This window comes from Eubalaena glacialis, chromosome 14 (genome assembly GCF_028564815.1).
Source record: "Eubalaena glacialis isolate mEubGla1 chromosome 14, mEubGla1.1.hap2.+ XY, whole genome shotgun sequence".
Taxonomy (NCBI): domain Eukaryota; kingdom Metazoa; phylum Chordata; class Mammalia; order Artiodactyla; family Balaenidae; genus Eubalaena; species Eubalaena glacialis.
This window is the reverse complement of record NC_083729.1, coordinates 10,387,121-10,963,836: the sequence shown is the minus strand read 5'-3', so window position 1 is coordinate 10,963,836 and position 576,716 is coordinate 10,387,121. Positions and strand designations below refer to the sequence as shown.

Genomic DNA, 576,716 nt, shown 5'->3' with positions numbered 1-576,716 from the left:
AATTAGCCTGCACTTACAAGAATGTCTTAGGTATAATGTTGCTGTTTCCTCCAGTAGAACAAATGCCAAAAAAATGGACACAGAGATGAAATATATTCATTTTTGCATGTGGCAAGAGAAAGCCTCAATCTTTGCCATTTGTTCTTCCCCTTTAGAAATTGCATCCCTATTATTCCCGGTTGATTGTTCTCGTTTACCATTTACCAAGTTCTGCCAGTGCATTAGTGTGTATAGATGCTGGGCCTGTGCGAACCCCAAACCCAAAGAAAAGCAGAATATTTCAGACGAATCTCAGTCTGGTCTGCTTGATATTCAGTATCTGCACGTATGAGAGCTTGAAACCTGTTAACTCCAAGTGTATATTTTGATTTCTTTTTAATACTTCTTTTTGAATTTGTGTTTTAATATACATTTTAAAATGTCTTTTACTCTATTTAGCTGGGTCTGCTCATTTGAGTTTTCAAGGAGCTGCTCCCACCTTGGCGGGACAAAAAGCTTTGAATGCAGGGACCACCCCTCCCCCCATTGCTTTCTCAACATCTCCCAACTTAGATTCTGAATCTTCAGATTTGACTCGTTTAAGATTTTCATCCTGTCTGCCTTCCATCATGTCCCTTGACCACTGACCTTCTAGTTCATCTATTTCTATCTTCCTTTCCCTCTTCCGGAGGAGTCTTTATCTGCCTTTATCTGCATCTTTCCTCTTGTAATTTCGTCTCCTTTTGGTTCTTGCTGTGTCTTAACAGCCCCCTGAGAAATGTACCTGTGTGCCCCCAGCAGCCAGCCAAGTAAGCAATTGGCAGCATGGAATAGAGTTATAGAGCAGAAGACAGAGGAAGTGACGGAGGTCTCATGGGGGCTTGGGACCAACCTAAGACCCAGGTATCTGAAAAATGGTTTCTGGCATTCAGAGTCAAAGGTTCTGGCTCAGCGCCTCCCCTGAGGGCCCAGGTCTGTCAGTCGAGGGGAGCAACCAGAGCTGTTGTGTTGCCAGGATTCCTGCAGCCAGAGTAGAGAACTGGGGGGAACCAGCATCAAGGAAATTAAGAGGTTCTCCTTCTGCCATTGCTGCCTGGGCTAATGCCTTGGGTCTTAGATCATCACACTGTACAGCTGATGTATGAACTTCCATGTGTATGTGGAGCGTGTATCCTTCTTTATATCCAATGTGTATATATGTGTACATTAGGTGACTATGGTACACGTGTGTATGCATGAGTATGTACACACATACTGCTACATGGGTGGGTATGGGAATATGTTTGCCTGGGTGTGCAGATGTGAGGACATGTGTACATGTTTGGGGGAAAGTATTGTGTGTGCTGAGAGGCAGCACTCAGTAAATATTTGGAGAGTGAATAAATTATCCCATTTGTTCAATTCCGTAAATATTTATGGGATAGTTTGATGGTAATTAGAATCATAACAAGTGGTAATAATGTAAGCAAGAGAAAACTTCCACTAGGATATTTGTGAAAAGAGGGGTTTGCCCCAATATCTGCTCAGGAATGATCCAAGAGGCAGCTGCTTCGTTGTAGAACTATAAATCCATCCTTGCCCCTGTCACTTTGGACTCACTTTCTACGGCTCACTGCCTGGAACTCTGGGCCATTGTTTATTTTCCATTAGACGTTGATACCACCACACAGGTCTTATTTATTTGTGTAAAAGACTACATTTCCCTTACTGCTTGGGCCTTTGATTTTATACAACTCTACCAAAAAATTCTGTTTTGTTATCTAAGACCTTTAAACTATGGTTTGGAGATAACTAAGAGGAATTACAACATTGGGAGTAATACTTTTAATATTAGATGCTAAATAGATTATTTTCAGCAACCAATGGACTAAGCTATATCACTCACCAGGAGTCCTACCATGGGTAGAGATCTCAGAATGAGATCCATTCCCTTAATCCTTTAAAGTGTGGGTTTTGGGCTCACCCTAGGAAAACTCCACATCCATCTCTAGGGACGGATCTTGCTCTAGATCCATCCTCATCCTCCCACCTTAGCACATAGCATCTACAGTCATGCGTAAGACTGTACATTTCCCAAGGCCTGAGTTGCTGGCTGTCTCAAGAACAGCTGCATGTGGGACGTAAGTAGAACAGTTCAAGGTAGGTGACTGCATCCCAGGGCTGGTCGCTTTTCACATCTCCCCACCGGCACGCAATAAATATACGCACCCTCACTCCTCTTGGGGTCTTCTGTCCTAGGTGGGTAAATCTTGGGCTGATCACCCACACCCAACCCCACCCATGCACGTGAACACATTGCTCCCGGGACAGATAATAATTCTCAGAGGCAATACAACCCACATATATATCAGAGAAACATTCTCCTAAAGTATATGCATACAGTCTACAAGGATCTTTCCTAGTCCCAAGGGGGATGGCGTTTTACATTCCAGAGCAGTTTTCCTTTCCTTTCTCGCCTCCTCCTGTTCCCTGTCATGCAATAGTCTGTGGCAAGGGACCCCCTGACACATATGAAATGGGGCTCATAGCGGTGTCATTCCAAAGTGATCTCCTTGATCTCTAATCACTCCCCACTGGCCATGCAAAGATCAGGAGCGTGCTTTCAATTTATAGTTTTATCTTGTTCTTGGGCCAGACCAAATTCTCAGCATGGGCTTCCCCCCTTCCCCGGCCTAGTCCCTGTGAGGGGCAGGGAGAGGTATCACGATGTATTTGCCCATCTGTAGCAACCCCTCAGGGAGCAGTGGGGAGCAAAAACACGCTTCCCACTCGAATAATAGTTTCACCTAAATTCATAGAATAGTCTATAATTTACAAAGAACATGGATGACCCTTTGCACCCGAGGTTAAAATTTAAAAAATAAAAACTATTAAAATAACAAAGTGGTTTTACATATATTGCCTCATTTAATGAATTATCTGGGACCCATATAGCACTAGCAACTCTGCCTCCAAAAGAGCTTAAGAAGCTTCATCTAAGGCTGTTGGAGTGTGTCTTGGTGTAGAGATTTGGAGGGGTCACCTCCTTCCCCCTCCACTTCTGAGGACAGCCACATAATTTCTCATCAAGTTTTCTGTCCCCTCATTGGCAGTTTTGACTTCACCTCACCTTGGTGCCTCTCAATGATCTCTAAGCCATAGGCTGTTAAGACGCTAATGGAGGGGAAAAAAAAAGTCATTACCTGAAGAAAGCTGACTCCTGAATTCCCCCCTTTTCATTCTGTGCAGTGGTCTTTCTTGCTCTCCTTCCAAGCCAGAGGGCAAAGTGAAGGGAGCTGGCTGCCCTTATTTTACTTTCTAGGTCACCGGTTAGATACATAAAAGGATGCATTTCTCCCTTTTTTTTTTTTTTTTTTTTTTAAACATCTTTATTGAAGTATAATTGCTTTACAATGGTGTGCTAGCTTCTGCTTTACAACAAAGTGAATCAGTTACACATATACATATGTTGCCATATCTCTTCCCTCTTGCATCTCCCTCCCTCCCACCCTCCCTATCCCACCCCTCTAGGTGGTCACAAAGCACCGAGCTGATCTCCCTGTGCTATGCGGCTGCTTCCCACTAGTTATCTATTTTACATTTGGTAGTGTATATATGTCCATGACACTCTCTCACCCTGTCACATCTCACCCCTCCCCCTCCCCATATCCTCAAGTCCATTCTCTAGTAGGTCTGTGTCTTTATTCCCATCTTGCCACTAGGTTCTTCATGACCTCTTTTTTTTTTTTTTTTTTCCCTTAGATTCCATATATATGTGTTAGCATACTGTATTTGTTTTTCTCTTTCTGACTTACTTCACTCTGTATGACAGACTCTAACTCCATCCACCTCATTACAAACACCTCCATTTCATTTCTTTTTATGGCTGAGTAATATTCCATTGTATATATGTGCCACATCTTCTTTATCCATTCATCCGATGATGGACACCTAGGTTGCTTCCATGTCCTGGCTATTGTAAACAGAGCTGCAATGAATATTTTGGTACATGACTCTTTCTGAATTATGGTTTTCTCAGGGTATATGCCCAGTAGTGGGATTGCTGGGTCATATGGTAGTTCTATTTTTAGTTTTTTAAGGAACCTCCATACTATTCTCCATAGTGGCTGTATCAATTTACATTCCCACCAACAGTGCAAGAGTGTTCCCTTTTCTCCACACCCTCTCCAGCATTTATTGTTTCTAGATTTTTTGATGATGGCCATTCTGACCGGTGTGAGATGATACCTCATTGTAGTTTTGATTTGCATTTCTCTAATGATTAATGATGTTGAGCATTCTTTCATGTGTCTGTTGGCAATCTGTATCTCTTCTTTGGAGAAATGTCTATTTAGGTCTTCTGCCCATTTTTGGATTGGGTTGTTTGTTTTTTTGTTATTGAGCTGCATGAGCTGCTTGTAAATCTTGGAGATTAATCCTTTGTCCGTTGCTTCATTTGCAAATATTTTCTCCCATTCTGAGGGTTGTCTTTTGGTCTTGTTTATGGTTTCCTTTGCTGTGCAAAAGCTTTTAAGTTTCATTAGGTCCCATTTGTTTATTTGTGTTTTTATTTCCATTTCTCTAGGACCTGGGACAAAAAGGATCTTGCTGTGACTTATGTCATACAGTGTTCTGCCTATGTTTTCCTCTAAGAGTTTGATAGTGTCTGGCCTTACACTTAGGTCTTTAATCCATTTTGAGTTTTTTTTTGTGTATGGTGTTAGGGAGTGTTCTAATTTCATACTTTTACATGTACCTGTCCAATTTTCCCAGCACCACTTATTGAAGAGGCTGTCTTTTCTCCACTGTATATGCTTGCCTCCTTTATCAAAGATAAGGTGACCATATGTGCGTGGGCTTATCTCTGGGCTTTCTATCCTGTTCCATTGATCTATATTTCTGTTTTTGTGCCAGTACCAAACTGTCTTGATTACTGTAGCTTTGTAATATAGTCTGAAGTCAGGGAGCCTGATTCCTCCAGCTCCATTTTTCGTTCTCAAGATTGCTTTGGCTATTCGGGGTCTTTTGTGTTTCCATACAAATTGTGAAATTTTTTGTTCTAGTTCTGTGAAAAATGCCAGTGGTAGTTTGATAGGGATTGCATTGAATCTGTAGATTGCTTTGGGTAGCAGAGTCATTTTCACAATGTTTATTCTTCCAATCCAAGAACATGGTATATCTCTCCATCTATTTGTATCATCTTTAATTTCTTTCATCAGTGTCCTATAATTTTCCGCATACAGGTCTTTTGTCTCCTTAGGTAGGTTTATTCCTAGGTATTTTATTCTTTTTGTTGCAATGGTAAACGGGAGTGTTTTCTTAATTTCACTTTCAGATTTTTCATCATTAGTATACAGGAATGCAAGAGATTTCTGTGCATTAATTTTGTATCCTGCTACTTTACCAAATTCATTGATTAGCTCTAGTAGTTTTCTGGTAGCATCTTTTGGATTCTCTATGTATAGTATCATGTCATCTGCAAACAGTGACAGCTTTACTTCTTCTTTTCCGATTTGGATTCCTTTTATTTCTTTTTCGTCTCTGATTGCTGTGGCTAACACTTCCAAAACTATGTTGAATAATAGTGGTGAGAGTGGGCAACCTTGTCTTGTTCCTGATCTTAGTGGAAATGGTTTCAGTTTTTCACCATTGAGGACAATGTTGGCTGTGGGTTTGTCATATATGGCCTTTATTATGTTGAGGAAAGTTCCCTCTATGCCTACTTTCTGCAGGACTTTTATCATAAATGGGTGTTGAATTTTGTCGAAAGCTTTCTCTGCATCTATTGAGATGATCATATGGTTTTTCTCCTTCAATTTGTTAATATGATGTATCACGTTGATTGATTTGCGTATATTGAAGAATCCTTGCATTCCTGGAATAAACCCCACTTGATCATGGTGTATGATCCTTTTAATGTGCTGTTGGATTCTGTTTGCTAGTATTTTGTTGAGGATTTTTGCATCTATGTTCATCAGTGATATTGGCCTGTAGTTTTCTTTCTTTGTGACATCTTTGCCTGGTTTTGGTATCAGGGTGATGGTGGCCTCGTAGAATGAGTTGGGGAGTGTTCCTCCCTCTGCAATATTTTGGAAGAGTTTGAGAAGGATAGGTGTTAGCTCTTCTCTAAATGTTTGATAGAATTCGCCTGTGAAGCCATCTGGTCCTGGGCTTTTGTGTGTTGGAAGATTTTTAATCACAGTTTCAATTTCAGTGCTTGTGATTGGTCTGTTCATATTGTCTATTTCTTCCTGGTTCAGTCTCGGCAGGTTGTGCATTTCTAAGAATCTGTCCATTTCTTCCAGGTTGTCCATTTTATTAGCATAGAGTTGCTTGTAGTAATCTCTTATGATCGTTTGTATTTCTGCAGTGTCAGTGGTTACTTCTCCATTTTCATTTCTAATTCTATTAATTTGAGTCTTCTCCTTTTTTCTCTTGATGAGTCTGGCTAATGGTTTATCAATTTTGTTTATCTTCTCAAAGAACCAGCTTTTAGTTTCATTGATTTTTGCTATTGTTTCCTTCATTTCTTTTTCATTTATTTCTGATCTGATCTTTATGATTTCTTTCCTTCTGCTAGCTTTGGGGTTTTTTTGTTCTTCTTTCTCTAATTGCTTTAGGTGCAAGGTTAGGTTGTTTATTCGAGATGTTTCCTGTTTCTTGATGTAGACTTGTATTGCTATAAACTTCCCTCTTAGAACTGCTTTTGCTGCATCCCATAGGTTTTGGATCGTCGTGTCTCCATTGTCATTTGTTTCTAGGTATTTTTTGATTTCCCCTTTGATTTCTTCAGTGATCACTTCGTTATTAAGTAGTGTATTGTGTAGCCTCCATGTGTTTGTATTTTTTACAGATCTTTTCCTGTAATTGATATCTAGTCTCATAGCGTTGTGGTCGGAAAAGATACTTGATACGATTTCAATTTTTTTAAATTTACCAAGGCTTGATTTGTGACCCAAGATATGATCTATCCTGGAGAATGTTCCATGAGCACTTGAGAAAAATGTGTATTCTGTTGTTTTTGGGTGGAATGTCCTATAAATATCAATTAAGTCCATCTTGTTTAATGTATCATTTAAAGCTTGTGTTTCCTTATTTATTTTCATTTTGGATGATCTGTCCATTGGTGAAAGTGGGGTGTTAAAGTCCCCTACTATGATTGTGTTACTGTCGATTTCCCCTTTTATGGCTGTTAGTATTTGCCTTATGTATTGAGGTGCTCCTATGTTGGGTGCATAAATATTTACAATTGTTATACCTTCCTCTTGGATCAATCCCTTGATCATTATATAGTGTCCGTCTTTGTCTCTTGTAATTGTCTTTATTTTAAAGTCTATTTTGTCTGATATGAGAATTGCTACTCCAGCTTTCTTTTGATTTCCATTTGCATGGAATATCTTTTTCCATCCTCTCACTTTCAGTCTGTATGTGTCTCTAGGTCTGAAGTGGGTCTCTTGTAGACAGCATATATATGGGTCTTGTTTTTGTATCCATTCAGCCAGTCTGTGTCTTTTGGTGGGAGCATTTAATCCATTTACATTTAAGGTAATTATCGATATGTATGTTCCTATTCCCATTTTCTTAAATGTTTTGGGTTTGTTATTGTAGGTGTTTTCCTTCTCTTGTGTTTCTTGCCTAGAGAAGTTCCTTTAGCATTTGTTGTAAAGCTGGTTTGGTGGTGCTGAACTCTCTCAGCTTTTGCTTGTCTGTAAAGGTTTTAATTTCTCCATCAAATCTGAATGAGATCCTTGCTGGGTAGAGTAATCTTGGTTGTAGGTTTTTCTCCTTCATCACTTTAAGTATATCCTGCCACTCCCTTCTGGCTTGCAGCGTTTCTGCTGAAAGATCAGCTGTTAACCTTATGGGGATGCCCTTGTGTGTTATCTGTTGTTTTTCCCTTGCTGCTTTTAATATGTTTTCTTTATATTTAATTTTTGATAGTTTGATTAATATGTGTCTTGGTGTGTTTCTCCTTGGATTTATCCTGTATGGGACTCTCTGTGCTTCCAGGACTTGATTAACTATTTCCTTTCCCATATTAGGGAAGTTTTCAACTATAATCTCTTCAAATATTTTCTCAGTCCCTTTCTTTTTCTCTTCTTCTTCTGGGACCCCTATAATTCGAATGTTGGTGCGTTTAATGTTGTCCCAGAGGTCTCTGAGACTGTCCTCAGTTCTTTTCATTCTTTTTTCTTTATTCTGGTCTGCAGTAGTTATTTCCACCATTTTATCTTCCAGGTCACTTATCCGTTCTTCTGCCTCAGTTATTCTGCTATTGATCCCATCTAGAGTATTTTTAATTTCATTTATTGTGCTTGTCATCGTTTCTTGGTTCCTCTTTAGTTCTTCTACGTCCTTGTTAAATGTTTCTTGCATTTTGTCTATTCTATTTCCAAGACTTTGGATCATCCTTACTATCATTATTCTGAATTCTTTTTCAGGTAGACTACCTATTTCCTCTTCATTTGTTAGGTCTGGTGTGTTTTGACCCTGCTCCTTCATCTGCTGTGTGTTTTTCTGTCTTCTCATTTTGCTTATCTTACTGTGTTTGGGGTCTCCTTTTCACAGGCTGCAGGTTCGTAGTTCCCGTTGTTTTTGGTGTCTGTCCCCAGTGGCTAAGGTTGGTTCAGTGGGTTGTGTAGGTTTCCTGGTGGAGGGAACTAGTGCCTGTGTTCTGGTGGATGAGGCTGGATGTTGTCTTTCTGGTGGGTTCGTCCACGTCTGGTGGTGTGTTTTGGGGTGTCTGTGGCCTTATTATGATTTTAGGCAGCCTCTCTGTTAATGGATGGGGCTGTGTTCCTCTCTTGCTAGTTGTTTGGCATAGGGTGTCCAGCACTGTAGCTTGCTGGTCGTTGAGTGAAGCTGGGTCTTGATGTTGAGATGGAGATCTGTGAGAGATTTTCGCCGTTTGGTATTACGTGGAGCTGGGAGGTCTCTTGTGGACCAGTGTCCTGAAGTTGGCTCTCCCACCTCAGAGGCACAGCCCTGATGCCTGGCTGGAGCACCAAGAGCCTTTCATCCACACGGCTCAGAATAAAAGGGAGAAAAAATGGAAAGAAAGAAAAAAAGAGGATAAAATAAAGTAAAATAAAGCAATTATAATAAAAAATAAGAAAAAAAATTATTAAGAGTAAATTTATTAAGAAAAAAAAATTTTTTTTAATTTTTAAAAATAGATTTATTAATTTTTTATACTAAAAATAAGAAAAAATTATTTAGAAAAAATTTATTAAGAAAAAAAATTTTTTAATTTTTTAAAATAAAAAATATGAAAAAACTTATTAAAAATTTTTTTTAAAAATAGAAAATAAGGAAAAAATTATTAAGAAAACATTTATTAGGGAAAAAAAAAAATTTTAAGCCAAAAAAAAAAAAAAAAAAAACGGACGGACCTAACCCTAGGACTAACAGTGAGAGCAAAGCTATACAGACAAAATCTCACCCAGAAGCATACACATCTACACTCACAAAAAAAAGGAAAAGGGGAAAAGTTAATATATCCTGCTCCCAAAGTCCATCTCCTGAATTTGGGATGATTCGTTGTCTATTCAGGTATTCAACAGATGCAGGCACATCAAGTTGTTTGTGGAGCTTTAATCCGCTGCTTCTGAGGCTGCTGGGAGAGATTTCCCTTTCTCTTCTTTGTTCGTACAGCTCCCGGGGTTCAGCTTTGGATTTGGACCCGCCTCTGCATGTAGGTCCCCTGAGGGCGTCTGTTCCCCGCCCAGACAGAACGGGGTTAAAGGAGCAGCTGCTTCGGGGGCTCTGGCTCAGTCAGGCCGGGGGGAGGGAGCGGTACGGAGGAGGCGGGGCGAGCCTGCGGCGGCAGAGGCCGGCGTGACGTTGCAGCAGCCTGAGGCGCGCCGTGCGTTCTCCCGGGGAAGTTGTCCCCGGATTACGGGAGCCTGGACGTGGCGGGCTGCACAGGCTCCCGGGAGGGGCGGTGTGGAGAATGACCTGTGCTCGCCCACAGGCTGTTTGGTGGCGGCAGCAGCAGCCTTAGCGTCTCATGCCCGTCTCTGGGGTCCGCGCTGATAGCCGCGGCTCGCGCCTGTCTCTGGAGTTCGTTTAAGTGTCGCTCTGAATCCCCTCTCCTTGCACGCCGCGAAACAAAGAGGCAAGAAAAAGTCTCCCGCCTCTTCGGCAGCTGCAGACTTTTTCTCGTGCACCCTCCCGGCTAGCTGTGGTGCGCTAGCCCCTTCAGGCTGTGTTCACGCAGCCAACCCCAGTCCTCTCCCCGGGATCCGACCGAAGCCCGCGCCTCAGCTCCCAGCCCCCGCCCGCCCCGGCGGGTGAGCAGACAAGCCTCTCGGGCTGGTGAGTGCTGCTCGGCGCCGAGCCTCTGTGCGGGAATCTCTCCGTTTTTCCCTCTGCGTCCCTGTTGCTGTGGGATCCGCGCTGATAGCCGCGGCTCGCGCCCGTCTCTGGAGCTCGTTTAGGCGGCGCTCTGAATCCCCTCTCCTTGCGCGCCACGAAACAAAGAGGCAAGAAAAATTCTCTTGCCTCTTTGGCAGCCGCAGTCTTTTTCCCGGACTCCCTCCCGGCCAGCACCGAAGCCCGAGCCCCAGCTCCCAGGCCCCGCCCGCCCCGGCGGCTGAGCAGACAAGCCTCTCGGGCTGGTGAGTGCTGGTCGGCACCGCTCCTCTGTGCGGGAATCTCCGCTTTGCCCTCCGCACCAATGTGGCTGCGCTCTCCTCCGTGGCTCCGAAGCTTCCCCCCTCTGCTACCCGCAGTCTCTGCCCACGAAGGGGCTTCCTAGTGTGTGGAAACCTTTCCTCCTTCACAGCTCCCTCCCACTGGTGCAGGTCCCGTCCCTATTCTTTTGTCTCTGTTATTTCTTTTTTCTTTTGCCCTACCCAAGTACGTGGGGATTTTCTTGCCTTTTGGGAGGTCTGACGTCTTCTGCCAGCGTTCAGTGGGTGTTCTGTAGGAGCAGTTCCACGTGTAGATGTATTTCTCATGTATCTGTGGGGAGGAAGGTGATCTCCGCGTCTTACTCTTCCGCCATCTTGCCCCTCCCTCTCCATTTCTCCCTTTAAAAAGAGGCTTTAAAGATATTTAAATCACCCAGGTTGCCTTCCACATGGCTCCATGAAGTAAAACAGCATTAATGATTGTGTAGGATGAAGAGGACTGTAGCAAGTCAGACACAAGGGGAGCAGAAATGGGAAGGTTTTTTATGAGGTTTATAAATTTTGCACCTTTATATACTTAATAAAAAGCTTGTGTCTAAATTATGAGAATGTTCTTGAGAATGAGGCATGGGTTATTTGGAACCTTTAGTATCTGAGGATATTTTAACTGCAAAATAATAACTTGACTGGAACTCCTTTGACTGGGTAGGTAGTAAAAATGACAAGGGGCATTCAGAGATGTTTTCATTGGATCTATTCATCATTGGAAACTTTAATACAGTCGGGATTTACTGAAAGAATAACATACTCCTATATGTTAAATGCTGGGGGTGTTAAAACTTTGAATGTTCTTGGAAACTATCTACTCAATTACATATGTTCCTCCAGAAATTCTGCTGAGATTACCGGCATTGCACTTGATAGAAATGATTTCAGACTATTCCTTTTTGCAGATAATGACTTCTGTGTTTCCTTTCACTTTCTTTCTAGCACAGCTTACAGATTAGTTATAACCCTGAATCATGGTTATGTGGGATTTTCCAAGGTTGATGGAAACTCCAATTTTGTTGCCCGTGAGGGAAAAAAAAAAATCAGAAGCTTTTCTTGGGGCGGCACATACATCTGAATAACATTGCCAGGTCAAAATTAGTTAATTAATTAAATAAATCATTGTCTAGTGAAAAGACTCTCAAGTTTAAATTCAAAGTGACGGCAGCAAAGAAAAAGCAAAGCAAACATTTTGAGGATAATTAAGGGAGTGAATATGCAAGTCCTCTATGTATTATAAATCACTATGCCATTGCTAATTATAATTGAAATTTATTAATTCAAGCAGTATTAATTGAGATCTTTCTGGGTATTATGTTAAATGCTGTATCAGAATAAAAAGATATAAAGAAGACATGGTTTCTGCTTTCAAGGAGCTTGCAGTTTATAATAATATTAACGGTTAGCATTTACAGGGCACTGTATGCTCAACACTGGGCAAATAATAATTTAAAAAATAAACAGGAATAAAAACATACCATATACAACAGAGCCATTGAAGAGGCTAATTGTAAGAGCTGAGTTTGCCTCTGGACCTATCAGGGTCCTGGCTAAGTTTGGAGGAAGCTTCAGGAAGCCCTGAAGACATAGCACATCTAAGGATCGTACTTCTCCTCTCACTAAGGAAGAGACCCTAACAAGGATCTAAGGACTGCACCGCTTAAAAACTATACTGCTGGGGCTTCCCTGGTGGCGCAGTGGTTGAGAATCTGCCTGCCAATGCAGGGGACACGGGTTCGAGCCCTGGTCTGGGGATATCCTATATGCCGCGGAGCGACTAGGCCCGTGAGCCACAACTACTGAGCCTGCGCGTCTGGAGCCTGTGCTCCGCAACAAGAGAGGCCGCGATAATGAAAAGCCCACGCACCGCGATGAAGAGTGGCCCCCACTTGCCGCAACTAGAGAAAGCCCTCGCACAGAAACGAAGACCCAACACAGCCATAAATAAATAAATAAATGAAAATTTAAAAAAAAAAAAAAAAAGCTGGGTTAGCTCTCTAAAAAAAAAAAAACAAACTATACTGCTGGCTGTCCGTGTACGTTTCAGAGCCCTGCGGTGGTGCACCTAGGTCTGCCTGGACATAGGCAAACCTGATCACAGAAGAAGCTTCCTAAACTCCAAGGCAGCGTCTGTATGGTCTGCTGAGTGTTAAGCAGCCTGTAATACCCAGGGGCAAAGATGGTCATGATGGGGACTGGTAAGTCTTGTGCCTATCAAGAGAGAGATTATACTGGCTTCTTAAAAATAATTTCTCATCTAAGAGTCTTTAGAAACTAGATATCTTAAATCTAGAAACCACAATATGTTAAGATCTGGGTTAAATGCTGTTGAGTTGGTGACTGATTCAGCCCGGTATCCCGGGAAAAACGTGTTCAGGGATGGGTATAATCATTCAATTTCTACAACAAACTGTGTTGGGTACTATTATTAGTCTCATTTTAAAGACCACAACCTAGAGGCTTACAGAGGTTGAGTAAGGTGCATAAGGTTGTACAGTTTGTGCAACTTGGGTTCCAGTAACAGACACTGCTCTTGACCATAAGGTAAGCACTTAAATTGGAAGAGGAAGTCAAGAGTTCCAAACTCTGCTTTGGGAAGTTCCACTGGGGAGGTGACTTGCTTAAACAAAAACTCTGAAGAACGATGAGGCATCTTGCAGGAATGGGAATGGCCATACTAGGGATAGGGACCCCCTAGGACAAAGGCACAGAAGGGGCAGGGAGCAAGTGGGGGAACACAAACACGTTCACATGATGCCCAGAGGGGAGGCTTCCCAGGGTATCAAGGACAGCCTAGGCAGGCCTTGGTTTACCATCATAAGGAGTCTGCCCTCTCTCCTGTAGGAGATGGGGATTCACCAGAGGTTTTTATGTAGGCTGGTAATGAATTTGGGTTTTAAATTTAGAAAGGTGAACCCTAAGAACTATAAAGGAGTAAAGCTTAGAGTCCCATGGAGGCGTTGAAGCACTGGAGGATAAATAGATGACTGATGACTCGGAATCTCCTCCTTCCTCACATTTACGTTAGGAGGTAGCCAGAAGGAAGTGGGTATAAAATGTTTAAACAGAAGCCTCTGAGCTGCTCCAGCAGGGAGGGGGCTAACAGGGTGATGTGAGACGTGAGACGGACTTAGTTTTTGATCACTGAGAGGTTCGTTTTCAGTTTGGAAGCAACTATGATATCACTTTTCCTATCAGAAATCATGTGATTTACATTGTATTCTCCCATGCACACACAGGGGTGTGCACAGACACGCACACCCACACACCCCCCGAGGCAGAACACAATGTCAGCTTACTCAGAAAGAGACAGAAGCCTCTCTAATGTCTGTCTGAAATCAGTAAACATGCCTAGCATTTCAAAGGTCATATTTAAATAAATGTACTTGATGATGACTCTACATTAAAGTGAGAACTCAAGCTAATTACAGATAGAAACAAAATTCCTTCTACTGATATACAGAGAAATCACAATTCCAGAGCAGTTTATGTGAGACAAGAATGGTGTGTAACACAGAGATCACCTTCAGGACCTGAACCATGAAAAGGGAGAATTTTTTTTCCTAGTTTAGGGTTTTCAACATAACTTAGGAGAATTGTCAAGCTAACATTAAGATAGCACTATAATATTGGAAGCCCAAACACCAGATGTATCAAACAATGGAATTGTATTTATTAATGAACAATCATTTAAAAAATAATGCCATTGTTATAAACAAAAATGTCTATAATGCTTTAAAATAGCCTGTTAATAATGGTAGATGCAAGGGATGGGAAGCCCTACGTGAATTCACTGACAATCAACCACAGGCCACTTTACTGAATAGTTTACTAGTTTACCTTGGAATGACCAACTGGCCCAACTCCAATTCTACAGAATTTAATAGCAAATGACCAGTAGAGTAATTTGCTAAAGGACTCTTTTATCTAATACTTAATTAACCAAAAAAAGTAACAGCTTTTTTATTAACCACTTAGAAAGTGTATAGCAATTATTTGTGTTTTAACGAGCCTGGCCTAATGTTCTGTGCATTACAGTTTGTGAATTTTGAATTTCACTGTAATGTATAGCATGGGTGTCAAGGATTTCAGTGAGTGTACAGACTCTCGCTCCAAGACCATGTTAAATCTAGTCTTCTAACTTCCCTACTTCCCTCAGTCCACTGATTTACTTTCTTGAGTAGGAGAAAAATGAGGGACTTGTACAGAGAATTTTGTGGATTTTGTGCTTGGGGAGGATTTTGCACCAACATTTTTACACGCTTACTCTGTTAGGCATGCATCACTCAGATACATATATGCCCATGCAGGCACAAAGACTCTTCTCTAGTCTTGGATAGTCTTTGCAAATCATTAACTACGCAGAGTAAAACAACACTGTTTCTCATCTCCAATGATGCCCACTTATCAAGATAGGATACTAAAAAGTTGTGTCTCCATCACTGTCTCTAGGGGTTCTGTATAATTTCTGTATCATTAAACAATAAAGAGTAATTGAGTTCCCTTCCCCTGATGTAAATTTTCAGACGGAATCTATATATTTTACAATACAGGTAAAAATAAACATGTAGTTCTCATTTCAGATACCTAGTCTTTTCTGAAATGCTTAATGCTTTATAGGCAAGTGTATGGGCTAGTCCTTACACAGTCTACGGTGTCATAATATGTATTTGTCAGTCTGACTAAGCAAGTCAGGTCTGTGGGTGTGGGCGAGAGCGTGGATATTTGTGTAAGATGTATGCATGTGTATTGATTTGGTGGATGAGTGATATATACAGATAAATGAATGAAATGTTCCCAATCTTGGTGTACAGTTCAAGTGGTACCACCCCTTTTCTCTCAGTTATGAAAGCAAGTCAGTAAATCAACTAAATAGAAAAGGGAGTAACCTGGATTGAAAAGACACTGAGTGAAAGAAACCTATCCTATCATTTATAAATATAAAATATTTAACATTTGTGACCTGCCTGACAGGTGAAATTCAAAATATGAACAATTACAAACCAAGAGTATACTGAATATTAACCATCCTCAAAGGAACCAGAACTGCTAGGAATTTTATAATTGGTTAATAGAAAACTCCCCCCGCCCCCCCCCCCCCCGCTTTTTTTTAGTGAATCAATAAGTCAACAAACTGGTCAATTGGCGAATCACTGAGCTAGTGATCCTTGGTGAATCGGTTGGCTTGGAGATTTTGAGGAATGATGACTATAGCAAAGCCACAGTGGTCTTCGAGTAATGATTGAGTTGTATGTTTACTAGTGCTTATATAAATTGGAAGTAACTACTTGAAAGCATTTGTAGATACCATGGATTGTAAAGTAAAAAATACGCCTCATTCAGGAAGAAGAAGTAAGAAACAAAGAGGAGAAAGAGATAGCATCTAAAGAAGGAAAGCATAACTTTCCCAGAAATCTGCAGCCTGCTTTTGCTTACGTCTCATTGGCCAGAATTGTGTCCCATGGTCGATCTTAGCTGCAAGAGAGTCTGGGAAATGTACTTTTTATCTTGGTTCATTCCATCCTCAAACATAACTGGATTTCTGATCAGAAGGAAGAGCGCTTCGATATTGGGAAAAACAACTAGCAGTGTCGATCTGCCAGAATTGAAGTTTCTCTTTCTCATTGTCTTTTCTTCTCACTTTTTAAGTCATTACTATGCTGGCTGTTTTCTTTTTTAAAGTTGTTGTCCCCTTGTCTCCCCATTGAATTATATTTTATTTAGAATTGTAGCAGTTCTAAGGGCTAGAGATCATCGAATTCCACCCCCTTTATTTCACTGATGAGAAAACTGAGGCTCAAAACTGCAGTTACCTGCCCAAGGGCACACAGTGAAGTAGAAACCACAAGTAGAGCCTCAGTCCAGCGCTCATCCCCCAGGGCCATGCTGCCTTTGGGTAATGAGGAAAAAAAGTCAAATAGACAAATTTCACTTTTATTTTTCCTAAGTGAAAACTCCAGTTACCAACTTCTTTACATTTTAAATTATTTGCACTTGTGGAATTCAATTTCTAGGCAGCCAAGCATAATTGTAACACATTGCCAGTTTTTCTTATTAAGTTTCCTACATACTTTGTTATAGGATCATGCAGCTGCCAAAATGGGATGGGGGGTTCATAGGGGTTTTTCTTCACTCGTTAATCAAAAAATTAAAGACCAATATATGAAATAACCTCACAGAACGCTACCCAAAACTGTTGCTAGAAAAATACCCCAAAGAATATTTGCAGCTTCCTGCCATTTTCTGAACAACTTTCAGAGATTGCTACACAAAAGGCTATGTGATAGACTGGGAAGGCTCGGTGTGAGGAACACGGGACCTGGTCCTCTTTCAGTCTCTTCTATGAAATGAATGATCTTGTGCAGGTCACTTTCTTGTTCTGACTGTCTTCTGCAGTGAGGAGAGGTTGCTCTGGAAGTAGGATCTCAGCTCTAGTTGCACACTGGAATGAATCACTGAAGGGCATTTAAAATTGTCAGTGTTGATATTCCCCCAACTATTTGATTGTATTGGTTTCCAGGGTAGGACATAGGTACCAGCATTTTCTGTAAAGCTCCCTAGGCAATGCTAATATGTAGCCAGAGTTGAAATCCACTGGGCTATAATGAGCACTGATCTTGCTACTCAAAATGTGACCCACTGACCAGCAGTATCATATAACCTGGGATATGGTGAGAAATGCAGAATTCAGGGTCCCACTCCAAACCTGCTGAATCAGAATCTGCAAGGACCTCAGGTGATACAATCTACTGTCAAGTTTGAGAAGCACTGCTGAGATTCCTCTCAGTGCTCTCATTTCATGTTTCTATAATATGGGGTTTCTTTCTTGCTCAAAAACCTTCAATTGCTCCCCATGCAATCTCAATTCTGCAAACTGGTGTTTAAGGCTCATCATTATCTAACCCAGCCTTCTCTCCAACCATTCCTCCCATTATGTGTTCTGATCTTTAGAGACCTCTGTTCTTTCCTTATTCCCCAAGCAGCCCTTGTTTTTTTCTGCCTGGTTGGCATGGCTCCCCAGTCTTTCCCTAGCCAACTGTGGCTTGCCTTGGCCCACCATGCATCGCTAGCACTTACCCTTTCTGCTCTGATTTGCAAGTTGCCTGAGGTACCTTGAATTGTTACCATTGGATTTTGTTTTCTTACCTCCCTATTTAGACTGTAAGGTCCTTTAAGACAAGGACTATTTCTTAGCCATCCTTGAATCCCAAGTGCACACTCAAAAAAATATGGTGGACATCTGGTAAGTGTTTCTATCAAGGCTTGCTGGAATGAGAACACCAGTGACTTGGGAGTCAAGGGAGGTGGATTTTGTAACCCCCAATGATGTGACCTTCTCTGGGTCTCAGTTTTCTTAGTTTTCTTGTATATAAAGGCCTTCAGTTACCTTCCAGTTCTGGTGTTCTAAGTCTAGGTTTTTGTTGGGACCCAGTTTTATCCAATCATGGTCCCTGAAGATTGAACCCTCAGTTCTCTTATATTTTACCAGCGGCGGTTTGCACATGTAAAGAGTTTTTAATTTATACAATCCTTCATGTGAGATTTAAATATACTATCTTATCCTGTCCTTGAAAATAAGTGCTGCCCCATAGGTCTGAAAGTGAAAGAAACCAGGGTGATTTCAGTAAGAATCAGGCAGCTGAATGAGTGAGAAACCAGATAAATGTGGTTTGGTCTTTCCATTATCTTGTTTGGTTTTCAAGGGAATTGTGATCTTTTGTCTCTCAAGGATTTGGTTTGGGATCAGTTGGAAATGTGTGGTTTTGCCCTGCAGATGTTTTTGCTCTGAGTTACACAGCTATCTGGTCAATCACAATAAGCACCCTTCACAGCCATTTGCAACTTACACCCTACATTCTCATTCAGTCCTGCAACAACCCTGTGATGGAGATACACAGGGGCCAGGATTGCCCCCCTTTTGGAGCTGATGAAGCAGGCTCAGAGAGGTGAAGCGATTTGCCAGTTATTTTCTGTGTTTTTCAAAGGTCTGGTTTCTGTTTCCTCTGTCCCAGAAGCCCCCTGCCCCGGGGGGCTTATCAGCCCTGTGGAATCGTTGGCCCCAACTCGGATGGAATTTCTAGGGCTCAGCCTCAGGATCCTGTCAACTTGATAATCCCCTTGGGGAAATTCTTCAGCATATCCAAGTATGAGAACCACCTTGCAAGTAAATGTTCTCTATCCCTATAGAGAACTTATCTACATCTCGGGATGGCTGCATTGACTCCCTTCCCCAGGCAAAAGCTTGGAAACTGGGTGTGTTTATCACAGTCAACTGAGCAGCTTTTAAGAAAGGTCACCTCAGTAAGCACCATACTAGGCCAAGTGACACAAATTCTGCATGGAGTGGCCTGGGAACCTTACTTTTAAATAGTTGTAGAGATGACCTTGATACTCAGCAAAGCTTGGGAGCTGTTGTCCTATGGCTAAGTTGAAACCAGACTGGGATATTTTTAAAAGGCTGCAGTCAACAGAGAGAATAATTTGTAACTGGATACTCTGATGCATTTAAAATGGGGTCTCCTATAGGGCTATCTGCCTACCCTCTTCTTTATCTCCTCCAGAAAGACCTCTTTCCCCTACTCAATAGAGGTCCCTTGAAACGCTCCTAAATTCCTTGAAGACTTTGTAGGAGAGAGTAAGGCTGAGGGAGAGTTTTCCAGATTCTGGCTTTCCGTCTGAGGCCATCACTTGTCATGCTTCCCCATTAGGGGACACTAGGCTACACGCAGGCTAGGGCCTCAGCCAGTAGCTTCTGGACTTGAACCTACTGGTGTCCACTAAGAACAGCATTTCCTCTACTACACGGAGTCAGATAAAAATAGAAAAAACGAGCCCTCATGTTTTATAGCACTTTTCCATTCACAAAGCACATCCACATCTTTTTATCTCATTCATCCTCCCTCATAGCAAACCTGTGAGCTAGATGTCATTACCCACATGTTACGGATGGTGAGGCTGAAGCTGAGAGATAAAGCGCCCTGCTCAGTCGGGGCTGATGAATCACAGAGCTGAGCAGACCACCTGGGGGTTCTGATTCCAGGTCCACCGCTCTTTCCACTGTGCACATCACACCCCACCTTCTCACATCAGCCTTGATGGAGCGGGTGTTTTATTCTCATCATCAGATGGCAGAGCTGAAGTTAGAAGTGATAAGCCCCAAGTCACACAGCTCCTAAGTGTGAAGACCGGGATTCAAACCCAGTTCTCTCAAGCCAACTGCTCTTCTTGTTCATGGCTCTGCCATTTTCCTGGAAGGCACAAATCCTCAGTTGTGTTTATTACACATTGTTGACATTTGCCCCTACTAAGAGATCATCATACTTCAATGGACCCGTACACACATACTTGGATATACACAAAACCAAAACAAAAGATGTTTTTAACTAATATTCTACTGCCATACACTCTACTTTCCATTTTATTCTACAATGCTGGTTCTGCTAAGTGAAGTATGTCAGACAAAGACAAATATCATGTGGTATCACTTATATGTGGAATCTAAAATATGATACAATTGAACTTATTTACAAAACAGAAACAGACTCACAGACTTAGAAAACAAATTTATGGTTACCAAAGGGGAAAGGTGGGGGGAGAGATAAATTAGAAATTTGGGATTAACATATACACACTACTATATATAAAATAGATAATCAACAAGGACCTACTGTGTAGCACAGGGAACTCTACTCAGTATTCTGTAATAACCTATATGGGAAAAGAATCTGAAAAAGGATGGATATATGTGTACGTATAACTGAACCACTTTGCTGTACACCTGAAACTAACACAACATTGTAAATCAACGATACCCCAATATAAAATAAAAATTAGATAAAAAAAAATTTCTCCAAAGAAGATATACAGATTGCCAACAAACACATGAAAGGATGCTCAACATCACTAATCATTAGAGAAATGCAAATCAAAACTACAGTGAGGTATCACCTCACACTGGTCAGAATGGCCATCATCAAAAAATCTACAAACAATAAATGCTGGAGAGGGTGTGGAGAAAAGGGAACCCTCTTGCACTGTTGGTGGGAATGTAAATTGATACAGCCCCTATGGAGAACAGTATGGAGGTTCCTTAAAAAACTAAAAATAGAACTACCATACGACCCAGCAATCCCACTACTGGGCATATACCCTGAGAAAACCATAATTCAAAAAGAGTCATGTACCGCATTGTTCATTGCAGCTGTATTTACAATAGCCAGGACATGGAAGCAACCTAAGTGTCCATCGACAGATGAATGGATAAAGAAGATGTGGCACATATATACAAATGGAATATTACTCAGCCATAAAAAGAAATGATATTGAGTTATTTGTAGTGAGGTGCATGGAACTAGAGACTGTCGTACAGAGTGAAGTAAGTCAGAAAGAGAAAAACAAATGCCGCATGCTACCACATATATATGGAATCTAAAAAAAATGTTTCTGATGAACCTAGGGGCAGGACAGGAATAAAGACGCAGACGTAGAGAATGGACTTGAGGACAAGGGGAGTGGGAAGGGTAAGCTGGGATGAAGTGAGAGAGTAGCATTGACATATATACACTACCAAGTGTAAAATAGATAGCTAGTGGGAAGCAGCCGCATAGCACAGGGAGATCAGCTTGGTGCTGTGTGACCACCTAGAGGAGTGGGGTAAGGAGGGTGGAAGGGAGGCTTAAGAGGGAGGGGATCTGGGGATATTTGTATATGTATAACTGATTCACTTTGTGATACAGCAGAAACTAACACAACATTATAAAGCAACTATACTCCAATGAAGATGTTAAAAAAATAAAATAAAATGCTGGCCCTGACCCATTAAATTTGTTTCCTAACCCACTGAAGGGCCATGACCTGGAGTTCGAAAAGCACTCTTCAGAGTGTTCAAACGTTGCTTGGGGTATTTATTTACACTTTTTCTACTAGATCAAAACCACAAGTGGAGAAATTGGAACAAATTCCTTGCTGGTTAGCCTTGGCCCCGATCAGCTTGGGCCCCTCTGCCCAGTTCCTTCCTGGTTTCCCTGGCCACTTGGGTGGGCCTCCAGCTCCTGGCCGTCTCCCAGGCTGCAGAGAGGGGGTTCTCGAGGCTGGAGGAAAGTGCCAGCCCCACACGGGCTCCTGAATAATGAGCATATCCTTCACAGCTTACCCTTTCCTGACGCCTGTGAACAGTAATAAAAATGTGAGCAAACAGGGAGAGTTTAGTGTGTTTATTGCTGCTATTGAGAAAATAATGTGATAATAAACAGGGCCGGTAATGGAAATTGCTTCTAAGAATAAAATTATGTTTTATGAGTTACATGCAGCCATCAGAAGGTGTTTTCGCTCTCCAAGTGGGAGCTGCCTGGCTGGCTGGCGCTGTTCCACCAGGCCCCCCTCCCTCCCCGGAGCCCTACTTCTCGCTCCACTTGCCAACTTGAACTTCTAGCCTTATTGACTTCTTGGCATTGCTGAGCTTTGGAAACGGGGCAGCTTGGGTGACATTGCATTTTAATTAGTGCATTTAATCCCTGGCCTATGTGCTGATGCCTGTTACTTTTCTTCACCGAGACTCATTAGGCCTGGATAAGAAGACTCTTCTTTAGTGTATGATGTAGGAATTAACCCTGGGCACAGTTTCAATGGTCTATGTGGAAGAGGATCGCCTTTTCTATCAGCTAATCGCCCATCCTGTCATTAGCATGGGCATCAGAGTAAAATGAAAGCTTGAGAGCTTTGCTTCTGTACTAATTAGAAAGAAAATGACAGAAGAATGTCAGGCTTGAAGACCTGAGTTGGCTTTGATGACACCCAGACTTTGGCAGGCTACCGACAAAATGCCCTGTCAACCTTTTCATTCTGACTTTGTCCATAATTCTGCCTTACACCCAGTCTTTTCACCATGCTTGCTTATATCCCTCTTTCTGTTGGGAATCTTTCAAGTGCCAGCTTTCACCTGTCCAAGTCTTACTCATCCCCCAGTGTCTCTCCTGACTGTGATAGCCTACGAGAAGTCATGCCAAACCCCTTGAGCTCTTCCTTCCCTATGTGATCCCCATATACTGTTAGGGATCTTGTCCTGGGCTCCTGAGTGTTAAGCTAATTGCATCTCATCCCTCATTAGATCATAAGCTTGTGGATTCAGATTGTGGTTGCTATTCGTCTCTGATCTGGCCCAGGGTTCATCAAAAGCCATCTGGGTGCATGATGTAGCAGTCGGTCCAAATGAAGAGGGATTGACCCTCGGATCTCCATCACACGTGATGGGGTTGGGCTAGGGTGAGGCAGGAGAGGCCCCTGGCACACAGAATGTAAAGAGACACTTTCAGGACCCCAAGAGGGAGTCTCTCTTGAAAGTGTTTGCCCTACGTACCTCTCATGCCTTACCCCAGTCCTGGCATTGGTGGGTGGACTGGGAAAAGAATGGAGGTCTCTCTTGAAGAGACATTTGCTGGATTCCTTTCCTGAGGACAATTTAGTCTTCTCTGATCAGGATTTTTAGAATCAGTAGAAGAGAGGCTCCTCGGCTCTGCCATGGTCCTCTTAAGGACGCTAATTCTGTGGTTTTCCTCCTCACCCAATCCAATAGGGCTCCAAGCCTCTATTGCTGTACCTGTGGTTTCATGGGCATGTCCCCAGGCTTACTCATCCTTGGTGCCCCTGTCTGGCCCTTCATCCGTCCCTCACGTGGGATACTGCAGAGACTCCTTGAGATTCCCTGCCTTTAGAGTCCCCCCACCCTTGGCCCAGTCCCCGTTCCATGTCACAGTGGGTCAAAAAGCTGCTCTGGGTCCCTTCTTCCCAGCCATCCTCGTTCTCCTCTTCTCACGCCACGGCAGGTGGAGACCGAGTCCCCAGAGACTGCAAAAGATGAGATGGGTGGGACATTCATGGGTTTTACAAAGATTTCCTACTTAAGCTGTGATGGCAAACCAAAGTGTTTAACTAGAATTATAAATTAGATTCTTTAAAGAGTAGAATGCTTACACCATGATAACAGGTTAGGATATTTGATGGGGTTCTGTCTTTAGGGTAAGTGTGAATCCATTCATTCATTCGTTTATTCATTCAGCAGCGCAAGAGTCTGGTCTAGATGCATCAGGAAGTAAGGCCGACCTGGGGGTGTCTTCACGCTCCTTGCCTTCTACAGAGAAGAGGCAGCGTGAACCAGGACGCAGTCTTTGAACAAGATCATGTTAAGTGGCATAAGTAAGAGGAAGAAAACAAGCCGGATAGGATTGGGAAGGGCTGAGGATGGGGCTACGGCAACGGGGAGCCCTTCAGAGGCAGTGGCATCCATGCTGAGACCTGAGGATTGGACGAGCTGCCAAGGGCATTGCCAGGCCAGAGCCAGAGCGGCGGCTGGAGGCTGGGACTATCTTCGTGGGTCTGAGGAGCGGGAGGGTGTCATGCAGCTGGAGGAGAGTGAATGAGGGCAAGAGTGGCACCAGAGGGACTTGGTGAAGTACATGGAGGTCATGTTCAGCAAGGGCTTTGGACTTTATTCCTGCTGGAATTGGAAACACTTAATGCGTGTTGACCAGGAGACTGACATGATTTGATTTACGTTTTCAGTGATCCCTCTGGCTTATGTGCAGGCTGGATTGCTAAGGGCCCAGAATTCTGCACAACAACCCACCCCAGTAACCACACTTTTAGATAAAACACAAAGGTCTGTAACGTACAGAACGCACAGAAGACTCTTTAATTTGTAGATAGCCTTTGTGTGTTTCTTCCTGGCTAGAAACTTATCTTTAAGAAAAACAAACAAAACCCCAAGCCTTGCTTTTTGTTTGGAGTAAATGTTTACAGTACTCGTAATAATAGTTGTAAGGTTTTCTTCCCTTTTCCTCCTTCTTTGTTATCAAATCCATGACACCCTCATGCTGTTCTACATGTGCACAATATATGCTTGATCTTTGCCTGTGTCCTTTTCCAAGAAAACTGAATATAAGTGAGCGGTTGAAGGAGCAGATGCCATTTCTTTGAATTCGTCCCAGAGAGGAACATGTTATTTACCCACGTCCAATTTTACTTGGTGTTTGGAGTAGCGAACATCTTTAGGGACAAGACCAAACTTTCACAGTCCTTGAACATCATCTCATATATGACACTTTTTTGGTAAAAGCAATCTCTGGCCCTTACTGTAGTCACCAGGGTCGGGGTGGGGGGTGTAGCGAAGGTGGCCCCTGTGCACAGTTGAGTATATTCCTTCTGTGTAATAATGACCTTCTGTAGACACACCCCGCCACTCTCTAAATCTTTTTTCTCCTTTAGTCTGATAAAGTGGCTTTAGGGAAGCAAAGATGAGGTATTTAGAAAGTAAGAGGGAAAAAGAGATGTGTGTGTGTGTGTGTGTGTGTGTGTTTTATTTTTTCCTGTGAAGGGTATAGGTTTTTCACAGGGTGATGCCTCTACTGTGAGTTAGTGGTTCTCAAACGAGGCTGACAAGCTCACTTGGGCAATCAGCTGAAAAGGACAGTCCCAGCCTGCTATGGGTTGAATTGTGTCCCCACCCCGCAAATTCCTGTGTTGAAATCATTATCCCTAGGACTTCAGACGTGACCTTATTTGGAAATAGGGTTGTGGCAGATGTAATTTGTTAAACAAGAATGAGGTCATATGGGATAAGGTGGGCCTCTAATCTAATATGACCGGTGTCCTTATAAAAAGGGGAAATTTGGACACAGAGGCACACACATGCAGGGAGAACACCACTTGAATGCAGGGATTGGGGTGATGCAGCAGAAGTCTAGGAACTCCAAAGATTGCCAGCAAACTACCAGAAGCTAGAAAGGAGGCCCCAGAAGGAACCAACCTGGCTGACACCTTGGCCTCAGACTTGCAGCCTCCAGAACTATGAGACAATGAATCTGTGTATTTTCAGCCCCCGGTTTGTGATCCTTTGTTACAGCATCCCTAGGAAACAAATACACTGCCTGGTCTAGCTTCTACTGAACATGCTTTCTGGGGGAAAGCCCAGGGGTCTGAACGTTTCAAAAGCCCCTCCCTGGCTTCTGAGGACAGGCTGGGGCTGGGACACACAGTTCTGTCTCCCTGCCCGTCCCGTCCCTCGGTGGCCACAGATACGACTCTCGCATTTGGTCCCCTGCTGCTCTCGTTGACTTGCTTGGTGGTTTTTAGGGCTCTAGTGGGTTGTTTGGACACGTTGCAACCATGAAAGAATTAGTCAAGATGGGACTGTTCACTTATTAAAACAGACAGTTGTTGACGTTCCTCTGCTTAAAAAAAAAATTTGCTGGTGTACCATCCTAGTACCTAACGTCACGTACAGAAAAGCCAAACTTCCAAACGCATTCTCTGCACCTCGCCTGGCACTGACTACACGGTAAAGCAAACGTTGTTAAAGATGACAGTCTTTCTAATTTCAAAGAATTCAAGTAACATCATTTGAAAACTCTGGTTGCTGGGCTGTTAGCTAAATAGAAAGAGACTGTTCTTCATTCTAAAGTGTCTGTGGGACTCAGACAGACAACAGGGAGAAACTTCTTCCCAGACAAGCCCAGTTAGCAGTGTACAGATAGAGACCAAAGACAGGAGGACACTTTTAATTTTATTTCTGGCCAATCTGACCTCCAAGACCAGCTTCCCTGTCCTACAGCCCCGGCTTCACTGTAGTGATCAAGCAGAGGTGTTTTTTATGACAAGTCTGTGTCTCAGGAACCTGTAGCATCCTTCAACTCACCCTTTGGGCTGGAATTTATCAAGGTTGTTCTGAGCCCACAGGTGATTTTTTTTCTCCTGAAACTTTGGTAAATTTCTGCTCAGCCATTTTTCTACTGCTGAAGCATGAAGCATCGTTATCAAGCTCTAAAAATTGTTTAGATGCTTTCCACCCACCTCCAGCCAAATAACAGGAGCTCTTTTCCTTTTTTTTTAAAGTAAAAATTTTCCATGGCCTCTTTTGAGAGCAGGAACTGGTTCTTTGTCACAGTATGAAATTTTCTCCTTAGCCCGAAAGGGTACAGAAGAAGGAGCGTGGGTTCCAGGAAAAAGACAGACTCGAGTCTGAATCACACTTTTCCAATCACTATTTGATGATCTCGGGCAAGATATTTAATCTTGTTCCCAACCTTGTTTTCCTCACCTATAAAATGGGACAATGACACCTTTCAAGTTTATGGTGAGGACTGGCGCTGATTTATGTATAACAGCTGGGGATATGGTAGTGGAGTTCTCAAACCTGGATTCCCATGGGAACTTTTAAAATGAAATCGCCCCTACCTGGGACAAAGTGAATTTGATTCTCATGGTAAGAGTACATATCTGAATAATTTTTAAATTCTCCAGGAGATTCAGAAGCCCAGTGAGGGTTAAGAACCAGTGGGCCTAACAAAGATGAACTTCAGAAGTGTAATGCTAAGTGAAAGAAGCTGACACAAGAGAGCACAAATGGTATGATTCTGTTTATATGATGTTCTAGAAATGGCAGAACTGTAGAGATAAAAATAAGGTTAGTGACAGGGCCAGGGAGCTTGGGGAAGGGGATTACTGCAGAAGGGCAGAGAGGAACATTTTTGGGTGAAAATGTTTGATATATTAATTTGTTAATACTCATTCACCTGTATGCTTCAAAAAGTAAATTCTATTGTCTGTAAATTATACCTCAATTCAAAAAAAACTGGTAGCATAGGTCCTCAATCACCATTATTTTGATGATGATGATGCAGTAGCAGGAAGAAAGCAGCAGGAGTTCAAAACAATTTCCAAAGGTTATATTTTTTGATGAGGACCAGCTTGAAACTCCTGAAGCATTACAAGATAGATAGCCATAAATCCATAATTTGAAATGTGCACATTAACATGAATGCATTTGACATGCTTTTAGTTCCAGATGTTCAGGTAAGCATGCCAAATGGGGTTTGATGACTCTTTCATTACTAATGAAGAATAAATAACAGATGACTGGAAAGAATGTCAGTGTGGGGATGAACATTGGAAGCATTTTGAAACCGAGTTATTCAAACTCCCTGAGGCTTTCAAGAAAACAATCAAGAGAAGCAGAGGCTCTTGGGAAATTCTTCCGGAGTCCCTTTTCTGCGGGGGCTGGAAGAATGGTCCTTCCTTTCACTCAGGTTTGCAGAAGAAGATATGTCTTGAGAACATGATATGTCTGAAGAGGAACAATGTAGGAAGTAGATAGCAGCCAAGACCTGTGGTGGAGGTTTCAGTCTGAGCTGGGTCAGGGCTCTCACTCAAGTGTGAGAACACGGGCATCCTGTCCTGTTCTGCTGGTAATCAGAACTAGGGCTCACATCTTGGCCTGGTTCTTTGGAATTGTGTTTCCCCAGCTCAGAACAGGTCAAAATGTTCCTCCCGTCTTTTTCCAGTTGTGTAACCTTTGACAAGTGATCTAAACTTTCAGAGTGTTAGCTTCCACACCTAAAAAAGTGGGTGATGCTGCCTAGTTTGCTGGATTTGTCAGACAAAGTAGAGATAATGTACATGAAGTGCCATGCCCACTGCCTGGCAAAACATCCTATATTTAATAAGTCAAACCATGGTGGGCATTGTTCTCTTAGGTTTATCTGTTTTAACTCATTTACTTGTTTACCACAGCTCTATATGAGGTGTATATAATTGTTGTCGCATTGTATGAATGAGGAAACTGGGCACAAAGAGGTTGGTAATTTGGCCGAGGACAGATGGACACGTACTGACTCTGCATCCTTTGCTCTCAGCCACTTGGCTCTACCATCCTTGATGTGTGCAGTAGGCTTGTGTTAAACCATGGGACTCTGCGGAAAGTTCAGCGTCTTTCATGGATCCTTGGGTAGGATTGATTCACCACAAATTTCTAGATACTCTGCTGATCTGTGTGTGCATGTGCACACTACATGGTCAGGGAAGGTTGCTCAAATGCAAGGCAGTGAGTTTTGCAGTAAAGCCTGGAGTCCTTGGGTAGAATTCCTGTCTGCCCTTTCCGAGGTGTGACACTTGGCAGGTCACTTGATCTCTTTGGGGGCCTTTATTTCATTTCTACAAAATAGGAATGTTTATGTCTATCTTACCAAAGGGTTGGGAGGGTTAAATAAAATGATGGATGAACATGTACCTGGAAGATTGTCCGAATGTATAGGATCTTGGTAAATATATCTGTTTTTAAGATTAAAGAATGAAGGTATTTTTGAGAGAAGCTTGCAGCCTAACAAGGCTCATGGAGCTTGTATTTCTGGCTTACTCTTTCACTTTCCACTTTATTGATGGTGGTTCCCAGGCAGAGCCCTGGTGTCCGTCCTGCCTTCTGTTTTTCTGAGTAAGGAAGGAGCATAGCACTCACTCCTAAGGGCAGAAGCTTGGGTTTGCATACAGAGTGAACTGATTTTTGGTGACCAAGGCCTGAGTCCACTGTTTTGTGTCCGGGGTGGTGACTGGACTGGGGGACATTCCGGGGGGGAGGAGGCTTGATCCCTGTTCTCGAGGAACTTGTCAACCAGCTTGGGTGGCAAAGCTACCACTGCATTTTAGGATGGTTACGGGGGCCTGTAGTTGTTTATCTTTGTATCTCTAGCACCTGGTCAAGTGCCCAACACACACGAACGGTTTCATGAATGTTGAGCCATGAAGGTCTGGTTACCGCCAGAGAGAGCTAGCAAGTGCTCAAAAGTGCTGCCACCTACAGGTGGGCAGGACAACTATGCATTTCTGGGCTTGGGGACTTCGCTTTATGGAACTCAATCAAGCCGCTTCTCTCCCTGCTGGAGGCTCTGCGATGTTGCTTGCTGCTCTGGGGATTGTTGGCAATTTTCTCTAATTGATGCTTTATTAGTAATCAGGAGAGAGTTTCCTTTCCATTGCTGGAAGAGTAGCTGTCAGTGAACAGAGACATACCACCCAGGCTGGTGGTGTCTGATTTCTTAGCCCGCAAGGCTGTGGTGTCTGGGAAAGGCCAGTGGGCAGAGAACTGACCTGTACTGAAAACCTGTGTCTGTTATTACTTAGCTTTGTGACCTTAGGCATGCCACCCTTTGCTAAGCTTCAAATGTCTTACCTCATCTGGTACTGTAACCAGCTAGTACATGCTGGGTGCCTACTGAGTTCCAGGTCTCATCACACAGGGAATAAAATTTTCCACTTAGGACAGCTCCCGGGATCAGCTGAGGAAACAACTATGGGTACCGGGAAGAGGCCTGGGCTGTCCTCTGGCTTCACCGTGTCTTTCTGTCACCTTCTCTTTCTCCAGGCCTCTGTTTCCTCCTTTGTAAACTGGTCATGATGGTCCCTGCTTAGTGCTTAGGGTTGCAAAGTCAGAAAAACTGAAACAGTGCTTCTGAAAGGCCTTGGGTTTTAAGTTGTGATGTAGGAAGACATTAGTGTCCTGAAAAAGTGGTCCTCATGCCTCAAAATTTCCCCTTCCCTTAAGCCCTTCATATTCTGAAATCTCCCTCCTAGAAGACCTCAGCTTCTCTCCAGGGAGAAATCAGCCTTCGAATGCCTGCCTTGCTGCCCACCCCCGGAGGTAAGGTAGGATCCTGGAGGAGGCGAGTCTTGACCTGGGACTCAAGGCAGCTGGTGTGACCTGGAGCAGGGGAGGGATGCTCTTTCCCACACCCTCGATTTGAAAATTCTTTGGAAAGCCATTTGCCTGTAACCTAGTGATATTGCTGTCTCTTTGGATTAGGATTTGAACTCCCAGAGGGTCCGAGTGGATGTCTCATCCATCCCTGTCTCCTCAGCCTGAGCCTGGTTCCCTGCACAGAGTAGTGGCTTTATGAAAATGCACTGAATTAAGTGGGATTGAATCACTAAACCACAAAGACACCTGCTGGACTGAACATTAACACAAGCCCTAGCAAGCCTGGGTAGAGATCATTCGTGAAAGCTGGTGTGTCAGAGGTGGGGACGGAGGCAGGCTTATTCTCCCTGACAAACAGAGACTGTTTTCCTATACCCTTGGGGTTTAATCTTTTCTTTTGAATCTTGAAAGCCCATGGCGTTGAGTGCCAAAGCCCATTACAGAGCAGTTGTCCTTGGAGCTCAAGTCCCCTTACAGTTCTTTTCGTGGGAGGCTCATATGACGGGCTCTGACATGACTTCATGAATCATAGACACTGCAGCCTCTTAGAAATGCTTTTCACCTGCCCAGCTCTGCCAAGAAATAGAGCTTTATTTCCCTGCTGGCCTCTGAATGCCCTCATCATCAAGGAAGGAGTTTTCTCCCAAGCCTTTCCTTTGCCTCCACCTTAAAGGAACATGTAATCCAATACTGAAAACGCCCTAGACATGAGGGTGCCCTAGACATGAGGTAGAAACACTGCAGGGGCTGATCTAATTGAAGGAGGGCAAGAATGTGATTCTAAGAATCACAGATCCAAGGAGGGTGAGGTCAGGGGGCACCTGGGGAGAGGAGGCCTGAGGAGGTGAAAGGCGTGCTCTCAGGAGCAGGTCTTCCACCGGGTGTGTGTGCGACGTGACCACCGCAGTCTCGGAATCGCGGGATTATAGAGAGTTCAGGGGCCTTGCTTCCCGCCCACCCCCACTGCCCACCTTTATCATCCCCCATCAGCCCCTGCTGCAGTGTTTCTAAGCACATGGAGGTCCCGGAACGTGGGTGCCTTGGGCCCCACATCCCTTCTGCCTGCTGCTCCCTGTTTAGAGCACCCTGGCTCGTTGTCCTTTGCCCGGATGTCCTATGCCCAATAATTCTAATAATTATTTAGAACAGACACCAATTTGACTGAACATTTTCCGGGATGTTCTATATACTTCTACCAGAAGAGCCTCCCTCTATCAGAACACGCTGAACTTAACTAACTAGTTATTTGTGTTCAACTGTGAGTCCTGAGTTGGCCTTAAGTTGGGAAATGGCATGGCCAAGACCAATGTTCAGAAAGGTCACTATGCTGGTTTCTGTGGGAAGTGTGGCTGCCTGAGTGGAGAGCCTGGGCCGGGAGGGAAGATGGGGAACTAAGGGAGTGGTCCAGGGGGAGAGGATGAAGGTTTGCAGTGAGGATGTAAGAGGAAGACCGGTGTTGGTTCAAAGATGGTGCGGGATGAAGGACGTACCCAAGGCACCGCTGACACGAGGGATGGCCTGAGGCTTGCCAGAAGCCCATAATGAGTAGAATGGAACGGAACAGGGGACCTTCAGGGGTTTCCTACTCTCAGATAGTCTGTCTGCAAAAGTTCTCAATAAACAGGGCAAAAACACTTGATCTGAATTTTGCTGAAGAGTTTCTTGAACCAGGTGTAAAATGCCAGTATGGTGGGTGCCTGATCTCTCTGAGGGTAGCATGTCCGCTTCCCCAGACAAATTTCTATCCCCCAGGAACAGGCAGGCACGCTTAGCACATTTTATCCAGGAGCCTTTGCTCCCATGCTTCCCACAGCATCCAGGGATCCACAATCAAGTTCCTGCCTAATTTTAAATACACAGCCCAAATGCCCCCTTTTCATGAAAGTCAGACGTGCTCTCTCTCCCTCTTTGGTATTCTCAAAGCTAATTTTAAGGCTAGTATCACATTTATTCATGTGTTTGAGTTGAATAGGCATATAGTTTATCTATTCCTTGCTCCTTGATAGTCACATTCTTTTAAATTGAAGTATAGTTGATTTACAATTTTGTGTTAAGTTTCTGATGTACAGCAAAGTGATTCAGTTATACATACATACGTATGTTATATATATTCTTTTCCATTATGGTTTATTACAAGATGCTGAATATAGGTCCCTGTGCTCTACAGTAGGACCTGGTTGTTTATCCTTTCTCTATATAATAGTTTGTATCTGCTAATCCCAAACTCCCAGATCAACCGTCCCCTTCCCACCTCCCCGGCCCTGTTCCCTTTGGCAACCACAAGTCTGCTCTCTATGTCTGTGAGTCTGCTTCTATTTTGTGGATGAGTTCATTTGTGTCGTATTTTAGATCCCACATATAAGTGGATAATCATTTTTGTGCCCCACTCTCTATAGACCCAGTCTAACAGCACACCTGTACGTAGCAGATGCTGAGAATTGTTCTTGAAATGAACAAGGTACCTAGCCTAACTGGGTGCCCAAGACCACGGTCACCCTTCTTCAATAAAACAATCAGGGAGGATCATGCTTTTGACCCCTTTTTGCTAAGAAGAGCTCAGGGGTTTGGGGAGTGCGACATATAAACCCAGACAGAGTCGGGGACACGAGAACAAACATCACAAGTTAAAGTGCGTACGTGTGGGTGTGTGAAGGAGACAGGGGATTGACACAGGAACACACAATAGATGCGCGGCGCTGAGCGCAAAATAAGCACCCGAATACTCATACAGCTGCCTTCTTCCTCTCCCTTCTGGGTGGAATCTTTCAGGACTGCAAATACCAAATGCCCTGAAGATGCCTCCACTGCAAGAGCTGATACAGGAGAGATAACAGACAATAAACCCCGGCAGGGGCAGCAGACATGCCACTTGGCAGAATTTCTCTTCGGCTCCAAAACTGGCCTTGTGTCTGACCCTAAGACTCCTGACTCCCTCTGATGGCCTTCAGTGACCTGTTGTTTGAGAACCATTGTCCATTCTTGGTGCCAACAGCAAGGCCCGACCCACCCCGCATTCTGGCTCTGCCAATCCTATTTGCTTTTCATCTCCGTCCCCTCCAAATGGTTATTCCCTTAGGAGAATCATCTTGGAAGAACTACCTAACTTCACTTGGCTTTAGTTTTTTCAAAAGCCCTTCCTGTTCTGATATCTGGGGCTACAATATCATTGCCATCCCTTGAAGGCTTTTCCACACACAGAGCTCCTTCTAAGAGCAGAGCAAATGATGGTACTTTGGACAATGGCCCGAGGCCCACGTCATCCTCTGGGAGGCCTCTTTGCTTCCTGCTGTAGAGTTCCTTCCGATCTCCCAGCCCATGGGTAAGGCTGGACTGTGTGCCTGGAAGCTTTCCCTCTACCTTATTGTTTACAAATCCTTTTCAGGAACTCCCACAGTCCTGGCTTCAGTCATCCGTAATCAGAACATGCTGGGCTTCCCTGGTGGTGCAGTGGTTAAGAATCCGCCTGCCAGTGCAGGGGACACGGGTTCGAGCCCTGGTCCGGGAAGATCCCACATGCCGCGGAGCAACTAAGCCCGTGCGCCACAACTACTGAACCTGTGCTCTAGATCCCTCGAGCCACAACTACTGAGCCCGCGAGCCACAACTACTGAAGCCCGCGTGCCTAGAGCCCGTGCTCTGCAACAAGAGAAGCCACCGCAATGAGAAGCCCGCACACCGCAACGAAGAGTAGCCCCCACTAGCCGCAACTAGAGAAAACCTGCGCACAGCAACGAAAACCCAATGCAGCCAAATATAAATAAATAAATTTATAAAAAAAAAAAAAAAAAAGAACATGTTGCTTTCCAAGAAGGAGTCTTTCCTTTAACCTTTACATGAAAAGAAGTCAGTGGATGTGGGGCAATTCTGAGACTGTCCCCTTGCCCTATGAAAAATAGTGTGTGGCACAGATGAAAAATGACCTCTCCAACTGAGCCCACGTGGGAAATATTTGTTTCTCTCATCAGAGGCCAATCTACCAGCAGACAAATATAATGGCTTACAAATAATTCAGTTATGCTTCTCATCTGCCCATTAATATTGCTTGGAACAAATATCCTGATATTATTGAGAAGAGGAGAGTGCAATGGAAGGGAATACTCTGAAGGGAAATTGAGCATCCCAAGGTCCTCTGGCCATGGGATGGAGCCTGGATCCTGTGGAGACTTTGCATCCAGAAAAGTGACAGGTGCTTCTCACTCATGTCAAGGTCAGAGCCACAGTGAATGTTCCTGTTCCTGTGTTGTGGTCATGTCATCAACCAGTGATCAACTGACATCTACTCTGCACTCTTCCCTTTGTAGGGCAGCCATGAAATTTCAAGCGTTGCCTCCATCCTCAGCTCCAGAAATGGGCTCTGATTTGCCTAATGAATCAGAGAAATCTTATTGTGGGTGTGGGCTTCCCAGGCCTAAATCAATCAACACACAGCTGTCTTCTGGCGACGGGGATTGGTTTTGTCACGGCCTCGTGGTCCATTTCAGGTCAACGAGATGTGAGGGGAAATGTGCTGGATAATTTGGGGTGTAACTTCCCACTCTCTCCGATCCCTTGAAAAAGACCACAGCCATTTTGCCTCTGTGAGCCTGAAAATGAACTCAAGCCATAGAGGAGAACACAGCTGCGTGACTAGGAGAGAAACAGCCCGAGGCACTGGTTTCAGGCAACCAGGTTTGCTCTACCTCTGGGCTTCCGATTATGTGAACCAAATCATTTATTCACAATTTATTGGTTTCTCTATGATTTGAAACATAAAACAAACGAACTGATGGAGGGAGGGTTTTATAGACTCAGTGGGAGAGTGGGTAAAGTCAACAGTGGGGCTGCCTGAGGACTTGGGAAAAGGCAAGGAGGAGTAACAGGAAGAGTGTGCTTTGGGAAATTGACAATTGCTCTAGTCTTTTCAGGAGGGATGTACACTGGACCTTGAGCTCCTTGAGGACTCCATGTTGTCAGCATCTATCCCTAGTGCCTAGCACAGTGCCTGAGTGTACTCTGCGGATAAATCAATCAATGAGTGAATAAATCAGTGAATGAATGGATCTTTTGTTGCTCCAGGCCATGCAGATTGGTAGGTACAGGAAGGGTTAGAAAAGGTGTCAGTGAGAGGCATTGGAGCAATCATTTGCCAAGTTCAAGACAGAAGTGGCCAGCGTGAGATGACTCAGGTCCTCTCTGGTGACGGAATGAGCTGGACAGACTCTGAAGAAAGTGGGACACCATGACACCTGCGGTTAGAAGAGCAGCCTTGGAATTAATATTTGGAGAGGGGTACCTGTTAATCAAATTCATTTGAGAAGTGCTCCGTTAAGAAACTTGCAGGCTTGACAGGATTACAGATCTGCCTGGAAAATGTTTTCCTGGAAGTGGTGGGACGGCTCAAGCCCTGTGGAGAGTGACAGTACCATAAAATTACTCAGAAGCTGGTTCCAGGGGCTTGGGCCCAAAGACTCTCAGAGTAATTATAGTATCAACTGCATTATCAGTGCCAGCCAGGCCTCCTGAGAAGCTGAAAATCAATCTCTATCACTTTCCTTTTATTTCTTCACCAGCTGCAAGATAGAAATCAACTGGGGATAGCCTGGAATTTAACATGTGCTTATCTCTTTCGTGGGCATCACTGAAATCAGAGAGTTCAATTAAGTCATCCAGTTGCCAATATAGAATTCCCCAATTCCTGGAGAGAGGATTTGAGACCCTCCCCTTCCCTTCCACAACGCCTGGCGTTTCACTGCATTAATCACCCATTTTCTCTCCTGTTTCTGAGCCTCGTGCTCTGCTTTACTTACAGCATAGACTCACACCCACATCTCTGTCTTAGCAAACACACTTCTGCTTCAACCACATTTCCCTCTAGTTGGTGCCTCCTTTACATCTCTACCAAAGTCCATGGAGATAATCTGGACCAAGGCTCCAGGTTTACGATCTCTGGTTCTGCACCTTCACTCTGATGCTGTCTGCACTTAACTTCTGTCCCGTCTCCTCTCCAAAACATCTCTCAGCCATGACCTCCTGGTTGCCAGATACATTGGGCATTAAAATGCTGACGACACTTAGATAACCATGCAATGATCATCAAACTCGGACCCTTTGCAGGACCACTTTCAGAGCAAATGGGGGAGAGTGTTGGGACCACACACATCATATGACTCTCCCGGAAGAATAAGGATGAGGGGTGCTCTAACAATGAAACAGTTTTACCAATATTTGTTCACTTACAGACAATGGACATGTGTGGCCTGGAGAGGCAAACCAACTTGCTTAAGGTCGTACAGCATATTAGGACTTGAAACCAGGCCTCTTGACTCTAAACATTCATTGAGGATTCACTGTATACCAGGCACTGTTCTAAATATTTTACAACCGTAACTCTCATGAAAACTCTATAAATTAGATACTATTACTCTTGTTCTCATTTTACAAATAATGAAGGTGAGGTACGGAGTGTCCCCAAGGCCACAGAGCTAGAAATGGCAGAGGTTAGATGGGACCCTAGAACCCAGTGCTTAACTCCTATGCCATGCTACCTTTCCATTGTCTTGTCTTACTGTTTATGCCAGACTTTTCCAGCCAGGCTTTGTGACATGCTCCATGGTTAGAAGTGGTCCTAGATAATCTCCTTGGCTCCAGGAAGAGCTGGGGGTGGGGGTGGGGGCTTGGGGCAGCCATGGCTTCTAGACTGGTCCCCGATTGCTGGGAGCTGCCTTGACTCTTTACTCCAGTGGGTCACACAAAGGTAGTTTTTCATGTTCCACGTGACATGCAATAATTTAATAAGTATTGTTCATGGAATGCAATATTAACCTAAGCACTCTGCAAGTATTTGTTGATTTATTCAGACAGCGTGTTAACATGGTGTTGTGTATGAATCTCAAAAATCTTATAATAGCTGCTATAAAGTTTGCAAATGTACTGGGATGGGGTAGGGGTTGGGATAAGGGGAAAGAAGAGGTTCTGAAAGAGTATTCATTACACAGGAATCAGTGCTCATTTTCTATGTAAATAAATACCTTCTCCTGAATTTCCCATAGGGCTAACCCTACTCTTGGGGGAAAGGAGGGGAGATGAACTGGGAGATTGGGATTGACATATATACACCAATATGTATAAAATAGATAACTAATAAGAACCTGCTGTATTAAATAAATAAATAAATAAATAAATAAATAAAAGACTGACCCTACTCTTACTTAATATTGTAAAATGTTCTCTTGAAATCAGTCACAATTAATTATACAGAATTCCCATATAAAATGAGATCGCTTCTGAAACAGAATTACTGCATACAAAAAAAGGTCAGATCATGTAGTTATTTTATAGTCTCATGTTAGCTGTTTGCCCCCCAAGACAGAGATTTTAATGATTAAGGGTATTACTAAAAGCATAAATTGTTGCTAATTAATATAATACATAATCCCCTTAATTCCCCCACATTCTATGCTACTATTATAATAAAAAATACCACTTAATAGTACTTAAGCCTTTAACAATACTGACAACACTACATTTGCATGGAATCTGTAAAATATTCTCCTATCTAATATCTGAAATGAGGGTTTGGCATTAATAAGTATATCCTCAAATGTCCCTTGGAATCTTCAGTAATATGAACCTCTCTATGAGCCTTTCCACGAGATGGCACTCCCCAGATACAGAGTTCAAACTCATCCCCAGGGACGTTTCCACTGCTCACACCCCCAGAATTGTTTTGCCATCTACTGTGAGGGAATCACTCAGGCCAATTCGAGCAGCCTCCAGAGGAGGGCTCCTGGGGAGTCGTCAGGGAGAAAAGGGCTCCAGAGAGTCAGGGACAGAGGAACAAAGCCAAGTGCTTCTGTCCCTCAAGGGTTCACCCCATCAAGAGCTTTGCTTCTCTTAGAAGGTCTGCTGTTACATTGTGTAAGAGGATAATTCTCTGATGAGCTATTCTTGGGTTTGTGGAGGGAGTACAGCCATGGGGTGGGTGTTGGTTGGGATATAGTTCAGTCTGATTATTGGTGGGTGTATCCATTTCTTATGGCTAAACAAAGTGCCACAAATGTAGTGGCTTAAAGTAACACAAAATTACCATCTTTTAGTTCTGGAAACCAGAAGTCCAAAATGCGTCTCACTGGGTTCAAATCAAGGTGTCAGTAGGTCTGAGTTCCTTTATAGAGATTATAGGGGATGAGCCATTCCTTATCTTTTCCAGCTTTTAGAAGCTGTCCACATTCCTTGGCTCATGGCCCCTTGCTCTTCAAAGCCAGCAATTTGATGATCAAGTCTTTCTCACACTGTATCACTCTGATATTGACGTTTATGCCTCTCTCTCCCATATTTAAGGACCCTTGTGATTACCTTGAGCCCACCTGGATAATCCAGGATACTCTCCATATTTTGAGATCAGATGATTATCAACCTTAATTCCATCTGCTACCTTAATTTGCCTTTACCACATAGTATAATATATTCACAAGTCCCTGGAATGAGGACATGGATATTGGCGTGGCCGTTATTCTGCCGACCACAGTGGATGATGGGTCTGGCAGCTGCAGCTTGACTTTTCGACCATATAGACCTGATACCATTCAGTCTTTCGCTTGGGACAACTGGCATGGTTGGAAGAGCCATTGGCTGGCTTGTTGATCGTCCACTGATGTTCTTGATATGTCCAGAGAATTCAAGAGAAAACTTTAATACTGAGTCCAGTTTGAACCTCTACCTCTTCTGCTAGCCGTGTCTCCCTGGTGTCTTGGGGTAACTTAGAGATGAGTACTATTACTACCACCACTAATAATACATTTTTTCCTTCTTCCTATCTCCTTTTTCTATTAGCACCTAACTTTTATCAAATGAATACTATGTACCAGGAACCCTCCTAACTTCTTTAACAGAATTATCTAATTCTCATAGCAATCCTATGAGCTGGGTATTATTTCCCCATTTTATATATGAGGAAACTGAGGCAACAATGCATGTGCCAAGCCCAGGATTGATATTATCATTTAGGTCCACACCTCCATCCAAAGAAACTCAGGATTAGGGAAAACTAACACATGAGCTTAAAAGGAAGGAACACAACCTAACTAACACGATTCCACTCACGCTTCCCAAAGTTCTGCTAAAGGTGTAACTTGCAGTATCCATGGGGCTTTCCAGCTCTATAGCATGTATTCAATGTACATCCTCAGCCAGTCAAGAAGGTCTGATCTGGGGTACCTATGTCTCTCCTAAATGGGACTTTGCTTTTCATAAGTATATAAAAGAAAGAATCCCAAATATTCAGTTGGATGGTAATATAATTCTCAGTAAGTCTCTAAGATCTACCTGGAATAAACTGTTGCAGGTGATGTAGACAAATATAGGCAAACTATCCCACAAAATCATTTGAAGGGACCTCCCTGAATTGAGCTGATTCAGAGTTTAGACCGAATATTCATGCAAGGCCACCTGCCAAAATTTATTTTCTGTAATAGCGATATTATAGGTGCCCTGGACTCCTAACTCTAATGCATTTGGCTGAGAGTTATATAAATTTAGGCTTCTAAATTTATATCAAACAGACAGTCCAGGTGGTAATGAAATGCTTTGGGTAAGTATAAGTTTATTTGCAAAAGGAAAATGACAAAGAATTGCCAAGGTTTGGAGGGATAATAACATACTTTATATTCAGCTAGTAACAGTCCTCCCGGAAGCTCCAATTTCTTAGACAAACGTTACAGAGACACAGATCTTCCTGATGCCCTTGAAAGGTAAGTGGTAGGTAAAGCTGTTTTGGTTCCTTCCTGGTGAAGTGAATCATGGGGAGGCTGCCCGGTCCAGGGCAAACTGAGAAGGGGGCAGGACTCAGAACAGCGTAGGTCTCCCAACCTCAGAGCACCGGCACCTCATGCATTTGGTGAGATTATACCATTACTACTATTAACAGTATTAATATTTACCAGATCGTGCAGGTCTCCAAACAGTCATGGGCTTGGAAAAAATAAATCCTGTTGAACCCAGATACTTCTAGTTTTTCTACTTCTGAGTCTCTCTGGTTATATTTAGAGGGCTCTTAGGGACTGCTAGGGCTGCTGTAACAAAGTACCACAAACTCGATGCCTTAACACAACTGAAATGTATCTTCTCACAGTTTGGGAGTCTAGAATCTGAAATTAAAGTGTCTGTGCAGCCATTCTGACTCTAAAGGTTCTAGGGGAGGATACTTCTTTGCCTCTTTCCAACTTCTGGCGGTTGTGAGCAATCCTTGGCATTCCTTGACTTGTAGATGCATCACTTCAATCTCTGCCTCTGTCTTCACATGGCACACTCGCTGTGTTTCTCTGTGTCCACATTTCTCTCTTCTAATAAGGACACTGCTCTTTGCATTAGAGTCCACCTGATTCCAGCATAACCTCATCTTGACTTGATTACATCATTACATCAAAGACCACAGTTCTAAATCAGGTCACCTTCATGGGTACTGGGGGTTGGGACTTCAACATGTCTTTTAAGGGGATACAATTTCTCCCTTCAGTGACTATCTGATCTACCGAGACTCAATCACTGCAAACTTCTCTATGTGACAGTTTGAGAGAGACACTGATTGTAATGAATGTGATAATCTTGATTTCTTTTGCTCAGTAACCCACGTTAACACTCAGAGCCAGGTCAGGCCTTGGAGGATATCAGCTTTGGAGCAAGACTCCAATATCCATGGCAACATCTTCCTTCCCCTGGTGATGCATTCAGGGGCAATTTCATGCCTAGACAAAGGAGAAGGTTTTAAAAAATGATGCTGGAAGAGTTAAAAGACTGAAAAGGAGGAAAAGAGAAAGAAGTCACTGCCCAAGAGCAGGCCCAGTTCTTGTAGGACAGATTCCCACCCCAGCTCTCTGTGTTGAATTGCTATGAACCAACTTCCATCACCAGCCTGGCTGAGGAAGTGAGCAATATTTGAGTTGGGCATCTATCATCCCCTCCCCTTCAGTATCAACAAACCAATCCTATATCAAGTCAGATCACCAAAAGCTACAAGCCTCATTCCCATTACTCTCACACCTATAAACATATCTCCAGAGAAGGGCTATTTAAGAGGATGTCCTTTTCTTTTATTGAGGGACTATATAAGAAATGACTGGCTAAAGCATAATTCTATATCTTCTATAAAAATGCTCTTGAAGAGAGCATCCCTTCCATAGTTCCATGTGCCTTTTCAAGGCTTTCTGTAACAACTGCCTCTTAAAAGTTGCTGCTAGAAAAAGGTTTGTCTTTCCTGTCACCCTGTTTTTCTCGTTAGCAGGGAATGAGAGCACTAACAATTTGGAGGTTTTATGGTTGTGTGATTTTTGCTTTTGTTGTCAGAAACCCACAAGGGTCTGAGTCTCTGCTTTCTACCAGATGTTACGCTAGTTACTTTTGTATCGCCACTCACTTGTCAGAATAAAAGCATCATCTTATAAGAGGGCTGGGTGGAAGCAGGCCTCTGCTATTGTCCCTTCTCTGCCCAGGGGACCAGAACTTGACTCTAACAGCCAAGTAGGGACCCCCAAGTCCAGATACCTCAATAGAATGATACCCAGAGTGGCTCTTTTGTATTCTGAATGTGACGTAGACTTGGTTGAAAGTGGGCAAACCCACACTGCGGAATGAGAAATATGTGCTGTTTTGGCACGTATATAATTACATGAATCATAAAGTATTTTTTAAAAAAGGTATAAATGATATATGAACAGGCCAGAAGGATTTTGGCTAGATGCCCTTGTGACAACCAATTTGCCAAGTGACCAGTCTTTTGCTATTTCTCCTCATCTGTAAGGATTCCATGCAGCCCAGCAGTGTCCTACAATTTAATGCTTCCAATTGCTCTCAGAGGCAACACTGTCTCCACAAAAGCTGGGGTGTCTACATTTCAAGACAGCCACTTTTGATTATATACTTTGTGTAGGGGGTCCCACAGAGGGTTGCGCAAAGGCTGCCGAAAGACAGCCCAGTGCCTGAGGCAGGACATAAATCTGGCATCTACACTCATCTTCCCCCTTATAAATCATAGAGGAAGCTTGTGTGTGTGTGTTTGTGTGTGTGTGTGTACATGTGCACAGTCAGGTGCCATTCTATTCCCCGTGAGGAAGCATCTCCAGAATTTGCTGTATACAAATTCATTACCCCCACCTCTGCTCACACATTCTGTAGTATGTAAACCAGATTTTAACTCTGTCTGGAAAATGAATGAATATGTACCAGGCCCTCTGGGTTTGAAAGCATGCATTATGAAAAGAGGGCCTTGGAAATTATCAATGAAAAGCTTGAAGAAGGAATCCTGAAGGAAAGAAAAACATCAAAGGTCTGTAGAGGGGCTTCCCTGGGGGCGCAGTGGTTGAGAGTGCCTGCCGGTGCGGGAGACACGGGTTCGAGCCCTGGTCTGGGAGGATCCCACATGCCGCGGAGCGACTAGGCCCGTGAGCCACAATTGCTGAGCCTGCGCGTCTGGAGCCTGTGCTCCCAACAAGAGAGGCCGCGATGGTGAGAGGCCCGCGCACCGCGATGAAGAGCGGCCCCCGCTCACCGCAACTAGAGAAAGCCCTCGCACAGAAACGAAGACCCAACACAGCCAAAAATAAATAAATAAACAAAGGTCTGTAGAATTGAGTCAGTGAAGATGAAATAGAGCCTATTCATTCATTCATGCATTCATTCATTCACTCAACCATAATTCTGTTGAGCATGTGCTAGGCGCCAAGCTCCATGTTCACCATTAGCGTAAAATGCTGAACGTAAGTAGACATTCAGTGGGGGTAACAGAACTTAATTTAAAAACTATGATTAATTAATCACACAAATATAAAACTGCAACTGTGACTAGTGCTGTCAAGAAGAAAATGATGCTAATAGGAGCCGCTAAGCGGAGAAGTGACCTACAAAGTGAGTTAAAGGCTGGTGGGAAAGCAGCTCACTCACAAGAGAGTATAGCCTTTAAGAGTGAGCCAGTCCATAAGCAGATGGACTGTGTTATAGTCTCAAAGAATGCCAGTGATGGAAGCGACCTGGTACCTGCCCTTCGTTTTACAGATGGGAAGGCTGAGGCCACAAAGGCCACCAACATAGAAAGTGTCACCCAATGCTTCTTATCTCCCTTCCTGATGTTTTTTTCCTCCACTGTTGCTACCCCCTAAATCTTCCAACAAGTAGGTACACGTGTGTGTATACGTGTACACATATGTGTTACGTATTTAGGTAAATGAACATACAACTTATTTGATTGTTTATTATTACCTTTGTTTACATCCCCTGTGCACCTCGAGGACAGAGATTTTTGTTTTTATCATGTGTTGCCTGTGACCCGCTTGGCTGTAGGGATGTTTGGCACATATGCAACTTTGTATGAAAGCACTGAACCCAGCTTGCAGTAGGTGTTTAATAACTGTCACCAAAGTGGTCACAGCTTTGCTGAGATCTTAAGAGCATGCCTGTGTTCTCTTCTTGGTTACCTGGTTATCCCAGTGCAGCGAGGGTTGAGACTTACCATGCTGAGTACCTGAGCAAAGCTGCTCCCTTCACCTTTTGGTTTGAAAACCAGTTTAACCAGTTGTGTTTTCAGTCTGGGAAAGAGGTGTCTCACCATCGTTGAGTCAGTAAATAGGAAACACAGCATCTGCGTGCAGAGTCCTTACACAAAGAAGCTTGGGGGAAACAGAGCGGTCAGAACGCAGAGCCGGTTCCCCAGTCAGGCCTGGTTCTAGGTATGGAGATGGGGGCTGGATGTAGCTGGGGGTTCAGGATAATCAGGCAGTACTGGGCTTACATTTAGACATGTATTTGGCTGCAAGGTACAAAAACAAAACCCTACAGTGGCATAAAAGATTCTCAGATGGCGTGAGGTCTAGGCTTGGGACACTGCCCAGTGATGTCCTCAAAGATGCAGGCTCCTTCCGTCTTTCTTCTCTGCCACCCTGATAATGTTGGCTTTTCTCCTCAACCTGCCACATCCTGGTTATGAACTGCCCACTGCCCCTCATGGCTCATGTCCATATTCCCAGCAGAAAGAAGAGAGAAGGGCAAATGAGTGAAAGGGCCAACTCAGACAAATCTGTCCCCCTGAGAAGGAAAGCAAAGCCTTTCCAGAAGGTCTACCCAGTAAACCTGTGGATACAGCTCACTGACCAGAATTTGTCACATGGCCACCCCCAAAGCCATCAGTAACCGAGGGCAATGACAAACCCATCAGTGGTGTAACTAATCATGATTGATGACTCATGATGGAGTAGGTCCACCCTCCTGGAGGTCATTAGGTCTCCTCAGGTATCTGAACAAATCATGACTCAGAAAGAAAAGGCCACAGGGAATGGACTTTGTGCAGACGCTGACAGGGTCAGCCGCAGTGCTCCAGGACCATCCCCCCCAGAGCCCTGTTTGTTCCAGTATCTGCCCCTCACCTGGGTCCTTGCAAACTCTGGGGAGCCTTTGGACAAACCTCTATTGCTTGTTGCACAGAGAGCACCCAACTGGGATCCCAGTTTGGATTTTCTCATCCTTCCGCATAACCTCTCCTGATATTGGCTCAGACATCTGTTAGGGGTTCTCATTCTGAGTGTCTGCATTGGACCTGATGCCATCTATTGTCAAAGTCAAGTTCCAATTTACAGCAATAACTCCACAGGGACAACCTGGGGCTATGGAGCGCCCATTCGACTGGGGTAGAAAGCAAACAAAGAAACCCGAATAAGACTTCTGCATTGACCCCTCGCTAGCTTTGTGATGTTGTACAACCAATATTCTCTCTGATCCTCAGTTTCTTCTCATCAAACGGGGACACTGTGAAGGACCAGATCGGGTAACGAGTTTGGATGTGCTTTGCCAAGTGAAAACGCTGTCATACAGTTGAGATGATATTTTACCTAAGCAAAGACTTCTTTCTATTTTCGTCCTGCATTTCTGTTTTGAAAGTGGGGTGTTGTGGTGAGAAGGAGACTTGCAATTACAGCTTGAAGCGTGTGGGAACAGAATGAAGGGATGAAGCAGAAAGACTACTGGATTCGAAGTTAAGAAACCAGGGTTCAAGGCCTGCCTCTTGCTGACAGTGTGACCCTGAATGTCTTCCATGTCCTCTCTGGGTCTGTTTCCTCCTCTGCAGTGTACCTGCATCACGGATTTATGGTGATGAGTAAGGAAAGGTAACCAAACGAAGGCACTCACATGGGGCCTAGCACACAGTAGGTGCCCACTAAACATTTGTGAAGCTGCTGCTTGTTGATAGATACAGTGAGCCAGTGCATGGTTGGCGATGGCTGAAGAAGTTGGGTAAAATCATGCAGGATCAGTGCAGGAGAGCTCAGGAAAGACCATCTCACAGAGACCAGTCTTAGGCAGTGGGAGTAGAGGCTGCTTTGAAAGCCCACTCAGAAGTCTGTCCTGCCAGGGCTGTCTGTCCTGTGCATCCTGGTTGGGTTCTTTTAGTTCCCCAGCATTCTGTGTGGTTTGCTAAGGCTTCTCTCTCTCTGCCCAACTCAAGGTAACTCAACAAGCATCAATAGTCTCTTTTTTCTGTCTAGTGAATATGAAGTAAATATGAGAACAATAATATTAGATCCCTGCCTTAAAAGGATTGCCATCTAGAGGGACGGGGAAAAAGTAATTGGTGAGGCTCCATCCTCTGCCCTAAAAAGGAGAGCACTTCTTCACTGCTGTAGTCGCTGTTTCTCTAATAGTGCTTGGGACAGAGTATTCACTTGATAAATATTTGCTGAACAAGTCATTATAGGTTTGAATTAGGTAGTCACTTTAGCAGTCTCCAGATTTTCTCTTCCCGCATTGGGAGTGAACAAAAGGATGTTTTTCATTGGCAGTGGGGACCAGGCTTATTCAAGCATTAGATTATTGACATTTTAGACCTGAGCTAAATAACAATAATTATTTTAGAAGATCTGCTATTTTCCAGGTACTGGCTATATGCTTTACAAATATTACCTCTTCCTCACCTCACATAACCTAAGAGGTAGGCTATGACTCTCCTCCTTTCACAGGTGATGAAACTGAGGCAGTTAAAGTTCAAAGGCATTCATATCCCAAATCCTATTCTCCCCAATGTTGTAATCTACTTAGTTTGGGGCAGTGGTGGTCTCGCTCAGATGTTCGGGTAGAATTGTGTCCCTACAGGAACTTCAGCCTGCATTTCTTCCATTGGAATGAGCATATGAGTGCAATTCTTTCAGTACCTCCTCAGTTCAATTAAACCAACCCAGTCTGCCTGATCCCCCACTTTTTGAAAAGCTTATGGGTGGTACAGTGTACAAGATTATCACAACAGCCACAAACCCACAACATTTAGAGAGTTAGAAAAAAACACAACCCCCTCAGCTCTTATAGAAGCAATCTCAAGCAAGATTATGTTTCCAAAATGAAATAAACAATAAAAACCAGACGTACACAGCTTTTGCCAGTCAAAGACCAGAACAAAGATTTAGCAGTATCTAGAGGAAGAAATTATTATTAAACAACACAACAAAACAGCGGCATGTTTCAATGAACTTGCCGGATGCCATCCTAGCTGTGCCAAGAGTCCAGAAATCAGCTTACATGTAGGGTAAATGCAAGAGGAAGAAGTGTTTCATCAGGGTTTGAGGAGTAAAATATTTGGAGCAAAACCTACGTGTTATAGACAGCCCGCTCTTTCAGAGAGTAACGTGGGGAATGGAGACATTCCTAACTTCCGGAAAAAATGTGGACATTTCCTTTGGTGGCAGCCCTCCCCCATCATCAGGACTTAAATACTTACGTAAGGTCCTCTTGTACACACCCACCCCCCCTTAAGGTTCATCCAACACCTTTAAATGTCTAAATGCCTAAATCCCCACTTTCTCTTTGAGTCCTGGGCTCCTCTGTCCCCAGTTCTGAACTGATGTGGGTTTGGCTGGGGACGAGGCACTGCCCTATTTTGAGCAGACATGCACGGGGGAAGGGCCAGGTTCTACATCACCCCTCCTCCCCATCCTCCATGTTTTGCCCTTCTCTCTGTATTGCCCCAATCCACCTGCAACCCTGTGCCATAGTGGCTACTGCTGCTGCTATTTTCCTCTCTAAAAGACTTCAGCTTCCTCTGGTAGGTTCTGCCCGGTCCTCACATTTGTCTCAGCAAAAATTATATATATATATATATATATATATATATATATATATATATATATATATATATATATATATATATATAATTTTTAAAGTATACCTAGTTTTTCTAACCCATTCAAACAGTATGCATATATATCCTGGAGATGTTCTTTAGAGGCAGGTATAGTGAGTTCAATCCTACCTAAGAGGAGGGGAGGGGAAGGGGCTAAATCTTGTTATCGGGAAATATACCTAATGATGCTTGACATTTTCTACGCTGATCTTTCCCATCTTCTTGGCTCAGATTTGTTCCATTGTTTCTACATCTACTTGACATAGCTCTCCTAGTATTAAAGGGTGGGTTTCCCAATTGTCCTTATTATGAACCTCCTTTTACAGCTCTCAGAGGCATCTCTTGACAGTACACTGGATGTGGGCTCCCTCTGCAGTGGAGTCGCTCCAGTGTGCTCCTCGTGTTCTTGTCTCCTATTAGGGGGAGAGTATCCCTCTGTCTACCTGTTCCATGAGGGAATGTTGACTCCCAGAGGCATTGTTAGAATAGCACTTACAGCCCCTTTTGTCATCCCCCTATACCTTGGCAAAGGGGGGAGAGTGATTCAGTTCATGGGTGGAATATTGGCAGTCTGACATCTTTGGTCCGTCTTTCTCATTTAAGCAAGTTTAAGGTGATAAATAACACTGCTCTCAATATCCAGGCCTCGTTCTTCCTTGAGGCGCTGCCCTAATTGCAATGAATGTTAGTTTTTCCTCTGTTCTTCCATGTAACAAGCCTTTCAAGGGGGAGATTCTGTCCCTGCAAAGGACAGGAGGGAGGAAGGGGCAGAAGGAAGGATGTCTGGATAGATCTCACTGTTCTGCCTTTGCCTGGGCAGATAAGTTCAACTACTTAGAGGTGGCGAGGTGTTGTATGGGGATACATGGGATATAGCAAAACCTACGTGTGGCCAAGATTAAAACTATGTTCTCCAGCCCAGAGCCTCTAGCAATAACTCTAATATATACATACATTTAATCCTGAACTGATACATGTTTCAGTTGGAGCTCAGAAGAAGAGAGAGGTGTGATTTATTTACCCCTTCAACTCCAAACAGCATTTCCTCTGCTGGGATCTCCCTGGATCTGAGTCTTCTATGCTGATAGAATAATGGTTGAAAGGCCCCTTTCCTATCTTAAAAGAAGTGCTGTCCAGACATATCTCTTCTTCCTTTTCACGTTTGTTCAGCCAGGCTTTGAAGCTTACAACCTTTCTCCTAAGGAAATCCCTGTCTTCCTCCAGCTCAGTCAAGATGTCATTCTTCATTTTTCCTGTACTCTCCCATAGCAGTTCTTCTGAAGGAAAGATCTAAAACCTTTTTTTTTTTTTCCCTTTATGAGCCAATACCATTCTTCCTTGAGTCCTTGATTAAATCTGACTTCTAGAGACTGAACATTCCAAATATTTACTTCCACTGAGTTTTTCTGTATCTTAGAAAACCCAGTGAGGGGTTTTATTCTCTTAAATGTTAAAGTTCCCTGTAATATTTAGAATGCTCTTGGGTGAAAGCACTGCAAAATCCAACTTCATTTGGATTAAATAACTTCATTGCTTCGCATATCTGGAAGTCCAGAGGAAATATACGCTTCAGAATGAATATAACCAGGGGTTCCGGCTCTATTCTGCCTCTCTTGGTACCGCCCTTCACTTTGGGTTGGTTTCCTTCTCAGCCTGCTTTCAGCAGTTTGGCCCTCATGTACAACAATGTCTAGAAAATGAATGGATCGTCACTTCTGGATATATCACTTGAGCTAGTCCTTGAGTCAAGTCCGCTGACAGATGTGCCCCGAGTCTCCCGGGGATGGTCTGCAGAAGCATCCCTGCTGTGTTCTCTCACTGGAGGCGAGCCTGAGGCAAAAGGAGAATCAGTGATATGCACTGCTTTTGACTTTATTTAAGATTTTGATATTTTTGTCCATCGTGGATTTTTGCGTTCATTTTTATTTAAAAATATTGCAGCAAATATTATTTATATTTATTACTGGGTTGTGTGGTGCCTCTTAAATTTTGTACCTGAAGCAAGTGCCTCATTTGCCTCACGCTGGTGCAGGCCCTGATTGCTGCAGCTCAGCAGAGCTGATGTGGCCTCAGTGCAACACTGATGGATTTCTAGGTGCAGTGGCTGAAACCCTGGAGCAGGAGGCCTGCAAGATGCATTGTCGTAGTGATCATGTCCTCCTTGGTAGGAAGAGATGACAGAACTGGAGAAAACACCCACTTGGGGGGATATTGTTGGCAATAACCAGCACATCTGAAAGATACAGGAAGTGTTGGTGGTATTTCATTTTGGATGAGCTGAGGCAGAAATGCACGAAGAGCCAGAGAAGAGGCTGGCAGGAGGTGCCTTGAGACATCTTTGAAAGGACCCCAAAGAAGAAAAAAGGAATGAGATGCATATCGCATTTAAATAGATTTAACTTTGAGGTTTTTAGGGAGTGTCCTATCATTAAAACAAGGTGCCTAAGTAAATAGAACCCATAGTTGAGGGTTGATCCCTCTTTGCAGGAAATTATATTTGGTGGGGAGTAGACCAGTGGCCCTTCTCCATAGGCAATAGATGACCCTGAAGATGATTTTTCTACTCTGAAACTCTAAAACTGACCTTATAGTTCTAAGTCAAGGTTGGATTAATAAGTGTTTTGAGAGTACAGCAAATTTGACGTGTGTGGGATTCCAGATAAGAAAGCCATGACTTCTCCCTCGGAACAAGGGAAGGACAGACACTACACTTCCTTCAGGAAACGTGATTCACCTCCTTCAGCTCCGTAAGTGTAGGGATTGTTTCTTGCTTCTGATTAATATCTAGTTACCAGCGTCCAGAACAACAGAGAGTGGCACACATTAGACAATCGATAAACATTTGCTGAATGAACATATGATTGAATGAACATTTGAAATGCCTTTAAAATAGGTGAGGCAGAGGCAGCATTATGAGTGAAGGCACTGGAAGTACAAGAACATATACCCATATGGGAAATAGTGGATAGGATAGTGCAGGCCAGAAGGAAAGGGAAGAGAAGGGAAGGCTGGGCCAGATGGCAAAGGGCCTAGGATGCCCAGGTTGGGGAGTCCTGCAGAGAATGGTAAGGAGCTTGGCTGATTGGTGCAAGATCCATTGTCAGTGGTAGCAGCCCGTTGTTGATGCCCTACCTTGTCACGTGCTGCTCACTTGGGATCTGGTGTGACTTTAGTGAAGTCAAGTCAACCCTTCCCAGGTCTACAGAAGGAGATGCACACCTGCTGCCATGCGCCTTCCCTTTGATGCTTGATCTTAGCTCCTTATGCACCCTGGAGTGCTCAGCCTGTATACGCGTCTCTATTGATGGAGCAATTGGCTGGATTCGAGTGTTCGGATTAGAAGTATACAGTGGAACTTGACCCAGGAGCAGATGCCATGTTTCTGGGTGATCATCTGTGTTTCTGAGTGATCTGTTCAGAGTTGAACTTGTATTGGGAGGTGTCTCTACCCCTCAAGAGAAGGAAGAAAAGACTCAAACATTTCTAAAAATGTTCCCTCATTTTTTGAATTTGGAAATATAAAAACAAAGCAATTATTTTCATTCTGTTTGAGAAACTAATATTGAAAGGAGGCCCAAAGCAAATAAGCCTCTTTGATCCGTGTTGTGTGAGGATCGTTAGGTTTTCCCTTCACACTCATGGCGGAAGCTGCAGGTACCAAAGTCCCTGACGTTTCTTCTCATCTCAGCTCCTGACTCTCGTTTAACCCGCAGTTCAGACACTTCTCACCAGCCTCATCTCTCTGCTCCCCATAAGGCTGATACCTAACAATGTCCAGTTGGCAGTCGTTGTGGATGGTGTGCTTGGCCCTTTTATTTGGCTTCTCCATGGAGCACTTTTCAAATCACTCCCTTGGCTTTGTACACCAGTCTGTGGACACCCAATGGGCGACCTCCCATGTTCTTAGACATCTGGGACATGACGAGCTAGTTTGGTCCTCAGGGTCCCTAGACTTTTCTCACCTGGGAGGAAAACTTAAAAAAATAAAATGGTCACAAATCTGAATTTCAAGATTAATAAATCAATTAATAAATTAATTAACTTTTGTGCATGATACCAAAGTGCATCAGGTGGCATAAACAACGTTCCTGACAATCCCATTGGCTCTTAGAGCAGTTGTTTAACTCCTCTGAATCTAGGTAAGGTGATCCATGGCTCCTGTATGTCAGACAACCGGCAACAGGGCATATACTGATTCTAATTCTTCCAGTGGCCATCAAGTATAGGTGTTATTGCCTCCAGCTTATGAATGTGAAAACCAAGGTTCAGGGAAGACTTGCAACTTGCCTCAGGTCATTCAGCTGGTGAAGAGTGGTTCTAGAATTCTAATCCAAGTGTGTTTGACTTCTGTGTCTGGCTCTTTGCTATCCTCTAGATTTCTTCCAGCTGATTGACAATGAGGGGGTAATTTCTAGGAATATCATTGCTATGTGTCAGTTTAGGTACAGCCATCTTTTGATCTGATTACTCACTAGACATTGGAGCAGTGACCATCCCTGCCAGAGGAGCTCCCCCAAATAGTGTTGGAAACCATTCCACTAGGGCAGAGTAGTATTTGCTTCAACTTTATTGATGAGACCCTTCAATCAAGTTTTATAATTAATTCTAATTAGCACTCCTGTGGCTGCTTATTCTTCTGTTTGTTCTTTTTTAAATCTGCAGCTGAATTGGTATCTGAAAAGATTCAAAGCCTTCCTTAATAACTTTGAAAGGATCAAAGAAATTTCCAATTTGATCGCTGCTATTAAAACCCCACTAAAAAGGCAAAGCGGGAAACTATCCCTGGAGATCACGTGGAAAAATGTTTGTGTAATATAAACTGAGTCTATATGGTTTCTTGTGGCAAGGGATGATACATTCACCATGAATTAAAACTTTTTGACTCTAGAGTCTTTCAGAATGGACTTTATTTTTCCGTTTAAGAAGGTCACTTTTAGGATCATTCCAGGTACAGGAAATGATGTTTTTCCTTGGCCTTCATGTAACCAGTGGGTAGTGTCACTTATACAAGCTGATCACTGTGTAACATCTTGTGCTATTAAAAACTGTATGCTCTTAAATATTTATAATGAGAAAAGTAATATTCAGCATCTTACATGTATGTCTCTATATGCATCTTCTAAATCAATTACATCACGTATTACACCCCTGCCACTGAAATTTACCTTCCCATTTCAGTTTTTACATTTGTGGCCAAGGAATGATGGGTCCGCAAAGAGTATTGTGACCCAGATTCAGTTTCCATATGTTCACTGCTTCCCGGGGTTTTCATATCCATTCACTTGCTGACGATTCACATGGGTATTCATATTCATATAAAATTAAAAGTCTCATTATTGCGATTTCAAGAATATATGAAAAGAAAGAGCACCTGACCGGACTTTGGATGACCTGAGTTCTAGTCCTGGCTTTGCTGCTGACTTGCTGGGGGCCTTGGGTAAGTCTCTTCTAGCTTCATTTTTGTCATCTGTGAAGTGAGGACTTGGGAATAGACAGCATATTTCCTGCAGAGCACAGGGAGGCTCAGGTCACACACCTGACAGGCTGGAGGAAAGACAGCTGCAGCAACTCGACACAGTTTGGCCAATGAGATGTGCTGAACAAACCATAGGCAAATGTAATTTTCCTATTTGGGGTGAGGATGGTGGTTAGATTGTGCCTTGTGGCTAGGACTTACTCAGAGGAAAATGGATCATCCCACTGTCAGTCATCCTGGAGCAAGAAATGCTGTGGTTCTTAGTAGTAGGGAGGGGAAGATTTTCTTATTAGTGTAGATTGAATGTCTACGTCCTCCAAAATTCATATGTTGAAATCCTAGTGCCCCGTGTGATGACAGTAGGAGGTGGGACTTTGGCAAGTGATTAGGTCGTAGGGGTGGAGCCCTCATGAATGGGATTAGTACCCTTATAAAAGGGCCCACAGAAGGCTCCCTCCCCTCTTCCACCATGTACGTACACAGTGAGAAGACGGCTGTCTATGAAACAAAAGTAGGTCCTCATCAGATACCAAATCGGTCCATGCATTGATCTTGGATTTTGTAGCCTTCAGAACTGTGAGAAATAAATGTCTGTTGTTTATAAGCCACCAGTCTATGGTGTTCTGTTACAGCAGCTCAAACAGGCTAAGACATTTATCTATGTGAGCTCTAAACTCACAGATGTGGAGATGCCTAGAAAGAGTCTTGGATAAAGGTAGAGTTGACAAGAAGTGGGGCAGGAATTGGGTGGGGTTTCTGAGGTTGGGTTTGTGTCAATGGGTTTTGGTTACAATTTCTAGAAAGTACAAATTATCCTCTCTGTTCACGTAGATCCTGTGGTCTTCAATATGTTTTCTTGACATAACTTGGGTCTGAGTTCTACTGTGGGAAATTAAGGAGATCAGTGTCCCTCCCTATGATACAAGCTGGGGTGTCAGGGAGGCCGAAGCTGCTAGGACAGAAGTCAGCGGCTGCAGAGGAAGCAGCATGGAGACTAGTCCAGGAGGCTGGGCAGAAGGACTGGAGGAACTTTCTTCAGGGCCCATGAGCCGCAATCCTCTGGGAAGCTCTGAGACCTAACAGGTGTGACAGCAGATGTGTGTCTGGGGAGGCTAGAGAGGTAAGATCATCTTACACACCATGCTGAAGATCTTAGCTTCCATCTAGGAAATGGGTGGTGGCCAGAGTCTTTTGAGCCAGGTGGCAATATGTCCTATTTATATATTATAAAGGAAACTGTGGAGGCAGTGTGGAGAGGTACTGGGGAAGAGAGATGGAAAGTGGTACAGTGTCACCCTTTGCATCCTATGCCAGGCTTCATAAATGCCAGGAACTCAATGTGGGGCTTCAGATGTCTGGAGTAATTGGTCTGGTGATCTCAAGCTCTCATTTTGGACACCAGGTTATCTAAAGCCCCTACTCCCTCTAAACTCCTCAGCAGAGCAGAGAACAGTTAGCTCATGACTCTAGGTTTGCATTTTACATATTGGTAACCATCACTATTTGAAGCCTTCTAAAAGAAAGAGAGTGAAAATACAATCTGTGTGTGTGTGTGTATACGCACACACGCATAGGTGCACATTGTCTGCCCATGTGTGTGCGCCCCCAAATCTGTGTGTGCTGATTGGATTTTACAGCCTGAAACCACAAATGCAGGATGAAGAAAGTGCCAGCCCAGGAGTCAGAATACCTGTGCTTTTATTCTTGCCCTGTGCCAATTAGCCATTTCACTCTGGGTAGATCACAGCTTACCTAGGACTCTCCTTCCTTCTCTGTCAAGTGGAAGTAGGGAGTGAACTAAACTTCTAAGAACCTTATCAGATATAACGTTTTTATTTTATAAATAATTCCTTCCATCAGATCTTAGAGCTGGCACACAGTTTACAGATATTGTGAATTGTTTAAATTCCGTGACATGCTATATATTTTATGTAAGAAAAAAATAAATAACAGAAAAAGAGAGAAGACTATATTGGATTTGACCTTGGCAGTTTCATTTTTAAAAATGTTTTCAAAATGTCATGAACAAGCAAAAAATAATCTAAGCAAACAGCTTAGGTAAAAGGTAAAAGGTAGACCTTTTACCATGGAAACCATGAGACAATACATATTGTGCTGTGGAAATGAGTGGAACTGACGGTATGAACATGTAACACACTGTGGGAAAATTTCTGCCTCACAGAAGACTTGGAAAAAATAAGGTCTTTTAGTATCGGCACATCCATAAGGAATGAAGGTCTGAATTCAGAAATATGATATTACATTCATTTATATTAAAATAAAACAAAGTTTGATAAATGCTAGAGCAAAATTTTTCAACAGCAGCACTATTGAAATTTTGGACCAGATCGTTCTTCATTGTGGAGGCTGCCCTGTGCTTTGTAGCATGTTTAGCGATGTCCCTGTTGGCCACAAGCTCAATGCCTGTGGCATCGCTTCCCCTCATCCCCAAATTGTAGAAATTAAAAATATCTCTAAACATTATTGAATATTCCCTGGAGAACAAAGCTACTCCCACTTGAGAATCACTGTCCTAGAGTCAAGATTTTTGAAGAGTAAGTAAGCAGAGGATTTAGAGCCAGGCAGACCTGGGTTTGATTCTTAGTTCTGCTGTTTACTAGCTGTTTAACCTCAGAAGAGCCACCTGTCCTTTGGAAGCTTTGGTTTTTTTCATCCGCACAATGGAGATAATATTGACAATCTCCCAGTGTAGCGTAAGGATCAAATTAGATAGGATAAAAAATTTAAAGGGTCTGGAATATAGGTGCCCAGTGTGGGAAAGCCATGCTAGTGATGAATAGGAAAAATGAGAATGCAGGACCTACTCTAGGTTAGGAAAAGGCACAAATCACAAGTAGTTGTTTGCATTTATATATGGATGCAGGAACCAACATCGCAACCCCAAAATGATCACTGCACCTTTAATCACAGTAAAGAAAGCAGAGGTGATATTTACTGTGTACCCACTAGGCATCCAACACTATGCCAACCCCTTTATATTCGTCACCTCCTTTGGTCTGTCAATGCCTATTTGTGGTATTCATTTATGAGACCAGTTTTCAGATGAGATAATTGAGGTTCAGGGAGGTAAAGTATCCCATCCAGAGTCTAATGTCAGATTTGTTCAGTTTCAGAGCCCGTGATTTCACTTTCCCAAAAGATGAGATTGGAGGCCAGGGATACCATCATTGAAATCATTATGTTTGAATAAGAGGAGCATTAACATGATTTTGAAAGGGGATGACTTTGCCAGCGACATATCTTGCTTGAACATAAATCGTTATAGCTAAATGAGTTTGTTTCAAGACACTGAGTTACGGGGACCATGACAAGTGTTGAGAGAGGTATGAGACTCAGTGTTCAGAATACAGAGCCTGTTTTCCAGCATGGACTCACTGCACAAGAAAAGCTAATCCCATACAGTTAATTTATTCTAATGTACAATTAAAAATCCAGCTAACTAGATTCTCCTTTGTCAGCTTTCTTCTGCAAAAGCTGTGCCTAAGAGAAATCTTTCTTCCGGTCCTTCCTGGCCCCAATCTTTCACGCCGGTAGAGGAGAGAACCCTGATTCATGGGTCAGAGAATTGGGTTGTATTGCTTTTGAAATATTGGTGCATGGTAGGAATGGTTTCCAATTACAGCGGACTGAGTGCACAATCCCAGCACTGTTCTATTTAAATAACTGCTGAATCGCCAGAGCTGCTTTCCTGTTTCTAGCTCCCTGAACGAGTAAATAATGGAAAGAGACAAAAAAAAATCAGCATTTATAATAAATAACCATACAACCTGGTGTTAGAGCCTCATTTCTTGATCATATTTCCGCCACCACCCCAGCCACTGTTTTCCTAATAGAACTCTGAAATAAAAGCTGCCTTTGTATATAAAACTTAGAATCAAAACTTTTGTTTGTGCATTTAGATGCTTCCAGCAGCATGTTGCAGTGAGAGATAATACCAACTTTGGAGTTGGACAGACTTAGTGTCCAATCCCAGCTGTTAACAGGCAGCATTGTCAATGGAAGTATTTCCTACTTTTTGGAGTTTGAATTGCATGGGATTTGAAGTCAGACCAACCTGGTCAGGGAACTGACTATCTGTGAGCATCTGTAAAATGGGTAGGTCATCATACGACTTGCAGGATAAGAATCAGGATAAAGTATATGAAATTGCTAGCATAGTTCCTACTATATAGCAGTCATTTAATAAAGGGACAACTATTGTTTCATAGTTATCATCAATTTCCTTATTAGACATAAACAGATTATCTTTCAATTTATGTTATAAAATGTACAGAGCTGGTAAAATGCAAGTTATACTGACGGCAGATATACAGATGCGCTTCAAAAGCAGGAGAATTCTATGCGGACCAGAGGTTGGCATTCTTTTAGGAATGACACGTGGAGTTTGTGAGCTGTATTATGACACGTGGGTGACAGGGCTTGTTGGTACCCATCATCCAACACTTAATTACTTGGGGGAGAGATAGGAGGTAGGAGGGCTGCGTGGGGGGTTGATGGGCATGGGAGCACAGGCTTGCTGCCCGCGTGCCCCAGAGTCACCGAGATAACGGGGATGCTTTTTTGTTTTTGGAGTATAGCTGATTAACAATGTTGTGATAGTTTCAGGTGCACAACAAAGTGACTCGGTCATAAATATACATGTCTCCATTCTCCCCAAGACTCCTCTCCCATCCAGGCTGCCACGTAACATGAGCAGAGTTCCCTGTGCTATACAGTAGGTCCTTACTGGATATCCATTTTAAATATAGCAGTGTGTATATGTCAATCCCAAACTCCCTAACTAAGGTAAATGCGCCTTTTCGTTCTTTTGGGCTGCACTGCGCGGCACGTGGGATCTTAGTTCCCTGACCAGGGATTGAACCCATGCCCCCTACGTTGAGAGTGCGGAGTCTTAACCACTGGACAGCCAGGGAAGTCCCATAAGGGGGATGCTTTTTGATGACACCTCCTCTGACTGACAGGCCCAGGGAGGCTGAGGCAGGTGTGATGAGCAGGCAGAAGGATTTAACAAAAGGGTCGCAGAAATCTACTAGTAACCTGATTTAAAGGATTTGGTCCAGGCCAGATGTTTGAATCCCTGCTTCATCTAGCCAGCAAGACATCTCCCAGCCTCTGCCTGGACACCTCAGCGGTGGTGAGGTCACTGCTTCCGCAAGTGATCAGTTGTAAACATCAGAGAAGAAGAGATTTCTTCTCTAGATGGAGCCTGGCCACGTCTGCCTGCTGTGCATTCTTAGGTTCTTGTTCTGACCTCTGGGGTCACCCAAAGTCAGTCCATTTTCCCCTTCATGTGAGGCCTTCTAGATCTCGATGGCACCTGTCATTTCCCCTGCATCTCACTCAGAATCCACAGTTGTCTGACGGCTTGTCAAGGCTGTGCTGGAAGTGAAACATACTTGGAATTACAGTGAAGGGGTGGAGAAGCTGTAACATTGGGTGGAACTGGATCTGGCTTAGAAACTGGTGATCTCTGTACTTCCCATATGCACCTGAGCACACAGAGGTATGTCCTTGTTGGCAGAAAGAGCCTGGGAGGTGGACCTGCATGACCTTGCTCCTGTCACTTGAGCTGTCCATGCGTCACTTCCTATGAAACAGGGGTAGTCATATTTCCTAAATTTGCAAAGCTCAAATGAAAAAATATGTGTGAAAATACTGTGTACATTGCCAACCATCTGACACATGATAGTATATACCTAATGACAACGGCTGAAAACATTTCATGGTTATCTCCTTTTTTTTTAATTAGTCCCAGAGAAATTTCCCAGAAGTGTTGCTAACCCAAAGAGTCTCCTCAAATTTTTGCTTTTGCTCTGATATGTTTGTAAAAGGTGTCATGCTGGGTACTCGACCCCGCACACAGACCGCAGATAGATGGCCTTGTCACTGCCCAGGCCAAATGTGGCGTGAAATCATTCAAGCTGGAATTTAGGTCAATCTCCTCCCTTAATGATGAAAAATCCCCACAGATTTGCCATTGGCAACACAAAGAGGGTATGTTTTCTTCCTGTCACTGGCATGGGCTCATTTTGCTAAATAGTGTTGCTAATTCATCTGTGACAGCTTTGATGTTGACCTGGAAATTGGCTACAGCCCAGCACCAGGCTGTTATCACTTGGTCACCAAGAACTCCTTGACTATGGAGGATAGAATGTTCTGCACAGTCTCATGCTCACACCCAGGTCTTATGCTGGGGGCCGGGGAACAGGGAGCAAAGTCCAGGAGTTCCCAGGTCAATGAGAGATGCAGACACAGACACGATCACAGTAACCACGAAAGTGCTAGAAGAGAGCTTACACATGATCCGGGAAAGGAGTGACACCTCCCACCCCCAGCCAGGGCAGAGGTTTCTCCTCTCCCCCGGACCCCACCTCGATGATTTATGTATGCCTCTGTTTCCTGTCACGGCATTTACCCTGTGGCATCTCTGAGTTGATCACATATTCCCATCGCACAGTGCACCCTCAAAAGCCAGGTCTTCTGATTGGTGTTCTGTTAACAAGCATGGTTTCTGACATAGCAGTCGATAACTGTGCAGTGAAGGACAATTGAGATTGAAGAAATAGTTCTTGAAGAAACTTCTGGAAGCTATATCTTAAAGACATAGAATTTCTATGAGCTCAAAATGATAGTGATGACATTCCAGGTGTGAGCACTTTGAGTAAAGGCTGGGAGGTGGGAGAGCCTGACTCCTTGGGAAAGGCCTGGCTCAGGGGCTGGGATCGGGGCTCACTATTGTTTGTACTGATAGAACGCCTGTCCTGGGACATTGGGCGTCATTCAGAACTCATCGATCAACCTGAAACTCTTGGAACACGTGTGTTGTATGATGCCCTTATGAAGATGAATTCCCTGAGACTCGAAGTAAAGAAATTGCTAAAGTTCACAAAGCAAAGTGGCTAAACTGGGATTTGGGGTCCCCTGGCTCTGAAGGCCATTGCATCACATCACTGACAATAAGGCATCTGAGCTGTATTTATTGAGGTTCACTGTCAACCTGAACTTCATACACTTCTCAACCTGCCTCCCTTAAACATACACATGCCCCACCCTGGACTCTATTCTGAGGGAGTCTTTCTCTGGAAGCTGTTCTCCTCCTCAGTCTCATCTTTATACAACATATTCTAATTGGAGATTGACTCAACAGAGAACATTGGAAACCATTGACTTACGCTCTTTGTTTACACCTAGGGAAATGAGGCCCCGCGTGGGTAGTGCCTGGCTGAGTGCCCCTGAAAGCAAGAAGGGTGAGGGTGAGTGAATCCAAGTTTCCTAATTTGTTTTATTCCAATTACCTCTGCATACAAAGGATTCTGGAGAATGTGTGGTTCCTCTTCAAAGCTGCTACCAAAGAGAGTTTAACAGATGGCAGGTATTTTTAATTGTAGAAATTAAGGACACTCTCCCTAGATGGGGAACCTCATTTTGGAAAAGTGAGTTCTATGTTGACAAAATAACTGACTCCACTCATCTGTTACTACAGTTATTTACAAAGCACCCATGCCTGGTTTCCCCTAGATTCTGTCCTTCAGAGGCATGCAGGTATCAGATCAATCCTGTTCCAATAGGTCCCAGGCCACACATGCAGAGTAAACAACCAAATGAATGAATAATTTTTGAATACCTCTCTCTGCAGGGGCATAAGATCCAGGGCCGTGGAGGCTGTATAATTCATCCAGGACCTCCTCTGGCCTCCAGGGCCACGCTGCCTGCTCTGAGCATCTACTGTGGGCCTGATACTGCAAAGGGCATTCTCATATTTGTTATCTAATTTAACTAGCTGAGCGACCCTTGGAGATAGAGATTAGTTCCCCTATTTGCAGATGAGTGCCATGGCATTAAAGGTAACTAAGAGATGCGCATCTCTTAGTGAAAAATCAAGCATCTGGTGCCTTTTAGCAGTTTGAAACAGGTGAACAGAAGGTAAAAAGCATTAAGATGGAACAGAGAGTGTAAGAAAGAGTCGGCAGGGGGTTAATTCAACTTCAGTTGGAAATAGGACATCAGGCCACTTCTTAATGCCGCTGCTTCCTTTGGAATCACTGAGACTGTTGTTTCTGTTACCCTGTAATTGCTGATAAAGTTCAAGAGAGAGGTGGTGGTCTGTGTGGTAGGGGGACACAGGGAAGAGGAGGATGGTGGGGCCGGTCGGGTGCATCACCCCAATGGATTTGACATCTGGCTCTGAGGCCCAGAACCTGGACTTTCTTGGTACAACCACGGACAGCTGACACTGTGGCCAAACCCTCGCTGATGTCCTGAAAGAGTAGCATACAAACAGATGCCAATTTAACCCGATAATCAGAGATGTCCTTTTTCAAGTAAGAAGATGGCTGTGTCCTTCATCCGGGGCACCGCTTCACCTAATATCAAGGTAATCTGGGAATTTGTAATTGGCAACAAGAGTGCTTGATGAGCTTGGAATTAAAGCAAAAGAAGGTGATCTATATAATCTAGGGCTTGGAAAGCTCTGGCTCGCAGGCTAAATCTGACCCGCTGTCTGTTTTTGTCAATAAAGTTTTATTGAACGCAGCCATGCCCGCTTATTTACAGGCGGCCCTGGCTGTTTTCATGTTAGAGCATCAGAGTTGAGTAGTTGCAAGAGAGACCACGTGGCCTGCAAAGCCTACGATATTTACTATCTTGCCCTTTACAGGTAAAGTTTGTCAACCCCTGATCTAGTCCACAGGAGACTTCATGCACCTTATTTCTTGTTTCCGTGTCCTGTAATTCTATTTCTCCAGATCTCCCAAATCTCTCTTCTTCTCATTCACACAGCTTTACTTAAGAATCTTGGAGAGCTGCAAATGACTATCTCCAAATCAAAGAAACTTGGGCAAAAAAGGAGGGCTTGATTGGCTCATATAGCACATTCAAGGCTGAGTTGGCTTTATAAACATCTAAAATTAGAGACTCTTAAACCACAAACTATTTTTTTATTCTCTGAACCTCTGTTTTTGTTTGTTTTGTTTTCTGTGTCACTTTTATTCTCGCCTGCTATAGAGAGGCTACTTCTCATTGGGAGGAGTGACCGTTGGCTGCTTTGGGTCTTCTTTTTTTAATTAATTTTTTTATCGGCATATAGTTGATTTACAATGTTGTGTTACTTTCTGCTGTACAGCAAAGTGAGTCAGTTATACATGTACATATATCCATCCACTCTTTTTTAGATTCTCTTCCCACATAGGTCATTACAGAGTAGTGAACTCTTCTCTACAGAGAGTTCCCTGTGCTATACAGTAGGTTCTTATTAGTTATCTATTTTATATATAGTAATGTGTATATGTCAATCCCAATTGCTTTGGGTCTTGATATGTGAAAGAGTTTCCTCCCCCAGCCCAAGGTTGAAAAGTCTTAGCAAAGCCTTCTGATTGGTCCAGCTTTGGTCATGCACCCATTCCTGGGACCAATCACTGTGGCCAATGGTGGAAGTTAGTGAGGAACCATCCTGGGTCCAGTTCGGCTCCTGTGGACGTGGTCTGATAGCAGAAGAAGGAACACAGCAGATCCAGGGCCTGTGGACTGAGCAGCTTCATCACACCGAGGATGACTCACAACCGATCTCCTCCAGCCCAGCCTTCTTCCTTCAAGCACTTGGCACATCTCTTCAGACCAACTGCAAATAGTCTCATCTCACCCAGTCTGAGGCCTCCTGGGTACTGCAGCTGGAGGATTGCTAAATGCAATCTGATCACGTCCCTAAACGTAAGCTTAGCACGCTGAGATCATTTCCATCCCCATCCCCTTCCACCATGGTCTAGTGACCAGTAGGAAAACCTCATGACCAGCTCTTGCTTACCAACTTCAATCCTTCTCTTATCACTTCCTCACACACAGCCTTCACTCCAGACATGTAGATCAGGTCCATATGTAGTTCCTTACACATGTCTGTGAATCACATGCTGCTCTCTGTGCCCAGAATATTCTGCCATCCTTATTCATCTAGTGAACTTCTGACTCCGAGCTCCCTCCTTAAATCCTTGGATGCCCCAATGGGATGGATGCTCCTCTTCAGGCCTCCCACAGCCCTCTGTGCTTCCTGCTGTCACGGACTTGCCACACTGAACCAGAGTTGCCTGTTTGTTGTTGTCTTCATTTACTGAGAGCTCCAGGAAAGCAGGCCCATGCCGCGTGTACCTGTGTGCTCACACATGGCACCAGGACCGCTGCAGTTATTTGCTGGATGAAGCACTTCTGCTCCCCAAACTTCCCCAAGGAGATGTCCTCTAGTGACCAACACCCCCATACACACCAGTTTTCTTTTCTCAATTCTTCTTTCTGTGCTCACCATTTATTTAAAACGGCATATTCTTTCTTTCTCTCAAACCTCATTGAATAAGTTCTGGTCAATTAGCAGCTACGCTGGACCTGGTCTTTTCTGTATTTCCTGGTTCTTGGAGCCAAACGTACCTTGTCTTCATTCCCAAGTACCATCTAGATTCCCAGCTTGACTGGGAAAATAAACTATTATGGTTTTGTTTGATAAAAGAGATCCCAATAGTTTGATACACACACACAGAAGTAGGTGTATATCCATGTAATTATATAATGTGTGTACACACATTATGTAATATACAGATATCACTAATCCTCAGAAATTCCTCAGATCCAGATTGGATATTTCCAGGTGATTCTTTGGAGCCGATTACAAAGCCTAACAGAATTAGAGCCTGGGGACCCCCATTAAAGAGCTGTACATTCTACTTATTTAAACTTTATACGTTTCAAAATTTGAAGAGAATAAGATATGGAATCACAAGTCCAGGATTTGAGTCTTGGCTCTCCCCTTTCCGAGTAATTACAGAGAAATGTTACTTAATTGCCAAGAGTCTTTATTTCTGCATTTATATAATAGTTACCTCTCACAGGTTAGTGACCAAATTTAAAAGAGAACATAGAGGGATGTGATTTATAAACTGTGAAATGCTGTAAAAATATCAGTTATTACAAATGTAGAAATCTAAGAATTCAAACATGGACCATTTAACGTGGTCTCTACGGGAAATATCCCCGGCACAATCTGACATTTCCCCCAACAAAGTATGGTGTGGAGCGTCACAGGTAACTTAATTACCTGGTGGATGACAGCTTTAGCAGTGCTTCACAACTGCCGTCTGAGGATTCTGGCAGGTTTCAGACCGAAACCAGACAGGAGCTAACAGATGTGTCTGCCTCTTCCGGGGTCCCATTACTGGAGACGTGCAGCTGCCACTCTGCCTTTATCTCGGGTAGTTTGGCCTTGAAATGTGACTGTGCTTTTGTGAAACTCCCCCAGTGGAAGCTTTATTATCTTTATTTTTCCTAAGGATGTCCATTTTCCTAGACAACACCATGCTGATCTGCGAGAACAAAGATTCTCTGTGGAGGATTATAGATGCTCTGTGAACAAGAGGGGTAGAGATGTGTTTCTTTTTGTTAATATAAATTTATTTATTTATTTATTTATTTATGTCTGCTTTGGGTCTTCGTTGCTGCATGCAGGCTTTCTCTAGTTGCGGCGAGCGGGGGCTACTCTTCGTTGCGGTGTGCGGGCTTCTCATTGCGGTGGCTTCTGTTGTTGTGGAGCAAAGGCTCTAGGTGCGCGGGCTTCAGTAGTTGCGTCACGCAGGCTCAGTAGTTGTGGCACACGGGCTCTACAGCGCAGGCTCAGGAGTTGTGGCGCACAGGCTTAGTTGCTCCAAGGCATGTGGGATCTTCCCGGCCCAGGGTCCTGGCAGGCGGATTCTCAACCACTGTGCCACCAGGGAAGTCCCGAGATGTGGGTTTCTAAGGACTGTGCACATCCCAGATGGAGCCACCCGACAGGTCCTAACAATGAAGGCAGCTGTTGACAATGAAAAGGTCGTGCGACTAGTCATACTGTCTTGGCAGCGATGCTGGGATATTTGTGGAACAGCTCAGAAGACTTCCTTTCCCCCAGTTTGGAAGAAAACCAACTTAAGCACGGTTTGGAAGGAGATAACAGGAAGGAGGTGGTGAGTAAGGAGGTCAGAATTTACCAGATGTCTCTGGGTCTCAACATTTGCTCGTTTGCCTTGATCATATCAGTATTTATAAATAACTTGTGTTTTTACTTGAGCTTTAGATAGCTCTTAAAAATCTAGTACACACAGGGTGATACTGGGAGCTAACGATGTGCAAGGTGTTCTGGGAAATGTGTGTACTCTGCCCCCTGCAAATGAGAGTTTTTTCAAGTGACTGTTATTTCCCATTCTGAGCTCCAACAAGCACTAGGCAGTAGACCCAACACGCACGTATGGTCTGTGCCCCGTCAATATTAAAAATGCATTAGTCAGCCTAAGTTTTTATTTTGTATTTTCTAAGACTTGTCAATCACCAATGATTAGATTCTATTTGTAGAGAAAGAACAGCTTTAAAATGACAAAACCGGAACATTTCTTCAGATCCTGGGAAGGGCTGGCACTTTTTAAAAAAACCAATGACAGCAACATTTCAAGTGAGTTGTCTTGGATGTCTGTCAGATTTGGAGATGCACTGCTCTCTCTGAGTTTGTGCATCCCAGATGGAGTGGTTTCTGTAGGAAAAACAGTCATGGTTATATTCAGGAGAGCTTACTTGGCAAGAAAATTATGATTGAACTGATGCTATTGTGACATACTGTAGGAGTTTATAATTGCAATTTGTTATGAAACAGTTGACTGAATCCCAAGGATGGGTATTTTAATGCTCTGTGGAGAAAATGGAAAGAAAGGCATTGGCAAGGAAGGATGGGGAGCTCTTAGGAGTCCTGGCTCTTGGTATTTACCTTGGTGAAACCACAGAAGTCCCAGGTCTGCCCCTCAGTCTCATGGGTCTGGTAACTCAACCTTACCAATGTCCCAGAGTTGACCATATTTGGGGAGTCTAGTTTATACTGAGTAAACGCAGGTATAGAAAGTGGGAACAGTGTTGTTTACTTACCAGGAGAAATAGAACTGTCAGACAGGCCAGTCCTTCTTTTTTACTTAATCAGTACATGCCCTATAGGCAAACTCCACAGGAAGGCCAGAGTCCCAGCAAGCCTGGCATCAGGGAAAGGCAGATAGTTTCATTAATAGTGTGTAGCCTCATGCATCCACCTTTACCATGCATAATGCTCATTGTCGGGATAACGGAATCATCCTTCAAGTGTCCAACAGGCCACCTTTGGCCCTAGGGGACTGTGGACGGCCACTCCAGTGTCCCCCTCAGCGGCTCTTCCTTCCCTGGCCTTCTAGTGTTGACATTCTTCCCAATACAATCCCTGCATCTTTCTTTCATTGTGATAACACTTCCAGTTACATTAATATTGGGACCGGGCCAATCATTTGGCGTCTCTTCAGAGTGATATTCCTCAGATATTTGCTCAGCACTTCTTTAGAGGAGAAGTTGAGCTCTGTATAGGGAAGGGGCTGCGAGGCCTCCGTGGTTCCAGGCACCTCCTCTCTGGCCCAGCCTTGCCTTTCCCTCCCAGCCAACAGTGCTCAGTAGAAAACTGGATCTACTTCCCCGAGGTGGCAGCTTAAAGGTCATCTATCAATATTATTAATTGTGTCTGGCTTAACATAATAGTCCCTCTAACCACGTACTCCTCCATGAAAGAGATTCTCCTAGATTAATTTCAGTTTCTTTTAATACATGCATAGACACACACTTTTTTTTTTTTAATTTACTTTATTTATTTTTGGCCGTGTCGGGTCTTCGTTGCTGCGCGCAGGCTTTCTCTAGTTGCGGCGAGCGGGGGCTACTCTTTGTTGCAGTGCGCAGGCTTCTCATTGCGGTGGCTTCTCTTGTTGCAAAGCACGGGCTCTAGGCGCACAGGCGTCAGTAGTTGTGGCACATGCGCTCAGTAGTTGTGGCTCGCGGGCTCTAGAGCGCAGGCTCAGTAGTTGTGGCGCACGGGCTTAGTTGCTCCGCGGCATGTGGGATCTTCCCGGACCAGGGCTCGAACCCGTGTCCCCTGCGCTGGCAGACGGATTCTTAACCACTGCGCCACCAGGGAAGCCCCGACACGCATTTTTTAATCTAAGGATATTTCAGAACATTTTTGAATCAATGCTATAGGCAGCTACCTGCTGACTCGCTCCTGACTCCAACTAAATTCAGAGATAATTCTTTGCCTAGCCTGGGAACCCTTTGCTCTATTTATGATTTAAAGTAAATAGACTTTGCATATCTCTAAAGCCTGGGGATTTATTTTACTTTTATTTAAAAAAATCATTCCATCACTCGTTTATCCATCCATGCAGCAAATGTTAGCTGATCACCTTCTAGGATGTGCCCAGCATGAGTTAAATATATAAAGAAGGATAACACACAGTCAGTTCCCCAAGAGCCATGTCTGTGGAGGGAGACAGGTGGGTAGACAGATCGTTGTGACTCAGTGTGGCGAGAGCAGCAGCGGAGAAATGCCGGGAAACTTGGGAAAACAGAGAAAGGCAACTCACCTGTGAGCCACAGGTGGGCTGGGCTTGGAGAAGCTTCCCAGGAGGGGCTGCTTGAGAAGTAGCCAGCCTCAGATGCTGGGGGGAAGGCATCTTAGAGTAGAAACCTGATCTTACCCATTATGAGCTGAATCCATAGTTTAATTCCAAAGGCAGCATGAGCTCTCTTTTTCCAGTTTTCACCCTGGGGTTTATCCCACTCTTGCCTAAGCACTTCCTACGCTAGAAGTGAGAACCACACTGGGTGGCAGAATTCCTGGATCTAATAATAACCACTAGTAGATGTCCAGTACTTTATTGTTTATTAAGCAAATCTATGTTCATTATCTCATTTGATTTTCCAAGTAAGCCTTACAGCAGTGATTCTTCGCTGCAGTGATTTTACTCACAGGTCACATTTGGCATCATCCAGAGACATTTTGGATTGTCCTTCGGGGTGCTGGGAGGTTATTACTGGCTTCTATTTGGTAGAGAGATGCTGCTAAACATCCTACACTATACAAGTTATCCCTACAACAAACATTTATCTGACTCAAAACGAGGTTGAGAAACCTTGCCTTGAGATTATCTCCATATTTGAAAAGAGAAACTGAGTTCCGAGGTCTAACTCTATCTAAATTAGCTGTGTGATCTTTGGCAAACCATTTACTCATGAGCTCTAATTCTCCTACTCATAAAATGAATATCTATTTTTAGATTGAATGATCTATAAAGTCTTTTCCAAATCTGAGGTCTGTGAGTCCATGGATTCAAGTGTAGATTTCAACCGGCAAATAAGCAAACAGAATTTTCCTGCTGCAGAAGTTACTATTGTAATATGCTGATGCTCAATGCAGTGTTTTATTTGAACAATAAATAAAGGGTGCCTTAAATGTATGTGGCTAGGGTGACTTTCCAGACGGCACCGCTCTCTGCCTCCTGCTTCCCCCCCCCGCCCCTCCCCTCCCCCTCCCCACCAGTAGCAGAAGCTGTGTGTTCAAGGTACCCTTAGGACCATCTAGAAATTTAACCAGAAGGACAGAATAACCCATGGGATGACAATGTGGTTTCCAGAACTTGTTGAGATGGTTAAAGATTACCTGTGTCCTTCAGCTCCCCCCTGACCTCTTTCCACACAGATTTTCCAAACTCTCCATCACCTGACCACCCGCATATCCCACTCTCAGAGACAAGTGACTATGCCATGGTGTTTTGGGAAAGGGGTGTGGAGAGTAGCCTCTTTGAAGGGTAAGTCAGTTGCTAAAATACAGTGAAAATAAGAACCTCAGCTCATTGAATTCTTATTGGGTACTTTCTATATAACAACCCTGAAAGATGAGTAGTATTCTTTCTACTTTACGGATAAAGAAACAGAGGCTTGGAGAAATTAAATAACTTGCTTTGATTTTTGTTTGTTTGTTTGTTTGGTTTTGGAAGGGAATAATGAAAACTTGACCCATGATGTGAGTGTTAAATTGGAAACTGTTAAATTTATGGTCCAGATGAGATGGAGGGGAGGGTGTTTGTTGAGTAATCTTTACAAGACATTTGATCCATATGTGTAACAGGACTGATGACAGAAAAGTACGGTCTTTATAAGCCTAAATTTTCACACTTACAAAATTGAGGTAATGATTCTTGCCTTAGAGGTTGAATGTTATATGTTAAATGCAAATTATGGAGCCTAGAATATAGTAGGTGCTCAACAAATAATGATAGCTATCATTACTGCTATCTGTTCATTGGTGCAGATGTGATCTCTAATACCTTCAAAGCTGGGAAGAGGCAGATAAATTGGAAGAATGTTGAATTATGATACATGAGGTTGCTCAGCATCAGCAATTTTTATATATGGGGATTAATTCCACTGAATCCCCCAGCAGGTCTTCTCAGTTCTGCAAATTCATAGGGGTTGGTCCATGAAATTTATGTGGCAAATTCTTATTCAATTGAATTCAGAAATCGAGTCATTTTTTGACCACATTATCTGCCAATTTATTTAACTCCCTTTGTTCCTATTCTAAGTTCATTCTTGAAGGAAATGTTTCATATTCAGATTTGATAAAAATAAATCTAGTTCTTTCTCTGCATTAGGTACTCAGCTAGGCACTGTCATTCATTATTTGGGTTCCCGTGGAGATACTTCCCAGAGGGACTACAAAATTGAGGGCTCTTGTTGATCCTCAACAATTTAATACCCCCTGTGAGAAAGAATCTGACATCAGCCTCTCTCTTCTGTTGCTGCCACAGGAAAAGCAAGAGCCGGTGGAGAGGGAAGGTCTAAGGATGGAAATATTCCCCAGTCTGCCAAAAAGCATTGCCCTCGGTCAACACATAGAGTTAAAGAAAGTTATAACCACTGCCATGAGTGCTTTCCAGTTACAAAGGCAAGGCCTTGCTTTTTACTAGCTAAGAGATGCTTAATGAATCAAAGTGGATAGAATTACTTTGCACATCTGTACATATATTCAGGTGTTTTCAGTTTTCTCAAGAGAAGCTACACAGGATGGAATCATGCTCTCATCCCTAAATCCATGTTCACCCAGAACCTCAGAATGTGATCTTATTTGGAAATAAAGTCTTTGAAGGTGTAATTTAAGTTAAGATGAGGTCATATTGGAGTAGGATGGACCACAAATCCAATATGACTTGTGCCTTTATAAGATAAAGGGAAGACACAGCAACATAAGGGAGATCCTTACATGAGGGCAGAGGCAGAGATTGGAGAGATGCATCTACAAGCCAAGGAATGCCTAGGATTGCTGGAAACCACCAGAAGTTAGGGGAAAGCCATGGTAGAGATCCTTCTTCAGAGTACTCACAAGACACCAACCCTGCCAACACCTTGTTTTCATACTTCTAGCCTCCAGAACTGTGAAATGATAAATTTCTGTTGATCCGGCCAACCAATTTGTGATACTTTGTTACAGCAGCCCTGGGAAACTCATACAGAAGTCTTGTTTATAAAACTTCAGTCAAGAACCTTATTGAGGTGCTTTGGAACCAGAAATAGTTGAACTTTGATGGACCCAATGAGCAATCAAAATTCACCATCATCATCTTCTAATAGGTACCATTTTTCTTTAACCTGCCAGGATACCTGCCATACAAAACAATTTCACAGAAACCTTTGAATAGAGATTGTTTCATGGATGGAAATTGCCAGTTACTAGAAAGTTATCACAACGTGCTTCCCAGCTTAAAATCCTCCTTGGGTCTTCATTTAACTGTTGTTTTGTTCTTCAATTGACCTTTGTTCTAAATTGAACTTGAGCAAAAATAATGGGATTTGATATGACAATAAGATACTGGTTCAGTTTTCTGTTACCAAGAGAATTCAATTCATAGTGTGAAGAGTGCCACTGGGTCTTGCTGAATGTGTCCCAAATTATGACTAATGTGTTAAAAGAGAGAAGGTGTTTTAAAGGAGGTGCTTACAGTTTAAATCCTATCCAGCCCCAAAACAACCAAGAAAACTGCAAGACAAGCCAGTTCTTATCAGAACCACCATCCTAGTACTGGACTTCAAATCTTTGTTCCTTTTGACTCTATAGGAGACACAAAAGAAAACTAAGTCATTTAAAACTCAATACTGAGGACAAGTAGAACATATATGCAACTTTAGAGTTCTTGAAGGGGTAGTCTGTTAGGAAATTGGCATCTGGGAAGAATGTGGCACAGTTTGGGGACTGGTATTTGGAAAAAGGGTGAAAAGTCCAGGGGTTGGGTCATTCAAACCCATGGCATTGTCTTTAGACTTTTCTGTGTAGTCAGGTAGACCCTGAGCAGAAATAAGGAATACAGGGAAAGATGAGGAGGTGAGTGCTGGGTTCTTGAAATCACTCTGGTTTCTATCTGAGGAGAGATATGGAACAAAGGTGCGAAGGCTCGGGCCTCTAAACATCCCCACTTTTTTCTCATAGTATAGCTGAACTTGATAGGTTTGCCTCCCACTGTTTCATCTCCTGGGATTGTAAATACATGGTGAGCACCTGTAAAGCATCTTCATACTCATTTTTTCATTTGACCCCCCTCCACACTCATACATACACACAGAAAACTGTGGGTAAGTATGTATACCATTGTTTTACCTGAGACTCGGAGAAATTAATTTCCCTTAATCACACAGCTAGTAAATAAATGATTTGATATTCAACTATTAATCTGATTCCCAATCCTAGTTTTTCCAAGTGTACTCTGTCGTCTTGAAAAATCCCTGGAAAGCTACTTCTTTTGACTGCTCTGAAAGGCTGATCAATACAAATCTAATCTCTGGGCTAGTCATGAATACTAATATAGCACTAGCAAATAACCTAGGGTGGAATCATGATTTTACTAAAATCTATCAAATTTATATCTTTTCTGTTTTGAATGTCAACTGACACACACTTTAATTCCCAAGGAAGTCTCCCTCTTCCTCCAAACAGGCACATTTCTTTAAAAAGATCTTTTAGGGAATACAGAATAATTTCTACTGACTATTTCACTGAAGGTGATCACATGGGAACAAGGGATACAACTGTATTACTCTAAATTACCTTGGAGCTAGAGATGGCACATTTCTCCATGTAATTGAACATGGGATGAAAGCAATGGTGTCACGGTCTTAAAATGTCAAACCAACTTCCAATTGTTGGAACTTGTACTGTTGAACTTCTCTGTAGTAATTTAATTAGTTTAAATAAAACATCATTAATTCAAGCCTTTGGAGGATGAATCCTGGCTCACCACTTTGAGTTGATCAAGTGCTTCATTAACATGAGGTTAACTTCATTAGCAACTAGTGAAGATACTCCAAATAAATGAGATCATGATATTAACCAAAAATAATGCTACTGTGTACCAGGCACACCATATGCATTATTGCCTTTCATTCTCATAAAACGTTATGAAATGAGGTTGGCTCTACTCACATTTCTTTTTAATCAGAGATACTTTAGATAAGAAATGGCAGGGTTAGGAAAATTTAGAAATGTGCACAAGAGCCCACAGCTAGTTCCAGAATTCAAACTCTCATTTATCTGACTCAAAGTGCATGCTCTTAACCCAGATATAAGTCCAAATACAGGTTTGCCCTGCTCTCTAAAAGTAGAACATTCCTAAAACCTTTCGTAAGCCAAAATGATATAAAGTGAAGAAGCAATTACCTTAGGACACATCTTGCTAAGGAATGCACAAAATAAATCCAGATAAAGATGCTCACAAACACAGTTCAAAGCCATGGCGGCTTGATGCTGAGATGCCACGTGTAGTTCCTGGGGAAGGAGCTTGGCGATGTCCGTCTCCCTGCTTGGACACACTCTGCCTCTACAACTACTTGCTGCAAAAACCAACACTGAATGCTGTTTTTGCTTTTCTCCTTTTGTAAAAGTGAAAATCCTCTTCTGATTTCTTTTGGTTAGCGAAACAGGTACTAATGTAGGTCTTTTGTGAGAACAAAGTGCCATAAAGTGAACTTTCAAAAAGCGGTGGATACCTGAGGACTCTTGATATTTTGCTTCCTCCTAAGTGGCTGAAGTGGTAGATTGGGGAGGCATGTGGAATGTTAGAGACCATGTTACTCACTGCTCCGCCATCATCCAAAAAATATTTATTGAGTAATTATTAAATGCCAAGCACTATGCTGTTCGCTGGCGATACAGAAGTGACTATGACAGATATGATCTCTTATCTCTAGAAGAAAGACACATCCTAAAAGTTATCACACTAAAAATGAACTGAGTGGTGGTAAGTAGTCTAAAGTAAAGAACCAAAGGCTGGAATTTAGAATAGGATCAGGAAAGATGGGGCGTTATCCCTGAGAGGTGACACTTTTGCTGAAGGATGAGAGAAGCTGGTTGTGTGAAGAGTTGAGGTGGGACATTGTCTTCAAGGCAGAAAGAACAGCATGTGCAAAGGTCCGGGGCCAAAAAGAGTTGGGCATATTCCAGGGACAAAAGAGAGGCTAGTGTGACCAGAGCAGAGTAAGGGTGGGAGAGAGGCTTGCCATGGGATTGAGAAACAAGCAGAGCCCGGTTCATAGGGACATTGTTCTTTCATAAATGAGTCATTTGAGGGTTAATCTTCATTGAGTCTTTCCTCTGAAGCAGGGGTTAGCACTCTTTTTTTTTGGGAAAAGGCTAGATAGAAAAGGGTTATGGGTTTATGGGCCTGATACAGTCTCTGTCATACATTTTCTTTTTTCCTTTCCCTTCTTTTGGTTAAAACCATTCTTGGCTACCAGGCCATTCAAAAACAGGCCAAGAGCTAGATTTGGCTCACAGACCATAGTTTTCTAACCCCTACTCTAGAGAATGGATCACATTTTCCTGTTTCTTTGTTTGTCAAGTATTTTGGATTGTATCCAAATCATTGTGACTTTTATGTTGTGAAACCCTAGATTCTATTATAGTCTTCTGAAGAACGTTACACCAAACTTCTGGTCTCCAGAAATGTGAGAAAATAAATTTTTGTTGCTTAAGCATTTAAGCACCTCAGTCAATGTGTTATGGCAGCCATAGCAAACTAGCACAAGGCGTGGAGAGAAGGGTTCTACTATTTTTTTCAATCTGGAAAACTGAGTATGATATTATATACATATATATATATATATATACATTTTTTTTTTGAGAGAGAGTAGGTAGCTGGGAGGGAAAAGACAACGAGTTTTAAGGGCATTAATATTTATTAATTGGTCTCTTCGTTGATTATACATGGAGATTGACTCAGTCTAGGAACTCAACTGAGGCCAATTCTAAAGTTGCTGGCAATATGTAATTTAATGTGTGACACGGCATCTTGCGGGTGACCCGGCCTGATCTGTGCTCCTACTTCATTTTGATCAGGATGGGAAGGAAATTTCACTACTGTAATGTCAGCTCAAGGTTGAAATATGACTGGGCCCTTCTCCCCCTCCAGTGTTTTAATAAAGGTACTAGGGCTGATCAGATGGGAAGCATGCTTAGCAGACCTGCGGCTGCTTTTAACTTACAGAAGTAATTGAGATTTATGAACTCCTTATTAGCTCCTTAAAACAAAATGAGGAACTTGAAATTCCTATCTGTCAAGATTAAGGAGGGAAGAATTTATTTTTCCCTCCTTAATCTTCCCTCTTAAAATCTTACTTTAATGAAAATGATCCCTTTTCACCTTTCCCCTTTTCTATCATTTGGGACCAATATCTGCATGAAGAGTTAAAGACGGGTTAGGAGTAGAAAAATGGAAAGCCTGAATCTTTATTTTCAATTGTGCAAATATGTTGAGCATTTAGTATGTGCCAGAAATCCTGCCAGGCTCTAAGGATACAAAGATGACAAAAACAAGGTGCCTGATCTCAGTTCAAAGCAAAGTTCTGACTTCAGTTCATTATGTTTTGCACCTACTATGTGTCCAGAAATTTAGATCATTTTCTCAGCCTTCAAAATTATTCTTCGAGGTAATTTTCAAGAAAGATAAAAATTGCCCAAGGTCAAACAGTGGTGAATGTGATTTGATCCCAGTTCTGATTCCAGATTTCTAGAAGACTGGACTGTTCTTTGGTTCAGGCATCACAGATGGCTTCCACGAACCTTTGAACTCTGGTGTCAAGTCAAACCAAGCAGAGCTGGCTGGCTACCGAGAGGCCAGCAGTGTTGGAGTTTTGGAAGTTCACCTGGGGAATATGGTGCCTGGTCAGATCTGCAGAGGGCTGTGGTGTGTGTGTGTGTGCATGTATGTGTAGGAGATTTTTCTCCAGTCCTGTCCTGCAGTGGATTTTGGTCTTGTCTGTGCAATTTTTCCCTGGAATCTATTTTGTGAAATATAATTGAAATCGAAACGCCAGTGATTTTTAATCATACTCCCAATTTATATCTCATGTAACCATATGCCAGTGTTCTCAGAGTGTTACAGGGATATGAATTATGCTGAAATTGGATTAGGCAAATACACATTTTCCTTAAAAAATAGATACCCAGAGCAGTAATTTAATTCCACCAACTGTAAAGATTCTCTCAGAAACACCCTGTGTATTTTATCAGCAGCTCACTGTGAATTTTCTTCTGGACTACTTTCTCTGCTTTTTCATTTTCTTCCAGAATCCACTGTATTTAACAAACATTAGCAACTGTAGGAAGTCAATTTATGTCAAAACCATCCCTAAATATAAGGAAATCAGGTTTTCAGAGGAAACTATCAAGACCCTTCTTCCATTCTCTGATTTTGGGGAAGCAAAATAAAATGCAATTAAGTCCCATTTCCCTTGGAGTAGATTCTTAAGCTATATCACAACTTGAGTATTTAAACAGTTATTAGACCAGAGCTTCAGATCCTAATAGGCTGTGAGACAGGCATAATCTTATTGTTCTATAACAGCATTATCGTGTGCTGAGGACACTAATGTGAGCAAACACTACTGAAAGGGTGAGCTTATTCCAGGGTATTGTCACTCTTTACATTCTGTTGGAATAATTTCTTGCTACTAACAAAGGCAGAAGTTTAAATATTACGATTATGATAACACGAATTCCAAGTGTGGGTTTTTTCCCTACACCACCAAGCAGTTAGCTTAATTCTGACACTATCTCCCTGGAGACAGCTTCAGCTCTTACAGGTTAAGGGTTCAGTCTCACAAGACTGCCTCCCCAGTCCCCTGCCCCTTAAGGCGCCAATAACAAAGGGACTGGCTATAAATCAGAGGTTCCCAGACCCCCTCTTCAGGTTTGATTACTTTACTCAAGCAGTTCCCTACACCCAGAGAAACATTTTGCGTACTAGACTACTTGTTTATTTTAAAGGATATAACTCAGGAACAGACAGATGGAAGAGATGCATAAAGCAAGGTATGTGGGAAGGGGTGGGGAGTCTCCACCAACCCAGAAGCTCGCAGAACCCCATCCTTTTTGGGTTTTTATGGAGGCTTCATTACATAGGCATGTTGATTAAATCATTGGCCACTGGTGATTGAACTCAGCTTCCTCCCTGGAGGTCAGGGGTGGGACTGAAAGTTCCAACCCTCCAATCACATGCTTGGTTCCCCTGGCAACCAGCCATCCTTAGGTGTAGTCCAGAAATCATCTCATTAACATAAACTCAGGTGTGGTTAAAAGGGATTTGTTATGAATATCAAGACACCTTTATCCCCCTTATCACTTAGGAAATTTCTAGAGTTTTAGGAGCTCTGTGCCAGAAACAGGGACAAAGACCAAATACACATTTCTTGTTATAAATCACAATATCACAAACATATAACAGGAAAAGAAATAATATTGGCGCATAGAGTCTTCTGCAAACAATTCACCGGGTATCTTCCCTATTGCTTCAGCAGTGACGCTGTGGTGGGCGTGGTTACAGTTGTGGCTTCTGGAACCAGATGGCCTGAGTTCGTATCCCTGCCCTACTCCTTCCCAGCTGTGTGACCTTGGCCTAGCTACTTTTTTTTTTTTAACATCTTTATTGGAGTATAATTGCTTTACAATGGTGTGTTAGTTTCTGCTTTATAACAAAGTGAATCAGCTATACGTATACGTATATCCCCATATCTCATCCCTCTTCCATCTCCCTCCCACCCTCTCTATCCCACCCCTCTAGGTGGTCACAAAGCACTGAGTTGATCTCCCTGTGCCATGCGGCTGCTTCCCACTAGCTATCTATTTTACATGTGGTAGTGTATATATGTCAATGCTGCTCTCTCACTTCGTCCCAGCTTACCCTTCCCCCTCCCCGTGTCCTCAAGTCCATTCTCTATGTCTGCATTTTTATTCCTGTCCTGCCCCTAGGTTCTTGGCCTAGCTACTTAACTTCTCTGTGTCTCAGACTTCTCAACAGTTTGCTGTGAGGATTAAATGAACTAACATATGTGAAGTACTTCGAATAATGCCTTGTACATAATACTATTGAACAAATGTTTTCTATTGTCATTGTAGCTCTGTTTAATTGGCTAAGTGTAATTGGTTGTCACAGGCAAAATAATGGTTCCTGGAAGCTGTGACTATTACCTCACCTAGCCAAAGGGACTTTTCAGATGGGATTAAGTTCAGGATTCTGAGATGGGGAGATTATTCAGGATAATCTAGGTGGGCCCATTATAATCACAATAATATGGGAAGAGAGGGAGTCAGGAGGGTCAGTTACAGAAGGAAATGTGAGGAAGGAAGCAGACGTCAGAGTGCTATGATTGCTGACTTTGAAGGTGGAAGGGAGTGTGAGTCAAGGAAAGCAGGCAGCCTCTAGAAGCTGGAAAAAGTAAGGAAACTGCTTCTCTAGAACTTCTGGAAGGAATGCAGCCCTGCCAACACCTTGATTTAGTGAGACTTCTGGCCTCTGGAACTGTAATATGATGAATAATCAAGATGTGTTGTTTAAGCCACTCACTTAGTGCTAACTTGTTACAGCAGCTATAGGAAACTAATACACTAGGCTATTCACAAATGTCCAATGGTTCCCTGTTGCTTCTAACATGAAACACAGGCTGTATAGCTGAAAGTTCAAGTTTCCTCACACTATGACTTCTAGGCCACGTTTTTTACTGTTCTGTAGCAAAATGGATTCTTTTTCTAACTTGTCTCCTGTCCTACAGTCTCAGTCACCACATATGCATTTTGGTTTTGCCTGGAAAGTTCTTTTTCTCCTCTCCCTACCAAAAAATTATTTTCCATTCTTCAGAGCCAAGATCACTGCTTCCAGAGCCTTTCTAATCCTAGTTGGCCCTTCATCCCAGCTCACAGATATGCACTCAAGGGCCTAGCAATGTGTGGGTCAAGCTGACTGGTAGATAATATTCAAATAGCCAAAGCATGAGTGGGTTCAACATCAAACCTCTGTGATCGCCAGCTGGTGCAGATGCATGGGAGCACCTTGCTGACCTCAGGCCTCTGGGATATTCTCAGAGTCTAGGAGTTGAGCTTGAGACTTTGAGCACTTGGCTTCGGAGGCCTGAGGCTTGGGCAGTAGCTCTGCATCCCGGTCCCCATGAGGATGGCCAGGCTGTTTCTGGATTCCAGCATCAGAGCCCCAAGCTGGTGGCCGGAGCCCTGCTTGCCTGCTGAGGGACCCCCTACCACCTCCTTCTCCCCCTCCCACAATCCTCTCCACTTACAAAGTTCCAAGTTTTCATTTCACTTTCAAGATCAGATGTATTCACCGAAATATGGCACCTCACCAGGATCTAAGCCCTGCCTCCTTCCCAGGGCTTTTCCCACCTGTCCTCCCTCCCACCCCACCCCCATGCACTAGGATCCCTTGTGAATGCTCATCTCCCGTAAAAGAAACAAAACCATTATGATGTAATTTTAACATGAAAATCACTTCTTTAAATTGAGAGGTTGAGATATGGAAGTGATCACATTAAAAACATAAAGAATCTTGACTGATTCATTATAAAATCAGAGGCTTTTTTTGGTAAAGAATAAAAGAGGGTCAGGCTGGGACTGAGAACCTAGTGACCTAGGGATCAGAAACAAGATGTGATATCAGTTTTAATGGGAATGGGTGCTCCAGAATCATCAGTTCAGCTCAGGGGGTGAATGTAAAGAAAACTGAAGAGAGAGGAAAGAATTTACTCAAGGTCACCCAACAGTTAATGTCTAGACCTCTGACTTGGTCCTTAGTTCTCATCTACTTTCCTATCTACTTACAAAATGACTAATTCGTATTTTCTTTACTTCTATCTGATTCTATCAACTCTCTTCTAGGTGCAGCCAGCAAATGTCTAACAATATTAGAACTCTAGTTTCAGGTACTGACCTTGGAAGAGATAAAGAAATTCCACATTATGAACAGAATAAGATTTCTGTTCAAAATTATAAGCTATGTTAATTTTTTAAAAAGAGACCTTCATGAAGTATATAGAAAATTCTTTCAAATTACTATCATAAATATAATTATCAAATGTGTATTGTTCTTGTTAAGGAGGTGGTGGTAGAAAGTGATGTGGACTATCTCTAAACATACTCAAAGTAGATGTACAAAAGAAAAAACAACAAAGTAGAGGTACAAACACACACACACACATTCTGACCAGTAGAGAGAGCAAGAATGCTATTACCTCTACAGAAGTGAACTCTATATTCATGTGGCCTAAGGCAGGGGAATACTCTTTGAGAGAAAAATTACCTGTAGCAACACTCCCCAGAGAGATGGCTTACCTTAGGCTGTTGAGACTCAAGAATCAATGAAGAACTGCAATGGATATGGTTCTCCAAATCTTGACCCTCTTTGTCAATGTCCTCCCTCTCTTTCTGGAAGTCCAAATTGATTGCATAAAGAGAAATTAATTTTTCAGATTATAAATTCTTTGTCTTCACAAATATGGGTGAAAAGCTGAATACAGTGGGAGGTTACCCATCTGTGCCACAGTGGATGTTTTTTAGTAAGATATCCGCAGAAAAATGGTTAAATTTATGCTAATAAGAAAAATAATAAGCTCAGACTCCCTCCTTTCTCAGTGATTTACATTTATGGAAGTTTAACAACCAAACAGATATCTACTCATAAATTATTCCACTGTAGATCCAGTGGAAGTCATCATAAGAGTAAAGAGAGATGGCATAGGAAAGTCAACTCAGCAAATATTTACTGAACATCTATGAGGAGCTGGGGACTGCTGTCAGTTTTGAAGAGACAGAGATGAATAAAATAGAGCGTCTGTTCTCAAGGAGTTCACTGTGTGAGACTGGAGCAGCAGGTTTTTAGTAAATGTTTATGGAATGAATGAAGGAGATTTCATTGAGGAGCGAGACAGGCACACAATTATGATGCTGTGTGAGGAGACCACTGACCGAGTGCACATAGAGTACAAATATACCACCAAGGAGTGATGGAGTTGAGGGAGGATGTGGAGACGGACAACAGGGAAGACTTCCTGGGAAGCTACTCTGGAGTTACATTGTCAACGATGAAATCAGGTCTCCAATGCAGAAAAGGTGAGGTGGAATCAAGAAAATCTTGCCCTTCAGCATCCTTGTCTTCACTAAACACTACCTCTGCTGCTTAGAAGACGATACCTGCTGACAATCATTGAGGACCTGCCCTGTCCCCCCATCCATGCTTCTAAAGTGAATACAGCACCCTTTGCCTTTGGCCACATGAAGAAGAAACTCGTGTATGCTTCATCGAAGGAATTGCAAGGCCCCATATCTCGTAAACTGTCAATTCCTTGAAAAGTTCCATGTGTTCTTTTACCAGTGAATTTATTTGTATGCTCTATTTCCTCCCTGAAGTGTATTGAAGGATATTTTTTTCCTTATTTCTAGAAGTTTCCAGTCATCACCAGAAGAAACTTATCAGAGATATTTAAACATATGCATCATCACTTGCCAAGAACCTCTAGTCTCTCATTAAACTGGTAGTAAACAGACGGGCAAAGCGATAACATAAGAGTAATAATTATCTTTATTACTTTAGTCAAATTAAGTTGTTTTCTACAAAGAAATAAATTTTCTTAGCAAAAATTTTAGGGGGAATTTTTCAAATTAAAAACAAATTCAGAACTAAGCCAGTTTTATTTCCTTTGATAAAGTTTTAGCCATGGTGGTTGAGGTTGTGGTGTCTGGATATTATTAATGGAGAATCTGAAATCTTAATATAAATCCCTAGGAATCCAGAAGGTTGTCAGCAGACTGGGTCAACCTCAAAGAAAGACGTCTTCTGGCAGTCTCTTTCCTGACAGTGGAGTCTTCTTAAGGATGTGTCCTCAAGTTGGCTAGTGTTTACCGTACTTCCCTGGTGGCGCAGTGGTTAAGAATCTGCCTGCCAATGCAGGGAACACGGGTTCGATCCCTGGTCTGGGAAGATCCCACATGCCGCGGAGCAATTAAGCCCGTGCGCCACAACTACTGAGCCTGCGCTCTAGAGCCAGCGAGCCACAGCTACTGAGCCCACGTGCCACAACTACTGAAGCCCGCGCGCCTGGAGCCCATGCTCCACAACAAGAGAAGCCACCGCAATGAGAAGCCCGCGTGCAGCAATGAAGAATAGCCCCCACTCACCACAACTAGAGAAAGCCTGCGCGCAGCAATGAAGACCCAATGCAGCCCCCCCCCCCAAAAAAAGCTGCCTAGTGTTTACCAAACTTGTCTCTTTTTCTTAATATTTAACTTTCCTTCCTAGAAGTAAAAGCTGATAGGAAAGCTTGTTCTTTGTGTTTTTCTCTTGGGTACGTAATTTTATTCTTGCCTCTTTGGAGTCTTGATACCTCAACCCTTATGTCTGTCTTTTTACACATCAGTTCAGGATATGAGATCCGAACAACCTAGGCATGTATTATCCCTATATTCATAATAAGATAGAACTGCTACATGACAAAGTTCATTCCATTATTTCAGTTTCTGTTCTATGACTGAAGTATTGTTGGGTGATTTTCCACATCTTAATTTCATAAAAATATTGTTCAGTTATTAAGTAATTTAAGTTGACTAAGGGAGAAACTTTCTATCTTTTAAACTTATTTTTCTTTACTTCTATTCAATTCCACCTACTTTTTTCTAAGTGTAGCCAGGATATGTCCAGTAACATGAGACCTCAAATTCCAGATCCTGATTCTGAAATCTCAATTTCCAAATCTCATATAGAATTTAGTTTAAAAATTTCTGTATTTATCTTGTTAAAGGAAAACTGGGTGAAACAATTTTTTAAATTTGATTATTCAGTATTTCCTTTTTTATATTATATATTGCTGTGAGACGCCTAGGTATTTTGGGCAAAATCAAGGTACTTAAGGCAGCTTGTGATAGAGTGTTCTTATTGTGACTGAGATTCAAAAGCTTAACAAAAATTAACAGCTTAGGGAAGTGACTCATCCTCCTGGGTGAATAGAAGTGAAGTTTTTTTTCTAAATGTAAATGTTTTTCTTTTTTTTAAAATGAGGCATATTTTTAAATCTTATGCTGCACAAGCTGAAAGCTCTGGAACTCTACTTCCGTTTTTGTCATGTAAATTCTGTGAATGGGCTTAAAGGTCCTGATTCTGTAGGTAGCACCAGCAGGTGCACTTGCAGTCACATCAAAATCCCTGAGGAAATTGTTTTTTGGCAAAGAAAGGGATGGGGAGAGGAGGGCTGGGGTGAGAAGAGATGGGTGATGGGTAGGAAGGGATATTGAAAGATCTGATTTGACAGGAGCTCTGAAGTGCTCCAACAGTGGGAACAGTTTGTGTGCCTCAGGTTTTGGAATTTTAATTGAAATTTGTTCTTTTTTTCTCAGATACCTTTAATTTGATGTTTGTGTTTTCTAAATATTTTGTTGCATTCCAAAGTCCCTGTTCTTCCACAAAGTGGTCATCAACCCTCCTCCCCTCAATTCTTTCTCCAGTAAGAAAGAACCTGTGACTTCCTCAAGTAGTTCATTCTATTCTTGATCTACTCCTTAGAATGTTCTTCCTTTTATCAAGTCAAAACGTACATTCCTTCAATTCTACCAGAGGTCCTTTTTCTACATGTTGTATTCCTACGAGACAAAAGATTCCTCTTCTTCCTCTTCCCTATGACAACTCTTCACATATTTGATGACAGAATTAATAGCCAACCTTAGGTCTTGTTTTAAGTTTCCTGAATTTGTCCAGTCCTCATTTTACTTAGTTTTCAACTTTTCTCACTAACCTCACTACTGTAGCACAGGAAAGATTTGCAAACACAGGATATGAGTTTGACTAGCTGGTGGGAGGTCAGCCCCAGGGTTGATAGGTTCCATGCAAGAAAAAGGTTGGTAGAGGTCTTGTGACTTAAGATAAGCAAAAATGTTTCAAGGTTCCCTGCTAAGAAATCTAATAAGAATTGTGTGTTGGCACAGCTGTAATCTATAAACTCATATTTCTGGGGGATGAAGACAAAATTCTGACAATAGCCATGTTAAAGGTGAAGCACAGAATAAACAGCAATGTATTTCTAAGCATTCTTACAGATATACAGTACACATTCAATGGCAGGCCTGCCAGTTGGTCCATAAAAGACTAAAAAAGACATTGTTTGAAGGCAAAGGAAAGGAAGCATTTTATGTTCAAGAAAGATAAGTTTTAAAACTAAGACGCATGATACAGCGTTCAGATTCCGGCTCTACTCCTTAGTAGCTCTGTAAAATAGAGCGAGTTGTTTGAGCTTTCAGATCCTCACTGTTGCATCAGGAATAATAGAGCAAAAGTGGGGATAACACTACCACTTCCTAAGGAGGTATTTATATAGTCTACATTAAACAATGAATGTTCATTACTGTATGGTTACTGATATTTGGAGGGAGAGGTATAGAGATGGTTACATTCCCTTCCTCCTTTCCTCAGTTTAAAGCATTACCCTTTCCAAAGCGCTACTCCACTTATTCCTTCATTTGATCTATACCTAATTCCTAAGAGATGGGTGGGGCAAGAATTATTATTCACATTTTCTTATGGTGAATCTGAGACACAGAGCAGTGTGTGTGTTCTGATTGTAAAGCAAGTATATAGTAAAAGCAAATTTAACTCCAGATTTATTAGGTAAATAAATGTAATTTTTCCATACTTCTGACTTCAGAGCTTTTATAAGAGATTAAAATTAAAATTTCCCTAGAGACAACGAGATAAAATAATATCCAGAAGGCCAAAGCCAAGTCATCATCTGCAGAGTTTATAAAAGAAACGGTTGAGAACTGGTTCTTGGGCTCCTGGCTTCATCAGTTACATGCAGCTACATGAGATGACATTTGAAAAGAAGTTAGAATGGCTCCCACTCCTGCCCATGAGGGAGTAAAGCCTGGGAATTGCTCTCCCACTGCAGACAACTAGGAACTGGTCAAAATATATGAAACAGTTGCTTTAAGACATTGGGCAACAGGCCGTGCAAGACTATGTGATCTCTGAGAGAAGGGAAGCAAGTCGAGTGGGCCACATGATCACCCCGATTTTCTACGGAGGCAGTTTCCAGATCCCAGCCTCGGGAAGAGAAGCCTAAACAGGGTCCCGAATTTCCCTGAACTGGGAAGACAGAGACGGAAGAGCTCTGCAGAGGCATCCCCTGAGATCTCTGAGTATTGATGTACCCATTCATGGTGTAAAACACCGTGAGACTGAGCATGCCCAGAGCTCACAAAGGGCTGGGAATAATTTGCATTCCCACCAGCTTATGGGAAGAGACCTCATAAAACAGAGAAGTGGGTAAAGTCCTCAGAAAGACATAGCCTTAGTACTTAGTACAGCCTTAGTTACTTAGTTTTAGACTAGAAAGTGCTCTAGACACACCCTAACAAACTTACAAACAAGTCTTGAAAAGATCAGTCTTATCCTAATTCATGTAACTGATGCAAAATCCAGCACTCAACAAGCTAAAATTCACAATGTCCAACAGACAGTCATGAATTACTTGGCATGTCCCAAATCAGACAAGAGGGGATTTACAGTAATGAAAGAATGAAGATATATTTTCTTGAGAAAGAGAAGTTGCTGTGCTGTGTCTCTACCCTCTCCATACCCAGGGGGAAGGGAAAGGAAGAAATCTCCTTCACAACCAGCCCTGTGTGTGTATGTGTGTGTGTATAGCGGTGTGGAGGTGCAACCAATGGACCACTTGGAGAGTTTTAAAGAATTCCCTGCTGTTGAGAAAGCTCAAGTGGCTTTGGGCAGTAGGATAATGAAGGCTGTCTTGTACTCCGGAGGGTCAGAGCGATCGATGTGTGCAGGTTACCTGTGAATCAGATATGGTGACATGAGAGAGAAGGCCAGTGTGTGTCCTCTTGGTTCCTGTCCAATAAACCAACCCAGAGGAGCAGAGTGTTTCCAGCAAGAGGTAAATGCCAGAATCCGGGGAGCTAAAAATGCACTTGCTCTGTCCAGGTCAAACAATGATTTGGGCAGAGTTCTCTACCATGGGATTACCCATTATAAAGGAAGAGTGATCTTGACTATCAGCCAGACCAGAAGGGAGGAAATCATCTGTCAAGTAAACTTTTCCTATCACCTGTTTCTTCTCTCTCTACCAGCTTTCACCCAGGCAAGTTGGAGAGTGTAGTTAGCTAGTAGGGAACAAGATGAATGGAAAAAGAGCTGACCCCATCACACTTCCTTCCTTAAAGGGAGACAACCATAGGTCTTAGCCAGGGGGAGGAGGAAGGAAAATCCAACCTTTGCTTAATATCTTGAACTGGATGCATTCTAATTTCTGCATGAAGCTGGGTTTGTGATTTAAAGTGAGAGAATCTGTCACCTATGAGTAAGCCAGAAAAGGCATGGAATCTGCTCAGTTTCCTTCTAGTAATCAGAGAAAGATGAATGCTGTTAAATACTTTTTAAAGGCGAAGTGGGAGACAAGCAAAATAAACACTGAACTCTTCAGTCAATCAACCAGTTACATTTTCTAAAACAAAATAGAGTCATGCCCATCAGTGCTTATTGAGGCTTGTTTGGATACAGCTACTTATGAATCTGTCTGTTTCAAATGAATACTCAATCTTGCTGATTCTAACACTTACTATGTGCATTCTGCATCTGATAATAAGTAAGATTTTGTGATAAGAAATGGTTCTCTTCTCAAGGATGGCACAGTTTTGTAAACAAACATACTGAATATATGTGCTATATGCAACAATAAAATCTTACCTAGAGAAACTGATTTTCTTTTTATTGTCCCACTAAATTATATGCTTCATTAAGATAAATAATCAAAAACTGCCTTGGTATAGGGGTAAGAAAAACTTGTGATTTTTATTTGTTTTTAAGAAGCCTAATAAAAACCATCTCCCTTGCTGGTAAGGAGAGCTAGTTTGGGGGGAAAAAAAAAGATTTCTTAATAAGTCCAGGGTCCAATGAGAGAGAAGAAGCTATTCCATCCCGTTCTCCCTCTAGGCTGAGTAAATCCTAGAGTTCTTGGGCAGTTTATGGGTAGGGACAGGGTAAGGAGAGTAGGTGAGGCTGTGAAAACCTCACGTGGAGGACAATGGACTTCTCTGGAGGAAGAGACTTGGGTGGCTCATGGGAAAAATACTAGAGATGTGATTATAATTTGCACACTTCTCTGGGAGAGCAAGGTTGTGTCTGTTATATATAGAACTGCAGAGAAAGAAATGACTAGCATTGCCCATAGGTTGGGGGGGTGGGGAGCTTCCAAAGAACTGATCAAAATAAGCAGCAGCCTGTACACCCTTTGAAGGCAAAGTCTGGCCTTATAGAGCTGGGAGAGGTAGCCAGTGGCCAGGACATGAAGGTAAGGACTTTGAATTTTATACTGGGTGTGATGAGAAAACTTGGAGGGTTCTGAGCAGAAAAGAAATCCAATCGGATTTGTGATTTAAAAAGAGCATAAAATAACATGACTGCTAGGTTGATAATAGAGTGTTGGGGGCAAGGCTGTGAAAGGGAGACCAGTTAAGAGTCTATTGCAGGATTCCAGGTAGAAGATGGTAGTTCCCTGAACTAGGAGTATAGTTATATAGAGTTTTATAGACGAGTGAGAAGTAGTAGAATTGGGATGTATTTTAAAGGTAGCTCCTCTGGGATTTGTTGATGAATTAGATGTGGAGAGTGAGAGCAAAAGAATAAAGATTCAGGCTGAGCAGTAGGTGAATGGGAATATTGTTTACCTTAACTGGGAAATATTAGGGGAGGAGCAGGTTTGGAGGGTACGTCGAATGATTCTATTTTGCTCAACAGAATGGTTTTAGGATTACAGTTAGATAAGCAGATGGAGACAGTAGTTTGATATGGGAGTCTGGAGTTCAGAAGAGAAATCTGATTGCAGATATAAAATTGGGAGTTGCCAGCATATGGGAAAATAGCATTTAAAGCTATGATTCTGGATGAGGTCCGCAAAGGAACGTGGATAGGTTGAAAATAGAAGAGCAAGAGAAATAAACCCTAACACTTCAACATTTAGAGAGCAGGATGATAAGAAAGATTCAGCAGCAAGTGGGACAACTAGGTAGAAATAGACGAGAAAAGAATTTGTCCTGAAAGTCAATGAAGACATATCTTGAAAACCTAATATGTCAAATGTGGTTAAGAATCGACCATTGAGTTTAGCAGTAGGGAAATAATGGCAATGGCTGTCTCAGTGGAGTGATGGGTATGGAAATCTGATAGGAATTGTTTCAAGGGAAAATGGAGGAAAAAAGCTGAGGATAGTCAGAATAGACAACTACTGCAAAGGGGAGGAGAAAAATCAGGAAGTAGATGGAATCAGAGATTTTATTTTTATGATAGGAGATCTTATAGGATGCTTGTATGTAGATGAAGGTAAACTAACCAAGACAGAAAAATACGATGACGTAAAAGAGAAACATGAGAACTGCGGAAGTAATATCCTTGAGTTGATGAAAAGGAATATGATCAAGTCCCTAAGAGAAGGCAGGGGAATGGACAGCATGTCCACTGTCACAGGAATGAAGGGAGGGTGTATGGCCATAGACTGGGCTGCAATTTCAGTGCTATGCACTGTTGTGATGGTTCAGGTTGTTTAAAGCTGCCGTCTATCCAGATGGATCAACACTCTTGCTGTACCAGTTGTTAAAATTCTGTGAAATCATCATTAGGTGCAGGTAGTGGGTAGGTTTGTAGATTTGTGGTGGAGAACAGAGACGCTTCTTGTGGTGGTTCTAGTTGGTTAATGAAATAAGATGTAAATGCCAGCAGCTGAGAGAAAGAAAGGAATTGAGTTTTGAGATTTGAAGGAGGATAAGGTAGGAAACAGTGACCTTGGAGAATGAGAGAGCCAGTGAAATGTATTTGCGTTTGGGGCAGCATTTAAGACCTACTTGAAGTTTGTGATCATGAGTTTAAATTGAGATTCAGCAGCATGAATGTGGGGTTTTTGTCGCCAATCCAGTTTTGTTTAGCTGTTTGAATGAGAGTATAAAGTAGACTGAGAGTTGGGTTTAACCAGTGTTGTCATGTTGTCAAGTCTAGAGAGAGGTCTAAGAGGGTTGAGAGCTGATGCGAGAGAACTATATAATGATGGATCAGCGATTAAAGCCAGAAGTGAGGGGACATAAGGAAGTGGGTTATAGAAAGATAGTGAAAAGGTGATAAGGTCAATTGCTTTGAGATTTTGCTGGCCTCAGGGAGGTTTTGGAGTCAGGCTACTGAAGGAGGTATTGTGTGTGGCGGTGGGGAAACATGTAGACAGAGATTGGGAGACTTAAAATAGAAATTTTGGAAGAAGTATGTTATCAACAATGACAAAATCTAAGGGTGTAACAATGGGAGTGAGTGATAAATGAAGTAGAAACAGAGTTTTGGAGGTAAGAAATGGAGACCAGTGTGTTGGTTTGATCATCTGCCCATATTTTGAAATCACCGTGAGTGAAGATAGGAATAGAAGTGGAGAGGTAGAATGACCTAGAGGTCTTCAATGGATAAAAGGGAGTGAGGTAGAGGTCAAGGGTGAGCTCTCAAGGAAGTACAGTAGGTGAAATCATTTGCCTCAAAATACCTGAGGGTTTTTAGGCGAGATGAAAGAACCAAATCAGGAAATGTTAATGGGGAACCTGGGGAACACTTAATCCTAGCTCCAAATCCTGTAATAAGTAGCGCGTAGGAGAAAAGGTACCAGCAGCTAGTTAGGACCACAAATATAATTCCTCGCCCCAGTGTCCAGTGAACTGCAGAGAATGAGCAAGCAAATTGGCATCGCACTAACCTGGATTCAACTTCCACCTCTTCCAGTTGCCAGCCTTGGACAAGTTATTTAGTAATCTCTCTGAGTATCGGTTCTGTCACCTCCAAAATGGATGGACATCATATGAGAAAGAGCACGGGAAGCTGCTCTCCAAACTGTGAAGCTCCCTACCCCCTGTCCCACCTGCCTGTCAAACACTCTTTCTCCCAGTCACCAGTCAGGCCCCTCTCACCTATTGATACACAACATATTCGTGCATTTGATCATTTGTTCAAAACAATTTACTGGGCCGACTTTATGCTGGGCCTTGCAGGATGAAGAAAGTCCAAGATTTCAAGCCCTCCCAGGTGTGGACACTGTCTTTGATGATTATAACCCCTGATATGTGCATATGCTCTAAAAACATTTCCACATCAATCAGTACATTATAGTTTTGAAAAGAGTTCAGAGAGTCTGACTGGTCCAAGCCAACACGTAATGAGTCTGGGATCGAGTCACAGGGTCCTGACTCCCTAGCCACTGCCCTTTCTACCACATCATTTTCCTTGTGCATCTGATTATCTGGCTATTTGTGTGTGTTTTACAAAAATAGACTTTGCCTTATGCATCCGCCTTCTCCCTATGCTTCTATATGGAGAAAATCAATCAGTCCAAAAGACAAGTTCAGCCTAAGTCCATCAAGAAGAAAAAAAAATGCTCAGTCAGATGGATTTGGTGAGATAATGTGTGAAAAAGCTTTGGGAGTTGATAAGTGTTTTTTATAAAAATGTAAAAGTAAAGATGTAAGGTGGAGTTTTTTTTATAGACAGGATGATATAGTAGAGGTTAGAAAAACCAGAACCACCAACCTGGGTCACTTGTAGCCAGTCTTTCTCTGGATATCCTTTCTTGGTTTAGGTTTCCTCATCCATAAAATGGAATCTATGATACATTCTCTCTAGGATTGTTGTGTGGCTCAAATGAGATAATAGTAACGAATATGCTTTTAAAATTGAAAAATGATTGATCAAAATGGACCTTAATATTTCTGGATTTGGAAGAAGTGGCCCCCAGACTGTCACACCCAGGAGTGTTGTGATTCAAGTGATGAGAAAGTTGTGGAGGAGCTTTCACAGCAGGTGGCACCTCTGGGACCACAGCAGATATGCTGTGTTGGTGGTATCCAGAGAAGAATCATGCCTCCTGGAAACTGCTGGTTAGTGGCGAGAGATGCAGGTGGACAGGGGCAGGTTGTATCTGCAGGGAGCCTAAGGACAGCTTCTGGAATGGCCCTTGAAGAGTGGCACTGTGCCCCAGGCTCTCTCTCCTTTCCTCTCTTCTCAGTAAGTCCATTCACACAAAGAGCTAAATAACTCACAGAGATTCAAGTCTGGCTTTTGTCCAGAGAGCCTCTGCACTTTGACATGGGATAGAGCATTGATTTAAATCATTGCATCTCTAAAGGTGGACTTTAATTCAGAAGGGATTAAAGGTGGCGAAGGCATTTTGAAGAGGGCTTGGAGGGAGAGAAGAGGCTCCTGGCAGCCTTAAAACCATATTGCTGATCCAATCTTTGCATTAATCCTGTCCCTATCATCGAGCACGGGACTGGGTACACAGGAGGTTCTCAGTCAATGCTGTGGATTGAGCCAAAGAAAAAATAAAATGTTTGCGGGGTCATCGGAAAGCAACTTGATAGAATTCAAGACGTGATTCAACTTGCAGATCCACAGAATCGGTCACTCTTACATTTTGTGTCCTGTGTCCCATTACGAAGGGGTCTTATTTCCTTTTGTAAATAACTTAAATATCTTCAATTCACTTTTAGCGTATATTTCACCTTTGAAAGTCCTTTGCATTTATTGTGGGGTTTTTTGTTTGTTTGTTTTTGTTTTTTGGCTCCCTTTATGACTAAGCATAGACCACCCAGGATGCTCCTGGAGGGCAATTTCTGTTTTTGCTGCATTTCCTCATTTGGAGGATAAATTTAACTTTCCCTTTCCAATAATGTGCTGTACACAGTTGAACTTGGCATTTTTGCTGAAAACTGTGAGTCATTTTTCATAAACAGGGATTGTCGAAAGTGCCTGATTTCACATTATAACAACAAATACAGAAAAAGCCACAAACTGCATGAACTAAAAATTTTCAGATGTTCTACAAAGAGAAGAGGTGGGGAATCACAGTCTCTGGAGAAGTCTCTTGATTGTTCAGGTCTTGGTTGTTTCATATTTAAAATTTGGAGGATAATAGGAGTATAAAAGGTATACCACCAATCTCATAAAAACCATGTCATGGTTATTGGGCAATATTATTTGCAGATGTTGCATTATTCTTCTCCTGTTTCTGAAGTTTTATATGTATAATAGGCTATTAGTAAGTCTATTTTATTTTATAGGTTATTTACATTACTGTACTTCAAAAATAAATCATTTTTTTTAGAAAAGAAAATGTTATATATTCAGTGTTAAAATTGGTATGTTTTAAAGTATCAGTAGAATAATATCGAATAGTGCATAAAATTTAATGAAGCAACCGACCAGACCCAGTTCAGACTGTGCTGGGTGATTGTGTATCTACTGGGAATGTATTATTTTGGGATGGGGGAGATTTTGTTTAGGAGCTTTCCATCTCTAGAATGCATCAAAGTGAACATTGTAAGACAATTTTGTAGAACAAATGGAAACAATTATGTACTATGTGAACTATAAACTCATAGAGTGTCACATCTGTGAAAAAGTAGATAACCTAGGGAATGTGCTTCGCCAACTGAATATAATTTTACATAGTCAGAGCTCAGAGGAGAATTCAAGTGATCAAATTCAACTGATTCTGTGGAGGTTTCATACCAAAGGATGAGAATGCTGTGACCAGTTTTGGTAATAGTAGGAAACTAGTATGGTATTTTAAAAACAACAAGAGGTAGAGGTTGAGGTAGATTTACCTGTTGAAAGTAACTCATTATTAAATAACAATTATATTATTACAGCAGAATTATATGGCAGAAACCATGAGTTGCTTATCCAATATCTATTGCCCCTTCTTTCTTCCCATTGGAACCCTCATTTTACACAGAGCAGCAATGTATTCAACTAAAGGTCTCCCATCTGAGTCAAACCGCTTTAAAGGCTTTTCCAAAAGTTCCACCCTTCTATTGCCTCACATATGTGCCTTTACATGCCACTTGCATATAGATATATTTCTCTAGCTACAAAGAAAGCCAGGAAATGGTCTTTTGAGCTCAAATATTATGAACTAGAAGAGGACATAGACGTCATATACCCTAATGTTTCATTTTAGAAGTTGAGAAATCGAGACCCAGAAGAAAGGACTTCATTTCCTGGCTTTCTTTGTATCTAGAGAAAGGTGATGTTATATGCCTGGTGATACTGGAGTGGCCCTTTTGGCCCTACCCTCTTTTCATTCTTCCTGCATGAAATCCAGATGTGGTAGCTGGAGCTTCAGCACTACTTTCTTACCATGGGAAATTCTTGAGGATGGAAAGCCATGTGCTGAAGATGGCAGCCTAGAAAGATTCAGAGTCTCTGAGAATGGCAGACAGCCTTGAATTGCCTGCCTCTCGACTTATTTTAGAGATTTCCATCTTGTTTAATCAATGTTTCATAAGATTTTCTTGTTAAATGCAGCTGAACCAATCTGAACTGATACATAGCTGTGAATAAAAAAACTAGAAGAAATATAAATTTATACCAAAGGAAAAAAAAAAAGATATGTAGGAGATCTCAGAAGAATCCTCTTCTCCAGTTCTTAGAGGGAAAAGAAAAATGAAAAAGGTTTATTCTTTCTGAGTGAGACCAGAGGAACTCTCCATGGTTCTGCCTAGGGAATTTGGGATGGTGGGAACCTCAAATTGTGTTTATTTGGCATTTACTGTTTTCAGTGTGTACTTTTTCTTTGGAAACTTCTTGGAGAGGAAAGGTGGTAAAAGGCAGAATAAGAGAGTTTATGTTCTCACCTAACAACATCTTGATAACATATTTTTAATGATAGCTACATTGTTGGTACCTATTTGGTAGTAATTCATATACAATGGCCTTGCAAAGTGAGGGCTGCGATCTATAATCTTCATTTCAAAAATGCTAAGAATCCCAGACATTTTAAGTACATTACTCCTGGTCATAATGGTAATAAGTAACAGGTCTAGAATTTAAACCCAGGTATGACTCTGAAATCTGAGAACTACTTATTACAGTACATCATTGAAAAATAAACCAACCTGCAATTTATTGCATAACTACTATAGGTCCAGTACTGTATCAGGCACTTTACAATGATTTTTTTTTCAATCTTTAGAATAATGTTGTACATAATAAAACTGAAGCCCACAGAGATTTAGTAGTATTATCAAAGCCACATGGTCATTATATAGAAGAGGTGGGATTCAAACCCAGCTCTTGCTAGCTCCAAAATATATACTATTTCCACTGCAAAATAAGGGTCTTCTCACAGGAATCTAGGCAGTGCACAGCTTGAGCTTTAGGGACTGGGGTCTTGGAATTGAGGTCAACTTCCAGATGTGGCATAGCATTTGGGTCAGATATGGAGAACATACCCACTGGCACAGAGGCCAGTGTGCAGAGCTGGAGCTGTCTGCATCATGTCTGTTTGGTAAAATTGTGCCATTGAAGAGGGTGAGTTATTTCAGTTATGGGAGAAGAGGGGAGGGGCTTGGCTTCTCTGTTTGTGACCAATGTTTCAAGGACACTGTATCGAGGTGGAAATTCTAGAAAAGAGAGACCCTGAGGCCCAGAGCAAGGCTGCACTCCTCTGCTCTCAGCAAGCTGCTTTTAGACAAAAGACCTTCTTTGAGTCACTCTCCCATTCTGTGGTGCATTTTGCAGGCTTTTCAAGCAGTTCAAGCTAAATTTGAAAGCCTGCTCGAATAATATGAATGAATAGACACTTAATGACAGATAAAAATCTACATTATACTGCAGATTAGGAATATTATACTCCCAGAATGGGAGTTAGGAAACCTTCTTCTCCCCATTTACCCTCAGCTTCTGCATGACCTTGGACAACTCACTTTTCTCTGGATCTCAGTTTCTCTGTTTGTAAAATAAGCCATTATTAGGTAGTGGGACTGACTTCTCTCAGTTTTCTCAGGACTGATCCAGTTTTAAAACTGAAAGTCCTACTTCCTGGAAACCATCCCCCCCAGTCTTGGGCAAATCAGAATGGTCAGTCTCCCCAACATTAGAATACGTGACGTCAGTGTCCCCTTCCCATCCCAATCTCTGACTCCAAGTCTTTCCCTCTGTAGTCTTGGGTTCCCATCTGTAAAATTCTTGATTTGGTTTCACTGAGGGGACTAAGGCGTGGAGTCACTAACCATCCTGGTTTCCAGTCTTAAGTCCCATGTCCTGGGAAATCCCTTGGTCCCAGGCAAACTGGGACAGCTGGTCACCCTGCGGACAAGGCCCCTTCCTGCCCCGACCTCCTAGACCTCTCTGCTGCAGGCACAGCCACATGCACTACAGTGGGCTGGGCCTGACCTAACCAGCCTGATTAACCCCAGGTTCTCAAAACACTGTGAACAGGAAGGGCCGAACTGGCAGTGTTTACAGGCTCCTGGTAAGATTGTCAAAGATTTCTCTTCCCAGGAAAATCTATACAAAACTATTTAATAAAACCACAATTAAATCAATGCCCTGATTTCACACATGTGTTTGCACAGGAAGTTAGATCATGTGGTTTTCTAATGAGAGGCTTTAATCAAGCTCAAAAGAAAGAGCTGGTGCTGGACTCTGGTGTGAATCAAATTATTTCTGGAGATAATCCTATGGTTCTCAACCAAACGGCAGATAGTATGAAGGAGGAAGGAGACTCAACCTAGCACTTCCAAGATAGAGGTCAATATAGGCAAGCTGGCTTGGTTAGTCTTAGGATTCCTTGGGGGTGCAGTAGAAATAGCCTAGGATTTGGGGCAGAAAACTTGGGATCACATGCTGGCCCCACCAATTACTTGCCCTGGATGCTTCAGTTGCTGTGTTTGGGCCTCAGTTCAAGGAACGTCAGTACCTATCTGTCTAAAGCAATGAGAGTGCAGTGGTGGCTTGTATTATTGTTCAAAATATTCCCTGCCGCTCCCTGGGGTGCCTCTCCCTAAGGGGACACTCCTTGTATGGGGATTATCCTTCCCACCCATTGACATCAGGCTTAGCTGTGTGATATCAAAGGGGATGTGAGCAGACGCTTTGGGAAGTAGCTTGTGCTTTGCCATCATCTTTTTCCTCTCTGCAGCAAGACCAGTGTATTAGTTTGCTAGGCTGCATTAACAAAGTACAACGAACTGTGTGGTTTAAACAATAGGAATGTCTTTGTCTTGCAGCCTGGAGGCCGGAAGTCTGAGATCAAGGTGTCAGCATGGTTTCTTTGTAGGTTTGTGAGAATCTGTTCCATGCCTCTCCCCTGGCTTTTGGTAGCTTGCTGGCAATCTTCGGCATTCCTTGGCTTGCAGATGTATCACCTTGATCGCTACTTTTATGTTCACATGGTGTTATCCCTGTGTGAGGCTCTGTCTCTGTGTCCAAATTTCCCCCTTTTATAAGGACACCAGTCATATTGGATTAGGGCCCATTCTAGTGGCCTCATCTTAACTTGATCAATTTCAAAGATTCTGCTTCCAAATAAGGTCACATTAATAGGTACTGATGGTTTAGGACTTCAGTATCTTTTGGGAGACACAATTCATGACAAACAGCAATGGCACAGATAGGGCTACTCTGTGAGCCTGAATCCTGGAGAGGAAATATTGTGGAGCAGAGTGACAGCCAACCCAGGCTGGACATGTATATGAGCAAGAAATAAATGTTTGTCGTTACAAGCCTCTTTGATTTCAGCATTTTTATTGCTGCAGCGAAACAAAACCAGCTCCATGGCATTGTTGTGAAAATGAAATTAGATAAGGTCCATGAAAGAGCTTTGAAATTTGCATATCCCTATATGGAGGTGAGGAGTAGGGCTGATGATTATTTTTCCAGTTCCCAGCCCACATCATAATGGAATTTCATCTTGTGATATTGAGATCCCCAGTATTCAACTGGAAAGGCATTAAATTCTGAGTCAGAAGGTCGTTCTGACCTTGGCTCTGGCGTTGCTTGACATTGGGCTGGCCCTTCTTGAGACTGAGGTTTAGTGTCCCCATCCATAAAATGAGGGATTTGTATTGTAGTTTTCATGACTTCAAGGGCCCCTTCCAACTCTGATATCCTGTGCTTCGCTCACATCCGTCGCAATTTGTTGGATGGGCTAGATCGGTCTGGTTTGGCCCAGAATCATTTAGCTGCCAAATGTGTGGCTTTTGGAGGCACGTTGTTTTTTTTTTTTTTTTTGAAGGGCAGGTGGGTCTGAATAGCTAATGGATTTAATCAAAGAGGCAGTAAATACTGCCTCATGAAGATACGACTGTGTCCAAGAAGAAGAACTATTTCAGAAATCTCCACTCCAGGAAACGAATGGAATTGTCTGCCTGAGTCGGAAGGAGCTACAGAATGCCTGCCCCAGTGATTGGGGTTTCTTTGAGGAACAACAGGCTCTGGGAGAAGTGGCCAAGTGTGGTCTGCCTCAGAGAAAACGAGCAGCCTTAGACTGCTCAGCCCACGGGGCAGAAATTCCAGCTCTGATTCTCACAACCTTTATGACCTTGGGCAACTCAGCTTCTGGGAGCAACAGTTCGCTCAACTGAAAAATGGGACTAAAAACAGATGCTCACAAGGATCACAGGAATTGAGGTCAAGTACATGGAATGGTTTTGGAAATTTGACAGGTTTTGCAAATGCTCTTTTTGAAGGAGTGCATGGTAAAATGAAGAGTGAACTTTGGAGTACGCTGTGGGTTTTAATCCTAGCTCTCCCAGTTACCCTGGGCAAATCACCTGACCCATCAGACCTCAGGTTTCCTCATCTATAAAATAGAGATAATTATTCCTACCCCATCAGGCTGTTGGGAGGATTAAAAGAGATTTTGTAAATCTCCTAGCAGAGCACTCTATGTATATCAAATGATTGTCATTTTTATATTTTATTGACTTTCGATAGACTTGAAAGTAATATCAAATGTTAAAATTAGTAAATTTTGGACATCTCCCAGTCCATCGTTTTGCAGATGAGATAACTTGGATACAAAGGGAAACTGAACGTCTTTCTCAAGGTCACACAACTAGTAAGTTATACAAGTGGTACTAGAGCCCACACTTCCTAACACCTTTTTTGGTGCTCTTTCTACTTCACTACACTTCCAGTGAATATATTTCATTCCAAACATGTGGCGTCAAAGGAGTCTATCACATATAAAACCCAAACTCAGAACCCCTAGGCCCTATCTCCTCATACTCTTTCACCATGTCACTCCAGTGTAGGTGAATTGAAAGGAATTGGCCAAGATGAGTAAGTTAGAACTTCCCAGGAGGTTGTGCTGATTGGTTCTCGTTTTAATCTTGATGAATAATGTGTACTTGTCATAGAATAAATATTTCACAATTTGCTTATTTTCTTTCATGTTCGGATATTACCTTTGGGCTGTTGAAACATTGTTAAGATACTTGGTAGCAGGAAGGGATAGGTTAGGGCCAGGGTGAGGGAGGACATTACACCCTGCTGAGGGAATTCTTGTGCGGAGGCTTCACAAATTATTTTATGTTCTCCTTTCCCATCACCACGGGTTCCCCAGTTCAACTCACCACATCCTGAAAGTCTCTCATGAAATCTTATGCCCTTTTCCAGGACACTCGGAAATTGCTAAGGTAGGCACTGATTCGAGTGGTGATGAGGGGGCAGATAATTAGGAAATAATGCTCACTTGCTCTTTTTCTCGCCTGTGGCACCCTGCTGGCTCATGATAAACGATCCCCCACTTTTGGAAGCCTTGAGGAGAAAATGCCTATGATTTTCTCCACTTTAGTCTCTCCTCCCCAGAGGAGAAGAGATCTACATGATTGATACCATCTAGGAGTAGGTCCTGAAGATACACAGCCCCCCTCTGATCTCTCCTGATTGCAGGACATGTGTGTCTGCAACTCCTCTTCCACGTGATGATAAGTCACCAGGGCAGGCTCTGCCCCTGGCGTGGGAAGCCCTAGATCCTCCTGGAACTGTGATCGAGCAAGTAAATTCCACTGCAACTGTAAGGTTAGGGGAGGAGTTGGCAGAGAGAACAGAATAGAAAGCACATTTTGGCCTCCAGTCCCAACCAACTCCAACTTCGCTGGTCCAATTTCACCTGCAAACAAGCTGACGTTTTGATCCTGACTCCTATATATGTTTTTCAGTAGGTTCTGAAGCCCTTTCAGTTTTTCATTTATTTGGCTAATAAATATTTGTTCACAGGGATGGAGAGAAAATTGAGACCTGGTCCCTGCCCTCAAGAAAGCCATGGTCTTGATTATGTACACAGAGAATTAGGATATAGGGTGGTGGTCCTAGGATTTGTACAGGATGCTATAGGAGCATAGTAAATTGGGTATCTGGAGTGATTTAAAAAGCTGGAGAAGGCTTCCAGTAGGAAGCCATGTGACCTGAGTACTGAAGATAAAGGAGGCATTAATTAAAGGAAAACATGCGGATTGAATGGGAAGAAGATATTCTAGGACATAGTAGCCTGCTTGAAAGTGTCATGCGAGAGCACTGTGCACTTGGGGTATTGTGAGTAGTTCAGGATTGCTAGGACTTAGAGCACAAGCATAGATTATCCTCACTGGGTTCAAAATTCAGTTTAAGTGCTTGTTATTTATACAAAGAGTGATGGCTTATTCTCTCCTCCTCCCAGGATCCTCTCTGCAAGCTTCCCCTTTGCTTTATCTCATTATGATTAAGTCGATCATTTTACATGGTGTCTATCTGTATGCTGTACATGTCACTGGAGTCTGTTTTTTGTTTTGAGCCTCACATCTTTCTGCTGTAGACAGAATTACTGAGTTCTTCACCCCTTCCTGTATAATTTGGCCATTCCCCCAACAAAAGACAGCGTATTTCCCCCAGCTAAAGCTCAGGCACGCACTTTGCTTTCCCCAACGGCCTTTTAGTAGACAGGATAGAAGCCGGGACTTGCAATATGCTTGTGCAGAGGGCCTTGCCCTCTTGCCTCTCCATCATCGCCTTAAGATTCTTCTCCCCACTTCCCACCAGGCAGCTACATCGCTTCAGCCTGCATCCAAGAATGAGACAGTTGGAGCAGATCTGAAGATCTGTACCAACTAGACCCAAAACTTAAAGCCCAGCTGCCTGGGCAAGTCTAGCCAAGGTCAGCCCCACCTGACCTGAGGATGAGAAGCAAACCCAGCTGGGATCAGCAGGGCCACTCACCTATGACTATGAGAGAAAAATAAGCTGGTTGTATGCCTCCAAGATCTGGGGATTGTTTCTTATACAGAAATGGCTGAAATGTCCTCCATATTTCTTTGGCCTATGTTTGCCTAAGGAATTGCTTTGCAAACTTTCAAATGCTCTACACCTAGCTGACCAGGCATTCCATCAATCCATCCTTTTCTAGCTATGCTCTTCTCAGTGAATCATTCTATACAACCACAAAGCTCATTCTCCAAAGAAACCCTGGTCTAGAGACAGAGGGAGAACAGACACATCAATGAAGCTCCCCCTCTAGCTGAGGAGATAGGAAATAACAGTGGATACAGAGAAATGTCCAGGAGTGCTGTGAAAAGTAAAATGTGGAATGGCTGTGGCTAGACTGTCCATGGGATGCATAAGTCAACCAACCCCGGGTGGATCTGGGGTGGGGAATGGGCCCTAGACTCTTTCAAAAGAATGATTACAAAAGCTTGAGGCCAATCTCATCCTCTTGTGCTGTTTCTGTTATCCTTCTGACCTTAAGCACAGGATTTTCCAACTCTGCCCTTAACGTGTCACTTGTTTTCTGATGCTTAATACTTTATCTGTCAAATGATACAAATCCTTACATATCACAATGGTTTTGAAATGGTTACGTGAAATAATAGATACACATATACTCTGGAAAACCCCAGAAAAGTATACCATTGTAAGAAGTGATCATTGTTCTTCTTAAAAGTATTAAAAAGCACTTGGAAAAAATATATAGAATTTTTACAAAGTTAGAATATTATTATTTTGTTATAATTTACCAAATTCAGTTTTAGATAATAACTTTCCAGATTTGCACAGTACTGAACTGGTAACATGACATGGTTTGCATCCGTTGTTCAAATTGATCTAATTGACACCTCTGAGAAGTCCTCATGACCCGGACAGAATGGCAACAGCAAACCTCTCCTACTAACTCCCTTAAGGATGGGGAGGGTCCTCTCAGGAAAAGGGGTAAGACATGGAAACTCAGTCCTCTGCCATTCTCCGTATTGAGCAGAAACCTGGGCGTTGGTTCTCAATGCCTGGGGAGGCCTCTCACACACAGAGGCTAGCAAAGATCATCACTGTGCCAGCCACCCCGAATAGAAGTCCAGATGCTTCTGCCCACTGCTTCCTGGTGCCAGAGTCTTCAAGGAAAACACAACACAGTCAAGCACTGGATGGACCAATCTTTACTCACACAGAGAAGAGACAGAGCAAGATCAGCTTCAGTACTGGATGTCGGGCCTCCATGGCCAGCGGGTCCCTCCAGGCAGCCAACACAGGGAGATTGGCTTGAATGCACGCTTCTTGTGCCACAGTAGAAGAACTTGCCCCACCCCTGGAGTACGAGCTACCGAAAGCTAAGGGCATGGTGAGAACCACTGAGGCACACTCTTTTGTTTTTAAATTGAAGTATAGTTGATATATAATATTATAGAGATTATAGGTATACAATAAAGGGATTCATAATTTTTAAAGGTTATACTTCATTTATAGTCATTATAAAATATTGGCTATGTTCTCCATGTTATACAATATATCCTCGTGGCTCATTTTATACCTGATAGCTTCTATCTCTTAATCCGCTACCCCTATATTGCCCATCCCCCCACGACTCTCCCCACTGGTAACCACTAGTTTGTTCTCTATATCTGTGAGTCTGCTTCTTTTTTGTTATAGTCATTAGTCTGTTGTATTTTTTAGATTCTACATATAGGTGGTATCATAGGCACACTGCTAAGTAGAACAAAGGAACACTCATTGAGCCTGCGACAGGGAAAGATATTCCCACGCAAGGTGATCAGTGTGACACAGACTGTGTGGGCTCTTTATCTTGTGGTAGGTAAGGAAGTTTTCCAACCCAAGGTCCATTCTGTGTCTAAGTGAGGGTCAAAAGGCTATGCATATGAAACGGACTTTCCCAACACTCGGATGCCACAAACTTCACCACCCAGCTCCAGTCTACCTCAGCACGTGGGGCTTACCGGGCTTACCGAGTGGATGTGAGGGATGGAAGAGGATACGATTATAGGATGGGCAAGTCAGTCTTAGATGGAGCCTTTGTCTCCCTTCCAGAGTTTGCAGAACAAATATGCTTGCTAATGGTCTGTGTCTTAAATTTTTTTTCCCTCAAGATGTTAAAGGTCCGACCTCAAGGTTTAGGGGTGATAACAGTAATGGCAATTAGTGTACTTTAGCAAGTCATAACTAAATTGTTCTTAAACTTCGCCAAGAAGAAACTGTGCAGGTTATTATCTGTTATTCCAATAGTATATGCAGCACTAGGGGTTAATAATAGTTGAGAAGTACAACAATAAGAAAAGCAACGAAATATTAATAGAAAACTATTTAAAAGCACTATCTAAATAATTCCTGTTTAAAGGGGAATAAATACTATATTATGCTTTTTAGAAACTTCATAAAATAAAGAAAACACATAAGAAAAGGTAAAGAATGGGACCAAAGCTGTACACATCGTGAAATGAATAATATTGACAATTTCATTATTTAAAAGATCCAAATGAATTGAGTTAATTAAGCATGAAATTTAGGGAATTTTAGTAAGTGCAAGAACAACAACGATATTAAAGGAACCACAGGGGGAAATGGTGACATAATCAGGAGGTAATGAATTTATAAAAAGGAGGGTAGAATTGATAAATTCAAAATATGATTTAAAAAATTTTTAGACTAAATAAATCATGGAAAGTTCTATGCTAAAATGTTTGATTATCTCAAAAAAACCCCTAATTTTCTGTGAAAACATATATGACTTAAAATGATTCAAGAAGAATGAAAAACCTGAATAAACTGTGGAATTGAAAAAAATTAGTAGAAAAATTATGCCTCTTACATGATCCCAGGCTTGGACAGTTTTACATATCTTATATTTTCATGTAATACTTTCTATGCTGTTGAAACTGTTCCAAAGCAGAGAAAAGCCGGAAATATTCACAAATTTATTTCACCAAAACCTGACATTGTTAACACAGAAAAGGGAACCAGGATCTCACCTGCAATTTTGAAAATAGACGGGGGAAAAAAAGCCTTTATAAAATGCCAAGAAATTGAAATCTAGAATGGTATTTAAAGATTAGTATACCATGACTGCATTGGTTTTATTCTTGGAACAAAACACTGTTATAAAATTAGTTGTATTATTTTAATACATCTTGTTGATATATTAGAGAAGGAACATTTTTAATCAACTGAAAAAAGTGCTGAGAAGTCATTTAATGAAATTCATCACCCACCCATTTCAGATTAATGAGAAAAGGAAAACAACACACAATGATGTGTAGTGAACTGGGAATATAAAGACACTTCCTAAACATTATAAAGAATATCTAAAATCAAGAACTAACTGAATACTAATGTTGAATCATTACAAACATTCCCATTAAAATTAGGAGCAAGTCAAGATTTTTTACAAAGCTCATTATCACACCCTTTCAAGAAACTTTAGACAATTCAGTAATACATGCAATAGATATAAAATTTCAGTGATTAGAAAGGAGAAGTAAAATGATCAGTGGTAGAAAATGGTATGATTGCTCATGCAGTAAACCAAAGGTCATTAATTATCTAGGATATCCAAGAGAACCAGCAACCTGTCCAAATGATTATTTTTTTAATTCGAAGTGGTTCTAATCTGGAATAATGAGTAAATAGCAAAGGAAATTTTGAGGTTGAGGGAAATCTTGAATGTTTTTCCTACCAGATGTTAAAAAATATTTTAAAATGATAACGATTAAAACAGCATGCTGCTATTGACTCATTCAAACAGATGCCACACACGAACTGGCTAATTGGAGAAGAGTTTAAAAAAGGGACTACTGACAAACATGTGAGCAGATTTTAGAGAAACTGAAAAGGGCATATGCCATATCCAGGCCAGCAACATTCGAGAGCCCTTAGGCTTGAGTGGAGGGGAGAGTAGTTACAAAACCAATGAGAGCAGCACAGTGGGAAATGCACACTGACAAGGGCAAGTCCTTCAGCAGAGCGGGAGGCCAACCCAAGGCCACGTGACCAGGAAGAAGCCAAGGCAACAAATACTCCAACCTCAACCCTCCTTCCTCTGTCTCCTGTGATATCTCCCAACTGGAAGCCAGGGTGTAAAGGAGCCGTTTTTTGTTTTGTTTTCCTGTTAATCTTTCTTTTTTTTTTTTTTTTTGAAAATATTCAGGTACAGTTGTCAGGGTTCTTTTCTTTTCTTTTTTTTTTTTTAATTAAACTTTAAAAAATTTTTTTGAATAGTTGTAGATTCATATGCACTTGTACTAAATTTGACAGAGAGATTCTGTGTACTCTTTTGTTTCCTCAGTGGTAACATCTTGAAAAATTATAACAAAACATCATAACAAGGAAATTGACATGGATACAATTCGCCAATAGTATTTAGATGTCCCCAGTTTTACTTGTACTTATTTATGTATATGTTATTTACTTCTATTTGATTTTATCATGTATAGGCTCATGAATCTACCACCAAAGTCAAGATGCAAAACACGAGGATCCCCTGTGTTGCCTGAACATAATCACAACCCCTTTTCTCCTGCCCCTTGATTCCTAGACCATGATAACCACTAATGTTCTCTCCATTTTTTTATGTCATGTCAAATGTTATATAAATGAAGCCTGTTGATGCAGTCCATAGAGGTCAACAGATAGGGGATGGTCAGATTGGGACAGACTGCATAGATCCAGAAATCCAGAGAGTACATCTTGAATGGCAACTGAAAATATCATGCTAAATGCCAAAATTGACAAAGGATGAAAATAGATAGTCCAAAAGTAAACTCTAAAATATTTATTCATTCAACAAATATTCATTGAGTGCTTACTCAACACACCAAGGCACTAGCATAAGTCAATAAGAAAAGCAAGATTATTCAATAAATGGCACTAAGAGTTGAGTAGCCTTTGGAAAAATTAGACCAGTTTCTGTGCAGAACTATGCAAATGGGCTCATTCAGCACCCACTCCCCACTCTTTCTAGCTTGACTTCTTGTACCATAGAGGCTGGGAAGCCTAAAATCACGGGCTATATAATATAGTAATCGATTTGCTCCTAATGTTAACAGGAATGCTCCTAAGAGCACAGATTCTGGAGCCAGACAGTCTGGGTACAAATCCAACTCTGCCATCCATTAGCTGTTTGGTATGGAGCAATTACTTTCTGTGCCTCAGTTTTCTCATATGGAAAATGGGGACACAATAGGATCTTGTAAAAAATAGTTAATATCTGTAAAAGCACTGAGAACAATGTCCGGCACTCAATAAGCATTGCATAGCATTAGCTATTATCGTTCTACTTCTCAGACTCCCGTGCAGCTAGCCTTCAGCATTTGACAAAAGTTCTATCTAGGAGCTATAATTATGTATCACTGGGAAGGCAGAAGTGGGCACCATGAAGGGGCCACAGTGCCCAGGAAGCTTGTTCTTGTGGCAGAGACACTTGATTACTCTGGGGTGGTGGTTGTGGACTGCTCTCCAGTCCCCAGCATCCAGCAGTAATGGATTCCCCTAGAATGCTCCCATGATGTGATTGGGAGGTTTTGTTTGTTTGGTTTTTTTTGTCTGTCTGTGTTTCTGTCAACTGTTTGGCAACCAGCCCTCCTGGTAATTCAGTAAATTACCTTAAACTCCTTAGTAAATCCCTCTCTACTTAAAGCAGCTAAACTAGCTCTATGTCTGACCAGTTCAGATCATCGCCTTATGTCAAAATAAAACCCAGATAATTAAGACTTTGATTGTGAAAAGTAAAGCCATTTAAGAAACAATCAGAAAATAAATGTCAGCTCTTCAGTGACCTCAGCTTGAAAAAAAGAAAAACTGTAAATATAGAAACACTGGAAGAAAATCTTAAGAGATTTGACCACATAGTTTATATGTTAAAGATCATAACTAAAATTAAAATACATGTAGAAGATCAAGAAGATTTCAAGAAATTTGACAATGGTCATACTCTTAACATATTAAAGTTTATATAAATTATTATAAAAATATTAAAGCAGCAATAAAAATAAATCTAAAAAACAGCATCAGATAATTTGTATAAAAATAAATGCAATATATAAAAACATGTATTTACTGGTAACTTGAAAATGCAAATTAGAGCAAGGAACCATTTTTCTTCTTTGACAAATTGGCAAAGAAGCCAAAAAATAAATAAATAAAGGATTTATCCTTTTCCTGGCAAGGAGGTAGGAGGAAGTACTCTCATTCTCTGTTACTGGGAATATAAATTGGTAAAATCGTTTTGGAAGACAACTTGGTAATATTTACCAAGGCTTTATGCAATCTACTCCTGGCTTTAAAAGCAGGTCACTCAACCATGCTTCAGGCTGTGGCTGGTACATAGAAAACAGCTTGAAAATAAAATGTTTCAGGCAACTGCCTACGTCAACTCCTGGAGTATTCTGAGTGTGGCCTGCTGCAACTCTCCATGGCCACTGAATCCCAGTTCCAAATACCAACTTTGGATTCAAAAGCTTTTGGACCCTCAGTTATACCACACTTTTCAATCTTCTATGGTTTTCAGATTCAACTTGACATCTCACCAGTCCTAAGCCCTCAGTGCTCTAGTTCCCCAGCATCTCCTTCAGTGTAGGAATGAGGTCCCCTCCAATTTTTCCAACCTCATCTCAACTGGCTGGCCATCCAGCTGGCTGACTTCCTCTCCTTCCCTCTTCATCCTCCTTCTCCTGTTAGGCATGGGATATTTGAACAGCCTGCACTCTAGATCCCAAGTTGATTAATTTTTTCCGAAAGCTAAAGTTAACACTATATACCTTCCAGAATAAGCATAATTGAAAAGGCTTCTTACATGCTAAATGGTGTTTTTTCTTCATTTTGATACTATCGTATATGATTGAGTCACTTATGTGCTGTCTCTTCTTGACCACTTTCAAACATGTAGTGTCTTTTACTGTGTTTTCTGCAGCATCTCTCTAAGCTTTTGAGGTGATTACCATTCCTCTCAAATACTTTTGGATCCCTCGTGCTCTGGGGAAGTAAAATTCCTCCCTTCTCATTTATGAATCAATGGATTTTATGAGTTCTTGCTTTAGCAATTTATTTTTTAAAATTTAATTTAATTTATTTTTTTATACAGCAGGTTCTTATCTATTTTATACATATTAGTGTATATATGTCAATCCCAATCTCCCAATTTATCCCACCACCACCACCACCACCCTACCCCCTGCTTTCTCCCCTTGGTGTCCATATGTTTGCTCTCTACATCAGTGTCTCTATTTCTGCTTTGCAAACCAGTTCATCAGTACCATTTTTCTAGGTTCCACATATATGCATTAATATATGATATTTGTTTTTCTCTTTCTGACTTACCTCTCTCTGTATGACAGTCTCTAGGTCCATCCACGTCTCTACAAATGATCCAATTTCGTTCCTTTTTATGGCTGAGTAATATTCCATTGTATATATGTACCACATCTTCTTTATCTATTCGTCTGTCAATGGGCATTTAGGTTGCTTCCATGACCTGGCTATTGTCAACAGTGCTGCGATGAACATTGGGGTGCATGTGTCTTTTGGGATTATGGTTTTCTCTGGGTATATGCCCAGTAGTGGGATTGCTGGATCTTATGGTAATTCTACTTTTAGTTTTTTAAGGAACCTCCATGCTGTTCTCCACAGTGGCTGTATCAATTTACATTCCCACCAACAGTGCAAGAGGGTTCCCTTTTCTCCACACCCTCTCCAGCATTTGTTGTTTGTAGATTTTCTGATGATGCCCATTCTAACTGGTGTGAGGTGATACCTCATTTTAGTTTTGATTTGCATTTCCCTAATAATTAGTGATGTTGAGCAGCTTTTCATGTGCTTCTTGGCCATCTGTATGTCTTCTTTGGAGAAATGTCTGTTTAGGTCTTCTGCCCATTTTTGTATTGGGTTGTTTGTTTTTTTAATATTGAGCTGCATGAGCTGTTTATATATTTTGGAGATTAACCCTTTGTCCGTTGATTCGTTTGCAAATATTTTCTCCCATTCTGAGGGTTGTCTTTTCGTCTTGTTTGTAGTTTCCTTTGCTGTGCAAAAGCTTTGAAGTTTCATTAGGTCCCATTTGTTTATTTTTATTTCCCTTACTCTAGGAGGTGGATCAAAAAAGATCTTGTTGTGATTTATGTCAAAGAGTGTTCTTCCTATGTTTTCCTCTAAGAGTTTTATAGTGTCTGGCCTTATATTTAGGTCTTTAATCCATTTTGAGTTCATTTTTGTGTATGGTGTTAGGGAGTGTTCTAATTGCATTCTTTTACATATAGCTGTCCGGTTTTCCCAGCACCACTTATTGAAGAGGCTGTCTTTTCTCCATTTTATATCCCTGCCTCCTTTGTCATAGATTAGTTGACCATAGGTGTGTGGGTTTATCTCTGGGCTTTCTATCCTGTTCCATTGATCTATATTTCTGTTTTTGTGTCAGTACCATATTGTCTTGATTACTGTACCTTTGTAGTATAGTCTGAAGTCAGGGAGTCTGATTCCTCCAGCTCCATTTTTTTTCCCCCTCAAGATTGCTTTGGCTATTTGGGGTCTTTTGTGTCTCCATACAAATTTTAGGATTTTTTTGTTCTAATTCTGTAAACAATGCCATGGGCAATTTGACAAGGATTGCCCTGAATCTGTAGATTGCTTTGGGTAGTATAGTCATTTTCACAATATTGATTCTTCCAATCCAAGAACATTGTATATCTCTCCATCTGTTTTGTGTCATCTTCGATTTCTTTCATCAGAGTCCTATAGTTTTCTGAGTACAGGTATTTTACCTCCTTAGATAGGTTTATTCTTAGGTATTTTATTCTTTTTGTTGCAATGGTGAATGGGATTGTTTCCTTAATTTCTCTTTCTCATCTTTCATTGTTAGTGTATAGGAATGTAAGAGATTTCTGCGCATTAATTTTGTATCCTGCTACTTTACCAAATTCATTGATTAGCTCTAGTAGTTTTCTGGTGGCATCTTTAGGATTATCTATGTATAGTATCATGTCATCTGAAAACAGTGACAGTTTTACTTCTTCTTTTCTAATTTCTATTCCTTTTATTTATTTATTTTCTTCTCTGATTGCCATGGTTAGGACTTCCAAAACTATGTTGAATAACAGTGGTGAGAGTGGACATCCTTGTCTTGTTCCTGATCTTAGAGGAAATGCTTTCAGTTTTTCACCATTGAGAATGATGTTTACTATGGGTTTCTCATATATGGCCTTTATTATGTTGAGGTAGGTTCCCTCTATGCCCACTTTCTGGAGAGTTTTTATCATAAATGGTGTTGAATTTTGTCAAAAGCTTTTTCTGCTTCTATTGAGATGATCGTATGGTTTTTATTCTTCAATTTTTTAGTATGGTGTATCACATTGATTGATTTTCATATATTGAAGAATCCTTGCATCCCTGGGATAAATCCCAGTTGATCATGATGTATGATCCTTTTAATGTGTTATTGGATTCTGTTTGCTAGTATTTCATTGAGGATTTTTGCCTCTATATTCATCAGTGGTATTGGTCTGTAATTTTCTTTTTTTGTAGTATCTTTGTCTGGTTTTGGTATCAGGGTGATCGTGGCCTTGTAGAATGAGTTTGGGAGTGTTCCTTCCTCTGCAGTTTTTTGGAAGAGTTTGAGAAGGATGGGTATTAGGTTCTTCCCTTTCATCATTTTAAATATATCGTGCCACTCCCTTCTGGCTTGTAGAGTTTCTGTTGAGAAATCAGTTGTTAACCTTATGGGAGTTTCTTTGTATGTTATTTGTCGTTTTTCCCTTGTTGCTTTTAATAATTTTTCTTTGTCTTTAATTTTTGTCAATTTGATTACTATGTGTCTTGACATGTTTCTCCTTGGGTTTGTCCTGCCTGGGACTCTCTGCACTTCCTGGACTTGTGTGGCTATTTCCTTTCCCATGTTAGGGAATTTTTCCACTATAATCTCTTCAAATATTTTCTCGGGTCCTTTCTCTCTCTTTTCTCCTTCTGGGACCCCTATAATGTGAATGTTGGTGCATTTAAAGTTGTCCCAGAGGTCTCTTAGGCTGTCCTCGTTTCTTTTCATTCTTTTTTCTTTATTCTCTTCCATGGCAGTGATTTCCACCATTCTGTCTTCCAGGTCATTTATCCGTTCTTCTGCCTCAGTTATTCTGCTATTGATTCCTTCTAGTGTATTTTTCATGTCAGTTATTGTATTGTTCACTTCTGTTTGTTTGGTCTTTAATTCTTCTAGTCTTTAAACATTTCTTGCATCTTCTCGATCTTTGCCTCCATTCTTCTCCAAGGTCCTGGATCATCTTTGCTATCATTATTCTGAATTCTTTTTCTGGAAGGTTGCCTAACTCCACTTCATTTAGTTGTTTTTCTGGGTTTTATCTTGTTCCTTCATCTGGTACATAGTCCTCTGCCTTTTCATTTTGTCTATCTTTCTGTGAATGTGTTTTTTGTTCCACAGGCTGCAGAATTGTAGTTCTTCTTGCTTCTGCTGTTCGCCCTCTCGCTTTAGCAATTTAGAAACTTCCTATCTTCCTTTCCTCCAAATTTTGAGCAAAATATGAATTGTCTTTAAATGGAGAAAAAAGTGGTAAAGGCACTTTTTATATTTATCCTTTATTCCTCACTGTAGCTGCACTTAATACAGGTCATTTTGTAATGGTTAATTCTCTGTAGAAATCAAAATGAATTTTGAAGAGCTAGTGAATGGGTTAGATTAAATGGCAAGTATAGCCAGTCTGACAGGTATCTCTACTTTCTCACTTCAGCAGCTTTAATAGCCTTTTTGAAGTATTCTGTTGACTGTCCTGTGAGGGAGAGGTAGCTGTGGGATATTTATCTGAAGATTGCCCAGTTTAGAAGTTAAAATAGGAGAATAATCCCTTAGAGGTGACTTACCTCACTTTCTTAAATGCTAAAAACAAACAAAACAAAACCAAAACCAGAAAACATCTCTCTGGTCAAAATCAGCTTCCTCTTACTTTAGTAAAGTTTTCATATATATCAAATATCACAGTAGCTAGCCCATATTTGTGTTTATCTAAATTTTTACTGAGTAAACTTAAATAGACCCTATTAATCAAGAAACAAGAAAATGAAATGATAAAAATAATTTACAGCCAGCCAGACTGTGCAGAGGCAAGGTTCATTATTGCTAGAGGCATATTTGTTCAGTCAACAGAAAGTTGCCAAATATCTTCTAAGTGTCAGTCACAACATGTTGGCGGGGGAGGGGAGAGGTGAAACTTAAATGCAGGAAGTGTTACAGTTGAAATGGGCATAGAGTGTTATCAGAGTGGAGGAAGGTGGTGACCAGTACTCCGGAGAATTCTGCAGAGTTTTACAGATGACATTTGATGTAGAGCAGGAGGAGTGCAACCAGAGAGTACAGAAAGTTTACTGAAGAGAACGGGAATGCTGGAGAGTGGAAATGGCAGAAGCCATGGCAGAAAGGCAAGGGAGAATGACTTCTTGGGGCAATTGGTAGTAATGAGTACAGCCTCTTGAAGGATTTCTGAGCAAAATAGATCAACATCCAAAATGTGTCCAAACCCTTCTATCCTTTAGCATCCTTCCTAGATGACTATATATAATGTAAAAGAATAATAATAATAATTTAAAAACCAAGATGTGCAAAGCAATTAATAGCAAGTATTTAGAATAATAAAATGTGAGAAACAATCTCCACGTCCAGCTATTCAGAACACTTTATATTAAAATAAATATTATAAAATAAAGAGTTTACAGTTTCATTAGAGTTAGGAAAGATTGCCCCACATGAGTAAATAATGGTGTGACTATTGTGGGTATAGTTGTACAAAACCTAAAAGCAGAAGGATTAAAAGTAGGAAAGAATCATAAATGTTGCCAAGATAGGGAGTCAAAGTAAGTTCTTTTGTTTTCATTTCTAAAGTTTTAGGATGGTTTAATAGTCAATTTTTTTTTTTAAACATCTTTATTGGCGTATAATTGCTTTACAATGGTGTGTTAGTTTCTGCTTTATAACAAAGTGAATCAGTTATACATATACATATGTCCCCATATCTCCTCCCTCTTGCGTCTCCCTCCCACCCTCCCTATCCCACCCCTCTAGGTGGTCACAAACCACTGTGCTGATCTCCCTGTGCTAAGCGGCTGCTTCCCACTAGCTAGCTATTTTACATTTGGTAGTGTGTATATGTCCATGCTACTCGCTAATAGTCAATTTTTAAAACAGTTGTTACAGTCCACAAAAGAAGAAACTTCAGTCTAGTGAATTCTAAACTGCTGGACTTGGACTTGTACCTTGAGTCTAAATTTCCCATTTAGGGTAGCAGTCAACTATTAGTCAACTATAAACATTGTTTCCAAGTGCACATGACACATTCACCAAGATATACTCTATTGGTCATAACTTAAGTCTCAGTACATTTCAAAGGATTGAAATCATACAGAAGATATTCTCTTTTCAAACTGGAATTAAACTAGAAATCAGAAACAGTAAGCTCTCTCAAGAATATTTGCAAACCAAGGAACATACTTCTAAATAACTCTTGGGTCAAAGAAAAAGAATAATAAACCCACTAAACACAAATTATTAGGAGTGAAGGGGGCACATCACTACAGAGTCTACAGATATTCAAAGACAATGAGTATACATATAAAAACTTTATGCCAATGAAGTTAACAAATTACTGAAATGGACATATTCCTTGAAAATCTTCATAGGTAATTGTAATGCACAGCCAAGTTGATAATCGCTGGTCAAAAGGATGCCACATATTCTTGTGACTGGTATCAGGCCATTTGTGCAGTACATCCCACCATACCTCCAATCTGCTCCCATCTCTTTCTGACTTTAAATCTTTAAGGGATCTAGTTTGCCCACAGGATAATTTCCTGTCTTCTTAATTTGAAGATTAAAAAAATCAAAAAACCCCACACACTTCATGACCTGTTTCTTACTTACTTATCCAGCTTCTTTTCTTTTCATTCTCTCCTGTATCTTATGTTCCAGCTATAAAACATACTAAGAATTAATTACCACATTTAATTGATTCTAAAGTATACATTTTTCACTTTTCCATATCTCTGATATTGGGATGCATTTTGTGATCAGTGGAATCATACAACTAATTTGCACATTGTTTTTGTCTTAGTGGTACCTATAATAATAATGAAACATGCTTAGATGTTATGCTTTTTTTCATGTGTATTTGATTAAACACATAGAACTCTATCTGTCTTGTTTCTTTTTCCTTATTTTATGCAACTGAGCTGAACTCTCAGCAGTTATCACAAATGTCATCTCCTATTTCAAATTTTCCTTAACAAAAAACTGCTATTTATTGAGTGTCTATTATGTGCTAGGCTCCATGCCGCATACTTTGCTTACGGCATCTCTTTTATGTTTTATGGTCACTTGATGAGCAGGAGGCATTATCCAAGGTTCACAGAGGTTAACTAAGTTTCACAAGGGTCACACAGCTCACTAAAAAACATGGCACAATTGGAACTGAACACAAGTCTGTTTGCTCCTAAAGCCTTTGCCCTTCCTATGACACCACAATGCCTTTCCTAACAAGGCCCCGTTATTTTTCAAATTAGCCATACTTTTCTCAGAGTTCTTACAGTATCTATTTCACTGTATTGTAATGATTTTTCCTATCTTTCTCATTTATGAGGGAATAAAAATACTTTATTACTACATCCTTAAGACTTAGTCGAATGCCTGATATACAGCAACACCAAAGAGTAAATATTTTAACAAATGAATGAATGAGGTATCTTGACTGTGAGATTTTCCTGGTTCTTATGCTTCTTCCAACCACACACACTAGAGATAGCATCAGTGACACTGGAAAATTAAACAATTTAAAAATAGGATTATAAGCTAGAATTTAGAAGCCTAGACTCTTAAAAGGCAGTGGTAACAAATGGCTCTCACCCCCATACTTACTCTTATCTATTGCTTGTTTATCAGAGTACTGGGCTCAGAAGGATTCTGAGGCTGTATTAGCTCAGTGAGAAGTACAGGGGTTGATATCTGCATTGTCTGTCTTTTCTGGACAGGGGAGGAGAGAGTGGCAGTGTTCCTATGATGTGTTCACCATCAGCACTTGAGTCAATCTAGTTCTCTCCATCCTCGGGGCCTTTACAATTGCTGTTCTCTCTACTTGGAAAGGTCTTCCTCTAGATATGACTCTCGGTCACTCCCTTATGTTCTTGAAAATTCTGGTTACATATCCATTCGTCAGAGAGGCAGACCCCACCATTCATTCAAAATAGCACATTTCCCACCCCATCACTCACTATACCTTTTTAGTACTCTATTATTATTTCTTGCACTTATGGGAATTTTGCATTATATGTGTTTTTTTATCCACTTATTGTTTGTCTCCCCCATGTGAGCTCTATGTGGGCAGAGACTTTGTTCTGCTCACCCAGGCACCCCAAGAGTACCCAGCACATGGTCCATGTTGAGTCAATAACAAAGTCATCTGTGTGTTAATCTTTCTGTCCTTTTCTCTTATAACCATAACAACAGACAATCAGTATGAGAAAATACACCTACTGTCCTTAAAGAATTTCTTATGTTTAAGGTAGATCAATTTGTAAATTGCATCGCCTTGGTGTCTGATATATTCTGGATCTCTGACCCTTTACAATTCTCTTATTCTTCTCTAACTCTTATACCTCTTACCCACCTTTCTCTTTACTGTTCTTTACCATTAGAGACTTTCTGTTTCTCCAACAAGAGAGAATTTCAAGACTTGTTAACTATCCAGTCCAAAGAACAGCCCTCTTTATTTCCTTAATGGATGATTTTAATGATTTCAGATGATTAACCCCTGCATTTTAAATCATTTTCTTTCCCAAGTATTTCCTATGGAAACAGTCCACCAACCAGCCCAGATCATGGTAAATTGGGCTGATTGTCCAGCATCTCAAGGTCAGCGTGGGTAGCAACTCAGATGTTGAAATTTTTTTTCTTTCAATGTTGGGCCTCCTGCAAAATGCAGATCCAAGTTCAGAAGAGAAGAAAAGCAGTCCTGTCTTGAATGTTAACATCAAATTAAAAAACCTTAGGAAAGAGCATAGTAGAGTTGCCCCATTCAACCTCTATATTACAGACACTCTCCAACCATGGTGCAAGGTTCCAATAACACATTTAAGAAGTACATTAGTTAGAATATAGTTTCTGTATCTTGTGACAAAAGTCCAAAGTGACAATGCTTTACACAAGAAAGGAGTTATTTTGCTTTTTTCTAGAGGTCTAAGCTTCTATGGCAACTGTGTGTCATGAATCTCTCAGGACCCCAGGCTCCCTTTCTCAACATTCTCTAATATTCCCAGGGATTTGTCTCTGTTGACAAGGCCACATTGCTCACTACTTCATCTACATCCCAGCCAGCAGGAAAGGGAAAATAGAGGTGGAAGGACACACCGGTCCCTTTAAGAGCCCGGGCATGACGTTGAACATGTCATTTCTACTCTCCTCTCATTTGTCAGAACTTGGTCACATGAACACACCTAGGTGCAGGGAAGGCTTTGACACATCGTGTTTATTCTTGGAAGCCTTGTAGACCGCTAAATATGAGAGTTGCTTCTGCTATAGAAAGAGAGAAGGGTTATGGGCATACAACTACCAGATTTTGTCACAGGAAGAGAGGGTGGATTTTTTCTAGAGTCAAGAACCATCTGTGGAATACTTGAAATTCTTCTCATTGATCTCACTTGTGGTTCAATGTGTGTGATGGAGCAGTGGTTTCTAAGACAACTAGCTGGTCATTTAGATGGAATCGCTAGAAACTGTTCCTCAATTTTGTAGGCTTGGAAATATATGGGCATAGATTTATGCAAAACAGACTCTCAAAAGTTTAATATAGGGCTTCCCTGGTGGCGCAGTGGTTGAGAATCTGCCTGCTAATGCAGGGGACACGGGTTCGAGCCCTGGTCTGGGAGGATCCCACATGCCGCGGAGCAACTGGGCCCGTGAGCCACAACTACTGAGCCTGCGCGTCTGGAGCTTGTGCTCCTCAACAAGAGAGGCCGCGATAGTGAGAGGCCCGCGCACCGCGATGAAGAGTGGCCCCGCTTGCCGCAACTGGAGAAAGCCCTTGCACAGAAACGAAGACCCAACACAGCCATAAATAAATAATAAATAAATAAACAAAAAAACCCCAAAACAAACAAACAAAAAACTTAAAAAACAACAACAAACCACAGACCTTACACACACACAAAAAAAAGTTTAATATATAAACCAGATAAAGAATGTGATTTAGAATGAGAAACATATATAACTATTAATTCACATAGGTAGTTTGTGTCAGGATCGTATGGGAAACTACTAGGAAAACCAAAGGATAACTGGGAAGTTTTGCTGGTTGAATATAAAGAACAAGAAAAGGAACCAGCTCTTCCTAACATTCAATAACAGTTCATCAAAAAGAAGAAATTTAAGTGACTTCCTGGAAGCTCTTATAATAAATACATCATCTTAGAGCTAGGAGGGTATTTAAAGATTGTTTAATTTAGTCTCCAATTTTTAGAGACTAAAAACAGAAGTTCAAAGTGGGGAAATGACTTGCAGCAAAATAAATCTCATAGTTCATTAGAGGCAGAACCAAGGCAAAAACAAATCAAACCAAAATAAAACATATCTCCTTATTTCCAGTACAAGCAAGGATTTTTTCCAGTTTAATTTACACTGGATGTCATTCATTGTTTCATTTATTTAGTCATTCATTCTGCAAGTTTAAACATTAAAAAACAACAGAACTTACTTACTTAAATAGAGAAAAACACAACCCCATAGTTACCACCCAGATTAAGAAATAGAATGTCATCAGCACCTCAGAGGTCCTCCTCATGCCGCTGCCATTCTACTCCCACACAAAGGTAACCACTATCCTTATATGTAACACTATAGATTAGTTTTGTCTGTTTTTTAACTTCTTCTTTAGGTCAACATTAAGTTAGTGAGATTTATTCATATTATTGCATGTAAGCATAATTCATTGATTTTTATTGCTGTAGAATAGGCCACTATTTGGACACAGCACACATTATTAATGCACTCTACTGCTGATAGAGGTTTGAGTTTTTCCCAGCTCTTTGCTGTTACTAATAATACTACTATTAATATTCTTGCACACCTCTTTTGTTACACCTATGTATGCATTTCTAGGGCCTTATACTTGTGTGGGATTGCTGGGTCATACTGTATGAATGTTTCTAAATGTAGTAGAAATGGAAATTGTCCAAAGGGCTGGTATCATTGTAAATGCCCATCAGTAGTGTTGATGACATTTGTTGATAGGGTTCCAGGAGTTTTACATCCCCACCAGCCCTTGGTATTGTCAATTATTTTCATTTCAGCTTGTGGTTTGTGTATAGTGAAAGTAGAAATAATAAGAACTTCCTTAACTCAGTAAAGAGTTTCTACTAAAAACCTACATCAAACACTATATTTAATGTTGGAATTTTAGAAGCTCTTGTTTTAATATCAGGAATGATGTGAATGTTCTTGTTAACATTGTTGGTATTTAATCTTATGCTGGGTGTTCTATTCAGTGCAGTAAAACAAATGCAATGAAATAAAAGAAATAAACAAGAGTATTGAGGAAACTTCTGAAAAGGAAGTAATGAGAGAGGATCAGTCCTACTGCCTATTAAAATCACAATACACAGCTATAATAATTTATATAGCATAGACCTGAAGCATTAAAAGACAGAGTGACCAATGGAAAATAATACAAAAATCAAGAAATAGACCCACATATATATGCAAAAAATGTAGCCTATGATATAGAGGGCATTTCACATCAGTAGGGAAAGATGGCTGGGTTTATTCAATGCATAGCCATTATGATAATAAACTTGGATTCATACTTCATACTTTACACCAGAATAAACTGTGAATAAATAAAATATTTAAATCTAAAAAAATGAAAATATAAACCTACTGAAAGAAAACACAAGAGAATTTCTTGAAAAGAAGGACCTTTCTAAGCAAGTTACAAAATACAAGATTGATACCTTCTATTCCACAATAGTATGGCAAACTCATCACAGTGCAAATAAAAATATATACAACTCATTCATAGACAAAGGTGTAATTAGTCCTTTGTTCATAGGCAAAGGATTGATTTTCCTAAGATGTAAAGAGCTCCTATAAATTTCTAGGGGAAAAAATAGACAATCTTATTTTTAAAAAAGTTATTATAGTTGACAAAGTTTAGAAGTAAAAAGAAAGATTTAATATTGTTGGATATAAGATTGATACATAAAATTAATAGCATTTATCAAAATAGAATTTATCACCAATTTTATTTTATCGTATTTAAAATTTTTATTGGAGTATAGTTGATTTACAATGTTGTTGTGTTAGTTTCTGCTGTACAGCAAAGTGAATCAGTTATACATACACCCACTCTTTTTTAGATTCTTTTCGCATATAGATCATTACAGAGTATTGAGAAGAGTTCCCTGTGCTATACAGTAGGTCCCTATTAGTTATCTATTTTATATGTAATAGTGTGTATGTGTCAATCCCAATCTCCCAGTTTATCCCTCCCCCACAGCCCTGCTTTCCCCCCGGTAACCATAAGTTTGTTTTCTACATCTGTGTCACCAATTTTAAATAGGTACATTCACATTAAATATAGCAAACTAAAAGATCTATGACGCAAACTAGCAAAGAAAACCACAAGATTTTCAGAGACAAAAATCTAAAATTCTATTAAAAATGTAAATATATCATTAATATTTATAATATATAAATCATTGAGAAAAAACTAGGATCCTATTAGACAAATGGACAAAGATATAAATAGGCAAATCAGACTAGAGAAACACAAATAACTGACAAGCATATGAAGAGATTCTCAAACTCACTGATGTTTAGGGAAATGCAAATGAAACCTTGAGCTATCACTTTGCCACTGTGAGAGTGGGATAATTAGAAAGTTGGATAATGCCAAGTGTTGGTGGAAACTGTGGATACAGGAACTTGCGTGCTCTGCTGTGCAGGGTACGGATTGGAGCAATCACTCTGGCAAACAATCAGGTAGTACTTAGTCCAATTTGGTTTATGTCTGCCCTGGGACCCAGCATTCTCTCTCCAGGTATACATCTTACACAGATCCATGGAGGGCATGAACAAGGAAGTTTCTCCCAGGCACTGTTGTTGTAATAACAGAAGTAGAGGCAAGCTAGGGGAGTCCACTGGTTAGAGAATAGAGCAGTATTGCAGGATGAATGCACAGGACAGAATATCAGGCAGCGCTCAGAAGTCATGGGCTAGATCTAGACAGAACAACATGGATAGATCTTAAAAACAGTGTTGGATGAAAAAAGTTAGTAATAATATGAGGCCCATAGCACAATATGATTTGTGTGTGTTTAACATATGTGCACACAAAATAAAAATGCATGCTTACATGACCCCATGCAAGTGAAGGAATATATATATCAAGCATATTAGACTGCTCTCCTATGGTAAGCAGAGAGGTAAAGGGAAATGATTACTGGAAATAAAAGGAAATCAATCAGTCAATCAATAAAGTTTTCACAGATCAATGATGATGATGTGCCATGAGCATAGACGTATGATAAACCCACCCTCCACACACACCCTCCACACACACCCTCCACACACACCCTCCACACCCTCCTTGTGTGTGTGTGTGTGTGTGTATCCTGAAAACTTTCATATCCATTTACCCAGTAGCTCCACATCCAGAAATATCTTTTAAGGAAAGAACTCAAAATATAGGAAAAAAAAAGTCTACTCAAAGATATTGCAGCATGGTTTTCAATACTAAACAGTATAAACAATGCAAAACTTAACGATAAAGATAATGATTAAATAAACTATGACACATCCACTTAATATAATAATTTGCAACCATTAAACTGATGTTTACGTGGAGTTTGTGTTGATACTGGTGATGCTTATAGCGTATTAACAAGTAAAATATATAATATACAAATTTATTTCTATGAATACAGCTAAAATGGAGATGTTATTTAATAGCATCTAAATATTATTAGAGGCGAATACATACAGGTGGATAGTGATTTTATATGGGTGGTAGGACTATGGACAATGTTTTTCTTTCTTCCTGCATTTTTCAAATATAATTTAATGAATAATTATTACCTTCAAAAATGTAAGACAAATTATACCAAGAAAAGCAAGCACTGCTCCCAGTTTAAATGCAAATTTCCTGAGAAATATGACCAATTATGAGCTGTCAGTACTTTTCCTGAGCACAAGGAGACAGAACAAATCATGAGCCCCCAGGGCTAGGGGGAAGCCAGTGGATGCTGGTTTCTTTAAAGTGAATAGCAGAGGGTAAAACTGGATGCTTTGACGAAGCCACTGAGATAGAAAAGAAATGGAACACTATAGTGAAAACTAGAAAAACACTACTGTAGATGGCAGAGAACTGGTTTACAACTCTTAAACTCACACTGAGGATATTCAAAGGGAGAGGATTTTTTAGGGGCTGCACCAGCAAGTCATAAGTCGTTCCTCCCCACCCTGCCCCTCAAAAAGAAGTAGGATGGAGTAATTCTGCCTGACCTCAAGGGTAAAGAAGTTAACTGCAAGCATGGTGCCCATTAGCAGCAGGGAACACAGATAAGAGTGAACTGGTTTTCTATAAAGGATGGGAAACCAATTCCTGGAAAGTTCTCTGACCACAGAAACACACCCACATGTGGTCCTTATAGGGTTCCATGCAGCTTAGACATAATCATTGAATAAAAAATTGGGTGGAGGTATTTGTCCTTCCTTTAATAGAATAGTTACTATTTCCATTTAAAAAACACCCCCATTCATCTTCCTCAGAGTACTTCTGTTTGGATGAATTTCAGTAGCCCTCTGATTTTTATCAAAAAGGTTTTGAACATCTACTACATACTTGAAATTATGCTAAGGGGGATTAAAAAAAAGTAAGACAAGATCCATTCTCTCCAAAGATTTACTATCTAAGTGGAAACAAGGCAAACCTATTCAGGAGTTAGAAAACCTGTAATCTCAGTGGTTAAAAAAAAAAAAATTCACTTAATATCTTAACTGAGATTCACCTGATTCAACTGATTGCTTTTTATATGCAAAACACTGTGGGTGGACAATTTTACACCCATTTTAAAATTTAACTTCATCCTAACCCTGTGAGTTAGAGCTCATGATGTCCTTTTCAAAGGCGAAGGAACAGGAGCCCAGGGCAGTGATTTGTCCAAGACCACACAGCCAGAAAGCAAGGAGTCAGATTTATAGCAATGCGGTTTTCAAAATCTAGTGTTCTTTCCATTACGCCATCATTCTGCTAGATGGTTTACTTACTGAATTGTATCTATTCTGGTCTCTTTTGATCTCTAGTGAGTTCATGGTTCATGAGGAATAACTAATCCCATTCAGAAATGGAAATGCCATGGGTTGAATCATAAGGTATTCTTTCATGAGACTGGCCATATGGATAACCATCGATTCACCGCAGTGTCTCATGGTAGCGCTCTCCTAGCTAAGTTAAACAGGCCTCTTTACATGTATAAATATGTCCTTCAGCCAGATCTCTGCAGGGCATGACTCATGCTTTACCCTGCTGCTAGGGCCGGCCAGCCACTAAACAGCATTAATTTGCATAAGTATTACAGGCTATTGCCAGAAAGATTTCATTACAATCATGCAAACATTTTTTTAAATCCAGAATTTTAAACTTAGAAGGAATTAGAAACATGGCATGTATTGATTTGTTAGTGGTGGTATTCTACCTATTTTTGAGAGATATTTCCCCCAAACGTTATAAGCAGCATCATATTTATTGAACAGTCCTCTGAGGACTGCCTTGGACCCTGGTGATAGATACAGACTCCCTGAATATCATCCAGTGGGTGCGTCTCTTTTTCTGAAGTTCAGGATGAAAAACAAAAGAATCACAATATTGAAGCTTGATTCCATTTTGGCTTTTAGACATGCATTTGAGACTCCATTCCAGGAGACAGAATATCAAGTCTAGGTGATTAGTGTACGTGTTATACGGCTGGTCCAGGGTTTGAATGGGTTTGTATTTTTGAATGCCCTAATACGTACTTCTCTTAGATACGTTACTTTGAAAAATGAAGAGTTCATCTTTTAAAAATTTTTTTATTGAAGTATAGTTGATTTACAATGTTGTGTTAGTTTCTGGTGTACAGCAAAATGATTCAGTTATATACATAGATGTATTTTTTCATATTCTTTTCCATTATGGTTTATTACAAGATACTGAATATAGTTCTCTGTGCTACACAGTAGGACTTTGTTATCTAAGAGTTCATCTTTGTTCATCAACTGCCACCAGAGGTTTAGTCTAAATACTCCCACATGTTAGCTGGAAATATTAAGTGTGTTTTCCCTATGAGAACATAGAGGAAGGAGACATTTGATTATTCCAGGAAAATCTTGTGAGATACAAAACTGTAGTGGCTTTGGATCAGAACACCTAAATTAAAGCACTGGTTCAACCAAATACAAGATGTGTAACATTGAGTTGGGTGTTTGCTCCCACCAAGCCTCAGCGCCCCCATTTGTACACAGGGGATGGTAAAACCTGACTGACACAGGTTGGCTGTCAGGATGACAATGGACTATGTAATCTACACTTCTCTGAGCAAACATCAATAGTTACTCTTCTGATGATGTCAACTTATTTGCCGCCTTAGATTCGTTATTATAGGCAAATCGAGTATTTAGGACCCTATTGTAGGTAAAGAAAGAGTTTGCAAAAGAAACAAAATCACCCTGGTGTTAAAAGGTTGGAGACTTAAGATATTATGTTAGTATTTGTTACTTAAAATTACTCTGATGGATGGATTCTTGCTCTAAGTAGCCCATATTAAATTCTAAATGTAGTCCTATTGGAAGAATAGAACTACAACATCAGCAATACTCCTTGAGGGGTCTTGTCAATTTGACAGATTTGACAGGCAGACAAATTTAATTTATTAAAATATTCTGTATGGCATTTTTAAAAGACAAGAGGTTTTTATACTGTAAATGGACTGTTTTCACAGCCTTATTAAAATAAATGCATAAAGTCAGCTGTTTTTCTTTGGAATTCATTAGCACGAGATTCGACACTTAAAGAATTGCAATCCAGTCACTCGTACTTGTATACTTGGACATTTTGGCTATTTCTCAATCTTTGTTTATAATCTAGGATGTCTCCCTTTAAAGCAAATGGGAATTGCGCATAAGAAGGAACATTTTGCCTGTATTATATGTTCAATTTCATGGAGATATTTACTGAAATTATTAGAAGCATTTAGAAAGCGGATGCTTTTCACCAAAGGCCGTTGGAAACACCTGAGTAAATTTAGGGTTTCTTTAGACAAGAGGCTTAGCTTTGTTTTTCTTCAAAGAAATTCTATTATTTGTATTGAAGGAATATTGTCAAAGTTAATAGATTTCCTGTTTTTTTTCCAAAGGTCATTTTAAAATTAAACACAATATGTTATAAATTGAAATATTTATACAGATGGTGAGCCAGCATCATTTCTTAGAGTTGTCAATTTCCTCTTAGCAATAGTTTCATCTCAACTATTAATTCTATCTTGGCAAAATGGCCTTAATCTTGACACATTTTTGCACACTGCATCTGACCAGTGTCCTCGTGGCTTCTGACATTTTGGCTGTTTTTTCTCTATAGCCCACCTTGTCGCTCAGGACTGACCAGTGGTCCTGTCCTCCTGGCTGTAGCCTTGGCCTTTCTCCTTGAGTGAGAGCTCCGTCTCTCAGGTGGCCTAAGATCATCACTGCTTTGGGCCCAGCCTCACTCCAAGAAGCCCCTCATTTGCACAGCTTCTCATTAGAGAATTTGTCCTAACCCTGTGAACTAAATTTTAGGCAACCAGTGCATCAATCAATCAAAGATCTTGCCTACAGAGATGCGCTGGGAGGTGAATTAATTGGTAAACTAAATGCTAATAACCTGTCAGTCTCAGTAGTTCCACAGCAAAAGGGCATTGCTTCAGTATATTTAAATCTCACTTCTATAGAATTTGTAGGACCAAACACTCTAAAAATAGCATTTTACATAAAAATGACAAAAGACAGTCTATTACATTTACATAACATGAAAAACTGGTCTATTTTCTCAACTATTAATAAAGACTAAACAAAATTGTGTAATTATCTTAAAAACATCATTCAGATCTTCTATTCCAGTCAATGACTTTCATTTCCTGAAGTTGATATCTACTTCCAAATGCTTCTTCCTTTGACCTTCTATGGTATTTTTTAAAAAATGATATCTTTGCAATGACCTATATTCCAGGTTGTAGTGGATTATGGCTAATAGTGTGCCTGTCTCCTTTACCAGATTGAGTTCTTGAAGTCTAGACTGTGCTTTGTATCCACATGGCCTAAAACAAGGCTTGCCTTTAATAGGGACCCAACAAATGTTTAGGGAGTTGATCTCCCATTAGAACATTAATTTAAAAATAGCACTTACTGTTCTTGTAGAAGAATAGTTGCTTTTGAATTAAGTGAACTGAATTCGATTAAGTCAGCATTGGTTGAGCATCTAATATGACCAAGATATTAGCTACTAAGGAACCAAAGATCAAAATGCCAAGATCCCTGCCTCAAGATAAAAAACTATTTCAGAAGGTAATCTGGTTCCCATTAACTTAAATTGTATTTGACATAGGTTAGGGGCTGAAAATCAGAATATGAAATGGGTGGAATGAATGTTAAATGATGGGTAAAGAGCCACAGGAGCTCAGTGAGAAAGGATTAATTTGGCCCGCTGTTGTCAAAGTAGTGGGTGTTTCAGGAGAAGGAGAGTCTTCCTAGAACAGCTGATATATGAACTGGGTGCTAAAGCATGAGGAGGATTTTGATATAAGGTCAAGGAGGGGAGAAGGATGGTCCACACAAATGAAACAGCATGAACAAAGGCATGCAATGACATGGCTTTTGGAGAGAGCTAAGTGGTTTAGCACAGATAGTGAGAATGTATGGTGAGGGGTCAGGGGATGAAGCTTCAGAGGCTGGGGTGTAGGTGGCAGAATGGAGGAGAGCTCAAAGGATGCCATGAAGTCTGGATTTTATCTGGTAAGCTATGGAAAGTCCTTAAAGTCTTTAAGGATATAACACAGGCAGAACATATCTGGGCTGTCAAGCACTTATTTTGTTGGTCTGTAGAGGATGGAGTAACTGCCTCTGCTCCCATTGCCTTGTGTAGACCCTGTCTCATAAAATTATATACAAATAAAACAGATGCACACGAGGGGCACTGATTTTTTAAATCAGAATGGTGAGGCTGCATAATGAAAAATCTCGTCCACTCTCTCCTCTGGAAATTGCTCTCTGGGCAAAAGCAATGTTTTATCATAACCCATATTTACCTGGATTTCTAATCCCAAATTAGTAATCTTTCATTCTCAAGATGTGCTCCATTCTTAAGTTTTAACACGTCTTTTCTCAACAGGATATTATGGTTTAAAATCTCAAATTAAAATGCTTTTCTGAAGTACAGATAACCATAACCATCACCAAAACCATATTAAACTATATTAAATGTCCGGAGGTGCTAAAGAGGATAATAATTCCCTGGAAAAGCACAGGATGCTCTTCCTAAGAGTTCCAGGGAAAATATAATATATAAAACCATATATATTTTATAAGACATTAATTGAGTTACATTTTTAGTGCTAAGTTGCATCTCATATCATTTCAAATTATTCTAGCTGTTCAACCAGCCTAGAGAGGTCCAAACATCACCTATCAGCCTAGAGGTCCAAACATCACCTATCAAAGGGGGCTGGTTTTCCTCTGCTCCCTCTGCTGGAATATTAGGCAAGGGGATCCTCTTCTTCCTTCCACACGTGCTATAGGAGCATTTGCTTAGTCTAAGATTGGGAGAGATTTTACTTCCCAAAAGGGAACAGGACTGAGGTTTTCAGTAGACATTTTCTGTACTGACTTAACATGGCTTTCAAGGACCCATTTACTGAAGTGGCCCATATGGGAAATGCCTTGTCTCATCTTCACGTCTTACAAGTCACTCCTCCGCTGCCTTCTAAATCTGCAACTCTCAAAGCTGTCTCACCTAGGCAGAAATTAAATTACCAAGAGGAAAAAAGTCTGTATTTCCATCGTAATGAAACTCATGAAGTTCATTCATTAAGAAATGCTTGTACAGGTATAACCATGGCAGAGAAAACTTTTCAACTACATAAGGCTAATCTTCCATCATTTGTAGGGTAATATAATGCAATGTAGACTCCTCAGAATTCCAGCTAATTTTCTAAACAGAAACGAATTTTCTACTGCATGGTCCTCAGGGCGAAGTACGTATAAGTTAATAGGTCTTTATAGCCCATTCAGAGTAAGCTGGTGGGCCGATGCTCACATACTTATGGAGCAGCCAACTCTTCTCCCTTCCCTACTTCTTCCATGCATCCAACAGACTCTAACTGAACGCCTAACACGAGAGCTAGACTTTGCAGCTGCAAGAATAAGTAAGACCCAGGGCCTTTTCTAACAGAGCTCAGTGTAGGGAGAGACCGGTGTAAACAATATTTACAGTCGAGGCAAGTCTGGGGGAGCTGTAAGCAAATTCAGTGGGAACACACAGAAGGAAATTACTAAAACCATGCTAGGGGTAGTTTAGAGATAGGCCAGGAAGGGTGCGTGAATAAGGGTTTTCCATTCAGGAATCAAGAATGGCCATTAGGTAAAGGGGAACAATGTAGAAAGTCATGAAAGAATGAATGAACACTCCATGTTCTGTAAAACCCTGCGAGTCGAGAGAAATGCAGCTGGTTGTACATAGGGGTCAGACCATGGAGCACCCTGACTGCTGCCCCCTAGGACCTTGGCCTTTATCTTGTGAGCAATGGGCCTGTACTGAGAAAGAGCACTGTGGCTGCAGGTGTTTGGATAGAGAAGCCAGGGGGAGAGAGACAGGTGAGGAAGGTATGAAATAGCCAGGTGTGAGGTGAGGACCCAGACTGGGATAAGTAGCAGGTGGGATTACAAACAGTGGCGTAGAGTATTTTTGGTTGTACCTGGAAAAGTATTCATCATACCCCCAAGATAAAGGGTGGCATGTACTATAAATATAATCAAAAGGGTATAAGAATAGAGACACAGGAAACACTCCCTCATCCCCACCTACACATACACACAGCCAACTCTCTCAATGACTAGGGAGCCTGTGAACTCTTCTTCTGAGGCTTTTCTTGGACTATATGCTCGTTCCTGGACCTGAATCTGGCTTTGGCCATAAAGACACGTGAGCAATCTGATAAGACTTCCATGATGTGGGTAGGAGATGTGTCCTTTGTTTGTCAGCTCTAAAAATGCAGAGGCCTCTGTCTTCTTAGAGATGGTGAGGTCTTCCCTGAGTAGGGTTGCCAGATAATATATTGGACAGGAAGTTTTATTTGAATTTCAGATAAACACATCATTTTTAGTATAAGCAAGTCCCAAATAGTACATGGAACATACTTATACTAAAATGATTATTCCCTTTTTATCTGAAATCAAAAGTAATCGAGTGGCCTGTATTTTTATTTGCAAAATGGGGCAGCCCTATCCTTGACCTTAGTTAGCCTCTCTCTGGCTCAGACCCTGGGCAAACACTTCTGCTGAGAAGCACTAAAGTGTGTGCTGTTAGAAGTTGGGAGATGCTTTACAAAATCGCTGCCAGACCTGCTCATTCCCCAGGAGAATCTGATACCTGAAAACAATGGGCTTGGCACTGAGCAAAGAGCTGGCGTCTTGTGGGACTGCTGGAGGGAAAAGTGATTGAATTTTAGAATAACTTCTTTGTTAAAGCAAATATCAGTATATTTCTAATAAAGAAGCCCTCAAGTTTACCACTGTGGCCTGAGTAGAACATTAATGTCTATTTCACAGATTGATGGCAAGAATTTCCTTAGGAAGCATAAGAGCAGTAAAATCTTATATGATCTTTCCTATTTTTTGGAACACTGAATGTATTATAGCTCAAATTAACTTCTGAAGCATTTATTTTATGCTTAAAATTTAAGTCATTGGCTCTATCCACACCTACTATTTTACAAGCCTCTCCCCTTTGAACCAAATTAAGCTCAGAACTCATGTTCACATTAAAAAAAAAAAATTGGATTATAAAAGCCAATGGGCATAGCAATTATTTGGAAATGTTAATATATGAGTAATGTTTATTTAGAAAAACACCCATGACCAAACTCCATCAAATCTAATTTTCCCAGAGAGTTAAGGTAACAATCTAGTAGGGTTCCCCCTGCACATCTAAAGAAGATTTTTAGCAAGAGCTTAAAAAATAAGCTTCCTTCTGAAGGAATAATCTTGTGATTTCATGCGAGAAAAATCTCTCCTTGAGGTAAATGAGAGATGAAGTTGTGGAAGTTTTTGTCAGAATTATTATTTCGCTTTCCCCTTTCCAAGCAAATGATAAGAGAACATTTTCTCTTTGGATTTTTGATAGTCATTTTTTTATTTTTGTTTTTGTTTTCCCTAGAAGCAAAGAGAACATGCAGAATACCCTTTAACTGAAATCAGCCTTAAGCTTCATAAATTATATTTCTGTGAGCCTTCCGAGGTGGGAAACCCCTCCAATTTCTGTGAAAGAAATTTAAGTTTCCCTTACAGACAAGCCAGGTGGTGGGATTTCTGGTTTTCCAAGTGATCAAGTGTCACTGAGAACCATGTGAAGTAGAGAAATGCCACAGTCTTATATTTATTGAGCACCTACTATGTGCCGAACCCACAGTATGGGGAACTGTTCATCTGGGTGCTGCCCATGAATGCAATAATCACAAAACTCACCTCCAGTAAGGGCAGAGACTATTTTTCCTTTTCCCTAACGTATTCAAATGCTTAAATCTCTTATATTGCAAGTTCAAATGAGGTAAACATACAACCTATGAGTTATGAAATCAGAGATTTTATAAATTATGAAATGGTTGGAAAATAAGATCTTAGCTTTTCTGTCTTCAGTTCGAATGGAGAACAGGTATCCCCTGTTGAAAAGCTTATTAGCTTATTTTATCATCTCATAACCTCTCCACTTCATTTTGTGTCTTCTTTCGCAATTACTTTCTCATCTTTACAGCTTTCCTTTGAATCTTTTGTCGATTTTAGAGAAACAAGGAACATAGTCTTCTAAAAGTGAGACTAAAACTAACTGCAACTCCCACATTTTCTTCTTTTTGTTTATGCTTCGTTTTAGGCAGAGCTGCCTTGCTGTCCCAGTTACTTATTAGCTATTTTGCACTCTAGAATGTTTCCTCCTGTTTTTGTAAATCTCAAGTCACTCTCCATTTTATTTTTAAATAGTTTGCATGTATGTGTGTATATATATCTATATCTCTGAATGAAATCACAATTATTAGCTATAGGTAGAAATGTATTTATATATATGCGTACACATGCACATTTGCATATATGACATGTATAAATTATTATATGTATGTGTATACATATATATACATGTATAGGGATTATAAATATGTGTCATATAAACAAACACACACACACACACACACACACATATATATATTCTGCTAATAGCTAGTAATTGTCAGCAAAAATATCGAGTTGGATCTCAGACAACCATTTTCTAAACACAGTTCTTAATGTTTCCAGAAATCTGGAAGCCTGTGTTTTTCACCTGCAGACCCTTTATGCATATGGCAAATCATCTCTGAAAGGCCCACCTAACTAGGTTCTCTTCATTTGTCTAAAAAAGAGAAAGCAGAATGATTTAAAAATAGACATGTAGATAAAAGTAAATCAGGTAGCTCTGTTATGTTTGTACAGTTAGTATTAATTTCACTGAAATTTGACCCTGCTCCATTTATTAGATGCCAAAGACACTGTATTCTTAGGGGTGTTGAAAGCACACACACAACATAATCAATAAGGTAATGTTTGAAGACTGTTAGGATAAATGGATTACTCAGGTATTTCTTTGGTAAACACCAATAGCATGCTTTTCTGGAAAAAAAATATTATTCAAACAAAAGTGTTCACCACAGAAACATGACACAAAGAGGAAGATAAACAACAAAATTCTGAAAGTCTAGTAAAATCAGGTAACATCATTGAACTTACAGCTGCTTCTGTGTTTGATGTTCTAATCTGGCACAAGTGTTTTATAACTTTCAGTGACTTGATGGTACTGCTTCATTTAATAAAATACAGTCATGACAGGCATTTAAATTTTTAAATACTGAGGAACTTTATATCTATTTGGCTCATTAATAGACTTCTAATTTTTTAAAAAAAGAAATGCAATACATGTAACTTCTACAGAATTTTTTTTTTATATACAGAGATATACTTTGAGAATAACAGTGTTTCAGGACTGGTTTTGTTTAAAGTAAGCCTAGCCTCCCTTCTCCCCATTCCACCTCCTTTTTTTTTCTTAATTACCAAGTGTGTAGCAAAGCACTCCTTGAAGTAAAAATATTCATCTTTTTTTTAGTTTGCTTTTCAGAATCACCTTCTGAAAGTGAGAAAGAATGGGGGTCTATGGATAGTTTTCTTCTACACCACATCACTGACGGGACCGACCACCAGCTAGGCCACACTCAACATCATGAAAGTTACTATGAAGCTCTGTTCTCTTGAGGATAACGAAAACCCAGACTAAATCCCTGACTTCTATTAAAACATCAGGAGGCTTTTGGCTTAGTTTCTATAACTCTGATAACATCCAGAGATATTATATCTACTCATAATAAAAATCAAGTCTACTGGTACCATCTTCCAAGAGATCTTCCACCTTCTTGGTGTCATTCCCATTGAGAATGCCCTAAAAATAGACATGTTTTCCAGCATAAAACTATTAGACAATATCTTGATAATAGCCTCTTCATGCTGCACTACAATTAGAATTATTCTGCCACTGGTTATTATTAACATTGACCAACAGATAACAAATATTTCAGGAGTAATAGAAGGAATATACAGACCTTTCAAGTTCCCTTTGTAACTAGTGTTTTTTTATTGTGAATTTGTAGAAGTATCATCATCAACCCAATCCTTAATAGACCAATATAGTCATGAGTGCTACTTTGGCTGCCAAACTCTTATTTTTATTGCTCATCTAGTCTCAGCAAGTATCAAGCTAAGCCTCTGTTATAGTGACCCTCTTAGTAAGAGCAAAATCAGATTATGTGCCATCAGAGGAAATAAATCTCAGTATTAGGTGTGAGAGACCATTCATTTCTTTTGCTAAAGTCCCTCCCTCTGAGTGACAGGTGGAAGACAAAACGTCAAGAAGGAGTCCTGTTTGAACAAATGCTTAGGATGGTATTTAATACAGCAGAGAGCCAAGATACAGTAGGAGGACACAGTAAAGAATGTGGGCTGTGTAGATACAATAAAGAACTTCGGTTTAGGATCCGACATCTGTTATTTGAAAGGGGAATAAGTTAGGGAAATAAATGATTTCCAGTTCTCCATACATGCAAATGTTAAGTTTGTTATTACAAAAGTTTTGCTGTTGTATGTGCTGAAAGAAAAGCATAGATAGGCATTTAAACATTTTTTTAAAAATAAATCACTCAGTAGGCTTAAGAAAAATACTCTAGTTCATAGTTCATTGAGCTGACCTTTTGAGTCAAGATCAGGGAATGAATCCAGGCTGAAAACCAAAAAACAAAACAGAGATGAATCATTTTACCATGAAAACAAACAAAAGAAAGGCATTTCCAGTCGCAGCTAACCTCGACTAGTTTTTATTGCATTATTTTTGAAATGCCAAGAAACTGGCTTTGGCCATGATATTTGCTGTCCAACTAAATCACAACTGTCAGTAGGCGACTGCTTGCAACAATTAGCTAAACACCGTTATTTGACAAATTCCCCTGGAAGGGACGGAATGTAGATGCTGGAGGTGTGTCTGACACACACTGAATCAAGTAACAGTTAATCAGGCTGGGGCTGCAGCACAGGAGAGAAGTTGGTAAGTCCTTACCCAAGGAAGGGGTTTCAAACAGCCTTAATTTTTTGAAAACCATACGATCGTCCTGATCCTAGAAGTTCTTTCCGGTTTTCAGGAATGAATTGTGGGACTGGCTAAACAGAAGGGGGAAAAAGCCACCAATTCTACACTCGTTTTTTAAGAAGATTAGGGGGAGAGAAAGAAAAATAGAAATGCAAATGTGGAATGGTAGTGGTATACAACATCGAGAAATTAACATCATAGAACCTGCTAGCAATTTCCACCGAAGCAGCAAACCCCTTAACTGACGGAAATTCAGCAGGATATACACATGGATTAACAACTCCACCATTATAGGGCTGCCGTTAAAGCCAAAAAATTAACTACAATATTCAAAAACAGAATTCTCATAAGGTTTGAGAAAAATAGAGTGAAAAGGCAATGTTAGCTAAGCTCTTAGCTAAATCCACTCTTAATGGCCCCCAGTATTTAAACTATCATGGATTAAAGCCATGAAAATAAAAATTTCAATTTGAAATTTTATTAGCATGTTGCTAAAATGGTCAATAAAAAAACATCAACACGATAGGCTTTGTTGACATATTTGGACAACTGCTCTCTCGATTTTAAGACTTTATTTCCACTTCCCCACCTTCTGAGATTTCTGTGTTAGGAAAAGCCAAACTAAATACACTGGCTATGGTGCTGTAATAATGCTGGTTTCTGGAATGTTGCCATGTCTTTCCCCTCCGTCTCCTCCAACCCCTTTAAAACTGTGGTTATTTTTGAAACGCAGCCCAAGGAGGGAGCCATCTAGGGTTGAGAACAAGCGCCCTTTTCACAGATTCAAGTTCGCGGACACCCGGTGAACCTTCTCCTGGCCAGGGGGGCGGGGCCGGCTCTCCTCACCAAATTCGCTGCGCCATTATCCTCCCGGGACCGGGAAGGCATCCCTTCTGCCAGCAAGGGAGACTCACAGGCAAATGCCGGTGGGGAGTGGCGTTCGCTTCCCTCGGTGGAAAGAACGGGAAGCAAACATTGTCTAGCTTAGCCCGGAGCCTGGGATACAATGTCAGGAGACCAGGGACTGGAGAGCTGAAAAAGTCCCGGGCAGCCTCGGGATAACCCGGAGTGCCGAAGTGCTTGCTCCCTAGTGGAATTATTCACAAGTGCATGAGGGACAGGCTCGATTTCTTGGAAATCCTGCAGTCTGGGGACCCATCCATACTGGAGCTGAACCGTGCCCTGAAAGGATCAATTCTCACCTCCCACCGGTCTGTGTGTGCACGTTTGGGGCGGTGATGGTCCCTTTCTAGTAGGTCGGGTGTTAGTCACTAGACCAGTGACTCTTGGGGGAGGCCTTGTCCCTGCTCCCCTCGGCCCGTTCTCCTCTCCCCACTTACAACTCAAGGGGCAAGCGCACGCTGGGTCTCCCAACACCATCATCACCACTGGGGGTCTCAGCCGGGCGAGCGCGGCCCCTTCAGTCCCGGGGCCAGTTACTGGGACTACCTGCCACTTGCCAGAAAGATGCGAGGCTGCAGCCCGGGCTCTGGCCGCTGCCGGCGGCCACTCAAGGGGGTCGAGGGGTGCTGAATCGCCGGCCTGGAAGCCCGCGTGCGGGGGAGGGAGCGGGGCGCGGGGAGACTGGAGGGGCGGGCGGCTCCCCCCAGGCTACTCCTTGGCGTCCACAAGGTCGGCGAGCTCCTGGAGCACACGCAGGCGGCCGCTGGCGTCGATGCGGCGCTTCTCGCGGATGAGGTCTTCCAGGCTGTGAAACCTGGCCGTGTGCACCTTGTTCTCACCCAGGTGCACCTTGAGATAGTACTGCTGCTGCGGGGTCTGCGTGCCGGCCGGCACCTCCCCTCCCGCCTTGAACTCCCGCTTGCCGAAGCGGCACCAAGCGGCGAAGCTCTCCGAGTTCGTCCAGCAGATCTCCTCGCTCTTGAGGCCCAGGTGGCCGCAGGCGTTCTGCACCACCAGCTCGGCCACCAGCGGGCGGTAGCGGTACCAGCTATTCACCACCCGGCCCACGTTGGCCGCGCCCGCCTCGTACAGGCTGTCCTGGCGGATCTCGCCTTGGTGCAGGTGGATGATCTGCCCGCCGCCCACGTAGACGGCCCAGTGCGGGGCGGGCGCGGGCGGCTCTGGCGCGGGCTGCAGGCACAGCAGCTCCAGCAGGTCGCCGGGCTCGCAGAGCGCGGGCAGCGCCGTGACCGCGTAGACGCTCAGGTCGGCGCCCTGAGGGCCGCCGCTCATTTTGGAAAAGATGCATTCCTGGCCCCGAAAGGCGGAGAACTGAGTTTCGTTGAGGGCCAGCTGGTGCAGCAGGTGGTGGCGGCGGCGACGGCTGGGGCTCTCCGGGCGGGGGGCGCAGCCCGGGGAGGCCTTCACGCCAAACTTGTCGGGCTGGCCTCGTTCGTCCAGGTCCTCCTCCTCATCCGAGAAGAAGTAGGCGACCCCGACCCGCAGCTCGTCCTTCTCGATCCCCGACGGGTCCCCGGTGGGCAACTCGCTGTAGCTGAGGTGGGTGATGCGGTCCAGTTGGTTGCCCATCAATGACGCGGCGAGGCGAGGGCCAGAAGCGGGGATCTGTGGAAGCACAGAGGAGACGCAGAGACACGATCAGAGTCGCGCTTCCCCTCCCCAGGACGAGCAGTGCCCCTGGGACCTGGCCGCCCGCGCGCCTGTACTGGAGTCAACCGCCCCGGCCGAGTCCACCTTGCCTCCCCGGGGCCAGGACCGGCACGGGAGCCAGCAGTCCGGCGGGCGAGAGCGGACGCCACCACGCAGCCTCGGACCTTGTACGGGAACCCGGTCCAACTCCCACAAGAGAACAGGCAGGAGCGCGGGAGGGCGTGCGGGGTCCCAGTGGGAAGGACAGCGCGGGTTGTGGCAGCGTGGGAGTCGGGACACCCAGGAAAGGACGGAGGGGTGGGTTGGAAGAAGGAAGGAGCGCCTCAGGCCCCAGAGCTTGGAGCAAGCTGCGCTCACGTTTTCAGCCGCCACCCTCTCCAGCCCACCTCTCAGTTTTACCCTAGGTCCGTGCTCCTCCCCGACAGCGCCTCGCACAATGACCATCGGACACGTTCACGGGCACCCACTTGACCCCAGCACAATTTTGCACACTTGGAGTCCAGACACCGACAGGCTGGTACACCGGTGTGCTAATGTCACATGCAATGACAAACCTTCGCGACGACACACTCAGACCCCCACCTTCGTACACGATTCCAACCCCACGCTGGCACGCTCGCCAGTGCACGTACACCCACGCACCCGGGCACACTTGCCCACACAGGCAGGTGCACTCTGCCCCTTAGTTCTCCTGCCTTCTCCCCAGCAGAGCCAATCTGGCTGCGCCAGGGCGAGGCTGCTCTGTCTAAAATAACCTAACAAAGAGGCAAGGGAAGGATGGGGGAAGCCAGTGCGGTGTGTGTGTGCCGGTGTGGGTGCGGGTTGTGTGGCGAGGCCCACTTTCAGCCAGAAGTCCCCTCTCCCTCCTACCCGGCACAGGGTCCAAACAATCGGACGAAGAAAACACGTTTCCAAGGCAAAGAAAGCTGCCTCTCCGTACCCGTGATTTCCCTGCTCCCGAAACCCCAAACTCCTTTAAAGTCTCCAGGTCCCCATGGGTGCTGCGGAGGTGGTGGTGACGAGCGTGTCCTGGGCGGCGCGTGGGGCTGCGGCTCGGCTCTGCCCCGCGCGGATCCGTGCGGTGCGGTCCCCGCCGCGATGCCCGTGCGCCTGCCGGTCCGCGTTGGCAGGGGGGCCTGCTCCACCTGGGCAGTCCCGACTCCGCTCTGGTTTCCTACAGCCCAGCCGAAGACTCTAAGTAGCCAAAGCAGCTGGCTCCAGGGCCCGCCCCCGGACGCGCTCATTGGTTGGCGCGGATGCCCAGGGCTCGTCAATCTCCGCCGGAGGGGGAGGGGAGCAGGGGCGGGTCTCCAGCGCGCGCTCCGCCCCGCCCCGCCCCGCCCCCGCGCACCGGAGCGCGCGCCGCCCCCGGGAGCTAGGTGTGAGCGCCGGCCGGGAGCGCGCGAGGGGCGGGGCGCTTCCGTACGGCGGCTCGGCCCGCTTCCATCCAGCAGCTTCGCCTACCGATCGTGACTGGGCGCGCCGTCCGCCCGCGTTCTCTGTTCTGGGCGAACAGACTCCAGCGACGAAGCTGAGTCTGAGGGCGGAGAAGAATCCCCAGTGCACCCCGAGCCTTTTGCGCGGCCCGGGGCGGGGAACGACGTTGTCAGAGGCGGGCACCCGGGGCCCTGCTGAGGACCCCTGAGCCTGGGTTCCTAAGGGCCCCTGGGCTGGTCCTCGGCGCACAGACTTTTTCCTGCCGGGCACCGATGCCTTTGAAATTGTGCCTGCGGTGTTCGGTTCATCTCCTTTGACCTGTGTGAAGCTGCTGACCCAGCACTGGCGCCTGGTTTAAAAGGAGCGCGGTGTCAAACGCGAATGAAAAGTCGGAGCCTTGACCAACCCCCTCCCTGACTGGGCCAGAGTTTGGCCTCCAATGGTCTGTCTGTGAAGGGGGCGCATCACGAATGTCGACAGTGGGACATAATCTTGTTTTCCAACCCCCAGAACTGCCATTGCTAAGGGATTTTTGTTTGGTTTCGTGGGAGAAGGGTGTCCAGCAGTAATTAATGATTGCATTCCTGGATGGAAAGTTAATGAATGTCCTCTGGATATGGGATGCTGAAAGATGACTTTCACACATGTGAAATTTTAGATCAACAGTTTAAGAAGCTTATAACGTTAAGTCCTGAAGAGTTCTTAGACATCTAGTTCTACTTTCAAGGCTGGGCTCCAGCAGCTTCTCGGTGGAGCCTACTCTCTGTACCCAGGGAAAACTGGGTGCTTCCTCTTTGTGCCCCCTTGGCAGCTGGTACAAACTCTTAGTGCTTTCATCCCATTTTATTACACATCTCTGTTGACTTTCTTCCTCTTTACAAAGTGAATGCCTTGAGGATTGACTTGTGTTCTACATAATTTTGTATTCTGGACCTTTTTAACAGTACTGGTATAGAATGGGTTCCATCAGCAGTAACGAAAATGAAAACAGTCGACAAGTATTGACCACTTACAAGTTGCTAGGCACTACGTTTTGATGTTTAAGTAAATGACTTAATCTCCCTGCCTCTGTAGGGGATTCACTAACATCCCCATTGCAACAAATGAGAAACTGAGGCCCAAATACCAGCGCCAGCAATCTATCCAGGGTCTATGGGATTTCAGGACCAGTCTTTAACCTGGCTCTACGGTTGGTTGAATGAATAAAATCGTGTTGCATAAGGTAAGAAAACGTGTTCCAGGGAAGTTAGCTGATCGGCCCCAGGTTACATGAGGACTGATACATATTATAAAAAAAATTTTTGATAGATGATGCTGCTTAAATATTTTCAAATTGCAGAGTCTCCAGTTCATGTTTGCTTTCTGAAGGCCTCTGTATACCCCACAGCCTCCAAATACAGTGATTTATCAAATTAGATGGTTAATAAGTATTGATGGAAAAAGTGGCTTTAAAATGACTATCTGTATATATTTGATGTGCATAAATCTTTTAAAAAATTTTGCCATTGCCCATGTGCAAGTTATGAGAATACCAGTTGCCATCCTTGGAACTGACCACAGCTTGTGATGACCTTTTTTATACTTGCTATAAATAATAAACAACTCATTTTGGCCCTGAAGTCCAGAGAATCGAACAAGTGGCTTCAGATATCAGAAGTGAGTTAATGGCCTGGTTATAAGCTGGACTTCAGGGATCTCTGCGAGGAGTATCTGAAGAGTTCGTTACTGGTGTCTGAGAGGAACTCAGTGAAAGTAGCTCAGGGCTTGACACTGAATAATTTTTTTATCCTCTGTCCGTCCCAAGATCAAATCCTGTGCACAAACATTTACAACATATTTGCATGGGATGCTGTGTTCTGTTCTACCTGTCCTATTCCGCCCTGCTCCAGACTACAGAGTAAGCAGGCTGCTCTTCTTTGCTTAACTTCCCTTCATTCAAAAGGATAATTAACATAAAATGTTGTCAGGGCTTTGAGATACCGTGCCAAAAGTTTGAAATATCAATATGCAATATTTTGAATCTCCTTTCCATCCCCTCCCCCTGCCAGGATAAAAGGCTTACTGCTTTAGTAATCACCAGGGAAAATAAATGCCCTGAGAATCCCCTCCCCCCCCACCGCCCCATGGTCCCCTTGAAACAGAAGGCAGAGAACACATTAAGTCTCTAAGGCATGGGGAAGAAAGAACTAAAAGTAAACTAAGGAAAATGCATCTACTCTTTTTGGCCTTTTGGCAATTAGAAGGATAACAAAGTAAGAAATAGACCAATCAGATATCTGTATTAGAAAACCCAATTTTTATTTTCATTACAAAATATTGTTTGCTAATCATTTTGTCTATTATTTCTTACCCCATCCTGCCTTCTTTCACACTGAGGAAATACAGTGTCACCAGAGGGAGAATACAGTCATCAAAAGAGCAGACTCAAGAAGCCAACTATTGTAGTTTGAATTCTACTTCAGTATTTTGGCTCTGGATAACTTTGAGTAATTTACTTAACTTTTCCAGGAGTCAGTTTCTTCATATGTAGGTTGTGGGTAAATAGTATCTATCTCATTGCGTTGTTGTGAGTTCATGCAGGCAAGTATGCTTGGCACATAGTAAGCTTTCAATCAATGCTACGTATTATTATTGTTGTTGTTGTTGTTGGAAGAGGGGAGAGGGGAGAGGGTCCCATGTCCTACTTGTTAAGATGACTGTCCAGTTCTGTCTCTCCTTTGCCCCAGGCAAAAGTTAACCCTAGATGAAGTGTCCAAGGCTGTCCCTGGCCAGGGTGTGGCACTGCTTCTGTCTTAAGGTGATGATTGCTCTGTCTATGCTGAGACTAATTTAGAGTCTGCAACTCTGTATAGATTTCTGTGTGTGAGCCCTGGGGCTGATTACGTCCTGTAGCCCATAGTATTTTGAATTGTTTTTAAGTGAATACTTCATGGTTTGAGGAATATGTATGGACAATGGTAAACAGAGGAGTGATAAGGAGTCAATTATACGTGTGTTACCTTTTCTTTTGGTGCCATCTGGTGTATCATCCTCCTTATTTTCCTCTTGGTTCCTTCTTTAGCACTGTATGAAATACTTTCTCCCAGATTTTACTGACCGGGTCCTTGGCTCAAACTGTCATCCTTTAAAATTGGCCCTCTAGGTAGGGGTTCAGAAGGAGTGCTTATTCTCTCCATCTGCTTTATATCATTGCTTGCTAAAAATGTTTTTTCTGCTTTTAATTGTATGCCCATGTTTGTTTGCTTCTTTCTTTCACACCTCAAAAACCTACAGAAATTTCTGGAAGAAAATTTTCCTTTAGTGAGCAGGGAAGCTTATGTGACTCAGAAGATTGTAACCTCTCACGAGATAAAAATGTCTGCTCCTCTTTGCATGTGTAAACTTAAGAGAGTTGTCATTTGTTATTGTGATTACAACAAAATTAGAGATAGGGGTAAATAATCACATTCCCTCGAAGTTACATATTTTGTTGTCTGTATTCCCTCTAGGCTGTAAGATGAATGAGGTCAGGAATCACATCTATTTTGCTCATTTTATCTTTGTACTACAAGAACAATGACTGGCATGTGGTATGCACTCAATACATATTTGTTAAATCCGTACAGAACAAATGAATGAATGAATCTAGATTACTTTCAGTTATAATGTCTTTATGATTTTCTATTTTGTTGTTTTATTGTATGAACCTACAGCTCTTTAGTGCAACAATTTTAAGCAAAATATATTTCAAACATACACAAGTATTGTTCAATACAGCTGCTTATTTTATTGTATGCCCTATTTTAGCATTTAACCTTTTGGGAACTGTCCCTTTCCCTGTCCTTGACTGCCGTAGGCAGTCAGCATACTCATCCTGATATCTTCACCAACCTGAGTACTCTGACACCTGGTACATGTTCTAAATTAGATGATGTACAAGAAGGTTTGCTCTTTGATATACAGCATTGGGTTTCCAAATTCTCCTCTGGCATCATCCGGGACCCTGATACAAATATAGATTCCCAGGCTCTGTCCCAGATGTAGTGAAATAATCTCAGGATGGGCTCTAGGGATCTGTGTTTTAAACAGTCTCGCCAAGCATTCTAGATGCAGCAGAGTAATTACTGGTCAAGCTCTACTGAAATGTAAGAAATTATTCTTATTCTCTTGGGACAGCCCTTGAAGATAGGCGCTTAATAAATACTTGGAATTAGGAACTCTAGACATTCTGTGGTCCATCTCTAACAGAAGCAAGCCTCCTTTTAGACTGTTCATACTAAGCTGGTAAATGTATATGTTTTCATTGAAAGGTGTGTGAAGTCAAGTGGTTTTTTAAAAAGTTATATTGTAGTCGTGGGGCAGAGCTGAGGATTTTTCTCCCTTTTCTGTTGTTTGAACTCCTGTACTCCAGTTCGCTGTGCTGATAGGCTGTGGTTAGAGCAGATAGGTGAGTGAACAAGGAAACTCTCTGCTCCCAGGTTTTACATTCCTTGTTTGGCTGCTGATTGATTGATTGATGAAAATCCTGGGTTTGCTTTTCGTATTGCTTCTGAATTCCCCTCCTATTACTGTTCCTTTTCTGGCCCCATTCCTCTCAAAGACCAGTTCATCCCACTGGACTCTGAATGTCATCCCCTCATACCTCACTCTTTCAATCACCTCTTCTCTTCACCATCATTTATGATCTTACTTATTCTACTAGCTCCTTCCCAGTTGCATGTAAACACGTTTAAGTCTCTCCCACCTTAAAAACATCCCCTGACTATACATCTCCCTTGAGATACACTCTTATCTTGAAAGAATTGTCAATACACCTTTACCCCACCCCACCACAGGCTGTGTTCTGCACCCATGATTCCACTGAACAGCTCTTGCCAGGGAGACCAGTGATCCATTGGTATTGAACCTGATGGAAACTTTTGGGTTCTTACCTTACTTGGCTTCCCAGAAGCGGGTGTTGCAGCTGACAACTTCCTCCTTATTGACATAAGTTCTTCTTTCACTTTCCACTGTACATGGTCTCCTGATTTCCCTTCGCTTCTCTGGCTGTTCCTCCTACGATGTTTTGTGGGCTCATTTCCTTCAACGTGTCCTTTCAATATTGATTTTCTTCAGAATTCTCTTCCCAGCTTCTCTTCCCAATGCGTGCTCATCCTGTGATCTTGTCTGCTGCTTTGACTTTCGTCTCTTACCATGTCCTGACTCCCTAATGGAAATCTCCAGGCTCCGTCTCTCTCCTAAACACCGGACCCAAATATCCAACAGCCTAGAAGACTTGACCCTGTGGCTGTCCCACAGACACCAAAAGGGCAGGATATCCCAAGCTGAGCACAGCTTTTATCTGGAAACATGTGCTTCCCCTTGTGTCTTTCCTTTTGGGGACAGGCACCATTGCCCTCCTAGTTTTTCGAGCCAGTGCCTGGGCATCATCTATCACTTTCCCTCATCCTCAGGTCACAAAGGACCATGCCACCTCCTGCTGTTTCTCCCCAGTGAGTATCTCTCATCTTTCCTCTTTAGTTCATTTCTGCTGCGCCCCCTTAGTTCCAGTCACCAGGAACTCCCATCTAACTCACTGCCACAGCCTATGAGTTGTTTCTTCTGACCCCAGGATTGCTCCACTGTCATCTCCCACACTGTAACAAGAATGATCTCCCCTTTTTTAAATTTTCATTTTATTTTGGAGTGTAGTTGATTAACAATTGTTGTGTTAGTTTCAGATGTTCAGCAAAGTGATTCAGGGATACATGTATTATACATGTATCTATTCTTTTTCAAATTCTTTTCCCATTTAGGTTATTACAGAATACTGAGCACAGTTCCCTGTTACAGTAAGTCAGAGTGATTTCTAAAATGCACATTTGGTGGGTGCCTCCCTTGCCTGACTCTCCCTCCACTCCTCAGTAACTCTACATCGATGTTAGGAAAACATCCCGAGTCATACGGCGGCTTCAAGATCTACCCTTGCTTGCTGCTCCGCCTCGTCTTTTGCTACTCGCCCTCTTGCATCTTGCTTCAGCTTTCCTAATTCAGCTTGTTCGTTTTTACCTTGTCCCCTGCTTCATTGCTCTTTGTGTTACTGCTTCGGGTCCCTCTGCTAAGATTCTTTCCTCCAATCTCCCCCTGGCAAGAAGGTTTTTTAGGTTTCACTTCCTCCTTGGTGGCCCTCTCTGACTTACCACATCTGCCTTAGATTTTGTTCATGGTGCACTCTGGTCTTTCCCGATTATACTGACGCTGCCTAGTTATTTATCTATGTCTATGAGCTCTTTAAAAGGAGGAACTGTATCTGTATGCTTCCACCAGTATCCCCATCACCGAGTTCTTTCCATGCTGCAAGGTGGAAGTTCAATGCACAGGTGTTGAATAGAATTGAATGGATGGTGATAGCTCTTGGGAATCAGAGGAATTCTCTCTCTCTCTCTCTCTCTCTCTCTCTCTTTCTCCCTTTCTTTCCTCTACCCATTCCTTTCCCTTCCATTTAAATTCCCCTACAACCTATACCAAGAGCAGGGCATCTCTGGTAAACTTGTAATAAATACATTGCTAATTGTTAGAGACACTTTAGAATTTAGTAAAAGGGGAAAAGTACTTATTTTAGAACAGTCAAGAGTGAAGTAGCCACTTAGATTTACATTTCACTTGTTGTTTAGGGCTTTTCCTTCTGGCGTCATGGTGCATTGTTTTAACTGCCGATGCTGATTCATTTTGTTTTCCTTGCCCAGTAATTATATTGATTGTAATGAGATATTTATTTATTTTCCAGTTGTCAAAAGTTTGGAGCTGACTGCAGACATAGCACATAGTTCATAAAGTATGGTTTCTATTTAAAAACATATACTTAACATACCACTGCTATTAACACGTACTCAGCCTATTTCTAAACTACCAAGGGCAGGGAGCTTCAAGTGTGCGTGGTCTCCTGCTCCCATTCCATTATCCCTCTTGCTTGAATGTTGCCCTAATTGCTCTCTGTGTCTTTGCCTTTGATCCTAATATCTGAGCTTGTCCTCTTATCGTAGGGCAGGTTTTATGGATCGGTTCTCTTTTAGAGTGGCTAGATTCAGATGCTGGCTCCATTATTATTAGCTGTATGGCCTTGGGTGAGATGCTGAATTCCTATGTGCCTCAATTTATCATCTTTAAAATGTGAATAATAATAATAATAATCGTATTTTTCCTTTAAGGGGTTTTGGTGAGTATTAACTGAGATAATACATTAAAAGCACCTAGCCCAGAATTCTGTCTGGCCCTGAAAAAGGTCTTAATAACTACTAGGTGTGATTAAAGAATTCTGCCCTACTGGGTTCATAGCATTTTCCTTCTCCATATTCCTCCTTTATAATATTCTGTATTATTCTATTATGATTATTATTATACTGGAGCTCATATTGTTACACCTGAATATTAGACCCAGAAAATACCTTAGATACTGTCCATAATGTTAACTTCACGTTTGATTGAAAAAGCATGTATTGAGCATGTACTCTCAACCAGGCATAGGGCTTGGGCCTGAGGATTCAAAGGTGAAAAGGACACATTCCCGGTTCTCAGTGGAGCTCTTGTATGTGGAGAGTTGGCCAGATATAATCCAATGCAAACGAATGGAAGCAATAAAATGTTTTAAAAGCATGTAAACGCACGGAGGAGGGAATTATTAACTAAGGGAGGGATCGGGAGGAGGTTGTCTTACAGAAAGGCTTTGCAGAATGAATGTGATTTTTTTCCAAGCAGGAAAGAGTGGAGGCCTTTCTGTGAAAAGGAGCAGCATATGTAAATGCTCAAGAGTCATGAAAAATGTGATATTTCCAGAAAGCCTCGAAATGGTTTGGTATTGGTAAAATGTGAAGTAGATGTGGCCAGGTCAGGAAGGGTCCCTTATGTTTTACCATTTTAGAAATGGTTTTTCGGAAGGTCATTCCGGCCCATAGTGTCAGATTTATACTGAAGGAGAAAGAAGCCAGAGGTGGGGAGGAGATGGATGGAGGTGTGGCGAGAGAGAGCTCGGGCTTCTAGAACAACTACCATAGGCTGGCTTCGACAACAGACATGTGTATCTCATGGTTCTGGAGGCTGAAAGTCCAAGATCAGGGATGCTCAGCAAGGTCAGGTACTGGTGAGAATCTCTTCCTGGCTTGCAGACATCTGTCTTCTTGCTGCGTGGTCACATGTTGGGGAGAGAGAGAGTGAAAAAGAGTGAGAGAGGAAGAAAGAGCTTTCCTATCTCTTCTTCTTAAGGGCACTAATGCTACCATGAAAGCTTCACCACCCCAAGGCTCCATCTCCAAATGCCATCACATTGGGGATTAGGGTTTCCACATATGAATTTTGGGGTGGCACAAACATTCAGTCCATGGCACCAGGTAAGCAATCCTGAGGGCCTGGAATAAGGCAGAGTTAGTGGGGACATAGAGGAATGTGTGGCTTTGAGCTATCCATAGGAAGTAGACTCAATGGGGATTAGTGACCAGTGGGATAATTGGGATAATGGCATGAGTTGTATGACTTCAACTTTCTGGATTGGACATCTGGGTTGTACCTGGGGTTACCTGGGCAGTCTGGCTTCACAGACCACAATGCTGCTCAATGAAAAAATATTTCTACTCCTTTTCCTATAGCTCCTAACTCTCCAAAATATGATCCTCCCCCAGCTGCTTCCAAATACCTGTCTTCCATTATTCACTCACAGTTGTTCAGCAGGGCTTGTTTTCTTACTGTTCTCTAAGCACACACCACTCCTTCCTGCCTTTGGAGCTTTGATTGCAGTGTTCCTTCCAGTGGGCATCTGCTCTGTATTCCCCTCTTAATCCATCCTTAAAGGTGACTCTAATCGTACCTCTCTGGGAGAACTTTCCCCAGCTGCTCAGAAGGACGCTGCTGTCTGTTCCATCTGCTTTTCCCATACATTTCATTGGTTTTCTGTGGCAAATACAATGCTGTGTTCTCATTGCCGTCTCTCTTCCAGGATATGCAGGGACATTCTCTATCTCCAGCTTCCTTGTACTTAGAATTCCACCCCATGTGCCCAAGTCCTCACTGATGGGAATGTGAGCAGATGTGCTGTGTCCCATGTAGCCCAAGGCAGCTAAGAGTGCCTCTCCGGGTTTTGACTCTTCTGTCCGAGCGTTTTGAATGAGGAACTCTAAAGTGGTGACGTGAAAATGGAAGCAACCAGGGATGAGAGCTGCATAGGAGAGAGGATTGACTTTAAGTTACATTTTATATAGGTGACCAAAAACAACACAAAAGCTTTCTTGTGCTAAACTACGGAGATCTGGGGATTAATTTTGTTAGTGCAGCAGATCATGGTCTATCCTGACTAACATGACCACTAATGTCTGGTGTCCTCTTGTGGTGTAGGAACAAAATCAGGGATCCCTTTTAAATCTCATGCTGTGCTTTTCTTGTTTTTTTGGGTAAGTTATCTTTTGAATGGAATTGAACATTTGATGACAATGAAGAAAGACTTTCTCAGATTAGAGATAAGGTGATAACCAAGTGTTTACACTTCTGTTTGCCCTACACTTATTTTTTTTTTAAACGCTTACTTCCTTGCAATTAATGCCTTATCTTATGTAGCTGAATCTGTTTCCTTAGGTCAGCAAATGAACAGTGTTAATTAGTTAGAATGTTCCACTGAATTATCCTTTGCATTTATGAAGAGAGACTGAAGGGATGAAACTTATGTGCTTCTGACTATTAAAGTCCTTTGGTAGATGTAAGCATGCACTTGTATTATTATTATTATTTTTTTTTTTTGAGGGACACAGGAATGCTGACCTTGGCCAAAGTGTTGTTAAGTGTTGCTATGCTACTGATGAGATTGGGCCCCACTTTTCCCACTTGTGTATAACACAATCTTTTATTGCATTTTCCCTTAATATCTCTATTTTGGTGAAATGCCACCAATTTGAAATGTGTATATGTTGCCTCCTGCCCTTGAGGACCTTCATCCAAATGAGATGTTTTAACTAAAATGAGACACTAACAATCTCCTCCAGCCCTGCTATTTATTTTGTCATCAAAACCCCGTGTCTCCATGAGACTGATTTTTCAAGTTTATTATCTTAAAAGTGATTTTAGAAATATTACAAATAATAACACATGACTGAAAAGCAAAGGAGAGATTCCATCTGGATGACAGTAGCTATTTATAAAATCCTCAAGTTGTCTTCTCCCAGGTTGAAATACTAGTGGAATTTCTCAAGTAATTCTCAGGAGTGGTTTCAATAGAAAATTTGAAACCATAGCACTTTCTGTTTTGTTTATGTTTTCTTGTTGTTAAATACAAGTTGCATGTTCAAACTGAATTCCCTCTTCTGATTATGGAAAGCGTATGCTTATAATATAGGCTTTGAAATATTCTTTTTTTTTTTTTTTTCCTGCTGAAGTTTCTTTCTGGAATGCAGGGAGAATCACTAGCAAGAAGAGTTAGTTTTCCTTTCTTTTGTCAACTCCGTTGTACTAATAAGAGGGACCTGAATCTGGAGTGGGAATCAGGAGATTTGAGTCCTTTCTTAGCCATGAAATCTGTGGGTGGCTTTGAATTAGCACGTGTTATGGTACTTGTTTATCATGTGAATTAGATGGGATCTAACTCCATTATAAGGGTCAACCAGGAGTACACATGAAAATCAATCAGAGAACATCTGTAAAACCCACATTCCTGGGCTCCATTCCAGACCTGCTGAATTGGAATGTGTAGGATGGGGGTGGGTGGTGAGATATTAGGTAGCTTTTCAGGAAACCAGGCTGGAATGGACCCATAAACTGGCATCCTTTGGATGCAGGCATTAGGTAGAGGTTTGGTGATGAATGGGAGAGGGAGGGGTCTGGAGCCAGAATTCAGAGACTCTGTGGGGACTTAGACGTAGCCCTGAGTGGCTGAATGGCTGCAGACATGGACACCACAGGGCATGGAAGGGCTGGTGCTAAAGCTAAGCCGTACTTCCTTTACCATCTTGACCAGGATCTGTACGTGTTTGTTTGTCATGCAGTGTGCATGTATGTGTCTGTTTGTAGTGGTGATGATTGTTTTTAAAATACAGTGTTTGGGGCCTCTTGGCAGTTTCCTAGCTGCTCTATGGGTGGGGTAAAACTTCTGCCCTGACTTCGCTCAGTTATGTGACCTGGCTTAAATGGATCACTAACAGAAGAATTATAAGGGCATGGTGAGAGTAGAACCAGGCTGTGAAAATTGTCAAACCTGCCCTTTGTCAGGTAGTCAACTCCATTCAATCCAATTTAAATCAATAATTATCTCTAAGTGCCATCCTATGTAATGGCTCTTAAGGTATAGGTGTGGTTGGAAGGAAAAGGAGGGAGGGAAAAATGAATAAGCACAGTTAATGTCTTTCTGGACTGGTAAGTGAGCAAAGCTAGATTTACAAACAACTGTAAGATAATGAGGAGTGAAAGGCCCAGAGGAAGTATGGACTGAACAATGGGATTCAGAGAAGGAGCCGTTAATTGTGGCTGGTCACGCAGGGGAGGCTTCCAGAAAGGAAACTGTCTGCTAGACCAGAATTCTCTTGTGCTGATTTTGGAAGGGTCACGGAATAAGATTCTACTTACAGTTATTATGGTCTCTTTTATTTTGTTTTGCTCCAAAGCAATGGAAGATCCTTCCTCCTAATGGACTAATCTGAGAATGAGACATCGCTTTCTTACCCTCCCTGAAATGCTTGTATGCACTCTTTTAGAATCATTCTGTCTTGTTTGTGGTTGTGTCATTTTGTCTTGTTGAAGGCAGTGCGAGGGTCTGCTTCTTCTTCTGTGCCCTTCCTCTCCTCATTGAGCTGGGCACACAGTAAGTGCCAAGTTAATGCTAGTTGAATAAACAAAAGCATGATTAATGTAGATCAATGGAGTGATGATTAATTGATGAGGACATTGATAACTAGAATGCATTTTATTTGGAAGAGATAAGGGTACGTTAATCACGTATCTCCAGCATCACTCTGGGCTAGATCCTGGACGGTAGTGGCTCCCCTTTCCAGTCAGAAGAACTGAGGCACAGAGAGGTACAGTGGTTTGCTTAGATTGCATAGAATGCAATGCAACTCCAGTAATCAATACTGATAATTAGCCTCTTTCACTTGCATGTCAGTTTATTGTTCACAACAGTATGAGGTGGGAGGCACAGGGATTATTTGAAATTTATAGGGGAGGACCTCAAGCTCAGAGAAGGGAGGTGTCAGGCAGAAGGTTACGGAAGGAGTTGGTGGCTCAGGGAGATAATGCTACAATGAACGAGACACATTCATAAGTACTGATAGGTCCTGACAAAATGCTCTGGATGAATGGCTTAGAAATACATAAGGACAGGGGTGATCCTCCAAAGGAAGACGGGATTTGGATGGATTGGTGGGTGGAAGGAACATGGAACTGGAGCTCAGGAGATTTGGGTGTTTGTCCTGGCTCTTCCAGGAGCCAGGTCTTGGTCTGTTTCTTTACCCACAAAATGAGAGAAATGGGTCAGGTGATTTGTAAAGTTACTTGTAGCTCAAACATGCTGACTCAAATATATAGAGATACCATATTGGAAAATAAGGACAGGATAAATTATTTTAGAACAACAGCGTATCTTACTGATTTTGGTGATTCTAAAAATTCTTTATAGGTAGCATTATGTTTAAATCAAATTATCTGTCTGAGATCCTATGACGTTGGGGCATATAAAGATGATTGAGAGATGCTTGAGACATAGGGTTAATAAAAATAATACTGTTTGTAATATTTTTCAATGTCACATGACCATGGCATGAAGGATGAAGCACGGTCTCTATCTCCCAGGCTCTCTTCTTCTCTCCTGTCACCAAGTGTGGTGATGGAATAGGAGTTGGTCACCTTGGCTCCACTAGTTTTATGATCTTGGATAAATGCTCAGTTTCTTTCTTTAAAATAGGAATAGTATGACCAACTTTGCCCCTTCCCAGCTTTGCCCCTTCCCTTCCCATGTGATTCTTATGAGGATCACATGGGATAACTTGTGTGAGAGCATTTTATAAACTGTAGAGTGCAATCCACAGATTCTTATTACTGACTACACATGTTCATGGTCTCCTGTCATTCATGTGGGTGTGGGGACAGGGACCAACTACCCTTGACTAGATCACTCGACTCTAGCTTCAACGCTGGGCTTAGGGAAAACAGTGAAACTATTTCTGTTAGTTTTATCTAAATCCCGGAGTTTGCTGGCTTGCTTCCCAGAACCTCATCAAAATGGAGTATGAACCCACCCAGTTGGCCAGCCCGGAATGGAAAGTAAATACCATTGCACCTCACCTCTGCTGGGAGCTTAGCACAATTAATGGAGTGTTACTTACCCGCCCTTATTACCAGCCCCTGTTCCTTATCACTGTGTGCGACCTTGAACAGGTCACTTCCTCTCTGGGCCTGAGTTCCTTGCTCTTTCAAATTTTAAGGCGTTATACAGGATGATTTCTGGGTTCTTTCCAACCTCTTAATTCAGCAAGGTTTTTAAATGAAGGGTTTATTTACGTATAAGACAGAGCCAGGGACCCTCCAGTGTAACTGTGCTTGGAGCTAGTACTTCACTCTGCTACCAGGGGAGGGGGCAGGGGGTGGCCTGGTGCTGACTTTTTCCTGTTCCCTACCACCACCCGCACCCCCAGCCCCGCCCAGCTGAGACAAATGGGCTTGATTGGAGCACAGACCTGTTGTCAGATGTAATCATGAGTCCCGCTGTGCTCTCAGAGAGGTGACATCAGCTCCAAAGTCTTGAACATGAGCTCTTTAGCAGCTGTGAATCAGAGAGCTCTGGGCAAAAATTAGAGTTAAGTCCAAGACTGCTGTAGCACTAGAAGGGCACTCACTAAAGCTCCGGGACCCACTGCCTGCCCCTGGAAGGCAGCTCTGCCTTTAACCTGTGTGGGCAGGGCCATGGCACTGAACTCTGTACTCCAATGTCCCCTCCCTAGGAGGGATGGTCATTGAACACCTACCAGTTGGGGAACTTTGATAATCAGGTAAGATAATGCATGAGCCTAGGAGGTAAAACCGAAAGAAAAGCAAGACCATTATTATCCTAATGAGAGCACAGTGGTTTCTACTGGGTTGGAGGGAGGGAAGGCCACACTCCCCTCTGGTTCTGGTTTGATAATGTTCTTTTGATTTTAGTTTGGATGGCATTTATGTGGCAGATCACGTCCTGATTATTCATTAAACATGTGCTGTTTTATGTATCTTTCTGTGTCCATGTTTATGCACAGTTTTCAAGTGTGAAAATATCAGATAGTGCATGCAAAGCACATAAAGCACCTGGCAAAATGTAAGCATTTAGTAGATGTTTTTACTGGCACTGTTGTCCCCAGCTGACTGTAACAAGCCATAAATGAAACACTCCTCATTTCACAATCAGGCCTCATGGGCTGAAGGAGTTCAAGGTGAAGAAATGGCTTCATATGCAGCTTTGTGATCAGACGTTGAGTTCCAACTCTATCTCTGATCCTTACCTCAGTATGGAAAATTTGTTTCTATCTGAGCCTCGTTCATATTCTCCCTCTCTCTCTCACAGACGTTATTAAGGTCTTTGCTGTATGGCCAACACCACTGGGTATAAATCCAAAGATGAAATGACAAGGGATTTAGCCCTTTTGAGGGATTAGATGTCTGCCATGGGTAACAGACATGTAAACAGATCAGTACCTTAATGTATTTCTCATCTGTAGGCCTGAAAATGTATTTTGTAGGCATGTAGCACATCCTTGGAAATGATAGTTATCGTTTTAAAAAAGTACAGTCAGTGGATTCAAGTTAGCAAGTCTGTGGGGCTGTGGGTTTGTAAACCGGCTTCTGAAGGACAGGTGTGATGGTAATTGACAAAGCAGAGTGGCGAGGACGTTTCAAATCCAGTTTTTGCATTTCAAGCAGAGGGATTTTACCCTCCCCTGGACATGTAAAGGGAAGGGCCAGTGGCATAGACTGAGCTGCCAGGGCAATATTACCACAGGTGAGAGAAGGTGTGCTTACCTGCCCATGTATGCTGTGTCTCCTTTAAAACATGTTTGAACATTGTCACTTTATAGAGAACCTCCTGGGATTTCAGAATAAACCGACTCCTTGTTTTTATAATCAAAAAAATAAAAGGATTTCGGCCTCCCCAAATCATTGAAATTTGTATCAGTACTTAGTTGTGGATTTCCATCTTTTATGAGGTAGCAGTTTTTTTTAAAATTTATTTATTTTATTTATTTATTTTTGGCTGCATTGGGTCTTCATTGCTGCGCGCGGGCTTTTCTCTAGTTGCGGCTACTCTTCGTTGCGGTGCGTGGGCTTCTCATCGCGGTGGCTTCTCTTGTTGCGGAGCACGGGCTCTAGGCGCGCGGGCTTCAGTAGTTGTGGTGCGCGGGCTTCAGTAGTTGTGGCTCGCGGGCTCTAGAGCGCAGGCTCAGTAGTTGTGGCGCAGGGGCTTAGTTGCGCCCTGGCATGTGGGATCTTCCCAGACCAGGGCTCGAACCCATGTCCCCTGCATTGGCAGGCTGATTCTTAACCACTGCACCACCAGGAAAGCCCCAGCACTTTGTTTTAACATAATTTCTTCCTTAAATGTGTTATTTAATTGTCTATGTACATTGTTAATTCTTTCTACGTCAGCATTTCACCCTTTCATCTTCCCAGTAAAGAGCAAAACTACCTTTAAAGCACAATGATACTGTAGGGGATGATTTCCTTAAAATTAATATGTAAGTCAATTCACTAAATGAATCATGGGACTCATTTTAAAAACTTTGGTGTATATGCTAATCCCTTGTTCCAGAAAATTCAGCTAATGTGTCTGGATGGACAGCCAGCCGCCTTTTCACCAGGAGCTCAGTGGAGTACCAGCTTTGGTGGTAGGGCATCCTTATCTAGGGCAGACAAGGTGGTTTTCCTAGCCCTTTGCAAAATGCAAAATACACAAATGCTTGTCTTCTAGATATTCCCACACTCCTTTTGTATCTGGATACTGCTTCCGGGCTCCCTCCCTACCACTCTCCACGTCCTTACTGCCTTCCTGCTGGACCTGTTGGCCAGATCCCATCCCTCCAATTGCTGAACCCATCTTCCAGTTTTCTCTAGGAGGACCCCTGCTCCTTCCCAACTTCTCTTCCTAAATTCCTTCCTCAATCATCTCTTTTGTCCACTTGGCCATGCCACACACTCCATGAATGCTCTGGAAGATCAAAAGGCTACTGTGACAGTCTCAACCCTCAGGGAGTCAATAGACCCGTGGAGGGAAAACTTTGAGAATCTGCTGAAAAGTACAGACACCTTTTTAGGAAAAATTACACGTACATCACTTTAGAAAGTCCTTGTAACCTCTGAATTACAGCACCCAGAAGCCTTGTGAGAACTGACGTAATAGAAAGATGTGTGTGGTAGAATTGAAGCACTTCCCAGCTAAATTCCTATTCATTCAGGGTTTGGTCTCTGAGTTATATGACAGAAGAAAACATAGTAGATTGTGATAAGTATAAAACAAGGTAGAATTAAAACAAATGAGATAAGGCGTATCACTACATGACCCTATCAGAGTAAGGTATTATTACCTTTAACCAATAAGTAGTTGATGTAAAGACTGGTGGACTTACTCTTCTTTGATGGACATTAATAGTATCACCATTACCTGCTTCTCCTTCCCTTCCAAACACATAACGACTGTAGGCCTTAGTCTCCTTGCACTTGGCTGCGACAGTGTGATTAGTCTTGGAAGTGACATTTGTCACCCCAGGCTGAGACCGTGACAAGCCTACTTGCAGTTCTCTGGCCCGCAGTTCTCTTTCCCTGTCAAGCAGGAGGCTTCCTGTTGAGACAATGCGGTGACACAATTGAAGCAGGCTGCAGTGCTGAGCAAATGCAAGGATGCCACTCAGACCTAACCCAAAATGGGCATGAATGAGATAGCAACCTTTATGCGATTTTTGGAGTTGTTTGTTCCTGCAGTGTAACCTGGTTTAGCTCAGCTAATGCATCTGCCAAGCGGCCCGGTACAGAAGACGCGTGCTGCTTTCCATGGGTCTCTGATTTGCCGAAGCGATGCTTCTGAGCAGCTTCTTCTTTCTTGTGTGTGCTTCCTGTTGTCCTGCTCTATCTAGCGCAGAATACAAATGTCAGACACATCCATGCGTCAAAATAAAAATAGCCCCGTTTTGACTTCTCTAGTCTGAAATGTTAGTGACTCCCATTTTGAAGGAATAATTGGTTCCAAGGTGCCTTGCAGCCATTCTTAGAAATGTGTGTTCTGGTTGGTTCTTTCCCCAGGAAATTGCCCGAATGGCTTGAGGGAAAGAAGAGAGTCAACACTGACCACTAATGTGATTAATTAAAGGACTTAGTATAAATGACCAATGGTATTTACAGGTACCTTAGAGGGATTAACGCTGGTTAAACGGGTAGAGGAAGCAGATAAATGAATGATTCAGCGGCTGGGTGGTAGGGGTTGGAGCATTTTTCAGTGGAGCCATTAATAAGCACCTCTACCTCCACATTACATGTGAGGGATCTCACTTTAATCCTTTAAATGCTTTCACTCTCTGTAATCAGGTAATTCGTTTAGGGAACAATATAACAAATACACAAGGAGAAAGAAAACGAACAAATGCATATGAATAAGTAAGAGCCTTTTATTTTATAACAAAGCAGTACTTTCTGGTTCTTTTCTTGGTGAGGTGTAGCAGTCTTCCCAGGAGTCTCACTGCTTTTCCACGAAGATGGGGTCCAGTTTTGTGCCCCTAAACAAAACACGGCAGGTCGTCCAGACCTGGGAACCTCATGGAAGTCCATTAAGTGCCTTTCAGCTCATTTCTAAGCAGGCTGTTAGAGGAGAGCTACAGCCTGGGCCCTGGACGGCTGTCTGCGAGGTGGACACAGGATCTTAAAAGGGCCTTGGCTAACTCTCCTTGATAAAAGAATGCCTTGGTATACTTTGTGTAGCACTCTGATTTGGATGCCTGCCCCTTCTCTCTTTTTCCTCCCTTCAGTTACTGGCTTCTTTATTCCTTTCTCTTTCTGTGACCTTGTCTTGCCTTCACAGCAGGGCTAGCTGCTATGGGATATTTAAGACCTTGCCTTTGAGAAGTTTACAATTTACTTGGAGTTTGAGGAATAAGACAGAGACTTATGAGAAACGAACTAATTATGAGACATTATGAGCTTTGTACCAAATCAGTGAGGCATGCAGTGAGGTCTACACAGGCCTTCAGAGCGCCGGCTCCAGACCCATCTTTTCTCCTTTCTGCTTCTTCTAACCCTCTTGCAGCACCCACCTTGATTTTCTTCTCCAGATCCATGGCCTGTGTCTGCCACAGTGCAGCTTTGATCTTTGGTGATAATCAGGCCACAGATCATTTTTAAAATATATCATTTTGCCTATGTGTAAGTCACATAAGGACAGCAGTTATTAACCTGGAAAGATAATTTTCAAAAAAGGTTCAAAAAGTGTGATGAAGAAATGGCTGATTATTATTTATTTCTTGAGTTGCAAGTGATGGGACATCTTCTTTGGGAGAATGAACAGAAAGGCTAAGAGAACCCACAAAACAGAGAGATTAGACGGGTTGGAAAAGCAAAGGCCGTGGTGAGAGGTTTTTGGCTTACCCCTAAAGGAGGCTATGTCCTTAGACAGAGATTAGTTTCAGTTTTTAGGTTTTCAAGTCTCTTATTTTGTTACTTCTCCCCCAAGCAACTATGAAAAGCTCTGCTGGTTTCTTTCTTTCTTCCTTTCTTTCTTTTCTTCCTTTCTCTTTCTCTTTCTTTCTTTCTCTCTCTTTCTTTCTTTTTTTTTTTTTTTTACAGGGAAGCAAATTATAGTAGTTAACATTTATTAGTGCTTAACATGCTAGACTTTCTTTCTTTCTTTGTTTCTCTCTCTCTTATTTTTTTCACAGGGAAGTGAATTATAGTAGTTAACATTTATTAGTGCTTAACATGTGCTAGACTTTCTTTCTTTTTTTCCTTCTTTCTTTCTTTCTTTCCCTCTCTCTCTCTTTCTTTCTTTCTTTCTCTCTCTCTCTCTTTTTTTTTACAGGGAAGCAAATTAGAGTAATTAACATTTATTAGTGCCTAATGTGCTAGACTTCCTTTCTTTGTTTCTCTCTCTCTCTCTTTCTTTCTTTTTTTTCTACAGGGAAGTGAATTATAGTAGTTAACATTTATTAGTGCTTAACATGTGCTAGACTTTCTTTCCTTTCCTTTCTTTCTTTCTTTCTTTCTCCTTTCTTCTTTCTTTCTTTCTTTCTTTTTCTCTCTCTTTCTTTCTCTCTCTCTCTCTTTCTTTTTTTTACAGGGAAGCAAATTATAGTAGTTAACATTTATTAGTGCTTAACATGCTAGACTTTCTTTGTTTCTCTCTTTCTCTCTTTCTTTCTTTTTTTTTTTTACAGGGAAGTGAATTATAGTAGTTAACATTTATTAGTGCTTAACATGTGCTAGACTTTCTTTCTTTCTTTCCTTCTTTCTTTCCTTCTTTCTTTCTTTCTTTCTTTTTTCCTTTCTTTCTTTCTCTCTCTCTCTTCTTCCCTTCTTCCCTCTCTCCCTCCCCCCGCTTCCCTCCTTCATTTCTCTCTTTCAAACACTTAACATGAGATTTACCCTTGTAACAAAATTTTTAGTGCACAACACAGTGTTGTTAACTACAGGCATGATGGTACAGAGTAGATCCCTAGAACATGTCTATGGATGGAAGAATGGATAAAGAAAAATGTGGTATACAGCATAATGTTATTTAGCCTTAAAAAAAAAGAAGGAAATCCTGCCATTTGCAATAACATGGATGGAACTGGAGGACATCATGCTGAATGAAATAAGCCAGACACAGAAGGACAAATCTGCTTGAATCAACTTATATGACAAATCTGAAATAGTCAAACTCACAGAAGCAGAGTAGAATAGTGGTTACCAGGTGCTGGGGAGGGGGAAACGGGGAGCTGTTGTTCAGGGGGTATAAAGGTTCAGCTCTCTTGGTTTCTTCGTATCCCAGCAGCAGCCCCTTGACAGGGGCCAGGGACCAAGCCTGGATTCTCAGCCTCTGGTTCTTCCCAGATAGGCCAGTGCCCCCTGGAAAAGTGACCAGTCACCTCCTCAAGAGCTTTCAACTCTCATTCATGTTTCTCATGGCTCTCTCCCCAGTGAGGTGTGTTTTCTTCCTGGGAGCTTGTGGAAAATCCCAGTCTGCTCTTCAGAAGGTTTGATTTAACCCTTTAGTCTCCCGCCCCATGTACCTGTGGAATTTAGTACATCTTGTAATGGTGAAAACACACTCTTTGAGGCCATGCCATGCCCAATTTTGTCATTGCAGGTTTTTGCACTGACATCAGCTCCGCTGGTTTCCGTCTCACAGTAGAGGCCCTCTGCCTGCCCCCAGCCCAGGTTCTCAGCTTTCAACCTTCACCCATGATCAGTAGACACCTCTCAAAAAGGCAGGAAGTCCCCAGCGCTCCTCTGCAAGGGGCTTCCTCCTCCAGAGTTTTACAGTCTTAATCTTATTCCTCATGGCTTCTCTGATTCTTTGAAATACCTGTTTGTTTGTTTCCATTTATCTTGCTTTTCTGATTGTTTTGGGTGGAATAATTGTGGTGTCTTGAAGATTTCTCTTTTTCTCAGAAGCAAAAGTCCTTCAAATTTGCTGGAGGTAGAGTTCTAACATTTTTGCCTCAAAACATTACTAGGCTGTGTTGGGCAGAACCAACCAACAAACCAACCAACCAACAGATAAATAACTTTGGGTGGAGGTGTCAAGATTTCACAACCAGTTACTATGTAGCTAACTGGGTATTTCTAAATCAACAATTGACACATAACTTTTTTTTTTATATATAGCATTGAACAACTTCTTGGACCCAGTGGCAGAGCTGTTATTAATCTCTACATTAGAAAGGGATTTAAATTTCTTCCCTGCTCCATTTTTTTAAGAAAAAAAGACTGGACACCAAATACCACCTGTTTCACCAGTAGTTTTAAAACTTACAAAAGAAATAAAAGGGGGAAAAAGTGAAGCTACTAAATACTTTTTGGAGGAAAGCAATCTTTCTTATTTCTCTGATTTCTGTAAGACCCATTGCTTAACTGCAACACTGCTCAACTTTGCTCTAGATGGCTAGCATCATTTTGTGAGGAAGGAAAATTCTACTGTCCCAGTCTGGGTCTCAGTGTGCCTGTCCCCAAAATGAAGGGGTTGGATTACGTGGTAGCGAAAGTGTTTTTTCTTTGACTTTCTTTATGGGATGAGATTTCTTTTTGAGATTCACACTATTTTTCCTTAATAAATTAATTTGCACAACCACGCTTACTTTTAAAAATTCCGTATCAGTGAGTGTAATGCTTCTTTCCAGCCCCAGGTTTATCCATTATCTAGAACTTCTCTAACTTAGTAAAACTATAGTAGTACATTCCTAGTACAGAAAATCTTCATTATTATCTTTTATTCTGCTCTGCATGGCAGGATTCCCTTCAGAAACTTTCTGGGGCTATTCTAACAAGGACTCAAAACTGAACAAAGCTTCATTCATCTGAAGCTAAGCCAAAGTTGACTTAGACTTCAAGTTTAAGTTGATGCAGTGATTAACTGGTTAGATGAAACAAACATTGAATAATACATATTTTAATGCTTAAAGACTGCAATTCATTTTAAACATCATGTTGTGCTTTATCTTTTTCTGGAAATTTTTAAGTGGCTTTTGAACATCAGAAATAAAATTTTCACCTCCATCATTTGTGATCAACAGACCCACAGATGTTCATCTGTCAAAGAGATTGTTGGGCGTTTCTTTTCAATGGTTGGGATGCAGTGCAGGCGGTCTAGATAATCAATACAGCTACTCCATGATGCGTTATAATCCTGTGCTGCCCTGCTCAGGAAGCCCAAGACAATATTCAATGATTTAACTTAGGAGGCTTGGATTCTAGCCAAGCTATACCATCAGCCAACTCAAAGACTGTCCAGAATCACATGTCTCCTCTGGGCTTGACTTAATCTGATCTGTAAAAACGTGATGGGATTTGGGGTAGGATGTTGTAGTCTCACTGGTTCTCAAGAGGAAACAGAGAGGGGATAATTTGACTTTCCTAGGAGTTCTGGGAGTCATGGAAGGCAGTTGGAAAGCCTGAGATGACATATGTTAAACTTTCCACATAGAGAAGAACTGTTTCAACCCAAATGCTCCTGAGTCCTTTCCCTTGGGAGAAACACCAGCAAATGGGTGCTCATGTTGTTTTTCTGGCATTAGTATTCTTTTATTTTTGGCTGGGCAAAGACATTTACAACACTTTATTTCTAGCACCCCAAGTGCTAGAAATCCTATAAATTGGTAGGAAAAGACAGTCCAATAGAAATGTGGATAAAAGAACATAAATAGACATTTCACAGAATGATAATTTTAGATAGCTAGTAGACATCTGAAAATTGGTTGAAAAAATGCAAATGAAAGCAAGAATGAAATACTATTTTTTTTTAACCCATGAGATTGAAAATTAAAATGTGTCATGCATCCCTACATTGCTGGTGAGTGAATTGCTGGAAGTTGGTGTGGGAAATGGCATTAGTATTCTTAAGAAGACTCCTATGGGGGCTTATTCTGTCTTTCCCTAGCAAGTTCACATGAATTCCCCTATTCCCATACTAGAGACACCTTTCTAGAACTCACATCAAGAATGCCCATCTATAAATTTCCCAGCTTTCCTTCTTCAGACTTCTCTGAAATTATGTCAGGATTGCAAAGGTTTTTTTCTCTAATCATGTGGTTATCAAGCATGTAAACTTGCTTCACTCTCTGGTCATTTTCATTTTCAGAGTCTGATGAACTGACTCTGGGTTCCTTTTTCTTCCTCCCAGAAGAAAGGGTCATGGGAAGCATTTTCCTTCTGAATTGGAGTGCTCCTCTCCAAGCTAAAATGCCTTTATTTTCACAGTCCTTTTCAGTGATTCTTTGTTCCGTGAAGCCTCCTCTTGACAGTCTGCCCAAGGGGCTTAGGATGAGGTTTGAGGAGAGTAGATGGGAGATTGAAGGACTGGGGTCCAAGTTATTGAGCCAGGCCTTCTTGCTCAGCTTCCTCCTCCTTAACCCCTCATCCTTCCACGAAGGTTGACATGCCCTTCTCAGTAACTTCCAACCAGTGTTTACCAGTTTGAGGAAGTCAGGCACAAACCAAGGGAAATAAAACTTGCTGAATCTATCAATATCCACCCTTGACAACATCATGAGAGAAGTTTTGCTGCTTCTGTTGAGTCCCCTCCCCGTCCCCCTTCAGTCCCCGTCCCCTTCCCCCTCCCCCTCGTGGCTTCTCCCCTTCCCATTCCCCTTCAGCACACCCAGTGTTTCCTCTGTGATTCTTCAAGCTCAGAGTCTCCTCTGGAACATTGTCTTGCTGGTCCTTTCAGTCAGTGTTTATGCCTCACATCTTCCCAGGCTCTATTCTCTATCAAATGTTCCATCTTAAAAGTTCAGGGCTGAGGACATGGAAGCAACCTAGGTGTCCATCATCGGATGAATGGATAAAGAAGATGTGGCACATATATACAATGGAATATTACTCAGCCATAAAAAGAAATGAAATGGAGGTATTTGTAATGAGGTGGATGGAGTTAGAGTCTGTCATACAGAGTGAAGTAAGTCAGAAAGAGAAAAAGAAATACAGTATGCTAACACATATATATAGAATCTAAGGAAAAAAAAATAAAAAAAAGGTCATGAAGAACCTAGTGGCAAGACGGGAATAAAGACACAGACCTACTAGAGAATGGACTTGAGGATATGGGGAGGGGGAGGGGTGAGATGTGACAGGGTGAGAGAGTGTCATGGACATATATACACTACCAAATGTAAAATAGATAGCTAGTGGGAAGCAGCCGCATAGCACAGGGAGATCAGCTCAGTGCTTTGTGACCACCTAGAGGGGTGGGATAGGGAGGGTGGGAGGGAGGGAGATGCAAGAGGGAAGAGATATGGGAACATATGTATATGTATAACTGATTCACTTTGTTATAAAGCAGAAACTAACACACCATTGTAAAGCAATTATACTCCAATAAAGATGTTTAAAAAAAAAAAAAAAAGTTCAGGGCTGGAAGGTAACTCTGAAGTGATCTGAAACCATGACCTCATTTGACAGATCAGATCAAGGCTGTCCATATAAATATAAAGTGAGTCACAATGGTAATTTTAAATTTTCTAATAGCCACATTTAAAAAAATACAGTAAAAAGAAATAAGTGAAATTAATTATATATTTTAATCAACCCAATACTTCGGGAATAGTATCATTTCAATGTGAATTCAATATAAAATGTATTGAGATATTCATATTCTTTTTCTCATTTTAAGTATCTGAAATTGAGTATGTATTTTACATTTACAGCATACTTCAGTGAGTGCTAGCTGCATTTCTGGGGCAGAGTTGCCAACTGTGGCTAGTGGCCACTGCTGGGATGGCATAGGATTATAGCAACAAAGTTTAGGGGGAGCAAATGACTTGCTTAAGGACATAAACTAGTTGACAACAGAGCCAGTCTCTTGATCTCTGCTCTGATGCTTTTCTTGAAACAATGTCTAATTATGACAGTGATGATCCTTAGGATGTGCCTTGAAGTGGAAAATGGATTATATGAATCTAGAATAATTTAGTGGTGAAAATCTGTAGTGGTTTTAGTGTAAGGCTAAAAAGAAGGTTATACCTTCTAGTAGCTTCTGTTTTATGACATTATTGTTATAAGAGGAAGATTGTGACCAGAAAATTTTATTTCCAGTGATATTGATGGACAAAAGAAGTTAATTTGAATTGCAATGTGAATATCTGTCTTCTTTCAGATCTATTTTGTTAGTCTATTATCTATGTCAATGTCTAAGTACTAGGAAATTACTGCTTATTTCCATGAAAATCTATCAAAATGTACATTTTAACAGTGGCTTGTATGTGGGGGGAGATCATTGTAGCTTCTCCATCTATGCTTAATGACCAAACCTCAGGGCTTGGCTCTGGCTTTGCTTTTTTTTTTTTCTTTTTGCTGTGCCATGTGACATGTGGGATCTTAGTTCCCTGACTAGGGATCAAACCCATGCCCCCTGCACTGGGAGTGCGGAGTCTTAACCACTGGACCACCAGGGAAGTCCTGGGCTCTGGCTTTAAAACTACCGTGATTTTAAGCCTGTTTCAGGACTACCTGTGCATGTGGGACTCCATAGAGAAAGCCTTGGGGGTCTAAAAGTTCCACACCTAATTCTGAAGTATGAAATTTGATTCAGGCCAAAATAAACATTCCCAAAATCTAAATTGCATTATATTCAAAGTGATTAGGAATCACAGTGAACTAATGTCTCTGGTACTTGGCTTGACATCCTCACTGTTAATCACCATATGCTCTTGAGGATATCACTTTCTTTAGTATCGGTGCCCTTTATAAATGGCAAGGAACAGTATCTACCCTACTTACTATGTAGGACTTCATTTTCTAAGGTGTGTTTTAGACCCAGGGGCTGCACTATCAAAAAGGAATTCGATGGTCAACTGAACTAGAGAAATTCTGAATACTCTTAGAGATTCAAAATGTGTAACAGTATTTTAAAGACCTGGGTAGTCTTGCAGACAAACAATATTTTAATTTAACTTAACATTTCCTAAATTTTTTTTTTTAATAAATTTATTTATTTATTTATTTGTTTATTTTTGGCTGCATTGGGTCTTCGTTGCTGCGCGCGGGCTTTCTCTAGTTGTGGAGAGTGGGGGCTACTCTTTGTTGCGGTGCGCGGGCTTCTCATTGCAGAGGCTTCTCTTGTTGCAGAGCACAGGCTCTAGGCGCATGGGCTTCAGTAGTTGTGGCACGCAGGCTCAGTAGCTGTGGCTCTCGGGCTCTAGAACGCAAGCTCAGTAGTTGTGGCGCACGTGCTTAGTTGCTCCGCGGCATGTGGGATCTTCCCGGACCAGGGCTTGAACCCGTGTCCCCTGCATTGGCAGGCGGATTCTCAACCACTGCGTCACCGGGGAAGCCCCCTAAATGTTTTTAAGCCACAGGAATTATTTGATCTTTTTTCTCACCCACCACCTAGTCCATGGAACATGCTTAGAGAAATGTTGTCATGGAGAATTTTAAAGGCAAAGTGGACAAAGAGATATGAAAGATATTTAGATGTCTAATAATCATTTCTCAAGCATAAGTTGTTAAAACACACTTTTAAGAGTGTCTTGCTGTCCCAATATGTACCTACAGATTCCTCAACACTGCACTTTCTCCTGGAAACACACAAAGTTTAATATTACTACCCTATTTGCTCACCTTCTCTTGACATCAATTAAACAACAAATGTAATACGGTAAGAAAATTTTGGCCACACAAAAAGCCAGATTTCAAGATTCTAAAACCATCACATTCTTGAGTATTTCACCCCATACTCCCCTCTTTCTCTCCCTCCTCTCCTGCATCTTCCACTTTCTCCATCTTCTCTTCCTCCCCCCACTTCCCTTTTCCCTTTTTCTTCACTCTCTCTGATGACCCAACGTAGCCTTTTGGTCTAGATCAACTAAGTTTTATGAGCCCTTAGTTATTGAGAAGAGTGCTGTGCTAATTCTGGGATCAAAAAGAGATATGACCTAGACATTGCTCTCAAAACTCTTACTTTCTGGTAAAGAAGATGTACATGTAAAACATGACTCTAGCTGAGTGTGACCCATGTAATAATGGGATTCTCTCTAAGGCACAGGAAGTAGCCTTGACATTGGAGGGGCTCACCTTGCTGGGAAAGTTGGAAAGGACCTTGTTCATTGAATGCTTCACAAAGCGGGGGATGTCTGAGCAAGTGTGTCAGCAGTTCCTAGGCAGTCAAGGATAGGAAGGTGGATCCAGTAGAGAGGGCAGAGTGTGGGAAGCCACTGAGGCATGAATGAACAAGGTGTACGCTGGACATGCAAACCATCCAAGTAATTCATGGAAATATGGAGAGAGGCAAGCTAAGGTTACATCATGAGGGGCCTTGTATCCCTACTGCCCTTTGGTGAGTGGCCTTCTAACATTTTTAAGCCTTGAAACTCCTTGACATTTTATCTGGAAGCCCAGAATTTGCTTGGCAGTTGGTCTAGCGGAAACAAGGCAAGGGAGCTTGTACAGGGTACCATTTCAAAGCCACTGCAATGAAACATGGTCATATTTGTGTTTTCTAGCAGAAACTTAATAAGTTTTTGTTAGAGAATGAAAGTTTTCCCAAACCAGGGAAAAGGAAAGGGGCAAAGGAAAGCATTCACTTTCTCGGATGCTATTTTAGATGAAAGGCCAGGATCCATCTTTCTGTTCAGTCACACACGGAAGCAGCTTTCAAGAAAAAGAAGTGCTGATGTACATTAGCTCACTCTGCTATTAACTGTGCTGGAACATATTTTAAAAACAGTTTAGAACTAAAATCATATGCATTGATGTCTTCTATTCCTTTGAGGACTTTTAGTGGCAGACAAATCTGAACTGCGTTTATTCATGTGGGAGCAGAATTATCTTTGATTACCAAGTGCTTTTTGCTTCCGTGAAAGCTATAATAAACCACTGCTGGGTCCACTGGGGTAGGTGTGGGCTTGTGAAATCAAAGATGGGGAGGGTTTGGGTGAAAGGAAATTTCTTACGACTATTATAAAAATTGGTTTGAACTTGAAAGCGTTAGAGAGAGAAAGCTCTGGGTTACTTTTATTGACATCCCTGGGTTGGCATCCCTCAGGAGACAGTGCCATACTTAGGTGGGTGTCTTCCATCAACCTCCACCTGATGTGAAGGGTTGTTACATCTTTAGCTCCGCTCACGGCAATGCCAGAGACAAACACAGAAGAATATTCTGACCTGGCTTTGTCAGTTTTTAAATCCATATCTTGGCTCTTTTCTTTTATATAAACAGAAATGCAAAACTGAAGCCTTGGTATGTTTTGCCTGTTTCATTTTTAAATTCCTTTTCATTTTTTACAGAGTAATTCATCTTCACTATGGGTTAGTTTAAAAAACATATATACAAAAAGAAGAAATTAAAATCTACTGGTAATAACAACTCTAGAAATAACTACTATCAACATTTTCGAGTACATCTTTATATCTTTCTAGATTTTTTTCCTTACATATTCACATTACAGTGTTCCTTTGAGAAATGAGATCATGTTGCACAAATTGTTTTGTTACCCACTTTCCTCATTTTAAATACATCAGAAGCAAAAATAATTTTAAAGTCAATATAGTTCGTTCTACGACATCGCTTTTATGTGGATGCGTGCTATTTGTTTATAAAGGTAGACCCCAATTTATTTAAACAAACTCTTATTTTTAGACATTTGGCTTCCAGGCTTGCCCTATTATAACAGTGCTAGGAAACATCCTACTAGCTAAATTTTGCCTTCATTTATCCTTGTCTCCTTAGAATAATCTACTCAAGTGGAATTTCTGGTTCAAAGGCTCTGTATACTGTCAACGCTGTTGGCATGCTTTATAAAACTGTCCTCAGGAATGAAGGTTATTCTTGTTTATATTCCAAATGTGAATGTATGAGGGCACTTATTTCCAATCAACATTACCAGTTCTAGTAAATATTGTTTTGGTCAGTTTAATATCATTTTAAATTCCTGGGTCTCCCTACTTCCTCCACCTGTTGGGTCTAATAGAACATGCACTCCAAAGGATGGGGTGAGGAGTCAAAGAGAGAAATGAGGCAAAGAAGGGCTGTGTAGGAGGGGCTCAGCGATGTGTTCACAGTTGATTTAAGTTCAGTTTGAAGACTCACCTCATAGAAATAGTTTATTGATGGGCTTAACGTTTGACCTGTAGAAGCTGCAGGATGAGGGGGAGCTTACTTACAACCAAGGTGAGTCTCTGCATCCCGAGGGAGGTCCTTTATCAGGTAGAGAGAAACAGATGCCTCCAGAACTCTGAAAGTCAGGTGGAAGCAGTGCAAGTCAGAGGGGCTTGAGAAGTGGTGCAGGGAATCCAAAAGGGTGGACAATTTAAAAGTAAACCTAATCATTGGCCAAAGCTTGGAAATACAAAAAAGACAAAAACGATCCCCTCTTGGGCTTTTTTCACTGAACTACACTTTGGCATAGTGCCATTGCCCTGTATGGAGCCCTGCTTATTTTTTTCTGGATTGAAAAGCAATAGGGCGTGATGGTGAACCATGTTGGGCATGGAGAGTCCGAATTCTGGCCCTGCCATGTGCCAGCTCATTGAGTTTGAGTTATTCTCTAAACTGTTTCCAGGTCTATGAGGAATGATGATTATACGATGTACGGCTGTGTGAGGATTAGATGAGATAGTTTGCAGGAGTCAGCACAGAGCCTGGAATTAGTAACCCTCCCTCCACTGTAGCTGTTAGGCTTACTTTGGCACTGTGTCTTCAACTCACACAGAGGCTGCTTGGATTCCCTGAAAGTGACTCGCTGGGTCACAGAGGGCGACAAACTTTGCCCCACTATTTACCACCTTCCACAGTGTCCCGATGAGCAGAGAACATGGGAGAACTTTCTTTCTTGTTTTCTTAAATGGAATCATTTTGCTTTATTTTCCTGTGAATGCTTCATTTTGTCCTCAAAATGAAGTAGAGGCCACATCATCTACCGTGCCTCCCTCTCTGTGCTGGTGGCTAGAAAGCTTAGGGGTGAATGTGTGGTCGATCTCTGTCTGCTGTGTAGGGCTTCACAGAATTCATTCCACATACCAGCCACCCTGCTGGCTATAGCTTATCTTTCTTATATTTATTCCTCATCTGCTTACATTTTCTCAAATTTAATTTTATCTTGTGTGTATGCTGTAAACAACTTTAAATTGCTTTCAGAACAAGGCAGGGTAGAACGAAAGAAATAAAAGTAAAAGAGAAAATAAAGCTCATCACTGGTATACCCACTCTGAGGTAAATCCTATTTATATATTGTAACTTTCTTCCTTTCCCCTTCCTTCTCATTGTCTCTACGTCCATCTATCCATCTAGCTTACCTGCAGGCAGGCAGTATGTGATTTTCACACAGCCTTAGTCCATAAACAGTTTCTTTCATCATAAAAAGTTCATTGTAAAATGACTTTTAATGGCCATCTAGACCTCTATCATATAGATAAGACACAGTTTATTAATTATTCTTCTGTCATTAAAATTTAGGTTTTCTTCCCTTTGCTGCATAACATTTATCTTTATAACCGTGATCACCATCATTCCTTATACATTTTTGCATAACCCTTTACTTTTGTTTGTTATAAGACTTTCATATACATTACTGGCGATCATCTTCTTCCTATTCAAAGAAATGAAATTGCTCCTATTCAAAGAAGTGAAATTAAAGCATATAATCATCTGTGCCTATCCAGCAGAGTTAGGAGCCAGGAGAGTGGTATTCCCTGCATCAGCAAGGAAGCAAGTCTATAAAACATGGAATGAAAATATCTTCTCCCTTTGGCACGGCAGAGAGCTTCTCCAGGGAAGTTGTTGAGGAATACAGATTAGGTTTAGGGATGAATCCTTGCTACATGGTGCTTCCCCTTCCTCAAACTTCCAGAGGCCATCTCTGACAATTTCATCTAGGACGGGGGAGAGAAGCCTCGCTGGGCATGGCTTCTGGTGGGCCTGGAGCTCAGAGACTTCATCAGACCTTCTTCAAAGACCTGATCCCTCCTTACCTGGTTTTCAGCCAAAGCTAGAATCTGACATCCCCAGTTATTTCTAGGGTTTTGAGCTGGATATTTTCCCCATTCAGTTGGGCAAAGCCTGAAGGGCATTTTTAAACAGAGGATCTTTGAGTTTTCAGCTTTTATCTTTCATTAAAGATTAGGAGCAACATTTTAGATTCCTCTGCCTCAGAGGTCCCTGCCTGTAGCTTCCATGCCTTGTGACCTGCCTCCGTGATTATGGGAGAATGTTCCATCTGCAGCTACTGACCATAGTTGTCCCTCAGTGTCTGTGGGAGATTGGTTTCAGGAACCCCCGAGGATCCCAAAATCTGTGGATGCTCAAGTCCCTTATATAAAATGGTGTAACACAGTATCTGTGGGTACAGAGGACCAACTGTATTTTGTTTCCCACCTGCTGCTGAAGTCAGACTCAGGTCTCCTTCAGAAACTACCATGTTGTCTGCACAGATCCTTCTCGTGGTGATGAGATCTGTGTTGGCAAACACAGCCCTTGCTTGTGCTGTTTTCCAAGAAGCAGGTCTGGGTGGACCCCAGACTGGTGTGCTTATCAGCGGTGCCACCTTGAACACCAGTTATGACCTCAGTTTTTGTGCCTGTGATAAGCAAAATACTCCTTCCTCGCGGTGTTGTGGTGAAGACTGAGATATATGTGGCTGAAGGAGACATTGTTTGTGAACATGCCTATCGCTTGACCAATGCCTCTTTTACCATAATTATTCGATTTTGATTCAAGTGTTTGACCTGGGCACACCTGGGAGGAGTCTCCAGGAGAGCAAATAATTACCAAACACTTGTTCTGTGGCTGTGACCAGCCCCAGGGCCTTCTCAACAAGCTGACAAGGTAGATACTATCATCATCCCCGTGTCCATCGAGAAGTTACGAGACTCATCCAGGTTTAGAGCTAGAAAGAAACAAAGCCGCGGTTGGAACTTAGGCAGTCTGGTTGTAGAACCTGTTCTCTTGTCTACCCAACTGTACTGCCCAAAACCCAACAAATGGTTAAGAACATGTTTCTCTTTAAAGATGCACTGAAGCCCTGAGTGCAGTTGGCGTGGGTACCCCTGGCCTGGTATCGCAACCCACTGCCAGCCCGTATCTCCCCCCTCCCTCCCTCCTGGCCACGGTCCCATCCTGGATGGCATTCCTGTGCCACCAGCTCCATTTACTCCTGACACAGTGTAAACGGGGACCCATGAACACGTGGTACCACCAAGGTGTTTATTTCTCAGTAGAGCCTGGCCCCGGGACACCCAAGGGAACCAACCCCTCATGTTCCAAAGAAGGGGGGCCGTGACCCAGAACATGGGCTATGTAAACTGGATCTTGTTCCATGCAGGAAAATCCTGTGTGGATCCTTCCAGAAGGGACTGTCAAACTTTTATTTTTTAAATCTTCAATCATGCCATATTGTAATGGGTACACAGTGCTTTTACTTGGCATCAATTATGAGTCGGTTTTGAAACAATTCAGCATTAAACCAGCGGGGATGATTACTGATCTCTTCCTCCCTTTGGGGCAACTCTACCAACAGGGGACAGGTTCCATTCTATTCCAGTTTGTGTTGCTGTATATGCCCATCCGGCAACACAGAAAGTGGCTCCATTAGCTAATACAGCGTTACCATATTTGTCATGGAAATCAGGTGCCTGCTTCCGGTGGCTCTGCCTTGCCATTGTTTGCTGAATGCTTTGAACTCAGAGGCAACTTAGTGCATTTTTGGCCAGGGGAAACATCATGGAGCTGAAGACAGAACTGCAGCAACTGCAGCTGCTAGTTTTTTGCACCTTCACATCAAGTACCCTTGCAAAGAGTTCTGAAAACGAGACTGTCAGACTTTTTGCTAAACTTCCAATTGTGGCATTTAGAGGCTAACTTTTATCCCACAAAACTCTTGAACTTACATAGCAGTGTTTAGTTCACAAAGCATCTTCCCCACTTCTCCCTGTGGGGTCACCATAGAAAGTTCATGAGGGAGGCCAGCAGATTTTTCCCTCTGTCCCTGGCTCTCTCTTCCCCGCTCTTTGCTTTATTGAGTTCCTACGCTGGGCTAAGTTTTGAGAATTAAAAAACAAAAGACAAATCTTTCCCACTTTCCTGTTGAGTTCTCACAGGTTGTAAGTAGAGCTGTGCTTTAGAACTTGAGTCTCCCAGTGGCCAAGCCAGGACACACTCTCCACTCAAGATGCCTTTCCAAACGGTCACCAAACTCTGCTTTCAGCATTGAGTCCTGAGCTCGTAGGAGCCTCTTATCGGGATGATGGGTTCTAGGTCTGACCTTCTGTGTCCCTAGGGAATGGCTCAGAGCAAATTAACTTGCATCTAATCAAAATTTTCTGAGGTCATAGTTAAGACTGACAGTCGCTCGTGGTGCCAAAGTCACTTTTTTTTTTTAACTTTTTATTTTATATTGGAGTATAGTTGATTAACAATGTTGTGTTAGTTTCAGGTGTACAGCAAAGTCACTTCTTGCAGAAACAGGAATGGCTAAAGTCAAGACTGGTGTGTCCTTCTGGTGCCTTTAAAAGAGGACAAATCTCCTATAAACATAATTAATCCATTCATCCTTTAATTAATTTGCTCGTTCTGAAACAGGGATGCCCCCAATGTGGTAATGGAGTGTGCTTGCTGTGACCATTCTGTCTCTAGAATACAAATGCTCACTCTCTCCCCTGGCCCCATCACACCAGCCATCAATAATGAGTAAAAGCTCTGACAAGTATTCAGCCCTCCCCTATAGAATCTTCCTCCTCCCTGTACTGGGTTTTGCAGCCAAGGGTGGAAGGAGAGGGCAGTTCATTTCCGGTTGGCAAAAGAGGCACCGGTGGCTGAGAAGGAGTTGACCTTGGTGAGTTGCATCCATGTACAGTAACTGGTCCAAGTACCCCTCCCACAGTGGCTGCAGACCCAGGACATTGTCATCAATGTCATCACTGTCATCAATGATGCCTCTGCATCATTTTCTGCTGCAGTGAGTCTTCAGTTTAGGGCTGCCCACTCCCCGCTGTTGTGCTTAGGGGAGAGGGCATTTGATTGAAAGAGCACTCAGCAAAGATTTGGGCTGAGGCAGGCCAGTGGTGATGCTGCCACTTATTGGCATGGGACGTCAGGAATGCTGGCTCGCAAGGAGGCGGGCAGCGAGCAGCGAGCAGGTCTCTCCAGCAGAAGCCTTGAGCTATCAGGAGGAGAGGCTCCGAAGGCTGACCCAGGTCAGAGACTGGGTCCACTGCTAGCGCTTCTATGCTGGTCTCTCAGGTCAGAATACGGACAGTTTTAGCTCGACCAGTTAACTGTGAGTCTTCAAGCATTGCTACCTCCTCAAATGTCGGAGCTAAGACATGTTCAAGCATTCGTTACTTTAGGAACCCAGATCCACCCCTTCCTTTCCCTTACTGGGGATGAGCTTTTCTCTTTAAAACTTTAAAACACAAAGGGTCGCATCAGATCTTCTTGCTCGAGAGGATGATCCTACTGATTACCCTTCTGAGCAGGCCACCCCAGGGGTTCCACAGTGATTCTCATTCCTGCCAATATTGTGACATGATTTGTCACATTCTCTTGAAAAAGAAGAAAAAGAAACACTATTCCCATAGATAATCTGCCACTGTCCATCTATTCATTCATTCATGTGGCAAACCCCAAGGGCCAGGAGCTTGTCAAAAAACCATGGATATTTCAGACCTGGGCCCAGTGATGAACTTGATCTTTTTCACATTTCTCACATTCCCCAGGATCTACCTGGCTTCTGGCACCTGGACTTTGTTTCCTTTTATTGGCTGGAGTGCACTCCTCACAGTCGGTGGCTGAAGTGAGTTTCTTCAGCTTGATGCTGGGCACCCTTAGGACACAGCTTGTACTTGACTTCTTGGCCCTTTGCCTTCCTGGTTCCTCTGGGCAGCTCCTCTGCATCCCCGGACCCTTGAACTTCACTCTGGGGCTAGCCAGCCCTCCCTCAGCCTCCCGGAAGCGGCACTGCTTATTGTGCCTTGTGTGAGAAACTGTTCAGAGCCTGATAAACCCTGGGCAACACATTTTCTGACTTAGTTTATTTCTAAAGTGTGTCTTTTGAAGTCATCTTTTCATGAGGGATGGGGCTAGGGTTTAGCTTACCTTGTTGGTAGATTATGAAAGATAAATGGCACTTGAGTCCATTTGAAAAATGAGGACTCTCCCTTCTTTCTTTTCATCCCTACCCCCAGCACTGCCCAATGTCCAAAATGCCCTTGATCCCAGATGGCTCAATGAACCATGAACAATAAAATGTAAAGAATTTCTCTTAACAAAAATGAATCCTTGCAATGACTAATTTGAAAGAGCACTAATTTACCATGAGGGCTTCTTCTTTGAGACCTGTCTTTGTCACCAGCTAGCTAGGAGACCTGCACAGTCATTAACCTCTGGGACCCTCTTGTCTGCCCTTCATAAACAGAGGACACAGCATGAGTATTCTAAAGGGATGTGCATCATTAAGGATCAAACACGAACGGATAACCAGACCTTCGATTATGTACAATTTCGTTTTTACTATATGGATAAACCTTGATATTTAGAGAGTAACAGAATTATGTTGCTCTCTGTATAGCCATTTGAAGTTAATCAGGCAGTGAATCTTAATTACCTACATTAGTTTACCCTGGTAAAGTAAAATGAAGCCATTTCCACACATTGTCTTTCAATCTGCCATTAACAGCAGAGAGAGTCAAATATTCATACACTTGGTCAGCGACCACTGACTCCAGGGTGCTTTAATTCATGGCTGTATTTTCATCTCAGGCTAACAGAGTTTCCAGTTCAGGATAAGCCTCAACATTCTCTCTTGAAATAGGATTGAGAGAAGCATAAGGACTCAGTAGCACGGACGACCCCACTCCGGCACAACATGTGAAATGGCAGCTCTTAAAAACCTTTCCTCAGGCTATGAAACAGCTCTGAGTCCATCACATTCCTCTTCCTCAACTCTTAGAATCTTGCATGTGCAAATATCTCAGCCTGAAATGACTGCCAGAGTAGGGAAATATCTGGGAGTAAGGTCATCCTTATTAGAATAGGATGCTTTACACTATCTGGATTTGGATGGAGAATTTCATATACCCCTTCTCCACTACATAGAGCCAAAGAATTTTAGGGACCACCTAATTCATCCCCTCATCAGGTCCATTTTGCTGATAGGAAAACTGAGTCTCGGTGGGGTCAAATGTTTTGTCCACAGTCCTGCAGCAGCTAGTAGCAGATCTAAAACTAGAACCCAGGCTTCTGACTCCTAGTCCATTACTAAAAAGTGTGTGCTTGGTTTGATGAAGGAATTTAAAATGCTGGGAGTGGAAGGGAAAGAATTTCAAAAGATTAACCAAAGAAAAGAAAGATTTTCCCAAATGGTCTCTAAGACCTTTGATGCAGGCAAAGCCTTGGAAATGGATCTTGGTTAATATTCCTTGTGCAGCTGTGCAGACTTACACTTCTCTTTGTACCTGGGAACATGGTGCATTATTCATGCAAACAGAATCTATTTGTTCTGAGACTTTGCAGAGAAGGAAAACATAAGTTAATGACAAAATTAAGAGAAGAAATGATCACGGCTGCACTTTGGCAGAGCAACCCTGAACAGCCACCTAAAGTTAGATGTGGAAGCCCTCCTTGGAAAAGGAGCCCAGGTGAAGACCTTAATGAGAGCAGTTCTGTTGATGCGTCTAGAATCCTAGGTGCAGTGCTGTGCTGCCTCTGGTGTCCCTGCCTTTCAAGTTTGAAGGCATTTAAGTACTAGACACCTCAGTGGAAATGATGTGAATTCTTTTTGTCCTTATTGTGTGTTTTAAATGTGTGAAATAAGTAAATGTTTTCATGCTGTAAGGTGTTAGGATGGTTCAATGAGGTAGGTTAGAGGGCTTTATGAAATGGAAATATCTGAATGTGGAAAGGATGACTGTTAACCACTCAGTAATTAATAGGCACTTGCTTAAAGTCTAGGCACTTGCCAGGGATCACAGTTTATTAAATATGTGCAACAGAATTTCTCAACAGGTGATTTCACGTGGACTCAGCTGACTCATCTGAAGCCCTTGACAAGTGTATACATATAGGCCCCCTTCCAGGCGTGACATAGCCAATTCTCTGGGGATGCATTTGAACCTTTGCATTGCTAACTTGCTCCCTGGGGGCTTCTGATACAGGAGACTACCCTGGAGGGTGGAAACTCTTCTGCTTTTTTATGCAAAGTTGCTTACTTCGTAAGCATAAGCATTTAAGCATCTATGTTTGATGCATAGAACTGAACATGAGCTTAAATTAGGTCGAAAGATGGTTTGAGGCAAGTTGTGACTGGCTTTGTTTTCCATGCTAGATAACTGAGGCTTTACTCAGTAGGAATAGTTAGCTAAGCACTATCTTTGAGCAAGGTAGAATACTAAACTTGATTTCTAGAAAAATAAACCTGATAGACAGCAATGAGAAGACCAGTTTCAGTAATCCAGAATTGGTTCTTAGTGACTATTTCTCATCTTTTTATTTTACTGAAAAATCATCTGATAGGAAAGAAATGTCTGAATTCCTCTCCACACCCCCTATAGGTTTGTCCTTCTCTCTCCACAAAGAGAAAGTCTTGGAGTGGGCTTTTTTCTTTCTCTGCATGTTTGCCCCTTTCCACGTGTGGAGAAGTAGCTCTTCTGATTAGTGTAATTATGCCCTTGTTTAGTCCAGTGGTCCTATATCACCTGGAGGGCGTGTGAAACCGAAGACTGCTAAGCCCCACCCACTGCATTTCTGATTCGTTGGGTCTGGGCCCAATAAGCTTGCGCTTCCGACAAGTTCCCAGGTGACGCCAATGCTACTCCACCGGGCCCCAGGCTTGGAGAACCACTGCTTTAGGCCAATATTCTCTTTCCCTGGAAGCCTCAGCAAACAGTAAGTAAGGTTTGTGTTTTTTTTTATCCCCTTTGAGTTTTAAGTAAAATAACCTCATGCAACAGGAGAGGAGAGGGTCAGTGATGGAGGATGCCGCCCCTTTGTTCTGTGGCGGGGACGTGGGCTCCACTTAGGGCTGGAGGGCTCTGTGGGCTGTGGCGTTAGAGGCTCAGCTCCGAGGCCAGATCCTGGGCTTGGAAACACGGGTCCCTCAAGCTTTGGCCTGTGCTTGAGGGAGGGGGAGCGCTGCATCCCTAAGCGTTCTGCTCTTTGCTCCTGAGGCCCAAGAAGAGATGCACTGGGAGGCCCAGGCTGTCTGGGGAAAGGCTGGCTCTTCCAGGGCTTGGGGTGGGACAAGGGGAGGGGGGCTCAGACCGTTCTGTTGGCCCCAACCATGGCCCCTGAGCTCTGCTTTCAACTGCTGTGCCAGTGTCTTCCAGGTGGCAGACTCCAGTGGGTGCTCCACTGTTTTCTTTTTCAGTGAATTAAACTCATCTGTGCTGGTCCTAATCCCATTTTGGGACTGGGCCCCTGCTCCAGCTTTTCAGTCTAAAACCCTTTGTGTACATCAGCGTGGCCTGTCAGTGGGTCCAGCTGCTTTACTTAGGTACGGATAGACCAGGATGCTGTGTTGGGGCCCAGGCCCAAGTAGCAATCTCCAGTCTGTTTGCCATTTGATACTTCTATTCACCAGATTTCAGACAGGAAGACAGCAAGAGGAGCAAGTAGTAGGATTTGAGCATCAAACATTTCCTCATACTCTGTGCCGTTTAGAGAGAAAGCAACTTTCTGGAGAATCTGAGTCCTTGCTCATGGGAGGCTGATATGCCAAGTGTTGGCCTAGAAAGTTGCAGCAGGATGTGTACATCATTGCAGTGACAGGCTGACATTATATTACTGGGACTTTAAACTACCAAAAGCAACCAAATTGTACATCCAGAACATTCATGCGTGATGTTTTGACCTTTAGATTGTTAATACTAGGGCTTTGACAGAAAGTACTAGAGCAGCTTTCCCAAATTCTGTTTTGGTTTTGTTTTTGTTTTGAATTTCATCCAGAAAAAGAGGGAGCTGTGGACACTTGGATTCATTCAGCTTCCAGAGACTGTGGAGTCCTATCCACAGGGCCTCAAGCTGGTTCTAGATTATTTCCTCCATAAGCCCTGAACATGGGTTTCAGAGACCCATACTGAGATCAATGGCAGGGAAATGTTGTATTTTTCAATCTTCCTTTTCAATAAAAAGGAAGATTTCCTCCTTTTTCGGCAACATGTCATCTTGGTGGATTGAGACAGAAAGCCTATTAAATGGAAAAAGCGTGAAAACATCCTATGTCTGAAACAGACTGTTTTCAGGCATGGAGTTTGGTCAGTTATGTTGGAGCAGAATTAGTTTTTTAAAAAGCATGTTTTTATTGTCAAGTCAGAGAAGAGCAGTAGAAAAGTGAAAGAAAAACTGAAAGAGGATGTGCCCATTGAAACGGACCAAGTGAGGAATTTTCTTAACCAAAAGGCTGAGAACTCAACATCTGAGAGAACACGGATATGAATGGGAGAAGGAGGTGTGCCATATTTAATTGCTTTGAAAGGGAGAACTAAAAACGAAGGGGATGATTTAGTGGTTACTAAATAGGAGACTGGATTTCTCCCCCAAATTTAGCCACATTAAACAGTACATTCTTAGAGTGAGCCAGGATGTTCCCCACAGAAAGACTGTCTGTGGCGTTACTGGGAGACCTCCTCTTAGCAGGCAGGGGTGAGGGGGTTAGGGAGGGGTGGCCGGTGAATCATAAGAGCAAATGGGAACCACCCCAAGGCCTGGGACAGATGCATGAAGAGGTTACATGAGATTTGTGCAGGTTATTAAGGGAATATCAGCATAATGTATTTACTGAGTTTTTAAAATAACACAGCTGCTCATGAGAACAGCTATTTACTACTATGAGGGGAACACAACTAGGACATTTACGGAGTAGAGAGATTCAGGACAGATAACATCCTAAATTTCAGATGTAAAGGTCAACATGATTGAAATTAGATCCCCTGGGTGGTGGGTTGCATTTATTTTTGGCCGACCTGGAACCGAGTGAATTTTTATCTCTCAGGCTGGGGACAAAACGAAAGAGAATCTGAAGGTGTGTGTGCTTAGCCCAAGAGCAAAGTGAAAGGAAGGAAAGCACGGTGATCCCGCGCACAGGGTTAGCCCCACATATGATTGAGAAGAAAGAGAAGCAACTTAGAAAGTAGGTTAAAAAGTTTTAAACTTCACTTGGCCTGCTGAGAAGGAGGGGGAGGAAAAACAGAGGAACTGGAGTACTCAGAGACTTACCCCTCTGTGATAGAACAATGAGGAAAGAAAGAAACTTCACTGCTGGGAAAATAGAACAGGTTAGTCAAGGCTTGGAAAATTCAAAAGTTGAGAGATGGGAAGATTTGCCGGGGAGGCTCATGGTCTAGGGTCTTCTTACTGGCCCCCAGAGGCACACATGCTTTTGGAAGTTCATGAATTTGCTGAAGGTAGTTTTAAACTGAGACGCATGTAGAAAACTGGAGGACTACCCTCAAGAGAGAAGCTTCCTAAGCCTGTGTAAATCAAGCGCAAGAGGTAGAAGCAATAGCCACTCATACACAGCAATAAAATACACAGCAATAAAATATGCCTGGGCATCTTGCTGTGGGTGGATAACATCACGGGGAAAGCAAGGCAGTGAGGTTGGTTCAGTGAGCTCCCCGTTATAAACATTGTAAATGTGAGGAAACCTCCTAAGAGCCAATGCCGCTAGTGTACAGAGACTGTACACTGAACGCTGTAGTTCAGTGTTGAGTTCTGGAACCTACAGTTAAGAACAGAAATGGCATTTCAGAGGGCCAGATCCTAAGAGGGAGCATCTGTGTGTAACTTTAAATCCTAGGAGACGCTGTGTGATAGATGGATTTCCCCACACCCCCTACTCCCAATAAATCAGAAGGTCACAATTAGCCTCTCAATAGAAGATCTCTTCATCCTGATTTTAGATTGAGACCCATGGGAGAAAGAGACCTGCATCCCAGCAGAACTGAAGCCCCAAATATTTCCCCCCTTTTCTCAGCCAGCACTAGGTCTCTGTTACATTCATAGGTGGAGACAAAACTGTGAGCCTGGGTTCTTCTCTAAATTGTGTACTAGGATCTGGAAACACAGTACTTTGTGTGGGAGCTGCTCTGGAACCTGGGTGAGGGTTAGTTGTGCTATCTAAATTCTGTTGGCACGAATTTGGTGCTGTGATATTCTTATGTGTCCTAACTGACTCTGGAAACATGACAGTCATGAGAAGCTTGGAGCTGCACTAATTCAGTTGTGGAGGTGCTAAAAGCAGCACCCATTCGAGCAGGTGGCGGCCTGGGATGCAACTTCTGCCAAAGAACCCAAACTCCCTCCAGGTGAGTTACATCTGGCTGAGGGAGAAAAGGATAAGGAAGTAGGATTCTAGATTCTAGTTTATCATAAGAAGTGACACAAATGTATTATCTTATGGTTCTGAAAATTCAAAATAAACATTAGCTAAATAAATTAACTTCACTGGGCTAAAACGAAGGTCTTGGCAGGCCTGTGTGGCCCACTTGAGGTTCTAGAAGAGTTTGTTCCCTTGACTTTTGCTGCTTCAGGAGGCTGCCCGCATTCCTAGGCTCAAGGCCCCGTTCCTCCATCTTCAAAGCCAGGAACGTTAGGCAGAGTCCTTCTCCTGCTGCCTTCTCTCTGGGTCTGACCTCTTCTGCCTTTCTCTCCCCCATTTATGGTCCCTTATGATTACATTGGATCCACTCAGATTATCCGGGGACTATCTCCCTGTGTTAAAGCTAATTAGCAACCTTACTTCTATCTGCTACCTTTGCCACATATGGTAACATATGCACAGGTCCAGGGATTAGGACGTGGACATCTTACTGGAGTTGGGGGCGGGGGGTGTTAGTCTACCTAACGGGGAGCAAGGAGCTTTGGGTTTAGTTCTCTAAACTGTAATTTATGAGGCAGAGCTGATTTTTATTTTATTTCCTCTCTCGGAATTTAATAATGGGGGAAATCCACATTCAAATTTGAGGCATTTTTATGTTATTCGTTGTTTATCCTGTTATGCAATATTTGGATGATATACTGTGGAATGAGAAATAGGTGAAGAAGTGATGGCCTAGATGCTGCATGCCTGTGATGCTAATTTAACTAATGTCCTATCCTGACTCTTCTTGAGGGCCTCTAGGGACAAGAGCTGCACTGCCCAAGTCATAAGAGGGACCGCTGTAGTTCTGGGCTCACCGGCAGAAGCCTCAATGCGCTAATGATCTAACACAACCCTCCTGGCTGCCAGAGTCTTGGCCTTTGGACCCAATGGGTTAAGAGAGAACAAAAGTTAGGGGCGGGGGGGGGGGAGGAACAGTCAACCTTTTCTTCCAATGTCAGGAGAGACTCTGCTCTCTTCCCCATGAGTGGGGATATTGCAGTGAGCAATTTCAGATTTTCTCTCTAGCAGTTTTCTTGGGTTTCTACGAAATTGGTTACTGGGAGTCATGCTTCTCTCTCTCTTTGCTCACCTTGTGGATCCATAATTCCTTTCTGCTTCCTGTCTTGGTGTAATAAGACTATATCCACCCTCTGTCCCAGTGCAGCTTCTTAGCATGTGACCGAATGGGAAAATCTGATAATGGCTGCCTGCAGGTCCTGTTAGCATGAAGGGGGAGGGGGCAAGGGAGTCCCATGTGTCCTCAGACCCAAGTAGTAGTCTCCAAACCAACTCTGTTCAGATATCCTACACTGGTGGTTCTTACACAATTTCTAAGACTAATAAAGCTGTTACACTGATCCCCACCGTCAGGTCTTTGAAATTACATTCAAAGGTTAAACCCAGTGGGATGGTAAGGGAGTCCTCAAACCTCCAAACCTACAGCACATCTAGGTGGGAAATAGAGATCCTTGAAAGCAGAAGCAAAAAGATGTTAAAACACTGTTCCCTTTCTACCAAAGCAGTGACCTAAATTAATAGCCACAGCTTTGTAAACACATATGCATTTTGATGGAGTCTTAACCCACAGGGCTGTGATCTTCATCATTATCGTCTTCATTAGAAGCAGATGGTAGCACAGTGTTGCCTACACACATTTAGGTAATGTTGAAACAATTCCCGGAAAAACGGCCAGGAAGCCTAATCAATTCTTTAAGGAGCTACAGTGGGAGCTGGAGTCTAGGAATACGGTCTAGGAATACGAAGCTGTATTGAAACTAAAACAAAAAGAGAAAAAAAAAAAACCCTAAAAGATACTAAAATCTCATCAATTTCATTGGGATAGTTTTGTTTTATATAAATTTATTTATTTTTGGCTGCGATGGGTCTTTGTTGCTGCGTGAGGGCTTTCTCTAGTTGCGGCGAGCGGGGGCTACTCTTCGTTGCGGTGCGCGGGCTTCTCACTGTGGTGGCTTCTCTTGTTGCGGAGCACGGGCTTTAGGCACGTGGGCTCAGTAGTTGTAGCTCATGGGCTCTAGCGCACAGGCTCAGTAGTTGTGGTGCACAGGCTTAGTTGCTCCGGGGCATGTGGGATCTTCCCGGACCAGGGCTTGAACCCGTGTCCCCTGTGCTGGCAGGCGGATTCTTAAGCACTGCGCCACCAGGGAAGCCCCACTGGGATAAATTTTTGAACTATAACATTTTTATTTGCTTTTTTTTCCTATTACAAAAATGTTTTGTTTCTTATAGATTTGGAAAACATAGAAAAGCAAACACACACACACAAATGTATCCCATTTCTACCCAGGAAAAATTGCTATTTAGGATTGTGGTGAGTGTGCTTTTATTATATATGGTCCATTCCTTCCACTCAGGGCATGTCCTTGAACTTCTGTGTAGACATTCTGGGCCTCTCGGAATAACTCCCAGGACTTTCCTGCTTTGGTGTCTTTCCCTGATACATGCTCCCCCCACCAGCCAAGAATTTGTGTTCTGCTTCTCCTGTGAAAAAGCAAATCTCAGTATTCTGGAATATTTGTTACACTTTGGTTGCATCCTGGGCCCCGGAACCTTGAAGGGAGGAGCCCTTCTGTGCTCTGCAAGCAGATATTGAGGAGGGGGAGGCTCAGATCTGTTGGTGGGCTGAGTATTTATGTTACTTTCTGAATGCAGCATATTTTTCAACTAGTTTTTCCTCTGATAACACAAGACATTTTGAACTTTCTATATATCATTTATTTTTGTTTCTAGAGACAAAAAGATTAATAGAAATAGCCTATCCTTATACCCCCTTTTCTAGACAGAGCTCAGAATCAGAATAAACTGACCTTCTCTCCCCATCATCATTTTTCTCCTTCACTATATATTAGAAAATGAACAGAAAGATTTTTTTTTTACATATTATTTTTGGGCCCAAACACAAAAAAATTAGCTGCTACAACTCAATTTTAAAATGATATTCCTAAGAAAGTATTCTAAAATGAAATACGTTTTTAAAACTTTTTGTCATCTAATAGCCAGTTTTGTTTTTTTCCAGTTTTTTACTTCTTTAGTAGTTGCTCAATCTCTTCCTTTTAAAAATTCTTTACAATAAGCTGCAGCTATTCCTGGGAGAAAGTAGTATTTTCCTGGACAAATAAAAATACTGTATTTTTATCTAGTGATTATTTTCAAGGGCTTTTATTTGATCTCTTCAGGAGCCTTGTGGTGTAGACGAATCAGGGTGTTTTTCTATTGCATAAGGAGGAAACCAATTCACAGAATGTTTCATTACTTTATTTCCCTTTCTTATGGAATATCTCTGACTTTTTACAACACGCATAAGCCCTTGACTTACACCAACGGATGGTTATTGCAGTGACCTCAAGGCCACACAGCTAGTGAATGGCAGGCCTGAGACAAGGGCCAAGCATCCCATATCCAGGTCCATTGCTCTTGGCACTGACATCACTTTCCATCCAACAGAACTAAAGTTGTTTCTGTTTAGTGAGTTAAGAAACATAAGAGACCCTTGACTGGAGAGCTTTTGCTGTACAGAAAGTTCTCTCTCATGTTTGAAAAGCTTTATGCTGCAGTGTTGGTGCTTCACAACCTTGACCAAACCGGTCCATTCCTCAGCAGAGAGCATGCTGGGAGGACAGAGGAGAAAAACAGACACCATGATGTCTTGCCCGTTCTGGAGGGTCCTCTGGAATGTAATTTCCTGGAGCTTGTTGTTAATTAATCCAACAGATATTTATTAAGCACTTGCTCTGTGTCAGAGACTGTCCTAGTTCAGGAGATAAAGCAGTGAATAAAAGAGCCCTTCCTCCTGGCACACACATTTTTACAATTGTCTTAGGATTTTATGTTTGTTAATATTGCTGTTAAAGCCTGCCTTTAGCACCCCTTATCTGAATGCGGTCACTGTGATTGATTATTTTCACGGCAGAACAGTCCTTCCTATTTACTGGATGCTTACCATATGCCAGACACCAAGCTAAGCAAGTCACGCATTACCTCCTGTAATCCTTGTAACCTCTCGTCTCAGGCTGGCATTGTAATTTTCACTCTATGTAATTAATACACAGTAGATCCAGGATTTTAACACAGGTCTGTCTGACTCCTATACCTTCACCGTGATCCACACTGGCTTCTCTTAAGAATTGTTTTCTTAGATTGCAGGTCCAAGCTACTAGTTCACAGTGAAAATTGAAATTGCTTTTGTTTTATTATCAGATAAATTCAAAATAAATTAGCTTTCAAATCAGATGGAAAGATATATTTGCCCTTTAAGTCCTGTTGGGAGGTGGTAAATGACAAGTGTAAACTTCAGGGCAGACGGTGTTGTGTGTTTCATCACTTTTCTGACTTATCATGTATGTCTCTGCTACTGTTGAAAATGATACAAGACAACCATTATTCGCAATTGTCTTCAGTTCTTTGTGGTCAATCATGAATACACAGTAGACCATATTGCATAAGTTAAAATTATTGCCTATAGATTTTAATTATTTTTGACTTTATCTTTGTTGAAAAATGCGCATTGTAACTTAAGGAAGCTTATATTCAAAACGTTAATTTACATACATTGTGGCAAGTGAATTACTAGAGGCTGGCATATCTGTGTATGAGATTTTGCAGCTTTTCCCCAATCCAGGTCTTTGATCATCTGTATAACCCCTGACTCACATTTTTCTTATAACTTTGAAATATTTGCCTGTTTTAATATCTCTGTTATTATTAACTGGGTCCAGTCATCATGATTCTGACCATGAATTCAGCATAGCTGTTGGTTTTAGGGTTAGAGGCGGTTCAGATGGCCACAGATGTGTAATGCAGTGGGAGAAATTAATAAAGAGTATCAGGTGATATTACTAGATGCTATTTACTGTGAGATCATCATATGGCAGGTGCTCCTGTATACTAGCTTGAATACGTTATCTCACTTAATCTTTACGGCAGCCCAATCTAAGACGTAATTGATGTTGAGAGAGGTTAAAAAACTTGCACCTGGTTGTACTGCTTGTAGGTTTCCAGTCAAGATTGGTCATTTTAACTCTTCTCCACTGTGTGACCGTGTTGTGAGGATTCAGAGGTGGGAGAGATTGAGGCAGACTGGAGTGATGAACAGGAAGGCTTCAGGGAGGCAATTCCTCTACATTTAAATAAATAAAACTTGCTACTAACATTTCAATCCCACTTGCATCACTTGAGCATTTCAGGTATAACTGGACAGTTATGACCGGCTACTTTCTTAATTATATTGCGATTAGCTATACCATATAAGCATTACAAATGAGAATTAGTTATCTAATCAGACGGTTGTCATGGCTGCACTTCCCTTTACATCGTGTGTCTTATCACCATTTAAATTTGTGCACATTTTATTCTGGTTGTCTTCATTTTTTCCTGTCACAGTTACAGAATGCTGAGGTTTGATTTCAACGTTGTCTTTGCCTTCTTGTATTTTGTCTCAGATTCTAAGATTGCACCAAAAAGAAATTGTATAAGATTTCATGATATTCTTAATCAGGAAAAAAAACAACAACAAAGACCGTGACAAAATGTACAGGTATTTAGAAAAAGTCTTTAGGTACCCTGGCCTTTATCATGACAAGTTTTATTATTAAGTCAATTAGAAACAGTGATCTCTTTGGCCTTACAATGTACCCATCCTATGCCCAGAGCCATGGGCATTTTTACTCCCCTGTTACATGAATCAGAAAAATGCTCCCTCTCTAGATTGGTACGTTGCTCGACAAGGGGAAGGTGCCTTGCTGAGGAGAGGCAGGCATCCCTTCCTCCGGTGGATGCAGCCCTAGCCAGCACACAAGCTTGGCAGGGGAGAAGAAGGGTGGACAGCAGCCCCTACTTGCCAATAGACCGGGGAACTGGGAAACACAGGAATGGCACAATCACACACGGTCATGAATGCTTGTGCCTGTCACTCTAGAGGGAATAACAGGAAGAGTGCTGAATATTTTGCATTCAGTTCTCATAGTACTGCAATCACCTGTTAGGTACGTAATGAGGAAACTGACTCAGGCAAGGAAAGAGCATGCAGCTATCAAGTGTGAGGGCCAGGATTCAGACCGAGGTCTGATTAATTCTAAAATCTGGCTCATTCTCGCTGATCAACCAACAGTTTATCTCTGCTCTGCAAAAATTTTCAAACGTGTTGGGTGGCACAATCAACATTCACGGAAAAAAGCAGCAAACCAAATCCTCTGTTTCTTGTGTACTTCAAACGCATCCCCATCTCTTTGCCTTTGTTCAATCTCTTCCTTCTATGGGGAGTTCCCATTTCTTCTTATTTGCATGCGTTCAAATCCTACCTATTCTAGATGGTGATCTGATGCTACTCTCTCCATAAAGCTTCTCTTGATTCACTTTGATAGGGAAATAATCTCCCTCCTACAAATCACCAAAGCATATTCTACCACTCTTACGGATCTGATCTTGCTTGAGCTTGCATTATGGCTATATGTGTCTATGCCATTCTCCCCTCCCCATAATTGCTATAAACTTTTGAATGTTGGTATCTATATATAATTTTTCTTTTTGTCACCACTGCCTGGCACAGTGTAGGAGCTCAAGTTTGCTGACTCAGTGAATAAATGATTAAATGAATGAGTTAACCAACACTAATCAAAGTTTCTTTTCAATAAAATGGTACTCAAACAACCCATACCACTAGAAATAATGATAAAACTTGGATAAGACACTTAAAAAATCTTTAAATGTCTTGAAATCTTTAAAGAGCTGACATTGCAGATGTTATGGGTTTAGTTATACCCCCTCCCCAAATTCATATGTTGAAGTCCTAACACCCAAACCTCAGACTGTGGCTTTATTTGGAAATAGGATCACTGCAGATGTAATTCATTGTTAGGAGGTTAGAGAGAAACAATGCATGACCTACAGAGGAATAATTTAAACAACAGTGGTTTCCTCATCTGAAACCATGGAAACCAGAAAGAAGCAGCACAAAATATTTCAAAGGCTGAAAGAAAAGAACTATCAACTCTGGATTTTGTAGGTGGCAAAAATATCCTTTAGGAATGAAGGGAAAAAAATATGATGAAGATGGGCTTCCCTGGTGGCGCAGTGGTTGAGCGTCAGCTTGCCAATGCAGGGGACGCGGGTTCGAGCCCTGCTCTGGGAAGATCCCACATGCCGCGGAGCAAGTAGGTCCATGAGCCACAACTACTGAGCTCTGCGCATCTGGAGCCTGTGCTCTGCAACAACAGAGGCCGCGATAGAAAGAGGCCCGCGCGCCGCGATGAAGAGTGGCCCCCGCTTGCCGCAACTAGAGAAAGCCCTTGCACAGAAACAAAGACCCAACACAGCTAAAAATAAATAATAATAAAATAATAAAAATAAAGGAATTCCTTTAAAAAAAAAAGATCTTTAAAAAAATATATATGATGAAGGAAAACTAAGAGAATTTGTTGCTAGCAGAACACCCCTCAAAGCATGGCTAAAAGAACTTTTTTAAACAGAAAAGGAATAATAAAAGAAGAAGGCTGGCTTAGAGAGAAGAAAGGAAGAACAATGAAGCATGTAAAACTAGAGATGAATATAGTAGGCTTCCTTTTGAGAATGAATTTTTAAAAATTATGTTTGGTTGAAGCAAAAATTATAATATTATCTGATGTGGTGCTCAATGTATACAAAGGAAACGATGAACTCATATATTAAAAGTGAACTGAGTAAAGGGACCTGGATTGAACCTGTATTGAAGATTTCTACATTTTACTTGACTTGGTAAAATGTCAATATCGGAGACTCTATGTTATGAGTGTATATTGCAATACATAGAGTAACCCCTAAAATACTATTTAAGGTGATACATTGAAAAACTTGATAGATAAATCTAGATGAAATTTTAAAAACATTTAAATAACCCATAAGAAGGCAAGCAAAGGGGGACAGAAGAATGAAAACCAGAACAACCAAACAGAAAACAAATAATAAGGGCAGGCTTATGCTCCCAACATATCAGTAATTAATTTAAATATGAGTGGTCTAAATACACCAATTAAAAGATTGGTAGAGGGGTGAAAGACAGGACACAGCTATATGCCTCTGCAAGAAACTCACTAAAACAAAACAAGATAGGTGAGTCAAAAGTAAAATGATGGGGAAAGATTCATCATGAAGCATTATTAAAACCATATACAGCATACCTTCTATATAGCACACAGGTCAGGAAGGTTCTTGAATGTCTTCTCCGTCAAGCCAAATGTCTTGATGGAGTCACTCAACTCACTTGCTCACCCATGCCTGCATTGCGACCTCAGGCTAGAAGAAATTATTCTTGCTGAAGTCATCAGTCATCTTTCTAGCGTAAAATTGACATGCGTATTTCTGGCACCTTTTATTATTCGATCACCTAGTAGCATTTGGCAGAGAAGACCACTCACTGCTTTTGAAACTCTTAGTTCCCTTGTCCTGAATTGATACTCTTATTTCCTTCTTTCCTTTGACCCCCTTCTCAGTATTTTTTTTTTTTTTTTTTAATTCTGAAGTTACATCTTCTGGACCTTTTCCCTTCATATTCTACATACTCTTAGGAGTAATCTCATAAATATCTTTGGCTTATTTTTGGTTTTAGTTTAGGTTTTGTGTGTGTGTGGCTTCTATCTGGTGATACTCTCAGATCTTTATTTTCAATACCATCCTATCTTCTGAGCTCCTGATTTATATATCCAACCAGACACTTGTTAGATGTCTTACTGATGTCTAATAGGCATCATAACCCAACATGTCTAAAGTGTAATTTTCTTAGTAACTTTCAAACCTGCTCTGTCTCCAGTTTCCTGTTTCAGTGAATGGCACCAATATCCACTCAGCTGCTCTAAATTTAGTTCTGGGTGTCATTCTTTTTTTTTTTATTGAAGTATAGTTGATTTACAATGTTGTGTTAATTTCTGCTGTACAGCAAAGTGATTCAGTTATACATATATATATTCTTTTTCATATTCTTTTCCATTATGGTTTATCACAGGATACTGAATATAGTTCCCTGTGCTCTACAGTAGGACCCCATTGTTTATCCATCCTATAGATAGAAGTTTGCATCTGCTAATCCCACACTCCAAATCCACCCCTCCCCCACCACCCCCTTGGCAACCACAAGTCCATTCTCTATGTCTGTGAGTCTGTTTCTGTTTCATAGATTCATTTGTGTCATGTTTTAGATTCCACACATAAGTGATATCATATGATATTTGTCTTTCTCTCTCTGATTTACTTCATTTAGTATGATAATCTCTGGGTCCATCCCTATTGCTGCAAATGGCATTATTTCATTTTATTTTTTATGGCTGAGTAGTATTCCATTGCATATATGTACCACATCTTCTTTATCCATTCATCTGTCGATGGACATTTAGGTTGTTTCCATGGTTATTTCTTGGCTATTGTGAATAGTGTTGCTATGAACATGGGGGTACATGTATCTTTTTGAATTGTAGTTTTGTCTGGATATATGCCCAGGAGTGGGATTGCTGGATCATATGGCAACTCTATTTTTAGTTTTTTGAGGAACCTCCATACTGTTTTCCATAGTGGCTATACCAACTTACATTCCTACCCACAATGTAGGAGGGTTCCCTTTTCTCCACACTGGGTGTCATTCTTGATTCTTCAATGGATGCAGACTCATAAGGTCGTATTTCTCTGTTATCTGTCCACTTTTTAACATCTCTACAGTGATCACCCCTCACCCCCAGATTTTGCTGCTGCCATCTTTTATTTGGATTACTGCCCCTAATTTTTCTGCTCCTACCCATTCTCTGCAACGCTTCCTACCTGACTGTTTTTCCTGTAATTCACTCAGAATGGTCACGTTTCTCACATACTAGCGCTCTCTTACTGGCTTCACAATTTCCATTAGGATTTAGTCGAAACTCTTTAATATGGGAAACATGAGTGCCTGCCATGTGGGGGCCCAAGGCACCTAACATTCTGGAATCATGCTGGCAATTTACCATTTAAAGAATGTGGCTTAAACCCCCATTCCGCAGAAAACCCATCTTCCTCCTTATACCTCTGAGAGTTCTAAAGAGGTTTAGAGTGTTTCTGGTCATCTGGTTCCCTTTCTCCATTGAATTCCTGGTTGATTTCTTTCTTGCATCATATGCCAAACACTTCCTATGTACTGGGCTTCGTGTTGGAGGGCCTGCTCCTGGTTTTTTAAATTCTTCCAAAGTATCTTTAATGCAAGGCTATAACTGACTTTACTGAGGTTGGGGTCATGACACTGAGGGCTTACAGCATGGTACTTGGAATAAGTTGAAACTGCACATTAGTTGTCACTGTCAAAAAAATCATTTGGTCTCAGTCCCCATTTTTCTACCTCTTTCCCTGCTAGAACCCTCCCCTCACCTCTCACTCTCTTATGCTGTGCTTTGATTGCCCTCCTCCACCACTCCCGCCCCTGGGCTGGATGTGGCATCTCTGATAGAGGTACTTCAGCTCTCTCTGCCCATCCTCCCTTCCCACATCAGGCCACAACCCCTGTTCCTCGTCTTTCTTAAGCAATAGACACATCACGATGTTTTCCTAAACAAAAAATCAGTTGCTCCAGAGGCAAATTGCTTTATTCCCCTAGAATAAAGAACAGCTGTAGTGGATACCTTGTTTACTAAATAGCAGTCTTGATCCCTGCTACATGGGATACACGCAGCTCTTTGCTACGTGGCCCTGACCTTGCTCTTATTCTCTACTTCGGGCATTCCTAGTGGCGTTTAGCATTTGTACTTCCTGATCCCCTCTGCCTTTGCGTATTTTCTTCTCTTCTTCTTGGAACTCCTTACCGCCAGTCTTTTGCCTAGTTAAGACTCTCAAAAGTGTAATTTTAGGTTAATTCCTCCAACCAGGCTTCCCTGATGCTCTGGATTAGGTTGGATGCTCCCGACTCATGCCTTCAAAGGGCACGATATTTCCCTTCCCGTGGAAAGTATCCTACTTCATTGTAATGATCTGCCGGCTCTCTGAGGTCAGGGACTGTTTCATCTTCACCACTGTAAACTTTGTGTGAGGTACAGTCCCTGGTACATTATAAAAATCAAAAAACATCTGCCACAGAAATGAAAAATGAGTTTATGACTCTCTTCAGGGATGCTCAGAGGAAGCTTCACCGTATTTCTCTACCAGTTTTAAAGTAGGGATTGCCAGATGGCTTCTTACCCAGCTCTGCTGTACTAATATTGTGTGATGTGAGGTGGTTTTCTTCAAAAGTAAAACAAAAAACACTCTGATTTCTTACAGTTTCCAAGAAAAATGAAAACAGTTTCAGTCTTTCCTATTAGATTCCATAATTTTTCTAGGATATCTTCCTTTAAAGCAGGTATTCAGATTACTAGAATCATAATTTGGGGAATCCACATAGCATGAATTTTCTATCACATTTGCCTACAGTGGGGTTCATTTATATCCTATTTTACTTTGCCTCATTTGAGCTAATTGTTCTGGAAATATTCTACATTCTTCTACAAACTTAGATTTTCAGGGCATTACCATCTTATAACAAAGTTATTTTGACACACTTAAGGATAAAAGAACCTCAACCTCATTTTTTCCCTTCCCAAAACCTTTGATAATTTTAAATTATTTAGTTAATATTTATTAAATATTATAATATCATAGCACCATGCAATCTTTTTAACTAGTGATTTCAGAATTACCTATGATTTTTAAGCCATTTTTACAAAATGGAGATAATTTAAACTCTTTAGAACACAAAAGTATTTTAGATAATTATCTCAAGTGACCCTCAAGGCCACCTCAAGCAACAGGGAGAATGCAGTCCTTTTATCCCCATTTTACAGGGGACAACATGAAAGTATGGAACTTTAATACAAGGAAAACGTTTGTAATTTTCTTTGTTTGACTTTAGTATAAATACATGGAATTTCATAGTTTGATATGTATTTCCACACAAATATCACATTAAAAATAAAAACTAAAATAAGTAAACTCAAAAGATATTATAGTTGTGTTAAACACATTTTAAAAAGAGAAATAAAACTTTGGGGAAGAGTACTTGGCAGTACAAATGTACTGAAGACTTTTAGGTTCCTTTGCCATGGATTTAATCATTTGACTAAGGTGGTAAAAATATGAACTGACCTTCACATTTAAAGCTGATGTTATTAACCTTCTGTAAACAGAACATTCAGTTAAGAAATGACATTTTTTAAAAACTCTACAATAAAAAAAACTATGGGTTTGCAGCATCTCACATATGAAATTCCATTGAATTTTAGAGCAAAAAGGGATCTTTCCGATCTGCTAGTATTATGAAATTTCAAAGAATTACAGTAGTCAGATGGTGTTTGGAGATATTCCAGCCTAGGTGTTCCCAAGTACAATTTCATGTTTTGGTTCTGACACATGAGGAAATTTTCATTAATTCTCAACACATGAAAAAAAATTCCTAGTTTTTAAAATAAATCCTATTAAAATTTTTTTTTCTACTATTTTGATTGTTCCATGCTTTTAGAATTGAAAAGATACTTTCTTGTCCTTATTTGGGGCCATAAATATTGGCAATCCTATGTTGGCTTCTCCTCCCCCTTTTTCTTGGGGGGGTGTGTGTGGAATTTTGTTAGTCTGGGATATCAAGCAATTCGACACTAAAGGATATTAGCCACTGCTGGTGCCTCCTGAAGTATAGACGGGTAAGCTGCAGCCAGAGGTCTTAGATGATTTGTTCTAGGTCATGGTTTAGACTGGGGTCCCCTGATTCCCAGGCCAGGTCTCTTTCCACTCCCTGTATTGCCTCAGGAAGCATGGATATATATACAATGGAATATTACTCAGCCATAAAAAAGAATGAAATAATGCCATTTGCAGCAACATGGATGGACCTAGAGATTATCATACTAAGTGAAGTAAGTCAGAAAGAGAAAGACAAATATCATAATGATAGCACTTATATGTGGAATCTAAGAAAGATACAAATGAACTTATTTACAAAACAGAAACAGACTCACAGGCCTAGAAAACAAAGTTATGGTTACCAAAGGGGAAAGGTGCGGTGGGGAGGGAAGGATAAATTAGGAGATTGGGATTAACACATACACACTACTATATATAAAATAGATAATCAACAAGGACCTACTGTATAGCTCAGGGAACTCTACTCAATATTCTGTAAGAACCTATATGGGAAAAGAATCTGGAACAGAATAGATATATGTATATGTATAACTAAATCACTTTGCTGTATACCTGAAACTAACAGAAAATTTTAAATCAATATAAAATAAAAATTAAAAAAAAAAGAAAAAGCATGGGATAGCTGCTTTCCCTCTTCTGTGCCAGATTCAACAGTGGGAAGCTGAATCACCCATTAAAATTCTACTCAATAATTCATAAGGCATTAAAAATTAAAAAGTCTATCTCTTGTCAAATACCTTTCCTTTATTAATTATCCGATCACAACAGACTCAGTTTCTAATAACCCTTGTTACATATATTTCTAGCTTATTGTAAGGTCCATCTGGGTACTATAGTGTATATGAAGGAAAGTTTATTTAAAAATTATTAGAGCATTTAAAATGAAGGTAAATAAAACCAGCTCGTTCTCAGCAGAATTGAGGGAAATTCATGAGGGGGCAAAATTACTTTCAATAGTAATTTTAAGTAGATTCACTCTCCAGCGTTGAGCCAATGGAAGATAGCATCTTAAATACAAATTTCATTCTCTGATGGCAGAAAAACTTAAACAGCTGGAGTCCAGGGAGGAAAATAGCCTTGAGGAGGGTGAAATTCCAAAACACACTGTAAAAACAAGCACCTGATATTTTTATTTATGTAATTTATCTTGAAAGGGAGGCAAGTAAATATTTAAAAAACAAAGTCAATAATTTTCTTTTTATTTGTTTAGAGAAATGTAAAGGTCAGTCGCTGAACTCCTGAGATGATGTGCTCCCAGGAGGCAGGACCACTGCAGTGATTTTTTTTTTTTTTTTTTTTTAGCCTTTTAATGTCTGCCCGTTTGCAAAGAGCATGCACATTTACATAATATAAAGCAATGTGTTATCAATACAGTAAAATGCAGGCTATAGCAGCTGGAGCTGGCAAAATTAACTGGACCTAAGGGGGAATTAACTCTTTTAGCCTACACTAAATGTTCCCAGGATCTCTAGAAAGTAGAGATTTTGGAGGTTGATGACAGGAACAGATGTTTCCTGTGATGCCTGCCATTTCTGCATATGTTACATATAAGGTGAAAAAAATTGAACAGCAAGAAATTAGAAATAATCCCTATGTTTCTATGATGCACTAATATTTTACAAAACATGTTCAGTCAGAATCTCAAACCATCCCTGTGATAGAGTGCAGGTAATACAGGTGGGAGAACTGAGGTTCAGAAACATCCGGGAACTTTCTCGAGTGGAATGGAAACTAGCGTCACATAACTCCAGATTCAGCCTTCCTGCCACACTCCACTCCGTATCAAACAGATTTGTTCTCTTTAAACTTATTATTCAATGTCTTAGGAAATGCTTGCATTTCAAGGTTTGAGCTACAAGCATATTCACTTTACCTGGAAGATGGCTATTGCTTCCTCCCAAATCCTGTCATGATCAGGTACTCAGAGTCTTGGGGTGGGGACCTTGCAGATGAGGGTATGAAGTTAAGTGTTTGCCCGAGCTGCAGATGCAACCCCATGATTTGGCAATCATGTCTCTAGCGGAGTCTCTCCGCGGACTTCTTGCCAACACAGCCTGTTCCTTCTCAAATCTTCTTACTTTTACAACAGGGATAGTCATAAAATCCTTGTCTAACTCTGAGGGCTGACAAGTCACATGATGTAGAGAGATAAGTAAGTGTATAGAAAGGTTCAAAGAACTAAACTAATACAAAGCAGTGTTAGGATCCCTGGTCTGGTCTTTATGATTGGTCAAGTGGACTCGCTCAAGCTGTGGACGGCTCTATGTCAGCCATGCTGGGGTTGCTCTGGCGTTGATGCTCTGCCCTTCCTCTTCCCTCTTCACTTCTCTAGCAACGTTGGGAAATTTCTTGAGTTCCATTTTCCAGTGAGGTTTCCTGTTGATTTTGGTATCTGTAAACTTCTGGGGAGATCTCTTTTAGCTTAACGACGTTGTGACCTTAGAAGCTGACTTGAGTTTGCATTTCATTCATATTTTAAAACGTAATTGAAGTTCATCATTTTTCCCCCAAACTCTTTTAAGACTTCTGCCCTCTTGTTCTGCCTTGCGATTATCCTGGGTTCCAGAGCGAATCATGACATGAGTAAGGATTTTGAGAGAGACAAAGAGTTCAACTACAGATTCTTGATTTAAGATATATTCAGTTAAAAATGCTTTGATTTCAGAGAGTTCATCTGAATGTTATCAGAGTGGAGGAGAAGGAGTATGAGACATGGAATGTGGAACTTGAAGTTCCCATCCTGATTTCACCGCTAAGTTGCTTTTTAACCCTGGGCAAGTCACTTCTCTGTGGGCCCGATGGATTAGATGGGGTTGAGGATAAGCCCGGGCTGCAGCCATCTAGAGCTTTACATTATCCTGAAGTCTTTGGTAACAGAAGTGCTTCACTGGCAATTCTTGACAGGTGTCTGTTGCTTCCATGTCTATGGGAAACAGGCTATAAACGTATATATACAAACAAGATGTTCTCCCTTGTTTTTGGAAAAGACTATGAATCAGGTTGTTGAAGTATTTTGACAAGTCTCAGGTAAAGGTGCCTAATCCTGGCAGTTTGGAAAGGCTCATCAGCTATGTTCTCATTTATTTCAGGCTGTTGGCTGGTTATGGTGTGGCAGGCATCTTAGTTGTACATTAGTGAGGAGTTAATTACATTAACTCCTTTTATAGCAGCTAGTGATTATTAGCTTTCAAAGAAAAAGCTATTTAAGTAGTTCCCACAGCTTTTCAGATGAAAAAGAATACACTGTAAGAGACCTTTAGAGCAGAGCCCTCAATGTCCCCAAATGTCTCCATCATTTGAACTTTAGGACCAGAATGTATCTTTTTGAGCAGGTCACTCATACAACTTAGACCTCTTCTAAGAGGGGGTTAAAAACATGTCAGAAAAAAAACAAAAACAAAAACAAAACATGTCAGGACGTGGGAGTGGACACCTGGGCATTTGGAGTCAGGCTTCCTTGTCTTATTAGCTCTTTGATTTTGGACAAGTTCTGTGTTTGAGTTCAGAGTTGTCACCGGTTGTTGTGAAACTTAAATGAGATGAAAGATATGAAAGTGCTTGGAAACCACAAACACATGTGTAAGTATTCACCGCAGCTTGTCCTGATCACGTACAATCATCTCTCATTAGCCCCAGAGCAAAGACAATTTCCAAATCACCCCAAGAGAGAACTGTCTTAGAGGTAATCCTGTGATAGATGTAAGGTGTGTGAGGTGGGGTTAGGGTTTACACATTGAAATGACAGAGGAAGTTTCCAAAAAGAAATGACTCATGCTGACTCCAGGGGAGGCCTGGAGGAAATAAGGCCTCTTTTCTGGCACAGTTTAGGGGCAGGCAGGCCTAGATTCCCTCCTCCGCTGGGATTCTAGGTGAAGGATCCTTACCCCAAGGTGCTTTAGAAACCTTCCTTCCATTTTCCTATATTTCCCACCTCCTTGTTGGAGGACAGAATTCTTGTCATGTCCACAGCCCAGTGTACAGAGGATCTGGCGATGGGCTGGTAGCACAGTTCCAGGCTGGACAACTAAACTCTCCCTTATACTCTGGGTCCACTTCAGTAGCTTCAAGTCATCCTTACCTATCCCTAGGCAAAGGCAAAAGATCATTTCTCCTCCAAAGAGCAGACATCTTGAAACCAGACTATTTAAGGAACCATGAGTTGTCATCTACTATGAGGATGGCAAGGAACCAGCCTGGGTGCCATTGTTATGCCTTTGACACAGTCTGCTGGCCCCTCTTTCAGTCCTCTTCTCCCTGCATTCTAGTTCCTGCCATCTATAGGGACCGGTGGCATCCTCATTGATGTTTTCATTTATTTCTTCTCTTTGCTCTTCTTCCGTTTTTTGTTTCTTCATAATAGTAATGATTATTAGTATAGCAATTTCTTACTATGATGAGTAAGACCAGGGTCCTGTGTGAAAGGAATTCAGGGATCAATGCCAGTACAGAGAAGCAACACCACACATGCTGTGGCGGAAGTCAGAAGGGGAGGCTTCCAAAGTCATCCTGGGCAATCAAGGTAGGAAAGTCCTTAGTGCAGGGAAGCCATGGTGGAAGTTGGCCAGGCAGAGTGGCAAAGAGTATGGGGAATGTGTTGGGAAGGAGCTCCTGGCAGAGAAAGAGCATATGCAAGAGCCTGAGATGTAGTGGTAAATGTGGGTGATTTGTCTTTATTTCACCACTTCACCTCTGCAGATTCTGTGGCTTTATTGGGGATAGAAGCAGATTAGGGCTGAAGCTGGAGACTGAGGATAGCCAGGTTGTTCTGAAAGGATGAGGAAGCAGAAACAAGTGCCTGAAAAAAGATTGTCCTTGAGACATCGAATGTCTCATTATCCTGATCTCCAAGACTGTTGCTCTCACCAGCTCGGCCCGTGCCACCATGACTGAATCCTGAGTGACAGATGAAAGAAAGACCTGGGATGCAAACCACATACCAATGTAGCCAAAGAGCCCTCACAGGATTTCCTCTAAGATCCTGAATATAGAGAAATGACACCATTTCCTGGCTTAATGTTGCAGTTTTGGATACCTTCCTAGTGACCTACTCCATTTGGAATGATTGACTTAACTATGTGGGAATTGCCTTTGGTGGTGATGGGGGTTGTTTTAGGGAGACCTTGGAAGGCTTTGTACTTCCTGTCCCCCAATTTTCCCACTCAGGCATACAAAGCCCTACCTTTCAAATGGTGAGATGAAATTCAGGAAACCAAGCTCCAGCAAGAGTTGATTCAGTGACTGCTACTGTGTTCTGTGCTCTGTGTGTCAAGGTCCTTGCCCTCTGCAACTGGCCATCCGGGCTCTCTGGAGCCTCGTAAAATGAGAATATGAAACTTCATGATCACTAAGGAGCTTCTGAGATTTCACATTCTGTTTAAATTTGAGGTATAACTGATATAGTTCATCTTCCCAGGGCCACTTTTGATAGAGAGTGGGGTGGGAGTATGCATCTCAAGGGGGCCAGGAGGGATGTACCCAGTGGGTGAGAATAGAGGTAAATGGGAGAACTACCATGAATGGCTGGCTGTGCTAGGACAGACCCCTTCTTTTTGGATGCTCAGGGCTGAGCTCCACCCACCTAAGAAGTCCAGTGTCAGGTGCAGATGCTGTGACATTGTTAAACTCCCCTGTGTGCCTACATCCTTTGGAGACCACCGTTTCCCTGCCTGGCTGTGCTTCCAGAATTCATCTTTGCAACGGGTTCATCTCCCAGTGTGTGTCCTACCCACGTGGGCAGATTCTGTGCCAAGCTTTGGCTTTCTCACTTTCCCTCTCTGACAGTCCACCATCTTGGTCCTGCTGGGACTGGGTCAACATGCCGTCTGCCCAGGACTCCAGGTTGGGAAAGAGAGGAGGCATAGTTTGAATGGAAACCTCCTCATTTACATGTGGCAGAAGCAGTATCGTGGTGGAAGCAATGTGTAGTTTTTGTTTTGTTTTTTTTTAAAATAAATTTATTTATTTATTTATTTATTTTTGGCTGTGTTGGGTCTTTGTTTCTGTGCGAGGGCTTTCTCTACTTGTGGCAAGAGGGGACCACTCTTCATCGCGGTGTGCAGGCCTCTCACTGTTGCGGCCTCTCTTGTTGCGGAGCACAAGCTCCAGACGCGCAGGCTCAGTAATTGTGGCTCCCGGGCTTAGTTGCTCCGCGGCATGTGGGATCTTCCCAGACCAGGGCTCAAACCCATGTCCCCTGCATTGGCAAGCAGATTCTCAACCACTGTGCCACCAGGGAAGCCCCTACACATGGGAAGCCCCTGCAATGTGTAGTTTTATTGTCTACAAATAGCCAATTTAAACCTCGATATGAGGTCATGTAAAGGGAAGATGAACTCAGTAAAAATCATAACCTTGAAACGTACTGGGAATAGATAATTTTAGGAACAGTCACCCTCTGGATTAATGATGAAATTATTATTAGTGTGTCACCAATGAAATTACCTTTTAACACTTTGATGCTATTCCCCCTTCTTAAAATAGAGAATCAAATCCAAAAAGAATATTTATTCCAGGAAGACCTCCTGCTTTCAGAGAACAGTCTTGCCTCTGGTTATACTTCTCAGGTGAATACCATCCCCGCTCAGGCTTTCGTTGACATGCTTGTGTATACATTATGCAGGAGCAATTTGGGTTGTAAAACCAGTTTGCAAATAAATTTAAGAGATCTGTTTAACGAGAAGGCAAAATAGTGGTCAAAGGGTTCAGCTGATTAGAAGGGGAGTCGAAAACATTAGAAATAGGAAAAGAGAGAAATGAAGGGGAAGTTGATGGTGTATGTGTTAATGATCAAACCCAAAACCGCAGCACTGAGGCCTCAGGAAGACAGACTTGGTCCCTCTCAGTGATGTGAGGAGCTTGGGGACTAAGGAGGGCCGATGGCACATGTGTTGTCCTTTTCTGCTTACAAAGTTCCTTCACTTACGTTACCTCCTTTGATCTTCTCAGCAATCTGCAAAGAAAGCAGACCCATTTCACAGATGAGATGGACAAGAGAAGTGACTTGCCCAAGGAAATACAGCTTGTTTTTAACACAATCATGATAGTTCTGCCAGCGAGCTACAGCGAATCCTCTACACTTTTCATCGAGTCCACCTTCCCCACAAGTGAAGCCATTGTTCTATTATAACATAACTGGAGAAGTATCTCACACACCTTTGGGTAGCCTGTAGTGGTCCCCATTCCTCATACCAAACTTCCTCAGCAAACTCTCTTCAGAAATTATATTTGATTTCTTACGCTTTCTTTTTTGTTTGTTTTATTTTGTTTTTAGTTTTTTAAATCTTTTTTCAATTTAATTTAATTTTTATTTTATATTGGAGTATAGTTGATTTACAATGTTGTGTTAGTTTCAGGTATACAGCAAAGTGATTCAGTTATACATATACGTATATCCATTCTTTTTCAGATTCTTTTCCCATATAGGCTATTAGAGAATGTTTAGTAGAGTTCTCTGTGCTATACAGTAGGTCCTTGTTGATGATCTGTTTTATATACAGTAGTGTGTGGATGTTAATCCCAAAATCCTATGCTTCCTTTGAAAAGCCAAATAGTATTCAAAAGATTAATTTCTGAAAGGAAAGGAAAGAAGGTGGGATGGTGGAGAGATAAATGGAAGCTGCGATGGGCAAAGATTCCCCAGAATATCCTTTAGCACCAAATACAGAGTTGCACCCAAATATCTCAGCTTGGCACCAGAGGCCCTTCACTTTTCCATCTTTATAATGCCAACTTCAGATATGGCCTAATCAAGGTCCACACCATCACTGGCTGCTTCCCAAACATACCCTGCACTGTCTTATCACTTCTCAATAGGAATCTCTCACTCCCAACAAGAATCAACTTCTCTGTGTCCTTTTCTCTCCCCTTCCTCTTCTTCCTTCTTTATTTTGGAACTTTATCCTATACTAATTGTAAGAACAGCTAGCATTAAGTACATGTGTGTTAGTTTTCTATTGCTGCTATATTTCCATAAAGCTAATGGCTTAAAGTGATGCAAATTTATTATCTAACAGTGCTGTGGGTCAGAAGTCTGAAGTGGATCTCACTAGACTAAAATCGAGGTTTGAAAAGGGCTGTGCTCCTTCTGGAGGCTTTAGGGGAGAATCTGTTTCCTTGCCTCTTCCAGCTTTTAGAGGCCACGAGTCTTCCATGACTCATGGTCTTCTTCCTCCATGTTCAAAACTGGCAATGTCCGGCCAAGTTCTTCTCATGCTGCCATGTCTCTGTGCCCTCTCTTCTGCTGTGCTTGTCCACTTGTAAGGACCCCAAGGCTTCTCACTGGAAGCAGAGCTTTCACCTCCTTGTTTACCATTGTAACCTCAGGGACTGGCAATAGTGAATGAAGGCTCTGTGTAAATGTCACCTCCGCAAGCCACTTTTCCAAATGTCCCCTCCTGGAGTTCACCTCGATACTCTGTGCTAAGTTGTCAACCCCTGGGAAGTCTGTCTCAGAGCCTCTCTTCCCAAGGCGTGCCTCATTGCACGCAGAGCAATGCTCACCCCAAACTGTGCTGCACTGCCTTCTTGCACACAGCTCGGGGGCCTTCCAGTCTCTAGCATCATTTGAATTACTTTTCCTACTTCCTTGCAGGGTACAGATGCAAACATACGCTTTAGAATGCTCTTTCCAGCTCTCCCCTCCTCCAAGTCTGATCGGTGTTCATAAATGAGTGAATATTCATAAGCTTTTCTAAATCTTTCCCAAGCCCCATCATCCCTTCAATCCCTCGCCAAAAACGACTCCTGAACTCAGAACTGAGGAATTCCAAACACAGAGGGCCAATACCCCACTGAAATGCCTGGTCGATTCCTCCTTAAAATTCACAGGCTTGTATGTATTGTTTGCCAACTTCCCCGCTTGGGAGTCCTGGACTGAATGCTAATTTTCTTCTTGAAAACTCTGAAGACAGACCCCAAGGAAAAGCAGCTACAACAAATATGCCCTCCCCAAACCCCAAATTCCTTTCAGCTATTTTAAAAATCAATTTCTGGTATCTTATAGAAGAATTAATATATGGACTTTGGAGTCAGAAAGACTTGGATTCAAATTACAGGGCAGCCATTCCCTAAGTGTATTTATCGAGAGCACGTTACTTCATTTTTCTGAGCAGGGCACAGGTCTGTGGGCCGTTCACTGCACAGCCTCAGTGGCTGCCATTCATATAGACCACCGTGGAAACAGCACCCCTAGAGCTGTGCATCTGAGCATCACTCTGCTATGAGGTGTGGATTTGCTCAACTGGCACAGGCGCTGGTTATGGAGGTCGATTGACAATATCGTATTTAAAGTATTTGGCGTGTATTAAGGCCACAATAAACATCCGTTCATTGTTATGGTTTGAAGCTGGTTCTTGGGATGTTCTCTTCTACACTGGGCTGAGAATGTTTTACACCACCACTCACAATTGGGTACTCTAAACCTTTTTAGTGCACACAAACATATAATTTGGTTCCTGATGGATTGGGGCTGATTATTGTTTACAATGGAGTGTGGGGCTTTCATCTGAGTCGATTCATTAGGCCCAGAGAATGAAACAGGTGCTGCTCTGTGGAGTGATAATACCACACACAGCCTCTCTGCCCTGTCACTCCAGCTTGGGCATAAGGGAAAGAATGTTCTAGGGCAAATACTACCGCCCGGGTGATCGTTCCATGTCTTGACTCTGAGTACATTGCCTACCCATTGAGTTCATTTACCATAGGAAAGAAAGAGTCTCACTCCATTTTTTTTTTTTAATTTTATTTATTTATTTATTTATTGGCTGTGTTGGGTCTTCATTTCTGTGCGAGGGCTTTCTCTAGTTGTGGCGAGCGGGGGCCACTCTTCATCGCGGTGCGCGGGCCTCTCACTATCGCGGCCTCTCTTGTTGCGGAGCACAGGCTCCAGACGCGCAGGCTCAGTAATTGTGGCTCACGGGCCTAGTTGCTCCGCGGCATGTGGGATCTTCCCAGACCAGGGCTCGAACCCGTGTCCCCTGCATTAGCAGGCAGATTCTCAACCACTGCGCCACCAGGGAAGCCCCTCACTCCATTTTTGATGTGTGCCCACTGCTGGCTTTCAGGCTCTACGCCTTCCCCTTCCCTCTTGCCCCTCTCTGGACACGCTGATAAGAAAGCCTGGTGCACCCTCCACCTGCAGTCCCTGGGCCATGTGCACAAGGGCCTTCACCCCAACCCCTAGCCACCTGCCCCTTTCTTCACTCGAGCTATTCCCCAGCAGCTTGGGTGTCTTTCCTGTTCACCCTAGTAAGTTCTGTTATGTGAGTAGTAGTCAGTATTTTCTTGTCCTTTTGGTCCATGTGTAGCATCATCAGTCTCAATATCAGAACTAATTTTGAGTGGGAGGTTGATCACATCCTCTACTAGGCAACCACACAGCGTTAATTTTGCCTTTTAATGTTCTAAGTTGGAGGTAGCTAGGATAGAAGAAAACATAAAACATGAGGTTGAAAAGATTTGAGTTTGAGTCTTCCTTTACCCAGTTGTCAGCTATATGGTATTAGTGAAATGACTTACATGCTGTCACTTTTTTGAAATGGGCAGGGTGATGAGTCAGTGGATGAAGTCTTTAAAGTTCACATACAGTAGTTGCCATGTTCACGTACAGTCATTGCTGCGTTTTGCTGATTCAATGGGATGATGACTTCAGGATGACTAGAATATGGACTAATAACTGTAAAGTGCTTCACACAATGCCTGGCACATAGTAGGTATCCAACAAAAGTGAGTTTCCTTTCTTTCTTTTCACCCTCTCTACCCATGGCGCTCCTTTATCACCACTAAGGAATTCAGTGATAGACCTTTACTGCTTGCTTAGCTACTCTCAGTGTCCTGTCCAAACATTGCACTGGCTTACCTATCTGAAAGTAAACTCATGCCAGGAGAAGGCACCTGATTTCTTGATGCTAAGGGTTCAGGAAAGGGGGAGGGAATCATCGTTTCCTGGAGTTGCCATCACCTGATCTGGACAATAAGGCCTTGGGACTATCACTGACTGTTTCCTCAAAGGTCAGGTGAAAAGACGAAACCAGATTTTTGGATATGAGTGAAAGAAGTGCCCATCTCACGGAAGAATAGAAGGGCATTGGCAAACCTGCTAAAACACAAATCATGACTCACACTTTTATGGAAGGGCATTTTGTTATTCTTTTATTATTTATTTTTAAACATCTTTATTGGAGTATAATTGCTTTACAATGGTGTGTTAGTTTCTGCTTTATAACAAAGTGAATCAGCTATAAATATATCCCGATATCTCCTCCCTCTTGCGTCTCCCTCCCACCCTCCCTATCCCACCCCTCTAGGTGGTCACAAAGCACAGAGCTGATCTCCCTGTGCTATGCGGCTGCTTCCCACTAGCTATCTATTTTACATTTGGTGGTATATATAAGTCCATGCAACTCTCTCATTTCGTCCCAGCTTGCCCTTCCCCCTCCCCATGTCCTCAAGTCCATTCTCTACGTCTGCCTCTTTATGTCTTTATTCCTATCTTGCCTCTAGGTTCTTCATAACCTTTTTTTTTTTTTTTTAAGATTCCATATATATATGTTAGCATACGGTATTTATATTTCTCTTTCTGACTTACTTCACTCTGTATGACAGACTCTAGGTCCATCCACCTCACTACAAATAACTCAATTTCGTTTCTTTTTTTGGCTGAGTAATATTCCATTGTATATATGTGCCACATCTTCTTTATCCATTCATCTGTCGATGGACACTTAGGTTGCTTCCATGTCCTGGCTGTTGTAAATAGAGCTGCAATGAATATTTTGGTACATGACTCTTTTTGAATTATGATTTTCTCAGGGTATATGCTCAGTAGTGGGATTGCTGGGTCATATGGTAGTTCTATTTTTAGTTTCTTAAGGAACCTCCATACTGTTCTCCATAGTGGCCGTATCAATTTACATTCCCACCAACAGTGCAAGAGGGTGCCCTTTTCTCCATACCCTCTCCAGCATTTATTGTTTGTAGATTTTTTGATAATGGCCATTCTGACCGGCGTGAGGTGATACCTCATTGTAGTTTTGATTTGCATTTCTCAAATGATTAGTGGTATTTCAGAATCTTTTCATGTGTTTGTTGGCAATCTGTATATCTTCTTTGGAGAAATGTCTGTTTAGGTCCTCTGCCCATTTTTGGACTGGGTTGTTTGTTTTTTCTGATATTAAGCTGCATGAGCTGCTGATAAATTTTGGAGATTAATCCTTTGTCAGTTGCTTCATTTGCAAATATGTTCTACTATTCTGAGGGTTGTCTTTTCATCTTGTGTATGGTTTCCTTTTCTGTGAAAAAGCTTTTAAGATTCATTAGGTCCCATTTGTTTATTTCTGTTTTTATTTCCATTTCTCTAGGAGGTGGGTCAATAAAGATCTTGCTGTGATTTATGTCAGAGTGTTCTGACTATGTTTTCCTCTAAGAGTTTTATAGTGTCTGGCCTTAAGTTTAGGTCTTTAATCCATTTTGAGTTTATTTTTGTGTATGGTGTTAGAGAGTGTTCTAATTTTATTCTTTTATATGTAGCTGTCCAGTTTTCCCAGCACCACTTACGGAAGAGGCTGTCTTTTCTCCATTGTATATTCTTGCCACCTTTATCAAAAATTAGGTGACCATGTGTGCATGGGTTAATCTCTGGGTTTTCTATCCTGTTCCATTGATCTATATTTCTGTTTTTGTGCCAGTACCAGACTGTCTTGATTACTGTAGCTTTGTAGTATAGTCTGAAGTCAGGGAGCCTGATTCCTCCAGCTCCGTTTTTCTTTCTCAAGATTGCTTTGGCTATTCAGCGTCTTTTGTGTCTCCATACAAATGGTGAAATTTTTTGTTCTAGTTCTGTGAAAAATGCCAGTGGTAGTTTGATAAGAATTGCATTGAATCTGTAGATTGCTTTGGGTAGTATAGTCATTTTCACAATGTTGATTCTTCCGATCCAAGAACATGGTATATCTCTCCATCTATTTGTATCATCTTTAATTTCTTTCATCAGTGTCTTATAGTTTTCTGCATACAGGTCTTTTGTCTCCCTAGGTAGGTTTATTCCTAGGTATTTTATTCTTTTTGTTGCAATGATAAATGGGACTGTTTCCTTAATTTCTCTTTCAGATTTTTCATCATTAGTGTATAGGAATGCAAGAGATTTCTGTGCATTAATTTTGTATCCTGCTACTTTACCAAATTCATTGATTAGCTCTAGCAGTTTTCTGGTAGCGTCATTAGGATTCTCTATGTATAGTGTCATGTCATCTGCAAACAGTGACAGCTTTACTACTTCTTTTCTGATTTGGATTCCTTTTATTTCTTTTTCTTCTCTGATTTCTGTGGCTAAAACTTCCAAAACTATGTTGAATAATAGTGGTGAGAGTGGGCTACCTTGTCTTGTTCTTGATCTTAGTGGAAATGGTTTCAGTTTTTCACCATTGAGAACGATGTTGGCTGTGGGTTTGCCATATATGGCCTTTATTATATTGAGGTAAGTTCCCTCTATGCCTACTTTCTGGAAGGTTTTTATCATAAATGGGTATTGAATTTTGTCGAAAGCTTTTTCTGCCTTATTGAGATGATCATACGGTTTTTGTCCTTCAGTTTGTTAATATGGTGTATCATATTGATTGATTTGCGTATATTGAAGAATCCTTGCATTTCTGGGATAAACCCCACTTGATCATGGTGTATGATCCTTTTAATGTGCTGTTGGATTCTGTTTGCTAGTATTTTGTTGAGGATTTTTACATCTATGTTCATCAGTGACATTGGCCTGTAGTTTTCTTTCTTTGTGACATCTTTGTCTGGTTTTGGCATCAGGGTGATGGTGGCCTTGAATAATGAGTTTGGGAGTGTTCCTCCCTGTGCTATATTTTGGAAGAGTTTGAGAAGGATAGGTGTTAGCTCTTCTTTAAATGTTTGATAGAATTCGCCTGTGAAGCCATCTGGTCCTGGGCTTTTGTTTGTTGGAAGATTTTTAATCACAGTCTCAATTTCAGTGCTTGTGATTGGTCTGTTTATATTTTCTATTTCTTCCTGGTTCAGTCTTGGAAGGTTGTGCTTTTCTAAGAATGTGTCCATTTCTTCCAGGTTGTCCATTTTATTGGCATATAGTTGCTTGTAGTAATCTCTCATAATCCTTTGTATTTCTGCAGTGTCAGTTGTTACTTCCCCTTTTTCATTTCTAATTCTATTGATTTGAGTCTTCTCCCTTTTTCTCTTGATGAGTCTGGCTAATGGTTTATCAATTTTGTTTATCTTCTCAAAGAACCAGCTTTTAGTTTTATTGATCTTTGCTATTGTTTCCTTCATTTCTTTTTCATTTATTTCTGATCTGATCTTTATGATTTCTTTCCTTCTGCTAACTTTGGGGTTTTTTTGTTCTTTCTCTAATTGCTTTAGGTGTAATATTAGGTTGTTTATTCGAGATGTTTCCTGTTTCTTGAGGTAGGCTTGTATTGCTATAAACTTCCCTCTTAGAACTGCTTTTGCTGCATCCCATAGGTTTTGGGTCATTGTGTTTTCATTGTCATTTGTTTCTATGTATTTTTTGATTTCTTCATGATCTCTTGGTTATTTAGTAGTGTATTGTTTAGCCTCCATTTGTGTGTATTTTTTTACAGATTTTTTCCTGTAATTGATATCTAGTCTCATAGAGTTGTGGTCAGAAGAGATATTTGATATGATTTCAATTTTCTTAAATCTACCAAGGCTTGATTTGTGACCCAAGATATGATCTCTCCTGGAGAATGTTCCATGAGCACTTGAGAAGAAAGTGTATTCTGTTGTTTTTGGATGGAATGTCCTATAAATATCAATTAAGTCCATCTTGTTTAATGTATCATTTAAAGCCTGTCTTTCCTTATTTATTTTCATTTTGGATAATCTATCCATTGGTGAAAGTGGGGTGTTAAAGTCCCCTACTATGATTGTGTTACTGTCAATTTCCCCTTTTATGGCTGTTAGCATTTGCCTTATGTATTGAGGTGCTCCTATGTTGGGTGCATAAATATTTACAATTGTTATATCTTCTTCTTGGATTGATCCCTTGATCATTATATAGTGTCCTTCTTTGTCTCTTGTAATAGTCTTTATTTTAAAGTCTATGTTATCTGATATAAGGATAAAGCTTGCTACTCCAGCTTTCTTTTGATTTCTATTTGCATGGAATATCTTTTTCTGTCCCCTCGCTTTCAGTCTGTATGTGTCCCAAGTCTGAAGTGGGTCTCTTGTAGACAGCATATATATGGGTCTTGGTTCTGAATCCATTCAGCCTGTCTATGTCTTTTGGTTGGAGCATTTAATCCATTTACATTTAAGGTAGTTATTGATACGTATGTTCCTATTACCATTTTCTTAATTGTTTTTGGTTTGTTTTTGTAGGTCTTTTCCTTCTTTTGTGTTTCCTGCCTAGAGAAGTTCCTTTAGCATTTGCTGTAAAGCTGGTTTGGTGGTGCTGAATTCTCTTAGCTTTTGCTTGTCTGTAAAGGTTTTAATTTCTCCATCGATTCTGAATGAGATCCTTGCTGGGTAGTGTAATCTTGGTTGTAGGTTTTTCCGTTTCATCACTTTAAATATGTCCTGCCACTCCCTTCTGGCTTGCAGAGTTTCTGCTGAAAGATCAGCTGTTAACCTTATGGGGATTCCCTTGTATGTTATTTGTTGTTTTTCCCGTGTTGCTTTTAATATTTTTTCTTTGTATTTAATTTTTGATAGTTTGATTCATATGTGTCTTGGCATGTTTCTTCTTGGATTTATCTTGTATGGGACTCTCTGTGCTTCCTGGACTTGATTAACTATTTCCTTTCCCATATTAGAGAAGTTTTCAACTATAATCTCTTCAAATATTTTCTCAGTCCCTTTCTTTTTCTCTTCTTCTTCTGGGACCCGTATAATTCGAATGTTGGTGCATTTAATGTTGTCCCAGAGGTCTCTGAGACTGTCCTCAATTCTTTTCATTCTTTTTTCTTTATTGTGCTCTGTGGTAGTTATTTCCACTATTTTATCTTCCAGGTCACTTATCCATTCTTCTGCCTGAGTTATTCTGCTATTGATTCCTTCTAGAGAATTTTTAATTTCATGTATTGTGTTGTTCATCATTGTTTGTTTGCTCTTTAGTTCTTCTAGGTCCTTGTTAAACGTTTCTTGTATTTTCTCCAATCTATTTCCAAGATTTTGGATCATTTTTACTATCATTACTGTGAATTCTTTTTCAGGTAGACCGCCTATTTCCTCTTCATTTGTTTGGTCTGGTGGGTTTTTACCTTGCTCCTTCATCTGCTGTGTATTTCTCTGTCTTCTCAGTTTGCTTAACTTACTGTGTTTGTGGTCTCCTTTTTGCAGGCTGCAGGTTCGTAGTTCCCGTTGTTTTTTGTGTCTGCCCCCAGTGGCTAAGGTTGGTTCAGTGGGTTGTGTAGGCTTCCTGGTGGAGGGGACTAGTGCCTGTGTTCTGGTCGATGAGGCTGGATCTTTTCTTTCTGGTGGGCAGGTCCACGTCTGGTGGTGTGTTTGGGGTGTCTGTGACCTTATTATGATTTTAGGCAGCCTCTCTGCTAATGGGTGGGGTTGTGTTCCTGTCTTGCTAGTTGTTTGGCATAGGGTGTCCAGCACTGTAGCTTGTTGGTTGTTGAGTCGAGCTGGGTCTTAGCATTGAGATGGAGATCTCTGGGAGAGCCTTCGCTGTTTGATATTACATGGAGCTGGGAGGTCTCTGGTGGACCAAGGTCCTGAACTCGGCTCTCCCACCTCAGAGGCACAGGCCTGACAGCTGGCTGGAGCACCAAGACCCTGTCAGCCTCACGGCTCAGAAGAAAAGGGAGAGAAAAAGAAAGAAAGAAAAAAATAAAATAAAGTTATTAAAATAAAAAAAATTATTAAGAAAAATTAAAAGTAATAAAAAAAGAAAAAAGAAAAGAAAGAAGAGAGCAACTGAACCAAAAAAACAAATCCACAAATGCAATGATAACAAGTGTTACAGACCCTACTAAGAAAAAAAAAAAAAAAAGAAAGAAAAACACCAAAAAAAAAAAAACAAAAAAAACAAACCAAACAGACAGACAGAGCCCCAGGACAAATGGTAAAAGCAAAGCTATACAGATAAAATCACACACAGAAGCATATGCATACACACTCACAAAAAGAGAAAAAGGAAAAAATATATATGTATTGTTGCTCCCAAAGTCCACCACCTCAATTTTGGGATGATTCGTTGTCTTTTCAGGTATGCCACAGATGCAGGTACATCAAGCTGATTGTGGAGATTTGATCCGCTGCTCCTGAGGCTGCTGGGAGAGATTTCCCTTTCTCTTCTTTGTTCGCACAGCTCCCAGGGTTCAGCTTTGAATTTGGCCCCACCTCTGCGTGTAGGTCATCTGAGGGCATCTGTTCTTTGCTCAGACAGGACGGGGTTAAAGGAGCAGCTGATTAGGGGGCTCTGGCTCACTCAGGCCGGGGGGAGGGAGGGGTACGGATGTGGGGCGGGCCTGCGGCAGCAGAGGCCGGCGTGACGTGGCACCAGCCTGAGGCGCGCCGTGCGTTCTCCCAGGGAAGTTGTCCCTGGATCACAGGACCCTGGCAGTGGCGGGCTGCACCGGCTCCCGGGAGGGGCGGTGTGGGTAGTGACCTGTGCTCGCACACAGGTTTCTTGGTGGCGGCAGCAGTGGCCTTAGCGTTTCATGCCCATCTATGGGGTCCGCACTGATAGCCCCAGCTCACGCCTGTCTCTGGAGCTTGTTTAGATGGTGCTCTGAATCCCCTCTCCTCGCGCACCCCGAAACAATGGTCTCTTGCCTCTTCAGCAGGTCCAGACTTTTTCCCGGACTCCCTCCTGGCGAGCTGTGGCACACTAGCCCCCTTCAGGCTCTGTTCACGCAGCCAACCCCTGTCCTATCATTGGGGGCTGGTGAATGCTGGTCGGCACTTGATCCTCTGTGCAGGAATCTCTCTGCTTTGCCCTCTGCACCCCTGTTGCTGCGCTCTCCTCCGTGGCTCTGAAGCTTCCCCCGCCGCCACCCCCCGTCTCTGCCAGTGAAGGGGCTTCCTAGTGTGTGGAAACTTTTCCTCCTTCACAGCCACCTCCAGTGGTGCAGGTCCCGTCCCTATTCTTTTGTCTCTGTTTTTTCTTTTTCCCTACCCAGGTACTTGCCTTTTGGGAAGTCTGGGGTCTTCTGCCAGTGTTCAGTAGGTGTTCTGTAGGAGCTGTTCCATGTGTAGTTGTATTTCTGACGTATTTGTGGGGAGGAAGGTGATCTCCTTGTCTTACTCTTCTGCCATCTTGAAGGTCCTTGGAAGGGCATTTTAGAAGGAAGGAATGAGCAGCACAGCATCTACATCACACTTTGGGGTAGATGTAGGTGGGGAGCTTAGCATCTTAAATGAAAAGGCAATGGTTGAGAAAGGAATCTTCTAGTATTTGTAGGGGATTATGATTATAAAACACTTCATAATGTAGGGTCTTGTCATTTGGAAGATAGCATTAAAAGTAATGGTAGTTAACATGATCTTCTTTTGCTATGTGGCAACAAAGCTATACATGATTATCTTTTCTTCCTCTTTTTAGCTCAGTTTTATTTTCCCCCTATGCCCAGTTCTCTGTTGTTTAGAAAGAGAAATTTGAGAACCGTTTTGTTGCCCCATATTTAGGATTACCTTCCTTCAATACATAGAGAACTCTTCTTTCAAAGGAAGGGTTCTGTTTTCTGGCTACCCCTCCTTTTATTATTCCTTGTGGAATAATAAAATTCTATTAATAGATTGTCAGAGCCAGAGATTATCCTGAAGAATCCAACCCCCCCCTTCCTAGAGGTGAGGAGACCAAAGCCTAATTGCCCAAGATCATACAACCAGTTAGTGGTTGCATATCCTGCCTTTTTTCCTGTGTTGTACACATACTACAAGGGACCATTTCTCAGTATCATGAAGAATGTTATTAATCCATCTATATATTTAATGTGAACTTGACTTTTTTCCTAAACATTTATCTGGGTCACTGATAACACATTTTGACATTGATCCTGCTGTACTTTGTGGCCTTTCATCAAATCTTAAATGAGAGGACAACTTAAGTTCTATGCCTGAACATCTCACGCAATGCAGGAACTCCCTTTATAACATTTCTGATGAGTAAACATCTAGTTTTCTTTAACAGTTCCAGTGACAAGGAGCCCGGGCTGACTCTAAGTCATTCTGCCTTTCATTAGTCACATTTAACACAATACCCTCGGCTCGAGTCAGCCTAGCCCTTCTTCATTTTTTAAATCTTATTTGAAAACTTAAATCCTTTATTCTTAGGCCAGAAACACTTTTCTCAAAAAAAAAAAAAAGAAAAATTTCTGGGTTTCTCCTAATTTTTGACCCTGTTCTATTGTGTTTGTTTGTGCCATCAACTGTTCGTGTTTTAAAAATTGGAGCTTATTGAAGGGCTTGGCAAACAACTTGTAAAAATGAACACTCTCACCTATTTTGCCTTCATTTTGATGATTAGCGATCGTGTATTCTCTTTTTTTCAGTGTCACAACAACGTCATGGAAGAGGCAGTGTGGAGATGTTGCTATGGATGATGTTGAGTGAGGGTTGAAGGAGGCTACTTCATTCACAGACGTCCACTCACCTGGTAAGAGATTTCAGACTTGCACGTTGATCAGTATCACTCAAGGTCAGTTTTGTTTTCTACAATACTATGTGTGCTGTCTTCATGAAAGCAGTGTCTTGCACCTGTGACTACATTTGGGGATGGACGTTTTGGGGGAATGTGGGATGGTTCCTTGCATCCCTAAAATCAACCCAAGACTATAATCTCCTCCCCCATGACTTGTTGATAAGAGCCACCATGAAGTGCATGATTTTTTATTTTATACATTGTATCTATTGTGAGTAGCTAACTCCCTTCCTCTCTCCTGGCTTCATATCTAGCCTAGATCTCTTAGAATGGAAACATAGTTTTTTCCAGTTTGTACATAGCTTCCCAAATTCATGACAGCCATTCGTGTTTGATTTCCACACTGGAACCTTGCCTATGAAATGTGTCCAACTGTTCCTAGGTAGTTTCTCAGTTTTAGGCTAATTCCAATCATATTGAAACAAAATAGACTTATGAGACATAAGCTTAGTTTTCGATTCTGAGAACTGGCATGTTTTCCTTCAGTTATATTATGAGAAACGAGTTGGGAAGGGATGGATGAGAGTCGGCAGCTCTTGGCAGCTGGCACAGTGGAGGGCAGTGAATGGGGAGGAAGAGCAGGTACATCTCTCTACTCTCTGGCCCTCAGCATCATCATCGGTAAGATGGGCATCCTGACATTGACCTGCTAGTCTTTCTGCACATCCGTCAGGTAGCACATGTGAAGTGCCCCTCGTGGTGCTGGAAATATGGGAATCCCTCAGCAAATGGTGATTCCTTCTTTTATGACAAATGAGATCAGGCGTGAAATGTGCTGTGTAAACTTCAAAGGTCTTACTATTATTGTTTGTTAGTTCTTTCTTGGGTGCTTAGAGTTTCACTCCTTAATTAGAGGCCACTCCCTTAACTTTTTTGGAACAGCATTAAATCCCAAAGGCTGCCTTTGATCTGGGCTGACTAGGTCACACCCAGGTTTTTAAATACAGTTATAATCTCCAGCTAATCATAGTATACATGCTGACAGCTTACTGCCTAGCAGGGGGTGAGTATAAACCAATAGCCTTATCCACCACTTTAGTCTCTCCATTCTTGGATTAACCAGATAAGAAGTGAGAAAGAGCTCTGACTTTCCCCTTTTGGGAGGCTTCCTGCAAAATAAGTCATTCTGGTCTAGGAAGCTCTGCTGTCCTACCTAATCCCTTGGGGGGCAGGCAGAGAACAGACAACAGGAGTCACCACAGTGTTGAAAAGCATAAGCCTTGGAATCAGACAGATGGGTTGATTCAAGTCCAAGATTATCCATTCCACTGCTGTAACGTAAGTGGTAGTTTATTTCATCATTCTAAGTCCATTTCCCTGTCTATAAAAGGGAGACCATATTGCCTACTCATTGCATTGCTGTGTGATGCACTTGTCACATAGTAAATGCGAAGTTCATACTAGTGTTTCTTTCCAGACTTTCTGCATGTGGACCAATGTCTGCCTCATCAGGGTGCTTTTCCTTCCTGTGCAGAGGAATCTGCCCCTTCCCAGTCCCCAAAAGGGACTATTTCCACTTAAATGGTTTCACAGCCTGCCTAAAAGGCCAAAAAGGACATATTCCTCATACACTTATTCATTCATTTATTCAACCTATTGACTCCCATCAAGGTCCTCAGCTATGAGATGCAGGTTAATTGGAAATTATATTTCATGTTAAAATACTAACCAATCTCTCGTACTGTACTAGAAAATAATCATTTAAGGAATATATTAATTCAATAGTAGTGCTTCTGAGATGTTTTGTATTTTAGAAAGTATATAAATCCTTCAGATGTTTTGATGAGACATGTTTGAATAATTAATTTATATGCTCATATATCTAAGAAGCTTGCAAAACTATTTTATTTGAATGCAATATATATATATGTATATGTGTCTATAATCTCTCATTACCTTGTGAATTATATAGTCATGTCATGTTTCCATTATTTAGACAGATCTCTGGAAATAAAGGGCGGTCTGTTATTTACTAAGAAAATAATTCCAGATTTATTTAAGGATTTCAGCTTCTCTCATCCAAAGCGAAACACAATTAAATCACTCTGGCATTCTTTTGTTTAACATTTATGAAATAACTACTGCAAGGCGAGACTGCCTGATTCCTCAAGTTTGCCTTCTTGTTCCCATTGAGCCTTTTCCAAAACAGTCTCCTCAGGCAAAGCCAGAGATTGAATATTGTTGGTATGCTGTAAGGGGAATGTCATAGTCAATATGCAGATATTAAATCCAAAAGTAGTTGTTGGCCTAAGGAGGCAGCAAAGCTCCTGATTGGAATTGTGAAATCAAGTGGAGGATGAGAAAGGGAGAACGGGGTGGGGGGTATGAAAGGCATGTTTCCCATTTGTGTCTCTTCCACATTCCTGTGTTGAAACCCTAACCTTCCCCCTGACCCCCACCCCATGAGGGTAATTAGGTCATGAAGGTGGAGCCCTCATGATGACATTAGTGCCCTTATAAAGAAGAGAATTTAGAAAGCTTACTCTGCCCGCCCTGCACTCCTTGCCATGTGAAGACAGAGCAAGAAGGTGGCCGTTTGCAAACCCAGAAGGGAGCTCTCACCAGACCTGGCTATGCTAGCACCCTGATCTCAGACTTCCAGCCTGCAGAACTGTGAGAAGTTTCTGTATAAGACAGTCAGTCCATGGTGTTTTGTCACAGCAGCCTGGACTGACTGAGATAAAGCAGAAGAAGCATTTTGGGGAGCAGTGTGTATGATTAAGATGGTGTAGATTAAGTGGTACAGATGGATTCAAAGCATGGACGGCCAATGCCTAAGACATAGGTTTTTATTCCAACAATCAACCAGCCCTTACTGAGTATTACTGTATAGCAGACTGGAGATACAATGTGAAAATATTCTTCCCCTCAAGCAAGTTTGTCCACTGGCTGTGCCTATCCCAGCACTACCCAGGACACAGGTCAAGGGTTCATGTTGTCTGGCATGTCTCTAATGTAGCCTAAGATGTACCAGGCGGTCATAGTTTAATGCTATTTGATGCTTAGCTTTGACACTTACCTCCTCTCTCTCTGATTCTTCACAAGAAATAAATACCTGGCTAAAATTTGATTTACCATGTAATTCTTCTATAGGGATAAAAAGTATTTGTCAAAAGACACAGAACAGCTGCTCTCCCTGCCGATTATAGTTTTCATTGTAAATTAATTAAATGACATGGTGTGGGTTCCACCTTGACAGACTGACTCTGTTTGCATCCTGGGTTATAAAAAAAAAAAAAAAAAAAGAATCAGGGGCTGACCCTGGACTGGTGAAGTAAATGCATATTATGGGTATACAAGACCAAATATATACTTTTTAACCCCTTGGCTGTTCTTCTCTGAGCAATGGCAGACTTGGGCTTGAGTAGGAGAGAGTGGCAAGAAATAGTGGGCACTGTGGAAAGAAGTGAAATGAGGTCTGGTCAGGACTCAGGAGGTGCCCTAGCTCCTGTTCTGACACAAACTCACAGGGTGATTCTTGGCAAATGGCTTAAAAACACTGTGTAACTTTTTCTGATCTACTGAAAAACAATAATGTCTAGTCCAGAGTCCTCTAAGGATATAAGACTAACTCGTAAGAAATAAGTAAAGAATAGTATGAATAAATATAAAAAGGAATCACATGTGTGATGATTATCCCTGGCGGTGTGTCAGAATCACCTGTTGTGAATTTTAAAAATCGCAAATAACCAGGTTCTAACTCAGACTTATCAAGTTATCTCTCCCTCACCTTCACTACTACCCCCCGCCCCCCCCACACAGAAAATGGATAAAAGTGATATGAAAAAGAGGTAGAGTTGGAGGAGACCATCCTGGGTTTCACATGAAGCATATTTTCAAATGGAGGCTGCTGAATTGTGAGTCTCTGGAAGGCAGGAAGTGGGGTTGCTTTGTTTCTAGTTGTGTGCCCTTCAGCCTGAAACAGTGCGTTAGCCACAGTTAGCCCCCCTGAGCATAGTGCACTGACTGGAGGTTGGAGGTGGGGTCGGGATATTAGGGTTTTAGTCTCTGACCTTCATAGCTGTGTGACCTTGGGCAAGTCAGTTTCTCTCTCTAATCTTTGCTTTCTTGACCTGCAAAATAAGGTGATATGATATGGTGACCCTTAATGTTTTCCAAAGTATGGATTCTTGGGAGGCAGATTTGGGCTTGAATTCTGGCCCCAATATTTATTTTTGGTCTCGTGCAAATTAACTGGCACCTAGTCTGTTAATTTCCTTCTGCTTTCTTCTCCTCTCCTCCAAATTGTAATGTTCAGTACATCTAACAGCAACATTTACTTCTGGTCTACCTCTTGCTTGTTTTGCTTTCAATTAATTATATGGAGCGATGATGAGTAAATATGTAATGAAAGGGGAGAAAGCCTAAGCTGTGATCAGACACTTCTGGCTCTAAGAGGTCTGAAAAATTCAACTTCTTAAGACAGTGTCTCTGAGGAGATATTGGCACATTAACCACTCTATCAAACTCATTGTAGTTTGCAAAGAACTTTCCAAAACATGGTATCATTTGAACTTTCCAGCCATCCTGAGAATCATGCAGGCACAGATTGTTTTTCACTTTTGCTGAGGGTGTATCTCAAGCTCAGAGTTTTTAAATGACTAAGTCTACCTTCCTTCTTCTTAACAGCACTGATCGTTATTAGTAGTACAAAGTATATGGTCTTCTTCAATGTTCAAAACACTCTCCGTATAATGTCATAGCGCCTATAAGTAGCACAGTGAAGTAAAATTCAACTTTGCCAGCCCATTTTACAGCTGAAGAGCCCTCATCTCTGAGCGATTAAATTGTTTGTCCAAGTTCATAAAAATTGTAAGTAGCAGATTCAAGAATTTAATTCTCTGAACTCTTTCAGCACTTTGGAAACTGTATGAATAGTTTCTTTAATTACTTCTGTATTTCCATCGATTCATCATCTTTTCTGAGAGAATTATTTCATAGAATTGATCGAAATTAGACAACAAAGCAGAGCGGTGATCCTATTTGTACTTATTTCATTCTTCTTGGAATTATCAAGACATACCAAGGGAAAGATCATCTCATCAACCCCAAAGATTCTTACAATCAACGTCATTCAATGACAGAGGATAGTTCCCGAAGCCAGATGTCACTCACTGAAGTCTTTAGATACAGGTCATTTCTGAGCTGCACACCAATATAGCCCCACATGGAGTGTCAAGTTACTTCAATCTGATATTTTGACTTGTACATGAATTCTATGCATTGAGAAAGTTATTGATCTGAATTATGTGATGGCTGCTAAATTCCAATAAGAGTTACAAAAATAAACCAAACATGCTAATTAGAAATCTCCATCCCAGATTCAACCGCATATTCCCCTTATCGCTAATGGAGGTAAGCTGGTTCATCTTAACATTTTCAGTTCTTGTTTTGTTGTATTTCCTTCCAACCTTTCCCAAAATATGTTATGAAATTTGAGTTACTCTACTAATTTGGTAGGTAACACCAAAATGTGTTAATGATTGATCATATTCATATTATACCTTGTCATAAAAATATCCATGTGCATTACTTTATTTAACTCCTATATATCTTATGATATAGGAATAAAATATAGTATGATTTTCCCGTTACACATGAGAAAAAGTAAATTTAAGATTGTTGCTAATAGTAATTTGAGAAATTGTGAATTCAGTTCTGCTAACTACAGCGTTTATCTTTTTTTTTTTCCTCTACATATATGATAACTACTTTAAGATACCACTTTTGGGGCTGCTTTTTATAATCAGTGGACATATCTTCTAACCATTTGAGAGTTATTAGGTATGTAGCATTCACCCAGAATGCTCAGTGGCATAGAATAACTGTAGCTTTTGGTACAACTAAAAGATACAATAAGAAAGATTTTTAAATGGTTTAGCAGCTCTGAAAAGAAAAATCATCTCAGTTCAACAGTGTTCCCTCGTGTTTGTACATTTAATCCAGGTTCCTTTTTATGAGTTTCTGCTCTTGCAGAGAATTCTTTCTGCTGCTCTTTGTTCTGTTCATAGATGTATTTTGTTGAGTCTCCAAATGAGAAAAAAAAATACAAAGAAGAAAAAAACATTTACATGTTATGATTTATTGTCACAATGGTTATGGTGGTGAGTGGGGATTCACTCTAGTTTATGAATAATGTATTTACACTATTATGTCTCCCGGTAAAATTATAAGATTGATGTTCAACAAAGAGACTCTAAGCATGATGAATTGCTACCACATAAAGGTAGTCAATCTTTATCAGCTTCCATTCAAAATGAGCTGGAATTGTTGCAGGAATGCTGTGAGAGCTTTCCAACTGGTGCTTTCTGCTGTATTCTTTCAATTCTTTTGGAAAAGAAATACTGAGCATCAGACCCACATTTTGTGATAACTTGGGCGGGCTCAGCAGCAGTGGATGCCGGGACTTAATACAGAAGGAGAGGCAAAATCTACAATTCAGTTAGAATTGGGGCTTTTGGAGTGACTGAAAGGTTGTAATGTCAGCAGTTGAACATGCATTGTATTCAAATAGGCAGTGAATTTCATCTAGATTCAAGCTGTTGTTAAGGAAGTGGATGTAGGTGGAGCCAGGCAGCATCAATTTTCTACACAATGACTCTTTCTAGCTAGAAGTAGTATAGCATTCTGGTTTCTTCAATCAACTTATGTTCCTTTAGTGCCTACTGCAACCCAAGCATTGCCACAGGCATTTGGATACATCAGAGAACAAAATGAATAAGTCCTTGCCCTCAGGAAACTTACTTGCTACTGGGAGACAGAAATAAATAAGTAAATAGGTAGGAAGTCAATGCTGAAAAGTAAAGCAGGGTAAGAGGGATGGAGGGGGTGAGGGTGGCTAGAGGGATGATTTGCTTTTTTTCATTTTAATATTTGGGAAGACCTTGCTGATAAAGGGATATTTGAGGAAAAACATGAAGGAAGTGAAGGAGCAAGCCATGTGGATACCTGCTAGGAGCATTCCAGGTAATGGAGCAAGAACCACAAAGGTGTTGGGATGAAGGTAAGCTCAGCATGTGTTTAGATGATTGGAATGGAAGCAGCATCAGTAAGGGATGCAAAGATGCACAGCAGTGCCTGCATCTGTGGGGAGCACAGGTGGAGTATGGAAGGAAGGACAGAGAGGAGGAAGGAACTGAGGATATCCATGTACTGAACGTACCAGAGCACATGCTGAAGACCTTCTTCATGCTGGACTCTGGGGGGATTCAGAGCAACCAGATCCTTATGTATGTCTTAAATATCTGTCTTGCTCCTGCTCTGTCTGAGCTAAATATCTCAGAAACATCAAAGAAATACCACCAAATGTCCATTTTTTATATTCAGATCCTGGGCCATCTGGCCTTACCAAGCACACAGCTCACTCCAGGTCAGTCTTTCCAGGTTCCCAGGACTGTCCTTCTGTTCAAAAAGTGGTGGTTAAACCTTTGAGCCTTCCTGCAGCTGAAACAAGATCTGCTCTTTTTCAGATTCTCACTTGGTTCCAACTTTTTTTTTTTTGCTCTGGATAGGAGAGAATTTTTTTTAAAATTTTATTGGAGTATAATTGCTTTACCATGTTGTGTTAGTTTCTGCTGTCCAGTGAACTGAATCAGCTCTATGTATACATATATCCCCTCCCTCTGGGACCTCCCTCTCCACCTTCATCCCACCCATCTAGGTCATCACAGAGGACTGAGCTGAGCTCCCTGTGCTATACAGCAGGTTCCCACTAGCGATCTATTTTACACATGGTAGTGTATTTATGTCAAAGCTAATCTCCCAATTCATCCCACCCTCCCCTTCCCCCCACTGTATCCACACGCCCATTCTTTACATCTGCCTTTCTATTCCTGCCCTGCAGATAGGTTCATCTGTGCCATTTTTCTAGATTCCACATATATGCGTTAATATACAATAATTGTTTTTCTCTTTCTGACTGACTTCAATCTGTATGACAGACTCTAGGTCCATCCACATCTCTACAAATGACCCAGTTACATCTCTTTTTATGGCTGAATAATATTCCATTATATATATATATATGTACCACATCTTCTTTATCCATTCATCTGTCGATGGACACTTAGGTTGTTTCCATGTCCCGGCTATTGTAAATAGTGCTGCAGTGAACATTGGGGTGCATGTGTCTTTTTGAATTATGGTTTTCTCAGGATATATGCCCAGTAGTGGGATTGCTGGGTCATATGGTAGCTCTATTTTTCGTTTTTTAAGGAAGCTCCATATTGTTCTCCACAGTGGCTGTATCAATTTACATTCCCACCAACAGTGCAAGAGGGTTCCCTTTTCTCTGCACCCTCTCCAGCATTTATTGTTTGGAGATTTTTTGATGATGGCCATTCTGACCAATGTGAGGTGATACCTCATTGTAGTTTTGATTTGCATTTCTCCAATAATTAGTGCTTTTGAGCATCTTTTCATGTGCCTCTTGGCCATCTCTATGACTTCTTTGCTGAAATGACTATTTAGATCTTCCATCCATTTTTTGATTGGGTTGTTTGTTTTTTTGATATTGAGCTGCATGAGCTGTTTTTATATTTTGGAGATTAATCCTTTGTCTGTTGCTTCATTTGCAAATATTTTCTCCCATTCTGTGGGTTTTCTTTTCATCTTGTTTATGGTTTCCTTTGCTGTGGAAAAGCTTTTAAGTTTAATTAGGTCCCATTCGCTTACTTTTGTTTTTATTTTCATTACTCTAGGAGGTGGGCCACAAAAGATCTTGCTGTGATTTATGTCTAAGAGTGTTTTTCCTATGTTTTCCTCTAAGAGTTTTAGAGTGTCCGGTCTTACATTTAGCTCTTTAATCCATTTTGAGTTTATTTTTGTGTATGGTGTTAGGGAGTGTTCTAATTTCATTCTTTTACATGTAGTTGTACAGTTTTCCCAGCACCATTTATTGAAGAGGCTGTCTTGTCTCCATTGTATATTCTTGCTTCCTTTGTCATAGATTAGGTGACCATAGGTGCATGGGTTTATCTCTGGGCTTTCTATCCTGTCCCATTGATCTATATTTCTGTTTTTGTGCCAGTACCCTATTGTCTTGATTACTGTAGCTTTGTAGTATAGTCTGAAGTCAGGGAGCCTGATTCCTCCAGCTCCATTTTTCTTTCTCAAGATTGCTTTGGCTATTTGGGGTCTTTTGTGTTTGCATAAAAATTGCGTAATTTTTTGTTCTAATTCTGTAAAAAATGCCATTGGTAATTTGATAGAGATTGCATTGAACCTGTAGATTGCGTTGGGTAGTATGATCATTTCCACAATATCGATTCTTCCAATTCAGGAACATGGTATATCTCTCCATCTGTTTGTGTCATCTTTGATTCCTTTCATCAGTGTTTTATAGTTTTCTGAGTACAGGTCTTTTGCCTCCTTAGGTAGGTTTATTCCTAGTTATTTTATTCTTTTTGTTGTGATAGTAAATGGGATTGATTCCTTAATTTCTCTTTCCGATCCTTTGTTGTTAGTGTGTAGGAATGCAAGAGATTTCTGTGCATTAATTTTGTATCCTGCAACCTTACCAAATTCAATGATTAGTTCTAGTAGTTTTCTGGTGGCATCTTTAGGATCATCTATGTATAGTATCATGTCATCTAAAAACAGTGACAGTTTTACTTCTTCTTTTCCAATTCGTATTCCTTTTATTTCTTTTTATTCTCTGATTGCCGTGGCTAGGAATTCCAAAACTATGTTGAATTTTCAAGAGTGGTGAGAGTGGACATCCTTGTCTTGTTCCTGATCTTAGAGAAAATGCTTTCAGTTTTTCTCCATTGAGAATGATGTTTGCTGTGGCTTTGTCATATATGGCCTTTATTACGTTGAGGTATAGGTTCCCTCTATGCCCACTTTCTGGAGAGTTTTTTATCATAAATGGGTGTTGAATTTTGTCAGACGCTTTTTCTGCCTTATTGAGATGATCATATCGTTTTTATTCTTTAATTTGTTAATATGGTGTATCACATTGATTGTTTTGCGTATATTGAAGAATACTTGCATCCCTGGGATAAATCCCACTTGATCATGGTGTATGATCTTTTTAATGTGTTGTTGGATTCTGTTTGCTAGTATTTTGTTGAGGATTTTTGCATCTATATTCATGAGTGATATTGGTCTGTAATTTTCTTTTTTTGTGATATATTTGTGTGGTTTTGGTATCAGGGTAATGATGGCCTCATAGAACGAGTTTGGGAGTGTTCCTCCCTCTGCAATTTTTTGGAAGAGTTTGAGAAGGATAGGTATTAGCTCTTCTCTAAATGTTTGATAGAAATCACCTGTGAAGCCATCTGGTCTTGGGCTTTGGTTGGAAGATTTTTATTTACAGTTTCAAATCTATCTTTCTTCAGCTTGGTCAGTTGACCAAAGATTTTCTTTTTAATACCCCTTCTGTTCCACCACATCTTCAGAGACTTCTCCTTTCCACCACTTCCAGGCTCATCTCTTATTCTGTCTCCTCCTGACCTTGCATTCTATCACAGGACGTGAGTAACACAGAATCTGTGCCCTTAAGAATTTTTCAGAAAGAGAACACCTGCTCAACTCATTGAAAAAAGTTGAGTGAGACCGAGATGCAAGCTCTTTTGTTGGAGAAAATAAAGTGAGTTTGGAGAAGAACTTCCTTCTGCCAAAGGAAGGTAATAGAGGCTTCCTGGGACCTATGCTTTGGGCCTTGAAGGATAAGTGATATTGTAGTAGGAAGAAGGGGTGAGGTTGGGAAAATACATTCCATGCAGAAGGAGTCACTTGTACAAGTATATTCTTATGTATTCCCATTCCTGCCATTCCCCTCTTATGACACTGTGCTATGGCCCAGTTTACCTACATGTCTAGCCCTGCATGATATTTATTGGTGGTTTTATATGATAACTAAACACATGCCATCTTCTACTTCTGTGGGTGTACTTCCATTTGTTTGGTTGGTTGGTTGGTTGATTGCTCACTTGCTTCTGAGCCTGGTATTTTCAAGAATCCTTCCTGAACCTACCCCAGGCAGCTCTAACCACACCTTTATACTGTGATTTCTTCACAGTCTGGCCCTGGGTGATATAGTTGCTGTAACTCTCTGCAGACCTTTCCATCTGTGTATGCTGCTAAGGAAAGCAAAGGGAGGTCACAGAAACCTGGATTCTGGTTCTGGTTCACCATTCACTGACCTATGACAAGTGCCAGGCTCCTCTTTGGTTAGGTTGCTCACCTGCCAAGATATGGGAGATTGGATCAAATGTCCCTTCCAAATCTGAAAAGCAAGAGCCTATGGTTTTGAGAGATTGCAATCACCTTGAAGTAGGAGAATGAGTTCACTCTTTCTCTTGGAATCTGTGCCCTTCCACTGAATTAGAGGCAAATGGCACTCTTGTCAGGGGTTCCTGTACAGGTTTTGGATCTACTGTTAACTTTCTGCATGACCTTGGTTAAGTCTTTTCCACATGCTTAGCTTTGGTTTCCTCACCTACAAATTAGTGATAAGAATAGCCATGTCATATACAGTGGGGAGGATTAAATGAGATAAAGTATAAAGATGCAACGCATGTGATAACTTTGAAAAATATTTGAGTTACAACCACACAAAGGAGATGTTCAGCACTTGTTGTTACAATTGAGCTTTTATCTGGTTGGATTGGACATAATTGTAACTATCAGCTGACTCTCCATTTTCTGAAATGAGGGATTTTTCTGTTGCAGAGATAAGTTATAACACATTTTAACTCAGTGGCAAGGCTGCTGCTGAGCTTGCAAGCTTAAAGACATCCTGGAGAATCCATAGTTAACTCAGTGTTTAGTAGAATATCATTCATACTTACGAATATTTAGCACAAGGACATGAATAGCTAGACTTGCAGTTGCAACATTTTAAAAAAAATCAATGACTTCATAAACTTATCTATAATCATTAGAAGATGTTTTCAATAAACCTTAATGAAATTTATTATTATTTCACCTATAAAACTAAATAGATTTGCAGATGGATAAGGATCAGCTCAGCTCAGCTCCTCCTGTGAAATTGCCCATTCAGATCTGCCTACTGCAATATATTCCGGAGTGATTTGCAGCAAATTAGGTCAAGTGACTTCACGTTACAATCTTCTGCTAAAGACACTTTCCTAATGGGTCCTGTTTCTTCCTGGGTTTTCAAAGTCTTCTTTTTTTTTTTTTTTTTTTTTCCGAATTTCAAAAGCACTTAGGACAGTTTAAAGTAGTCCAATAAAATGTAATACAATTGATTAAGGAATGTAAATAAAATGAGTTTCAAGGCCAGAAAATTAAAACTTGAGTAGCTTATAGCCAGGCAGAAAAAAGCAGTGAAGAACGTGGTGAAAGACATATTCATTCAACATACATTTACCTACATTTATTTACTGAGTATTTATTGTGTTTTAGGGATCAGAATATGAGTAAAATCTGGCACTTGCCTTTAAGATATTCCTGGTCCAGCCAGAGTGACAGGAGTTAGGTTTGTGCAGGGAATGTATATGAAGAATTTGAAACTTGGAAAGTGTATTAGCTGCTATAACAAATTACCACTATCTTAGTGACTTAAAACCAAACAGATTTACTATCATGAAGGTCTGTAAGTCAGAAGTCCAACACAGGTCTCACTGGGCTAAAATTAAGGTGCAGGGAGGGCTACATTGCTTTCTGGAGGCTCCAGGGGAGAATCCAGTGTCTAGAGGTGGTCCTCCTTCTTGACTTATGGCCCCTTTCCTCCGTCTTCCAAGTTCAGCTTGTCTTTCTCCCTCTGTATCACTCTTACCTCCTCCCCTGCCTCTCTCTCTCTGAAGAACCTGTATTCATTTGCTAGGGCTGCAGAAAGAAAGTACAAAGCTACAAGCAACAGAAATTTATTGTCTTCCAATTCTGGAGGCTAGAGGTCCAAGGTCAAGGTGTTGGCAGTGTTGGTTTCTCCTAAGGGCTATGAGGGAGAATCTGTTCCAGGTGTCTCACCTGGCTTCAGGTGATTTGTTGGCAATATTTGGCATTCCTTGCCTTGTAGAATCATGACTCTGACCTCTGCCTTCAACTTCTCATGGCCTTCTCTCTATATATGTTTGCTTGTGTCCAAATTTCCCCCTTTTATAAGGGTACCAGTCATACTGGGTTAGGGGGCCATCATACTCAAGTATGACCTCATCAATTACAGCTGCAATCAGCCTATTTCCAAATAAAATCATATGCTGAGGTCCTTGGGATTAGGATTTCAACATGTGAATTCTGAGGGACACAATTCAACCTCTTCCAGGACCCCTGTGATTACACAGGGCCCATCCAGGTAGTCCAGAATAATCTCCCTATCACAAGATCCTTAATTCAGATAAGATATTTACAGGTTCCATGGATTAGGATGTCGAACTCTTTGGGGGGCTGTTATTCTGTCTACTACAGAAGCTTCTGGGGTCAGGTATTATTGAAGACCTAAAGAATGAAAAAAATGGGTTATTATATGAAATCACGTGTATGAAACTTTTGAAAATTGTAAAGCACTGTAGAATTTAAAGAATCATTCAATTAAAAAAAAAGTTAAAATAAAAAGGAGTGAAGGGGAATTCATCAAATGGAGATTTGGGGTGGAGGACACTGCAGGCAGAAGGAGCTGCATCCCCAGGATACTGTGGGAAACAATAGTGCATTCAGCAAACCACATAGACCCATGCAGCCAAAAGCTTTCATGCTCAGGCTTCATTTTTCTCAATTTCACTTGATAGACTATTCTTTCCATCTTAAAGCATCTTCTCCAAGTTTCTGTGACACCACAGTTGGCTTGTTTTCCTTTAACCACTGTTTCTATTCCTTCTCATCAACTCCAGAGGTGGCAAATCACAGCTGCTGGCCAAATTCTGCTTGCTGCCTCCTTTTGTAAATAAAGTTTTCTTGGAACACAGCCATGTATGTTTGTTTTTGTCTGTGGCTGCTTCAGCGATATAATAGAAGAGTTGAGTAGGCACAGGCAAGACAGTATGGCCTTCAAAGGTGAAAGTATCTATTGCCTGGCCTTTTACGAAAAAAAGTTTCCCAATCCCTGATCTACTTGGCTGGATTCTTCTCTCCTCGCTTTAGAGGGCCCAGAATTCAATCTTATTCATCTTCCCTTTTCTACCCACATTCTTTAAGTGATCTTAGTCAGTCTCCTATCTTTTTCTTTTTCTTTTTTTTTTAATTTTTCTTTTATTTTTATTTTTTACAGTACGTCCTTGTTGATTATCTTTTTTTTTTTTTAAATGAGTCTCCTATCTTTAACTACAACCTTACTGCTGATGACATTCAAATTTGTATGGCAAATTCTGATCCCTCCCTTGTGAGTTCCAGATACAAATATCAGCCTTCTCAGCATCTCCACTTGGATAATTAATAGGTATCCAAAAGTTAATGTTTCCAAAAAGAACTCTTGAAATTGTTACCGAACACAGTCCGTGTGCCCAAAGCACAGTGAGGCCAAACAAACTGAAACGTCAGAGTTTGGAGCAGAGAAAGGTTTATTGCAGGGCCAGGCAAGGAGAATGGGTGGCTCACGCTCAAAAACCTCTAACTCCCCAATGGTTTGGGGGGGAGAGTTCTATAGGCAAAATTTGGGGTGAGGGCTGCAGGGTGAGTGACTTTCTTCTGATTGGTTGGTGGTGAGGTAACAGGGTGGTGCTCCAGGAATCTTGTGCTCAGCCTGAAGTTGCCATCCTCTGCCTAGGTGGCGGCCTTGGTTCTGTAGAAGAGCTCAAAGATAATGTTTTGTATATTCTTTGAGGAACCAGGACCCTGCCCCAAGGCTGCACTATTGTTTCTTGACTGCTTCTCCCTTGTTTCTTCGTCCCCTCCCTTCCCTGATCAACAACTGTTTGAATCTGCCCTTTGGAACTCAGGGAAGGTTAAGGAAGCTGAATGAAGCGTATTTCCTACAAACAAGAAATGGGGAACACGGGAAGGATTTGTACCCGCGAGGGCCCCACAGGGTCCTGCTCAGTTTTAGATACTCCCAAACACCCTAACATGCTCCTCCCCTGGTCAGTGCCATTATTGTTCACAGTTGTGCAAGTCAAATATCTAGCAGAAAGCCTTGATATTTCTCATTCCTTCAACCCCACCTCCAATCCACCAGCTGTCTGGTGAGGAGTACTTCTACAATGCCCCCAAATCTGACCCCTTCTCACTACCTGATCACATCTACAGCTGCCATCCCTGTGCATATCAGCATCCCTCGCCTGTGCCACTGCAATGACACCTGCTGTCCTCCTAGCTTCTATTCTGCAGTAAATTCACTGACCAGCAGCCTAGTAATCTTTTTTAAAGTAAACGATATTTTTTTTCTCTGCCATAGATTACCATCTCACTTAAAATAATAATCAAGTTTCTATGCTGTGGCTGACAAAACCCACATGGGTCCATGTGATCTGGTCTCAATCTGCCTTTCCAGCCAGCTCTCCCTGGCTCATTGCCCCCCTACTCCCCTGGCCTTATTCTGTGGCTTGAGCACACCAACCACACTTCCGTCTCTGGATCTTTGTGTAGTTATCGTTCATTCTGCAGGAACTCTTTGCTCCATATTTTTACATACCTGGCTCGCTCTCATCACTGTGATCTCAGTTTAAATGTCACCTCCTCGGAGAGTTCTCCTCTGACCATCCTTGCTAAATATCACCCCCCCACTGCAGCCCACCCAAAGCCCTTCCTCTCATATCTCACTTTTGTAAGTTTTATTCATCGAACTTTTCATTTTTCTGAATTTATCATATTTCACTATTGCTTACCGTTTCCCCAAACTCACTCTTCCTCCTCCTCTTCCCACAACATTGGGATACGAGCTACATGATGGCAAGGACTTGGACTTGATTAGCAAATACTTCATGGAAGAGGTGTCACTGGCGCCTTCCAGGTGATATTTCTTTATTCGTGCACACAAGCATATGTGAATGAATACTTTCACATTTTTATAATTTTACTATCAATGTTAAGTAATTTTTTCATTCAATATTGCAGAGACTTCTGCACGTTAACAGTGTATATTTTCAAATCATGTGTAATGGCCACAGGCTAGCATATTTTCTAGATGTGCCACAATTTTCGTAACCAGTCCCCTAAAGATGAGCACTATTCTTCTGATATTATAAACATCCTGTGATGATGTCCACTGCATGCATTTTCAACACTTGTATTTTTATAGGGCCAACTTTTGGTCAGTAAGACAAGAGTAATTGTTGAATTATAGAAAGTCTGTACCAAATTGTATACAACTGACCAGTTTGCAATTCTCAGTAAGGACCACGATGTGCCTCAAGTTTCAGCCCCCTTGTCTGTCCCAACCTCTGTCTCAGGACCCTTCACACCTTCCTCACAGCCTGGAACCAAAGGTCAATCCCTGCCTCAGCAGGGTCCCTTCTGGACAGACGCTGTTGGGAGGTCACTTCCATGCCAAGCACCACTGGAACAGTTTTGAATGTTTGATTATAAAACCTGTGCTACTAAGGCCTTAAACTTAGATAAAAAGTTATGCACATTACTCACTTGGAAATGTATTACAAAAGTTCTTTCTACAAAATTTGTTTCAGTTGAGCATTTATGAGTCCTGAGGGTGGGAAGATTAATTATAACTTCACCAACACTGGTTATTGCCAATCTCTAAGTTTTGTGAATCTTATTGGGAAAAATCTCATTTTTGTTTTATTTGCATTAGTTTGACTATTGATAAATTGAGCATTTTATATGGTATTGGTTATTTATATTCCTTTCTAAGAGAAACTTGCTGTTTGTGTGTTTTGCCCTTTTTTCTTTGGACCTTGGAAGTTTAAAATTGTTTCTCTTTTGAGTCAGGTTTGTTGAGGTATAATTATTTTAACAGCTTTATTGATTATATAAGTCATATACCATACAACTCACCATTTAAAGTGTGCAATTGAATTGGCTTTAGGATCAGTACATTCACAGATTCATGCAATCATCACCACAATCCAATTTTAGCACATTTTCATCACTCCAAAAAGAAACTCTGTACTGGCAATCACTCCTTATTAATTTTTCCCCACCCCATTCCCTGACAAGCATTAATCTGCTTTCTGTCTCTATAAGTTTGCCAACTATAAATATTTTATATGAATGAATTATACAATATGTTGTCTTTTGTGGCTGGCTAATTTGACTTGGCCCTATGTTTTCAAGGTTTATCCATGTAGTAGCATGTATGAGTAATTTCTTCTTAGTGTGGAGTAATATTCCATTGCATGGATATGCCATATTTTATTTATCTATTTATCAGTTGATGAACATTTGGATTGTTCCCACTTTTGGCTAGTATGAATAACACTGCCATGAACACTCATGTACATGATCCAGTAATTCCACTTCTGAATATATACCCCACAGAATTAACAGCAGGGTTCTGAAGAGATATTTGTACACCCATGTTCTTAGCAAAATTATTCACAGTATCTAAAATGTGGAAGCAGCAACCCAAGTGCCCACTGAGGGACAAACGGATAAGCAAAACGTGGCATACACACACAATGGAATATTATTTGGCCTTAAAAAAGAAGGAAATTCTGACATGTGCTAAAACATGAATAAACCTTAAGGACATTATGCTAAGTGAAATTAGTCACACAAAGACAAATACCGTATGATTCCATTTATATGAGATACTTACCAGAGTCGAAACCATAGAGACAAAAAGTAGAATGGTGGTTGCCAGGGGCTAGGGAGAGGAGGAAATGGGGAAGTAGTATTTAATAGGTACAGAGTTTTAGTGGTACAAGGTTACAAAGAGTTCTGGAAATGGATGGTGGTGATGGTCACACAACATTATGAATGTATTTTATACTACTGAACTGTACATTTACAAATGGTTAAGATAGTAACTTTTATGTTCTATGTATTTTACCTCAGTACAAAAAACTAGGAAAAATTCATGTACAGTTTTTGTGTATACATATACTTCTGCTTCTCTGCATATAACCTCGAGTGGGATTGCTGAGTCATATAAAAACTCCATGTTTAACATTTTGAGGAATTGCCAAACTTTTTAAAAGTAGCATTTACCCCATTTTATATTCCTACCAGCAATGTATGAAGGTTACAATTTCTCTGTATCCTCATCAACACGTTATTTTCTCTTTTTTTGAATGTAGGCATACTAGTGGGTATGAAGTGCTGTCTCATTGTGGTTTTGATACTAATGATGGTAATCATCTTTTTATGTGCTTATTAGCCATTTGTGTATCTTTGGAGAAATGTCTGGTCATGTACTTTCTCTGTTTCTTGGCTTTTTAATCTTATTAAGTTGTAAGTACCCTTTACATAATCTCAGGATACAGTCCGTTATCAGACAAATGATTTACAAATATTTTCTTCACTTTATGGAATGGTGTCATTTCCAATACAAAAGTTTTAATTTTTATAAAATCAATATTATATATTTTCTGTAAACAAAATTATATCATCTGCGTATAATTTACCTGCAATAAAATTCACCATTTTTTCTTAAAGTTCTATACATTTTGACACATACACATTGTCATATACCAACAGCCATAAGCAAGATGTATAGAACAGTTTCATTATCCCAATAAATTCACTTGGGGTACTGCCAATCTATTTTTTGTCCCTAAATTTTTGCTTTCTCAAGAATATCATGTAAATAAAATCATAGCAAATAAAATGTCAGATGTGTTCCTGGTTTTTAGTGAAAAGGAATTCTATTGAGTGGTTCCTTATATTCAAACCTACATCTTTTTTTTTTTTTTAAACTCTGCTCATGGTTTTAATATCAAGATTTCTGTGTCACAATTTTTGGTGTGACTCTTTCATTGTACATATATAGCACATCAAAATCTTTGCATTCTAATCAGGTATGAAAATTTCCTGGCCTTAAAGTCTTGAGTCAAGTTTGCAAAAAGGTTATTCAAATTAGATATATTACAGACGGACTAGGGTGATGGTTTTCTAACTTTTTTAAAAAAAATAGGAGAACTTAAAATAAAACTTTGCATAGAAACTCAATATGTATACACATCAAAGCAGAGTTTCTCCTTTGAATTCTGAATAGACACCCTGCCCATGACTCCCTCTTTTCTTCAGAGCATAGTTTGAGTATCCGTGGTCTCACTCTTGAGTTATCCTGAGTTGATGGATCTACTAGGAGCAGCATTAAGATATTGGTCACCAGGATCAGTCTCAGAATGAAGAAGAGGGAGAAACCTGAGAAACAGTTAGCCTAATTACAGGGTTCTTATCTCAGGCAATGGCTTTCCTACTCTGCTCTTCATTGCGCTGAGCTCCCAAGAGGAAATGAGAATGCTCAGGGACAATGACAACTGTCTTTACACATCGGAAGGGCTGCCATGTGGAGGCTGATGAGACTAGTTCAAAATCATTCCAGAAGATAGATCTAGAATGACAGTGATTAAACAAATAAGAAGGAAGAACATTCTAGAAACAGGGTCAATGTTGACTTTGAAAGTGAGATAGATTTTCCTGCCCCATATATAAAAATTGGGGTAGAGAGCATAAAAGCCCTCCCAGCATTGAATTCTGTGTCTGTGGGCAACTGCATACACCTGGCCCTTCTGTGATAGATACATACCACTGACTAGCATTCATTTTTTATCTTGCCACTTCCCACTACGTGTCCTAGAGGCACAGAGGGGAGCATCACAGTGACCAGTGATAGGGATCCCTAAAGTAAATGTGTCGTTAAACTAAGTTTTCAATTACAACCTTATAAAAAATGAAGAGACCCCAAACTCAGAGTTTCTAATGTACCATATTTATTAAAGTACCATACATTTGCTTAATTGCAGTCCCCTTTTCCATGGTATGAGAGATCTTCGCAAAAGAATAGAAAGGAACTCTGTAGGTTCCTCTGTAGATATTGTGATCTGTGATTGTGTTTTTCAGTGTGTGCAGACGCGAAGAGGGCCTTTCAGTGATCGTCTCTGCCTTTCTACAAGCATCCATTTCTTGACTCCACTTAGGCGTATAGGGCTGCCTGGCTCTCCTGATCACCACCATGGGATGGTGCCCATTTATCCTTTGTACTCTTATGCATCCTATTGGATTCTCACATGCCCACTGGTTTACATTCTGTCTGCTTGTCAATGCAGGGATGCTCCAGCTTGTCTCTTTAATAAGACTGCACATAGTCATGCATTTTGAGAAGGAATTTGGGGACTAACTCAAAATAGTAAATGTGCCAAACCTCAAGTTAAATTTAGTATGATTTTATTGAACTGGCCAGTCTACATTTGGTTTGGGTTTTTTTTTTTTTTTTTTTATGTTGTCCCCGCTAAGGCTTATCACCCTGGTTGTTTCAACTTGCTATAATTTTATAGTGTTTCTAAACAACTGTGATGTTGTTGATCAGCTGCTGTGACTGTGGCCTTTATTGTGGGTTGGGAGATCAGGCAGGACTTAGCTGAATCCTTGGCTCAGGTTCTCACAAGGCTTCAATCAAGGTGTGGGCTGTGTTCTCATCTGAATGCTAAACTGGAGAAGAATACTTTTCCAAGTTCATTTAGGTTGTTGGCAGAATTAATTGCCTGTGGCTCTGTGAGTGAGGGCCCCAGCTTTGTGCTGGCTGAAGGCAGCCATCTTAGAGCTTAGAGGCCACCCACAGCTCCTTGCCATGTGGGCTTCTTCAAGCCAGGAAAGATAAGCTCTCCTTAAGGAGGACCCAGTCCTTCTTGTAAGGGCTTTCACCAAAGTCAGGCCACCCCAGGATATACTACCTTTTGGCTAATTCAAAATCAACCCATTTGAGGTCTTTTTTACATCTGCAAAATCCCTTCACTTTCGCCATATTCTGTTGGCTAGAAGCAAATCACAGGTCCCTCCCACACTCGAGGGAAGTTTTTATACAAGGCGTGACCACTAGGGTGTGGTGATCTTCGGGGGTCACCTTTGGTCTACCCACCACAGGTGTAACCAAAATTCACATTGTGGGAGCAAGAGGAGGATCTCAAGTTGAGGTATTTGTGATATGAGAAGTCAAAGGGGTATTGTAGAAGTGGGGATCTAAGGAAGCCAATGTCCAGTCTGAGAATGTTCCAAAATGGAGGCTGTTGAATTGAAAGAGTCAGAAAAGCAAGAACTGAATCAGCAGTCAAGAGTCATCAGTGGAGAAAGACATAGACTATTAAAGTTACCAGAAGAGCACCATGGGCTAAAGGCATGAGGAAAAGTGCAAAAAGCGATAGCCGTTTGTTTTTTTTTTTTTAAAGAGGGGGTGGCACAGAGAGAAGGGTGGCTGTTTAGGCAATGTGGAGTCTTGGCAAGTTTATTCAGGAATCACTTTTTTTTTTTTTCTTCTTTTTCTTTTTAAATTTATTTATTGATTTATTTATTTTTGGCTGTGTTGGGTCTTCGTTTCTGTGTGAGGGCTTTCTCTAGTTGCGGCAAGCGGGGGCCACTCTTCATCGCGGTGCGCGGGCCTCTCACTATTGCGGCCTCTCTTGTTGCGGAGCACAGGCTCCAGACGCGCAGGCTCAGTAGTTGTGGCTCACGGGCCCAGTTGCTCCGCGGCATGTGGGATCTTCCCAGACCAGGGCTCGAACCCGTGTCCCCTGCATTGGCAGGCAGATTCTCAACCACTGGGCCACCAGGGAAGCCCCGATAGCCAGTTTTTAATATGACACTTGAACCTCATTTCGGGAGCATATCAGCTACTTTTAGAGGGTCCACGTCTGGTAAAATTGTACCCAGCACTATGTTAGTCATCCAAATATTCTGCTCTTTCATTGTTTCTGTGAGGACAAAATGAGAGAATCTAGTACTTTGTGAAATAAAAAGCTCTGAAAAATGACAAAGGCGAATTGCTCCTTTGACAGTGTCTTTAGGCAGCTTTCTTAGCTTTCTCTTGTCTTTTGCTCCAGACCTTCAGCTGTGACCTGTCTGTGCAGATCTGCCACTGTGTCCTTACTCCTAGGGGATTGCTTACAGGACAGTAAGGGAATAGATGCATTTAGGACCCAGTGGGTTGGGCCTATAGCACCAGGTAAGGATGCATTCTCTTGTTGGAAAGCCCTAGTGTCTATACCTGAACAGGTGTCAAAATGAAGTTTGTTCAGGGCAGGTTCAGGCCAAGGTAGGGCCCTGCAGGGCTTAAAGACTATGAAATAGTAGCTAGGTATTATTTAAAGAGGCACTTGATGGTACGGGGCCCTCAGGTAGGGAAGCATGTAGCAGTTAACCAAAGGAAGTAGAAGAAAGTAGGTCAGAAAACCAGAATTCAGTGGCTGGAGAGGCATCCAGGATGGCATGTTATCATTACCAGGGCCATCTGGCATGAGTGTGGGCATATGAGAGACCTAAAAGAAGTACAGCCCTCATTTTTGAGTGCTTACTATGAGTCAGGCATTGTTCCAAATGCTTTATACAAATTAATTCATTTGTTCCTCATAACTGGCTTATAAATCATTTTTAAGCTCATTTTACAGATGAAAACTCGTAGCCATAGATGGTAAATAACTTGGCCAGGTCCAGACAGGTAGAAAGCAGCACATCTGTTATCTCCCTTCTTGAACAAGGCACCACGCATGTGTCTGCTCAGCCCAGAGTCTCAATCTCCGTATCTACCACCTCCTGCATGAGGGATGGCATCATCTAGCAGCAGAATGGGCAGAGGTAGAGGCGGGCAGGTGACTGACACCCGGAGGACCTGGTGGGCTAAATTCAGGGAAAGAACGCCAATCTCCGGAGAAACAGAAAGATCAGCTCAGGGCCCCTTTTCGTGAACTAGAGGCTCAGAATCAGGGAGACAAGCTACCAGGAGCAGAGGATGGGATGTGCCTCTAGGCTGACTTGATGCTGAGCTGCAGGATTTCTGTCTTGAGGTTGCTTCACTGGATCCTAAATATAGGGGCAGGGCTGTGGGAACATTCCAGCTGTGAGTCCTGGAGGGCAGCATGCCAAGCAAGTCATGGCAATTAACTAGCAAGCACTTACCCATCATATGTTAGGACTGTTTGGGGTGCGAGGAATTCACAGGGGAGCAAGATCGTTCCTGCCCTGGGACTGTTCCCCAATGAGTGGCACTGTCTACTATTTTGCCTACATTTTGTCCACACCTAATATTGCCTCTTTTTTTTAATCACAAGAATAGAAATGATCATTGATATCATCATTTTCTGAGACAGACTTTCCCATGGTAATTTCCACGGCGATTTTAATAAAGCCCAAATGGAAATTCAATTTATTAAAAACACATCTTTTTTTTTCATTTTCTCATTTTCTGTTTAACTGGAACATTAACATAAGTCTGAGAATAGAAAAATTAGATTAGCAGCTTAAAACAAAATCTCTTAAAGCCAATAAAGTTGTGCAAAGTGTTACATGCTATGTATTTCCCATCCTTGGTCCATGGGGAGCTGATTCGGGCAGTGCATGGTACCTCTGGGGAACTCACCCAGAACCGTGAGAGCTAAGCTTTCATGCTGGTCAGAATCAGACTCCATTGTGTGTGGACCCTTTTAAAGGTAAATGTTTTCACAGACCCTGCAATATGGAACTAGACTATTTTATCCTCATGTTGTTTAAATACGCATACACACAAAACTAGGTCTAAACTCCTTATGATTTTAATTCATACTACTTTGAAGTCAGAACAAATTAACAAGCTAAAACCAAATTACAAAAGCAAAAATAATTCAAATTGCCAAGAGTAATTAATTGTGCTGAAACTAAACTGCCGCTTGCACTAGGGCTACGGTGTGGACTGTTCCTTTAATCTGCGTATGCCTTTCCCAATCTGGCGGACTGAAGTCAATTTTTTTCACCACTTCTTGCACTGCTTCAGAACCTTCATCCCCGCAGTTCACAGTGATGTCATTTAGAGTTCACATGGCAGGAGTTCATCATTTGCCTACTAAATCTGCCTTTGTTCTTTTCTCATTAGCCTGGGACAGTTAAAGTAGCCCTATTGGGTGACAACTCATTTGTAAATATAAGTGCAAACTTGGACCCTGGAACTATGAGAAAGGATTTGGAAATAAAGCAATTGTGCCAATAATTCAGAATATGGTATTTTAAATTGTTAAATGAGTCTTCTAGGGAATTTCAAGACCTCTGAGAACTTGTCCTTGGACTTCTGTTTATCAAAATCAATCCTAAAATAACTATAATAGAGAGCTATTTCTCACTCTACATCGTTTCCATCCTCTTTCAGTTTTACTTTGGAGGAGACCGCAGATAAATGCTGGGCTGGACATCAGGTGCTCCTGTGAGAAGTTAGATTGGGATGACATGGATGGACATGTCCTATGAAAATATTAGCATCTGGATAGTCAGTCAACAGAATCAAGTGGAACTAACCCTGAAGCAAAACTGTGTGTTATGGCCCCATATTTTCCTGAAAATAGCCCTTTGAGCTGCTACACAAAAGTCAGTGTTCTATGGGATCCCACATCTGGCATCGTGTATAAGTTCAGGTTACTTGTGTGATTGATGGCGGATTCACACCTTAAGGTCAGCTGTCTTGATCTATAATGAATTTTTTGTCGAGTTATGAGCAGAGATTAAGAAATAGTCACTGGACAAACCTTGGTGACTCCTCTCAGCCAAAGAAGGGCTGCCTGTCAGGTTAGAGATGTAGTGTAGCCTAGTCCGTAAGAGCTCCGGGTTCTAGTTTGGACTTCGCCTCTTGAGAACTACTTGGCTTTGAGCAAGGTGTTTCTCTTGGATAGGCATCAGGTTGCTCTGCTGTAAGATGGGAATAATAGCAGAACTTACTTTAGAAGGCTGCAGCAAGGACCTGGATGGAATAAAGCAGGAAAGCGCTTGATGCAATAGCCTGAACAGAGAAAGTACTCCATCAACTGAGCCATTATTATTTACATGAATACAAAACTCAATATTGTCCTCTAGAACATGAGTTCTCAAACTTGTCTGCTGAGTAGCTACGAGAAGTAGTAATGCCTGGGTCCCACCCCCAGAGATTCTGATTCACTTGGTATGAGGTGTAGCTGGGGCACTGGGATTGTAAAAAGTCCCCAGGTGGTTCTAATACGCAGCCAAAATGGAGAATCAGCTTCTGTTCTAGAGGAGCTCACGGTAGGTGAAGTCTGGTGCCATGAATACTGGAGATTGGAATCCTTGTCCCACTCTGATAGTCGATCATTGTGTCCCTGGGCAACTCCCCTTCTCACTCAGTTCCCCGTTTATGTAGAATGAAGGCCAGATCTCAGATGCTATGCTCTCCAGGCTCAGCACAGAGGGAAAAACCAATCTCTTAGGTTATAGCTCTATCTCCAAGCTGCTTTGAAAAAAAAAAAAAAAAAAAAATTAAATCCATGAAAAAGCTTTTAAACTGTTCGTTTAAAATAAAAATACATAAAGAAATTCATTCTTTATTTTTTACATTTTTTACTGGTTGGTATTTATAAACATACCAAGAAGGCTGGTATTTGGAGACACAAAATCTAGAAGCTGAACTACGTAGCAGAGAAAAGGTAGAAGGGCAGGGCATGTTTTACTATAATTTACTATCAGTCACTTTCCTTCTACCACTTTACTAAGAAAACCAAGGATTTGAGAATGTCTTCTACAGCACCCCTGGCTCTTGTTACACCCCTGGTAGGAAGGTTTGGGACAGGACAGGTAGAAGGTCACACCTGCGCTAGCATTTAACCCCATGGCTAGCCTCAGATTTGTGAGGATTCACCCCAGTTTCTTAGCTGTCCATTCACAACCAACTCTTAATAACTGTGCTTTAGAAAGAAGTAGACTGAAGGAAAACATCACTGAACGTTATGTGATCTGCAAGTAGCATGATAATGGTCACGTGCAGAACAAGGTATGGCTTACAAAATGTGTTCATGTACATTTCTTAGTGTTCACAGTAAGACTGTGAATGCATCTTTTATTTGAATTTTGTGGAAGAGAAAACTGATGCATAGAGAAGGTGATTCACTCAATGGTATTCATCCAGTAAGTGGCTGAGCAAGGACTCCCTCTCCCGTGACGAATTCCACATATCCCCACTGTACAGGGCTCACATCTGGGGCGCGAACTATGAGTCCCATAGGACTGAGTGACTCATAATCTTGTAGTGTCTGCTATGAGAGTATTTGAATTTCTAAGATCTGTTCTCTTCTCTCCCCTCCCTAACATCTTCCTTTCCCTCCTTCATCCACTTTCTTGTGTTCTTTCTTTGGCTTTCTTTATATCCTACTCTCTTTCCCTCTTTCTGTAACAAATCTGGAAATTTCACACAGGTAGAGCCTCTTTTTTCCCTAGTGCACCTGTCATTCTCCTTGAGCACTACCCTATTTTTCCCCAAGGGAAGCCTCTTCTTGTCCTGATTGAGATGAGTTTGACTCTGGTCCCAGTGCTGCTTGATTAGAGCCCAAACACCCTTCTGAGTTCAAGCTGACTTCCTCTCGCAAAGCACCGGATCCAAATCTCCAGCTGCCACTGGATCTGTGAGGAAAAGGAAATAATTCACAACCTCGAGGCTCTACCCATTTCCTCCAGTTGCCTTTTGGCACTTAGGTTCTCGTATGGAATAATGCCCTTGATCATCATTTGAATTTATGCTTGAAGTGTTCATGTGGTTTGCACACCCGGCTTTGGATGTGGCGCCAACCAAAGGCTGCCCTTCCTCCGGCTCCACCCTCCCATGCATCCAGCTCCCCATAACTGAGGCACAGACCCTTCTTTAAGGTAGGATATACTTTTCCTCTCCTTCAGGAGTTCTCTGTCCTACTCAAGAAAGCTTTCATGAGGAAGAGAAAACAGCCAACTTCTTGCATGGATCAATCATAAAATCTGGCATATTTTAACTCATGCCACGAGTTTGCTTATTTTAAGACTGAGGATTATTTCTTCATCAGAATGTTATGAAATGTTATGCTGTTGATCTCAACTTTCAGACTAAGAAAGTAACTACTGGGTTTTCTATAGAACTCTCAATTTCGTGATAAAATTTTTTTTAGAGAACGTGGGTTTCCAGATGGTAAGATTGTGATAATAATCATTTGAATTAGACCAGAATTTAATTTTGATATTTTTCATGTAGAGGATTATTTTAGCTTCTGAATAATTTAAACAAGTTTTTGGTTTGCTGTATTCAGTGAAGAAAACCAGCTGAGTTTAGATTTCTTCCCCTTTCTTAGTCACTGTGTCTTTTTTTTCTCATTTAAATCAGTGGATTATGTATTATAAGATGTGCTTCATAGAAAATGCCTATCTTATATGGAAATTGAAGGTTACAATTTTGTAATTTGAGCTTGATAATATCAGACCTGCGTTTGAAATTACATCTATTCCCTGTTCCTGAGTTCTGGCATATTTTCTATCAGCTACTGCTGCATAGCTTAAAGACTTAAAGAGAGTCACTCCTTTACCTGGCCTCATTTTTCTCATATGTAACAAACTGGATTTGAATTAGTTCATGGCCAATGGCCTTTTCAGGTCTAACAGTCTCTTTTGTATTAGCTCCAAATTGCCAATCTAAAAACATCAGGTATTAAACTTGCAAAAACACAATGATTTAGTGTAAATATCTTGTATAGCTCATCTTTTTGTGGTTACCAAAAAGAACCACAATTTAAAGTTATTTCCCTGGGACTTCCCTGGTGGCACAGTGGTTAAGAATCTGCCTGCCAATGCAGGGGACACGGGTTCGAGCCCTGGTCCGGGAAGATTCCACATGCCCCAGAGCAACTAAGCCCGTGCGCCACAACTACTGAGCCTGCGCTCTAGAGCCCACGAGCCACACATACTGAAGCCCGCGCGCCTAGAGTCCGTGCTCCGCAACAAGAGAAGCCACTGCCATGAGAAGCCTGTGCACCGCAACAAAGAGTAGCCCCCGCTCGCCGCAACTAGAGAAAGCTCACGTGCAGCAACCAAGACCCAATGCAGCCAAAAATAAAATAAATTAAAAAAAAGAAAAACGAAAAAAAATAAATAAATAAAGCTATTCCCCTAACTAGGTAAATAATGGTTTCTTAGTCCAGACAAGACCATGGTTTTTCATTTTATTTTTAAAATTAAATTAAGTTTGTTTAATAATGACTCATATGATTAAAATATATATATTGGCACAGGCCTCCTGTGATTTTTAGATGAACTCCTTTTAAAGCTTAGCTGTGTTTTTAAGGTAGATTCTCAGTCATCCCAATATATAAGAATGTTGCCCTCCCAAATATGAGCCCAAGAAACTTTGAAATGGGATCCAAACCCATTCACATTTGAAAGGTTCTCCAGAACCTGTTACTTTATTTTTACCAGATAGCTCTGTGATTCTTCAAAGCCTGTAATTGCATTAAGTGGAGGGCAGCTCAGTGGGAAATGCTGGCTATCTCTGGTTGTCTCTCTCTCACCGCATGTTACCTTGACTGTGAATACCTGCATTTCATTAAATCAATCAGTCATGCCCTTGTGTATTCCTTGTGGTTGAACGTACAGGGGGTTAGATGCCTGATCACTCAGCAAGAACATACAATCTTTTGAGTAATGGGGGTTTCTCAGAACCTTTAATAATTCTCAAAAGTCCTTAATTTGAAGAGACAGTTCACTAAGGCTTTAAACAAGTTCCCATGACATCACCATCTGCTTGCATTACAACAAGGTAAATCACTCACTCTGCTTCCACTTTCCTTTTCTTTTTTGAATTTTATTTTATTTATTTTTTTATACAGCAGGTTATTAGTCATCAATTTTATACACATCAGTGTCTACACGTCAATCCCAATCTCCAAGTTCATCCCACCCCCACCCCACCCCCGCCCCCCCACCGCTTTCCCCCTTGGTGTCCATACGTTTGTTCTGTGTCTCAATTTCTGCCCTGCAAACCAGTTCATCTGTACCATGTTTCTAGGTTCCACATATATGCGTTAATATACGATATTTGTTTTTCTGACTCACTTCACTCTGTATGACAGTCTCTAGATTCATCCACATCTCTACAGATGACCCAATTTCGTTCCTTTTTATGGCTGAGTAACATTCCATTGTATATATGTACCATTTCTTCTTTATCCATTTGTCTGTCGATGGGCATTTAGGTTGATTCCATGACCTGGCTATTGTAAATAGTGCTGCAGTGAACATTGGGGTGCATGTGTCTTTTTGAATTATGGTTTTCTCTGGGTATATGCCCAGTAGTGGGATTGCTGGGTCATATGGTAGTTCTATTTTTAGTTTTTTAAGGAACCTCCATAGTGTTCTCCATAGTGGCTGCATCAATTTACATTCCCACCAACAGTGCAAGAGGGTTCCCTTTTCTCCACACCCTCTCCAGCATTAGTTGTTTGTAGATTTTCTGATAATGCCCATTCTAACTGGTGTGAGGTGATACCTCATTGTAGTTTTGATTTGCATTTCTCTAATAATTAGTGATGTTGAGCAGCTTTTCATGTGCTTCTTGGCCATCTGTATGTCTTCTTTGGAGAAATGTCTATTTAGGTCTTCTGCCCATTTTTGTATTGGGTTGTTTGCTTTTTTAATATTGAGCTGCATGAGCTGTTTATATATTTTGGAGATTAATCCTTTGTCTGTTGATTTGTTTGCAAATATTTTCTCCCATTCTGAGGGTTGTCTTTTCGTCTTGTTTGTAGTTTCCTTTGCTGTGCAAAAGCTTTTAAGTTTCATTATGTCCCATTTGTTTATTTTTGGTTTTGTTTCCATTACTCTAGGAGGTGGGTCAAAAAGGATCTTGCTGTGATTTATGTCAAGGAGTGTTCTTCCTATGTTTTCCTCTAAGAGTTTTATAGTGTCCGGTCTTACATTTAGATCTTTAATCCATTTTGAGTTTATTTTTGTGTATGGTGTTAGGGAGTGTTCTAATTGCATTCTTTTACATGTAGCTGTCCAGTTTTCCCAGCACCATTTATTGAAGACACTGTCTTTTCTCCATTGTATATCCTTGCCTCCTTTGTCATAGATTAGTTGACCATAGGTGCGTAGCTTTATCTCTGGGCTTTCTATCCTGTTCCATTGATCTATATCTCTGTTTTTGTGCCAGTACCATATTGTCTTGATTACTGTAGCTTTGTAGTATAGTCTGAAGTTAGGGAGTCTGATTCCTCCAGCTCTGTTTTTTCCCCTCAAGACTCCTTTGGCTATTTGGAGTCTTTTGTGTCTCCATACAAATTTTAAGATTTTTTGTTCTAGTTCTGTAAAAGAATGCCATTGTTAATTTGATAGGGATTCCACTAAATCTGTAAATTGCTTTGGGTAGTATAGTCATTTTCACAATATTGATTCTTCCAATCCAAGAACATGGTATATCTCTCCATTTGTTGGTATCACCTTTAATTTATTTCATCAGTGTCTTATAGTTTTCTGCATACAGGTCTTTTGTCTCCCTAGGTAGGTTTATTCCTAGGTATTTTATTCTTTTTGTTGCAATGGTAAATGGGACTGTTTCCTTAATTTCTCTTTCAGATTTTTCATCATTAGTGTATAGGAATGCAAGAGATTTCTGTGCATTAATTTTGTGTCCTGCAACTTTACCAAATTCATTGATTGATTAGCTCTAGTAGTTTTCTGGTGGCATCTTTAGGATTCTCTATGTATAGTATCATGTCATCTGCAAACAGTGACAGTTTTACTTCTTCTTTTCCAATTTGGATTCCTTTTATTTCTTTTTCTTCTCTGATTGATTGATATAGCTAGGACTTCCAAAACTATGTTGAATAATAGTGGTGAGAGTGGACATCCTTTTCTTGTTCCTGATCTTGGTGAAAAACTGAAAGCATTTCCTCCATTGAGAATATGTTTGCTGTGGGTTTGCCATATATGGCCTTTATTACGTTGAGGTAGGTTCCCTCTATGCCCACTTTCTGGCGAGTTTTTATCATAAATCGGTGTTGAATTTTGTCAAAAGCTTTTTCTGCATCTATTGAGATGATCATGTGGTTTTTATTCTTCAGTTTGTTAATATGGCGTATCACATTGATTGATTTGCATATATTGAAGAATCCTTGCATCCCTGGGATAAATCCCACTTGATCATGGTGTATGATCCTTTTAATGTGTTGTTGGATTCTGTTTGCTAGTATTTTTTTGAGGATTTTTGCATCTATATTCATCAGTGATATTGGTCTGTAATTTTCTTTTTTTGTAGTATCTTTGTCTGGTTTTGGTATCACGGTGATGGTAGCCTCATAGAATGAGTTTGGGAGTGTTCCTTCCTCTGCAATTTTTTGGAAGAGTTTGAGAAGGATGGATGTTAGCTCGTCTCTAAATGTTTGATAGAATTCACCTGTGAAGCCATCTGGTCCTGGACTTTTGTTTGTTGGAAGATTTTTAATCACAGTTTCAATTTCATTACTTGTGATTGGTCTCTTCATATTTTCTATTTCTTCCTGGTTCAGTCTTGGAAGGTTATACCTTTCTAAGAATTTGTCCATGTCTTCCAAGTTGTCCATTTTATTGGCATAGAGTTGCTTGTAGTAGTCTCTTAGGATGCTTTGTATTTCTGCGGTGTCTGTTGTAGTTTCTCCTTTTTCATTTCTAATTTTATTGAGTCCTCTCCCTCTTTTTCTTGATGAGTCTGGTTAATGGTTTATCAATTTTGTTTATCTACTCAAAGAACCAGCTCTTAGTTTTACTGATCTTTGCTACTGTTTTCTTTGTTTCTATTTCATTTATTTCTGCTCTGATCTTTATGATTTCTTTCCTGCTACTAACTTTGGGTTTTGTTTGTTCTTCTTTCTCTAGTTCCTTTAGGTGTAAGGTTAGATTGTTTGAGATTTTTCTTGTTTCTTGAGGTAGGCTTGCATTGCTATAAACTTCCCTCTTAGAACTGCTTTTGCTGCATCCCACAGGTTTTGGATCATTGTGCTTTCATTGTCATTTGTCTCTAGGTATTTTTTGATTTCCTCTTTGATTTTTTCAGTGATCTCTTGGTTATTTAGTAGTGTATTGTTTAGCCTCCAGGTGTTTGTGTTTTTTACATTTTTTTCCCTGTAATTGATATCTAATCCCATAGCATTGTGGTCAGAAAAGATGCTTGATATGATTTCAATTTTCTTAAATTTACTGAGACTTGATATGTGACCCAAGATGTGATCTATCCTGGAGAGTGTTCCGTGTGCACTTGAGAAGAAAGTGTTATCTGCTGTTTTTGGATGGAATGTCCTATAAATATCAATTAAATCTATCTGGTCTATTGTGTCATTTAAAGCTTGTGTTTCCTTAGTAATTTTCTGTTTGGATGATCTCTCCATTGGTGTAAGTGAGGTGTTAAAGTCCCCCACTATTATTGTGTTACTGTTGATTTCCTCTTTTATAGCTGTTAGCCATTGCCTTATGTATTGAGGTGCTCCTATGTTGGGAGCATATATGTTTATAATTGTTATATCTTCTTCTTGGATTGATCCCATGATCATTATGTAGTGTCCTTCCTTGTCTTGTGTAACATTCTTTATTTTAAAGTCCATTTTATCTGATATGAGTATTGCTACTCCAGCTTTCTTTTGATTTCCATTTGCATGGACTATATTTTTCCATCCCCTCACTTTCAGTCTGTATGTGTCCCTAGGTCTGAAGTGGGTCTCTTGTAGACAGCATATATATATGGGTCTTGTTTTTGTAACCACTCAGCCAGTCTATGTCTTGTGGTTGGAGCATTTAATCCATTCACGTTTAAGGTAATTATCGATATGTATGTTCCTATTACCATATTCTTAATTGTTTTGGGTTTGTTTTTGTAGGTCCTTTTCTTCTCTTGTGTTTCCTGCTTAGAGAAGTTCCTTTAGCATTTGTTGTAGAGCTCGTTTGGTGGTGCTGAATTCTCTTAGCTTTTGCTTGTCTGTAAAGCTTTTGATTTCTCCATCGAACCTGAATGAGATCCTTGCTGGGTACAGCAATCTTGGTTGTAGGTTCTTCCCTTTCATCACTTTAAATATGTCCTGCCACTCCCTTCTGGCTTGTAGAGTTTCTGCTGAGAAATCAGCTGTTAATGTTATGGGAGTTCCCTTGTATGTTATTTGTTGTTTTTCCCTTGCTGCTTTCAATAATTTTTCTTTGTCTTTAATTTTTGCCAATTTGATCACTATGTGTCTTGGCGTGTTTCTCCTTTGGGTTTATCCTGTATGGGACTCTCTGCACTTCCTGGACTTGGGTAGCTATTTCCTTTCCCATGTTAGGGAAGTTTTCCACTATAATTACTTCAAATATTTTCTCGGGTCCTTTCTCTCTCTCTTCTCTTTCTGGGACCCCTATAATGCGAATGTTGTTACGTTTAATGTTGTCCCAGAGGTCTCTTAGGCTGTCTTCATTTCTTTTCATTCTTTTTTCTTTATTCTGTTCTGCAGCAGTGAATCCCACCATTCTGCCTTTCAGGTCACTTATCCGTTCTTCTGCCTCAGTTATTCTGCTATTGATTCCTTCTAGTGTATTTTTCATTTCAGTTATTGTAGTGTTCATCTCTGTTTGTTCTTTAATTCTTCTAGGTCTTTGTTAAACATTTCTTGCATCTTCTCGATCTTTGCCTACATTCTTTTTCCGAGGTCTTGGATCATCTTCACTATCATTATTCTGAATTCTTTTTCTGGAAGGTTGCTTATCTCCACTTCATTTCGTTGTTTTTCTGGGGTTTTATCTTGTTCCTTCACCTGGTACATAGCCCTCTGCCTTTTCATCTTGTCTATCTTTCTGTGAATGTGGTTTTTGTTCCACAGGCTGCAGGATTGTAGTTCTTCTTGCTTCTGCTGTCTCTCCACTTTCTCCAAATGGGAAGTGGACCTGATTTCTGTCTGTCTCCATCATCCAGAAGACACGTGATCTTGAGCACCTTCCACCTCTTCCTTCAGAATCCACAGCACACCACCTTCGAGGAATGATGCAGGGCCAGTGGGGCCATGCTGACTTGCTACACTGAGGGGAAAGAGTTTTTCCTGCATGTTTGCATTTCTCCTACTACAGGTATTCAATCTATGGCAAGTGAACGCAGACTTTCCATGTCTATCCGAACATTCCTTACTAGCAGGTGTGTGGATCTGTCTTATTATTAAGATAAATATTATTGCTGAAAATAACTGCGGGCTATTTTGTACTCCCAGAGCATGGTGTACCCAGGACTCAATGGTATTACTGTTAGTTTGTCTGTCTCTCCTAGGAGACTGATCTTTCTGAGGACGGTAGCTTTGTCACATTCATTTTTATGTCCTGCAGCTCCTCGTATAGTTTCTAAGGTTGACTGACTCACTGAGTGGTCTGGTGATGAGACTCAGTAAGAGATAGTCTTTAGCCCCATTTTATATGAGGGAGGCCACGTGTTCTGACCAAGGACTCTAAACTAGTAAATTGCTCAAATGGAATGAAATCCCAGATATTCTGGTAACCTAGTTATTCATACCACAACATTTATTTATACTATACCATATGATCCATGAAAGAACAGCATATGTGGGAGAAAATGAACTTGAAGCTGGGACTTAACAAATTGATAAAATTTCTAACAGTACAGGGAAGATGGAAGAAAATATCAAAGAGTAGAAAGTGAAGTGGGGGGGTACAGGGGCAGAACTTGGATATGGACTTGGTCCATGTAGGCGTTGATGACTCATTTTGCTTAATTGGAGTTAAAGTCTAAGCTGGGGAAGAGTGGAAACAAAAATAGTTGGGTAGATTTGGGTCTGATTTTGAAGGGTCTTGAATGTGAGCTGGTGGTACCTAAAACTGCTATAGGACAACTATAAATTAGAATCTTTTGTGACAGTCTTTTACATTTGGCTTGTCCTCATTGACATTTAAAATGCTCTTATAGATATTATATGTTTTCATCTTTTTAAATTACCTTATGAGGTAGGAAAATTCTAGATGACTTTAAGAGCCTGAAGTTGGAGCCTCAAGGTGGTATCAAGTTGCACCATCCTGCAGGGTGCTTCTCCTTTACCTGCTTGTAGAAAGAACTAGAGTCTCCTGGAACAGGTTGTGTGGTTCTGAATGTTTTCCCCCTAAATTTTATATAACTTTTCCAAGGTGTCCATGGCAGAAAGAGAATCTACAATACACATTCATACACTATAATATTGTGTTCGTGTTTACCTTTTCATCCCAAAGCTAACTGTTAAACAAAGCTTTGTGCCATTATTACTCATCAGGAACCCGTGGCTGGATTTTGCGATCTTTGTCCTTTTATTGGGTGCCAAGTGCAGCTTTGCTGGGCTCTCCTTCACTCATGTAGTGTCCGTTAGTCACTCAGCAGGCATGGAGACTCTGCTCAGGTCCTAGTGAAGCGTCAGACACAATTCCTGCATTCAAGAAACTGACAATTGATGAAAGAAGACAACATTTTTGTGTAATTTCTAGTAAAAGGTAATAAGTTATTCAAATAAATAGTCTTGGGCAGAGAAATTTTAAACAAACAATACGAGAGTTTGTTACTTTAAGTTTTCTGCTCAAATATGTATGCTGTGTATATATTTCTTAGATATATATTATTTCTTAAATATATATTAGATTTGTACACACAACTTACAAATACCACACCACACAAATATGTGTTTCAAAACGTAGAACAGCTGTGCAGAACATTCTTGAACTCAATGAACTCCACTCTTGCCAAAGAGCAAAATGTTTGCCTTGACAACTAATATACACATACACACACACACATACATACAAACTCACGCATAATGCACACCCATACATACATATATTAATACTTGGGCTATAGAAATTCCCATCTTACATAATAATAAAACACTGAAAAAGTTAGAACCTTCTATCAACTGGGTAGATATGAGAACTGTAAATAAAAATTTATACTTCTAGGAAAGAGGAAAAGTAACCAGATACTTTTTCTGAATAGCTACTCAAAAAACTACTAAAATAATTGAAATTGACATTTCTTTGTCTGACCTGAATTTGCTTTTTGAGAGGAATAATATATATTCCACTCTTCCTGATCATTAGGGTTAATAAAACATGCATCTTTTACTTTTCCCCCTCTTCTGGACAAGCTATCTGACTGATAGCTGAGATTAGATAAGAGAAGTATGTAGTACTTCTGGTACAAATATTAGTACCAGTCAATGTTAATGGAACTCAGCAATCATTAATTCATCCATTTGTATTTATTGAGCTCAAGTCCAGGCAAATAGAACCAATGGTAGGGAATAAGGATAAAAAACATGCAGAACACAAATTGCACATTCTAAACATAGCCACAGCAATATTTCCCATCCCACATGCTCTTCCAGAACTTTCCCTCTCCCCCTCAAGAGGTAGAATGTGTACCTTCCTCCCTTGAATTAGGCTTTTGTGACTGAATTAACTAATAGAGTGCAGCAGCCCTGACTTCTGAGACTAAGGTCATAACAGCAATACAGCTTCTGGTTGTCTCAGGACACTTGCCTTGCCTTGCTACTTGTTGACTTGCCATTTAAGAAGTCTGAGGCTGCCATCTTGTGAGGAAGCCCAAACTAATTCATGTGGAGAAAACACACAGAGAACTGAGAGTACATGAAGAGAAGAGATGCCTAGTTAGCCCTCAGCTGTTTTAGCCCTCCACTATTCTAGCTCCAGCCACTGTCTGCCTATGACTGCATGAGAAATGCCAAGCCAACACTGCCCAACTAAGCAATTCCCAAATTCCTGACCCCCAGCAATCAGAGAGATAAATGATTTTTGTTGTTTTAAGCAATTTTGGGGGTTGTTACACAGTAATAGATATCCAGAACAGAGCACACAGAATACTGCCCTTAGTAAGTTCTAATTTAGTGAGAAATATCACTTTTAATAATTTACATAAATTACAATAACAATTACATTATGAAGGGAGATAGTTATAAGTGCTACAAGAGAAAAGCTATTAAAGTACAGGGACTCAGAGAAAGGTGAGATAAGGTCTTCCAGAAACTACCATCAATAACCTCAAAGAGGAGCTGCTGGGTGAGCTTAAATTAAGAATGAAATTTGGATATGTAGAGGTGAGAAAATTCCAGGTAAAAGGAACAAGTTACCCACAAATGTACAACTCGTTCAATACATAAATTTGCACATTTCTCAATTATAGTGGCCAGTTCAAACCCTATGGCCAGTTCAAATGCTACAGGATTAGCATTTCTGTGACATCTTTTGTCAATCCGTCTTATGGCAAAATTAACACTATATTTTCGCATCCAATTTGGAATTCATATCTGTTATATTTGATATATATTTTGAGAGTTGCTGGGATTTGTGGCATCCCCTGTAGTCAAAAAGCACATTGCCGTGAGCCTGAACCTCTGGCAGACTTTGGTAAAAAAGGGAAGAATGAGACATAGTCCTGATCTTAACCTCACAGTGGCAGTGCAGGGTACCGGGCATTATAAGAAAGGTGAATTACGAGATGCTGAAGGCAGGAAGGAGGGAGTTAGCAACCATGCCTGAGGGGATCTGAGAAAGCAGCCTTTTAACTGAATCATTAAGGACTCAGTTGTGCCAGGCAGAAAGAGAAAGACTTCCGGGCACAGGAGACAGAAAGAAAAATGGCCCCCAAACATAAAACATGGTGTGTTTTGGGAACAGCAAATAGTTCAATAGATCCAGAGAGCAATATTTAAAGGGGGGAAGATAAGACTGGAGAAGGAAGCAGGAACCAGCTTGCTGAGGAGTTTGGACTCCATTCCAAAGGTGACAGGGAGAATCTTTGAAAGGTCACGAATTATTCAGTCTACACGTTCAAATTGTAATTATTTCTGCCACAGCCATTTTCTCTATGTATGGTTTCCGGGACTAGAACGCAATCTTTGATGAAAAGCCATCTCACTTTTGCCTACTTTAAAATTCTGTCATCCATCTCCCCAATGGATAGTATTCACCCTAATGATTGGACCTAATGTAGCTGAAAGAAATGCCACCTTACAGGAATCAGAAGCAATCTATTCCAAAGTGTTTTCCACTGACTGTTCTTTCTGGAAATGTGGTTTCTCATGCCATGAAACTTGCATGATGCCATAAAGACACTAATTGTAGTAATTTATGGACGGTGGCTCTGTCAGACCCATTTGATCTCCTAGAGGTGGATTAATTACAATTTGAGGACCCCCAAGCCCTATACAAAAACCACCTTATTAGCCTGTTCCCACCGTTAGGAAATCTGGTGGTAAATAATTCAAGATAAATACGATCCCAGTGGGGAATTGCAAGTGCCTATATTTCATGACCCGTGACATCCCTTGTGACATGTGATGCTGTGCTGAGGGGACCATGGGCTCCTTAATGAGCCCTCACATATTGGCACTGCTTCCTTTGGTTCAGCCTATCTGATCTGCCTGAAGCCTTTTCATTCATCATCCTCGGCAATGAAGGACAATTCTTCCAGAAAACCCATTCCCATATTTCTTCTTTTCTGTAAGGCTGATGGTGCTCTAAATGCTTTATGATTTTTTTTTTTTTCCATTCAGGTCTTTTAGAGTGCCAGGAGGATACTTTAAATTCAGCCACCATTGTTAAGATATTTGGTTTTTAGTTTTATTCAATTAGAAAAAAAATTCTTCCTGGATAGTTAAAAATTCTGGCTGTCTATTGAATGGTGAACAGTGCAGATATGGGTCTAGTCTCAAGGAGTTTACTGTATAGCTCTGTATTGTTGGGAAAAGAGCAACGTTAAAAATTACAGTATTGTATAACACGACATTGTAAAGAAACTATACTCCAATAAAAAAAAATTATTGTAGAGCTGACAAAACACTTTCACACACATGTCCTTTGAACACTTTTGGATGTTAGTGTTACTTGGGCACACCAGCTGGCCTGGGGTATAATTTGCTCTGAGGGTTGATAATTTGGTTTTCCCAAATTTCTGTACCAGACTTTGCCCCATGCCCTTCTCTAGGGTGAGTACCTTCAATATATATGGTTCTGAAGTAAGTAATTTACATTCTTATGTCATCTAACTCCTAAAATAACCCTGGAGAGAAGTACTGGTAACCTAATTTTACCAATGAGGAAATCAGAGTTTCAAGATGTTCCGTGACTTGCCTCAGTTACAGGGCTAGTCCATGGAATTGCTTAGTTCGCAGTCCTGGGCTGTCTGACTTGAAAGGTCTTTGTCTTATTCACTGCTCTAAGTTACCTTAGATACCTGTGTAAAATAATTTCTGGAAGTTTCCTTCTAATGAGGATTTTAAGAATATGACAAAGGGATTGCTGTGTGCTTATGACAATTATAACATGTAATTCAGTTATTTTAGTGAACGTAATATAGAGGACAGATCTTAGCTATGGTCATCTGTCCTTTGAGATTTGGATAAAATTGATCCAATTTTCTACTTGCACTAAACTCTTATGTCCCGTGTTTGCTTTCTCCTTACCCATCCAGGAGTGGCATGCAATTTGTGCTCTATGAGTTCTCTTAGAAATGGTTGTATGTAAAACATAGACTTCGTTAAAAATTTGGGGGGCAGTGATTGGGTTTTAATTTGTAACAGTGAAAACAAAATTAAATATTATGCATACCATAAAATTAAATATATTAATTTTATTACAGGAAGAATAGAGTAGCTAGAGTTCACAGTGTAGAAACAGAATAAAAATCAAAGTTGTCTTTCACCTTATATCATATATTTTATCTTTAATATATCATACGTGAGATGCCTGTCTTTCTGACATCTCACCACTTGGAAATCCTTCCTCTTGCTACCTTTCTCAAGGCACCAGGACCCAGCCATGCTCAGGCTTGCCACTCCTCTTCAAAAGCCTCCTTGTAGCTCAGTCCCCCTCACTGTTTTTTTTTACATGTAGAATTTAGTTTTCTATCTTCTCTAAGTGGTTTATGAACATGCTCTCCAAAGATAAAGGCCATTTACCTCTTTACTCATCTTTTAGTAGCCTGGCAAACCTGTAAGTACTTAAGTTTCATCATTTCCTCTTCTACTCAAAGTCCTCATCATTGTAAAGATAAGAAATTGACCATTTTCTCTCCTTACTATCCATATGCTAACCCCCAAAATGTTCAAAGGGAGAAGCTTCTACCATCAGATCTGGTTTCATGTATCTACTTTAAAATTTTTTTTCTTGCTGCATATTCACGTACTACACAGATACACAAAGTCTATTATGAAGTAATATTCTGTTATTTTTCAAGTAGTTCCTAAGAAGTGGAGGGAAACTCTAAGAAGATGCTTTTTCACTTCATTTTGGGCATTGTCCAATTCTACCAACTCTCTTGCGTATGTTCCATATTTGCCCCTACTTCACATTGGCCTGTGTATACTTACTTTCACTTGTATGGATCATTTGAAGAAAATGTTTTGTCTTTTTAGCTTAGTCAAGGAGATGGCTGAGGTTCTGCATTATAGGATCCGGGGGAGCATTGGACTCTAGGTAGAGCTGGATAGCTGAGTGCCAACTTGACTCATGTTAGTATACTAGCTGTGCAACATTGGACAAGCACACTACCTCTCTAAGCTTTATTTTTCTTATGGTAAAATAAGGAACAAGTAATAAGTATTGTGAAGATTAAAATTGAAATCATTCTAGGAGGAGCATTTAACATGGTGCTTGGCATATAGAAAGCGCTCAACAAATGCAAGTTGCTAATCTCATTATTATTTCTATTCTTTCCAAAAAGAATTGTGAATGCTTGTCTCTAGTTATTTATTACTTTAGGAATAAAGTCACACCTTTGCAAAACCCACAGCTCCCTGTTTCTTCTTTCAATGTTCTATGCTCCAACCTGTTGCTTATGTGTTCTGTGCCTAAAGGGGGATTTATCTTCTTTTACATAGAAATGAACTACTGTTTGGGCAGAAAATGGATGCCTTGACCCTCTTTGTACAATACTATTTAAATCAAACATTTTCTTCCAAACTTTACCTGCCCAGTGTTGTAACTTTAGGTGTATCTCTGGTGAATCATTTCTTCCTGACATTGTGTTTGCTACATTTGTTCATATTATCCTGTTTTATAGAGGATGAACTGGAGATCAGAGGTTGAGTCACATGTATGGCATAGCCATGTAACTAGCCAATACCTCCCCAGAGTTTGATTCATAGAAGGGTCCAAAACATGTTTGTTCCTTGAAGAAGTCATTCAGCAAATACTTCTTGTGCAACGAGGTAGTGATGAAATCAATGCATGTTCAGAGAAATTCTAAAATGGTAGGTCTGCACCATTATTAGGCTGAAGGATAAACTTTGTCCTTTTCAGTAAAATCTTTATCCATCTGTGAAGCACTGTCGAGTCAGTAGCAAGGAAATGTGAAAATGTACTTAGGTTGATCTGTGTGTGCCTTCCCCACCCGTCTCTATAACACAGAAGTCCAATAATGTTTTTCTCCCTGAACAGACAGACAAAAACACCATGAATTGTGTGCAATCCAGTGAGAACATTACCTGGAGTTTCCATCCTGGGCTTGATGTAAAAACCGTAACAACTCTTACTGACTTCAGTTGGAAAATAAAATCATCTTCCAGAAAGGCTGAGGACAGCTCTAAAGGCTAAGACAGGCTCTAAATTATTCCTCTTCAGAGGAGGTTTGGCACCTTAGAGCAATTCAATTACAGTCTTAGAGAAAAGGGGACCTCTGAGGTCACCTCAGTGTACCTCACCACAGCTATCAAGCTGCTCACAGAAGTTGCCACTTATCCAGGGAACACAGCATCCCAACTGTCTCAGGACGGGCTGAGATTCTAAAATTCCCTGGATGATTCTCACTTTGGTCCCTTCTCTCGATCACTACTAATTAACCTTAGCTCAAGCCTTAAGATTTCTTCTCTAGGCTCTGGTGTCAGGCTAACAAGTCTCTGGTGTCTAGCCCCCATTCCACTCAGTCGCAATTGCCCAACATTCTTTTTAACTATAAATCTGCCCATGTTAATTCTCTGCTCAGAATGTTTCAACTCTTTGCATGGCCTTCAAAGACCGAAATGTTTTGGTCTCTGTCTACCTATTCCATTTCATTTTCTTTCTCACATCTTATGTTCCACTAGTATTGACATCTCTGTGCCTTTACACATGCCGTTTTCTTTTTGGTACCTTGTCCTTCCTCCGCCTCACTGTTCAGTCATCATCTCTTCCCAAATGTATGCCTCTTCCCCTCTGCTGGGCGAAGGGTCCTGTTTTTCCCTTTGAACATCCTCTGCTTACCATTCCAAAGGAGTGTTTTGTCCTTCAGTGAAATCATCATCGGAGGCTAAACACTGATCCTGATATGGCTTAAATATGTTGTTTTAAATTTGAATTCAAATCCTTTCAAGCTTTAGTCTTCAATAGATGCTCTGTGACCGAACATATTAGAGACTGTTTATATAATGGTTTAACACATACTTTTTCTAAATTGAGGTATAGTGGACTTAACAACATTATGTTACTTACACTATTATATTAGTTTCAGGTATACAATGTAGTGATTCAATATTTTTGTAGATTACAAACCATACAAAGTTATTATAAAATATTGACTACATTCCTTGTGCTGTACAGCACATCACTGTGACTTATTTATTTTATAGCTGGCAGTTTGTACCTCTTAATCCCCTTCATCTATTGATATTTTGCCTCTCTTCCTACCCCTCTCCCTTCTGGTAAGCCCTAGTTTGTTCTCTGTAAGTTTGCTTCTATTTTGTTATATTTGTTCATTTGTTTTGTTTTTTAGATTCCATATATAAGTGAAAACATACAGTGTTTGTCTTTCTGTCTGATTTTCTCACTAAGCATAAAAACCTCCAGGTATATACTCGTTGCAAATGGCAAGATTTCATTCTTTTATATAGCTGCATAATATTCCAGTGTGTGTGTGTATCTCACATCTTCTTTATCCATCCATTTGCTGATGGGCACTTAGGTTGCTTCTGTATCTTGGCTACTGTATAATAAATAATGCTGCAATTAATACTGGGGTAAATATATCTTTACAAATTAGTGTTTTCATTTTCTTCAGATATATACCCAGGAGTAGAACTGCTAGATCACATGGTAGTTCTATTTTTAACTTTTTGAGGAACCTCCATACTGTTTTCCATAGCAGCTGCACCAATTTACATTCCCATTGACAGTGTACTATGGTACTCTTTTCTCCACATTCCCTCCAACAGTTACTTCTGTCTTTTTGACGACTGTCATTCTGACAAGTGTGTTGGTGATATCTCACTGTGGTTTTGATTTGCATTTCCTTGATGATTAGTGATGTTGAGCATCTTTTCAGGTGCCTGTTGGCCATCTACATGTCTTTTTGGAAAAATGACTATTCAGGTCCTCTGCCCATTTTTTAATCAGCTTTTTTTATATTAAGTTGTATGAATTCCTTATGTATCTTGAATATTAAAACCTTATCATACACATCATTTGCTTACTACTCAGTGGGCTGCCTTTTTGTTTTGTTGATTTCCTTCACTGTGAAACAGCTTTTTAGTTTTATTAGGTCCCATTTGTTTACTTTTGCTTTTGTTGCCCTTACCTGAGGAGAGAGATCCAAAAAATATTGCTAAAACTGATTTCAAAGAGTGTATTGCTTGTGTTTTCCTCTAGAATTTTTATGGTTTCAGATCTTATGTTTAAGTCTAATCCATTTGAGTTTCTTCTTGGATGTGGTGTGAGAAAATGCTCTAGTTTCTTTTATATATGGCTGCCCAGTTTTCCCAACACTGCTTATTGAGGAGACTGTCTTTTCCCTGTTGTATGTTCTTGCCTCCTTTGTTGTAGATTAATTGTATGGTTTTATTCCTGAGCTCTCTATTCTGTTCTATTGATCTATGTGTCTTTTTTGGTGCCAGTACCATACTGTTTTGATTACCGTAGCTTTGTAGTATAGTTTGAAATCAGGACATGTGATACCTCCAACTTTGTCTTCTCAAGATTGCTTTGGCTATTTGGGGTCTATTGTGGTCACATACAAGTTTTAGGATTATTTATTCTAGTTTTGTCAAAAATGCTGTGGGTATTTTCATAGGGAGTGCATGGAATTTGTAGACTGCTTTGGGTAGTATGGACATTGTAGCACTATTAATTCATGTGATCCATGAGCATGGTATATCTTTCCATTTATTTGTGCCGTCTTCAATTTCTTTCATCAATGTCTTATTTTTCAGCATATAGGTCTTTCCCCTCCTTGGTTAAGTTTATTTCTAAGTGTTTTATTCTAATGGGACTGTTTTCTTGATTTTGCTTTCTGATAGTTCTTTTTCTTTTAATATTTTAATGAGATTCTTGTCTGCTTACATTCTTTTTATTTATGTACGTATGTATGTATGGCTGTGTTGGGTCTTCGTTTCCGTGCGAGGGCTTTCTCCAGTCGCGGCAAGTGGGGGCCACTCTTCATCGCGGTGCGCGGGCCTCTCACTATCGCGGCCTCTCTTTATGGAGCACAGGCTCCAGACGCGCAGGCTCAGCAATTGTGGCTCACAGGCCAAGTTGCTCCGCGGCACGCGGGATCCTCCCAGACCAGGGCTCGAACCCATGTCCCCTGCATTAGCAGGCAGACTCTCAACCACTGCACCACCAGAGAAGCCCCCTGATAGTTCATTTTTAGTGTATAAAAATGCAACAAATTTCTGTATATTAATTTTTTATCCTACAAATTTACTGAATTCATTTATTCTAACAGTTTTTTTATGAAGTCTTTAGGTAGACTCTTTCTATATATAGTATCATATCATCTTCTAATAGTGGCAGTTTTACTTCTAGCCTTCCTGTTTGGATGCCTTTTATTCCTTTTTGTTGTCTGATTGTTGTGGCTACAACTTCCAATAAATATTAGCTAGGGTGTGTCATAAATGGCCTTTATTATGTGGAGATATTTTCCATCTCTACTAACTTTGTTGAGAACTTGTATCATGAGATGATGTTGAATTTTGTCAGATGCTTTTTCTACGTCTATTGAGATGATCATGTAATTATTATCCTTTGTTAATGTAGTGTAGCATGTTGATTGATTTGTAGATATTGACCCATCCTTGCATCCCTGAGATAAATTCCACTTGATCATAATGTATGATCTTTTTAATGTATTGTTGAATTCAGTTTGCTAATATTTTGTTGAGGATTTTTGCATCTATGTTCATCGGGGATATTTGCCTGTAATTTTCATTTTTTGTGGTGTTTTTGTCTGGTTTTAGTATCAGGGTAATGCTGGCCTTGTAGAATGAGTTTGAAAGTGTTCCCTCCTCTTCATATTTTTGACATAGTTTGAGAAGGACAGGTATTGACTCTTCTTTAAGTGTTTGGTAGAATTCCTCTGTGAAGCTCTCTGGTCCTGAACTATTGCTTGTTGGCAGTTTTTTGATTAGTGATTCAGTTTCATTACTAGTGATTAGTCTTCAGATTTTCTACTTCTAATTCGGTCTTGGATGATTACATATTTCTAGTTATTTATCCATTTCATCTAGGTTTTCCAATTTGTTGACGTATATCTGTTCATAGTATTCTCTTATCATTGTTTGTATTTATGTCATATTGATTGTAACTTTTCCTCTTTCATTTTAATTGTACTTATTTGGGACCCCTCTCTTTTTTTTCTTGATGAGTCTGGCTAAAGATTTATCAATTTTGTTTATCTTTTCAACAAACCAGCTCTTAGTTTCATTGATCTTTTCTATTGTTTTTTGGTCTCTATTTTACTTATTTCTGCTCTGATCTTTATTATTTCCTTCCTTCTGCTAATTTTTGCCTCTGTTCTTCTTTTTCTAATTCCTTTAGGTGGAAAGTTAGGCTTTTCATTTGAGACTTCTCTTGCTTCATTAGGTAGGCCTGTATTGCTATAAACTTCCTTCTTAGAACTACTTTTGCTGTGTCCCACAGATTTTGGAAAGTTGTATTTCTATTTTCATTCATCTCAAGGTATTTTTTTGATATCCTCTTTGATTTCTTCATTGACCCATTACTTTTGTAGTAGCATGGTGTTTGTTTAGTCTCCATGTGTTTGTGTTTTTTCCAGTTTTCTTCCTAGAGTTGATTTCTAGTTTCTTACTGTTGTGGTCAGTAAAGTTGCTTGATATGATTTCAGTCTTCTTAAATTTACCAAGACTTGTTTTGTGGCCTAGCATGGTGATCTATCTTGGAGAAAGTTCCATGTGTGCTTGAAAAGAATGTGTATTCTGTTGTTTTTGGATGGATGTTCTATAGATATCTATTAAGTCCATCTGGTCTAATGTGTCATTTAAGGCCACTGTTTCCTTATTGATTTTATGTCTGGATGATCTATCCATTGATGTAAGTGGAGTATTACAGTCAATTTCTCCCTTTATGTCTGTTAATATTTGCTTTATATATTTAGGTGCTTCTGTATTAGGTTATATGTTTGAGAATGTTATATTCTCTTCTTGGATTGACTCTTTTATCATTATATATAATAAATGATATATAATGCCCTTCTTTGTCTTTTGTTATAGACTCGGTTTTAAAGTCTACTCTGATATGAATATTGCTACCCCAACTTTCTTTTTACTTCCATTTGCATGGAAATCTTTTTCTATCGCTCACCTTTAATCTGTGTGTATCTTTAGCTCTGAAGTGAGGCTCTGGTAGACAGAATTTGTATGGGTCTTTTTTTTAACCATTCAGCCACCCTATCTTTTGATTGGAGCATTTAGTCCATTTACTTTTAAAGTGATTATTGATAGGTATGTACTTGTTGCTATTTTGTTACATGTTTTCTGTTTTGTTTTGTACTTATTCTCAGTTCTTCTTTTAGTCTCTTGTGGTTTGATGATTTTCTTTAATGTTGTGTTTGGGTTCCTTTACCTTTGTTTTTGTGCATATATTATAGGTTTTGGGTTTGTGGTTACCATGAGGTTAATATCTATCAATATCTATCTATTTTTTTAACTGATAATTGTTTAAGTTCAAACATTCTAAAAGCTCTACATTTTTTACTCCCTCCCATATTTTATATTTTTGATATTATATTTTTATATCTTTATGTATATTTCTTAACTGTTTACTGTATTTATGGTTGATTTTACCATTTTTATCTTTTAACCTTTGCACTAGCTTTATAAAGTGTTTGATACACTGCCTATTCTATATATTTGTCTTTAGCAGAAAGATTTTTACCTCATATATTTTCTTTATTTTTTCTATATTTTTCTTTATTATTACTGGCCTTTTCTTTTTTGCTTAAAGAGGACCCTTTAACATTTTCTATGAGGTCAGTTTAGTTGTGATGAACTGTTATTTTTTTGCTTCTCTCTCCTTAAATTCTGAATGATAATCTTGCTGGGTAGAATATCATTGGGTCCCGCCCCCCCCTTTCAGAACTTTAAATATAACATGCCACTCCCTTCTGTCCTACAAATTTCTGCTAAAAAAAAATCAGCTGATAGCCTTATGGGACTCTTTGTTTTGCTCTTGCTGCCTTTAAAATTTTCTCTTTAAGTTTTGCTGTTTTAATTATGATAGGTCTTGGTGTGGGTCTCCTTGGATTCATCTTGTTGGGACTCCTCTCTGTGATTCCTGGACCTGGATATCCATTTCCTTCTCAGATAAGGGGATATTTTCAGCCATTATTTCATCAAATGCATTTTAGGTCCCTGTCTCTCTCTCTTTGCTTTCTGGGATCCCTATAATACAAATATTAGTATACTTGATGTTGTCCCATTGGTCCCTTAAACTATTCTCGTTTGTTTTTGTTTTTTTTTTTTTTTTTTGCAGTTCTGATTGTGTGATTTCCACTATTCTATCTTCTAGGCCACTTATGTATGTGTTCTTCTGTATTGCCTAATTTGCTGTCGCTTCCTTCTAGTGTGTTTTTCACTTAAGTTATTGTATTCTTCAGCTTTGATTGGTTCTTTTTTACATCTTCTAATTCTTTCTTGTAGGTCTCACTGTGTTCCTCTATTTTTTTCTGAGTTCAGTGAGCACTCTTATGACTACTGTTTTGAATTCTTTGTCAGGTAAATTAGTTATCTCAGTTTCATTAGATTTTTTTTTTCTTAGATTTTTACCTTGTTCTTTGGTTTGGAACATATTTCCTTTGCTTCTCGTTTTGTTTATTTGACTTTGTTTTTCTCTATGAAATTAGGCAAAACAGTTACCCATCCTGGTCTCAAAGGAGTGCCCTTATGTATGCAGTCTGCATACACCCAGTGGCTTTACTGGGAGAGTTGGAGCTAAAATGAGCACAGGCTGGGGCTTTTTTTGGGGTGTGCCAGGGCTGTTGCCTTGGAGGGTGTGAGCAAGCTGGATCCAAGAAGGGGTCAGGGATTAGAAATAGAGGCCAGGTCAGGCTGGGGCTTCTCCCAGGGCTTGCTGGTGACCCCTGCCTTGGCAGGGGGTGGAGCTAGAGCTGGAGCCTGGTGCAAACCACAGCTTCTCTTGGGGCATGCTGGCAGCCACTGCCTTGGTGGGGTGTGGGGCTGGAGCAGCAGCCTGATATGGGCTAGGAGGTGCACTGGGCAGTCTTGGTATGCCAGCCAGAGCACCAGGCACTTTTCAGTCTGCTGCCTCTGCATTGGTACTGGGAGACAGCAAGTTTGTGTGTGTGCCCTTTAAGAGCAGTCTCAATTTCCTAAAGCCCTCCAGTAAGCCCCACTGGTTTTCAAAATCAGCCAAGGGCACTCATCTCCCTGGTGCTGGACCCCAGTACTGGGTTGCCCAATATGGGGTTTGAATCCTTCATGTTTTAGAGAGGATCTCTGAGCTTGTGATATCCCCCTCCTACTCAGGGTTGCCTGCTGGGGGTGTGGGTCCAAATTAGGTCACTTCTCTTCCCCTCCTACCAGTCTGTGTGTGTATGTATGTGTGTTGTATCACTGGTTGTAGAAGAGCTGTTCTGCTAGTCTTCAGGTTGTTCTGAGAGAAAGTTATTCTCAATGTAGTTGGAATTTTGGTGTGTTTATGGGAGGAGGTGAGCTCACAGTCTTCCTGTTCTGCCATCTTGATCTCTCTCCACATGCATTTTCAAGTCAAGTCAGGCAGATTGGGTTCAAATTACAGTTCTGCCTATTACCAGTATGTGTCCTTGAACAATTTTACTAACTGTTGAAATTTTTTTCTTTAACATACAGATAATACTGTCAGAGCTTTGGTAAGAATTAAATAAGATCATGCATAAGAAGTATTTAGAACAGGGAAATACATGTTGATCAATAAATATTGGAAAAAGGATATCAAATTAAACTTTTTTGACCTTCTCAGTCACAAACTCTCTGATTTCTGTTCTTTCATAGCATTTTCTTTAGTCTCAGAATTTATATGTGTGCAATGAAGGTCCACACTAGGGTTACAGAAATAAATAGGGAGAGAGAGAGGCAAGCAGGTCTTTCTAGCCTACCTAAGGGTTCTGTCCTGAGGCTTAAATGAATTAACAAATGTAAAGTGACTGACACAATTGGTGCTTAAATGTTTAGATTGCCTTCTCTCCCTGTTTGTGAGGGTAGATGGCAAAACTTGGTTCTGTGCAGTTGTTTCTTTTCTTGGAAAAAGATCTAAAGCCAAACTGAGTTAGGCAGAATAATAGCTAGCCGCAAAATGCCCATATCCTAATAAATACTTAGAACCTGTGAATATGTTAGGTTACATGGCAAAGGGAAATTAAGGTAGCAGATACAATTAAGTTGTTAATTAGCTGACCTTAAAACAGAGTGGTTATCCTGGATCATCCAGGTGGGCTCAACATAATCACAAGGGTTCTTAAGAGTGGAAGAGGGAGGCAAAGAGGGGGTCAGAGAGATGTAATGTTGCTGGTTTTGAAGGTGGAGGAAGGGAGCCATGAGCCAAGGGAGGTGGGTGACTTCTAGAGAATTTAAAATGCAAGAAAATGGATTTAACCCTAGAACCTCTAGAAGGAATGTAGCCCTGCAAACACTTTGTTTGTGAGACCCGTGTCAGATGTCTGACTGACAGAACTGTTTGATGATAAATTTGTGTTACCACTAAGTCAGCAGTAATTTGTTACAGCAGTAATATATACAAAGATTGAAGGAAAAAAATTTGAATTTCTGATGGATAGGAGTCTGAAGTTTTGGTTATGGGGCACTGTATTGGTAGTTGAAACTGCCTATAAAGTAAAGAAATGGATTTCTTGAGATCATGAATGCTCATAGACCATAAATCCTAACAGCTTATATGTTTCTCATTCTTTACATTTTTCTTATCAGCAGACTTCAGGGAAAGTCAGAGTGCCTTCAGCAGTCATGAGAATGCTAGGGGCCTGTCATGGTCTTGCTCTCCCTGTGTGTAAGGGTAGATGATTTGATGCTGGTGAGGAAGATGTTGGGGCAGCAGTTCTGTCAGAGGCTGCACAACATCTGTTGATCCTTCATCATGATAATGAGAAGAACCATAATGACCATTAAATGTTTAGCATATTTCAGGAGCTGTACATTATTATATTGACCATAAAAAGTAAGAGAAAAATCATATGAAGGAGTTATTACACCTATGTGTAAAACCAGGAAACTAAACTACAAAGAAGCTAAGTGACTCACCCAAAGGTGTAGAACACATAAATCATGGTGCCTTTACCACTGTTTAGGTCTTTGTGACCCAAGACTGTGCTTTGTACACTGTATTGTACTGTCTCCCCAGCAAGCTGCACCTCTATTTTTCATTTTGGAATAAAAAAGCAGCTGGCATTGTGCTAAAATTTGTATCACACCTTCGTTTATGAAGTCTGCCTCCCCTCCCTGAAACCAATCCTGTACACAGAGCTGTTTGTTTGACACATTAGCTATTCAATGCTCACTATTTGTAATAGATGTTGTACATCAGTCTGCTGCTTATGGTACTGAAGAGCTAGTATTTCACTACAATATCATCATACAAAATATCACTGTATTTTCCCAGGCACAGTGCTGTGATATGCAGTAACACTGAACTCAGAGTCTATTAGGACATTTTCCCAGAACAAACAACGTGATGTGGTTTATCCTGGTGTGTTATTTTCTCCAGAGCAACTGTCTCCTCCCCCTGAAAGCTCGCATATTTTAAGCTTCACAAAAAACACTTGCAAGAGGACTGTGAAATGAAAGGCCCACACAGTGATGGAGGACTCTAGGGGGCATGCGTGTGTGTTTGCTTTCCTTAGCCAGGTTCTGAAAAGGCACAGAATGTGGGAGGTGTTAGGATAGGTTTCATGAGGCCTGGGGAACATGAAAGAATCCCTTCATCAGCCTTATTTTTGCAGAACTTCAAAGGGAGGCCAAGAAAGAATAGGTTTAGGAGCAGTCAGGCTAGAAATTCACCATCTACTCTTGTTTGTTTCAATTGTGTTTCAAGTCCATTGCTCAGGTGACCTCATGCTGTGCTGGGAACTGACAAGGGTGGCGAGCACACCTGCTTGTCAAAACTTTACTAAATTGCCACCTGGGTTTTTTTCTTTCCATCTCAGGCTATGCACATTCATCTGGAATGGAAGGTGGTGACTAAGGAACCAGCAGATAAGAGATTTGTATCTTTTAGGGTTGACCTACATATTTCATCCCCAAGAAGCTGGAGGTGAGAAAATTCATGCTTTTATTTATTTATATTAATCATTTTAATTAAATATAACCAGTGTACTCAAAACCTAAGCACCTCCTGTTTCAAAGAAAATACTGTTTTTTCTTCTCTCTAGACCATGCCACTTAATACATCCTGTGGATAATATTAAACATATGTGATAAGTGGCGTTATCCTGCCCTTGAGAAACTTGTCGTCTAATTGAGGAGAAGAGACCTCACATGTGGAACAATCCAGAAGTACTTAAGGCACCTACCACAAAGGCTTAACACATTAAAGGACTGAGAATTATTTGGCTATAAAAAAGAATCTGCTAAATTAATGGCATGGCCAATACATGCCATATTTCCAAAGAGGGTGCTACAAGTATGAGCCAAAATTACCTGGGGATGTTCGAGAAGGCAGTGAGTGTATAAGCTGAACTTTAAGGAAATCTGTAGGAGTTGAAGGGGTAGAGGGGAAAAACAAGGGCATTCTAGGTGGCAAGGCTGCTGCATGCCCATCCACATGTCCCCAGGTAGGTCCGGGAGGAATTGGAGAGGTTGGAAAAGGGGTTGGAGCGGCAGGTTTCATAAAAGTTTACACCCGGTTCTCCAGGTAAAGGCAGCATTTGACAAGTTGCCTTTTCTTTAAATCAGAGTAGTGGCAGGTACGAAAGCATGGGCTGAGGGCCACTGGCTGTGGTGAACAGGATGTTCTGGGTGATACAGGGAATAGGGTGTCCTGCTGGGGAGGTCCTCTAATGGACCCAGCAGCGAGAGAAGAGGGCATGAGAATGATGAGTGGCCCCCTTAAGTGCCAAATGCCTTTCATATATGATCCCGTTTGTTTTTATCCTCTGGAAATCCTGCACAGTGGCTCTGGCTCTCCTTACTTTAAAGATGAAGAAACTGAAGCTTGGGTAAGTATGATAATGAGCTTCACGTCAAAAGACTACTATTTTAGTAGAACATTTCTTGGCTCTAAATCCCCTGTTCCTTCCACTTTGTCAGGCTGCTGGGAGCTCATGAGCACAAAGTTACTGCACGTCCTGATTCAACCTCCACGTCGCAAGTGCCAACAACAGAGCTCATATCCCCCTCACAGACACACAAGCGTGGTCAGCTCATCCACTGCCACTCTTCCCAAAAGGCTGGGAAAGTGAATCAGAACGTTAGTTGACGTCATCTCCTTCCTGAATTCCACCGTGGTGATCCCGTGATATGATACACCTGTGAGCCTTTTCTCCCTTTTCGGGTGCTCTGGGGAAGATATACTTCATAGTATTTACATTTTGGAATCTTGAAAGGCAGGTTGTAATTAAATTCCTTTTTCTTTTTTTTTCCACCTTGACGTCATCTGTTGTTCTCACACGCACAACCAGAGCTGTTCACATTCTATGCCCTATACACAACACCCTCCCAGGAACGATGGCCTTATCCTGGAATGATCTGTTTAGCGTCTCTCCCACACCTGACTGAGAGCTGTTTGAGACCAGGATGATTGCTTTTTAAAATATATTTATATATATTTTATATATGCTTTCCTAAGTTCTAGATCTTCATCTAACATCTTGATATACCTAAATGAAGTATACGTTAAGAACTCTGGCTACATCTATAGCACAATAAACAACTAGGCATTTCAAAAAATATTCGCAAGAAAAGGAAATCAGTGGATTCAATTACTCACAATGATTAAACAATTGGACATGTAGATTTAATGTGGATGGTCTCCTGTTGTGAAGGCTTAGTATTTGTAGGTGCTCATCTTATACAGGAAGTAAACACAAACAGGAAACCAACATTTCTTACTAGATAGTCTCAGCCCTAGGCATTTTATTATATTTATTTATCTTTGCAATGAATCTGTTATTTTTAGTAAATTTACAGTTATTTATATATTATTTTATGTATCAATATGCATTTTATGTGATATATATCTATATATATTTTTATATTATTTATCATTCTTTAATTATTAAGTAAATTCATTTTGGTTTTTTCCCTGGCGGTTTTTTTAAAATTTCTGTTTCACCCCATTATCATGTTGCATAACAGAAACAAGTGAGATAACAAGTGACTTGAGTTTTAGTTCCTCTCCTGACTCTGTGACATTGAACAAGTCATTCCTCCTCATGCATCAAATTCCTCATCTGTAAAGTGACTGAGTTACTTTAAATAAGTGTTATACAGTTTCACCAACTAACTCTCAAATTTACAGGCAAGGAAAAGTGGGATGGTTGTAGCTGAGGGCTAGTGTGTATCAACCTTGGAGGTTTCCAGAAGTCATAAACCAGCCGGGCGGGTTTGACCTGATTGATATCTTTCCCGGCCTAGCATCTCAGCTTGGCTGCCTGTTTGGCTCCCGCCCAAACTTCCTGGCAGCGCTTCTAATGTTCAAGCATTCTGCCTAGGGGGTCTTGGAAGAAGTAAATATGCTGCAATTGAAGTTTCTGGTTTCCAACTTTTCACCACTAGGAACCTTTTTTGTTAAATTGTTCCTCTAAGAATGTCTTTGTTTTTAAAGTTTTGCCAAGCATACTTCATTATTTATGTAATGATTCTATTCCTCTGTATTTGTGTTGACAAAGAGATATTGAATTGTTAATCTGAGCGTTTTGGTAAGACAGTGATAATCATCAGTGTGACTCTCCAGTTAAAAGCAAAAAACTTCAATTGTTATTTCATGTGATCTGTGTGGAGGTAAATGTATGATTTCCAATTATGACAGGGCTTCACATAAAGATGAAAAGATCTGGAGCAATACGGGGTGAGGGAAGGATACTGACTAGTGGTCCTTTGTTAGAGATACATGGGAAGGGGAATTCTCAGGGCCAAGCCAAGTTGTGGTTAGAACAGAGGAAATGCACAGCCAAGTATTTCCATGTGTAGGCAAGCATGTTCGCCAGAAAAAAAATGCAGATTTGAATGAAACAGCAGAAAGAACCCAAGAAGGGGGTTTAGGGAAGTACAGAACAACGTGAAGAGAAAGTATTTAGGAACCAACAGTATGTGGAATAACCTAAGATGACAGTCATGGGGTAGAGTAACTAATCCTAACGTTTGAAACAATATTTTGGTGTAAAGTTACTTTGATACAATGCTAATTCAGTGTGAGGTGAGAGAATTCCACCTGGTGCAGTGTGTCTGGTTGGCTAGGGCAGTAAATTGAGATGGGTTCTCACACTCTGGGATGGGAAGAATTAATATTGTTAAAATGGCCATACTACCCAAAGCAATCTACAGATTTAATGTGATCCCTATCAAATTACCCATGACATTTTTCACAGAGCTAGAAATAACCCTGAAATGCATATGGAACCATAAAAGACCCAGAATTGCCAAAGCAATCCTAAAGAAAAAGAACAAAGCAGGAGGCATAACCCTCCTAGGCTTCAGACAGTACAACAAAGCTCCAGTAATCAAACCAGCAAAATAGACATATGGATCAATGGAACAGAATAGAGAGCCCAGAAATAAACCCACACACCTATGGTTAATTAATCTTCAACAAAGGAGGCAAGAATATACAGTGGGAAAAAGTCTCTTTAGTAAGTGGTGTTGGGAAAGTTGGACAGCCACGTGTGAATCAGTGAGGTTAGAACACACCCTTCTCACCATACACAAGAATAAACTCAAAACGGCTTAAAGACTTAAACATAAGACACGACACCATAAAACTCCTAGAAGAGATCATAGGCAATATATTCTGTCGTAAATCATACCAATGTTTTCTTAGGTCAGTCTCCCAAAGCAATAGAAATAAAAACAAAAACAAATGGGACCTAAATAAACTTAAAAGCTTTTGCACAGCAAAGGACATACCATAGCCAAAACAAAAAGACAACCTATAGAATGGGAGAAAATATTTGCAAATGATGCAACCGACAAGGGCTTAATTTCCAAAATATACAAACAGTTCATACAACTAAACAACAAAAAACAACGCAATTGAAAAATGGGCAAAAGACCTAAATAGACATTTTTTCCAAAGAAGAAATACAGATGGCCAATAGGCACATGAAAAGATGCTCAACATCTCTAATCATTAGAGAAATGCAAATCAAAACTACAATGAGGTATCACCTCACACCCGTCAGAATGGCCGTCATTAAAAAGCCTACAAATAACAAACACTGGAGAGCATGTGGAGGAAAGGGAACCCTCCTACACTGTTGGTGGGAATGTAAGTTGGTACAGCCACTGTGGAAAACAGTATGGAAGTTCCTCAGAAAACTAAAAATAGAATTACCATATAATCCAGTGATCCTACTCCTGGGCATATATCCAGACAAAAACTCTAATTCAAAGAGATGCGTGCACCTCTACGTTCATATCAGCACTACTCACAATAGCCAAGACATGGAAATGACCTCAATGTCCATTGACAGATGAATGGATAAGAAAGATGTGGTATATTACACAATGGAATACTACTCAGCCATAAGAAGAATGAAATAATGCCATTTGCAGCAAAACGGATAAAACTAGAGATTATCATACTAAATGAAGTAAATCAGAAAGAGAAAGACAAATACCATATGATATCACTTATATGAGGAATCTAAAATATGACACAAATGAACCTATCTATGAAACAGAAACACAGTCACAGACATAGAGAACAGACTTGTGGTTGCCAAGGGGGAGGGGGCTGGGGGAGGGATGGAGTGGGAGGCTGGGGCTAGCAGATGTAAGCTATTATATATAGAATGGATAAACAACAAGGTCCTATTACATAGCACAGGGAACTATATTCAATATCCTATGATAAACCATAATGGAAAAGAATATTAAAAAAAGGATATATACATATGTATAACTGAATCACTTTGTTATATAGCAGAAATAAACACAATATTGTAAATCAACTATACTTCAATGAAAAAAGAAAAAAAAAAGTTGATATGGGTTCTGTTATTCCTGAGGCCAGCATGAGGATGGACCTCAAGTCTTCAGAAGCCTGGTACATAGCTACTGAGACAAAAATGAACGTTGGTTAAATTGTTCTGATTACTTGGAATTTAAAAAATATTAGATTGAATAAATGAATGATCAATCCTATGTTTTAACATCTGTAGAATTCAGGAAAAGTCTAAATAGAGAATGGATGTGGGCTGGAGTGGAGTGAAGTGGAGAGAGATCATGGAGTACAGCCATATACAACATTCTCTAGGGTTGGTGTGGGGAAGGCCAGCCTGTTGAAGAAATACCACAGCACTGATGTGTAGATGGAATCCTTGATTCCTAGTGACCAATAGGTAGAGCTCAGACCTGGCCTGGAGCCAGAGAAAAACAGGATTCAGGGCCTGGATTACTATGAGATCCAAGGATGGTCTCAGAACAGTGCCATAACCATGCAACAAGGAACCTAGGGGTAGAGATCATGTTAAATCACTTAGCCCCACCCAACACACCTCTCAATTTATGTTTAAGGAAACTGAGGCCCAAGGAAATAAAGTGATTCACTCAAGTTCACACAAATAGAGAGCTGAGTATGGGTCTTCTGATCTTCTTCCCACTGCTTCACACTGGCTCACCCATAAATCAACAAAGACCCCAGAAAAACCCTTGGTTTGTGGCAGTCTCAAAGATTTCCACGGTGCTCTGCTAGACTACCTTCTCCTAAAATACCCTCCAAATTGTACCATCAAATGATGTTCTTTTCCCTCCTGAAACTGTTAGGAATCTTCTGGTCACACCTGACAAGTGGAGCAGAACTCATATGCTTTGCAAAGGCCTTTCATTACCCAAATACAGGAAAGACTCATTAATTTGAGTGAATCAGTGAAGGCCTATCAAATAAGATATGTGAGCCAAACTAAACCCTGACCCAAAAACCAGGACAGGCCTCTTCAGTGTAAAGAAGCACGAATAGCAATCTATGGAACTAGAATGCCAAAGTACTTCCAGATATTTTATGAGGCTCAAATCCCTTGCTAAGTCCTAAATTAGTCTGCATTATGCAATACTTAAATATAAATAAAATTTTTAATTTTTTCAAATATACATAATCGCTAGCCTTCAACATTCTTACCTAATGAAGGTTCTAGTAGATCTACACCAAAGACTCAGTTTGGTTGTACATATATTCCTATTTGTGTAAAGAATGAATACTCTTTATTATCTCCCTTTTGTTTTCCGATCTAAGATTCAATGAACTTAATGTTGGGAAAATTCAACTTCAGACAATTCAATTCAGTAGTCTTTAATGCCATTCACCAATCACTCAACTATTTCAAATGATTTTGAGAAAAATTATGTTAAATTTCACTTTCTGTGGAAAACTGAAGGACAGATTTGAGATTGTCTATTGAAATTCTTCCGCAACTTGGCAGTGTTCTAATTACAGAGGTTGGCAAACTGTAAGGGATCAGAATAAATATTTAAGTTTTGCAGGCCACATGTGATCTCTGTCTCATACCTTTCTTCTTTATCCCTACCCCTCAACCCCTGCCGATAAGTCTTTAAAAATATTTTTTAAAGTTCTAGCTATGGGCCATACAAAAATAAACATGGCCAGGTTTGGCCCATGGGCAATAGTTTGCCCATCCCTATGAGTCTTTGAGTGACATGCCTATAGATTTGATATCAGATATATTTTGTCATCTCTTGGTACATGGGTCTATAGCTAATCTACTCACAGTACATCAGTCTGGACTCAGAAGTTCTCCCAAACACCAGTGCTTACCTTGTGGAGCGGTCATGGACGTGCACATAAAATTTGCTATATACCACAGACCCTATCCATACAAACAGAATTTTGCATAAAATTCAGAAGGCTCATTGACTGTCTAGATCTGTTCATAGACCCTAGGTTAAGCAAAACATGTTCTAGATATGCGTTTTTTTCTTATTCTCTCCCCACACCCAAATGGCCAATCATTCCTACATACTGATACAAATTTCTTCTTCTAAGAGAACTTTGGGCAAAGTGAACAACATTCTGAGCATATGAAATTTTAAAAGTCTGGCTAATATGCTTTTCATGGAATGTTTGCCAATTTGTTTATTCATTTTGCTATATTTAGATGTTTAACTAATTGAAGATTTTTTTTGCTATTATAAATAATATGGTGAACATCTTTGTGCATAAAACTTTTTGTTTTGTGACTATGTATTTTCTCTTATAAGTGGAACAACTGGATCAAAGGATCAAAAAAAGAAAGCTTTTTACGAATTTTGTTAAACACAACACCAAAGATAGTTATCAAATCAAAAGAGAAGAGAACAAAAGAGGAAGGGAAGAAAAAACATCTACAAAAACAAATCCAAAACAATTAAGAAAATGTCAATAGGAACATACATGTCAATAATTACCTTAAATGTAAATGGATTAAATGCTCCAACCAAAACACATACTGGCAGAGTGGATACAAAAACAAGGCCTGTATATACGCCGTCTACAAGAGACCCACTTCAGATCTAGGGACACATACAGACTGAAAGTGAGGGGATGGAAAAAGGTATTCCACGCAAACGAAAACCAAAAGAAAGCTGGAATAGCAATACTCATATTATACAAAATAGATTTTAAAATAAAGACTGTTACAAGAGAAAAGGAAGGACACTACAGAATAATCAAGGGATCAATCCAATAAGAAGATATAACAATTGTAAATATATATGCACCCAACATAGGAGCACCTCAATATGTAAGGCAAATGTTAACAGCCATAAAAGGGGAAATCAACAGTAACATAATAATAGTGGGGGACTTTAACACCCCACTTACACCAATGGACAGATCATCCAGAAAATCAATAAGGAAACACAAGCCTTAAATGACACATTAGACCAGATAAACTTAATTGATACATATAGGACATTCCATCTGAAAGCAGCAGAATACACTTTCTTATCAAGTGCACATGGAACATTCTCCAGGACAGATCACTTCGTGGGCCACAAATCAAGCCTTGGTAAATTTAAGAAAATTGAAATCATATCAAGCACCTTTTCTGACCTCAAAACTGAGATAAGAAATCAATTACAGGAAAAAAAAATGTAAAAAGCACAAACACATGGAGCCTAAACAATATGTTACTAAACAACCAATGGATCACTGAAGAAATCAAAGAGGAAATCAAAAAATACCTAGAGATAAATAAAAATGAAAGCACAACGATCCAAAACCTATGGGATGCAGCAAAAGCAGTTCTAAGAGGGAAGTTTATAGCAATACAATCTTACCTCAGGAAACAAGAAAAATCTCAAACAACCTAGCTTTACACCTTAAGCAAACAGCGAAAGAACAAACAAAACCCAAAGTTAGCAGAAGGAAATAAATCATAAAGATCAGAGCAGAAATCAATGAAATAGAGACAAAGAAAACAATAGCAAAGATCAATGAAATTAAAAGCTGGTTCTTTGAGAAGATAAAATTGATAAACCTTTGGCCAGACTCATGAAGGAAAAAAGGGAGAGGACTCATATCAATAAAATTAGAAATGAAAAAGAAGTTAAAACTGATACCACAGAAATATAAAGGATCATAAGAGACTACTACAAGCAACTATACACCAATAAAATGGACAACCTAGGTGAAATTAACAAATTCTTAGAAAGGTACAACCTTCCAAGACTGAACAAGGAAGAAATAGAAAATATGAAGAGACCAATCACAACTACTGAAATTGAAACTGTGATTTAAAAACTTCCAACAAACAAAAGTCCAGAATCAGATGGCTTCACAGGCAAATTCCATCAAACTTTTAAAGAAGAGTTAACACCTATCCTTCTGAAACTCTTCCAAAAATTGCAGAGGAAGGAACACTCCCAGTCTCATTCTACAAGGCTACCATTACCTTGATAACCAAAACCAGACAAAGATATCACAAAAAAAGAAAATTACAGGCCAATATCACTGATGAACATAGAAGCAAAAATCCTCAACAAAAATACTAGCAAACTGAATCCAACAACACATTAAAAGGATCAAATACCATGATCAAGTGGGATTTATCCCAGGGATGCAAGGATTCTTCAATATATGCAAATCAATCAATGTGATACACCATCTTAACAAACTGAAGAATAAAAAAACCATATGATCATCTCAATAGATGCAGAAAAAGCTTTTGACAAAATTCAACACCTACTTATGATCAAAACTCTCCAGAAAGAGGGCACAGAGGGAACCTACAACATAATAAAGGTCATATATGACAAACCCACAGCAAACATCATTCTCAATGGTGAAAAACTGAAAGCATTTCCTCTAAGATCAGGAACAAGACAAGGATGTCCACTCTCACCACTATTATTCAACATAGTTTTGGAAGTTCTAGCCACAGCAATCAGAGAAGAAAAAGAAATAAAAGGAATCCAAATTGGAAAAGAAGAAGTAAAGCTGTCACTGTTTGCAGACGACATGATACTATACATAGAAAATCCTAAAGATGCTGCCAGAAAACTACTAGATCTTATCAATGAATTTGTTAAAGTTGCAGAATACGAAATTAATGAACAGAAATCTCTTGCATTCCTAAACACTAACAACAAAAGATCAGAAAAAATTAAGGAAACAATCCCATTTACCATCACATCAAAAAGAATAAAATACCAAGGAATAAACCTACCTTAGGAGGCAAGAGACCTGTACTCAGAAAACTGTAAGATACTGATGAAAGAAATCAAAGATGACATAAACAAATGGAGAGATATACCATGTTCTTGGATTGGAAAAATCAGTATTATCAAGATGACTATACTACCCAAAGCAATCTACAGATTCAATGCAATCCCTATGAAATTACCAATGGCATTTTTCACAGAATTAGAACAAAAATTTTTACAATTTGTATGGAAACACAAAAGTCCCTGAATAGCCAAAGCAATCTTGAGAAAGAAAAATGGAGCTGGAGGAATCAGGGTCCCTGACTTCAGACTATACTATTGCTACAAAGCTACAGTACTCAAAACAGTATGATACTGGCACAAAAACAGAAATATAGATTTATGGAACAGGATAGAAATTCCAGAGATAAACCCATGTACCCATGGTCAACTAATCTATGACAAAGAAGGCAAGAATATAAAGTGGAGAAAAGACAGTCTATTCAATAAATGGTGCTCGGAAAACTGAATAGCTACCTGTAAAAGAATGAAATTAGAACACTCCCTAACACCAAAAATAGAGAATGGACTTGAGGACACAGGGAGGGGGAAGGGTAAGCTGGGACAAAGTGAGAGAGTGGCATTGACATATATTCATCTCCAAATGTAAAATAGATAGCTAGTGGGAAGCAGCCTCATAGCACAGAGAGATCAGCTCAGTGCTTTGTGACCACCTAGAGGGGTGGGATAGGGAGGGTGGGAGGAAGACGCAAGAGAGAGGGGATATGGGGATATATGTATACGTATAGCTGATTCACTTTGTTATACAGCAGAAACTAACACAACAATGTAAAGCAATTATACTCCAATAAAGATGTTAAAAAAAAATGAAATTCGAAATGGATTAAAGACCTAAATATAAGGCCAGATACTATAAAATTCTTAGAGGAAAACATAGGCAGAACACTCTCTCTCTGACATAAATTGTAGCAAGATCTTTTTTGACCCACCTCCTAGAGTAATGGAAATAAAAACAAAAATAAACAAATGGGACCTAATGAAACTTAAAAGCTTCTGCACAGCAAAGGAAACCATAAACAAAATGAAAAGACAACCCACAGAATGGGAGAAAATATTTACAAACAATGTGACTGACAAGGGATTAATCTCCAAAATATACAAACAGCTCATGCAGCTCAATAATAAAAAAATAAACAACCCAATCAAAAAATGGGTGGAAGACCTAAATAGACATTTCTCCAAAGAAGACATACAGATGGCCAAAAAGATGCTCAACATTGCTAACTATTAGAGAAATGCAAATCAAAAGTACAATGAGACACACCATTGTAAAGCAATTATACTTCAATAAAGATGTTAAAAAAAAAAAAAAAAAAGTACAATGAGGTATCACCTCACACTGGTCAGAATGGCCATCGTCAAAAAATCTATAAACAATAAATGCTGGAGAGGGTGTGGAGAAAAGGGAACCCTTCTACATTGCTGGTGGGAATGTAAATTGGTACAGCCACTATGGAGAACAGTATGGAGGTTCCTCAAAAAACTAAAACTGAGAGCTACCATATGATCCAGCAATCCCACTCCTGGGCATATACCCAGAGAAAACCATAATTCAAAAAGATACATGCACCCCAATATTCACTGCATCACTGTTTACAATAGCCAGGGCACAGAAGCAACCTAAATGTCCATCAACATAGGAATGGATAAAGAAGATGTGGTACATATATGCAATGGAATATTACTCAGCCATAAAAAAAAGAACAAAATAATACCATTTGCAGCAACATGGTTGGACCTAGAGATTGTCATAGTGAGTGAAGTAAGTCAGAGAAGGACAAATATCGTATGATATTGCTTATATGTGGAATCTAAAAAATGGTACAAATGAACTTATTTACAAAACAGAAATAGAGTTAAAGATGTAGAAAACAATCTTATGGTTACCGGAGGAAAGCGGGGGGGAGGGATAAATTGGGCGATCGGGATTGACATATACACACTATGATATATAAAATAGATAATAAGGATCTACTGTATAGCACAGGGAACTCTACTCAATACTCTGTAATGACCTATATGGGAAAAGAATCTAAAAAAGTGTGGATATGTGTATATGTATAACTGATTCACTTTGCTGTACAGCAGCACAAAGTAACACAACATTGTAAATGAACTATACTCCAATAAAAAAATAAAATAAAATAAAATAAAATTTTGCACCATAAAGAATTTTGTTGCTAACTAACAGTGCTAAATCAGTTATATATATATTTATATATATATATCATATATATATTTTTAATATGGGTATATATATATATATATATATTTTTTTTTGGTCATCATAGGAAATCTTCAGGTGTTGTACACAATGCAACATTATTTGTGGTGTTTACCCCAAACATCACTTTTTATTTAGGTCCTCTATACTTAAAGGTCTAAAGAATATGAATCCCTAATCACCTGTCCTCTTGAGTACCAAGAATCCTAATATACTGAATGCTTATCTTTGCCTCAGTGAACAGTCAATCCTGAGATCTTTGTGGCTTGATATTATTTTGATAATAATTAATTAAATTTCTGGTAGAAATTACTCTGGTAGAATTTTCATTACTCCATTTATTCACTCAACAAGTATCATTTAGTATCTATTTTGTACAGTAGTGTTCTAGGCAGGAGAATATATCATTATCATAACATCATTAGTGGCAATAATAATATTAAAACAATAGCAAAGTTTTTATTATGTAGTGCATACTATGTGCCCGCCATTGTTTTAAGTGCTTTTACATGTATTAACTTATTCTACTCTATGAGGTAAAGTTTTAGCATTCCATTTCACAGATGAGGAAACTGAGGACTAACGAAGTTTATGAATAAGCCCCAAATCATCTAACAAGTAAGTATGAGAACCAATATTTGAACTCAGGCAATCAAAATAGATAGCTCCTGGTCTCATGACTATCCCACGCTAATATAGTGAGAGTATTCTATATGGGGTGAAGAATTTTCCATTTCAGTGTTTCGAGTCATCTATACAGATGAAATTTTGTTTGCAAGAGAGGTGAATAAGATGAGGAAGAAGTGACAATGGATCATGAGCTTGTATGTTTCTCTTTTCCTGGACGTTAAGTCCAAGCGAACTTCCTCCCTCCATATGCGTGAACTCTTCCCTGAACAGACGCATTCAGACCATGTTAGCAGAAGACCCTGTGGCCCAGACTCAAGTAACAGCAAATGTTTTTTCAAAGCACTCACCAGTTAGGGTGCTAGTCTTCAGGCATGCCATTTCCCAGAAGGTTCTTTTGTCTTTTTCCCCAAGCCTCCCCTGATTTTAGCTCCATTTATTTTGCTTGTTATCCTCAGGGCCTTGCACAAGTTCCCAGGTGTTAACGCAACCTCACAACAGGATTTGAAGGGAGTGAATCTTCAGTGACTAACGCTGTTGGGAATTCTGTTAAAGAAACACTTTCCTTATGAAGAGAAAATCTGTGCCCTGCCTCTAGGTCACTCTTAGCTTCCAGACACTGCTTGAGACAGCTGTGATTCTGATTGCTTAATTCTGTTCTAGAGACTCAGAGAGAGCAGAGGCACACATTTTAGAGTCTACAGACCTGAGTCAGGCTCTCACCTTCATCCCTTACTAACTGTGTGACTTGGACAAGGTATTTCATTACTAGTTTCCTTGTCTGAACACCAGGGGTATAAGTCCCACATTGAGAGATCACAGATATGAAGAATGAATAATATTTATTAGGTAGGAAGTACTCAATAACTAGTAGTGTATTTCTCTTCTCCCCAGACTTTTTAAAAAATACATCCTTAGCGATTAGGTGGAAGAGAGAACAGGAAATATGAACTGCTGAGAATTTAACTCCTTAGGATAGATGCATTAAAATAACGGAGTCATCAAAATTATTTTTAGGTTGTTAAATGCAGATTTTGCTCCAAATTAGCATCAGACAATCTTCCTGAAACACAGCTCCAAATATTTCCTTCAAATCCTCACAATCTCTCAATGGCTCTTCACTGCCTGCAGGATCAAGTCCAAGCCTCTTGGCTGGGCATTCAAGACCCTACATAGCATTGAACAAAATTAAAATAAAATTCTTAGGCCTCGCCACTTCCCCCTGTGTAATTATGGTCCAGCCAACTAGAAACATTCATTATTCCTAGAAGATGCTTTCCTGATTCTATGCCTTTGTGCCTCCTCTATCTTTCTCTTGGCACGTTCTCTCTGTATGTCTGCCTGGTGATTATTCCATTCTTTAAAGGCTCTCTTTAGAAGCAATTACTCTTGGACTCCACAACTTCATGGGTCAACAATCACAAATCACTCCCCTTTTCACTTCTCCATGGTATTTTGTGCTCCCTCTATCAGAATGTCTTGGATTCTACCTTGAATTTATTTGAGGGTGTGGTCAACTACTTCCCTTTTAGTTCATGGGCTCAAGAACAGGCCTGAGACTTTATTACCTTTAACTATTGTAAAACGTGGCACAGTGCCTGGCGCAATGGTCTGTCCTCAGTAAATGTTTATTCATTGAATGAAATAGATAAGCCGAACATAAAAACTTTGGCCCAGAGTTGCCCACCTAGATTCTAATCCTAGCTGGTGATCTTGGGAAAGTCTTTTGTCTACAATCGACAGTGTGGTTAGCAGCTTTCAAATTAGACTTCATGGAGTCAAAGAAGTTCACTGAAGACCTTCTGGCCCAAATCTGAGGGAAGACGGAATTCCAGGCTTTCTCTCCTGTTACAACTAGCAAAGTTCCTCTTTCATCTATTCACATCAGGGATACCCAATGAGCTTTTATTTAAACTATTTTGTACATTAAACAAATTAAACCATGAGACTGGCTAATCTGTGAGGATCCTTCCATTTCTCACGGCCTGATCTGTCATAAATACACACACAGAGACAGATTTAAATGCTGCTCCGTGATAACTGGGACTGATTCGAAGCTTCCTCAAATTCAGAAATGAAGGGGAAGAACACTGCTCCTTACTGGATACTTAATATATGTTTTGAGTATCTACTAAGTGCCAATTCAGTGCTAGTAATTTTACTAGTTTATATGTCTACATATATGTCTATGTTGTAGATTTTAACTTTAAAATCTACAACACAGACATAAGTTTTCTCACTTTACACATGACAAAGAAGATGGAGTAAAAATGCCTCCCATCAAACAGCCAGGAGGAGTTGGATCCTTGATAGAAAGCAGGTATGACCAGCCTAAAAGCTTGCGCTCTTTCCCTGGGATGACACCTAAGTCAATATAAACGGATTCTGGGAATTGAAACATACATACTCATACACAGAACAATGGGGTGGTTTTGGAAACACCTCTCTTCTCTTCATGTGTAAGATGTATCTGTTACTTGGAGAGTAGCAGTGACTCAGACAGCCTCGTTACAACTTCCCATAAGAGGCTCAGCTCAGACCAATGAATGTAATGATTATAAAGCCTGTTCCCATGCTATGCAACTCACATTGGCTCAACCAGGAGCTGGCTTGCCTATACTGGAATTGTATTCACTGCCCAGAAAACATGCAGGGAGGCTTCAGCTAAAGTACCCAGCAGGAAACCAAAGGCCAGCTTGGTCCTGGAGAGAGGGAGGTGGTGCAGGCTTAAGGGGGAGTCTAAAAAGTTCAGTTGCTGGCATAGGGCCACGTGATGGCTATGCTGAATTAATTAAATTTATGGAGGGAAATTTGGATACAAATTAGTAGATTTAGGCAGGTAGTAAAGCAGGATTTTGTGGGGTTTAGTTTGAGACCATTGAAAGAATGATGTTTTAGTATCTTATCCAAAACAGAGTGCCCTGAGCAATGTCCCTGAAGAAGAGAACCATAGGAACTTGGATATCATTTAGTGCTGAAGTGTCAAACTGTTTTGACTGTATTTCACTTTGATGAGAAAAATTCCAGGACATCACTTACACCATCCTTTCATCCAGTTGAAAAAGAACCAGTATCCAAGCAGGACCCTGTGGGGCCTTCCCAGAACAGACCTCTCCCTCAAATCCTCTGCTGTAGCTCCCCTCTGAAGTACCTAGATAATAGTATCTGATGCATATTTCCTTAGTTTTTCAGATGCCAAAACCACCACTAAATGGAAGAAATTAACTACTTGATGATCATAAGCAAGTAGCCCCTAGACCTTCTGGTGCCTAAGGAATGATCACCATCAACCAATCAGAGAATTGTACACGAGTTGATCACATCCCCTGGGACGCCCCTCCTTCACCCTGCCTTTAAAAATGCTTTGCTGATATCATCTCACACCAGTCAGATTGGCCATCATCAAAAAATCTAGAAACAATAAATGCTGGAGAGGGTGTGGAGGAAAGGGAACACTCTTGCACTGTTGGTGGGAATGTAAATTGATACAGCCACTATGGAGAACAGTATGGAGGGTCCTTAAAAAACTACAAATAGAACTACCATACGACCCAGCAATCCCACTACTGGGCATATACCCTGAGAAAACCATAATTCAGAAAGAGTCATGTACCAAAATATTCATTGCAGCTCTGTTTACAATAGCCAGGACATGGAAGCAACCTAAGTGTCCATCGACAGATGAATGGATAAAGAAGATGTGGCACATATATACAATGGAATATTACTCAGCCATAAAAAGAAATGAAATGGAGGTATTTGTAATGAGGTGGATGGAGTTAGAGTCTGTCATACAGAGTGAAGTAAGTCAGAAAGAGAAAAACAAACACTGTATGCTAACACATATATGTGGAATCTAAGGGAAAAAAAAAAAAAAAGGCCATGAAGAACCTAGTGGCAAGATGGGAATAAAGACACAGACCTACTAGAGAATGGACTTGAGGATATGGGGAGGGGGAAGGGTGAGATGTGACAGGGTGAGAGAGTGTCATGGACATATATACACTACCAAATGTACAATAGATAGCTAGTGGGAAGCAGCCACATAGCACAGGGAGATCAGCTCGGTGCTTTGTGACCACCTAGAGGGGTGGATGGGGAGGGTGGGAGGGAGGGAGATGTAAGAGGGAAGAGATATGGGAACATATGTATATGTATAACTGATTCACTTTGTTATAAAGCAGAAACTAACACACCATTGTAAAGCAATTATACTTCAATAAAGATGTTTAAAAAAAAAAATGCTTTGCTGAAACCCGTTGGGAGTTTGGGGTCTGGGGGGGCATGAGCCTCTCCTTGTTCGGCCATGCGATAAACCTTTCTCTCTGTTCCCAACTCCAGCTTTTCCATTTGTTTGGCCTCCCTGTACATCGGGCACACGAACTTATGTTTGGTAACAAACTCAGGTATCGAAACGAAGTCAAAATAAAAGCAAACCTTAGAAGAGAGACTGTCACACATTTGCTTTAACGATAGGGTATGGATGAGTCCTGTACGAGCCATGAGGACAGCGACTTTGGCCTGCTTTCCTCAGGGCTGTATTCCCACGCTCAGAACAGGACTGACCCAAAACAGGTGCTCAGGGAAATCTTTTGTGATTGAATGAGCCACAGTGAAAACAGAGTTTTAAAATCTAGTCATTAGACAAATGGAAAACCATATTATTGTTTTTAAATGTGTATCACCATACTTTATAGAGTTAATCAAACCACCTGCAACATTGACAGTAACAGTGGTCAATTAACAGCCATGTTTAATTTAAAAGCAAGAATAGCAGTAATTAAAAAGCACGACTAACTCATAACAGTCTTGATGCTTTGTACCTGACACAAGACGTAGGAACTTCAATTACTGGTGAGCACACTTGTGCTACAAGAACTGTCCAACTTTGCCAGGCGTGGGGACCAGATTTCTTGGTAGAATACTGAATTTAGAGTCCTCATAAAACTCAAAGACATGACTTCTGATATGGAAATAGCGTTTGTATTCGCTCAGTAGATTATTTGCAATTTACTTGTTTTAAGTAAAATGAATGGCCATTGACGTGGACTCTTAATTATTCACAAAAGGGCTTATGTTTTTGGATTGGATAACAGAACTTGAGGACTTGGCAGGATCCTCCCAGCCCCTGGTGGTGGCCTCAGAACCAAAATATGACCATGTCCATGTTAGTGTAGCAGTTTCAGAGACTACCTTAGGGGAGCAGAGAGCAAGTAAGAAGACACAAGAGGAGATTTGGGCCTCAGCCAAATTGCTCCATATTTAAAACTTATTCAGTAAAGGTTTGTTTTGTTTTGTTTTTTGTTTTATGGTGCAATGTCTTGTGGGGGCCTATTTATAAGAGAGTGAGCCAGGTTTTGTGACCTATGATTTATGGAAAAGAATGTTTGCTGGTAAGAGTTTATTCTCTTAAGGAAGAAGTAGGCAGGAACAGTTAGATGATGCTGTGGGGAAAGTGGGTGAGAGGATCCCCCCATCTCAATCCTATCGATGCAATTTTTTTTTTTTTTTTTTCAATGAGCAGTTACATTTAGGGTAGATGAGAAGTCAGAACATACAGATGAGGCTGGCGCAAATACAAGAGATCCTCAATGTGTCCTAGAGGGGCACTGGATAATACTCTGCTGGAGGGCCTTCAAAGATGGAAGGATGCAGTGTCCTATAGCTTTCCCAGGAAGATACTTCCAAAGACCTGAGGGATGTGGGACTTTCACTTAATCAGTATCCAAGCACCCAAAGTAAACCAAGCATTGTGCTAAGGGGGCTACGGAGCAGAGTAGTGGGGATCAGATCATGCAGAGCCTTGTGGCCCCTTGATCAGGAATTGGGATTTACTGAAAAACAATGGGAAGTCATGGGTGGCAGATGATTTGCATAGGAATGACGGGGTCTATATCTAAAGATCATTCCTACAGCATATGAATATGGGAGGCAAAGCTGAGAATCTGCTCAATTTCCATACATACCTTTATATACATATTTGAACTTCCATGTAATATCCCTAAGAATTTTATATTTTTCCCTATAAAACTGTCCTTCAAAGAAACAAATACACTCTCCCCCTCTCCCCATAAAGAGGAGGGAGAAAATACCAACAACCATTGATTTACAATCTGAGCAACAGTCAGAATATCCACCTCTGGGCAATGTTATTTACTCCTCAAAGTCCCACTTGAACATCCTATAGTCTAAAAACTCAATTGTAAACCATCATCAAAAACCTTTTTTTTTTTTTTTAACATCTTTATTGGAGTATAATTGCTTTACAATGGTGTGTTAGTTTCTGCTTTATCACAAAGTGAACCAGCTATACATATACATATACCCCCATATCTCCTCCCTCTTGCGTATCCCTCCCACCCTCCCTATCCCACCCCTCTAGGTGGTCACAAAGCACCGAGCTGATCTCCCTGTGCTATGTGGCTGCTTCCCACTAGCTATCTATTTTACATTTGGTAGTATACATATGTCCGTGCCACTCTCTCACTTCATCCCAGCTTACCCTTCCCCCTCCCCATGTCCTCAAGTCCATTCTCTACGTCTGCGTCTTTATTCCTGTCCAGCCCCTAGGTTCTTCAGAACCATTTTTTTTTTTTTTTTAGATTCCATATATATATGTTAGCATACGGTATTTGTTTTTCTCTTTCTGACTTACTTCACTCTGTATGACAGACTCTAGGTCCATCCACCTCACTACAAATAACTCAATTTCATTTCTTTTTATGGCTGAGTAATATTCCATTGTATATATGTGCCACATCTTCTTTATCCATTCATCCGATGATGGACACTTAGGTTGCTTCCATGTCCTGGCTATTGTAAACAGAGCTGCAATGAACATTGCATCACCAAAAATCTTAATAAAACACAATAGGGGGAAAGGAAGAGAGAGGAAAGTGATTAATATTTATAAATGTGTCTATATTTACATGTAAGGGAGTATACACAGCTATATATTACACATACCTATACATGAGCAAGAAGGAAAATATGCAAAGTTGCTGCAGTTCTCTTCATCGTAACTAGTCATGAAATCTTAGTTGATGTCTGTAATTTCTTTCTTTCACTATCAATTCCACATACTCTTTGTCCTCACCTAGCTCCTCACCTGGTTACCTGAAAGATCTTAAATCACAATGGTCCTCAACAACAAAAAAACAAACAACCCCCCCAAAATAGGCATAAGGCCTAATTAGACATTTCTCCAAAGAAGAAATACAAATGCCTAATAGGCATATGAAAAGATGCTCAACATCTCTAATTATTAGAGAAATGCAAATCAAAACTACAATGAGGTACCATCTCACACCAGTCAGAATGGCCATCATTAAAAAGTCTACAAATAGCAAATGCCAGAGAGGATATGGAGAAAAGAGAACACTCCTACATTGTGGGTGGGAATGTAAGTTGGTACAGCCACTATGGAAAACAGTATGGAGATTCCTCAGAAAACTTAAAATAAAATTACCATATGATCCAGTGATCCCACTCCTGGGCATATATCCAGACAAAACTGTAATTCAAAAAGATACATGCACCCCTATGTTCATAGCAGCACTATTCACAATAGCCAAGACATGGAAACAACATAAGTGTCCATCGACAGATGGAGGGATAATGAAGATGTGGTATATATATATGACGGAATACTACTCAGCCATGAAAAAGAATGAAATAATGCCATTTGCAGCAACATGGATGCAACTACAGATTCTGATACTACGTAAAGTAAATCAGAAAGAGAAAGACAAATACCATATGATATCACTTATATGTGGAATCTAATATGTGACACAAATGAACCTATCTACAAAACAGAAGCAGACTCACAGACATAGAGAACAGATATGTGGTTGCCAAGGGGGAGGGAGTTGAGGGAGGGATGGAGTGAGAGGCTGGGGTTAGGAGATGTAAGCTATTATACATAGAATGGATAAACAACAAGGTCCTCCTGTATAGCACAGAGAACTCTATTCAGTATCCTATGATAAACCATAATGGAAAAGAATATTTAAAAAGAACATATATATGTATAACTGAATCACTTTGCTGTACAGCAGAAATTAACACTCTGTTGTAAATCAACTATACTTCAAAAAACAAAAAGAAAAGCCAGCCAGCAGAAATGATCCCCCAAAACCCCTGAAAAACAAAAAACAAGAAACAATGGTCCTGATTTGGGGTTATTTGTAATTTTTCATTAATTTTACCATAATATATGAGACTACTAAGAGGCACACCAAGGAAGCCTCCAGTTCTAACCAAAGTCCTTCTTACCCTAATTAGATCACAAATAATCAATCCTTCTTTGGTAAACAAAATCAATCATTCCCAGCCAGTTCTTGATCCACTGGTTTGCTGACATCTGGAGTTTAAAATGCCCAGGGGGTTAATGAAAAGGAACAGCTAAGCAAACCTCCACCAAGTGCTTACAGACTCTGTTTTGATATTGGGTGCCCTCACAAATCCCTGAGGCTCCATGGGGAGGAGGTTTAAGACTTTTCTTTCCAGGTTGCCAGTACTGTGTTCAAATGACTCTGTCATAAAGTATCACCTAAATTTGTATGCTTTGAAGCCCATTTTGCCAAGGGGCAAAAAAGAAATGGACATTTCTGAAGCTCAGAACAGCATTGTAACTTAAAACACATGGTTCAGTATGACACTATGTGGCATGATATATTTGAGTTACTGGGAGGATATAAATAAAAGAGCATTAAAGATGGTTTTAAAAAAAAAAGTTAAAAAATAAATAAATAAATAAAATGTCCTGGGGCAATCTCAACTTCCAAACTAGTCCCTTGTTGGAAGCATTTTCAGAAGAGTTCAAAACTGTTAAGAAGTGGTATCAAAAATACAGCAAATAGTGAAAGGGAGCACTTCCCCTTCTCCCACTTCATTCCTAGGTCCATGTTTCTTGCTGTTGGAGAAGTAAAGCCATAGACTGATGGCTGATTCAAACCATATACTGCATCCTTGAATGTTGTGTCACAATTACCAGTGTAACTGGAGATTTAATGGTCCATTCCATGTGTGTCAGGCCAGATGATTTTGGGGTGATAGGATATATGGAAAAAGCAGAGAATTTTTTAAGTGAGAGCCCACCGATAGATTTTTTTTATGCTTTAAGTGAGTACCTTGGTCACAAGCAATATTGTAGGAATACCATGTCAGAGAAGGCTTTCTGTGAGCTCAGGGATGGTTAGGCTGGCATACCAATAGCAGTCAGGTGGGGCAGGGGAGGCAACTCCATATCCAAAGTATATGATTATTCCAGGGATGAAAAATAATAGCCACTCCCTGCTGGATGAAGTCCACTATCATCAAGCTGTTGCCAGGTGGCTGGCTGGTTCTCCTAGGGAATGGTGTCGCTTATCCGGGCTCGTTATTGGTCTCTGCTGTTGGAAAGTAAGGCCATCAGCACTGGAAGTAGCCGTGATATCCCTGGGGAGGGGAAATGCATGTTGTTGAGCCCATGCACAGCCTCCATCTCCTGCTCCATGATCACTGTGTACACCCAAACACACCCAAGGTAAACCAGGCATTGTGCTAAGGTGGGTACAGAGCAGAGTAGTGGGGATCAGATCAGGCAGAGCCTTGTGGTCCCTTGGTCAAGCATTTGGATTTACTGAAGAACAATGGAAAGTCATTGGTGGAAGATGTTTCGCATAGGAATGACAGGGTCTATATCTAAAGTTCGTTCCTACAGCATATGAATATGGGAGGCAAAGCTGGGAGTCTAGTCAATTTCCATACATACCTTTATACACATATTTGAACTTCCATGTAATATCCATAACGATTTTATACTTTTTCCTATAAAACTATCCTTCAAAGAAACAAATACACTCTCATCCTCCCCCCATAAAGGGGACAGAAAATACCAACAATCATTGACTTCCAGGCCCAGTGAGCAAGTACTAACGTGGCTGGGACAACAGAGTAACCAACATTCACACAAAGGGTCACCTTGCCCATTTCTTTTGCAGTAGATGCCCTGGGTTAAGCAGTGACAAGAAACAAATATCTTCACACTTTGTGCCCATTCTAAGAGTCCATCCTCAGGCTACTCAGCACCAATAAACATCCTTCTGCACACTTTGACATTTCATGAAACAACAACATTGCATGCTGTTAAGTAGAAGCATGATAACCATCTTACGAAGAGTTCTGCAGAACCAGAAAAGAAAGATATTAATTACTGCAGAACATTTTGATAATTTACATAGAAAATCCAAAAACTGATAAAATTTGAATTCAAGATCCACATTCAAAGATAAATGTCAATCCTATACACCAACAATTTATTTTATAGAAAAAGATATTATTCGCAACAGCAACTTAAATTATAAGGCATATGGAAAGAAACCTAATAGAAATGTATAATATCCACATTAAGAAAGTTATAAAACGCTGTTGAAGGAGATAAAAAAAGATTTATCTAAACAAGCAGATGAGCATGTATAATTTGTTTACGGATAGGAAACCTCACTATCCTAAAGTGGTCAGTTCTCCCCCAAAATAATCCATATATTCAAGACTATTTAAATCAAAATCTCAACGTGATTTTTCATGTCACTAAGTAAACCACTTCTGAAATTACTGGAAAAAGCAATTATCTAATATTTTCCAAAATGATTATAAAAAATAAAAAAGAACCAAGATAGCTTGCCCTATTAGACTTAAGACTTTATAAACTATGGTAATTAAAACATTAAGGCAGAGGCTTAGAAGTTGACAGGTAAAGGGAATCAATTAGAGAGACAAGAAAGTCATTCAGGAACATGTGGAAATCAGTACCTGGTGTGCATGGCATACAAATCCTGTGCAGTGATGGACTCTTCGATAAAAGGTATATTGACGCAGTTAGCTTTCCTTATGGAAAATACAATCTAAAGCAATACTTCACATCATACAGAAAATAAATGGCAAGTGCATAAAATATCTAATTTATATAATCAAACTTGTAGGGAGTTCCCTGGTGGTCCAGTGGTTAGGACTCTGCACTTCCACTGCAGGGGGCATGGGTTCAATCCCTGCTCAGGGAACTAAGATCCTACAGCCACGTGGCATAGCCGAAAAGAAAAAAAAAATTAAAAAACAAAATTAAAAAAAAAATTGTGGAAAATAAATAAATAGAATAAAACTTGTAATGCACTTAAAAAATGTAGAAGAAATGTCTTTAGGACATCTAAAAATGTAAGCATTTCTTAAATAAGACAGATTAAAAAAACAGAAAAGATCAATAATTCTGATTATATCAGAATTTTAAATTTCTGTAATATAAAGATACCATATACAAAGTTTGAAAAGGGCTACATTTGGAGAGAATATTTCCATTAAACATAAAAAGCAATATTTAAAAGAAAAATAATTCAACAGAAAAAAAATGAACAAAAGAGTTAACTGAATGAACAGACAATCCCAGAGGCGCAGCCAATAAATATATAAAAACATGTAACCTCGCAGGAAAGTAGGAAGTGAAACAAGGAGAGGCTTATGCACAGGTGTCGGATGATTGGCAAAACTCGATAAGTTTGATATTACAAAGTGTTAGCCAAGATGAGGGCAAACCAAAGCTTTCATACTCTCTGTAGTATGAATATTAATTTATAAAATGAATTGAGAGAGCAATTAGAAACCTAGTGAAACTGAAATGAACATATCCTACTACATAGCAATCCTGCTCCTTGGTTTACGCTATAGAAAAATTCACATACTAAGAGAGTAAAACTTTAGCATTTACACCACTGAAAGAATAAATAATAATTATATGAGGTGATGGATGTGCTAAATCAAATAATTAACTGTGGAGAGACATATACAACATGACAGCATTAAGGCAAATTAAGAGGGGAAAAAAAGCACACCTAAAAAGTGGTGTGGAAGGGTACACCCAAATCAAGATAGAAGCTTCCTTTAGAGAGGAAGACTTAATAATCCAATTTGGTAACAAAGGAAGTTTCCCCCCAGGCATTGTATGACTGGAGCTTACATGATAAAATATTTTTATTAATTCTTGTTGTTGGGTATTGGCATTTCCTTCTGAATTTTTTTTTAACTCTTCAAAATTAACACACACACAGAGCATTCAGTGACCGCTAAAGAATGGAAGAAAAATGGAGAGAATGGCTCTTGAAAAGTCTATTAACAGAGAACCAAGAAATGAGACAGTTAATGGAGTAAACCTGTGGGAGACAGAGTCAAGGGATTATTTTTCTTTTTGTTTTTCAGATATAAAAGGCTAAAGGATGCTCCTAAGACACTGGGAAAGATTCACTAGAGAAGCTAAGACTTTTTTTTTTTAATTGAAATATAGTTGATTTACAATGTTGTGTTAGTTTTAGGTGTACAGCAAAGTGATTCAGTTTTATATATATGTGTATATATACACTTATATATATATAAATATTCTTTTAATGATGCAGTAGAGAGTGACTAGCCAAAGACGAAGGCTGTTGAAGAGCAAGAAGGAAAGGAATCTAATTGTGGAGTCATTAAAAGGTAGAGAGATGCTTTCTCCATTGAAAATAGAAAAAAACGATGGTGCAAGTTTATATAGGACTGGTGGTGCGAAGACCATTAGTCTTCCCCAATCCGGGTGGCTGTTTCTCCCGATAGATTTGGGGAAGTCAGCTGGAGTAGTGTCTTCTAATCACCACTGGAGGCCAGAAGTTGCCCAGTTCTGCTGTCATTATGACTGAAGGCCAGTCTTGGTAGGAGATATGAGTCTGCAAAGACACTGGGTTGATGTGTAGTATATTGTGGTGGGTAAAGAAGAAAGCTTCACACAAAGATAGTGCAGACCTTAAGCCGCATCCTACCCCAGGGGTCAGGTTTTATCCATGCATGCAGGTGCTTTTTGGCTTCTTGTGTTGTAATTACTCCCATGTCCAAATCCGTTCCTTTGGCAAAAGATTCCTAAACGGAGAGTTTGGAACATTTGCAGCAACCGTTGGTACAAGGAAAGTTCAACTTCCTTTCCCCTTTCTCAGGAACTTATTTCAAAAAGAATGTTAATGGAACACATAAGCAGCTTGGAAGTAGTGAATGGAGGCATGTCTTAGTTTTAAAATTTTTGATCCTAGACATCTACACCTGAGAGAGGAATACTAGCTGTCATCTAGTATATATTAAGAGGGCACCCATACCAAAAAAGATAAAGCGATTCACAGCGGATGACTTCAATTTTCAGTTTGAAATGTGAAGCTAGGTCATCAGCTGAGAGTGAGGAAGAGATGGCTTGAGAAGAGAATTAGCGTTGAGATAGTCGTTTTGGACCATGACAAAAAGAAATATTAGAGGCACATGGAAGGACTCCTAGGCAATTCTCCTTTCAACGTAATGATCATGTAGGGAAAATAAAACTTGTTAGCACATGTGTGTGATTTTCCTCTGCCAGAGTCAGCTGCTCAGGTGCAGATTTCGAAGATATGGATCAAAATTTTCATCTAGGATGAGTAAAAGAGAGGAAGATAAAGACAAAGAAAATGACAGAATTTTTAAGAGATTAATAATAATGATAATGAATCAAGCAATTCATGACCAAACAGCTGAAAAGTGGGAGATTCATTAGCATTGAGAAAGTGATGGCGTCATTGGCTTGAATCCCTGATGAGGTTAAAAAAAAAGCACAGGGATAAATGGGGGTTCTTAAAGGCAAGAAAAATAGGAATTTATAGATGGAAATTAAGATGTTTACTGTTATAATTTCAGAAGTTATCTAGTCTTAGATGATGATAAATTCTGGAATAAAACTTCTGATTGGGGTGCAAATAAATTACTGGAGTTGAAGAGATAACAAACTGAGAGACTGTTGGATGATTAATTCATGTAGATGCTGAGGTCCCTGACAACAGGAATTGAGATAGAAAGACTATGGTCCTAGAGGTAAAAAGAAATGAAAAAGAGACAAGTTCATTCATAGAAGACAGAAACCAGGGGGAAAGAAGAGGTCCTACCTTGATGATATAAGAGCTTCAAAAGAGGAGGAGATCTGTCCACACTCCCCAAGAGAAGGAAGGATGTAAATGATCTGAAACTAGCAAAGAGGAGCAGGAGGACACCTAACCAAACTCCTGGCCCTCAGATGAGAAGGGAACCAGACCACAAAAACCCACAATCAGCTTAATTTTGAAAGAGCAGCAAAGAAAGTAATGTCCTCATGGGCAGCCTTATTTTACTTCAGTCAAAGTAGTAGAAGGAATGTTCAGAAAAAGAGGTTCTGAGTATAAGAACACTGACAGATAACAGTCCAGAAGTTGCAGAGTGCCTGATGGAAGATTTGGAGAGGGAAGAAAAGAGTGGAAAATTGCATCAGATGAGGGGATGTATACAGGGCAGTAGGGGAGGAGGGCAAAGGTAGTAATTGCTGCCTAGGGGAAAGGACTTCAACACAGACGCAATTAAAATCCCAGTAAGTTATCGTGTGGATATTGGCAAACTGTCTCTAAAGTTTATATGGAGAGGCAGAAGACCCAGCCTAACCAACACAAGATTGAAGGAGAAGAACAAAGTTGGAGGACTGACACTGCCCAAGTACTATAGCCTTATTATAAAGCTACAGTAATCAAGAGTGCGGTATTGGTGAAAGAATAAATAAATAGATAAATGGAACAAAATAGCCCAGAAATAGACGTTCACAACTATAGTCAACTGATCTTTGACAGAGGAGCAAAGGCAATTCAGTGGAGAAAAGACGGTCTCCAAATGACATTGGAACTGGTCATCCACATGCAAAAAAGTGAATGTATACACAGGTCTTACATCTTTCACAAAAATTTACTCAAAATGGATCATAGACTTGCATGTAAAATGTAAAACTATACAACTCCTAGAAGATAATATAGGAGAAAATCTAGATGACCTCGGCATTGGCAGTGACTTCCTAGATACAACAAAAAACATGATAAGTAAAAGAAGAGAATGGTAATTTGATTTTATTAAAATTTAAAACTTCTGCTCTGCAAAAAACACTGTTAATAGGATGAAAAGACAAGCTACAGGCTGGCAGAAAACTGATCTAAACATTACACATATTCATGTGAGAAGTAACCACAACTGGTTAACCACGCCGGGTGATAGATACATACCTAAACAAAGTACCTTAAAATGTTTGGAGCTTGGCAGGAAACAAGACCTACAGCAACAACAAAAAAATAGCATGCAAATGCAAACAAAAAAGGAGCAGCAGTTTCAACACTAATATTAGGAATCAAGAAAAATAAATCTCCACTTTATAATTATTAATGGGACAATCAGAAATTATGACTTCATGTTTGTATATGTTAAGCAATAAAGGGTAATAATGTATTAAGCAAAAATTAAATATGATAAGAATACAACATGAATGGGAATATTTAACACACTTTTTTCATTGTTTACAGATGAAATAGACCAATCATGCATAGATATAGAGTAGGGGTTGGAAAATATTTTCTGTAAAGGGCCAGATAGTAAATACTTCAGACTTTGTGGCTATATGGTCTCTACTGAAACTGCTCAACTCTGCTGCTGTTGTATGAAGGCACCCATAGACAATGTGTAAACAAATTGGCATGACTGTGATCTAAGAAACTATTTATAAAACAGCTGCCAGCTGGATTTGGCCAGCGGCAGTACTTTGCCAACCCCTGATATAAACTATCTGAATAACAATAAAAATACCCATCTCAAGTATGCCTATTTGTTTTTATACACATGTGCACACACATAAAACTCTATACCCTTTACATCGAGACTGCATCCTCTTTTCAAACACTATCATTCACCTACCGCATTTTAAAGAACAATAATTGTTTAGAAATAGAAAGGATCAGATTTGTTCAGCACCATTTAATAACCACACAAATAGCAAAAGTATAAATTTTAAAAAGCAACCAATTATTTTTAAAAAGCTTTCTCTTGACTACTCTTGGATCAAGCAAGTTCATGTATCTAGTGCAGGATATCTAGTAAATAATGTCAATGATATCACTGTAGTTCAAATTGTATAGATCGTATCAGCACTGAATATCTAAGCTACGAAATAAAGCTAAGAATGTTCTAGGGAAAAAAAAAAAAAAAACAACCAAAAAACGAAGCTTTAAATGGTTTCATTTTTAATCATGAAAGAGTAAAACTGGAATAATTTCACTGAGTTCATTACTATATACAAATAACTTGCCTGGGCAGATCCTACATAATAGTTGCAGAATAAGCAAACCAAAGAAGCAGCACCATGACAAAATTATTTTAGTTTGTGTGAGGAAATCTATTTCTGCAAGAGTCTGCTGCATTTCTCATGACTGTGTGCTAAAAAGTGCAGGACTTCACCTCATTACAACAGAACTCCCATCCTGAGACACCTGCTGAGGGATTCAATGACGATTTATGTATGTGCTGAGGGGAATCATGGAAGCTATCAACATGATCAACATCGATTTCTATTTGTAAAGGTGAGCAGACAAGCAAAAACCACCAGATGCATGAAGAAAATTGGCCACTCTAAAGATTACCTAACGAGAAATCATAGTAAATATTGCCTACTAAACAAGAATTTGAGATACAGGAAAATCACAATGGGAGATAGATAGATAGATAGATAGATAGACAAATGGATTTGAGGTGCTAATAAAGTATTAATAAAACTGGCTTCTTTTGGCAAAGGAGAAATTAAAAAGTATATCAAAAATTAAAATTAAAAAAATTAAGTAGAGAATATCATACTCAATTAATGAAAAGACAGCCAAAATTCTCCCCAAATTCAAAGCACAAAGATAGAGAAATAAAACTTATGCGAGACATAACCAGAAAAAAAAATTGAAAACAACTCTGAATTCTGGGGGGAGGGGGAGGATTGTGAGTCAAAAATTTTATTGTAAACTAAATTGTTATTTTTAAGGAAAAAAAAATTTTAAAGACATGTAAAACTTCAGAAGAATATATTCACAAATCTTTCTGAAAAAAGTTATTTCATGTTAGTACCTGAGTAGAAAAATCAATAATATATGTAGTTGTAGTCTAGTTTGGCAGTCTTGGGGGAGACTGCAAGGACAGAGGGGAAAGGGAAAGTAAGATTCCTCTATCCCATCAACCTGATAGCTCCATGGGACTGAGGTCACCCTCGGGGTGACTAGCTTAAGGCAGTAACTGGCAGAAGAGAAGGGTAGCACCTCATGGAGCTGAAAAGAGAATGAAGAACTGTTCCAAAAATGGCAGCAAATACAAAGAGCTCAAGAGAGCTAGCAAAATCATAACATTAGTTTATTCCAATGAAAGAGAGGCACGCTTTTATAAAGAAGAGAGGGAGAACCAGACACTTTAAAGATGATGGATGGATGAATTGATGGGTGAGTGGGTGAATGGATAATCCAATAGATATGCATACATGAACATCAATAGAAAACATTCTGGATCCAAAAATTAGGTATGATTTATGGGGATTTTCCTTTTTTCCTTTTAAGTCTTTCTATTGCTGTAAAGTGGTATAATAAGTACCTATTTCTTTCATTATAAGAGAAAAAATCTTTATACCTTTAAAATAGAACATTAACACTTTATCTAACTTAGCATATTTTAAAAATTACATTAAAAGTCCTCCCCATCATAAACTTGAAAAGAACATCTATAGAAAACCTACAGCTAAATCATACTTAACGGTGAGAAACTAGAAGGTTTCCCACTAAGATAAGGAACAAGGAAAGAATGTCTCTTCTTACCACTCTTTTTCAACATTATACCAAATGTCCTAGCTAATACAATGAGACAAGGAAAGGAAATGAGAGGTACACAGACTGGGTAGGAAGAAATAAAACTGTCTTTGTTCACAGACGACATAACTGTCTATATAGAAAATCCAAAAGAATCAGCAAAAAAACCCTCCTGGAATAAGCAATTATAAAAAGGTTGCAGGATACAAGGTTAATATACGAAAGTTAATTGCTTTCCTATATACCAGCAACGAGCAAGTGGAATTTGAAATTAAAAACACAATACCACTTACATTAACACACCAAAAAATGAAATATTTAGGTAAACCCAAACATAACAAAATATGTACAACAAATATTTGAAGTAAACTACAAGTCTCTGATTAAAGGAATCAAAGAAGAACTGAATGAATGGAGAAATATTCCATTTTCATGGATAGGAAAACAACATTCTCAAGATAGTATTTTTTTTTTTCTAACTTAATCTATAGACTCAACACAAACCCAGTCAAAAACTCAGTAAGTTATTTTGTGGATATTGACAAACTGATTCTAAAATTTATATGTAAGTGCAAAAAAAAAACCCAAAAAACAAAAAAACAAAAAAACAGAATAGCCAGCACAATATTGAAGAACAAAGTTGAAGGACTGACATTACCCCATTTCAAGCCTTATTACAAAGCTACAACAATCAAGAGTGTGGTATTGGTGAAAGAATAGACAAAGTAATGGAACAGAATAGAGCGTTCAGAAATAGACATACATAAATAGTTAGTGGATCTCTGACAAAGGAGCAGAGGCAATACAATAGAGCAAGATAATCTTTTCAATAAGTGGTGCTGGAACAAGTTGATATCCACGTGCAAAAAAAAAAAAAAATCTAAAGACAGAACTTTATACCCTTCATAAAAATTAACTCAAAATGGATCACAGACCTAAACAAAAAACATAAAACTATAAAACTCCTAGAATACAACATTGGAGAAAATCTAGATGGCCTTGGATATGAGAATGACTTTTTAGATACAACACAAAAGGCATAATCCAGGAAGAAAATGATTGATAATATGGACTTCCCTGAAATTAAAATCTTCTGCAATGCAAAAGTACTCTCAAAAGAATGAGAAGACAAGCCACAGGACAGGGAGAAAATATTTCCAAAAGACATCTGATAAAAACTGCTGTCTAAGATACACAAAGACCTCTTAAAACTCAACAATATGAAAACAAACAGCCCAATTAAAAAACGGTCCAATGATCTTAACAAACACCTCACCAAGAAAGACATACAGATGACAAAGAAGCATATAAAAAGATGTCCCACCATCATTTGTCATCAGGGAAATGCAAATTAAAACAATGAGATAGCACAACATACCTATTAAAACGGCCAAAATCTGAAACACTGACAATGTCAAATGTGGGCAGAGACCTGGAGCAGCAGAAACTCTATCTCATTGCTGGTGGGGATGCAAAATGGTACAGCCACTTTGGAAGACAGTTTTGCAGTTTTTTACAAAACTAAACCTACTCTTACCATACAATCCAACAATTGGTCTCCCTGGTATTTACCCAAATGGATTGAAAACTTAAGTCCACACAAAACCTGCACACGAATGTTTATAGCAGCTTTATTCATAATTGCCAAAACTTGGAAGCAACCAAGATGTCTTTCAGTCATTTCATGGATAAACTGTGGTACACCCAGACAATGAAGTATTATTCGATACTAAAAAGAAATGAACAATCAAGCTATGAAAAAACATGGAGGCAACTTAGATGCTTATTACTAAGTGAAAGAAGCCAATCCGAAAAGGATACGGTATCATTCCAACTATATGACCTTCTGGAAAACAAAACTACAGAGACAATAAAAGGATCAGAGATTGTCAGAGGTTGGGAGGGGGCGGGAGTGCGGAGAGGAATGTACAGGTGCAACACTGAGGACTTTTAGGGCAGTGAAATTACCTTGTATGATATTATAATGGTGAATCAATGTTGTTATATTATTTGTCCAAGCCACAGAATGTACAAAAGCAATAGTGAACCCTGATGTAAACTAGGAAATCTGGATGATTATGATGTGTCATGTAGTTTCATCAAAGGTACTACTCTGATGGGGGATACTGATAATGGGGGAGCCTGTGCGTTTGTAGGGACGGGAGGTATACAAGAAATCTCTGTACCTTTTACTCAGTTTTGCTGGGAACTTATTAAAACTGCTTTAAAAATAGTCGATTAAAAAAAAAATCTTCCCCATCAGGTAACTCAGTCATGACTTGAGAAAGAGTTAATCACACAAAATTATGGTTAAAAAAATAAAACTCTTGTTTACGTTCCAATTCAAAATAGTTACATGGCCAGACCAGTATGTACCAAATCCCTAAATCCAAAGCATCTTTATTGGGAAAAATCTTCCTTCACTTCACGTCCATTCTCCAACTACTTATTTCACTTTTATTTATTTATTTAATTTTTGGAGAGAACTGGCAAGCAAAACTCTACTCATCACTCTGAAGATTTACTTCAAAGGTTTACAGCAATTTACCCCATGCCAACTCAAGCAAACAATTACTCCAAAATTGGTAGAAAATCCATTTTTTCTGAATGTGAAACTTTTTCTCTATTTACAAGTTCAAATAATTAGTAAAGCAACTCAGAATTGAATTAATCAAAGTATAATAAAGTAAATTGAGTAGTCTCTGATTTCAGAGTACACTTAATTTTTTTTCATAATTTTAAATGTATAAATAAAGTACCACAATTACAAAGAGAATGAAAGCAGAATCAGTCTCAATTATAGTGAAAGGTATTATTTTTGTAATTTGTTTAATATAATAAACACCATATTGCTTAGAAAATTGTGCTCAGGACACCCAACTGAAAGTCAGATCGATGTCAGTGGAAATGAGTTTGGTCTTATTTTCATTTTCCCTCTTCCTAATGATAGTAACTCACATGCACAGTCTTCAAAATGAACACCTGTCTCCCTCACAGCCCTCCCACCGCTGCTCTGTAGGGACACTCTGCATGACAGGCTCTCTTAACACAGCATGAAGTACCTGGTCCATTTGCAAGGCAATGTATAATTTTCAAAGTTTGGATGGAGGATAAGAAGTATACTGGAAATAAGACATGTCATTGAAAACAGAAACATAAAAGAACAGAGCCTAACATAACCAATGTAATAGTCTCCACAAACTGAGAATACAAATGAAGTCACAGTATTTTTATTTTTCCCTACAAATCACTGGAACCCCCTATCCTTATCAGCAGGAAATCCAATACTCCCCTCTAAATATTAATATGTGTACCCCATCCCTTAAATTATTCAAGAACCCCAGTTTCATGCTTCACCCAAAGAGCTGAATCCTCTGTTAATGCCAAGCATGGAATAAGCTGGATTCCAACTAGTCTGTTATTGTCATAGATTCCTACCGTCACACCGTATCTTTACTGAAGTTTACCCTACACAATCTGATTGGTGATGTTCATCTACTATAATAATGATATTTCTGCTTGTTGAATCCCAGGTTCATGACGAAAGGATGACTCCACTTTTCTGAACGTGGGATTCAGTTGATAGCACTTAGCAATCTTAGCATATGTGTCTGAGAAGGAAAGCAGTCCAGAAGCCTCAAATAAAGAATCTAGAATTACTATGCCTCCCCCACCCCATTATCAACTCTCCAAAAACACTGGGTCACCTTCTTTATGAATTTTCTAAAAAAAATAATAAAAGCCTCATTAAATCCTGTTCCTGGAAAATTAAAGATATTTTTTCTCCATCCAACTTTGTCAGGGCGCCTACACTCTATCATGCGAAGACGATTTCCTATTCTAAGAAAGTATCCTTAGGAATTTCAGGGTGACTCTCCACTCTGGCTCATACTAAGAAGAAAAGCATTTTACTGCCACAGAAAGAAAACTAAAATGCTGATCACCTCCAGGGAAACCCTTTGGTAAAGCATCTGGTTACACTAAGAATAGAAACTTTGTTTTTCCTGTCTTCTGAAAAGATAGTAATTTATCAAAATGGTTCTCTCTACTTATTGTTGTGTGCTATGCTCTCGCTCACCACTTATTTTAACAATCTGCTATATCACTATATAATAGAGGGGAAAAACTGACACTTACTGATGCATCTATTTAATGCCATTTAATTACATGATCTCATTTGATCCTCCCTAACAGTACTGTGATGTACCTTTACGGATAAACAATGACTCATCAAACTGAGTTGCCTGCCTCAAAACTCCAGCTGTATGGCTTGTGGGCAGGACTTGAACCAGACCTACTCAAGGCTAAGGCCCATATCCTGCCTATCACCCCAAACTGTATAATTACCGCAATTTAAGAGGAAAGGAAAATGAATCTCAAAGATATCAAATAATAGACCTATACTACGATCTCACAGCTGACAAGAATCCGACCTAAGAGTCAAACCCTCCAAATGCTGGGCCTGTTTTCCACAGCATTTTTTCTCCTTTCAAAGAATAAGAACAAAGTCACATTGCATTAGTGGCCCCATCTGGCTCGAAGACACTTCCTTTCTGTCAGCATCAGAATGGAGAGTGGCAGACGCTAGTGAAGGCCATCAGTCATCTGGAAGAAACCCTGAATGGGGCCCATTAGCCATAAAAACAAGATGTTTTGGGACACCTTTCAGAAATTCTCTTTCAGAGACCTTCACAATACAATGACGACCTTGTCTCTCTTATCAAAGGACTGTCAGCAAGCACTTAAGGAACTCACCTGCCTGCTAAAATGCCACACAGACCAATGGAAAATCTCCCTCAATCAGGAGCAGAAAGTCAGAGGCTCGTCCTGATTCCACAAGATCTGGAGACAGCCTAGCACAGCACAGGGGCCACTGCCTGTCCCTCTGACCTTTGTCAGCATGGACATGACCAGCCATGGATGAAGAATTTAACAAGGAAACCGCTAAGGTCCTTCCCCCCTCCATTGCCTTTGAGAATATTTAACATTTTCACTTTTAGCTACAAAAGCAAGCAAACAGAAACCTCCTTTATTTTAAGGGCAAGTCATTTCTCCATAGGAGACTCAGACAAAGTTGAAAGCCTTCAGTCAAATAACCAATGTTGGAATCAACCATTATCGGATATTATCCCATATGCTTTATATAAATTATTGCATTTAAGCCTATGGAAAACCACAGGTGAGGATCCTGGGTTTCAGCGCATGTAAATAGTTTAAAAGGCTTGTCCTAGCATCAGCATCTAGTTGGGGGCGAGCTCTCTTTCTATGGTACAAAGTTCCATCCCAGAAAACCTCCTACAGAGAGTTTAAGAACGAAACACAGACAAGTAGGCAGGGAGTGCCAGGGAACCTGATGTAACCTAGCAGGACCCTATGAGGTCTTCCCAGAAAACACCCCTACCCATGTCCTCCGCCTGCCTTTTGCCTGTAGAAAAACTTTAGTCAAAGAATAAACTTAATAAGAGAAATGAGAAAATGCAAAAAGAAAGTAAAACAGTCGAGCAAAACAAAATAATAATACTTTAGCCATTAAACAAAGTCAAGGACCTTTAGTTCTTCCTCAAGGGCTATAGATAATATTCTGAGCCATCTCCTTTGAGCTGTTTTGCAGATACTGAACCCCCCCCCCAAGGTGGGAGAAGTTAACTGTGTGCTGCCCACAAGCACGCAGACCCCAGACCAGTTGGAACCAGAAGGTTAATGATGTTGACTCCTGATGACCTCACCACCAACCAATCAGAAGAATGGCCACGAGCTGATCACACACCCCACAATGCCCCTCCCTCACCCTGTCTTTATAAACCTTTCTCTGAAAGCCTTCGGGGAGTTCAGGTCTTTTAAGCACTAGCTGCCCTGGACTCCTTCCTTGGCGCCCTGCAATAAAGCTATTCTTTTCTACTTCACCCAAAACTCTTGAGATTCAAATTGGTGCCAGTGTACAGAGGCCGGGTTTCGGCAACACTGAGAAGTGTAGGATTTCCCATTCAGCCCCTAAGGAAGTGCAGTCCTACACTCACAACCGCCTCCGCTGTCCTCTTCCCCTTTCTAAAACCACCGTGGACACAGGTCTGGTGAGTTGTGAGGCAGAGGGGCAGGGGCCTGAGCATTGGTGCCCTCATTCAGCCAACAGCAAGCTGGTGACTCCAAGCAACTGCTTACCCTCTCTGGGCCTCAATTTACACATCCATAAAGGGGGGCTTTGAACAAGATATCTGCAAGACTCCATAGTTCTAATACTCTCTGAGTGTATCATCCTCAAGTACAGATGGTTATAACAACACTATAGGTTGACATAAAATATTAAATTGCCTTATTCAATAATTAATGAATGGAAATGAATTAGCGGTGATGTGTTATTTTCTCAATAACCTTTGAGCCAATTCACTGAGGATTAGAGAAGTGTCAAACTCAGAATACAGACTTTTTACACCACAAATTGTTCCTGCTTTGGGGAGGGCAAAAGTAAATATCAACTGATATTTTTATAATGTTCTACAGTTTATATAATCCACATATATTCTGTTATTAAATCTCCACCAGTCTTTGGAATAGACGTTAATGTTCCCAGTTAACATCATTAAGACCCAGAAAGCATAAATGAGTTTGCCCAGAGGGGACAGGGCTAGTAGGTGGCAAAGCCAGGACCAACATCCTTGCCTTGCCATTCCAAATCTCATGTTCTTTACACATGCACACCTTTTCTTTACAGTAACAATCAGTAGAGCCCATTTTCACCCTACAATGAATTAAAATTCAACATTTACCCTCAAAGTCATCACTAGTTCTATTCGGAATATGACAGACAACATTTCTGAATAGTCTGAAGTTAATTATTTGTTATGGGGCCCTAAAGTTCCAGCTTTTCATTTTATAAAAGCAAAGATGAGAAGGAAGAAACGTTGGAATATTTCTACATTTTGCCACTGAAAAGTGAATCATTTTCTTGAACTAAAGGCTCAGTGTGTACCCAAATGCAGGTTTGACTCAGTTCTGAACTGTCAAAACATGTTTTCCTGCCCAGAGCTAAAACTGTTTCTAATATACCTTTCAAACGCCGTGACCAAACCGACAAGGTTTTCAAGTTCCTCTGTTGTTTAAATGAAGCAAAATGATTTCTTGAAAAACAAAAAAGCATTAAAATGCCATTAGCCCATTTCTTCCCCGGGAAGGAGAATTAGCCCCTGGGGAGCTTTAAACGGGTATCATTTCCTATAGTGCTAAGCTCGTTTCCTAATAGTGCTAAGACTATTTCCTAGAGTCTTAGTTACAGTTTTCCCAACCTGTGGAGGTGATCTCTGTGGGAGGCTCAGAGACTGCAGGGGCCCTGGAGCTGGCTGGAGACGCCGGCTATGTGCAGTGACAACCCAGCAGAAGTAGGCTAAAACCTGGGGTTGTGAATGGGGTAAAGCAGAAGCAGCTGGGGTCAAGCCTTGTGTGTTCCTCAACCTCCTAATAACATCCTGTGAGTTGGAGAGGCAGGGAAGGAGAAGCCGGAAGTGAGCTCCAGGCTGGGCCTTGGGAGCTCACCTATTCCGAAGGTCCTATTGTCCCCACTGCAAACTACGTCCCCAGCCACAACCATGTCTGTGAGGACCAAGGCAACCAGCTTCTAAGTCCCGGCTGGTGACATTAAACTCTGGCGTTAAGCAAGGAGTGAAACTTCGCAGGACCCTGTGGAGCCATCTTGGGTACAAAAGCCCCTCCATGTCCCCCGCTTCTTGTTTGTTGAAAAAAGCTTTAGTTTCCTTGGCCTTCCTGAGTGCCAAAGAGCAGACTCAAGCAGTTACTAATTAGGGAAGTGAGGGAAGGCAGAAACAAAAGCGGTCAAGAAAAAAGTAATGATAGCTTAAACAATAGCTCAGTGATAAAATAGAGTCCTAGTTCCTCCTCTGGGCACGTACATAACAATCTGAGTTGTTAAAATATTACTATTCTTCCATGTTGGTTGATGAATAGCAACTGCACTGGACTCACTAAGCTAAAATGGGAACCTGTTTCCAAACTAAATACCAAAAACCATGTTGAATCCCTTACTCGGTCAAAGCCCTTTTCATAGTTGATCAAGGAAGATCTCTCAACGCAGTATGGTTTGGTATTCTTGGTGCCTGTCCAAAGCCTTCTGCAAATGTAAGGAAGATTTCTCTCTTGAGAAAGAGAGGCAGAGAGAGGGAGGGCGGGGAGAGAGAAGGTCATCACTATTCATCTGTACTATATATAAATTTATACATTTAGTTATAAATGTATGCTGATAACTGTTTACGTGTCACATCCATTCCATGAAAGGCTTGAAGCCAAGAGAATGAAAAGTTCATTCAGTGTTTTATAATTTAAAGTATATTTAAATCTACCTTATCTCATGTGATCCTCATAGTAATCCCTGCAGTTGACCCTCCCTTATTCTATAGATGAGGAAACCAGTACTCAGAGATTCAGAGAGGTAACTGACATCACCACATCACACGCAAGTAACTTTGAGCCAGGAAACAAACAAAACTCAATGTTTCACTAAGTATGGCCCATGGGCCATCTATATCAGAACACTCTTGACTTCTTATTAAAGTTCAGATCCTGGGCCTCATTCCTCTCCACCTGAGTCTGACCCGCCTTTCGGGTTCCATTATTTCATCTGTAAATAAGGAAAGCACCAATGATCATAGAGACATTGTAAAGACTAAATGAGATCATTGAGATAGGTTCCTTGGCTAGGACTTGGCATTAAAAAGAACCTTATCAAATGTCTGTTGAATCTGCTGAACATCTCATTTTCAGCCACATGCTAACATTTAGGTGAACACCAATCCCCTTAGCAAGGCTTTCAGGGCCTATCTCCCATATGCTCCCAAGAAATGATTTTCACTCTTCCCCCTCCTTCTCACCTCATCTTTGCTCAGCTGTACTTCTTTAAGAAGCCCTCGTGGCTCTCTGCACTCAGGGCTGACCTATCCCTTACACACAGTGGCCACGGTACACAGGGTCCACAATACATTTAGGGACGCATGACAATGATTTAATTTGATTTAACATCAGAAAAGTTAACGTAATGAGCCTGGATTATATTCATCTTTATACCATCACATTAAAACAGAGAGAGAGAGACGGAGACAGAGAGAGAAGATGGGGGAGGGGAAGAGGGAGGGGAGAAAAGAGAAATCGATGGAAGAAGACAAAAATGTTTAGGGTCCACAAAAGTCAGAGTGCAGCCCAGCCCCCAACTTCCCCCACTCCTTTCCCTGGTTATCTCCTACCCATCATTTAAGACTCCGTTGGGGGGTCAACTTCTAGAGTAAGGCTTCTTTGAAACATGAGAGAGAAAGCAAGAGAGACTAAAAAACTAGTAATCAGTCATGAGAAGAAGCCCAAGCTCAAGTCAGAATCCCCTGCATCAGTACCACGATGAGAGAATGGGAAGCTTCTGTCCTTGTAAGGCTGTCAGGTGAGAAAAATGCAAAATGAGCAAAGCTGTATATCCAGGCAGGAGTCAAACCCAAATTACTTTACAAACATAATGAGGAATGAGAGAAATCTATAGAATCTCATTTCCTCCTTCTGGTTATAGAGAACACTTATTTACCAATCAATTCTAATAACTGATTAGCTAATAGGAGGCTGCTTTTATAGCTGTAGGCAACAGTGGGTCCACTATCACTAGGAAACAGCTTTTTTGGGAGGGAAAAAGGAGCCAGCAAGGAGAATGAGGTGGTGGGAACATCTTTCAATCAAGAGAATCACTTGAAGAAACAAACACTTCCTATTTTGCTATGAAAATGCTTTTGACTTTTCAATAATTCAGACTGATCTCTTTGCAACTCACCCACGTTAAAAACATTTTCCTAGAAGTGCAAAAGTAGCCCTACTTATCATTGTTAAGTTCAGAACAGATTAATTACATTACTTCTACACTCAAATTTCATTCTCTCATCCTCTTTTTTTTTTTTTTTTTTTTTTACTGGAAAAGAACAAAAGACATAAAGGAATATATATTTAAGGAATATATATATATATATATATATTTATCAGTTCAGGTACCTATCAACTGATAATATTCATGGAATTCTTTAATGAATAAATAAGATTCACTTGTAATTATTACTTTTGTTTACTACAGGAGCTTAGAAATAGCTCCTACTAACTCTTCACTCTCCTATGTAAATGTTATGCTACTAATTTGTTTAAAAAAAAAAAAGTGAGTCTTCCTAAGTGTAATCTGCATGGGTTTTGACTAAGTGGAGTAGAAATACAGATGGTTTCATAGCATTTGTGATTACTTTCAAGGTAACCGTTCAAAGATTTCAAATGGCATCTCAATAAATGGCCCATGTCTGCTGAACTGACTACTAGTGGTTAGGAAATCTAAATAATGTAACCACAAATAAGTGGTTAAAGATATTTTAAACAGCCAAGTTTCATTGTATTGCTCTAATTTTCTATGGCTGTAAACTCCAGTAACTTGTCTATCTTCTCCTAATTCTCTCCTCAGGCTGAAAAGGAGGCTGAGAGCTACTCATTCAGATGGTTGTCACTAGTTGTAAAGAGGTGGTTATTATTCATTATCTCAGCAAATGTTTATTGAATTTCTGCTATTTCAGGACCAGTTCGCTATATCAAACACCTATTAGTACCCAGAACATACTAGATAATATCATTGTTAATTTTTTATGGGATAAAGAAAGTGAGCCATAAAACATTGACATTAAGCCAAGAAGTCACTTTCTCCTACCTAAATCAAGAAGTTTTATAAATTTCTTTTCATCAAAATGGAACTGAGGGCTTCCCTGGTGGTGCAGTGGTTAAGAATCTGCCTGCCAATGCAGGGGACACGGGTTCGATCCCTGCTCCGGGAAGGTCCCACATGCCACGGAGCAACTAAGCCTGTGTGCCACAACTACTGAGCCCGCGTGCCACAACTACTGAAGCCCATGCACCTAGAGCCCGTGCTCCACAACAAGAGAAGCCACCACCATGAGAAGCCCGCACACCACAATGACGAGTAGCCCCCGCTCGCCGCAACTAGAGAAAGCCCATGTACAGCAACGAAGACCCAACGCAGCCAAAAATAAAAACAAATAAATAAATTTATTTAAAAAAAAATGGAACTGAAAGGTTGGCTCTTTACAGCCACCACATAACATCCCCATAGAAAGAGAAAGAGCTACGCCCAGTTATTTTCTGTATTTGCAAGAATGTGAAGAAGGGTGATGAAATCAAATAGCTACAGCAGTCAATATGCAGTTAAAGAAAACTCTATTTTATTTTTGTCTCCTTTTTATTCCAGCTTTATTGAGATATAACTGACATATAACATTGTGTAAGTTTAAGGTATACAACGTGATAATGACATATATATTGTGAAATTATCACAATAAAGTTAGTTAACGCATCTATCACTTTTCATAATCACCATTTTTTGTGTGTGGTGAGAACATTTAAGATCTACTCTAATTTTCTTTCTAATTTTCAGTATATAATATATAATACAGTATATAATACAGTATTGTAGACTATAGTCATCATGCTATACATTAGACTCCCCAGAACTTATTCATCTTACAGCTGGGAGTTTGTACCTTTTACCAACACCTTCCTCATTTTTCCTGCCTCTCAGCCCTTGACAACTACCATTCTACAATGTTTCTATGAGCTTGTATTTTTCAGACTCCACATATAAGTAAGCTGCTATAGGAAAACTCTATTTCAAAGTTTGAGCCTTGGATGAAGGCAGTCAAAAGGTACAAACTTTCAGTTACAAGATAAATAAGTACCAGGGATGTAATGTACTACATGTGAAATATAATTAACATTGCTGTATGTTATATATGCACCTTCTAAAGAGAGTAAATCCTAAGGGTTCTCATCACAACGAAAAAAATGTTTTTTTCCCCTATTTCTTTAATTTTGTGTCTATATGAGATGATGTTTACTCAACTTTACTGTGATCATTTCATGATGTATGTAAGTCAAATCAGTATGCTGTACACCTTAAACATTACAGTGCTATACGTCAATTATATCTCAATAAAGCTGCCAGAAAAAATTCTGCTAACAAAAGTAAAATGAATACATAAAAATAATAAAGTTTGAGCCTTTGCAGCTGGAGGACAAAAGCTTTTACAGTCCATATTGATATCATGAACAAGGTCCAACGTAGGCTGATGTAGGGACACAGAAATAGACCAGTCAACCATGGAGTCCAAATGACAACAGAAGAACATTCAAATCAGAACAGAGGAAGACTCACCAACTGTGCTCAGCTAAATGTTTCGCCAAAACTCTAATTTGGACACATCAGAGACATTCTTTTGTATTGTGGAATATCATATGTCTGTGCTAACAGGCTAAACAGAGCTCATTTCTGAGCATGAGCTCCTTCCACACTAATTTTTAATTGACCGTAAAGCCTTCAGTTAAAAAAAAAAAAAAAAAAAATCCACATACTGTAGGATCACCAGCTCTTGTTGGTCCAAAATGAGTTCACCAGTAAGAAATCCCTCTTTAAAAAATGAAGAAGAATAAGGCCTCCTTGCTTGCTCTGTTTGGAACAGCCCTAAAAATATGTCATCATCTAGAGGGGTGGGATAGGGAGAGTGGGAGGGAGACGCAAGAGGGAGGGGATATGGGGATATAAGTATACGTATAGCTGATTCACTTTGTTATACAGCAGCAACTAACAGAACAATGTAAAGCAATTATACTCCAATAAAGATGTTAAATATATATATATATATATGTCATGGTTTAAACACTGAATATTAAAGGAGGAAAAGTTTCAGGCATGCTGTTCTCTGTTGGTGGTTTTCATTTTTGTTTTTTTACATGTGACTCATTGAGGAATGCGTTATAGCTACCTGGTCTGCTTTTTCTTTTCTTCTTCTTCACTTTTTTTTTTTCTTCAATAAGTCTACTATACTTCAGAAGTGATCTGTCCCGCCCCAAATCCAACAGTGCTTACAACAGGCTACAAACTTTACTTGGTAATTGCTTTGCTTCTTATAAGTTTGTTTTATAAGATCAAGTTCTAACACCCTTTTACTCCTCACCATCAAATTGGTTCAGCTGGTTTGAGAAAACATTTTGATCCCCATAGCTTAATTTCTGCTGGAATTATACTCCATCAGATTGCAGCTTAATTCATTTCATTAAAGGTTACTACTAGTTTAAACTGTTTCACTGGAGCTATGCTTTAGAAATGTTTTTAAATCATCTGGTTTTTTTTTTAAAAAAATCAAGGTTTTGTGTAATTGCAAAAAACTAGGTAGGGTTACATTTCCTTTTTGTACACAGTTGTTCGATTCTCATGGCTCTTTCTAAAAGAAGTACCGTTCAACAGAGCTCTCAAATCAATGCAACTCACTCCAGGGAATGCTTTGTGTTCACACTCTATCTTTTGCATCCAGTTAATAAGAACAGCTCCATATTCCTCCAGTAATCACACTACTACTGAACAATTACATCGACAGCACTGTAGGTATAATTGGGTAGTTTCAATTTCAAACTGAATATTACAATTTTCAATAAGAACTAATAAAGACGAAAAAAACAATAGTGACAAAATATGAATCTATGGTGTTTAACTAAAACAGCATCGTTTTAGTTATTACTTCCCCTGCGTCTGTCAAACAAGGGAAGCCTGTGCTAGAACAAGTAAAGCAGAAAAAGGCACTATGAATTGGTGAGAAGAATACTACCCAAACTCAGCTTCGCCTCCCTTGCTGCGCAGTCTTTTGTAAAGGATAGAACTCTCTGAGCCTTATCTTCGTGATGGCGTTGCTCCAGGTGATGCCCCAGACTTCTTCTGCTTGTAGCATTTTATGCAACTCATTGACATTTTACAATTTTTATCTTTAAAATAAAGTCCATTTCAGGAAATTTAGATGTCCCAAGGAGGAACCATGGTAGTCACGTACGTATCCATTGCTAGGCATAAATAGTATGCCACATTTTGTATTCTGAAGTTGTGACTTAAGAATGTGATGGATAAGGGAAAAAAAAAAAGGTCATGAAGAACCTAGTGGCAAGATGGGAATAAAGACACAGACCTACTAGAGAATGGACTTGAGGATATGGGGAGGGGGAGGGGGAAGGGTAAGATGTGACAAAGTGAGAGAGTGGCATGGACATATATACAGTACCAAACGTAAAATAGATAGCTAGTGGGAAGCAACCGCATAGCACAGGGAGATCAGCTCTGTGCTTTGTGACCACCTAGAGGGGTGGGATAGGGAGGGTGGGAGGGAGGGAGATGCAAGAGGGAAGAGATATGGGGACATATGTATATGTATAACTGATTCACTTTGTTATAAAGCAGAAACTAACACACCATTGTAAAGCAATTATACTCCAATAAAGATGTTAAAAAAAAATTCCAGAAATGCAAAAAAAAAAAAAAAAAAAAAAGAACGTGATGGAAATTTCGACTAGATTAGGTTTATTAAATAAAATATATCAGCTTCTTATGTCAAGCCTGTCTCTGAAAATACTAGGGCTCCATGCAGTTGTTTGATAGCACACTCTCTACCTGCACGCAGGATCAAGCTTCCAGAATACCTGTCTACAGTGGGGAGACCAGGGAGCTCCATTAATGCAGCCCTGAAAACAGGAAGGGCCCTCCGACCTCCATCAGCTGGATACCGACAGCTACAAGAACTACCTTCCCTCATGGCACCATGGGTAGTTTATAATCTTCCCTGGGGCAGTTCCTTCCACTCATCTTATCTCTGTTCCAAGGGTTTTGCAATTGAAAACAACGCACATGTTGCTAATCAAGTCTCTAGGGTGGCCTTAACCACTGCCTTAAGGTCTCTCTCTTCTTACTCTTGGTTACTGCTGCTGAATGATGCTTGCCTTGTCTTTAGCCTGCTCCTCTCCCAGGTGATTTTTCTGAAAGCCCATGTCCTGACTAGACTCATTTACCCACTGCCAGGTCTGGGCTCCCCACATCCTCCCTTTCCAGCTCTGTACAATTTGTAAATAGTCGCCCTCTCTTTCTCTCCTTTGCCCAAAGCTGCATGCAACAGATTAAATTCCTGTAATCTCTTCCCCTGTGTCATTCCTTTAATCCTTTTCTTGGTCTCCTTTGCCTTTGTGGTATTTATTTCTACCATTATCAACTTCCTTTTCTTTGTATGGGAAATGGCAACAGAAGCCAGATTCAGGCGAGGCAGAAGTAGCCTCACACATAAGTGCATAGAAAGTATAGGGTTGGCCAAAAAGTTCTTCTGCGTTTTTTCGTAACATCTTACAGAAAGTCAGGAAACCTAGGATAAGGTCTGAGTTACCACCAACTTCCTGTGTGACCTTGGACAAGTCAGATAGGTACGAGCAGCAAAGGTTCCCTTAAAACCTCCATATGTCTTTGAAGAAGCATGGAATAGAATTCGCATTCACTGGAGAGCTTCACATAACAAGTGGGGGAATGCAAATGCGTGAAAATCAATCTTGAGAACTTTTTCCAGCCATAATTATTTATCTTCAATATTTAATTTTCTTTTCAGAAATAACCTCATCATAGATTTCTCCATATCAGAGTTTGCTTGTTTACGTAGCTTGATAATTAATGTACATTTTGGTATCCTATCAGTGTGTTGCTTCCTCAAGGAATGGAATCAAAGGCACCCCACCAAATGTGGAATCATTCTCACCATCAAACTGAAAGAGGGAAGCAAAAAGCCAGTCAGCTTCAAAAACAAGCAAATAAAAACTAACCCCAAAGAAAAATGAGAGAAGGAAACCATGCTGCCTTATTGAGAATTCAAGGCTGTTAACCAAAGCTTTCACACCTGCCTCTAATCTCGGCCTCCCCCCCCCCCAAGCCCTCCGTTCCCCAGGCATCAGAGGAGGGCAAATTAGATCATGTATGTGAAGTACTTGTAGGAGAGGGGCTATATAAATTCTCAGTGTTGTCACTTTCTATTCTTCCCATGCCTTTGACCTTAGCTCAGTGAAAGTAATTTACAACTGGTTTGTAAGGGCACCTGACAGCAGTTCCACCCACCTCACAGGTAAAGAGGCCTGAGGCAGGAAGCACTTGGCAGTCACACTCACTTGACTGCAGGACCCCCTCCAAGGCTTGAGTAAACCTAATTATAAGGCAGTAGCAGCTGTGACATGCCACGCGGTGGCAGATGGTGAGCTACTGCCAGATACGTTGGGAGGCAAAATCAGACCGCTGCTTCCCGCTCTACCAGACATCCTCCCCTCACCTGCCCAAGTGCACCAAGTGAAAGGAGGCACCTTTGTCAGAGTGTAGAGGTCCCGCCCTGTATATAGCAGGATCCATTGGAAAGTGTGGCTGCAATTTTTTTTTTTTCCCCATTCACTGGTTTCAGGAACTTAAGGGAAAACAGATGAGAACAATTCCCCTGAGAAGGCTGGTAAAATAAATCACAATTAAGAAAAATAAACCAGGTATATTAATTCCCTGTCTTAGTTTGTGTCATCATTTGAACCCAGGCATACAAGTCATATATGTCCATCTTCCTTACTACCCACATCTAGTTACAAATTTCTATCAGTTATGATAGAAAATAGATATTCTCCTGAATCCTCCAGTTCACCCCTTTATTTATTCCCTACTGTTACTGCTGTCATTAGGACCCCAGTAGCCTGTTTCCTACAGCTTTTCAGAAAACTTCTGCGGAGTAGGATTTCTTTCGGGGCATCTCTCCGATCAATCCCTTGTGCACTTCAGGAACCAGAGAAATTCTAAAAGGTGAAGTTCAGCAAACAAGTTAGGGACAGCTGTGAAGAGGAGAGAAAAGCCAGAGAGCTTTCTGCTGTCAGAGGCCTAAGAACAGGAGTGAGCTTTGGCCTCAGGGCAAGGAAGGAGGCCTTAAGCATTAATCACTAGCCAGACACCTGCCTAGAATGTTTCCCTGGCCCCCAGGTGTGTCTCGTCATAAGACACAGGCACACCCAGGATCTAATCCAAAAAACATTTTCAGCCTCACCCTTTATTTCTCCCACAGAATCACCCAATACTCTCAACAAAATTTAAAGCTTACTGTCTTCAAGCCTTTTTTGCTCACGTTATAATCATTCCTGGGAATACTGTTTCACTCATCCAACTATCAATTCTATTTGGTCTCTACAATTCGATTAAAGGACAACTTCCTCTTTTGAGGTCTTTTTTTTAAATCCATAAGCATCTATACATCTACTGAGGCTTCTTCATCTAAATGTTTTTTGTGTATCACTATATTTTAATTATTTCTTTATGTTTTTGTTTCCTCCACTAGACTGAATTTTCCCTACAGGAAAATCCTAGGTTTATTGTTTTATTCCTAGCATCCAGCACCATGACTGAAATACAGTTGCATAAGACATACTCTTACTTAAAGCAAATTAAACTACATGTGATGAAAGGTTACAAAGTGGAGGCAAGTGAGAAAGAGAGAAAGCAGGCACGAACACTACAAACTAAGAGTGATTTTCCCCATTTTTCCATGCTGTGAGCTTATCCCGCATAGTGAGGAGCGAACAGACACAGGAAGTTATAGGGGAGTGAAACTTGCCACCCCCAAATGTCTCTTTGGCATGCAGATTACTTCAAGCTGAAAACAATCAAGGCCCAAAGACTCAGGAAGAAACTTTGGCCTTCCCCCTAACTGCAGATGGGGGACCAGTTCTGGGAGGGAAGCCATCTCCAGATAACTATAGTATGAACTAGGTGTGTCGACAGGGAGCAAAGCCTGTTTGTTAAAATTCCTCTCTGTGTCCCAGTGTCTCTGCCTAGCCCAGCACACATTTTTTTTTTTTTTTTAAACCAAACATTTGCTTCTCCATCTCCATGCCAACTGCCTTCCTCCCCTTTGAAGTCCCAAACCATAACCCCCAACATCCTCTTTTGTCTTTAGCTGAGGATGTTATTTAAGGTGAGCGTTTCAGCCATTTTGGAAAGTTACTCAGTTTTCCTGGGTCTCCCCCATGTACACATGTTATTAAAACTTTGCTCAGTTTTCTCCTGTTAATCTGTCTCGTGTCAATTTAATTCTTAGGCCAGGCAGAAGAACCTAGAAGGGTAGAGGAAAACTTCTTCCTCCCCGACAGTATGATGTGATGTTGGGATCATGTCTTGGGGAGATACGCCAAATATCTTCAATATGCCAAAGCGATACACCAAAACCCTCATGCCCTCCCCACGCCTTTCATTGCATGTCACCAAAAGAGTTTATTTGAATATACATTGATTCAAATCAGGCAATGCCAAACCAAAAGCAGTTAGGAGTTCTTCATCAGCAGGAGCTAGGGGCAAGGTTTTTTATGAAGAAGACACGAACGCAAAGCAGATAAATTACTTGATTGGTTATAGTTTAAGTAGCTGTATTATTTGGGAAAGCCTAGTTGGCTATTTGTGATTGCTTGTTCTTAAGTTTCTTTATCATGATCGAGAGGATGGACTCTGGCTTGGGTTTTGGTTTATATAATCTACCAAGACGTTAGAGCCACGCCAACATAATGGGTCCTTGTTTAAAGACTCACAGTGCCTGCATCCAATATTCAATCTAGAATTATCTTTCCCTTTACCTCATTTAATGGATTCACTGCAATAGAGTCCTTTATAATTTGCCAGAATTTGAGAGATCAGGGAAATTAAAATTTCCTACAGTCAATATTTAAGCTGGATGGCTTTAGTTGGTTTTACCCTCCAATCAGATTTTTTGATCCTCATCTCCCCTATATATAGTATCTATAACATGTTGAAGGTATTATTGTAGTGTATATGCAACATTTAATACAAAATTTTTAAACAGTGACAATCTCAATCTTTACATAAGACAACCAAAGTTCAGGAAAATGAAATCACTTACCCAGCTTTGCACAACCAATCAGTAGCAAAATCAAAAATCAAACCCAGACTGTTCCCAGCCCAAACCATATGTTTTTTCCCTTGCCTTCTGCCGTCTTCCTACAACCAATGTCAATGCCAGCCTTTATGTCTTCACTCTTTCAAAATCACAATCACTAACATGATTCATTTCAACTGAATTGTTTTTTTTAAAAATGCAGTTTCCATGGAAAAACTTCCCTCCCGCCCACTCCAGGATTTATAACCCAGCTTTCAAGACCAGAGCACATTTTTCTTCTTAGGCAAATTAATTATAAGCTGTGATTGAAAGCACCTGAACATTTACTGCTCCAATCTGCTTAGCAGGAGTGCGCTATGTGGAAGACTAGACCAAGTCAAGAGTACAAAGGTTTGGAACCGTTTATGCATTAGTCGACTTCATTAAAAAGATGGAGAAATTAGTGCTTAGGCACGTTTCTAAGTACTTTCCAGGTCTGAATGTATCTTATTCACTGAACATATATTTTGAGCGAAATGGACATATTTTCACTGACAGTATCAGTGAAATCTACCTTCCCCTTTCTATTTCTATTGCTGTGCACTTAGTTCAGGGCCCATCTTTTGCACGGGCAACGGCATTTATCAATCATTGACTCACGTAGCACCCACTATTGAAAGCCTGCTTCCTGGGAGGCATTTTCACACACGCTCTCCCATTTTGGTTCTTCAGGCCACTCTGAGTGATGTGCCCTGCCCCCACCTCCAGAATTAAGTGCATTGAAGCCAGAAAGTAACTTACCCGTCGTCACTCGACCTGGTAGAAGCAAAGCCGGATTTGAAAACGAACGTTCTCCAGTTTTTCCTTCAACTGTTGCAGCAGGGGAACGAGGAGCTCCTGACTCAGGGAAGAATCCACGCAGCGTCAGCTGCGAGTCGTGGTCAGTAGCCGGGCGATGGGTGGAGCTTCCAGTAAAAGACAGGATAGGCGCGGAGAGCTTCCGCGATAGCGTGCGTTTCAAGGTGCCTCCCACTGGGAATATCTTAAAGATGCATATTCTTAGGCCCCACTCGGACAGAATCTGAAACTCTGGGAGCAGATCTGGTCATGCCCTCAAGGTCACTTGGACGACTGTAAAACTGGAGAAGCACTGAACTACAGGATCCTGTCCTAGGGTCTCTCAGATCCCCTTTCCCCTGGGAATCAGACAATGTAATGCTCAAGTAGCTCTTCAAAGAAGAAAGTCTGGTGGCGCAGTGGTTGAGAATCTGCCTGCTAATGCAGGGGACACGGTTCGAGCCCTGGTCTGGGAAGATCCCACATGCCGCGGAGCGACAGGCCCGTGAGCCACAACTACTGAGCCTGCGCGTCTGGAGCCTGTGCTCCGCAACAAGAGAGGCCGCGATAGTGAGAGGCCCGCGCACCGCGATGAAGCGTGGCCCCCGCTTTCCGCAACTGGAGAAGGCCCTCGCACAGAAACGAAGACCCAACACAGCCAAAAATAATTAAATAAATTAATTAAAAATAATAAATAATAATAAATTAAAAAAAAAGAAGAAAGTCTGAGACCTTGACCTGACATGGCAAGAAAGGAAAGTAGAGGAAAGGATATGTCACTATAACATTGCGTATATTCAATGCTGGTGAATTTCTGGATTTCCTCCATAACAAATGTGGTTATAGAATTCAGTCAGATTTAAGAACCGAAACTTTATTGGTAGGAGGGAATGAATTTATTCTGTCTAGCCTAGGAAACAGAATGAAGGCTAAGGGATAAAACGTAGGCTTTATATAAGAAAGACTTTAAAAATTGAGGCAACTAATATATAATAAAATCATTGAAGCTAACATGTATTGATCACCTACTATGTGTCAAGCACTTAAACTAGATGATGCATAGAAATTAATGCCTCGATGGATCAGAGAAAGGCATGAATTTGCCTATTTTTAAAGTAGGTGTCAGACTCTGGCATCAAATTAAAAAAAAAAAAACAACTAGATTTGAACGAGCAGAGAAATTTGCAAAGAATATGAACTATATCACATTTGGAGTGCAGAAATATACGTGCATGTCTTCAGTCTCAAAGAAAGTCCTTATGGTATTGAACCACGGGGCTGATGTGCACGACCTCAAAGAAGAAATGAACTATGGAGCAGAAATAACCTGACCCCATTAGCCAAGCTCAGCCCGCAGACCTGAGAGCTGAAGGGAAGTAATGCTTCTGGTTCTACAACAGATTTCATCCTGCTCCGGGGCAGCAGCTCCTCCTCCTAGAGAAGAAGAACATGATTGCTCTGAGACTAAGGAGAACTACAATTCTTAGGGTCGAAGCAAAACTCTTCACGGGGCCCCAAAATGGTAGAACAATGGAGTGAAAGGGGGATGGTCCACCTAGAAGAGCAGTTTGAAAGCATCCAGGGATCAAAGACTTAGATTCCAGCAAGTAACAGTGGTGGACGGCAGCTCCAGGGCAAAGTCCAGAACTAGACTTGGCAAGGAAAGCCCGGAGCTGGGAACCACAGCAGGAGAGAGGAGACCCTAAGGGGTGAAAATCAACAGCCCAGGAGCGTCATCCTGGCAGAGTCAGTGGCAAGAACAGATGCCCAAGTGTCATCAGGGATTTACACTTGACCAGGATCACCGGGTGGGCCAAAGGCTGGTCCCTCCAGCCGGCCTGATGGCATCTATAGGGGTTTCTGCCCAAACCAATTGACAACAAACACTGATGGGGAAGGCTACTGACATTGTACCACAGCGGAGGTGGCACTGCAGAGGTCCCCATAAGAGCCTGGTCACATGGGAAACAGCCCCAGGATTCCCAGAGGGACTTCAGAAAGAAGGAGGGTGCTTCTGAATGAGGAAGGGCAAGACCCTTTTGTACCCTACAACGTTGTGAGGCTGAAGTCTCTCTAATTCTTAAAATTCTCCCATATATTATGTGTTGTTAGTCACTTCTCCACATTAAGGAAAAAAAAAAAAATTAAAAGCCAAAGCGTAGACAGCTTTATGACTGTCTACAGCCACATAGTAGTTAGTACTTAACCCAAAATTCAAATTCAGTTTATTCAGAGTCTTTTCTCTGTTCAAGTGTTTCTCAAAATGTGGTCACTTGAACGCCTGCAACCGAACCGAATGACCTCCAGCATCTCTAGAGCTTGAGCCCCAGTAACCAGAACTTGCATCACGCTCTCTGAGCGACTCTGTGTTATGCACAGTATGTTTCTGAGGACCACTCATCTATCCCATGTTGCTTCTGTAACTTGAACAACAAAACCGGGAGCCTTCTGAAGCATGTGTGCCTTGGAGAAGATGCATCCAGCCTGAGATGAATGCCTGCACTCCTCAGATGTCTGGGGGTGGACCACTGCAGGAGAGGTGGGTGGAAGGAGGTAGCTTGATTTGCTGATCTCTGAAGGCCCAGCCACCTGTTTCTTTGATTTTTATGAGCCAAACCTCTCAAGTAGCTATGATGGGTTGAACTGTGGGTCCCAAAATGGTATGTTGGTTTCTAACCAGCAGACCCTCAGAGACTAACCTTATTTGGAAATAAGGTCATCGCAGGAGTAATTAGTAAGATGAGGTCATACTGGCGTAGAGTGGCCCTTAATCTAATCTGACCCCTGTCCTTATAAGAAGAGGGAAGACCATAGAAGACAAACACGCAGGGAGAACATCCTATGAGGACAGAAGCAGAGACTGCTGTGATGCAGCTGCAGGCCAAGGCCCCTGAGGATGGCTGGCCACCGTCAGAAGCTGGGAAGAGGCAAGGAAGGGTTCTACCCGGAGTCACCTAGTGAGCAGGCCCTGCTGACTGTTTGGCTTTGGTCTTCTAGCCTCCAGAACTGTGAGAGAATCCATTTCTGTTGCTTTAAGCCACCCAGTTTGTGGCAATTTCTTAGAACAGCTCTAAGGAATGAATACGACGGCTAGTGATGGGGGAATTTAGTGCTTCCTTTCCTCCTTCTCTGGAGCTTGAACTATTCTTTCTTCATAAAGAGAGCCTGGGTTTGAAGTCTCCAGGACTGAATACATGCTATCAAATCAAAACAGCGTCCGTCTTCACAGAATGTTGATGAAAGCTCTTTGAATCCTTGGGCTCCGCCCTCCTCCATTGTCAGCCTATGAATCTCTTCTGGGAATTATCTATCTCTCTCTGCTACCTTTACTGTGAAGACAACTTCCAAGGCCTATACACCCCTGCTGCAATCCCGCTCCAAGACTGCTGCAGCCTACATTCCAAACTGCATGGAAACAAGCAATTCCTGGTACAGGAAGTGTTATCAGTCTTCTGGGGGTGGGGTGGGAATATATATATATAATGACATTTTAAAAACACTGCCTCTGAGTAGTTGCTGCCAGTTGGAAGGGCCAGACATCAAGGCCAGAAGTCGTTTGATGTCGAAATGTTTGTGTTGCCTGACAGGACCCAAACATTTGTAAATCAGGGACTGAAGCTAATACCCATCGCAGGAAAAAAAGGCAAGGCCAAATTCCCACTTCCGTCAGCTCAGAATAAATGTCAGTTTTTCTAAAGGCATATTTAAAGCCTGAATCCCAGGATGAATCAGACCAAGTGTTCTTATTTAGATGACAGTGAAATCAGGCCTTAGAGAACTGTTGGTCAGCAAAAGTCAATTTTGTGAAGGCCATGTTCTGGGAGAGGAAATGAAGAGATGTGAAACCAGAATTAGACCTGCCAGAGACCCAAAACAGTAAGGTACAGAGGAGAAAGATTCATGCTGTGCTCTTCTGGCCGGATGCAAATACACGGAAGCTGGCATAAGCAGCGTGAAAGGATTCACTCACTCTGCTAAGTTCTGTGAGAGGCTTCCAACTCTAAGATCAGCATCAAAACACAGTTTTATGGTGGTTTCCCTTGGTTACCAGTCTACTTCCACTCCACTGAACGACCTTGCTTTTTCTCTTGGCTACAGCCCCTCCTCCAGGAAGGCTTCTGGCTCATCTGCACGGCAGTCAGCACCTCACGCCAGGTCTCAGAAGCTGCAGCCCATCAGGTCTTGACTACTGTCTGGGTCCTTGGGTGCAGAGGTAACTTTCCAACAGAGCTTCCGGAAGATGGGGGCTGTAACTTCTCTTCCTGAAGCTTCTTCAGTATGAGGATGGTTTCCAAACAGGCTTTGGAGGAAGAGACACAGCTGTACATCTTGTCCTTGTCAGTCACGCAGTATGGGACAGAAGAAAGTCGTGGCCAGAAATCAGCTCTGTTGCCTTCCTCTAACTCTCAACAGTTCTCTGAGCCCTCCCAGAGCGACTCCAATAACGAAAGACAGACAATAAATAGCCACTAGACAGGAGAACTGACTTGTATTTTAAAAATTACTTTATTTAAATTCTTTCTAGTCCTAAGACAGATCTCTTTGGATCTGGCTTCATTTCATCTGGTGCTTTCCTTCGCTTTAAAAGTCTGACAGAGCTCACTAAGCAAACATTGGTGGCTCAAAATGTTTAAGAACCTCCAAAATGAAGCACATTCATTGTAGAAGGATACATAACATCTTCATTCTTTCAAGTAATTATGGTTGGCTATACCCTGCTTTGTTGACTATATCTGAAAAAAGATAGGAACTGTAAAAGAATGAAAACTACCTTCATTCTGTCACTCTCCAATCAGTACCCCCAGCATCTTCCTGCACAATGGTGCCAGACTGTAAGAATGAAGTCATGAAGAAGACTCTGCATTTGTCCTTCATGTGAAAATATTAGTGGAAGGGAAATACACAAAGAGATAAGGCTGTTAGAGAGAGCACTGAGGCAGAAGTAAGGAGAGAATGCAGGGGCAGGAGGAAAAACAACCCTGTTTAAAGATTTGCAAAGGTGTGGTCTTGAAGGAGGACTGAAAGTCCTGCCAGATATTAACATACAAGAGGGGGAAGGGGGTGGTGTGTGTGTGTTTTAGGGTTGGGGGCGAAGACAGGGATTGGCAAGGGAGAGAGGTTAGGTCCTGGGTTAAAAGAGGGAGCAAAATCTATGGCATTTTTGGAAAAGAATAAAAAGTTCAATGTGGATGAGGAAAGATATAAATGAGAATAAAGAGATTAGACCAGGGCTTGAATATGAAGACTATTTTAGAATAGAAAGTTGAAATTTTATCTTGTGATGGAAAGCCATTGATGGATTTGAAACGTAAGAGTGAAGGATCTGAGCATTTGTGAAAATTTCTCTGACAGCAATATGGGGAGTGTTTTAGAGGAAACAAATGTGGGGCGGGGGCAGGGAGACTTGTTGAAACACTGCTGCAATTATCTAAGGAGCAAAAGATACATGTCTGGGGTTAGGGGAGAGGTCTGAAGAGGCCCGGACCTTACATCAAGCTCTTGGCAAATTCCATACAAAGTGAACTAATTTGGGATCAATTTGCTAGTTGAATAAAAAAATTAAAAAAATGAAAAGAGAAGACCAAAGATAAAGGTATCCCAAGAAAAATGAATGCTTTTCTCACCCCCTACTCCTGTCTAAGCAAGTGACAACACTAGCATCAATAGAATGTCAGAATTAAAAGAAAAAACGCTAGCAAGCATCTAGCCCAATTTTCCCATTCATAGGAAAAATGGTTTTAAATATTAACTGATTTTTTTCCTGCTTTGTAATTTTTTCCTTACTTGCCACCATTCTGCCATTAAGTTGTTTGTGAAGCTGAGACTTAAGGCTATTAAAAAAGGGAGGTCACAAAAGATTCCAGAGAGACCCTCTAGTTAAATCCTTGCCTTGACTTCCTAAATAGGCCTTGAAAGCCTATGGCACAAAGGCAGTAATTAACCCATTGTTGCCCAGTCTGTAGGAAAAATTTTATTCTTTTCCAGATGTATTTCCAATGCTTTAAGGACAATTCAAGCAGATCCATGACTTTATAGCCAACCTTGTTTTTAAGAGCAAATCCTGTTTTACTAATTAAGACTCCGTCCATCTGAGAACGAACCAAAAGGTCCTTTCTTTCATTCAAATGAAAACTTTGTATTCTGCCCATCCCTAATCCAGCCCAGGGACCTAGAGTGGGTATGGGAGAAATGCCTCCCTCTCCCCCTCAAGGTTCTTCCTGAAAGGAGGGTAGGGATATAGGAAAGGGATACAAATTCTTCTTTGTCATTTCTTAGGTCCTGCTCTCATGGTCTTCTTTGGCGAGTGCTGACTAGCTTTTCCGTGTGGCAGATGTCACATGCATGTTCTTCCAAGGGGCCGTATCCGAGTTTTCCAGAATTCCTTGTGAGAACCTCATGGCTGCACAAATTCCTGACCTTGACAATTGGACCGTTAGTCAATCATTCCCTCCTCAATTTCTGCCCCTGGGAATTCATCCCACAGGCTGCTGGCTTTCCCTTGTCCCTGAAAGACACCATATTAGATATCTAAAAGGTGGCTCAAGTCTAGCTGCCTTTCACAGCATCCTTTGGGGGCCATTCTCAAACATCCTACTGCACCAAACAGCAGGAGGATAGTCTGCCCTTGGCTTCCCAGTTCCCTTGCCATGCTTTCAGGTAGCTCCAACTGCTTGCTGCTTCTGGGCTAGAAGCAGGCAGCCAATTCTATGGTCACCCGGCCATCTGTATTCACCTCCCATAAGAATGACCTCAGAGCACTAAACTCTGATGGGCTGCCCTGCAGTGACTTGTGAATTCTGTAGCTCAGTAACATCTACCTGGGGAGGGTGGTCCCAGTTCCTTTCTTGCTGACCCCCTAAAACTCTCTGGATAATTCTCTTGGAGAAGCCTTCCCTGGGCAAGAAAAGGAAAAAGTCTCAGGTGTGACTACCACACCTGAAAAGTTTTCTTGTCCTCTAAGCAATTCCCTTGGAATTTCTAGTCTCCTGTTTGCATAGGTTGTTTGGGGATGGGAGGATGGGGGATTGCGAGACTGTTTTGGCAACACCCTCGGGAGCCCTGGAAGAGCAAACTGGCAACCACTTGGTACTCTAAGTAGAATGTCACCGTACTTACTGTTCCAGGTTTGGGGCTCCAACCAAAATTCCAAGACAAAAGGAAGAGCCTCATTCAATATCTTATTTTAACAGCTTTGAAAATTGAAAAGAACTTTTGTCATTGTCATTGTTGTTGATTTTGGCTCTTCGAGAACTCTAGGTCTCAGAATATAGTTGAGCTATCAACCATGGGGTAGTGAACACGAAATGCTGACCTAAGTGCTGTGCAGGAGCTATACATGGAAATGGTAAGATAAAGTTCCGCATTGGACACGGGTGATGGGGAAAGCTTAGGGAAGAGATGTAAGTATGTCTGTCTGTGTGAGGTTGGTCAAGGGGACTACTTCAGGTTCTACTCCCGGGGTCAAAACTTTGGGAGGAAAGGATGGTAGAAAACCTCAAATAATTTTGGAGGATCTCAAAGCTGAGAAGCTATATCTCTCGCCTTGGTGTGTGTCATGTTTAGGGAATCCCTGTGCTTTGCAAGGAGCCAAAGGGTAAAGTAGCAGCAACTCCAAGGAGACCCAGAGAAAGCTCCGTGGAGTCTTCTGCAGCCCTGACTGCCACAGGGGAGCGTTCCAAGGTGTCTGAAAGAGCTAGAAAATACAAAGAAGCTTCCAGCTGGGGCAAGAAGGAGACAGTGTGTACAATTGGAGGCCATGGTGAGTCGGCAAGCAGACGATACAGACCCAGCAGGGATGGGGTTGTGACCAAGACCTGGAAGGATGAAATGCACTTCAGTGGTGGCTGATAAGAACACATAATGGGTTGGGACACTATGCCCACCTCCCTCCACACCCCAGCCCCACCTGAGCCGGTAGCTAACATAGACAGCTGCACCCTGATACCACGCCAGGGGAAGAGAAGGAAAGGAGAGCTACTGGGAGAAATAGAATTAATGTAGTAGTTACCTAAAGGAGGTTGGATTTTAAATTCAAATGACTGACCTACCTTAATTTGCAAGATTTAAATTTTTGTATCAGAAAAACATAGGTGGCTCACGAACTAAGAGGAATTCGGATACTGAGAAACATAAAGGTGTGCTTTGTCTACTCCAGATTGTATAACTAGGCATCCCACTTCACACCCGAAGTTAAAGTTAGGTACATTGAAAACTGGGGTGGGCGGGGGCAAGGCAGGGCTGCCTTAGAATCTAAACAGAGTTTGTGATGAAGCCAGATCTCTATCCTGATTTTAATCATTGCCTTACACCAGAAAGGATAATTTCTAGAACCACCAGGGGTTGATCTGGAGCATTTAAAGAAGGAAGCATTTTTGCCAACACATTTCCTCTGGATGTGTTGAATCTTGCCCTGCCAACAGCCAGGTCCTGCCAACAAAGCCAAAACCTAAATCTCTAAATAATGTGTTCCTTTCCTTAATCCTCATCTATGTGGACACATATCCATGTGCATTAAAATTGGCATCAAAATACTTGGAAGATTTAGAGCCCTCATTTGCAGCAATGGAGATATACTGTTTAGGTATGGAGGCAGCGTAATATGTCAGTTAGTTAGCAAGAAGGCTCTAGTTAGCAAGTTAGTTAGCAAGAAGATTCAAGAAGGGTCTATAATTTACTGATATGTAACCCTGAGCAAATTGCTTACACTTTGTGTGCCTCAGTTCCTCCTCTTGTAAAGTAAGGAGGGTTATAGTAGTCTTTTCATAGTTGTCATAAATCTTAAGCCAATGTATCTACGTACAAGAGTGAGTTCTCCGTCAGTTCAGATATTCAAGTTTAGGCTGGGCAGCCACATGGTGGGGATGTTGCATTGGACTGGATAACTGCTGAGATCTTTTCCAACTCTGAGTATCCTTTGAAAAAGAAGGCTCACAGCCAAAGAAAAGAATCCACTTTGAGATAAACCCAACTGACTCTCATCTGGAAAAGGAGGCCAAAGACAATCTATTTAAAACTAAGATAGAAATAGGCCGCGTCACCCTTGTTGACTCAGCAGCTAGAGAGTCGTGGTGAGTGCATTGGATTTAAAGTCAGGAGACCTGGGCTACAGAGCCCAAACCGTTCTCAGCTGTGCGGTCTTGGGCCAGTCAAGTAATTGATACAGCTTGCAGTTTCTTCACTTGCAAAATGGGTGTAATTTTTTTTTTTTTTCTCAAAAGGTACTCACAAGGATTAAATGAGCCAACATGAAATTGCTTTGAAAATGGTAAATCATGGAATGAATATAGGTGTTATCATTTCCAGAGCTCAAATTACACTATACATCATTAGTTCTGAAAATAACATATGTAACCTCAAACCCTGGCTGAGACTAAGCTATTATTTTAAACATCATGATGGGTGTAGAAGCTGGGAAAACTGCCATTTCAAAAGTTTTTGCATTTTTTTTCTTCTATTCAAGAGTGGAGACGCCAATTTATCTTTAAGGCAGGCAGTGGCTTTGTTCTGAAAAAAAGAAAAATCAAAACAAAACAAAAAACACAGCACTGGGCCAGACATATTTATGCAAATATAAATCAGGTCTCACCTACTATTTTTAGTGAGGTCAGCCTCAACTTGAATGCTGATGTCTCAGACCCAGTATTTCACTGTTTGTTCCCTAAATTAATCAGATGTATCTTCTATCAGAGTTTCTCTCTAGAAATTTTCACTCAAATATTTATTGACAGTAACTCTGTGCCAGACAAGTTAGACTGTTGACAACTCATATATGCTCCTAATGGTGTCCACAGGCTATATTAGGAGGCAGAAAAAAAATAAGCAAAAATTACACAAATAACTTATAAATACAAATGTCCTAAAGACAGTGAGGAAGTAAAAAGTGCTATGAGAATCTATAAGCAGAGGACCACTAAAGGTGGAACTGGGGAGGTTTTCCTAGGAAAAGAATATTTAAGCTGAACTTTGAAAGATGAACAGGAGTTACCCCAGTGGGAGATGCCAGGTGAGGGCAGAAAGTTCCAGGAAATGTTTCTTTGTAGTTTCTTTGAAGATAAATGTTTTTTGTCCCCCCCTGGGTGAATTTAGATTACTGTGTCTATATATAATAGCTTATTCTTAGCAATTTCTGTGTGTTCTTCTCTGGATAGATGTTATCAAGAGAAGCAAGCTGAAATGAAAAGGACTCTGTAAGGGCAAGGATATGCAGCATATTTTATGTCTTGTCCTGGAGGGGGTGATGTGCAAAGAACAAGACTGGGCTCAGTAGTGACTGGATATCAGATACTGGACGTTATGGAATGTGGTCTTGTTGGTTTGATTATCTTACTAGCTTCACTTGGCACCCAAAGGCAAGGTCACTCTCTGAGTGAGGCTGGATTTGCACCTTATTTAAGTGGATAATCCCACTGTATCATCCCGTGCAGAGGTTCATCCTGGGACAGGAAATGAAGACTCACTTTTGCACCTTGAACTGAAGGGTGCTCTGGGCTTGAAACCAAACCTAAAAATAACCATGACCAGACACGGTTGCTATGTTCTCTGTGATGTGCTTTTCTTTTTTCTTCTCCCATCTTTTAATACCTTCTTGCTGGAAGCCAAAGCCTGGTCTCAGCTGTGCTCTGTTGAATCAGTAGAACTTCTCCTCTATACTTGGGAAGGTGTGGCCAAGGGAAGAGTCCCCTTCTGGAGCCTAGAGCAAAGGCGGCAGCAGCAGCATGCATAGAAGACAATTATGTCCAGTAATTGTGTCAGAAATGTGGTGACAATGTTAAATTTTACCCTAGCACTACCGTCCTGTAAAACAGCCTTGGCTAAGAAACCTCCCACCCATTCTTTTGTGTTCTGGGAAACAGCTTACTGCAAAGAAACATCCTTCCCCAAATGACTCCAATAAGACTCACAGATATAAGACCCTTGTATACATATCACAAGACCAAACACAAACCTCTCAATTCTCACTCTTTGTCTCATAAATGATTGGCTATGACGCTTTCCTCCCCCATCAATGAGAACAAAATGCTTGTTAACCCGATTTTGATTAAGTTTCTTTCCTCCCCACAAGCCCCTGAATTCTGACCTTGTCCTGAGCCAGCACACAGCCTCTTCTTAAACCCACCCCCTCAAGAACAGGCTGATCTCAGAGTAAAACATTCTACAATCTGCTATCTGATCGAGCCACCCTTTCATCCCACTTCCACATACCTGGTTTTATCTAGCCTTGTTGATTTCCCATAAAAGTAAAAACTCTTTTTGCCTAACCTTGATCATAAACCTTGCTGATCATGTGATCAGAGAGTTCTACTTATTGTAATAGTATAACTCTGACCACATAATCAGAGAAGTAATCCTTGAAATAATCCTTTCCAATAAAGTCTCTTTTTACTAAGCCTGGATTTGTTTTTTATTTGGCAGTGGTGAGAAGAAAATAAGTCTTGAGCAGAAAAACACATGAGACCTCTTTCTGAACACACAGGAGTTAGAATTCTGGGGAACCCTTAGAAAGAGTAAGAAGGATAGTATAAAGAAGGACAATTAGGCCAGAGTTATCACATTATCATCATTTTGGTATTAAATATGAAATGTACTCTTATTTTGTGGACAGTTTTGGGGAACAGGGCAATTGGGCTACATATAAAATAATTTTTAATGGGAAAAACACCACAGGTAGTAGCACCCAGCCAGCTTAGAGCAAGCAATTCTTTCTCAGATACTGGAAATTGCTCCAGCATTAAAATCTAGCCTACTATAAAGAATATACAGTCAAGGAAAAAAAATTCTTATCTCCACGGGCAAAGATTCTGCCTTTGGCAGAACAAAGCTAGGAATGACTCCTCTTTCCCTGCCTGCCAGGAAACGCAGTCCCTAAATCTTTTCTCAAAGGTGACCCCAAACACCTCTGAGAAACTTAAAAACTCAATACATTCTTTCTATCAGGACCACTTCCTATGTTCTGACCTTCTCTAGACATTGAGGTTCTGTCAACCTTCAATACAAGCAGAATTATTAATGTGTCAACTTTTATATATACTTATCAGTTAAACACACAACCCTTTAGAGTAAGAATGTTAGGAACAGGGGGAAAAGGCCAACATTTGAAGTCAGACAAACTAGGTTCAAATCCAGGCTCTGTCACACGTTTGCTCTGTGAGCTTAAGAGCAGGTAATGGAGCTCAGCTTGCTCATCACTAAAATGAAAATAATGCTAGTTACCTTAGAGCATTTTATCAGGATTGATAATCACTGAAAACATTATGAAAAGTACTTTGTCTTGAGTAGATGGTCACTAAATATTACCTCCTTCCCCTTTACTCATGCTGAGCACATCTTCAGCCAGCTCGTCCATGTCTCTATCTCAAGTCCAATGCAATGATTAGTACCCATCCCTCCTTAAAGCTGATTATTTAACCAATCATAAAATTATTTCCGTTAGAGGCTATATAAAAAATAACAAAATTAAGCTCAAATGATATAGAAAAATTTCTTCCTATTTTTTTACTTTCTATTTTCTTTATGAATTATAAGTTGGTTCCCATTCCTTCCCTTTCCATCAAGAAGTCAGGGTTGCTAAGCTTGGCTAGGCCAGGGCCAAAGAGGCAGCCAGGGCTAGAGAGGAGACCCACGCCAAAGAGGTGATGGAGACCAAGAGAGTGACTGGCAAAGGGGCAAGTCAACATCATGCACCTCCTCATAAAAAGATGTTCAACATCACTAATTATTAGAGAAATGCGAATCAAAACTACAATGATATATCACCTCACACCAGTCAGAATGGCCATCTTCAAAAAAGTCTACAAACAATAAATGCTGGAGAGGGTGTGGAGAAAAGGGAACCCTCCTACACTGTTGGTGGGAATGTAAATTGATACAGCCACTATGGAGAACAGTATGGATGTTCCTTGTAAAACTAAAAATAGAACTACCATATGATCCAGCAATCCCACTCCTGGGCATATATCTGGAAAAGACAAAAGCTATAATTCAAAAAGATGCATGCACTGCAATGTTCATAGCAACACTACTACAACAGCCAAGACATGGAAGAAACCTAAATGTCCATTGACAGATAAATGGATAAAGAAGACGTGGTATATATACACAAATGAATATTACTCAGCCATAAAAAAAAGAATGAAATATTGTCATTTGCAGCAACATGGATGAACCTTGAGGTTATCGTACTAAGTGAAGTAAGTTAGACAGAGAAAGACAAATATTATATGATATCGCTCATATGTGGAACCTAAAAAAAATGATACAGATGAACTTATTTACAAAACAGAAAGACTCACAGACATAGAAAACAAACTTATGGTTACCAAAATGGAAAAGGGGGTGAGGGAAGGATAAACTAGGAGTTTGAGATTAACATATACACACCGCTATATATAAAATAGATAACCAACAAGGATCTACTGTATAGCACAGGGGACTGTACTCAATATTTTGTAATAACCTATAAGGGAAAAAACTCTGAAAAGGAATATATAAAAATATATAAAACTGAATCACTGTGCTGTACACCTGAAACTAACATGATATTGTAAATCAATTAGACTTCAATTTAAAAAAAATCATGTGCTTCCTGATATGATGCACAAAGATACAGTATCATTTCTGGGATATTCTTGCCAAAAATGCATAACCTCCACCTAATTATAAGGAAATACCAGACAAATCCAAAAAGGAGGAACTGTCTACCAAACAATTGGTCTCTATTCTTCAAAATATTATCATGAAAGACAAGAAATGATTGAGGAACTAATCCAGAGTGAAGGAGATTAAAGACAACTAAAAGCAGCCTGTGAACCCGACTTATATCTTGGACTAGAGGAAAAATGGGGTTTGTTTATTTGCCAGTTTGTCTAATATTGTCCCATTATTGGGATGATTGATAAAATTTTAATGGGGTCGTTCTGTGTACTGGATAGTAATATCATATGAAATTATTGATTTATATGGTTTTACTGTGGTTATGCAGGAAAGTACTCTTGTATTTTCGAAAATACACATTGAAACAGACATACATACAGAGAGAGCATAAATGTGGTAGAATGTTAGCAATTAGAAACTGGGTAAGGGGTATAGGAGTTTTGGGTACTATTTTTGCACTTTTTGGGTAAATTATATTTACTTCAAATTTAAAAGCTTAATATCTATTAAATAGAAAGTTAAACTCATCAGAATTTCCAATTTTCAGAAAGTGTATCTTAATTCAGCCGTCTATCAGAAGACCATGTTAAGCAAAGATTTCTTAAATAGGACCCAAAAAGCATTAATAATAAAATGAAAACATGATAAACATGACTTTTTAAAATTAATAAATTGTTTATCAAAAGACATCAAGAAAGTGGATAGCCACTGTATTGATAAGGATAAGAGAATCATAATATATATCCAACACAAAACTCATATCCAGAATACATAAAGAACTCCTATAAATCAATAACAAAAAGGAAGACAGTCCAATTTTATTAAATTGCGAATAATTTGAGTAAGTACTTCAAATTATTATAGAATAATTAGAAATATCCAAATGGCCGGAGCTCATTAGTTATCAGGGAAATGAAAATTAAAAGCACAACTATAGTATATCATTATACAGCCACAAGAATGCATAAATACCAAAGACTGATAATATTTAATGTTACTGAAGATGTAAAGCATTGGAACTTGCACACATTTCTGATGGGAGTGTAAATTTGTCCACCCCTTTTGGAAATACTTTTGCATTATCTAACAAAGCTATAGACATCCATCTCTACTACGACATAGCAATTCTATTTTTAGGAATATACCCAAGATCAATGAGTGCACACATCCACCAAAAGACACATACAAGAATGTTTATAGTAGCTTTATTCATATTCTCCAAAAATCATAAATAATCCAAATGTCCATCAACATAAAAAACAATAAATTGTGGTATAATCATTTAAAATGAACAAAAAAAGAACAAACTACTGATATACACAAAAACAAAGATTAAACACAAAGATATCACAATGAGTGAAAGAAGCCAGACACAAAAGATTACACACTGTTATTCCATTTATAAGAAGTTCAAGAATAAGCAAAACTGGTATACAAGAATAGAAGGCAGAATAAGCCTTACCTCTGAGGGGAGCTTAACTTGGAGGGAGACTGTGGAACACTTCTGGGGTGATGAAAATGTGTATTATCTTGATATGGAGAGTGGTAACAAGGGTATTCATATTTATAAAAATTCATTGAGCTGAACACTAAAACTCAGTGCACGTATCTCAACAGAAATTATATATGGTCATAGGCCACCTATTTTAAGGGCTAGTGGTTAATTGGAAACCATTTGGGGTTTAGAAAAAGTCTCTGCTATGGCTTTGATCATATTTAATTCCCTCCATGTCCCTCTATACCTCCTCAAAAGGTCATAAAAATAAAATCTAGTCCCCATAAAAGGTAGAAAATTCAGTCACATCTGGTTGGCACGATCTATCATCTGTGTTGGATAATCTGCATTTATATGTGTCATGCATGACAACAAAGAAAATGAGAATGAGTTAGTTTATTGCTAAGCTCAGAGTCAGAATATGTCTATTTAAAAAGGTAGCAGAAACAAAGCTGAACTGAGATCTCATAAAGCTTGGACTTCGGTAAAAATTGGTATCTCAAGAGATGGAGAATTCAATGCAGCTTTTACCTGCAAGCTCTTTCCTGCTAATATCTCTAGTTTATTCTGCCCCAAACAGGGTGTGCATTAAGAGTCTCCAGCAACATTTGGGTTAGGAGTTACCTGTGCTGCCCTGAACCTAACATCTGGAGGGCTTGGGATGAATCTTACATGTCCCATGCACCTCCTGGCCCTGTGCAACCAACTGGAATTGTACCTACTTCTCATCTAGGATGAGAGTCTGCTTGGTTGGAGCCCCGAAACCAGACCAGCATCTGCCAGTGCCTCCTCTTGGGAAAAAAGTTCCCTCCCCCATCTTCCTGTATAATAATGTCATGTATTAAATTGATATATAATCCCCTGAAACAACAACTCTCCTCCTCCCTCACACATCTGGTAAGCCCTGTTACCTGTGCTGCTGCTTTGATCGCAAAATGGGTTGGACCTCTTTGAACAATAACCCTGACCTAAAAAAACTCACCCCTGGATAACATGTATTAGAACATTGTCAGGACCTGGCTTTTGAGGGTAGATTCCACAAGCAAGTTTTCTAAAGCCCAACCCACTCAGGCACGGCCTCTTCCTATTCTTCATCACACTATTAATTGACATCCTAGTGTTCCTTGCAGCAGTGTCCACTTTAGTTACACCAATCATATGCAAGACATCGGAAAATCTCAGAAGACCATCTTTTATCTCTCAGAATCCCTTGCACCTATTATTTGACTAGGCCAGATGTTTAGATAACAAAATGCCAAAATCGTTGTTAGAATGGAAGGAATCCTAGAGAGGATGTGATATGCTTATGACACCAGACTATCTACTGCCCGATAACCTGTAGCCTTGGGAGTTTTAGAATAAAGTCTAGAATAGCATTCAACAGCTTCTTATGCTTGAGGTCAGTGTTCTCTGACTGTTATTTGTTCTGTTTTAAGCTGTAGAGGGAGAGAGAAAGAGAAAGGGAGGAAGAAAGAAACCTGATCTCCCACATACTTGCTAATGGGAAAGAACTGCTGAGTTGTGGATGGTTATTGAAAGGTGAAGTGTGCAAGAGTGTGAACAGGAAGGCGTTGCATCTCAGAGTGGGGAGCAGGAAGGAATGGCTCTGTGTCCTTCAAGTCCCCCTTCCATTTTTGACCACATACCTTAGATTGCCAAACTCTGGTCTAGAATTAAGTAAGATGCACTATTACAGCTACAGTCTGTTAGCATAGGTACAACAGGGCAATGGCCCCCAAGGGTTATCAGGTCCTGAATTGGCAATCCAGCACCAAATCTTATTGTCCCTATTTCTCAGCTCAGGGCCCTCTCTCTTTTCCTACTGTTTCTGTCTACTTTAGAAACCTTATCACCTCTTACCTGGAATATTGCAACAGCCTCTTAATTTTCCTTCCTTCCAAGTTTTTCCCCACAATCTCATTCCATGTGGTAACCATGATCTGCCTAAAACTAAAATATGACCATGTCATTCTTCTTATTAACATCCTCCAGTGGCTTCCCATTGTGTCTAGGCTAACATCCAAGCTCTTCAGGCTTGAAAAGCCCTCTATGATCTGGCCCTTCCCAGCCATATGCCCATGTGGAAACTTTACTCACTAATCAGAGCCTGATATTAAGTAGGTATACTCTGCAAATATTTGTTGAATGAATAACAAATGAATGAATAAGTAAATATAGAGATGTCATTGATGCAAGGCCAGTTGAATACTTTAGATATGTTTTGAGTCAGTTATAGTTTGCAGCAGAGACTTTGGAGAAGGAGGAACCCCCTCTGACTAGATGTGTGTTCCCTAGTCAGCATTCACAGAGTTGGGAGCTAAAGACTCTTCTGCTGATATGTACGTTTCCATCCAGATGTTGGCTACATAGAAGCTTTAATAATAGAAAAACCTTGAGGCTAAGTCTGTTGCTTAAGTTTCCCTTTGTTCATATCCACATCTGGACAGAGATAAATATGTTTTTTCCCCGTGTAAACGTAAAAAATATGCCTTCTTCCCACATGAAGCAAATGTTCACCTCAGTTGATTTCAAACCATAGCCATGGAGAAACTATACAGTAGTTCATTAATGTAGTTTCCGTCTCTCCCTAACTCCCAATACTTCCTATAGACAGTAAGATTTATCTTCCCGCAACATCGATCTCCCTACCTCCTCCCTCATCTTGCTTTCATATTCTCTCTCCCAGCTAACATGTAAGCATTTTACTAGGAACATGCTGGTATTTAACAGGAACCTTTCATTTTTAGCCTACATTAGGAATGAACAATGGTGAAATTTTAGGGACCATGATAAACTTCTGTAAGAAATCACTAGAGACAGAATTGTTAGAAAAGGGAATTTTTGCCTCGCATTACCTTGATCTTCTTTAGTTATTCTTAGAACATTTAGTTGTTTACGTACAGAGAGTCTTCTCTGATAACTAAAAGCAGCAAGCCCTTGTTTGAAAATATGAACGGCATTAACTTGGGCGTCCCTGCACAATTTAGTCTTCTCCACTAGAATATGGGCCTGGTAATACAAATCCTATGTTCTTGGCTATTCAGATTTTCTCTGAATGTTGGCATTTGTTTTGAAACCCATCTTTCTGAATGTATCCGGAGCTTCTATGTTTATGTATAACAGGGAGTGAAAGAGGTAATAAAGCCAAGATCGATAGCCTAGTAACAGCCTTGATTCCATAGACATTAAAGGGTATTGGTAATTTAGGTCCCATAATATGGCCTAATGCCCTATCTTGTGTAGCTATTGATTTTTTAATAATAGGACGGCCCCAGAAAACCTTTCAGGACTAAGTTTTCCCTGTTACATCCAGCAAAGAACAAAAACAGGTCTCTTTTATAGGAACCCAGCCTAGAGAAATGTCTTCTATTCTGAAAGCTAAAAGGACTCAGGCTTTTGAACTCCCTTGATAATGTGTTTCCTGCACCTCTTCCTTTTTCCACCTCCTTGAAAATAAAAAGTAAATAATAAACAACTTTAAAAACAATGTTAAGAGGGGTCTTTTACTACTTAGCAGCTAACAGTGAGGAAGCCCTAAAAAGCAATAGCCCGTCACAGTTGACCACTCTAGCTGGGAATGACGTCCTGAAATGATCCATCACCTTTTAACACAAGCCCAAGACCTTGCTGGAATGGCCCAGAGACTTCCAGGGGTTAAGAAAACATGAAGACAGACTATGGCTTCAACATTTATATTGTCAAAGGGCAGCCTTTAAGACAAATACATACTTCCTCCACTTGGCTATTTCCAATGAGTTTTTGGAGGGTGTGCCTCTCTGCTGAGAGTATGACCCTCATTTCAGAGTCCCAAGTCATATCCTTGTTCTGAAAGGATTTTACTTACCCTTGAAAAGCCTGATTAGCTCTATTCTCCCATAGCACTATGTTCACACAACTCAAGCTTTTTGACTTCCATTTTAGAATGTTTAGATAAATAAGATGTTATGAGCTCAAGGTCAATGACTCCGTAATAAGTAGCTCCTGCTGCTACATCCATGCTGGCCTTGTGTTGTGTTTCTCTAACTGCACTCTTGTCCTATTTTTGTATGATTAAGTTTTTACTTTTTCCTAAACCATACAAAAAACATAAAACACAGGGAAACAACATAAATCCAGATTCTGACACTTCTTCTGGTTACATTCTGTGACCTTGGGCATGTTCTTTTAACCTTGATGAGCATAGTTTCCTCATCTGTAGTAAACCTTTCTCTGCCTAATCCAAAAGGCCAAAGCAGTGGTTCTCAAATATTTGTTCCTAGGAACCCTTTAAAATCTTAACAACTATTGGTGACTACAAAGAGCTTTTTTTTTCCCTTTAAATGTGAATTTCACCTACTAATATTTAGCTAGAAGTCAAAACTAGAGAAATTTTAAAAAATATATTAATTCATTTAAAAATAAGAGCTTCATTACATGTTAACATAAACAATATTTTTATGAAAATTACTATTTTTCAAAAAAAATTAATGAGTAAAGTGGCATTATTTTACATTTTGTAATGTCTATTTAATGTCTGGTTTAACAGAAGACAACTAATTCTCGTATCTGCTTCTACATTCGATCTTCTTTTTTGGTTGAAATACACGAAGAAAACTTGGCCTCTCCAGACATATAGTTGGAAAAGAGTGGATTATCTGAATAACCTTTTCAGATAATTATGGACATTCTGCTTTGATACTATACTAAAACTGAAGCAGTAGTAGCTTCTTTAAGGTTAGCTGAAATATGGAATCTAAAACCACGTCAATGAACTTTTTATAATCTGGTGAATTAAAATCTACTTCTCTATTTGCTCCTGGAATGGATTTTTTATTCACATATCTTTTTGTTACATTGGTTATTTGGAAAATACCAGTTCACTGAGTTATGCAGATTTTTAAAATGTTGACCTATTTCAATACACATACTTTAAAAATCACATTTATTAATATCACTACAGATCTCATTAGAGAAGTCTTTTAATACTGAAAAACTGTCAAACCTATGGTGGTATATACACGTTTTACAAATTCTGATATTTACCTGAAAACTTGAATTTTATCATTGGCCAAGAATGCAATCAATTGTTGCCCTTGATGTAACAAGCTCACTTCATTCATTTCGGAGAAAACATCTGCCAAATATTCAAACCTGAATAGCCATTCTCTCTCAGTTGTTTTTTCAAGTAAAAATGGTGTTGCATGAAAAAAGTGTCTAGTTCAACCAGCAGTTCAAGCAATTATACAAATGCTTTTCCTTGAGCTGACCATTGTACGTTGATAGGTAGCAGAAATATCTTTATGCCCACATTTCCCAAACTGCATGCTGAAGCACCCCTAAAGCACCACCAAGAACTCACAGGAACGCCAAAGGCTATTTTATATTTTCAAGGAAGACACCACAACATCTGTCAGACATTGGGGGAAAATTCACTTGCAACACGAAAGGAGAGTGGCATCCAATCTGATTCCAAGGTTTGAACAATTGATGCAGTGACCAACAGGCACATCCCATTGGTAAGTATTTGTCATCTATGAATGACATAACAATATTATTGTTTATATGTATACAATTTTTCAAATGCCTACTAAATTGTTTGGACTTAACTACTTAAAAATGGAACTGGTAGATTTTTTTTGTTTGCTTGTCTGTTTTGATCTAGGGGTTACTATAAAATAAATCACTGAGATACTAATGCGGAAAGCTTAGAAACCCAAGCTTCAAGTGTACTTCTCATTTGATCACACAGAATATTAAACAGCTACATACTCAAAGGTTAGATGTTTAATAAACACACTATTTTTACCACTTCATCAAAGACAGTCTTAAGCAAAATTGTCTTTTTTTCTTTTTTTCCTGAGAGTGCATGGTGGTGAAAACTATAACAACTACTGAATAGTTTGGTGTCACTGCCTTGATTCATACTAAGGTGTCAATATTTTTACCCACAATTGCTTTTGCTCCACCAGTAAATGTCAACATGGTGAAAAAGGCAAATAATTTTTCAGTGTTGTTATACAAAAAGTTTTGATCTTACACACCCATTGAAAATGGATCCCCAGGGACCATACTTTGAAAACCACTAGATTAAAGGAGTGATCAAATGTAATCAATGTGAAGATGCTTCGTATAACATAAAATGCTGGATATGTTCTAGTCATTTCATGTCTTACCCTCTCCTATCTCGCTGCCTAAGTCCTTGGCCTAGAAACCAGTGGCCCCATCCTGAGTTTATAAAGTTGTTCTTTGTTCTTAGTTCTGAGAATAAACCATCTCCTCTTGAACTCCAGACCCAGGCTCTTTGCAAGCTACTGAGAGTGGCCCTGGTTTTCTATATGCTTGTCGCTGTCAGACTCTCGTCCAGCAGATCCACTGAATGAGGCAGAAATCTTGATGTCAAATGAAAGAATATGATGGCTAATATAAGCAAAACAGGAATTTATTGAAAAGGAACTAGGTAGCTCACAAAACCGAGAAGCAGACTGGCATGCCAGTTTCAAGCATGAAACAGGGAGGAAAAGCAGAGCTAAGATCATACCCCAAATAACATCTTTTGGAATGCCGTTGTTGCTCCTGGACACTCACCTTCTCATGGCTGAATTCTTGACTCCACCACAGCTGCTGAAGATAACCTCTGACAGACTCTACACCTCTGTCATTCTCACAAGGTTCAACCTCCTGGGTGGAAACAAGTGATTGACTGTAGGTTAGTCATGGACCCATGGTCTGTCAGGAGGAAGGGAGAGTAAATATCTTTCCTCTTTCAGCTTCTGACTCCCATCTATTTAGAGCTTCAGCTGAGATAGAAAGGATGTTTGATGCTGAGCAATTAAATTGACAAATGTCAATACTCTTCACTCCTTTAGTGAAAAACATCCAAACACATTTCCTTCCATTCTGTAATTTTAAAAAAATGCTTACCCCTGATAAAATTGCTCCATAAGGAAAGACATTTCAAAATTATCATCAGTTATTCCACCTAGCTACAAGTTCAGCACATCCTGGCAATATCTATTTCTCCTATAGGTAGTTCTCTGTGATTTTACCATAATATCCTGTAACTAACACCATCATATACTTTATCAAATAGTTGGAAGGTGTTGAAAGCAAAAGAATACATTAGTTAAATTATATAGGTATGTAATTAACCCATAAAGGAAGGAAAGATAGGTAATGCTATAGTACTTAAATGTGCAAATATCCACTATATTGTAATTGATATTTATGATGTTTCTCTTCATATACTTTCCCCTTATATTCTTCAAGTTCAGCCAGTACTTTGGTTCTTCAGAGACAACCTGTGGTTTAGTGACTAAAATCTTTATGCCTAATGAGTCTGAATCCTTGGGGGTCCTAATAACATAGGACTGAAGTTGTTTACCGTTAACTTTAACACCAGTAATACTAGGAGTTGATCTGTGTTCCAGGGGATTCTCTATATACCATTCATACTCTTTGCTACCCCCATGAGTTAGCAACAACTCCATTTTCCCTGGAGAGCTGGACTCAATCACCCTAGTCAATATCATAATCCCTGTTTTAGTTTGCTTTCTTAGTGATAGGAGGAGCCTGACGTAGTCTAGCAGGACCAGTGGAACTGTTATTGGATCCCCTGGTGTGTGCATTCTTCCCTTGGCACTAAAATCTGTCAACCAGTAGAAACAAGTGTAAGCAAGGATGAAAAGCACAAAGTATGCAAGTAGTTAATTAGAAGGAATGTTGACAGATGCCATTCCCAATTCTACCTCTTACTCACCTGTCCCATAATTCATAGTTGTAGGAGAATTAGCACCGCATATTGAATACTAGTTCTGAACAAACACTGTGACTTGAAGGAAAGAAGGTGTTTTTCCAGCTAGCACCATAAATGATCTTTAATAGCCCATCCTGCTATTATACAATGCCAGCTCTTTCAGGATGATGGGTTATATAATGCTTTCATTCAATGTCTTTTTTTAAACTATTCAGTGAGTATATTGAAAAAATAAATATTGTATAATTCACCACGTATGAGAGACCATGATGGTATAAAAGGCATCCAGAAGGTCCTTGAATTATAGTATTGTTAGAAATATAAGGAATAGGGAATGTAAATGAAAAGGCAGTTAAATGCTTCTTCCAGTGAGAACTATCTCTTCCATGACCGGGGTCAAATATAATCAATCTACTACTAGGTAGCTGACTGGTCCTGCAAGAACATAATAGACTACCTGGGGCTCAGGATTGGTTGCTGAAATGAAAGATTGTGCACTTGGCAGTGGAAAAAGATAGGTCATTTTTTAAGAGGTAAACTTGTGGACACATAAACAGCCTCAGTCCCTGCCGCTAGAGCCACTTAGTTGAACTTATTGGGAAGCAAGTTGGGTGGTTAGAGAACAGGGCTGACCCACATCCATTCCATGTGAGTAGTAATTCCCTTTCCAGAATATTTTTCTTTCTGTTAGTTGGTTTGTTTTATTTTGTTTTTGGTCAGCAATCATATTGGACATAAATATTCTTACATTTTAAGCCTATTGGAAGAGCTTTGTCCACATATCTTCTGGTCAGATGATTAGCCACTGCCAACGAATGGCTGTAGGTTATTACTTCAATCCATCTCTTCTTAAAGAAATGTGAATATTGAGCTATACTTCAAATGTTCTATTCAGTGGGGAGCATTTCCCTCTCCACTCTTCTCTATCTCCCCTGAGTAAGGCTATAACAGTCCACAGAGCCATGTGTAAACCAGACTTGATTTATTTTTGTCCTGAATTAACGACTTAGGGTTAACTTGCCAGAAGGCCATAAATGTGAGTTGGAGGGAGACACTCTGCAGATAAGTACAACACTGGAGATGTGAAACAGCTCATGCAATTTACTTGCAAAATCAGAACTGCATGATCCCGGTGCTGTAAACACACTTCCGACTGATAATGCTCAAGTCTACACCCAGGTGAATCAGGTAACCCCCAAGATGTGCCTAGTTAGCATAGTTACCTGGTGACCCATAACCAAGCATTTAGTCAAGGGGTTGACAAACTTCTTTCATAAGGGGCCACATATCAGTAGTATATATTTTAGGTTTTATGGGCCATACCATCTGTAGCCTCAACTCACGTCTGCTGTGGCAGTGTGAAAGCAGCCACAGACAACAGGTAAACCAATGAGTGTGACTGTGTTCTAATAAAACTTTATTTACAGACATTGAGATTTGAATTTCATGTAATTTTAACATATCATAAAATATTATTCTGCTTTAAAATTTTTTTCAATCCTTATTTAAAAATTATTCCCAGCTCCTGGGCTCTTCACAAACAGGCCAGATTTGTTTGGGAGGCTGGGGGGGTGGGGTAGGGAATTGTTTGTCTGAACCTAATTTAGGCTCTACCAAAACCCAATAGGAATCCAAGAACTACTTTGAAAAGAACAAGTTACTTGTCCAAGAGGTTATACATTTGCTTCAAAACTCTAGGAAATTTTGCTTCAAAAACTCGTCATACGATACATACAGCATACTATTCTGCTGTTGACACTTGGAGAAATATTGGGCATGTAAGTTTAGAAGAGCAAAAGTTGTTGAGAGGGTTTGCTGCAGCTGGAATCAGCTGGAGGGCAATTACCTCCGCTGAGCTGCTCTTAAAACCTGGCATTTTTTGGTTCCCCCAGTAAATTGGTGGGCAAATCACAACCAAATTTATGCCTTGTTTCCAAAATCCAAAAGGCATCTGGAAAAGCAGATGTAGTTTATACAGTCATTTTCCCAAATCTTAAGTGTACAGGCTGATAATTTGCTACATTCGTGTACATCCATGTAAATACCATCCAGATCAAGATATACAATATTTACATCTCCCCAGAAGGTGCCCTCAAGTCAACATCATCAACATAAATTAGTTTTGTCTGTTCTTGAATTTTATTTAAATGGAATCCTATTTGGCTTCTTTCACTTGATATTAGTCCTGTAACAGCCATCCACGTTAGTAAGCACAGCAATAGTTCATTATTTTTATTATTGCTGAGTAATATAATATTTCATTCCATGAATATAAAATGTTTAATAAATTAATGAAAAGTGATCCAGAAATAAATATTCTGATGACTTAAAAATCAACTGAATACAAAAGAAAAAAAAACTATCAAAAATGAAGTTAGCTCCAGACTTCCCTTCCTAAACATGAAACAAAGAAAAAAAATCTACAGAGCTTGTTAAGAAAAAAAAGTTTGTACACTAAAAATTCTATATTGCAAAAAAGAAATAAAATGCCACAGATATGCAAATATTCAGTCATTATACCTCTAAGAATCAGTTCACAAACTATTAAATGAAAATGAAATTGGCTAATTAGATGCTGAATAAAAAAATTAAATAATGGAAAAAGTGGGGTTAAACGATAAGAAACAGAAAGGACTGGTGGAAAGATAATATTGAAATGATTGAGCAGAGTTAATTATAAACAATTATTGGAAATATGGTTTAAAAGTATTGGTACCTAATATTAATAATATGGCTCTCAGATCCCAGGTTATATCAACAAAATTCTGTGTAAGTGTGGAAGAGTAAAAATGGGTGAAAAATGAAAGAGGGTAAAGGAAAAGTTAATTCCTCAACTAACATATGAAAACCAATTGATGTTATCGCAAACTTGGTATAATAAGAGTACAATAAGCTTGATTAAAATGCTATGTAAAACAAAAGTTAACTAGGAATAGGATTCAAAACAGAGTAATTTTCCCAGACCAGTGTATTTGGTGGGCTTTCTGTCAGTACATACAGTTCTATTTTCTTTTTCTCAGTCCTTGCAGAGTTTTCCTTAATAAGGATATATTATAATTAATTTAAACAACTTCTATTGAAGGACAAGTGGATTGTTTCCAATGTCTGTTATTATAAATGATGCTGCAGTAAAAACCAAAAATGTATATGACAATATTTTAAAATATATGTATTTTAAATTATTGTACATAATAACAACTGAACTTCCAAATAAAATTCACTCATTTAAACTATTACAAACAGTTGATAATAAGTCACATTTTTCATACCTTTATCTAAACTTGATTTTTTTAAGTTTTCCTTAGGAATCAGGTGAACAAAATATGATATCCCATGAATATTTCACTGTTATTTAACTTACATTTATTTTTTTTACCACAGGAATTGACTATTTTTCATGTTTGTAGTTTTCTATCTTAGAATTGTCTGTTCATGTTTTTGTCCATGTTTCTTAGTTTTTGTAAACACATCAACTTGTTTAAGTTTTTATTCCAGATATCAATCATTTCTTTGTTAAATATTTTTGTTCAGTTTTTCATTTGTCTTTTAACTTTCATTATAATGTCTCTGTTGTATAAAAGCTTTTATGTTTTTATAACTTCACATAAGCATTTTCTTTTAGAGATAATGGACTTAGGTCCTACATAGAAAAACTTTTTCCATTCCAAAATTATAAAAATAATATTATATATGTTCTTTTTATAATTCCAAGGGATCTGTTTACTTGTTTATGTTCACATATAGTTCTTCAATCTATTGGATACATTTAGCTTTTGGTATGAAGTAAAGATATATCTTTATGATTTTCTAAATGATAGCAAATATCTAGAAGTAATTTACCAAACAGGTCATCTTTCCCCACAGATTTGAGATGTCAGCTTTATTTTACATACATAATTATCTATCATCTGTCTATTCTTACATGTATAGTAGTATATACATATATAATAAAAGAAGGAAACAGTATATATATTTAGTTTTAATTAGTCTAATTTTTGTTGCATTTAAAATATTGGAAAAGCAAATTCCTTTTCATTTTTTTCAAAAATTTTCTTTGCATTTATGATATGTTAATTTTTCAGATAATCTTTAAAACAGCTTATCAAACTATTAGAAATCCATTTTATTTTAATTGGGATTATATTAGAGTTTGCAGGATCATTTCAAGAAGACTCATTTCATATATTAAGTATTCTCGTCCAGGAGCATATCATGTTTCTCCTTTTATATATTGTTCTTTGATCACTTAAAGTAAAGATTTATAAGTAATTTAAAACCCTTCTTTATTTCTTATTAGGTTTATTCCTAGGTATTTTGCAGCTTTTGCTGCTATTATGCCTGTAACCATCTTTCATTTATATTTTTGAATTGGATGTTACGGTATTAAAGAAGACTACTGATTTGTGTATATTGATTTGTTTTTTGCCAAACAAGGAAACTAGATTATTAGTTCTAAAAGTTTTTGATTCTTTTGAATTTTTGGTGTAGAAAATCACATTGCCTGCAATTTACAGAAAGGTCTCAAATCCTTTCCATTACTTATACTTCCTATTTATTTTTCTTACCTGTATGTTAATGAGGTCCTCTAGTGCAATATTGAATAAATAGTAGCAGATATAGCAATCAATTATGAATTCCTATAGTTTTATAATAGATGTTCTTTATCAGGTGAGGCAGTTTCTCTTATTTTCAGTTTGCCAATGGTTTAAAAAAAATTTTTTTTAAATCAGTGTTGAATTTTATCAAATGCCTGTTTTACATATATCATACATTCACTGCTTTCCCATTTTTGAAATAGAGAATTACATCAACAATTTTCCTATTTCATATCATCTTGAATAAATCTATTTAATCATGGTACACTTTAAATATGTAATTCTTGATACTATTTTTGGACCTTTATATCTATCTTGAATAAAATTTGCTTTTATTTTTCTATATGTGATTGACTTGATTTTTTAGAATAATAATCTTGCCAGCTTCATAGAATAAATGAAAAAGCTCCACTGAAAAATAGATTCATGTCTCTTATGCTGGTTAACAATGAAAATAACTTAGAAGTTATCTGTTAATAAGTAAGTTGATAAACATTGCTAGTGAAATAATTTGAGCCTAGTTTTCTTTGTGTCAAGTTTTCGCCTACCTTTATTTTTTCATTTTCTAAATTGTTATTAGTCTATTTAGTTTTTTTACCTCTTCTTGAATTACATTTTATAATGTATATTTTTCATGACAATCTTACATTTTATTACGAGTTTAAAAAGTATTTATATACATGGCACAAAATGTTCTATCACAAAATTTTAAAACACATTATGTTCCTGTGATTACATTCATTATTTCTTACTAACAATTTTCACTCTATTTTCCTCTTTCATCCGACAGGCAAAAGAATTGTCTATTTAATGACTCTTTGCAAATGACCAGCCCTTGATTTTTATTTATAAGCCTAAATTTTATATGGAACTGTAATTGCAAGAGTGTAAAAGTTAATCTTACACCAGAGAATATAAAGTGGACCATCATTTCATTCTATTTGCTTTCCAATGCCCCTCTTCTCCCTAGTGAAAACTATGATTAACTTTTTGGATTGAAATCTTCCAGAAGTTTCTAAACTTTTAATTGTATTTAAAAAATGTGAATGGATTCATATAGCACATGTTTTATTGTGACTAAATTTTTGTTTAACACAAAATCTCAACTTTCAAGAAAACACAATCATTACAATTAGTAATAATCATGATAATTAATACAATAATCATATGAAATTTTACAGCCTATATTAGTAATGGCTTTGTGTGTGATCAATTGTTTATTACTCATTGATAATATGGATAATAGCCTGTAATCTATTGATATAAAATTCAAATACACATAAGACCAAAGGTAATTTTATTCATTTACTTATATTTGCTGTACATGCAAACATTTTATAATGAAAATATTGCTTTTGTAATTATAAAAATTTTTTTTGCATTTATAATTTTGCACTTCAAATGTTTTTCTTTTTTTTTTTTTTTTTTTTATAAGAAATGTCAGGCCTTGGCATGGCAACGGCCCTACATATGCCCCCTCCCCTAAGCCTTTTTTTTTAAAATTATTTTTATTTATTTTTATTTTTTTTAAAGTTTTTTTTTTAATTGATTGATTGATTGATTGCTTGATTGCTATGTTGGGTCTTCGTTTCTGTGCTAGGACCCTCTCTAGTTGCGGCAAGCGGGGCCCACTCTTCATCGCGGTGCGCGGGCCTCTCACTATCGCGGCCTCTCTTGTTGCGGAGCACAGGCTCCAGACGTGCAGGCTCAGTAGCTGTGGCTCACGGGCCCAGTTGCTCCGCGGCATGTGGGATCCTCCCAGACCAGGGCGTGAACCCGTGTCCCCTGCATTAGCAGGCAGATTCTCAACCACTGCGCCACCAGGGAAGCCCCCAAATGTTTTTCTTTTATTAAGTTGTCCAACAAATATTTATTGAGTACTTACTTTGTCATAGGCATTATTCTAAGAACAGAGGATACACCAAAGTGGATTAAAAAATGCTTCTTATACACAGCCTAATACTTCACACTCTACTCACTCTTCATTATTTTTCATATTCAAGTGAAATTTAACTTCATTAGCACTAAGCTTACTCTTTTTATAGTACCTACTTCCAATTACTTTAGATGTTGCTATTCATAAATAAAATTCTCTTAACTTTTTATCTGGTTTCTCTCCTGTCTGACTGGTCTTTTGGTATTAAAATAATTCTGTTTTTTTTCCAAGCCTAAAGCACGGCATAAATTAGGAAGGAAAACAATTTCACAACAACTATATAGAAGCCTGCACAGAAGTAGGACCAGTGGACATCATAAAAAGCAATTATATATGAAAAGGCATTTTAACTACCCAATGTATATGCTAAAGGATAAAATTCGTAAAAGAGAGAGATGAGAATTTATAGAAGATTTTGCACTTTCCTATCTAGAGATCTTATGATGAGACCATTTAAAAAGTAAAACTGAAGTATATCAAGTTCCCACTATCACATCAAAGGCCATTGTTTTTTTCATAATACTTTAGCTTATTTCATGGGTGTAAGGAATAGGTGAGAGATAATCAGACATATTTCTTGCTTTAGAAAACGGAGGTTGAAGACTTTCAATGTGCTCAGAAAAGGGCAAGAATCCTAGGAGGCCAACTACATCTTCTGATTCCAAAGGCAGTCCTTTCTATTTCTACTTCACCATAGCTAGACCTTCTCTACTTTTGGCCTTTATTGTCCTTGAGTTTCAACAGGCATTTTTTTTTTTTTTTCCCTGCGGTGGGGTTGTGGTGGTGCTTTTAAATTAATATCTGTGTTGACATTCCAAATGACAGATAAATCAGGGTAAATGTCATCTTCCGGTTTGGCTATCATACCTGCTTAGCCTTATGTAGTATTTCAAGTATTGAGTAGTCTGAGTACAAACAATTCAGGAAAGAAAAACAAATAAAGTTTTGTTTAGAAAAGTAAAGGAAGGGAGAAAAAGCATAATGAGCTTTCAACTTGAGGCCTAGGGATTTGGAGACATAGACCATACACCTTCAAACAGATTTAGGCTGCTCACACCAGTCTCCAGTCAATATGGGCTTGCTCTGCGTGACTAATGGAATGAGGAAAGCCACAAAAAATCCAAGGATTGTTTTCTTTCACATAAATAATAGCCTTGGTGTTCTTCTTTCCAAACAGGAGGATACAGCATTTAAAAATATATAAAATGTAGTTCATCCAGACAAATAAAGAGCAATGTGAACCATGAATTACTGTGCACTAAGATCCCTTGGGAAGACCACTGGAATATAGACCAAGAAATTCACAGGTTTTAATGTTAGTTTATGGTTTCCCACTCTTTGAGGAGCAATGTTGAGCTTTCCTTGCCATCCTGTATACAGCAACCAAAATGATGGGATTAAATCTTGCTTTCATTAAGACCTCAGAGATATTCATGATTAGGAAAACTACAATGATGTTATTATGTAGTGTAAGGACACCATGCAGAACAGTCATGCTTGTGGTGAAGACTCTGTATGTGTCCAAATTCCTTTTGAAAGTTTTATAAATAACTTGAGACTGTCTTTAATCATTAAAAATTTGTAAAATTGGTTAGTGCCCGAAAGGGAGGATCACTTAAATGTTCAGTTATATTTTATTATGGGGGAGGGAGGAGGATAAGTTGCAAACTTAATTATACTATCTGAACATAAGACACATTCTCAAGTCTCCATATTTTTGTTTTTGGCTCTCTTTTCCCTGGATAGGAGAATCTTGAACTAAAACTTAAAGATATTGAGAAAGTTAGTTATGCATATCGTGAGAAGAGCTTTCCAGGCAGAGGGAACAGCCAGTGCAAAGGCCTTGAAGTAGAAGCATGCTTGTTGCCCAAGAAGAGCAAAGAGGCCACTGGGGCAGCAAATAGTGAACCAGGGTGAGAGTAACATGAGATAAGATGAGGTAGGAAAGGAAGTTGGAAGACTCATAGCATATGAGGCCTTATAGATGGTATTAAGGACTTTGGCTTTTATTCTCAGAGATATCAAAAGCCCCTGGAAGGCTTTGAATAGAGGGATGGCATGCTTAAATATATATTTTAAAAAGATCCTATGGTGACTGAGTTGAGAACACAGTGTAGAGCTAAAAGGGTGAAAAAATGAGATTACTATGTTTCTACTGTGTTTTCAGGTAAGAAATGATGGTGGTGGTTTAGATGAGAACAGTGGAGGTGGGGAGAGGTAGTTGGATTCTGAATACGTTTTCAGGGAAGAATTTACTGATGGATTTTATTTTGGGTATGAAAGAAAGAGGAGTAAAACTGACTTCAAGGTTTTCATCATGACCATATAGAAGAAGGAAGTTGCCGGTAACTTAAGTGGAGAAGATTGTGAGTAGATTTAAAGGGAGCAAGGTCAGAAGTTCAGCTTTAGGTATGTTAAGTTTTTTTAATCTCTTTAAGCCATTCAATTAGAGATGTCAAGTGAGCAACTGAATAAACATGTAGGTAGCTCAAGAGAAGAGTCTGGGCTAGAGATATAAATCTGGAAGTTGTTTAGGTGGTACTGAAAGCCGAGAGAAAGGTGAAGAACACTAATGAGAGTAGATAAAAAAAAGAAAAAAGAAAAAAAAACAAAGTGAGAAGCTCCAAGGACTAAGCCCTTGAGAATCAAAAAGACCTGAATTCAAATCATAGATCCCTAAATCTGCAATTACATGAACTTTAGAAATTCATTACAGTTTCTTGATCTGTAAAACACAGCATTGTTGTAAGGATTTCTGACCATGCTCTTTTAGGCACTAAGTACGATATGTGTCTCATGGTAAATGCTCATTAAGTAGTAGCTATTTGTTTTCTTATTACTATAATTATTAGTACATATGATTAAAAATAGCCAACAAAGTGGTTTCCAAGGCCTCCCCTGACAATGTAATTTATATTTGCAGAGGATCAGATTATAAAACCAATATGGCAAGAGCAGTCCATTTTTAAATATTCCTGCTAAGCCAGGAGAATGAGAAACAGGAGGAGACATGAAATAGCCAACGTCTTTTTTGCTAAATTGGAAGTTTCTCAATCCTGACCTTTTACCTCTTGGTGAATATGACCCTGCTGATGACTCCCTTCTTCTGGAAATAGATCTTTCCTTAGACATCCTCAGATCAGAGTTTTATGAATTTCTACTTTCTTTCTTTGACTATCCTTTAAATTCTGATGTTCTCAGAATTCTATTCCAAGTCCTCTTCATTTCACCTTAGTTTAGATTACTCTTCAAATATAGATGAATCCAAAATACTTATACATAACCAAGATTTATCTCATGATGTTTGGACTCACATGTTTGACCACCTACTACTTACTGGACATGCCCCTTCTTACCCAGGATGTTGGGGTGTGTTATTTCTGCTACCTGGAGCACAATTCCTTGCTCTTTTTATCTGCTGAATATGACCTGTCATTGAGCCTGGAAGCCATTTACTCCCAGCACCCTCCTGACACCTCAACTATACTCTCATGTGTGCATGTGCCCACCAACACATCCTATTCAGGGTCAGGGGTCATTCCCACTTTTAGTATTCACATATAGCTGACAGAGGTTTTAAATGAGGAAAGAGAAACTTTGCATTCTCTACAATTACTACATGAGCTACGGAAGAAAAGAATAGTTTATTGTGGACCAAAGGGGATCTGAAACAAATAGAAAGATGGTATAGAAACACCCAAAACCAAACAAGGAAGGAAGTAAACAAACAATATCTAGACCACAAGAGTTATTGACCCAGTTAATATTAGAGAATCATTTATAAGCACTCTATTGAGGAAAAATTGGTCATTAAGCATTGCAAGCATATAGTTATATCTGTTTGTACCTTTGTGTGCATGTCCACACATATAACTTAGTGAGCTGTATTTAATTTCTGCTGTAATTTGGACACTGATTTTCAAAATAAATCTTTCATTGTCTTTCTAAACTCTTTAATTAAAACAATACATCTAGGTATGTTTTTTAAATCCTCAAAGTGAAGTATACAGATAAAGCTCATGGGGCCCTTATGAGATAGAGTATAAAAGCAGTTACCTCTAAAAGGTCTTATTCATAATTTCATAGATAAGTATAGATATAGATGATATAGATGTAGATATAGATGTATGTGTGTATGTATATCATCCTTTACATAACACCAGTTCTAGTGTTATTTGGTCTTTAAGTTCAAAGGATAAAATCTTTTGAGGTCCTGCTAAAATGAAAGAACACTGAATTTTATTACCCTTACAGCCCAAGCTGAGTACTAATGTATAGACAACTTGAGTTTTACCACTACAAGGGTTCACAGGGTAATTAAAGGAATGTAAGGTTTTAATCACTGCCATCTGGTGCCAACTAAGGAAATCACATTTGCCAAAGCTTATCACTAACCAGAGAGATCATCTATTGTTTTCTCTTTCCAACACCTTCTCCCTTCTCCAAGGACAGAATGGATCTTCTGGGAACTGTCCCTTCCTCCATTGTATCCAATGTAAGCCCTACGCTAGCCACAATTGAATGATCTGAGGGTTGGCTCTTGACCCAAGCTGTTCTTCCAAATGTTGTGTCCAGAACATCAAGTCCCCACTTTCAGGGCTAAAATCATAACATGTTATTATTTCAAAGCTGTTGGTGACCAACTGAACAAAATAGAAGCCTAAATTTATTTGACCTTGTATAATTTATAATCTCTATCTAGGCTTTGATTTTCCAAGATAAATAAATTAGGGGTTGAAGAAGGCAACATCTAAGAATTCTTTCAGGTTTAATATTCTATGAAACAAGGACACTCGTACCACTTACTTTTTTTTTTTTTTAACTACTTTATTGGTTCTATTGAGGGGATAAATGAAAAAATCATCTGAATAAATAAATTTTGAAAGAGCTGTTGCTGTATCAATTCTATGGTTTTAATTGTTCACCAGTTTTTGTTTTTAAAGGATTTTCTTCTTATAGGTTGCTTTATTTTGTTTCTCTTTTTATAAGTTTTTCTTTGAATGCATAACTATTTTATATTCACCTTTCCTAAACTATCAGTCAAATTGTTTAAGGTGCACATTTGCCCATGTCTAAAAAAGCTTTATTATCCCATAGTTTTAGTATTTTCGTTATTGCTACTTTAAAGATATTCTTCTGTTTTAGTTTTTTTTTAAATTTTTATTTTATATTGGAGCATAGTTGATTAACAATGTTGTGTAAGCTTCAGGTGTACAGCAAAGTGATTCATATAAATGTATATACATATATATACACATACATATATATTTTTTCAGATTCTTTTCCATTACAGTTTATTACAAGATATTGATTATAGTTCCCTGTGCTATATAGTGGGTCCTTGTTATTTATCTATTTTATATATAGTAGTGTGTATCTGTTAATCCCAAACTCCTAATTTATCCCTCCCCCTGCTTTCCTCTTTGGCAACCATAGTTTATTTTCTAGGTCTGTGAGTCTATTTCTGTTTTATAACTAAGTTCATTTGTGTCATATTTTAGATTTCATACCACAAATTTTAATTTTTCTCTAGAAAATGTCCACTCTGGGCTTTACTTATATGTACACCATGTTCACTGATGCAATAATCACAGGGAATTGAAAAGAATAAACACCTACTTCTAATCTAAAAATCCTTTGAGATATACCCCATTAGACATCAGACAGATTCATAAGCTTTTAGGTCAGAAAATGAAATAGGAACAGTTCTGAGAAACATAGAAAGGAAATAGGCAGCTATTATGATACATCTCAGTCAGACTTTTAATGATCTAAAAATGTCAAGCCTACTGAAAATGACAAATACTTAATCACGAGTGATTTAAGATTTGGGATATGGTTGACCCTTGAAACACAGGGGTTTGAATTGTGTGGGTCAACTTATAGGCTAATTTCTTACAATAAGAAATAATACAGTGCTACGTGATCTGTAGTTGGCTGAATCGATGGATGTGGAATGGCAGATACAGAGCCAACTATAAGTTATACTTGGATTTTCAACTGGGTGGAGCGTCAGTGCCCTTAACCCCTGTGTTGCTCAAGGGTAAACTGTATATGATTGTATTGATATGTATATGTAATATATGGTTCTTTTCTGACAATCTATATGAGGATTTCTCCTAATTATTATATAATTACTTATATAGTTATTTGTACAGTATTCACCAGTAATGATCTCAAAGAGTGCGGACTCCAATGATGAGTGAGACATTTTTTTAAAAAGAAAGAAGGAAAGGAAGGGAGAACAGAAAAGAATTAAAGAAAGAAGGGAAAAAAAGAAAAGAAAAAGAAGACAAATCACAGAGTAAAATCGGAAATTCAAAATTCTGGGATAGAAGCTGAGAAAACTGAAAATAAGACAGTATGGAAATAAAAAAAGATGAGATGCAATGTGGAAACAGCAGAGATTTCCTGAGTAGGGTTGCCTTGGCTCCAATTTCACTGGGCAATGTTACAGTTTACTCAGAATTTATAACATGCCTCATATTGTAACATTCATTTAGCTTATATTTTCAGTCTCCAAGATCTTCATAATGTACCCACTAGATAGGTTTACTGATTCAGTTTTTAAAAGAAGAAGATTCTAAAGGGTAGTGAGTTTTGTCCAAAACCATGACTAATGAGAGGGGCAGAATTTCAAGTAATTTCTGCTTATATTCTTTCAACTATTGTTTTTACAAGTATATGTAATGGTCCAAAGGCTTACAAATAGCTCTATCATTTCTGAAAGGAAAAAATGTGGCCCTTCTGGATGGAAGATCTTCTATAGAAGTGGTTCTCATATGTGGTTGGGGGTCAAGGACCATCAGCATCAAGTGAGAATTTGCTAGAAATACTAATTCACATTCTCCACCCACAAATCTACTAAATCAGAATTTAGGGGATGGATTCCAGTAAATCTGTTTTAATAAGACCTCAATGTAATTCTGATGCACACTCAAGTTGGAGAATAGCCGTTGAAGGTTAGTAGTACACCAAGACCTTATATTTCAACTTTTTTTTTTTGCCATTTAGAGTATGTCTTATATCTGTTCTTCCAGTTCTGCCTCCAAACTACAAAATGTGTAATACTTTACTCAGAACCATTTTGATAATTTTTAAAAGTCACTACGTTCTACGTATTGTGATAAATTCCAACAGATGCAAAAGTAATTAAGTCTCTAGTTTTCAACAACTTAAAATCTAGTGAAGGAAACAAACACACAACCTTAAGACAAGATAAACTGTGATAAATACTCAAACGGGAAAACAGAACAGATTCAAAATATAGAGCAGAGGAAGTAATTCTAACTAGGGGTGATATGGAATGCCTTTCCGTCAAAGGTGCGAACTTAGCATGGTCTTTAAATAATCAACAGGATCTGAGCAGAGCCATACTGAAGGAGCCAGGTTAGGAACAAGTAGAGAGCAAAGGTGGTTAGCACAGAAGAAATGATGTTGGAGTGGTCAACTCAATCTCCCTATATTCTACTCTGTGTTCTCTTTCATCCATGCCTCCTCTAACACTGTCACCCCTTATGGGAACAGTGGGAATCTCCTTGGCTATCCAACAGTAAATAGATTCCCCTTTTAATTTCACTCCCTGCACCCTGAACTTTCCCTTCACTGCATAGATTACAAGTGACACCTCTCTACTTTCAAAAATCCCTTTCCATGTCCTTCCATGATAATGCAAATTCATTAGGACAAGGCTCACCAGGTCTATTTTGTCTACCTGTATATACCTAGCACACAGCACAGTACCTATTCTATAGCACGCATACAATGGATATTTGCTTCTTAAAAGCACAAGATGACAATGTGGGTTGAATCATTATCGTGAAGGGGAAAGAGATGGTCTTTGCTGTCACACAGACCTAGGTTTAAATCTTGGACCTTGCCTTTCTTAAATTGTGTGATCTTTGGCTATTTTCTTAACTCCTCTGTTCTCAAGGTATTTCATTTTAAAATAGAGATAAACTTACTGTATTGGAATGTTATGAAAGTTAAATGAGAAAATGTACTTAAACTACATGGCATATCAACAACATTTAATGAAATAATAACAGTATTTAATGCCACATAAAAAGCATTATCTAGAAGACAGATAAGATCTAATAAAGGTTATTGAATGTGGAGAGGGAAAAAAAGACATTTAAGAGGATGAAGTGTACTATAAACCCTTACTGTCCCTATTCAAATAGCAGTCATGATCCTCAGGTGATAGCTCAATGAGGGAGGGAGTAACAGAACAACATGAGGAAGCAGAAGGAAGAGTGCAGAGAGAGAGGAGACAGAGAGAGATAAAAAGAAGAGTGGAAGAGCAAGGGATCCTCCTGTGTAGCCCCTGCCCTCAGGTTGGTGGGGGGTATTCATTGTCTAAGTATACCTATGATCACCCCCATAATACACATGCCTTCTCTATTCCTACCTGTTTCTTATCACCCATTTGTACTCTACCCATCTGTAAGTAACAGATACCGAGCTCAAGATAAGTGACCAAACATAGATGCTTACATCCAGACACAGGATTGGAAGGGAAAAAAACCCACCAACAACAGAAGTAACAGAATAAATATAAGAGATGAAAGATAATTTTTCTTGGAAATTAAAAATAGGACCTCACTTCTTAAACTATTAAAAATATTATCAGCTAATAAAAGAGTCATGTCTAGATATTGAATTTCTGAGTGATAAAACTGAACAGAAGTATTCCCTCATGAGACAAAGATAAATGGTGAGAGAAAAAATATAAAGGACACAAAAGAAAAATCCAGGAATTTCAATAGCCATCTAAAAGAAAATTTATAAAAAGAAAGAAAGACTGGAAGGGATGAATTAAATAAATTGTAAAAGCATCAAGTGATCAGATTGAAAAGTTCTAACTGGTGTCAAGTGAGAATAATAAAAGTATGACCACAGTTGGACACATGCTAGTATTCTTTTTTTGAAACCAAAGGATAAGTCTTTTTAAAATGTTTATTAATTCCAAAAGTTTCTGAAAAAAATGCAATTTATGTAGAAAATAAAGTATATCATACTAACATCAGATTTTTTCATTTGCGAAATGCATACCAAAAGACAATGCAATGTTCAAACTTCTGAGAAAAAAATTGTTTTCAACCTGAAATTCTAAACTCTAAAATTATCATCCTTATACTTATCACTACCTACAAGTGGGAATGCAAAATTATATCAATAAACTCAGAAGAAATTATTAAGAAATTTTATGTGATTAAAAATGGCTCCTAATAAAAGAGAGGCATAATATTAAAGATTCTATAATAATTTGGAACAATTAATAAAAACTGTACCACAAAATTCCACTAATATTTGGAAGGCAGCTCAAAATAGCTAACATTATAGAGTATTTACTGATATTCTAAGCAACTGGAATTTATTTAATTCTAAAAGCAACCATCTGAGATAGGCATCTTATTATCCATATTTTACAAAAGAGAAAACTGAGGTACTGAGAACCTAGGTAAGTTGCTTATTGTCAGCTAGCAAGTATTATGGTTGCAATTCAAATTCAAGCTCGTCTCCAGAGTCTGTGCTCTTCACTGTTTTTCTATACCTGTGCTTAGAGGCAGAGGTTAATTTACAAGATTCACATAAAATTCTAAATTGAAACCTCCTGTTAAGAATTCAAGGGAAATCAATGAAGAATAGATTAAGTCTAACTTAGAAATTACTTGACATAAAGATAGAAACAAAGATTAATCCAGTAAAAATAATGAAAGGTGAAAGGAGAGGTAAGATAATTAAGGAAATCACCATATATAAAAATAATAAAATAAAATGGCAAAGTACTTTTTTAATATATCAGTGATCATAATAAATATGAATGGTTAAATTCCTTTATAAAAAGTCCATGAATCTCACTCAGGGTAAAAAATAAAATAAAATGCAGTATTATGTAATGTATAGTTGACATACCTGAAAATAAAAAAGAGAGTTTGAAAGTGGACAAATATATGTGAAGGGCATACACAAAGAAAACTCCAGGTCTAAGTGGATTCACTGATGAATTTTACAAAGCATATAATAAAGACATTACCAAAATCTTTCATAGAATCTCCCAGTGTGTTGAAAAGAAGAAAACAATTCATTCACAATTATTTACGAACTTCACATAATCTTATTAAAACCTAAGACCTTACGAAAATAGAAAAGTATAGCCCAAACTCTCCTATAAATACAGATGTAAAACAATCCTACACTATACATTAGCAAACAAAATCCAGTAGTATACAACAATAACAATACACCAAAGCCAATATTATAGATATGCAAGGTTAGCTTAAAACTTGGAAATCAATGTAATACACTATATAAACAAAAAAAGAGAGAAAGAGAAATCATATGATTAATCAATGGTTACAGAGAAAGCATTAAATGAAATCCAACATCCACCATGATAAAAACCCTTCGTAAACTAGGAATAGAGGGATTATTTTCATTCTAATAGAGTATCTACAAAAAGTGTACAGTTAACATTAGACTTAGACTTATTGGTAAAATGTTGAATGCTTTCTTCCACAGACTGGCAAAGAGATAATCATGATTTCTATAACCATTTCTATTCAACATTCTACCAAAGGTCATAACCATTGCAATAAGTCAAGAAAAGGAAGTATAATTTACAAGGATTGAAAAAGGAAAAAATGGAACAATGGATATTCACAGATGACATGATTGTGTTTGCAGAAAATTCAAAACTATTTAAAGAAAAACCATGAAAATTAATAATTAAATTTAATAAAGTATCTGGCACAAGTCAAAAAAAATAATCAGGAGGCCAATCTTTCCGAGATAACTTTCACATAGTGTTTGTCAAACAAATTAATATATTTGGATCTTACTTCTGAAACTTATTTTTAAATCAATACTTCATAAGTTAGGGTACATTTTCTCACAAACATAGGTTAACAGTAAATGGAACTGTTGCATTTATGGACTGGACATAATCTAGATGTTAACATAGTAGGGAATTCCTTTGTTTACCTACATTGGTATCATTCTATTGATCATTAATCATTTGGAGTCAGGTGGAGAAATCATACCTAGGGTATGCATAAATAAAACGGACTTTTAGCACTCTCCATTTTTTTCTAAATCCTAGTTGATGATATCTTAGTGGATTGCATTGTTTTTGGAACCTGAATCTGAAATATAGTGCCTCATCTTAAAACTCAGCCATGGTCTGATCTCTTAGCAGGACTATGTCATGTTATAGAACAGGCAATGGCTTAGCAGTAGAACAACTGGTTTCTAGTCTTAGCAAATCTCTCATATGATTTTATGAAATTCACCTAAATTTCCCAAGCCTCAGTTTCCTCATGGTTTCTAATGGGGGAAAGATATCTGAGGTCTCTGTTTAGAGGACATTACTTTTCACATAGCATGGATTCAACATATTTGAAAATATTCAATTCCAGACCACAAATATAAGTTCATCTCCTTGAAATCACAGTTAATCAGATTAGAAAAAAAATAAAACAAAGAAAATAGCAAATATTCTATTTTAAAATAGCATACAAATACTAAAATTCCTTTCAAAATCTAATCCTGATTCTTTTATTTATTCACTGGGTACCAATAATGTGCCATTTATAAGGATAAGACTCAGTCCTTGCCTTCAGAGAGTTCACAGTGAGGAATGAGAAAGCAACATTTGAAGTGCTTGATGAGCACTCTTTCTTGCATTCTTCTCTGCTCACGATCATTGGAGGGGCAGGGAATCCAGACTGTGAGTTCCTCAAAGTCATGGATTGCACCTTATCCTCAGTAACTCATTCCTGCTAATTCCAATCTTATTAGCCTTCTTTCATACCTCCAACATACCCATTTGTTTACTGCTTTAGACAGTTTCTTTTCTCTCTGAAACTCTGAGAACTTAAATCACACAAAAAGTCAGAAGTAAATTACACAAACCTCTTCTGCATTCTTTTTTTTTAAACTTTGTTCTCATAGAATTCTTTTTTTTTTAATTAATTAATTTATTTATTTTTGGCTGTGTTGGGTCTTCGTTTCTGTGCCAGGGCTTTCTCCAGTTGCAGCGAGCGGGGGCCACTCTTCATCACGGTGCGTGGGCCTCTCATTATCGTGGCCTCTCTTGTTGCGGAGCACAGGCTCCAGACGCGCAGGCTCAGTAGCTGTGGCTCACAGGCTTAGCTGCTCCGCGGCATGTGGGATCCTCCCAGACCAGGGCTCGAACCCGTGTCCCCTGCATTGGCAGGCAGACTCTCAACCACTGTGCCACCTGGGAAGCCCCCTCTTCTGCATTCTTATTCTCAAATTCCTGCTTAAATATCACTTCCTCTGATAGTATTTCCTGGATTAGTTTATTCAAAATAGTGCCCTCTCCCCACAATCATTCTTAATTCAACAATTCCTTTGTCTTCCTATGACACTGGTTCCTATTATGACATCAGTTACAATTCATTTATTAATTTGTGAACTTACTGTTTCAAAATAAACCAAATGCAATTAGAGGTCTTCCCTATTTCTCATTACATCTCAGATCTTAGCATACTTTATTGAATAAGTGTTTACCCCAATTTTTTTTAGTTTATTTGTTTTAATATCTGAATGAGGCAACAAGAGCTGATTACCATTTCATCCTAGTTTCATTTTAGATGGAGATTCATTTTCTATTTTACACTTTTTTTTTTTAATTAATGACTTTCAAGGAGGGAATTGTGTAAGAAAGTATTCCTTCCACCTTCTATTCTAGAAGATCATTGTGCATTTTGTTATAGGCTAGATTTCCATCCCTCTGAACTTTACCACTGATAAATAGAACTCAACTTTCAAGGCCCAGTAGGAAGCCCCAAATACCTTAACTGAGGGAACTCTTGTCCTTCTTTGAGCTTGTGCTCTCCAGTATCTTTGTTACTCCCTGGGTACCTGGCCTATAATGTCTTGGATAGTTCTCTAAATTCTGAAGTATGAGCTACACAGTAGCTTCCTACAATAACTTTGCCATAGTTTCATTAACCATTTTCATATTTTTTGGCTTTGGTTGCTAGCAAATATTTCATGATTACAAAAAGGCTGTGATGAACACCTTTGAACATGAAGCTTTTATTCATTTTCAGATTTTTACAAGTAGCGGAATCACTTGGTCAAAGCAGGCTACATCTTATCTGATGCACTGACTGACTCTAAAAACTTTATCATCCCTAACACTGGCTTTTTAACAACAGAAGAGGTATAATGATAATTCATCTCCAATTCTGGAAAAATGGTAAACTCCATTTGCAAAGAGCTTCGATGTTATGTGAGACCATGGCTTTGCTTCAAAGAGATAACCCTGTTAAACCCCATGCAGACAGCTTGAACATTAACCTTTCATCATGTCCTCCATGGAGGCTTGCTTTCCAGACCCAATTCAAGTGGTCCTTTCTGCCCTGAAAACGAGTGTGACAGTGTTGCTGACCATATAGCATTACACAGACACGTTCTAAATTTTGCTTTCATTTTGATACTTGTCTCTAAATTCATAAGACATCTACCTCCCAAGGAGGGACATCTCTTTTTACAAAGAAATCAGGCCTCTCCTTCCCATATGGTGCATGGATAATACGGTTCACATGGGAGTCCTTCATCTGGATTTGCACAATGGATTTAGTATCTCAGCATGAAATTCTTTCCTCTTCAAGTTAGTGATCTCCTTTTTAAAGGTCCAAGTGACCATGATTTGAAAGAAAGAGTGAAAGGATGTATACTTGAGGATAAGCATCAGGACTTCTTTACCTTACATTTGACCTCTTCTTATTGATTCTATATTTTTCTCACTTGACACACCTACTACAGCTGAGATAGGCAGGTAACTATAAATTATTTTCTCATGTTTATTCCTCCTAAATATATTTAGAATTGGTTTCAAGGAGACATAGGAAAGTATGAGGTTCCTATCAATTTTTTACCTACCCCACACTGCTGAAATTAGATCTTGAGTTTGCTCAAAGTCATTCGTAGTGAAATCAATGACTTAATTTTCCACTAATTCAAATTATATATGTGAAAAACAGGTGAGCTGCTCCACACTCTTTGGAAACACAATATTTTTTCTTTGTGTAATCTTCAATTATGAATGGTATTTCTCTAATCTCTCCAGGTTAAGATAGAGTCTATTTGTTATCTTCAAGTATATTTTCCATTAGTGCCTTGGTCTTATTTTCTTCTCAGAATTCTCCTATATTGGCTGACATTGGGTATCAGGAGGGGCACTTAACAAAATAAAAAAAAAAAATTCAAATGTAGGCTGTATATTCCTATCTCAACTCTTTGTGTTTGCACTGTTGTGCTCCTAGAATGTCTGTCCCATTATTCATTCATTTATCCAACACGCATTTATTAAGAATCCGCTCTGTGTCTAGAATTTTGTAGGAAGATTCAACCTACTCTTTAAGAGCCAGTTAAACTGTCACCTCTTCCATAAGTTTGTCCCAGTCTCTTTATTTGGAATTAAGTTTTCCTCATTTTATTGGCCAATAGTAGCTTGTTTACATATTTGTAAGATTATATCTTATAACAATTATCACATAATTGATCATGTTCATTCCTATCTCCTCCCACTTGACTTTAAATGTAGTTCGGAGGTTATGCAGACAGAATAAGCCTGTTTAAAACTTGAGGCTCCTTAAAAACCTAAAAATAGAACTACCATATGACCCGGCAATCCCACTACTGGGCATATACCCTGAGAAAACCATAATTCAAAAAGAGTCATGTACCAAAATGTTCATTGCAGCTCTATTTACAATAGCCAGGGCATGGAAGCAACCTAAGTGTCCATCGACAGATGAATGGATAAAGAAGATGTGGCACATATATACAATGGAATATTACTCAGCCATAAAAAGAAACGAAATTGAGTTATTTGTAGTGAGGTGGATGGACCTAGAGTCTGTCATACAGAGTGAAGTAAGTCAGAAAGAAAAAAACAAATACCATATGCTAACACATATATATGGAATCTAAAAAAAAAAAAAAAAAAAAAAGGTCATGAAGAACCTAGGGGCAAGATGGGAATAAAGACACAGACCTACTAGAGAATGGACGTGAGGATACGGGGAGGGGGAAGGGTAAGCTGGGACAAAGTGAGAGAGTGGCATGGACATATATACACTACCAAACGTAAAATAGATAGCTAGTGAGAAGCAGCCACATAGCACAGGGAGATCAGCTCGGTGCTTTGTGACCACCTAGAGGGGTGGGATAGGGAGGGTGGGAGGGGGGGAGACGCAAGAGGGAAGAAATATGGAGACGTATGTATATGTATAACTGATCCATTTTGTTAGAAAGCAGAAACTAACACACCATTGTAAAGCAATTATACTCCAATAAAGATGTTTAAAAAAAAAAAAAACTTGACCACTGCCTCTCCTGTCTGCTGGAGTATAAACCCCATTAGAACAGGGACCATATCTCTGATGTTCACCGATGTTTTACCAGGGCCTGTCCCAGTCTCTAGCACATAGGAGTCATAAAATAAATTTTTGTCTAATGAATGTGTGAATGAATACGCTCATTAATTGGAATTTTGGCATATACCAATATGGGGCAAGAGTAATATGGTGTATATTTTGAAGAATTTCCTTGGGTTTGCAAAGTGGAAGAAGAGGAATTTAGAATGTATCAGGAGAGACTTGATTGTTGCTGTTGTTATTATTATTATTTGTCAACATTGATAAACTTTTTTGCTAAATCCTTGGTAAACATATACTAGAAGATATCCCATTTTATATCAACTAGAGATTTTAGTATAGATTGATGTTTATGTTAATTTTATAATAAATGTCATGTAAATCAGAAATTTCTAAATTATTTCTAATTTTTTATGAAAACAAAAAATTATGACTATTGTATTAATTTATATAATTTTCTGACTCCGTGAATACCCTATGAACTCATTTTGAAGTAAGAGCTATTTGAAATGATTTTCTTTTCTTATAATTGTGCATCTATCTCAGCCCCTTGCACAAAATGAACTCAATAAATGTCACTTCCATTTACTTTCCTTTAATCTAGATGACTAAGACAGGAGAGATAGAGCTTTATTTTGTAAATAAGGATCTAAAAGCTCCTTGAAGTGCTATGATTGCCCAAAGTGCATGCTCAGTGACTGGCAGGGCTCTGTCTAGCTCTCGTGCTTTTGATTCTTGCCAACTGTCTCTCAGTCTCAGCACAGGCCAAGAGCTGTTCCCTTTTCATCATTCCCTAATGTCGTACCTTATATTTATTTGGTTCCTCCTCTTTAATAACTTATACTTTGATTGGAATTCACATGCATAAAGATTTTGCTTTGGGCATTCAGGGAGCACATTGTACAATTCTGCCAGCATATTCCCCTCAGACAGCTTCTCTCAGAGGTGACCTGAAACCTTAGATAGTTGTGGATTGTTCTCACTTTCAGGTGATGACTATTATTCTGGGCATGCAATCAATGTAAATAGGAATGGCCAGTGCATGGGGAAAAAAGAAAGCTGTGTTGCCAGAGTTAAAATGCTAAAACTATTCTCTCAGTCTTGGGAGGGTGAAGGAGCAAAAGGGTTAGAGGAAACCCAGTCTCTATGTTTGTCATTGTCACATTTGCTCACTTTTCATTTGTAGATACTATAAATTAGCTCCCACTCCAAACTTTTTCTTGATAGCTTGCCTATACTGGAAATGCTGGAAAGCTAAAATCTACATTTTCTAGACTCTCTTGCAGCTAAGCTTATATTTATGACTGTGGTTTTCTCAAGGAGCTATACCTACAGAAATCATGGAGGTAGAAATAATTGAGCCATGTAAGATGACAGCAGTACTCCAGCTGACCACAGCTTCTGTGGTCCAGGCCCTAGCATCCTTGGTGCCAAAAAGAGGTTATGGCAAAAATGATGTGTCTGCATATATATGAAATCTAAAAAAAAAAAAAAATGGTTCTGAAGAACCTAGGGGCAGGACAGGAATAAAGACACAGATGTAGAGAATGGACTTGAGGACATGGGGAGGGGGAAGGGTAAGCTGGGACGAAGTGAGAGTGGCATGGACTTATATATACACTACCAAATGTAAAATAGATAGCTAGTGGGAAGCAGCTGCATAGCACAGGGAGATCAGCTTGGTGCTTTGTGACCACCTAGAGGGGTGGGAGGGAGACGCAAGAGGGAAGAGATATGGGGATATATGTATATGTATAGCTGATTCACTTTGTTATGCAGCAGAAACTAACACACAATTGTAAAGCAATTATACTCCAATAAAGATGTTAAAAATAATAAAAATAAAAATAAAGACTTGTTCTACTATCAAAAAAAAAAAAAAGATGTGTCTGCTAAACAGTCCTGGGGTATGATTGACATTTCTCTGAATATATTATTTCTGCCTACATTATGCTGATTATGTAGCATGCAAGCCTACTTCCCTGGCCCTCCTGGAAATGTAATGATTAATACTCCTTGTTATTTCATTTGAAATGGATAGAGGGAATTTTACTATCTACAATTAAGAACTCAATAATACACAGTTACATATGTTTCTGATAAAAACTGTCATAGGAAAAATCACTTTGCTAATGTTAGCTGAAATTATATTTTTAAACAAATAACTTGTGATACACTCTTGCAGAAAGATGCTGGAGAATTTTGTGATTGAAAATTCCTTTGAAAATAACTGTCAGAGATATCATGGGCATTTGAAAATCATTTTTCAGTTTTTAAAATACTTTCTTGCACTTAATCTTTTTCCCTTTACTTATAAATATATTAAGTGCCAGTCTTATAAAGTTGCAGATGAAAATTTTGCAATGGAATGAGCTTAAATCAATTACTTAAAATTGTATATTAGCAAATGGGGAAGTTGGAGTTTAAATGTTAGTCTTTTGACTCCAAATGTTTACTTAAATTCAGCAAATGAATTTTGATACTAGGTTTTTTTTTTTTCTTTTGCAGTGGCATTGCACATTACGTTTTATCTTTATTATCTGCAAAGGAAAACTTATGGGGTAATTGTTCAAATAGTTTTTCTGAAGGTTATATCTTTACTGTTACATTTTCTCAATTCTGATTTATTACTATATTTATACATCTATTTCTCAGACATTTGTCTGTCGTAAATAGGTTCTCTCTTTTTTAATAACAGCTTTATTGAGATATAATTTACATACCATACAATTCTCCTACTTAAAGTTTATAATTCAATGGATTTTTAGTATTGATATATTCAGATGCTACCATCACCAAAATTGATTTTATAACATTTTCATCTTCCCCGCCAAATCACTCCCTCTCAAGGCAATCACTAATCTGCATTCTGTATCTATAGATTTGCTTATTCAAAACTGATCAACAGTTTTCAGTCCCTGTTATGTGTAAGTCATTATGTTAAGTGCCACATGGATACTCAGGTGTCTCAGATGAAAGCTTCAACCTCAAAGAGTTCTAATACAGAGGGTGTAGATAGCACTTGTACTCAGCTATACATAACTCAAAACAGAATGGGCTGTTTTATGGGCACCACAGGAGGGAGAGATTTATTTCAACTAAGGTAACAGGGAGAGTTCCTAGAAGAAGTAGAATTTGAATTGAGCCTTGAAGTAGGATCAGTAGGAATAGAGATGCTTTCATGGATGTGTGACCTGCACAGTCACATAGGGCTCCATGCTCAAAAGGCTCCCAGTTTTGGTTTAATGCTCTGCTGTCTTTAAATTCCTAATAATTTTTTTAACAAGGGCTTTTGTATTTTTATTCACACTGCAATAAACATACATAGCTGGTCCTGAGAAGGAATTCCATGGGCAGATGTATTGAAAGTAAATATAATATGAACTTTAATTATATTTATATATTAAAACCATCCATTATATAATTATGTGTATAAACACATGTATAATTTTAATATATGTTTTGTATTAACTTATATTCACATGTTAAATATTAATTCATTTGCTAAATAAATATATAAAGAATACACAAAACAATTAGATGTAAAATATAATATCAAAAGCAGTAATCATGAGGGGAGGAGAGTATAAATGTGGGGTATCTAAAATGCACTTGAAATTAAGAGATCAGCAACTTAAAACAAGCACATATATATATAGACCACTGTACAAAAAACTCATGGTAACCACAAAAAAAATATAATAGATATACGCACAAAAAAGAAAATGGAATCCAAACATAACACAAAAGATAGTCATCAAATCACAAGAGAACAAGAGAAGAAAGGAGAAAAAAAGACCTACAAAAACAAATCCAAGACGATTAACAAAATGGAAATAGGAACAATGAGGTATCACCTCACACCGGTCAGAATGGCCATCATTAAAGTCTACAAATAATAAATGCTGGAGAGGGTGTGGAGAAAAAGGAACCTTCCTACACTGTTGGTGGGAATGTAAATTGATGCACCCACTATGGAGAACAGAATGGAGGTTCTTTAAAAAACTAAAAATAGAGCTAACATTTGATTCTGCAATCCCACTCTGGGCATATATCTGGAGAAAACTAATTGAAAAGATTCATGCACCCCAATGTTCACAGCAGCACTTTTACAATAGCCAAGATATGGAAGCAACCTAAATGTCCATCAACATATGAATGGATAAAGATGTGGTATACATACACAATGCAATACAAGTCAGCCATAGAAAATAATGAAATAACACCATTTTCAGTAACATGGATGGATCGAGATGATCATATTAAGTGAAGTAAGGCAAAGTCAAATATCATATGATACCACTTATATGTGGAATCTAAAAAAAGTGATACAAAACAGAAAATAGACAGTTTACAAAACAGAAACAGACTCACAGACTTAGAGAATGAACTTATGGTTATCAAAGGGGATAATGGGGTGGGGTGGGAGAGATATATTAGGAGTTTAGGATTAATATATATGCACTACTATACATAAAATAGATAAACAACAAGGACCTACTATATAGCACAGGGAACTATATTCAATATCTTGAAATAACCAATAATGGAAAAAGAATATATATATATAATATATATGTATAATATAATATATATATATATAAGAATATATATAACTGAATCACTTTTCTGTACACCTGAAACTAGCACAGCATTGTAAATCAACTATACTTCAATAAAAAAAAATGGTTTAAAAATATATAGATATATATGAACTGGGAAATAAACCCAGTTCTTAGCTTTTAATGAATAATAGTAATTGTGTACTATCTTCTCTCTTTTTACTTCTTTAAGTATAAAATAAAGCATATAAAGAGAAAACTGTTTTTAAAAAATATATAAATTTACAAAGTGGGAAGTGCAAACCTTTCCCCTCTTAATTTCGCCATGAGTGAAGAGCACTTAAGTATTTGTGTATTTACCGTCTGACATTTTAATTTTTCTGGCTTTCAATTTCTCCTTTGTTTATTTGTCCAACAAGTTTATTTTTTAACTTTCTGTTGAATTCAATTTTCTTATATTTTCCTGGCAAGTTATCAAATTCATTTAGATATTTATTTTATTGTCATGGAACTGTATATAACATTCCCTTATTTGAAGAAAGTCCTTTGTATCTGGGTTGTGTTTCTTGTCATTCTTATGATTGTATATCAGCACTTTTTAATTGTTCAGGCTTATAAGTGGTCTCTCTCTTTTACTGATCTCTTTAAAGAGCCGTCTCTAATTTAACCCTCTCATCTACATGTTTTGCCTTTTAATATCTTAACTTTTGCTCTTATCACTATTGGTTTATTCAACCTGTTTTATTTTGAATTACTTTTGCTTATTTAATAACTAAAGCTACTCTTTTAAGTACCTATTTTTCATGTTTAGTTGTTTGAAGAATTTCTTTCTTTATTCTTAGAATTCAGGAACATTCCCTCCGACATGTGTAGATGAAGATTCCCTTAATGTGAAGACAAGGTTTTCATCAGCTCAGGCCATTTGCCTTCTTTTATTCCTTTAAAAATTGCTTTCACTACATCTATTCTGTTCTCTTCTTACAGTGTCCTATTATATGGATAATGACTTCCTTAAATCTACCAGCCATGTCTTCTGATCTTCTCTCTCATAGTTTCCTTCACTTTTTTTTCATATTCTAGGACTTTGAGTTGGTTTTCTAAATGACATAGTTTGTTTTCAGCAATGTCCATTCTGATATGTACTGTTACTATTATGATTTTATTGATTTTGCAATCAAATCTTATTTCAATAACTCCTCTTCATCATTCTCTCCCCCCTCCCCCTTTTTCAGACTTGACAGCTATTAGTTTAATCAATATCTGCTTAAATGTTTTAACTTTTTAATGTCTAGCATTTTATAATAATATTTTCTATTTTCTTAGCTCAGATTTGTCTTTTGAGTTGCTGTTTCTCTTTATATATTTCTTGAGTGTTTTGTTATTGTTGTTATTGGTTTGTATTTATAAAGATGTGGAAAGACCAGATTCAGGATTAAATTAGACTTTATGTGCTGTGGTGCAGACACTACGTCTCTTCTCCTATCAGGGGTCCCTTCCAAGAGTGGGAGGGATTACAGAGGCCGAGGGAACCCCATGCCTCTGTCGCTTTTACCCCATCCCTAGCAAATGAAGACTGGAACAAATGATATATCTAATCACATTCGGTGTAGGGGGCTGGTAGAGGGGCTAAAGTTTTTAAAGTACTTGATAATTTCTTCATTATCAATTACTCCATCCTTTAGCTTTTGATGGTAAGATTTAGGGGGCTATATCCTGTTGAAGCTGCAATAGGTAGTGGTACATAGGGGAGAAATTAATTAGGAAAAAAATGTGGGAGGTTTCCTTTTCCTCTAGTGGTAGCTCTGAGTCAGTTGGGGTATTGCCTTTTCCTCTCACTTTTTTGGGACTATTTCTTGATAACTTCATATTCTTATTCTTTACCCTGAATTTACATTAAACATGTAATCTGTTTTAGATTAATTTTATTTGCAGGAGAAGTATTCAGTCTATAAAATTAAGTTGGCAAGAGATTACCAACTTACTGTACTTCCTTTACAGCTATAAACTCCACCAAGTGCCTATCTGTATGTGGCAAAAATTGAGGTCAATGGAAAAAGGAAAATAAACATTGGTATTCTGTGTGAGTGGGAAAACTTTATTTTTTAGAAGTAGACATTTTTTGAGACAGTTTTAGATTTACAAAAAAAAAATGATGATAATTTCCTCAATTATTAACATCTTATACACATATGGTACATTTGTTGACATTAATGAACCGATATTAATTCATTACTGTTAACTAAGTCCCATACTTTATTCAGATTACCTTGGTTTTTACCTAGTGTCATGTTTCTGTTCCAGGATCTCATCCAAGATACCAACATTACACTCAGTCATGTTTCCTTGTGACTTTCTTAGACTTTCCTTGCTTTTGAAGACCTCGACAGTTTTGAGCAGTACTAGTCAGATATTTTGCAGAATATCATTTTACTGGAATTTGTCTGATTTTTTTTTTCCTCATGGTTTGACTGAGGCTATGGGTTTTTGGAAGAACGAGCACAGAGGTTAAGTGCTATTTTAATCACATCATATCAAGGGTATATATTATCAACATGGAGCACCACCGTTGATGATGACCTTGATCACCTGGCTGAGGTAGTGCTTGTTAGGTCTTCCTGCGGTAAAAATATCTCACCCCCCCCCCCCATTTCCATACTGTGCTCATGTAGAGGAAGTAACTGTACCCAATTCACACTTAAGGAGTGGAAGTATGCTCCTCGTCCTTGAGGGCATAGTGTCTGCACAAATTACTTGGAATTCTTCTGCATGGGAGATTTCTCTCTTTCCTTCATTTATTTGTTTTTTTATTTATTTATAATATTTTATTTTTATCAGTATAAACTCATGTATGTTTATTTATTTTTACTTTTTTATTGTGGCAAAATACACGTAGAATTTCTCATCTTAACTATTTTTTTGTTTTGTTTTGTTTATAAATTTATTTATTTATTTATCTATCTTTGGCTGTGTTGGGTCTTTGTTTCTGTGCGAGGGCTTTCTCTAGCTGCGGCAAGTGGGGGCCACCCTTCATCGCGGTGCGCGGGCCTCCCACTATCGTGGCCTCTCTTGTTGCGGAGCACAGGCTCCAGACGCGCAGGCTCAGTAGTTGTGGCTCGCGGGCGCAGCCGCTCCGCGGCACGTGGGATCCTCCCAGACCAGGGCTCGAACCCGTGTCCCCCGCACCGGCAGGCGGACTCTCAACCACTGCGCCACCAGGGAAGCCCCCCATCATAACTGTTTTATGTGTACAGTTCAGCGGTATGAAATACATTCGTAATGTGGTGCAGCCATCACCAGCATCCATCTTCAGAACTCTTTAATTTAGTAAAACTAACGCTATACCCATTAAACATAACACCCCTCCCCTTCCCTCTACACCCACACTAACCACCAGCCCCTGGCAAGAACAATTCTACTTTCTGTCTCTATGGTTTTGACTACTCTACGTACCTCATATAAATGGAATCATATAGCATTTGTGTTTTTGTGACTGGCTAATTCCACTTAGCATAAGGTGCTCAAGGTTCATTCATGTTGTACCATATGTCAGAATTTCCTTTTTAGGGCTGAATAATATTCTGTTATATTTATACACCAAATTTTGCTTAGCCATTCATACAGCCATGGGCACTTAGTTCATCTCCTTTTTCTAGCTATTGTGAATAATGCTGCTATGAACATGTACATGTACAAATATCTCTTTGAGACCCTGCTTTCATTTATCTTGGGTATAAACCAGAAGTGGAATTGCTGAATCAAACAGTAATTCCTTTTTTAATTTTTTGAGGAACCACCACATTGTTTTCCACAGAAGCTGTACCATTTTACATTTGCCATTAACAGAGCTCAGGGGTTCTAATATCTCCACATCCTCACCAACACTTTTGTTGATGATAGACATCCTAATGGGTGTGAGGTCGTATCTGTAGTCGTACTGGAATAAACTGTAGTTTCAATTTGCATTTCTCTAATGATTAGTAAAGCTGAGCATCTTTTCATTTCCTTATTGGCCATTGGTATCCCTCTGAAGAAATGTATATTCAAGTCCCTTGCCCATTTTTAATTAGGTTGTTTCTGTGCTTGTTGAGTTGTAGGAGTTCTCTCAGTATTCTGGATATTAATCCTTTATCAGATATATGATTTACATACATTTTCTTCCATTCTGTGGGTTGACTTTTTACTCTGTTGATAGTGTCTTTTGATGCATAAAACTGTATTTTCATAAAGTCCAGTTTATCTATTTTTTTCCTTTGTTACCTGTGCCTTTGGTGTCATATCCAAGAAGACATTGTCAAATCTAATGTTGTGAAGTTTGCCTTATGTTTCTTTCTAAGAGTTTTATACTTTTAGGCCTGCCTTGGGGCTGAGGGTGGGGGATGGGTGACGCTACAATGCTAAGAACTGAAACTGACAAAAATTAACCACAATTTACCACCTAAGCCTTCCTCTGGAAGTTGCAAACCTTCAATAGACCTGAGAGTTCCAAAATAGTTACATCAGATTGTACCAGTGCAATTGTTGTCTAAGTGGGGAGACAGGTTCCTGGTGCTCAGCCATCCTCCCAGAATCTTCCTTGTATATTTCGTATTTTGTATAATCCAATACTACTTTATTGATTTTTTTCCTCAGATTATTCCAATGTTGCAGATTGGGATCCCTTTCCGTTGGCTTTTGTGTCCCTTAGATATATTCCCATCAATCATCAAGGTGTGTTTTCTTTATTTTTTAGTGCTTATTTTCTGGTACTTACAAGGTAGTTCAGACACATCTTGTGTATTTCCTCCCCTAGCCCTAGACTCAGACATTTCTCTATGGAGTTCTGACTTTTTATTAGACAACAGTATTGAAACCAATACCTGGGTGCTTCCTGTTGCTATTAAGGTGTTGTTTCTTCGTTCTCTTACATAATTGAGAGAATTTTCTTTTCATATGCAAATAATTCGTATGAGGTTAAAGGGTGAGAAAATAACCCAGTTCTGGCACTGTGAAGATTTCTGTAGCCTGGTCAGCTTTCTATATAAAACTGACTGCAGCCAAATTAATGCTCAGCATGTGGGATTGGTCTCCTTTAAATCCAGGGTGATATACAGCTTTGCCCTTTCCATTCAGAATCCGCCCAAAGGATAGCAAAGTACAGAATGCTAGAGATCAGCCTTACTCAGGGTATCTCATACAAGTACATTAGGATTATATCTCATATAAATTTTCCACACACTTTTATCCATTTTTTCTTGTTCAGTATTGGCTTCCTTTACACTAGTCTGTGTGTCCGTTTCAACAACACCAAATATTGGCTTCTTTGATCTTTGAATATTTCCTCTTTTCTTACAATTTTGTACCCAAAATTCACAGCGTGGATGGACTCCATTTCTTGTTATTAACCTGCTTTGGTTTATTCCTCCTATGAAGAGTGCACCAGTTTCTCGAGTTCTGATCCCCTTTTGCCATTGGGGCTTTGCTCTCCTAAAGAGGTTATGTAACTGAGCAGGACCCTATGAGGTCTTCCCGGGACAGAACTGCCCCCAAAAGTCCTCCCCCTGCCTTTTGTCTGTAGAAGAACTTTAGTCAAAGAATAAATTTAATCAGAGAAGTGAGAAAATGCAGAAAGAAAGGAAAAGAGTCAAGCAAGACAAAATAATAATACTTCAGCCATTAAACAAAGTCAAGGACCTTTAGTTCCTCCTCAAGGGCTATAGATCGTATTCGGAACCATGTCCTTTGAGCTGTTTTGCAGATACTGAAACTCCCACCAGGTGGAAGAAGTGAACTGTGTGCTGCCCACAAGCACGCAGACCCCAGACCGGTTGGAACCAGAAGGTTAATGATGTTGATTCCTGATGACCTCACCGCCAACCAATCAAAAGAATGTCCACGAGCTGATCACACACTGCACAAACCCCCTCACTCACCCTGTCCTTAAAAATCTTTCCCTGAAAGCCTTCAGGGAGTTCAGGTCTTTTAAGCACTAGCTGCCCTAGACTCCTTGCTTAGAGCCTGCAATAAATGCCGCACTTTCCTTCATCACAGCCCGGTGTCAGTAGATTGGTTTTACTGCCCGTGGGGAAGCAGACCCAAGTTTGGTTTGGTAAGAATTATAGCAGGTGTGGGCCAGGTTTATAAGCCTAAGCATGGCAACGTGGAGGGCTTTGGTTAGTGTTAGCGTATTCTGCAGCGGATTTGCCTTTGGAACAATTGATCTTAACTGCATCCCCAAATTAGCACGAGCCCCTCCCTACAGAGCTCATCTTAAAGGGAAAGCTCTGACAAAATGCTGGGAGTGGAGTCTCTTTAAACTTTTTATATTTCCATTCCAACCATAATCATGACCACTTGAGATATGGGTATATAAACCAGGGTGTTGGACCATAAGAACAGTTTTCCCTTTGGTGTTCTTGAAACATAAACAGAGCATTGGAATAATCTTTTACTGTGTTTACAGCCCTAATATGTTAATTTTGAAATCTCTGGACATTTATTAGCATTCAACTCTATTTTCAAATAAACAACAAATAGTAGATAACTATCCCCCTCCTCCTTTTAAAACAAGTATTCTAAAAATGTTTTGCATGAAAGACCTTTTGATAATGTGAATTTGAGCTCCCACATTCCTACAGGAGAAAGTTTCCATCACTTCTGGGATCTAGTCCTACAAACCTCTTTAGTTGTGTCTTCTACCACTTCTCCATGTACAGTTGTCTCTGAATACATGCTCTGAGTACACTTCATTGCAATGAATATACTGTGCATCTTCATATCTTTGTGTCTATGACATGCCATCCTGCTGTACTACAGTGAAAAGTGCCTTGAACTCGAATAGATTATGTTCAAAGAGTAACTGTGCCATTTACTAAGTGCATGACCTTGGGCAATACTCTTAAATTCTATAAACCACATTTTTTTGCCATCTATAAGATGGGGAAAATAATATCAAACTTGCGTTATTAAATTTTAATGAGATTACATTAATTTGAACACTTAGTACTTGTCTTGACATATATGGGTTTTTTAAATGTCCATCTTTTTCTTCATTTAGATAATTCCTATTCATCTTTCAGGGATTAATAGAGGCTTTCCTCTTTCCAAAAGCAAGCCATTATTCCTTATGTCTTTCCCACCCAGCTACAGTTAGCTGCTACTTATGTGTATTTAACCCCATCAAAATTGTCTCACCGTATTGTAGCTGTCAGTCTTGCCTAGAGGGACCTTGTCTTATCCTAAAATCCACAGGGAATGTCCCTGTTCCTGAATGTATTTGTCACTCAAATATTTATTGAAATAATGGATATTAATTCTTTTAGTCAGCCCACTTGATTTATATTTTTGACTTAAGATCATATCTAAGTCTAAGTAAATATGAGCATAAACCAAATATCCTCACATAAGCTTTTTGCCCCCCACTTGTCTGTCTTAGTGATGCCTCCATTTCCCAGATCAGCTTTCAAACTTAGAATGAATGTGGGGTTTCCCGCTTCATCAGAAGCATTGTACACATGTCAGCATAATGCCCTGGGGAGTGTTTTAGAGATTTCTTCTCATATTTAAATTCTTATTGCTTTGGGATCTTCTCCTTGAGTTTGCAACAAATGCAATTAAAATATCTGCATAATTGGTGCATGTGGGATTTCTTGGATTTCAACCATATTTGGATTCTAGGAACCTCATTCTCAGTCTCATTATAAGCTCTAGTTTTCCAGAAATGGACTAAGCTCTAGTTTTCCAGAAATAGTCCACCAAAGTCCTCAACTTCACAACTAACAGCAGTCTTGACCTCTGCCTAGTTGTGCCTGTGAGATACAGCCATTTCACAGCTGACTGACCCTGGTGATTCTCATGCCATGTTATTATCTTAGCTGATGAATTGGTAAAACAGCAAAGCAGTGTGATTTGTCCTGTGTTAGTTATTGGTTAGTAATTATGTAATCATCATCTCAGACATCTGCACATACTTCATTGAACACAATAATTCAAGGCCTGTGGCCAGTTGGATTCAGTCTCTACCACACGGTTCTGTGCTGGCTTAATATTAAATGGCTCAGGCTCAAATCCCGGGTTATGAACAGATTGGTTGTTTGATCTCCATCAAGTCACTTAATCTCTCTTAGACTGATTCTTCAGTCCTCTAAGTATGGTCTTGGGTTCCCTTGAGGATACACAAGTAAAGCCAAAACTATACCCACACTAACACTGACATTATTTGCCATTTCACCATCCATCTGTCATGAGTGTACAGTGGAGTTTCCCAGAGTCTACAAGACATGTGATATTGCAAAGATTGAATGAAGCCAATGTAAGAATCCAGCTGTCTTCTATTAAGCCAGGAAGTAAAGAGATTTACCCAAATGCAAAATATGTTAGTCTTTTTACTACACTTTTGTTTTGTAAAACGCTAATTTCCCTTAAAACAATATGTTAACATGAAATGGATTTATGATGATTTTAAATGACCAAAAATAACTTAAATTTTTTCTCATTTTTTAGTTTCTAATACAGTAATTATCGATAGTAATTATGATAGACATGTTGATAGATCTAACCCATACCCAATAACATTTTAGGGGTCCTCAATAATTTTTAAGACTGTAAAGGGGTCCTGAGCTTTTATATCTGCTGGAAGAAAATGATGATACTTATCTCCCAGGGTTTGTGTGAAGATTATATAATACAAAGCACTTACAAAGTGCTTTGCGAATGACAATACATGTTATAGTAACAGCTGATATTATTCTCATTAACGTTTACTTTGGAAGGGTAAAAGATTTCCACTCTCAGTGGAAACAACTTAAATCAAATTCATAGTTTTTTTCTGCTTCTGGAGATCATTTGTTAGCGACAGCCTGGAATGTAACAATTATGGTAGTGTATGTAGTGGGTTTTCATTGTTTTTATTGCTTGAAAGGTGTCTGTTTTGGGAGTTACTAGAAGTAGAATATAGTTTCATTGATAGGTGTTTACAATTTTTTTTTTTAATTTATTTTTGGCTGCATTGGGTCTTTGTTGCTGCATGCAGTCTTTCTCTAGCTGCGGTGAGAGGGGGCCACTCTTCGTTGTGGTGCGCGGGCTTCTCACTGTGGTGGCCTCTCTCCCATTTTGGAGAACGGGCTCTAGGTGCACAGGCTTCAGTAGTTGGGGCGCACGGGCCCAGTTGCCCCATGGCATGTGGGATCTTCCCGGATCAGGGCTCGAACCTGTGTCCGCTGCATTAGCAGGCAGATTCTCAGCCACTGCACCACCAGGGAAGCCCGGTGTTTATAATTTTAATTGAGTTTATTTCTAGTCAAAAATTGCAGTGAGGGCCAATTATGTGTCTAGGTACTAGATAGAAATATAAAATGAAAACATACAGCTCCTTCCCTTAGCGATCTTGTGATCTAATTGGAGAGATGTACCTATTACCTGATTATCTCAATACAGTGTGATGGCTGAATTCAATGAAAGGTAAAGCAGGCATATGGTGGGAACACAGGGAAGGGCCCCGAAGCCAGCATGAGAAACGTTAGGGAAGGCTTCCTGGAGGAGGTGTTACTTGACCTGAGTCTTGAGTGATTCGTAGAAGTTATCCAGGTGAGGATGTGCACGTGAAGGGAAGGATGATACAATATAGGAAAGGAAGAGGGCACAGAATCACAAGGCATTGAGTTGCATAATAGCTTGGTAACCTCCAAAAACAAGATATTTGGAATGACTAAAACGTAAAGGAGGGGGCACCTAGTGGTAAGGAAATAGACTGGAGACATAGGAAAGAATGTGAAGGACCCTATATATAAAGTAGCTTCACGAAAGTGTTTAACTAGGGGACTTGTATGGTAAGAGTAACAATTTAGAAAGCTTACTGTGTCCTCAAATGTTCTGTGAGAAAAAAGTGTCTGTCTTTGCTACCCAAACACTGCAGTTATTGAGAGAACTGGCCATAGTTTTGCTAAGTCCTATTAAAAATCACATCTAATTTCCCAGTTGTATCAGTTCGTTTCTTAACCATTAAAACACACACACACACACACACACACACACAGAGCAATGAATAATCCTATTTAACATGAAATCTGGAGGGCTGCAGTTCAAGAACCCAACTGCCTTTCCACCTCGGAACTGCCATCTTCCCCTCAGGTCTGCAAGGTGGCTGCTGTAAATCTAAGCATCTGACCCTCACACACAGAGTCTAAAGCCGGAACAACATCTTTTCCTTGTGTATCTATCTCTTTTAGCACAAGGGAAAATAATTTCCGGAAGTCACCTAGTAAACTTTTTATGTCTCTTGGGCTTGAACTCAGCTACATTTTTACCCCATGAACGGTGGCTGCTTAGACAAATCCTGATGTATGCCTGGAGGCTGGGTGCAGCCCCACCTGAAAAGAATCAGGGATCTGGTAGCAAGACAAAGGAGGGGGCTAGATGTTAGGTAAATACCAGCACTTTCTGCCAGGCCAGGCCATTTTAGCTCCAGAATAGAAATACAGCTACTTGACCCAACAGGAGACATAGCTGATTCTTTTGACTGCTTTTGAATCTGATTCCAAAATCCAGGCTGTCCTGCTTTACTCCTGGCACTTGCCCGAGCCCTCACTGGCTCCTTGACCATGTGGTAACATCTGCAACCTCGTCTCCCTCTGACACCTCTGTGAGGCACTCAGTTTTCTCCTCCCCACCTCCCATTCCTTGTCTCTAATTTCTCTGCCTCTAATTTCCCTTCTTCACCTGATCTTTGGATGCCTCCTTCTTTGCCTTCTCAGAGTCTTTACTGAGCCATAAAGATTTGTGCATACATTTTACTGCAAGCTGTTTAATCTACTTCACAGTGTATGCATGAGACTTGCCAACACCCTCTAGCAGTTCTTTTTGCCTGAGATTAATCATTCAGTCATGATTGCAGCCTGTTCCTTTGTTGACTAGTTGAATCTGGGGTGAAACAAGAGCCTACAACTAAATAAAGAACCTTAGCCTTTTACAGCCTCACACAGTGGTTCTCAAAGTGTGGTCCTTGAACCAGCGGCAGCATCACCTAGGAAAAGGTGAGGAATGTAAGCTCTTGGGCCCCACTCCAGACCTACTGAGCCAGAATCTCTGGGGATGGGGCCCAGCAGTCTGTGTTTCAACAGGCCCTCCAGGTGATTCTGATACATGTTCAAGTTTGAGAACCACAACAATTGAAATACCAGAAATCTGGAGTCAAGCAGTGTAACCTTGGTGGAGGTAATACACCTTTCTGAGCCTCTTTATAAGTTAAGAAAAGCATAGTTATTGATGATACAATACTTACCTGATGAGGATTAAATGGGCAACTATTAGTAAAACACTTAGCTTAATTTTTGTCACTTATTAGGAATATAATTTTGTCCTCATTTCTTCCTCCTCCCTATCTTTCTGAATGTTATTTATAATAATTATTTTTTGAATCGCATTTTCTATGTTAATCCTAGCATGGAAGGCAGATTTATTCTAATTATGCACCTGAAATGGTTTTCTATGTTAGCCTCCTCCTTGGAAAGGATTGATATGTGTGAAGTACTGAAGTTTTCCTTTCTTCTTCCAGCATCCTGACTCAGCTCTCCATCACCTGCATTTTGACTCTCCAACACCCAAGCGTTTAGTCTTTAATCTGCGCCGGCTGTGCTCTGAGGAGGGGACTATAGCGATTCTCCAAGTCGAGCACTCTCCTTTCTCTCTCTCTTTCATCTCTTGGTTGGGATTCATATAGCTGGTGTTTCATTTCCTTAAACGTCACTTTTCTTCAGGGTGAAAACGGTGCCAGAATATGCCAAATTTCATGGCCGTGGGATTGTAATTGAGAAATACCACCATCTGTTCATATTCTGCCTCAGAAATGTGCCCAAACTGATGATGACGGTGGCTGCAAATGGTCTCAGTTAGCAGGACCGTGGGGCTTCACTTTTTTGGTGCACGATGTCACAACATCAAGCGGGCATCCTTTCCGGTACGGCTTCCAAGTGATTCCCAGCTCTGGCCTCTCTTCAGCAGGATGTTGGCTCTCCTTAGTGTGGGCACTGGGTGATTCTGTTTCCAAATGCTTCTGGGAAGAAAGATTAGCTATTTTTTTCCGCTGAAGAAAGCCTATTCTAAGAGCTGTAGCATATTAAGAACCTGTATTTCCTGAGCTCCTACTCTAGGTATACACCGTGCTGGGTGATTTTAAAATGTTGTCTTGATCCTTTAAAACAATCCTTCAACGTAGATATTAAGTACCATTTTCCAGGTGAGGAAACTAACATTCAGATGGCGTGACTGAGATTTTCAAGGTCACACAACCGTTAAGTAGGAGCTTTTTGTTACTACCCAGATCTCTTAGCTTCGAGTTCCTCTGCTGTTTTCAAAGTGACACGACGTGGGTGTTGGAGAGTCGTAATGCAGGTGATAGAGAGCAGGGTCAGGGTGCTGGAAGAAGAAAGGAAAGCTTCAGTACTTCATAGGGAGGTAAATTATCAGGAATGCACAGTGAACCCTTACATACTGGAGAGTTTGATCACAATAGGATTTGGTGTAAAGTAACCTGATTGCGTGGCTGTGTGTTTGCGTGTGTGCGTGTGTGTGTGTTTTACGTACCTGACTTGCTACCAGCTAAGATCTACTGATTATGAACAGACTTTGGGTTGCTGACTTTTAGCTTACCCTCCTGCTGGGTATCATAGAATCGTTGTTTTATATATAGTTAAAAGAAAAAGTGGAGCATGCCTTTATTCATTTTTATCATTGTTCACTACCCAAACATTTATTAGTCATCAACAAATATTAGGCACCTGCTGGATATAGCATTAAGCACAGGGAATAAACAGATAAAAGGATAATGCCTGCCCCTGTGAGTCTTTGATCTGCTCCATGTCTTAAAGAAGTTGGGTGTTTTACATTCTAGATATTCAAGCATTAGTTATTTCAGAGGTTTAGGAAGCATCATGGTTCCATCTTAGCTCTGCCATAGTAACTGGATATATGTCTCTACTTTACTTTCTGTTTGTTTATTCATCTGTCAAATGAAAAGTACAAGTGCTCATGCTGGCAACTTCTCAAAATGAAAATCAGATAAGATAATGTATGTAAGGGCAACTTGCAATCTCCAAAGCACAATAAAATATTTTATGTTAATATATTATTAATGAAAATTTACTATTATTATAATTATTATCATGGATATTTTAAAAAGATCACGTAAGTAAGTTTGTGAGGCTATCAGTGCTCCTTGACTGTAAATCCATTGAAATTTACTACTTCACTTTCTTCACTCAGAAACTAAGGGCGATTGCATTTTCATTTCTATTTCAAAAGGTTTGAAAGTTTAAATAATTCTCATCGGTCATCCTGAGGATGCTCCAAAGCCGATTGAGAAGCATTATATAATATTGGAGAGACAGCATATGCTGGACAATAATGTTTTCAAAACCTGCTTCTGTTTTTTGCTGAAAGACCTATGGCTAGAATAAAAATTTCTTTGATAAGGGGATCATAACATCTAACTTACAGAACTGTTGTGATGATTAAATAAGATAAAAATACATGAAAATTATCAATGCATTATAAAACATAAACATCTTAGCTTATTTATTATTATTAGAAGTTTGCAAAACATAATCCTAGCAGGTGGCGATGAATGATGAATGAAAAATATTTTCATTTTTAACCAATAGTTTTCCCTGTTTCAGGGAAATTTAAACAAATACAAAAAATACAATTTAAATATTTTTTATCCTTCATTTAAAGATATATTTGTAGTTATTATGTAGCCAAGCAAAATTCAAGATGCAAATTGTGACACATTAATGAATGCTTCCCTAATATCTACCAAGTAGATGTACCCACTCCTTGTTTTTCATCCCCACTCTCTTAGGTATCTTTTCTTGTTTTCATGTACAAAGATTTATTATCATTACCATGTACATATCTGTTTTCTCAGTGGATTATGAACTCCTTGAGGATAGCAACTCTCTCTCAATTATCTCTTTATTCCTAAATAAGTTCACAGTTATTGGCACATAGAAGGCACCCACCAAATATCTTTTGTATAAATGGATGATTGCTTCTAAATATACTCAGGGTTTCTTTATTATACTAAAGGAATTGTTCTAGAGATCTTAAAATATTTTATTCCTAACTATACACAAATTATGACTCATAAAATTGATTTTAGACACAACTTATAAAGATTCCACGGTAAAGTTACATACAGGTGCTTAACGTGGTCTCAAAAAATACTTTCTATACTTGTATATGTAGATCAATTGAAAATATTTTAGGGTAGAACTTTTCAGCATTTTACCTCAAAAGATAAATTTTTATGAATAACTTTTTTAGTAAATTGCAATTGCTTTTTGAGTGAAGTCCAATTTTGAGCAGACATATACTGTAAAGCCAATTTGGTTTTTTGTCATATCTGAGTGAAGTCATTGGTTAATCAATTAGTTTGGAAAATCACATCTGTGCTGAAAAAGAGCTACAACTGTTTTCTTATAGAAGTAGAGAGCAGAGAAAAAAATGAAGCACTAGAAATGTATAAAAATGAGAGTTAATTTTCTGCAAACACTTATAGATATTGAAAACAGGTATGGCATGAGTTCTGTGACATGATGCCTTATCAGTATCAGTATTTGAAAGTCTTTTCTTCTTAGAGCAGAAAACGTATCATTGTGCTAAAAACTTCAGTACAGAGGCAAAGAAGGGGTGTGAATCCAGGATCATCACACACTTTACCTGTTTTCCATTTTTCCAAAGGTTTTAGATTTTGTAGAGGGAAATACACAAGAGAAATTTCCAAGATGTGATACACATGGGTCTAAAGAATGGGAGCAGTGGGTGATGTGAAAAGAGAAGGAATCAAATGACTCGTCTGAGGGAGAGAACTAAAGTCTACAAAAACATGAGGGTTTTTGTGATGGAAGTGTTCTGTATCTTGACCACAGTGGCAGTCATACAAATATACAGGTGTGATACATTTTCATGGAACTAAATATACACACAAGTCCACATAAAACTGGTGAAATCTGAAAAAGGCTGGTGAATTGTATCAAAGTCAATTTCCTAGGCGTGTTATTGTACTACAGTCACGGAAGATGTTACCACTGTGAGGAAACATGGGCAATGGTTATACAGGATCTCTCTGTATTTATTTCTTACAACTGCATGTGAATTTATAATTATTCCCAAAAAGCACTTTAAAAATGCATGAGAGGTTTTTTTGTGTGGAAAACATGAATGTAAGTATGGATCACTCCTAAAAAAACAGAAAACAACCAGTGACCTTTGTAGGAGAAAGAAGAGGGAGAAGATTAACTAAGTCATTCATTGATTCATCTATCCATCCATCCATTCATCCATCCATCCATCCATTCATCCATCCATCCATCTATTCATCTACCCATTATTTCTTGAGTGCTATGATACTCTAGACATTGAGCAGGGTACCAGTAATAATATAGTGTCTTCTTGAGAGGATGTCATCATTAGAGGGAGGTAAATATGTAGATTATACACACAGTGAAACATGACTGGTCCAGGGACGGAAGTGTAGGAGAATAACGGGAGGCATTGAAGGCAGTGGTCAATACTCCCTGGAAAAGGTGAACGTTAGGAGAAGTTCCATGAAAGAGATAAATCTTGAAGTGTTTATATTTCTAGTCAGATTTCCTTCCTTCCTTTCACTTCCACCTCAAAGAAACCAGAGTAAGGCTGTCCAGACAGAGCATTGCAAGTGCTGTATTCTCATCTATTACTGTGCTTAGATCTCCTATTTGGCACATCTGTGTACTCACTTCTTGCTCTCATAGGATTGTGATGGCCTCATGTACCTTCCTCAGTGCTTAGAATGTACTAGGCACTCAACACATGTTGAATTAATGATTGAATAAAACCATATCCCTCACACATGTAGGAGAAATAAATTGTGTGCAAGAGAGAAGAATCCTAGCACAGTTTGTGTTGAATGCTCAGCTATAATATCAGGATGAGTGCAGAGGCATCAGGTAAGCATTCAAAATGAGAGCAGAGTTTTGGAGATGAATAATCATTATTTCACACTCACCATGACCAAGGACCATGCTCAGTGTCTTACAATTATTTCTTTTACTCCTTTTAAGAACTCTGTGAAGTGCGTGCTTTCCAGCCATCCCATTAAATTGTTCCCTATTCCCCTTGTTATTTCCTAACAGGCAACGTGAGATATAGCCACACCTGTAGTAGAAAACCTCAAGAAGTAGTTGCCCACCATGTGGAATTTGTTAGTATAGGTGAGCCTTGTGCTAACCAGATGTCGCTGGGAACTCTTTTGGAAACTAGGTGCTTTTTATTTTCTTAGTTTTGAGAAACGGGGCTTCTCCTTCACTAGGGATATGAACTTTGCCCAACTCGAATGAGGGCAACAGCGCCACAGTGCCTCTGCGGCTTGTATTCTGTTGGTAGGTATATGGTAAAATGGAGGGAGAGGTGGCGGAAAAGCCTAGCCTTGGACTGGGGTCCTCACCCTGCCATCACTTACCCTCCCTGTGGCTTTGGCAAGCCAGATGACAATGAGCATCATCCATTTCCTCAACTGTAAATTGGGGCTTCCCCTACCTTTCACTGGGTTGTTCTGAGACCCAAAGAGGAGAATGGAAGGGATTCTTAGTTACTGGCCTCTAGATCACTCATGTTTCAGAATAAAGCTGAAAACAATAACACATAGTTTACAAAGTGAAGAGGAAACAATAGAAAAGGTGACTCCTTCCCTCCAGAGACTTAGCTGGCAGCATGGCCTCATACCCAGTGTTAGGGAAACATCGGTTGAATTGTTGCACCTACTTACACACACACACACACACACACAATCCCTTAGAGCCTTCTTCCTTCAGGAAATCTTTTCTGACAGAACCAGGCTACATTGATTTCTTCCTAATCTGAGTTCTTCCAACATAAACTATTCTTTTGGGACTGACCAAATGCTGTCATGAAATGGCATTCATTCCATGGAGAATACTGCTTCTCAGCCAAATATGGTGGATTTAAATCTCCTTGAGGACAGATACCCCGCTGCACCTGTCATTGTTTCTCCTGCACTGCATGTAACGTGACCCCACGCATACAGAAGGGATTAGATACCTCCTTATTGCTTACCATTTTCAGCCTCTTCCCCAAATACTGTCACCTAGTGTGATTCCTTTTCAAGGGTTTATTTGATTTTATTCTCCTGAAAACAGAAGATGCTCATTTTCTAAAAAGTATACATTTCCATTTTATGTTATTTCTTTAAAAACTTGGCCTATGGCAGGAAAATTCCAAATAAAATATGTAGACACTCCACTCTCAAGGAAGTGAAACATAGCTCCTAATTGTGGGTGGTGCATAGAGACGTCCTCCAACGAATACAGTTTAGAAAGGGAAGAAATAACTTTATAGTAGAGAAACTGATAAATGCTGTGTCAGTTGGGAGATCAGGGTAAACAACAGCAGTGATAAGCCATGTAGATGGTATGTACCCTTGACACGATGTGATAAGAATGACAGTTTACCACTGTAGTTTTCCTCTCAAAAAACTCATAGCCCCAGTCTAATCATGGGAAAAGCATCATACAAATCTCAATTGAAGGACATTCTATAAAATACCTGACCATCAAGGTTATCAAAAACAAGGAAAGTCTGAGAAGCTCATAGCCAAAAGGAGCCTAAGAAGACATGATGAGTAGATGTAATGTGACATCCTAATTGGGATCTTAGAAAAGAAAAAGGACATTAAGGAAAAACTAAGGAAATCTGAATAAAGTATGAACTTTAGTTAATAAAAATAAGCAAACACAATAAATGAGACATCCTGATATGTTAGAACAGTATTTTGAAGTCAAAATGGAATTTGGTTAAATCTGAAGAAGGGCTGTATTTAAGTTAATAGTAATGTGCCAATGTTAATTTATTAGTTTTGGTAATACAAACCATGGTTATGAAAGATGCTATCACTAAGGGAGACTGAGTAAAGCGTATATGAAAACTCTTTGTTCTAACTTTGCAATTCTTCCGTAAATCTAAAATTATTCTGAATAAAAAAGTTTATTTAAAAACAAAACAGGGGCTTCCCTGGTGGCGCAGTAGTTAAGAATCCGCCTGCCAATGCAGGGGACACAGGTTTGAGCCCTGGTCCGGGAAGATCCCACATGCCGTGAAGCAACTGAGCCCGTGCGCCACAGCTATTGAGCCTGTGCTCTAGAGCCTGCGAGCCACAACTACTGGAGCCCACGAGCCACAACTACTGAAGCCCGCGCGCCTAGAGCCTGTGCTCCGCAACGAGAGGCCACTGCAGTGAGAAGCCCACACACCGCAGCGAGAAATAGTCCCTGCTCGCCGCAGCTAGAGAGAGACTCCGCGCAGCAACGAAGACCCAATGCAGCCAAAAATAATAAATAAAATAAACAAATACATTTATAAAAAATAAATAAAATAAACAGCGCATCTGTTTCACTTTAGCACAGTTGGAAAACCCTTAGGAAAGATTAAATGGATGTGAATATATCAACTACCTGGGGTTTTGCCATAAAGATTGACAATGATACACAAGCTACCTGGTAGCTTGTTAACTCCAAGAGTGTCTGGGTCTAAATTATACCTATTTATGATATATGACAAAGGGTGTTCTGCTTGTGTTCTCATCTAGGAGTTTTGTTGTTTTGGGTCTTACATTTAGGTCTTTAATCCACTTTGAATTTATTTTTGGTGTAAGGAAATGTTCTAATCTCATTGTTTTATATGTAGCTGTTCAATTTTCTCAGCATCATTGTTGAAGAGACTGTCTTTTCTCCATGGTACATTCTGTAATGTTCATCCTGTTTCCTCTGCTACACCTGCCACTAAGGAATTCCTGAAAATGTTCATCCCTTCCCTTGTCTGTATGAGCATCTGCAACACCACTGGACTCCCATTAAACCTGAGGCAGACTCTTATTTTTGTATTGCTTCTTGTTTACATTTTGGTTTTCTACTTCTGACTTCAGTCTCAAGAGATTCTCCTGCCTATTTTGGACATCACTAAGTACTGAGGAGCCATTTGCTTGCACCGAGAACAAGACAAGATATAAAGAGTCCTAAAGAGGAGCTCTTGATCCTGGAAGCTAAAGTAGAACTGGCTCAGCACAGAGGAAATATAATTAATTTAGATGAAATCAATATTTACTATCAGGTGCCTGCCTTATTATTGCACTTTTTATGCTATATTTGGATTGTCTGTGTACTTGTTTATTGCTCCCTCTGTATCCCCTATCTCTGGTGACTGTCACCAAGAAGCAATTAAGCACCTCACCAGAGATTTAAGAGTTAGCCTGGAATTCTCCATCTCTCTTACACTCCTCTATAATCAATCCAAGCAGTTACCTAGCCCTGCAGAGTCTTGTATACAGGTATGCATCTTTTGCTCCCCTATTATAATAGCTTTCTCACTAGTCTGTCTCTCTCTCTCCTACTCATACACATCATTCTTGCTCTGGCATGGGTTGACATGTTCATAACACAAATCTGATCATTCTCCTAGTGAATTTCATTCAGATGTCTCATAGTTGGTACACATAACCTAATTCTTGAGCATGACATTCAAAGTACCTCCTCATGTAGCCCATGCCCTATTTGAAGCCTCCTGTCTTTCATCAGTCCCAACCAATTACTTGCAGTTTCTTATTACACATGTACATGTCTCATTTAATGCCTGTGCTAATGTTGATTTTTCTATCAGAAACACCCTATGCCTACACCAATCCGCTTGGCTAATCCTTAACTTTCAAGACACTTCATATTGCTTTTATGTCACCTCTTCTGCACCACATTTAATGATCTCTTACCACTCCAGGTAGAATTGATCTTGTTCCCCCATTATAACCTATGCATTTATCAGTGCACCTATAATGTTGATTGGACAAATTGTTTATGCCTTTATCTTTTCCTGAGCTCTATGTCTTGTGTACACCTAAGCATTATGCCTAGAACATAATGGAAGACGTGTGATAAAAGTTTGTTGAGTCAATGATCAAATAAGTGAAATTTACAAATACCTAAAAAAATAGACGGTATTTAATAGAAATTATTGGGGATGGATAAGAATGTCCCATGTTTCAGAAACAGGAGAAAATTTAATTTTTTACATCATGAAAGACTTTGTGAAGGAAATGTAATGGCTTCAGGTCTGTAGAAAACACAGGAACCTAGAATGAGGGTGACATGAAACCCAGACTATAGTCTAGCATCCTATCTGTTATCATGAAATCATTTTTATAGATATAGTGTGAAGAAAAATATTTCTGGCTGATGGAAATTTCCCTATTTGTATAATCACGGTTTTCCTGACCATTAACAATAAAACTTCCACATCCTTTTGCCCTAGATAATTTATTCTATTAGACATTTCTTCTCCAGCCTTTGCTACTAGAAAAACTTTACTTGTATCTGAAAACAGAATTCCCATTGCTTTTCCCAGTGATTATTTATTGTTAGAAAATACTGTTTGATTTGAGGGAGATCCTCAGAAAGGTAGAGAAAGAGTAACACCTTTGTTCTTTTCTATATTATCTTTCCACTGCATCCCTGAGACAATTACAGAAAACTTCTGGATAAGCAAAAATCTGTCTATATTCCAAAGGCATTGTGCCCTTAGGAATCCAATTGTTAGCTTAATTATGAAAATTCTAATTACTTAAAGTTTTTTCCATGTAAAAACTATAGCAGTAGTAATTCTTTGTCTTTGTATGAGGCATAACAATTTACATTTTGGTTTTCATTACTTCATTTAAGCCTCACAACAAAACTGGGAAGTAGTATTGACATTTTCCTTATAGAGATGAGAAGACTGGAACTCAGGTTGGTTTTCTTCCTCAAAAGTACAGAAGTGGTAAAGAGTAATACTGAAACTTGAATTCAGACCTTTTTCATTTGGTATTTTCTCCAGGGTGGTTCTCTCTTTATCCTCTTCTTGTTTGCCTTCCCCCCAATTTTTGCAACAGGGCCATTATACCTCAGCTTATTCTGAGCCAGTTTTAAAGAAAAATACCTAAAAATTTGTACAACAAGCATTTAAATTACTGATAATTTAGATTATTGCTCTAGCATTATAATATAAAATGATAAAATACAATAGAAAGCAATGAGGACTTTTGATTAAAATTCAAAAACATTTCCTACCAATAGGGAAAGAGGAAAATATTCCTCACTATAGCAGGAAAACTAGATCCACCAAAAATACTTATTCATGCATTCATTCATTCATTATCCAAGAAACAACCTGTAGAAAAAAAACAACAAGCCAGATATGTGTTGACCCTGAATGGGCTAGAAAGGTAACTTGATAATGAACCCTGTTTTGAGTGGTTAATTATCTCTTGACAGGTTGAACTTAATTTAGAATCTTCTATCATACAAACATTATTGTGTAGGAATAATTAGAACAATACTTTGAGGATGTAATCCACCATAATCACAAAGTCTTATTTTTATGAGAACTCGTAAGAGAAATTTAGAGGTCAGAACCAAGAAAATATGTTGTTTCTTCTAAGAAACTAGCTTATTCTTTTCACTATAAAACTGATTTTTGCCATTATGTTTATACTTCTCCCTTTATTAGTCTTAGAGTCAAATTACTTTGGTCACTCACAAGCACCAAACAAAATATATCCTCACCTCTGGGAACTACACACCATTTTACGGTTTACATTCTGAATATGGATCCATCTCTTACTATCATCTTATTTTCTTATTTTTATTTTGCCTCCATTTCTTTATTTTCTTTATATTGTGCTTTATTATCAACATCTCTGTAAGCTATGTTTAAGTTTTTTTTTTTTAAAAAAGCCCCACATTGTATACATTTAAAACAAAGACTGAGTGAGGGGGAGGAAAAAACAAAGATAGAGAAAGGAAGGTAAGAAAGGAGGAAGAGAGTTTTGGGGATTTATGAGGACCTTTCAGAATTAATTTAGCCTAAATTTGCCCCGAAGCAGGAATCTTCTTACCAGTATTCTTAAGTGATGTCCATCTGCTTTCCTCTTATTTATTTTTATAGATTAAAAAAATCATAGCCCCCATTCTTCCCAAGACAGCCCGCATCAGAGTGGGAAAGCTCTGATTACCTGTAAGTTCATACTTCCCTTAGGTGAAATTGGCCTCTGACCAAAATTTCCTGTCCAGTTTCAAAGCTTTGAGTTTTTTAGATTCATAAACACAGGGAAAAATAAACAGCATTTTCTTTTTTGTTTTCCTTTGAGATGACATGAAGCCCAAAAGCCAGTTGTAGGATAAGACGTGTTAATAGGATTTGGAGGAGAGACACACAGTTTGATATTCAGAGACAAAGACAGGCTTGCTGGGCTGTTTCCTCTATCAAATCTTCATTACCTGCCACACTGTGTCATTACTCACAAGCTTTAGCACCAACATGCTGTTCTGACATCCCTCCCCAGCCCCTCTTTCTGTCTAGAAATAAACGCTATTGATCAGCAGTGGCCATATCGAAAGCTGGCAGGAATGCATGCGCGTATTAAGTTTCTTTATTAAAGTTGCATATAATCTGGAAAGAAGAGTTGATTCCCCCTGGATTTATGGTCATTTATATTTTTCCCTTGTAATCCTCCATTTGTAACATTTCATTACACACTGTCTAATGGGGTTTGGGCATATTTTTGTTTGGTAAAGGATTTATGTCACGCTGTTTTTTCCCAATCATTAAAACCTCAGTAAAGGGTCCACAGGGAAAGATGCAAAGTGCAGCTGTGGACCTCTACAGGCTTACCATGTGGTCAATTATATTTGCTCTAATTTATAAGGTGATTTGAGATGGAATTTTAGATCCAAAGAGTTTTAACCATAACATTCGCCCCTTAGTGTCCATATGTCCTATCACCATTTTTCTTTCCTATCTCTCCAATTTCTTCAAGGCCTTAGTTTTCCTGCAGTGTTTTTCTCTTTTCTTTTCTTTTCTTTTCTTTTCTTTTCTTTTCTTTTCTTTTCTTTTCTTTTCTTTTCAGGCCTTCTCTTGAATTTTAGCAAAAGCCTCCTAGCTGGTTTCTCTACTGCTGCCAGGCTCTCTTTGCCCTCTCCCTCTGCCCTGCCATCTTTTATCTTTCTTCTGCAGCCCAAGTGATCCTTCTAAAATGCAAATCTGACAATGTCACCTCACTGCTTAGATTCTCCAATGACTTCTCATTACATTTAAGCTGAAATCCAAATTCATTGCCACACTCATAAGCCTGCCTCACATGATGATGCCCTGCCTGATTCTTTAGCTCTGTGTTTAGTCAAGCCTACTCACCCTGTGCGTCACACACCTTACCCTTCATCTTTGATAAACTCCTTACCGTGTAATAAACGTCTGCATGGCTGTGCCCATTACGCTGTATTCTTTCTTCATCAGCTAACTTGTATTTATCCTCTGAGAGTCATTTGTTTTCCTGGGAGCTCCTTCCTGCTGTCTGTGTTCAGACGTGTGTTCATTACACCAGTGCTTCTCCACCACAACACTTAAACCACATTCAATTATAAGCGCCCAACTACTTGAGTCTTTAACCACTACTCCCAAGCACCTTGAAGTCAGACCCTGTATCTTTATAATCCCTCTCTCTGTGGTTGCTGGCTCCATACCCGGCACAAAGTAGGTATCTAATAAAACTCTGTTGAATGACTGAGTGAAGAAATGAATAAATAAATAAGTAAAATATAAGAAGATGGAGCAAAGAGTGTAGAATTGGTAATGTCTGTGGAAGAATTCTCTGCTTCAGAAAGCGAGGGTTGTGATGTCAGAAAAACCAAATCTAGATAAGGTATTATTATAGAGACCTACGAGTCTTAGAACTTTAGATCAGGAAAAGACCTCAAGAGATGCCCTAAGGTGTTCGAACTAATCGAGTTCAACCTTTCCAATTGATTGATGCAGAAATTGAATCCTGAGAAAGCCCAGGGCTTCCTGGGGTCACAGAACCCTCCCTCAGAGCTAGAGCACAGAGATTTTAATTACTGTTGATGTATGACTGTGAAGAGCTAGTTCTTTTTATCAGGATTGCAATGGTGTATGGTATGCGCTATCCTCCTAAAAATACGTATTACTCAGCAACCATATGGTTAGAGGCAGGAGTTCTAAAAGAAGACTGTTCAAATCACAGGGTTCTCTAAGTTTTCAAGTTTTACTGGGGAAAATTTCAACATTTCTCTGAAATATACTCTTGACTCATCATGAGTTAAGCATGCATTAACACCCCCACAAAATGTAACCAAGAAAATGTGTTTCACCTGGAGGTGTTTAGCCTAATCAACAATGAATAAAACCTGAATATCTCAGTTTCTTCCTGATATTTATGTTTCCTTCTATTCTGAGTAGAGTTCAATTATCTACTTAGGCCTTTCCATCAAGTACTGAGTATCAGGAGATAGTTCTATTTCTCAATTCTAGGGGGCCATCAGGATAATTTTGAGCAGGAATTTTCCCAGCTTGTTACTGGTAGTATCCGAGGTGTTACAGAACTTTTCAACATGTCTAATACTAAAATAGAGATGATGCATTACCTTTCAACAAGATCACACAGATTTACTGGACTTTCAAGTTGGCTGAAATGATTACAACTGGAAAGTGCATGCTGATAGGAAGCTATTATTGTCAGTTACAAATTTCTCTCCCCGATAACAACAACAACAAAGAGTTAACCATTATAGAATAAATGCAATTTATTTGGTAGACATTTGCTTTCGAAAAATGGTGTCCCCCCCCCAAAAAAAACTAACAAATGGTCTTTTGGTTTTAACAAGGTCAATGCCCCTTGGTAGAGTGTAATTGCCTCATTTCTCAGGTCTGATATTTTGGAAAAAGACTATGGGAGGGGATAACTAGAAATCATCATTACACTATGGCTATTGAAGGACACTGGAGATTGAGCCAGTGTCCTGAACTGGGTTTCTCAAGGACCTTTGAAGTCAGAGACAACTTGTATCAACATAATTATAGGATTTAAAGGATGGGGTAGAGGCTCATGTATCAGCAAACTGATAGAAAATTCTGGGGTCTTCTCTAATATTTGAACTTTTGATATCAGTCACAGATGACTCATTATGAGAACTAGAAATGGTAGAGTTTCTAATTTATATAAGCTCTCATAGCTGGTCCATGGCAGAGCCTAAGTCCTCTGTTGATTGCCCAGTGCCCAAGGACAATAGCTCTCTTTAGCATTTTGTAAACACAGTGATCTGTCAGTCAACTAATTATAATTTATGATTATTCCCAAATGCATAGAAAGAGAAGAGATATCATCATAGTGTTTTTAATAGAAAACACACTATTCAAAAAACACTGCTTACTATACACTAAGATGCTGAGCTTTTGTCATTTTTAAATTCTTGATGCCTGGGGAGTATGAATCTTCCACAAAGGCAATTTCCTATTAAAAATGTTCTATAGGGGATTTCCCTGGTGGCGCAGTGATTAAGAATCCGCCTGCCAATGCAGGGGACATGGGTTCGAGCCCTGGTCTGGGAAGATCCCACATGCTGCGGAGCAATTAAGCCTGTGCCCCACAGCTACTGAGCCTGCACTCTACAGCCTGCGAGCCACAGCTACTGAGCCCACGTGCCACAACTACTGAAGCCTGTGCCGCTAGAGCCTGTGCTCCGTAACAAGAGAAACCACTGCAATGAAACGCCCTCACACAACAACGAAGAGTAGCCCCTGCTCGTGGCAACTAGAGAAAGCCCGCGCACAGCACACAGCAATGAAGACCCAATGCAGCCATAAATAAATAAATAAATAGATAGATAGATAGATAGATAGATAGATAGATAAGTAATTTTAAAAAGTGTTCTATAGGAAAATTATACTGTAATCGGAGTTGTAACCTATATCTAAATTTGTTTCTTTTGCCAAATTGCTGTATGACCTTGAATAAGTCACTTCATCTTTCTCTCATTTCTTACCCTTAAAATTAGGGGTGGGTGCTGTTAAAATGTATTCTTAGGAGCCTATGGCTTCTTTAAAGTTGTCTTAGGACAAGGATGAGGACTATTTCTGCTGTAACCAGGGCTGATGATGTTCTCTTAAAGAAAGCAGTCTTAGTATCCCATTTATATACTTTTCTGGCAAATTATTCACCTGCATTTGCCTCTTACATGTATCAACTTAGTGGACAGTTTGAACATCCAAATTTTATGAAAATAAGTGAGTTCCTCAACCATAGACAATTTTTCTGCTAGGCTTAATTGTTAAGGCATTTTAAAAGGTTCTAACTCATGTTGTTTTCCTTCCTTCAGTGATTGATTGGTGACGGTTGAAAATAAAATTAAAAGGCGTCCCCCAACTGTGAAATGACTCATAAGGAAGGTTCAAAGTGTTCTCTTTCAAAAAGTTCTTTGATTAGGAAAGTGCTTTATTCCCTTAACATATCTTGGATGAAATGTCCAACCCACTTAGAATGACCTAATGTTAGAACTAGAAGGGACCTGTATTGTACTTTCTACAAGCATCTTTTTATAGATGTGAAATTTGAGGTCCTAAAATATTTTCCTGACTATAGAAAGGAAGAAAATCAATCCTATGATATTGGAAACTCTTTATTAATAATCATTCTTTCATTTGTATAATATTTTAAAGTTTACAAAGTACTTTTTTGCATAATACTTAATTTCATAAGCATCACCAAACAGTGAGGAAAGTAAGATAGTTATAAATATCTTGTTTTATGTTGAAAAGATAATAATGAACAAAGACGGGAATCAAGACTTTCTGTATCAGACCAGTGTTATTTCTACTCATCGATCTGCCTTAGATTTTTAACTTTCATTATAAAAAAAGGAATAAAATATTTGGTGTTATAGTTATTTTTAACCATTTTTCAATCAGATTGCCCCTCTTTCTAATAAAATTATTATCAGCAGTGAGATGCAAAAATGATTTTAGAGGGGAAGAGTCTGATCCTAAAACAGTGAAACAAAAGCTTAAATATCTTTGTATGTTTTTTTCCATATTTATTAGCTGAATGGTAAGTAAAATGGAAGGAAGTCTGGGGCAACTCTAGTGATAGAAGTCAAGAGTCTTGCATACATCACAAGTTGTTGGATTTTGTAAGGGAAAGAAAGGGTTTGGCCCTGCTCCATAACCTAACTGAAACTTTTGTGAGTTTACCAGATTATCAGATTCATGGGAGATGGCTGTTGTGGAAATAGTCACCTCTCTACCTTGCCAAGATTCTTTAGAAACAGAACAGACATGGCTTGCTCCAACTTCTTTCTAACATTTTGCCAGAAGATGATCAGAAAAAAGGTTATCAATTAATAACTCATAAAAAAACATTAAGTCAGCAAATAGAATATCTAAAGTAAAACTAAGGGCATGGATTAATTGGGCATAGATTATAGAACACCATGCTGAGCCATGACATGTCAATATTAGGTAGGTGCTTAGCAGGTATTGTAGAAAAGGATGAAGGAAGGCAAATTGAATGGAAAGAGGGCTTTTCCAAGCCAGATTGGAAGTTGCTTTCTGTCTAGCACAATCCCCAGAGCATGAGATTATGGCTAAGCCAAAGAAAGAAGAAAAAGGAGCTATCATTCCAATAAAGAACAGAGAAGGCTTTCATCCACAGCCTCTTCAGCCACATTCAAGCTGTGATGTAGAAGCAGTGGGTTTCAGATCCACCAACTCATGCCAGAGGGCTCGTATTTCCTCCAGGTCTAGAAAGACTGGATTGACGGCTTCATAGGCCAACGGATCAGAGCCCTAGGACTCCTCTGCAGGTTCCGAAGGAGAGCGCAGCAAGGAAGAAGGTCACTCCAAACCTCACGCTGCCGTGAGTAAGGGGATGGCAGCCAAACTATTACAATTTACGAAATATTTTGTTTATTAGACAACTTAAAGAACTACCATATGGAGAAGTCAATGGAAATATTACTTTAATTTATAGGTGAAAAATATGAGACCGAGGAACATTAAATAATTTTCCGAGGGCCGTATGAGTGTCAGGATGACACTAGACCCAGGTACTTCAACACATCATTTATGAGCTTTACCATTACCTAATAATTTTCTCTTATTTGGAACATACTCTTGATATTATAATCCATCCATTTATCATTCAAACACTGTGTGTTGTGCACTGGGTCAGGCATAGGCAAGTCTTCTTCACTTGGTCTTGAGGAGTGAGCTGTGTTTACGCTCTCCTGACATTCTACAGAAGAGAGAATTTCTAATAAAACTCTCTTTTCCCCTTATTTTTTCTTAATTCCCTCTTAGATATATAATTATTACTGGACTGATTTGCCCATTTCTGTATACATAAGAATCAGAGACACATATCAGAATGCTGACCTCAGAAAGCCCAAATTTGACCTGTTCTCCGAGGAGAATGTAAACAGACACAACTTGGTTGAAACTTTGCTGTAAACTACTACGGACAAGACAAAAATTTTCTGAGGATATTAGAAGGAAAAATCCATACTCCTCTCCCTACATTCTAATCTCAGCCTATCATAGGGAGTTCAGACTCACACTCAACTACGTTTGTGCTTCTACCCAAGGGAGGAGGAATGGCTGCTTAGAAAATAATATCCTAAAATTTCTTGGACCATTTTTTTAATGGATCAATTTGCCTAAATGCTTTAATCTATCTCTTCAACTTTATCCTTTTGCTTTGGGTGCCAATGCCAAGACACATTCCGTCTCCACATTTTGAAAGTACCCAATGTACTGATTATCTTAGGTTTGTGGGAGAAGTGAAAAGTTAACTAGCCTGTGGCCCAAGCCATGTTTCCTAATTCATCTTTTACTGGAAAGCTATGACATAAGGGTTTTAGATCCCTTATAATGATTAGTAAATTAGTCCTTTTTCCCACTTGTTGAGAGATAATTTATATTCTTCTTACCTCAAGGTATTATATTTTTAAAAAATTTAGACTTAGTCCCTGCAACAATTACTAAAAAGCCAAGTTGAGTACAATCCCCTTATCAGTTTTCACATCTAGTAAAAAATTATAACAAGTTATGTTGGGACCTCAGAAGTACATGTTAAATGGAAAAAGGAATGAAGACAAAACTGGGAGAGCCAAGGGCTGAGAGAACAGATTCTACTCAAAAAGTAAGTTCTATAATTAAAAATATATTGTCCAAAGGCATATGTTCAATTCAATCTTGATCCTATCGGGTGTGTTCTCCAGAGTCCAGTCTGGTGTGTAGAGAGGTGATTCACAAAGTACTGGTACTAAGTATGTCTAGAAAGCAGTGGTTCATAAAGTTAGGGAAGGATAAAAGGGGTTGGTTCCAGATGGTCTCTCTCTGTTGAATGGCTCGAGGGATAGGAATAGGATCTAGATGTGTAGGGGATAAGAATGGCATGAAATACACAATATGATAGGATCCAGATAAATGAGCTAGAGTCAGGGCGTGGCCTCAAAATTTACAGCTGTGAGATCAATTTCAGAGGTAGAAGGGTGACTGGGAAGGCTTCAAACTCTTACACTGTCATTTGCTATGTCTGTGACCAGGGTCTTCATTTTTCTCCTCTCTAAACTGAATATACTATCCTATAAAACTGTTGTGATAGTTACGGATTATGTACAAAAACATCAACTTAGAACAGGCTCTAAACAAGTGGCAGTTGCTCTCGTTTCTGTGGTTGTTGATGTCATCACTTTTTATTATTATAATCATCTTCTCATTCTCATCATTATTAATAAGTTTTCCACCGCTTTCTTTCAATTATAGAAGTCTGGCCTCCTCAGACCAAGAAAGTTACTATTAATTGGTGCCTAATTGCATTTACCACATCAAAGCCCTTGACACTGACTGTCTTGACGCTCAAAGAACTTCATCAAAATACCTCGGATGCCTTCTCTTTGAGTGAGAAGGTGCTCGTGGAAGATTACGTCCACCCCAGGGAAGGACCAGTCATGAAATAGTAGGCCCAGAGGGGTAAACAAAATGACAAGGTGGCCAACAGTACTCAGGGCTGGAAGGGGAGAGGATGACTGCAAAACCCTTTTATCCCAGAGGCAGCGAAGTACATTTTATCTTCTCAACACAATCATGGAACCTTGAGCTAGCGCAAAACAACAGAAAGAGTAACCCAGTTGGGCATCTGCATATTAGATTAGGCTTTTGGAATTTCAAGCCTACTTTGGTCAAAAGGGCTGAATGAAAACCCTCTTCTAATTGGGTATATGAAACCAGAAGACATTTTTGAGAGTGGAGGGTGTTCTCAATTCTGCCATAAAGACTGTGGTGTGACGGTGGCTATAGCTTCCCAAAGAATAAAATATTGTGTACTTTCCTTTTTTGACCTTCCTTGCCACTGTAATTTTATATTTGATTTTGTGATTAATGTTCCTCTATCCAATTAGCCAGTAAGCTAGGGGTTGTGGCTACCTTTTCTCATTATTATATCCTTTCTGCTTCCAACACTTTTTTGCTATGTGAGGTTGATCCAGGCACTGGCCTCACCAGAGGTTATGCTTTCCTAAAAATAAAAATTGAGACGTGCTTGTTGTGCTAATTAAATGAGATAGTGTTTGTGATGTTCCCTGGAACTTACAAAGCCCTATCAAATATTCCTTTCCCATTCTTTTTCTACTCTTTTTCATTATAAATAAAACTACCCTAAATTAATATATGTTATAGAGTGTGTAAGAAGTTCCCAAGAATTACTGCATTAAATTCTCATAACAGTTCTATAAGGTGTGCAGAGAAATTGATATTGTCTCCTTTTATTGTTTAGGAAGTAGAGATCCAATAGGTTTACGTGCAGCCAACTCAAGGGCCAGAATTATGAACATGAATCTTCTAGCTCATGGTTTAGTGTTTTTCCTGCTAAAATAGAGCACTGCTTAGCAGTACTACAAGAACCACATCTTATCCATTTTATAGTTAAGAAAATAGCAATTTAGGTCCCTCTGAGCCTGGGTTTTCTCATGAAAGGTAAAGATTGAAATACTACTGTATGAGATAATAGTTGTGAGGATTAAATGATACAATGTATGCAGATCCACATGGGTTTCAAATAGCAGGTGTTCATAAAAAGTTAACTTCATTCCTCTAATTGCTTGCTCATAAAGTTAAAAGATCACAGTTTTTACTTTGTTCACACGTAAAAGCTGTGATGAATTTAGGATATATATATCTCCTAAAATGCCTTTGAAATAAGTTCACATTTAATTTGGAGGGAGAGAAATTGAATGAGCTAGTCAAAAGAGAAGACTGTGGGCTAAAATCCTGCCCCTGGCACTTACCAACTTGGTAATTTTGCAAGACCTCCTTAACATGAGACTTCGTATCTTTGTAATAAAAATATATTAAATTATCTAGGTAGTACCTGACCCAAAAAAGAGCTGTATACGTTTTATAAATGATGGCTATTACTGCTATTACTACTACAACTACAACAACAAAAACAACTACTACTACTACTTCTACTGCTACTATTTCATGATCACTAATGCTATCATTATCACGGTTTTCAGTAGACAGAAGGAACATTTGTTTCGAAAATGATCAGTCCATTAAGCATTGCATTAGTTTCCTAGGGTTGTCATACAAAGCACCCCAAACTAGGTGGCCTGAAACAATAGAAATGTGTGGTCTCTCAGTTCTTGAGGCTGGAAGTCTGAAATTAAGATGTTGGTTACGATTGCCAATGGCTATAGGAAAGACTCTTTCCTTACCTCTTCCAGCTTTTGGTGTTGGCAGGCATTTCTTGTAGACCTGTCAGTCCAATCCTTGCTTCTGTGGTCAAATGGACTTCTTCTCACTATATGTCTTCATATTGTCTTCCCTCTGTGCTTGTCTATTTCTGTGGTCAAATTTACCCTCTAACAAGACCAGTCCTATTGGATTGGGGCCAATGACCTCATCTCAACTAATTACATCAGTAATAACCCTATTTCTAAATGAGGTCACATTCTGAGATACTAACAGTTAGGACTTCAACATATCTTTTTGGGGACACAATTCAACCCATAATGAGCACCCATGAAAGAAGTTTCAGTCTATTCTCAGTGATTTCAGAATTCATGTAGTCACTCAGATGATTTGAATTTTGCTGGCTAAAAATCAAGCCTCTTCCTATGGTACTGACTTCTGTACTGAGGAAAATCAAACTGGATTTCTAGAAAGTTAATGAAAATCACAGAATGGAGTCTTCAGACTGCCACAAATAGCTATGTGAGACTTTTAAACAATTGTGAAAAAATGAGAGAAACCTTCAGATCTTTGTTCAGGAGACATGCTTTGTCCCATTTAAATGCCAACAGATAGAAAACTTGCAATACGTGAATGGAAGAGTTGCTATCTAACTTTACACCTGACACCATCATGGGAAGCAAGCACAATTAAGAGAGTTTGAGGAAAGAACTGGGATCTGGGAGATTGAAAGTCAGCTGGAGACCACTGAGTTCAGCTCCTAGTTTTAAATAGGTCCCATGTCATTCTTTTGCAGACCCTGGGTCCATTGAGCTGAGTAATGGGACAAAGCAATTGGAAGTGTCAGACAGGGTTAATGCTATAGATAAGAAAATGCTGAAAGGAGAGTGACCTATACTCCACTCTGGGACAAAAGGGAGCCTAACAATTCTTCCTCTGTTCTTCCTGCCCCATGTCCGCATGTCACAGGGAGATAGAGGTGATTATAAAACCAGCTGATCAGGAAGGGAGAGGTGATTTTTAGATTCAGGTGAGTTGGAGAAAGAGTAATAATACTTTGCCTTTTTTCTATTCTGATTATAGGCATAAAAATAAATACTAATGAATTATCATTGCCCCTTATATTTCTGTAACTCTCACAGAATTCTATGAAGCAGGGGCCTCTGGTAAGCAGAGTAATGGACTCCCATGATGTCAATATCCTAATCCCTGCAACCTGTGAATATCCTACCTTGCATGGCAAAAGAGACTTTGCAGGTGTGATGAAGGCTCTTGAGACGGGGATATTATCCTGGATTATCAGAGTGCGCCCAATGCAATTGCAAGAGTCTTTATAAGAAGGAGGCAAGATGGTCAAATTTGTCAGAAAAAAAAAGTGACAATGGAATCAGAGGTCGGAGTGATGCTCTTTGAACACAGAAGAAGCGGCCAAGAGGCAAGGAATGTAGGTAACCTCTGGAAGCTTGAAAAGGCAGGGAAATATAATAGAGTCTTCTCTAGAGACTCAGAAGGAACACAGCCCTGCTGACACCTTGACTTTAGTCTTCTGACTCCCAGAACTGGGAGAGAACATATTGTATTGTTTTAAACCACTAAATTTGTGGTAATTTGCTACAGCATCTATAGGAAAGTAACAGGGTCATTTTGGGAGGATAGTACATTTTAAAGAGTAAATGAAGAAACACAGGACTTAAGTGGCTCAATTTCAAACACATATTAAACAGCAGTGTAGTTTCTTCATTTAATTTTGCTATTGTTTTTGAGTAACCCACCCATACATACTTGTTGAGAACCAAAGAAGTTCCCAGCACCGCTCACTGCATTTCCTACTTTAAGTGTAACAAGGGCTTCTGAGACATACAATGAATCTTTCTTTCTTTTTTTTTTACCAATTTTTGGAACATTTAGATTATGTATTTATTTATTTATTTTTTATATTAAATTTTATTGAAGTATAATTGATTTACAATGTTGTGTTAGTTTTGGATGTACAGCAAAGTGATTCTGTTATATATATATATTCTTTTTCAGATATATATATATATCCTTTTCCCATATAGGTTATTACACAATATTGAGTATAGTTCCCTGTGCTATATAGTAGGTACTTGTTTATCTATTTTATATATAGTAGTGTGTATACGTTACTCCCAAATTCCTAATTTATCCCTCCCCCCACCTTTCCCCTTTGGTAACCATAAATTTGTTTCCATGTCTGTGAATCTGTTTCTGTTTTGCAAATAAATTCAATTGTATCATTTTTTTAGATTCCCATATAAGTGATATCTATGATATTTGTCTTTGTCTGACTTATTTCACTTAGTATGATCATCTCTAGGTCCATCCATGTTGCTGTAAATGGCATTATTTCATTCTTCTTTATGGCTGAGTAGTATTCCATTGTGTGTATGTGTGTGTGTGTGTGTGTGTATATATATATATATACCACATCTTCTTTACCCATTCATCTATCAATGGGCATTTAGGTTGCTTCCACGTTTTGGCTATTGTAAATAGCACTGCAATGAACACTGGGGTGAATGTATCTTTTTGAATTACAGTTTTCTCTGGATATACGCCCAGAAGATGTCTGAGTCATCACTGAGGTAGACACTGGGCAGGAGAATAGGAGCTCTGAGTAGGAGGCCTCTTTGACAAAGGAAGACTCAAGGGGGTGGGCAGGACTCATGCAAAAGAAGGAGGGCTGGGTCTGGACTTTACAGAAGATGGGAAAGCAGCTTTAGGCTTGTGACTGGCCCCACTGGGTAAGGAGACTGGGGGATCAGGAGAGTTACTCTGTCTAGGAATCAAGGCAGTGCAGCTAGCCATTTCCCTACATTATCTCTCAGGTACTTGTATGTGGTAGATGGAGTATGGGAAACAGAGGAACCCAAAAATGTACCTCAAGAAAGAAATGGTTTGCCCTTGGGCACCGTGAGAGGAGGACTCACTTGGAGAACTCAGATCCTCCTGGCTCCTGGGCCAGAGCTCCTCCCCGCCACGCACCCCAACTCCACAGCCTCCAAGAGAAAAGCACTTGGCACATAGAATCCACAGGTTATAATGGGTCTAGATGAATTTTTGACTTTTCTACTGAGCAGCTGTGTCTCTAGACAAATGGTTGAACTTTCCTAATCACTTTGCCATTGTGAAAGACAGGTGTGAAAGCTGTTGGAAATTGGAAGCTATTTTACCTGGTAGGAGTTAATTGTGCTAACCTTCTTGGAACATTGTATTTTTTTTTTTTTACTCAAAATAACCTCCCTTTTGAGAGGTGAGAATTTTATGTCTTTTACTTATACATTTCTTTGAAACATCATTATTTTCAGTAAATATTAATACCTCTGTAAAACTGAAATAGTATCTATCATCACTATGATATTACTAATAGTACAACTGATAACAATGGTAGCCAATATTTATCAGGTTCTTATCATATGAAAGTTGCCAAATTGGTGTATAAGACATATATTATCATTATACCTTACAACAATAAAGCAAGACAGGATGCATTGTTATCTCCATCTCAATGATAAAGAAACTGAGGCTCAGGAAGGAGTGGTGACCCACACAATAAAGTCAGCCTGTGGTAGAAAACGTGTTGCAACCAAAGCTTTCTGACTCCCAAATTGTGAACTTTATCCAATGAATCATGCTGTGACTTAAAGGTGAACACTTCATTTTTAAATTTGAAAGTCCAAGTCATAGCATCATATTATACAAGCTTGCAGTGGACATTTAAGAATATTTATGGAATTGAATTTTCACTTTGAACTTGGGCACCGGATTTGTATCAAGCTATTTTGTACATCAGAAAAGAGGGAGCCACTGAATCACCAAGAAACACATGGAAAAAGTAAACACTGATGCTCTAAAATTATTAGTAAAAATACATCAATTGAACACATCCTCTCAGGGTGTGTCCTGTCATACAAATGCTGAAACATAAATACCAAAGTGTTAGGAGACGGGTGGATTGCCTGCATTCTCTCATTTTAATAAGGCAGCCTCTTGGTCTCAACAGTCTCCAGGGCAGGTGGGAGAACACTGGTATATAAGCTCTCTACCCCCAACAGATGTTTTCCCCAGAGACACATTAACCACGTGAAGCAATTGGTCATTATCCAACTGAGTGGAGGTCGGCATTGCTAGATCAGGGGGAGAATGGATGCTGTCTCTGACATTGTTCCCTCTTCTTTCCTCTGAAGTCATCACACATTTAATACAGACCGCTCTACCGCCACCCAAATACATCATGATAGATCACACAAACAACTTGGGCCAGCAGTCATAAACAGCAACTTTACTGATTAATTGATTGATTGGTTAATAAAGTTTCTGGATTTGAGGATAACTCATTGATCCTTTGGAAAAAAGACCCAGAACTATTGTGGAAACAAATCACTAGGGCAAGATGCACAAGCTTAGCTTATTCCCTTAGCTTTGAATGAAGGGGATAGACTAAAAGTGTATAGAAATAGCATTCTTTGAACTATTTAAAAAGTCCTCTTGGGGTCTTTTCTTGATCCACTGAGAAAAATATTTTTAGGAGGAAGAGTTTATAACCAACAGTCCTGTGTGTAAAGACCACCACTTCTTTACCGGACAAAACACACTGTGCATGAATAGTCTAGCTGCTCTCAGACCGGCTACGAGTAAGACATACTGGGATGAATTAAAAACAGAAGTTCTTATGAGCCATCCAAGACTTTCTTAATCAGGATCTGGTGGGGCTTTGAAAACTTCTCTCAGTGATGCCAATGTCCAGCCAGTTGGGTAACTGCTGTACTGGTGCCTTTTTCTTTTTTTCAAATTATGAAAAGCATTGAAAAATTCAACCTTCTTAAGCACTTTAAGCTGATCATTTTTCAGCACTTGTTCCAAGAGTACATTAAACACTTTACCTACAGCAGGTGAAATGCTCATGGTTGCAGCGCCCCTCCTAGTCGCCCTGCTGCTCATATGCTGTGATGTCCTGCCCCATACATAGTCTGTCTGTCAAAAACAGGCAGCAAAATAGAAGCCGTACAGGTATGTGTAGGGGGGCGGGTCCCAGTAATCATGGTATTTCACTCTTGAGCCGACTTCTACAGAGAAAAAACAACAAACGTTGACCTTTCTGTTCTTTTAATCCTTGCAACAACTCAGTAAAATAGGCAGGGCTGGGTAGATAGGGAGCTGAACCTCAAAGAGGTGATGCAATCGTCCTAAGATTGCACAGGCTATAGCAGTTGTTCCAAAGGACCACTTCTACTTGGAACCAAACTCAGGTCTTCTGACTCAGATTAGGCTGTCACTGATTAGGCAATAAAGGATAAACATGTGTACACACCCAAACACACACACTTAAAACATACACACGCACACACACACACACACACAAAGACACCTATGATCTGGATCAACCAGATGAATTTATTTAGTGATTGCCCTATAGCTAGGCTAGTAGAGCATGATTGATATGTCTCTCTTAAATGTATATTTTTCATCTAAGTTTTTGACACTTTAGTTTAGGTAGATATCTATATACTAATGAGTTAACTGTACAATGTATTATAAGCTCCTACAGTTTGTGTTAAATATTAGCTAATCAGTAGTCTTCCATCTGGCTGTTTCTCCACCAATGCATGCTTACCCTTCCCATTTCAGGGCTTTCTCCTCTATAAAATGGGTGATCATTGGGATTTAGCTTTGACATTCTATAGCTTTTGTTTCTATTCTTTGTTCTATATGATATTCCTTTGACCACCAACTCTGCCTGCACAATTCCTATTCAGATGATATGGCTCCAGATGTCAGCCTTGGGGTCCAGGATGGGCAATGATGCTACTTCTTGCTCTGAATCGTTATGGTATATTATCTGTACTTTCTCATGTTTCACTTCCTCCCTTATATTTTAGGTTTTTTTTTCCATAAGCACCTTCTTCATCTTGTTGAACTGTGAACCTGCCTCATTCAACTAAGAGGCCCTTGGCCCTAGAACAGTATAGTGAAAGGGAGAAGCTAACACTTTTGGAGGGCTGCAAGATGAGAACGATTATTATATTCAATTAGTATAATAGGTAATAGACAAGGAAACCAGGCACAAAGAGGTTAAGTAAGTGGCCCAAAGTCACATAACAATTAAGTGGCAGTAGAAGAATCTATCTTGTAACCGCTAGGCTATACTATCCCACTCCTACGTACTTAGTGAAGGAAATTTATGAGCTACACCAAGTCCAATCTCTTTTATACCTTGTAAACCTATTTCCTCCATCAGAAAGGAAGGAAACAAGAAGGATCTGGTCATGTGTTTTTACCAGGGCATTGGAATCTTCGCCACTGATGGCCAAGGCACCAGCCGAATGAAGGTGGAAACGGAGGGCACCTTGGCCAGTTGGACGCGGTTATTTGCTTTCAGGGGCAGCTACACTGTGGGCCCTAAACAAATTCAGGGGAAACTGCTTTTGGCAAATGCTAATAACCACAAATAAATCCTCTGTTGTTTCCTCACTACTTCAGTTTTTTACCTTATGTCTCAATCAGTACCTAGAAAAGCAAAGACACAGACTCCACGAGCCTGGAGATATTCTCCTGGGACATGTTGAAAATGAAAAAGAAATCAGCAGTCCTGGATGGAATCAGTTTCATACTTGTTTTATAACAATTGCACCAGGTAGAGCAGTGAAACACTGTAAGTCTTTGGGACCATTTTTAGAAACAGTTTTGAAGCTCACTTTTTAAAGGAGATGCTATATTTTAGGGCAGTAATGGCAAATATTTTCTCTAAAGGAACAGATGGTAATTATTTTAGACTTTGGGGGCCAAGGGGCCAAACTGAGGATGTTATGTGGATGTTGATATAACAAGGGAGACAAGAAAAAAAGCCCCATTGGCCTGGGGTGGTCCAGGGCCATCTGGGGTGGTGAGCATGCTTTGGGCTCAGGTCCTGACAGATATTCTTCAGAGGATCTGCAGCTGGAGGGAGGAGGGAGTCAGGCTGTGTCAGGGGAAGTGTTCCCTCACTTTTTATTGTTGTGCAACACCAGATCCAGATGCCCTTTTCTCTTCCAGAGAGCCTGGCCTTCTTAACTAGCGAGGTTGGCTGGGGTTACTCATTGAGATTCCAGATTTCTCTGTCTTCCAGTCCAAGACCCCACCACTCAGTACCCAGCAGTTACCAAAGAGCAGAGTTCCCAACATGTAGGTTGCAACTAGTGCAAGGTGTGGCCAATGGCAAGGCATCCAGGGGTGGAATGGGGACCTGGAGTGGAAAGAACTCTGGCTTACTTTGCATGACTCAAAATGCTAGTCTGCTAGAGCAGTGCCATGGGCTGTACTAAAGAGGCAGCAGCCTGGATTTTGCCCACAAGCAACCTCTGTTTTAGGATATGGCTGAACATGATAGGACTATACTGAAGAGATGCACTAGAATAAATGGAAACTGGAGAAACATGTTTCTACAAAGAAGCTGAGAAGACAGGTCCAGATGACGATAGTCCAAGAGGCAGATTTTGGAAGATGTAGGCATGTGAAGTAATTGGCATCATGGACGTTACCAGGAAGGTTGAGGCTAGTGTCATGGGCAGGGATTTTACAGTGACGGGATCTCAGAAGCCAGTGCTACCTCTTCCCTATAAAAGGACTATATATTCCTGTCTGTTGCCATGTGACTCATGGGATCTTTCTGTGGGAACATTGCTCCTGTCTCATTATCAGGTTTGGCCACACCATATGATTTGATTAATGAAGTTTGGAAGAACCAGTGATGTAATGCTAGGTTTATAAAACATTCCATGATTTCTGTAAATAATTCCCTTGTTCCTTCTGTCAAGAAAACATCCATACTTCTTCATCTTGGATTTTGAAGCAGCTGCAAAGCCATGTTGTCACTCAGCCCACATGTCATTGCAACTGAGAGATAAAACTCTGTTTTTATAAGCCACTGAGATTCTTGAGGTCATTTGTTGCTGCAGCAAAGCTGACTGATACAAGGTGAAATTTAGAATTGCAGAAAAGAAGTTTCTGTTAGTGAAGCCTGTTACTGGATAGTCAGATCCAGATACCAGGCTAAGGGTTAAGGCCAGGACTCCAGCTCCTACAATGATAAGATAAGCCAGGACATGACGTCTAGAGACCCTGTTCCCAGGATACTTGACAAGATGCTGGGACAGGAATTTAGATTTAAGAAATAGTTTGTCTCCCCTGAGCTATAAGGTTAGGGCTAGCAATAATAACCCTGACCCAAGCTGAGTCATTCAATTTCCTGTGTATTAAGAGTTTCTTACTTTATATCAGGAAGCAGACCGGGAGCTAAGGATTCAGAGACAAATAAGAAGGCAAAGATCAGTTACTCACGGTGGGGAGGGTACATCATGAAGTTTCTGTAGAGGACACTGGGTCTTGAAGGATGAGTAGATGAGTAGATTGAGGGACTAACATGTATAACACCATGGAAGCCCAAGGACTGACCTAAGTTCCTTAAATCACTCTTGCCTATTCAAGATTGGTTCAAGAGCACTTCCTCAAAGTAGCTTCATGAACCACCTGTGCCAGAAGCAGCTTCATAAAACTAACAGGTCCCGTGACCCCAAATCTGCTGAATCAGAGTTTCTAGATCTGAAGCCTCAGAGTATGCAAAATTGATCCTCCAAGTGACTCTGCATTCAAGTTTGAGACCCAAGGATGCAGCACAAGGGGCTCAGACTGAGCTACACATTGAATCATCTGGGCAGCTTTTAAGACATAGATGCCTGGACCTCACCCCAGAAATTCTCATTTGATTGATCTGGTATAGGGCTCAAGCACGGGTATGTTTTAGAAGTTTCCTAAATTTATTTTGACGCACACTCAGTTTGAGAATCACTGGTATAGAGAAAAAAAAAAAATCAATTCATAGTTATTGCATATCCATCATGAATATCATGAAGATAACATCCAGGGCACTGTTGTGGCTAGAGTAGTAAAATTGATAATGGTCTTTCTTAAAAGGAGCTCAAAATATTGAAAGCTGATGGGAAGATGGTGCCTGGCACAGGGTAAGCATTCAAAGTCATAAGTTGAGTGGCTTAATAAAGAGACATATATCCAAAGAGGTTGAGAATTTAAACCAAGCCTTCTAGGTTATTCTAACTGAGGTTCAGGAACCACTGTCCCAGAGACAGTGTGGGAAAGGGGTGGGGAGGCGTGGGGTAGGGAGAGGAGAAAAACCTGAGTATAGCTGAACCTCAAGAAGCCAGGAACCAGGCCTTGACAGGACGATCTGGCTCATAGAACACAGGGGCTTCATTCTCATTGTCTTGAGGGCCTGGAGCTTTTTATGTTCTTGCTTCTAACACCAAACTTATTCTCAGAACATGTGCTAAGTTATCTACCAGTTTTGGGTTTTGCTTATTGCATTTTCAGAATTAAATTTTCAAGAGCAATTGCCACAATACAATTTTGTGAACTTGTAGCACTGAACATTTCTAATTAGGTTGCTAGAGCCCTTAGCCAAATTACTGCAAATGTCATCTCTCTGCTCTCTTTTTGATGCAAAAATGTAGGGCAGTCTGCAATATACACAATTTAATCTTAATGCAGGCAGACGCTGTTCATGGTGACAGAAGGGTCTGTATTCCATTAACCCAAAATTTGCTTAGGCAAGCAATTCCCTCATTACACAGCTTGCATCCAAAAAGATGTTTCTGTCTTTCAAGCAAGCTGCTACTTTAGCAATTAGTTGTCCATAAAAATGTGAGTAATCGCCCTATCTCTGGATGGTTGGTGAGTTGATCACACCCATGGGCCAGCCTTGGCCATTCCAAGTCTCCTCTGCTGGCACTGTCCCAGGTTTCAGAGATTCTGCATCATTAGGACATATGACAGCATTGATGAGTGAATTTCCAGCCTTGTCATTTTTCTCTTTAGAAGAAATTGTATTCATTTAGAGAAAACATTTTTTGTAAATTCTGATTTGGTCAGCCTCATGACCTAACTCCCTTGCCTTTGTCCTCCTAGTCCCATTTTTTCACACTTAGTTCCTTAAATTCTTCCAAGGGGAGGCTCATCCCTACACCCCAGCCTAGACCAATTCCTGTGCAAACAAATCATAACAAAACAAAATGAACAATGGATCAAGGGGAATAGTAATCACCAGCATTGAATACTCACTATGTGTGAGGCATTGTATTGGGCCCTTTAGATCTCATTTAATTCTGGCTGCAGTTCAAGCAATGTGAATTATTATTCCCAATTTACAGACAGAAAACTGAGTCAGTGAAAATAAGTGTCATGAAATAACTAGCTACTTAGCATCCGACTGTGTAACTCTTTCTTACAATGTCCTAAACAACATAGCCATGTGTGTTAAAAGTAGATATCCTTTCAGACTTGGAATCCTCAGCCCCATGAGCAATGGATTCCCAAGGCATGTACCACATTTCTATGTGCATGTTTTCTGGAGATGAAGCTGGTTTCTCAAGAATGTTTGTTTTCTAGACTCTGGGGTCTGCTACCTATGGATAATCATCTAAAATAAAGCTTACTTAAACCCACAACTCTTGAGAATTATTTACTCCAGGCTCTTCATTGCTGAGATGGATCCACTAATTAGAACCAGACTGGATTCTCTGCCCTCACCAGGAGAATCCCCTCTGTCTTCATTTGGGAGACAGACAGAGAAAACGTGCATGCTTGTGGGAACCGAAATCCTCCTTATCACAGAACCAGAACCACATAAAAATAGACTCTTCGCATCTTCTCATTATTCACAACCTTGGTTATGAACTGATTTTCCTGATCTATTTCTTTGTCCTATTACATGTTGGTCTGGTTTTATAAGCTAATAAGCTTTCTGCTTCATGAGTTCATTTCTACTTTTAACCCCATTTTCCCCTGGCTTCTCAAAGGTGACTGTAAGTTTCTGTTTTGCCAATCATTTGGTTTCACTCTGGCCACACTGCTGTCACCTTACGTGAATTCTCACTCATTTCAGTCTTCCTCTACCTTCTAGCTCAGTGCCAACTAGAAATCTCATAAGCATCTTACTGACTCTTCTTCTCACTGTTGACATTCATCCAGAACAGTGTCCTATGGATGCTTATTCCTAAATATCCTTGAGGTGCTTTCCTTTTCCTCCATTACCTTTCCTACTTTCCTAGCTCTAGACCCTCATCACTTTATCATCTCGGTTAGGAGAATAACTGCCCTCCACATCTCCAGTCTGACATCCTGGTATTCTATTTTCTCCTTTTCCATCAGGGTGATCTTTCTAAAGATCATGCCCCTCCTTTTTAAAACCCTTCAATGGATACCCATACTTTCAAGATAAAGTCCAAACCCCTTATGATATCTATCTTATCTATATTTCAAATTGTATTCATTTTTCAAACTCCAATAGAAATTTCCTCTCTATTTGTCTATCTCAACGTACTCTACCCCCAAACACTTACTATTATAGCATTTCTTAAATTAGACCATAATTATGTATCATGAGCTGTGCTTGCTGCTCTGAACTTTAGATGCCTTGACCAGGCAAACACTGAGTCTAGGTAATTTCTATATCCCCAAACATAGAACAGTGCTTGGCACTTATTGGGTGTGTAGTAATTGTATGCTAAATGAATGGATGAGTGAATCAGTTAATGGTGGAAATAGAGGTCAGCATCACCATTCCCTTCCTTGCTGCTGGGTTCAGAGTGTTTGCTCACGTCCACCTATGGAACAGTGCGTGGCTTATTCAGATATATATTGATAGATAGAGGTAGTCACGAAAAATCAGTGAAACTGCCCAGCTTCTTTTAGATCAGATGTACGCCAAGCTAATTCAACTGGCCTTTATGCTGTAGAAAACCTTCATCCAAAGCATTTACTTTTTTTTTTAAATTAATTAATTTATTTTCGGCTGTGTTGGTGTCCATACATTTGTTCTCTACATCTGTGTCTCAATTTCTGCCCTGCAAACCGGTTCATCTGAACAATTTTTCTAGGTTCCACATATATGCGTTAATATACGATATTTGTTTTTCTCTTTCTGACTTACTTCACTCTGTATGACAGTCTCTAGATCCATCCACGTCTCAAAAAATGACCCAATTTCGTCCTTTTTATGGCTGAGTAATATTCCATTGTATATATGTACCACATCTTCTTTATCCATTCGTCTATCAATGGGCATTTAGGTTGCTTCCATGACCTGGGTATTGTAAATAGTGCTGCAATGAACATTGGGGTATATGACTCTTTTTGAATTATGGTTTTCTCTGGGTATATGCCCAGTAGTGGGATTGCTGGATCATATGGTAATTCTATTTTTAGTTTTTTAAGGAACCTCCATGCTGTTCTCCATAGTGGCTGTATCAATTTACATTCCCACCAACAGTGCAAGAGGGTTCCCTTTTCTCCACACCCTCTCCAGCATTTGTTGTTTGTAGATTTTCTGATGATGCCCATTCTAACTGGAGTAAGGTGATACCTCATTGTAGTTTTGATTTGCATTTCTCTAATAATTAGTGATGTTGAGCAGCTTTTCATGAGCTTCTTGGAAATCTGTATGTCTTCTTTGGAGAAATGTCTATTTAGGTCTTCTGCCCATTTTTGGATTGGGTTGCTTGTATTTTTAATATTGAGCTGCATGAGCTGTTTATATATTTTGGAGATTAATCCTTTGTCCGTTGATTCGTTTGCAAATATTTTCTCCCATTCTGAGGGTTGTCTTTTCGTCTTGTTTATGGTTTCCTTTGCTGTGCAAAAGCTTTGAAGTTTCATTAGGTCCCATTTGTTTATTTTTGTTTTTATTTCCATTACTCTAGGAAGTGGATCAAAAAAGATCTTGTTGTGATTTATGACAAAGAGTGTTCTTCCTATGTTTTCTCTAAGAGTTTTATAGTGTCCAGTCTTACATTTAGGTCTCTAATACATTTTGAGTTTATTTTTGTGTATGGTGTTATGGAGTGTTCTAATTTCATTCTTTTACATGTAGCTGTCCAGTTTTCCCAGCACCACTAATTGAAGAGACTGTCTTTTCTCCATTGTTATCCTTTCCTCCTTTGTCATAGATTAGTTGACCATAGGTGTGTGGGTTTATCTCTGGGCTTTCTATCTTGTTCCATTGATCTCTGTTTCTGTTTTGTGTCAGTACCATATTGTCTTGTTTACTGTAGCTTTGTAGTATAGTCTGAAGTCAGGGAGTCTGGTTCCTCCAGCTCCGTTTTTTCCCCTCAAGACTGCTTTGGCTATTCGGAGTCTTTTGTGTCTCCATACAAATTTTAAGATTTTTTGTTCTAGTTCCATAAAAAATGCCATTGGTAATTTGATAGGGATTGAATTGAATCTGTAGATTGCTTTGAGTAGTATAGTCATTTTCACAATATTGATTCTTCCAATCCAAGGACATGGTAGATCTCTCCATCTGTTGGTATCATCTTTAATTTCTCTCATTAGTGTCATAGTTTTCTGCATACAGGTCTTTTGTCTCCCTAGGTAGGTTTATTCCTAGGTATTTTATTCTTTTTGTTGCAATGGTAAATGGGAGTGTTTCCTTAATTTCTCTTTCAGATTTTTCATCATTAGTGTATAGGAATGCAAGAGATTTTGGTGCATTAATTTTCTATCCTGCAACTTTACCAAATTCATTGATTAGCTCTAGTAGTTTTCTGGTGGCATCTTTGGGATTCTCTATGTATAGTATCATGTCATCTGCGAACAGTGACATCTTTACTTCTTCTTTTCCAATTTGTATTCCTTTTATTTATTTTTTTTCTTCTCTGATTGCCATGGCTAGGACATCCAAAACTATGTTGAATAAGAGTGGCGAGAGTGGACATCCTTGTCTTGTTCCCGATCTTAGAGGAAATGTTTTCAGTTATTCACCATTGAGAATGATGTTTGCTGTGGGTTTGTCGTATATAGCCTTTATTATGTTGAGGTAGGTTCCCTCTATGCCCACTTTTTGGAGAGTTTTTATCATAAATGGGTGTTGAATTTTGTTAAAAGCTTTTTCTGCATCTATTGAGATGATCATATGGTTTTTCTTCTTCAATTTGTTAATATGGTGTATCACATTGATTGATTTGCATATATTGAAGAATCCTTGCATCCCTGGGATAAATCCCACTTGATCATGGTGTATGATCCTTTTAATGTGTGGTTGGATTCTGTTTGCTAGTATTTTGTTGAGGATTTTTGCATCTATATTCATGAGTGATATTGGTCAGTAATTTTCTTTTTTTGGTAGTATCTTTGCCTGGTTTTGGTATCAGGGTGATGGTGGCCTCATAGAATGGGTTTGGGAGTGTTCCTTCCTCTGCAATTTTCTGGAAGAGTTTGAGAAGGATGGGTGCTAACTCTTCTCTAAATGTTTGATAGAATTCACCTGTGAAGCCATCTGGTCCTGGACTTTTGTTTGTTGGAAGATTTTTAACCACAGCTTCAATTTCATTACTTGTGATTGGTCTGTTCACATTTCCTGTTTCTTCCTGGTTCAGTCTTGGAAGGTTATACCTTTCTAAGATTTTGTCCATTTCTTCCAGGTTGTGTATTTTATTGGCATAGAGTTGCTTGTAGTAGTCTCTTAAGATGCTTTGTATTTCTGTGGTGTCTGTTGTAACTTCTCCTTTTTCATTTCTACTTTTATTGATTTGAGTCCTCTCCCTCTTTTTCTTGATGAGTCTGGCTAATAGTTTATCAATTTTGTTTATCTTCTCAAAGAACCAGTTTTTAGTTTTATTGATCTTTGCTATTGTTTTCTTTGTTTCTATTTCATTTATTTCTGCTCTGATCTTTATGATTTCTTTCCTTCTGCTAACTTTGGGTTTTGTTTGTTCTTCTTTCTCTAGTTCCTTTAGGTGTAAGGTTAGATTGTTTATTTGAGATTTTTCTTGTTTCTTGAGGTAGGCTTGTATAGCTATAAACTTCCCTCTTAGAACTACTTTTGCTGCATCCCATAGGTTTTGGATCATCGTGTTTTCATTGCCATTTGTCTCTAGGTATTTTTTGATTTCCTCTTTGATTTCTTCAGTGATCTCTTGGTTATTTATTAACGTATTGTTTAGCCTCCGTGTGTCTGTGTTTTTTACGTTTTTTTCCCTATAATTCATTTCTAATCTCATAGCATTGTGGTCAGAAAAGATGCTGGATTTGATTTAAATTTTCTTAAATTTACTGAGACTTGATTTATGACCCAAGATGTGCTCTATCCTGGAGAATGTTCCGTGTGCACTTGAGAAGAAAGTGTAATCTGCTGTTTTTGGATGGAATGTCCTATAAATATCAATTAAATCTATGTGGTCTATTGTGTCATTTAAAGCTTCTGTTTCCTTATTTATTTTCATTTTGGATGATCTGTCCATTGGTGTAAGTGAGGTGTTAAAGTCCCCCACTATCATTGTGTTACTGTCAATTTCCTCTTTTATAGCTGTTAACAGTTGCCTTATGTATTGAGGTGCCCCTATGTTGGGGCATATATATATATAATTGTTATATCTTCTTCTTGGATTGATCCCTTGATCATTATGTAGTGTCCTTCTTTGTCTCTTGTAACAATCTTTATTTTAAAGTCTATTTTATCTGATATGAGTATTGCTACTCCAGCTTTCTTTTGATTTCCATTTGCATGGAATATCTTTTTCCACCCCCTCACTTTCAGTCTGTAGGTGTCCCTAGGTCTGAAGTGGGTCTCTTGTAGACAGCATATATATGGGTCTTGTTTTTGTATCCATTCAGCAAGCCTGTGTCTTTTGGTTGGAGCATTTAATCCATTCATGTTTAGGTAATTATCGATATGTATGTTCCTATGACCATTTTCTTAATTGTTTTGGGTTTGTTTTTGTAGGTCCTTTTCCTCTCTTGTGTTTCTTACTTAGAAACGTTCCCTTAGCATTTGTTGTACAGTTGGTTTGGTGGTGCTGAATTCTCTTAGCTTTTGCTTGTCTGTAAAGCTTTTGATTTCTCCATGGAATCTGAATGAGATCCTTGCCGGGTGGAGTAATCTTGGCTTTAGGTTCTTCCCTTTCATCACTTCGAGTATATCATGCCACTCCCTTCTGGCTTGTAGAGTTTCTGCTGGGAAATCAGCTGTTAACCTTATGGGAGTTACCTTGTATGTTATTTGTCATTTTTCCCTTGCTGCTTTCAATAATTTTTCTTTGTCTTTAATTTTTGCCCATTTGATTACTATGTGTCTCGGCGTGTTTTTCCTTGAGTTTATCCTGTATGGGACTCGCTGCGCTTCCTGATCTTGGGTGGCTGTTTCCTTTCCCAGGTTAAGGAAGTTTTTGACTATAATCTCTTCAAATATTTTCGCGGGTCCTCTCTCTCTCTTCTCCTTCTGAGACCCCTATAATGCAAATGTTGTTGCGTTTAATGTTGGCACAGAGGTCTCTTAGGCTGTCTTCATTTCTTTTCATTCTTTTTTCTTTATTCTGTTCTGCAGTGGTGAATTCCACCATTCTGTCTTCCAGGTCACTTATCCATTCTTCTGCCTCAGTTATTCTGCTATTGATTCCTTCTAGTGTAGTTTTCATTTCAGTTATTGTATTGTTCATCTCTGTTTGTTTGTTCTTTATTTCTTCTAGGTCTTTGTTAAACACTTCCTGCATCTTCTTGATCTTTGCCTCCATTCTTTTTCCGAGGTCCTGGATCATCTTCACTATCATTATTCTGAATTCTTTTTCTGGAAGGTTGCCTATCTCCACTCCATTTAGTTGTTTTTCTGGGGTTTTATCTTGTTCCTTCACCTGGTACATAGCCCTCTGCCTTTTCATCTTGTCTACCTTTCTGTGAATGTGGTTTTTGTTCCACAGGCTGCAGGATTGTAGTTCTTCTTGCTTCTGCTGTCTGCCCTCTGGTGGATGAGGCTATCTAAGAGGCTTGTGCAAGTTTCCTGATGGGAGGGACTGATGGTGGGTAGAGCTGACTGTTGCTGTGGTGGTCAGAGCTCCGTAAAACTTTAATCCACTTGACTGTTGATGGGTGGGGCTGGGTTCCCTCCCTGCTGGTTGTTTGGACTGAGGCAACCCAACACTGGATCCTACCTGGGCTCTTTGGTGGGGCTAATGGCAGACCCTGGGAGGGCTCAGGCCAAGGAATACTTCCCAGAACTTCTGCTGTCAGTGTCCTTGTCCCCACGGTGAACCACAGCCACCTCCTGCCTCTGCAGGAGACCCTCCAACACTAGCAGGTAGGTCTGGTTCAGTCTCCCCTGGGGTCACTGCCCCTTCCCCTGGTTCCCGATGTGCACACTACTTTGTGTGTGCCCACCAAGAGTGGCGTCTCTGTTTCCCCCATTCCTGTCGAAGTCCTGCAATCAAATCCCACTAGCCTTCAAAGTATGATTCTCTAGGAATTCCTCCTCCCATTGCCGAACCCCCAGGTTGGGAAGCCTGACGTGGGGCTCAGAACCTTCACTCCAGTGGGTGGACTTCTGTGGTATAAGTGTTCTCCAGTCTGTGAGTCACCCACCCAGAAGTTATGGGATTTGATTTTACTGTGATTGTGCCCCTCCTACCATCTCTTTGTGGCTTCTCCTTTGTCTTTGGAGGTGGGGTATCTTTTTTGGTGAGTTCCAGTGTCTTCCGTTCGATGACTGTCCAGCAGCTTGTTGTGATTCTGGTGTTCTCACAAGAGGGAGTGAGAGCACGTCCTTCTACTCTGCCTTCTTGGTTCAGGGCCAGCTCTGCTTTCATCTTTACATGGGATTATCCCTGTGTGTGTGTCCAAATTTTTACTCTTTATAAGGACACCAATTGCATTGGCATAGAACTTACCCTAATGACCTAATTTTAACTTAATTAACTCTACTGAGTCTCTTTTAACAAATAAGGTCACATGTTGAGTATTGGGGGTTTGGACTTCAACATAGCTTTTTGGTGGAACATAATATAACACATAGGAGTTGCTTTGTAAACATTAAGGCATGTCTGGAATTCAATCAGATTTTGTTGAAGATGTAGTCAGCTTCTAACAGAATAAACATTGTAAGAATAGTGAGGGGAGGATCTTCAAGATGGTGGAGGAGTAAAACGTGGAGATCACCTTCCTCCCCACAAATACATCAAAAATATGTCTACATGTGGAACAACTCCTACAGAACACCTTCTGAACCCTGGCAGAAGACCTCAGACTTCCCAAAAGGCAAGAAAATCCACGCATACCTGGATAGGGCAAAAGAAAAAGAAAAAAACAGAGACAAAAGAATAGGAACAAAACCTGCACTTCTGGGAGGGAGCTGTGAAGGAGGAAAAGTTTCCACACACTAGGAAGCCCCTTCACTGGTGGAGATGAGGGGTGGGGGGGGGGGAGCTTCGGAGCCATGGAGGAGAGCGCAGCAACAGGGGTGCAGAGGGCAAAGCGGAGAGATTCCGGCACAGAGGATTGATGCCGACCAGCACTCACCAGCCTGAGAGGCTTGTCTGCTCACCCGCCGGGGTGGGTCGGGGCTGGGAGCTGAGGCTCAGGTTTCGGAGGTCAGATCCCAGGGAGAGGACTGGGGTTGACTGCATGAACACAGCCTGAAGGGGGTTAGTGCACCACAGCTAGCCTGGAGGGAGTCTGGGAAAAAGTCTACACCTGCCTAAGAGGCAAGAGACCATTGTTTGGGGGTGTGCGAGTAGAGGAGATTCAGAGCACGGCCTAAATGAGTTCCAGAGACAGGCGCGAGCAGTGGCTATCAGCATGGACCCCAGAGACGGGCATGAAACGCTAATACTGCTGCTGCAGCCACCAAGAATCCTGTGTGCAAGCCCAGGTCACTATCCACACCTCCCCTCCCGGGAGCCTGTGCAGCCTGCCACTGCCAGTGTCCCATGATACAGGGACAATTTCCCCAGGAGAACACACGGCTACCTCAGGCTGTTGCAAGTCATGCTGGCCTCTGCCACCGCAGGCTCGTCCTGCATTCCGTACCCCTCCCTCCTCCCGGCCTGAGTGAGCCAGAGGCCCCTAATCAGCTGCTACTTTAACCCTATCCTGTCTGGGCAGAGAACAGATGCCAGAGGGCAACCTACATGCAGAGGCAGGGCCAAATCCAAAAGTGAAACCCAGGAGCTGTGTGAACAAAGAAGCGAAAGGGAAATCTCTCCCAGCAGCCTCAGGAGCAGTGGATTAAATCTCTACAATCAACTTGATGTGCCCTGCCTCTGTGGAATACCTGAATAGACAACGAATCATCCCAAGATTGAGGCAGAGGACTTTGGGAGCAACTGTAGACTTGGGGTTTGCTGTAGGCCACTGACTAGTTTCTGATTTTTATGTTATCTTAGAATAGTTTTTAGTGCATCTTATCATTGGTGGATTTGTTTATTGGTTTGTTTGCTGTATTCTTTTTTTATTACTTTTTTAATTTTAATAATATATTTTTTAATGTTTTATTTTAATAACTTTATTTTATTTTATTTATTTATTTTTTCTTTCTTTTTTTTCTCGCTTTTCTTCTGAGTCATGTGGCTGACAGGGTCTTGGTGCTCCGGCCGGCTGTCAGGCTTGAGCCTCTGAGGTGGGAGAGCCAAGTTCAGGACATTGGACCATGAGAGACATCACAGCCCCATGTAATATCAATTGGCGAGAACTCTCCCAGAGATCTCCATCTCCACACTAAGACCCAGCTCCACCCAACGGCCAGCAAGCCCCAGTGCTGAATGCTCCATGCCGAACAACTAGCAAGACAGGAACACAACCCAACCCATTAGCAGAGAGGCTGCCTAAAATCATAATAAGGTCACAGACACCCCAAAACACACTACTGGAGGTGGTCCTGCCCAGCAGAAAGACAAGATCCAGCCTCATCCACCAGAACACAGGGACCAGTCTCCTCCATCAGGAAACCTACACAACCTATTGAACCAACCTTCCTCTCTGGAGGCAGACACTGAAAACAATGGGAACTACGAGCTGGCAGCCTGTGAAACAGAGACCACAAACACAGTAAGTTAAGCAAAATGAGAAGACAGAGAAATACGCAGCAGATAGAGGAGCAAGGTAAAAAACAACCAAACAAAACAAATGAAGAGGAAATACACAGTCTACCTGAAAAAGAATTCAGAGTGATGATAGTAAAGATGATCCAAAATCTTGGAAATGAAGGGGAGAAAATACAAGAAACGTTTAACAAGAACCTAGAAGAACTAAAGAGCAAACAAACAATGATGAACAACAAAATAAATGAAATTAAAAGTTCTCTAGAAGGAATCAATAACAGAATAACTGAGGCAGAAGAACAGATAAGTGACCTGGAAGACAAAATAGTGGAAATAACTACCGCAGAGCAGAATAAACAAAAAAGAATGAAAAGAATTGAGGACAGTCTCAGAGACCTCTGGGACAACATTAAATAAACCAACATTCAAATTATAGGGCTCCCAGAAGAAGAAGAGAAAAAGAAAAGGACTGAGAAAATATTTGAAGAGATTATAGTTGAAAACTTCCCTAATATGGGAAAGTAAATAGCCAATCAAGTCCAGGAAAGGCAGAGAGTTCCTTACAGGATAAATTGAAGGAGAAACACGCCAAGACACATATTAATCAAACCACCCCCCCAAAAAATACAAAGAAAAAATATTAAAAGCAGCAAGGGAAAAGCAACAAATAATATACAAGGGAATTCCCATAAGGTTAACAGCTGATCTTTCAGCAGAAACTCTGCAAGCCAGAAGGGAGTAGCAGGACATATTTAAAGTGATGAAAAGGAAAAAGCTACAACAAAAAGCTACAACAAAAAGCTACCTGCAAGGATCTAATTCAGATTCGATGGAGAAATTAAATCCTTTACAGACAAGCAAAAGCTAACAGAATTCAGCACCACCAAACCAGCTTTACAACAAATGCTAAAGGAACTTCTCTAGGCAGGAAACACAAGAGAAGGAATAGACCTACAAAAACAAACCTAAAACAATTAAGAAAATGGTAATAGGAACATACATATCGATAATTACCTGAAATGTAAATGGATTAAATGCTCCAACCAAAAGACATAGACTGGCTGAATGTATACAAAAACAAGACCCATATATATGCTCTCTACAAGAGACCCACTTCAGACCTAGGGACACATACAGATTGAAAGTGAGGGGATGGAAAAAGATATTCCATACAAATGGAAATAAAGAAAGATGGAGTAGCAAGTCTCATATCAGACAAAATAGACTTTAAAATAAAGACTATTACAAGAGACAAAGAAGGACACTACATAATGATCAAGGGATGAATCCAAGAAGAAGATATAACAATTGTAAATATTTATGCACCAACATAGGAGCACCTCAATACATAAGGCAAATGCTAACAGCCATAAAAGGGGAAATCGACAGTAACACAATTATAGCAGGGGATTTTAACACATCACTTTCACCAATGGACAGATCATCTAAAATGAAAATAAATAAGGAAGCACAGGCTTTAAATGACACATTAAACAAAATGGAATTTATTGATATTTTGAGGACATTCCATCCAAAAACAACAGAGTACACTTTCTTCTCAAGTGCTCATGGAACATTCACCAGGATAGATCATATCTTGGGTTACAAATCAAGCCTTGGTAAATTTAAGAAAATTGAAAATGTATCAACTATATTTTCAGAGTACAACGCTATGAGACTAGATATCAATTACAGGAAAGAAACTACAAAAAATACAAAAACTTGGACGCTAAACAATACACTACTAAATAACCAAGACATCACTGAAGAAATCAAAGAGGAAATCAAAAAATACCTAGAAACAAATGACAATGAAAACACGATGACTCAAAACCTATGGAATGCAGCAAAAGCAGTTCTAAGAGGGAAGTTTTTAGCAATACAATCCTACCGCAAGAAACAAGAAACATCTCAAATAAACAACCTAACCTTACACCTAAAGCAATTAGAGAAAGAAGAACAAAAATCCCCAAAGTTAGCAGGAGGAAAGAAATCATAAAAATCAGATGAGAAATAAATGAAAAAGAAATGAAGGAAACAATAGCAAAGATCAATGAAACTAAAAGATAGTTCTTTGAGAAGATAAACAAAATTGATAAACCATTAGCCAAACTCATCAAGAAAAAAAGGGAAATGACTCAAATCAACAGAATTAGAAATGAAAAAGGAGAAGTAACAACTGACACTGAAGAAATACAAAGGATCATGAGAGATTACTGCAAGCAACTCTATGCCAATAAAATGGACAACCTGGAAGAAATGGACAAATTCTTAGAAATGCACAACCTGCCGAGACTGAACCAGGAAGAAACAGAAAATATAAACAGACAGATCACAAGCACTGAAATTGAAACTGTGATGAAAAATCTTTCAACAAACAAAGACCAGGACAAGATGGCTTCACAGGCGATTTCTATCAAACATTTAGAGAAGAGCTAACAGCTATCCTTCTCAAACTCTTCCAAAATACAGCAGAGGGAGGAACTCCCAAACTCATTCTACGAGGCCACCATTACCCTGATACCACCACCAGATAAAGATGTCACAATAAAAGAAAACTACAGGTCAATATCACTGATGAACATAGATGCAAAAATCCTAAACTAAATACTAGCAAACAGAGTCCAACAGCACATTGAAAGGATCGTACACCATGATCAAATGGGATTTAGCCCAGGAATGTAAGGATTCTTCAGTATATGCAAATCAATCAATGTGATACACCATATTAACAAACTGAAGAAAAAAAACATATGATAATCTCAATAGATGCAGAAAAAGCTTTCACCAAAATTTAACACCCATTTATGATAAGAACTCTCCAGAAAGTAGGCATAGAGGGAACTTACCTCAACATAATAAAGGCTGTATATGACAAACCCACAGCCAACATTGTTCTCAATGGTGAAAAACTGAAACCATTTCCTCCAAGATCGGGAACAAGACAAGGTTGCCCACCCTCACCACTATTTTCAACAAAGTTTTGGAAGTTTTAGCCACAGCAATCAGAGAAGAAAAAGAAATAAAAGGAATCCAAATCGGAAAAGAAGAAGTAAAGCTGTCACTGTTTGCAGACGACATGATACTATATACAGAGAATCCTAAAGATGCTACCAGAAAACTACTAGAGCTAATCAATGAATTTGGTAAAGTTGCAGGATACAAAATTAATGCACAGAAATCTCTTGCATTCCTATACAATAATGATGAAAAATCTGAAAGAGAAATTAAGGAAATGCTCCCATTTACCACTGCAACAAAAAGAATAAAATAGCTAGGAATAAAAACTACCTAATGAGACAAAAGACTTGTATGCAGAAAACTATAAGACACTGATGAAAGAAAATAAAGAGGATACAAACAGATGGAGAGATAGACCATGTCCTTGGATTGGAAGAATCAACATTGTGAAAATGACTACACTACCCAAAGCAATCTACAGATTCAGTGCAATCCCTATCAAACTACCAATGGCTTTGTTCTAACAGAACTAGAACAAAAAATTTCACAACCTGTTTGGAAACACAAAAGACCCCGTATACCCAAAACAACCTTGAGAAAGAAAAACGGAGCTAGAGGAATCAGGCTGTCTGACATCAGACTATCCTACAAAGCTACAGTAATCAAGACAGTATGGTACTGGCACAAAAACAGAAATATAGATCAATGGAACAGGATAGAAAGCCCAGAGGTAAACCCATGCACCTATGGTCACCTTATCTTTGATAAAGGAGGCAAGAATATACAATGCAGAAAAGACAGCCTCTTCAATAAATGGTGCTGGGAAAACTGGACAGCTACATTTAAGGAATGAAATCAGATCACTCCCTAACACCATACACAAAAATAAACTCAAAATGGATTAAAGACCTAAATGTAAGGCCAGACAATATAAAACTCTTAGAGGAAAACATAGGCAGAACACTCTATGACATAAATCCCAGGAAGATCCTTTTCGACCCACCTCCTAGACAAATGGAAATAAAAACAAAAATAAACAAATGGGACCTAATGAAACTTAAAAGCTTTTGCACAGCAAAGGAAAGCATAAAGAAGACAAAAAGACAACCCTCAGAATGGGAGAAAATATTTGCACATGAAGCAACTGACAAAGGATTAATCTCCAAAATATACAAGCAGCTCATGCAGCTCAATATCAAAAAAACAAACAACCCAATCCAAAAATGAGCAGAAGACCTAAATAGACCTTTCTCCAAAGAACATATATTGATTGCCAACAAACACATGAAAAGATGCTGAACATCACTAGTCATTAGAGAAATGCAAATCAAAACTACAATGAGGTATCACCTCACACCAGTCAGAATGGCCATCATCAAAAAATGTACAAACATTAAATGCTGGAGAGGGTGTGGAGAAAAGGGGACCCTCTTGCACTGTTGGTAAGAATGTAAATTGATACAGCCACTATTGAGAACAGTATGGAGGTTCCTTAAAAAACTAAAAATAGAACTACCATATGACCCAGCAATTCCACTCCCTGGTATATACCCTGAGAAAATCATAATTCAAAAAGAGACATGTATCACAATGTTCATTGCAGCTCTATTGACAATAGCCAGGACATGGAAGCAACATACATGTCCATCGACAGATGAATGTATAAAGAAGATGTGGCATATATGTACAATGGAATATTACTCAGCCATAAAAAGAAACGAAATTGAGTTGTTTGTAGTGAGGTGGATGGAACTAGAATCTGTCATACAAAGTGAAATAAGTCAGAAAGAGACAAACAAATACCGTATGCTAACACAAATATATGGAATGAAAAAAAAAAAAGGTTCTGAAGAACCTAGGGGCAGGACATGAATAAAGATGCAGAGGTAGAGAATGGACTTGAGGCCACAGGAAGGGGGAATGGTAAGCTGGGAAGAAGTGAGAGAGTGGCATTGACACATATACACTACCAAATGTAAATTGATAGCTAGTGGGAAGCAGCCGCATAGCACAGGAAGATCTGCTGGGTGCTTTGTGACCACCTAGAGGGGTGGGATAGGGAGGGTGGGAGGGAGACGCAAGAGGGAGGGGATATGGTGATATATGTATACATATAGCTGATTCACTTTGTCATACAGCAGAAACTAACACAACATTGTAAACAATTATACTCCAATAAAGATGTTTAAAAAAAAAAGAATAGTGAGGAAATGGCAAAAGGGAGTTTGAGAATCGTACATTTAGCATTTGAGGAGAACTAAGTGTGGAGAATCTGTGAAAACACCTTTTTGAGATCGATAATGTATTATTTCATTTTTCTTTCTTCACCATTTTCACATAACTGCACCTTGTTTGGGGACACGATTTTTAATTAGTTGATTTCGATTTACCTAGTGTTGCAAACAGATTTTGTAGAGGAAAATAGTAATTGAAACATATACATCCACAATAATCTCTTATGAAAATGGCTTCCGTCTGATAATTGGTCACACTATCAGAAATTCATCCATGAATGGATAAAGATGTGGTATACATATATGTGTGTGTGTATATATATATATATATATACACATGTATACATGTATATATATATATACAATGGATTATTGCTCAGCCATTAAATCATTCATTAAAAATAATGAAAGACTGCCATTTGCAGCAACATGGATGGACCTAGAGATGATCATACTAGGTGAAGTAAGTCAGACAGTGAAAGACAAATACCATATGATATCACTTATACATGGAATCTAAAATATTACACAAATGAACATATCTATGAATCAAAACCAGACTCACAGATATAGAGAACAGATTAGTGATTGCCAAGGGTGGAGTGGGGAGGGAAGGATTGGGAGTTTGGGATTCGCAGATGCAAACTATTATATATAGAATGGCTAAACAAGGTGCCACTGTATAGCACAGGGAACTATATTCATTATCCTGTGATAAACCATAATGGAAAAGAATATGAAAAAGAATGTATATGTATAACTGAGTCACTTTGCTGTACAGAAGAAATTAAACACAACATTTTAAATTGACTATACTTCAATAAAATTCCAAAAAAAAAAAAGAAATTCATCCATCAAAGACAGTCTAGGAATCAGAAGCCCTGGATTTTTGTAGTGATGCTGGCTATCTCTTAATGCAAATCACTTGATAACTTTGAGTCACAATGCTTTATTGAAATGAGAGAAGTTTGTATTAGATTATATAAATTGTTTAGGAGTCTCTGTTAGCCTTTATGCCATTCCTGGCTTGCTATACCACCCATGGAAATAAATTAGACCAAAGATCCAATGTAATGTTGAGTACCAGATGATGAATGTAACCATCAATTTTAATGGAAGAAGAAATGTGAGTGAAACAAAGTACTGAATAAGTTGGTTTGGTTTTATTAAGAATTATTGGATCATTGGCTTAATCAAACACAGTTATTTTGGGAAATTTCAAGAAAACTCTACTAGATTCTTTAAGAAGATAATAATTGTTATTTCTCCATCTAAAATAATGTTTTTTCAAGCCATTGTTTTTTGAACTATGATTCACTATGTTTATGGAATGAATTTAATGTACCATGGCCATAATTAAGAAAAAAATATATAATAGAGAAAAATAAAGTAGAACAGGAAAGAATAGAGAAGCAGCGTGAAAGGATTTTTCATACTACTATACACATATGCTAGTACTGTGTTGCAATGTTCAATGAATTTCTAACAGTGGATGTCATTCAGAAGTTTAAAAGCTACTGACTGTCTTAAATATCATTGTGGAATACTTTTTTTTCAGAGGCTTGAAACCACTGATGGGCCAGGGGAATCTAGCAAAAAATTATAAAATAAGAGAAAGTTATTTAATTTTTGTTGTGTTTCCATTTTCTTCATTAAAGGAACTGATAAGCCTGCTGGAAATAAAAAAATTAAGTGTTTTATAGAGGAAAATTAAACCTGAGTTGGATACGAAGTTGATTAGAGAATATACAGTCATTTAAAATAAACCCAGTTGTCCAAATCTAGGCGAATTTCACACCAGGATGCTAAAAGTTTTTAATATAAGATTACAGTAAACTTAAAAATAGTATTCTAAATAGAAAATTTCAAACATTGAAAAAAGCAGAGAAAATAGTAAAATGAGTGTCCAAATGTCTATTTCCCAGCTTCAGTGATTATCAACTTATGGTCAATCTTGCTTCCTCTATACTCTCCTTCCCAACCCCTTTTCTTCTCAAATTATTGTGAAGAACATTCCTGTCATCATCAATAAACCAATAGAAATGAACAATAATTACTATAGTTAGTAAGTATCCTGTTAGTGTTCATATTTTCAGTAAACTTCTACAAATTGAGGGACCACAATGAGATACCACATTACACCTACCAGGATGGCTAAAACCAAAAAGAGGTAATAATAAGTGTTGACAGGGATGTAGAGAAATTGGATCCCTCATTTGCTGTTGGTGGGAATGGAAAATGGTGCAGCCACTTTGGAAAACAGTTTGGCAATTCCTCAAAACATTGAACATAGAATTAACATATGATCCCATAATTCCACTCCTGGTTATATACCCAAAAGAAAAGAAATATATATGTATATATATATATATATACACACACACATATATATATATACATACGTTCACACACACACACACTAAACTTGTACCTGAATGTTTATAGTAGCATTACTCATTATAATCAAAAGGTGGAAACAATCAAAATCTCTGTCAACTGATGAATGGATAAGTGAAAGAGGTATATCCATGCAGTGGAATATTATTCAGCAAAGAAAAGGAATAAAGTGCTGATACATGCTGCAGCATGGATAAACCTTGAACACATTATGCTAGGTAAAAGAAGCCAATCACAAAGGCCACATATTGTATAATTCTATGTATATTAAATGTCCACAATATGCAAATCTACTGAGACAACACGTAGACTAGTAATCACTGGGGGATGATGAGAGGAAATGGAGAAAAATAGACCACTAATGGGTATAGGGTTTCTTTTGGGGTAAAAATACTTCTAAAGTTGATTTTGGTGATGGTTGCACAACTCTGTGAGTGTACTAGAAACTATTCAATTGTACACTTTAAATGGATGAATGTTATGATGTGTGAATTATATTTCAATAAAGTTATTTTTTAAATGAAGAAAAGGAAAACATACCAATAGACTAAAGGTATAGAGCTGTTCTTATTTCTGAAAGGCGAAGGAAGTGGCAAAAATTTCAAAGTTGATGGTTTCACATTTAGGTTGACTTAAGTAAGCATACATTTTTGAAAGGGAAAAAAATAAGGTTAGGAAACTATATATGGTAAGTAATTTTTTTGTCTCTGGCTAGGGCTGCAAATTTGAATTTCTCACCATTACAATCCCCTGGGCAAAATCCAGAGATTGCGCTGTTCAAATGACCTCTAGACTTCATCTCAGGATACTGTGTTTATTCTGCCAACACTGATCCCCGACCTCCACGAAATCACCTCACCATAGAGGACTCAGGGTTAATCATGCCTGTGTTATGTACTTAGGGTGATTCTTGTACAACTCAGATAATTGATATAAAAATGTCTTAAAAATCAAGGAATTGTGTTATTGCCATTATTGTTTGTGCTCTATAAGCAGCAGAATCTATTCGCAGAGAACCATATTTGATGTTCGACTAACAGACAATAAATAATTGCTGTGGATATGGGTGGTCTACCATGGCTGACCTCTGTCACTTAGCAAGCCTTGTACCATTTCTGGAACTGTACAGTGTGGTGTGTATTTAGGAAACACAATAAATCCTATCACTGTGGCTTATTTATATTTATACATAAAGTGATAGAAGAGCTTCTTAAAAGGGGCACACTTATGTTCTTACAGGGGAGGCAAATCCTCCTTAGTGATGTAACCCTTCCACTTTCCTCCTTGACCCCTTTTTAATTTCTTAACTATAAATTATAAACTTAACTCTAAAACTTAAAGGGATATTTTCCCCCTGGCGGTCCAGTGGTTAAGACACTGTGCTTCCACTGCAGGGGGCACGGGTTCAATCCCTGGTTGGGGAACTAAGATGCCGCATTTTTTGGCTGTGCGGCATGGTCAAAAAATAAAATAAATTTTTGAAAAAGAGACTTTATTTTTTCTAGGAGTGGGGGAAATGAAAACTCACAACCTCTCCTTTAACAGAGATTATAGAAAATCTGTATACATTTCACTCATCTCCCTTTTACATTTTGGGTTTCATTTTTCTCTGCCTTCCTCCTGTTTAATCAGTATATGCCTGAATTTGTAAGAATTAAAACCTAAAAATGGGCCATGCATTTATACTTCTACTGGGCCTGATCTTTTCAGATTGAGCTGTTGTGACACCACGATCAAATCTTTGTGTCACACCACCTTGTAGCTGGAAGCAATAGTATCTCTTGTAACATGCATTTACAGACAAAGACAGTAAGGGAAAGTGGAAAAGCCACAGAACCATGGTGAGTGAAGTTGCACAGAGGTGCCCAAGCCTAGCCATGTCATTTACCAACCTCAAGCAGCAATACTAATTCCAGACTAGCTCTGCTACTGGGTTTGAGTTGTCTGAAAATAATCAGGCTAGAGCCAATTTTGCTAAGGAATTTACCAGCACCAAGACTTCAGCCTGAAGGTCTTTACTGCCTGTTGTTCCCTTGGTGCTGAGACAGATAAGCAACGACTCCAGACATCTGACAGTAAGAGTATTTTCCAGGCTCACTAACTAGACTTTATTCTCTTTCTTAAACTCATTTACATCCCACTTGGTTGTGTATTAAAATTGGACCTCTTTTGTCCCACTAATTTTTGACAATTAGTTTGAAAAGTAAGTGATTTTTAAAGATAAATCTAAACTACAATATTTATTCCACTGAGTTTGAGCTTTGAGTTGTTTTCTGCTATTAGATAAGAGAAATAAAATCTCGTGTTTCTAAGCTCTAATGATGAACATATGCCATCAAGGTAAAACTCTCAAAAGAAAATCTGTTTTTACCAGGGCATGTTAAATCTGGGGATAAAAGTCAAATGCAAAGTACGTGCCTACATCAATCATATCAGAACTTCTCACCCAAACATCTGTTAGTGCGTATCTTCTCCTTAAGGTATCTCTATTACAGTGAGGAGTGGTGTGTGTAAATGCATTCATGGCAGAGGCAAAAGCTGCTGCCCTGTTCTGCTTAGCTGGTCTCACTACCATCTGCTTTCTGTCTTCTCTTGCCCTGAGCATTCTTTGTACTTGCTGGGTGCTGATCACCTGATGCCCTGAGCCTTGGATGCTGGGGCTGGTGGGATGTAGTAGAAGTTGAAGTAGGAACATTCTTGAGTTCTTTGTTGAAAGGAAATGCACAATTCAAGAAAACCAGAGTTGACAGGCAGGGTTCTAGAAGAGAGCTAGAACACGGAGGTCTGAACATAGAGGAAAGTCTAGGCCCAGGCAGGCACAGAGGATGGTAAGCAGCCACATTTAGCAGAGTCTCAGTTTCTAGGCTAGGAAAGGGAGGGGGTGGACAGACAGAAGTCCCCACCAAGGGAAAGAGGAATGGAGCCTTTCAAGGCAGGGGCTCAGGCCCAGGGGAAAAGACAGATGTGGAGTATGAGAGCACAGGGAAGAGGCAGGAGGCCAGTGAGTGGAGGGAAGGCCAGGGGAGACAGCAAGTCCGCTGGTTGCAGAGTTATATTCATTGTTACATCCAAATCTCTGAAATTGGCCCTCAATAAGAGTAGGACTTTTCCCTGGGGCCAGAGGGACAGGTTTCGGGGAACGAGCTTTCACAGAGGAACAGATAACCCTGGAAGTGAGTATTTGAAAATGTTCCAGGGGCTGGGCATCAGGTAGATCATTATAACTCCTCCTCTCCCTCTGAACTTCAATAACCCCTGTGTTCCTTCAGTACGGATGCCTTCTCTTAGGTATCAGGAAGAATGGAGTCTACTCAGACTCATTCACAGCATGGTGTAGGTAGGTATTAGCTCTTAGTCCTCCAAATAGTCTGAAATGTGGTAAGTACCCCTTCACAACTTTAGAGGAATTTTTCAGAATGCTTTGGGAAGCCAAATCAAACTCTAGATGATGGCACCTCAATCAACATGACAAAGACAGTACTGAGTTCATCGAGGGGAGGTGGGCCTTTAAAATATTACTCATCACTGCACTACTATGGATTTTCTGAACTCCACAGAAGCTGGAGTGGACGTTTTGCCTGACATTTATCTGTGTGTGTGTATAATTTACTTCTTCCTTAGTCTTTTCAATGTTTTCCTCATTTGAAAATAAATGGGTTTGTAGCAGATGCTGTTGATGTCCCCCACCTCCCATCTCTTGAGAGCCAGGCTGACTTCTGGTGGCTAGTACCTGCATCTTTGAAGGCTGTCCTCAGACTGTAAGAACCCACTCTGGCCTGCAAGCACAGTCACAGGAAATGCCTGGGACTAAAATCTCTTTCATGGACACACTCCTAATCAATGTCTGACTGGCTGTGGTTGTAAACACCCCAGCTCTCTCACTCTTGGTGGGGATAATTCTGAAGTATGTGTTTTACAACAATCAGAACTTCCCTGTTGGATCAAGCTGGTGGTAGTTGGCTTAATAATGTTCCCCTCAGCTGTGCACCTAAACCTCATCCCCCCAAAGTGGAGACACTCAATCCTTGACTCTGCTCCTAGAAGACACACAACCAAGAGTGGGAAATCAATCATTTTTGTGCCATTTTGCTAAATGATTTTACATATTGATGTTTGAGTTTGATTTCCTGAAATAATTAAAAATTCTTTATCTGTTTAAAACATTTTTCACTAGATAATTATATCATGATGACTAAAAATTCAAGGATATTTTAAAAGGTGGATTACAAAACCATTATTTCTCTTCTAAAACTCGATAAATCCTGTTATGTGTAATAACAAATTTTTAAATAAATGAATAAAATGCATTTGAAACTCATAAATTATATACTGTGACTTGACTACATCACACAGCACACATCTAAATCCAGTTTTACCAGCTTGTGCGAGATGGTGTAACAAAGGATTTGTGAAACACTCAGAAAGATACCCAGCGAGTGTCAAGCCTTCATGATGAGAAGTTCTTCCTGTAAACAAGCTCAGGTTTGACATCTAGAGTATTGGATTTGTGTACACCAGCTTTAAAAACAATGCAGACAATACATACCTAGGATTAACTCTCCTCCAAACACAACAGGTAACAGGACAACTAGTAATTGCAATATTACATTTCACATTCTATCAGAAGTCCAAACACAGTAAGGCTGCATTTAAAGAGCCATAGGATCTGTCAGAAGGGAATTCAGAGACTCACTGAACTTGATTATAGCCATGTGTGTATGGAGATGATGGAGCTGGTAGGGGCAGCTGAATCAGTGGTCTCACTATTAGTGATGTTTGTTTATTTGTTTAAGATGGGATCTATGTGATTTCTCCATCGCAAAGGCGCATCCTTCCTTTTGGAGCATTAAGTAGTCTCTGGATGACACTTTGAAACTGTATAACTAACCTGTTCCCCAACAATGTTTCCTCCAGTGTTTTGGCACTTATGCACTTGCGTTATTGCCTGTCTGAGATGTGCCTTCATTGTTATCATAAACTCAATCTGATAACATCTGAATAATGAGTGAGGTATTTATAGCACCAAGGACATACTGGAACCAATTATGAAACTATTCTTAATATTCTCTGTAGGCCTTTTCAAAGAGTAATGTTTAGTGAATATCATGTACTTACTTCTTGCCTCTCATTCAGGACTGTTTCTCCCTCCTCACATCAGAGTAATAGGGAATAGGGAACCCAAAGTTTAAGGTCTTCTTCAGCATTTACAAATCCATGTTGGTGCTATGAACATCAGCACAACTGTACCATCAGCTTAACAAGAAAAATGGATGAAGGCTTAAAGAAATCTTTGTTTTACATAGTGCCTGGACTATAAAATCTCTGCTCAGGTACAACTGAATTCCATCATCTTCTCCTTCAGCAGAAATAAGCTATACATTTTATAATCTCAGAAAAAAAAATCCAGTACAGGTATTTTCTTCAGAGAGTAGCTTTGTGTGCCATCTGACTTGATATGTAAAGGCCAAACAAGGTTAATTGCAGTGTGTGTACCAGGGCAGATTTCTGAGGTGCTGGGGTTTGCGGCTCAAGGCTGAACACTTCTGAATGTGTTTCTCTCTTCCTAACTGTGTTGTGGTCACTTGAAATAGGCCATGATGGGAGTCTCTACACCACAAACGTTGCAAATGCGACAAATTGAGACATTTTCTTTTCCTGGAGAGCAATTATTAAACATTTACCAGTGCACTACTGAATCTGGACTAACCTCTGGCCTGGTGCAGACCAGAGAAGGGGAAAGGTCCTACTGGAGAGTATGTTCTTAGAGTCAGAGGATAAGAAAAAGCAAGTGGTAATTCAAGTGCAATGCATTGTCTGGGAGGCCTCTTGGGGATTATGGTGTTGTCCCAACATGTGGGTGTGAAACACCCTCTGCACAGCCTGGAAGACGTGGGAGGTGGAGCAGGTATCATCAGGGAGGTCAGTCAGCATGCAAGAATAGACAGGAAATGTCATCAGAGATGTGGGTATCTTTCTTAGGAAAAAGAAATGCTAGAGATAAAAAACACTGTCACAGAAATGAAGAATGCCTTCCAAGGGCATATTAGTAGATTAGACATAGCTAAAGAAAGAATCTCTGAGCCTGAGGATATATCAATAGAAACCTCCAAATCTAAAGAGCAAAGAGAACAAAGACTGATAAAAAGAAAAATGGAAGGCATATCCAAGGAGTATGGGACAACTGTAAAAGTTGTAACATATGTATAACATGAATACCAGAAGGAGAAGAAAGAGAAAAATGAACAAAAGAAATGTTTGAAACACTAAGGACTGATATTTTCTCCAAATATCAGATACCAAACCACAGATCCAGGAATCTCAGAGAACACCAAGCAAGAAAAATGCCAAACATTAAACCTAGGCATATTATTTTCAGACTACAGAAAATCGATGTTAAAGAGAAAAGGAAAATAATATGCTTGAGAATCTAGGATCTAAATTTAAAAAATAAATAAAAGAAGAAAGTGCACTGAAGAAAGAATAAGTGCAGATAAAATTAAAACTTTTATTTTTATTTTCTTAATTGATCTAACAGGAACAGATTGCTCAAGATAATAATAATGACTATGTACTTGATTACATATGCTTATGTAAATATCTTACGTATTTATATATATATATAAGTATATATAAATAAATAAATAGGTAACTATATAAGGATAAATATATAAATAAATATAAGTAAAATAAAAATAAATGCATGCGAATGAAATATAAGTGAAATAATAACTGCAATGACATAGAGGATGAGATGAAAAAATTAGGATTATTTGGTTAATATAAGGTACTCACACACCCTATGAAGTGGAATAGTGTTATTTGAAAGTAACATGAATTAGTTGTAAAAATATATTGCAAACACTAGGACAACCACAGAAAACTCTTTTAAAGAGGTAGAATCGATATGCTAAAAAAGGAGAGAAAATGGAGTCACATTAAATGCTCAATTAAAAACTTTTAAGGCAAAAAAAAAAAGAAAGACAAAAATAGGAACAAAGATAAAGGGCAATAAATAATAACAAAGATGTTAGATATTAATCCAAAAATATCAATGATAACTTTGAAAGTCAGTGGTCTAAATGCACCAATTAAAAGAGACTGTCAGAGTGGATTAAAAAATGCAATCCAACTATATGTGGTCTACAAGAAACCCACTTTAAATATAAAGATTAAAAATTCAGAGATGGAGAAAAATATTCCATGCTAACACCAATCAAAAGAAAGCAGCATAGCTATATTAATTTTGGACAGAGAATTCAAAGCTATAAAAATTATTGGAGAAAAAGAAGGGCATTACATACTGATAAAGGGGTCAATTTCCAAGAAGACATAACAATCCTTAAGGTGCACGCTCCTAATGAGAGTGTCAAACTACATGAGGCAAAAAATAATAGAACTGCAAGTAGAAATAAATTAATACACTAACATAGTTGGAGACTTCAACACCTCTCTCTTACAAATAGACAGATAGAGCAGGTAAAAAATCAATAAGGACAGAGTTGGACTCAACAACACCTCTATCAACTGGATATAATAGACCAATTCATCCAACAACAGCAGATAACACATTCTTCTCAAGCTACATTGAATATTCATCAAGATAGACCAAAAACACACCCTGACAAGTTTAAAACAATAGAAATAATACAATGTCTGAGCTCAGAACACAGTGGAATAAAACTAGAAATCATAACAAAAAGATAACTGGAAAATCCCAAAATACATGGCGATTAAACAACACACTTCTAAAGAACACATGGGTCAAAGAAGAAATTTCAAGAGAAATGTTTATAATATTTTGAACTAAATAAAAATGAAAACACAACTTATCAAAATTTTTGGGATCCAACCAAAATAGTGCTAAGAGAGAAATGTATAACATTGAATGCATATAGTAGAAAAGGAGAATGATCTAAAATCAGTAATCTAAGTTTCCTCCTTAGAGAACTAGAAAAAGAAGAGCAAATTAATACAAATAAGCAGAAGACAATAAATTATAAGTATTAGAGCAGAAATCAATAAAATTAAAAACAGAAAATCAATAGAGAAAATCAATGAAAACAAAAGCTGTTTCTTTAAAAAAAAATCAATAAAATTGATAAACCTGCAACCAGGCTAATTAATTACTAATATCAGAAATGGAAGAGGGGACATCACTAGAGATCCTGTGGAAATTAAAAGGATAATAAGGGAATTCTATGAACAAGTCTAGGCTAACAAACTTGATGGCTTAGATGAAATGGACCAATTCTTTGAAAGACACAATTTGCCAAAACTCACCCACAAGAAGTAGACAATCTGAGTAGGCCTATGCTTATTAAAGAAATTGAATCAATAATTTATTAACTCCCAATGTACGAAGCATCATGCCCATGTGAGTTCACAGATGAATTCTACCAAATATTTAAGGAAGAAATTTTACCAGTTTTCTATCATCTCTTTCAGAGGATAGAAGTAGAGGGAATACTCCCCTAACTCATCCTATAATGCCAGCATTACCCTAACACCAAAACCAGACACTGAAAGAAAAGAAAACTATAGATCAACTTCTCTCATGAATATAGATGCAAACATCCTCAAAACAATATTAGCAAATAGAATTGAACAATGTATTAAAAGAATTATACAACTAAGTGGGTGTTATCCCAGCTATACAAAGCTGTTCAACACCTGAAAATTATTAATGTAGTCCATTAACCAGCAGGCTAAAAATAAAAAGAATCACATGATCATATCAACAGATATAGAAAAAGCATTGAGAAAAACCAAAACCCATTTTTTAAAACATATTTATTGGAGTATAATTACTTTACAATGGTGTGTTAGTTTCTGCTTTATAACAGGGTGAATCAGCTATACATATACATATATCCCCATATCTCCTCCCTCTTGCGTTTCCCTCCCACCTTCCCTATCCCACCCCTCTAGGTGGTCACAAAGCACCGAGCAGATCTCTCTGTGCTATGTGGCTGCTTCCCACTAGCTATTTTACATTTGGTAGTGTATATATGTCCATGCCACTCTCTCACATCGTTCCAGCTTACCCTTCCCCCTCCCCATGTCCTCAAGTCCACGCTCTACGTCTGCATCTTTATTCCTGTCCTGCCCCGAGGTTTTTCAGAACCATTTTTTCTTCTTTTTTTTAGATTCCATATATATGTGTTAGCATATGGTATTTGTTTTTCTCTTTCTTACTTATTTCACTCTGTAGGATAGACTCTAGGCCTATCCACCTCACTACAAATAACTCAATTTCGTTTCATTTTAGGGCTGAGTAATATTCCATTGTATATATGTGCCACATCTTCTTTACCCATTCATCTGTTGATGGACACTTAGGTTGCTTCCATGTCCTGACTATTGTAAATAGAGCTGCAATGAACGTTGTGGTACATGACCCATTTGAATTACGGTTTTCTCAGGGTATATGCTGAGTAGTGGGATTGCTGGGTCATATGGTAGTTCTGTTTTTAGTTTTTTAAGGAACCTCCATACTGTTCTCCATAGTGGCTGGATCAATTTACATTCCCACCAACAGTACAAGAGGGTTCCCTTTTCTCCACACCCTCTCCAGCATTTATTGTTTGTAGATTTTTTGATGATGGCCATTCTGACTGGTGTGAGGTGACACCTCATTGTAGTTTTGATTTGCATTTCTCTAATGGTTAGTGAGTTGAGCATCCTTTCATGTGTTTGTTGGCAAACTGTATAACTTCTTTGGAGAAATGTCTGTTTAGGTCTTCTACCCATTTTTGGTTTGGGTTGTTTGTTTTTTTGATATTGAGCTGCATGAGCGGCTTGTAAATTTTGGAGATGAATCCTTTGTCAGTTGCTTCATTTGCAAATATTTTCTCCCATTCTGAGGGTTGTCTTTTTGTCTTATTTATGGTTTCCTTTGCTGTGCAAAAGCTTTTAAGATTCATTAGGTCCCATTTGTTTACTTTTGTTTTTATTTCCATTTCTCTAGGTGGTGGGTCAAAAAGGATCATGCTGTGATTTATGTCATAGAGTGTTCTGCCTATGTTTTCCTCTAAGAGTTTTATAGTGCCTGGCCTTCCATTTAGGTCTTTAATCCACTTTGAGTTTATTTTAGTGTATGGTGTTAGGGAGTGTTCTAATTTCATTCTTTTAAATGTAGCTGTCCAGTTTTCCCAGCACCACTTATTGAAGAGGCTGTCTTTTCTCCATTGTATATTCTTGCCTCCTTTATCAAAGATAAGGTGACCATACGCGCATGGGTTTATCTCTGGGATTTCTATCCTGTTCCACTGATCTATATTTCTGTTTTTGTGCCAGTACCATACTGTCTTGATTAATGTAGCTTTGTAGTATAGTCTGAAGTCAGGGAGCCTGATTCCTCCAGCTCCATTTTTCTTTCTCAAGATTGTTTTGGCTATTCGGGGTATTTTGTGTTTCCATAGAAATTGTGAAATTTTTTTCTAGTTCTGTGAAAAATGACATTGGTAGTTTGACAGGCATTGCATTGAATCTGAAGATTGCTTTGGGTAGTATAGCCATTTTCAGAATGTTGATTCTTCCAATCCAAGAGCATGGTGTATCTCTCCATCTGTTTATACCATCTTTAATTTCTTCCATCAGGGTCTTATAGTTTTCTGCATACAGGTCTTTTCTCTCCCTAGGTAGATTTCTTCCTAGGTATTTTATTCTTTTTGTTGCAGTGGTAAATGGGGGTATTTCTTGAATTTCTCTTTCAGATTTTTCATCATTATTGTATAGGAATGCAAGATATTTCTGTGCATTAATTTTGTATCCTGCTACTTTACCAAATTCACTGATTAGCTCTAGTAGTTTTCTGGTGACATCTTTAGGATACTCTATGTATAGTATCATGTCATCTGCAGACAGTGACAGCTTTACTTCTTCTTTTCTGATTTGGATTCCTTTTATTTCTTTTTCTTCTCTGATTGCTGTGGCTAAAACTTCCAAAACTATTTTGAGTAATAGTGGCGAGAGTGGACAACCTTGTCTTGTTCCAGATCTTAGAGGAAATGGTTTCAGTTTTTCACCATTGAGAACGATGTTGGCTGTGGGTTTGTCATATATGGCCTTTATTATGTTGAGGTAAGTTCCCTCTCTGCCCACTTTTTGGAGGGCTTTATCATAAATAGGTGTTGAATTTTCGAAAGCTTTTTCTGCATCTATTGAGATGATCATATGGTTTTTCTCCTTCAGTTTGTTAATATGGTTTATCACATTGATCGATTTACGTATATTGAACAATCCTTGCATTCCTGGGATAAACCCTACTTGCTCATGGTGTATTATGCTTTTAATGTGCTGTTGGATTCTGTTTGCTAGCATTTTGTTCAGGATTTTTGCATCTATGTTCATCAGTGATATTGGCCTTTAGTTTTCTTTCTTTTTGACATTTTTGTCTGGTTTTTGTATCAGGGTGATGGTGGCCTCGAAGAATGAGTTTCCTCCCTCTGCTATATTTTGGAAGAGTTTGAGAAGGACGGGTGTTAGCTCTTCTCTAAATGTTTGATAGAATTCGCCTGTGAAGCCATCTAGTCCTGGGCTTTTGTTTGTTGGAAGATTTTTAATCACAGTTTCAATTTCAGTGCTTGTGATTGGTCTGTTTATATTTTCTATTTCTTCCTGGCTCAGTCTTGGAAAGTGGTGCTTTTCTAAGAATTTGTCCATTTCTTCCAGGTTGTCCATTTTATTGGCATATAGTTGCTTGTAGTAATCTCTCATGATCCTTTGTATTTCTGCAGTGTCAGTTGTTACTTCTCCTTTTTTCATTTTTCATTTCTAATTCTATTGATTTGAGTTTTCTCCTTTTTTTTCTTGATGAGTCTGGCTAATGGTTTAGCAATTTTGTTTATCTTCTCAAACAACCAGCTTTTAGTTTCATTGATCTTTGCTATTGTTTCCTTCATTTCTTTTTCATTTATTTCTCATCTGATTTTTATGATTTCTTTCCTCCTGCAACTTTGGGGATTTTTGTTCTTCTTTCTCTAATTTCTTTAGGTGTAAGTTTAGGTTGTTTATTTGAGATGTTTCTGGTTTCTTGAGGTAGGATTTTATTGCGATAAACTTCCCTCTTAGAACTGCTTTTGCTGCATCCCATAGGTTTTGGGTTGTCATGTTTTCACTGTCAGTTGTTTCTAGGTATTTTTTGATTTCCTCTTTGATTTCTTTAGTGATCTCTTGGTTATTAAGTAGTGTATTGTTTAGCCTCCATGTGTTTGTATTTTTTCCAGATTTTTTCCTGTAACTGATATCTAGTCTCATAGCATTGTGGTCAGAAAAGATGATACGACTTAAATTTTCTTAAATTTACCAAGGCTTGATTTGTGACCCAAGATATGATCTATCCTGGAGAATGTTCCATGAGCACGTGAGAAGAAAGTGTATTCTGTTGTTTTTGGATGGAATGTCCTATAAATATCAGTTAAGTTCATCTTGTTTAATGTATCATTTAAAGCTTGTGTTTCCTTTTTTATTTTCATTTTAGATGATGTGTCCATTGGTGAAAGTGGGGTGTTAAATTCCCCTACTATCATTGTGTTACTGTCGATTTCCCCTTTTATGACTGTTAGCATTTGCCTTATGTATTGTGGTGCTCCTATGTCGGGCGCATAAATATTTACAATTGTTATATCTTCTTCTTGGATTGATCCCTGTAGTGTCCTTCTTTGTCTCTTGTAATAATCTTTATTTTAATGTCTCTTTTGTCTGATAAGAGAATTGTTACTCCAGCTTTCTTTTGATTTCCATTTGCATGGAATATCTTTTTCCATCCCCTCACTTTCAGTCTGTATGTGTTCCTAGGTCTGAAGTGGGTCTCTTGTAGACAGCATATATACGGGTTTTGGTTTTGAATCCATTCAGCCAGTCTATGTCTTTTGGTTGGAGCATTTAATCCATGTACATTTAAGGTAGTTATCGATACGTATGTTCGTATTACCATTTTCTTAATTGTTTTGGGTTTGCTTTTGTAGGTCTTTTCCTTCTCTTGTGTTTCCTGCCTAGTGAAGTTCCTTTAGCATTTGTTGTAAAGCTGGTTTGGTGGTGCTGAATTCTCTTAGCTTTTGCTTGTCTGTAAAGGTTTTAATTTCTCCATCGAATCTGAATGAGATCCTTGCTGGATAGAGTAATCTTGGTTGTTGGTTTTTCCCTTTCAACACTTTAAATATGTCCTGCCACTCCCTTCTGGCTTGCAGAGTTTCTGCTGAAAGATCAGCTGTTAACCTTATGGGAATTCCCTTGTATGTTATTTGTTGCTTTTCCTTTGATGCTTTTAATATTTTTTCTTTGTATTTAATTTTTGATAGTTTGATTAATATATGTCTTGGAGTGTTTCTCCTTGGATTTATACTGTATGGGACTCTCTGCGCTTCCAGGACTTGATTGACTATTTCCTTTCCCATATTAGGGAAGTTTTCAATTATAATCTCTTCAAATATTTTCTCAATCCCTCTCTTTTTCTCTTCTTCTTCTGGGACCCCTATAATTTGAATGTTGGTGCGTCTAATAGTGTCCCAGAGGTCTCTGAGATTGACCTCAATTCTTTTCATTCTGTTTTCTTTATTCTGCTCTGCGGTAGTTATTTCCACTACTTTATCTTCCAGGTTACTTATCCGTTCTTCTGCCTCAGTTATTCGGCTCTTGATTCCTTCTAGAGAATTTTTTATTTCATTTATTGTGTTGTTCATCATTGTTTGTTTGCTCTATAGTTCTTCTAAGTCCTTTTTAAACTTTTCTTGAATTTTCTCCAGTCTGTTTCCAAGATTTTGGATCATCTTTACTATCATTACTCTGAATTCTTTTTCAGGTAGACTCCCTATTTCCTCTTCATTTGTTTGGTCTGGTGGGTTTTTACCTTACTCCTTCATCTGCTGTGTGTTTCTCTGTCTTCTCATTTTGCTTAACTTACTGTGTTTGGGGTCTCCTTTTCGCAGGCTGCAGGTTCGTAGTTTCTTTTGTTTTTGGAATCTGTCCCCAGTGGCTAAGGTTGGTTCAGTGGGTTGTGTAGGCTTCGTGGTGGAGGGGACTGGTGCCCGTGTTCTGGTGAATGAGTCTGGATCTTGTCTTTCTGGTGGGCAGGACCACGTCCGGTGGTGTGTTTTGGGGTGTCTGTGACCTTATTATGATTTTAGGCAGCCTCTCTGCTAAGTGGCGTTGTTGTGCTCCAGTCTTGTTAGTTGTTTGGCATAGGGTGTCTAGCACTGTAGCTTGCTGGTCATTGAGTGGAGCTGGGTCTTAGCATTGAGATGGAGATCTCTGGGGGAGCTTTCACCATTTGACATTATGTGGAACTGGCAGGTCTCTGGTGGACCAGTGTCCTGAATTCAGCTCTCCCACCTCAGAGGCACAGGCCTGACACTGAGCTGGAGCACCAAAACCCTCTAAGCCACACGGCTTAGAAAGAGAAAAAAAGAGAAAAAAATAAAGAAAGAAAAATAAAATAAAGTTATTAAAATTAAAAAGTTTATTAAAAATAAAAAAATTAAAAATAAAAAAGAGAAAGAAATAAAAGAGCAATCAAACCGAAAAACAAATCCACCAATGATAACATGTGCTAAAACCTATACAAAAAAAAAAGAAAAAAGAAAAAGACACACTGAACCCTAGGACAAATGGTAAAAGCAAAGCTATACAGACAAAATCACAGAAAGAAGCATACATATGCACACTCACAGAAAGAGAAAAAGGAAAAAATATATATATATATAAAAAGGAAGAGAACAACCCAATCAATAAACAAATCTACCAATGATAATAAACTCTAAATACTAAACTAAGATAAACATAAAACCAGAAACAAATTAGATGCAGAAAGCAAACCCCAATTCTACAGTTGCTACCAAGTGCACCATCTCAATTTTGGGATGACTCATTGTCTATTCAGGTATTCCACAGATGCAGGGAACATCAAGTTGATTGTGGAGCTTTAATCCGCTGCTCTTGAGGCTGCATGGAAAAATTTCCCTTTCTCTTCTTTGTTCGCACAGCTCCTGGGGTTCAGCTTTGGATTTGGCCCCGCCTTTGTGTGTAGGTCACGTGAGGGCATTTTTTCCCCACCCAGACAGAACGGTGCTAAAGTAGCAGCTGATTAGGGGGCTGTGGCTCACTCAGGCCAGGGGGAGGGAGGGGTACGGAATGCGGGGCGAGCCTGCGGTGGCAGAGGCCAGCATGACATTGCAACAGCCTGAGGTGTGCCGTGTGTTCTCCCGGGGAAGTTGTCCCTGGATCACGGGACCCTGGCAGTGGCAAGCTGCACAGGCTCCCAGGACGGGAGGTGTGGATAGTGACCTGTGCTTGCATCCAGGATTCTTGATGGCTGCAGCAGCAGCCTTAGCGTCTCATGCCCGTCTCTGGTGTCCGCGCTTATAGTCGCGCCTCGTGCCCATCTCTAGAGCTCGTTTAGGTGGTGCTCTGAATCCCCTCTCCTCGCGCACCCCGAAACCATGGTCTCTTGCCTCTTAGGCAGGTCCAGACCTTTTCCCTGACTCCCTCCCGGCTAGCTATGGTTCACTATCCCCCTTCAGGCTGTGTTCACGCAGCCAACCCCAGTCCTCTCCCTGGTTTCTGACCTCCGAATCCTGAGCCTCAGCTCCCAGCCCCCACCCGCCCTGGTGGGTGAGCAGACAAGTGTCTCAGGCTGGTGGGTCCTGGTCGGCACCGATCATCTCTGCGGGAATCTGTTTGCTTTACCTTCTGCACCCCTCCCTGTTGCTGCACTCTCCTCTGTGGCTCTGAAGCTTCCCCCCTGCCACACCCCTGTCTCTGTCCATGAAGGGGCTTCCTAGTGTGTGGAAACTTTTCCTCTTTCACAGCTCCCTCACAGAGGTGCAGGTCCTATCCCTATTCTTTTGTCTCTGTTTTTCCTTTTTCCTTTTGCCCTACCCAGGTACATGGGGAGTTTCTTGTCTTTTGGGAGGTCTGAGGTCTTCTGCCACATTCAGTAGGTGTTCTGTAGGAGTTGTTCCACATGTAGATGTATTTCTGATGCATTTGTGGGGAGGAAGGTGATCTCCACGTCTTACTCCTCCGTCATCTTGAAGGTCTCTCCCATCACCCATTCTTGATAAAAAAAACTCTAAATAAACTACAAATAGAAGGGAATGTCTTCAACTTGATAAAGAGCATCTACAAACAAATCAAAACCTTCAGCTAACATCATACTTGAAGGTGAGAAACGACACTTTCCTACTAAGATCACGTAGGAAATAAGGTTATCTCATCTCATCACTCCCTTTTAATGTCATAGTGGAAATACTGAAAAATGCAATAAGAAGAAAAGGAAATTAAGGTATACAGATTGGGAAGAAGAAATAAAACTGCATTTGTTCACAGATGATATGATCATTTATATAGAAATCTGAAAGAATCAACAAGATTAACTCTTGGAACTGATAAGCAAGTAGAGCAATGATAAAGGACACAAGGCCAATATACAAAAGTCAATTGCTTTCCTATATAGCAGCAATAAACAAGTTTGAAATTTGAAATTAAAAACACAATATCGTTACATTAGCACCTCCAAAAATAAAATGCTTAGATATGTATCTAACAATATATGTGTAAGGTCTGCACAAGGAAAACTATAAAATTCTGATGAAAAAAATCAAGAACTAAATAAATGGAGAGATATTCCAAGTTCATGCATAGGATGACTTAATATTGTCAAGATGTCAGTTTTTCCCACTTGATCTATAGATGCAGTAAAATCCCGATCAAAATCCCAGCAAATTTTTTTATGGATATTGACAAAATGATTCTAATGTTTATATAGAGAGGCAATGAGATAAATGAGGTAATGAGGTAAAATGCTAATAAAATAACTGTGAAAATAATGGTGACGATATCATCTATATTCATTATTACAACTGACACTCCAATTACTTCTTACCGTTACACTGACACAACTACAGCCTGCTGGTTCACTTAGCAAGCAAAAAGTATGCACATGTGAAAAAGAAAAAATGCATGTGTAAAGAGTCAATGTAGGATTCTGGTTTTTGGCAACATGGAATCTAGATAGAAAAATTCCCTGGTACAAAGGATTAGCTCATTAAAATTTAAGACACATCTTAAGTTCCCCAACATATAAGTATCTACAGGGTACAAAGAAGAGTAAACTGAAAATCAGAGGAATAAGAAGGCATAGACTACTTTGATGTATTGGCAGGTTTTACAATTCGTGGTAACTAAGATGTACATTTAAGAACTAAGGGTCCTACAAGAAACTGGGGTCTTTAAATTATATACTCTCATTTATAGGGTCAAATATTAATTTAAACATTTTACAGTACATGAATACAAAGAGATGGAAGAAGGTAAGACCTTTCTTTAATGTATAAACTAGGTGGTACCTGCTCATACAAGATTATAATTCAAATTTATACTCATTTGCAGTCTAGTGAAATTGAAGGTGATGAATTAATAAATAAAAGAGGGTTCATCATGGTAACATTTCTGGGCCCCCAGCAGATGTAGAGTTTTCCATAGAGAAACCTAGTCAAGAAAAGTTACACAGAATTTCCAGTATAAAATCTTGCTTAACATAGACATGAAAACAAGCCATTAGGAGCAAAAGTCAGGCAAAAGAACTAACAAGATATTTCATAAATAAAATATTTCTAAATGTAGAGACTAAAAAAAAAAGACCCACAATGCTATAGAAAGGAAGGAAATTATGAAGGTAAGAACAGAAGGCAAGAATTTGGTAGCGAGAACCAGTAAATCCAAAAATCATGTTTTTTGAAAAATACTATTAAAGTAAACAAATTCTTGGGAAGATTGATGAGAACTCTCAAAGGAGCTATATGAACAAAAGACTATAAAATGGCATCGAAGACATAATAAAGAAAACCTAAAGAAGTGGAGAATGATAATGTAAATATGAATTTATGAAATAGTAAGTTTCACACTATTGTATACAGAATTCTAGCTAAATTTATAAAGTTTTTTTTCCAAATTTATCTATAAATTCAATGCAATTACACTCAAAATTCAAACAGGAATTCTTATGAAGCTAGAAAAGCTAATTCAAATATTTATATAAACAGCAGTGTTACGAGTAAAGAAAACAATTTTGCAGCAAATGATAGGGAAGAATTTTTCTAGTCAGATGTAAGTATTTAGAAAAAAAGCTATTAAGCCAGTGTAGTAGTGGGAAAGGGACAGACAAATTGACTGATGAGGCAGAAAAAAGAACACAAAGCAGGCTCACATACGAAAGGAAATTTAGAAATAGGAAACCTTGCAAATCATTGGGAAAGGAATAGTTCAATGGAGTTGGAAAAATGAAAAAGAAAAAAATTTCATCCTTAACTCATACCTTATCCTAAAACTCAATTCTAGGTGGGATAAAGCTATAAAAGAAAAATTAAATGCATAAAACTTTTGAAAATGTACACATAAGAATAAGTTTGTGATTTCTTAAACAAGACAATAAAAGCATAAGTCCAAAAAGAAAACACTAGTTCATTTGATTTAATTAAAATAAAAATTGTCATTGCCTCAAAAGTCACTGGGGTGGGGGTGGAGTGAAGAAAAGAGTTGAAAAGTTAAGTCACGGACTGGGACAAAATACTTGCATTGCACATAACTAACAAAAGATTAGTGTCCAGAATATGTAAAGAACTTCTTTCTATATTAGTAATGAAATTAATCATAAAAATACAAACATCTCATTTGGACAAAAAAATAGGAGTGGCTATGCAAGATGATAATGCATGGGTGGCTACATGAGTAACTAGTGAAATGTAAATGACTGTAAGCAGTAAATGTAAATTAAAAGTAAAATGAGATAGGCTTTCACATCCATAAGATTGGCATTATTTAAGAAAACAATGTCTGATGATGCTAAATATTATCATGGATTCAGAGTAGAGAGGTCATATATACGCTTCTGGGGAGAATAATGGGTTAAAAACCTTTGGGAGACTTATTTGGCAATATCAATTAAAGGTAAAGGTCTGTTTATCCTATGATATGGAGATTTTTAATCCTAGAAAATGTCCATATATATGTGAGAGAAAACATATAGAAAAGTGTTAATGGTACAATGGTTTTAAGGGTATATCTATACAATACATCTTGAGCTACATTTGTCATCATGAATAAATCTCAAAAACAAATACTGAGCAAACAAAATATTGAACCTGTACAGAAACATCTGTAGTGGCCTGTGCTGGGCAGGGGTTAAGTCACCCATAAGAGCCTGGAAGGCCAGGGCATGAACAAGAGCGATGGCGTGGTCCCCACCAGAGACAAGATCAAACTAAAATTTTGAATACAGTTTTGAATAACAAGATTGAACTTTTCTTTTTTAAAGTCCTTTCATATAATAGTGCCTTATAAAATTAGGATTTTACTGTTTTATAGAAATTTTAGTCATTTGTATCCATTTTTCCCTTAAAACTTCATTTGTATTGAAAAGACCCTTTCAGACAAAAACCAATTCAATATTCCCCAATTTTTGGTGAGAGATTTTCTTTTTATATATTTTTGCATAATTTAACTCTTAAGGAAATTGGAAATTTTATTTGACATAAAGTTTGTGATAGACATAAATATTTCATATTTTTGTTCCATAGGTAATTTCCTTTCCCTACTGATTTAATATTAAGCGAGTTCAATGATACAGAATAGTTGATACGGAAGTTGGCCTTCTCAGAAATCAGAGTTGTAACAATTCACATCTTTTCTGTACACATTCTCACACAACCAGAAGATAGCACCTTCTAAAATTATACTAAAGTTCTGTTTTCTCACAAGATGGACATTTTTCCACAAAGCACCAACATTTAGAACATTTCCTAGTTAATGAAAAGACAGCAACAAAGCACTTTTCAAATGAGACTCAATTTGTAAATGATCAGCTGCCCCACAAAGCTTTGTTCAAATTCATATCTCAGAATAATTGCAAATTACTACATAGCATGAACTGTCATCACATAGGCGAGAGATCATTAAGGCCTGAATTAAGACTGTGGCTGCAGTGAAAAGAGGAGGAACTGGATTCAAAAGATATTAGGATATTCTGAATCCTTCTCCCGCTAAAGATCTGCATATAAAATCTCTATGCTCCTATTCGGTACCATCAATTGGTCTGACGATTCTTCTTGAATTACTATCACTCTGCATGAACTGCTGTGGTTTTATGGTGCCATCAATGTTAAGTAAAGGATCCTTTCCCCATACTTCTGTTTTAAAAGGTATAGGTGTTATTTTTCCAATTATTTTTTCACAAGGGAAAAAAAAACTCATGAGGGATTTTTGTTTTCAAGGCTATAGCTCTCCCTCCATTCACCTTTAGCAATGCTGACTATATTTTTTATAAATATTTAATCATTTGGACATGAATTTGGGAAAATTGATACCTTTACAATTGCCATCCAACATTATGATATGACTCTAAGTCTAAATTTTTGTAGTTTTCCTCAAAAATTGTTCAAATCTTTCAAGATTAGATGTCTTTATAATTTTTATTGCTGCTGACAGTGGGAGATATTTAGTATATATTTGCCTCTAGTATCCATATTATTTGTTTTACTATTACAAAAGCAACTGGTTTTCATCACAGAACATTACAAAATACCAAAGGTATATTAATATAAAAAGTAGCATCTGAAAGAAAACCACTGAAATCATCTTGAAATGTCTGTTTCTATTATCTGGTAGTGCTGGTAATATTCACTTGCGATGTCATTTTAATGGTGCATTGTCTTCCATTTTATGTATAAACAGAAAATCATATTTCCAATTTTGTTATATTTATATGGTTTCTTATTTTTAACTATTAGAAATGAAAATGTTGAAAATAAAGAATCTATTTAAATCTATGTTCGTATCCTTAAATACTTTCTTATTTTTAATTCCCAAAGTATGGAATTACTAGTTCAAAGGATATACACATATTTATAGCTCTCGATACATACCTCCAAACTGTCAACTACAGAGGTGTATGAGAGTGTGCAACTTCCTAGATCCTTGCCCAGGTTGGTTATTACTATTGTTTATTTATTTATTTTTTATTGCCAACCCATGGTGAAAACTGATAAATCATTATGCTAATTTGAATTTTTCTGATTAATCAGATTAAGTATATGTTCATATATGTTCATCAGATCAATTTTCCATTTATCTCTCTTGTTTCTCAAATTTCCAAATTATATGTGTAAATAGAGGAATTTGTAGCTTTAAAAAATACTCACTGGAGAAATTTATGTAGCAGAAATCTAATTTATCTACTTAGGTCACTGTCCTACCAGCCTATGCCATGTAGAGCTGGGCGCTCACGGACCCAACCACCTAACTCGTCCTGGGGTTGGTCTGAGAGTGAGAAGCGGTGAAGCAGCCCAACACTGATTATCCAGGGACAGATGATCCACAATGCAAAGCCTACAGTGTTCATGTTGTTTGGACATTTCCAGTTCTGTGGGCAAGGGCATATTTTGCTCACAGTGACCTAGCCCTGCACTTTTCTTGAGAAGTTCCTCTGCCGATGAATTTCACAACAAGGGTTCTATAATAGAATCTGAAGTTATTAATCGACAATTATAGTTTGGTCTTCATTTCACTCCAATGTGAGAATAAGAGAGATAGAGTTGAGGATCCTGGCTTGTTCAATTTAGAAGTGGAAGAAATTTAATAAATCACATTTCTCCAGGGATAGGCCAGAGACAACCTTGTTAGTGACAGAGTTCATTTTTTCCAAAAATGCATCTCTTCAGTAGAGAACGAAGACACCGAGGTGGAACTTTTAGAGCTCCAAATCCTCCTTTAAATTTCTCCTCCAAGTTTATTTGTCAACTGTGTCCTGTTTACATCACTGGGGAGTTCTATTTTCCTCTACTAAATGAATTCATTTCCTCATAGGGATCATGTTTTATTATAAAGTATATGTTACATACTTATCTTTTATAGTTATGTTCAATAACAATCATAATCACAACCACAAAGAATTTCATGACAGAAAGTAATTCTAAGAGGTGACCTTGTCTCATCACCTTAGTGTGCAGGCATGAAAAAACCACTAAATGAAGTGTATTGAGATGTGGCCTGGTGACATGCCTGTCTTCCACAATAGATACTGGAACATCTCAGAAAGGACTTTGCCGCACTCATCCGTATATCCCTAAGGCCTAACGTGGTACTTGTCACCCACCTGGAAGGAGTTATTAAATCTCCACAGACTATGAGACTTTCTAAAAGTTGAATATAACTTCCTGGGTGACATCAAACTCAAAGTAGTATAACAGCATATATTTTATTACTATTACAAAAGCAATTGCTGTTTATTGTAAGAAAAAATTACAAGACACTGACTGTACTTAAATGTAACAGAAAAATATAACAATCTGGCTGCTCATAGAACACTACTAAAATCACTTTGAAATATTGGTGTGTATAATCTTACTAGGAAAACAGTCCCCTTTGGTGCCATCTTAATGATTGCATTGTCTTCCTTCATAAGGATAGAAGGAAATTAGAGCAGAAATTCCTAGCTTGGTTTGACTCTTCTCACTGAAAATTCATTCACATTTGAAATTTCTTCACACATTAAAAATAGGTGGTTTCAATATGTAAAAATTAGAGGGAGGGCAGTAGGTTTAAATTAATATGTATGCGGTTTCATGCTTTTCATGTAAATGACTGGCTTGCAAGATAAATTGCAAAACAGTTCCAGAAAAATGTAATAGATAAAGCAACAGATCAAGTCCTAGTGGGCAAAATAGCCTAGTTATTCTCATCTTGTCTGGAGGATCCTAATGTCATTCCTTATTAAATGAATAGTCATATTTATACATGGACACCCTTATTTATTCAATTAATGTTAACTGAGCCCTTACTAGGTGCCAAAGATTGGCACGTGGTGCTGGAGACCTGGAAGTGAATCAAATGTGCTTAATAGCCTCCAGAAGGCCAGAGTATTTTGGCTGCAGGTAAGCATGTTAAAAGATGATTACATAATGTCTTATAAGTGCTGAAATGGGAAAAGGTACTTGATATAATAGCAGCATCTAATGCAGCTTGAGTATATTAGTAAAGTTTTCTAAGAAGAGTTGATGACTAGCCAAGTCTTGAGGGAAAGAAAATGACCATTAATTGAACCATAAGTGGGTCCACATAATACACTCACACTCAGAGACAGAGTGATTCAGTTGTAGAATTAAAACAAAACAAAACACAATTTAAATAAATCACAACTGGACCAAAATCTGTTAAATCATATTCAAACAGAACTCTAGTACTGACCATTTGCTTGGGCAAGTCATTTAGACTCTCTGAGCCCTTGTTTCTTTAACTGGCAAATGTAGATAATAGTATATATCTCACGAGGTTGTTGTGATGATTAAAAAAAATAGCAAAAGTGAAGACGGCTAGCACAATTTCTTCCCCTGGAAATATGGTACCAACTGAAAAAGACTTAGATTAATCTGAATCATGTAAGCAAAATGCAAGACACGAGAGATGGATAAGGCATGAATTCTTTCTTCTAAGTACATACAGGATAGTTCAAAAGATATATACTGAGACAATAAAAAATATATAAAATACATCATGTAATGCATAAATGCACCATAAGTATATTTAATATATAACATGTGTAATGTAATTTGATACTAGGCTTAAGCTATAATATATATTATATAACATATAGTATGATATATATTTAGGTATATACCATATCTAATATATATACAGTTATATATGTTATATACTATAATATATATTAACATATTACTAATATATATGTAATATACAAAGTACTATTCATCTTACATAATTGAATGCTGTCATTTAAGAGTGAAAATATTAGTTAAAAATTCAACAATAATGTCAATAACATAAAAACAAGAAAATCAACTGCTAATATTTCTTGAGACCTTAGTGTGTACCAGAAACAGCTTGAGAACTGTATGCATTATCTTCATTTATTGTCACAAAAATGCTGTGAAATAGATATTATCCCCATTTTACAGATGAATGTATTAAAGATCAGGGAATTAAAAATACAATTCTAAAAACCTATAGCTATTAAATGTCAGATCCAGGATTAAATGCCACACCGTACCCTTAACCATGCCACTAGGTGTTTTTGGAAATAAATGGAACAGGGTAACCATAATTGGCTGGTGCAAAAGGTGGGATTCTGCCTCAGGCTTTGAAGAAAATTGTTCCCTCCCTCCCTGAGTGCCTCTGTCCCTGCCTCCCTCTCTTCATTTCTTCCTTCCTAACACAATGTCAACGTTCATATTCTAGGGTCTTGATTTACAAGTTTTTGAGCATATATTTTGTTCAAAATTTAGTCTGGGATCCAAATATCGGAAACCCAGAATTAAGGTGAGGCAAGCGAGGAGGTGCCCCAAAACTCAGTAATTAAGATAAGTAATACTTAACACAATATTTTAAAATATAAAAATTAATGAAAGAATCCACAGTCCATCATGAACAAATTATTAAAATTTTAAACAAAGACAGGATCCAAAGTAGTATGTGCAGGACCTTACCTCCCTAGCCTTACCCTAATGCCAGCCACAGTGCCAATAAAACTTTAGTTACAAAATAGGTGGCCAGTCTGTGGGCCATAGTTTGTTTATTTGATTTTTTTAAGATTGCATTAAATATTACTCATGTCAGTTACTGAGTTTTCTGGCATCTTCAATTTCGTGCCCAAAGTGAATGCCTCACCCATCTCACCCTAGTCCTTCCTCCATAATCTGAAGAGAAAATCCAATGACAACACTGGTCAAAAGACAGTGGTTTCAGTAACAGTGGGGTTGAGGGACCCAAAAGCTTCCCTAGTGGAACTTGGTTGACTCTCTCCTTCGACCTCCCCCACTCCCTTTAACTCCACAGCAACCCAGCAGCAGCTAAGATTACAGGAACTTCAGGGAAACCTCTAAGACTGGAGAGCATTCAATCTGGGGAAATGGAGACCTTTCATATAGAATTGGAATCCCTAATTAGGAAAAATAAAAGCATATTATTAGTTTAATTCCTGTGTAACTACTCCACATTATGGCAGAGATAAAATCTAAATGTTAGCTAAGTAGATGTTTTCCAGATACATCTTGAATCTCTAATCGCAGTTCTTTTTGTCCCTGTGGCTCTTTTCTTTTGTTTGGGAGGGGAGGTCATGGTCTTGTTTTACATTTTCATTTCATATGCAGTAGTGTGTGTGTGTGTGTGTGTGTGCGTGTGTGTGTGTGTGTGTGTGCGTGTGTGTGGCTGAAACTAAGATCTGCTGAATCTCCTTTTTCAGGTTGGCATCTACATAATTAAAGTTTAAAAGAATATCCAAATCATCAGTGTGTTTGCTCCTCAAAAATCCCTTCATGAGAAATAAGGAACAGTGTCTCTGAGAGCAGGTTAGAGGTGAGTGTGGGTGTGTTTCTGAGGAATCATAGATGTTTCATCCCTAACACTCATCAGAGGACTGATCTTTACTTCCTCTCTGCGGGACTCACGATACTCACCTTCTTCATGTTTAATAGGTGTTTCCACACATACGATGTGTGAGTCTTAGTGTGTTGACACACATAAGCCTAACTGTTGACATGAATAAACCCTGTCCCCTTCCCCACACACATATGCACCCAGAGACAGCCACAAACACAAGATTTTCCATTAAATGCCTCTAATTGTTTTCTTCTTTGCCTAAATGTGATTTCCTCAACTAAGAGTTACTTATCACTGGTCCTAAAACCTCTAAAATTCCAATCCTTGGAACCTTGGCAATATAATATCCATAAGGAGGACATATTGCCCCATTCATCTATTTAAGAGTCCTGTCACACAAAAATGACACCCAGTATTCTTAATAGAACTATAATAACTTTGGGGACATTCATTCCAATGTACTACAGACCACAAATTACAGTTTCATGGGCAGTTGGAGAACTTTTTTTTTCCTTGAAGGAAGATCAGACTGCCAAATCTCTAACCTAGTACACACACGCACACAAATGTGGACACATCCATTAATATAAGTAGAAGAGACACTAAACTTCAATTTTCCTGTTTTTTCTTCAATTTTTCTAATAGTATTTAGAGGGACACAATCTATATCCTGGTTTACCTCTTAAAACCTATATAAACTTGGACAATTTTCTCCAGAAAAAAAGCCAAGTATGTTAATTATACTTCACTCAAAGGATTATTATGAGCATAAATTGGGATCACGTACATGATTCAAGGGCTGAACCAGTATTAATTGGGACTGTTTAATTTTGTGACCCTCTCTTCCAAGAGGACAGTGGGATGCATTGCTGGGTGTGTCTGCTGTGTGGTCTTTCAGTGATGAGGTCACTGCCTAATAGTTTTCCCCATGGAGAGGATTTGTTTATGATGGTGAATACTGAATGAACAGATATCAGAAGCAGAGATGCAAGAATAAAGTGAAGCTGGCAACAACCGGGAGTAATTTCTCATCACTGAGTGACATGATGCTTCAGATCATCTTAGTCTCCACATTTGGGGGAGAGGTCAAAGTTATTATTTTGGAATGGACACACAGCCTACATTTCTGAAAATGGAAAGACATGGATCAAGGAGAAACACTTACAGGTGTGAATTTCCTGAGTAAACAAATGCTTCCTAAACTCACTACCACGCTTAGTCTTTAGAGTGTGTATATCTCACAGTAAACATGATCTTCCTTTCCCAGTGGGCAGTTGAAGGAAATGTAACTTTTTATTTAGTTGTCTGTATCTAGTTAATCACCACTTTCTATACCTCTCTGTATGTCAGGCTGTTCAATAGACAATGGGAACATAAAAGCTGTGAGTTTCTTGTCCTTAGTGAACTAATAACTCGATAATGATAAACGACTTGTAAATGACTAACTTCAGTGGAGATAAGATTAGAGCAGGGAATGATAAATATTAATGCATAAATTTACATTTTACAAAGGACTTTCTCATCCAATAACTCAATCAACACACCAACCCTGTGAGATGCTATGGGCATTTTCTCATTCTCTGTGGTGGGCATTTGCTGTATTTTCTAGCTGCTCTACAACTTGGAATATCCTTCCATTATTTGGGGAGTTCTCCCTGTTATCACCCCACGGTCCACCCTTTTCCAGCTAGAATTTGAACATGTGACCAAGATACCCATAATTAGGAGGACCCAGTCTGGACTTCAGTTTCAAGCAATAAATGAAAGTGGTGCTTCTGGTATAGAATAATGGCTTCAGTGGGGTTCCTGGGAGTAGCACTAAGTATGACCCTGAATGCTCAGTGTGACTAGTGGCCCCCTCACCAGGCTGGGTTGGGGAAGCTTTGAACTTCGATCGTGGAAGCTCCATTTGTTCCAACTGTGCAGCTTTCCCAGTGATTCTACGAACTATTCAATATCTTTTTTAAGGAATTTCTTTTCTGTTTCAAATTGCAAATGTGAATTCTGTTGTTTGGAAATAAGAACTCTGATTCTTCTAGCTATATTTTGCAGAAGAAGAAGCTCAATTTCAAAACGTGAAGAGACGTCCATGATACTTACTTAGGAAATTATTGACATGTAACTCAGAACCAGGACAAGCGTATGACTCCAAGCCCATGTTTGTTTCCACGACACCATGCTTTCTTATATTATAAAGGCTGTCAGTTTCACGGCATGACTAACAAAATAATCTATGGAGAGACTAAACCTGTAAAATATGGAGGAAATTAGTATCTATACACTCAGCCTCTAGTTTAGTTAGGTGAACGTACATCTGAGATCACCCAGGATTATCCATCCCTCTTCCCAGAAGTTTGAGTCAGGTGCCACAGTGAACCTAAAATACTGATTAATTTCTTTTTGTGTTTGCTTGTTTTGTTTTATTTTTTTTCCAAATCAAGTTTTTAAAACTTCTTTTTGCAAAACCACATCATTTTTATTTTCGTTTTCCCCAAGTTAATTTTTTTCCCCTTTATTGAGGTATGATTGGAAAATAAATTTGCATATATTTAAGGGGTACAATGTGATGTTTTGATACATGTAGACATTGTGAAATGATTACCACAATCAAGTTAATTAACACATCTATCGCTTCACATAGTTGTGTGTGTGTGTGTGTGTGTTTGTGGTGAGAATACTTGAGATCTACTCTATCAGCAGATTTCTGGTATACAATACATTATTATTAACTATAGTCACCATGCCATACATTAGGTCTCCAGAACTTATTCATCCTATAAGTGAAAGTTTGTTCCCTTTGATCAATAGCTCCCTTTTCCTCCACTGCCACACTCCTGGTGACAACTATTCTACTCTCTGTTACTATGAGTTTGACTTTTTTTTTTTTTAAGATTCCACATATAAGTGAGATTATGTGGTATTTGCTTTTTCTCTGTCTGACTGATTTCACTGAGCATAATGCTTCGTTTCTTCATTAGGTCATTAGAAACTTGTTGGACACACGCTGTGTAGAACGCTGCCCTTTGTGTAAAGCCCTGGGAAAGACAACCAACAGTAACCCAGGGTCCCTGTCTGCCCTTTACTATCTCTGTGAACCTTCAGAAAATCATAGAATCTCCAAATCTCATGTGTCTTAGCTTGATTTTTTTTTAAACATTAATTTTTTGATACACATTGAACTGATATTTAGTAACTGGATTTTGTCTTACAGAGGAAAAATTCCAGTCACTTTCTGATAATTTTTTCCAGAAAAATCTCTAAAAATTCAGAGAAAAAAATGATGAGAGTGTGCTCGATATGGTGAAAAAAATGAAACATACTAAAATCATCATCATTGTCAATCATCATTATCAGTAATATTACTAATTTTTTTCCGAAAATTGCTGATTTTATCAATTAAAAAGTATTACTCATATTCAAGGAAAAACAATAAGAGAGCTATAGTTTATATTGCTGAATGATTTTTTCCATTTAATTTAATTTTTATTTTATATTGGAGTATAGTTAATTAAAAATGTTGTGTTAGTTTCAGGTGTACAGCAAAGTGATTCAGTTATACATGTACATATTACCAAGCTTGATTATTAATAATACCCACATTGCTCTCAAAAGTGTCCCAGTTTAGACAATAAACTATATGATTGTCTTAAGGATGGTTTTTAAGGATCAGTGGTCAAAAAATTTCTGTTATATTAATTAAAAAAAAATATGAGCATACCATGACATTTAACTCAGTTCTTTGGGAAAGGATTGGGATGGAGTAGAGGCAGAATCAACAAAGAATTCCTCACCTGGGGAAAGTTTTTTTTCCAGTGAACTGTACTTTCTATAAATGGGATATTTCTTCTCACTCAGCAAGTTTCCTCTAGTAATGCACTCGGCATGCCCTGCTATAGGTGTAGTTTCTAGAACTATCTCTCCCTCTCTCTCTCACACACACACACACACACACATACATACAACAGCCTCAAAGCTAAAATAGAAGAATCCTTTTGACATCTTCACTTCAAAATCGAATACTCAAATGTTTTACTATTTATATATCAAAAGGAAAACCTTTATTAAAATCCTTGATTTGCATATTTATAATTGACTTGAGAACAAAACAATATATTTCCCACTTTGCCATCAAAGTGTGTCAGTCAAAAGTTAGAGTAATTTGTGTACACTGCAATTATGTTTTGACAAATTAATTAATAATGAATCATCCAAGTTTTGTATAAACAGAGCTTTCTTATTTTTTAAATTAATAACTAGATGCTCTATCCTAACATATCCATGTGTTTCTCTGTGGGAATATTACAGGACCTCTGGCAAAAGAGTAGCATTTTGTTTTACGTCTGAGAATGAGGAAATACACTAAAATAAAGGACATCTGAATGAAATTAATATAAATCCAAATAGACTTAAATCTGTGTCTTTATTCAGGCTAATATGCTTTAAAAATTGGCTTTACTTTGTCATGCCAAAATACTCTCTCTAGGGTCACAAGTTGCTCAATTGCTTTGAGTTCTACTGTATATTTATAATTCATGTCTTCACTGCTTCCAGACTAGACTAGAGGCAGCTTGCCACAAAGATATAAGTGTAAATGTAGTTGTAGAAAGAGATAGAGGTATAGATATCAATGCAGATATATACATACCCCCAGGAAAATCAAAATGAAAACCAGGAGAAGAAGAAAATTTATGAAGAAAAGAGATGCTAGCTGTGTTAGGAACCAATTTGAAATTTATTCAGGACTCCCCAGCAGCCAAGATAAAAAAAGGAAAGAGAATTGATTCTATAGTCACTAGCTCTCTGAAACTCATTCCGTAGAGTATTCATCAGAATCTGCTCTAACAGGCTGTCCATCATGTACTGCATGGAAGCAAATCTGGGTCGTCAATCTCGTCTCCAGTGTTCTCTTTAGAAGATGACAGTGATAAGCAAATGCATTCTCTCTAAGTAAAAATAAAAGCCAAAAACGGGAATGTATATTCCCAAAGTGACAGTAATTTGATATGAATCAGGCCCCCTCTGCTGTCCTTACTACCAGGGCTTTCTTAGGAAAATCATCCTTCATTTCAAAATTATTGGATAGTGATAATAATTCAATGGATCATTATCAGAACCATCATGACAACGTACCAAGTAGTACATTATGAGTGGAAAGCTTTATACAGATATCGGATGCCATTGTTGTCATTGCTATGTTTACCAAAATGTGTGGATGGGGAAGATCAGAAGGGAAATTGACAAGCGCACAATTGACACCAATATTTGTGGTCATCTGAGCCAAGTTTTCTCAAGCACTCCTAATTCCAACTTGTGTTCTTACACATTTAAAAAGCCCAGATTCTAGCAAATCCCAATTTGAATATTTCACTGAACACTTTAGTTCCTTCTGTGAGGAGAAGCAGGGTCTTTGGTAAATCAGTTTTTTGAGGGCAAGGAACATTTTGCGGATGGAGCTCTGGTTGGTATAGGAGAAGCTAGAGGGCAGACGAGATTCAGAACAGCCACACAAAGCCTGCTCCTTCCTTCAGCTTTCCTGCTGCCTGTCTTGCTCTGTCTCTGTGTCTCACTTTCTCTCATGTGGTTCTTGCCTTGGAATGAACTGACAGAAATTAATTTGCTATTTTTAAAGAAGCTACGAGTTATTTCTTAATTTGATTTCAGTATCTTAAAGTTCCCAAAAGAAGTAGATATTTTAAATGCACAGCCTTACTCCATAGTGTGGGTATATTTTATGACCTTCAGCAATTTTATTAAATAAAATGGACAGGGGTAGATTCTGTAAACAACAATATCTATTTTAATAATAATAACATTGATTGAGAACTGTCAGACACTGAAACTTGGGTTCTTTACATTCATTGTATCATTTGCTGCTTTCAAAAGTTCTATCAGATGAGGTCTATTACTATCCCATTTTACATATCTGTAAACTGAGACTTAAAGAAAGCCAGGATTCAAGGCTTAGCTTTTGTTTGTTTGTTTAATTTTTATTTATTTTTGGCTGCGTTGGGTCTTCGTTGCTGCATGCAGGCTTTCTCTAGTTGTGGCGAGCGGGGGCTACTCTTCATTGTGGTGCGCAGGCTTCTTATTGCGGTGGCTTCTCTTGTTGCGCGGCACGGGCTCTAGACACGTGGGCTTCAGTAGTTGTGGTGCACGGGCTTAGTTACTCCGTGGCATGTGGGATCTTCCCGGACCAGGGATCGAACCCGTGTCCCCTGGTCCCCTGCATTGGCAGGCGGATTCTTAACCACTGCGCCACCAGGCAAGTTCCAAGCCTTAGCTTTAATGTCACGTTAAGAGAGGCTTTCTCTGACACCCTATCTAATGCGGCACTGCTAAGTTATTCCATATCAGATCACTCCATTTACTTGCCTTGTAGCATTTATTAGAATCTGCATTTGTTCACAGGTTTACTGACTGTTGTATGTCTCCCCTACAAGAATATAGGCTCCAGACACAGGAATCAGGCCTGTCTTGTCCACCTGTATCTGCAGCGCCTTGCACAGTGACAATAGACGCACAAAACACATTGTTGAATTAATGAATAAATAAATAAATGACTCCCAAGTGCAGGCATTTAAGAATTCTCTTTCCTCTGAAATTTGTTAAGTTTTATTTTTTCCTGCGGCACAAGGAAGGCATTAAGCAAATTATGCGTGTCTCTTGTGTGCTAGGAAGAGTTTATTTCAAATTGAGAGCAAGAGGATAAAATCATTTTCTATAGGTCACCAAAGACACTCTTAATATATCCCCCAAATGAAAAATAGCCTTGGAGTTTATATGGCCACTTCATGATATTTAGCCCTTTGATCCCTGAAGTCTTTTAGCACTATTTGATTCAAAGCACGGCTGAAAGCTCAAGAAAAATGAATTGTGCCAATAAATATTTACTTTCATCTCTTTTCTGTATGCCGACAAGCTTCTTTTGTCTAAACTGTTTTAAAAGTGGAAATTAAGTTGATCATTTGAATGGCTTTGCGAAAAAACAAGCAGGGAGAAAAAAAGCATTTCTGAGGCACAGTCTTTGCTTTTCGGCTGTATTAGTATGTATGAACTGCTCTGAACTGCTTAAAGTACAAACCTCTCATTTTAAGAAATTCAAAGGCTTAAGAATTCAACAAGTTCAATTAATGCCTTGTAATACAGGTAGTAAAAGCATCTCATCCTCCCTTTATCTTTTGGCGCAGAAGGTGTTGGGCTATCTTTTCCCCACTTTCCCCACGACTTGTACATCCCTAAACACACACACACACACACACACACACACACACACACACACACACACCATCTTCCTCTGGCTAAATCCTTCTCTGGTTCAAGATATAACTGATATGGGACCTACCCAAGAAAGCCTTCCTCTCCAAGTCCCCTCCCCACATTGTGTACGTTCCTCTCATCCCTGTTCCCATAAAACTTTCTTTACTGCACTCATTAAGGTCTATTACCTCTATCTGTTTAATTACCTTACTTATGTGAGATCACTTATAGCAACAACTACGTCTTGTTCATATCTGTATCAACAGTATCTATCTCAATGCTTGACGAATAATAGGTTTTAATAAATATTTGTTGAATAATTAATGAATGAGAAGACTGAATCTAGTTTCTTTTTTGGAGAATAGTGGATGGCCAATGAGTCTGGATAGAATGTATTCCACGCGAATACATTCCTGGTATTCCTGGTTTGTTCTGATTTCCAGCCCCTATTATTATCCAGACTGTGAGCTGGAAACTAAAGCAGTAAAACCCCAGGGGCTTATAACAGGGTAGTATAGAGCAGAAAAGGCAAAGTGAGAGTAGAAGAGGTTCACAGGGGAATATTTCTTTGACAGTGTACATGGGAAGTGAAGAGATCAATGACACTTGAATCGTAAGGGAGACTTTTCAGGTAGAATTTAACCTAGGACTTTTTTTTTTTTTCCAAACTCCAGGGCAGTTTCTGTAACCACTCTGAGGGCTAATACAATGGAGTGGTGCATTGCTCTGAAAAACACACATTTAAAAAAGACTGAGCCTCCTTAAACTTTAACTTTTGCCAAGATCTGTGTAAAGATGTACATAGAAAAATAAATAATAAAGACTTGAACAGAAACTGGGATGTTAAGCAAGTACAAACAGAAGGAATGTGAATTTTTGCAGGAATTTTCCAGTTCTATACAAAGAAATAACAATTCCAGGACACAGTGCATGAGGCATGGATCAGAACTGGACCCAGAGTTGAAACATCAACATCAAATAGCCAAGGTCATGAAAGGAGAGACAGTTTTCCATTAGCATCACTTGGCTAATGATTTAGCTAGTTTCTAAGGTTAGGGAATTAAAGTCTATAATAAATATGTTTACACATACATATTTTACTTATCTATTTAGCATGTAAACTGAATGTAATGCATTTCACAATGCAGATTCTTTTATGGTATTGGACAAATTATACTTTGATTATGGTTATAAAGTTCGGAAACAAGTTTAACTTCCTCTCCCCTTCTTTCACCTCCATCACTTGCCGCAGGCTCACAATCTACATATAGGTGTTTTAATCAGCCTTGCTTGGATTATGCCTACACAACTTTAAACGTGTTGTTTCCTCCCTAAAATGCCTACACTAACTTATTCTTCATGTGACTAACTCCTATTCATCCTCTGGAACACAACTCATTCATCACTATATCATTTTCTCTGGGAAATTTTCTTTGATGTACTGTTTTGGAATAATGTTCCAACTCCCTGGTCCCCCTTGTACCCTTTATGTAGATGAATCTTATTTTATTTACCTGTACTTTTTCAAAGGACCTCTACATAGTGTTTATATTTTTGCTATTAAAATAAATCTGCAATGAACCTTCTTGTAATTCACACCCTTGCGTATTTGTAGAGAATGCTCTGGAGTAGCTTAAGTGCCATTAAAATCACCTGCTTCTTGAAATAATATACCTCTGAAAACGTCTGGCACTGTTTATGTGTTATGTTTGCTTCTTTGCTTTTTGAGAGGCAATAATTAACTTTGTTGTATTTTTATAGAAAATTGTGTATTACACATAATTTTTACATTTTCAGTGAGATTCTCTGTATCTGTGGTTTTTTTCTCATTTAATTCTTATTTTTATTTATTTTTTACTCCTCCCTTTCATTACTTGCTGTTTGTTTTAGCAATTATGAGATTCATTTATCAAGTCTATTTCATCATTTCATAATACATTAATTTATGCTTTGATCATTATTGATTCCTCATTTTGTTTTCCATACATAGTCCTTTTTTTTGGCCTATAAAATTCTTATGGGAAGTTCAATTCATTTATTTTTTTAATTTCTTTTGAAATTAACATTTTTTTATTATATATTTTTCCTCTGAATGTAGCTTCAGCTCCACCATATAGGATTTAGAGTGCTTTTATTATTATTATTATCTAGATGTTGATCTATGGCAGTTTTAATTTCTTCTTGGACATTAGAGTTTATCATAAGATTTTTTTAAGTTGGTAGTATTTTTATATGTATACTTGTGCTTATTTCAATTTCATTTAGTATATCTCTTAAATCTAACTTTGCAATTTTATAATTTATTTGTGCTTCAATTTTGTTCATTTTTTATCTCATTGGGATTTCAAGGATAAAGACATACTAACATCCTCCTTCTCATATGTACACACACATACACATACGCTTGTGTAAGTGATTATACGTGTGTGTATATAAATAGACAAGTGATACATCATGTAAAGATTATGTTCAGGGACTCAGAGAACGGTTTTGCTTTCTTCTAACCACACGCCTTTGTGTAGAATTATTACTTCTTTAATTAGAGGATATACTATTTTTGTATAATATTTAAAATATTTTTCTGAACAGAAAGAATTATTGGAACTACCTTTTCTTTACATATACAATTACCAACATTATTTCACATGAAAAGTCTTCACTCCCATGTTAATTCATTCAACAAGTATTGACTGTGTGCCTTCAATGTGCAAGGTACACAAGATTAAATGTAATGAGCAAACTGGACCCATTGGTCACTAGTCGTCCTTTCATATCACAGATTCCACATCCATGAGTGTTATTTGGTTTTAGTAGGTTGATCTTGTCCATCACTCTATTGACTGGAAATTTTTATTGTCCTACAAGCAACACTCTGTGCCCCTTGTTCCTTTGTCTCCTGTCACTTAATGTGCAAATAGAGGTCTGCTTATCCTCTCTATGGTGACATTTTTCCTCAGTATGGTCATGCAATTCTCATTCATTCTTGAATTTCAATCATCTTGCCAAGTTGTCTCAATCTTGATCATTTTTCATTATTTTTTCTTTTTTTTAACTTTTTATTTTACATTGGCGTAGAGTTGATTAACAATGTTGTGTTAATTTCAGGTGTACAACAAAGTGATTCAGTTATACATATACATGTACCTATTCTTTTTCAAATTCTATTCCCAATTAGGTTTTTACAGAATATTGAGCAGAGTTCCCTGCGCTATACAGTAGGTACTTGTTGGTTATCCATTTTAAATATAGCAGTGTGTACAGGTCAATCCCAGACTCCCTAACTATCCCTTCTCCCCGCCCCCCTTCCCCCCCCCCCCCCGGTAACCATAAGTTCATTCTCTAAGTCTGTGAGTCTGTTTCTGTTTCATCTATGGCCATACCACCCTGAACGTGCCCGATCTCGTCTCATTATTTTTTCAAAAGCCAATGATACCTTGCCCAATATCGTCTTGGTCCACCTGAATTTATGCGTGGGTGCAGACAGTTCCCAGAATGTTTGCAGCTCCCCCACCTCGAAAACCTGAATTTGCTTCTTCTCCTTTTCCTGAAGCCTTCCTCCAGTGCCAGGATTTTTCACTGTAGCATGGCAGAGTGGATGCCAACTCAGTCAACTTCACCACTGAAGGATGGGAGTCAGTAGCTAAGTGCCCCAGCCTCCTGCTTTCTGGCAGGATTATTCTGAGGTGTGTTGCACCTTATGCCTTTGATCCAAGGCTCCATAGTAGAAACCAGATCATTAACATACTGGATTTTCCTCTTTTTTGTCCCACTTTCCCCTCTTCCTCCCTCATCCTCTGAGATCAACCGTCCAATAAAGTATGCGCACCCAAATTTTTGTCTTAAACTAAGTCAACCTGGTACACACTTAAAGATTTATGTATTCATCTATGTCAGAAAAAAATATTTCCTTTTAGATTTTTCTATTCCGTAATGATTTTGGCTATTTTATTTAATAACCCCAATCTTCTTGCAAGCACCTAACTTCCATGTAGTTCATTTCATCTTTAATTGTTTTCTCCTTGGCCCATTTCAACTGCATTTTGTAAGTTTTTTTTTTTCCAAAATTGTTCTTCTTATAGTTAACTCTATTTTCTACAACTCCATTCTGTACATTGCTGCATTTGATGTGGTTTTAAATACTCTAGCATCATCTGTTTTCATTTCTGTCCTTAGTGTTGCCATTTTCCACTTCATCTCATGTTCTGAATTTAGTACCTCCTATGGGGTAGCTTGCATTTTGTCTCAGGCTGGATTCCTTGGGAAGCTGTCTGAGATGGAGTTTAGTGTGAAGGATGTTTATTAGGAAGTGCTCTTGGGATCCACATGTGTGAGGGTAGAGAAATAAATTGGGATTGGGCAGAGGGAGAGATCAAACTCTGGGGTAGTTCCAAGTGATAGCATCAGCCAATCTCAAGGGGAGCTCTGGAGCTAAAATGATTCATTAGTCACGTCGTCTGTGAAGCCAAAATGGCCAGGCCTTCATAACCCTTTCTTGGTTGGTCAGTGGCTGTTGGCCACCCTGGGAAAGGTTTGAATTAGAGTTAGATGGGCTCCCTGCAGCTGGGGCAATCCCAGGCTGTCAGCTCTTTGCTGTCAGCACTCCTACCAGCTCGAGCAGCAAGTCCTTCCTTGGGGACAACTGGGTGGCACACCTCCGAGTCCATCATTATTCACTCTTCAATTGTTTTTTTTTTTAATTAATTAATTATTTTTGGCTGCGTTGGGTCTTTGTTGCTGCACGCGGGCTTTCTCTAGTTGCTGCGAGCGAGTGGGGAGCTACTCTTTGTTGTGGTGTGTGGGCTTCTCATTGCAGTGGCTTCTCTTGTTGTAGAGCACAGGCTCTAGGCGTGCGGGCTTCAGTAGTTGTGGCACACAGGCTTCAGTAGTTGTGGCTCGCAGGCTCTAGAGCGCAGGCTCAGTAGTTGTGGTGCATGGGATTCGTTGCTCTGCGGCATGTGGGATCTTCCCGGGCCAGAGCTCGAACCTGTGTCCCCTGCACTGGCAGGTGGATTCTCAACCACTGCGCCACCAGGGAAGCCCCCAATCATTGTTTCTAATTCATATTTATTTTAATTTCTTTGAGAGTTCAGTTCAGTAGCTGTTGAAGTTTCTCTCTGCTTCTTTGATTATTTCCTTTAAGAACATCAGTTTTCATCTTCATTATGAATTTGGTCTTCCTTTACTATGGGCAGTGGCCCGTTTGGTACACTCTTTTAGATGAATCATCTTTGCCTGTTATTCATTACAGAATGGACTGCTTTTTCTGAGCCTTCTCTTTCCTCAAGAACACTGTGAATGGAATTTTCTTAATTTGTGCTCCCTTTACCTAGGCACTGTTTCCATTTTATTCTCTTAAAATTTATACTGAAGAGCTGGATATTGATAGTGTAAAATGGGTGTATAGTCATTGGATCTTGGGAAGGTACGGAGTGCTATGTGTGAGTAGTGAGTTAGAGCTGCTTGTAACCAGCATTATATCACCAGGAGTCAGGGAGGCTGCTATTTACGTAAGTCATACACATCCTGAAGCACTTGTCCTTCTGCTGTTTACTTAGTGCTTGCTGATTCATTCTTCAGCTCTCAGTTCAAAAGTTACTCCTCAGGAAAGTTGTCCCTGATCCCTTTAACCAGGTTATCCTCCCTATTATAAATTCTGACAGTAGGTCTTGAAAGGAGGTGGAAAAAATTAATTGAACTGACCTTCAAGGAAGGAATATTTGCAAGTCAATTGACTGTCCTTGGGAATATAAGGCTAACTGGGGCACAAAACATGTCTTCAACACTCTCTGGTATTTTATTTTTCTATGTTTTCACAGTACTTAGCGCAGTTCCCATTTTACTGGTCTTGGCATAATTTGGGATCAATATATGTCTCTCACTAGACATGAGATTAGAGACAAGATTTGTTTGCTCACCACTGTATCTCAGCACATAGCACTGTGCCTGGTACCGGTAGGTACTCAGTAAATTTCAGTTGAATATAATGTTGAATAAATGGATGTATTTCTGAAAAATTGTCTTGCCTACCCAAAGTTGGTTCATTAGATTTCCAATTCCATATAATTTGTTACCAATGCTTGTTTCATAGACTTTGAAATGCTAAAATATTTTAAAGTACTCTAAGGACATCATCAAATAGCTGATGAAGACTTGTGGTTCTCAACACCACTATTGAAAAGAGGTAAAAAGCATAGTCCTTGGCTTTGAGAGGCTTTCAGTCAGAGATAAAACACTATCCAGACCAACAGCACATCCAAAGAAGGGCCCATCAATCACAAACACCAGAAAATTCATGTGTACTCATCATTCTGGTGAATGTTTAAGATGAGTGAATGGGAAAATGTACTCATTTCTTATCAACATTTTCAGGTTAGTAAGAGAGAACTTGGACGTTTTAACATCAAACCAGTTCATCATAAAAATGTCAGAGCGATTTTTCAGGTGATTGGAAGAATGTGCTTTTCCCTTTTTTATCTTGTGGTGAAGCATCCCAAAATCACCCAAGGGGAATTAACCTTCTAAATTTCATGTTGTTACAAAAAGAACATTCAGTTTCTCCCAGCTTTCAGAGAGTTTTTATTGGTAATATCTGCACAAACTAATTTGTTTCTTCTAAATTTACATGTTTTCAAAACAACAACACATTTTATGCATTATAAATTCTATGTCCAAGCTTAAGACAGCTCAACTATATTTACTGTTTGAAATATATTTATGTTCTGGCAACCTAAAAAATATCTCAGGTTGCCCATCAAGGTTTATTAATGTCAAATACTTTGAAATATTTTCCCACCAAAATCTGATGGTCTTATAAAAGTCTTTATTTTGTTCTAAAAAAAAAAAAAGAAAAAATCTCGATTCTCCCTCCCCTGGAAAATAATTGAATGTTCAGTTTATATGGTCTGACTATCAGTCCTTTTTCCCCTGGAGCTCTTTTCCTTCTCAGACAATATCTCGGCTCCTTTTATTAGCTCTTCAGTCTGAATGTTGCAATTCCCATGGAAAGCGCTATTCTGTCCACAATGGCAAATTGCACACCCCTTAAAAATACTAAAACCCTGCTAAAGAACTATAGTCCAGTACATTTTAAAAACATAAATGTCTTCCTTCTGTGATCTTATATAAGCAGGAATTCACTCTATGGAGTGAAAAGTTCACTGCCAGATCACTAATCATTTTGGGACTAGAAAACAACTGAGTGTGAAATAGTTTCTGAAAAGACTAAATGAGCCATTCTGTGGTTTGTTATCTCTACTTCAAAGAACTCTTATTATTTCTTTAATTTTGAGGATAAAAAGTCTTTGATAAATCATCTTATTTTGCTAGGCTGACTTACTGAAATATACAGACAAAGCAGCCAGTTTCACAGAGAGGGAAACCAATTCACAAAGAGATAAAGGGACTTATCCAGTACACTAATCAAAATTCTTAATTGAAAGCAACAGAAGCTAAACAGGACAAACCTGTGCAAAAGGGTATTGAGATGCTCTCTGGGCAGGACCAAAGCCATATTTTGAGGTAAATAATCAGAGGTAACACCCCAAATCGTGTCACAGAACTGGTCCGCTGAAAATACTGCTGTCTCCCCTGCTGGGCCACTGTGACCTAGCTTGAGTTGGCAATTCTGCCCACTGGACTGTGGGCAGGTCCCTCTAGAATTACAGCCCTTCCCATCCCTAGAAATCTGATGCATGGCAACTGCTACCATTCTTAATGAAACAAATTCTTTCTCATTTCTAGTTCTTTGCATCTATAGCTGGTGATTCAAATTCTGGGTCAGTCAAATCTGGCACAGTCTGAGTCATACATCAGGGTTGCAAGTAAAGCTAGAAAAAAGGCTGGGGAGGTAACTATCTAAAACTTTCAAGTTCTACAGTGAGAGGCAAGGTTTGTTTAAAGATTTGGGAATTTCATAAACATTGAAAGTGAGTTAATACACTGCACAGGACTACATAGAAAGAAATGTTCTCTCTCTTTCCCTCTCTCTCTCTCTTCATATCTATAAACAGTTTGCAAGAGTAAGACATGCCATATAAAGAAAGGCACAAATCCACAAAGGTTATTTCAGGAGTCTCTTGGAGCTTGAACACTTGTACATGTTTGGGCTGCACTGAGAACTACCTTATAACTCCTTTATACAACTGGAGAAGGAAAGCCATTTCAGACTTGGCAATCCCAGCGTGAAAACTGTTCACAACAACAGCAGCAAGTACTAAACTGGATGACTGTACAGGGAAAGAAATCCAAGAATGATGTGAGGATACAAAGATGAGAACAAATTCATGTGGGAGAATTACCTCCTTAAAGACATAAGCAAGAAGTTCTCTGGGACATGTCAAGAGGAAGGGAGGTGTGATCTACCCTGTAATCTACACCAGTTACCCTGAGACCTCCCCTTGGAATATGTTACATTTAGTTAATTAAAGAGTTGATTCCCTCACAGGTGATAACACTAGTTTGACAAAGCATGGGCATAAAGAAGGCCAGGTTGTTCTGGCCTCTTCCTCACTCCCTCTCCCAGCACCCGCTACCCCTCAATGCTGTGTTCCAGCTCTTGTGTAATTCCTTGGGCCTTTAAGAAGGAAGAATAAATAAAATGGCATATGACACACCTTCACCAATACTAAGTAATAATGATATAATATATTTAATTATAGATCTAAGAAGATCCACGTAAGCATGAATAGTTTAAAAATGTCACATGTACTGAAAATGCAGAAAAGGAAGTGACTTTAAAAGGTGGGAAAAGGATGAGAAAAAGGGGAGAGCAAAATAAAATCACTGATTATAAGTAATAAGTGGAACCAAAGAATACCATTTAAAGCTAACAAACTACATAATAAAAGGTTAAGGGAGAAAAATGACATCAAGGGCATTTATGAAAGTCATGAATATAGAGGTACCACTACAACAAAAACAAAAATCTGACTAAATTTCCAAAAAAAAATGTAAGGGGCTTCCTTGGTGGCACAGTGGTTAAGAATCCTCCTACCAATGCAGGGGACAGGGGTTTGCGCCCTGGTCCGGGAAGATCCCACGTGCCACGGAGCAACTAAGCCCATGCGCCACAACTACTAAGCCTGTGCTCTAGAGCCCGTGAGCCACAACTACTGAGCCCACGTGCCACAACTACTGAAGCCTGTACACCTAGAGCCCATGCTCCACAACAAGAGAAGCCACCGCAATGAGAAGCCCGCTTACCGCAATGAAGAGTAGCCCCTGTGAGCCACAACTAGAGAAAGCACGCGTGCAGCAATGAAGACCCAGCATAGCCAAAAATAAAATAATAAAATATATAAATTTATTTAAAAAAATAAGAACAAAGAAGACACCCTTCACAAAGAAAAAAATAATAATAAATTATAAAATAAAATATTTGTGATAGATTTGAGACCAAACATTACAGCCATATCAGTAAAGACAAATTGGCCTATTTATCCATTTATTCCATCCATGTGAACACACTCTCACATTTCTAAAAAGTTAAACTCTCATTATTTGTAATTGTAGAACAGTAGAAACTACCCAACTGCCCAAACATTGAAATAAGGTTAAAACAATAATGGAATGTTAAATAGCTGTGAACTTAAGATTGAGAAAAATCCCTATGAATTAACTGGTAAGGAGATTTCCAAGATGTACAGAAATACTATCTTTTCTGTAAGAGAGAATGTGAAATAAGGAAACCTATATGTATTAGTTTTCTATACTATGAACAAATTACCACAAACTTAGCACCTTGAAACAACATGCATTTTGCTCTTTATCTCACAAGTTGTGTGGGTCAGGAATCTGGGTACAGCTCAGCTGGGTCCTCTGTTCATGGTCTTAAGAGGCTTAAATCTAGTGTCATCAGGGCTTCATTCCTTTCTGAGCTTGGAGCTTTATTCCTTTAGAGTTTCCAAGCTCACGTCGTTGCCATCAGAATGCGGTTCCTTATGGTTCTAAGACTGACGTCTTTGCTTTCCTGCTGGCTGTCATCGTGGCCACTCCCAGTACCTAAAGGCCACATTTCCCTGCCATGTGTTGCTCTCAAAGTTCTTCTCACAATATGACAAGTAGTTTCCTCAAAGCCGTAGGAGAATCTCTCTTCCTCTCTCTGGTTTTATGTAATGTAATGAAATCAAGGGAGTGACTATCCCCCCACATATGCTATGATGTATTGACCAGAAGCAAGTCAAAGTTTCCACTCAAGATGGGGGATTACATAAGGGGTGACTGATTCACTGGGGGCCTTCTTAGATGCTTCTGTCACAACACCTATATCTGTTTAGTTTTTACTAAACACAACACACACATGCACAAAGAGAGAGAGAAGATAAACCAGAAACTAATAAAACTGGTCATTTAAAAGGAGCACAGAACTGGGGGAAATAGGTTAAAGAAATAAGCTAGACTTCCCTGGTGGCGCAGTGATTAAGAATCAACCTGCCAATGCAGGGGACACGGGTTCAAGCCCTGGTCCTGGGAAGATCTCACATGCCACGGAGCAACTAAGCCCGTGAGCCACAACTACTGAGCCCACGAGCCACAACTACTGAGCCTGCATGCCACAACTACTGAAGCCCACGGGCCTAGAGCCTGTGCTTTGCGATAAGAGAAGCGACCGTGATGAGAAGCCTGTGCACCGTAACGAAGAGTAGCCCCTGCTTGACGTAACTAGAGAAAGCCTGCACGCAGCAGCAAAGACCCAACACACCCAAAAATTTAAAAAAATTTTTAAAAAAATGAAAAAAAAAGCAGAAGTATTTCTCTGAGTATACCATATATATATATATATATATATTTTTTTACTTTTGGAGCCATATTAATGTTTGAGTTACTCAAAAAAATTAAATCGATAAAAATGAGGAAATAAATCCTAAAACCAGATGCAAACAGACTCAAATAGACTCAGTTATAAGTGAATCATATAACCACACTCTGGGGTCAGTGGGCACTAAGCCAAAATCTTTGGAATTCGGTACTTTGATTATACATACTCAGTCAAAGGTAAAAGAACAGGAACAGCAAACAAACAAATCCTGAACTCTTGTTAGCAGTTTTGCTTTGGTATGAGGAAAGCGATTCTGAAATTATTTTCAGTGTGTTGGATGACTGAGGAAGGAATGTACTGATGTTGCTGAGAATCAAGGTTTTCTCTATGCAAGAAGGAAGATACAAATATGAAATGAGACAAAGTATGGAAGAACCCTTTGGGGTTGAATTAGAATTGGAGGGAGTTCTCCCAGGTCCGTCCACTGAGCAGAACTAGATCGACAACATTCCAGGAGTACAGAGAGCAACTACTGCTCAGAGCTTGGTTTCTAAATGCTTCCGCCACTAAGAGGAATGAGGGGTCCTTGAAGAAATGGCTGTCTCCAGGTTTGGGAAACAGAAAATACAGGATGAACCTGGAACATCTTGTTTCACTAGAAAGTAAAAGAGTGCTCCAAGAAAGAATAACAAAAGATGAGGATGTATTAAGAAGACATAGAAATCATCTTGGAGCATCTCACACCAGCTGATTCTGGGAAAATTTTAGCATGAAAATAAATAAAACAGCAATGAAATATAGCCCATTGATTAAAATAAAAATCAAAGAAAGAAATAAAAACATGATAGATGATTGATAACAGATGACAAGAAAAAATTCTTTTTTATAGTCAGAAGGCCAACTAACAAATACACAAGAATGATGAAATTAGAAAATTATTGTTTTTTAGCCATATAGTAAAAATGAATCAGGAATGAATCATCAATAGATGCTAAATCTATTGATGCTTTTTATGTTTACATATAGTCTCAATATAGATTTCTGAAAATTATTTCACAAAAGAAAAAATATTAACTCTACACTAAAGAAAATGGATAACACTTCTCGCCATTAAGAGGCAAAATGTCATCACATGCCTCCTGATGTGATGCTCTAAGAAGGACACAACATCACTTATGTAGCTGTTTTGCCAAATAAGCTGGAATACCCAATCCAATCAAGAAACATCAGACAACTCAAATTGTGAAACAGCCTACATGATAACTGCCGTGATTCTTCAAAAATGTGAAAGACATAAAAGACAAAGAAAAGCTGAGAAACTGTTCCAGATTAAAGAAGACTAAAAAATATGAATACTAAATGCACTATATGATTTGGAGTGGGAGGAATGATATAAAAGACATCAGTGGAAAAATTCAAATAATTGGAATGTGGACTGCAGATTAACTAAAAACTTGTATCTACGTTAAATTTTCTGAATGTATAACTTTATCCTAACTATGTAAATGAATATCCTTGTTCTTAGAAAATACTGAGAAGTAATTTTCTGAGGTAATAAAATGAGGAAGGCTATAAAGATGCATGCAACCTGTATACCAATGGTTCAGAAAAAAATGACAAAAAGAGAGAGACAAAATTGTAAGTGAATCTGGAAAAATCTAAGTGGGATGAGGGTTCTTTGTGTATTCTTTCAACTCTGTTGTAAGAGTGAAATCATTCCGAAATGAAAAGGTAAAAACAAACAAAAAAAAAGAAAAACAGGGCTGGAAAACTTCTCTTTCTCTTTCAGAGAAAGAGAAGTAAAAACACATCCTGGAATATATATTGATAAAGTAGATAGCTTCAAGTATATATTGTTAAAACAAAACAAAACAGAAACCTAGAGGAAAACTCAGCCCAGGGCATGTAAGGAGGAAGCTTCTGCAGCTGCAGGAAACCTGAAGCCAAGACACAGGGGGAGGAGCTGGATCCCTGGGTACTTCCCAAACTGATTAATTAGGGAGCAGCTTGTGGACCAGTTGCGTTGTCAGCCCTTTCCCACAGCAAATTTGTCCTGGGCATTTAAGCTCAGATGAAGACAGTACATTTGAGCACTGGGGCCAGACTGGTAGAGGCAATGCCCCAGGTCGCTATTTGCTTTCAAAACATAGATCAGGCACTCTTCTAAGGACTTTACATATATTAAGAGTTACACTTAACAAAAATTTTATTAAGTGGGCTCTGTAGTTGTCAGTACAATTAAAATGAGGAAATTGAAGCACTGAGAATTCAAGTAGCTTACAAAATGGAAGTGGTTAGGGGAGTGGAGAAGGGTATTTTGATGTGTGATAACAACAGTGAAAAGCTACTGGGGAATTGCACGAATCTACTCAGACCTAATTTACAATAGTTACTAAATAAGTGCTTATTGAGCTAATAAATGTTATAGGAAGAAGTTGCAAGATATTTTAGTTATGATCCTGAATAGAGGCACAATAAAGGAAATTACAGCTTGTAGAAAGGAGTATGTTAAAGAATAATTTGGGCTCGGCTAGATTCCCATAGCATCCCTAGGGCCGTGTCATGCCCTTGAAGCTTGCCTAAGAAGAACTCAGATATTTTATGGTATCATCCAGCCTGTGTTCTGGAACATTCTGCCCCCAAACCACTGGTATCTTCCAAACCTGTAGCACCAAAACATTTCACTGAGATTCAGAAACCATGTGAGCCTCAGGGCATCTCTCTTTTGCTCTGATTAGCCACAGACCCATCTTAGTTTCCATTTCCAGCTTGGAAGACAAAACCTCAAAAATCACCTTGTTGTTTAAAAGCTTTTTTTTTTTAGAGGTAAAAAAGTAGGAAAAACTGGTCTTAAGAAAGAAAATCAGGAAAATAAAATAAACTATGACGAAGAATATGACAACACTCATCCTATTACAGTTTAAAAGTTTTCCTACAGAGAAGCAGGAGAAAGAATTTTGATTTACCAAATTGACCACATAGTAAGGCCAGCTCAGATTACTTTTGCATACATTAAAACTCAGTTCAAACTGCTTCTTTACCAGTAAGCTTCCCTTCTCTCTTAAATCAACATTGACCTCTTTGCATTGCCCTGTTACCACTTTGCTCATTTTTTATGCTAAGGTAGTTTTTTCTTACTTTTTAGTGTGTGTGTGTGTGTGTGTGTGTGTGTGTGTTATGAACTCCTGGAAACTAGGAAGTCTATCATCTTCGTCTGAGAATTTGCTGCTGTTCCTCTCATACCGCAAGCATGAAGCTATCCAGCCTCTAACACCATCCGCGGCACCTATAGGTATTCTATCAATGTATGATATAATGTACCCTGAGAAGAACTTTGAAATCTTGGTGCATCTCACACCAGAAAGTCATTAGAGTTGCTTCTGCACAGGAAGAGAAAGTCACATTTTCCTGTTTCATAGCTTTAAATTACGCATCATTGCCTACTTCCACAAATAAATGGAGCTGGTACCACTGAGAGATAAAAGAAGGAAGAAGAGGGGGAGGAGGAAGAGTGCAGCAATTGGAGAGTGTAAATGGACCTCCAGGAAGCTGTAGTGATGCTCAGGACATGTGTAGCCATGAGCTACTTCCTGGATCTCTTCCTGGAGTGTGTCCTAAGACTCAAAGATTTGACTTCAATATAAGCCAAACATATGACTGTAGAAGTCGAAGAGGTATCTAGCAGAGGAAAAAAAAACCAAGAAAAACATTTTGTAGGAGGTATATAAGTGCTAGAATGATGGTGAGGTAGAAGGAGAATAGCGATTTTTAGTCACAGAGATCTGGATCGCTTCAATGATCTCTGCTTCAAATTCTTGCTTTAAAATAGACTTTAAAATATTCATCTTTCATGAGTCTTGAGAGGGTGAAATGGATAAGATCTAAAAAAGGAACAATCACACTACTTCCCACTTAGTAGGTGTTCCAAAAATGCTACTTTCTTTCTCTATCTTCCTGCTAAGTCAGAGGTTCAACATTTGTCCAAGAGGTTGAGACACTGTTTCTTCAAAGGCCAAACTCTGTTTCTTAACTTTTCACGGTATTTTTATTAATGCACACCTGCCAGGAGCACCTTCTGCCATCAATGTTAAAAACACTAAAATTAATGAACAGTCTGGTGGGAATGTAAATTGGTGCAGCCACTGTGGAAAACAGTATGGAGGTGCCTCAGAAAACTAAAAATAGAATTATCATATGATCCAGCAATCCCACTCCTGGGCATCTATCCAGAGAAAACAATAATTAAAAAGATACATGTACCCCTATGTTCATAGCAGCACTATTCACAATAGCCAAGACATGGAAACAACCTAAATGTCCCTTGACAGATGAATGGATAAAGAAGATGTGGTATATATATACAATGGAATACTACTCAGCCATAAAAAATAATGAAATAATGCCATTTGTAGCAACATAGATGCAACTAGAGATTTTCATACTAAGTGATGTAAGTCAGAAAGAGAAAGACAAATACCATATGACATCACTTATATGTGGAATCTGAAATATGACAGAAGTGAACCTATCTATGAAACAGAAACAGAATCAGAGACATAGAGAACAGACTGGTGGTTTCCAAGAGGGAGGGATTGGGGGAGGGATGGAGTAAGAGGTTGGGGTTAGCAGATGTAAGCTTTTATGTATAGAATGGATAAACAACAAGGTCCTACTCTATAGTACAGAGAACTATATTCAATATCCTATGATAAACCATAATAGAATAGAATATTAAAAAAGAATGTATATATATATATATGTATAACTGAATCATTTTGCTGTACAGCAGAAATTAACACATTGTAAATCAACTATACTTCACTAAAAAATATTGATAAAAAAATTAATGAATAGTCACCTGACATACAACTTGTTTTTGTACACAGAGTTCTTCCTCTTAGCAATACTCACTTATCCATGGCATCCATTGCCACAAGAACCTTTCTGAGGGAGGGAAGGACTCGTAACTGCTCCCTCCATATTGGCAAGACGACTCTTAGCTTTTAGATCATTGATAAAAATCACTTTGGCTTTTCCCAGGAGGTCTCTCTATTTTAACCTCCTCTCAAGAAAGGTCTCTTGGGTTCATTTCTAGCCTCTTCAGAATGTAAACGATGTAAGCCACAAATTTTTCTTTAACATGTTTCCTAATATGCCATGTTGCCTGCTCAGCCCAGGATGTAATAACTCATTAAGAATTGCAGCTGGCAGTGCCACTAGGGGAAAATATAGCTACAGTCTCCTAATCCATACATGAGCCCACATTGGCACCTTTATCCCCCTCCAAGCCCTTAACAACCCATCTCCCACCTTCCTAATCAAATGTGCTATTCTTTGGCCACTGCAAGTATTTATATTTTATTAACCTAACTGTGAGTTTGCTGCATGGATTGCTAATGCTGTAATTCATTTTTTTTTTTTTTTTTGTATACCCAAGAGCCTTGAGCAGTGGAGATTTTATTTTTTTTTTTGCATTTCCAAAAGCAAATAAAATCACAATGAGCCAGATTTTCCTCCTATCTACTAACCCACTGGAAAACTCTTATGTGGGGAGCCCTGGATTTATAGCAGCATATTTATCCAACACACTCTAAAGAATGATACTTTCCATCAGAGATACATGAATATTTTGTGTTCCATGGCACATCAGTATATTTCAGAAACTTGCATTTAATGAGACTTGGGAGTTTGCCATCCTCAGGATCATATTTTCTACACTGCTATATACACCCACATATAAGAATAGATACATACACACACAGAGTGCAATGGTTGTATTTAAAAAGACATCCATCTCAGTAAGTGTCCCATTTCATCATCAGCTATGTGCTACATGCCCAGGTTTCCCTTTGCTTTATGAAACTTACACACATCAGAAATCTTATTTGGCATCGTGACTTTTTTCCATCCATGACACTGCCTGCAGCTTAGAGAAGTGGTTAGTGATGAGAGGAACAAGCCAGGCCAGCACTGCGGAGGCTGAGAATCAGTCATGAAGTCAGTTTTCGTTCCTGTGGCAGCTATTTCTATAAGAGGAGGTTGTTGGGTTGATCTTAAAACCAGGAAAACACAGCTCAAGCTCTGCTCAGGTACCCTAGTTGTTCAAGGAACGTTGAAGGATCGACTGATCCCTTTTTCTCAATTTTCTCATCTGTAGAATGGTGGTGATATTCACTGCACTACTGCTTTTGTCATGTATTTTTGTGAGGACCAAACGACAGGATATATCTGAAAATGTTTACAGACTGCAAAGTGCTTGACTAATATAAGTATCATTATGTTAAGTTAATGTACTATCTAAGCATTATATATATAATCACAAAACTATGATGTTTACTGTATCAAATTATATTAGTTACTATCATTGTTTATAGACTTTTTTCCTTACCACTATCGATCACTTTATAATTTTAGTAGATGAATGATAATATAGCTTTTATAATTTTTGTGCAGATAAATTAAAACTTGCAAGAACCAGTAACAGCCTATCACCAATGCTTGGGTCTAATAGATAGACTTAATTCCTTTGTCCTTCTGCTTATAGCACGTTGAACCCAGTAAAGAATTAAATCCCAATCTCTCCCCTTTATAGCCTTGATGGGGCTGCTGACTTGTCTGGGTTAAAGGGAGATAGACACCAAGATATATCATCAGAGAGACACTAAATTCTAGTCACTCAAAACTCTGTTTATTTTCTGTGAACTAGAGATATTCTTTTGCCCAGTCTTTGGGAAAATGGTTTCATGAAGTAAACTCAAAGGGATTTCCACCTCTGACCAATGCACCACAAGCATCAATTTCTTTCCTACCAGTGAAGGAGTAAATGCCATCATCCAAGCCTAAGATGTCACAAGATTCCTTTTTCCATTATTCACTGCCAAAAAGATGGAAAGGAAAATATGGAACTTCTATCTCTGAAGTAGAAATAAAAATTGATTTGGGGTCTTGTGATGTTTCAGAGTAAGTTAATGACTACCCATCACCATTCATTATAGCTTGAGTTTCATTAACCACTTCTAGGTAAGCTGAAAAGTTAATTTCTACAGAAAGAGAATCAGAGCATATCTGCTTAATAAGTTCAAGCCATAGATTCTAACGAAAGAAATTGCTCTTCTCAGATCCACAAAGGTAAAATAAATGTTTTACTCAGTCAAGCCAATGGTGTATGTAACCCAGAATTTTGTTTCTAATAATTTTAGGGAGATTTTCTGAGAATCTTAGGTTGGTAGAACTACCCACTGAGACAAGAAGGCCATTTGATTCCGAAGTTGTCAGAGTGAATAATTTAGGTCTTGGATGAGAGAGTTGCCAAAGAAAGGAATTGAAAGGAAATCTGAAGAATTTGTTGAGAGAGGGAAATGAGTTTAGATCAAAACCCTTTGGGTAGAGCTTCAAGATGGCGGAGGAGTGAGAATGGAGATCACCTTCCTCCCCACAAATACATCAGAAATACATCTACATGTGGAACAACTCCTACAGAACACCTACTGAACGCTGGCAGAAGACCTCAGACCTCCCAAAAGGCAAGAAACTCCCCCACGTACTTGGGTAGGGCAAAAGAAAAAAGAAAAAACAGAGACAAAAGAATAGGGACGGGACCTGCGCCAGTGGGAGGGAGCTGGGAAGGAGGAAAGGTGTCCACACACTAGGAAGCCCCTTCGCGGGCGGAGACTGTGGGTAGCAGAGGGGGGAAGCTTCAGAGCCACGGAGGAGAGCGCAGCCACAGGGGCGCGGAGGGCAAAGCGGAGAGATTCCCGCACAGAGGCTCGGCGCCGAGCAGCACTCACCAGCCCGAGAGGCTTGTCTGCTCAGCTGCCGGGGCGGGCGGGGGCTGGGAGCTGAGGCTCGGGCTTCGGTCGGATCGCAGGGAGAGGACTGGGGTTGGCGGCGTGAACACAGCCTGAAGGGGCTAGTGCACCACGGCTAGCCGGGAGGGAGTCCGGGAAAAGGTCTGCAGCTGCCGAAGAGGCAAGAGACTTTTTCTTGCCTCTTTGTTTCCTGGTGCGCAAGGAGAGGGGATTCAGAGCGCCGCCTAAACGAGCTCCAGAGACGGGCGCGAGCCGCGGCGATCAGCGCGGACCCCAGAGATGGGCATGGGACGCTAAGGCTGCTGCTGCCGCCACCAAGAAGCCTGTGTGCGAGCACAGGTCACTCTCCACACCGCCCCTCCCGGGAGCCTGTGCAGCCGCCACCACCAGGCTCCCGTGATCCTGGGACAACTTCCCCGGGAGAACGCACGGCGCGCCTCAGGCTGCTGCAACGTCACGCCGGCCTCTGCCGCTGCAGGCTCGCCCTGCCTCCTCCGTACCCCCCGGCCTGAGTGAGCCAGAGCCCCCGAATCAGCTGCTCCTTTAACCCCGTCCTGTCTGAGCGAAGAACAGACGCCCTCAGGCGACCTACACGCAGAGGTGGGTCCAAATCCAAAGCTGAACCCCAGGAGCTGTGCGCACAAAGAAGAGAAAGGGAAATCTCTCCCAGCAGCCTCAGGAGCAGCGGATTAAATCTCCACAATCAACTTGATGTACCCTGCATCTGTGGAATACTTGAACAGACAACGAATCACCCCAAATGGAGGAGGTGGACTTTGGCAGCAATGATATGTATATTTTTTTCCCTTTTTCCCTTTTTGTGAGTGCGTATGTGTACGCTTCTGTGTGTGATTTTGTCTGCATAGCTTTGCTTTTACCATTTGTCCTAGGGTTCTGTCTGTCTGTTTTGTTGGGTTTTTTTTTAGTATAGTTTTCAGCACTTGTCATCATTGGTGGATTTGTTTTTTGCTTTGATTGTTCTCTTCTATTTTTTTAATTACTTGAAAAAGTTTTTTTAATAATTATTTTTTGTTTTATATTTTAATAACTTTTTAATTTAATTTAATTTAATTTTATCTTTTTCTTTCATTCTTTTTTTCTCCCTTTTATTCTGAGCCGTGTGGATGACAGGCTCTTGGTGCTCCAGCCAGGCATCAGGGCTGTGCCTCTGAGGTGGGAGAGCCAAGTTCAGGACATTGGTCCACCAGAGACCTCCCAGCTCCACGTAATATCAAACGGTGAAAATCTCCCAGAAATCTCCATCTCAATTCCAAGACCCAGCTCCACTCAATGATCAGCAAGCTACAGTGCTGGACACCCTATGCCAAACTAGCGAGACAGGAACACAACCCCACCTATTAGCAGAGAGCCTGCCTAAAATCATAATAAGGTCACAGACATCCCCCAAAACACCACCAGACCTGGACCTGCCCACCAGAAAGACAAGATCCAGACTCATCCACCAGAACACAGGCATTAGTCCCCTCCACCAGGAAGCCTACACAACCCACTGAACCAAACTTAGCCACTGGGGGTAGACACAAAAAACAACGGGAACTATGAACCTGCAGCCTGCGAAAAGGAGAGGCCAAACACAGTAAGTTAAGCAAAATGAGAAGACAGAAACACACAGCAGATGAAGGAGCAAGGTAAAAACCCACCAGACCTAACAAATGAAGAGGACACAGGCAGTCTACCTGAAAAATAATTCAGAATAATGATAGTAAAGATGATCCAAAATTTTGGAAATAGAATGGAGAAAATACAAGAAACGTTTAACAAGGACCTAGAAGAACTAAAGAGCAAACAAACAATCATGAACAACACAATAAATGAAATTTAAAATTCTCTAGAAGGGATCAATAGCAGAAAAACTGAGTCAAAAGATGGATAAGTGACCTGGAAGATAAAATAGTGGAAATAACTACTGCAGAGCAGAATAAAGAAAAAAGAATGAAAAGAATTGAGGACAGTCTCAGAGACCTCTGGGACACTATTAAACGCACCAACAGTCGAATTATAGGGGTCCCAGAAGAAGAGGAGAAAAAGAAAAGGACTGAGAAAATATTTGAAGAAATTATAGTTGAAAACTTCCATAATACGGGAAAGTAAATAGCCAATCAAGTCCAGGAAAGGCAGAGAGTCCCATACAGGATAAATCGAAGGAGAAACATGCCAAGACACATATTAATCAAACCACCCCCCAAAAATATACAAAGAAAAAATATTAAAAGCAGCAAGGGTAAAGCAACAGATAATATACAAGGGAATTCTCATAAGGTTAACAGCTGATCTTTCAGCAGAAACTCTGCAAGCCAGAAGGGTGTAGCGGGACATATTTAAAGGGATGAAAGGGAAAAACCTACAACCAAGATTACTCTACCCAGCAAGGATCTCATTCAGATTCGATGGAGAAATTAAAACCTTTACAGACAAGCAAAAGCTAAGAGAATTCAGCACCACCAAACCAGCTTTACAACAAATGCTAAAGGAACTTCTCTAGGCAGGAAACACAAGAGAAGGAAAACACCTACAATAACAAACCCAAAAAAATTAAGAAAATGGTCATAGGAACATACATATCGATAATTACTTTAAATGTAAATGGATTAAATGCTCCAACCAAAAGACGTAGACTGGCTGAATGGATACAAAAACAAGACCCATATATATGCTGTCAACAAGAGACCCACTTCAGACCTAGAGACACATATAGACTGAAAGTGAGGGGATGGAAAAAGATATTCCATGCAAGTGGAAATCAAAAGAAAGCTGGAGGAGCAATTCTCATATCAGACAAAATAGACTTTAAAACAAAGACTATTACAAGAGACAAAGAAGGACACTACATAATGATCAAGGGATCAATCCAAGAAGAAGATATAACAATTGTAAATATTTATGCACCCAACATAGGAGTACCTCAATACATAAGGCAAATACTAACAGCCATAAAAGGGGAAATCAACAGTAACACAATCATAGTGGGGGACTTTAACACCCCACTTTCACCAATGGACAGATCATCAAAATGAAAATAACTAAGGAAACACAAGCTTTAAATGATACATTAAACAAGATGGACTTAATTGATATTTATAGGACATTCCATCCAAAAGCAACAGAATACACTTTCTTCTAAAGTGCTCATGGAACATTCTCCAGGATAGATCATATCTTGGGTCACAAATCAAGCCTTGGTAAATTTAAGAAAATTTAAGTCGTATCATCTTTTCTGACCACAATGCTATGAGACTAGATATTAATTACAAGAAAAAACCTGTAAAAAATACAAACACATGGAGGCTAAACAATACACTACTTAATAACCAAGAGATCACTAAAGAAATCAAAGAGGAAATCAAAAAATTCCTAGAAACAAATGACAATGAAAACACAACTACCCAAAACCTATGGGACTCAGCAAAAGCAGTTCTAAGAGGGAAGTTTATAGCAATACAATCCTACCTTAATAAACAAGAAACATCTCAAATAAACAACCTAACCTTACACGTAAAGCAATTAGAGAAGGAAGAACAAAAAAACCCCAAAGTTAGCAGAAGGAAAGAAATTATAAATATCAGATCAAAAATAAATGAAAAAGAAATGAAGGAAATGATAGCACAGATCAATAAAACTAAAAGCTGGTTGTTTGAGAAGATAAACATAATTGATAAACCATTAGCCAGACACATCAAGAAAAAAAGGGAGAAGACTCAAATCAATAGAATTAGAAATGAAAAAGGAGAAGTAACAACTGACACTGCAGAAATACAAAGGATCATGAGAGATTACTACAAGCAACTACATGCCAATACAATGGACAACCTGGAAGAAACGGAAAAATTCTCAGAAATGCACAACCTTCCGAGACTGAACCAGGAAGAAATAGAAAATATGAACAGACCAATCACAAGCACTGAAATTGAGACTGTGATTAAAAATCTTCCAACAAACAAAAGCCCAGGACCAGATGGTTTCACAGGCGAATTCTATCAAGCATTTAGAGAAGAGCTAACAGCTATCCTTCTCAAACTCTTCCATAATATAATAGAGGGAGGAACACTCCCAAACTCGTTCTACTAGGCCACCATCACCCTGATACCAAAACCAGACAAAGATGTCACAAAAAAAGAAAACTACAGACCAATATCACTGATGAACATAGATGCAAAAATCCTCAACAAAACACTAACGAACAGAATCCAACAGCACATTAAAAGGATCATACAGCATGATCAAGTGGGGTTTATCCCAGGAATGCAAGGATTGTTCAATATAGGCAAATCAATCAATGTGATACACCATATTAACAAATTGAAGGAGAAAAACCATATGATCATCTCAATAGATGCAGAAAAAGCTTTTGACAAAATTCAACACCCATTTATGAAAAAAACCCTCCAGAAAGTAGGCATAGAGGGAACTTACCTCAACATAATAAAGGCCATATATGACAAACCCACAGCCAAAATTGTCCTCAATGGTGAAAAACTGAAACCATTTCCTCTAAGATCAGGAACAAGACAAGGTTGTCCACTCTCCCCACTGTTATTCAACATAGTTTTGGAAGTTTTAGCCACTTCCAAAGTGGCTAAATGAGAGCAGAAAAAGAAATAAAAGGAATCCAAATTGGAAAAGAAGAAGTAAAGCTGTCACTGTTTGCAGATGACATGATACTATACATAGAGAATCCTAAAGATGCTACCAGAAAACTACTAGAGCTAATCAATGAATTTGGTAAAGTAGCAGGATACAAAATTAATGCACAGAAATCTCTTGCATTACTATACACTAATGATGAAAAATCTGAAAGTGAAATTAAGAAAATACTCCCATTTACCATTGCAACAAAAAGAATAAAATACCTAGGAATAAACCTACCTAAGGAGACAAAAGACCTGTATGCAGAAAATTATAAGACACTGATGAAAGAAATTAAAGATGATACAAATAGATGGAGAGATATACCATGTTCTTGGATTGGAAGAATCAACATTGTGAAAATGACTCTACTACCCAAAGCAATCTACAGATTCAATGCAATCCCTATCAAACTACCACTGGTATTTTTCACAGAACTAGAACAAAACATTTCACAATTTGTATGGAAACACAAAAGACCCCGAATAGCCAAAGCAATCTTGAGAACGAAAAATGGAGCTGGAGGAATCAGGCTCCCTGACTTCAGACTATACTACAAAGCTACAGTAATCAAGACAGTCTGGTACTGGCACAAAAACAGAAATATAGATCAATGGAACAGGATAGAAAGCCCGGAGATAAACCCACACACCTATGGTCACCTTATCTTTGATAAAGGAGGCAAGAATATACAATGCAGAAAAGAGAGCCTCTTCAATAAGTGGTGCTGGGAAAACTGGACAGCCACATGTAAAAGAATGAAATTAGAACACTCCCTAACACCATACACAAAAATAAACTCAAAATGGATTAAAGACCTAAATGTAAGGCCAGGCACTATCAAATTCTTAGAGGAAAACACAGGCAGAACACTCTAAGACATAAACGACAGCAAGATCCTTTTTGACCCACCTCCTAGAGGAATGGAAATAAAAACAAAAATAAACAAATGGGACCTAATGAAACTTAAAAGCTTTTGCACAGCAAAGGAAAGCATAAAGAAGATGAAAAGACAACCCTCAGAATGGGAGAAAATATTTGCAAATGAAGCAACTGACAAAGGATTAATCTTCAAAATTTACAGGCAGCTCATGCAGCTCAATATCAAAAAAACAAACAACCCAATCCAAAAATGGGCAGAAGACCTAAATAGACATTTCTCCAAAGAAGGTATACAGATTGCCAGCAAACACATGAAAGAATGCTCAACATCATTAATCACTAGAGAAATGCAAATCAAAAGTACAATGCGATATCATCTCACACGGGTCATAATGGCCATCATCAAAAAATCTACAAACAATAAATGCTGGAGAGGGTGTGGAGAAAAGGGAACCCTCCTACACCGTTGGTGGGAATGTAAATTGATACAGCCACTATGGAGAACAGTATGGAGGTTCCTTAAAAGACTAAAATAGAACTACCATAAAATAGAACTACCAGCAATCCCACTACTGGGCATATACCCTGAGAAAACCATAATTCAAAAAGAGTCATGTACCACAATGTTCATTGCAGCTCTATTTACAATAGCCAGGACATGGAAGCAACCTAAGTGTCCATCGACAGAAGAATGGATAAAGAAGATGTGGCACATATATACAATGGAATATTACTCAGCCATAAAAAGAAATGAAATTGAGTTATTTGTAGTGAGGTGGATGGACCTAGAGTCTGTCATACAGAGTGAAGTAAGTCAGAAAGTGAAAAACAAATACCGTATGCTAACACACATATATGGAATCTTAAAAAAAAAAAATGGTTATGAAGAACCTATGGGCAAGACGGGAATAAAGACGCAGACCTACTAGAGAATGGACTTGAGGACACGGGGAGGGGGAAGGGTAAGCTGGGACAAAGTGAGAGAGTGGTAGTGTATATATGGACATATATACACTACCAAATGTAAAATAGATAGCTAGTGGGAAGCAGTCACATAGCACAGGGAGATCAGCTTGGTGCTTTGTGACCAGCTAGAAGGGTGGGATAGGGAGGGTGGGAGGGAGGGAGACACAAGAGGGAAGAGATATGGGGATACATGTATATGTATAATTGATTCACTTTGTTATAAGGCAGAAACTAACACACCATTGTAAAGCAATTATACTCCAATAAAAATGTTAAAAAAACAAAACAAAAAAAACCCTTAAGTGTTAAGACATGGAAGAAAATATGGAAAGAGAGCAAACAAGGAAAGAATCAAAGTAATGATTTTATTATGTAGAATTCTGTTGAATTAGCCTGTAGGTTAATTTAGGATAGAATTTTACCTATTCACCCCAACCTGCCATCTGGCTGCATCTACTGTTTTAGTGAAGAGAGTAAAGCTGGTTTCCAAACAGTCATAGTTTCTTCTTATCTTGCCCAGCCTGGATCTTCACAATGAGTGAATCTTCAATCTTACCATGTTCTTATGGATGACGGGTACTTTTTATTTATCTCATTATTCCTGGGAATAATGGAGTCTCCACATAATAATAATATGGGAACAAACAGTATAGTTAATATTTATGGACTAAGTTACCTTTTACAAACTACTCTTCCCAACTGTTATCTTATTTAATCTTGAGGCCTGTGAGAGGTACTTCAATCTCTGTCTTAAAGGGGAGGAAGTAGAGACTCAGAAATAAAAAAGAATAAAAAATAAGAACTTAGTCATATAGCTAAGAATAGAGAGAAATTAAATTCATGTCCACTGATCATAACTCTTGTTCTTTTGAGTACTAAACAAGTGTTAGGGTACAGATGGAGGGGCAGGGAGAGAGCTAAATAACGTAGCATTTTATACCTGTAGTGACCCTCATCTTTGCAAACCCATATCCTACCTATCCTTAGTGCCCTCTGCTGTATTATGCCACCTGTGATAACCTCAGATAGCCGTGATATCTGCTTCCTCTAAATTCCCATGCACTTCCCTAGAGCCTTAGTGGACCTTTTATATCATCATTATCACAAACTACTTTCAAATAGTAATAGTTCACATTTATCTATCACTTATTATGAACCAGACACAGTCCTAAGTGCTACATACTGTGATAGGCTAAATAATGGCTCCTAAATATAGCCACATTCTAATACCCAGACCTGTGAATGTTACCTTATGTGGTGAAGGGACCTGACAGATATGATTAAGTTAAGGATCTTGAGATTGGGAGATTATCCTGGCTTATTGAGCGAGCACTACATGTAGTTACAAGTGTCCTTATAAGAGGGAGGAATGGGGAGATTTAACACAGAGGGACAGAAGGCAATGTGAAGGCTGAAGCAACGTGCTAAGCTACTGGCTTTGAAGGTGGAGAAAGTGGCCTTGAGCCAAGGAATGCAAGGAATGTAGTTCTACAAGCTGGAGGTACTAGGAAACTGATTCTCCTCTAGGGCCTCCAGAGGAAGCACCGCCCTGCCAATACCTTGATTTCAGCCCAGTGGTATTGACGTCTAACTTCTAATCTCCATAACCATGAGAGAGTAAATGTGTACTGTTTTAGTCTCTCAGGTGGTGGAAATTTGTTACAGCTGCCATAAAGCATTCTTATGTACACATTAATTTTATCCTCATCACAACTCTGTGAGGTAAGTATTATCATTATTTCCATTTTACAGATGAGAAAACTGAGGCATTGGGAAATTAATAAAATTGTTCAAGGTTATACAACCAGCTAGTACAGGAGATGGAATGTAAACCCCAGATAATCTGGCTCCAGAATCAATGCTTGTAACTACTATTCACGATACGAAATGTTTGATAAATTGTGAGTTCTGTCTATGAAAGTGTTAATCATCTATTTTATCTCCTACTCTTGCAGTACTTAAGATAGCACTTCAGGTACTATGCTCTGAATGGTTGTGTCTGCCCAAATATCATATGCTGCAATCCTAACCCCTCAAAATGATCGTATTAGGAGGTGGGGCCGTGGGAGGTGCATAAATCATGAGGGTAGAGCCCTCTTGAGCTCTTTATAAAAGAGGCTCCATCATCAGAATATTGGATGTAATAGTGAAAACCTGGAAACAATTTGAACATCTGTCAACAGAGGACTGGTTAAATAAAATATTGTACCTTTACACACTAAAAAAAAAAAAAAGAGGCTCCAGAGAGCTCCCTTGCCTCTTCTGGCATGTGAAGATACAAGAAGTCTAGGACCCAGAAGAGAGCTCTCATCTGACAATGCTGACACCCTGATCTCAGACTTTTATCCTCCAGAACCATGACCAATACATTTCTGCTGTTTATAAGGCACCTAATCTGCAGTTTTGGTTATGGCAGCCTGAACAAACCAAGACATCCTACACATTAAATAAATCCTTTATGAACATTGTTTTAAGTTTTTTACCACCATAAAATGTTATGTATTCTAGCTCATTATACAATATTTGAAAAATACAGAAAGAAAAAACACCCATGATTCCCAATACCCATGACCCAGAAATAAGCATGTTTAGTACTCAGGTATATAACCATGTGTACTTTTTTATGCTTACAGTTTTGTTATTTTTGCATAGTTGCAGCCTTAACACAATGTAAAATAGTATATCTTCCTATATGTACTTAACAATTTGACATCCTTCTCTATATTTAATAATAAAATCTTTAATCATTACACTATATATTTCTCCTTAGAATATCAGGATTTTTTTCTTTTTTATTATTTTTGATTATAAAATTATATAGGTAAAAATAAGTATAGAATTGCAATGAGAAATCGCTCATCTCTTAACCTTCCTGCTTCTTAGCGTAAGTTCCCAGATAGCGATGGATGGATAGAGACAGAAGGTAGATAGATAGATAGACAGATAGATAGATAGATAGATAATATATAGAGATTGATAGATGAGAGAGATAGATGAGAAAGAGAGAGAAAGATTGAGAGACAGAGACAGAGAGACAGAGAAAAAGCACAAATCTTGGATCTTGCTCTATGTATTGACTCACAATTTGCTTTTTAACCCAATAGCCCATCATGGATATTCTTACGTGTTTGTAGGTAAAACTGAGCTTATTCTATTCAATGACTGTACAATAATCCTCAATATGGTTGTATCATAATTGATGTACTGATGGACATTTAAGTTCTCTACAGCATTTTGATGTTCCAAGACTGCAATAAACATCCTTGTCAACACTGAGTTTTTCTGTATGAGAGTTAACTTAAAAGTAGAATTTGCTGGTCAGCAGTTTTACATATTTTTTATTTGATTGATACTGACAAGTTGCTCTCTGAAAATGTGGTACCAATTTACACTGCAATCTGTTGTATAATATATGAGAGTACCATATTCCCTGTAGCCTTAAGAACAATATAAACTATGCTGTTTGTTGGTCCTTGAAAATACGATAGTTTAAAAAATAGTACTCTATGATTTTATTTTCTTTCATTGAACAATACACACTTTGGGCATCTTTTCATACATGTATTCTTCTTTTGATTTTTATTATTTTTGGTAAATTGTTGTTCAAATCTTTTGACCGTTCTCCTATTGTTTTATATTCACCATTTTAAATCATAATATAACATCCCAAATAGTGTATATACTATTGAATTTTATCATTTTCTAGTATTGACAAAAATTATGGGATAAGCAACTTTGTGCAAAAAACTTTTGTACTATTACAGATTATATACTTAGAATACACATTTAATCTAATTTTTGAGTTAAAAAAGGTATACATTTTTAAAGTTCTTGATGTTTTCCAATTAATCTTCCAGCAAAGAAGCAACACATAATACTGTCCATTTCATGGAAGACCAGAAAAAATAGTATTACTTTTTCAAAACTTTTGCTAATTAAGCAAGGGAAAATGTATCTCATTTTTAGAAAAAGCATATTTAACTAATTATACTGTGGTTGAATTATTTTCTATTTGTTTACCTCTTTTTTCCTCTTGTAAATTACACTTTAGGATTCTTTACTCATTTTCCACTGAATTCTTTTACTGTTACAAAGATTCCCACTGTTTAGTGGTCCTGTATCTTTTTTGTTTTAAAGACCTAAGTGTAAGGCCAGACACTATAAAACTCTTAGAGGAAAACATAGGCGGAACACTCCATGACATAAATCACAGAAAGATCCTTTTTGACCCACCTCCTAGCGAAATGGAAATAAAAAAAATAAACAAAAGGGGCCTAATGAAACTTAAAAGCTTTTGCACAGCAAAGGAAACCATAAACAAGACGAAAAGACAACCCTCAGAATGGGAGAAAATATTTACAAATGAAGCAACTGACAAAGGATTAATCTCCAAAATTTACAAGCAGCTCATGCAGCTCAGTATCAAAGAAACAAACAACCCAATCCAAAAATGGGCCGAAGACCTAAATAGACATTTCTCCAAAGAAGATATACAGATAGCCAACAAACACGTGAAAGAATACTTAACATCGCTAATCATTAGAGAAATGCAAATCAAAACTACAATGAGGTGTCACCTCACACCAGTCATAATGGCCATCATCAAAAAATCTACAAACAATAAATGCTGGAGAGGGTGTGGAGAAAAGGGAACCCTTTTGCACTGTTGGTGGGAATGTAAATTGATACAGCCACAATGGAGAACAGTATGGTGGTTCCTTATAAAACTAAAACTAGAACTACCAGAAGACCCAGCAATCCCACTACTGGGCATATACCCTGAGAAAACCATAATTCAAAAAGAGTCATGTACCACAATGTTCACTGCAGCACTATTTACAATAGCCAGGGCATGGAAGCAACCTAAGTGTCCATCGACAGAAGAATGGATAAAGAAGATGTGGCACATATATAAAATGGACTATTACTCAGCCATAAAAAGAAACGAAATTGAGTTATTTGTAGTGAGGTGGATGGAACTAGAGTCTGTCATACAGAGTGAAGTAAGTCAGAAAGAGAAAAACAAATACCGCATGCTAACACATATATATGGAATCTAAAAAAAAAAAAAAAAAAAAAAATGGTTATGAAGAACCTCGGGGCAGGACAGGAATAAAGACACAGATGTAGAGAATGGATTTGAGGACACGGGGTGGGGGGAAGGGTAAGCTGGGACGAAGTGAGAGAGTTGCATGGACTAATACATACTACCAAATGTAAAATAGATAGCTAGTGGGAAGCAGCCGCATAGCACAGGGAGATCAGCTCAGTGCTTTGTGACCACCTAGAGGGGTGGGATAGGGATCCAAGAGGGAGGGAGGAGATATGGGGATATATGTACATGAGGGAGGAGATATGGGGATATATGTACATGTATAGCTGATTCACTTTGTTATAAAGCAGAAACTAACACACCCTTGTAAAGCAATTATACTCCAATAAAGACGTTAAAAAAAAAAAAAAAAAGAAAGAGCAGTTATTCCTGATTCCTGATATAATTTGCTTTAAGAAGCTTCACACAATGCTTACCAGACTCTTTCTTTCTGGCTTTTCCTTACATTACAACATGCATAGGTAATCTACATTTTACTATTAATGGAGTTGGTTCCTTTAAGAGGGATTTAGTAAATAGCCAAGGTGTTCAAAATTAGTTATTTGGAACACAAAAAATATCAAAAGCTTGTTTGCAAATCTCTAGCTCTTCAGAATTACTAGCTCTGAAGAGGCTACATCAGATAATCAGCTAAAGAAAATTCCCGAAGTTTTCCATCCTTTATTCCAATTTCTTTTAAGGATTGTTTAAGATCAAAATGACTTTATCAGAGCTTTGCCCTCTGACATCTATTGTTCTTAATACATTTATGGTCTTTATAACATTAACTCTTTGTTTCTCCTATTGTCTGGGAACATTTAGCCAGCAATTATTTGCTCTGTACTTTTTTTCTTAGCATCTAAATATCTTTAATGTTTACCTAGTAAACTTTACTTATTGTCTTTTTTTATTTTCTTCCCCCAGCTTTTAAACCAAAGAAATTCTCTGCATATAAACGTCCATGTGCTTGCTTTTTTTTCTCAGCTGTTTATTATTTGTTTGTTTTTTCTTTTTATGTTTAACCCTTAAAACCATATAAATTTGTTTTGGCATATGTTGTTATGTGAGTCTACATTTATTTATTTTCCCAAAGACCAGTCACTCTATTATTAGCATTTATTGAATATTTTTTACTTATTGATCAAATTTGTTTATGCTGAATTATTATTAAACTACAGTCTGTTTCAGAGTTAGCCATGCCTCTGGTTGTAATGATTTTTTTTATATCAGTATCCTATTATTTTAATTATCAGAGCTATTAACATATTTTAATATTTATTAGAACTCTCCTCCCTCCTTAGGTTTCTTTTTCCAAATCTTATTTTCTATTTTTAACTATTCAGTAAACTCTTTATGAAGGGATGAAAAGAGGAATGGATAAAGCACGGCAGTAAAAAAATCAAGCCATATAATGGCACTTTCACCTACAAGGTAGCCGCAGTGGAGGAGAGGGCCAACCTTCCCTGAAACCATTGAACAGTAACCCAAAGGCAACAGAGCATCTATGTCAATCACTTTATGACTGCAACTCTTGCAGATGAAGCCTGAGACTGACATATATAATTAAAGACTTGCTCATAAACCGTATAAGCTGGAGTCAAGATATACAGTGATACAATTACAAAGGGAAAAACCGTATCTCAAGGCCCACTTTGCTTAGTTCCACAAGACACTGACTTGTACAGTAACTTGTATGCCTTTGTTAATATTGAAACCGAGAAGGACCCTGTGGGGTTCCTGGGCATGAAAGCCTTTTTGTCCCCCATTTCTTGTAGGCAAGACTCCAGCCTCCCTTGACCTTCCTTGAGTTCCAAAGGGCAGATTCGAACAGTTGCTAATCCAGGGAGGAGCAGTCAAGAAACTACCTGAGACAAGATTAAAGGGACCAGAGAAGCTCATCAAGATTAGGAGACCAACCATTAGATGAGATTAAAGGATTGCAAACCCTGCTCACACCTGATCCTTATCAGCAACCCCACACCTGAACTATTGCCATAAAACCGCTCATGGAATCCTCCCAGGTTGGGACGCATAGTTTTTGAGGGCAGGAGCCTGCTGTATCCCTCTTTGCCTGGCAAAGCAATAAAGCTATTCTTTTCTACTTCACCCAGAACTCTGCCTCTGAGATTTGATTTGGCATCCGTGCAGAGAGGCTGAGCTTTTGGCCTCAATATGAATCTGAAGTAATGGAAAATGTCAGATAAAATTGCTAAACAAACAAATTCCAGCTAATGGCAACTTTTTCACACGATAAGTATGTCTATCATCTAATCATTAAAGAAACTACAAAACACATTGTCATAAAAAACAATTACAGGAACTTGTTCCTGGGATCTATTCGACTTGCAGAGTGTATGGAGGAAATAGACATTTCTTTGCAAATTTACAACACTTAAATAAGGTTTTCTTATTGAATTTGGAGTAATGTTTTTCAAATTAAAAAAATGTGAAATTCTCAAGAACTATAACAATTTAGGTATTTGAACTAAAGTTATAACTGTCACCGGGGCATAATATGTAAATAAAAAGAGCAGATGTAAGCCACTATTAAAAGAGCATACACAAATTGCAAAGATGACATTTTCTTGAAGCAAAAATACTTTGTGATCTGGCCCTGTGATCCCAATTCCATTCATTTGCAGCAGAGTAATGGGAAACCCTGGATATTTCTCCCTCATACAGAAACTGAGTTTACATTATGTGTTTCATTAGCCCCACAGCATACCCACTAAAATTAACGATGAATCATGTAATTTTCAAAGGTTTTTAATTATTGAAAAAACACACAAACTCATAAATGTATAAACACAAGAATCTAGTGAGTAAAACACAGAAAATACTTAGAATTGAGTGACCTGGGTGTGAGTTACAGTTTCCCGTTTTTTTAATCTGTAAAATCTTGGACAAGGAATTTAAATTTACAGAATCAAGTTTCTCCATCTGTAAAAAGTGATAATAATAGCAATGATCATTCAGCATGACACCACTGGAGTTTCTGAGCATTAAATGATCCCCAAAAGGGTGTTTGGTAAAGTGTAAGCACTATATTAAAATAAGCTCTTATTAGAAACATCACAACAATAATTACTATAACTATTAAAAATGATTTCCTTAAATTGGATTCATTTATATTGAGAGGTATATTTTTCAGTTCTATTTATTTTCCTTTCATGTGTATATAATTTATTTTCCCAACTTTTTTTGAATGATCTAAAACTTACAATAAATTTGAAAGAATAGGACAATGAATACTCATGTACCCTTCACCAATATTGTGAGATTCACGAATTGTTAACATTTTCCCACATATTCTTCATCTATCCCTCTCTACCTGCATGAGGGTTTGTATTCATTTATAAATTTGTGAAAGTAAGTTGTAGATATTATTCCATTTCTCCCCTAAATATATCTCCAAGGAACAAAGGTATTTTCTTACGTTACCAAAATACTATAATTACAACCAGATGTCTAACATTGATACAATGATATTCAATAGGCAATTTATATTCAAATGTTTCTATCTAGAGTCTAATATTATAAATGATTATAAATGACCCTTTGGTATTCTTTAGTTTCGTTTAATCTAGAATACCCGTCTCTTTTTTTTTCTTTCACATAATTAACATTTTTAAAGAGACAAGCCATGTGTGTTGTGTCCACATGTAGACTTGTCTGATGTTCCATTGTTTAGATTTTAAGCATTTTCAGCAAGGATGCTTCCCAAAGTATTTCATCAGAAGGAACACAATGGCATTTTGCCCATTATTAGTAATATGTAGTTTTATCCCTCAGTTAATTTAGTATCTACCAGATCTCTTCATTGTAAAAGAAGCTTTTTCTCATCATAATTAATAATTTGGGGGGGGGCATTTATTTGAGGTTGTGTGAATATTCTTTTCCCCAACATACATTCAGTAGTGTAAGTTTGATTTTGGTTTTTATTTGTAGTATGAGCATACAAACAGGTAAATTCAATACTTGGATTTCTGATAAGTCAAAATTATTTTGATATTTTAAATTATCCCATGAAAATTTATTATGAATTAATAAAAGGTCCAAAATGCTTAAATAATTTGAAAGTGCTTTTTTTTTTTAATATTTATTTATTTATTTGGTGGTGCCGGGTCTTAGTTGTGGCAACGTGGGATCTTCGTTGCGGCATGAGGGATCTTTAGTTGAGGTATGCAGGATCTAGTTCTCTGACCAGGGATTGAACCCGGGACCCCTGCATTGGGAGCATGGAGTCTTAACCACTGCACCACCAGGGAAGTCCCTGAAGGTGCTTTTAAATGTTTTATGAACATATATTCATTTTTAAATGAAAAAAATAATGACTTGACCTCCATTATGACCTGGGGCACACAGGGGCATGGAGGCCAGGTTAGAAACAGATATAGTTCATTTTTGTATCACTGGAAATGAGGAGAAATTCAAAAACATGTCTTTGTTTTCACTTACTGAATATTAAAGAAAAGGTTACCTAGTGAATGACCTTAACTTCCAAAAATATCAAATATTTTAAATAATCCTTGGAGGCTTTGCAATCATTTTAGATAACTCAGATTGACCACCTAAGCAGGAAGTATTGAAAAGTATGCAAATGAATCTACATGTACCCATAAAAGGTAGCAGTCTACTGCAACTGTTTCTGAAAATTCTCTCAGCTGAATGTCTATGGACTTATTATGTTTAAAACCTTTGCTCCTAAGCATTCATGTAGGCTGACTTTTCAATTTCAAGGGATTTCAGAACAGTTCCCTGCAATTTATCATGTGAAAAGAATTAACAAGAAAGAAAATGGAAGCACATTCACATTTGCCAAGACATTTCCCTTCAGAAAGAGAAAAAGCTCCTGAATGAATAATATAATAAAGATGGTTTTGGTGCTTCAAAAACAGAAAAATTACTTAAAGTTCCCGTTAGTAAAGCCAGCCTTCCCTTTCCTATAGAATATGAATAAGAACCCGGTACACAGTAGAAACCTGCTATATTCCAGCCCGTTATCACACAGGTTCAGGTTGCTAAGGGCTCACTGCAGTGTCCCACCCCCTACAGAAACCATCTTGATAAGGTAAGTGTTACAACACGTCTCAGTATTGAAGGCAAATCCAAATTAAGTTGATCCTCTATTTTCCCAAGGGGGAAAAAATGAAAATAAGGTTTTAGGCCAATGTGAATATACAGACTTTTACAGGTTTATAACACATAATGAACTAACTTAGTTACACATATTCTAAACCTATGTTGTTGTCCAGAGCTAATGTTTGGTTCCCTTATCTCAACTCAGTCGCTTGGTCCTCTAATCTAGTTTCACGCTTTAATCTTCCAATGGCTCCCAATTTGACCAGAAACTTTCCCCAAGGTACAGATTCAGATATCTAATATCTGAATTCAATGGACTACGAGGAGACTGGCTTTTGCGGCTTCGGAGACAGCTGCAAATTCCTCCAGGACCGTTCAGGTTACAAGCATGGGGGGCAGATCGAACGTGAGTTTGATGAGGGTCGCTATGGTGTCTATGAGGACGAAAACTATGAAGTGGGAAGCGATGAAGAGGAAATACCACTCAAGTGTTTCATCTGTCGCCAGACCTTCCAAAACCCAGTTGTCACCAAGGGCAGGCATTACTTCTGCGAGAGCTGTGCGCTGCAGCATTTCCACACCACCCGGCGCTGCTATGTCTGTGACCAGCAGACCAATGGCGTCTTCAATCCAGCGAAAGAATTGATTGCTAAACTGGAGAAGCATAGACCTGCAGAAGAGCGTGGTGCCTCCGATTTCCCAGAAGACCCCCATGAGGGTCCAATTCCCATTACTTAATTTTCCCATTATTCTCAAATCTCAAGATAAATGTTTTGTTGTTTTGGAAATCTTAAAAAAAAAAAAAGTCCAGATATCTAATTTGTATTCAACATCTCCAGTTGGGTATCTAACGGATAGCTCAGAGGTGCCACCAAAAACAGTCTCTGCCCCTCCCAGGTGTTCTCGTTTGCTAAAGCTGGCAACTCTAGCCCTCTTCTCCCTTGCAGCCTTCCACAGCTCAGGTGATGACAGGTAAGGAAGTAAGCGGAGACCAAAGGGTTTTTGAAAGACAAAGAAGGGTCATAAATGGAGCCCCTCGGAAGATAGTTTTTTTCTGGGAATGTTAAATTCTAACCTCCGACAGCAGAGAACTTTTACAGTCATTAGAGTGTATTTGAAAAGATTTATATCAAGACTTAACTGCACCAGAAATTCAGAAGTGAATCAAAGAGATCCAGGACAGTAGAAACACACCAGAGGTAGAATACCTCCATATGCTAATTACTGAACCCTAAACAATCAGAGTCAGAGGAATCTCAGAAACTAGTATGTAATACCCATAGTAGTAGTCCTCTGGAATGCACCAGAATAGGACAATACAACAGATAATGTGGACCAGAATCAAAGATAATCCAAAGAATGTGGCAAAAGTACAAGAAACACTGCTCTATTCACTGTTAATTAATCTAGAAAAGTGAAATAAAAATTTTAAACTGGAACTACATTTCTGTTGATTCTCACATATGTACTAATTTGTCATATGCATTTCTGATTAACTTAGCGCTTTGAAACATGTATGTTACTGTTCTGTGATATGAGTCTAGCTCCTCTCACTTAATACATTATTTATTTATTTATTTTTAATGAACAAAGATCTCCCATTTTACAGAATTTTCTTTTAGGTTATCCAAATAACATCACATGGTTCCTTCTATAAGAAACATACAATCATGATTACAAAACCATTAAAGATATTCTATACAAAATAGAACATGGACCAATCTCATATACAAACATAAAGGGTGCTTTTAATTATTTCTAGTTGTTCCATAAGTTTCCAAATGGAAGAGTCCCTCTTTGTATTGATAAGAAGAGATATATGCCCAAGGTTATAGCATGTGAACCGTGAACAAGCACAGTCAGGATTAAATAGATACTCAGATAAGCAACTCCCTTAAGTCTATTCAACAGTTCATGTCATCGCCAGTGTTAAACACTGGGCTTCGGAACCAAAAAATTTGATTTATCCAAACTATAGTTCTTGAGAACTACTGAACTTTTATTTAAAAAAAAAAATTGTAGAGGGGAAAAAGGATTAAAAAGCAAACAAGTCAACCTTAGGCTTCGTTTCTGTTTCATATTTATGCACACATCTGCCATAGCCTAAGGTTAAAAAGTACTCTTTTTAATCATGAAAAAGATATTCATCACAAGTTAGCCTGAAATAAATCACTCCCCATAGGAAAATCAACATAAACATGGATGGCTCTGCAACAAAAGTCAGAAAAAAAGAGAGAGAAATGGAAGCATTTTGTCTTACCTGAGAACTTCCCCAGTTTAATGAAATCTCCAATCAGAGCCTTCTCCAAAGTCAATGTCTGCAAACATATGAAGAACATAACAATTAAATTTGATATTCTCAAATAGATCTTCCAAATGATGTAACTGGCGTAATATTGCAATGTCATATAATTTGCAAGCAGCATTTGAATTTGGTAAGGAAGCCAAAGCATATACTAAACTCACTGAAATTTCTTTCCTTCAGCCTAACAATTTTTGTCAGTTTCTGAAACAGACCCACAGATAACGTAAACATTTTGACAGAAAATTGCTGGTGGTGACTATGGCATAAAACTATCTGTGGACAAATGTACTGTGACTTGGAACATAAGATACAATTTTCTTTGCATAGAGGCAAAATGAAGAGATGACAGAGTTCACAAAACCTATTCTCCTCTTGAAATTGCATTCTGATTTTTCCTTTCATTGGGCATCTTTCAAAAATAAAAACTCGACACTCCAAGCAATTCCATTGACATTGGTTTGCAAGTAATCACCATTCCAGAATTTGCTTTATACTCTTTCTACCTGTAAGAGTATTAAAAAGGCATTCCTGCTATACTGTGTTTTATTAAGAAGTTTGATCTAGGGGAAAAATTTGGGTAGCCCAAACTCTGTCATGCCCATCCTCCCTGCTTCTACATGTGCTGTTCTCCCTTTTCTGTCAAATACATATTTCCAATTGGTAATACCAAGCACAGTGTCAGGGGTGAGAAGAAAATTTGGGGTTAGAGTTTATTCTTTCTAACTACTTGGTTCCTGAGTACTGCCTCTCATGTAAGTATTATCCTTTTTTCCCTTAGAATTTCTCTTTAGACCTTCCATTTTTTTTTTAATTTAATTTTTATTTTATATTGGGGTATAGTTGTTTTACAATGTTGTGTTAGTTTCAGGTGTACAGCAAAGTGATTCAGTTAAACGTATACATATATCCATTCTTTTTCAGATTCTTTTCCCATATAGGTTGTTACAGAATACTGAGTATAGTTCCCTGTGCTGTATGGTAGGTCCTTGTTGATTATCTGTTTTATATATAGCAGTCTGTATATGTTTATACCAAATTCATAATTTATCCCTCCTCCACACCTTTCCCCTTTGGTAACCATAAGTTTGTTTTCAAATCTGTGAGTCTGTTTCTGTTTCGTAAATAAGTTTACTTGTATCATCTTTTTAGATTCCACATATAAATGATATCATCTGATATTTGTCTTTCTATCTTCCTCTGTCTGACTTACTTTACTTAGTATGATAATCTCTGGGTCCATCTATGTTGCTACAAATGGCATTATTTTGTTCTTTTTTTATGGCTGAGTAATATTCCATTGTACATATGTACCACATCTTCTTCATCCATTCCTCTGTTGATGGACATTTAGGTTGCTTCCATGTCTTGGCTGTTACAAATAGTGCTGCAGTGAACACTAGGGTGCATGTACATTTTCGAATTATGGTTTTCTCCAGATATATCCCCAGGAGTGGGATTGCTTGATCATATGGTAGCTCTGTTTTTAGTTCTTCAAGGAACCTCTATACTGTCTCCCTAGTGGTTGTACCACCTGTCTATGTTTTAATAAAACTGAAGTACAGTAGTCCCCTGCATCTGCAGGGAATATGTTCCAAGACCTCCAGTTGATGCCTGAAACCATGGATAGTACAACACCCTGTATTTGCTGTTTTTTCCTATACATACATATATCTATGATGAAGTTTAATTTACAAATTAGGCACACTAAGAGATTAACAACAATAACTAATAATAAAATGGAACAATTATAACACTATACTATAATAAAAGCTACTGTAATAAAAGTTAGGCAAATTTGGTCTATTTCTCTCTCTCAAAATACCCTATTGTACAAATGTAATGCCTTTTCCATCTTAACAAAGCATTTAGCATGCACCGTAGCCATAACTTTTGCAGTTTGAGATGCAACAACAAAACTAGCAAGAATTTCTCTTTTCTTCTTCACAAGTTCATGGATAGATTTGTTCTTAGATCTTATCAACCTTAGCATACAATTTTTTTCTTTCCTTATTAAGTCAAAAGCTTTCACATCTTCACTTAAAGAAAACGTGTTATGGATTCTCTTTGGCATGTTTGAATTGCCGGCATTACTACCCTTGCACATTGAGGCCATTATTAAGTAAAACAAGGGTTACTTGAACACAAGTACTGTGATATCATGACAGTCAATCTAATAACTGAGAAGGCTACCAAGTAACTAATGGGCAGGATAAAATGGACAAAGGGATAATTCACATCCCAGGCAGGACAGAGTAGGACAGCGCCAGGTTTTATCATGCTACTCAGAAGACCTACAATTTCAAACTTATGAGTTGTTAATTACTGAAAATTTCTGTTTAACATTTCTGGACCAGAGTTTGCTGTGGGTAACTGAAACTGTGGAAAGTGAAACTGTGGATCAGGGAGGACTACTGTAACCCAATTTTCAAACCATCACCTATGTTTGCCTCCCTTTGTGCCTTTTCTTAATCTATCATCCTTCAAGTGTCCTTACCCAGAATTTTTCTAAGTTCACATTTGCTATATTTTCCAAAGTCCAACTCAATTATTAGCCCACTTGCAAAGCTTTTCCCGACTGCCAACTAGAAACAGTTTGATCTTCCTTTAAACTCTCAAAATAATCCATGAACCTCTCAAGTTATATAATACAGTCTACTTGGTATTCAATTAATTTGCTGCAACTCTTCTCTCTCTTACTGGATGACAGCAAATTGGTCACAAAATTGCTGCCTGTCTGTTCTGAATCCATCCCTTGTTCTCCTCAAGGCCTAAACCTAATTGAACACTCCATACATGGAATATGATATCAGCAATTCTTTGTTTAAAAATGAACATTTATACTCTTCACCAAATAAAATGTAAGACTTAGAAAATTTAATATTGACTGGACTCCAATTCATAAATTAAATTAAAACATCAATGAATATTTTCATTAAAGAAAGCAAGAGGATCACATTGGTGGCCAGCCCCACCCACCAGTAAACCTGCAGAAATTGCAGCTCAATCACAACAGGAGGGTGCACACAGCCCACCCAGGGAACAACCCTGGAACACCTGGTTCTGGTGACCAGAGAGGGTTGTACCACTGGGCCCCACAGGGTACTTTGTACATAGGTAACTCTTTTAAGACCGGAAGATGTGGCTGATATACATAATAGGTAGAAACAAAAAGAGAGGTAGGCAAAATGAAGAGACAATGGAATACCTTCCAAACAAAAGAACAGGACAGAAGTTCAGAAAAAGAACTAAACAGAATGGAAATAAGCAATTTACCATATAAAGAGTTCAAAGAAATAGTCATAAAGATGACTGCAATCAGGAGAAAATGGATGAAACTCACTGAGAACTTCAACAAAGAGATCGAAAATATAAAAAAGAACCAATCAGAACTGAAGACTACAATAACTGAAAGGAAAACACACTAGAGGGAATCACAGCATATTAAAGGATGCAGAAGGACAGATCAGCAATCTGGAAGATACAGTAGAGGAAGAAGAAAAATATGAACAAAAGAAAGAAAAGAGAATTTAAATAAAACACCTGGCCACAAAGGAAATAGAAACACAATGATCCAAAATCTATGGGAGATAGCAAAGGCTCTTAAAAGAGTGAAGTTTATAGGGGAAAAAGTCTACCTCAGGAAATAAGAAATGTCTCAAATAAAGAATAAAACCTTACATCCAAAGGAACTGGGAAAAGAACAAGGAAAAACAAAATTAGTAAAAGAAAATAAATAATAAACATCAGAGCAGACACAAAAAAAATAGTAAAGATCAACAAAACTCAGAGCTGACTCATTGTCAGCTGACACCACAGAAACACAAGGGATCACAAGAGATTATTATGAACAATTATATGCCAATAAAATGGACAACATGGAAGAAATGAACAAATTCCTAGAAATGTACAATCTCCCAAACCTAAATCAAGAAGAAATAGAAATATGAACAGACCAATTACCAATAATAAAACTGCATCAGTAATAAAAAATTCCCAACAAACAAAATTTCAGGACTGGATGACTTCATAGGTAACTTCTATAAAACATTTAAAGAAGCGTTAACACCTATCCTTCTCAAACTATTCCAAAAAACTGCAGAGGAAGGAACACTTTTGAACTAACTTTGAGGGCAGCTTCACCCTGATACCAAAACCAGACAAAAATACCCCCAAAATAAAATTACAGGCCAATATCACTGACATACATAGATGCAAAAATGCTCAACAAACTATTATCAAAGGATCATACACCATGATCAAATGGAGTTTATCCCAGGGATGCAAGGATGATCCAATATCCACAAATCAATCAACGTGGTACACCACATTAAAAAAATATTAATAAAAATTATTCACTTTTGTTGTAGAATAAAAAAATCATATGATCATCTCAACAGATATAGAAAAAGCTTTTGACAAATTTCAACATCGATTTATGATAAAAACTCAACAAATTGGGTATAGAGGGAACATACCTCAACAAATAAAGGCCATATATGACAAGCTCACAGCTAACATCATACTCAATGGTGAAAAGTAGAAAACATTTTTTCTAAGATCAGGACAAGACAAGGATATCCACTCTTAGCGCTTCTATTCAACATAACATTGGGAGTCCTAGTCACAGCTGTCAGACAAAAATATAGGAATCCAAATTGAAAAGGAAGAAGTAAAGCTGTCACTGTTTGCAGATGATGTGATATTATATATAGAAAATTCTAAGATACCACCAAAGAAACTATTAAAACCAATAAATGTATTCACTAAAGTTGCAGGATACAAGATTAATATACAAAAATCTGTTGCATTCCTATACACTAACAACAAACTATCAGAAAGAGAAATTAAGTAAATAATGCCATTTACAATTGCATCAAAAAAAATAAAACACCTAGGAATAAATCTAACCCAGGAGGTAAAAGACCTTTACTCAGAATAATACGAGACATTAATGAATGATACTGAAGATGACACTAACAGTTGGAAAGATATACCACCCCCCTGGACTGGAAGAACTAATATTATTAAAATGGCTGGGGGGGACCTTCAAGATGTCAGAGGAGTAAGACATGGAGCTCACCTTCCTACCCACAAATACAACAAAAATACATCTACATGTGGAACAACTCCTACAGAACACCTACTGAACGCTGACAGAAGACCTCAGACTTCCCAAAAGGCAAGAAACTCCCCATGTACCTGGGTAGGGCAAAAGAAAAAAGAAAAAACAGAGACAAAAGAATAGGGATGGGACCTACACCTCTGGAAGGGAGCTGTGAAGGAGGAAAAGTTTCCACACACTAGGAAGCCCCTTCATTGGCAGAGATGGGGGTTGGGTGGGGGGGAAGCTTTGGAGCCACGGAGGAGAGCGCAGCAACAGGGCAGCAGAGGGCGAAGTGGAGAAATTCCCACACAGAGGATCGGTACCTACCACCAGCCTGAGAGGCTTGTCTGCTCACCTGCTGGGGTGGGTGGAGGCTGGGAGCTGAGGCTCGGGCTTTGGAGGTCAGATCCCAGGGAGAGGACTGGGGTTGGCTGCGTGAACACAGCCTGAAGGGGGATAGTATGCCACAGCTAGCTGGGAGGAAGTCCGGGGAAAAAGTCTGGACCTGCCTAAGAGGCAAGAGACCATTGTTTCAGGGTGTGTGAGGAGAGGGGATTCAGAGCACCACCTAAACGAGCTCCAGAGACAGGAGTGAGCCATGGCTATCAGCTCAGACCCAAGAAACGGGCATGAAATGCTAATGCTTCTGCTGCAGCCACCCAAGAATCCCATGTGCAAGCACAGGTCACTATCCACAGCCCCCCGGGAGCCTGTGCAGTATGCCACTGTAAGGGTCTCGATCAAGGGACAAGTTCCCTGGGAGAACACATGGTGTGCCTCAGGCTGTTGCAAAGTCATGTAGGCCTCTGTCGCCACAGGCTCACCCCATATTCCAATTATAGCTACCATACCCCTCCCTACCCCCGGCCTGAATGAGCAAGAGCCCCTTAATCAGCTGCTACTTTAACCGCCTCCTGTCTGGGTGGGGAACTGATGCCTGAGGGTGACCTACATGCAGAGGTGGGGTCAAAACCAAAGCTAAACCCCAGGAGCTGTGTGAACAAAGAAGAGAAAGGGAAATTTCTCCCAGCAGCCTCAGGAGCAGTGGATTAAATCCCCACAATCAACTTGATGTACCCTGCATCTGTGGAATACCTGAAAAGACAACGAATCATCCCCAAATTGAGGCAGTGGACTTTGGGAGCAACTGTATACTTGGGGTTTGCTGTCTATGACTGATTTGTTTCTGAATTTTATGTATATCTTAGTATAGTTTTTACTGCTTGTTATCACTGATGGATTTGTTTATTGGTTTGGTTGCTCTATTCTTTTTATTATTATTATTTTTACTTTAATAATTTTACTTTATAATTTACTTTAATAATTTTTTAAAAATATTTTTGTCTTTCTTTTTTTCTCCCTTTTCTTTTGAGCCATGTGGCTGACAGGTTCTCGGTGCTCCGGCCTGGTGTCAGGCCTGAGCCTCGGAGGTGAGAGAGCCAAGTTCAGGACATTGGACCACCAGAGACCTCCTGGCCCCAAGTAATATCAATCGGCAAGAGATTTCCCAGAGATCTCCTTCTCAATGCTAAGACCCAGCTCCAATCAACTACCAGCAAGCCCCAGTGCTGGACGCCCCATGACAAACAACTAGCAAGACAGGAACACAACCCCACCCATTAGCAGAGAGGCTGCCTAAAATCATACTAAGTTCACAGACACCCCAAAACACACCACTGGATGCAGCCTTTCCCACCAGAAAGACAAGATCCAGCCCAACCCACCAGAACACAGGCACCAGTCCCCTCTACCAGGAAGCCTACACAAGCCACTGAAACAACCTCACCCACTGGGGGCAGACACCACAAACAACAGGAACTACGAACCTGCAGCCCGAGGAAAGGAGATCCCAAACACAGTAAGTTCAACAAAATGAGAAGACAGAGAAATAGGCAGCAGATGAAGGATCAAGGTAAAAACCCACCAGACCAAAAAAATGAAGAGGAAATAGGCAGTCTACCTGAAAAAGAATTCAGAGTAATGATAGTAAAGATGATCCAAAATGTTGGAAAAAGAATGGAGAAAATACAAGAAACGTTTAACAAGGACCTAGAGGAACTAAAGAGCAAACAAACAATGGTGAACAACAGAATAAATGAAATTAAAAATTCTCTAGAAGGAATCAATAACAGAATAACTGATGCAGAAGAACGGATAAGTGACCTGGAAGATAAAACAGTGGAAATAACTACCACAGAGCAGAATAAAGAAAAAAGAATGAAAAGAATTGAGGATAGGTTCAGAGACATCTGGGACAACATTAAATGCACCACATTCAAATTATAGGGGTCCCAGAAGTAGAAGAGAAAAAGAAAGGGACTGGGAAAATATTTGAGGAAATTATAACTGTATAAAACTTGTATAATATGGGAAAGGAAATAGTCAGTCAAGTCCAGGAAGTGCAGAGAGTACCATACAGGATAAATCCAAGGAGAAACACACCAGACACATATTAATCAAACTACCAAAAAATTAAATACAAAGAAAAAATATTAAAACAGCAAGGGAAAAGCAACAAATAACATACAAGGGAATCCCCATTAGGTTAACAGCTGATCTTTCAGCAGAAACTCTGCAGGCCAGAAGGGAGTGGCAGGACATACTTAAAGTGATGAAAGGGAAAAACCTACAACCAAGATTACTCTACCCAGCAAGGATCTCATTCAGATTTGATGGAGAAATTAAAACCTTTACAGACAAGCAAAGCTAAGAGAATTCAGCACCACCAAACCAGCTTTACAACAAATGCTAAAGGCATTTCTCTAGGCAGGAAACACAAGAGAAGGAAAAGACCTACAATAACAAACCTGAAACAATTAAGAAAATGGTAATAGGAACCTATATATTGATAATTACCTTAAATGTACATGGATTAAATGCTCCAACCAAAAGACATAGACTGGCTGAATGGATACAAACACAAGACCTGTATATATGCTGTCTACAAGAGACCCACTTCAGACCTAGGGACACATACGGACTGAAAGTGAGGGATGGAAAAAGATATTCCATGCAAATGGAAATCAAAGGAAAGCTGGAGAAGCAATTCTCATATCAGACAAAATAGACTTTAAAACACAGACTATTACAAGAGACAAAGAAGGACACTACATAATCATCAAGGGATCAATCCAAGAAGATATAACAATTGTAAATATTTATGCACCCAACATAGGAGTACCTCAATACATAAGGCAAATGCTAACAGCCATAAAACAGTAACACAATAATAGCAGGGGACTTTAACACCCCACTTTCACCAATGGACAGATCATCCAAAATGAAACTAAATAAGGAAACACAAGCTTTAAATGACATATAAAATAAGATGGACTTAATTGATATTTCTAGGACATTCCCTCCAAAAACAACAGAATACACTTTCTTCTCAAGTGCTCATGGAACATTCTGCAGGATAGATCATATCTTGGGTCACAAATCAAGCCTTGGTAAATTGAAGAAAACTGAAATCGTTTCAAGTATCTTTTCCAACCACAACACTATGAGACTAGATATCAATTACAGGAAAGAAACTGTAAAAAGTACAAACACATGGAGGCTAAACAATACACTACTAAATAACCAAGAGATCACTAAAGAAATCAAAGAGGAAATTAAAAAATACCTAGAAACAAATGACAATGAAAACACCACGACCCAAAACCTATGGGATGCAGCAAAAGCATTTCTAAGAGGCAAGTTTATAGCAATACAATCCTACCTCAAGAAACAAGAAACATCTCAAATAAACAACCTAACCTTACACGTAAAGCAATTAGAGAAAGAAGAAAAAAAGCCCCAAAGTTAGCAGAAGGATAGGAATCATAAAGATCAGATCAGAAATAAACGAAAGAGAAATGAAAGAAACAATAACAAAGATCAATGAAACTAAAAGCTGGTTCTTTGAGAAGATAAACAAAATTGATAAACCATTAACCAGACTCATCAAGAAAAAAGGGAGAAGACTCAAATCAACAGAATTAGAAATGAAAAAGGAGAAGTAACAACTGACACTGCAGAAATGCAAAGGATCATAAGAGATTACTACGAGCAACTATATGTCAATAAAATGGACAACCTGGAAGAAATGGACAGATTCGTAGAAAAGCACAACCTTCTGAGACTGGATCAGGAAGAAAAAGAAAATATAAACAGACAAATCACAAGCAGTGAAATTGAAACTGTGATTAAATATTTTCCAACAAACAAAAGCCCAGGACTAGATGGCTTCACAGGCAAATTCTATCAAACATTTAGAGAAGAGCTAACACCTATCCTTCTCAAACTCTTCCAAAATATAGCAGAGGGAGGAACACTCCCAAACTCATTCTATGAGGCCATCATCACCCTGATACCAAAACCATACAAAGATGTCACAAAAAAAGAAAAGTACAGGCCACTATCACTGATGAACATAAATGCAAAAACCCTCAACTAAATACTAGCAAACAGAATCCAACAGCACATTAAAAGGATCATACACCATGATCAAGTGGGGTTTATCCCAAGAATGCAAGGATTCTTCAATATAGGCAAATCAATCAATGTGATACATCATATTAACAAATTGAAGAATAAGAACCACATGATAATCTCAATAGATGCAGAAAAAGCCTTCAACAAAATTCAACACCTATTTATGATAAAAACCCTCCAGAAAGTAGGCAGAGAGGGAACTTACCTCAACATAATAAAGGCCATATATGACAAACCCACAGCCAACATTGTTCTCAATGGTGAAAAACTGAAACCATTTCCTCTAAGATCAGGAACAAGACAAGGTTGTCCACTCTCACCACTATTATTCAACATAGTTCTGGAAGTTTTAGCCACAGCAATCAGAGAAGAAAAAGAAATAAAAGGAATCTAAATCGGAAAAGAAGAACTAAAGCTGTCACTGTTTGCAGATGACATGATACTATACATAGAGAATCCGAAAGACGCTACCAAAAAACTACTAGAGCTAATGAATGAATTTGGTAAAGGAGCAGGATACAAAATTAATGCACAGAAATCACTTCTGAAAGAGAAATTAAGGAAACCCTCCCATTTACCATTGCAACATAAAGAATAAAATATCTAGGGATAAACCTACCTAAGGAGACAAAAGACCTGTATGCAGAAAACTATAAGACACTCATGAAAGAAATTAAAGATGATACAAACAGATGGAGAGATATACCATGTTCTTGGATTGGAAGAATCAACATTGTGAAAATGACTATACTATCCAACGCAATCTACAGATTCAATGCAATCCCTATCAAACTACCAATGGCATTTTTTACAGAACTAGAACGAAAAATTTCAAAATTTGTATGGAAACACAAAAGATGCCGAATAGCCAAAGCAATCTTGTGAAAGAAAAATGAGCTGGAGTAATCAGGCTCCATGACTTCAGACTATACTACAAAGCTACAGTAATCAAGAAAGTATGGTACTGGTACAAAAACAGAAACATAGATTAATGGAACAGGATAGAAAGGCCAGAGATAAACCCACACATATATGGTCACATTATCTTTGATAAAGACAGCAAGAATATACAATGGATGAAAGACAGCCTCTTCAATAAGTGGTGCTGGGAAAACTGGACAGCTAAATGTAACAGAATGAAATTACAACACTTTTTAACACTATACACAAAAATAAAATCAAAATAGATTAAAGACCTAAATGGAAGGCCAGACACTATAAAACTCTTAGAGAAAAACATAGGCAGAACACTTTATGACATAAATCACAGAAAGATCCTTTTTGACCCACCTCCTAGAGAAATGGAAATGAAAACAAAAATAAACAAATGGGACCTAATGAAACTTAAAAGCTTTTGCACAGCAAAGGAAACATAAACAAGATGAAAAGACAACCTTCAGAATGGGAGAAAATATTTGCAAATGAAGCAACTGACAAAGGATTAATCTCCAAAATATACAAGCAGCTCATGCAGCTCAATATCAAAAAAACAAACAACCCAATCCCAAAATGGGCAGAAGACCTAAATAAACATTTCTCCAAAGAAAATATACAGATTGCCATCAAACACATGAATGGAGGCTCAACATCACTAATCATTAGAGCAATGCAAATCAAACGTACAATGAGGTATCACCTCATACCTGTCAGAATGGCCATCATCAAAAAAGCTACAAACAGTAAATGCTGGAGAGGGTTTGGAGAAAAGGGAACCCTCTTGCACTGTTGGTGGGAATGTAAATTGCTACAGCCACTACTGAGAACAGTATGGAGCTTCCTTAAAAACCTAAAAATAGAACTACCATATGACCCAACAATCCCACTATCTCGCATACACCCTGAGAAAACTATAATTCAAAAAGTTTCATGTACCAAAATGTTCATTGCAGCACTATTTACAATAGCCAGGACATGAACGCAACCTGCATGTCCATCGACAGATGAATGGATAAAGAAGATTTGGCACATATATATAATGGAATATTACTCAGCCGTAAAAAGAAACAAAATTGAGTTATTTGTAGTGAGGTGGATGGACCTAGAGTCTGTCACAGAGGGTGAAGTAAGTCAGAAAGAGAAAAACAAATACCGTATGCTAACACATATATATACGGAATCTAAAAAAAAAAAAAAAATGGTTCTTACTAACCTAGGGGCAGGACAGGAATAAAGACGGAGATGTAGAGAATGGACTTGAGGACACGGGGAGGGGTAAGGGTAAGCTGGGACGAAATGAGAGAGTAACATTGACATATATACACTACCAAATGTAAAATAGATAGCTAGTGGGAAGCAGCCACATAGCACAGGGAGATCTGCTCGGTGCTTTGCGAACACCTAGAGGGGTGGGATATGGAGAGTGGGAGGGAGATGCAAGAGGGAGGGGATATGAGGATATATGTATACATATATCTGATTCACTTTGTTATGAAGCAGAAACTAACACAACAATGTAAAGCAATTATACTCCAATAAAGATGTGAAATAAGAAAAAAAAATTAAAAGTTAAAGGTGGCAAAAACAACAACAACAACAACAAAAAAAAACGGCTATACAACCCAAGGCAATCTACAGATTCAATGTAATCCCTATCAAAATACCTATGACATTTTTCACAGAACTAGAACAAAGACTCCTAAAATATAAATGAAAACACAAAAGACTGCAAATAGCCAAAACAACCTTGAGAAAGGAAAAGAATGTTGAAGGCATTATGCTCGCTGACTTCAAACTATACTACAAAGCTACAGACATCAAAACAGTATGAAACTGGCACAAAAACAGACACAAAGGTCAATAGTTCAGAATAGACAGCCCAGAAATGAATTCACCCGTACATGGTCAATTAATCTAGGACAAAGGGGCAAGAATATACAATAGGGAAATACAGCATTTTCAATAACTGGTTTTGGGAAAACTGGACAACTTTATGCAAAACAATCAGGCTGAACTATTTTCTGACATCGTATACAAAAATAAACTCAAAAGGTATTAAAGACTTAAACATAAGATGTGAAACCCTAACACTTCTAGAAGAAAACATAGGCAGTATTCTCTTTGACATCATCTTAGCAATGTGTTTTTGGATACGCCTTCACAACCAAGGGAAACAAAAGCATAATAAACAAATGGGACTACATCAAAATAGAAAGCTTTTGCACAATGAAGGAAACTAGTAACAAAACAAAAAAGCCCACCTATTGAATAGAAGATAGTTGCAAATGATATATGTGATAAGGGGTCAATATAAAAAATAGGCAAAGAACTCATAAAACTCAACATCAAAAAAAAAAAAGGATTAAAAAATGGGCAGAAGATTTGGATAGACATTTTTCCAAAGAAGACATACAGATTGCAGTAGGCATGTGAAAACATTCTCAACATCACTAATTATCACGGAAATGTAAATCAAACTACAATGAGATATCACAACATACCTTTCAGAATGGCTTATTATCAAAATGTCAAGAAATAACAAATTTTGGCCAGGATGTGGAGAAAAGGGAACCCTGTCACACTGTTGCTGAAAACGTAAATTGGTACAGCCACTATGGAAAACAGTATAAAGTTTCCTCAAAAAATTAAAAATGGGACTCCCATACAATCCAACAATTCCACTTCTGGGTATTTATGTGAAAGAAACAAAAACACTAATCTGAAAAGATATATGCACCCTTATGTTCATTCCAGGATTATTTACATACACACACACACACACTTTTATACATATACAATAGGATAATACTCAGCCACAAAAATTAACAAAATCTTGCCATTTGCAGCAACATGGATGTACCTATAGGGTATTATGCTAAATGAAATAAGTCATACAGAGAAAGACAAATACCATATGATTTCTCTTGCATGTGGAATCTGAAAAACAAAACAAATGAACAAACAAAACATGAACAGACTATAGATGTGGACAAAAAGCTGGTGACTGCCAGAAGAGAGTGGGGTGTGGGGATAAGCAAAATAGGTAAAGAGTATTAAGAGATACAAGTTACAAAATAAATAAGTCACAGGGATGTACAGTACGGATTAGGGAATATAATCAATGATATTGCAATAGCTTTGTATGGTGACAGATTGTTGTTAGACTTATCATGGTAATCAATTCATAATGTACGTAAATATTGAATCACTATGTTGTGCACCTGCAACTATTGGGTGGGTGAAAAAGTGCCTTCGGTTTTTTAGGTAAAAATAAAAGACACATTTTTTATTTTCACCAAGAACTTTATTGAACAACATATTCACCCTTTTGTTCCACTACCTTCTGCCATTTATCAGGGAACTTCACAACTGCATTCTCCCAAAACATTTTATCTTTTTCAGCGAAGAACTGTTCAAGGTACCTTTTACAGTCTTCCAGGGTATTGAAATTTTTCCCATTAAGAGAATTTTATAAAGACTGAAATCAATGGAAATCCCAAGGTGCAATGTCTGGTGAATACAGCAGATGAATCAGAACTTCCCAGCCAAGCTGTAACAGTTTTTGCCTGGTCATCAAAGAAACATGCGGTCTTGCATTATCCTGATGGAAGATTACGTGTTTTCTGTTGACTAATTCTGGACACTTTTCCAGAATTAGTGCCACTTTCAGTTGGTCTAATTGGGAGCAGTACTTGTTGGAATTAATCATTTGGTTTTCTGGAAGGAGCTCATAATAGAGGACTCCCTTCCAATCCCACCATATACACAACATCACCTTCTTTGGATGAAGACCAGCCTTTGGTGTGGTTGGTGGTGGTTCATTTCGCTTGTCCCACGATCTCTTCTGTCACATTGCTGTACAGTGTCCACTTTTTATCACCTGTCACAATTTGTTTTAAAAATGGAACGTTTTCATTATGTTTCAGTAGAGAATCGCATGCAGAAATATGGTCAAGAAGGTTTTTTTCGCTTAACTTTTGTGGAACCCAAACAGCAAAGCAATTCACATAACCAAGCTGGTGCAAATGATTTTCAATGCTTGATTTGGATATTTTGAGTATGTCGGCTATCCCCCGTGTGGTATAACGTTGATTGTTCTCAATTATTGTTTTGATTTGATTGCTATCCACTTCAACTGGTCTACCCGACCATGGAGCATCGTCCAGCGAGAAATCTCCAGCACCAAGTTTTGCAAACCACTTTTGACATGTTCGATCACAGCATCTCCTCCGTATACTGCAGAAAGTTTTTGTGCATTTCAGTTGCGTTTTTACCTTTCTTAAAGTAATAAAGCATAATATGCCGAAAATGTTGCTTTTTTCTTCCATCTTCAATATTAAAATGGCTACACAAAAATTCACCAGTTTTGATAAGTCTTTTAAATGCATGCTGATATAACAGCTGTCACATACAATCTAACAAAATTGTTTCGAATGAAGTTAAAGACAACCAAGTGCTACTGGAGCCATCTTATGGAAAAAAACGAACAAACCTTTTGGCCCACCCAATAATATAATATTGCACAGGAAAAATACTTAAATTAAAAAATAAAAATAAAACAAGAAGTTCAATGTATGAAAGAAAATTTATCTCAGTTTAGCTTTTCAACAAGAAAATTTCTTAGAATAAAACTCAAGTTTAAATACATACTAAAGAGGAGTTGTTTGGACTATTTACCAAGCTAATCTGTTGAAGAATATAACAATAGAACAATTGTATTAAAATGCCATTAATAGTTCAGTGTATTTGAAATCTTGGAAGTTTTACTTTGGCCTTGATTTCAAGCTAATACTACTGGAAACATACTCATTGGGGTAAGAGCAAGTCACATATTCTCATTACTCAGCTCCATGCTGGATTTTTTTTTCATCTTGTTAAAAAGTGTGGCATATGGTGGAAATTCACAGCTAATGTATTCTTCCTGAGGTCTTTACTTACCCAGATAAAAACAATCAAAATAAAAAACGGTGCTTTACTGAACACTGATGTGAACTTCTTGTGCCCTCTGATAATATTGGGGAAAGTTAACAAGTGTGTTAAAAGCACAGAGAGTTTCTATGGACATACTTTCACTTTATGGTAAACAAGGTTAATGCAAGGTCATTTGAGACACTGCAGATAACTTGGATTTTTTAGCAAGTAGACAGATAAAGCCCGAGTGTGCATAATGCAATAAAAAATCAGCCAAATGACAAGAGAGCACAAGAAAAGCATGTTTAAAAACCCCAGACTTTCCATCCAAAATGCTATTTTATGAAATACACGAATATGTATTTCATGTATTAACACTGTAGCAAGCACAAGATTAATTATTAGTTGATTGATATCTATAATGCCTTCTCAAAAAGTCAAACTAATGGGAAAATTAATAATCACGCATTTCAGAATATCTAAAATTATTAAGCTGTGAGGGATATTAGACTTTCCCTAAAAAGTTCTTCCAACTTCCTCTTTTTGTTATTAAGGCAACTGAAGTCCAGAGAATGGAAGTGGCTTGTGTAAGGGCACAAATTACTTCTAGATCTGAGACTATGACTAGTCTCTCACCAGAATATGGTGAGTGACTCTTGCCATGTTCTTAAGAGGGGGCACTGAGTCAGAGCTCCCTGGAGAGTGGGGCGGTTGGTAGGTGATCGACAAGGCACGTTTCTCTTCCAGCAGCAAGACTACCAATAAGTGCTCTGAATCCGCTCCTGGAACCAAAGAGCTACTATTGCCTCTTTAGTAAATGGCTGCTGAGTGATCACTAATGAGTTTACAAGGAAATTATGTCTTTAATTTATACCAATGGATATACTACATCATTATGATAAAATCTGCCCCCTGGTGTTTAGTATAATAATCACTTTCCAGGAGAGGTCATGCGTGATGGAAAGAAGCATGGATGAGACAGTGGTTTAAGTGTATTTCCTCATGGTGTTAGTCTGCGCAATTCCTTAAATTCTCTGAGCCTCATTTTCCCCCACCAGTAAAGTCAAGGTACAATAATCAGTATGGGATAATAAAACTAACTTTTATATATGCCTACCATGAGGCATAAATTCAAATGCCTCCTTTTATTAAATCACAGATAACTATAACACAGGTGTGATTATCATCTCTATTTTGCAGATAAGAAAACTGTGGTTAGCAATCTTAGTGAAGTGTAATAAAGTGGTAATAAGCATAGGACCTGGATGCAGAATAAGTCTGAATTTGGCTTTAATACTTCCTAGCTGTTGGGTATTGAGGAAGTGACTTAACTTCTCTAGGCTACAGTTCTCTCATCTAAAAGTAGGAATAATAATAATATAAAATTCATATGTTGTTGCAACAATTAAATGGAATAATTGTGCATCTCTCAAAACAACACCTAGAACACAGTAATTCTCAATAAATTGACTAATTGTCATTATTATTATTATGTATTGCCAAGGATCAGAGGGCCACTAAAAGGCAGAGATCAAATCAGGAGGTCTTATCTGCTGGATCCCTGACTCTTACCCATGAAGTTCTGCTCCTGAAACACCTCCACTGTTTCTGTATCCAAGATTTTACGATGCTGATCGGTAGGCCATTTTCGAGGGGCATTAACTCTTTCAGCTTTTTACATGATACACTAGACATTTAAAACTATACCAGTTCACTAATTGATATCCTATGCTGAAGAGTAGGGATTTTTTTAACTTTGAATTTTTTCATTTAGATGTATGAAATTGGGAGGAATTCCCATACACCGTTCACCCCAAATCCCTAAACAAGATAAACTGACAACATGTGCATTCTGATAGGGTGCGCTGAGAAGGACACAGCATTGCTTCTGTGGGATTCCTGCCAAAAATCGCATAACCTAAATGAAATCCTGAGGAAACATCAGACCAACCCGATCTGAGGGATACAGCAAAAAACAACGGGCGGTACTGTTTAAAAGTGCCAAACAATAAAAAAACAAAGAAATACAGAGGAACTGTGCTGGATTAAAAGAGACTAATGAGACATGACAAGTAAATGCAAAGTGTGTTCCTGAATTGGATTATGATCCAGGAAAAGGACAATAATGAGATGATCTCCTCTACTCTGAACTCATGTCTCATGTCCTCTTTCTAGCCCAGAACCTGACCCAGGAATATGTGCATTGTATCAATGTTATTGTCCTAATTTGATATTTGGAAATTATGTGTAGGAGGTTAAATATAGATTATTTTTAGGTAGATAACATTAAAACATAAAGGAGAGTCATGGGTTACAGTGTAGACAGAGGACCTGGGCTTCGGAAGCATGCAGGTGCCTGTGGTCCCTAGTTAGTAACTGGCTGATCTGGGATTCTGTCTCCAATCTCTCAGAACAGGCTCTTTCTGCTACACTGAGTTGCAGAAAACGTTCAGAGCCTATAAACACTGTATTGGTTTCCTGTGGCTGCTTTAATAAATTAACAAAAATTTGGTGGCTTAAAACACCAGACATGTATTCGCTTCCAGTTCTGGATGTCAGGAGACCAAAATCGGTTTCAGTGGGATAAAGGAAAGGTGTGCGCAGGGCTCTACGCCTTCCACAGGCTCCAGGAAAGAATCCCTCTCCTGGCCTTGTCCGGCTTCTAGAGCTGTCTTCCTCGCACTCCTTGGCTTATGAACCCCCCTCCTCCATTTTCAGAGGCAGCAGCTCAGCATCACAAATCTTTCTCTTTCTCCATCATCCCTTTGCCTTCTCATCTGTTTTCACAACTCCCTCTGCCTCCCTCTTATAAGGACAGTTACATTACATATAGGGCCCACTCAGATAATCCAGGATAATCTTCCCATTTCAAAATCCTTTGTTGAATTACAGCTGCAAAGACCCCATTACCATATAAAGTATCAAACATGGGCTGCATGAACTGGGGTCTGGATGTCTTCGGTGTTCATTATTCAGCCCACCACAGACATGAAAGGACATCTCCGTCTGCACTGAGTTTTAATTTTTGATTCATACACTCAAGTTGGCATTGATCCCTATTCAGACTGAAACTGAATTTAATAATTGGGAAGCCATTAATTCCTAATCATTTCCTAGCAGGAAAATATTATGCTCTCAGAGTCTGTGTCTAACATTAAACTTTCGAAGATTTAGGTAATCTGTTTACATGGTTTTCATGAGGGCTTTTTTGAGGGCAGGTACATGGTTTGTATTTCATGTGTCTCCAGTATGATAGGCCGAATACTGGTCCTCAAACATAATCAGATCCTAATTCCTAAAACCTACAAAAATTACCTTCTATGGCAAAAGGGACTTTGCGGATGAAATTAAATTAAGGATCTTGAGATGGGAATATTATTCTGAATTATTAGGGTGGGCCCTAAATGCAATCTCAAATGTCCTTATAAGAGAGAGGCAGAGGGAAAATTGACACAGAAGAGCAAAAAGCAATGTGACAAGAGGAGCAGAGGTTGGAGTGACACGGCCACAAGCCCAGGAATGTCAGCAGTCATCAGACGTTGGAAGGAGCAACGGGAAACGGATTCTCCCCTGGAGCCACCCAAGGGAGCACAGCCCTACTGACACCTTGACTTAGCTGTTTATGACTCAGTCTGGACTCCTGAATTCTATAACTGTAAAAGAAAAAAAAAATTGCTGTTTTAAGCCACTAAGTTGGAGGCAATTTGTTACAGCAGAAATAGAAAACTAGTATATTCAGTAACCAGCTTCGTACCTGGCGCGTATGCTTGTTGAATGTCAGAAGGGAAGAAAGGAAGGAAGGGAGGGAGGGAATGAGGGAGGAAGGAAGGAAAGAAGGAAGGAAGGATGCATTAAAGTTACAAGGAAAAACAATATTTGGGGTTTTAATCAATATTTGACCTATTTTCCTCAACCTGGGACACATTACTAGCCTCCAACTGAAAAGACTTAAGTTTTTTTTCCTTTAGTTAAATGTTCTCTATCTAAATCTGAGGAATTGTGTTGTTGAAATCTACATCTGGCACTGGAAGACTCCATGACATGTTTCACATTGAGAGGATTTCTACAGCTGAGTTAAAACTTCTGCAAGAAGGGGTTAGGGTGAAAGCCAGTCAGGTCCTTTTCTGAGGGAGAGCTTGCAGGCCTGGTGCAATAATTGGAAAGCGGGTGGAATTGACAGGTGAAGGTACACACTCTCACTGCCATAGGAGATCATTCATCTCTGTCTGAAATTTTTAGGCTAAAAGACATATCAGTATAGGTAGAGCCGCTTAAAAACTGTCCTTGTGTTTAACAGCTCTGGGGAAACAATTATTACTTACTTGATCGATTTAGTGATAAGTGAAGTATCAGATCCATATCCATGGTTTCAGAAATAATATATCCTGACCCACATTGAACTCCTTAATTTGTGGTATTTAGGGAAAACTGTAAATGACCTAAAAGGAGTTAGAAATGTCTAAGGCAGTATGTTACTATTGGGAAGTTCACTGAAGTGTTAAATTAAACAAAACAAGATGGAAAGGTTGACACAATTAAGCTCTTATCCTGTAGATCTTTTTCTGTTAAGTCCTATGCTAGGGTTCAATTAAAATAAATAATTTTTCCCCTGGAATTACCATTGACTTATTGAGTTTGACAATACCCAACAATGCCTTAATGTTTGTCCAAGTGAAAAAAATCTCTTTGCTCTGTCATAGAGATAAATGAGGTCAATTCATGAAGAGACCCAACTCAATAAAATACTGACGATGTTCTGCTTGGACGCATAAACCCTTCAGTCACGAGGGCCTTGTCAGATACCCAAAGTGAGGTTTTTGTTATTGCTTATAAAAAATAATTGTAAAAAATGCATTTAAATTCCCCATCCTGTAATTTCCTCAATTATTTTTCAGATTATGCTATACTTTTCATTGCAAATTGCATTAAATCAGAGCTGGAATGAGAAAGAGTGTAGAAAAATAAACAAGCAAATATACCATTGAGCTGAATCTGGCTCTGTTATTTGCTGACTTTTTCCTCAAAATGTTATTCATCATTTAGATTTTAAAACATGGCTAATAAAATATGCATATAGTATTTCCCCCATCTCTCAGAAAAAGATGCTCTACATTTTTTACACATGCATATTTTACATACTATACAAATGTGGAACCATATCATATATACTATTTACTTAATGCAGTCTTGCATTTTTTCACTTTTTCACTTTCATTTTTTTGCCTTCCTTCCTTCCTCTTTCCTCTCCCTCTCCATCCACACCAGTGCCCTTTTAGGTAAAACATGTTAATATCTATATCTTCCATTCTTGTCTCCACACCTAGATATACCAAGGCACACAATATACACACACATTATATATATATAATATGTATATTACACTATATACTTATATGTATATACACACAAATATATAAACCTAAATTTATGTTATACACATTTTTCTTCATCTTGCTTTTCTCAATATCTAGTAAACATTCCTTCCAGTAAACAGACATAATTCTTTCTTTTTTTTAATTAATGCTCCCTTTCTTTATTTTTAAATTTTTATTTATGTTTTGGCTGCGTTGGGTCTTCGTTGCTGCATGCGGGCTTTCTCTAGTTGCGGCGAGGGGGGCTACTCTTCATTGCAGTATGCAGGCTTCTCACTGTGGTGGCTTCTCTTGTTGCAGAGCACAGGCTCTTCAGTAGTTGTGGCTCACCGGCTCTAGAGCGCAGGCTCAGTAGTTGTGGAGCACGGGCTTAATTGCTCCGCGACATGTGGGATCTTCCCAGGCCAGGGATCGAACCCATGTCCCCTGCATTGGCAGGTGGATTCTTAACCACTGTGCCACCAGGGAAGTCCCAACAGAAATAAATCTAACCCATTCTTTCTAATGGCTTTATTTCCTGGTGTTAACACACCACAATTTGTATAACCAATTCTTCATTGATGGGCATTTTTCCTTATACATTTCTACATGCATAAAAATGCAAGAAAGTCCTTGGTACATAGATCTTTGCTTACTGGTCTTTTGGTTTCTATAAGATACCTTTCAAGGAATACAGTATTGCTGGATCAAAGAGTATATGCATTTTAGGTTTCAATAGCATCTTTAAGATGGCTTAATAAAAAAAGATGTGACAATACGTATTTACACCAGCAGGTGTTAGAGTACTATTTTCACTATACTCACAACAAAAATAAATATTGTAGTTGCTGTAAATGTTTCCATTTTGATGGGTGTAAGTGGCAGTACTTCATTATTAGTTAATTTTTATTGCACCACCATATAACTACTTTTTACATCTGACCTTGTTGCATTTCTGGAAATTATGATCCCTCAATAAATTTAGCAAAAGATGCAATTATAGAGAGAAAAAGAGAAGCAATTCTATGCAGTAGGTATATGTGTAGATGTGAGTGGGCGCTCTTCTTCTGTTGGGGAAATGTCCACTGTCTTGCTGTCTGGAAGGACACATGGGCAGTGAGGGAACACGAATTACCAGTGGGCCTTGTACCATTTCATCTAGCCAGTTGGTTGGTTATTCAACGTTTGCAAATCTCCCAGGAATCTGGAACTCACTTTATTTGAGGCAATTCAGCTGAGACAACTCTATTAGAAATCCATGTCTCTGAAGAGTCATTACTTCTACTCATTGATCTTCAATTTTTTTCTTGAAGCTACACAGAATAAAAAAGAAAACTGAATAGGAGTTCATTTAAATATCATATTTGATGGCAGTTAGCATTTGTTCAGAATTATTTTCTTCTCTATGTATCTTCATTTATTTCAACTGCTTCTCAGAAAACAGTAAAGTCCTCTCACCACAGCACTTTAGTTTCCTGTCACATCTGTTTTCCTTGGCAAACATATAAGTTATTACAAGATATTAAGAGGGAAAAATAACAATACAAACATCATATTGTTATTGAATTGGTCGACAGGACCCGTGGCAATGTCCTAGCCAGGCGAGACCCCCTGTCTCAGCCAGGGAGGTTCTTTTTTTTTTAATTATTATTGATATATAGTTGATTTACAATGTTGTGTTAATTTCTGCTGTACAGTAAAGTGATTCAGTTATACATTCGTGCAGCCAATAACAAAACCGATACTGAAACTGGAACTGCACAAGTTTTATTCAATGGCCAAAGGAGAAGCAGGAACCTAATTCGCAAATCAACTTCTCAACCCAATTGTAGCAGAGCCACCAAATCTACACGAGGGAGGGTCGAGGTAAAAGGGAGGGAGTTGGAAAGAGTAGGAGGAATATTCATGAGGTATCTGAGAACAGGGGTGTGGTTTGGACCCGGAATTGTTGCATCTCTCCTTTTCAGTCCTTGTATGGACTTTTCTGGTTGTTGTCATAGCAACTGTCAACTGTCAAGGGGCTGGTGGGTGTGTCATTTAGCTAATGTATTACAATGAGTGTATAATGAGGCTCAAGGTCTGCTGGAAGTCAAATCTTCTGCCATCTTGGGCCTAGTTGGTTCTCATTCATTTTTTCTCTTTGCAGCTCCTTCCTGAAATTTAGGTAAGAGTAATTATTTTCTATCTCAGGGAGGGGCAGGGGTACGATTCTGGGGCAACAGCATTGGTAACAATAGGATTCTGCTGTAAAGAGTCCTTACTGGAATACTGGCCTATATTAAAATAATATGTCATCTGCTCTGTTTCTAGATGTGAGGAACATGGAAACAGTCTCCCTGCATGTTACACATGGAGATTCCTGGGCTCTACGCCCAACAAGAGAAAACAGAACTTACAGACCCTGGGCTCAAAATCTGCCTTAGAAACCAGCTTCCCAGGTAATCTTCACACTCTAAGAGTCGAGCCAGTGCTTTAAAACCTTTATCATATTCCTAACATCTGGGCTGATTAAGAAGTCACTTAGTTGTCAGTTACAAAGAAGAAAGGTGCTAATTACCTATTTGAAACCTCTGAGTGACTCTAAGTTTGACTTTTCTTCTTTTCAGTCTGAGAAGACTGCATGTTTCCTTCCTGGAACCTAAACCCCTTGAGTGTTTTACTCCTGCTGTGAGAGTCAAAATAAAGGTTTCTTTGAACCTTAACTGACTCTCTCCCACTCTTCTCATATGAAAGTTTCTTTACTTTGTAAACTGACTTCTTCAGAGTGTCAGTTTTTCTTCAGAAAATTTGATGTTCAGTAACCAAATTATAAGGAGAACAAACAAAATCATAACAGTTTTGTTGTAAAAGAAAATGCCAAATGGTTTCCTTCTAAAGATGAATGAATCTCAATTCTAACATGAAGGTAGGCAAAAATATGGTTCCCATGTTCTTTCCATTACATATACAGTATGATTTTAGAACTTGAGAAACAATCTTGTCCAGTATCATTCCAGTTTTGATTCCTTTGAATATTAAATCTTTGGATATTTAAAGCACCCTTTTAAATTATCGATGCTCCCTGAGTCCCTAACAGCTAATATCTTAGTCATCATTTGAAAAGTTTCTCAGAATTAAACATGAAATTGAGGTTTTAGTGGAAACAATGCCAAGCAGATGGGGGGGGGGCGTGGACAAGGAAATCAAGAGGTTTCAAGGACAACATTTACCTGCAGACTAGTTTGCAGTGGAGAGGACTGAGTTCAGAGCTGGGACACGTGAGCTCCAATGGTGCAACCAAGTTCTATAGACATATAGACAAGTGATGTGTTCCTTGTTTTCTTTTTTTTTAATTGTGGTAACAAGAGATAATATGAGACCTACTCTCTTAACATTTTTTAAAGTGTACAGCACAGTATTGTTAGCTGAAAACACAACGTTGTACAGTAGATCTCTAGAATTTATTCTTCTTGCATAGCTGAAACTTTATACCCATCAAATGATGGCAATTTCCCATTTCTCTCTCTGCCCTGACCGTGGCTACCACCCTTCTATTTTCTGCTTCTGTAATTCTGACTATTTTAGATACCTCAAGAAAATGTGGCATATCTATATCTATAGATAGATAAAGATAGATAGATATAATGGAATATTACTCAGCCATAAAGAAGAAGGAAATCCTGCCATATGCAACAACATAGATGAACCTTGGGAACCTTATGCTAAGTGAAATAAGCCAATCACAGAAGGACAAATACTGCATGATTTCACTTACACAATGTGTCCTTTCTGAGTTTCAACTTTCTCTTCTATAAAATGCAATAGTAATTCCTTTTCACTACAAGCTATTGCTATGATGAAACAAGTAAATATTAAGAAGTGAAAGAGTAACATTTTTTTACTTGAATCTGGACCTCAAGGGGCCAATTATACCCACCCCCACTAACACAGGTATGTAGACTGAAGAACTCCATAGTCTCATTATAAGAACTTAGGCAACTGTTAAAGCACTATCAAAATATTAAAAGAACAAGAAGACTGTGCTAGTTAAATATTTACTTAACTTTGAACAGCTGGTTCAATGAGGTTGGCAGGGTTCTGAAGAAGCAGATCCTGAGATGAGGGTTTAGGTGAAAGTGGTTTTTAAGAAACTATTCCCTGGGGAAACAAGTAAGGAGGTGAGAGAAGAACAGGGAGGGGAGACATCAAGCAAGGTTGAGATTTCAGGTATAGTCCCAGCAATAGCATAGGAAGCCCTGGAAGATATTACACCTTCAGAATGTATTCACCCTGAAGGCAAGGCAGCTGGGCTTTCATACTACTAGATCAGCCTGTCACTGGATAGGCTAGAGGAGGCCTAGTGGGGAACATATAAACTCCTGGCAGTTTTGTGAGTAAGGATGAAGCAAGAGGCACCATGAGCCAAAGGTGGTCCTCTATAGAAAATTGCAGGCCCCTGCCAGTAGAAGCAAAGCATGCAGGAGGTGAGGGAATTGGTATCCAGACGGGTAAAATGCATATGAGGGGATTTGAGCAGGGCACCAACAGTATCTCCTTAGTTTACAAATGCCAAGACTGAGGCTAAGAGATACCAAGCAGCTTGTCCAAGCTCACACCACATATTAATGGCAGACTTGATTGTCCAACCCAAGACTCCCATCTCAGTGTTCCTTCCACATCACCAGGATGCTGGTGAGTCTGTTATACTAAGTCCTGATATCATTATACACATCCTGCATCCTGAACTGGTTTTTTATTCATGCCTGAGAAAACGTCCTACCCTGGTACAAATTGATATGTACCCACCACAGCAACAGCACATTTTTTGTGAGGCTATTAATAATTTAAGAAGCAGTTGCTGCTAGAAGATCTCCTGCTAACACTGCAGTGAGTAGAAATGCTGTCCTTATTCTTAAACAATAAAAGGAAGGGAGAATGAGACACGCTTCCTTGAATGTAAGAATTTTAGAGAAATCGGCATTTTTAAAATGCTTGCAAGAGTCCATATTTATTGTGCATTTCCTCAGCATCCATAAATACAGACCAAAATAATTACACTGAAAGGAAGAAAGGAAATCCCAACATGATGAATATGAACAAATAGCATAATAATCTTGCTGCTTGGAGAACAATTTTGCTGCCTCATATTGAAAAAAAAAAAAAAATTCAATGTACCCATCTGGCTCAGAAATAAAAAGTATGGAGTTTGTCATTTATGATACCACCAAAAAATAAGTAACTTACACTGGTCTAAAATGGGGGAAAGTACATTTTCAAAGGCTTTGGACACTTTTTTAAGTGTCCATGAGAACCCACACAGGAGCTACCGTTATAACATGGCCGTGGAGAAGTTGCCTTCAGAAGGATGGCTGACCCACTCACTGCCTTCTCCTGATGTGCCCAGCAAATGTTTGGGTTCTTCTCCATTCAGGCAAAATGATAATTACTTAATTATCAGTGACAAATAATCATCACTCTGTATCCTGGAGTCCATCCCCAAATATAATTATAAGACTCTCAATCAAAAGAAAGTCAGTTGAGAAACATGGGCCAATTTCCAAGAGAGGGTGACATGATCACTCTGCCCTTCCTTTACTTCCTTTTCCTTTGTCCTTGGCTAATCAGAAACAGAGGAAACTGACAAATGGCTCTCCACAAAGCTTCAAAAGATTCATAAAACAAAGAGGAGTTAGATATACCTTCTTTCACCCCAGAAAACACCAGAATCAATAGATGGAGAGAAAAGAGAAAAGAGAGAGGCTGTTTTAAGCTCCGTACTACTACACTCAACAATGAAGAACCGTTCAATTACAAAATGGAAGTCCTATTCCCAAGACAGCTAAATGTATTCTGCACGACGGTGCCTTATATTGCCTTATATAACATTGCTCAACAATTCTGTAAGTTTTATATTATGTCCTCTTTACATAACAGTAGAAAATAAATAGCTTGTAAAAATTACAACCAAGATTCTTGGGCATTAAACTTCTAAATCCTGTCCTGAAGCCCCATCTCCCCACCCCCAAAACATACACACACCCAGGTTTTGAGACTATGCCCCCTGCTGTGGGATTACCGTCCTAATGAGAAGACTGCTAGAAAGAAGTAATAAGGAAAGTGGGATTATGCAAGGTGAACTAAGTGTCTCCACGGCAAATTTCAGGTGAAAAATAAGGGGATTTTTGTCCATACCTGAGCAGGGACTTACTCTTTGGAGGAAACAACCGGTTAGGAGGATGTGGGCATGAAGCAGGAAGTGACTAGGCAAACATCCTAATAGACTGTCCCCTCAGAGGTTCTTTTTTTTTTTTTATGAACAATTAACATTGAGTTCTCAGCTTCCTCCGCAGAGGAGTTGTCTGCATCTTTCATATTTAGACAGACAGGTTCCTTTATCTGACACCAGGTCCCCAGCCACATCCAAGCAAACAAGGCACACTTCTACAGAGCTGAATCAGAGCCTCTCATCTTTAGGCCACCTTACGTCCTCCTCCTCACACCCACCCCACACCAGCCACGTGGTTAAGAAGGAGGATAGTCAAGAATGTTTTTATCAACTCCAAGCCCTAATTCATACTCCCCCAAATCTCCCACTCCACCCTCTCACTCTCCCATCCCCACCCCCACCCCCAGGATTTCACTGAGACGTCTCCCAACAAGGGCAGGGGCTTCTGCCTCTCCAGCCCACACCCAAGCCACCTCCGGACCCCTGGCTGCAAAAGCAGTGATGGCCAGGAGCCAGCACAGGACCCAGGGGGGCAGCGTCTCAGGATCTGGCGGCGCCCCGGGCAGCATCATTCAAGTTGGCCGCTGCGGACCAACACAGAGGAAAAAGAAAACACTGTCAAGTAGTAAGGGAAAGAACCCTAAGTTCCACCCCAGTCTCTACCCCATCACTCTTCCACACTTAACAATCATTAGGGCTCCCTGGCCCATGTCTTAATCTTATCCAGCGAGTTGTTTAAGAAAAAAAAAAGAGAGAGAATTTCAGTCTTTTCCTATCTTCAAAACAAAATGTTCTCTGTCTTTTTGGAGATACCCAGGAACACAAAAACAGAAAAAAAAATTATTTAGACCAGATCAAAATAACTGGAGGTTTTCACGGGTGTAAGCTGCCTGGCTCAGGCAGGCTTGGTTTCAGAGGCATGGCCAGAGCCACCGGCGGCAGCGGAGACGGACGGGGGCGCACAGCGATGAGGGGGTAACTGCACGGAGGTCAGGGCCGGGCAACACACATGTTGTTTTGAGTGGACTTCATAATCTAGGTTTAATCAAAGCACTTTGGATTTGGATTTTGAAATGACCCTTCTTTGCCATGGAAACTATGTACTTCACGCTGTGGAAACAGGTGGCATAGAGAGAGTGTAGCTTGCTTCTTTGTTTTCTCAGCCTTGAAGATGACCAGGTGGAGAAAGAGACCAACAGTTTTTCTGATTTCCCTATTTCTTCTATTCCTTCCTAAAAACCGGACTCGCTGTGGCCTCGGTCTTGAGGAGTCATAGTGACTGATAGAGAAGGCAGCTCAGACAGAAAAGAAAAGAGTACAAAATTCGAGAAGATCGGAGATGAAAACGTACAAAATTATATACATTTACATATATAATAACATGACATATCTGTGTACAACGTGTCTGGGACAGTTGAGGAAACTATACAAGGATGTTCAGCATTTTCCCCTTCCCACATGGATTTTCGACTAAGGAAGACAGCATGAGGAAATGGAGCAAGAAACACAAAAATTATATACAATTACAGGTGACAGCCAAGGAGTTTGGGGGCCAGGGAATCACGGGATCCTGCTTTCCCCATTCCCTCCTCACCAACTTTTTCCTATCCAATCGGAATGATGGCCTGAAAAGTGAATAGCTGGTCAGGAAAGAAGTAGAGACACCCCCAACCCCCTACACGTGCATCAGCAAGTTCATCAGTTGTTCTCATGGGCCAGATGTGTGGCATATCAGAACTGGTGAGCTGAGAGGGCAAGAGAGGATTATAGAATCTTCCTCTCTTGAATGGCTAGCTAGTTCTCACCCTGCCCTCTCTGTCTTAACTAGCAGGCTGCATTCAGTAACATTCAGGCCAAGCTACTGATAACTAGATTGATGATGCTGGCCGCCTGCAGCCCCTTTCCTCACCTGCTTCACGATCAGCATTGCTACTTCTCGGAGCACAGGAGTTGGGTTACTGAGCTCTAGGAAGGCAGAGATTTCTCAGTGTTCCTTCTCTTTCTCCCTGACCACCTTCCCCAGCTTCCTCCAAGGTGATTCATCTCCTGAGAACCTCCTGCTCCAGCCCTGCTGTAGCACTAAGCCCTGGAGGCCCACTCAGTTCACCCCTTTTCTTCTTGTCTCCCTAACAATACACCTGGCAGCTGATAACATCTGAAATGTGGGACTCCACATGTGCATGACTGAGCCTGTTTCTCCAGGCCCATAGCTTGGCTGTCAGTGCAGCTTTTTAGCAGCAAGGGCCCAGATTGTAGGAAAGCAGGTGAGGGCAGAGGCAAGAGCTTTCATGGCTAGCTTAGAATTTTTTTTCTTGACCCTTATGAGCCCCTCTTGCCTGAATTTATAACCCCCAAACCTCAACTTCTCTCCCCATGTAGTCTTCAAATAGTTCCCCTGTGTAGGCTCACCTATGGGCCTTCCTCACTTTTGGCTTTACAATGAACAGCACAGTTTTTTTTCAGGATTTTAGAATCAGAATCAATCTCATCTATATTCAACTCTGTTTCACAGGTGAGGAAATAGAAATCCGGAGAGGTTAAATGACTTGACCAAGGTTACACGTCAGTTCTGCCTAGACTGAGTGGAACTAGAACCCAGATATCTTGACTCCTAACCCAGTGTTCTTTCCACTATCCCATGATACTTTCAAAAAGCAACATGCTGGAAGAGAGAGAGAAGGTGCCCATTTTATGTGAATTATATCCTCCAATCTTTACATTATTTAAGAGCCAAGGCAAACTGTAAAAGACACTGACTGAGTAAAGGAGGTTAAGTGGGCACTATAGTTTTAGGCAAGCCAATCAGTTTTTCTTTTTGAGGCTTCTCTAAACCGGTCATAATGGAAACATGAAGCAGTAGCGGCCCAAGGGACAAAACACTTAAAGCACAGAAAACAGATCCCATTCAATCTACCTTTCCCAACCATGTCAGGTTAGCCTTGGGATGTTAAACCTGTCATATTATTCCCAAGGCCTAGCCTAACCAATTTGGGGATACTCTCTTCCAACAGGAGAAATCACATCTCCCCAGTTTCTTGTACAAAAGAAAAAGAGAGTTTGCAGCATTATCCAATCCTAGTGTCCCATTTCTGAGCCCCTACCTGGGCTACACGAGGGTGTGAAAATCTCAATTTATCCAAAGAAATGAACTCAGAGCCTCTCTTCAGCCCACATTACCTTCTCAGCAGCCCCCAGGAGAATCACAGTCACTTCTGGCTAGCAAGCTGAGGAGATATAACTAGGTGCCCATTCCATCCCTGCCTATGATATATAAAAGTCTGGTGGGTGAGGAAGGGGAGCAGAACGGGGCCCCAGTTACCTCGCAAGCTTGCTGGTGACAAGCGAGGACTTTCGCTGGGGCAGATCCTGTGGGGTGGGGATGTGATCACCAGTCACCAGGTTCTTGTCTGGTCCGGTACTTGGTAGCTGCTTATTCTTCATCTTGGCTTTGGGCATGTTGTAGTCTCCTGAGTCAAAGTACTTTTGCCCTTTCTGGAGTCTCTTCATGAGGAAGTCGGAGCCTCCAAGCTTTTGTCCTAGGCTTGGATATCTGGCCTTTAGCTTTGCCTCCTCGGCTCTCTCAGGGAGCGTACCTTCTTTCTCCTGTGTGTCCTGCTTCTCCTTACCGGTCTCCTCCACAGGGCTCTCCTCCTCTTGTTTCTGGGACATGGTGGGATCGGGACTGTGGAGTGAGGGGACCCAAGAAGTCAACCGGAGAAGGGAAGGGGGAGGGGAAACGGGACAACCTGCACTGCTTCTTCGGCTCCTGTCACAAGGGTTGCTCAGTCCCTTCAGAGGTTCTTTGTTTATACGTCAGAATGTTTAAAACTGATCAAGAAATAAACTGATCAAGTGCTTTAACTGTCTTATATCACAGCTCTGAAACAAACGAGGCCAGTGACACAAACAGGAGAGCAAGTTTCCCCGATTTTTCCTGTCCATGCAATCATATTGCTTTCCTGAGTGACATTTCCTTCCTTGTTTGATCTCAAATCAGGAGTTAGTCAGAAAGACTAATCCAAGCTACATTTCTGTAACCTAACACATACAGGTTAATAATAAAATAACTGAGGGATTTGAGCAGTAAGACAAGCACATGGTAGTATTGAATTTACTTCAAACAGTCAATCCTTCCTCAAATTTGTGTCCTTTCATACAAATTCCAGTGGACTTTTAGTTATTGCCTAAATTCAGCCTCAAAATAAGTCAGTGGAGTAGTCAAGATTAGTATTATTCCCACTTCATGAAAGGAAAAAATGGAGATTAAAAATCTAAAGGGGGAAACTCTTGACCTTCAGAGTTGACCAAAGGTGGAAATGGTGAACATCTTGTCGCTGGAGGAATGGAAATGATGGTCCAAGTGAAGAGTGAAGACTCTTCCCAGTGGTCAGACTGGTGATTATTTGGTCTAATGTTTTAGTAGCAGGTTGACAATTAGTTTGAGTGTCATATGTATGATGTCCTAATTCATCACCCCATGAGTCTGCCTCTCTCTCCTAAATTACTTTATGGGTTATCATAATTATGGAAAAAAAAAAAGTTCCCTAACAATACTGCATTTAATTAACAAATTTTACATGGGCAACTTTGAGTGAAAATACCATATATCTTAAATTATTAATCAACTGTTTTAAGAGGATGACATATTTAAGACAAGTGTGTTAACTCAGATTCCCTTCAGGAATTTTCAGGACAGTTAATACTTGTATAGATGAGTTAACTGTAAACATCAGCTTGCTTTTAATATTTATTGATGCTTTAAAACAAATAAAATATATACAATTATTGAAACATAAACAAATGAAAATGACTTTTAATGGAAATTATATTTTTAAAAAAGACCTAATTTTACTGAGATGTGCTTTCTTCATTGGTATTTAATCTTGCTACATTTATTCCTGGGGCTTCCTCCATCTTAAAGAAGTGTAGTACTTTTGAACACATTTTAAACTTCATCTTAAAATCAGATATACTGCAAGTAACCTTAAAACTTTAGGTCAAGGAATTTCCTAAGATGAACTAATTGCTATGATCATTCTCCCATAATAATGATAAATTTTAATTCTTTACTATTCATTGTTTTTATAACCTCACTTTCATTTCTTGTCATATATCAAGGGAAATGAGGGGTGGTTTATAGTAATAAACACCTATATTAAAAAAGAAGAGATACCTCCAATTAATGATCTCAATCTCTACCTTAAGGAATTGAATTAAAAAAGCAAACTAAACACAAAGTATGAAAAGATAGGAAGTAATAAAGATCAAAACAGAAAAAACTAAGATAGGAAAAAGGACAACATAGGGGAAAGATAAATTAAGCCAAGAGATGAATTTTTGAGATCAGTAAAATTGATAAACCTATAATCAGATTAGTCAGAAAAGATAGGGAAGAAACACACAAATTACCAAGATCTGAAACAAGAGAGGTGACATCATTACAGATTCTGCATATATTAAAAAGATAATAATGTAATATTATTAACAAATTAATGCCAATAAATGTGATACCTTAGATGAAATGAAAAAATATCTTGGAAGACACAAACTATGAAAGCTCATTCAAGAAAAAATAGATAAACTGACTAGTTCTATATATATTAAAGAAATTGAATTTGTAGTTTAAAACCTTTCAGTAAAAATAATTCTAGGCTTGGAAGGTCTCCCTGGTGAATTCTACCTAAGAGGAAGAAATAATGCCAATTCTACACAAATTCTGCCAGAAATTGAAGAGAAAGGAATACATCACACTCATTATATGAGACCAGTATTTATCTAATAACAGAAGCAGACAAAGACATTATAACAAAAGAAAAAAAAAACTACAGATCAATATCCTTCATGATTATAGATGTAAAAATTCTTAACAAAGTTTTAACAAACTGAAACACAAATATATTAAAAGCATAATATACCTTGATCAGTGGAGGTTTACCCTAGGAATTCAAGGTTGGTATAACACAAAAAAATCAATGTATTCACCATATTAACAACCTCTCCAAAAGAGAAAGAGAGAGCAGAGAAAAACCATATGATCTTCTCAATAAATGAAGAAAAACATTTACCAAAAATCTAATATTTTTCTGATAAAGACTCTCAGAAAACTAGGAATGGAAACAAATTTTCTCAAAGTGACATAGGGCATCTATGGCAAATCTACAGCTAAACTCATACTTAATGGAGAATGACTGAACGCTTTGCCTGTAAGGGCAGTAACAAGGCAAAGACGTCTTCTCTCACCATTTCCATTTAACATTGCACTGGAAGTTCTAAATCAGCGAAATAAGGAAAAAAAAGATAATAATAAATGAAAACATCCAGACTGAAAATAAATAAATAAAATTGCCTTTACTCACAATCTTTTTTTTTTTTTTTAAATAAAACATACAGCTATCATAGAATACAGTCATCCCACTGTTAGGCATTTACCCAAGAAAAATGAAAGCATATGACTACACAAAGACCTATACACAAATGTTCATGGCAGTTTTTATTTGCAATAAACAAAAACTGAGAAAGACTCAAATATCCACCAACAGACGAATGGTTAAACAAATTATGGGTGTATTCATACAATGGAATACTACTCAGCAATAAACATGAATGAACTATTTATGCACACAAAACATGGATGAATCTGAAAATAATTATGCTGAGTGAAAGAAGCTAGACAAAAAAAAGTACATACAATATGATTCCATTTCTGTAAAACTCTAGAAATGCAAACTAGTCTATAGTGCCAGAAAGCAGATCAGTTGTACCTGGTTGAAAGAACCAGGGAATGAGTGGTGAGAGGGAGGATTTCAAAAGGGATTTACATATATGTTCACTATGTTGGTTGCAGTGATGGTTTCATTAGGTTTATACATTTGTCAAAACTGATCAAATTGTGTATGAGTTATTTATTGTGTGTCAATTATGCTTCAATAAAGCTATTTATGTTCATTTTTGAAATTAAAAAAGAGAAATCTAAAGAAAGGGAAAGATGAACTTCAGGGGTAAATAGAGGAATGCAACAGAGCTTCCCTTGACAATACTTGATTACCCCTCCATAAAGGTTCTTTTTAGGTAACTGAATATATTTTTTTAATATTTTAAGGAAAGTGATGTATTAGCCTGCAAAGTGATACATCATCTTGTTTTAATATTACAAACATATTCCTGTGACTGAGCTCTAACTTCCATTAGATTATCTAGAAAACAGGACTTGAAAGAGTTCATTTTCAACAGAAATAAACATTTAATTTTGCAATACACTGAAAGCAAAGTCAAGTTTTTAAAAGGCTTTGAACGGATTAAAACTCACTGATTGGGCTGTATATCTTTATTAGGAAATCTTTGGCAATGCTCTAGCTTGGAAAGCTCTTTTACCCTTTGGCATGAAAATATGATTTCTTAATTTTAGACCTGACCTGAAATGCCAAGACTACTGTCCAAGTGAAACTGTTTACTGGACTAAGTTCTCAAATGAGAGTGGCAATGACCCAAATGTCCCTTTATTTAACTTAAAGATTCAGGAATCCACTGTGCTATCTAAACCAGTTCTAGCCTTTTTATATGCATTAAACTTATTCTTTCTCTTGTCTCTTGACCACTTAGTCCCAGAACTCTGAAATAGGAAGAAATCATAGGAATCAACCTGCCCAAGTCTTTCATTTTAGAGATAAGATAAATATTCAGAGAGAGAAAGTAATTGTTTCCAGGTCACAGGGTGAGTTGGGGACAGATTAAAATCTGGATTTAGATCTCCTGATTCGCAGACTAAGCTTTTCTCACACCACTGGATCTCGTCCCATCCCCAACCCCTGCCATAAACACACACACACACACACACACACACACACACAAACACACACACTGTACATTCATGATTTGTCTACTTTTCTGTATGGGTTTTATATTTGGTAATAAAAAGCATAAAATAAAGAATAATGTTCATTATTAAATTAATTGCTATTGACAAATATTCCCACGTGTTTGCCTTTGCACTTACTAATAAATTAACATTTCATTTACAAAATAGAATAATAATGCTTAATGAGTATTTACCACTTGCCATGTGCTATGTTAGATACTTTTTAATGAATTTTCTCAGTGATTCCTAACAATAATTTTATCGTGTGGATATTGTTATTTCCCCCACGTCACAATGAAAATTTTACACAAATAGGTGATCCAGCTAGATCGCAAACCCAGATTTGTCTAATGTTAGAGCCTGTGTGTTAAAACAATAAACTAAAGCACCTCCTGGATTGGTGAAGAAATTTTTTCTGTATATATGGAGAATGAAAATTTATATATAATTGTATATATGAAATTATATATAAATCATATATATAATTATAGATATATTTTTGAAAGATAATTGGAGCTTTACACCCCACATTTAAGCAATTTCTGAGAGTATACATTCTTCAGTGGGTATAAACATATCTACATCCTTAAACAATAAAAATAAAACATTCTTTTACTGTTGATTGACCATGGCCCAGCATTAGCTTAATAAATACTTAGCAGCTACACAGACTATATAGTCCGGCCACCTAACTGGATGCCTTTTTTTTGAATCCTTTGGTGAAAAGATGATCACTGCCTCAGCAAATCAGTGGCTTAATATATTTTCAGGTGGCTCTAATATTTATATGTTTTATTATGAACAATATTGTGGTGGCAACATTACAAAGGGCTCTAGGGACAAAGCACTTGGCTAAAATGATGACTCTTCTACTTAAGTAGGTAGTCCTTGAGCAAATTATTTATATCTCTGAGATTTGGTTTTCTCAAGTGGAAAATGGGAATAATAGCAGTAACTCCCTCCTAGGGTTGATTCAAGGACTGAGTGAGTTAAAAGATGTAAAAAATTTAGAACTGTGCCTGGTACATAGGTAAGTGTTACTGACACAGTTGCTTGTATTATTATTAAGTAATAGCATGTATTGAAATTTACCTGTGTATCAGATACTGTTTTACGTGCTTTACAATTTTTGTTTCAATCTTCACAATAACTCCACAATGAATGTATTCTTATTTTCCCTTTCAGATGAAGAAATCAAGACACAGGTTAAAAATTGGTCCAAGTTTGCAGTTGATGAAGTTGGGACATCAACCCCAGGCAGTATGACTTTTGAGCCCATCCTTGACCCTTGTAACCACTATGTTAGATCACTATTGCTATGGAGCTGATTTTGTTTGTGCTATATGGGCCTAACTAGCTTTAGCTAACCAAGTTCTGTATGTAAATTTTATGATGACATCCTTAAAAACAGTTGAGGTGAAACAGTTGAGGCCATGTTGTTTCTCAGTGAATGGAAAGAACATGGCCTCATATTTCAATGCTGTGTTGGTTATATGTTTTTTAATTTTTTTTTAAATTAATTAATTAATTTATTTTTGGCTGTGTTGGGTCTTTGTTGCTGCACATGGGCTTTTTCTAGTTGCGGTGAGTGGGGGCTACTCTTCGTTGTGGTGCGCGGGCTTCTCATTGCAGTGGCTTCTATTGTGGAGCACAGGCTCCAGGCACGCGGGCTTCAGTAGTTGTGGCACGAGGGCTCAGCAGTTGTGGCTCGCGGGCTCTAGAGCGCAGGCTCAGTAGTTGTGGCTCTCAGGCTTAGTTGTTCCGTGGCATGTGGGATCTTCCCGGACCAGGGCTCGAACCCATGTCCCCTGGATTGGCAAGCAGATTCTTAATCACTGCGTCACCAGGGAAGTCCTGGTTATATCTGTTTTGCTTTTGTTTTTGTTTTAGTTTTCTATGTCACTCTTTAATTATAGACTTTAATTATTTCATTCTATTCCCTCTTCTAATACCTGGAAACATTCTTCTGTAACTGTTTTTTGATGTCTGAGTGTTCTACTTTTTACTGTTACTAGTATTTTTATATATGTGAAGTTTCTCTAACTTGATACTGAGATCTTTGAAGATAGGACCATGTGTTCTACATTTTTGTAGCTGCAGAGTATACTGCAGGGCTTCACCTACATCAACTAATCAATAAATACTCAGTGAAAATGACACAGTTATCACTGACACATTTTGTGCTGTAAATGTGATATGGTTTAGGAAATCTAGAAACCAAGGTTACTAGAATTTGTGCCAACAAAGAATCAATAATTTCTGAATGAGGGTTGCTTTTATATATTAAAGTTATATGGGCTTTCAGAGTATTATTTTCTTATTTATAAATTCACACTTTTGTCATAGAATTTTCAGATTGCTCCAAATCAAATTTTCAAAAAATAGAACCTCTACTGTACAAACAACTCACATTATGACTCATTTCTGGAGAGACAATGCTATTGTATGAAAAGATCACTGAAATAATGATACAAGGTTAACATAACATGAACAAAGGAAAACAAACCAAAAATATCTCACTAAAATTTGTCCTTGCTATAAACATGACATATACACATACACATGAACAAAAGCAAAGAGGGGGCATGTATAACATTAGTCATTAATTGTTTTTGGTGTGACAATAAAATGGGTAATATTTTCTTACTATTATTTACCTCCTATTAATACAGTTACTGCTATATGGTAACATTTTTGAAAACAGAAGTGTGCATTAGGTATCAAAAGACCATGGTAAAATAATAAACATTGTACAATTCCTTATTGTTTCTGATTTCTTGTTCCCCAAATGAAAAGGAGAGCATAATTAGAACCTAGAAAAGGATATTATATACCATAGGACTGTTGCTGGTATCAAATGAGAAAATTTAGATGAAAACATTTAATAAATGATATATAGGTCTACAAATTAAAGACTACATTTAGCCCAATTCTGATTAATATGACTACATTATGATCAATATATGTATTTGCCAGTAGCAATCATAAATAAAAGAGTTATTTCCTCACGATTATAACAATAGACACAGAAAACGCATTTGACAAAATTCAACACCAATTCATGATAAAAACTCACATCAAAGTTGGTATAGAGTGAATATATCTCAACATAATAAGAGCCATTTATGACAAAGCCACAGCTAACATCATATTAAGTGATGAAAAGCTGAAAGCATTTCCTTTAAAATCAGGAACAAAACAAAAATGCCCACTCTTGCCAATTCTATGTAACATAGTATTGGAAGTCCTAGCCACAGCAATCAGACAAGAAGAAGTAATAAAAGGCATCCAAATTGGAAGAGAAGAAGTAAAACTGTCACTATTTGCAGGTTATATGACACTATATATAGAAAACCCTAAGGTCGCCATGAAAAAAACTATTAGAATTAATAAACGAATTCATAAACTTGCAGGATACAAGATTAATATACAGAAATCTGTTGCTTTTCTGTACACTAAAAATGAACTTTCAGAAAGAGAAAGCAAGAAAACAATCCCTTTTAAACTGCATCAAAAAGAATAAAATGTCTAGGAATAAACTTAACAAGGAGGTGAAAGAACTATACTCTGAGAACTATAAAACACTGATGAAGGAAATTGAAGACGATACAAAGAAATGGAAAGATATTCCCTGTTCTTGGATTGGAAGAATTAATATTGTTAAAATGCCCATACTACCCAAAGCAATCTACCTATTTAATGCAATCCCTATCAAAATAACCATGACATTTTTCACAGAACTAGAACAAATAATTCCAAAAATTATATGGAACCACGAAAGACCCCAAATTGCCAAAGCAATATTGAGAAAAAAGAACAAAGCTTGAGATATCATACTCCTTGACTTCAGACTATACTAAAAAGGTACTGTCACCAAAGCAGCATAGTACTGACAAAAACCAACACATAGATTAATGGTATAGAATAGAGAGTCCGGAAATAAACCTGTACACTTAAGGTCAATTAACCTATGACAAAGGAAGTAAGAATACACAATGGAGAAAGACTGTCTTTTCAATAAATGGTGCTGGGAAAACTGGACAGCTACATGTAAACGAATGAAATTAGAACATTCTCTAACACCATACACAAAAATAAGCTCAAAATGGATTAAAGACTTAAATGTAAGACCAGAAACAATAAAAACTTTTAGAAGAGAACACAGGCAGAACACTGTGACATAAATTGTGGCAATATATACTTTTTGATCTATTTCCTAAGGCAAAATAAATAAAAGCAAAAATAAACAAATAGAACATAATTAAATTTAAAGGTTTTTGCACAGCAAAGGAAACTATTGACAAAAAAAAAAGACAACCTACTGAATGGGAGAAAATGTTTGCAAATGATATGACCAATAAAGGATTAATATCTGAAATATATAAACAGCTCATACAACTCAATATCAAAAAAACGAATAACTCAATTAAAAAATGGGCAGAAGATCTGAATGGACAAAGATATACAGATGACTGACAGGGACATGAAAAGATGCTCAACACCACTAATCATCAGAGAAATGCAAATCAAAACTATACTGAGATATCACCTCAAACCTGTCAGAACGGCTGTCATCAAAGACCACAAATAACAAATGTTGGCAAGGATGTGGAGAAAAGGAAGCCCTCGTACATTGTTGGTGGAAATGTAAATTGGTGCAGTCACTGTGGAAAACATCATGGAAGTTCCTCAAAAAACTAAAAATAGAGCTACCATATGATCCAGAAATTCCACTCCTGGGTATATATCTGAAGAATATGAAAAAACTAATTCAAAAAGATACATGCACCCCAGTGTTCACAGCAGTGCTATTTAAAATAGTCAAGATATAAAAGCAACCTAAGTGTCTATCAACAGATGAACAGATAAAGAAGAAACGATATTTATAGATACACACACACACACACACACACACACAAACACACATGCAATGGAATATTACTCAGCCTTAAAAAAGAATGAAATTCTGCCATTTGCAACAATGTGGATGGACCTAGAGAGTATTATGCTCAGTGAAATAAGTCAGACAGAGAAAGACAAACACTCTATGTTATCACTTATATGTGAAATCTAAAAAAAAATAAAACAAATAAATGTATACAACAAAACAGAAACAGAATCACAAGTATATAGAACAAACTAGTGCTTACCAGTGGGGAGAGGGAAGGTGGGAGGGGCAAGATAGGGGTACGGGATTAAGAAATACAAACTACTATGTATAAAATTGATAAGCAATATGAATATATTTTACAGCACAGGGAAATATAGCCATTATTTTGTAATAACTTTAAATGGAGTATAATCTTTAAAAATATTGAATCACTATGTCACACATGTGAAACTAATATAATATTGTAAATCAACTATACTTTAAAAATTATGTATTTCCTCTACAACTGTTTACTGGTATTCTATATCTGATTGAGAGAGAAAGTGATGAAGCCTGTGAACAACATGACAGCCTCATGTACAGTAAGGCATTGCTACACATTTTTTTCAAGTGTTTACAATATTTCAAGAGGCATATCTAAAAACAAGATGGTACATGATTAAGATAAAATGTTATAAATAGGTACATCTCATCCGTCAACAAGTCTAATATGACTTGAGTCCAATAACACTCTAAGGGAAATCATTAACATAATGAAAAGATATAAAAAAGAACCAAATGAAACTTTAAAAAATAAAAATACAACATCCAAAATTATAAAAGATAACAGGATAGGATTCACAGGAGATTGAATATTTCAGAAGAAATGATCAGTAAACTTGAAGACTTGACAATAATAATTACTGAAAATGAAGTACTGAGAAAAAAAGAGACCACAAAAAATAAATATAGCTTCAATAAGCCATAGGAAAATTTCAAGTAGTCTGAAATGTCTGAGTCCCAGAAAGGGGGATGAAGCAGAAAAAAATATATGAAGAAACAATGGTTGAAATTTATTAATATTTGATAAAAACTATAAAACCATAGATCCAAGAATTTTAATGAACTCCACAGAGGAAACATAAGGTCACACCAAAGCATATCATAATGAAATTGTTGAAAATCAGCAATAAAAAAAATCTTAAAAGCAACTTTGTTTCTGTACAGAGAAAGATAAGAATGACCACAAAAATTATTCAAAAGAAGAAAGTGAAATGCTATCTCTGAATCACTGAAAGAGAAAAAAAATGATCAAATTCTAATTCTATACCTAGCTAAAATAGATTTTAAAAAATGGATGTGGATCAAAGACTTTTCAGACAAACATCATCTGTTCTGAGTGAATGCCAGGACACCCAGGTGAAAACAAGAATCTGCATGAACACCATCCTGGCATTCAAGGCTTCCATAATGGGGAGTGTAGCAATAAAGTGCTATTATCTGAACCAGCTTTTACATATTGAAAAATGACCATCTCATTAACTGGTTAACTCAGAAACCTATTAAGTCATTCAACACACCTGGCTTTCAGTGTGCCAGGTACTGTGCAATATACTAGGGAATAAAGTAAATAAAGCATAGTCCCTGACCTCACAGAGCTTACAGGTTATCATGGAAGATAGAAATATAGGTGGAGGATTATAATATGGTGTCATGGATACAATGATGCAGACTAGCCCAAGGAGTGATGAGAACCAAATGGGAAAACACCCAACTCAAACTAAAAAAGAACAGCAACAACAAAACAAAAACAAAACCACTCAACAGAAAGGACACTTTTATAGGATCCATAGCTCTTAGGTAAGAGGAAAGGGGATTAAGTATTTTCAAGTAGCTAGGATACAACATATGTAAAGCACAGAGACAGGAGGATACTGTAATGTTTGAGCACTACTTCAGCGTAGCTAGAATTCAAGATGCTTAAAGGGACGTGTGAGATTAGAAGTCCAAGAGCTCATTAGGACATAAAATATTAACACTGTAGTACATTCTGCTAAGGAGTTTGAACTCTATTGTGAAGGCAACAACCATTCAATGGCTTTAAGAAGGTGAGAGAATCATTAGGATTGTAATTTCAAAATATTTGATAGTAACATGGAAATTAAATGGAGAATAATACTGAAGAGAAGTAGCAACTGGTATTTTTTACCAATCTAGGAGACAAATGAAAAGTCTTGAAAGAAGACAGTGACGGTGAAGATGAAATAAAGGCAAATTCAGCAAAACTTTCCAGTAGACATAGCTGTCTGTCATCACTGGACTTATGCTGCTGATGATGTAGAATATCAAGGTGGATTTTCATTTTACTCACTTTTGTGAATCCCCAGACCTTTCACTACAGAAGCTCCTAAGCTTTAAAATATGTCATTCGATGCCTCATTCATGTCAAGCCTTAATAAGCAATAAAGAAGGACCAGTACAATTTAGGGAATTCAACTTAGAGTTCTTAGGTACCCAAATTGCAAGCCTAAAATCATCTGACCTTTCCTTCTTCCTGCTGAACTATGTTATGAATAAGCTGTAGATGTAGTATTTCAAAACACTAATTCCTGTCTTCATTCCAGTTGTAAAAATGTCAAATTGAGAAAGGGATGAAGGGGGTGAGTAGCAGAAATCCCTCAATTAGAAAGATGGAAGCAACTGCAGGAGCCAAAAGCTTTGTGCTATTTAACCCCAACAAGGAATAATAGAGCCACCTGTAACTTTTTAAAATAAAAAATCATGTATTAAATACTAAACATAGTCATTCATACTGGGTACTAACTCTAGAAATAGTCATTAAGAAAACCATTTAAATACTGAGAGCCAATATTGAAATAATGTTGCTATTTCTTTGTTTTAAAGGAAATTGGGAATCTGAAGTAAATTTACACTCGTGTGTGTGTGTGTGTGTGTGTGTGTGTGTGTGTATTCCTAGATTCAGTACATCAGCTGAGCAAAACCCAGAATGAAGTTTAGGGCTGGAGATTTCTGGTGAAGAACAGGGAACTGAGGAGTGCAAAACTGAGATTCAAGAGAAGTAATGAATTTCAAGAGCCATTTGTAGTCTGCCCATGCTAAATGCATGATTTCACTTTGAGTAAGGAAACTTCCTTCCTCAAGGAAAATCTTCCTTCCTTTGGGTGACAAGAAAATGTTGCCCAAAGTGCTCTAGACCCAAGTAAATTATAACCAAAACAAGCAGTCAGGACATCAAATATTTGGGTGGAGGCTTCTGTGATTGAGGTCAGGGCAGTTGGGCAAGTTCATGAGTGTTATAGTCAGACAACGGCTAAAATATTTATACATTTCTGTGATGAGGACAAAAAGACTGTCCTTCTGCTTCCAGAGAGAAGGAGAGCTTCTGTACCTATGAAAATGGTACAGATATCAGAGGGGCCACCTTCCCTGTCCTTTTAAAGCTCCAGAGTCCTTCCCCATCCACTCTCACCTATGGCATGTTACTGAGACTTTTCTATGTTGTCTGCCACCTGTGACATTTTCCACTCTTTTAATATTTTCTTTGCCTTAAAAAAATCAGAATCAGATATGAAGCTGTTAAATTCCCTGGGGGTAGCAAGACTCTGCCCAGCTTCCTCTTCCACCCATACTAACTAGATAGACTTTTAGAGTGGGCACTTATACCTGTGTGTTAAATGAATGTATAAATTTGTATGTTAATTAGTTAAATGTTGATTTGGAAGGTGGGGAGTATAAAAAGTAAGAAGGAAGTAAAATAGATACTTATCTCATTCCAAGAAGACCCAAAGGCCAATAGTTAGATGTTACAGAGAGAAATATATTGGCTCATTGTACTTATTTCTAAAACTTAAGTATATCCAGGAACACTATACAGGGCAGTCATCTCTTAGACATTAAATGACCTCAAACAGAGAATGTATGAATCACCAGCATGCTTCCTCAGATGTTAAATGAGGTCAACTTGGAGGCCCAGCAGAGACCCAAGTTCTGTGATCCTTTGACTATTCCTCATGTAGATCATGGGGTCTGGGGTATCTCAAACTCATCTTAAATTACAAAGACAGCATACAGTGCCATTTGCTTATTGTCAACTTTGACTAGTCCCACTGGGGATAAGCCTCTTTTAGAGAATGCTTTCTCCAATTTTTGTATGATAATTTCACTTGAGGAATTCCTTGGATCTCAAGGATCCATTATCTAGGACTAGTTCGTCACTACAGAAGTACAGTCACTCACACTAGAGAGACTTGCCAGTGGGAGAAATGCTTTTGAGTCAATTCACATCCTTTATGAGGTATTCCCATGAGAGACAGAGTGCTCTGGATTTGGGGTCTTTATGACATTATAAACATGATTTTTTGTAGTACCACTAATTTTCCACTATGATTGTACTTTTTCTTTCTACCATTATGGATTGTGTGAGTCGTGAGAAACAACAGTATGTCCTATTCAGTCCTCTCTTCCCAGCGCAGTAACCAAGAAATCCAGTGCTCACTATCTGTTGACTTAATTGTTGAACCTGCTTACTTAGAAGGATGTACCTTCTGAGACATTGTGATAACAGCAGACTTAAAAGCAGCATGTTCTTAGGGAAAAAGGTCTCTTTTGAAGATGATCTAATCTATATCTCCTTTGAGCAAAGAAGTAGAAAAAGGAGAGATGAAGTTAGTTTTGATGGAAAGATTCAGTTTTGACTTCAAGACTGGAAAGTGGTGGTGAGGATTGTAACACTGAGGCAATCTACCTGGGTTCAAATCCTGGCTCTGTTGATGATGACTCTGTTCCTTGGGCAAGCTTCTGAACTTCTCTGTGCATCCACTTCCTCGTTTATAAATGAGATCCTAGTAGTACCTGCCTCATAGGGCTGTTGTGTTGGTTGAAGGAGTAATGCACAAAGCACTTAAAAATAGTGCTTGGCACATAAAGCGGTATATGAGAACAATACTAGCTGTTGCCACTGTTGTTTCATGGTTATAAAGTTACTGCATCCAAAAATGTAAGAGTTTGAAAGGCCTCAAAGGTCATCCAGTCTTGATCTCACATGGTAACAGGTTGTTTCTGTCTTTGGGATCACAGTAAAATTTCAGCTTCCACAAATTTTGCTGTACCTGTCAGGACCCAACTTCAAGTTTAATTGCTGTAGGGGAATGGTTGATCAGAAGCCCTTCCAGAGCCTGTACAGTGAGTACTTCTTCTAGCTTCTACCTCTCTTGGAAGGATCAGGACACCTTGATCCATATGCTTTCTTTGTGGTCATGGCTCTACTGCTGTTGTGGCAGAGAGTTTGATTGGGAAACTAACAACCTTCTATCACATTGTCTTCAAACTTGGAGAAGAGGCAACTCATAGGCACCCTCAGTATAGACGGGGTAATGTGTGTTCTGCTTTTAATTGTAATGATAACAGTTAACAGTGTTACCAATCAGTATTATTAGCTTTCAAATTTATACAAAACTTTGCTATTTTCAAATTGCATCTATGTAATGATTGCGTTTGATACTCAAAGCCTTTCTGCAAATGCATGACATGGACTCTTGGTTTCACATTAGAGGAAATGAAGCTCTGAAAGAGTCAAAATAAAGACTTATTGGCAGAGCCATATCTGCTGGATCCCTGTCCAGTGCTTTTTCACTACAGCATATTTATTTCACAGTCACCCAAGAAAGAAAGGGAACTAATTGTTTGAATATTCCTTGGGCATCTGGGAGTTTGAAAGTCTGTGAGATGCACAGCATATGCTCCAACTAAAGATAGAATACAGGCTCAGATCCACATCAGGGGAGATTCATTGCAAATTCTCTAATTGATGATTTGTGCACATTTTCCTCAAGGACAAGTTGCTGTCTATATGAAGGCCTCCTGTCAGGGTCAGAGGTGAACCAAAATGAACATATCTGATGAGTCTGACCCCCTGATGGGAAATGCCAGACTTGTAAATAAAAGGAAGCAGGAAAATAGCATGCATTGTTCTAAGCACTTATATATGTGAACTCCCTTACTTCTTCTCACAGCATCCCTCTATTGGCAGTACTGTTATATTCTCATTTTATAGATGAGGAAACTGAAGCCAAAAAAATTAATCACTTGCCTGAGATTATGTAACTGGCAGAGTCTTGTAGACTCCTTTAACTATTTTTTTTTCTAGAAATAGAAGTCTAAATAGAAGCACAACTATAATATGCTATTTGCTGGGCTTCTGTGTTTCAGACGATCACAAATCCTTCAAGTTTGCTTGGTGTGTTTTTTATTTTTTGGTTTTTTCCAGCATCACAGATAGCCTACTGAGAGAGTACAGGGAAAAAGAAAACTCCCAGAGTGTTTCCACATTCGATTAGTATAACACATGAAGATATAGATTTTAAAAAATTAAATTTCTTACAATTAAAATCTCTACTTATAAAACAAAATAAAATATTAGAAAAGAGGGCCTTTTAAGACTGAGCTCCTCAGATGCTCTTAAGAGATTTGTCATTGATCATTAATGATATCAGCTCTCTACGGCTTGCTTCCCACTCACTGACTAAGCTCCCGAAACTCTGAGATGCTCATGCCCGTCCCGAGAGCTTCATCTTAAATAGATCTGCAAGGTCTATGTGCTGAGCTGATGAGATTTCGGCATATGGAGTTGGATTCCTCATTTGGGCTGTGATAGTGCTTTAAAGGGTACAAGTTCCACAATGCTGCAATTGCAAGTAAGGAAACTGGGAACTTTCCTGAAGGTTATGAAAAGGCAGGGAGGCTCTGAATCAAAGAACAGAGAAGGTGGTCATGAGGAGAGCTGGAAGGGTGGCTCTGAGTGTGTCTCAGGTGCAAGCCCCTTATCCTAAAGATTTTAAACAAGTGTCTCAAAAACAACGTGATTTTGAAGGTGAGAAAGAGTCTTTAAGTTGATGAGAACTACAGCAGACGATGTGGGTCAGAGGATCCAGCTTTGAGGGGAAAAAACCAGCACAGGCGGGGCTGGTGTTCACCAAAAGAGGAGAAATCAAGTAACAGAGGCAGGGAATCAAACTAAGAAACTCAGGAACTGGTAAGAACCAGGTAAGCCAACAGTCCTTGAACAAGGAGTCATCAAGAAGTCCTAGGAAAAGGCAGAAATACTGACAGAGAGACAGGTGGATAGACAGTCCCTTTCTGAATAAAGGGACTATCTAGATTATCAACCCTAACTAGATTATCAAGTACAATGATAAATAAACACATCATAGCCACTGAATTCTTCAAGTAAATGGTCTGGCTAGCGATAGCGAACAATAAAAAAATTACACCATAAATATAAAACTGCAATTCTGATAAGTTTTATAAAGGAGAGGTTCAAGATGCTGTGAGAATATTTGATAGAAGATTTGAGCCGGGAAGGTCATGGAAGTGTTCCCTGAGTGATACTTGTGCTAAAATCAGAAGGAAAATTAGAAATTAGATAAAATGGGAAAAGAATTTTTAGGTGGAGACACTTGTAATTGCAAAGAAACTATGGCAGGAGTGGGCTGGGGGAAATGGCTAGAACGTTATGGTTAGAGATGAAGCTAGAATTACATTCAGGGTTCTGTGGGCACACAAAGTTGGTTCCAGTAAGGAATGTGTTCTTTATCTGAAGTGCAATGGAAGACAGACGTGTAAGCAGAGGCAGCAGAGGGGATAAAGGACCACCAATCAGACTGGTGATTTGAAATGTGCATGATGGACCGCAAGAGATCAAAGCATTTGTGAGTATGCAAATTAAGAGGCACTGAATGCAGTGGGCTAGATCTACATGAAAGGATCTCGAACTACGTAGAAGGAAAGAATTGGGAAGATTCCAATCAATAGAAGGAAACCCTGTTGCTCCAACTGGCTGACGTCACACAACCACAGCTTAAGCTAGCTGAATCAATTTGGTCTTATTGAATTTTCCCTTCTTACTGGCTAGAAAAAACTAACATGACAAAGATGTGGCGGTATGGCTAGAGTTGAGGAAAGCAAGACTCTAGAATCTGCCTGGACTATTCCAGAGCTGAAGATAACGGAGAAGGAGCAGCCAGTACCTAGAGGTTGCCAAGCATGAGAAAAATAAATGCTGTGGAGCACTTGACAGGTTTGAGCTTCCCAGCATGAACTGATGGGTGAAGATGTTAGACTGTAAGGAACTGAGAAGAGAGAAAATAATGAAAATACAGAGACAAAATATATAAACTAACCTTTGGAGAGAATTCTTTAGGAAAAAGGAGAGATTAGTTGAAAGGGCATAACGTTGAGGGAAAGGAATATTAAGAAGGGATGCGATCTTTAGGAAAAAACAGAATCTCCATTGAGTTTGATGTTAGCTGTAGCTTTTTCATAGATATCTTTCATTAGGTTGGGAAACTTCCATCTTATTCCTACTTTGCTGAGAGGTTTTTTTTTTAATCATGAATGAGCATTTTACCTTTTTAAAATAGTTCTTCTGCATCTATTGAGTAATCATATTCGTCTTCCTTTTATTCTGTTAATATGATTAATTAAATTAATTATTTTTCAAAATTTAAAGCAACATTTTACTCCTCTGATAAACCCTTTCTGGTCTTGATTCATTACCTGTTTTATATATCAATTTTTTTTTTATATAGCAAACAAAAATGTTTTTTATTTGCTATTTTGTAGGATTTTTGTAATCTGTGTCCATGAGGGATGTTTCCCTTTAATTTGTTTTCCCTTCTCTTCTTTCTTTTGTATTGTTTATAATGTATGTGTCAGGTTTCATCATCAGACTTAGGTTGACCTCTTAAAATGAGTCCAGGAGTGTTCCCTCATTTTTTAAAAAGAGGACGGACTATTGGCATTCATCAGATAAACCATCTGGGCCCTGAGGTTTTTCTTATGTAAATGTTTTCTTTGTGGAGTATTTAATCAACTTGTATCATTGATAAGGTTGAACTTATGTTAATCATTTTATTATTAGTCATCTTGATTTTGCTTCTCTGTTCTTCCTTTCTACCTTCATGTGTATTTGAATATTTTCATAAATCCATTTTATCTATTTGACTGTAAACTGTACTTTTTTGCATGTTTGGTAGTTGCTCTAGGATTAGAAATATGTATAATTTTCAGTCTGCTTAGAGTTAATTTTCTACTATTGCAAGTAAGTATAGAAATCTTTCAACCCCTTATGTCACGTAGGTCCATTTATTCCAAACTTTCTTTATGCTGGAGTTGAAGCAGATCCTGAGGTTCCTGGTAGATATTATCACGGGAAACACAGACTATCTCTTAACAATATGTGACTATAACAGTCGTCAGAGAATTAGATATAAATTCCCCATTTAACAGATTTGAAGATGTAAATTGATTTGTCCAATACAAAACAGCTGGTGCTTTTCAATAATGACCCTGAATCCAATCCAATATGCCTGATATAATTCCATAAGCAATATCTCTTCTGTGATAAGAGGAAATGAAGTATAAATAAAGACCTAGCAATATCCTGACATGGAGAGGGAAGGGGAAGTGGGACATCATTTGTTCTCCCTGATGTGAAGTTCTTGATTTAAAAAATTATATTCTAGGACTTCCCTGGTGGCGCAGTGGCTAAGAATCCGCCTGCCAATGCAGGCGACACAGGTTCGAGCCCTGGTCCGGGAATATCCCACATGTCGCGGAGCAACTAAGCCCGTGCACCACAACTACTGAGCCTATGCTCTAGAGCCCACGAACCACAACTACTGAGCCCAAGTGCCACAACTACTGAAGCCCGTGTGCCTAGAGCCCGTGCTCCGCAACAAGAGAAGCCACCGCAATGAAAAGCCCGCGTGCCGCAACGAAGAACAGCCCCCGCTCGCCGCAGCTAGAGAAAGTCCGTGAGCAGCAATGAAGACCCAACACAGCCAAAAATAAATAAATAAAATAAATAAATTTATAAAAAAAAAAAATTATATTCTAGCCATGCACTTAGGGAAGAGCACAGGCTCTGAAGGCTGACAAATTTTGGTAAATTTGTTGATTGATGTCTTTACTTCTCCCTTGTCCTCAACAGCAACAAAACAGTACTTTGAGTCTACAAAAAATAAATGCTTCTTGGTTAGTTGACTATGGCAGATTCTCATGGGTCAAACTGGGATGACTGAACATAGGGCTTTTACTGCTCTCAGAAGATCAAATCTTTGCTTAAATCATTCCCAGCTACTTTGAATGAGTGAAGCAGACACTTTCCACAGCATATTTGGCTTCTGTTTCTTTGTCTTTAAAAAAAAAAAAAAAGATGAACAATTCACAAAATGGTTCACAATGAAACAGAGAGAGAATATGGATGATGCCAGCTTATTCTAGCCGCTGTGGAAAGTATTATTAAAGGAACAGGGCTATTAAAATAAGTATAATGTAATATGGGGGCTGAACTGTCAAAATGAAAAATTTCCCTTTGGGTTTCAGTGGCTCCCTGTGGGTAAATTTCTAGGGAGCCTTGCAGGCACCCCAGCAGTTGGTTCCCAAGCCTCGGCCTCCCTGCACCCAGGAGAAGTGTTTTCTACTTGTCCAGTGACTGTTGAGCAGTGAGGGCCTAGAGCAACATAGAGAAATTTTGCATATGTTGGGAGCAACACCTACACCTTCTCCTGCGGGGTCTGAATCCTAGTCTTGGAAAGGAGCTCTTCACCCCCTCCCAAGTTTATCATTTCCATGTTTTGTTTTTCCTTTAACTCTTGCCTGTTTATAGTTTCCTTCTTCTAATTAGCGATAATGATTCTTTATATTAAATTTGTCTATAGTAAATACTAGGCAGTTTCTTTCTCTTGATTGAACCCTGACTTATAACCGAGCCAGAGAACTGAGATTAGCAAACTAGTCTCAATTAAAGCTAATGACAGTCAAGCTATTTACAGACAAGTGTTATAGGGGAAAAAGTCAGAGTGTAAAATTAATTCAAGAGATGGGGAAAAAGTAGACAAAATTGGGAAGCAGCTCAAGATTGTAGAGTGAGCAGGAAACCCTCAATCACGCCTGGGAGAGTTGAAGTTGATGTAGATAAGTCTCAGCAAATTGAAGATGTATTCCCAATTATCAAGGCTTCTCCCACTCACAATAATAAGATTTACTATATTTGCAAAAAGACAGGCATAAATAGCATAGTGATTGACAATCAGAAAACTTCTCTAGTACAAAAAAAAATGAAATTAATTGATCTGGAATACAATATGAAGAAAAGTACACAATGTTGTGGAAATAGAAATCATTAATGACAGAGAAGATCCAAACTAACTCAGGAATGGGAATACATAAGCAGATAAATTATGGGGCTCAGGGATACAAAACACCTGTTTTATCTTGTTGTTATTTGTTTGACTGTTTTAATGGTAGAGCAGACAGCTCTTCATAGCATCTTATAACCATGCCAGAAAACTGATTTTGGTGATACGGAAGCACTCTGATGATTTCAGAAAGACTAAGGGAGGAGAATCCAGTGAAAGATGGGGCCCCTTATAGTCACATAGGGTAGAAGCTCATATCGTGCAGTTAGATATTAAGCAGAAGGGTGACCGCTGAGGACTGGGGAACCTGAGGACATTCACAGTCACAAATAACACACCTACACCTCAGAGAAATTCCTATTGCTAGTTTGAATGTCAATTGAAGGACAGAAGTCTAAAGATTCCAATGTGTGGATTTGTAAAGTGGCAACTTTCTGGACTTCCTCTGAAACTGAATAAATGATCACTATCACATCAGGCATGCTGAGAAAATAAGAAAATAGATTTTTAATGGATTCTTTCTACCTTGAGTAAAAGACCCTTCCATCTCCTTTTCAGACCTTTTTTTTTTTTTAATTTGAAAAACAATGTCCTTTAGTGTCATCAATTTTCACAAATATTCAGAAGGCGCTTAAAAAACACCAGCTTTCATATATGATTTCTTAGAGTCTTTCATGTGTGTGCCTGATGTAGGTAAATGCTGAAAATGTTCATGGCTGTGATTTATGTAAAAAGAGATGCTGTTCCCCTAACCAGTCTCATTCTGAACTGTTCAAACCCTCGTCACCAGGGCCATCAAGTGATCAAAAATAGCTCAGGTGTTGAGCTTCCATTTAATAACTCCACAGGGTATAAGCCTTGTCAAAAGCTCAAGCAGGATGATTCTTTGTACTATTCCTTTTTTTTTTTTCTTTTTAATCAACAGAGATGGGATGCAAAGAACATTAAACGAAATGTCGAGAGACCTGGGATCATACCTCAGCTCTGTTTTTAACTTGTTCTGTGACTTTGGAACCATCTTATCTCTCGGGGCCTTAGTTTCCTCAACTAAAAATATGGACAGAGATGTCACTGTCACATAGTTATAGGTATAAAGGCCCTTTAAGAAACATGGTGTTATAGAGATGGGAGATTCTACTAATTTTCCTTAGAGTAAAACAGAGTTTAAAAAAAAAGAAAAACAGCCCTTTATTTAATAGAACCTCAGTTGTTTTTTTTTTTTTTTTGGTGAAAAAAACAAATCTAAGGCTAATCTTGCATAATTTCATTATACAAGAGGGAAAAGTGATTTGCAGAGAGTCTATACAAGCTTATAAGCTGAATGGTTACCACTCTATCTCCCCATAGGCAGGCAGCTGAGGAATGGTTTACTAGGGGTGAGCTAACAGGGTTGTAGGCTGCTTCCTTCACCAACCAGCAGAACACTGTCCATCTTCACAGAGCTTTGGTTCTCTGGGAGCATCCTGGATGATGGGCTTGACCTGTGAAATAGCTACAGATGCTGCCCTACCTGCCTAGTGTCTGGTGTTATTGAGATGTAGGCTGGAACGCGTGGGTCCTCCCTTTGAATCAGCTCTCTGGCACCACAGTGGCCAGTCGTTATATTGGTTGGTCATTAGAGTGGCAGGTCTCTGTCTATGTCTATTCAGACCATCATGTCTGCCCCTGCAGCCTCCCCCTGCATTCTTCATGGTGAACTCCTCTTGTGAGCCCCTTATACACTCATATGTATGGTAAACTCTTTGTAAAGTTCTAAGGAAATATAAATAGTAACCAGAAGAGATAGACAGGGAAGCACACACAAAGAAAGACAGAGGGAGACAGCGATCCAGATGCAGAAACTACAAAGTCCAGGTGCAAAAATAAAGAAACTCTGACTCATGATCTCAATATGTGGTGATATAGTGAAAAGAGCAGTAACTTTGAGTCAGAAAAGTCTCAGTTTATATCCTTACCAGCAGCATCCCTTTGGAGGAGTTGATTAACTTACTGAGCTGGTGAACTCATCTGTAAAATGGAGACGATTATATATGCTATAGGGTCATTTTGAAGATTAAATGAGGTGTTTTGCAAGTGCTTGTAAATAAAAGTCTAACCCCCTTCCTTACACATTATTATTCAAAGAAACCTACAGTCTATGAGGATAAGCAGAAAGACTCTGTTATGATGTAAAGCGGCAAACTACTTCATTGTAAGTAAGAACAAAGTGTTATAAGAACAGAAACAAATGAGTCTTGAGGAATGAAATCTCAGCAGTGAGAGAGAAAATACACCCGGTGAAGGGAATAGTGCGTCAAAAGTCTGTGTGTCCACTATGGAGAACAGTATGGAGGGTCCTTTAAAAACTAAAAATAGAACTACCATACGACCCAGCAATCCCACTACTGGGCATATACCTTGAGAAAACCATAATTCAAAAAGAATCATGTACCACAATGTTCATTGCAGCTCTATTTACAATAGCCAGGACATGGAAGCAACCTAAGTGTCCATCGACAGAGGAATGGATAAAGAAGATGTGGCACATATATACAATGGAATATTACTCAGCCATAAAAAGAAACGAAATTGAGTTATTTGTAGTCAGGTGGATGGGCCTAGAGACTGTCATACAGAGTGAAGTAAGTCAGAAAGAGAAAAACAAATACCGTATGCTAAAACATATTTATGGAATCTAAAAAAAAAACAAAAAAAGTGGTCATGAAGAACCTAGGGGCAAGACGGGAATAAAGACACAGACCTACTAGAGAATGGACTTGAGGATATGGGGAGGGGGAAGGGTAAGCTGGGACAAAGTGAGAGAGTGGCATGGACATATATACACTACCAAACGTAAAATAGATAGCTAGTGGGAAGCAGCCGCATAGCACAGGGAGATCAGCTCGGTGCTTTGTGACCACCTAGAGGGGTGGGATAGGGAGGGTGGGAGGGAGGGAGACGCAAGAGGGAAGAGATATGGGGACATATGTATACGTATAACTGATTTACTTCGTTATAAAGCAGAAACTAACACACCACTGTAAAGCAATTATACTCCAATAAAGATGTTAAAAAAAAAAAGTCTGTGTGTCAGGCAAGGTTAAGAGCAATGAGTTGCCAGGGTAACTGAAATGAAGATTTTGTTTGGGTTATTTTGGAGTGGGGCAAGGGCTGGGCTTGGAGGTGGGATTAGGAAGGAGATTAGCTTGCCAAGAGATGACACTGCAAAGATAGAATGGCTACCCAGGCTTGACTTACTCCCTAAAGGACCTGAAATGCAGCATGAAGTTATGGAAAGAAGGGGCTGAAAACGTGGGTTGTTCTGAGTATATGAAGCAAGATGTGTAAAAAGGTATAGAGCTTCAAACTCTCCATCTTTCTCCGTGTTCCAATCACTGCATCTTTGGTTTGTGACCCCTATGATTAATCTTTAATACAGTCTTGGTGAGACATGCATGAATTATGCATTTCCCTTTTTTTATCCCAGCATAATCACTTGAAGAAAATTCAGGTCTCAAGTTTTACCTTACTGCTATGTGTCTAAGAGTTTATCATCTTTTTTCATTTTTTCCATTTCCATCCAAGCCCATTAAGTTTGGTACTCAAAAATTCTATTTTTAGGACTTGGAAAGAATACAATTAATAGAATATAATAAATATATAACTGTATTTTGTTTCTTACTTTCTCATAAAATATATTCAGTAAGGAAATTTTTTCAATTGCCATTTCATAAAAACACAAGCAGTTCCACAAATTTTATGATTACTCATAGAAAATAGACAAGCTCCACGGTCATTCTTAATTGTCACCATATTCTCAATTGTTCTAAAAAAATCATTCCCTTCCAGATACTAAATACAACTTGGATAAATTCATTATCACTAGTTTAAAGCCTCTTTTCTCCTTAATTTGAACTAGTAAAGATGGAAGGGATCTAGTTATCTTTATTTCTTTCTCCCTAACCTACACCCCTATTCAAACTGCTCTGGCTGACCCCTTTGGGCTGAAAAGTAGGCAGTCAGCAGAGTAAAAGAGGGCAGAACGTTTTTCACATCATCATATGATCTCATGATTTTTAGGTCTGGTAATCATTTACAGTCAACAGTTTCTTTGGTTGATTCTTCAGTGAATCCTTTGGAAAATGTCCTCCTGACCCCCTCTAACTGCTACTCCTGAAATGGGAGTGACGAAAACTCTTCTTCCAGCTATGGCTCCTGTTCCAGCCCCCACTGTTATAAAAGTCTACTAGGAGTTCAGTAGGTAAACTTCAGGAAAGTGATGCTTCCTCTGGAAAAATACTCCAAGCAGGTGGTATGTTGAATACCAAAATGAGAGCAGCCAGAGATGAGATTAGGGGAGAGCCAAAGACAGCCCATGGAATATTACACAAACAGAAAGGCCATCATCTATTGAAGACTTACTACATCTCAGGCAGTCTATTTAGATTTTGACCCATGATCCATCCACTTCTTACAAAACACCATGAAAAAAGTGAACAACAGATATTAAATAAGGGAGTTACTAATCAGATTTTTACTTGTTACACAAAACCGGGTGGTCTTTCTAAAATATGAGCCTGATCATATCATGTCCTTGTCTGGAACGCTATGCTCAAGATAAAAACCCAGACTTCTTGTAATCACGTGGAAATGCATGATCTAGTCACTCCGACACCTAAAACAACCTCATGTATGATAGCTAAGTCTACTCCTAAATTTATTAAAAGGATTGAAGGAATAAGTTACTCTAAGTGATCAATAAAATTTTAGCTCTTATTATGATTAACTTGCCTTGTTCTTCTTGACTGCAGTCCCGTGCTGATGTTATTCCCTCTGTCCAGAATGCTCTTCACCCACCCCCATTCCACCCCACCTGCCTAATTCCTGCTTGTCCGTTAAGTCTTAGACTAGAGCACTCCCTGGTGCCTGCACTGAGCTCTGAAGACCACGCTGAGTATGTTTCTTATGAACTTATGCTCGCCTCTATAATAATATTTACAAGAGTGATTATAATTACTTATCTTCCTCCCACAAGATAGTATAAGTTTTGTAAGAAGATAGCTGGAATAACGTTGACCATTTTTCTGCATCCAGGTCATCTCCCGGCATGTAATATACATCTAAGAAATGTTTGTTGATTCGTAGATAAGTTCATTTGTGTCATATTTTAGATTCTATGTATAAGTGATATCATATGGTATTTGTCTTTCTCTTTCTGACTTACTTAGTATGATAATCTCTAGGTCCATCCCTATTGCTGTCAATGGCATTATTTCATTCTTTTTTGTGGCTGAGTAGTATTCCATTGTATATATATATGTATACTACATCTTCTTTATCCATTCAACAGATTCACAGACATAAAGAACAGACTCGTGGTTGCCAAGGAGGAGGTGGGGTGGAAGAGGAATGGATTGGGAGTGTGGGATTAGCAGATGCAAACTATTACATACAGAATGGATCAACAACAAGGTCCTATTGTACAGCACAGAGAACTACATTCAATATCCTGTAATAAACCACAATGAAAAAGAAAAACAATGTTTGTTGAATGAAAAGTTCATAGATACATATGTATTTAACAAATCTTGGCCCTGCCACTTACTTGCAATGTCATCTTGAAAAAAGTTTCTTTCATTTTTTTCCCAAGCCTCTGTTTCACTACAATAAAATGAGCATAAATAATATCACTTTTAAACTTGTTGTAATGATTCAAGACAATGTATGAGAATATATATGTGTTCAGTTTATATTAGTTCCCTCTCTTTCCTGTTCATCTCTCCCCTACCGAGCACTAGGGACAAGATATTGCCTATATTAAGTACCTAACAAGTTGTCTGGCACCTGGTTGATGCTTACTAAATGCCAGTTTCCTTCCTTGTGAATGAAGGGCGATTCATAACACCAGAGTATTGCTGACTACCTAGTGAGTCTTTAACTCAAGAGTATTCAAGGTAAACTGGCCCAAACATTTGTATCAAGTTTATCTAAATAAAAGTTGGGAGACATGTTTTACAGCTAAGCCTCAGACATTCTGTATTTATAAAAGTAATTGTGTTTATATAGCTCTAATTTTTATTGACGAAGAGAGAGTAGCTATCTGCGTTGTAACAAAGCTCATCAGAAACATCCACCAGCTTTAGCCAATGTATTTTCACTGCATTCAGAGTAGGCAGTGCCTGCTTCCTACTCTATTTTAGCTGGTAAATGATGTGTTGAACCTAATTACAGTACTTGGCCCAAAGCACAGGATGTTTCTCTTGGTTACCTTTTAATTATCTTGCCAGTTACCTTTTAATTATGAATCTGCACTAGCATACAAAGTGCTGCTCCTACACCTTTACCCCTGCTTACACATGGACACTGCAGTTCCCCAAATGCCATAGCTACTTTTCAGCTCTGACTTCATGTATCACCTGAAGCAGTGGTGTGCTGATAAGTGGGCTGGAGAGGGGTGGGGAAGGGTGTATTTGTAGCATTTGCTACCTTTTGTGGTGTAAATATTTCCACTTTTACCACTTTCAAGCAACCAACATGGTATCAATGCATGCAGAGCTGAGAGGAGATGATCAGTAATATCCATAAATGATGCTTCCATCATACACATGCAGTAACTTCAGCCACCTCAGGAGCATATACAATAGTAGAGTTAATAAAATAAAATATTCAAATGATGAGTTTGGGGTATCTATTAATTTTCTTTTTCACCTGCATTATTTAACTGTAGGTTTACATCATCTACTATTTAATAATGGCTGTGTTTAACAACCAGATGGAGAAATTACTGAAAATGTCACAATTGGATCTCAGCTACAGCAAAGAGCTGCCTAGAATTATGCCCTACACAGCAAGTCCATAGTAATTACTGATGAATGGTTTGCTGAGAGCAGGGGGAAAAATATACAGCAGGTTGGTTCTATTTTCTTTCCTCCAATATGTGATACAGATCAAATAAAACCAAGAAATATGCCTGAAGACCACCCAAAAGGTATACTTAGTGCTGCTACAGAGGGGAAGAGACTGAGATGCTCTCTAATTTATCTAAAGTTTTTGACACGAAAAAGAAACCAATCTGACATACAACTGCTAAGGATGTTGCAGGTATGGCTCACAGAGGAGGCTCAAAACTTAATAGGAATGTCAGGTTTATGAAATAAGATTATGAAAGTAGTCCTGACTAGGACTCAGACACACCCTTTATCTTTACCTGAAAGAGAGCATCTGCAAATGCCTAAAATAGAGTCATTAAAAGTCACCCACCAAATCACACCATACATTACAGTTTTTATTTAAATGTATAAGAATATATTTGGGGGGAATAAGTTTTTTTTAAAAACATCTTTATTGAAGTATAATTGCTTCACAATGCTATGTTAGTTTCTGCTGTATAACAAAGTGAATCAGCCATATGCATACATATATCCCCATATTCCCTCCCTCTTGAGCGTCCCTCCCACCCTCCCCATCCCATCCCTCTAGGTCTTCGCAAAGCCCTGAGCTGATCTCCCTATGCTATGCTGCTGCTTCCCACTAGCTATTTTACATTTGGTAGTGTATATATGTCAATGCTACTCTCACTTTGCCTCAGCTTCCCCCTCTCCGCCGTGTCCTCAAGTCCATTCTCTATGTCTACGTCTTTATTCCTGCCCTGCCACTAGGTTCATCAGTACCATTTTTTTTTTTTTTAGATTCCATATACATATGCTTTAGCATACGGTATTTATTTTTCTCTTTCTGACTTACTTCACTCTGTATGACAGATTCTAAGTCCATCCACCTCACTACAAATAACTCAATTTCGTTTCTTTTTATGGTTGAGTAATATTCCATTGTACATATGTGACACACCTTCTTTATCCATTCATCTGTCGATGGACACTTAGGTTGCTTCCATGTCCTGGCTATTGTAAATAGTGCTGCAATGAACACTGTGGTACATGTCTCTTTTTGAATTATGGTTTTCTCAGGGTATATGCCCAGTAGTGGGATTGCTGGGTCATATGGTAGTTCTATTTTTAGTTTTTTAAGGAACCTCCATACTATTCTCCATAGTGGCTGTATCAATTTACATTCCCACCAACAGTGCAGGAGGGTCCCCTTTTCACCACACCCTTTCCAGCATTTATTATTTCTAGATTTTCTGATAATGGCCATTCTGACTGGTGTGAGGTGATACCTCATTGTAGTTTTGATTTGCATTTCTCTAATAATTAGTGATGTTGAGCATCTTATCATGTGCCCCTTGGCCATCTGTATGTCTTCTTTGGTGAAATGTCTACTTAGGTCTTCTGCCCATTTTTTAATTGGGTAGTTTGTTTTTTTCATATTGAGCTCCATGAGCTGTTTGTATATTTTGGAGATTAATCCTTTGTCCATTGTTTCATTTGCAAATATTTTCTCCTATTCTGAGGGTTGTCTTTTCATCTTGTTTATGGTTTCCTTTGCTGTGCAAAAGCTTTTAAGTTTAATTAGGTCCCATTTGTTTATTTTTGTTCTTATTTTCATTACTGTAGGAGTTATATCAAAAAAGATCTTGCTATGGTTTATGTCAAAGAGCGTTTTTCCTACGTTTTTCTCTAGGAGTTTTGTAGTGTCTGGTCTTACATTTAGGTCTTTAATTCATCTGGAGTTTATTTTTGTATATGGTGTTAGGTAGTGTTCTAATACTAACAAGCAGAATCCAACAATATATTAAGAGGATCATACACCATGATCAAGTGGGATTTATCCCAGGGATGCAAGGATTCTTCAGTATATGCAGATCAATCAATGTGATACACCATAATAAAAAATTAAGGAATAAAAACCATATGTTCATCTCAATAGATGCATAGAAAGCTTTTGACAAAATTCAACACCCATTTATGATAAAAACTCTCCAGAAAGTGGGCATAGAGGGAACATACCTCAACATAATAAAGCCATATATGACAAACCCACAGCAAACATCATTCTCAATGGTGAAGAACTGAAAGCATTTCCACTGAGATCAGGAACAAGACAAGGATGTCCACTCTAGCCACTCTTATTCAACATAGTTTTGGAAGTCTTAGCCATGGCAATCAGAGAAGAAAAAGAAATAAAAGGAATACAAATTGGAAAAGAAGAAGGAAAACTGTCACTGTTTGCAGGTGACATGATACTATACATAGAAAATCCTAAAGATGCCACCAGAAAATAACTAGAACTAATCAATGAATCTGGTAAGGTTGCAGGATACAAAATTAATGCACAGAAATCTCTGGCATTCCTATACACTAACAACAAAAAATCAGAAAGAGAAATTAAGGAAACAGTCCCATTTACCATCACAACATAAAGAATAAAATACCTAGGAATAAACCTACCTAAGGAGGTGAAAGACTTGTCCTCAGAAAACTATGAAACACTGATGAAAGAAATCAAAGATGACATAAACAGACGGAGAGATATACCATGTTCTTGGATAGGAAGAATCAACATTGTGAAAATAACTATACTACCCAAAGCAATCTACAGATTCAGTGCAATCCCTATCAAACTACCAATGGCATTCTTCACCGAATTAGAACAAACAATTTTACAATTCGTATGGAAACATAAAAGACCTCGAGTAGCCAAAGCAATCTTGAGAAAGAAAACTGGAGCTGGAGGAATCAGGCTCCCCATCTTCAAACTATACTGCAAAGCTACAGTAATCAAGACAGTATGGTACTGGCACAAAAACAGAAATATAGATCAATGGAACAGGACAGAAATCCCAGAGATAATCCCACGCACATATAGTCACCTAATTTACGATAAAGGAGGCAAGAACATACAATGAAGAAAAGACAGCCTCTTCAATAAATGGTGCTGGGAAAACGGGAATAAGTTTTGATAAGCTGCATATAACTTAGCAACCTTCTTGTGCCTTTAGACAATAGACATTTTATGTTATTTAAAAATTTCTGAGCTGAGAGAAACTTAAGAGATCACCTAGTTCAACTTCTTCACTTTATCAATATGAAAACCAAGACCCAGAAAAGGGAAATACTTTGCTGAAGCTCACTCAGAGATGGAGCTCCACTCACTGTAATCAGTCTTTTGACTTATAGGGGTAGACTTATTGGGGTCTTTTGACTAATAGGGGTACCCCTATTGTATACACATCAGACTCAAGGAGTCTAAGTGACTTGTCTAAAATTACATAGATTATAGCCTGAGTCAAGGTTAAGGCTGGAAGTGAGTAGGTTCCTTGTGATTACAAAGTTATCATATCTCTCCTATCCCACTCATGTGAGTTAATGTTGCTATTGAATGAATACGTATTGTTCTCCTATCGAGAGCCAGGGATAGGGAGTTGAACAGAAACAGAACCTGCCCTATACCTCATGGTGCCATGTGAGCTTGTAATAGGGTAAGTGCATGTGGTCAGCAAGACCTGGTAAGTCTCCCCCTCCTCTTTGGGACCCCTAATCTGAAAACAAACAGATCCTGTCAGTGAAACAGTAACTGTCAACATCTCTTCTCCTAAACAAGCTCCAAATTCAATTGTGTGACCCTTGTAACTAAAGATCATCAGCAGGTCTTGGGACTGAGATGGGGAGAAAACAACATAATATTCTTCTCCACTAAGGCTCTAACTTCACCATCCAAGGACATATGTCATTGTCAGCCATCAGGCTTCCTCTCTCCCAGAAGAGTCTCCTGGGAATCTCTGCCTTGTGTCCAGCCTTTTAGTAGTCCACTAATCCTCCAGACTCCTTCCCAAGTCTTATCTCAGAAGGTGAGGAGGCAACTTTTCAAACTCTGAAGTGACAATAGACAGAGTATTCTAGATTCAGGGAGAAGAAAATTAAGGAGAAATGATATCAAGCCAGGGCAATCAACCTTGGTCACCCCACTCTCCACAACCCCTTGCTTCTTGCTCCAAGGTATTTGTCAGTCTGATATATTCAAGTAGAAGAATAATTCACTCAAGATATCATGGATGTGCTGCTATAATAAAAATGAGAACATCCACTGAAATCAATGAATGAAATCTTGAATATATGATGAAAAAGAGTACAAACCTCCCAGTGAGGTGAAATCTACTGAGTAGAAGACAATAACAAGTAAGAAACAATTCCACACTCTCAATTATTTCAGTTAATAATTACTGTTCATATTCCATGTTTCAGGAAATGTGCTAGGTTAGGAAAACTTTCTCCTCTTCACTGTAACCACGGTTACACTCTACACATTGCCACCCTCTGAAACACATCTACTTTTAGAAGTCAGGAATTCAGACTTCCACTCTCAGAAGACAACCACTATCTTTCAGGCTTGTTTGCTCAACCAGGTCCATGCATTATATACAGTTCCTTCCCTTCAGATCGTTATGGTCTTGTAATAGGATACAGATAGATAAATATAAGTTCTTCAAGATGTAATAGATACAAGGTAGAAGTTCATACAGACTATAATATGAGCACAAAATTCACACAGAAAAGGAGAACTAATTCAACCTCAGTTAGTGGGAGGATCAGTGAAGGTGTCATAAAGAAGTTGACTTTGAACCTACAAAGAGTGTTTGATATCCTTTGGAGGGGTAAAAGGTAGAGGGAGACTCTTCCGGGCAGAAGGAGCACCCCAAACACGTGCATCAAAGTATGAGAATAATAATGTACCAAGGGAGATACAAGTAGATTGGCAGGAGCCATCAAATTTCATTAGGCAACAAAGGGACAAGAATTGTGTGGATAAAAAGGAGAGCGCTACCAATGATAATGAGAATTAACAGAGAAAGTATCATACTGGTGGTTATCTTTGAGATGAGTTTTAAAGGAGAAATCTCTTGAATAAAAATCAATAAAGACACTCTAGGGGACAAGAAGAACGTGTATAAAGAAACAAGGGATATGAAAACATATAGTGCAAAGTATGAGCCGTTTGGAGAATGGTGATGAGATTTATGTGTAACTAAGGGTTCTACTTGGGGTTTGGAGTATGAGTGAAACTTGAGCCTAGACTTGCAGAAGGAATAAATTGTGAAGCACCTGGATGTAATGCTAAGGAATCTGGCCACTGACAGTGATCAGAAGATTATAAGCCTCACGGTGATGTACTATTTACAGATTCACTTAAAGACTGTATGTGAGATGGGTATCATCAACAGCTGGAGAAGAGAGATAGGAAATACGATTAAGGATATAGTGAAGATGAAGGAGTGTACCCCATCCAAGGAGATGACCTGAGGTTAGGTTGAAGCAGAAGAGAAACTCTAGAAGGGAAAGACAGGGGAACATGGAGTAGTACATAAGGGAAGGACATAAGGAAATATGGAAAAGTACATAACGGAATATGGTGAAGTTATAGGACAACATGGAGAAGAGGAAAGAAAGCTGAGGTTTTTGCAGGTGGGTGTGTTTGAGATTCACACAAAAATAATGCCATGTTTGTTTCTGGAAAGATAATCCATTCAGTAAGTATTTTCTGAATGTTTACTATTTTCAAGTCTATCATCTCACTGTTATATATACTGAAAATCCTGTTTTAGTTGAATATTAACTGTTTTGTTCCTTTGATCTTTTTTTTCTCTTTGCATTTCCAAAGTAAGAGTTGTCAAAAGGCCCGCATCTCAACATTTGAAGTCAGGGACTAAGACAGAACTCTTATCCATTGCGGGTATTCTCAGTACCTTAAGGAAGTGTCTTTCACATGGTAACTGGTCAATAGACATTTAATGAATTAATGAACAAGAGGAGAGGAGCAGTTGATGAAACATGTCCAAAATCCATGTTTTGTTTGCAAAACACTGCGGGAATGTTTAGTTTGAATTCATGTTCCAACTGAAATTATGGATGCATAATAATTAAATAAAGCATTATTACAAACAAATGTTGTTGTCCACGTGGGATAAAAATTCAGGAGCAGAAGTCTCTACCACTGAAAGACCAGATGCTGATGATGAAGGCACCAGAGAAGAACGCAGAGAAGGAAACAATGAGACCCACCCCTCCATCCTCAAGTCACTGGGTCGGCTGGGACCTCCTAGATTCCAAGTTTGCATCACAGTTGGCCTTGATCCAGAATGAACACCCATATATGTATTTGATGTAAAAGAAAGAAATACATACTTGAGAAGATTTGGGTGACTGGAAAAAAAAATATCTGCCAGGAAGAACAATGCCAAACCTAAGACAGGAGATTGGGATTAACATATACACACTACTATATATAAAATGGATAATCAACAAGGACCTACTGTACAGCACAGAAAACACTATTCAATACTCTGTAATAACCTACATGGGAAAACAATCTGAAAAAGAATAGATATATGTATATGTATAACTGAATCACTTTGCTGTACACCTGAAACTATAACATTGTAAATCAACTATAATATAAACACAACATTGTAAATCAACTATACTCTAATAGAATACAAAAATTTAAAAAAAGAATAGCTACTATCTCTACCCTCACTTAAAAAAATGAGATGTTCCCCTTGTTCATTTCAAAACTTCCTGACCATGCTAATTATAGCAGTTTGGTGTGCCAAGTTCCACAACTAGTAATCATAACCATTCTCTATATTTGTATAGCAGCTTTGTTTGGATGGAAAAAATATATTTATGAATGTTACCACATTTGTTGTCACTATACCCCATGGTTATTACACACCATATTGCATCACTTAGAAGTATGGGTGGGCAGGGGGCAGTTATTACTAATGGAATGAAAAAGCAAAAAAGACACTTGAATAAGGATCTCACCACTGATATTTGATAGCAAGGGCATCTGGTCACAAAAACACTCAGTTTCATAAGCAAGAATGTGATTAATCAGAAGCTCTGCATTTTAATTTTCAGGGCACCTCCAAGTACACCAAAATGTTAAACGATCATTTCACTAGGATGTGTTGTATGGATTCAATAGGTAGGCTCCTGAAATCTTTAGGAAGATTAACTGAAATTTTTGAACTTAAAGTAGCTTCTGTTATAAAAGCATACTTTTACATAAGTTTTTCTCCAAGTATTTAAAAATAAATAACATGTAGAAGTTTCAAGTTTTCCAAAACAACCAGTCATGCATGTTCTCCACATCCACAAAGAGATCTCTTTAGTCAGATATGTGTGTGTGTGTGTATTCCATTCTTGTTTTTATGAAAATAATAAATACTTTCTCTAAGATTAATAATTACTTAAATGCAATCAGGTTATGAAAGGGATCATCATAGTCTGGTATGTCTCCTTTTAGGCCAGATGAATAGTGCTCTGCCTAAAATGATAACTTTCTTACCACTGCATCTGTGACATTCTCTGTGTTCTTGGATTAAGCATCTATATCATCCATCCTGTTATATCTCCCCCATTTATCACTTCTTAAATCCTTCTCCAACTCCACTTGACTATTATAATTAAAAACCTTGCTGTGTCTCTCTGGTTTAAAATGTGATGAGGCTCTGATATTAATTTCCTTCCACAGGATTTTATCCATCTCTTCACTGATTGATTGACTGATTGATCCAACAAAAGTGAGCAGATGCCTATATGCTTGTCACTGAGAAGGGAGAAGATAAATGGGTACCGTCCCTCTTCTCAAGTCTCTTACTGTGGAGCAGAGAAGAGCAGCATGTAAACATAATGATGCTGCTGCATTACTGGCAATAGAATTAATTTCAAGTGCTCCCTGATGGTGGTGAATTTCAGGAGATTATGTCCTCCTCTAGGGGAGGACAGTGGAAAGTCTCATCTGAGAAGTGATATTTGAGCTGAACCTTGAAGACCAACTAAGAATTTTCCAGGGGCAGAAGCAATTACCTAGAGTGTTCTGGGAAGGGAGACGTATGAACTAAGGCCCCAAAGTTGAAACTGTGTATCTCGGTCCCGGAACAAGAAAACTTAAGAATAGCCCCCAGTTTCTCCTATGAGATAACTGCTGACAATGGAAGGACCCCACTGTCCGTGAATCTGTTGTTGATCCAGGCATTAATTATGTGACCTGGACCTATGAAGGAGAAGCACAATGCACTTAACTGACAGAGAACCATGTAAATCATCTTCAGTGACCATGATGGCTATATAGGCCTCCTAAGTGGCTTTTAAGTCTCTATTTATTCTCTGTGACACATAATAGTTCTTCTGGACATAAGTCCTCTAAGGGATATAACCTGAACCAACTGGCTCGCTTTCTTCAACATCCCTAAAATCTGTGGTTAATTTCAAAAATAGTCAATTCAAGAAGGAAAGAAATCATAAAGATCAGATCAGAAATAAATGAAAAAGAAATGAAGGAAACAATAGCAAAAATCAATGAAACTAAAAGCTGGTTCTTTGAGAAGATAAACAAAATTGATAAACCATTAGCCAGACTCATCAAGAGAAAAAGGGAGAAGACTCAAATCAATAGAATTAGAAATGAAAAAGGAGAAGTAACCACTGATACTGCAGAAATACAAACGATCATGAGAGATTACTACGAGCAACTCTATGCCAATAAAATGGACAACCTGGAAGAAATGGACAGATTCTTAGAAATGCACAACCTGCCGAGACTGAACCAGGAAGAAATAGAAAATATGAACAGACCAATCACAAGCACTAAAATTGAAACTGTGATTAAAAATCTTCCAACACACAAAAGCCCAGGACCAGATGGCTTCACAGGCGAATTCTATCAAACATTTAGAGAAGAGCTAACCCCTATCCTTCTCAAACTCTTCCAAAATATAGGAGAGGGAGGAACACTCCCCAACTCATTCTACGAGGCCACCATCACCCTGATACCAAAACCAGACAAAGATGTCACAAAGAAAGAAAACTAAAGGCCAATATCACTGATGAACATAGGTGCAAAAATCCTCAACAAAATACTAGCAAACAGAATCCAACAGCACATTAAAAGGATTATACACCATGATCAAGTGGGGTTTATTCCAGGAATGCAAGGATTCTTCAATATACGCAAATCAATCAATGTGATACATCATATTAACAAATTGAAGGAGAAAAACCATATGATCATCTCAATAGATGCAGAGAAAGCTTTCGACAAAATTCAACACCCATTTATGATAAAAGCCCTGCAGAAAGTAGGCATAGAGGGAACTTTCCTCAACATAATAAAGGCCATATATGACAAACCCACAGCAAACATCATCCTCAATGGTGAAAAACTGAAACCATTTCCACTAAGATCAGGAACAAGACAAGGTTGCCCACTCTCACCACTATTATTCAACATAGTTTTGGAAGTGTTAGCCACAGCAATCAGAGAAGAAAAAGAAATAAAAGGAATCCAAATCGGAAAAGAAGAACTAAAGCTGTCACTGTTTGCAGATGACATGATACTATGCATAGAGAATCCTAAAGATGCTACCAGAAAACTACTAGAGCTAATGAATGAATTTGGTAAAGGAGCAGGATACAAAATTAATGCACAGAAATCTCTTGCATTCCTGTATACTAATGATGAAAAATCTGAAAGTGAAATTAAGAAAACACTCCCGTTTACCATTGCAACAAAAAGAATAAAATATCTAGGAATAAACCTACCTAAGGAGACAAAAGACCTGTATGCAGAAAATTACAGGACACTGATGAAAGAAATTAAAGATGATACAAATAGATGGAGAGATATACCATGTTCTTGGATTGGAAGAATCAACATTGTGAAAATGACTCTGCTACCCAAAGCAATCTACAGATTCAATGCAATCCCTATCAAACTACCACTGGCATTTTTCACAGAACTAGAACAAAACATTTCACAATTTGTATGGAAACACAAAAGACCCCGAATAGCCAAAGCAATCTTGAGAACGAAAAATGGAGCTGGAGGAATCAGGCTCCCTGACTTCAGACTATATTACAAAGCTACAGTAATCAAGACAGTTTGGTACTGGCACAAAAACAGAAATATAGATCAATGGAACAGGATAGAAAGCCCAGAGATAAGCCCACGCACATATGGTCACCTTATCTTTGATAAAGGAGGCAAGCATATACAGTGGAGAAAAGACAGCCTCTTCAATAAGTGGTGCTGGGAAAATTGGACAGGTACATGTAAAAGTATGAAATTAGAACACTCCCTGACACCATACACAAAAATAAACTCAAAATGGATTAAGAACCTAAGTGTAAGGCCAGACACTATCAAACTCTTAGAGGAAAACATAGGCAGAACACTCTATGACATAAATCACAGCAAGATCCTTTCTGACCCAGCTCCTAGAGAAATGGAAATAAAAACACAAATAAACAAATGGGACCTAATGAAACTTAAAAGCTTTTGCACAGCAAAGGAAACCATAAACAAGACCAAAAGACAGCCTTCAGAATGGGAGAAAATATTTGCAAATGAAGCAACTGACAAAGGATTAATCTCCAAGATTTACAAGCAGCTCATGCAGCTCAATAACAAAAAAACAAACAACCCAATCCAAAAATGGGCAGAAGACCTAAATAGACATTTCTCCAAAGAAGATATACAGATTGCCAGCAAACACATGAAAGAATGCTCAACATCATTAATCACTAGAGAAATGCAAATCAAAACTACAATGAGGTGTCACCTCACACCAGTCAGAATGGCCATCATCAAAAAATCTACAAGCAATAAATGCTGCAGAGGGTGTGGAGAAAAGGGAACCCTCTTGCACTGTTGGTGGGAATGTAAATTGATATAGCCACAATGGAGAACAGTATGGTGGTTCCTTATAAAACTAAAACTAGAACTACCAGAAGACCCAGCAATCCCACTACTGGGCATATACCCTGAGAAAACCATAATTCAAAAAGAGTCATGTACCACGATGTTCACTGCAGCACTATTTACAATAGCCAGGGCATGAAAGCAACCTAAGTGTCCATCATCGGATGAATGGATAAAGAAGATGTGGCACATATATACAATGGAATATTACTCAGCCATAAAAAGAAATGAAATGGAGGTATTTGTAATGAGGTGGATGGAGTTAGAGTCTGTCATACAGAGTGAAGTAAGTCAGAAAGAGAAAAACAAATACAGTATGCTAACACATATATATGGAATCTAAGGGGGAAAAAAAAAAAAGTCATGAAGAACCTAGTGGCAAGACGGGAATAAAGACACAGACCTACTAGAGAATGGACTTGAGGATATGGGGAGGGGGAGGGGTGAGATGTGACAGGGTGAGAGAGTGTCATGGACATATATACACTACCAAATGTAAAATAGATAGCTAGTGGGAAGCAGCCGCATAGCACAGGGAGATCAGCTCGGTGCTTTGTGACCACCTAGAGGGGTGGGATAGGGAGGGTGGGAGGGAGGGAGATGCAAGAGGGAAGAGATATGGGAACATATGTATATGTATAACTGATTCACTTTGTTATAAAGCAGAAACTAACACACCATTGTAAAGCAATTATACTTCAATAAAATGTTTAAAAAAAAAAATAGTCAATTCACACTGGCACAGTAAGGCAGAATGCTGGAAAGTCTGCATACATTTATTTAAAGCTCCAAAGCAGAAATTAAGCTATATTCTCATGGCATGAATAAGTGGTCATTACAACTACTAAAAAAAGAAAAGGAAGGCAGTGAGGACCATAATACATTGTTGGAATAAAGACATGGCCAGCAGACAGGAAGAGAGTTATAATCTTGAGGGGTAACTGTGGGGTATCTAGGTGTTGGTAATATTCAATGATTTAACCTGTATAGAGGTTTCATGGATGCTCATTTTAAAATCCTTAATAAGCTAAATCGTTTTATCGTATGTGCTTTTTTTTTGTATAGTATGTTTCACAATAAAAAATAAATTCTTAGAACAAAATAACCCTATTGTCTTCCCTATCAATGGAATCCTGGGTGAATTTGGCCACTGCCCCTAATATCTGAGCATTGAGAAGCAATGTATGCACAACTAATTATATATCATCGTCCTACATCTTCTCTGCCTTTTGGCACCCCAAAATGATCACCTCTTCTGTGATCAAACCTGCCCTTTAATTCCTTAGCTGGCCCTGTGAATCCTCTGCATTGACATGGGATCTGATAGTAAAAGAGAGGATAAACCTCTGGGATCCCCAGACCCCTTTAGGGCCCGTCCTCTTGAGGAATGGTACCCACAGAGGTTAAGTCCAGGAGATTCTGCTTGCTTTGTATTTTTACCAAAAGGCTCATGAACTATGGAACCAGTCAGAACTGGGTTTCAGTCAAGTTCCTCCACCATTTTTCAGGAAGCTGACCTTGAGAAAGTAATTTAATTCTTAAAAATTTCAGTTTTTCACCTATAAAGTGGACGTGATAATACCTACTTCTCTGTCTTTTTTTGAATTAAATGAAGCAACGCACATAAAAAGGCTTAGTGTCAGGCTTGAGTAACGCAACTTATTGTCTCCACTCATAACTATCAGGGAGGTTCAGGCCATGTAGATGCACTGCTCTATCTCAAATGACTCTGTTACCCTGAGATACCACCCGGCACTTCTGATAAACCCTGGTGCCCAGCCTAGCACTCTGGGACGCTCATACCATTTATATGTCATCCAGATAGATAATGGTTGCCTGTTCCCCTGAATTCCATGTTTTAGTGCCTCCTTCCTTATTTCTAATGTTGTACTCCCCCTTCTTGGCTGGGTATCCTGGTGCCAGTTGTGACCAATGCCATCACCTGGACTTGCTAGAAGATTTGGATCCCGTCCCTTTAGATCTCTTCAAGTCAGTTGTTTGCTACACTTAGTAAGACATCTAGGTTCCAGGCCTCACCCTGCAAACCTCATCAGTGCAATTACCTGGAAGAAGCCAAAATGTGTCTTGGAGTGTGTCCCCCTGAGGGCAGATCCTGAGAAATGCCTTTGAGAGCAGTTAGATTGTATGGAAGATGACACTAGGAAACAGTGGAAGAGGAATGGGGAAGAGAGACTGGGAGAGGAAGAAACCCAATCAAAGATTTAGGAGCCAGTTAAAACCATGGGTAATTGAAGAGCAAGTCTTCTGGGGCAGTGTTCCCCAACACCTAGGGACCAGACCGCACGGCAGGAGGTGAGCGGCAGGCAAGCAGAGCGAAGCTTCATCTGCTTCTCCCCGTCGCTCACGTTACCACTGACCCATCCCCGCCCTCACGCCCCGGCCATGGAAAAATTGTCTTCCACGAAACCGGTCCCTGGTGCCAAAAAGGTTGGGGATCGCTGTTCCAGGGCATTCTACGAGACGGTATAAAACACAATTCAGACTTACCCAAGAGGTTTAATGCATAAATTTCATGTCCATCATTGGTTGAGGACTTCTTCCAGGGGCATTCACTCTCTGGAACTTCCAGCTTGCCCTGCCCGTGGCTAGAGACAAGCCCCAGGTGTTCCCAATCAGCAGCATTCAGAGGGTAAGAGTGAATGCTCAGGAGGTCTAGGTAGGACTCTCAGTTATACTAGCAGATACTAAATGCTACACTCAGCTATCATGAACATTGCTCCAGAATCTCACAAGAAAGTTTAAAGATCTGTCACATACGAATGCCCCCAATGTTCTTCCAGGAAATGAACGTTGATTACAGCCTCGTAATGGACTTCCCTGATCCAGACTCGTTTCCTGTACTGTGCTCCGCTAGCCAGAACATGGAACAGAGTATTGACTATTTAACTATTAGGAAAGCATTTTAAGCTCAATAACTGCTACGGAACTGCTGTAAAGTAAATAACTTGGTGGTGTAAATCGTCTCCATTTATAAAAACGATGGAAGTAAGGAAAACTAAAATGGACGCCATTCACCCTCCGCAAATATTTGCCTTCTTTCTCCCTTTGTTTTTGTTTTTTTCACCGCACTTAGGAAAGGAATTTCCACACAGCAGCTTTTCCAAGCCATAGTCATCTTTGCAATGTTTTAGGTGCCAGACCTTTTATACAGTATATTACAAGAACCTGGTAATAGAGAGAGCGTTATCCCTGTCGTAAACAAGACAGAAAATTTAAATGATTTCCTTCATGACAAGTACATAGTAAAACCCAGGACTCACAAACAACTTGTTCTTTCTTTTTTAACTTTTAAATACCTGTCCTTTCGCCACACTGTCTCCAGGGATTGTGTTCAGAAGTCACTTTGCCCCGAAGAAGCTGACAGTCGTCCTGCGTTGCTGCTACCACTCGATTCACGCCACACTGAGGCTCTGGGGCGAGCTCTGCACAGCTGTGGCCGGTTACTCTCCACTCAGCACTCAGCCCAGCTCATCAGACAGGTTTCCTCTGGGCATGTGCAGTGGAGACGGTGTCCTTGCCTGGACGTGCGTAACTACAAAGAACGGCTCCTATGATGCCTTCCACCCTTTCCCCGCTGAATGAAGGCAAACCAGCCTGGACACTTCAGAGGAGACTTGCAAAACACTAGGATCCTCTTGTCCTGTCATTTTAGAGGACACAACACTTGGAGCTGAACAGTTCATCAGTTCATTGCACCTTTTCAGTCAACGTTCTTCCCTGAGCACTCTTCAGGTCCTGCTATGGAAGGTGGGGCTGGGAAAAAGACAGTAGTTTGGAGATTGGCCAGGGCCCCAGCATGTGCATTTTCTAAGGTGCCGTCTCCTAACAACGTGTGCCCAGGAGCTCAAATGGGCCTCCCTGCTGTCAGCTCTTGGTGACTCAGGCCGGGCCAGGCCTCCTAGGCTCATCAGAACCATGTTCATCCCAGACCAGTGTGGGACGAAGGAGACAGTGTGGGTTTCACAACTTCTCCCCCAGGTTTGGGTAGCACACAAAATGGGAAGGTGAAGACATAATTGAGGTCAGTGTAAGATATTCAAAATTTCATTCAAAATATCAAGGTTTGGTGGGATAATCCCGATAAAATGTCTTCTTTCAGGCATCACATCTGACACTTTCCTGGTCTTCAAAGTGTCAGTCCCTTTCAGTGATTTTTACCTGCCCACCCACCTGCTCACTCTCCCCAGAATTATAGATAATCAAGCACTGAAGGTTCCACTTCTATCCCATCTTTTATTTTCCTGTCCCCTCTTCTTACCTCTCACCACCATAGCTATACAGAGTCCGACCACAAGTGCTGCTTCTAGTTTCATCACATATGAAATCCTGCAATTTACCCCATGCTTTGGTCACTGCTGACATTTTGCCATCTCCCTTTTCTACTTCCATGTCATTGCTCATATGTGTTTCTCAGCTTGGAGTTCTTTCCACCCTCATCTCCGTGTTAGAAATTCAGCCCATCCTTCAGACACATTTCAAATGCCAGCGTTTCTGAGAAAACTTACCAGATCCCCCAGATGAAAGTCATCACCCCTCCTGACACCCAAGACTAGTCATTTCTGTCTCCCTCATGCCATTTCCCTTTAGCAGTCTTTGTTATGCTGAATAGTTTAATTTGTTTATCTCCTATATTAGAATATATATTTCACCTGGAGAGGGGGCAAATCCGAGCTTTGTGAAATGTGACAGTTGAACAAGATGTTAAAGATCATCCATTTATGTCCTGTTAATTAATAGATGAAAAAAATGAGAGCAAGAGAAAGGGCAGAGAGAGACCCAAACCCAGGTATTCCCATTTCATCACTCGCAATGTTACCTCTCCATACCCCTGTCATGGAAGAGAAGGCACTCAACATACCACTTTGAAAATGTAAGAGATTCCTGAGTGATTAACTAATTCCTTTAAGGAGATATGAATGATAAGAATGTACTCTGTTCTGTACTCATCACCTTTCTCCCAATCAACACATACAACACAAACCAGACCCATTCCATTGCAGTATCTATGGTAAACTTTTTAAATACTAGGGATCATCAAATCATTAATTTAGGACCTAAATGCGCTAGCCACAGTATCTGGTGAATTAGGTTTATTATCTCACTCACTGCTCATGACAACCTTGCAAGTGGAGTGATTATTCCTGATTTATAGCCAAATAAGCAGAAACTTAGAAAAATTAGGTAAATAAGCAAAGATTGACTTCCTCATTCCATGAGACCCATCACTCTTCCATCCACTCTCTTCGAAAGCTGGCTTGTTTCACAGAACTGAGTATAGAAGGGATGCTAAACAGAGCAAGTGAACGCTCAGATATTTGTTGAAATAATAAGTTGAACCAGAGCTTCTGTGTGGTCTAGGTACACAGTGACCATTTGGAGAACATTAGGCACTGCTTTCCCCTCCAGTTTGGGAAGAGCAACATGAAAATCTGCAAGAGGACCATTCTGACAAGCTAGAGAGGATGGCATCCTGTCTATAAGTGTAAATGTGGCTATTCCAGAGAAGCTGGAGCAAATCAGCAGTTAGTAAAATAAAGGGCATTTGGGAATGTTGAAATGAGCCTTGCTTTGCTTTGAATGTCATCATTACGATCAATTGTAGGTCCTTACGCCTGTCTCTTCCCTTCTTGGACTTCTGCGGAGTTATTAACTGTGAAATTGGTTGCTATGGCTTTTCTGAGGATAGAGAAGTAGATTGTTTCCTGGGAAAGCTATGATTCACTCCCTCTTTCTACCCTCCTTGTTCTTGCCAGGTTAAGGAGTTTGCACCATTGCTGCTTGGCCTCAAATGGACATTGCATGAAGGGAAGGGAGCATTTTCTACAAAGGAGAAGCTACTGTGCTAGAAAAAAAGATCTCACTAGACTTAGAGTCAAAACAGCACAGAGAGTCTGTAGATAGAAGCTGGATGACTGGCAAGTTGTCTAACCCCTCTGTGTCTCACTTATCTTTAAAATGAGTATCACAATGTTCTTTACAGGATATTTTGAGGGAAGCGTCCTGTACATTGTTTAGTACAGTGTTAGCTAATAAAAATATAATACAAGCCACAAAAGGAACTTAAAATTTTCTAGTTGCTGAATTAAAAAACAACTGAAATTAGTTTTAATAGCATATTTTATTTAATGCAATGTAGCAAAATATTATTTCAATGTACAATCATTAGAAACATTATTCTCCATGGCCCAGATCCGTACATGAGACATATTTATTGTGATTGGTCTGGATTTAGCACATCCCTTAATCCCAATGGCATCCCCATCACCCTTGTCTAATATTTCAGATGCTGAGGAGGCTGAAGAACATTTGCCTTCCTGTTGCCGAGAACAGTAATGAGATAAATTAGTCAGGTCTGAGCAATCCCTTGATAGACTTGAGACACAAACCCACAGGTGACTTGGTTTTTTTTAACCTGATGAAAGACAGAATGTGGCAGACATAGAAGGAGAGTGGCATGCCATCCTCTGAAATTTCTGAGGTCTGTGGATGAGGGTCCAGTAGTGTCTAGTAGTGAAAACAGGACCACAGAAATCTACATGGCAGGGCAAAGGAACAAATAAAGGTCACTTTCTTGGTTAAAAAAAAAAAAATCCCTAGCTTTCCTGATGTAATCCAATTTAATGAGGTGTGGAAATTCAGAGCTCTTTGAAATTTTAAAGCAATTACAACACAAATGACTCCAAAGCAAGCTGAGCTTATTATGGGGAGGACATAAAACACTAAACTTCAGAATGTCAGGAAAGCAGAATGGTTCTTGGCTGGTATGTCAGAATTGTTGGGAGGTTTGTGGAATTGTCAGCACCTGAATATCCTCAGAGACTAACTTATTGCAGCAAATGCATCATTTCATTTGGGAGTGATTGCTTTTTGTATTTTTATCAAAGAGGGTGGGCACCTGTTTCCATGCATCCTGCAAAGTTTCTTTCGGAATGGCACACAGTTCAGTGGAGGGGAAAAAGAGAGAATGTAATTTTCTGTTGATAAATTAGGCCAAGATGTCTTATGCAAACACCCGTCAGCTGCAAATTTGTGTTTTAACCCCCTCCCCAGAAGAGATGAAGGTATGCTCAAGTTTGTGAACTAGCACAATAAGATCAGCCTTGTTACTGCACCAATGAGCCTACTTTCTTTACATGTAGGAATGGGCTATTATTTCCCATCCACATGTCCAGTGTCTCCCTAGGGTCTGAAACTACCTCCACCTTCAAGCAAATGGGATTTAGGGAGTTCTGGTGCATCACATCAAAATCAGTACCACTCCCATGACTACCTATTGGAGCTCTGACCTTGTGGCCCATGGCTGGTCACTGTTTACTTCAGAAGTTTGTGTTGACACTACTATATACAAGACAGATAATCCACAAGGACCTACTGTATAGCACAGGAAACTACTCAATGTTCTATGATAACCTAAACGGGAAAGGAATCTGAAAAAGAATGGATATATGTATAACGATAACTGAATCACCTTGCTGTACATCTGAAACTAACACAACATTGTAAATCAACTATACTCCAATATAAAATAAAAATTTAAAAAAAAAAGTTGGTATTGAGTGCCTACCCCATGCCAGACACTCCTGTGGGCATTGAAGCTGGAGCAGTGAAGAAGGCAATTGAGGCTTTGGCTCCCATGGAACATACACTCCAGGGGAGAGAAGACAAACAGGAAACAACGAGGGTTGGGGACCCCTGGCTCTCTCATGAGACCAAATCATTTTTCAGTGACCTTTCAATTTACAGATACTTGCTGAACATTGATTCTGTGTCAGGCACTGGGGAGTGGAGTGGCAGTGCCCTAGAGGAACTCAAGGTCTGGGGAACGCATTTACAAATTAAGGTGATTTGTTTAAACAAAAGGAAGGGAGCCTCAGTTTTCTGGGGCCATTCAGCAGACTTTGCAAAAGTGGGTAATGAAGAAGTTCACAGGGCACAAATGAGGCATAACCAGAACTTGAAGAGAACAGTCTGCAGAGATGGCGACGTTCTGGTAACAAGATCTCTAACTGATTTCCTGTGTCTGAGGGTCCCTTTAATGTCCAGACCATAAAGCCTGGAGCCTCCCTTCTCTTTCCCACTTACACACCAAAACCACCTCCTTAGGAACCAAGTCTTGAATCCTCACCTTGGACCCGGCTACCTGCCGACTGGCCGCCCTGAAGCTTCCTGCTCCACCTCCCACGTCTTGCAGGCTGTGCAGAGGGTGTCTCACACCCACATGTTGGGGCACCACCATAATCCCCCCGAGAGGGCTCCCAGACAATGCATTGCACTTGAGTTACCACTTGCTTTCTCTTATCCTCTGACTCTAAGAACACAGTCTCCAGTAGGCCTTTTCCCCTTCTCTGGTCCGCACCAGGGCAGAGGTTAGTCCAGATTCAGTGGTGCGCTGGTAAATGCTTAACAGCATCTCTCCAGGAAAAGGCAGTGTCTCAATCTGTAACATTTGCAGGGTTTGTGGTGCAGAAACTCCATCATGGCCTATTTCAAGTGACCACAACAGAGTTGGGAAGAGAGAAACACATTCAGGGCGTTCAGCCCTGAGCAGCAAACCTCAGCACGGCAGAAATCTGCCCTGGTACACACACTGCAATTAACCTCGTTTGGCCTTTACGTATCAAGTCTTGTTTTGGATGTCTCAGTTGTCCTGTGGGTGTACATGTTCTCTTATCAGTGAGACCATCCGTAACCAGCCAGTACAACAGTTGTGCTCAGTCACACACCTCCTCCTCCTTTATTCTCTTTCTACTTAACCTGAGTTATTCTGCTTTATAGTTCCCTTACCACCTGACATAGAAGGACTTGAGTGCTTATTGCCTAATTTTTTCCCCACTGGAATGAAAGTACCTATGAGAACAATAGCTGTGATGTCTTCAATTCTTAGAGAAGCATCGGACCCCATGGTAGGCATTCATTAAATATTTCTTAAATGAATGGTTGAATATATGAATATATATTTTCTATTTATGGTAGAAGCCATGGATCAGGAAATGCTTTCATTAATATACGCAAGTATATTCATATCAGTGAAATTTGTAAGATTTATCATTCAGCTTTTATATCAAATAATTTATGTGCATTATGAAAGTGCATTTATGTTTTTTTCTGAACTGAAATTTTGGGGATTTTTTCTGTCTTCTTTTCCTTCTAGGCATAGAAGTTCTTATCAATGATCACATGACACTTTGACGTAGCTAATAGGGAATTTAAAGTCATTTATACCGTACCTTTGTACCAGAAAGATTTTTATGACATTTATTTGTATTATGTTTGCATTTAGCTTACTTTATTTGTATTATGTTTGCATTTATTTGTGTTATGTTTGCATTTAGCTTACTTTATTTCACTGCCAGTGTTTACCCTTTATTTCAATATCCTATAACATTTATTTTTTAAATCATTATATTTCTATATGCCGTCTAAACTTCAAAACCAGGAAGAGGTAGAACACACACACACATACACATATGCCCACACATAAAGATACAGTCTATAGATAAGTATCACAGTGGCAATAAGTGAAGTGTATATACATATCATCTTTTATTTGTAATTTATAAATTTTTAAAAATTATGTGAAATGTCAACTAAGAGGACATATAGTCTAAACATATATCTAACTTTTATAATCAACCAAAGAGTTAATTCAGTAGACATGTATAGTGAAAAGAAATGACTGTTTTGAAATGTTTTGACTTTAAGTCAAACACAAAAGTTTTAATAGGACTCTACTGTCCACTTTTCCACTCCTATAAATATTATCTTATTCTTAACAGTACTATCATAAGTTACTGGCATATCTTCTCTTCTAGTGTGAGTTTCTTAAAGACGGGACCATGTTTTATTCATTGCTATAACCAAATTGTAGCTGCCCCGGTATTCTATTATCTGATACGCACTTTTAAATGAATGAACTTCACAAGAAAAGTAGATAATTTCCAAGTTATTTTTATAGCCTAACAATTAATGATTTGATTAAATATTTATAAAGTAGATCTTACAAACATAACAATTAAAACATTTTGCCATCAGAAAGTGAAGCAATGCCTCTAATGTAATTCTAACTGTAACCCCCTTTTGTACCCAAACATCAATCTGCTTCAAAGTGTGATTTTTTTATGAACTCAGGTCAGAAATCTGATGAGTGGGATGGGACTTCTTAGAAATTTCTGTATGAATGAGGATATTGTGTGATTATGTTTAGTGGATAAGATATATACATGATAAAATTCTTCAGTAGACATATTTGAATAAGTGTTTATTATTTTATGGAAAGCAAACAAGAAAAAAAAGGAGAATTAAATTCAGTGGGGTTTTTTTGTTGTTGCTGTTCAATTGTTTTGTTTTTTGTTTTTTTGGAGAAAGATGTTTTGGCAACCAGTAAAGGACACCTAAATATTCACAAATGATAATTTTAAGGAGTTAAGTTGTATCCTCATGACAGTTATGGATGGAATTTTTTGAAAAGCTCTGTTGAAAGAAGGAACAGAGATCATATAGTCCAAGTCAAAATCTTCTGCACATTGGCTTTCAATATTTCCAGTGAATCATGTATAAACCTGTTAGAATTTCTAATGAAATGTATGCCAGATTAAAAGAATCTTCTGCCAATTTTTGTTCTTTCAATATTATAAGAGGAAGAAAGAGAAGCATATTGAAAATGTGTAGATTTCTCACTCAACAATGTTTCTTTTCCTATGCACGTCAGTTATTGGAAATGTAGAAATTCTATTTCATGATTTATTTATAGGTTTTTGCCTCACACACTTTAACACAGTATTACAATTGTTCTAATGAAAGTTTCCATTGTCAGCTTGATTCTTCCAAGAAATAAGTGAATTTCACATAGAGAATAAAAAGAAATAGGGCTGTATCCCATCACCATTTTCTAAGCTTGGATACATAGTTACACTTTTATCCTTTGTTGAATGCTAATCTGAAAACTTAATGGTTTGTGCAATATTAATGTTTTCTAAGGATATTGGTCTATAGGATATTCTTGACTCTTAACGGCATGGGACCAATTCAATTCCTTTTGGCTCATGTCTCCCTACTCTTCTCTCTTTACGTGATTACCTATTTGAGTATCTACCTGACATAGGATCATAAAAGCTAACTATTAAGTAGGAAACTTAGAGGACATTTAGTCAAATGCCATATATTAAGTGCATGCTCTCTGTATGGAATTTTTGGAATTTCAGCTTGTCACACGAGTTATTGTTAACAGCTGTTCTGCTAATAATGAGCGTGAGTTTATTCATGTATTCACTCTTTAACATACAATTACTGAGCACCTATGAACTGCCAGGTACTGAGTTAGGCACTATAGAAGATAAAGAACTAAATTAAATGTGAACCCTGATAGCACACTGCCTCTGTCCAATCTATATTGTAGATGTCTTTCTTCTAGTGAAAACATTTAACTTTTCAAATCTAGTTTTAGTTTCCAGCAAACATTAATGTTTCTATACATAAAATCATGTGTAAATATATAGTTATTAAAATGTAGGTATATAGATACAGAATTTTACAAAATAGGCACATTCTAGAAATCCCTATAAAAGTCTAAATCTCTATATACATTTTGTAATTCTCCTTAACAGGCAAACTTCTCTACCCTCTTTATTAGATTAAATTGGACCCATTTTTCATCCAGGGATATTTTTCATGAATTGGAGGAATAGAAACAGGGTGGCTTTGGTTTCTATTAATTCATAGTACTCTTTACAACAAAAGCTAATTGTTTTAACTTACATTTACACACTGCTTTCATATGACACCTTTATACAAAGGATCAGTGCTTATGTATATAACACTATTCCTCTGAGAACACTGAGTCTTCATACCCACAGTATCATTTAACTTGTAAAGGTTGTGGATCTATTACCCTAATTTTAGAGAGAAGGAAAAACAGAAATAGAGACAGGTGAAGTGATTTGCTGTAGGTTAACTAGTAAGCAACATATCCAGGTATAAAAGAGTCTCAGCTCCTACTAAGTACACTAGATACTTAATTATTTGCCAAAGGGACGATGATCTAGAATGCTTTTATCTGTTAATCAGATGCCTTTTGAAACTGGAAGACTAAGCTCTCTCTCTCTCTTTTTTTTTTTCTCAAAAAAGGGGCCTTCATTCCTTAGTATAAATTGGGAGAAAAATTAATCATGACAATTATATGAAATATTTATATATATATGTATGAATCTATATGTATAAGATTCTTTTTTAATTCGATATAGTCTTAAGGAAAGATTCTCTTTTTCTCAAGTTGGACTTCTCTTAAAATTTTTCCCTTTAAAATATTTCCTCATATCATTACCAGAGGACTTCCATTAAAGTTCAAATTAATTTAATTCCAATTAATATTTTTTTTACTCAGGAGTTATTTAAAATTATGCTTTTTATTTTCAAACATTGAATTATAGTCTAAAGCTTTAGCATAATTTTATTATGTTCCGAGAATATGCTACATAATATTTTAGTTCTTTGAAATCCATATTTCAAGTTGAATGTACTATTGTCTCACCACCATTTGTTAAAATAACTATTCTTTCTACAATGAACTACCTCAGCAACATTTTTGAAAATCAGCAGTCTGAATATGCATAGATTTATTTCTGCATTCTATTTTCCAGTTCCATTAATCTATATACTAATAATTATGTCAATACTGAATAATTATAATGTCTTAAAATCAGGTACTATGAGTCCTCCAACTTTGTTCTTGTCTTAAAAAATCTGTTGGTTCATCAAAGCCCGTTACTTATCCATATCAATTTCTATAAAGAAGCCTGCTAAAATTTTGATTGTGTACATATTGAATCTAAAGGTCAATTTAGGGAGAGTTGACCTCACCAATATTGGGTCTTCTGATCCAAGGACTTGGTATATTGATAATTTTATTAAGGTGTGTCAGCATTTTTTGTAGTTTTCATTATATATAATATAAACACACCTTGTTTAATGTATTCCTGTTTTTTATTCTTTTTATACTATTTATTGGATTTAATTCTTTTTTAATTTTTTTCTTTGTTAATATATAGAAATATAATTGACTTTTGTAGTTTACCTTTGTAATTATGTCTTTAATCCATGGGTGGCTTAAGAGTATGCTGTTTATTTTCTAAGTATTTGGGAATTTTCCAGATATCTTTCCAATACTGATTTCTAGTTTAACTCCGTTTTTTTTTTTTCAGAAAACATAGCATATGATTTCAATCATTTTAAAATTTATTAAAACATATTTTGTAGTTTAGCATATATAAAAAATAAAGTAATTGAAAAAGATTCTTCTGATTAAGATGACATCATAATGATGATGAGTTAAACTAACAAAGAAGATATATAAACACTAAAATATATGCTCCTAATAACATGGCCTAAACTATGAAAAATAAAATAGAATGCTATACAGGTAAATATATAACCATAGGGGAGATTTTAATATAGATTTTGGTAAGTGATAGAACAATATGCCATAAAGTTTTTTCAGTCTCTATTTAGGAGCTCTGCTACCTAGTTTAATTGAACACTTCCTATATTGCATAAATTCAGAATAAACCTTTCTCACTGACTTTTAAAATATTGTTTTCTTTGTCTTAAAAGCCCTTCCTAATATTTTTACTTGCCCATTCTGGCCAATTAGTTAAAGTGCTATAACCTCTAAAGAGGTTTTTCTACTCTCCTTCCTTCAGAGATTGAATAGCTAATGTTTATTAAATGTTTATTCTGTGAAAGACTCTATGCTAATTACTTTTATTAGTCATCTCTTTTATCTTTACAACAAACTATTAGGTATATTTTGCTCATTTTATTCATCATGAAGTTGAGAATAATTTGCTAAGTTTAAACATTTTCTGTATGACAAAGTGAGATTTACACCCAATAGTTCCTATTCAAAACCCCATATTATTAAATTCTATTCTAAACTGCATTGTACATTTTCTTATCTCTGTTGGTGTGAACCACTTTAATAGCATGCACCCGAGTCTAATTCGATTTCTTGTTGTATGTAACAATTGACCTGGATATTAGACATGTCCCCTTTGAGAAAGGCCAAATGCTAGAAGCACATTTTCTAGAAGCAAGAACAAATACTTGTAATATTTATAATTTTCATTCTCTCTATGCAGCTGCCCCTATATGTATATGTGTATGTGTGTGTGTGTAAATTTCTAAGTGAATTCACTTGAACAAGAATCCCTATATATTGTATTGCCCAAGGTAGAATGCTTTTATGGCTAAATACATGGTATTTGATTTTCTGCTTGCCACCCTGGCAGAAGCATCAGTCAAATATCTGCACATGGATGGAGAAATTCAATCTAACATGTAGCATATTTCTTTGAAGGCCTGGTAATTTTATTCTATGGGGAAGGCAGGTATTCTCAGCAGGAGTCAGAAGCTTCCTCACTAAGAATTCCCCTGGGGCTCAATGATGACATTTTGGGATTAGTTTATCCAGACACAAGTTATTAGAAGGTATGGATGGGCAAACTGCTCTTAGCTACATTGATATTGAGCACATAAGAGATATATTTAGTTATTAAAAACAAAAAAGCTTCCACAAAATAATGAGTTCTTGGTTATAAAGTGTCCTGCGGGGTGGCATAGATGAAAAAAGGAATTAACTAGCAAATTAACTAAATCCTACTTCAAAGCTTTGAATCAAATGAGCGTTTAATAAACATTTTCTTTTTTCAGTAGCAACTCATTGATGTTTTTCTGAATGAGATTAGGGATTCATTTTCAAAGGATAAAAACTAAGCCAACAAATAAGAAACCTCTTTTTACTCATTTTAAGTTATTATATAAACTACGCAGCAAAAACCATATTGGAAATCCAAGCAGTGTTAAAAATCAACTAAGATGGGGACATGTGTATGCATATGGCTGATTCGCTTTGTTGTGCAACAGAAACTAACACAGTATTGTGAAGCAATAAAGATCTAATAAAGATCTATTAAAAAAAAAAAAGTCAACTACGACTGCCCTATTATGGCAAATAAGTGCATCTGTTACCTTTTTCTCATAATTGCAAAAAGCTTTAAAGAGCAAAGCAAGAATATTTACTATTTATCTTCTTTATATATGTCTACCCTGTGAGAAGAAAACTAAATTATGTCGAACACCAAACTAAAATGTATACAGCCAGACCCCATGCCTGGCAGAGTTACATAGGCAATTGGTGTAATTTCCAAACTATAAATAGGCAATCATTATCCCCACTTAGCAGAATACGACTGAAGCATAGAGCGATGAAATAGTTCCACAGAAGTCTCAAGTGATAAAGGCAGGACTCACATTTCTAAAGCATTACTTGCTTCAATTGCCACATTACTAATTTTTGCTGGACGTAAAGAAACAAGGTAATTAGCCTTGGAGTTACATAGAGGTCAGAGCTTCATACTCAACTAAGCCGAGATCTTTCCCAGGAGTCCAGTGTTCCACTTGGGAAATAATGAAGCTTCCTAATTGACAGATTAGTTTTCCATTAGCTGATAGTTACCTATTATGGTAACTGCCTACCTTAAAGTATCTCTAAACGTTGATCAGCATATTATCATTTCTTTTTTATTATTGTTTCTATTCTAAGGAAGGGCGTTGAGTTGTTCCATGTAAAGTCCAACAGCTTTGGAGGGCAGGCTCTAGGATTAGATTTTCTGAGTTTACCCAGGTCTGCTATTTATTCTCTGAAAGTGGGCAAGTTGTACTCTCTCTGTGCCTTGGTTTCTGAACTGAAAACTACAGATTAGAATAGTATCTACCTTATAGTGTTGTTATAGGAATTTAATGGATTTATAAATGAAAAGCTCTCAGAACAATGCTTTTCATATTTTAAGTTGAATATTGGCTTCCACTTGTATATTTATAGGTAGTTACAACAGAAATACAATTTAGATAAATGGATACATTGATTTCTTTCTAACTTTTTCCAGAATGTGTAAGATATATGGATAATATTCATATTCAGTTCCAGCCTTAAAGTTAAACATTTCTTTTTCATTGTCAGAAATGTTTGGGAAGACAATCCCATCACTTATAATCCATTTGATATGACTGCAATTCTTAAAGTTTCATCTAGTGCATAGAAATTATCCATTATTTACACATTGTTACTAAATTAGTTAATTGACCATGGCTTGTGATTAAATCTGAGGTAGATATTAAATTATTCATGCTGTAAATAAGTTAATACTCAGAGATTTTGCTTTCATTTTTGGAATATTTGATTAGTACTCCTTTATTCTGTAACTTACCCATTTTCATTTCTAATGGGCCATCATTTTTCACAGACGGGCACTATGAACCTATAAAAAGCTGGTGTGACTAATTTGAGTTTACCTTGCTGTCTTCAAAGCTTTTCAGTTATTCTTTCTAAACCTCTGAGCCTGGGCTCTGTTGCTGGGGACAGGGACAGGAGCATGCTTCCCCTAAGTGACACCCCTGCTATAGAATCTGAACACTCCCTGGGAGGCAGCAGCAGTCCCAGGTGTTCTCAGTTTACTTCTCCAGGTATGGAACTATTGCCTCAGAAGCTGGAACAAGGAGGACTGAGGTCTTAGTATTGTTAGTGGCCCCCTGACCAAGGTAAAGCCTCTGCCTTATGAGTGGGAGCTGGGAGAAAGGAGGGTTTTCCCAACTTTCAGCCACATTTCCTGGAACTTAGCCTTCGCAACAGGTAGCTTGGGGCAGAATGAGAAATACTTTTGTCTTTCCTTCTCAGAAAGACAGCCCTCCAACTGGGACCTGGGGGTAGAGGTAGCCATGTAGTTTGGCTGTACTGGTTTAAAGTGTCATTTCTACCTCACTGAGTTGGGAGGGGGAGGGAGGGAATGGGTCATGATTCATATGCCACAGTTTCTCACTTTTCTTACTATTCATAATTTCTTGAATAAGTATTTCTTCACATAATGTACACTTTGGGGATCATTTTCAGAGACTTTAATTTTTTTTTAATTGAACTATTCTGCTGGGGAGCAGATCCACACAGATCCTCATGCTGTCTTGTCAGAAGTGAAACTCCCCAATGATCAAGTCATGTTTTTCACAAATTTTTATTCTGTGTCTCATAACACCCTATTTGACACTTCATTTTATGCTGCAAGTATATAATAGTTATTTAGTGAATAGCAGCTCTTTGATATTCACTTATCTAGAATTGATATACCTGGAGGACAGTTCAGAGTCTATCTCTAGACTTGTCACTCTCCAATTAATTGCTGCTGTAGTGACTTGACCCCTTTGAACAGGTTTTTTTGTTTGTTTGTTTTTTTAACCTTGGCAAATGTAGATATTATCTGTCCTCATAGGATTAAGTTAGAATTAAATTAAATAACATATGTGAGAGTGGATGGATTAATAATATCAGTGTAAGATATAATGTTAGGTATTTCAATATAATGAATTTTTTCAATTACTCACATTTTAATTAAGTATTGATATGGCCCCAGATAACTGCTTTAAAATTATATGAACAAAATTACATAATTTTGGCAGGACACTATTTCTGTATTTCTTGATGACATATTTTTAAATATGTAGAAATAAAATAAAGATTAATTCAGAGGAGTGTGGCTAAAATAGAGATGGTTCTAGGAACCATGTATAGGAAAAGTTCTGAAACTGAAAAGATTTCAAATTTTTGAAAAACAAACATGCAATGTTTTTCCCCCTGTAGACAGAACTTATAGTTGGTGACTTGGATGATGATTTAAGTTGAGTGTCAGAACTTTCTGATGATTAAAAATTCATAGTAATGAAAAGATATTGAATATTGTGTTGTTAGTGGTATTAAGACAGAGGATGATGTCTTTTATCAGAAATGCTGTATGAGGGAGTCCTGAAATTTAGACTTCTGTCAATCATCATATTGGTTTTAAAAACAACTTGAGAAACTTTGTACTAAATGAGTGATTTTAAAACTATGTTCATAGAGACTAAAGAGTCTATAATGTTGGCTAAGAGGCTCACACAGGAAGGCAAACACGGAGGATGACCACTTGGAATGTCATGTTCTTTTTCAATCAAAAATTTTTAATTCCTATCTGTTTTTTATATGGTGAAATAATATAAGACTCCATGGGGAAAGAAAAAGAAATACACCCTTTAAAAATATTTTGTAAAACAATGTTTACAGCTTAAGCTTGTAAGCTTCTGACCTAGATGAGTTCTCAAACCTCTTGGACCTTTAGATTTACTATTCAGTGATGCTTTGAATCAGAAAACAGGTGGATGAGCAGAGCAAGTTTTCAACCTTGGCTCTCGGTACTCTCAATTTGGTCAAAGTTTTACCTAGTTCATTTCCATTTTTTTTTAAACCTGACTTATTTTCAACAGCTAGTTCTTTTGATGCTTTTTGCATCCTCTCAAGGGTAGAGCCTCCCAGGAAGAAACTGGTCTTCTCTGAAGAGGATGTCTGGAGTATTGTTGTTGTAAAAAGACCTCATTCTGAGCTCTTCATCACAAACAAAGAAGAGATCTTAACCCAGCTTCACCTTTCCTAGCAAAAGGACACAAATGCCAGATGCAATGCACATTTGTCATTCTTCTTCTCAGCTCTTCCTAGGCTGACAGCTGTATAGCATGAAATAAGGGGTGCTTTTCCAGGGTGGCCAGCTAGAAATATAAAAGCCATAAAGAAACAGCACACACTGCACTCATTTCCCATAAAACAGGACCATTTTTACTACTTTTGATAATAGAAATGACAATGCATATATTTCTTCATGTGTGCACAGAATCAAACACAGAGCTTAAAACCCCTTGAACACAAGATCCTACCAATTAAGTCTAAAACTGAATACTTTTCCTTGAGTCTAAGAACTTGGAAAAACACTCCCAAGGGGCTCTTGCTTTGTCTTTCTTTCTCTTTTTCTCTTACATAGACACACAAACTTACAAAAAATTTTTACCAAATTAATAACCACAGCTTAGAATCCATTATGTCATTATCTCTGTAACACACATTTTACATCTAAAATTATTTCCCATGAAGGTAAATTAAAATATTTCAAGGGTTTTTCTGGCACTTGAAAACATTTTCAATATCTTTCAATAAACTATAACAGAAAAGAAAAAAAAACATTTCAGAGTACTGGGTCACATGTCTTAATTTTAATATAATACTTCAGGGTAATATTTATTTTCTTTCTTTTTCTTTGTAATCTTATGAATAAAAAGATCCTTTTGCCCAGAATGGTCCTTTTAATCAGCTAAGTGGAAATAGACACAGACATACATTTTTACATACCATTTCATGGCATATACAAAATATATCCAGGGATCTCAGATCAGAGACCCTTTTTTTAGAAGCTAAGAAAGGGATAAATGTGTATCCAGCACTACATTAATACCATATGCCACTTCATATGTAGCATATCATAGAAGCTCCAATATATTTTAGAAATGAGAACTTTGAGACTCAATGGAATAATTAATCCTGTCACACAGTGAGAACATAGCCCAGTTGGGACTCAACTAATACCTTCTCCCTTCACATTTTTTTCCATTTCACCATCGCCAGTGCTAATCAAGAAATAGTATAAGACTAGTCCAGAATTCATGCTTCTTCTCCAGGAGGCAGTTAACTGTCATGATAAAGCACCTGCCCCGCCAGTTAGTCATTGGATGAACTTGGTAGGCTTAAATTCTCTGTGCCTCATCATCCTCATCTGTGAAATGGGGATGAACACTCTAATTGTGGCATGTGGCCGTTGTGAACAGTAAATGATTTCCTCTAGGTAAAGAGCTTAGAACATAGAATGTTCATACAACATAGAATTTTCATAACATGGAACATGAAAGTCTCCCAGGATAGTCTAATAACCATTATTGTTTCTCTTATTCTTATATCTTGGTTCTTTTACCTCTTACTCTGTGATTGTATGGCTAATATTTTTTTCCCCAGAAATTACTTTCTTTTTCTTTTTCTCTTCTCTTTCAGGTAACTGTTCTGGTGTTTCTATAAAAAGACAATGCAAATATGTTAGCAAATAAGGTTAAAACGAGCCAAGGGAAATTGACTGTGTTAGCCTATTTTCCTGTCACTGAAGATTTAATTCTCCTGTTAGACAAAGCATAGCTGATGTGGCAGGTCCTGGAGTACTGGTATGCAGAGTTGGTGCATCCAT

General features: G+C 39.3%; 3 protein-coding genes, 2 long non-coding RNA genes and 1 pseudogene across 5 annotated transcripts; 2 read left to right on the top strand and 4 right to left on the bottom strand.

Moving 5' to 3' along the window:
• Positions 1-131,591: 131,591 nt before the first annotated feature.
• LRATD1 (LRAT domain containing 1) lies at positions 131,592-134,768 on the bottom strand. The gene is made up of 2 exons (XM_061211352.1): positions 134,549-134,768; positions 131,592-133,563 (listed from the first exon to the last, which is right to left on the bottom strand). The coding sequence occupies exon 2, from the start codon at positions 133,525-133,527 to the stop codon at positions 132,646-132,648; it is 882 nt and encodes a 293-aa protein (XP_061067335.1). The 5' UTR covers positions 133,528-133,563; positions 134,549-134,768; the 3' UTR covers positions 131,592-132,645.
• Positions 134,769-148,833: 14,065 nt separating this feature from the next.
• Positions 148,834-260,497, top strand: LOC133105408 (uncharacterized). Its single transcript, XR_009703851.1, has 4 exons — positions 148,834-149,015; positions 208,178-208,281; positions 259,493-259,599; positions 259,718-260,497. It is a non-coding gene; the product is annotated as an uncharacterized LOC133105408 (long non-coding RNA).
• LOC133105395 (cytochrome c oxidase subunit 7B, mitochondrial-like) lies at positions 167,140-167,391 on the bottom strand (annotated as a pseudogene).
• A 70,635-nt stretch (positions 260,498-331,132) lies between the features above and the next one.
• On the bottom strand, positions 331,133-559,945 carry LOC133105407 (uncharacterized). The gene is made up of 3 exons (XR_009703850.1): positions 559,881-559,945; positions 487,952-488,009; positions 331,133-331,178 (listed from the first exon to the last, which is right to left on the bottom strand). It is a non-coding gene; the product is annotated as an uncharacterized LOC133105407 (long non-coding RNA).
• On the top strand, positions 486,004-486,429 carry LOC133074688 (E3 ubiquitin-protein ligase RNF113A-like). Its single transcript, XM_061168648.1, has one exon. It carries the CDS (start codon positions 486,004-486,006, stop codon positions 486,427-486,429), a length of 426 nt encoding a protein of 141 aa, XP_061024631.1.
• Positions 515,853-518,648, bottom strand: LOC133074687 (alpha-endosulfine-like). The gene is made up of 2 exons (XM_061168647.1): positions 518,299-518,648; positions 515,853-515,958 (listed from the first exon to the last, which is right to left on the bottom strand). The coding sequence occupies exons 1-2, from the start codon at positions 518,646-518,648 to the stop codon at positions 515,853-515,855; spliced, it is 456 nt and encodes a 151-aa protein (XP_061024630.1).
• Positions 559,946-576,716: the final 16,771 nt, after the last annotated feature.

What these genes read in the sequence shown, in the direction of transcription:
- LOC133074687 (XM_061168647.1), bottom strand. Translation starts at nt 518,648, where the DNA reads ATGTCCCAGAAACAAGAGGAGGAGAGCCCTGTGGAGGAGACCGGTAAG. An exon ending in GTCACCAGCAAGCTTGCGAG is followed by an intron (nt 515,959 to 518,298) that starts GTAACTGGGGCC and finishes ACCTCCGTGCAG; the next exon opens with TTACCCCCTCATCGCTGTGC.
- LRATD1 (XM_061211352.1), bottom strand. Translation starts at nt 133,527, where the DNA reads ATGGGCAACCAACTGGACCGCATCACCCACCTCAGCTACAGCGAGTTG.
- LOC133074688 (XM_061168648.1), top strand. Translation starts at nt 486,004, where the DNA reads ATGGACTACGAGGAGACTGGCTTTTGCGGCTTCGGAGACAGCTGCAAA.